Raw genomic sequence first — 576,716 nt, 5'->3', positions numbered from 1 at the left:
TCACACTAGGTATAATAACATATGAGCCACATCAACAGACCTCTCAATCATTAAAACTAAGAAAAATGAGAATGTCAAACAACATCTAATTACACGACTCAATGGACAATAATTATAGCAAATCAGTTGTATTACAAGTGGTGTGTATTGCCCCATATCTGTAGATAGGATTTGTATCAATTCAATCCTGATTAATACCAAAACTACACATTAAGACAGTTATTGCGATATTCGTATATCACGTTAGAAAAAACTAATCAAAATAGACATAAAAGTACATTTATATCAATTTATTCTTGAAACCTCATCCAGCACTCAAGTAAACATGTTTTTGTTTTGTTTGAACAACATATGGCTTTTATTAGAACATGTTCTCTTTTTTTAGTGCCAACCAGCTTTAGTCCAAAGCTGCTTAAAAAAAAAAATCATAAAAGATGTATAGCATATTAATAACGAACAATTATTTGAAAACAAAAGAATGGCAGGTCAAAACACTAGCTTGAGCATCCAGGTTTACCAACCACCACAGGGCCAAAAGCCCCAAAATAACTTGGTGTTTCTGCAGTATTTCTTTTGCATTGTACACCTTCTTTGTGGCTCCAGTCACACTCCATGCCTCAGTTTTTGCATAAAAAGCCAAAATGAGCCCAAATTTTAGACTTATAAGGTACTTTGGGGCATCACGCATCTCCATCTCCGTCATGTTGAAATGTTTGCTTCGTAGCGCCAATTCTCTTGAGAATATAGTGTAACGAAGCCACCCGGGAAAAAAACTCGCGAGATGATGTTACTAGCGATATTAGAATTGCGTGATGTAATATCGCGATATATCTCAGAATTGAGCCATTGAGTTATACTCATATATTATTACTCATATATTACTACTCTTAACAATGCTTAATACAAGCATATGCATTAGGCCTGAATGATAGTGGAAAAAACTATTGCTGCGATTTTTGGGGGTTTGCGATATATTGCGATATTATATTGCAATATTATATTGCGATATTAAAAAAAAATACATATTTTTTTAAAATAAATTTTTACTAGATGACTTGAATAGCTGTTTGGAAAGACTTTGGATGACTCATCATGATCACAGTGTACAGTATTCCATCATTTTTCGCGGTTAATAGAGACCAGAACTCACCGCGATAAGTGAAAAACAGCGAAGTAGCGCATACCATACATTTTTTGTGTATGTGTGTGCTCAATGTATTTATTCTGATCTAGCACTGGAAAGAGATACATATAAGACATATTTTTTCTCACTTTTTTCCCCCAAAGTATGATTTAAAAAAATATATATATATATATTAGGGCTGTCAAAATTATCGCGTTAACAGGTGGTAATTAATTTTTTTAATTAATCACGTTAAAATATTTGACGCAATTAACGCACATGGCCCGCTCAGATTGAAATAACAGAAGTGTAATGTCCGCTTGTTACTTGTTTTTCTTTATTTGGCGCCCTCTGCTGGCGCTTGGGTCCAAATGATTTTATGGGTTTGGGGAGTGAGAATGGCAATGACATCAACAATGGCGAGCTACTAGTTTATTTTTTGATTGAAAATTTTACAAATTTTAATAAAACGAAAACATTAAGAGGGGTTTTAATATAAAATTTCTATAACTTGTACTAACATTTATCCTTTAAGAACTACAAGTCTTTCTATTCATGGATCGCTTTAAGAGAATGTTAATAATGTTAATGCCATCTTGTTGATATGTGGTTATAACAAACAAATACAGTACTTGTGTACCGTATGTTGAATGTATATATCCGTCTTGTGTCTTATCTTTTCATTCCAACAATAATTTACAGAAAAATATGGCATATTTTATAGATGCTTTGAATTGGGATTAATTGCGATTAATTACGATTAATTAATTTTTAAGCTGTAATTAGCTCGATTAAAAATTTTTATCGTTTGACAGCCCGAATATATATATATATATATATATATATATATATATATATACATATATATACATATATATACATACACAATCACCGGCCACTTTATTAGCTACACCATGCTAGTAACGGGTTGGACCCCCTTTTGCCTTCAGAACTGCCTAAATTCTTCGTGGCATAGATTCAACATGGTGCTGAAAGCATTCCTCAGAAAGTTTGGTCCATATTGACATGATGGTATCACACAGTTGGTGCAGATTTGTCGGCTGCACATCCATGATGTGAATCTCTCATTCCACCACAAACCAAAGATGCTCAATTGGATTGAGATCTGGTGACTGTGGAAGCCATTTGAGTACAGTGAACTCATTGTCATGTTCAAGAACCAGTCTTGAGTTGATTCCAGCTTATGACATGGCGCATTATCCTGCTGAAAGTAGCCATCAGAAGCTGGGTACATTGTGGTCATAAAGGGATGGACTTCGTCAGCAACAATACTCGAGTAGGCTGTGGCGTTCCAACGATGCTCAATTGGTACCAAGGGGCCCAAAGCGTGCCAAGAAAATATTCCCCACACCATTACACCACCACCACCAGCCTGAACCGTTGCTACAAGGCAGGATGGGTCCATGCTTTCATGTTGTTTTACGCCAAATTCTGACCCAACCATCCGAATGTCACAGCAGAAATCGAGACTCATCAGAACAGGCAACATTTTTCCAATCTTCTATTGTCCAATTTTGATGAGCTTGTGCAAATTGTAGCCTCAGTTTCCTGTTCTTAGCTGAAAAGAGTGGCACCCGGTGTGGTCTTCCGCTGCTGTAGCCCATCTGCCTCAAAGTTCGACGTACTGTGCTTTCAGAGATGCTCTTCTGCCTACCTTGGTTGTAATGGGTGGTTATTTGAGTTACTGTTGCCTTTCTATCAGCTCGAACCAGTCTGGCCATTCTCCTCTGACCTTTGTACTCTGTGACCTATGTATGTATGTATGTATGTATATGTATATATATATATATATATATATATATATATATATATATATATATGTATATATATATATATATATACACACATGAATGGGAGATTCACATCATGGATTTTTTTTTTTAATAATAAATGCTTTTTAAGCACTTCAAATGTAATAATTATGATCAGTTTAAAACATAACTGTCCCACTGAATCATTTTTAAACAAGAATAAAGTACTGTAGTAGAAAAATGCTTGGCTTTATTAAATGCTTCTGTTTACCTAACATGGCTGTGACTATTGGAGTGACATGTAGAAATTACAAACTCCTCATAACCACTTCTGGCGTTTATTTTATATGTCTCGAACGTCACCACATTCTCCCTCCACAGACAAACACATTTATTCCAGCCCGTGCTTCCTAGCAGAAACTGCTTAAGAAGTTTAACGATGATTGACAGATTGCTGCCTGGCTTCTTTGGCCAGATCAAAGCCATCGTTAACTTTAATAAGCAAGTGCCGCAAATTTTAATAAGCAAGTGCCGTAGTGACTGAGGGGCCGTTTACATGGTGACTCTCCGAGAATACGAAAAATTTCAAATTTGCATTTGCGTCTCCATTTGAACAATGTCGCAATTCCGCATGAAAACGATGTAGTACTCATGCCAGGCCCTAGGGGGCAGTGCAGATTTACAGGGCGACAGAGAATGATGCACTTTGACCCCATCAAGCTCCCTCAGCCTGTAAAAAAATATGCCCGCCCACTCGAAGCAATCTTATTTTTCTTTTGGTCAAAAAGGCACAAACATTGAAACATTCAACATATTTAATTTAAAAATATTATTAAAACGGTAAATTAAAGCCCACATTCTGCCATATTTGCTGTTTTTAATGTTTAGTAGCACCGCTGCGCAAGCCCAATGTGACGTCTACGAGTGCTGACGTTAACGGCACGGTTTTGCGCCGCAGGAGCCTTTGATATGCATGCCGAGGAAGCCCCCCTCAACCCCCCGCAATCGGATTCTCCCACTTTGGAGGCAGAATTTAGAATTTTTCGTCTTCGCCGACACCATATGCACGCGAGGCGAGTCCGCTACTCAGTCATTGCATCTTTGTGTCGCAGAGTCGCCATGCAAACTGCCCCTGAGAGTTGGGAAAAGGGGTGAGAGAGGCTGTACGAGCGAATGAAGCAGAACAAAGGTTTGTGGATTGGGAAAAAAAACAAAACAAAACTATTGCACGTCCTTACGATGGGACTATCGCGCATGCGTACATCATGATGGCGATGTTTAAACGATATATCGTTCAGGCTTAATACGTATTATAGTTATAGAGCAATATCTTGGTTGGTTTCAATTTTTCAAAAATGCATTGTTTTAGTCAAGTTTGTGTTTTATCAATAAACTATCAAGCCCAATCCTAATTCATATGTCAGGTGTTTAGCAAAACAGCCACATTCCAATCATAAAAATCCACTCTAATGAAACAGTCTTTTAAATTACATTCAATCTATGTGGAAAAGCACTGTCAAAATTGAGTAACTGCGGCGCTAACTTACTTTATTGGCTCCAAACTGCACTCTGGCTTTTCCCTTGACTAAAGTGGCATTGATCTGCATGATAACAGACTCAATTGAATAGGCACTGCTCCAACCCTGCCCACAAGGACAATGCAGTTAGAAAGGGCCATCATTCAATTTATAAATAAAAAACAAAAAACAAACATGCAAAATAGAAATTTTCCAGATTATATGAAGAATAATTCACCTGTTTAGTGAGAAGCTCCATGCACAGGGCACCTCCTCCGAGAACGTAACTAAAGTGTACAAAAGAAGAACAGTTTACACTACATATTCCTCTTTTTGACCTTCTGGTGGTGAAAATGACATTCGACAGACTCACCCCCCAGACAACACAGGCGACACAACCCGCACGAATGGAGGATCAAATGGGAAATTATCCTAAAAGGACAGAAAATGGTACATTCAAATGACTTTCTTTTTATCTGTGGTTTTATTCCAGAAACTTCTATTTTTTCTTACTTTATAAGAGAAGTTTAATAAAATGTAATCCATTCCTTCCTTTTCCTTTAGGACTTGTAAGTCGCTGTGTAAGGGGCTGTCTGGATCCACACTGTGGGTGAATACGACACAGAATTCATTAGTCACTGCATTCCTAAACAAAGGCAAGCCACATTAACTTTTTTACTCACGTCCGTAGTTTGACGTGCCATTCGTACAAGCTGTCGTTGACCAGCTCCACCGAGTAGATGCCTGGCATGAAACGAAGGAAATACAAACTTTCATATTATTGTTATGTATCAATAATTGTTTTAAAAAAGTAATTATTATTTTCTGTTTTCGAATAGTAATATCGAAGGTATTTCACATGAAAGCTATTATTACACAACTAGAATGTTTTGCAAGGCACAAAGAGGAAAACAAATTATTATCGCCGATGAACATTTTGGAGTTTTATGAATTTGAATTACAAATATTATGACTTGAGTGCAGTGTATGAACCATTTGCCTGACGTTTGAGTGTGAATAAATCCGTGCCACAAGTGATAACACTAAAGGTAGCGCGTTGGCTTGTTCGTATATAGCTGCCAGCGATTCTAAAACAAGCATGTCTATTCTTCAAATATAAAGTGTGTGTAACACTTTATGTTGTTTGTTTAGTTTTACAGTTAACTCCCAACTGGGATGTCTGAAGTAGGACAGGAGAACATAGGTCACACTCTTGCTTAAAGCATAGACTGTAAACAAAGAACAGGACATCATCATGGTGTTCCCCAGCACCCATTTCATTCTAGCTCTTTTCTGGTCTGGGCACCGCCATAACAGCTGCAGTATTTTCCTGTTGGCATTCGTGAAGCCCATATTTGGGATTTGAGTGATAAGAGCTGTCGTCACTCTACTGTATGAGGGATAAACTGAATGCGTCGAACTGTATTAAGAGTCCGAGAGATCCTGGAAATGCAAGTGGGCCCCTATCCCCCATTATTTTATTTCTTTTAGAGATAGATTCCAATTTAACGATTGTGGGACATAAATAATTCAACCCTCAATACAGTTATGTAACTTCTAGAATGCCAGACACGATTTCACACAGTTCAACCGAATCTAAATTTTAAGGCGTTTTAGACTTATCAGACAAAATTCAATGACTCTTTTAAGACATGTTTAGTAAATTCAAGACTTTTCAAGACCACGAGCGAACACTGACTAAACTCATTCATGGCATATAGCTCTGTGTTCCGGAGTGGAAATGAGCCTACCAGTCTTGTAACTCTGAGACCTGTAGATCTCTCGGAGCTCCTTCATCAGGCGGTCTGAGGCTTGCACAGAACCAGAAACAGCTCCCTGAAAGCAAATTGGCAAATCAGTCCAGAATCATAACCAGAGCAGAAAACCAGAAATAGAAGGTAGGTAAAATGCCCACTGAATGCTAACTAGTGTCAGACTTTAGCTGGCACAGAATAGGGGAAATTAAGCCCTCTGGTATTATTCGATCTTCACCGGTAGTATTGATTTGGAAAAGACTGCGAAGAAACAAGTTTGTGAAGTTTTGCACCTTTCCCAACACAGTGCCGCTTCCACAATGCATGGCTCACTATTACATTCTATGATACTCAGTGATAGCCCACACAAAAGCACTAGCTCACATTCAAGTGGTCCTGCCTCTGGTTCTTCCGGATCTTCTCCAGGACAGCCAGATTCTCCTTCTCGATGCCATCGTCTTCAGACTTCTTGCCTTCGACGGGCTCCTCCTCTTTCATTTCATAGTGGTCCAGATCTTCTATGTCCTGGAGGCCACAACTTTAAATATGAGTCATGTTTAAAAGGTTTAGCAGCATAATTGCATGATGTTTTTCCACATATTATTGTTACAGACAGATTCTAAAATTGATTTAATTCTTTGTTCAAGATTCTACATACATCTCCATTTTTTTTGGTGATCTAAATACTTTAGATTCACTGCAGTGCAATGTTTAGCTTGAGTCACCTCAAAAAAATTTCATAAACAGGAAGTTCTCATCCAAACTGTTACCTCTCCCATCTCTTCCTCCTCCTCTTCTTCTGATGTAACCTCCTCTGTCCCATGCTAAACACAAACATAAATACTATTAGAACTTAAAGAGTCAAAGGATACTTCAGACCACAGGTCTTAATGCACAATTCTGATTTTTCTTCACATCCGTTTTTTTGGCGTGCCCGTTCAGACTGCTTTTTTTTCATTGAGCAGGTTCAAGTATTACGCATGTGCACCAACACACGCTGAGGAAACTGACCTGCATGCGCAGATGCATCAAAACAAATGACGACACACGCTGGCTCTGTTTCATTCTAGGGTGAACATATTTTGATTTCCAAAAACAGGAAACAAATAACAGACATACATAATTCCCGTTTAGCCTTATATTAATAGTTTATATGAATTGACAGAACGCATGGAAGCACTGTGCGTGCATCACACACACACACATACCTAGCCCAAGTGACTGCACTGTAGCTGGATATATTTCCAACAAGTTCACAAATGTGCCATTCTTACCTTTCGGTCCTGTCCAACAGGGCCAGCAGGGAGGGGCTGGTCCAGCATCTCCACATCTGGATGCTGGGGAAGGTTGTACAGCCGACAGAGGTCACAAATCAGCTTCTTTAACTGTTGTAACAGCTAGAGAATACATAGGCACAAGCATTATAAATGTTGAACTGAAATTGAACCTAAATTGAATAAGACAAACACAAACAAGACCATATCCTTTTGCAACAGAGGCATAAAGACTCAAAATCCACCACCACAATTTGTTCCGGTCTCAATAAATAATTTCATGCATGCTAAATTAATCAATTGGTACATACTCCTTTCTCAACAGCCAAAATGAACTGCAGAGATTAGCACATTTGTCAGACACAACCCTGTTTGTGCCGCAGTAGTAGATTAGCTTCCACATCTGCTTGTATGCGCATTGAAGTTTACGCCTGATTTTTGCACATTTAAACCTTTAATAAATAAAGCCATAGTCTTTCTGTTGCACTGGAATGCCAATTTGATATAACAACTTTAGTTCTGTGAGCATTCAAGGATGAGGCGTGCATTTTGTGGGAACATCAACTCCAAATGTGGCTATTAAAGCGGTTTTATAATTAATAAAGGTTTGGAAATGTTTCTCTATTGTAAAGTTAAGCAAATACTAAAAGAAAAACTATGTAAAAGAGTCTAATGTTAAGGTGATATTTACCAAAGTGCTGCCTCTTCTCACATCCTCCAGACGCTCCAACACTTGTGCCAAGCTGGGGTCGTCAGAGTCCACAAACCAAATAGGAGGTGTAGATGGATACGACTCCTGAACACACATGAAATGAAGCAAATACAATGCAATCATTAATAATTAGGAAGAACCTAAATTTGGTCACTGGTAATTGTTGCTCCACTTTTGGGCCAAGACATTTGTTATCAAAATGCGATGCCCAAAATAAGATGTGATGACGTAAGCAAAACAAAAACCCAGAAAGCAAGGATTCTCCTCAACTGGTTCTAATCCAACTCAAGCTAAGGTGGTGCCCGGTTACATTTCAGTGATTGTCGAGGGTCACTGAACTGGCCAGGTAACTTGCACGCAGGTATGTGCCGATTACCGGTTTCAAAGTATACTGTGGTATGAAAACGTCAAGGTTTCAAAACCGCAAAACTTTTCCTGTCATTCGGTCCCTACAGTATTAGCTATTTTTAATGTCCCAAAAAATGCAGGGAGAAATCCCTTGCTTGCAGCTGCAAGGCTCAACCCTCCCCCACCGGTTGTTGCTCAGTGTCAGTGAGTCAGCTGTGCTACACAATGGCTGAAGGAGGTGAAACTCCAGAACTTTTTACCCCAATCTAAGAAAACAAAATTGCTGGTAGGGGAATAATTCAGCCACAGAAAAGTTAGATGGCCGTGGCTTAGAGGAGGAGTGCCAGCCGACCTGCAAAACATGTTTGCGGAGGGTGGAGGCAACACCTTCAATATGATTTCACATTTATACAAAATTAAAGGTTAGTAAATTCTGTCATGAACCTTTCCCACCAGCTACGAGAGTCAACTCCAGCATTTTTAGTGTGTCTCCAGCGGTGGTCAAACATTTTTTTCTCTCTGGCAACTGTGTTGAGAAAGAGTGTGTGTGTGTGTGGAGGGGGGGGGGGGTTGTATAATGTAATCATGATACGAGTCATACACAAGTGCTTTTTATGCAAAACAATTCTGATGGTAATAATGTTGAGCTGTGGCTATGGGTTTTCGCTGACTTAAAGGATTGTATTTATTTTTATTTTATTCAGAATATTTCAGTTATTTTTAAATTTTATTTTAACATTATAAAGTTATGTTCCAATTTGCTAATGTTTTGAAAAATAAAAATCCAGTTCAATGGAGAATTTTTACTTCGTTACATCACTGAGTTAAGCTGTGTGAGATCATGATGTGTGCTATGACAAATTGTCCAACTCACTTTACTGGTCTGTTGACTTGTTTCCTGTAAAGTATATACATTTAGTACTGTTCACCTGTACATGCGTGTGACATACTGACAATTCAAATGTTAACCCATGTAACTCTTTTTTGTGACGTTTTGTTTGGTATTGAGCCGTATTAAATTTGATTTCCAATGTAAAATATATGCCTCGATTCAATGTTTTGTCAAAGGAGGTGACGCAGGTGACAACCTTTGCGTAGTTCGGCGTGCTTAGTTTTTAATGTAGTTTATGAATTCATGTAACGTTTATTAAATTCTGCTGCTTCCACATCATTCAGGATTGGTCAAACCAGTACTTGTATATTGGAGTACTGAAGGTTAAATTAAAATGAGGATGAATAAAGTAGCCATCCAGCTGACTGCATATTTCCCTGCGTGGCAAAAGCACATAGCGTTAGCACTGTGTATGCTACTTAGCTAGCAATTTCTTCGGCTAAGGGTTAGCTTCCCTGCTAACCCCCTTATAAACATGTCAAACGCTTCTACCGTACACACCGTTATGTTACAGTGGATAATCAGCAGCTTTTCCCCGGTTACGTTGAACTGACAGCTCAGCTCGTCAGGCTTCCAGTCGATAATCCGGAATCGTTCGTGGTTTGGGTCGAAAATGGACTCCAAAAACTTCAGTTCGGCCTTCAGCCCCGACACCGACATCTTCCACGCATCTCCGGCCGGGCCGCTTGGGGAGGGGGAGAAGAAGCGGGGGCTTGAAAGGCTCGAAGCTAGCTCAAGCCACAAGAAAAAATAGAATTCAATTGAAATTATATATCCGGGTGTATTTTCTGAGACAAACAGTGTGTTGCTAGAGTTCCCCCGTGCGAGTCCAAACAAGCCAGTGCTTTCTGTAGAAAGCGTCAGGTTCAAGTTAATCACGATTGGGTATTTTTTCACCGACGTAGCGGCTAATGTTAGCGCTTAGCACGTTAGCATGCTAGTCCGCTGTTGTTGTCTTTCCGTCTATTGTTGTTGCCCGCTTCTGGTGACAACTGTCCTAAAAGGCTGCAAAGCGGCGTCCGCTCATCTCGTCCGTTCGCTCCCATGGCACGGCGCCTTCGTTATTCATCCAAGTGGCGGGCGAGCGCACGGTTCGACCCGCTACCCCGCTGTGGGTGGAAATAATCCGCCGGAGGAGGGACACTGTTTTTCATCCCGGTTCATCTACTGTTAGTGTAGTTGCCCTCTCTGTTGGGGTTTAAAGATGGCGTTCCGCAATATCGTCGTTCCCGCAGCATCCCACAATTCACCGCGTCCTCTCTCTTTGCTCAACGACAAAAGTTTAACCAACGTTAAATTTTTAAAGTTTCATTCATTAAATACATTAACAATTGTCATTTATGAATTCTCTATTATACCATTAAAATAAGTGACAATTATTTCTTGAATAAATTTAGCCCGAATGCTACTTAATTGTCAATGTCAACTCTTTTTGGGCAGATGGCAATTTTGGTAATTAAAAATAGGGCTGCAGCTACCGTTTATTTTAGTAGTCGAATAATTGACGAACTAGCTTGAATAATCAATTAATTAGATAAGGAACATAAACAATTTAAAATAACTGAGCTGAGCCTCAAAGGGTATTAAGTACAATAAAAGAACAACTGGCTAACTTACATTGCAAAAGTCCCCTAGCTTAAATGCTATAAAACGTTTTTTTTTTTTGTTTTGTTTTAACAATGCTCGTAACAAATGGTTCTAACACATATTCCCACAAAAACTAGCTAAATATACCTATAAAAAACATTAGCTCAAACAAAAACCCAGCTAATGTTGGTGTAACAGGGAGCAGCTGGATTCAGCCACGTCTAATGAGTTATGTCATTTTCACTGTTGCCACCAGAGGGCAGTGTCATCACCCACAAAACAAAAAAATAAATAAATAAATGCAAACACTTTCAAAACAAACCATTACAATGCCACTTTAATTAAAGGAATACTCAAAGCAGGGAAATTTAATTTGAATCTTTCTTTTCTAATCGAATTACTCGAGTTAATCGATTAATCGTTGCAGTACTAATGAAAGATAATAATAATAACAACTTCATAAAGACCTGGTTTTACAAAGTGTACACGTGTGGCCTACATGAACCAAAATGTGATGACGGCATATCAGCCAGGTCTAAGTTATAATTATATTTTTTTATTTTTTTCATGGCTAAATAATTTTAAAAAATAATAAAACTATTAAAAGGAATATAAACAGAAATACACACAACAACACTCTAAAGTTGTTTATTTTTTTATTTTTTTAGAACGATAGACGTCCAATTCATTTAAACTGGGACGACTGGCTGTGAATGCTCATGTTTCTGTGCCATTGACAGTGCTAGACATCCAGTCCGTTTTGCCTTGGCGGGCTAAACGCAATCATTCACTGCCAGCTTCTACCAGTCAAAAGGGATTGAACGTCTAGCGGTGTCAATGGCAGCCAATGAGTAACTTAAGTGTACTATAAAAAGTTAAACATCCACGCAAGTTGATCCATTCTTCACATTTTTTCGTCTGAGTGTTTGTTTTCAGGAAACGTATGAAGAAAAAAATTCTTCATATGTCGTAATGTCCAGAGTCGTTTCTACAAGTTCCATAGCAGCAGTGTTTGATCAGCATGTTCTTTTTGGTAAGATTACTGGAGAAAATAAGCAGTAGCAATAAGCAGTGACCTACTTCCTTGTTATGATGACGACGTCACGGTCTAAAAATAGCCTTCGTGCCGTACGCTATTGTGTAAATTTTACATCTTTCATGTGAAATATGACCATTGACCAGTGAAAACTCAGTTGAGAACCATCGTATAATTGGGGATGGTGCCATAATCCGAATGAACCAGTCACATTAAAACTAATGTTGAATGGGAATCAGCGGAGTCTTTCTAAATTCTATGACTAAACCAAATAAAGCTTCGCTGCTCTAGTATGCTTTTGCTGATAATTTTGTCGTGACATTAACTCAAAGAACCTGTGGTCCCCATCAATGGAATCAGAGGAATCTCATTGTTTAAAGGCAGATGTGGGTACTAATGCGTTACATTGACTCTGTTACATTCAACATGACTGTAAAGTCTGGATTTTAACCTCTTCTCAGTTTTTATTTGGCATCGATTGACCACAGAAAACCGGATATTGATCCTTTTAATTTCATAATAGGACCTATAAGAGAACTATTCATACTACTCGGGTACTATTTTCTCAACTACAGGGCCCTCATTTTTTTTCCCCTCTCGCCGGAATTCAATGATTTCTTTGGCTTGAAGCAACACGAGGTAACTTTTTAACCTTTATCAAATATTTTCATAACATTTGTAATGATATGTCGACTGACAACTAGTTGAATGACAACGCTTTTATACCTTGAGGGGGTCTGTATCGCTAATTAACTTTGAGGAGGGTGGCGGGAATCCTGACACACACACACAAAAAAAACCCTACAAATGCGCTGACTGCTTTACGGCATTTGTCACTTCCCCTTTTCCCCATTAGTTATAAAGACGGAAGTCGATGCGAACTCTTTTACACGTATTCTGCAAAGATGGCAGAGCAACAAAATAGAATAGAATATACAATGCCCCCCCCCCCCCCCCCCCCCCCCAATTTTTATGAATGTTGAAGCAGGAAAATTTCATGATGTAGATCACTATGATGACGGTTTATAATTTAGTTGTTATTTACAAGGACAAAAGGAAGAATTTAACATTTTAGACAATTGTACATATTCAAGAGTTCCAACAGAGGGCAGTATTTTACCAAGCAAGAAAGATTTTGTTGCTGAATGGTGAATAATCCGGAATAGGTCCAGCCGCGGACAGCAATACTCAATTGCCGCGCTCCCTGCTAATCAAAATATTTTTTTCCTCGAAATATTTTTAATTTGAGGTCATAAAACAGTTTTTTTGTGTAGGGAATATTATAATTGTATTCTTTTCATTTAATATGGTTATGCCATAATATGACTTTATTGCAGTCGTTTCTTTTCTTCCACTATAAATTTTCATTGTTCCATTATAATAACGTTTCTCATAAAACTATACTTTTTCTTGCAAAATTATCTACCCCAAAATAATTTGCTTTCACAGTATCCCTTTTAAATTCTCTTAAATTTGTGTTGCTGTTGTCATTTTAAAACTTAATTTGAGAAAAATTGTGTTTCCCTGCACAGTAGTTTTACTTCTGAAGAGGAAAAAGTTGATTTTCTCTTTTCACAGGTTCTTTTATTCTCTTAATGAACAGGAAATTACGACACACAATTCAAGAACAAAAAGAAAGCATTAATCGCCTATGATACAGTGAGGAAAATAAGTATTTGAACACCCTGCGATTTTGCAAGTTCTCCTACTTGGTAATGATGGGTGGATGGATGCTTGTCCAAAAATCCAGAAATTAAAGTGTAAGATTTTTTTTAAACAATTTATTTGTATTATACTGCTGCAAGTAAGTGTTTGAACATATGAGAAAATCAATGTCAATATTTGGTACAGTAGCCTTTGATTACAATTACAGAAGTCAAACGTTTCCTGTAACTTTTCACCACACGCAGAGTTTGGGGGGGTGGCGGGGGGGCGAAACATGTCATTGCATGTAATTGACTTTCCGATATATGATTTTTAAATTAAGAGTATTCCGGTAAAATATTGTCTAAGAAAGTTGTAAACCAATAAAACGAACAGCATAAATGAATGAAATGAACAAAAAAAAAAAAATTGTAACGTGTCAAAATTATTATTCAAACAGATCATGTGACTAGCACCTTAGACGGTCATTTGCTTTGCTTAGCCAAAACCACCCGAAGACCAAAGAGGCAAGATGGATATACGTAATTTTTTTCAAACCTAAGCTTTCAAAAGCGTCAACAACTACTCCAGAGAGCACCGCCAAAATGGTGAGCGGAGTTTGAATTTGCCCCACTAAAAATGCTAATTGTACAACAGAGCCACCAACGGTGTCTTGCCAATGTAGTTACCAGTGTTGTTAACTCATTTGCTCTTAAAAACATATAAATATATCCTATTTTTAATTGTTTCAGTGTCCCAAAAATATATTTATACGTCTTTTTTCACAAGAGACATTTCTAGGTTCTGATGCAACTTCGCTCCATAGCACAATGCAGAAAATCCCTTTTAAAGCAATAAAACTGGCCACTGGAGGGAAGTAGTGCATTTGGTAAGACCCGCAAACCGATTCAACGGAACGAACGGCCGGTCCACACAGCTGGGGCACTGGCGGAAGAAGACCGAATGGACGTCCGGGACGCCAGGCGACGAACGACCAAGTACGACGAACAGGAGGACGTCCAGGATGCCAGGCGGCGGACGACCGAGCAGAACAACCGGGACCACCAGTGCAGCGGACGATGCCGTTGAGTCTGTGCTACTCGCCGAGCAGAGCTCGCGCCGCCGTGCTCGGCCGCTCGAGTCCCCTGCACCCTCCAGTGTCCCGCGACTCAGCTGGAAACGCGCATGGCCAAACCAGTTCCCCAGTTGATATGCTTTTCACGAAGCCCCCCCTTGGTTATTCTGGCTGTCTGCTTTGGGCCAATGTCATGTTGGACGACCCAGTCACAAACCATTTTCAATGCTCTAACAGAGGGAAGGAGGTTATACCCCAAAATCTCACAATACTTGGCCCTGGTCATACTCGCCTTAATAAAGTGCAGTCGTCCAGCCCCATGTGCAGAAAAACACGCCCAAAGCAGGATGCTACCACCACCATGCTTCACAGTATGGATGTGTTCATGGGATGGTACTTATTATTCTTCTTTCTCCAATCACTATGAGTGTAATTAACCCTTTAAGGTCTGGGCCTATTTTGTCTGATTTTGCATGCCTTTGAAGTTGCCTTTATATTTCAAAGAAAGAATTGTTTACGATGATCTGGTTTGGTCCCTTTTTTTGTGACACCTTGAACTTCATGTCCAAACTGTTGTTTCCTTCACTAACCAATTATAAATCATCATTTTGGGCCCAAAAAGACCAAAAATTCCAAAATCGTTTTGTCAAAATTTTTAATATTGATGTCCAATTGACAACCAAACATGCGTAACGAACCGTTTTGAAACTTTGTAATATTTATTCAACATGTTAGGATGAACATTCAACCAAAAAAATTTAGAATAAATAGTCTTATATTTGACAATTCAACATAAACAACAGGTATAGCCATAGGCGTTTTTTGCCTTTATACATGCTCTAGTCAAAACAGGTTATATACAGCAGACCAAACAGTGAAGAACAGTGAAAAAATATATACCATCTAACACAAAAAGTGTTTAGAGGCCATCTCTTTATGAGTCTAGGTATTGCGGCCCATCACCTGATGAAAACTATGTACACACAATCAAGCTTCTTGAACACACATTTATATACACAAATTGAGAATGCTGATTGTGGGGAAAAAAATATATATATAACATTGGAAAAAAAAGTATTTTCAAAAATATTTACAATAAACAAGTTAAATTTTTGTCAAAGCAGTTTCGTCCTGGAATTAGACACAGGGCTACATCACACAGCTCACACTTCCATGGGGTGTTGGTCCTCTTTCCACCCTTCCATTTTCATTTCACTTTACTTTCATTGTCACTATAAATGTACATGAAAAAAGTCAGTATTTATGAAAATAATAAAGTATAAAATAAAAATATATACAGCAATAAATAATAATGGAAATCTATATGTATGACAATAGAAAGAATACCATAGCTGAATATGTGCTACATCCCTAATCTTCATATAGAAAGTAGAACACCACAAATGATAAATTCCTGCCTGGGATACCCACAGTGCACGTACGACTTTGATCTGATATGCACATTTTATTATTATATTCACAAACACACACTTATATTGCATCAAAATTAACTTTGTCTTGCAATATAAAAAGAAACTTTCAAAAGAAACTTTTTCATCATAAAAAAAAAAAAAAAGAGTGAGTTGGCTTACCTCTGCTCGTCGATGGCGTCACCCACGTGTTCAAATCCGTCACTATCTTCACTCGAGGACTCTTCCGAAGAAGAAGATGATGACGAATTTGGACCATCCTCTTCCTCAAGTTGATCAAAAAGCACAATTTCTTGCGCTAAATTTAGTTTTCCGTTCATTGTCAAAGTCACACAAAGTCGCTGCTCGAACCAAACGGCCGTCGCTCGCCACCTCTGCTTCAGAACACTCCTCCCCTCTCGTTCGGTAGAACCTCGCGCGGCAGTTATATTTATAAAAAAAAAAAAAAAAAAAAAACGCATTTTGTGCTTCCACTGTGACTTCGAAAGGGTTCGTTTGATTTGTGTTTTTTTCATGGAGCTTCCGTTTTGAAAAAGGACAAGAAATGATGGAAATATAGACATAAACAAATGATCCATGCAGCGTTTTAATGTTTTTTTGAGAGGACAATAAAACTATAAAACTTAAATGACAATATCTCACGTTCTAGTTGGTCGATTGACTTCAAATAATAACGAGAGTAAACCGCAACTTCCACACTTTAAAACGAGACCAACCAAAGGCATAAGGGTGACGTAATTAAAACGTGAGGGCGCTTCAAAGACGACGTGCGCTGAGGACGCGCCGGCGCGTCCTTCGACTCTCAAGGGTTAAGACCAAAAAGTTCCATGCTGATCTCATATGACTACATGACTTTCTCCCATGACTCCTCTGGATTATCCAAATGGTCAGTGGCAAACTTAAAACAGGCCTGGTCATGTGCTGGTTTAGGCAGGGCAACCTTCTGTGCCATGCATGATTTTAAACCATGACATATTAGTGTATTACCAACAGTAACCTTGGAAATGGTGGTCCGGGCTCCTTTCAGGTCATTGACCAGCTCCTCCTGCGTAGTTCTTGGCTGATTCCTCACAATTCTTAGGATCACTGAGACCCTACGAGGTAGATCTGGTATGGAGCCCCAGTCCGAGGAAGACTGACAATCATGTTTAGCTTCTTCAATTTTCTAATAATTGCTCCAACGGTGAATCTTATATCACCAAGCTGTTTGGCAATTGCCCCGTAACTCTTTCCAGCCTCGAGGGGTCTACAGTTCTGTCTCTGGTGTTGTTGGACAGCTCTTTGGGGTGTATGGTCTAGACAGGTGCTTATATACAGCTAACCGCATCAAATGTATGGTCTCTAGACAGGTGCTTATATACAGCTAACCGCATCAAACAGGTCAAAAACTCAGACTCCACTCATTGATGAGAACAAGTGGAGTGGAGGTGGAATTTTTAAAGGCCACTAACAGGTCTTTGAGGCTCACAATTCTAGCTAATAGACAGGTGTTCAAATACTGATTTGCAGCAGTATAATACAAATAAATTGTTATAAAAAATATACTGTGATTTCTGGATTTTTTTTAGATTGTCTCTCACAGTGGAAAAACACCTAGCATGAAAATTTTACACCCGCCCATCATTTCTACGTTGGAAAACTTGCAAAATTGCAGGATGTTCAAATACTTATTTTCCTTACTGTACATACATTTATTAAGAAAAGGATAGTTAAAAGCTGGCCGGCCAGGACAAATGTCCCTGAAACCCCCACGCAGGTGCTCTTGAGAGGATCTGCTCCAAACTCTCAATGCATACACTTTTTGTTATTTCCCATGCAAATACGGTAGACAGCCCCCCCCCCCCCCAATATTAACCCGTGAAGTGAATCACAAGAAGTGGAATTTACTAAGCAGCTGTGTTATTTGTTAATGACCTTGCTTAAGGGGTGAATCTGAGAGCTGCAAATATTTATCAGAGACTTACTGTAAAAAAATCATATTTTAACTTCATTTTTTCCTTTCCAGAAAGCCAATCGATTTTCTGTGTCTGAAATGTTTTTCTCCTTCATACAGCCAGAAACTGAATATTTTTGTACTTCATGCCCTCATGAAGACAGCCAGTCAAACATAAGTAATAATTCTATTGAAAAGAGGAATGACATCCATCTACTGTAGGTCACATACTTTTATTATACTACTCTATACAGTGGTCTCGTAGCATCCATTGTATGCTGTCAGCAGAGAGTTCAAGAGGTGTCATTGATGGTACAAAAGATCAAGGTTGCAGTTTTCATTTTCATAGCTGGTGTTGTAAAGCGCATGTGAATGTGTATGAATGAGTGTGTATTTCTTTGTCAGCGTGTGACTGACTGAGAATCAGCAGGCTGTTTTTTATTACAATAATGACATCGTTTTATTCTTGAGACATCTTTATTTTTTTCTGATTTTTCATGTTTGATTTTGCACAATTTTCATAATTTTTTTCACGACCTGTTTTTCTGTAATTATTTGACTTTCGCATAAAGTTGCAAATTATTTTCCGCAAATTGTGATTAATTCAATGAAATGTACATTGTTTGTTGTTGTGATACATCTTGGGTGAAAGAAAAGGACTTAATTGTTCTTGCAGTACTTGACACTTACAACAAAGGTATTTTTAAATTTAAAAGTTACACTGACAACAATTTTACGACTATTCTTGAAATTTGTCTGTAGTAATTATGCATACCGTATTTTCTGGACTATAAGACCTGCGACTCATACTCAGGTGCGACTTGATATGTTGATACTTATACTCGAGGTATGCCTTCGACTTCGAGTAGTTGTAGTTTCAATGTAACAGTGCAATTTTGTTGTAAGTGCTGCGACGATTAATCGAGAGAAAGAGTCAAATTCAATTTTGCTGCTTTGAGTATTGGTTAAATTAAAGTGGCGTTGAAATGGTTTGTTTTGAAAGTGCTTGCATTTAGTTATACTGATTTGGGTGGATACACTGGTCTTTAGTGGCATGAATATGACATACTGTAACTCATTTCACACAGCTGAATCCAGCTGCTCCCTGTTAAGACCAACATAAGATAAGTTTTGGTTTGAGCTACTGTTTGAGCTAATTTAGTTTATAGGCACATTTGTTAAACGCATTGTGAAAAAAAATAGTGTTATTATAGCATTTGAGCTAGCAGACTTTTGCTATATAAGTTAGCCAATTGTTCTTTTGTTGTACTTAGATACCCATTTATTATTTTTTTTATACCGTTTGAGAATCAGCTCAGACATTTACATTTTTTATGTTTCTTATCCAATTACTCGATTATTCGAACTAACTAGTTCGTCGATTAATCGACTACTAAAATGATCGATAGCTGCAGCCCTTGTTCAAAAGTCATAGTGAAGATGAAGACTTGAATGGATTTGTTAGTGATCTGGAGAGAGACGGAGAGTTGTTTTGTTTATCATTATCTGAGTAACTGTTAATATATCAACAGAGACCTAGTTAGCATTTTGTTCTCCGTTTTATCACTACTATTATGTATAATGTTTGTGCTTGGTCTCTGCAATAAAATGACCTCCCAAAAATTCGACTTATACTCCAGTGTGACTTCAACATTTTTTTTCCCCTTCTTCATTGTGCATTTTAGCTGGTGCAACATATATACGATAATTATATGATTTTCCCGAAAATTTTGTTGAGAATCTGGATAAAGTTGTCGTCATATTTTTATCAGTGAACGCGTCCACCTCCATCATGGTACCATCCATCTGACAACAATGTGCTCACTGAATACAGTATTTCCTAATAATGTACAGTTCTAATATTTTAGCATTGTTAAATGAAGCAAATGTAATGGCCCAAACTGGTTTATTTGTGTTGGTGGTGAAAGATGTGGCTGACATGCACTATGTCATGTCGAGGCTCTTGTATACACACTCATAAAGAAGCAGATTGCTGTTGTCCTCACTGATTTATCCCGCACTTTTGTTCTCTACATCGGAGCCAGGCGAAAAGTTAATTAAAAGCTTGCCTCGTCACCTCACTCTATCTCAACAAATCATTCCCCCTCATTCATAACCTTTACGGTTTCATCATAGACGATGGCTGACATGTCAGGAAGTCCACGGCATGACATAAAATGTAAACGCACAAATGCTAACGTACAGTATTATATTTGGTACGGTAATTCTGCTCGAATTAAATTTTGCAGTTAATTAGCAAATGGACAGCAAAGTGGCTACCATGTCTGCCTCATACAACTTCAGAGGTTTATCTTAACACTTTATGGGAGAACCTTGAGTAGTCTTCACCTACTTGGATACAACACATGCCTCATACAACTTCAGAGGTTTATGTTAACACTTTATGGAAGAACCTTGAGTAGTCTTCACCTACTTGGATACAACACCTATTTCCCCTGACACATTTTGCACTCTGATGCACTTTTACTGCATATTGGTGGCAAACATAAAACTAAAAAACACTGTAAAATATGATAAGTTGACTTTAAGAAAAAAAAAAAAAACAGCAAACTCGCTGTCTTAGAAAATGTCATTAATGTTCAACAGCACATGCTAAGTTAATTAATAACACATTTTCAAACAGTTATGGCCCTACCCTCCAAATGAATGGAGAACACTCAATGGATTAACTCAGTGGAATTAAACTTTATTTTAAAATGCTGAACAATGCATTTAAAACACAAGCGACATTGGCTCTTGACACACTGCTGAATGTTTTGTTGATGCTTGGTGTGAAATTGAAGGAATCTGACCTTTTAGCCAGATTGCCAGGATCACCCCAGCCGAACCGCCGGACCCGCCCTGGTGCAGCTCCAACGACCCGGGCCGACGGGACTCCAATAAGGCTTCGAAACTCCAGTTGACAATTCATTCTGAGTCGACATCAATCATACAGCACAGAGGGACCCAGGCGAGGATTTGGGGTCACCATATCACAAGTCAACAACAGGTTACCGAGAAAAAATGACAGTGATTAGTTAAGCATTCAGTCTTTTTGAAGGCTCTCGTGGGGCGGGCTGTGGGCAGAAAATAGTTTGTTTGGACGCTGTTTAGGATTATTGTCTGTTTGTGGATCAGACAGGAGGATTCAGGAGTTACTGTTGTTAGGGCAACGAGGGTTGTGGATTTTGCCACCTCAGCGCAACGTGAGTGCCTAGAGTTCACTTCTCGGTCACGGGTTCCTCCTTATCGGATGTTCCTTGTCAAGACAAGATGTCCCGCTGTCTTTTCTGGACTGTCCGGCAGAACTGATTGCGGGAGTTGGTGGTGCAGACGTAGGCTCGTAGATGTCTTGCCTCGTCAGCGTCAATCTTTCCCAGTCAGTTGCATGACGCACGCATTGGGATTCCATGATAAGAAGGCGTCATGTATCTCTTATCCCCTATGTCAAATATATTCCGCTTGTTTTCCTTAAATTACGATGTAAGTGCAATTTATTTGTTATTGGGTGTGTTAGAGTAATACAAACAGTAAATATGAAAAAAAAATACTATTCCCTGATTGATTATATTAAGTGTGTTAGAGTAAGATAAACAGTCGATCGGTAAATACGAGAAAATATACTATTCCCTCCTAATCAGTAGTATAATCAGAGGTCTCTTCAACACCCTTACCTTCTTCACATCCATTTTGGTATGTAAATATTGTGGCGAGCGACGTAGAGAATAATGAAGAGGACTGCCTTTTGTTTTTAACATTTGCTGTTCTTGTACCCCATACACTTTACGAACCCATGAAACAGTATACTCAATTGAACAGAACACACATGACATAAAAACAGCAACCAATACTCACAGTTGTGATTGCCACAAATACCCATCATCCATTGCCGTGGAACAGATAAATAACAGTCATTACAATATTTTACTCTTTTATAAACTGTCACGTTGCCATATACAACAAGACAATGTGACAGTTTATATAGATTAAAATATTTACTTACCAAATCCATGTGAAGTAAGTAAAGTAAGTGAAGGTGTTGAAGAGAGCTCTGGTTGATGGCACGGTTTATCGGGGACATGTGCGGGATTGTATTGGTGTGAGAAAACCACAAAATAGATGAGGCAGACCTGCACATGTCTGAAAGGACCCCCAAAGAACACTGGGTCCAAAAAAAATATTTTTTTCTAATTTGTCTTAACTGAGATATATCCAGTTAAACATGTATTCCAACCCCAAATTACTACTTACTGAAGGGAATAGTTACCTTTCTCGCAAACACCATATAACTGTTTGCAATACTCTAACACACTTAATATAATCAATCAGGGAATAGTATCGTTTCTCATTTGTACTGTAGGATTGTTTGTACTTCTCTAACACACCTAATATAAAATAAATAGCACTTACACCATGGTTTAATGAAAAGAAGCAGAATAGATACACAATGCCATCTTATCACAGAAGCCCAACGTGTGCGTCACGAGCAAGATTGATGCACCAACTCTCGCAATCAGTTCTCCTAGCCACTCTAAGGACAAAGAGCAGGGCGCTCTGTCCTAAAACAAGTAGCAGCGGCCGCCAAACCAGGATATAAAGTTGATAACGGGCGCTTGGGACGTCAAAACCGGCGTTGGTTGCTGTGGCAACGTCCCAGCCACGAGGGATGACGCACGAACCAAACCGCCCAAAGCCGGCCACAGAGGGATGATCCCAAGACAACACCCAGCCACACCTTCAGCCCGGCCCACTCCACCGCAGCTTTCAAAAACACTGGACACTGAGATAACAAACAGTTCGCTGCTTGAGATCATTGCTATGTAACCGTTGTTTTGACGACCCTGGATCCAGAATTGTCCCTCCATCATCTGTTTTTGCCTTGTTTTTTTCGACCATTGTCGACGAATCAATTGTCAACCTGTTTTCCGTGAGCCTTCTTCAAACTTATGGAACATGGAGTCAGTACAAAGTGTTAACACAGGAAGGAAACGCGCGGAACGTCGGCCCCCACCGGTTGGCTTCCAGGAGTGGTGCCAGCGGAGCGGCACTTCGTTTGGCTGGCGTTGTTTCCGCGACTTGGTGGGGGGAGCCGAATTCCTTCATTACTTATTAATAATTAGTGTTCACAACAGGCTGATAAAAATTGAGTTTGGTTTACATATCATATGTAATTACAGTAAGTTGTATATTAGCATTTAGAGTGTACAGGATGTGTCTCAACAAAAACACAACAGCTATCTGCTCATACTTGTGGCTAATGATGTAAACAAACCAATGTACTGTAAGCCAGTTCAGTGAGCCCCTGTTGGTGAAGTTTCAATAAAGTTAACGATCAGAGAGACAGAGTCAGAATAAGAGTAGACGGGAGAAAGGAGGTACTTTTTTAGTATTAAAAGTGACTTTTGTTTTATGTTCTACATATTCATGATCCATACATCGTGTTTCTCTGTTTCAAAATCATAACTGTAAAAGTCTTGAGCATTGATTAAATATTTGCATTGCACTAAAAAAAAAGTGAGGAGGGGGTGGTCCAGATTTTCTTAAACCATAAAATACAACAATCTACTGTACAAGTGTGTCTCCAGTCAAAGTCGAGCATCTGTGCTGTGAAAACCTGGCGGAGTGTCAAGTCATCAAGTTTTGTGACCGGAACATTTATAACTCAAGTCGTCAAGTGTTGCTTGCCGCTAGATGCTTAGCTCCGGATCACTAAATGTCAATTCCTCACGCACGTGCTGCTGATTCACCACATCCAGTGCGGCACTTTGTTAAGAGGCGACGGCAACCCTCTTATTCTTTCAATGCCTACGTGCAAGCAAACACACATTTACATGAAAGCCAATTTTTATAGCAGTGAAAAAAATGGAGATTATGTAGTTTTTCTGAATATATTGTATTGCACTGTTCAGTCAATTAAGAAAAACAAATAAAACTATATGTCTAAAATTAAAATGTTTTACTAAAGTACAATGAATTATATAGTATAAATAGTATGCATTGAAGAGGAAAAAAAGTCGATGCAAAGACAGCTCGACTTTCTCTTTTCACAGGTATTTTTTTATTCTCTTCATTCAGAATTATGAATTAAAGATGGAACAAAGTATCAAATTAAATGAGAATGAAAAGACAGGAAATAATAATTGTAGAAAGTCCTGTTGTAAAAAAGCCCTGGCCTCGCCCTATGTCATTGATGGGATAAGAGAAAAAGTTTCTTCTCTACTAATAAAACTACTAAACCACATTGCTTTACTAACTTGTTATTGTATTAGATTATATTAGAGTAAAAGTAAGTATCATACGTAATGAATAAGTAATATTCAGTCAAAATAGTCCGATGGCAACATGTAGCTGTATTTATAGTAAATTTCACTATTGCCTCAAATGGGAAATATTGCCTATATTGTATTTATTGCCCAAAAAAACCTCTCATATTTAATTTCATATACAGTAGTGTTAAATCTAACAGAATAAGTTAAAAAAAAATAAAAGATAAATAAAAAAAGCCCCGGTCAATGCTCGATGTGTCTTAGTCAGTTTTAGTGCTTCTCCAATGAGTCCGCGAAGAGCCATTAGGGGCGAAGGCTGAGTAAATGTCACCTTGAGTTGCAGCAGCATCCTCACAAAGTGTCTCTTTGATCTATTTACATCGTCACTTAGGTGCATAATTGCGCCAATGCCTCACAGTGTGTGTGATATGCGACAGAAACATGCTAGTTAGCGCTTGATGTTTAACTGGCCATTTTCTTGTTTATTATATACAGTTGTGCAAATAAGTATTTAGTCAACCACCAATTGTGTGAGTACTCCTTCTTGAAAAGATTAGAGAGGCCTGTAATTGTCAACATGGGGAAATCTCAAACATGAGAGACAGAATGTGGAGAAAAAAAAACAGAAAATCACATTGTTTGATTTTTAAAGAATTTATTTCCAAATTACAGTGCAAAATAAGTATTTGGTCACCTACAAACAAGCAAAATTTCTGGCTGTCAAAGAGATCTAACATCTTCTAACGAGGTCTAACGAGACTCCACTCGTTACCTGTATTAATGGCACCTGTTTTAACTCATTATCGGTGTAAAAGACACCTGTCCACAATCTCAGTCAGTCACACTCCAAACTCCACTATGGCCAAGACCAAAGAGCTGTCGAAGGACACCAGAGACAAAATTGTAGACCTGCACCAGGCAGGGAAGACTGAATCTCCAATAGGTAAAATGCTTGGTGTAAAGAAATCAACTATGGGAGCAATTATTAGAAAATGGAAGACATAAAAGACCACTGACAATCTCCCTCGATCTGGGGCTCCATGCAAGATCTCACCCCGTGGCATCAAAATGATAACAAGAACGGTGAGCAAAAATCCCAGAACCACACGGGGGGACCTAATGAAGGACCTACAGAGAGCTGGGACCACAGTAACAAAGCCGCCAAGGACTCAAATCCTGCACTGCCAGACGTGTCCCCCTGCTGAAGCCAGTACACGTCCAGGCCCGTCTGCGGTTGGCTAGAGAGTATTTGGACAAGCCAGAAGAGAACTGGGAGAATGTGTTATGGTCAGATATAACCAAATTAGAACTTTTTGGTAGAAACACAGGTTCTGGTGTTTGGAGGAGAAAGAATACTGAATTGCATCCGAAGAACACCATACCCTCTGTGAAGCATGGGGGTGGAAACATCATGCTTTGGGCTGTTTTTCTGCAAAGGGACCAGGACGACTGATCTGCGTAAAGGAAAGAATGAATGGGGCCATGTATCGAGAGATTTTGAGTGAAAATCTCCTTCCAACAGCAAGGGGATTAAAGATGAGACGTGGCTGGGTCTTTCAGCATGGCAGTGATCCCAAACACACAGCCAAGGTAACAAAGGTCCGTCCCAGGTTATCAGCCAGATTTTTTTTTTAATCAATTTTTGAAATCAGGCGAAATTACAGCTAAAATCGGCAATTTTCAAAGTACTTTTATTTTGAAATGATACATCAGAATTTTATCAGAGTACTTTAGTTCGAGTCTTGGGGTCGTCCAGTATACCTCAGAAGTGGAACCGTCCCAGGATATCAGCCAGATTTTTTAAAATCAATTTTTGAAATCAGGTGAAATGACAGCTAAAATCAGCAATTTTCAAAGTACTTTTATTTTGAAATGATACATCAGAATTTTATCAGAGTACTTTAGTTCGAGTCTTGGGGTCGTCCAGTATACCCCAGAAGTGGAACCGTCCTGGGATATCAGCCAGATATTTTTTAATTAATATTTGAAATAAGGGTAAATGACAGAAATAACTAGCAATTTTCTAAGTAGTATTACTCGGAATTCCTAAATTATTTTTTTATATCATAATACTTTAGTTTGGGTCTCGGGGCGCTCGAGTGCCTCTCTCAAGTGGACCCGTTCTTGGATGGCTTCCCGTTTTTTATTTATTCATATTTATTTTTTCCAATAAAGGGACTAGCGCTGTGAAGCCACCGGGGGACTTGCGCTGTGAAGCCACCGCGTTCCATTATGAAGCCAGCGCGTTGCATTACCGTAATGCACACAATGCAAACAATGATCCAAATGAGGGACGGCTAGCTTGACTTCGTTTTTACGAGTGGAGGGTGGCTTGACCGCAGTAGTTTGGGAGCGGGTCGTATTAGCTCCCGCTTGGACAGTTGAAGAGGTTCGAGAGTTGCTCGGTCTAAAAATGTCTCTCATTTCACTTTCAACTGCGTCATAATTAGCACTGTTGGGTGCAGTTGATTGCGTCCTTTGCCGCCGCTCGAGACAGGAAGCCAAAGAAGTTACAGTTTCTGGGGTCGACAAAATGTTTTGCAAAAGTCCAACTGCTTGCTGAAGTGATTGTGCGTCCTCTTCCACGCCAACCCTTAGTTGTTATTTTATGAAGAGTAACCCGCGTCATGTTCTCAGCCAATCAGAGCTGGCTTCCGTTTCAACTAGACTCCTTCCGTTTTCACTATACTTTCACTCATACATACATACATTCTCCTCTCACGTTCATACATACTTTCCTCACATACATACATATTCACTCTGATACACATATATTTTATTTATACAAACATACATTTCACAGACTAAAAATGTGTGAATGTGAGAGTAAACATGTATGAATATAAGAGTGAAAATGTACGAACGTGAGAGCGAAAATGTATAAATGTGAAAGTAAAAATGTATAAATGTGAAAGTAAAAATGTATGAATGTGAGATTGAAAATGTATAAATGTGAAAGTAAAAATGTATGAATGTGAAAGTAAAAATGTATAAATGTGAGAGTGAAAATGTATAAATGTGAAAGTAAAAATGTATAAATGTTAAAGTAAAAATGTATGAATGTGAAAGTAAAAATGTATGAATGTGAGAGTGAAAATGTATGAATGTGAAAGTAAAAATGTATGAATGTGAGAGTGAAAATGTATAAATGTGAAAGTAAAAATGTATGAATGTGAAAGTAAATATGTATGGATGTGAAAGGAGAATGTATGCATGTGAGAGGAGAATGTATGTGTGTGAGAGTGAATATATATGTAAGTGAAAGGAGAATGTATGTGTGTGAGAGGGCCAGAATGAAAAATGTCTTGTACGGCCCCTCATACTTTTCGTCATTCCATATAGTGTCAGTGATCGATCCCCCCCCCCCCCATCTTTTTGTTTGCAAATGCTGTTAACCAGCGATTTTTCATGCTTCAAGTGTCACCTTTTAACCGCAAGTTTGCGTTTTGGAGAAGACGGCCAATGTTTTACAGCAGTAGGTTGTCTTTTTTCCCCATTAGCCTCAATGTAGCAATGCTAATGTTTACAGTGTTTAATATAGATGTGTTTCCTTATTTTGTATGTCTGAACATTAATTCTACGGTGTGTTGATGAACAATAAACATCTGTGAAAGTAACTGGAGTCTCAAATGCCATCAACACGCATGTGTACACGCACGCACAAATGTAGGCACACACGTGGCGATAAAACGCAGCTGTGAAAATTACCGCCCTCTTCTTTAATTGATGTGCGATAAATGGACTCATTGCATATCACGACAGGCTTAGCAACTTCAATAAAACATGTCGTTAGTTAGTTAGATGGACTTACGATCTGCCAGCTTGTTGTCTCCTGTCGTCTTTCAAAAATACAACTGGGTGATGGCGCTTTAGGTGTTCATTCATGGCCGACGTGCAGTCCTGCTTGGCATTGAAGAGAAAGGTGTAGCCTCCTTTGTGTCGTTGAAATAGGTCAAGTTTTGGCCACTCTGGTGCGCTTTTTTGGCTTTGTGCTGCTTTCCCCGCTTGCATACCGACCGTACTCAACTTTCTACGCATACATTTTTTTAACCCTTCATTAACCGTCGACTGGATGTTGTGCTCGTCGACGCATTTACATCATCGATGACGTCGACGTAGTCGACTAGTCAGGACAGCTCTAGTTCATACATTTATTTGGATTAATATGTAACACTTTGTTTGACAGCAGCGTCATAATGCTGCCATAAGACCGTCAAAATTATGACATGATTATGACACTGTGATGGGTATTAATGAACGCTTATGACAGATGTCATTAAGTACCATCCAGCAAATTGTGTCACACAATTATGTCCGGCTCAGATCTTTTACATCTATTCAAAAGTCAAATCAAATCAAATTTATTTATATAGCCATTTACAAAACCCGAAAGGTCCCCAAAGTGCTTTACAACAAAGACAAACATGGCTCATAGTAAATAAAAGGCAGGTAGGTAGGTAGATAGGTAGGTAGGCAGGTATTATACAATGACATTAAGAGAGAGAAAAAAAAGAAACAAAACAATGCATCGCGATAAAAGTCAGACAGCAAATAAAACAATAAAACAAATAAAATCCGAAAACATTAAAAACCCTTAAGAAATAAAACCAGGCTACACTAATCTGGGGGAAAGGCAAGTCTAAAAAGGAGTGTCTTTAACTGAGATTTAAAAGGGCCCAAATTCGTAGTGGTACGGGTTTCAGGGGGAAGACCATTCCACAACCTGGAGGCAGCAACCACAAAAGATCGTTCTCCCCACTGTTTGAGTTTGGACCTCGGAATGTGCAAATGAAGTTGGCCGGTAGAACAAAGAGTCCTGCCAGAATTACGGATGGTTAAAATTTCCGATGAGTTAGAAGGAGCCTGGCCATTGATAGAATTAAAAACAAACAGTAAAAGTTTTAAATCAATTCTAAAATGGACTGGAAGCCAGTGGAGCGATGATAGCACGGGGGTAATATGTTCACGTCTAGGTGTATCTGTTAAAAATCAAGCAGCAGCATTTTGAACAAGTTGGAGAAGAGAAATTGAGGACTTGGGAAGACTAACATAAAGTGCGTTGCAGTAGTCCAGCCTTGCGTTTATAAAAGCATGAATTGCTTTTTCAAGGTTGTGGCGACTAAGAAAAGGATTCGCTTTGGCCAAGAGACGGAGCTCGAAAAAACTTGCTCTTACAACAGAACTAATCGGTTTTTCAAAGTTGAGCCTGCTATCGAATATCACTCTGAGATTTTTAACATGTGTCTTAAAAAAGGGAGACAGATCGCCAGAGTTGGGCTCAAGGGCATTCAACATAAAGGGTGTGCCAAAAGTAATATATTCAGTTTTGCTTTCGTTAAGATGTAAAAAGTTTTGTGCTAGCTACTGCTTCACATCGGATATGCACTCCATTAATTTAGTGAGAGCAGTTTGTTCGTTGGGTCTCAGGGGCAGATACAGCTGCAGGTCATCAGCATAAAAATGAAAAGAGATATTAATTTTTTTTTTTAATTAATTGATCCTAAAGATAGGAGATAAAGTGCAAAGAGAACAGGCCCTAAAATAGAGCCTTGTGGCATCCCGCATGACAGAGAAGTTTGTGAGGAGGAAAATTCCCCAATCATTACCGAGAAGGTCCTATGTTACGGGTACGATTTAAACCATTGTAGAGCATTAACACGGATAGCTATGTAGTGTTCTAAACGAGATACAAGGACAAAAGTGAGATAATTTGCCGGACGACACAAAATGACATCTGCCATAAGCATTCATTAATGCTCATGGCCGTGTCATGTCATAAATACGATGGTCTTATGACAGTTTTATGTCACCGCTGTTAAATAAAGTGTTACCAAAGACCAGAGCTAGCAATTAATGAAACAACCGGAAGAGTAACTGAAGAAATAATTAGCACAGAACATGAATTTTGATTGTTATTTACATCTGTACAGCTGCAACGCATGCTCGGAGGCACGTTGGACGACAACAGTGTTGACAGCAGGTAGCAGCAGAGGTTGACTGTCTCCCCCAAGGGAGCAGTGATGGCCAAATGAAGCTACTTGAAGCAAATCATGGTGGTTCATTTGGTTTTATGACAGTCTTATGATGCCGCTGTCAAAATAAAGTGTTACCGGTTAATATCTTTTGGTGTAAATATCCCATAATACAGCAAGGACAGCTGCGGCTTATTGTCCAACGCGGTTTATCTACGAAGAAATGCCGTTTTCGTGTCAAATGTGGTGGGTGGCGGCTTATAGTCAGGTGCACCTTATAGACCCTACTCACATGACGTCACAACCACGCCCCCGCGCCATATTGTCCGTCAACTTGTCACTGTTGATACATTATCGCTACGTAAATTCCTCCTATTATGGTGTGTTTTTCTGCTCGTTAACATTAATAATCAAAATGGTGAAGGCGTGTGTGGCGGTCGGTTGCAATAACAGAGAAGATAGATGGAGAGACTTGAAGTTCTACCAGATTCCGAGAGACCCGAAGAGGAGAGCGAGATGGGCTGCTGCAATTCGACGAGAAAACTGGGCTCCAAACGATTACCACAGATTATGTAGTAGTCATTTTATATCTGGTAAAATGCATTTAATATATATTTAGAGGGTTTTGGGCTGACAACCACAATTAAGATCATTGCTAGGCTAATCGCCGACAACATCCACTCAGACGTTGTGAATGAACTACCTGAAAATATATAATTATAAGGGGATAATAAGACAGTTGTCATACAATTAATTTACAATTTCACTATTGAGGTCAAAAGCCAAAAAATAAATTCAACTTGGGACAATCTGGAGTAGTGCTATTGCACTTAATATTTGTTACATATTATATATGTATGTAGTGAGAGTGCTATCGCCAAACCATATAAACATTAAAAGCCCTAGCTTCATTGACAAATGACATGAAATACATTAGACTTGACAGTGGATGTTAGCAAGAACAAAAGATTTTGAATTGAAGATTTCGTAACTCACCTTCCCGAGCACAAGATAGATTCCTGCCGAATTTTCGTGGACGAGGACCTGTTTCACCCAACCAGCAACGAAGTATTTATAAGCCTCCAAGCTCTTAAAGTTTTTCAAACTTTCGTGAGAATAGGCTGATTTTGTGTGGACAAGATAGTTGTAAATATCAGGGTAGCAGATGTCAGGCAGAGACGGCGAAGGCAGCGGGTCGAAAAACATCGATTTAGGCATCAAATATGGGTCTAGCGAATGGATAAACTGAAGCTTTTCCACATAACGCCTTCTATGCAACGCATCCAATGAGTTTACAGCGTCAGATAACACCGGGGCTTCCATGAATTGCTCCATAAATTGCGCGACTAATTGAAACCATTGAGAATAGGGCTAAAAAATGCCAGACAATATGGCGGCCGGATACAGCGACACGTCATTTTGTGACGTAGGTGAGTAGGGTCTATAGTCCGAAAAGTACGGTAATTTAGCATATGATGGCGAAAAGACATTTGAATAGTTTGACAGATTGGTATCATTTATCATCTCTTACTGTATACACTTGGTCGTCATTTCCAAGCATTTCCTATTGTGAACTAGTATTAACAAAACCATTGTTTTTCCAACTCTAATGAAAAACATTTATTTTAGCCTTAGATCAGCAATTGAATATATAGCAGCTAAGAGATCTCAGAGAGCTCCTTAGCATATTGTACTGTTTGAAACAGGCGGCAGTAATCAGCCAGCAGGACAACTTGTCTCACTTGCGTCAATAATGAAAAGTCCCCGGAGAACACCGATTAGCCAATTAATAGGCATATCGTCGGTGTGTTACTTGAAGACAGGGCGACGTGTCATATTACGCGAGTGGAAGAAGATGGATGTTCGCATTTGACACCAGCAATACATAATAGACACAGGTAACCTGACCTTCCAAATTAAATCAGTGCTTTTTTTCACAATGAATGAGGGGAGGAGGGTGTACATTACTTTCCATTCCCAGACAAAGACATCATGTAATGATGACATTACATTGAGACTTAAAGCTAATCAAATATGGTTGCATCCAGACCTCTGCTGAACAGGGATTGTTGATGATGTCACTGCCGATCAGATTTAAATATGACAGAGTGATTTACACAGCAACCCTCCTAGAGGTTGACAGGGGTGCTCAGGGCTGTGCAGATCTAATCAATGCTTATAAGTGGTGGACATGGAAATGAGCCACCTGGATCTGTATTCTGCAGGGTTTGGAGATAGGCTGTGTCAGATGGGGGTGATGCTTTCGGAGCACTAAAACAGTTGCAATCAAATTACGTACGAGGATTGGCGTCACTGCAAATACAGCACAGCCTCAACAGCTGTTTTTGTTTCGATTTTTAAGCAGTTTTTCCTTCTGTTGGATATCATGAAGCACCCCGTGATTCACTGGTAACCAGTACACTGTGTACCTCTTCTTAAACCAAAGTATGCTAAGATAGCATCATAATGATATAATGTGTTTATGTATTGTCTGTCACTTCAGTGTCTGAGCTATCGTCAAGCTGAAATTCTCTGGAGGACAGACAGACAAAATCAAGCCTTTCAATCCTAAAGGGATCCCCAGAGGCCCCGGCTACAGCGTGAGGATCAGATTGCGATATGACTGATGGCTAGATCGAACATTATAATGACGTCTAGCTGAAATAATCAGCAACATCCACAAGCGGTGTCAAGGGCTTGAAGAGTAACAGATTGAACGAGATGTCGCATTTTGCCACATGGAAATGTGGCCATCCATCAATTAGCTGTATGCGAGTTCCCCAAACAGGTTTATTTTTACTAGTAACTCTTTATATAATGTAGATTGATGATTCCATGTCTGCCTTGCATATCACATTAATACAGTGCTAACCATAAAAAAGAAAAAAACAGAACAGAGTTTTAGGTGTTTGGTTACTGCGTGGATGATTTAACCCTTTATGGGGTTAATGCAAGGGTTTGGTCAAAACATTGGTTGGGACAATACTGTATAACAGCATAACCTGAATGTTCACTTCTTTCTGGGACGGGACATTAATAAGACCAAACAGATTATTGAACAGCGATCAGGGCTACATATCTCACGAATATGAAAACTTAATTGATAAGCTAAATGATTAATGCAAAATAAATCTGTATTGACTTACACTAATTTTCATGTGTATTGGTTCAGGAGATACGTTTGATTCAAACCTTTGTTTTTAGAAATTACTAAAGAAACAATAAAAAAAAAAACCCGAGGCATTCAAGAAGTCGGAATATAAAAAGCCTATATTAAATCATGGCTTTGTTCAGATTTAAAAATGCCGAAATGTTTTGGCCGTGTAGGCCTTCATCAAGACGATCGATTGTCTTTTTTAAGTTTGTACAAAGCCATGATTTAATAAAGGCTTTTTATTTTTCTAATTCTTGAGTGCCTCGGTTTTTTGAATTGTCGCTTTTTTGATTCCCACACCGAAGAGCACCAGAAGTGTACTTTGTACACCCAGCAGCACTCCATGCACCTCATGTTATACTAAAGAAACATTTTGAAGTGCAAGTCCCTTTATTAAAATAACGGGGAGCTATCCAAGAATGGGTTCACTTCTGGGGGGACACTAGAGCACCCCTAGACTCAAACTAAAGTATTGTAATATAAAATTGATTTAGAGAAAAAAAAATGAATTGAATTGGACCCATACTTGGATAGCTCCCCATTTATTTTAATAAAAGGACTTTACTAAAAGGACACCGCGTTGCATTACTGTAATGCACATAATGCAAACAATGATCCAAATGAGGGACGATTAGCTTGACTTCGTTGTTCCTTGTGGAGGCTAGCTTGACCGCAGTAGTTTTGCAAGTTAGCAAGTTCACACAGTTTAATGTTATGCTAACTCTGATGCAGGTTGGCCTTTCAGTTGCAATATTAGTGGTGTTTCCCCCACCTCCACAACATTGATGTCTTTTTACATTACTTACTGTGGCTTCTAATATTCCTCCTCTTCAAAGGGGGCCGAGGAGGCGGCATGTTGTCGACATTAATCTGTCGGGGCTGTGTGAGTGTGTGTCTGTGTGTCAGATGGAGGGAAGGGACCATAATTAATTTACTAAATTATGGTAGGGTTTATTCTATCCTTACAACATATGGGAAGACACCTAAATTACCTATATAACTGAACTCATTATATAATGCAAAAAAGGTTGCTTAAATGTTGGGGACAATTTGAGTATCCTGAAAAGTTGGTAGTCTTATGTCCCTACCGTCCCTGTGCAAACCCACACCCTTGGGTAAATGACTATTTCTTGTAATTTAAAAACAAAAAACAACAACAACAACAACAAAAAAACAGCCCCTTAAAGACTTGGTATCCACGTATGTGGGCATCAGATTTTGGGTCATGTAGGAGTCATGTATTAACATTTGATATTCAAGTGATGAAAAAATGTGACGTCTATACTGTATGTGGACATCATCATTATTGTTATTATATACAGGATATATATTAGCGCTGTCAAGCGATTACATTTTTCAATCGCAGTTAATTGCATTTTTGCATTGTTAACTTGTAGCTAACTCACTTTTTTGTAAAATAAATAAATAAATAAACCCCCCCAAATAAACACCTTGATTTCTGTCCCATCATTTTATCAAATTTAAATGCTAGTGCCATCAAGCGATTAAAAGATCAATCCCATGCAGTCCATAGTTACCTCGCGATAATACGTATTTTGTTTTCATTTCTTTTAATGCAAAAATTATTACATATTTAAAGTTTTAAATGTACACCAACTAGCAAATGAGTTGACCGATGCGCTTACCTTACACAATTCAAATTCAAGCCTCATTAGAAACAAGAGTTGGGCAACTTTTTTTTTTTTTTTAAGTACAATCAGTAACACTTGTATCTTATTGTAAATATCTTTATTTTATATACATTTTTTAATATACATGTACACCTTAATAAAATACAGTGATCTCCACAACTTTGCGCTTTAAACTTCGCGCCCTCAGTCCGACGCAGATTTATTTCAATTTAAAAAACAAAACAAAACAGTATTTTATTTAAAAATGTTCAGATATAAGCATGTATACATGTAAAAATCATTGTTAAATTTCTGAACTTTCCATGCGTTGTTTGCGAAAGCTTAGTGTAAAAGAACCTCTAGTGTTTTTTTCAGTTCTGTTCTTAGAGGCTGATTTGACAAGTTTGCAAGTGCGTGACTTGATCTCACTGAGCAAGATGTCGTCCCGGTGAGAGAGAGGTTAGTAAGCGGTCCACGCACAGGTAGAGCCAAATTGGATATGTCACCACTCCCGACAATCCAGATGGTGAGTTGCTCCCCTTGAGAGCTTCATTTTTTTCTTTCTTCTTGCCCCCTCTGCTGTGATCTCAGCCACTGGTGGAAAATGTTCATCACCCACACACTGCTTCCCAGCACAGCCGCCATATGTCTCCAACCTTTCTCATTCTACTCTTCACTGTTCTACACACTCGCAAACATCCCCTAGGACTAAGTTAGTTTCAGAATACTGTAGAGAAGGCTGCTACTCACATTACATTTGTATTGAGACGAGGATTGAGAAAGAAGACTTAAATAATCAGAACAATCCTTAATAATCCTTATATTCCCGCTCAGTGTGACATTTACATGAACTCTGTGGATAAATACTTTAGGTTCCAAACTTCATAGGTATGTAAAAAAAAAAAAAAAAAAAAAAAAAAAAAAGTCTCTTTTCTGTTTATTACAGTAAATGCCTTTCTATGAGATGCCAGTTCAAATAAGTGTTCAATTCATACAATTACAACAAAAATAACAGCTTTGTTTTAAACTTAACCTATCCGGGATTTCACATTAAATAAGCAAACTTGTGAGTAAAGTGAGTCAAGATCATTGACTTGATTCAGTGGACTCTCTGTGACTTCTTACAGGCTGAAGGCCTGTCAAGGTGCCACTCAAGGATTTGTTGTTCTTAGTCTTGTGGAATCTAACAATGAATTCCTGCTTCTCCATCATTTGTAAACCGATCATCTTGAAATTTGGATGCTCTGAAGCATGGACCAGTATCTATTGGTCCTCAGAGCCTGAATTGGAATTTTATTATTTTTTTTATCAGGACTGATTGATCAATTACTAAATTATAGTTAGGGCTGGCCAATAGAGAGCAGCCTTCTGTATGTTAGGAATTTGCGAGTAGAGGACATCTTTCAGCCTGTATAGCACACTGGTACTTGTTTGTTTTTTGGTGTACAGTGAGATTTTACTCATGTTGGACGTGTTGCTGTTTTCAAGGTCTGCAGTCTTTGAAGCCTGCATTTGAAGGCCAGTTATGCCAATTCATTAATATTCAAAGGGTGACGCTTTGCGGACTGCTGCTGCAAGCAGTATGAAAAATGATTCAAAGTATGTAAATTTGTTTTTACCATAGGGTTTTTAGTTATTTGAACATCCAATAGCATATATGTTGACCTAAAACCCCCAAATTCAATTAAAATCTGTGATTTGAAGTGCTGATTCATGGTTAGCCCGATACTTTAAAAACGTCACTTTAAAGTGTTTGAGGTTCAAAAGTTGCTTCATATTTTTTTCATTATTTTACATTGGTGAAAGTTTGCCATCTGGTTTATGATAGCTCTCTTTTGTCCAAATAGGTCATTTTTTTGTAGGGTGACCAAACGTCCTCTTTTGCTCAGACATGTCCACTTTTTACATCCTGTCCAGGGCGTCCGGGAGGGTTTTACAAATTCATGAAAATGTCCAGTTTTCATTATTTTTCATGAGACCAATTACGATGTGTTGAAATTGACTCGTTGTTGGTACTGCTGTGCTGAGCAACAGAGAAAACAGACGTCGGAGCAGTGTTCCATCATCCCTCAAACTGCTAAAACAAGCAAACAATCAAACACACAAACAAACAAAAAAAGACTAAAGGCATGTTTTTTTTCCCGTTAAATTAGTATTGTTGTAAGGCTACGTTTTGGTGTGCATTATTTCACTGAAAAGAGTAAATAGCTTCTGGTTAAACCTGTTTTTTCTACAGAAGGTATTATTTAGAACATTATTTCAGATTATTTATTTGTATACTAAGAATTGAAAAGACAGCAATTATTTTGTTCAAGGATGATTCGCTAATACAGAAGAGTCATTATTTTTTTAATCATTATTTCATTCCATTTTTATTTTTAACATTATTATTGTTCTATTATTTTAGGAATGATAAAAGCCTGTTGAGCAACCTCTGAGAATTTGAATTTTTTTCTTTGGTTATATAGACATTATTTTATTACAAATCTGAATTTTCTGTCCAGACGGAAGAGACACACTTTAAACATTTTAAAGTGATAAGGCATCTTTGAGTGAATTTCGAGTAAAATTAAAGTATTTTTTGGAAATCAAAATATGGTCATCCTAATTATTGGTGTCCATATTCATGATGTCATGCGTCTATGTGTCCAAAGGAATTACGGTAGTCCTGAGTTCTAGTCTAGATGATTACTGTTCATATCTCAGTAAAACTTGATGAACACCAATACCGAAATAGAAATACATTAACATACCTAGGAGAAAAAAACCCTATTGAAGAGGGTCCAACAAAAAAGGAGGCGCTACTGAGTTTTGCAGCAACGCCCTTATTCAAAACCAAAATGATTTTCTTATTCCATGGCTCTGTAGACCCTACCCACGTGACGTCACAACTCCGCTCTCCTGAATGGTACTGCCCACTTGTCCGTCAAAACATAGTGTTAACCTGTTACGGCTACGTACATTCCTCCTATTTACGGCATGTTTTTCTGCTCCTTAACATTAATAATCAAAATGGTGAAGGCATGTGTGGCTGTTGGTTGCACTAACAGAGAAGATGGAAGGAGAGACTTGAAGTTTTACCGTATTCCGAGGGATCCAAAGAGGAGAGAGAAATGGACGGCTGCAATTCGACGTGAAAACTGGGCACCAAAAAAATCACCACAGACTATGTAGTAGTCATTTTATATCCGGTAAGATGCATTTAAGATATACTTAGAGGGTTTTGGGCTGACAAATAACCACAATTAAGATCATTGCGAGGCTAATCGCCGACAACATACGACGTAGTACGACATAGTTTCAAATTCAAGATGTTTGTGACTTCCCTTTCTTCCACCATCGTTATTTTTTGAATAATATTTAGCTGGTACCAAGTGAAAGAAACTGGCCTCGTCTACGGGGCTGACAAATAACCACAATTAAGATCATTGCTAGGCTAATCGCCGACAACATACACGTATGTATGTAGTGAGAGTGCTATCGCTAAACCATATAAACATTAAAAGCCTTAACTCCATTGACAAACGACATGAAATACATTAGACTTGACAGTGGATGTTAGCAATAACAAAAGATTTTGAATTGAAGATTTCGTAACTCACCTTTCCAAGCACAAGATAGATTCCTGCCGAATTTTCGTGGACGAGGACCCGTTTCACCCAACCAGAAACGAAGTATTTATAAGCCTCCAAGCTCTTGAAGTTTTTCAAATTTACGTGAGAATAGGCTGATTTTGTGTGGACAAGATAATTGTAAATATCAGCGTAGCAGATGTCAGGCAGACAGGGCGAAGACAGTGGGTCGAAAAACATCGATTTGGGCATCAAATATGGATCTGCCGACTGTATAGAACGAAGCTTTTCCACATAACGCCTTTTATGCAACACATCCAGTGAGTTTACGGCATCAGAAAGCACCGGGTCTTCCATGAAATGCATTTTAAATTCCTCGATCAATTGAAAACAATGCTAATACAGAGACAAAATGACGGACAAGTGGGCGGAACCACACAGCGAGCACGTGGTTTTGTGACGTCGGTGGGTAGGGTATATAGGCTACCTAAGTCCCTGAAGAAATCTACTTCCTTTTAGTGGCGAACAAAGGGTCATCACTGAAACAGACAAAAACATGTGCACATGGACCTTAAAATATAGTATTAGAAAAGGTCTTGTAACTATAATGACCAATTTGAAAAGAACTGAACGTGTATAAGTCAAATGAGGGACTTTTTGTTGCCATTAGTTGGCGCTATAGGGTTGATGCAAATGACCCATACATGACCCTGAACAAGCATGGGAAGTTTGGCGCAGATATGTTGTATGTCTGCCAAGTTATGACTTGGCGACGGTCATTTTCACTTCCCTGTTTGGACCCTTCTGCTTCAAGGAAACCTCAATATTAGTCATCAGGCACCTGAAACCTTAAGGCTCCCATGATACAGGTTTGAGGTCAATTAATTTTTTTTCCCTTGGAGGAGCAGCCTGTCTCGTAAAAAAGGGCGTTTCCTGTTCGCAGCCGGGGGCACGAGGCCAATTGGGTAATATTTTAATGCAGCTGAGTTCAGGCTAGTCATTTACTGAATTTGGCGTGTAGCCAAAAAAAAAAAAGGCCGACTTTGGCACCCCACCCTGGTCAGGCTCCTGAATGAAAACTGAACATTTTGATGAATTAAGATCTCATATGTCTCATAAACAGTCCCACCAATTTTGAGGGGGATCCAACAAACTTCCTAGATGCTAATTTCTCAGGTATGTAACTGGATATAAATTTTACATTCAATCCAAAATACTCGATTTCCTGCTGGGTTTGAAACATGGGTGCAAGAGACTTTTTGGAGCAGTTTTGCACAAGGTATCGACTCCCCAAATGTCATCGCTCTACATTGAAAAAAACTAACAGCAGAGACCTTTTTGAAAATTTCAAGGGGGCTGCCACTGAGCCATTTTTTAAAACAATTATCGAAATTTACACCAAGCCGCACGTATGTGCAAATTTGGTGAGTTTTCGAGCATATTAAAATTTACAAATTGGCCATTTTCATTTGCCATTTGCATTACAATAGGGCTATCGCACCAGTTGTTACTCGGGCCCAAATAATGATGCTAGTTCAAGTTTTCATTCATGGCATTAATGGCAGAATATGTGTTCGCTCACATTTACATGTCCATTACATAGCCGTAGAAGAACGCAACATGGCATTTGTCCTCTTAGCTAATTGCTTTAAGTCAGGGTTTCTTTCCCCATTGTCAGCCCCTCCACCCTTCCCTGCAATCCCTGTAAACTGTTTTGGCATTAGGGGAGTGATGTGCTCATTTACGGGACTCTTACAGCAGAGCAGCCTCATGTTGCCTCCAGCCACAACAAAGTAAATAGACTGTGCTTTGAATGTGATTAGGGAGTCTGTTGACTTGGTTAAATCGCATGAGCAACAACAGATCCCTCGGAACTCAGAGGCTCCACGAGATAACCTTCATCCGATTAAATCGGCTGAGCAAAGTCCATTTTTCTATTACACACGGACTTATACATAAAAAAAAACAAAAAAAAAACAATATGATTTTTGCCAAGAGAAAACCATGTTTTCATCCCTCTGCTTTATTTCAATACACTTCATATTATGTTTTTTATTGTATGCGTCACACCGTGCTGATCTTTATGAAAGCATCACGTAACATTACAATGCCAAGGCTGAACAAATTGTACTCTTCCTTCTTTATCCATCTATATGGCCCTCCAAAAGTATTGCAATAGTGGATCCAGTTTTCTTAACAGTAAATCGAAAATATTTGGTGATTCATCAGCAGTTGTGCTCATTTGATTTGTGTGTGAGGTTGAGTCTATTCCACCTGATGTAGAGGCAAGAAGTTGACAAAACCACAGACTGGTCACCTCCAGTAATGTTATCCCATCATTATTATAAACAAATATATTAACACTAATATTAATAACTGTGGGCATTAAGGGTCTTCATATAACCCAGTGCTTCTCATTTATTTTCTGTTATGCCCCCCACGGGAAGACGTAAACGTTCCGCCCCCCCACTCTCTGCCGCCACTATAAATATACTGTAGTATCATTTGTATGTAAAATTATTATTATTATTAAGTACACCTCTGCATAACATTGTGTTCTTTTTAATATTAAAAAAAGTAATATAGATCAACTTTAAATAAAGTGTATAAAAAAAAAAATCCATACTGTAAAAATACAGTCACGTTACATAGTTTGACCATTTGATACTGATAATTAAAATTTATTAAAATCCATAAATAATAATAAATTCAAATTGATTAGCAATATCAACTCATCGAGATAATATGCCAAACAATTAGACCGAAAAAACAAAAATTAATCGAACAAAAATGACAGTGTCATTGGACGGAGGGACAGTTTTTATTTTTGCTGCAGGCAGTATCAGCTCCTTTGCTATGGTGTGGGGTTATTTTGCACTGAGCAACTAGGTATGCCACCTTATATGATGCTGACAGTGCTTGCTGGTTTACTTAGGTAACACTGACCAAGCGGGAGGATTGTTGGCAATATTTGGCACGTTTTCGCTAAAAATAATCATTCCTGCTGTCTGCTGCTAACATTTTTAGACAAAGTAAACAGACTGGTCTTTCCTCGTCTCCCACTGTACTAAAAGTCAAAGCCAAATGCTGCATATGGTTCGTCATATTTCCTTGTCTTAGCTTTTCATATCTCCGGTGTTCCTTGCTGTGTGCTCGTTTGGTTCAAAAATACTGCGCACACACTGAAAATGAGAGCGGCACTGCCACCCACTGAGTGGATATGCAATTACCCTTTATTCTAGTACGGCAAAAAAGTATGTTCCCCAATGTCATACGCGCCACCCTACGCATCGCTCTGCGCCCCCCTGGGGGGGCCCGCCCCACTATTTAAGAAGTACTGATATAACTTAACGTGCATGTTTTTAAATGACCACACAAGTACAGGGAGAATGTGAAAAAAAAATCACATAGGTAGGCCTGAATTGAAATCTGTGTGCCACATGTCATTGGAGATTAAGGTGTGTTTATATCCCTTTAATCAACAAACATGACAGTAAAGAATGTTAGTTTACAAATGCTTGTAGTTTGTACTTTTGTTTTATGTGGTGCGCATTATCTTGACGGTTTAAACCTCTTTGTTCTGTGTAGAATGACAATTTAGGCTTTCTATTCTTCTATACTAAAGATATTGAAGCCTTATGATGGTGATAGACAAGTTGAAATTATATTTGCATGATTTCCTGTGGAGCAAAAAAAAAAAAAAAAAAGTATATATTGGTCATAAATAATGAATCAATCGGACAACACGATCGACAGGAGCAGTCAATAATTTCGCATGAGGGCGAGGCTGTGAGCAGTAGGAGCCCTTGCAGCACTCCAGGTAATGAACTGTCTGTGTGATATATGTATGGTGGTGGTGCTGGTGGCGATGGTGGGGGCTCAGTAGTGTTGCAACACGGTAGTGCGACGGCAGCAATTCTGGGATTTCACTTGAATCAAACTTATTCGCAGCTCACTTACTATCCAAGCTGTTAAAACCACTTACCAAGCGACAGTGTGACCTGTTGACTCAGAAATGCGGTTACTATATTGCTTCATAGTTCTGAAGGTTTAGAATTCAGGCAATGGTTAAGTGCAGAGTTTGTACAGTTCTCCCCCTACTTGTGTGAGTGTGCTCCTGCATTCCGAAAACAGGCACGGTAGGTTAATTGGTCACTGGAGCCTATCCAGCTGACATCGAGTGAAAGGTAGACTTCACACAGGATTTGTCGCTAGTCAATCACAGGGCACATTATAGACACGGACAAGAATTCACACTCACATTTACACTGTCACTCAGTGGGAATTGAAGCCACACAGCTTGCACGAAAGTCAGGTGAATGTAGCACTACACCATTGGTGTAGGACTTGAATTTATTTATTCATCTTTGTTGCTTCGTTTGCTGTTTCTGATTGTGTATCATATTGCCTCTGCAAAGCCCTTTGAGACAACGTTGTTGTGATCCAGGGCTATACAAATAAAATTGAATTGAATTGAAATGAATTCTTGTATTTATCGATCGACTGCTTGTATTACTCTAACACACCCAATATAAAATAAATAGCACTTATACCATATTTTAAGGAAAAAAAGCAGAATATAGGGCATAAAAGATACATGACGCCTTCTTATCACGGAAACCCAAAGTGTGTGTCATGCAACTGACTGAGCAAGATTGACGCTGACAAGCCCACGTCTGCACCACTAACTCTCGCAATCAGTTCTCCCGGACAGTCCAGAATAAATGGCGAGGCGCCCTGTCCCAACACAAAGAACACCGGAGAACGCCCGATATCCAACTGATACCACGACTGATAAGACTCCAAGAGCCCCTTTGATGCTGAGGTGGCCAAATCCACAACCCTCGTTGACCTGACAACAGTAACTCCCGAATGCTCCTGTCCAATCCACAAATAGACAATAATCCCAAACACACCCTTCTTCCTGCCCATGGTCCGCCCCATGAGAGCCTTCAAAAGACTGAATGTTTAACTAAGCGTTGTCACTTTTTCTTGGGAACCTTTTGTTGACGTGTGATAGGGTGACCTTGCCTCCCCGCATGATTCTGTTTCGCCTTGCTGTTTGATCGCTGTTGACCTGAATAAATTGTCAACTTGTTTTCGGTGGGCCTTCTTTAAACCTTTCATAATGGAGTCAGTACAAAGGGTTAAGACTAAGGTGAACGGGATGTCGGGGTCCCGCCGGCCCGGGTAGTTGGAGCTGCGCCAGTGTGGGTCTGGCGGTTTGGCTGACGCAAGTCCGGCAGTCTGGCTAAAAGGTCAGATTCCTTCATGATTTATAGCAGGGGTCTCCAAATCGGTCTGCAAGGGCCGCTGTGGGTCCTGGTTTTTGTTCCTATCGATCGAGCACAGACCATTTAACCAATGAGGTTTCTGCTGAAACAAGCAGCACCTGATTACAATCAACTGATTATACTTGTAAGACCACAGATTGGTGCAAAGGTGTGGTCCTGTTTTGCCTAGACATTATACCCATTCACGCATAGCGCCAGATACCATTGAAGTGATGTTCTGTCATGACATATCTCAGCTACTCTCCCCATTAACAACGATAGACGGTGCCAGATATCATTGAAGCGATGTTCTGTTTTGACAGATCTCAGCTCCTCTGTTTATTTTAACCAGTTTGCATTATTTCATTGCAATGTTTTTCCTTATTCAGATTTATTTCGAGACTACAGTTACAGTTAGACTTCACTTTGATGGTTAATGCAGTTATTGCAATTTTGTTGTTTTATCACAATATTTATTTACATTTTAAATTTTATTTTATATTTTATTTTCATTATTTTATAAACCCACAAGGTTTATTTACATTTCAAAAACCAGAAGCCATTCATTTACGAATGTGATTGCACTTTAGTTTACATATTTAAATGTTCAGATATTAGGATTTGAATGAGGCAAAATAGCATGCTTTTTCTCTCTCATATTGTTATAATCATTTGTTTCGGATGTACTGTAATTATTTTCTGTATAAAAATTAATTTGGTGTTCAAAAAAATCTTTTTTCAAACTTGAGTCTTGAAAAAGAGGGGGTCATCTTATATTCAGGCCAATACGGTAATTCGAGGACCCGTGATTTATAGGCTTGGAAGTAGCTGTTAAAACGAATAGAAATGAACTTTACATGCACTTTAAACGCTCAATAATAAGACATAATCATAACATAATCAGTACCTATTGATCACCTCTGTATAAACTACAAATCAAGTAAAATTACCACAATTTCCGTACTATAAACCACCAGCTCTGTGGTCATTTGTCAGACGCAAGGCACATTGGGAAACAACCACTCATTGATTCTCATATTTACAACGTCACTGAGTTGAACTGAACCCACAATGCCTACACCGAATTTAGAGGAGTATTACACCATTAGTTGCAGAACAGAACTCATTATATAGTCATTAAAATAAAGAAAACGCATGAATGAGAATGTCTGTCCAAACTTTTGGCCTGTACTGTATGATTATCATCGGTGGATGGTCATAATAGTACACTAATAATAATCACTCCCACCCAGGGGTGAAAGTGGACCAGAACGGTCAGGAACGCAGTTCCGGTATAAGATTCAGGGCCGGAATGCTGTTCCGGTACATGGTGCTTTGATTCCGAAAATATGACGGCAACTGTCAAAATGCTATGTAAAAAAAAAAAAAAAATGCTAAGCTGCAACACGGGCATTTCATCTCCAAGAAGAAAACAATCCACCAACATCAGATTTACATACACAAGTGTTAACAACAAGCATAATAAAGTGCTTGTGTAGCGTAATCCGTTAACTTTCCACCAACATTTATTATTGATTTTATTCCACGGACGGCATGGAGGTTTCCCCGGCTGCTGCAGTTATCTGAGTCTGACGATGATGAGTCACGTTAATGTGCGTGTGGTGGCTACCACCTCCATTTAGTGTTACAGGACTGTTATTTAGGTGATATTCTTTGAACATGTACACTTTGGTGAAAGTTTGTTTGAATGCTTATGGGATCTGATTTTTTCTTCTGATTAGAGGTTACGACCACAGCTGTTCATGGTCTGGCATCTGGTGGTCGTTATTGGTCTGTCCTTATTTAAGCAGCCCCTGTGATGGGTCTGCAGGTCAGTTTGGTTGAAGCATTTTGTTATGTTGGCCTCCGTTATGTTGGGCCCAAAATATTCTGTTATATTGGATTTTTTTGTGACTTTATTAAATTCAATGTTAACCTGAGTTGAAACACCAGTGTCCTCGTGTTTATGTTGGTCCACTACAGTGCGAATGCACGCAGCAAAGCAAAGCGCCTGGACTCATTTATCCGTTCAATTGGCTGACATACTGACATGTGATCAGCAGAGATAGTTAGCTCTGATTGGTTCAAATGTGCATATTTTCTGGAACAGCCAAAAAAAAAAAAAAAAAAAAAGGTTGTTGAATTGATGCGACAAAAAAAGGGCAATGCAACATAAAATGGATCAAATCTTAAAGAGCAACGAAAGAGTTGAGGCTTATTTATCATATTTAGTTTTATTTGCTCTGATGGGAAGGTTCAGAACATCTTAACTGTTAATGTGCACTTTGGATTTATATTTGTTCAATTATGTTCGACTACTTATTCATTTCCTTATGATTTAAAAAAGTAAATGTTTGCTCTATCTTCAAAATATATTCCATTTCACTCTGCATGATATAAGTCATTTATACTTATTTTTCTGAATGTATGTTACTTATATCATTATTATTTAAAAAAAAAAGTTTGCAGTAAGTTAATAAGTTAAAAAAGTTGACATGAACTTTAATTTTAATATACATCCTATGTTCTAAAGTAGTTAAAAGTGAGATTTGGCATTTAGGAAATGAGGGAAAATAAAAAAATTAGGAGATGGAGGTTGGGGTTATTGCTGTTTTTGTTAACTTTTATTTTGCAAATCATTAAAAAATACCATTTTGAATGAAAATCAGTTTATGTATGTGTTATAGAAATAACTGTGCTAAAACAGTTTTCTTTGCATTTCAGTAGTTTAAGAGCTTTAACCCCCCCCCCCCCCCCCCCCCCAAAAAAAAATAAATAAATAAATACAAATTAAAAAATTAAGAAAAAAAAAAAAAACATTTCTGGCTCATGCCCACCTTCACGTCGGGGAGTTCCGGCAAGAAATTCTAGCCACTTTCACCCCTGCTCCCACCTCCAAAAAAGTCTTTTTAGGGGGTGATTAAAATATAATTTAGCAAATTTAGTTATGTTTTTGACTGCATAGCGAAAACAAAATTGTACTTCGCGAAGAAATCCCACTTAACGGTGTGGAGTACATAGAAAGAGAAGAGAACTCCAGCCTAAATTAAAGCTGGGCAGGTCTTGGAAGCTCACATCACAAACCGAATGAGACGCCACAAGAGCGGACACATCGAATGCGCGTCCACCTCCCAGAAAGACGGATGAATGAACACCCACTGAAGTATGCGCTTCAAATTTTTTTCTCGATATTTTTCTCTTGTCTGGCACGAGAACGGGTTCACTTGTAACACTTTTTTGGGCTGATGACTTTGTTTGCCGACAGCTGGCTCCGCATCGGGGCTCGCCGACTGCGGCTTGCCCGTCAAAAGGAGCGCTGCTTTGAGGCTTCACCAGCTCACTTGTCCCGCTGAGCACATGGTGCAGGAAAAATGACGTCTACTGTCACTATCGTCGCTTGCGTGCTCGCTTTAATCTACGGTAAGAACTAATGTTTTCAATAGTTATTTAATCTACGGTAAGAACTAATGTTTTCAATAGTTATTTGCGTAGGGACTTAACTGATTTGTTTCAATGGTTACAAAAGAAGATTTTTATTATCGCAATAACTTGAACAAAAGTACAACTGTACAATTTACTATTGTAGGTTACTATCCTAATGACGTTGCCCAAAAGTGTTTAAAAAAAAAAAAAAAAGATCAATATATAGTTCTATACTGGTAACATTTTAAATTGCAGTTTTCCCAACCTTTCATGAACCAAGGTAGTTACCCCCAAGGGCGTATGTTTGCATAGGGAAGGTAGGGACATAACACAACCAACTTTTCAGGGTGCTCAAATTGCCCCATCAACTTTTAAGCAACCTTATTTGCATTATACGATGAGTTCAGTTACATAAGGAATTTAGATTGTCTTCCCATATGTTGTAAGGATAGAATAGTATAGACCTTACTATTATTAAGTGAATTATTTTCATTATGTTCAGACTTACATTCATCCCTTTTCACCTGCTGAATGTGCCGGTGTTCTGCCAAAATCTCCTACATCGGCGAAATTAGTCGAATTTGACACCCAAAGTACTACCGTACGCTCTAAACTTGTTTTGTTTAGATGCATACAGGAATGATGTACAAAAAAAATACCTACAGAAAATACTTAAATGTAGTTATATCAAATAATATACGTGACTAATGTGGTCAACTGCTTCAAAGCTAACACAAAAAACACAATGGTTAAAAGTATGAGAGGGTAATACATGCGAAAAGTATCTTTGAGGCAATGAAAAGGTTCTAAATAATTAAATAAAAACAAAAATAGTGAGTACTCGCCGCTTCTAACCGATGTGCGCATGCGTGTGGATGCATGCGCAAGCGTGCTGAACATTGTGTAGGACGTTTCGCCGCGTAGTAAGGAATGGCCGAACACCGGTCCTTTTGTTCTCTCCCTCAAACGCACGTTTGATTGATGACTTGACCCCACCCGCTCCCTCCTGCCACCCAGACGCACATGAACACTCACACAACCCCGACAGATTAATGCTGACAACATGCCGCCTTCTCCGCCCACTTCGAAAAGGAAGGATATTAGACTTTTTTTTCCGGCCAGCAGCAGCCACAGTAAGTAATATAAAAAGACGTCTGTGCTGTGGAGGTGTGGGAAACACCACTAATTTTGCGACTCAAAGTCTGACCTGCATCAGAGTTAGCATAATATTAAACTGTGTGAACTTGCTAACCAGCAAAACTACTGCGGTCAGGCCAGCCTCCACAAGGAACAGCGAAGTCAAGTGGCAGTGGCTTCAAAATGCAAGTCCCTTATTAAAAAAAAAAAAAAAAATGGGAGCTATCCAAGAATGGGCCCACTTCAAGGGGACACTAACATGAACATGAACTGACATGAAAAAAAAAAAATCTGTGAAATGAAATCACACATCAGAATTTCATGAGAGTAGTTTGGTTCAAGTCTTTGGGTAGGCTAATATCATCAAATGTAGATCGGTCCTTGGATATCTGATTTTTTTTTTCATTAATTTTTCCCCAAAATTACTTTAAATTACAATAATTTAGTGTGCGTCTAGGGGTGGTTCAGTGTCCCCCAGAAGTGGACCCATTCTTGGATAGATCGTCCCTTTTTTAATAAAGGGACTTGCACTTCAAAATGTTTCTTTAGCAAGTTTTGAAAACAAAGGTTTGAATCGAACGTTGTATCACCTGAACCAATGCACATGAAAGTTAGTATAAGTCAATACAGATTTATTTTGCATTGATCATTTAGCCTATTAATAAATTAGGTTCATATTCATGAGAAATGTAGCCCTGATCCCATTTCATGAATCTGTTTGGTCTTATTAATGTCCTGTCCCTGACAAAAAAAATCTACATGCAGTTTATGCTGCCTAACCTACGTCCTTGGTTACCCCCCACAAATAATATAATCCAACTAACAAACAAAAAATGTGGATAGAGGTCAATTACCGTAATTTTCGGACTATAAGACGCTACTTTTTCCCTCATTTTGAATCTTGCGACTTATACTCCAGTGCGGCTTATTTGCCGATTTATTTGTGAATAGGAAATGCTTTATTGACAGTGGCTTCATAAAACTGTCATAAGATAGTCATATTTATGGAATGACACTGTCATTCGTGAATGCTTATGACAGATGTCATTTAAGTGTTATATGGCAAATTATGTCACTAGCTTCATTTATGTCCAGCTCGGATCTTTTACATCCATTCAGAAGTGAGATAATTTGCTAGATTACACTAAATGACATCTGTTATAAGCATTCATTAATGCTTTTGACAGTGCCATGTCATAATCATGATTGTATTATGACAGTCTTACTGCAATACTGTCAAATAAATCATTACCAAACACCATAACTAGCAATTAATGAAACAACTGGAACAGTAACTGAAGAAATAATTAACAAAGAACATGAACTTTGATTGGTAATTTACATCTGTAGCGCTGCAATGTATGCTAGGAGGCATCGTGGATGACAACAGTGTTGACAGCTGGTGGCGGCAGAGGTTGACTCTCTCCCCCAAGGGAGCAATAATGGCCAAATGAAGCTTCTTGAAACAATAAAGCATTGCAGCCAATTGGTTCAAAGCTTCATGGTGGTTCATTTGGTCCTATGATGCTGCTTATGATGTCGCTGTCAAATAAATTGTAACCGGTTAATATCTTTTGGTATAAATATCCCATAATACACTGAGGAGAGCTGCGGCTTATAGTCCAGTGCTGCTTATCTATGAAAACATGTTGTTTTCGTGTCAAATGTGGTGGGTGGCGGCTTATAGTCAGGTGCGCCTTATAGTCTAAAAATTGAGGTATGTATCTTTTGCCAGCAGTGGCGTCTCCAGAAATCTTTCATTGAGGTGGCCATATTGAGCCACTTAAAACCTTGGGGTGGCACACCAAAGCTAAAAGCCATAATTTCAGGTTTTTATTATGTTGTTGCAGTAAAATGCACAGAAGAAAACTATCAGAAAGACTTAACGGGATCCACGGATAGAAAGATTTGTAGTTCTTAAAAGATAAACTTTATTACGAGTTAAAATAATTTGATATAAAAACCTCTCTTGATGTTTTCGTTTTTATACAATGTGTAAAATTAGTTTAACTAGTAGGTCGCCATTGTTGTTGACGTCGCAGGGCGGTGACGTCACATGGTTACGCTGCCCGGCTTCCAAAGTATGACTCTAGCGACATAAACATGTCAACCCTTTCAATTTGAACCCAAGAGGAACATTAATGAGCATGACAGCACTGACGATTTTTCACAAAATGAACAGGGAAAGCAAAATGAACAGGAAAGACAGGATGAGACGTGACGAGAGTAGGAAAAAAAACTGTTCCGCCAAAACGAATTTAACACCCAAAAGTACTACCATGCACTTTCAGCTTGTTTTGTTTAGATGCATACAGACAGAAAACAATAAAGATGCCTTAAGAAAATTCTACAACGTAGTAATATCAAATAAGGGTGGTTTAAATATGCTACTACGTGACCAATGTGGTCAACAGTTCAACAATCTGCCTTATGTCAGACCGAGACGACAAGGTGGACTCAGTTGCGGAGTTTCGGGCAAAAAACTTTTATTTTGAAAACAGAGGTTCTTCCGCTCAAAAATAAGGTTACAAACACAAAGCACTCCAAAAGGGAGATGAGGCAAAAACAACTGTTCTTATCAGGTATATTTTTGCTCTGCACTTTAGCACTGACATGACTTCATGCTGCTGTGGAATCTTTTTTGTACTTATGTCTAATACTGTGTCAATGTTTACACTTGGTACTTAAGGGTATTTATTATATGGGTTTTGCACTTTACCAACTTAGTTGTATGGATGCTCCAAACAAAGTTTCGTTGTGCTTTTTGCAACAATGACAATAAATATTCTGAATCTGAATCTGAACATAAAGCGCTCCAGATGGAGGAAAAAGTCAAGCTGGCTAGGATCAAAAGTTACAAAAACAAAGCGCTCCAAATGGAGGATAATGCACAGAATAACTATGATACAGTAGGTATGGCGAGGGGCTGACGTGACTGACCTTAGACAAGACAATGACAAGGACAAGACAATGGAAACTAAGGCTATATATATACACAGGGGGTAATGGGGAACAGGTGGAAACAATAGGTGATTAGGTGACCAGAGGAAGGGCAAGTACGCAGACATGAGGAGGGTGAAGGCCTTCAAAATAAAACAGGAAATGACATGACATGACACTTTAAAGCTACCAAAAGAAAGCACTATGCTTAGAAGTATGAGAGGGAAACACATGCAAAAAGTATTTTGAAGCAATGAAAAGGTAATTAAAGACTCAATTAAAACACAAATAGTAAGTACTCGCCGCTTTTAACCGATGAGCGCATGTGTTGGACGTCCCACCGCGTAGAAGGAATTTTAGTAACCCAGTAGTGTTCGTCGAGCGGTATTGACAATCTACGTCATCAACCCGAGCGGCCATAATACATGGCGCCCTCCGTAGGTCAAAACATGTACTAAATATTATAGACTTTTAAATCAATGGTAATATTTTATGTGTTTCTAATAACATATTTTAGTAAACGAGAACAATTGTGCCTTATTGGAGACTACAGGTCTTTAAGTCCGAGGTTCCCTTTAAGGGCACGCCTACTGATATACTTGGGTGTATTGTGTTTTATTTAATGTTACTAATGATTAAATGTACATAGTCGATAACAGTCTATTCAACATTTTGAGTTCCACAGCTAATACAATCGAAATTATACCGGCGAGTGGGGTGGCCAGTGGTGTGGCTAACAAATTTTTAGGGGGGCCGTGGCCACCCCTGGCCACCCCCTGGTGGCTCCATTGTTTGCCAGTTTGTGATTTAACATTTTATTATCATTAATATCGTTAGCTCCAGCACCACCGTGACTCTCGTGAGGATAAGTGGCTCGGAATACGAAATAAAAGAAATTATCATTATCATTTATTTATTGTTATGCCTCTTACTATGTATATGTCCTGGGCATAACTATATGAACAAAATTATGTTAGAGTAAATAAAACATTTTCAGATCAATTAAGTGAATTTGAATGCTTTTAAGACCCTGGAACCTGATAATGACTCATAGTATGAAAAGGAACTCTTTAATCTTCCTTTTATTACATACAACCTGCTGTACTTTCAAATAGATTATGTCCAAAACAATGAAATAAGTTTTGGCAAACTTGTACAATATTTTTGCTGCAAAAAATGTCAGGTTTTCCACTTTTCCTAAAAACCAAACTTTTAGCATTGCTTTGCATTGTTTGTTTTCTTGAAAGTAATCAGTGAGGCAGCTAGGCGAAGCTAACTGGATAAATTCAGTCATCATAGTTCGAAATGAAGGGAAAACATTTTTATTACTGTACATGACTGTTCTCTGAACTTTTTTAATAATATGTTGAATGTGAAGTTGGTAAAACAGGTTTAATATGTGAAACACTTTTATCACTGTTAATATCCACTATCATCTCAGTACTAATCCTTAGGAGGGCCACGGGGGTGCTGGAGCCTATACCAGCTGAAAATGGGCTGGAGGCCTTATGCAACCTAAACTGGTTGGCTAACAAATCGCAGGGCACAAATAGACAAACAACCATTAACACTGAAATCCACAGCTATGGACAATTTAGCGTGTTTAATGAACCTTTCGCACGACCTTATAATGTGCACATGGGTGCATGCCAACAAGTTATTAACATGCCTGACCACACTTTCCATCATCCCTATTACATATAAAATACAAATACAATACACCAGAAATGTGCACAGCGGGAAAAATTGAAAGTTTGGGAGGGTTTTGCCAGTTACCTTGTTTGACTGCTACCCCCTGAGGCCTTTGACAACACACCATCTGCTAACCAAAGCAGCAGGGGTGTCAGTGGGAGGTACACAGTCATGGTGGGCATCTCTGCCAGAATCAGAAGGCTCAGATACAGGCGCATGCATGGAGCCATTAGACAGACGGTGGTGTTTGGCCCGCTAATGACTTGTCTCAACAACAAAAAAGCCATTACAAACTTCGGTAGCGGAATAACACTGAGATCGTTGGTGCGTCAAGTCATATTTTCTATTCAAAAGGTCACACTTGACAACTTTCTCAAGTTCTCAGCAGTAGCAAATCGAGTACTTAAACATAACCCTCCAATGAAAGAGTTTGTCAGTAAGTTAATTAATACACAACAGGCATCATTTATCAAGCACCCTTGAGAAAAGCCGCCTTGAGAAAAACACACGACACATATGGATGAAAAGTAAACATTTGGGGGACGTCAACTCAATTCTACAACATATTTTGGGTATTTTTCTGTTGCTCAATGTACAATTTATGTTAAACCATGATTGTACAGTGGGGCAAATAGGTATTTAGTCAACCACTAATTGTGCATGTTCTCCCAATTGAATATATTAGAGAGGCCTGTAATTGTCAACATGGGTAAACCTCAACCATGAGAGACAGAATGTGGAAAAAAAAACAGAAAATCACAGTTTGATTTTGAAAAATTTATTTGCAAATCATGGTGGAAAATAAGTATTTGGTCAATACCAAAAGTTCATCTCAATTCGTTGTTATGTACCCTTTGTTGGCAATAACAGAGGTCAAATGTTTTCTGTAACTCTTCACAAGCTTTTCACACACTGTTGCTGGTATTTTGGCCCATTCCTCCATGCAAATCTCCTCTAGAGCAGTGATGTTTTTGGGCTGTCGTTGGACAACACAGACTTTCAACTCCCTCCACAGATTTTCTATGGGGTTGAGATCTGGAGACTGGCGAGGCCACTCCAGGACCTTGAAATGCTTCTTACAAAGCCACTCCTTTTGTTGCCCTGGCTGTGTGATGCAATTCAGTATTTTTTCTCCTCCAAACACGAGAACCTGTGTTTCTACCACAAAGTTCTATTTTGGTTTCATCTGACCATAACACATTCTCCCAGTCCTCTTCTGGATCATCCAAATGCTCTCTAGCGAACCGCAGACGGGCGTGGACGTGTACTGGCTTCAGCAGGGGCACATGCCTGGCAGTGCAGGATTTGAGTCCCTGGCGGCGCATTGTGTTACTGATAGTAGCCTTTGTTACTGTGGTCCCAGCTCTCTGTAGGTCATTCACTAGGTCCCCCCGTGTGGTTCTGGGATTTTTGCTCACCGTTCTTCATTTTGACGCCACGGCGTGAGATCTTGCATGGAGCCCCAGATTGAGGGAGATTATCAGTGGTTTTGTATGTCTTCCATTTTCTAATAATTGCTCCCACAGTTGATTTCTTTACACCAAGCGTTTTACCTATTTCAGATTCAGTCTTCCCAGCCTTGCGCAGGTCTACAATTTTGTCTCTGGTGTCTTCGACAGCTCTTTGTCTTGGCCATAGTGGAGTTTGGAGTGTGACTGACTGAATTTGTGGACAGGTGTCTTTTATACCAATAATGAGTTAAAACAGGTGCCATTAATACAGGTAATGAGTGGAGCCTCGTTAGACCTCATTTGAAGAAGTTAGACCTATTTGACACCCAGAAATCTTGCTTGTTTTTAGGTGACAAATACTTATTTTCCACTCTAATTTGGCAATAAATTCTCAGAAAATCAAACAATGTGATATTCTGTTTTTTTTCCACATTCTGTCTCTCATGGTAGAGTTTTACCCATGTTGACAATTACAGGCCTCTCTAATCTTTTGAAGTAGGAGAACTTGCACAATTGGTGGATGACTAAATACTTATTTGCCCCACTGTATAGGCTGTGGCGGTGCCGATTCAGAGGAGCGCCTCATCAACTGGCTGCTTGGCGAACATCGATACAATCCGCTGATCCGGCCCGCAGTCAACCGGACTGAGAGGGTTACAGTGAAGCTTCAAGTGTCTCTGGCGCAGCTCATCAGTGTAGTACGTATTGGATAGTATAGTGCAAAATGTAAATAGACAGAAGCTGTTAATGTCTTTATTTTTGTTACTCTTATCATTTCTAGAATGAAAGGGAACAGATCATGACGACAAATGTGTGGCTCACTCAGGTAAATACAATGAACAACCACTAACTTGAATTAATCCGTGTCCATTCTTACGCTTTGAAATGGAGACAACTGCTTTTACAATTTACACACCATGGGTATTCACCGGTAATGAGACCTGTCAATTGAAAGGTCTGATTTACTCCTTATCCATTGCAGCACTGGGTGGATTACAGATTGTCGTGGGACCCTGCCACATACGAAGGAATTGACAAGCTGCGTATCCCCTCCAGACACGTCTGGCTGCCAGATATCGTTCTCTATAACAAGTTAGTAGCACTTAAAATAGGCTCAGAGTTAAAAAAAAAACCCTGTGAACTGTACTTTATCATATGGCATTTGTTGTTGTTGTTGCTGAACCTTTGAGTGGTTTAAAGCCCAAGTTTCTTTATCTGAGGAACATGCCCAATTAATATCAGTCAGTTCCTTACCAAAGTTATGACACAGGATCTGGATTTGGTTATTTCTTTGTCTTTCTATAGTGCTGACGGGACCTACGAGGTGACAGTCTTCACCAATGTCATCGTGCTCTCCAATGGTAGCATTCACTGGCTCCCACCTGCCATCTACAAGAGTGCTTGCAAGATCGAGGTCAAGCATTTCCCATTTGACCAACAAAACTGCACCCTGAAGTTTCGCTCATGGACCTACGACCATACTGAGATTGACCTGATTTTGAGAACAGAAGTGGCCAGCATGGATGACTTCACTCCCAGTGGCGAGTGGGACATCCTGGCGCTACCCGGCCGGAGGACTGTCAACCCACTGGATGCCACCTACGTGGATGTCACATATGACTTCATCATCAAAAGAAAGCCCCTTTTCTACACTATCAACCTGATCATTCCGTGTGTAATGATTACCTCATTGGCCATCCTGGTCTTCTACTTGCCTTCGGACTGCGGCGAGAAAATGACCCTGTGCATTTCCGTTCTGTTGGCCCTCACAGTATTCCTGCTCCTGATCTCCAAGATCGTGCCGCCAACTTCCCTGGATGTGCCGCTGATCGGCAAGTACCTTATGTTCACCATGGTACTGGTGACCTTCTCCATTATCACAAGTGTGTGTGTGCTCAATGTCCATCACCGATCCCCCAGCACTCACACCATGCCCTCCTGGGTCAAAATAATTTTTCTGGTCAAACTACCTGCGTTGTTGTTCATGAGACGCCCTAACGATAACAGTGTGCGTCAGAGAATGCAACAACAGCGGTGCCTTCGATCAGGGGGGACAATTCTGGGGTTGGGTTACCCCATGACATCCAAAGCTGGTTATCCGAAGATGTCATCTGCCTTGCTGCCTTCAGACTCTGACTTCTGCACTCCTGGACTAAGTACAATCCCTCCACTGGGATTTCATCACTCCAATAGAAAGGCTGATTCACAGTCCACAGACTTCCTTCCTGGTGGGTTTGCTTGCCCACAGGACCTCCATTCTAGAAGCCATTCTGACTTGGCTACCGACGTCCACGAGGCAGTGAATGGGGTGCGCTATGTTGCGGAGCACATGATGGCAGATGATGATGATCAAAGTGTATGTATCAGGCTTTTGGTGATTGTGTCTCTCTTGTAAAGTTTCTTGAATTATCTAAGCCAGGGGTCCCCAACGTTTTTTGCAGCACGGACTGGTGTGATTTGGGTCTTTTTTCACGGACCGGTGTTTCTGTCAAATTTTGCACCCTTATAAAATTTTGCTCCGAAAGCTTTTGTGGCTGTTGCACTCTCAATGTTATCCAACTAAAAAACTATTTACATCATAAACATACATGTGCTACACGAAAATGGCGTGAATTGATGCTTAACGACACGGCGAAGTCGTTAAATAAGAGAGCTGCGAGCAGTTGTTGTGTCCAGCTATCATGGCGAACGTACGTTAATATTCCTTTCTTTAAAGAAAGTTTGTAGTGTTTACTTTGGAATCGCTGCATTCGCGGTCATTTTTAACGTTACGCGCATGCCAAATTTGTCAGAACACCGGCAATGTGTGGCAGAAAAATACAGCAAATATAAAGTAACAGGGTTGTTCCGATCATGTTTTTTTGCTCCCGATCCGATCCCGATCGTTTTAGTTTGAGTATCTGCTGATCCCGATATTTCCCGATCCGATTGCTTTTTTTTGGTCCTTATTCAATTCCAATCATTCCCGATAATTTTTCCCGATCATACACGTTTTTGGCAATGCATTAAGAAAAAACTCGGACAAATATACACATTCAACATACGACATAAGTATTGTATTTGTTTATTCTGACAATAAATCCTCAAGATGACATTTACATTATTAACCTTCTTTCTGTGAGAGGGATCTACGGATAGAAAGACTTGTAACTCTTAAAGGATAAATGTGACTTTGAATATTGTGACTAAATATTGCCATCTAGTGTATTTGTTGAGCTTTCAGTAAATGATACTGCAGCCATTTAACTTCTGCCCAAATGCATGATGGGAAGTGCAACCACGACTGCGTGTAGGGGCACCAATTGATATATTTTCTCTGCGTTGGGAAGGAACATAGGGTGTTAAGAATATGATCAACTACTACCTTTCTTCCCCACATTGCTTCCCACGTTATTTTTAATTGCCGAGAGAGGTAATGTAAGGCTTAAGCCATATAAAAAATGGCTCCAAAGGCTGTCAAAATTCTCTCTACTCATTATATGCTGCCTTTTAGCGCTATCTATAGGTAAAACGGCGTCTTTAAAGATTGAACATGACAATGCGTGAGTGGGTCGTGCAGCGCATGCGTTAATTGCTAAACGTGTTTAATTAAAAAAAATGAATTGCCGCTGTTAACGCAATAATTTTGATAGCCCTACTTTAAGCCAAAACTACTCTGGATGAGTGTAAGACATTTTGTCTGTAACGTTAAACACAATTAGAGAACGATTTAAGTAAAAAAAAAATATATATTAAAAAAAGGCATGTCCGATATTTTTTCTGCCGATTCCGATACTTTGAAAATGACGTGATCGGACCCGATCGATCGGGACATCTTTATAAAATAACATTTGTTTGTAGCCCCGTCGTGTTAATTGCAGGGAAAATACAACTCACCCACTGAATCGGTGGGAGGCCTGAGCTTGTTTCGTTGCGACGAGATGGTCCTGAGATGGGAGAGTGAGAGAAGCCCACTTCACAAAGATATGATGTTGGAAATTGTTGCACAGTTTGCAGTGCTCTGCTAGCGATGTCAGGATGTTCCGAAATGACTTTAATCCAGAACCTCGGTAGAGTTGTTGTCTCAAATGTACGTTTAAGGTCGCCGTGATTTGCGATCTCTACAAGCTGATATTCCTGTTGCACAGACATGCTCGAATCACTCGGTTTATTCACATACTGGTCACGAATCCATTCCTTCGCAGTTCGTGGGTCTTTAGTGATTGGGAAGTAGCATCGATTTTGTTTTCTTCGAGGTTGTAGGCTCATCTTCTGGCTCGTCAGGTTCCCTTTTCCCCGTAAAAAATCTGTCCAAAGACGTCTGTATTTCAGTCATTCTTGTGTGGAGGCTAATTATTTCCGGGAACAAATGTGATGGGCAACGACCTACGTCATACGTTATTATCGAGGCCAAGTGCACATAGATATACTAAACAAGATGTACTGCTAACAGTCCAATCAATGCATTTCTATGACGACCTCCTATCCTGTAGTTGTATATCTAGAGTAGACAGGGATATTGGTGTGTTAAGCAGCACAGGCCAAAGTCAATCGGCCGGAATGCGGGCGTTAATAAATTATTTATTATTTCTGTGCGGACCGGTACCAAATGTGCCGCGGACCGGTACCCGGTCGTTGGGGACCCCTGATCTAAGCCATTTCATGTGCTGCGGAAAATATGTTTTATTTCTTGCCATACGTGATGCTATCAGCATAACAAAATGTTGACTCCGGTACAGTGTTGTTTTTGGCCGCCATTCTAATTTTACACTTAGTCTTTTGGACGAAAATACTTATTAGTCTTAGTCATATTTTAGTCATTTAACAATGTTTTCGTCTTCGTCTAGTTTTAGTCAATGAAAACTCAGAGAAATTTCGTCTACTTTTAGTCGATAATTCTCAAAATGTTTTTGTCTATAAATTTCAAAAGTTTTAGTCCATGAATAAATAAATAAATAAATATAAGGTTTCCAACAATTTTGAATGAACATGACAGATGATTACATAACTGTAGAGTCTACAAGGACATCACCATTTTCATGATGATAATACACACTTGGCAGGAAAACAGCACATTATCTGCAATTAATTAAACTCCGATGGATGACATGAACTGTATGTAAAATGTTTTCCAAGAGTTTAAGAAGACACAGAGTCACCATGCTAAATGCTAATGCTAACACGAACGCCATGTTAACGTGAAAACTATGCTAACACTAATAATTAGTTTAATGTGTGATGATCACTCAACACAGACCTTTAAAGGCTAAATCAACATGACATATCCAGCCAAGATAAGAAAGTTAAACTTACCAAGCGGCACCTGACACATATGTTTCACAACATAAGCCTGGAATGGGCCCAGACTTATTCACCGGCCGTTGAGTAAGTTTTTGTGTGTGTGGGGCGGGGCTAGGCGCAGCACGTCTCATGAGTGACACGACCAAACAGCGTTCTAACTACACACAGAGGTGTAGCAAGGGTCCCCGGGGGCCCCAGGCAACATGGCGCCCTTCTGAGTCACGTTACACACATACATACTCGCGCAGTATAATGAACACAAAGGTGGGGGGGTGCAAGTGTGCGCTGGGTGCACGTGCAGTCATCTTGGCCATAAAAGTGGCGAAAACTAAACACTTTACACTGACTCATATGCGCACCTTACACCTATTCTCGTTCCCAGAATATGCAGCACTTGTCACGTAGGACAATAACAGGACTGGTTGCTTTGGGAACGTACGCATACCCAAGGAACCTTGATAAAAGGAGTATTAAAATTGCTAATAAAATCATTTAGGATTATTTTAGATGCATATATGTGGTATTTTTCTTGTAGAGTATTCGACGAGGAATACGATAGACCCATTAATAGACTTTTTTGGAAAAATCACAATTTCTTTAAGTGGTCACATGAATAATGAGGTGGCCTGTGAAAATCAACGTAAAACAACTTGGCAAGGACTTTCCAGCGAGTACTTGGTGAGTCACTCTTTAAACAATCATGTGGTATTATTAGCTGATTGGACTTTCTTAAACATGTATAATCTATGTGACGTGGTTGGGACTGATAGCAGAATCGTTAGATAATCTGCCAAATGATTCCATGGAATTGAAACACTCCCTACACTTGTCGCTGCGACAGTGCAGTAAAGCTGCGTGTGCTAAATCTGTTGGCCCTCTGGGGGCCCCTGCTGGCTGGGGGTCCTAGGCAGTTGCCTGGTTTGCCTAATGGGACGCGAAGCCTCTGACTACACATACAATAAGAAAATATCACACATTGTGAATTTATGACTGAAACTATGGCAAATTTCCATCTTGCTCTCGTATTGACAGACGACAACTGGCATCCTTCTCGTTATGTTTTAGTCTCCCAAGACACGTTTTCCGCACCTCATCGTGATGTCATCGTCATTAAAAAAATTGCTCGTTGACGAAATATTTTCGTTATCGTCATCGTTGATGAAAACAACACTGCTCCGGTAGCACGATATCCTCGAAATTGCCACAAAAGCATAACAACTGAAATCGGCTAAAGGCATCATACATACTGCTGTAAACACACTGCGACACATGACGACAAGTTTTGTACACATAACTAGTACTTCTCTGACGTGTTTTAGTCACGTAAAAGTCGCATTTGTTTTTGCAATATGAAGCGCTGCACACAAAAAAAAAAAAAAAAATGGAATTAATAAAATATCTTAAATTGGGCCACACGCAGTGTGAACAAAACCTATGTGACCAGTCAGAAGCCAGAAGTAATTCATTGGTGATGAATCAATAAGCCAAGGGGAGGCAACTATTGAACAACAACCACTTCCAAAAACAACCAAAGAAAAATGAGCACAAGGGTCATGAGCAGGGCAGCTTTATGGGTACCATATAACTGATGATCCAGTCTGTATGATTTATGGTGTCCTCCTATTAGGCAACCAGTTTGAAATCCATCTCACAATTTCATCATTAAACACTCACCCCTCAGATAGATTCTCGTTTATGGTTGCAGGTGATAGAAGACTGGAAGTATGTGGCCATGGTGGTGGATCGCATGTTCCTATGGATCTTTGTCATCGTGTGCGTGGTGGGCACCCTAGGCCTGTTCCTCCAGCCCCTCTTCCAGAGTCAGGTGGTCCAACAACACCAGCAGCCGACATCTGAAATGCCTCGCATTTGATCAGCACATTGTTTGAACATCGGTTAGCTAAGAAGGCAAATCTGTAGGACAACAGCTATTAATTACTAATTTGTACGGTTCATTTAATTTGCTCTAGCATCACAATGTGTTCCTTTTGTTATGAAGTAGTAGGTCACATGTAGGCATGTGCCGGTATGCGATTCTGACGGTATGATAACCTTAAGCAAAAATATCACGGTATTGCAACTACAGCTCTAAAATGTGTTACTTTGAGATATCTGGGTTTGAAAAAACTTTTTTTTCCCATTGACCAGGATTTTTATTTTTCAAAACATATTAGCTAATTGGAACATAAGTATAATGTTACGTTAAAACCAATAAAAAAATAAATAAAATCTGAAATATTTTAAATGAAATTAAAATTTCCATATAAAGCACGTGTGTATGACTCGTATCATGTTTACATTATACACACACTCTTTTTCTCAATACAGACAGTTGCCAGAGAGAAAAAAAAACACGTTTTACCAGTGGTAGACACACTAAACACGCTGCAGTTAACTCTCGTAGCTGGTGGGAAACGTTCATGACAGTGTTTACTGACCTTTAATTACGTGTAGATGCAAAATCATATTGGAGGTATTGCCTGCTCGGCAGCAGTCCTCCGCAAACATGTTTTACATGTCGGTTGGCCCTCCTCCTCTAAGCCGTGGCTGGCTGTAACTTTTCTGTTGCCAAAGTATTACCATACCAGCGATTTCGTTTTCTTCAATGGGAGGGGGGGTGCAGGAGTTTCATCTCCTCCAGCCATTGTGTCGCACAGCTGACTCACTGACACTGAGCAACAACTGGTGGGGGAGGGTTGAGCCTTGCAGCAGCAAGCAAGAGATTTCTCCCTGCATTTTTGGGACATAAAAAAGGCTAATACCGTAGGGACGGTATGATGGAAAATTTTTGCCGTTTGGAAACCGTGACGTTTTCATACCACGGTATACCTTGAAACCGGGAATTGGCACATGTCTAGTCACACGGTGGTATTACAGTATAGCCATCAGAAAGATGCTGTAACATCAGTTTCTATTGAACTGTATGAACAAAAAAATGTAAACAAAGTGTTAAACGCTCCATTTTTTTTCTTTTCATCAAATAGTGACCTCTACTTTAAACTTTGTCACTAATTCAAACGGCCGCACCTACTGATTTGTCTGTAGGCTAATTGTCTTATGGGCAAAAAAAAAAAAAAAAAAAAAAAAAATATATATATATATATATATATATATATATATATATATATATAGTTTTTTTTTTTTTTTTTTTTAAATGATCATGAAATATTGTGATGTGATATTATATAAATGTGTTTGTACAAATAAAGGCTTCCCACTAGTAACAGTGTTACTTTTTTTTTTTTTTTTTTAATTATGTGTGTCTAAGCCTCTTTCACATACCCCTAAACACTGTTAAAATTCCAGAATTCAAAATGGGCCGGCCTTGTATGTGAAAGCAATTTCCCTGGTTGACTGACACGGAGATTACGCTGACATTTAACAGGTCACGTCTTGTTATAATGTCCGAGACTTTCTCTGGACGAGGTGTATTTCAAAGCAAGCGTTAAATTCCCGGGTCACAGCACGATAGCTGATGATGTAAATATCATGGCGGGCCGATTGTCACTTCCTCTTTCTTCGTAGTAAGACGAAAAGTGGGAAACAAACATCGCAATTACCAACATTGCAAGCTGGAGATAGCTAAATTAAACTGAACACATAACGGAATTAAACTGCTACTGGATCGTAGAGCCGAGGAAGAGAGTCCATCGTCCATCTTTGGAAATGTGTTATTTTATTGCCGATGTCAGGGTCCGCAACTGTGGAAACAAGGTTGTAACTCAAAGCAGAAAACAACGGAGGGAAGCGTTCAAGGGTTTATTAAATACAAACAAAAATACACACGATCGCTCAAAAGGGGTAATAACAAAATGGGTATGTGACAGTAGTTCGACGGGAATCCATAAAACTAATGTAAGCGGTAGGCAGAGAGCCGATAAGACAAAAAAAAAACAAATACACTCAAATACCAGCACAACGTAGGGGATTTCAAAAGTAGGGCGGCAGACGAACAAGCTAGTAAATGGACGAAATTTGAGAGTACAAGGTGTCGAATGGCGCCCAGGGAGTTAAATATCTCGGCACCCTTCTCTTGGATCGCTTGGGAATAAATACAGTCTTGGTGAGCTTAAATTGGCTGCAGTTATGACGTACGGAATGCTCCCACAACCGGCTCTGTAACAAAACACGATTTGACCAACATTGTGACAGCCGATGCCAACAAAAAATGACGTAATGTTAAAAAAATCGTGCCAGCAGCCCTTCCCGCACAGAGAGCACCAGTGGAGAACATGGTACAAGTCTGTGAAAGTGTCCAACCTGCGTCATATCTCTACATGCGTGAAAGCAATGATACGTGTAAATCCCGCGCCACCTTACACGGGAATTTACCGGGATATGTTGGTGAAAGGGGCTCTAATGTTATTTGATTCTTCTTTGATGCAAAAAAATGTTATAGTGCCTATGACAGCAAAAAGCATGTTTATGTCATATTTCATGCGGTATTTTATGTTCCTGAATGAAATGCACTGCTTGTATGTGTGTGAAAGCGATCCATACCTATTTATTCAATATTTTGAATCCCGCACCATGAAAATGAGTCTGGATTAAGGAAGAAGGCGAATGTGACATCAGCGGTAGAGATCATCTTCACTATACAGTCATTACTATAGTATGCAGAAGGGCAGCGGATTCAACTGATTTTGCGGATTAATATATTATTTTTCGCATCACGCCAGCCCAGTGTGCTGCAGGCTTTTGTTGCTGCACCAGGGAGATGCGTGTGAGCCATTTTGGGTTTCAGAAAGATCCTGTTCACCACAAAGAATGGGCAAAACAAGTGTTTTATATTATGTCAAATACTGGGATCATGGAACAGGTTTTAATAAGGAAGTGGCTTGCCTTTTCTGGGTGACTGAAAAGGTGGGAGTGGCCGCCTCCCTCGGGCGACGGCTTGTCTCACAAGATGGTGGCCGGCTGTTGAGCACCCGTGCTCAGGCGGCCACGTGCTCTACTCTGCGATTCTCGATTGTGTAGAGACTTCACCCCTCTCGGCCCTCTTCATGTGCCCGCCGGAAGAGCACTATCCTCAGCTTGGGGTGGGTAAGCCACGCGCTCTGACATCGGCCGGTTTGTCCACTGAGAACGCGCCATTTTCAGCATTGATTCCCCAGCTGCGTCCCCGGCGACGAGCACTCATGCCGGGGCCACAGCAGCGGAACGACTAGCTGAAACTTACTCGCCGCCGGGGGCTGGCCGATCGGTGAAGGCTATCAGCCCCTCCGCTATGTGTGACATGAGTCAGGGTAGTTTTGTGTGATTTTACGTTTTTGAAAGGCGAGGAAGAGACTTGGAAGAGCCACTCGGTTCGGATTAGCATATAGCATAGCTCTCACACTCTCTGTTTACACTCTTTCCTTGTCTCCGAGTCCCTGCTGGGAAATGACAAGAGCCGGACTAATTTCGGTGGCATAAAATACCGTTCGAGAGGTTTAAGAAGTCGGCAGTTTTGACCATGATGCAGTAATTTAGCCCTGTCATTATGAATAAATCAATTTTTAATATTTCGTATTCCATTTAGCACAAGACTGTTATTTGTCATGACCATACAATTTAATTTAGCAATCGGGGAAAAACACTCAGATAAATACTAATACTCATTTCTCGTCATCTGCGCTTTGCCAAATAGTTGTATATAATTGAATCGTCTCAAAATATGATTTCCCTTTCAATAATAATGCTATTTAAGATTTTTTTATGGTGTCACAAGCACTTTAAACTCTATCCTCTCCGTTGTCCCTTTATTATCATTAGCTGCTATTGACAGTGCTAGACATCCAATCCATTTTGGACTAGCACTGTCAATGTGTTTAAAAATACATGTAATTCTTCTAACTACCACAACACATACTCTGACAACTACACAAATACCTGAGCTGGCAGTGAATGAGTAAATAAAACAAGCTTCTCTGTTCGCAGCACTGCTGTTAGTGCAAGCAGTGCATGCCAGCGAAGACTCACTTTGAGCTCAGGAAGCAGCAAAAAAAAAATCTTAACTGGCCAATAAACTCGAATGAATCAATAAAATCAATTTATCGTCAAGCCCTGTTCGGAAGTGATCTTTTAACACTGGCCCTACAATAGTCTGGTAGTTCAAATCCAGCGTACACACATACACACAACACATTCACTGCTCATTAAATGATGCTGAGTGTGCTCATTAAGAGATTCTGCAGACTGGCACCCATTTTGCTAAAGCCCCATCACGAAATAGCAATCAGCCTCTATGTTAACTACTCTATGTTAACCACTTAATCCCAATTTCTGTGTATGTGTGTGTGTCATTAGCTGCTATGGTGCGAAGCCTTTTATTAAACGCTTTAATAGACAGTGACTTTTAAATTAGCTTTTTAAAAATATTATGTACTGTATGTTGCATGTGTATAATCTGTATCTTCCATGTGATCGATAATACAAAACGGACACGTTTAGCTGAGACCAAACAAAACATACACAACCTTCCAGTCCTCACAAAGCATTTATAGGATGGAGCAATATTTTCTAAAGGGTCCGGCGTCAGCATTGGAGCTTCCGTATGGCAGCTCCCTGTTTTATGCCAGTGGACACCTCTCTAAATTTATCTAACTGACTGCTCGTTCGTCTGACTGAAGGACACTGTGGAAAATCATTCTGGCAGGAGGAAAAGTGAAGCATTAGTTCAGGGAAACAAGAGAGAGAAAAACACAATAACAGACATATTTTTTGAAAGAATCCTCACAAAACTTTGACAGGGTAAATTCAAAACCACATTGCTTTCATTGTCTGTATCTTATCTGCTTAAGAGTTGCTGGCTATTAGCTTCAAGTGTCACTCGCATTTATGTATGTAAAACATTTTTAAAGGGTTGTTTTTAATATGTTAGACTTACACTCTCCCTTCTTGTATCTCTTGTACAAAATCGTCTTAACACAGAGGTGTCAAATTCAAGGACAGTGGGCCACATTTGGCCCACTACACCATTTTGTGTGGCCCGCGGAAGTAAATTATCTGGATTTACTTCATTTTTCTAGCCAAAATATAATATTATTTCCCTGTTTGTCACTTGAGGTGTCACGGTTGTGGGTGGTAAGCACATCTGCCTCACAGTTCTGAAATCCTGTGTTCAATCCCTAGCCTTCCTGTGTGGAGTTTGCATTTTCTCCCTGTGCTTGCATGAGTTTTCTCCGGCTTCTCCAGTTCCCTCACACATCCCCAAAAAATGCATAGTCGGGTGGTTGAACACTCTAAGGGGCAGTTTACATGGCGACTCTGCGACACAAAGAGGCAATGACTGAGTTGCGGACTCGCCTCGCGTGCATATGGTGTCGGCGAAGACGAAAAATTCTGAATCCTGCCTCCAAAGTGGAAGAATCCGATTGCGGGGGGTTGAGGGGGGCTTCCTCGGCATGCATATCAAAGGCTCCTGCGGCACGAGACCGCGTCGTTAACGTCAGCACTAGTACACGTCACATTGGGCGTGCGGAGCGGTGCTAATAAACATTAAAAACAGCAAATATGGCGGAATGTCGGCTTTAATTTACTGTTTTAACAATATTTTTAAATTAAATATGTTGAACGTTTCAATTTTTGTGCCTTTTTGAACAAGATAAAAATGACATTGCTTCGAGTGGGCGGGCATATTTTTTTTCCGGGCTGAGGGAGCTTGGTGGGGTCAAAGTGCATCATTCTCTGTCGCCCAGTATATCTACACTGCCCCCTAGGGCCTGGCATGAATACTACATCGTTTTCTTGCGGAATCGCGACATTGTTCAAATGGAGACGCAAATGCAAATGCAAATTGGACATTTTTCGTATTCTCGGAGAGTCACCATGTAAACGGCCCCTAAATTGTTACAAGGTATGAGTGTGTTCGTGAATGGTTGTTTCTCTTCTTTTATCCTGTGATTGGCTGGCAAAACATTCAGGATATACACTACCCAGTTAGCTGGTTTAGGCTCTAGGAACCCCACGATCCTCTTGAGAATAAACTGCACAGATGAATGAGTTTGTCACTTTTAAGGCATAGCGAAAGCATTTTCCACAAAATACAGAATCACACTGCTGGCTAAAGTTGAGCATATGTGCTTTAAATGCTGCCTTTAATTGAAGAAGTTATATACAGTTGTATGAAAAAGTATTTGAACCTTTTGGAATTCCCCACATTTTTGCATTTCTTCTGAAACCATTCTGAAGTTGATTTACTTCTGTGTTTTGGATCGTCTTGTTGCAGCATCCATCTGCTTTTTAACTTCAACTGTCTGAAAGACGGCCTCAGGTTGTCCTGAAAAACATCCTGATAAACCTTTGGAATTCAGTTTTCCATGAATGATTGCAAGTTGTCCAGGCTATGAGGGAGCAAAACAGCCCCAAATCATGATGCTCCCTCTACCATGCTTCATGGCGTGGATGCGGTGTTGATGTTGGTGAGCTGCAGCAGGGGCTTCCTCCGTTGAGTCCTCCCATGAATACCATTCTTGGCCACTCTTTTGCATACAGTTGATGTGTGCACATAGATATTGGCCTGTGCCAGTGATTTCTGTAAGTCTTTAGCAAACACTCTAGAGTTCTTTTTAACCTCTGTGAGTATTCTGCGCTGAACTTTTGGCATCATCTTTGGTGGACGGCCACTCCTTGGGAGAGAAGCAACAGTGCCAAACTCTCTCCATTTGTAAACAACTTTTCTGATTGTCGAGTGATGAAACTCCAGACTTTGAGAGATGATTTTGTATCCTTTCCCAGCTTTATAGAAACCAACAATCCTTGATCGCAGATCTTCAGACAGCTCTTTTGACCGAGCCATGATGTACATCAGACAATGCTTCTCATCAAGACATATCTTACGAGGTGTGTGTTTTATAGTGGGCAGGGCAGCTTTAAACCAATCATCAGTGATTGGGCACACACCTGACTTAAATTGTTTGGTAAAAGTTGGTTTCAATTGCTCTTTAAGTCTCCTTAGGCAGAGGATTCACTTACTTATATTTCCCCCTTATGTCATTGTTTGCATGCTATTCACATTAAAATATGAAAACCTATAAATGTTTAGGTGGTTTTAGTTCAAGCGAACACTATGTTTTTTCATCTGTGTGATTTTGACAAAGATCATATCACATTTGAAGGTGATTTTATGCAGCAATGTGAGAAATTCCAAAAGGTTCAGATGCTTTTTTTTCATACCACTGCAAATGGAATTAAGTTAAACAAGTGGACAATTTTTAGTATTTTGAAATTGTTTTTTGAAAATGTTGCTCTGACTACCATGTTTCCTCAAATTGTGTTTTGGCTAGGTTCAAAACCGCAGGTCTTAAAGCACAAATCCAATTTTTTCGTGTTTTTCCGACTCGGGTGAGGCATTAAATTGACGGTCTGAATGTGACAAGACGCATAGAAGTGAACCACTTCAAATCCGATCTGGGTCACTTTCATATATGGTTTAAATCCGATCTGGGCCACATTTTTCCAGAATGTGGTGGGGGTCTCAACTCTCCCAAATCGGAATTCATGCAGCCAATTACGTCACCAAAGAGAAGGAGCAGCAGGCAGGACAGCAGCGATGTAGCTGTGCATTAGCGTTAGCACCTAGCTTGAACTCGGCATGCAGGAGGTGGGCTGGATGACAGTCATAAAAAAATATATATATATATATATATAGTGAAGATAAAGATGAGCCTGATAATGCTCGATTTTCTTTCTGTGCGCCAATTGATCAATATTTCAGTATTTATTACATGGGCGAGTCGGGGCAAACTGACGCACACAAATAATGCTTATGTACGTGTATGCGTTCTATCAGTCCATAGAAACTTTGAATATAAGCCTAAACCGTGATTATTAATGTCTGTTATTTGTGTCCTCTTTTTGGAAATCAAAACATGATCACCCTGGAATGACATACAGCCAACATGTGTAGTTAACTGTTTAGATGCTTCGGCGCATGCGGGTCAGTTTGCTCATGTACTACTTGAACGGGCTCAATGGACAAAGGCAGTCTGAACGGGCACGTCAAAAAAAAAAAAAAAAAAAAAAAAAAAAACTGATTTGACAAATTAATCTGAATTGTGCATGAACCTAGCCTTTGATTTTTTTTTTTCCCCTGAAAATCAACTTATCTTTTGAAATAGCCCTCAATGGTTAATAATTATGCACTTGCTGAAACGCTCAAATAGTGTCACTGATTTGCCTGAATGACTCGGTCAAGTTTTTTATTATTATTATAAGTTGTGGTCTTTAAGTCATTTCAGTTTAAACAATTTTACTTTTTTTAGGTAGAATTTTCTTGTAATATTGGCTTCAGCTCCATTAGGCACTGATCTTGGTGTACTTTTGATTGTTGATTTTAAAATATTTGTATTATGATTTTCAGTGGTACACCCTATAATGGTTCTAAACACTGTGGGCGATGGCAGAGATAAGGTTATAGAGTTGTACAGTGTATTGCCTCTACTCTCAGGTATATGCCATCATAAAATAAATCTGCAGTTGACAAAGAAAATATCATTAGTATTACATCAGACTAAAGAAAATATCTTAGATTAAAAAAAAAAAACGAGTGTTATACTTCACTGGCTATGATTACCAGAATAATTGAATTGAAGGTCAAACCCATTCAACTATGCTTTGTAAAATTAATGAAAATTCATACAAATTTAAAAGCCTATAATTTCTGTATAAATTACACCGATGACCCTAACCCTGACTACTTTGTTTCTGATGGAATCATATCAGCTTGCCATAGGTTGCCGTGGTGATCACGCTCCTGACAGAGGCTGGCTCAGCCTGCCTCCCTCTCTTCTGCTCGCTCTCCTTCCTCTCGGCATCCTTTCACTCTTCGTCTTCTTCACTTTTTCCCAAGCCTGGAGCTCCCACAGTCTTCGTCCAGCAGCCAAGAAAATGAAAGGCAGTTTTTCCCTCCTTTTTGCATCCACCTGTTCCTTCTTACTGTTGTATCTACAAGGTGAGAATACTCATGTCAATTATCTTGTGACTTAACTTCAAGTTACGAGTTACTTTAGTTAGATATGTATGGGTTGTTGTTTATAATCAGCTTGTGTTTGCATTCAATTGAAGATACTTAAATAAATTTTACCTTTTAAATAATATTACCCCCCAAAAATATTCATTAAAAAAACTAAATTTGAAAGTTGCTTTACCTAATACTGCTATTTTTTAAAGGATGATTAGTTATCTCCAGATGTTTTTTTTTAAATTTATTTTCGTAAATTATAATATCATGAAGTTTGTAACTAAAATTTGATTTTAATTCTTAATGACATCTTCCACACACAATATTTCAAAATCTATCAATTGGTGTATCTAGAAATCTATATTTCTGTCTAATATTATCAGGAGGAGCATGTTCAGAGGGCGAGCACAAGCTCTTCTCCGTCATCTTTTCCAAGTACAACCAGTTTATTCGACCGGTGGAGAATGTGTCTGAGCCAGTCATTGTACAGTTTGAGGTGTCCATGTCCCAGCTGGTCAAAGTGGTAAGTAGTCTGCATGCCTAAACAGTATGTCTACATATACACACAAGTCCTAACCTAACGGCTAACAACGCATCGAGGCGGCATGACAATTTTGCAATTGGATTGGGTATCGATCTGAAAAGGACAGACGGTGATTAAAAGACATTGTGGTGCTCTTAACCTAATAGCATGAAGGCCCAAGTTGTTTTTAAGTGAATGTTATAATAACAATAAAAAAATTCAATTGAGTTTTTTTTTCTTTACGTGAGTAAAGATTCTCAGTCATGCAGGTCATAGCAATCAGGTGAGGTTGAATTAATTGTTTTTAAGAGCGACTGAGGCAGTAATAATTCAGAGGTAGATTACGCACGAAGCGAGGGCATGGCAAGAAGACTCTTAACGTCTTTAAGAGGGAAAAGCAGGTGTTTATTTGCAAAATTTGAGCCAAATATTTTGAGGCTGTTGCATTTTTGGACCAAAAAAATAAAAAAACAACCCCACCACATTTAACCTTAAAAGGAACCATGGATAGAAGGACATGTAGTTCTCAAAAGATAAATCTTAATACAAGTTATAATAATTTGATAATAAAACCCCTCTTAATGTTTTTGTTTCAATAAAATTTGTAAAATTATTTCAACTAGTAGGTCGCCATTGTTGTTGACGTCACAGGGCGGTGACGTCACATTGCCATGCTGCCGGAATTCCACATGTCACTCTTTAATAAAAAATAAAAAAAATCAAAAAAACGTGTCACTCTTTAATTATGTAAGGTAGTGAATTAAATACGCCACAAAGTGTCAATGGTGAGTTTTAAATTCATTCGAGATCAAGGCAATGAGTGTGTTGTGTCCCTTGACTGACGCAGTAGTTTTCCTTTAATCCACAGTGGGGTGTAAGGCAGAGAGAAAGGAGAGTGGACAGGCATTCAGATAAAAAAAAAAACAAAACAAAAAAAACCCAGACGTTCAGATTCGTAGCTCGGACCACGCCATTTATTGGCATAAGCTCTGGGAACTCCGTCACAACGAACAAAAGTATCATATTGTGAAAATACAACAAAAATAATATTCATATCTCTCAAAAAATGTTCACAAAAACCAAAGTGCTTCAATCTGTATTACTGAGGCACTATTCTCACACAGGTAATCAACAATGCAAAGAGAATTGGCATTCACAAATTCACAATCAAGATACAGTGTATCACAAAAGTGAGTACACCCCTCGCATTTCTGCAGATATTTAAGTATATGTTTTCATGGGACAACACTGACAAATTACACTTTGACACAATGAAAAGTAGTCTGTGTGCAGCTTATATAACAGAGTTCATTTATTTTCCCCTCAAAATAACTAAAAATATAGCCATTAATATCGAAACACCTAGCAACAAAAGTGAGTACACCGCATGGGAACTACGTCAATGCCTAAATGTCCAAATTGAGTACTGCTTGTCATTTTCCCTCCAAAATGTCATGTGACTCGTTACAGGAGTGCTGTCAGCATTGCTGCAGAGATTGAAGAGGTTGGGGGGTCATTCCCACCACCATGCTTGACTGTAGGCATGACACTTATCTTTGTACTCCTCACCTGGTCGCCGCCACACATGCTTGAGACCATCGGAACCAAACAAATTAATCTTTGTCTCATCAGACCACAGGACATGGTTCCAGTAATCCATGTGCTTGGTTGACATGTCTTCAGCAAACAGTTTGCGAGCTTACTGGTGTACCGTCTTCAGAAGACGCTTCCTCCTGGGGTGATAGCCATGCACACCAATTTGATGTAGAGTACGGCGTATGGTCTGTGAACTAACAGGCTGACCCCCCACCTCTTCAATTCACCTGTAACGACTCACATGAACTTTTGGAGGGAAAATGACAAGCAGTACACAATTTGGACATTGAGGGATGTACGTAGTTCCCATGCGGTGTACTCACTTTTGTTGCCAGGGGTTTAGATATTAATGGCTATATTTTGACTTATTTTGGGGGGAAAATAAATGAACTCTATTATATAAGCTGCACACAGACTACTTTTCATTGTGTCAAAGTGTCATTTTGTCAGTGTTGTCCCATGAAAAGATATACTTAAATATCAGCAGAAATGTGAGGGGTGTACTCATTTTTGTGATACATGGTAGCAGAGGTTGCACTAGACGTTTTTGTTGTCTGTCATTTTGACTGACAGTGTCATAAAAATCCGGTCATAATCTATTTTTACCCGTCACTTACATTTTTAAAATGACAATAATGACATATTCAATAGTATTTAGTTTTCATTCATTTTTAATTAATATTCCGTCCGAACAAGCTTAACAAGAGGCAAACAGACAGCGGAGTGCACCAATCAGCGACGGGCAGACGTGCCGTTACCAAAGCGACGAGGGCAGGACGAGGGACTTGCGCGGAAGTAAACATACGAGGAGAACGGAGTTTATTCAACATGGCTAGCGCGAGACAGACTGTTGTCAGTGTCTCGTGTCGATGTGTTTTACCTCATTTAAAACTGAATTTACCGCGGATTGGAACATATTCTCGGCTCTCCCGCCATCCGTGCTGTTGTAGAGACGACTTTCGGCGCGCAAGAGTGACGTTGCTCGTGAAGAACACGTCACGCAAATAAACAAATCTGATTCGTCGATTGATTTTGTACCTACTCGTGAGGCTGTGTCCCAGACTTTTCTCTCAGTGTTTGAAAAATACAGGGAGAACAGTCTGGCCGTGCCAGGCAAACACTCAGTTGCCTTGACATTTTTCCGAGTAAGGCCAACGACGTCATGCATCAAGAGAGACAATAGATAATTAATATGCTCACTCGCCAACCTGTGGTCTGGGGTGTGAATTGCAACCTGTCAAAATGACGGATGAACTTCAGTTTTTTCCGTCACCGTTTTAAAAAACCGGTCAACGACGGAAAATATTCGGTTAACGCGACTCCTGCATGGTAGATATGCAAAATAAACATAAAACTTAATCTTAGACTTTGGTCAAACTCTAAACATTTTAGCAACTTGTTTAGCTCAACAAATACACTGGATGGCAGTATTTAGTCATAATATACAAACTATGATGCTGGGAGCCATTATCAGGTGTCTCGTTTGTTGTGAAGACAACACTCAAATGAACGTAAATCACAATGGACCCGCACTAAACCGGAAACTACAGCGTCAGTCAAGGGACAAAATGCACTCATTGGCTTGATATCTTATTATTTAAAACTCGCCATTGACACCTTGTGGTGTATTTAAATCACTACCTTACATATTTAAAGAGTGACACTGTGAAGTACGGCAGCGTGGCCATGTGACGTTACTGCCCTGCGACATCAACAACAATGGCGAGCTACTAGTTTATTTTTTTATTTAAAATTTTACACATTTTATTAAAATGAAAACATTAAGAGGGGTTTTAATATCAAATTATTATAACTCGTACTAACATTTATCTTTTAAGAACTACATGTGTTTCTATCCGTGGTACCCTTTAATGCCTTGCAGTCTAGATGCATTTGGTCAATTGGACTAATTTCCAAGGTAGATAGAGCTTTGGTGCCATCTGGTGGCACTATGGGGCATTTCAGAAATCACACCCAAAATGAAACGAATTGTTTGTTGCAAAAAACAAACACAAATGCAAACACAAACAAACACAGTGCTGCAACTATTTCACACTTGATTCTTCACTGCCCAGAATGCTGGGAACACGTGAGAATAAAGAGAAAATATTGACTTTGGCAGCCATCTAACCATTTTTGCTGCTAAAATATTCAAGTCTGTCTTGTCCTTAAAGACCATCTGCTGCTCTGTCGTCAGGATGAAGTCAACCAGATCATGGAGACCAACCTGTGGCTCAGACACGTAAGTTTAGTACCCCTGTTGGACATTGAAGAAAAGAGTTTATGCGACACATTCTTCCTTTGTAACAGAGCCTTAACCCTATATATGTATTTTAAATACTATAACAGTAAAACAAAAAATAATTGTTTTATTATTATTATCAATAATAGTTACAAAAAATAGACACTTGTCCTATGAAGGGTTAATGTAGACTGTCATCTTAAATTATTTATAGAGATGAGGAGTGGCTTTTAAGCACATTGATCTCTTGTTGCCCAGTTGCCTCAAACCATCTGATAAGCATCAAAATTTGGGCTTAGGTCCAGGTTAGCACAGGAAATGGAAGCTTTTGACTTTATCAGTCATGTCTTTGCAAAAGATTGGATTTAATATGAGAAAGCAGGTTAAATTTTTTGGTTGAATGCTTCTTGTAACAGTGTCGTAAGACTGTCATAATTACGACATGACACCTGTCAAGAGTATGAATGAATGCTTGATGTCAGTAAGTGTTATTCAGTAAATTATGTCACGATTGATGCAAATGTTACATGTCTTTGGGTTAGGACACTTCACTCATGTTCATGCCAGGTGTCATGTCATGGCGATGACACAGTCATAAGAAGCATTCAGTAAAGTGTTATCCATTTTTTAATGCAACAGAACCTTTGAAGTCATCAATTTCAGGACTGTGAACATAGATTTATCTTATGAGTGTACTTCTGTTTTAGTAATGTTTTTAAAATGATTTTCTTTTCAAAGTGAGTTCATTTTGAATTACTGTACAGGTAGTCTCGGGTTATGATGTACCCGACTTAAGTGATTTGGACTTTACGATGCCGCAGTCTCGTCCGCCATTTTGTTTCCAATAGTTTTTTTTTATTTAAAAAACATTTTTTTTAATAATGTTGTCTTTTGTTTTCTGATGCATGCCTACAGCTGCACGCCTGCGCGCACATTTCTTGCATGTTAAGCATCCACAGAGGCACCACCTTTATAACACCTTTTGTACTGTTTATTGTGCATTTCAATTGTGATCGAATACTTGGGGCAAGTTTATGTGATTGTTTTTGATGACGTGCGGAGGCTAACTGATGCATGCTAATCTTTTGTGTGGATTGTTATTGCTGTATCAGCAGCAGTGTTGGGCAAGTTACTTTAAAAGGCAAGGCAAGGCAAGGCAAATTTATTTATATAGCACAATTCAACACAAGGCAATTCAAAGTGCTTTACATCACATGAAGACCATAAAAATCACATTTAAATCAACACAACGTAAAAACCAAGACAAAAGATCGCATTTAATCACAGAATAAAAAGAAATAAATAAAAATAAAACAAAAACTACTACTAATAATAATCATTGAAATCAGCAATGGAGATAAGCACAAGAGGAATAGAAAGCAGATAGATTGAATTATATAGACAGTTATGGATATGCAGTGCTAAACAAAAGCGTTTTTAGCCCTGATTTAAAGGAACTACCAGTTTGAGCATACTTCAGACGTTCGGGTAACTTGTTCCAGAGGTGAGGAGCATAATAACTAAATGCTGCCTCACCCTGCTTGGTTCTTGTTCTTGGAACATGGAGAAGACCGGTTCCAGACGACCTTAGGGGTCTAGATGTCTCATAGGAATCTAACAAGTCAAGCATGTATTTTGGTCCATGGCCATTAAGTGTTTTGTAGACGAGCAGTAGTATTTTATAGTCTATCCTTTGACTCACTGGAAGCCAGTGTAGCGATTTTAAAACCGGTGTAATGTGGTCCAGCTTCCTTGTATTTGTGAGGACTCTGGCTGCAGCATTCTGTACTAGCTGCAGCTTCCTGACTGATTTTTTATCAAGACCTGTAAATATACCGTTGCAGTAGTCCAATCTGCTGAAAATGAATGCATGCATAAGTTTATCCATGTCTTGTTGAGTCAGAAGCCCCTTAATTCTGGTTATATTTTTTAGGTGGTAATAAGCGGATTTAGTGACGGACTTTAGATGGCTATCAAATTTTAGGTCTGAGTCAATAATTACGCCAAGGTTTCTGACTTGATTTGTAGCTGTAAGTGACATTGTGCTAAGTTGGCCGCTTATCTTTGACCTTTCCTTTTTTGGCCCAAAAATGATCACCTCTGTCTTCTCCACATTTAACTGGAGAAAATTCTGGCACATACATTCATTGATTTGATGAATGCATTTGCTCAGGGAGACTAAGGGACTATAATCATGTGGGGACACAGAAATGTACAGTTGTGTGTCATCTGCATAGGCGTGATATGAGATGTCATACTGTTCCAGTATCTGAGCTAACGGAAGCATATAGATGTTAAATAAGAGTGGTCCAAGAATTGACCCTTGAGGGACTCCACACGTGAATTTGGTTCGTTCTGACTGATAGTTTCCGATCGACACAAAGAAATCCCTATCATGTAAATAGGATGTGAACCACTGAAGAATAGTGTCACTAAGCCCTACCCACTGTTCCAATCTGCTGAGTAGTATGTTGTGATCAACCGTGTCAAATGCGGCGCTGAGATCCAATAGAAAAAAAAAGTAATTAGTAATTAAAAGTAATTAAAAAAGTAATTCGTTATAGTTACTCACTACTTCTTCCAAAAAGTAACTGAGTTAGTAACTGAATTACTCTATAGTAAAAGTAAGTTGTTACCAGGGAAAGTAATTATTTCCGTTACTTTAAAAAGAAGTTGTTGTATGTCAAAGAATTTGAAATGTTCTGAGCAGTATTCGAGTCAGTTGAATAGAGAAGAACAGACAGGTAGTTGTGTTATAGAACCTTGTAATAAGTATTCCACCTCACCAGCAACAGATTTATCCTACACTTGAAGTGCAACAAAAATAAACAGTAAGCAATATAATAAAATAACAATCAGCAGTAAACAATATAAAGTGAGTTTAATCAATTAAATCTAACTCTCACAACCTGAGACAACTGGTCAAGTAGACATAGCCTACTGTACTTCAAGTATTTTGACTTGAAATAGTGTTTATATCTCCACCTCGTAAAGGACAAATTTTCCTCTGAATGCTCTGCCATCATATCCCTCTGTATCTGTTTAGCGTGTAGCTGTTTGCCGCACGCGCTGTTCCGGTTTGTGTGTGAAAACACCGGCTCTGATTGGCTTACCATGACACATGACTCTAACCCTCAGCCAATCACAATCACTTCCATCGCATCTATCCAGGTGGTGCATTCAGGTAGCCTTGTCCCCCTACTCCTCCCGTTACCCCCAAAGCTTCTGCTCCTCAAGATTGAAGTAGCATTCTTGCTGGCTGACAGTGGGGGATGGGAACGAGGCTAGCATTCAGGTGTAGCAAAAACGTTAGCAAGCTTTGGAAAGCATTGTTTAATTGAATGAGCAGGGACAAACAGCCTGGAGTCATTGGAAGTACGTGCTGTAATATTCTGATACAGAATTATCCGAGGCACCCTAAAATGCACACAGCGCCAATATTGTTTTGCTCACATGATGCAGGAGTGAGTTAGAGACATGGCCTGCCCAGAGCCGTACGTTTGTGTTAATGTTGAAGTTATATGTGCTATTAAAGAAACAGAGTGCCAGCACGTCCTTTGTGGTATATCTTTGCTAAGAAAAAGCACAAAACAAAACAAAAGACGTGCGATATTCTCGAACCTGAACGCACCCCAAGTCTTGGATGACAAATAAACAGAACAGAGTAGACTCGCTACGGCTGGTAGTTTCTTTAATTTATTCAGAGTAAGTAACGCACCGCTTTTGACCGTCAGTAACGGTAATGGCGTTGTAACGACGGAAAAAATAATTAGTTAGATTACCCCTTTACTGAAAAAATAACACCGTTATAAATAACGCTGTTACATAATGGCGTTATTTCCAACACTGATCAGCAGCTAGTGATAAACACAAATTTGAATTGCTGTTATGGAAGATGAAACTGATTTAATTTCATTTTTATTTTAGTTTTATTCCGCAAGTATTGATGTCATGAGCAGCTGAATAAAGTCAGCAAACCACACGGACGTCTGACGTCTAACTTTCGTAGCTTAGCTCGCTGTCTAGCTAGGACTTAGGCTCCAACATCTTGGTGAGGACAGTACAATGACGTAAAAATACACGTTTTTGGATAGTTATTTTGAGATTTAGGGGGTATTTAGTGGGTACATAAAGGGTTAATTCCACCTTCTGCGGAAATTCGGGTTAGTTACGTTGCCAGCGTAGGAAGGGACTTGTTCGTTACCCAGGGATTATCTGTATTTTGAACGAGGACATTTTTAAGGTGACAAAAAATAGACCAGAGAGGTGTGGGGTGTATGAGGTTACACTTATCTTTAATTTTAAAAAATGTAGGTACAGCTCTCATTGGATTGTGAACACGTTCCCAGTAAAATGTCCTAAATCACTGTATACACATGAATGCTGCAGTGTTATCAACAGAGCTGTCATTTTTGGTTCTTCAGGATATATTTCACTCCTTCAGTATTTCTTTAAAAAAAAAAAAAAAAAAAAAATTATCTTTAAAATTACACTGACTGTAAAAATGAGGCGAAAAGGCAACCGCACATTGAAATTTAATTAGCTGTGAATTTAACAACACCTAATGGCTGGTTTTCTACTGTTCTTTTCAGGCTCCCCCAAGGACTGCCAACCGCTAAAAGTCTCTTTAAGCACATTTAATTTCCTTCGGCGCAGACTCAATAACTTCCTTTTTTTTTTTTATTGTTTCTATAGGGCATAGGATTAAAATCAAAGCGTGTGAATTATATGTTGTGTTTCGTTTTATGTTAAATGGTGCGATTTATGACTTCTTTCCGTATTAACTTTTATCATGTGCCAGGCACTATAATCTTAATGTTTCTATCGACCACTGAGCCAACAACTAGACATGATTTGTCACCTTCTTGGAATGTAAATTTAGATGAAAGTGATTTTCGAGGCTTGTATGCACTATAGAATGACTCCTCACACTATACCCACAGTTTTAAAGGGAACTATGGATAGAAAGAGTTGTAGTTCTTAAAAGATATATGCTATTATGAGTTCAAATAATTTGATATTAAAAACCCTGTTTATGCTTCGGTTTTTATACAATTTGTAAAATGTGTTTAACTAGTACTGTAGGTCGCCATTGTTGTTGACGTCGCAGCGCGGTGACATCACTGGTTTACGGTGCCTGGCCTCCAGCGTCTGACTCTCGCGACTTAAACTTGCCATCTGTTCAGCCCTTTCAATTTGAACCCAAGAGGAACCTTAGAGTAGCATGACAGCACTGTCGATATTTTAAAAAACGAGCAGCAAAAGCAAAATGCACAGGAAAGACGGGATGAGACGAGACGACAGTAGGACAAAACCGGTGTTCTACCAAAATGTGCTACACAGGCAAAACGTCCTACAAGAGGTGAATATTACACCTAAAGTTCTACCATGCGCTTTCAGCTTGTTTTGTATAGATGCATACAGACATAACATACTAAAGATGCCTTAAGAAAATACTTAAACGTAGTAATATCAAATAAGGGTGGTTTAAATATGCTACGTGACTAATGTGGTCAACAGATCAACAATCTGCTTTAAAGCTACCACAAGAAAACACAATGCTTAAAAGTATGAGAGGGAAACATGCAAAAAGTATTTTGAGGCAATGAAAAGGTAATGAAAGACTCAATAAAAACAGAAATAGTATGTACTCGCTGCTTTTAACCGATGTGCACACGTGTTGGACATCTCGCCGTGAAAGAAGAAATTGCAGAACACAGGTAGTGTTCGTCTAGTACAGTACTTCTCAAATAGTGGGGCAGGCCTAGCCTGGCTCTGCCTGACTATTCTCCCTGTATTTTTCAAACACTGATAGTATAGTCTGGAAACCATCCCATTAACGGCCTTTTCGAGCAGGTACAAAATCAATCGACAAATCAGATTCGTTTATTTGCGTGACGTGTTCTTCACGAGCAACGTCACTCTTGCGCGTCGAAAGTCGTCTCTTCAGCAGCACAGATGGTGAATGGCAGAGCCGAGAATATGTTCCAATCCACGGTAAAATCAGTTTTAAATGACCAAAAACACATCGACACGAGTCATTGACAACAGTCTGTCTCGCGCTAGCCATGTCGAATAAACTCCGCTCTCTTCGTATGTTTACTTCCGCGCGCAAGTCCATCGTCCTGCGGTCGCCATTTTACTAACGTCACGTCTGCCCGTCGCTGATTGGTCCACTCCGCTGTCTGTTTGCTGTGGCTTGCTCCGCCCTGGAAATTGTTTCCGTGGGAATGGTGGCCAGACTCAATAGCTGGAACAGCGTTGAGTCTGGTGCACCAGGCTAGGGCAGGCCCCCTCAGGGGAGCGCAGAGCGATGCTGGGGGTGGCACATATGACCTTGGGGAACATACTTTTTGCCGTGCTAGAATAAAGTTTAATTGCACATCTATTCAGTGGGTGGCAGAGCCGCTCTCATTTTCAGCGTGTGCACAATATTTTTGAAACAAACAAGAGCACACAGCAATTAGCACTGGAGATATGAAAAGCAAAGACAAGGAAATATGATGAAGTGTAGCAGAAAATAATTGAGAAGCACTGGTCTAGTGACAGTGACAAACTACGTCGTCAACCCGAGCGTCCATTGCGCGAATCAAACATGGCGCCCTCCACAGGTCAAAACATCTACTAAATATTTTAGATTTTTAAATCAATGGCAATATTTTATGTGTTTCTAATAACATACAGTACTTTTGTGGCTTATTTGAGCCTACAAGTCTTTAAGTCCGAGGTTCCCTTTAAGTGATGATTCATGACTACCGTATATTGTTATTCTAAATGTATACATTTTCTGTCAATTACAAGTATTGAGATTACAGTAATTTGTAATGACGTATTGTTTTAGATCTGGAATGACTACAAACTCAAGTGGAATCCCAAAGATTTTGGAGGCGTAGAGTTCATACGAGTGCCATCCAACAGGATATGGAAGCCTGATATTGTACTGTACAATAAGTGAGTGATTTATTTTTCCCCTATTCGGAAACAACTTTTGAATGAGAACCGGGATCTTGAATGTGGTCCCTCAATTCTTCCCGCTTCTCTCCACAGTGCAGTAGGAGACTTTCAGGTTGACGACAAGACAAAGGCTTTACTTCGGTACAACGGCGAGGTCACGTGGATTCCCCCTGCCATTTTCAAGAGCTCGTGTAAGATCGACGTAACCTACTTCCCCTTCGACTACCAGAACTGCACCATGAAGTTCGGCTCCTGGACCTACGACAAGGCTAAGATTGATCTGGTGCTGATCGGCTCCACCATCAACCTCAAGGATTTCTGGGAGAGCGGCGAATGGATGATAATTGACGCCCCTGGTTACAAGCACGACATCAAGTACAACTGCTGTGAGGAAATCTACACCGACATCACGTACTCTCTGTACATCCGCCGCCTTCCACTCTTCTACACAATCAACATGATTATCCCATGCCTGCTTATCTCCTTCCTCACTGTTCTCGTTTTCTATTTGCCGTCTGACTGCGGCGAGAAGGTTACGCTGTGCATCTCCGTGCTGCTCTCCCTCACCGTTTTCCTCTTGGTCATCACCGAGACCATCCCCTCCACCTCGCTGGTCATCCCCCTGATTGGCGAGTACCTCCTTTTCACCATGATTTTCGTCACCCTCTCGATCGTCATCACCGTGTTCGTGCTAAACGTCCACTACCGCACGCCCAAGACACACACTATGCCGCGGTGGGTACGCGGCATCTTTCTGGGGCTGCTGCCCAAAGTCATGTTCATGACCCGACCGGGGAGGGACCCGGAGAAGACGAGCGAGACAGTTCAAATGATCCGCACAAGACCGTGCGACGTTCATGCCGCAGTGTCCCACCACAAAACTCAGGCTCTGGCCTCCAGCGTGGTGGTCGGCCTGACAAACCGCCAAAGGCCCCCAAATTCCACGGAGCTCTCTAATCTCAACAATTTGAACACAGGTGAGTTGTCGGGCTCACTGTGCTGCGAAGGACGCTGCAACGGCTGCTGGCACCGGAGAACCGGGAAACTTCCGGCAGACTCCGGAGGAGGCGCAGGCTTGGGCAATATTGGGGTCCTGAATACAGGTGGCGTGACCAGTGCAGGTAGCCAGTGCTCCAGCTCAGAGTCTCTAGATGCGGGAGTACTATCCTTGCTGCCGTTCTCCCCTGAGATCAGGGAGGCTATCGAGAGTGTCAAATACATCGCAGAAAACATGAGAATGCAGAATGAGGCAAAGGAGGTGAGAAATGACTAAACCGGGGAAGTACACACATAGCCACTCCGGTCCCATTTGAGTACAGTGGTACCTCGACATACGATCCTTTCGAAATGCGAGGTAAAATTTGACTCGTCATTTGTTTTGACATATGACATTCTCGAAATACGACGATTTATGACAGCCTCTAAATTTCATTGTTTTCCCCTAAGACGCACAGCGGATTTCCTTGTGAGACAAATCATCATGGGTCCCAAGAAGGTCAGTGCAGGTGGTGAAAAAAGGAGAAAGGTGACTTGAAATTAAGAAGGAAATCATAGAAAAATATGAGCATGGTGTGTGTGCGTCTATGAACGTTTGGAATATGATAACAGTGATTATTATTATTATTGTACAGTGGGACAAATAAGTATTTAGTCAACCACTAATTGTGCAAGTTCTCCCACTTAAAATATTAAAGAGGCCTGTATTTGTCAACATGGGTAAACCTCAACCATGAGAGACAGAATGTGGGAAAAAAAACCTAGAAAATCACATTGTTTGATTTTTAAAGAATTTATTTGCAAATCATAGTGGAAAATAAGCATTTGGTCAATACCATAAGTTCATCTCAATACTTTGTTATGTACCCCTTGTTGGCAATAACGGAGCCCAAACATTTTCTGTAACTCTTCAAAAGCTTTTCACACACTATTGCTGGTATTTTGACCCATTCCTCCATGCAGATCTCCTCTAGAGCAGTGATGTTTTGGGGCTGTCATTGGGCAACACAGACTTTCAACTCCCTCCACAGATTTTCTAGGGGGTTGAAATCTGGAGACTGGCTAGGCCACTCCAGGACCTTGAAATGCTTCTTACGAAGCCACTCCTTTGTTGCCCTGGCTGTGTGTTTGGGATCATTGTCATGCTGAAAGACCCAGCCATTTCTCATCTTCAATGCCCTTACTGATGGAAGGAGATTTTCACTCAAAATATCTCTGACAAGGTTCAGAGGACAAACGGACCCAAGTATGCAGAGCTCAGAGCAGGTTTTATTGACAGTGTCCCTGAAAGGGAGAAGGCTTGACTTTCGACGAGGCCCGGAGAGTTGTTCGAGCAGTGGGGGGCGAGCAAGGCGAAGGCCCAGGCAGGATGCGTCTAGATCCGGTCCTGTAGCAGGTTGCAGGTCACAAAGAAAAGGCAGAGGCACAGATGAGGAGCAGGCTAGAGGCAAAAATCCACAAGGTCAAAAAAGTGTATCAAAATCCGGGAAGACAAGGTATCTAGAAACGCTCGTAAGTTGCAGTGAGGGCTAACAAACTCGCAATGGAACACAGGGCTGTGGTTGTTTATGAAGGGAGGCTGTGGTAATGACCAGGTGTGCAGGACAGGTGTGTGGAATGAGTGCTGATGACTGGGAGAGGGGAAAAAAGGAAAAGGCATACAGGCCTGCTGTGGGGCTTTAACAATCTCGATACATGGCCCCATTCATTCTTTCCTTTACACCAGTACTTCTCAAATAGTGGGGCGCGCCCCCCCAGGGGGGCGCAGAGCGATGCCAGGGGTGGCGCGTGTGACCTCGGGGAACATGCTTTTTTCTTTTTTCTTTTTTTTTTCTTGCCGTACTGGAATAAAGTGTACTTGCACATCCATTCAGTGGGTGGCAGTGGCGCTCTCATTTTCAAAGTGCGCGCAGTATTTTTGAAGTAAGAAAGAGCACACGGAAGAGACTGACATGAAGAGCTGGAGAGTTCCCCATCTCGAGTTGTGCGCCGTTTTCTAAAGCCGTTTTCCGGCCGGACTCACGCAGCGACCCACTGTCTTCTCCGGTTCTCACGTGTCTGCCCGAGAAGTGCCATTTTCGGCTTGGGATCGTCACGACGACCGCCCTCACCTACGGTTCTCCCTCGGCCGCCGAGAATGCGCTTTTTTCGGCCCGTTTGCCTTTTGGCTTTGACATTTAATACAGGGGTAGATAAGGAAAGACCACTGTTTACTGTGTCTAAAAATGATTATAGCGGACAGCCGGAAGCCAAATCAATTAAGACGCCACTTAAGGACATTAGACCCCAATCTCATTGATAAGCCGCTTGGTTGTTTTTCAGCGGAAACGTGCCGAATATTGCCAACAATGGTCCCGCTTTGTCAGTGTTATATCAGTAAACCAGTGAGCACTGTTAGCTTGCTCAGTGGAAAATAACCCCACACTATTGCAAACTGGAGGTGATAATGTGAGCAGCGAAAATAAAAACTGTCCTTCTGTTCAAAGACACTTTTTTTTCTTCTTCTTCTATTCAGTTTTGTTTTTTCGGTCAATTTTTTTGGCATATTGTCCTCATGAGTTAATTTTCCAATCAATTTGAATTTGTTATTATTTACTGATTTTATTTTTCAGTATCAAATGGTCAAAAATGTACCTTGAGTGTATTTTTACAGTTTGGATGTGACTTTTTAATTCAGGCAAATTGATGCACGTTAAGTCTTTTCTGTTACAAACAAAGCAATGTTAATAAAGTTGTACTTTATAAGTTGATCTGTTATTTACTCTAATAGAAAAAAAAGGATACAATGTGAAGCAGAGGCGCACTTATAATAGTAATATTATAGACAAATTATACTATTTACAGTGGCGGCAGAGTTTGGGGGGGCGCGAAACATTTACGTCTTCCTTGGGGGGGCGTAACAGAAAATAATTGAGAAGCACTGCTTTACACAGATCAGTCGTCCTTGTCCCTATGCAGAAAAACAGCCCCAAAGCATGATGTTTCCACCCCCATGCTTCACAGTGTGTATGGTGCAATTCAGTATTCTTTTTCCTCCAAATACGAGAACTTGTGTTTCTACCAAAAAGTTCTTTTTTGGTTTCATCTGACCATAACACATTCTCCCAGTCCTCTTCTGGATCATCCAAATGCTCTCTAGCGAACTGCAGACGGGCGTGGACATGTACTTTCTTCAGCAGGGGGACACGTCTGGCAGTCCAGGGTTTGAGTCCCATTTTGACGCCATGGGGTGCGGAGGGAGTTGAAAGTCTGTGTTGCCCAATGACAGCCCCAAAATATCACTGCTCTAGAGGAGATCTGCATGGAGGAATGGGCCAGAATACCAGCAACAGTGTGTGAAAAGCTTGTGAAGAGTTATAGAAAACGTTTGGGTTCCGTTATTGCCAACAAAGGGTACATAACAAAGTATTGAGATGAACCTTTGGTATTGACCAAATACTTATTTTCCACCATGATTTGCAAATAAATATAAAAAAAAAAAAAATCAAACAATGTGATTTTCTGTTTTTTTTTTCTTTTTTTTTCTCCATATTCTGTCTCTCATGGTTGAGGTTTACCCATGTTGACAGTTACAGGCCTCTCTAATATTTTCAAGTGGGAGAACTTGCACAATTGGTGGTTGACTAAATACTTATTTGCCCCAATGTTACTTCGTCAAGGTAGCGTCAGCTTCGTCAGGTTTTTAATCATTTATTTCAGAACTTATGCAAAACAACATGTGTGTTCGTTATGTGTAATTGCTATTTGTGATGATTATGCCTGCAGTATTTATTAAGGATTTAGCGTAGGTTTTTGGGCTGTGGAACGGATTGACCTAATTACAATCTATTCTTATGGGAAAATCCCGCTCGACATACAACCATTTCGACTTACAAACCAGTTCCAGGAACAAATTAAATTAGTGTGTAGAGGTACCACTGTATTTGCTTTGCCTTGTGAAGGCATACTGTGAACAAAATTGTTCAATTTACGGTGAACAATTTTGTAATTATTTTATTTATACTGTGATCCATATGTAACCATACTTATCTCACCTTGGCAGTCAAGCGTCCAGACTACCGAGCTACTAATGACTGGTTCGAAGAAGTGCTGTGTAAATACATGCTTTGAAAAATCTTACGGTAATCCCCGAGTTTAAAAAAAAAAATGTACCAGCATTTGAAACTATAGAGTGGACGTTTGGCTCAAAAAACAGTCGGCTTAACAGCTACAGTGACAATGCAGATTCAAAGGCTGGTTTGGAGTGGGGGAACAATGGGAAAGGGAGTGCAGGGACGTCACAACCATCATCAGACCAGTTGCACAATTTTAAAGTAATTTCCTGAAAACAACAGTTGAATTTAGTTGTATTTACAGTTGTTTATTGTTAATATGAAAGTAAACTTTTTGCGGTTTTCCGTTTCTTTTTTTTGTTGTTGTTGTCTTTTTTTTTTTTTTTTTTTTAAACAGTACAATTCTGGCAACCATATTTTTCTTTATTTTTCACATAATTTATGTTTTTTAATTTTTAATTTTTTTAAAATAACCATATACATATTTTATTTATTTATTCATTGAATAAATGCCACAGCAAAAGGTATTCTGACGATTAACCAGAAATGAATAGATGGCTTCCAATCTAGTCCTCAGGGTTGAAAAGACTTTTATAGAAACCATAAGAATCATTTTAATATGGAATCTGCCAAGGTTAGGCTCACTGGTAATAGAAATTCAGCCACTAAATTTCTGGAAGACAAATAATTTCTGTTACTCTCCTTATTTCCTGTAACATAGCCATTATAGATGAGGCATATACATATTCAATAATTACCCGATTTATAATATTTACACGCTGGAGACATGTCAAGGTGCCACTCTAGCATTAGTAGTCATTGTTTTTCTTCTTGTGGAATATAATTTTGAGGTCCTACTTTTCCATCATTCGTGAAACAGTTGTCATGAACTTGGTGACTACATATACAGCATGGACTAGCAGTTCCTTCTTTGGAGCCAGATTTTTGTTGTGTTTTGTATCAGAGATGAATAATTAATTGCGAGTTTATAGTTAGGAATTTTCCAGAAGGCAGCCTTCAGCTTGTATCGTATACTAGTGCTTGTTTCTATGTTTGGAATTGAAACCCAATGTCCAATTCAGTATTTGCTGGAAATCACACATGTTCATCTTTGTGTTTGGACCATGTTTGCATGGGTTTTAGCCACATTTTCCAACTCATGCTTAAAGTCAGCGGTCATTAGCCACGTTTACATGCTGACTTTTATTCATACCGATTCAAATCATTCCGAATGGAAATTTCACATCAGCTGTTTACATGTCACTTCATCTATTTCGATCCAGCGTTTACATGTGACTGCCTTTATTCCGAAAGGACGTTTGACAACTGCCGTCTGACATGCGCAGATTGATCAAAACAAAGCGTCACGTTGCAAAACATGGAGATCGATCGTCAGATCAGCTGCTGTTTTAACTTTTCGAGTGGAAACAAAACTTCAGAATGATACGCAGTTCATTTAAAAAGTTGTGTGGGTGAGCTTGGAAGCCATGTTGCAAGTGACGTTACTTACGTCACCAAGTGACGTCACCACGTCAGTACGGAGCATGCGCAGAAAGAACGCAACCAGACACCATTCCGCTTCCCTGTTTACATGATATAATTTTACTTCTAATCGGTTTGGGAAAAGGAATATTCCACCCCTGTGAATCGGAATGAAATTCCATTCGGTTTGGGCCTGTTCATTCCGAATGAGGTGTTTATCTAGAACACATTTATTCGGTTTGAACAAATATTCCGATTGTAATTGGAATATTTGGCTCCATGTAAACGTGGCAATCGTCTCCAGTTCACCAAGCCAAATAGGGAGAGAAACATCTTTGCGTCTGTATAATTATGCATGCAATTGGCCGTCATTTCAAGAACTGCTCGTGCAGACAGTGGATTTAACGGTCTACAATCTGGTAAATGTAACATGATGTTAGGTAAAGATGATATTCATATCCTTTGTCTGGTATAGCAATCCCAATAATCAAACTAGGGCTGTCAAAATTATCGCGTTAACAGGCGGTAATTAATTTTTTAAATTAATCACGTTAAATTTTTTTTACGCAATTAATGCACAAATGCCCCGCTCAAACAGATTAAAATGACAGCACAGTGAAATGTGTACTTGTTGTGTTTTTCGGAGTTTTGTCGCCCTCTGCTGGCGCTTGGGTGCGACTGATTTTATAGGCTTCAGCACCCATGAGCATTGTGTAAGTAATTATTGACATCAACAATGGCGGGCTACTAGATTATTTTTGGATTGAAAATTTTAGAAATTTTATTAAAACGAAAACATTAAGAGGGGTTTTAATATTAAATTTCTATAACTTGTACTAACATTTATCTTTTAAGAACTACAAGTCTTTCTATCCATGGATCGCTTTAACAGAATGTTAATAATGGTAATGCCATCTTGTTGATTTATTGTTATAATAAACAAGTACAGTACTTATGTACCGTATGTTGAATGTATATATCCATCTTGTGTCTTTCCATTCAAACATTTACAGAAAAATATGGCATATTCTATAGATGATTTGAATTGCGATTAATTAAGTTTTAAGCCGTAATTAACTCGATTAAAAAATTTAATCGTTTGACACTCCCAAATCAAACATTTAATTTTTAAAATCGTATTCCCCAAGATTCACATTTCTCAGCTTGATGGTTGTAAAATTGCTTAATTTGGTGGACAAAGAAGAAAAGTTAGTGTTTGAAATGCCTGACTGGCAGGCCATAGAATTTTTTTTTTTTTTTTTTTACTGTTTCTACCTTGCTTTCATTCTCTGCTTTCTCCTTGTTGCTCCTCTCAAAGGTTCAAGACGATTGGAAATATGTCGCCATGGTGATCGACCGCATCTTCCTGTGGGTTTTTGTCTTGGTGTGCATCCTGGGAACCGCCGGCCTTTTCCTCCAGCCCCTTCTTCTTGGGGAAGACATATGAATACATTTTCGTTGTTATTTTTGTACCAATAGAGACTCACTGATTCTGGGAGAATTAGAGATACTGATTTTTAAGACCTTGTCTAAAACCGGACATGAACATAAGTAATTGAAAATATTAAACCATAAGGTTTTCAAATTGAGTTTTAAAGCATGAAACAAAAATTGAGAAAACATTGTGATCAAGGAGCGACACCCTATGGTAATGCTCCGCTACTACAACAAAAAGCAGGCAGCAGTGGAGTTCCCTTCGTCCAGTTGGATGATCCCAGATGACTTTCATCGAGAGGCACTGACGGTACAGACTGAACTGATCAACAGCCAAACAATGAAGAAAAACGGACTCACTTCATATCTTTTGCTGATTTAAATGTCTTCAATAAACTGAACATGAGGTTTGGTCTTACAGAGGAAGACTGAATAAACCTGTCAAGCAAATATAAAACATTTGCAATTAATTTCCAAGTATGAATAATGTTTTGTATATTGTAGTGTCTTTAACTGAAAACACTACTATTGTGGGCATAATCATTTTTTAAGGGTTGTCCAAGTTTGCTTGAAAGTCATCTCTTTGAACAATTCTGGGGGCGAGGTGCTAGAAGATTATACTGGTCCTTCTAAAAAAATTAGCATATTGTGATAAAGTTCATTATTTTGTGTAATGTACTGATAAACATTAGACTTTCATATGTTTTAGATTCATTACACACAACTGAAGTACTTCACGCCTTTTATTGTTTTAATATTGTTGATTTTGGCAAAAAAAAAAAAAAAAAAAAAAAAAAAAAAAAAAACCAAACAAGAAAAACCAAAAATCCCTATCTCAAAATATTAGCATATCATGAAAAGGTACTCTAAAGAAGCTACTAACCTAATCATCTAAACCAACGAATTAACTCAAAACCCCTGCGAAAGATTTCTGAGGCTTTTAAAAACTCCTAGCCTGGTTCACTACTCAAATCTGCAATCATGGGCAAGACTGCGACCCGATTGCTGTCCAGAACGCCATCATTGAGACCCTCAAGCAAGAGGCTAAGACACAGAAAGAAGTTTCTGAGCAAATAGGGTGTTCCCATAGTGCTGTATCAAGGCACCTCAGTGGGAAGTATGTGGGAAGGAAAAAGTGTGGCAGGAAACACTGCACAACCAGAAGAGGTGACCGCACCCTGAGAAAGATTGTGAAGAAGGGCTGATTCCAGACCTTGGGGGACCTGCAGAAACAGTAGACTGACTCTGGAGTAGAAACATCCAGAGCCACCGTGCACAGGCATGTGCTGGAAATGGGCTACAGGGGCCGTATTCCCCAGGTCAAGCCACTTTTGAACCTAAAACAGCGGCAGAAGCGCCTGACCTGTGCTACAGAGAAGCAGCAATGGACTGTTGCTCAGTGGTCCAAAGTACTTTTTTCAGATGAAAGCAAATTTTGCATGTCATTCTGAAATCAAGGTGCCAGAGTTTGGAGGAAGACTGGGGAGAAGGAAATGCCAAAATGGCTGAAGTCCAGTGTAAGGTACCCACAGTCAGTGATGGTCTGAGGTGCCATGTCAGCTGCTGGTGTTGGTCTACTGTGTTTTATCAAGGGCAGGTTCAATGCAGCTAGCTATCAGGAGATTTTGGAGCACTTCATGCTTCCATCTGCTGAAAAGCTTTATGGAGATGAAGATTTCATTTTTCAGCACGACCTGGCACCTGCTCACAGTGCCAAAACCACTGCTAAATGGTTTACTGACCATGGCATTACTGTGCTCAATTGGACTGCCAACTCTCCTGACCTGAACCCCATAGAGAATCTGTGGGATATTGTGAAGAGGAAGTTGAGAGATATCAGACCCAACACTGTGGATGAGCTTAAAGACCAAATGTGAAGTAAGGTTGGCCAACCATGTTTTTGAATAATATCAATGGCTAAACAATTATAAGCATATTTTTGTTATTTTTTAAACGCACCCCTTCCAGATTCTTTGTTTAACCCATAGCAACGCCCTTGACAACGAAAATGCTTTTCTTCGACAATCTTCGGAAATTACGTCACACCGAGAACTGCGAGGGAGGTCCGCCATAGAACAGTATTGTTGCATTGCTTCTCGGTAAGATGCCACGGCGGTGTGTGGCGATGTAATGTTTTCAATTTAAAGAAAAGTTGTATGAGTCGCCAAAGGATAGCAGGGCACGTAAATGGACATCTTTCGTTCGCACGAAACGAATGAATTTCACGCCATCATCGAGTAGTGTTCTCTGCTACAAACACTTCGAAGATGCCTGCTTCCTCAACTGGTCTGCTTATGATCAAGGATTTGCAAAAAAGTGTGATTTTTGGATAGATGACTGATGACTTTGTCAAAGCAGAGCTGCCAACTGTTGTGGAATGAACAGCAGAAGGTAGCAACGCTAGCTGAAAGGTAACTCGAGGCAAAACCCCGATGGTGTTGTGGAATAAACAGCAGAAGCAAACTCGTGGCAATCCCCGATCATAGTTGTATTGAGTTCATTTTGCCTAAACTTATAAATTCCTCAAAATTTTTCTTTTATCCCAGGCAATAGTAGGTGGTTTATTTTCCTGACGTGTTTCGGCGAACACCCCCGCCCCCGTCAGAGGGTCCGAAAGCGGAAGTGTTCGCTGAAACACGTCAGGCAAACAAAAGCTAACGTTGCTAGCCTCCACCGTTCATTCCACAACACGATCGGGGATTTGTCAAAACTTTTCTTTTATCCCAAGGCAATAGTAAGTGGTTTATCCACCTGGACATGCCTCGGCCAACACCCCCGCCCCCGTCAGAGGGTCCGAAGGCGGAAGTGTTCGCCGAAACACGTCAGGCAAACAAAAGCTAACGTCGCTAGCCCCCACCGTTCATTCCACAACACCATCGGGGATTCGGCAATACTTTTCTTTTATCCCAGGCAATAGTAGGTGGTTTATTTACGTGACATGCTTCAAATCATAAAAATAATAACAGCCTATATCTTACCAATCTTGAAACCTCGATGGGTCTTGTCTCCATTCCATGTCAGGTAGTGTGGGTACATTGTTTGAATCCTGATTAGCCTCTGGCTAATACATGTACAGGGTGACCCAAAAAAAAGTTTACACTCAGTTGACTGCTTGTTTAAAAGCCATTGAAACATATCTAAATAGGTTGTCATGCTTAAGTGATTCATTAAGGTCACTCAATGCAGCTGGTAATCTCTTGTCTCTACAATTCCTGTGCTTCTGCTGAAAATGAAGAAAACTTTAGCTGTACCTGAATTGCTACGTGCCGGTCTGACACCTACTGAGATTGCAGCAAATCTGAGAATATCCAGATGTGCAGTCTACAAAGTTAAAAAGAAGCTGAAAGATACTGGAACAGCCTCACGAAAACCTGGGTCTGGAAAACCCGATCTGTGCGGACCAAAAAGTTGATTGACAAGGTGTTATGTGGCCACCCCAGAGTCCAGATCTCAATCCCCTGGATTATAGCATATGGGCAACTGTGGAGGACAGTGCCTGTAAGAAGCCACAAACTTCTGTGGCAGCCTTGGAGAGGTCCATTGTTAGATCTTGGGAAAAGATGACAGCATCCTACATAAAGAAGACCTGTCAAGCGTTCCGCAGGTGCCTGGAGGCTGTTGTGACACTTAAGGGAGGACACATTGAAAAATAGAGTGTACTGTACATGTTCTTTACAATAATGTATAATTTGTGATTAAATTCTAATTCTAAACTGAATAAACATGGCATTTAAGTTGTATTATGGCAGTGCAAACTTTTTTTTGGGTCACCCTGTACGGTCCAACATAAAATTCCAACCTCCTCCTCTTCCTCCAGCTCTTCAAAAACTTGGATCTCCTCACTTGCGCTCGATCTGTCGCTTATATCGCTGTTTGAATCATTGTTTGAAGGGCTTTGTATGGCGGCCGTATGGAGCACTGTCATCGCTGTTCTCGGTGTGACGTGTCACTTCCGGGTTCGTCCCCTTTCAGGCTCGAACTTCGAAAACACGATTATTTTGTCAAATATACAACATATAAATTATTTTTTTCATGCTTTATTTGTTGGTCAATGTTTAATTACTTTAATTGTGACCCTATTTAGCATTTTATTAAATTACTTCACATTCGGTCTATTGAAGCATCCTGGGCCTCCATAACACCTCAGCAGTGCCACAGGCTGATTGCCTCCATGCCACGCCGCATTGAAGCAGTCATTTCTGCAAAAGGATTCCCGACCAAGTATTGAGTGCATAGCTGATATAATTAATTGAAGGTTGACTTTTTTTGTATTAAAAAACAGTTTTTTTTGTATTGGTCGGAATGAAATATGCTAATTTTTTTAGATAGGGAATTTTTGGTTTTTCTAGACTTTTTTTTCCAAAATCCTCAATATTAAAACAATAAAAGGCTTGAACTACTTCGGTTGTGTGTAATGAATCTAAAATACATGAAAGTCTAATGTTTATCAGTACATTACAGAAAATAATGAACTTTATGACAATATGCTAATTTTTTATATATATATATATATATATTTTAGGGCTGTCAAAATTATCGTGTTAACGGGCGGTAATTCTTTTTAAAAATGAATCACGTTAAAATATTTGACGCAATTAACGCACATGCCCCGCTCAAACAGATTAAAATGACAGTACAGTGTAATCTCCACCTGTTACTTGTGTTTTTTGGAGTTTTGTCGCCCTCTGCTGTTGCTTGGGTGCGACCCATGAGCATTGTGTAATTATTGACATCAACAATGGTGGGCTACTAGTTTATTTTTTGATTGAAAATTTTACAAATTTTATTAAAACGAATACATTAAGAGGGGTTTTGATATAAAATTTATATAACTTGTACTAACATTTATCTTTTAAGAGCTACAAGTCTTTCTATCCATGGATCACTTTAACAGCATGTTAATAATGTTAATGCCATCTTGTTGATTTATTGTTATAATAAACAAATACAGTACTTATGGACCATATGTTGAATGTATAAATCAGTCTTGTGTCTTATCTTTCCATTCCAACAATAATTTACAGAAAAATATGGCATATTTTATAGATGGTTTGAATTGCGATTAATTACGATTAATTAATTTTTAAGCTGTAATTAACTCGATTAAAATTTTTAATCGTTTGACACCCCTACTACAGTGCCTTGCAAAAGTATTCGGCCCCCTTGAATCTTGCAACCTTTCGCCACATTTCAGGCTTCAAACATAAAGATAGGAAATTTAATTTTTTTGTCAAGAATCAACAACAAGTGGGACACAATCGTGAAGTGGAACAACATTTATTGGATAATTTAAACGTTTTTAACAAATAAAAAAATGAAAAGTGGGGCGTGCAATATTATTTGGCCCCTCTACTTTCAGTGCAGCAAACTCACTCCAGAAGTTCAGTGAGGATCTCTGAATGATCCAATGTTGTCCTAAATGACCGATGATGATAAATAGAATCCACCTGTGTGTAATCAAGTCTCCGTATAAATGCACCTGCTCTGTGATAGTCTCAGGGTTCTGTTTAAAGTGCAGAGAGCATTATGAAAACCAAGGAACACACCAGGCAGGTCCGAGATACTGTTGTGGAGAAGTTTAAAGCCGGATTTGGATACAAAAAGATTTCCCAAGCTTTAAACATCTCAAGGAGCACTGTGCAAGCCATCATATTGAAATGGAAGGAGCATCAGTCCACTGCAAATCTACCAAGACCCGGCCGTCCTTCCAAACTTTCTTCTCAAACAAGGAGAAAACTGATCAGAGATGCAGCCAAGAGGCCCATGATCACTCTGGATGAACTGCAGAGATCTACAGCTGAGGTGGGAGAGTCTGTCCATAGGACAACAATCAGTCGTACACTGCACAAATCTGGCCTTTATGGACGAGTGGCAAAAAGAAAGCCATTTCTCAAAGATATCCATAAAAAGTCTCGTTTAAAGTTTGCCACAAGCCACCTGGGAGACACACCAAACATGTGGAAGAAGGTGCTCTGGTCAGATGAAACCAAAATTGAACTTTTTGGCCACAATGCAAAACGATATGTTTGGCGTAAAAGCAACACAGCTCATCACCCTGAACACACCATCCCCACTGTCAAACATGGTGGTGGCAGCATCATGGTTTGGGCCTGCTTTTCTTCAGCAGGGACAGGGAAGATGGTTAAAATTGACGGGAAGATGGATGCAGCCAAATACAGGAACATTCTGGAAGAAAACCTGTTGGTATCTGCACAAGACCTGAGACTGGGACAGAGATTTATCTTCCAACAGGACAATGATCCAAAACATAAAGCCAAATCTACAATGGAATGGTTCAAAAATAAACGTATCCAGGTGTTAGAATGGCCAAGTCAAAGTCCAGACCTAAATCCAATCGAGAATCTGTGGAAAGAGCTGAAGACTGCTGTTCACAAACACTCTCCATCCAACCTCACTGAGCTCGAGCTGTTTTGCAAGGAAGAATGGGCAAGAATGTCAGTCTCTCGATGTGCAAAACTGATAGAAACATACCCCAAGCGACTTGCAGCTGTAATTGGAGCAAAAGGTGGCGCTACAAAGTATTAACGCAAGGGGGCCGAATAATATTGCACGCCCCACTTTTCAATTTTTTATTTGTTAAAAAAGTTTAAATTATCCAATAAATTTTGTTCCACTTCACGATTGTGTCCCACTTGTTGTTGATTCTTGACAAAAAATTAAAATTTTATATCTTTATGTTTGAAGCCTGAAATGTGGCGAAAGGTTGCAAGGTTCAAGGGGGCCGAATACTTTTGCAAGGCACTGTATGTGTGTGTTTAATTAATTTGAATTTTCTATTGCAAAATCTCTTTAATAAGACAAAAACTTTGTCGGCGGAATTGCCTGCAAATGCTTTCGTTCAAGCCGAAGCTCCTCCAACAAATACCCGTTAATCAATCGCAGATCCAGCAGCAGCTAAGTTTTAGCCCCAACAATTTGAGTTCGGAATTTGTCATAGAGTTCACAAATAGTTGTGAAAACCAAATTCCTAAAGGTTTCGAATGCAATGCTTAGCGTATCACAAAATAAATAGAAATGTACAGCGAATTGAGTGATGTGTAAGTTACAAAGACGAAAAGAATAAGACGTGCCCCCACCCCACACAAGCACACTAATATAAACCAGACAACATCATAAACCATAGAATCTAAGGATGTCGCAAATGATGAATCAAGACTGTAAATACTGATACCAGAACAGCTCAACTTCCTCTGTCTACTGGTGAATAAATCAGCTGTGGAATGGTGCCTTTGGAATTGAAGGTCTTATTTCAAGGAGGCTAGCGATTCTTCATTTATCACCCAGCTCCATATCTCGTGAGCTCCCTCTCCCCCCTCATAGCAACGCCAGGTCATTGGACAATCAATAATGAGATCCCATAATAAAGAGCCTCCACTCTTATTCAAGGAAGCTCACTTTCTGGCCTAAAAATAGATATTTTCTGCTCTGTATATTCGGGAGTCTGCACTGCAGACAGTAGTTAAATGTGAAAATATCCAACATACGCAGGTTTCTGTAGCAAAAGAAATAGACCTTTGAGGTTATATAACAAAGCATTCCTAATAAGTCTCTCCTTGAACAGGCAGGTCTTCACTAGTTCTAGGTTTTTGGGAACAATTACCACATTAATTTCCAGTGAATGTGATAAAGTCCATTTGAAATAGAAGGGATGGCAGCCAATGATCACATTCCAGTGGGAGATAAAATACTAAACAGTGTGATTTCTCATAATATGGTCAAAGAAACAGCTCATTTTTAGTTTGATTTACATATGTAAATCCTAAAAAAGACAACAGGGAGCACAATCACCGCTGCTATTGTTGTAAAGAAAAAAGTGTTTTATTTGCTCACTTAATATTATTTTTATTTATAATAACCATATGGCGGAAAACACAGACAAGACTGAAATAGCAGTTTCTGCTCTTGCACTCCTCTTTAAAAGAAACTGCTGTATTTTAAGCCAAAACAACTGTTGTGTTTGATAGAACAATATGTCTATATGCTGTCATGGTGCATTGCCACCCAAACTATTTTTAATTTGTCCGTTTTACCCTGAAAACCTCTGTTTACAGACGTGGCGCAACCGCTTTTGTTTCAACCCAGCCATAAAACGAAGGTAATTAATTATATTTATTAAAGATATAAGATGTCCCGATCGATCGGGTCCGATCAAAGTATCGGAATCGGCAAAAAAATATCGGACATGCCTTTTTTAAATATATGTATTTTTTAATTAAATTGTTTTCTAATTGTATTAACGTTACAGACAAAATGTCTTACACTCAGTTTTTAGTTTTGGCTTAAAGTAGGGTTATCAAATTTATCGCGTTAACGGCGGTAATTAATTTTTTAAAAATTAATCACGTTAAAGTATTTAACGCAATCAACGCATGCGCTGCACGACCCACTCACACAATGTCGCGTTCAATCTATAATGGCGCCGTTTTACCTATATATAGAGCTAAAAGGCAGCGTAAAATGAGTACAGTGAATTTTGGCAGCCTTTAGAGCCTTTTTTTAATTGGCTAAAGCCTTACAATCCCTCTCTCAACAATTAGAAATATCGTGGGAAGCAATGTGGGGAAGAAAGGTAGTAGTTGATCTTTTTCTTATCACCCTATGTTATTTCCCAACGCAGAGAAGATCATCATCATATCAATTGGTGCCACTTTGCACAGTAATGGTTGCACTTCCCATCATGCATTTGGGCAGAACAGTTAAATGGCTACAGTTTCATTTACTGAAAGCTCAACAAATACACTAGATGGCAATATTTAGTCACAATATACAAAGTCACATTTATCCTTTAAGAATTACAAGTCTTTCTATCCGTGGATCCCTCTCACAGAAAGAATGTTAATAATTTAAATGCCATCTTGAGGATTTATTGTCATAATAAACACATACAGTACTTATGTACTGTATGTTGAATGTATATATTCGTCCGAATTTTATTCTTTTTTTTCTTAAATTGTATATGATCGGGAATAATTTTCGGGAATGATTGGAATTGAATCGGGAGCAAAAAAAAAGCAATCGGATCGGGAAATATCAGGATCGGCAGATACTCAAACTAAAACGATCGGGATCGGATCGGGAGCAAAAAAACATGATCGGAACAACCCTAATATTTCTCATTCAAAATGTCTGTCGTTTTTAGCTTAGAATCATTAATTGATGTCTCATATTTTGTTTAAAAAAAAAATAAATAAAAAAAGACTTCAAAAAATTATTCACTCGCATATTTTAAACTTGTAAACAAATGATGTCACAATGAAAAAAATGGCGTCTGTAAAAAAGTCACGGATATCCACCTCATAACTATCGCTTAATTGTCTTTTTTTTGTTACTGTCGCATTTTCTCCGATATGATGATGATAGATAATAGATCCAAGCAAAGAAAAAGAAAAAAAAAAACATTTAAAAGGATAAATCAGACATGTCCAAAGTCCGGCCCGGGGGCCAAATGCGGTCCGTGGTGAAATTACCTCCAGCCCCCAGCCTCTCTCATAAAATCAATAACGTCTGGCCCACACACAGACTGAACAAATTGGTCAGCAGTACTGCTACCAGCATATGAAATAGCTTACACACTAAATGCTGCTCATCATTTACCCACTAAAAGGCAAGGCAGCAGCACTCTAAGCAACATTACCCCGTGTGACCTTTTACTCCCAATTTTCTAAAATGGCGACAATCAACAAAAAAAAAGAAAGTTGATTGCGTCGGCCGACGCTTCAAGAATAGGTGGAAATTGGACTACTTTTTCACTAAAATACGCAACAACTGTGTCTCCCTCATTTGTAAAGAGACAGTCGCTGTTTTTAAAGACTTTAATGTGAGGCGATATGACCAAACAAGACACATTGACATGTACGACAGGATTACAGGGAAGAGACGTAGCGAGAAATTGAAGCAACTTGAAGCTAGTTTAATTTTGCAGCAGCAGTATTTCGCAAGAGCCCGAGAGTCGAAAGAGAACGCCACAAAGGCTAGTTGCGATATTGTTGAAATTATTAATTAAAAAAATAATAAAGCAAATGTGACACACATAATTGCTTGCTAAAATTTGCCTAAATATATTTTTCTATGTAAAGGACGTCAGCCAAGATCGCCCCCCCCCCCACATTTTTACCACACTAAATCTGGCCCCCTTTGCAAAAAGTTTGGACGCCCCTGGGGTAAATATATGAAAAAGAAAACCTCGACCACTCCTTGATGTCTGCAATTTCTGCATCCTGACCCTTGTTATATTAACATGTTTCACTCGTGAAATCCCCCCAAAAATCACAGCTGTGTCTTGACACTCAGTGATACATGCTACATGGAGTTTTTGGATCGAAACAAGGTAAGTAGGCGATAATATCTCGTTAAAGTCAAGGCGTCTGTAATTCTGCTCTCACCTCCAGATGGGTTTTGCTGTTTAAAAAACATTTTTTTTTTTTTTTTAAAATAATGCCCTCCTGTTCAAAATTTTTCTTCGTCCAGAAAATTGAGATTTTAAGCTTTCCAATGATGTATCACACATGCATATCGGACAATTTTGAAAGTTGCCCAAATTGGGGGTCTCAGAGCGGAACTTCAAGTCACCTGAGTGTTTTCCGCCATATATAGGATGGATTCACTGTACATACTGTATATTAAGAGTGTGACAATATCTCGATACAGCGATATATCGCGATATTTTGCAACCCGATCGGTTATCGATATGCTCCCGCCAAGCATCGATACTTTTATTTGACATATTGGCCATACAATGGAGTATGGGTGCTGTAAACTGCTCACTGTTTGTTGAGCAATTCCTTGACGGTCCACTAGGGGCGCCCAACAGTGGAGGTGAAGGTAAAGTGTGCACAAGACGCCAAGAGAAGAAGAGCGGTCCCAAGTGGGTTGAAAAAAATAAAAAAGCTTCGTGAGAACGGTGGAGGAAAAAGTGAGAAAAATATTGCTGAAAATCACACATGTGGACACACTTTGGATTTTACACCAACAATAAAGGAAGTAAGGTGAACAAGGACTTTGCTGTATGCAAGAATTGTCTAATAAAATAAGGTTCACTGGCAGCTGGTGACTAATTGGAGCCCGGATTTCTATGGAGCATCACTTGAGGTAAGAAACTTTTGCAATGTACTAGAAATTGATTTTTTCATTTAAATGTATTATTTTGATGACATATTTGAGAACCACTTTCCATCTAGTTTACTACACAAACTGTTATGACTGCCATTTTGATACAATAAGCTATAAAAACGGTTTGAATAGCTTCCAAGATATATAAGGTGACGTGCATGATAATTAATGTGTCCTACATATTAAAAACAGGTAATTATTGCATTTTTAATTTCTATTCATTCAATTCATATTTTTTTTAATTCACTCAATACTTCCAACACACACAAAAAATCAGAATTTCAACTCAAAAGCTATTGAGTAGCTAATATTTTTTTATATATTTTGTTGTTTTTAAGGTGAGGAAGAATGTAACTGACTGAGTCTGACATCACAAATGCTGAAGCAGATGGTGGAAGTGCTCAAACCAATGCTTTTGACAACAAAGGTCATATACAAAGAAAAGACCCACCAATTTTATCATTGCCCCACTCCAAGCTCAACTGCTGATTGACACTTACAGCACTGTTAAAAATTTTCAAAAGATTTAAAACTTAAGAAATTAAGGGTGCCATTCATCATGATTTCGCCAAGAAATATCAGTGGTTGTGGTTTGTTTCCTGTATATGTGCAGGTACACAATTATCAGTAGATTTATATTTTACAGCAATGTTGCACTGAAAAGGTGTCACTGTTTAATAAATGACTGAAACAGTATTTTTTCTATTTTGAAATATATGTTTTTTTCGTTTCAACAGTTGTATCGTAGAATATCATGTATCAAATTTCCGACCAATATATCGATATTTGCTGTATCGTGATATCGTGAGATAATCGTTATCGTGAGCCTTGTATCGCATCGTGAGGTGCCTTGAGGTTCCCACTCCTACTGTATATTTTAAAACAATATGACGGATCTAGTCACGTTTCAATTTACTCTTGCATAAAGCTGAACACAACAGTCTCATCATGATAAAAAATGTTAGCAACAAAACCAGCACAACCCCAGACAGGAATAGATATACGTCCACTGAATAGTAGGCGTACCAGGGCAGCTTGTAGGACTCGGTCCTCAAGTGAGTTGCACCCTGGTGCCGCATAACAAACTCAATCCAGAAGAGAGCATTGTCTAGCGGTGGGATGGGCTGGTCTTTGTGGAGCTTGGACAGCCTCTGCATGTTGTTCCTGTAGGAAGGATTGGTCATAACTTCCTGTAGGGCCTTCAGGAAGTTATCGTCTTTGTCAATTGATGCCAATGTGACCATCACACCTGCTCCTCTCTCTGACAGACGCACCAGGTTGTCATACTGGTCGAAAAACAATGGTATTCCCACCACTGGGACGCTGTGGTAAATAGCTTCCAGGACGCCGCTTGTCCCACCATGAGCCACGAAGAGTTTAGTCTTGGGATGCCCAAGCAGGTCATTTTGTGGCATCCAGTTGACAAGGAGGGTGTTGTTACCCAAAGTGGAAGGCTTGGAACCTCTATAGCTCCAGATGACCTTTTGCGGGAGCTTGGCAAAAGTAGCTGCGATCTCATCGGCGACATCTTCAGGGAGTTGGCTCACTATAGTCCCCAAAGACATAACGATAATGCCATGTTCTCCAGAACTCTGTACAAACTCCTCCAGGTGGTCAGGTAGAGGTTCTGCTGACTTACACTGGAAGCCTCCCATGTAAATTACGTTGGGCATGGTGGGGCGAGGGAACTCAAAGACAAAGTCTGCTCTCATGAGCCACAGGTCGGCACTCTGGATAAGTTCATCAAATCTCACCTCTGGCCCAAAGAACTGATCGCAGACAGCTTGATAATGAGGTATGACTAAAAATATATACTGAAATTCCCATGTGGCGAAGTATACAAGATTCTTAATCCTCTGAAAGAAAGTCATCTTATCAGACAGTCCAGAGCCAGTCATAGGAACATAAGATAAAGGAGAAGGCGCCAGGACCAGATGCCCCTCTTTGCTCATCACCCAGCGCACATTATAGACTAAAGGTAGCTGTAGAGCATGAGCCAACATGATCCCCGTTCCCAACTCGGGGTCTGTGAGAACCAGGTCATAATGACTCTCCCTCAGACGAGCCATTAAATTGTCATCTTTTAACACCTCAATGGCCAATTTGCACATGATCCTGCTAGTACCAGACATTGCCTCGAACATTTGCAGATTCAGACCCAGAAAGCTCATTAAGGAGCTTTGCTGCCTCTCCAAAGCAAAAGTCTTCTCCAGAAGAGGATTGACAAAGTCCGGGTCGAACACTTCGTTGACAGATACCGTGATGGTGTTGTAGTGTGGCATGCCGTCCTTAATGTACCAGCTCTTATCAGTCCGTATTACATCCATAGAGTGACCGTGAGAGTGGAGTGCTTTAACCAGGACCTCCATATTCAACCAGTGGCTCCCCTCGAAGGGTACTACAAGAATCTTACCACAAAAACAAACTTTCCATGATGACAACAACACAAGGAGTGCTAGAAAGAAAAGTGAGTATCCATGCATGGGCATCTTTAATCTGAAGAAACAAACAACAACAAATTCAGTCAAGTGTACGAAACACAGTGTACTTTATTTTTAAGAATGAGATCGTAAACATACCTCATTGGAGCAGCTGACTTCACACACAAACTATTGTGTTCCTCAAGTTTGAATTACTGAGCGGATTGAGAACACATAATCCCTTACATAAGGGAACATTAGCCTTTTTTTCTCCCCTTCTGGAATTCTGATCTTGTTGATGTGTTTGAGCCAGATTCACATCTGTTTCCGCTCATGTTTTTTTCATTCCACTTGGAGCCTTAGTGGTATTTCCTGTTTTATTTTGAAGTAATTGCATTGTGTGCCAAAGAATAGTGACATACAAGTTAGCAATTTCTCCCATTTAAGGGGTTAGAGGTTGAATGGGTTCTCTCTGAATATTTAGGGCTCACATGTATTGTAGGTTAATTGAAGATTATAAATCAGAGATTTAAATTGGTACAACATAATAGTGTAGCCCAGACAATGATTTACTTTGGTTGGGAGAAATCAGATCGTTTTGTATGGATGGCAGGGTTAAGCCCTTGTATGAATTACAAGTACATGTATTTGTATTGAACCGTTTCGGTTCGGGCTCCTCAGTTCGGAAAGGAGGCGTACCGAACGAGTATCTGACGTAATGTAAAGTGCTGTCAAATTTAGCGCATTAACAGGCGGTAATTAATTTTTCGAATTAATCACGTTAAAATATTTGACGCATTTAACGCAAGCGCGGAATGCCCGCTCATGCATCCCATAATCCCACAGTTAATTACGCCCCACGGACGGCTCGCTAAGTGCGTAACATAAAACGAGCCACACACACAAGTTGCAAGTGGACACAAATGTATTCACATAAGTCGAACTCGCAATGAACAAAATATACAAAATGCGGAAGGAGCTGGCTTCAGCGTAAGCCCAGGCCAAAACAACAAACAAAATTAAAATTGCTCTACTGCTGCGGTGCTCTTATTTACAGTAGTGAACAAAAACGATCCAATAACGAATGAACAAAATATCTCACTGAAAAAGCGGGAGTGTAACAAAATAGCGATCAAATGCACAGGTGAATGAATGGCGAGCAAACAGCTGGCGAGGAGGTACGCGGCACGTATGCTGCCAAATGCGAACTCTGAGTGTTGACTGTAAAATGACGAGCGGTAGGATGACTTTTGTTAACGCTGCCTTTATTTGGTTAACAAGACTCAGGCACAATACAACACACACGCGAGGATGCGAGCTCAAAAAACGGCCTAATAGTACTACCTTGTATCGGTTTAGCTGCCGTAAAGCAAGTGTCATTATTGCCGCAAATGTAAACAAAGGGCTGCACAATGGATACATGACAGACACCGGCTAGTTTCTGACGTTGGCACCCTTCCTCGGGTGGCCCATCAGCGGCGGCTGCGTCGTCTGCCCGTCCGGTGTCACTTTGGGAGGGGAAGCAGCCAGCTGGCGGACACGACGATCAGCTGACCGACAGTCTCAAAAAAGATAGCAATTAAACGGCCAGGGCCGTCGCACCACTCAGAAGTGCAGTGAGCAGCGTAAGTAACATTAAATGTAGACATGGAAGTAATAGTCATAAAGTTAATATGAGAAATTTGAAACTGATCATTGTTGCAACTGTTCAATTTTGCACATCAGATATTTTTTTTTAAAGAAAAGGTCTTAGGTAGTGTTATTTTTACTTTGTTTTTCAAAATATCTACATTTCAGAATATTGTATTTTCAATTTGTGAGAAGAATTCTAGCTTTTTATAGGCTAATGTTCCTATTGTTGAAAGCAAAAAAGTGTGTAATAAACAACTAGCACATTTATATTTTGCATTTTGTTTTCTTACTGTACCGAAAATGTACCGAACCGTGACCTCAAAACCGAAGTACGTACCGAACCGAGATTTTTGTGTACCGTTACACCCCTAGTTATTACACAAGCAGCTAATAGAGTGGGAAACAATTCTTGCGTTTTTTTCCCACTCGATTTGTACTACTTGTTACACTTGGATCAAAATACTCTTACAATGACCGTCTGTTGTGTGTTCATTAACAGTGTCTTCACACAGCGTCCAGAACATGTTCGTACAGATCTGCCACATCTCTTAGCAACAGGTCTGTGCATGCATACACAATTTGAGACAAGGCTTGTTGTATGTCTGAACTGAAAGGTCCCAGTGATGTCTGAAAAAGTGCTAAACCCATCAAATCATGCTTTAAGTTACTCTTTAAACCAAATGATTTATTTGCTATCATGTAATCCTTCTAACTCCCACTTTTTTATTTTTTTTATTTTTTTTTGTGCAAAACAAATAGTAAAACAATTTAAATCTACTAAGTAAAATCAAGCAATAACAGACAGAAGATGTGACTTACCAACTGGCAATCATTTGCTGTGCACTTGCGAGCAAACTTTTCTGACATTAAAGCTTAATGTCTCCTTTAATGAGGGGCTCAACAGAAATTTTATATTGACCTGTATCACCGTTTATTATGTTAGATGAATGGGAATGACATTCTTTTTATACATTTTTATAGTTGTTTTCCAATTTTAAAATCATACAGTTCATCTGTAGATGTGATGCAGACTACAAACCGTCATCAAATCTGGATCTTAACCACTGATGTGCCTCACCTCCATGTCAGCGAATGTTCAGAGGATACCGCCAATATGTTTGGGTACAATAATGCTGGCCCATTTGTAGATCACAGGAATGAAGAGGAGAGCTGAGCCCAGGACGGACACTAGCAGGAATGCCCACAGAAACATTCGATCCAGAACTTGGGCAACAAACTTCCAGTCCTGTACCACCTTGGGCCCAAAAGAAGACAAATAACAGTTTGGTTTGGGTGCTACCTGCTTGTGTAGGTTTGCATTTGCACTTATAGTCTGAAAGCATGCATTAGCTTTGCATTTTAAAGTTTAACTGCTTAACCCTTTATATGGCAAGTGACTATTTTGTTATTTAAAAACAAAACAAAACAAACTTTAAGTCTCATAAAGACATGTTGTCCATATACAAACAGTGTATCAAAAAAGTGAGTACACTCCTTGCATTTCTGCAGATATTTAAGTATATCTTTTCATGGGACAACACTGACAAAATGACACTTTGACACAATTAAAAGTCGTCTGTGTGCAGCTTATATAATAGAGTTCAGTTATTTTCCCCTCAAAATAACTCAAAATATAGCCATTAATATCTAAAGCCCTTGCAACAAAAGTGAGTACAACTCATGTGAACTACGTACATCCCTAAACGTCCAAATTGAGTACTGCTTGTCATTTTCCCTCTAAAATTTCATGTGACTCGTTACAAGAGTGCTGTCAGCATTGCTGCAGAGACTGAAGAGGTGTGGGGGGGGATCATTCCCACCACCATGCTTGACTGTAGGCATGACACACTTATCTTCGTACTCCTCACCTGGTCGCCGCCACACATGCTTGAGACCATCGGAACCAAACAAATTAATCTTTGTCTCATCAGACCATAGGACAAGGTTCCAGTAATCCTTGTGCTTTGTTGACATGTCTTCAGCAAACTGTTTGCAGGCTTTCTTGTGTCCCGTCTTCAGAAGAAGCTTCCTCCAGGGGTGACAGCCATGCACACCAATTTGATATAGAGTACGGCGTATGGTCTGAGCACTAACAGGCTGACTCCCCAACTCTTCAATCTCTGCAGCAATGCTGACAGCACTCCTGTAACGAGTCACATGACATTTTGAAAGGGAAAATGACAAGCAGTACTCAGTTTGGACATTTAGGGATGTGCCTTTTTTCATAGGGGTGTACTCACTTTTGTTGCCAGGGGTTTAGATATTAATGGCTATATTTTGAGTTATTTTGAGGGGAAAATAAATAAACTCTAAACTGGAACAGCCACAATGCGGGCAACAACCATCAGCCATCCCTAGCCCTTTTCACACACATATCCAGGGAAATTCCCATGTAAGATGACACGGGATTTACTCGCGTCATTGCTTTCACACATGTAGAGATGTTCCGAGAATGACGCAGGATGGACACTTTCACACACTTGTCCTGTGCTGCCCACTGGCGCTCTCTGTGCAGGGAGGGCTGCTGGCGCAATTTTATAACCCAGACATTGCATCCTTTTTGGTCAGCATCGGCTGTCACAATGTTGGTCAAATCGTGTTTTGTTCCGAAGGGAGCATTTCTGACGTAGTAACTGCAGCCAACTGAAGCTCATCAAGACTGTATTTAAGCCCAGGCAATCCAAGAGAAGGGTGGAAGATAGGATCCCGCTGGCTTGGGAGGGAAGAATCCCGCTGGCTTTGTTTTGTTGTCTTATCGACTCTCTGCTACCGCTTTTTAATTTTTTTTTTTATTTTACTGATCCCCGTCGACCTACTGTCATGGACCACTGTATTCTTTACAGCCAGCGATTGCGTGTATTCCTGTATTTAATAAACCATTGAAGGAATCCCTCCATTGTTTTCTGATTTGAAGTACAACCTTGTTTCCGCAGTAGCGGACCCTAACATCAGGAAAAAAAAAAACCCCACACATTTCCTAAGATGGACGATGGACTCTCTTCCTCGATTCTACTGTCACGGACACATTGTGTAATTCCCTCTTTTCAGCTAGCAATCGCGTGTATTTTTGTTTGCGGGGCAGCGGCAGGCTCGCTCTCTCCCCTCTTCTCAGGCCCTGCCGAGTAGGAAGCCTGCCATGGTGCGTACAGATGCCTTGGACGCGGGCCTGGGTGGAGCCGCCACGGAGGCATATCTTGATGGTAGTAGCAAATATGTATTTAATAAACCCTTGAACGCGTCCCTCCATTGTTTTCTGATTTGAAGTACAACCTTGTTTCCCCAGTAGCGAAAGTAGAGTAGTAGAGGAAGTGACAATCGGCTCGCCATGATATTCACGTCATCAGCCATTGAGCTGTGGCCCGGGAATTTAACGCCTGCTTTCACACACACCGCTTCCCAGGAAAGTCCCGGACATGATACAAAGACGCGACCCGTGAAACGTCCGCGTAAAAAAATTGTTTATACATATAACTGTTGCACGGTTAAATCCAGCGATATTCCCGGTGTTTCGGAGTGTGTGAAAGGGGCTCCTAAAAGCCAGTGGACGCTGCCAACTCGTCACCCGATCAACTCGTCTATATAACTCGTCAGTTGTATCTCGTGTTCCTTCATGATATCTCTGATAACCCGGTCACGACTAATTTTCTCTCGCCTCAGGTCCTGTTATGTGCGCTCATGTTGGATTCCACGCCTGCCTCGTTCCGAGCTTCCATGTCTCACGCTGGCCCAGCTACCCCGAGCAGAGCGATCCACACGTACCACGTTCTCTCTTGTGCTCGCTAATAAAAAATTAATTAATTTATATAAAATACTTGCCAAAACCAGTTTGTCTGCCCCTAACAGATGTCAAATTTGGGTTTATGTAGGCCAAAATATTTGACATCTGGTACAGTACAAGTGTGGCCTTGATGTCCCAAAATATGATGTCCACATATATGGACGCCAGGTCTCAGTTATAATTATATTAGTATTTATTTATTTGCTTATTTATTTATTTATAAATCTTTCATGAATAAATAAAATACTAAAGTAACAAAATGGTAATAAAAATGAAATCAACATGAATTAAAACCATAAGCGGATTTTACGGAGGGCCAAGGGGGCCAGCCCCCCCGGTGGCAGAAAAGTGTCATGACATGTAATTGACTTTCCTATATATGATTTTAGAATTAAAATTTTCCGGTAACATTTTGTCAAAATAAGTATATAAAAATATCTACAAAAATGAATGAAATGAACAAAAAAAAATAATGGGTCAAAATTATTTTTCGAACAGATCATGTGACTATTGTAATGATATGAGCAAATCGTAGCTGCATGTTTGATTAGTAATGTCTGTTCGTCACAGCACACGGAAGTCAGAGATACACAGCGAGCTCGAGACAGCCGCCCGCAAGTGAACAGTTAATGTTGACGATGCCTCTCTTCTGTTGTGCAACTAAAGATCTGTGAGTCAACCCTTTCAGTAAGTTGTCTTATTCAAGAAACCCACAAAGTAACACAACTAGAACCTTAGAGGGTCATTTGCTTTGCTTAGCCAAAACCACCAGAGGAATGAAGAGGGCAAGATGGATATACGTAATTTTTTCAAATCTAAGCTTTAAAAAGCTACAAACAACTACTGAGCAAGAACCAAGGATTGAAAATGACCATTAAAAGCCAGAGAGCACCGCCAAAATGGTGAGCAGAGTTTCAATTTGCTCCACTAAAGACGCTAATTGTACAACAAATTTTGCACCCTCACAATATTTTGCTCCCAAAGCTGTTGTGGCCGTGAATAAGCCCTCTTTTACATTCAATTGGATTGTAAACTGGATAACATCGTAAACATACATGTTCCACACGGATATGGCGTAAATTAATGCTTAACTACACGGCGAAGACGTAAACAGGGATAGAGCGGCGTGCAGTTGTTGTGTGCAGCTAACATGGCAGAATGTGTCTAAGGAGAACTTTTATACATGTCCGTCCATGATCGAACATTAGTAAATATTCCTTTATTTAAAGAAGTTCTCAGTGTTTACTTTGCAAACGCCATTTTTAAAACAAATTTGCAATTTCCAATGGGGTGAAAAATTTGACAAAACACCTGTTAACACCGGCAGGCGTACCAAATTCAATGGATGACGATCTTGCCGATAAGTATAGCTCTCCTAGGCAGCCTGTTATAAAATTCCCCTCAAAAATGATGGGAAACAAAAAAATGCTTATTTTCAACATACTATTATAATTATTCTTGGGAGTTAATTTTATTGCTTAAACTGCGTTTTGGGTTCATCAACAAGTTGTGCCCCCCCTGCCCCAAAAGTCAAACTCCGCCTATGATTAAAACCAGAAATATATTCTATTTATGGTCTCTAATAACACACTAAATAAGCAATAAATAAATTACACATTACACAAAAACAAACAAATAAAATTCCCTTTTTGATTTTTAAGTTAAAATAAAATACCGTAATTTTCAGACTATAAGCCGTGACTTTTTTCCTTCATTTTGAATCCTGCGGCTATAGTCCAGTGTGGCTTATTTGTTGATTTATTTTGGTTAATAGGTAACACTTATTTGACAGCGGCATCATAACACTGTGATAAAACCGTCATAATTATGACATGGTGTTATACTTATATAGCGCTTTTCCACCTTTCAAGGCGCTCAAAGCGCTTTACACTATTTCGCCATCCACCTACTGGTGACACAGCACCAGGAGCAACGTGGGGTTCAGTGTCTTGCTCAAGGACACTTAGACGAGTTCATCAGGGCGGAGAATTGAACCCACATCCTCTGGGTTGGGGGACAACTACTCTACCACTGAGTCACGCCACCCCACAATGACATGACACTATTATGGGAATAACTGAATGCTTATGTCATTAAGTGTCATCCAGGTAATTATGTCACTACTCCTTTTATGTCCAGGTTGGATTCTTTACATCCATTCAAAAATGAGATAATTTGCCGGATAACTCTGAATGACATCTGTTATAAGCATTCATAAATGTTCATGACAGTGTGATATCATAATTATGATTGTCTAATGACAGTCTTATGGCGCCACTGTCAAATAAAGTGTTACCAAATACCATAACTAGTATTTAATTAAACAACTAGAACAGTACCTAAAGAAACAATTAGCCCAGAACATGAATTTTGATTGAATTTACATCTTTAGCGCTGCAATGCATGCTAGGAGGCATGTTGGATGACAACAGTATTGATTGCAGGTGGCAGCAGAGGTTGTCTGTCTCCCCCGAGGGAGCAGTGATGGCCAAATGAAGCTTCTTGAAGCAATGGAGCTTTGCAGGCAATTGGTTCAAAGCCTCATGGTGGTTCATTTGGTCTAATGACAGTCATATGATGCTGCTGTCAAATGAAGTGTTACCGGTTTACATCTTTTGGTCTAAATAGTCCACAATACAGTCAGGACAGCTGCAGCTTATAGTCCAGTGCAGCTTATCTATGAACAAATGCCGTTTTCTAGCCAAATTTGGTGGGTAGCGGCTTATAGTCAGGTGCGCCTTATAGTGCGAAAATTACGGTAATGTTATTTGAAGCTATTTAAAAAATAAAATGTAACCAAAAAATAAACTTAAGTTTAAAATAATAAATAAATAAGTACACACACACATACAAGATGATTTACTATAAAATCATTGCCTGCCATTGACAACGATAGACATCCAATTAATTTAGCAGGGATGACTAGCTGAATGCTCATATTTTGACTGCGAGATGCTGGCTGTCAATGGCAGCCAATGAGTTCAACGAGTGCCTTATAAAGAGTTAACTAGCAATACAATTGTATTTTTTCTATTGGGTTCATCATGTTTTCAAATTGCCCTGCTTCATTAGCTATGTAAAATGGATGTAGATCAAATAAAATACTCACCTCTCTGACTTCATTTTCTTTCACCACATGCATGGTTATGTAGCGGATAGAATCCAGGGCAGCTTGGATGTTGTGTCTGGTATGGGAGAGGCCCAGCTCAGTTGGAGTATCCTTCATCATTCCCAATCCCAGTACCCGCCCCGTTTGCGGCGCTCCCGCCGTGCCATAGCGGTCTACGTGGCCGCGCATGCACAGCAGCTTGGGCAGTCGATGCAGGAAGATCCTGCGCACCCACGGCGCCATGCCGTGATGTGTCGAGGACGAGCGGTGGTGGACGTTAATGGCAAAGACGGTGATGACGATGGAGAGCGTGACAAAGATCATGGTGAAGACCAGGTACTCGCCGATGAGCGGAATGGCCTTGGACGAGGAAGGAATGATCTCCTCTATGACCAGCAGGAAGACGGTTAGCGACACCAGCACTGAAGTGCAGAGAGAGATCTTCTCGCCGCAATTGGAGGGGAGGTAGAAGACGAGGATGGTAAGGAAGGACAGGCCGATGCAGGGGATGATGAGGAAGAGTGTGTAGAAGAGAGGCAGCCGGCGAATGATGAAGAAGTAGGTGATGGTGGGATATGAAGCGCCACCGTCTAGCCTCAGACCACGACTACCTGTGGCCTTTACAATCTCCCACTCGCCATTGTCAAAATAATCCTGTCTGTCCACATGGAAGTCCTCCAGAAGGACATCAACCTGCCGAATAAAGAACACATGGACATAATGCCACAAGAGTAGTTTTTGGTACTCGGATAGTACGATTAGTTGATACATTTCAACTGAAAGACGAAGCTTATCGCTCGGTACACCAATTTGGTTTAGGATGATTTGTTAGCGTTTACAGGACTACTGTGTCTTTCCTGAAAGCGTATGTTGGAAAAAGAACATTTTGGACGTTGTTAATGCAAATTGTTTTCCTGATAAAATAACATCAAAGTTTATGAAAAATAATGTTTTTTGGGGGGTTTCCTTTTGTAAATTGGAGTATTCACTGTATTTTCCGGACTATAAATCACCTATTTTTCATAAATTGGCTGAGCCTGTGATTTAATCTCAGGTGCGGACTGTTTTTTTATTTCAAATCGACAGCCACGAGAAGGAGAGTTGGCAGAGTTCTTCAGAAGTCAAACTGAAGATGATGACTTTAAATGATTGGTAGTAGAGATGTCCCGATCACGTCATTTTCAAAGTATCGGAATCGGCAAAAAAATATTGGACATGCCTTTTTTTTAATAAATATATATATTTTTTAATTAAATAATTTTCTAATTGTATTTAACGTCACAGACATAATGTGTTACACTCTTCCAGAGTCTTTAGTTTAAGCTTAAGGTAGGGTTATCAGATTTTGCGCGTTAACGGCGAGAATGAATATTTTTTACATTTATCACGTTACAATATTTAACACAATTAACGCATGCGCTGCACGACCCACTCACGCATTGTCGCGTTCAATCTATAATGGCGCCGTTTTACCTATACAGTATATAGAGCTAAAAGGCAGCGTAAGATGAGTAGAGTGAATTTTGGCAGCCTTTGGAGCCTTTTTTTAAATGGCTAAAGCCTTACAATCCCTCTCCCAACGATTAGAATAATCGTGGGAATCAATTTGGGGAAGAAAGGTAGTAGTAGTTGATCTTTTTTTTAACACCCTATTTTATTCCCAACGCAGAGAAGATATATCAGTTGGTACCACGACGCACAGTCATGGTTGCACTTCCCATCATGCATTTGGGCAGAAGTTAAATGGCTACAGTATCATTTACTGAAAGCTCAACAAATACACTAGATGGCAATATTTGGTCACAATATACAAAGTCACATTTATCCTTTAAGAATTACAAATCTTTCTATCCGTGGATACCTCTCACTGAAAGAATGTTAATAATGTAAATGCCATCTTGAGGATTTATTGTCATAATAAACAAATACAGTACTTATGTACTGTATGTTGAATGTATATATTCGTCCGAGTTTTATTCATTTTTTTCTTAATGCATTGCCAAAATGTATATGATGGGGAAAAATCATCGGGAATGATTGGAATTGAATCGAGAGCAAAAAAAAAAAAAAAAAGCAATCGGATCGGGAAATATCGGGATCGGCAGATCCTCAAACTAAAACGATCGGGATCGGATCGGGAGCAAAAAAACATGATCGGAACAACCCTAATTGGTAGTGATTCAGAGTGAGTTCAAGAGTTTGGTAAGCAAGTTATGTTGTATTATTGTGGCTTTAGCATAGACTTCATAATGGTATTGACGGGTCAGATCGGTCAGGCACTGTGCCTCGCATTCAAGTAGGGGGCCGCCCATATCAAGAGGAGCTATTCACAAATACACGCACGCAGCAATCTAACAGCGGATTTCTGTTGAAAAAGTACGAAAGCTGTACCACATAAAAACAGGAAGGATTGTTTCAGGAGTGATTTGTTCGAGGATTCATGGAAATTATTATATTTTTCGTACCATGCATGCATTTTGAAACGTGAAAAAAAAATCAATGGGAGAAATTAGCCGCTACTGCATTGACATCATAGTTCGCAATATTTACGTAAAATAAATGCTAACTGCACTTTTTTTTTTTTTTGCTTTTAACCAAGAATTGAGGCTGTTTTATATCCATATCTATAAAGAATTCGGGGATTTAAGCATTTATTCACAAGAATTTTCACTGGAAAAGCTGTTTACATGATGCGGCCGCTAGCTGCATTCACTAACAGACTAGCATTGTACTTTGACATATTTACGGAAAATAAATGCTAACTGCACTTTTTTTTTTTTTTTTAAACCAAGAATCGAGACTGTTTTACGTCCATATCAATAAAGAATTCAGGGATTTAAGCATTTATTCACAAGAATTTTCACTGGAAAAGCTCTGTTTACATAAGGCAGCTGTTAGCTTCATTCACTAACAGACTAGCGTTGTACTTCGACATATTTATGTAAAATAAATGCTAACTGCACGGTTTATTTTTTGCTTTTAACCAAGAATCAAGACTGTTTTACGTCCTTATCTATATAGAATTGGGGAATTTAAGCATTTATTCACAAGAATTTTCACCGGAAAAGCTCTGTTTACATAAGGCGGCCGCTAGCTATGTTTACTAACAGACTAGCATTGTGCTTCGACATATTTACGTAAAATTAATGATAACTGCACAGTTTACTTTTTGCTTTTAACCAAGAATCGAGACTGTTTCACGTCCATATTGATAAAGAATTCAGGGATTTAGGCATTTATTCACAAGAATTTTCAACGAAAAAAACCCTTTGTCTGTAATTCCCTTGGTCAGCTTTGACGGCCTCGCCAACAATGCAGGCCCTCTATTTATCGGCCCCGCGTCCCATCATCAATACATTATAAAGTCTATAGCTTTAGTTATTTATTGAACGGTTGATATTTGTTAAACTAAAAGTTCCTTACTTAGCCTTTGGTTCTCCATTTTAATGTTATTACTATGATTTATAACATTTGTTCTTGGTCTCCAATAAGAAAAAAAAATACCCTAAAATGATACTTACACTCCAAAGCAACTTACAATGTAGTACATGTTTTTGCCCCATCTTCATTGTGTGATTTGCATCATTATTATTTTAATTTTTATTGATACTAGAAATGCCCTAAAATCAACAGGAAGTGACCCAAAATCAATAGGAAGTGACCTGCAGTTTCTCTAAGAATTTTAGTTTCTAGTAATTTATTCTTTATTCCATTCTCTAAAAGAAAAGAAAAACTATTAATGTTCTCAGGTCTAGAATGAAAGAGCGACTTATAGTCTGAAAAATACGGTATTTGTGTTTTTTTCCCACTACTGAAGGCAGAGCTCAGTCAAATTCAACCACCTGGGAGCCGTCGTAAGTCCAAGAGCCAAATTTCATGGAGCAATTCTGCAAATCAAATGGAAAGAAGGTGACATCGATGGTGCAGGCAGACTTGTAATTAGCAGGTGGTGTCCAAGTTATGGTTCCGTCATATTTGACAACCGCCTTGGTGACTGTGCCCTCAAAACGACCATCTGAACTGTCGATGAAAACGCAAATTATGAATTAGCATCACATTTGCATTCATTAATGTTTCCAAATGCACATATTAGCATATGATTTGTGAGGATTAGGTGAATCCAAGATGTTAGAAATGAAACCCCATTTTCTTGATTTGTGAGGATTAGGTGAATCCAAGATGTTAGAAATGAAACCCCATTTTCTTCCATTTATACAGTGTAAATTGATGTTCTTCTCCTCAAAATTATTGTAATCTCCCCATTGTATGTTGAAGTTTGAGCTATTCCATAACGTTACATACTTATCATAGAGCACTACATCTGGGAGCCAGAGTCTGTCAGAGGGCACTCGTATAGTGGTGATGCCCAGGTAGTCATCAGGGTCCCATCTTAGCTTCATGTCAGTCCATTCCTGTAAAACGGACATTTGTTTAGTTGTCAATCTGATTATATACCCTTGATAAATCTTTACATAAATAGTATGTGCATGAAAAAAGGGGACATTTGGTCATACTTCATGTTGTTCCACTTGCCTGCTTCATCCACACATTTGTGGTCATCAGCTGGTTCTTCTCATCCTTGATGATGAAAACACAACAGAAGCTCAATTAATACATTGATATTGAATTAGACGAATGGAAAAAAAAAAATACATTTTCAACCGCACCACATCAACTAGCTGGGAGATGGCGAGTCCAAACTTGACACATATGGTCTGGTTGAGATATTCAACTGGGCGGACCCATTTCTGATAGTTCCCAAAGAGGTATTTGAACAGCTTGTCTTCGGCTTTTGCATAGGACGAGAGGTTAGGAACACCTGAAAAGAGTTTTAAACAGCATTTAATTTGTCATTAAAATCCATTTTTATCATCATGCTTCTCTTCCTTAATACTTCACTAGTATTGAAATGTATAGTTGCCTAAGAGCAAGCTAGCGTAGTCGATAAATAAGACACACCAAAGCTATCAATCTCACTCTGAATGACGCGCTTTGTCTTTCGGACTCAATTTATGGGCAGCGGATCTCACATTTGCAGTTTCTAATATCGAGAGGGACAAGCAATCCCCAGTTAATGAGTGTGCTATCCTCGCATTTATCATTTTTTTGAAGCTCCATTCCTATTACCGTCGTTCCGCCTGACTGCTACTCTCAAATCGATGCTGGCAAGGGGAAGGTGATCTGTCTGCAGTCCAAATAATGGAGACACACTGCTGCTACCCACCTTATATACAAATATTGATCTGAATTCATGACATCAATAAAATATTGATCAATTGCATGTATTATACTGTAACTCCTTCTCAGCATGTAGCCAAACAAATGCATAATTTGCAATAGGAGCAATATATGAGGCAAAATGCAAAATGGTAGTATAATGATGTACTGGCCTCACATTTCTGAGGTTTAGGGTTTAAAATCTACATTTTTGCCAGTCACTCCAACTCCCTTTCATACTCAGAAAGTACATATGTTACCTCTAATGAAGATGCCAAATTGTCCATACATGCGATGATGAAATGATGATTGTCTGGAGGGATGTAGTGTATGTTGAAGGGATACTTCTCAACTCAGAAAATCAGATCTTTGTACATCTGGGAGGATCAAAGTTTAGCCTTGGTTGTAAATGGAAGTTCAGACACATAGAAAAACTTGACCCCGTGTGGTGTCCACATACAGTACATGGTCATCACATTTTAGGTCATGGGGACACCAGGTTTCAACTATAATATCGGGAAGTCTCAAGCTCTCGATAACTTTGCTTTTGTTTTCCAGGTGAGGACACTAACCAAAATTACTACTTGGCCATGATTATTGAACTAGGGCTGCAGCTATCGAATATTTTAGTAATCGAGTATTCGACTGAAAATTCTATCGAGTAATTGGATAAAACATATTATTTTAGGTAAAGAGCAATTATAAATATATATGAGAAAACAATATTTCATCTAATATTGAACCATTTTCAGTCAATCAATGTCGTTATTTTCGATGTACATTGTTGAAAACAGCCAACAATTGCATCTCAGATTTGACTAGAAGAAAAAAAAAACTAATTCACTGCTTTCACTCAAAAAACGCCTTGATCTTATAAAGAAAAAAAAAAAAAAAAACTTATTTCTTACCTAAAAAATTTCATTACGCTTGATAACACACTAGGGCTGCAGCCATTGATTATTTTAGTCGTCGATTAATCAATGAACCAGTTAGTTCGACTAATCGAGTAATCGGATAAACATGAAAAAATTAAAATACCTGAGCTGGGCCTCAAACGGTATTGAAAAAAAAAAAAAAAAAAAAAATAAGGATCTACGTATGTACAACAAAAGAACAATTGGCTAACTTACATCGCAAAAGTGCGCTAGCTTAAATGCTATGAAATACTAAGGGTTTTTTTTGTTTTTGTTTTGTTCTTTAACATTGCTCTTAGAAAAGGTTCAGATATATACAGTATTCCCACAAAAATTGGCTAAATACTGTATACCTTTAAACTACATTATGAATGCATTCAACATTAGCTCAAACAAAAACCGAGTTTATGTTGGTCTTAACAGGGAGTAGCTGGATTTGGCGATGTAAAATGAGGCACACTAGAGGGCAGTGTATCCACCCAAATCAATAAAATTAAATGCAAACTTTCAAAAAAACAAACCATAACAACGCCACTTTAATTAAACAAATACTCGAAGCAGGCAAATTTAATTCAAATCTTTTTTTCTAATCGAATACTTGAGTTAATCGATTAATCGTTGCAGCACTATATTGAACAGATCAAAGGGAAATTTGGTGGCTATTTTCCCGGGATGTACACGAATCAATCCTTGGAGCTCGTTTTGTAATTTTTTTTGTCTGGACTAATTCAATACATTAATTAACTGCTGACTTACTGTAGCCTTAAAGCGGAAGTTCAGGATTTAAGACATTAGGCTTAATCTTTGAGTTAGCAGGGGTTTAGTTAGTTGGTGGACTTGATTTCAACAAATTCCTTTTCGTTTGCAAGTTATTTGTTAATTTCAGGGCTCCGGAGTTGCTAAGCTAGCACGAGTCAATGGCACCATTATAACATGCCTATAAAAAACAACATGTGTACACATGAAAATCATCGATGACTCATGCAATCAATAGTGTTGGCTCTGTTTTCAGGATAAAGTTATTAAACTTACCATTGCATGTCAATAACTGCAGTATGAACAGTAACATTTGTAATCTAGAAGTTATGCAGGGGAGCACAGTGGAGTGATATCACATCAGGTTTTTTTCACCGCTGATTTTTGTATGTCGTAGCCAGCAGCAATTGACCAGTGTATATTTTTCCTCATTCTTCATAGGGAATTTGTGGAAACTTTGCTTTGCCCGTTTCTTCTGTATGTTTCCAACTGCCTCTAAATGCACATTTCGCCATGTTGCCGGCCGTCAGTTAACTCAGCAGACTGATGCTGCATTCTAGGAAGGTGGGAAGAGTTTCCAACCTCTGATCTGGAAGAATATCATTAGTACGCCTCCACTATTTGATCGCTTATGAGAAGTCAAGTTTGCTGGAGGTCAAAATGTCTTTTGAAGGCCAAAATAAAAAACAACTTGTGGCGATCGGCCACATTTGCTGTTGACATTCGTTTGGAATGCTTTAAGGTAGCAACTGGTACCCTCCGAGCGTGATAAGTCCGACTTGTCACCTTCCGCAAATGCAGCATGAGAACGAGTGACCGATCACTCCTTTTTATTGGGGTCGAATTACGTATCTAAAAAAAAATAGTCCTGCAGAATGCAATGAATTACGGCGGTTTGGTGTGACATTGTTTTGGCCGCATGGGTGTTTTGAAACAATGATCTGTGTTTTGAATTTATTTGACTATGTTGGATCTGTTCGTATATCTGTATCTTTTTTTATTGGCATGCTATAATGGTGCCATTGACTCGCGCTATCTTGACAGCTAGCTAGACCTGAAACTAACAAATAACTTAATAACGGTGCCATTGACTCGCGCTATCTTGACAGCTAGCTAGACCTGAAACTAACAAATAACCTAATAACGAAACAGAATTTGTTGAAATCAACTCCACCAACTAACTAAACCACTGTTAACTCGAACATTAAGCCTAATGTCAAAAGGTTCTGAATTAGCCAATAGAGGCCATGTGCGCTTTTTGTACTTTTCATGTATATGGGCTGATGAGAAGTTTAGGGAGCGAGCCATGCTGTCGTAGTTCATTTGTACATTTAAAAAAAATATTATTTATTTGTGTATTGTGTATTTAATCTTCTCTGATTAAAAAGAATATGAATTAATAAAATGTTAAGGATTTACCAGTAAGGATTCATATTATTACCCTTTAATAATAATAATAATCAAATCATCTAAAAGCCATATTTTTTTTTTTACAGATTATAACATTATAATTGATATTTACTAAAGTGATTTAGGGTCACAGTGGTATGTTTACAATCAACATAGCAATTATGAACATTTAACAAGAGGGTACCAATTACTTGCCATTTTTTGAGAACAGCAGCACGGTTTGGTCTCTCTCCCCGCAAAGATTTACTATAGCGACATAAGTGGCAGCTTTTTGTGTCCGGTTGCTGTTCAGCTATGTATGTCACGTGGGACTCAATTTTTGTGGCATTAGCATCGGCGGGCAACTTACGCAGCGAGTGGCACAGGTGGCAACAGCGCAGCAGCGGCAACAGCAGCAGCAAGGCGAGAGAGGAGGCAGCCGCCCCCCCTGCTCTCGGCATCATCTCAGAGGCTGCGCTCAACCATCGTTTTCCTGGAAGACGGAGCCTGCATTAAGAGGTGACATTTGCGTCATTAAAAAAAAAAACTTCATTATGTCAAAATGAAAACAGTATTGATGCATACCTGTCTCTGAGTAGCGTCAGGGAACAGAGAAGCGATGCTCACTACCTCTCTCCTCTTTCTCCCTCCCTCCCTTGCATCTGGGAAGCACCACCCCTTTACTCTCCCCTCACACCCAGCCCCCTCATCTTTGGTTCCTTGCAGTTCTTGAGGTCACTTAATCTTCTGTTGTAACACAATCCGACTCCTCCCTGCAGTAACACAAAAGAACATTCGCCCCAGTTTAGAACACACCTGGGCCATAGCTATATTTCAACAGATAATTCTACAGTTAAATAACTTGTGATGCAGGAAGTATACTGAAAAATAGGTCCTGATAAGATTAAATATATTGACAGTGATTAAAACACTGTCCAACTTGTTCTTTTTTTTTTAGTTTTATGTTGCATGAGTTTGTTTTAGTTGTTGTTGTTTTTCTTTTACTCTATACAAGTTTTGGGCATTGATTTTAATCTGCCATAAAAAATAAAAAAAAAAATCTATAAGCTTTAGTTTTTCTGAAATCAGCAATTTTGATATTCTTATTGTTATTTTTATTTTGACACAACATTTCAGTCCTTTGAATGGTTTTATACATTTTTCTGAATAATTGTCAAAATTAAAACTTGTCGTAGTTGATTAAATTTCAGCACTTTGGCAGCAGTACAGTACATGGCACGACAAGTAGTATTTTTGCGACACATTGTTATTTTTAGGCTATTTTCTTAAAGTGTCACCAATACACCTACTTTGTTTGAAATATCACTTTGCAATAATTTTGACTTGCACAAAAGTACATTTATGACATCCTTACATACAGTGGTATGAAAAAGTATCTGAACCTTTTGGAATTTCTCACATTTCTGCATAAAATCATCATATGTTATCTGATCTTTGTCAAAATCACACAGATGAAAATACAGTGTGTGCTTTAACTAAAACTGCAGAAACACTTATGGGTTCTCATATTTTAATGACGATAGCCTGCAAACGATGACAGAAAGTGGAAAAATAAGTAACCGAAACCTCTGACAAAGGAGACTTAAAGAGCAATTGAAACCAATTTTTACCAAACATTTTAAGTCAGGTGTGTGCCTAATCACTGATGAGTGGCTTAAAGCTGCCCTGCCCACTATAAAACACACACCTGGTAAGAATTGTTGTGATGAGAAGCGTCTGATGTGCATCATGGCTCGGTCAAAACAGCTGTCTAAAGACCTGCGATCAAGGATTGTTGATTTGTATAAAGCCGAGAAAAGATACAAAACCATCTCTAAAAGTCTGGATGTTCATCGATCGACAGTCAGAAACGTCTCCAAACGGAGAGAGTTTGACACTGTTGCATCTCTCCCAAGGTGCGGCCGTCCACCAAGCATGACGCCAAGAGTTCAGCGCATAATACTCTGAGACGTAAAAAAAGAACCCTAGAGTGTCTGTTAAGGACTTACTGATATCACTGGCACAGTCCAATATCTCTGTGCACACATCAACTATATGCAAAACAATGTCCAAGAATGGTGTTCGTGGGAGAACTCCACGGAAGAAGCCACTGCTGTCTAAAAGAAACATTGTTGCTCGTTTAATGTTCGCAAAAGGAACTTGGACACTCCACAGACGTTTTGGCAAAAAATATTTTGTGGACTGATGAAACCAACGTTGACTTGTTAGGGAGTAACAGACAACGTCATGTGTGGAGGTAAAATGAAACAGGTCACCAACATCAACACCTCATCCCCACTGTGAAGCATGGTGGAGGGAGCATCATGATTTGGGGCTGTTTCGCTACCTCAGGGCCTGGACAACTTGGAATCATTAATGGAAGAAAGAATTCAAAGGTTTGTCAGGATGTTTTGCAGGAAAACCTGAGGCTGTCTGTCAGACAGTTGAAGCTAAAAAGAGGATGGATGCTGCAACAAGAAAATCCAAAACACAGAAGTAAATCAACTTCAGAATGGTGTCAGAAGAACAAAATACACGTTCTGGAATAGCCATGTCAAAGACCAGACATGAACCTCATTGAGATGCTCAGGCATGACCTAAAAACAGCGATTCATGACAGACATCCCAGGAATCTGACTGAACTACAGGAGTTTTGTAGAGAGGAATGGGCTAAGATTAGTCTTCATTGATGTGCTGGACTGATCTGCAGGTACAGGAAGCGTCTGGTTGAAGTTATTGCTTTCAAAGGGGGGGGGGGGGGGGCACAAAATATTAAACATGATGGTTCACTTACTTATTTTCCCCCCTTCTGTCATGTTTTGCATACCATCCCCATTAAAATATAAAAAACTATAAATGTTTGAGTGGTCACATTTGATGGTGATTTTATGCAGAAATGTGAGAAATTCCAAAAGGTTCAGATACTTTTTCATATCACTGTATATACAGTGTATCACCAAGGTGAGTACACCCCTTGCATTTTGTGCAGATATTTAAGTGTATCTTTTCATGGGACAACACTGACAAAATGACACTTTGACACAATGAAAAGTAGTCTTTGTGCTTATATAATAGTTAATTTATTTTCCCCTCAAAAATGTGAGGGGTGTACTCTCTGTGGTCTTGTGATACACTGTGTATTTATACACATATACATTCATTCATGTTCTGAACCGCTTATCCTTACGATGGTCGCGGGGTGGGGTGCTGGAGCCTATCCCAGCTAACAACGGGCAGGAGCCCTGAACTAGTCACAGAGCACATACAGACAAACAACCGTTCATGCACACTCTCAAACCTACGGACAGTTTGAAGTGCTCGATCAGCCTACCATGCAAGTTTTTGGGATGTGGGAGGAAACCGGAGTACCTGAACAAAACCCTATATATGTGTGTGTGTGTGTATATATATATATATATATATATATATATATACATATATATATACATATATATATATATATATATATATATATATATATATGGCGGAAAACACTCAGGTGACTTGAAGGTCCGCTCTGAGACCCCCAATTTGGTCAAATTTCAAAATTGTCCTATATGCATTTGTGATGCACCATTGGAAAGATTAAAATCTCAATTTTCTGGGGAAACATTTTTTGAACAGGAGGGCATTGAAAAAAAAATTAAACAGCAAACCCCTAACTGGAGGTGAGAGCATGAGCGAGCATAATTGAAGATACCATGATTTTAACGAGATATTATCGTGTACTTACCTCTTTTCGATCCAAAAACTCTGTAGCATGTACAGTGGGGCAAATAAGTATTTAGTCAACCACTAATTGTGCAAGTTTTCCTACTTGAAAAGATTAGAGAGGCCTGTAATTGTCAACATGGGTAAACCTCAACCATGAGAGACAGACTGTGGAGAAAAAAACAGAAAATCACATTGTTTGATTTTTAAAGAATTTATTTCCAAATTAAAGTGGAAAATAAGTATTTGGCCACCTACAAACAGCCATGATTTCTGGCTGTCAAAGAGGTCTAACTTCTAACGAGGTATAACGAGGTCTAATGAGGTTCCACTCGTTACCTGTATTAATGGCACCTGTTTTAACTCATCATCGGTATAAAAGACACCTGTCCATAATCTCAGTCAGTCACACTCCAAACTCCACTATGGCCAAGACCAAAGAGCTGTCGAAGGACACCAGAGACAAAATTATAGACCTGCACCAGGCTGGGAAGACTGAATCTGCAATAGGTAAAACGCTTGGTGTAAAGAAATCAACTGCAGGAGCAATTATTAGAAAATGGAAGACATACAAGACCACTGATAATCTCCCTCGATCTGGAACTCCATGCAAGATCTCACCCCGTGGCGTCAAAATGATAACAAGAACGGTGTGCAAAAATCCCAGAACCACACGGGGGGACCTAGTGAATGACCTACAGAGAGCTGGGACCACAGTAACAAAGGCTACTATCAGGAACACAATGCGCCGCCAGGGACTCCCCCTGCTGAAGAAAGTACATGTCCAGGCCCGTCTGCGGTTCGCTAGAGAGCATTTGGATGATCCAGAAGAAGACTGGGAGAATGTGTTATGGTCAGATGAAACCAAAATAGAACTTTTTGGTAGTAGCACAGGTTCTCGTGTTTGGAGGAGAAAGAATACTCAGTTGCAGCCGAAGAACACCATACCCACTGTAAAGCATAGGGGTGGAAACATCATGGTTTGGGGCTGTTTTTCTGCAAAGGGACCAGGACGACTGATCTGTGTCAAGGAAAGAATGAATGGGCCCATGTATCGAGAGATTTTGAGTGAAAATCTCCTTCCATCAGCAAGAGCATTGAAGATGAGACGTGGCTGGGTCTTTCAGCATGACAATGATCCCAAACATACAGCCAAGGCAACAAAGGAGTGGCTTCGTAAGAAGCATTTCAAGGTCCTGGAGTGGCCTAGCCAGTCTCCAGATCTCAACCCCATAGAAAATCTGTGGAGGGAGTTGAAAGTCCGTGTTGCCCAACGACAGCCCCAAAACATCACTGCTCTAGAGGAGATCTGCATGGAGGAATGGGCCAAAATACCAGAAACAGTGTGTGAAAAGCTTGTGAACAGATACAGAAAACGTTTGGCCTCCGTTATTGCCAACAATGGGTACATAATAAAGTATTGAGATGAACTTTTGGTATTGCCCAAATACTTATTTTCCACCATGATTTGCAAATAAATTCTTTAAAAATCCAACAATGTGATTTTCTGCCCCCCCCCCCCCCCACATTCTGTCTCTCATGGTTGAGGTTTACCCATGTAGACAATTACAAGCCTCTCTAATGTTTTCAAGTGGGAGACTAAATGCTTATTTGCCCCACTCTATCACAGAGTGTCAAAACACAGCTGTGAATGGCCACAGCCAGATTTAGAGTGGATTTTATGGGTGAAACATGGTAATATAAGAAGGGTCGCGATGCAGAAATCAGAGACATTGTTAAAGTCGTTTAAAAAAAAAAAAAAAAAAAACTAACTAAATATTAAACATCAATTAAGTCAAAGCTAAAAATGACAGACATTACGAATAATAACTATAATTACTACCTTCTTTTTATGGCTAGGTTGAAACAAAAAGTGGGGGGTCTCCAAGGTGAAACGGACAAATTAAAAATAGTTCGGGGGCATAATGCCCCATGAATCTGCTATGGCAGCATGTAGACATATTCTATCAAACAGCAGTTCTTTTGGCATAAAGTACAGCAGTTTATTTTTAAGAGGGTTGCAAGAGCAGAAAATGAATTTTAAGCCTTGTCTGTGTTTTCCGCCATATATATACTGGACTGTCTCAGAAAATTAGAATACACAATATTCTAATTTTTTGAGACAGTCCTGTGTATATATACAGGACTGTCTCAGGAAATTAGAATACACAATATTCTAATTTCCTGAGACAGTCAGGAAATTAGAATATTGTGTATTCTAATTTCCTGAGACAGTCCTGTATATATACACAGGACTGTCTCAAAAAATTAGAATATTGTGTATTCTAATTTTCTGAGACAGTCCAGTATATATAATTTTGATAACAGTAATTCATTATTAATCAAAGACAGTCTGACACTTTGTAAAAAACATTTTTATTGTGGGGTTGCTTGTCACTTTTTAATTTAAATGGGATTTTCTTTAACACTTATGACTCCTAAATTTGAGCAGGTGTACAAAAAAGGAACAGGGTTACAATGTTGCTTGAACATACAGTAACATCTTAAAAATATTCGTTTAACTGTAGGTTTTTTTTTCCACAAAAAACAACCCCAACTCGTTTTTTGTTGCTCAAAGCAGTGTTGTCATCGACAATGACAATAAGGAAAACATTTCGTCGACGATGATGAGACGATCTCAAGCTGAAAACGTGTCTTGGGAGACTAAAATATAATGACACGAATGCCAGTTTTTGCCTAACCAGACGAGAACGAGATGAAAATGCGCCATAGTTTCTGTCACATGTTCACAATGTATGGCATTTTTTGTGTAGTTAGCCTGCATGTAGCAGTGTCTGGTTGTGTCACTCATGTGACGTGCTGCACCCACCAACTCACCCATCACCCACTTGTGTCCTCGCCAGCCTCCCTATTGCTTATTTTAAGACACACACGGTAAGATTTGTCTTCTTAGCTTAGCAAGAGAGAATAGCTCATAGCGTTAGCATAGCATTCACATTAGCATTAGGCTAATTATCATTGTGGTAATATCACCAGTTTTGTCAGGATTCTAATCTTTTATTCCATCAACTTGTGCAACACAACACACCTAGTGTCCTCCACAGCCAATAAACAAAAGTGAAAGTGAAAAGGCTCACTCTATCAAGTCAGCCACCCGATGCGTTCAGCTACACCACGCAAACACATTCGTCACATTAGAACCTGGACTGTTACATTATTACAGGTATCATTATTATTATTATTATTACTATTATTATATTATTACTATTTTTATTCATAATTTATTTGTTTTGCACTTTGTAATTTAAATTTGCAATAGTAACATCAGTATTTATTAAGAATTTAGTGAAGGTTTTCGGGTTGTGGAATTAATTAATGGAATGATAATGTATTCTTATGGGAAAATCCTGCTCGACGTGCGACCATTTCGACTTACAAACAAGGTCCTGGGACGAATTAATTTCGTATGTAGAGGTACCACTGTACATCATTTCAGTACGGAAATTGCACAACACTGCCTTCTGGTGGACAAGTGATAGCAAGTGAGACAAGCAACCCATGAGACAACAAACCCTGTTCTCCCCTAATTTGTAGTCATGAACTGGGGGGACTATATCATTCTTGGCAACAATGAACGAAGACTATTCTTTTTCTACATTCCTAAGGGGGGACATCTGAGCATTGTGTCACCTTCCAGTGGATGACGAACTGTGGAACAGTAGATTCCTATACTCAGCAAGTAGGTACACGCCTATGTGATGTTTACTGTAAAATTTGAGCAGTGCAGCCACAAACTCAAACAAGACTAGGTTAAATTAAAAATAAAAATAAAATATAATAATATATATATATATATGTATGAAGTAGAGTCGTTTCTTATGTACATAATTTGCTTGGGAAATTTAGAGAAACAGTGAAAAGAAAACGCGTTTTAAAAAGACAACGAAAACGCTTAAGAAAGGGAAACTTAGTGATATTAAGCGCATTTAGGGCGTGTAAATAATTAACTGCTTATAGACGAGTTTCATTGACCTCTCTCCCGATGTCCTCCCACGCAGATTAGCGAAAAGCATTTTCTCCCACCCTGCCGCATCGTCACAAACGTCACACGGGAACCACGGAAAGACCCAAAACAATCTGAGGAGCTGCTTGCATGTGAAAGAGAAAAACAACACGACTTCACTGTAAGTATACAACATTAACAAACACATGTAGCGTGCACGCTTTGTAACGTGCTCATGAAGATCGCGCATGCCCATGTGGGTTAGTTTTAGTTTATAATGCGGTATGTAACTTTCAAATTAGCAATTTTATCACGTCCGCTTTCTTCCAAAGAGGTTCAGATGCTACAACGCCTCATTAAAACAACAAGAAACACGCATGAACTGCTTGACAGAACAAACCCCCTCGGTATCATATATCAAGTTCAAATTGAAGGATTCTTCACGAAACAAAACCTCTTAATATGTATCATTGTACTGCGGATTTGTATAAGTGGGCATTTAGACACAATTTTTTGCTTTAATTCTTCAACGCTCACAGGCACAATAATGCCACGTTTTATTTTTATTCGAAAATTCCGAATAGAAAGTTGTAGGGGGAAAAGTGCACTAACAATTGGCCCATTGCCACAATCATAAAGCCAATTACTTTTTGTCATCCAATAAGGATGAATGGATGAATGATAGTGAATGTTTAAAGCAATATCTCTGTCATTCAACCCCCACATCAAAAGTTTTATGTGTTGAATTTTAATCACTGAAATGAAAGTTGAAATAAGTTCAAACATCAAGGCAATGGCTGCTTGATTTGTGTAGAAGAGAAAATAACTCCCTTTTTAACATTTTTTCCCCTTCATAGGTTATAATATATAGTAAAATAATATGTAAACAACAATATGGAAGGTAAAAATCACATCTACCGTAATTTTCGCACTATAAGGCCCACCTGACTATAAGCCGCCACCCACCAAATTTGGCACGAAAACGGCATTTGTTCATAGATAAACCGCACTGGACTATAAGCCGCAGCTGTCCTCACTGTATTATAGGATATATATATCCTAGATGTATAGATATTATAGGATGTCATCAAACCGAATGAACCACCATGAAGCTTTGAACCAATCAGATGCAAAGCTTCATTGCTTCAAGAAGCTTCATTTGGCCATCACTACTCCCTTGGGAGAGACACTCAACCTCTGCTGCCACCTGCTGTTAACTGTTGTTGTCCAACATGCCTCCTAGCATGCATTGCAGAGCTACAGATTTAAATAATCAAAATTCATGTTCTGTGCTAGTTATGTCTTCAGTTGCTGTTCCAATTGTTTCATTAATTGCTATTCATGGTATATGGCAACACTTTATTTGACAGTGGCGCAATAAGACTGTCATTAGGCAATCATAATTATTACGTGACATTGTCATGAGCATTAATGAATGCTTACAGGGTGACCCCAAAAAAAGTTTACACTGCCATAATACAACTTAAATGCCATGTTTATTCAGTTTAGAATTAGAATTTAACTACAAATTATACATTATTGTAAAGAACATGTACAGTACACTCTATTTTTCAATGTCTCCTCCCTTAAGTGTCACAACAGCCTCCAGGCGCCTGCGGAACGCTTGACAGGTCTTCTTTATGTAGGATGCTGTCATCTTTTCCCAAGATCTAACAATGGACCTCTCCAAGGCTGCCACAGAAGTTCGTGGCTTCTTACAGGCACTGTCCTCCACAGTTGCCCATATGCTATAATCCAGGGGATTGAGATCTGGACTCTGGGGTGGCCACATATCACCTTGTCAATCAACTTTTTGGTCCGCACAGATCTTCACTTCCAGACCCAGGTTTTCGTGAGGCTGTTCCAATATCTTTCAGCTTCTTTTTAACTTTGTAGACTGCACATCTGAATATTCTCAGATTTGCTGGAATCTCAGTAGGTGTCAGACCGGCACGTAGCAATTCAGGTACAGCTAAAGTTTTCTTCATTTTCAGCATTTTTTTTGGGTCACCCTGTATAACAGCTGTCATTTAGTGTAACCTGGCAAATTATCTCACTTTTGAATGGATGTAAAACATCCAAGCTGGACATAAATAGAGTTAGCGACATAATTTTCCGGATGACACTTAATAACATATGTCATAAGCATTCAGTAATGGCCATGACATGCGCAACCTATTAACCCAAATAAATCAACAAATAGGCCGTACTGGACTATAAGCCTCAGGATTCAAAATGAAGGAAAAAAGTAGCCGTTTACTGTCCGAAAATTACTGTATATGTAATTTTTCATCATCCGTTATGACCTTTAAAAGTCCCCATTATTCAAATCGTCAATAAGTGACCTTAATTAACATCAGTTTCTTTGGAATCAGCATTGGTGGCTCCGCCATGTCAGTTTCAAAACAAGATTCTGACCTTTAACTTGGATTATACAATACTTTCTGTGACGACAGTTACAAGACTTGCCCACAAGAGGGTATACGGGGTTGAATTCACATAAAGGTGATGCATCTGGGGCCGCCGCGTTGCGGCTAGGGGGCGGATTTTCGCAAGTGTCTGCAGTAGGTATAGACCCTACTCACCAACGTCACAGAATGACGTGTCGCTGTATCCGGCCGCCATATTGTCCGTCAGTGTTTATCTATATTCTCAATGGTTTCAATTTGTCGTGCAATTTATGGAGCAATTCATGGAAGCCCCGGTGCTTTCAGATGCTGTAAACTCATTGGATGCGTTGCATAAAAGGCGTTATGTGGAAAAGCTTCAGTCTATCCATTCGCCAGATCCATATTTGATGCCTAAATCGATATTTTTCGACCCGCTGTCATCGCCCTCTTTGCCTGACATCTGCTACCCTGATATCTACAACTATCTTGTCCACACAAAATCAGCCTATTCTCACGAAAGTTTGATAACTTTAAGAGCAGCACTCTAAGCAACATTACCCCATGTGACCCGTGTGATTCTTAAGGTTGCTATGCTGTTTGATTCCAGATGAGGCTGATGTGGTACTGCGGGGCCTTTCTGCTCTCACTCTTCCTTTCCCGATCCTGTCACGGAGGTAACATCCTGGTCTTTCCGATTGAAGGCAGTCACTGGGTGAACATGGACATCCTTATGCGAGAGTTGCACTCGCAAGGACACAACTTGACCATTGTACGACCCAGCAAGACGTGGTACATGAAGGACAACGCCTCCTACTTCAACACGATTAGCGTTCCTGTGGAAAGGAGCTTGGACAAAGACTTCATCACCGGCTTGCTTTATGAGGTAATTGAATACGAAAGGGGCTCTCTGCCCCTGGTGACATTTCTTCACATGAGTGTGGGAATGTTTGGGATGTTCATGGAAGCTCACCAGATGGTGGGTGAGTTCGCCACAGCGATTCTCGACGACAAAGACTTAACGAAGAGATTGAAGGACAGCAACTTTGACCTGATTCTCAGCGACCCCGCCTGGGCCGGAGGTGTTATTGTGGCCAAATATTTGAACCTTCCTTTGGTCTACAATGTCCGCTGGCTTATCGCCACTGAGGGCCACATCACCATTGCGCCATCACCACTTTCTTACATTCCCATTACGGGAACTGGTAATACCAACAAGATGAGCTTTCTTCAAAGAGTCAAAAACGTGATTGTGTTTCTGGTCGGCTATACACAACATATTCTGGTCATTAAGAACGTGTACCAGAAGATTTGTGACAAGTATCTTGGACCTGATATCGACATGCACCATTTGCTTGCTTCTGCTGACCTGTGGCTCATGAGAGTAGACTTTGTTTTTGAGTTTCCACGCCCTACCATGCCCAATGTTGTCTACATTGGAGGCTTCCAGTGTAAACCAGCCAAGCCTCTACCTGACCACTTGGAAGAGTTTGTTCAGAGTTCTGGAGAACATGGAGTCATCCTTATGTCTCTGGGAACATTTGTGACCGAACTCCCGGTTGACTTGGCTGAAAAGATTGCAGCGGATTTCGCCAAACTCCCTCAGAAAGTCATCTGGCGGTATAAAGGTGCTAAACCTTCTACTCTGGGCAACAACACTCTAATCGTGGACTGGATGCCACAGAACGACTTGCTTGGACATCCCAAAATTAAACTCTTCGTGGCTCATGGCGGGACAAATGGCATCCAGGAAGCGATCTACCATGGAGTTCCAGTCGTGGGAATACCCTTATTTTTCGACCAACATGACAACCTGCTGCGTCTCTCTGAAAGAGGGGCGGCCATTGTGGTTATGTTAGCCTTAGTGGACAAAGATGACAACTTTCTGAAGGCCATACAGGAAGTTATTGCCAATCCGACCTACAAAAACAACATGGAGAGGCTGTCCAGGCTGCACAAAGATAAGCCCATCCCACCACTTAAAAATGCTATCTTCTGGATTGAGTTTGTCATGAGGCACAAAGGCGCAGCTCACTTGAAAACCGACTCCTACAAACTGCCCTGGTACATCTACTATTCTTTAGATGTGTATCTGTTCCTTACTGCAGCTTTGCTGGCTCTGTTTTTAGCACTTTTTATCACAATCAGGTGCATGTGCTCTGCTTTATGTAGGAGGAAAGTCAAACGTGAGTAGATGTATCTCTTTATATTTTAATACATGTAGCGTAAGGCCCTGCTTACTTATGATTCAGTGACTATGTTCACATGGACACATTTATTCGAATTAAAAGCCCAAGTATCGTAATTTCCCGAATATAAGGCGCACCCGTGTATAATGCGCACCCCAAATTTATTTGTAAAATCTAGGGAAAATTATTGTACCCGTTTGTAACGCGCACCCTAATTTTAGCACCAATAAATAGAAGAATACAAGAAAACAGAGCTCGTGTACAGATACAGAAATGCCATTTTAATGACTGGTGAAACACAGCACAAGCATAGCACATTGGTAGTTCAAAACATTGCCATAAACAGACAATATTTATGGTAATAATATGATTTGACAACTTCTCCAACTTACCAGAATCTAGGAGAAAACAAAACAGATGTGACTTTTCTTTTAACCCTTAGATGCACAAGTGACTGGACCCTACACTCTTCCATAAGTGGGTCAAAAATGACCCATATTGGAACCAATGTATTTTTATGCCATTTTGGTGAAGAATAATCACTTGTATATTACTTAGTATGATATTTAGGGCCACACAAGAATGATTTCATGCTTGAAATATCTTTAAGATTCAATTAACATAAAAAAAAACTTCATCCTTCCTTGTATTTTATTATCATTGATGAAGAGCTCCCATACATCTTTTTGGTGAGACAGCGGTGCTAAGCCCTTGTGGAGGCACTGACCAATTTCTAAGGATATTGTGGCTCTGTGTTTTGCCCTGGGTGGGAGGTAATTCTCTCTAGTAAGAGCCTTACCAACTCGTTCTGTTGGCAATGATTTGGACACTTTCTTCTTCAGAGGGCACATAATTGGAATCTTATGAGCCAGATTGATCCTGTTCAGTTGGATTTCCAGGTCAAGTCCCCCAAATTGGGATTCATACAGCAATTAACATCAGCAAAGAGCGAGAGAGACAGGGTGCTAAGTAAGCGGTGCAGCTGTGCATTAGCGTTAGCGCCTAGCTTGAACGCGGCTTTTGGGGAAGGAGCGGGCTTGACAACAGTCATAAAAGAATAAAATGGGTTGAAAATAAGCCTGACAATGCTCGGTTTTCTCTCTGCTCCAGTGCTCCTGCGCATGCGGGCCAGTTTGCTCAGCGCATCTCAGACTGCGAATTAGAGCGCTGTGTGATACTTGAACAGGCTCAATGGACAAAGGCAGTCTGAAAGGGTACGCTAAAAAAACAAATATGACAAAAATATCGGAATTGTGCATTAGGACCTGCGGTATCAACCTAGCCTTAGTTAGCTAGCTAGTTATGAAGTAGGTTATTTTGTTGATAAATAATAATAAAGAGTCATGAAAGACACGCACACAAAATACTATATGGACATAATGCTTACAGTACACGTATCAGCTTGTGCTGTGTAAAATAATCTTCTTAAGGGATGTCACTTTTTACATACCTAGTCTGTGTGGTCCACGGTAAATTTATTCATGACAGCCAAAGTTGATAAGAATGAAAGATTCCCATTGGATTCCATAGAAAATGCATGTGGGTCATTTTTGACCCGCTTGTGGAAGCTTAGGGTAGTAATACATAAATGACAATTTCTTAAAATGTATAAAAAGTTCATCAAAAATTTGAATGGCATTATATCAAAAACATTTTTGAGGAATACCTGGAATATGAATTGATAACAATTTTTCATTCCGAAGAAATTTCAAGATAACAACCTCAGCGGGTCATTTTTGACCCACTTATGCATCTAAGGGTTAAAGGCTGCTGTATAACTTGCTCGTTTCATCATGATGAATAAATGTTTCTTCCATGGATTGATACGGTAAAATGAAAGTGAGAACGTAAGTCGGAAATCCGAGAGCGCTCATCGCTGTCGACATGACAGTAACAATAGGAACTATTGTTATTTGGGTTTGAGTTTCACAAGGGACACATAGGCTATAGTTGACGGACACACGAACTCTGTGTTGTATTACGTTTGTTATGGTTCGAGTTGCCGAGTTGCAACAAACGTTGACTCAAATGAGTTCAAGAAACTAAATTCTGTGCTTTATGAAAAGTGAAAAAAGCAGAATTTAACACAGACGAAATCATTCGACCAATCAGTGTGGTATTACCGAAACAAAATGGTGACGTCATGTACCGTAATGGTCGGCAACGGATCGCCGCATATGTTTTCTTCAACACAACATGGCCGTGTCAATAAAAAAAATCTGTCTTTAAATATACAGTATATATATATTTCGTTCTCCATCCATGTACCCGTGTATTAATGCGCACTCATGATTTTTCAAGTTGATCTTGGGAAAAAAGTGCGCGTTATATTCGGGAAATTACGGTAATACAAATGCTTCATGTACACACCCCATTCGGGAATATTATGACCCGACCAAGCCCTTTCTGATCAAGATTTTATTCCGAACGAGAGGGGTAGTTTATTTTGATCTATAGTCCGATTAGCGTGCAAGAAAACACTTACTCCAAAAATCCATAGAGTATCGCGCATGTCTGTGAATTTAGTGTCTGTTATTCCTTGAAGCTAGAAGAATTTGAGTGAATGAAAGACAAGGCGGGCGCTAAACAGATCTGGTCTGTATCTGAGACGAACACGTTGCTGAAGATACTAAACAGACTTGCTGGTAAAAAACAGGAAAAATGTGCAAATTAACGCGAATGTTTAAAGTGCAAATGCGATGCTTTGTTGACAGGGAAGTCGCCATGCTTTCTTTTACTACTATTTCCGGTACATTAGATCAATTTGTGCATTTCAAAATAATTTGTCCTGATTAAAAGTGTGATGCATGACCACACAAGTACTAATCAGATCAATATTTTTAGTGTGGATGAAAACAGTGCATCTGATCATAATTATAATCTGAACTCTGGTTGGATTAAAAAAAAAATGTTGTCCATGTAAGCATAGCCACTGTTCACAAATGCACCTACAGCACTCGTAATTTCTTTCCCCAACAACTTAAATGCCCCAGGCCACCATACGTATGTTGTTGGCACTTGGCAGTCAAGAAAACAAGTTGGCAATATTTTCAAGATTATGCAAAAAAGCATTTGATTTACCTTATTTAAATTACCACGTAATCTCCTGGTTACAGCTAGTTGTCAACAGTGCTGTAAAGGCCAAAGACATAATATATATAGTCTGTTTATGCACTATGCATTCTATGCTCATTAAAAAAAAAAAAAAAAAAAAAAAAAAAAAAAATTGATGCATGCTTTGATGCCTCAGCGAGGCAAAAAGTGTAAAACGGCTAATAGGAAGGTAGTTTTTTTCATTTCAAAACTGGTGCATATACACAGAGCTATCACTTTGATATAATTCTATCAATAACCAATTTACTATAATTTTAGTTTTGAACAATTTTATAGCATTTTTTTGAATGATATTTTGTGTGGTTTTTTTGTACATTTATCTTAAAAAATGGGAGTCTAAAAATGGCAGTCACTGTCAGTGTTGTTAATAACTGAGTTAAATTATAATGGCGTTACTAACGGCGTTATTTTTTTCAGTAGTGAGTAATCTAATTAATTACTTTTTTCATCTTGGCATCGCTGTTACCGTTACTGAGGATGGAAAGGCGTACGTTACTATATTGGTTGAATGACACGCGAAAAGTCTGAGGGAGACGGACTCACCGAGACGACAGAGCAGAGCAGGAGTGGGGTGGAGGCAAAAAAGTTGTGACGCGGAGCAAATGCGTTGCTAGGTGGCTCCAGTAATACCTGTAGCCGATAGCCTACAAAGTACGCCCACATGATAGGGTAGACATGGTAGATATCACATACAGTATATTTAGAAGTAGATCCGAAATGACAGACACGGCGGCGTTAGCAACATTTACAGTATAGGAACTAGATGCGTTAGTAAACAACCGCCATCTTAAAGCAGTAGACTTCTTGGGAAGGCTCTGTTGTAGAGAACCTTCCTAGCGAACCTAAGTAACTTTTTATCTAAAATACTCCTAAATTGGCAAAATCTTGACTTGAATCTATCTTTAAATGATGAAACAGTTTAAAACACATGTCAAAAGTAGACAGAAGGGAACTAATGCAATAATGGAAGCAATTTTAACAACTTTGAACGGTTGATTCGGGGTAAAGGGTAAATTAGGGTAAAGAATTGGGCTTTTTTGAGGGGAAAAAAACAAAACATGAAAATTATCACCAGTAACTTTGCCAAGTCACTAATTACTTTTACATTCAGGTAACTGAGTTACTAACGCAATTACCGTAATTTCCCGAATATAAGGCGCACCCGTGTATACCGCGCACCCCAAATTTACTTGTAAAATCTAGGGAAAATTATTGTACCGGTGTATAACGCGCACCCTAATTTTAGCACCAATAAATAGAAGAATACAAGAAAACAGAGCTCGTGTACAGATACAGCAATGTCATTGTACTGACTGGTAAACACAGCACAAGCATAGCACATTGGTAGTTCAAAACATTACCGTAAACTGACAATATGTACGGTAATAATATGATCTGATAACTTCTTCAACTTACCAGAATCCATGAGAAAACAAAACAGATGTGACTTTTCTTTTAAAGGCTGCTGTATAACTTCCTCGTTTCATCATGATGAATAAATGTTTCCTGCATGGATTGATACGGTTAAAATGAAAGTGAGAACGTAAGTCGGAAATCCGAGAGCGCTCATCGCTGTAGACACGTCAGTAACAATAGGAACTATTGTTATTTGGGTTTGAGTTTCTCGAGGGACAGATATAGTTGACGAACACGGGAAGTCTGTGATGCATTACGTTTGTTATGGTCCGAGTTGCGGAGCTGCAATAAACGTTGACTCAAATGAGTTCAAGAAACTAAATTCTGTGCTTTATTAAGAGTGAAAAAAGCTGAATTTAACACAGACGAAATCCTTTGACTGATCAGAGTGAAGTATTACCGAAATAAAATGATGACATCACGTACTGTAATGGTCGGCAACGGATCTCCGCATACATTTCTTCAACACAACATGGCCGTGGCAATAAAAAAAAAAAAAATCGGTTATATATATATATATATATATATATATATATATATATATATATATATATATATATATATATATATGTATATGTATATATATATATATTTCTGTCTCCGTCCCTGTACCCGTGTATAATGCGCACCATGATTTTACAAATTGGTTTTGGGGAAAAGAAGTGCGCGTTATATTCGGGAAATTACGGTACTTTTTGGGAAAAGTAATTTGTAACTGTAATTAATTACTTTTTTAAAGTAAGATTAACAACACTGGTCACTGTACAGTGAAAAAAATACGGATCTGGTTTTGATCCAAGTCTTTCACTGAACATTTAAACACCAATGACTTTGTGGTGTAAAGGGTTGCCTGTCTGGAAGTGATAGAAGTGGTGCACTTGTTTGCTATATCTTCCAGCTGCTCCCTTTCCAATCACTGCCACTATTCTGTTTTCTCCCTTTCTTTATAGAACTACGGTGTAAAAAAAAAAAACTGCCAGCACTTTTAAACTCCACTTTCACTAGACGTTGAATGTAATTTACCAGTTTTGTTGTTGAATATTTTTCCAACAATTCTGAAACCTTGCCTCCTCACAAATGGTTCACCCCCATCTGCATTAATGAACTACCAATGGTGATTATTTTTTGGGGAAAATTTTACTTTGACTTTTGATTTTAAGGTGATTCTGACCACTAATCTGTTTGTAGCAGGACACTGTACAAATCAAAACAATAAATGGATGTACGACGATTAAAACATAATTGATTGAACTTTTGTGTGATTTGTACGTTTTTGTTTATTAACTGGATGGTTAATTGATTACTTCAACAGACAACATCTGATTTCAAGTGGAGAATCCCAAAGGAATCATGTAAATAAAGTAATACGAGTCAAAGTCTAGCTGCATACTGAGAAAATGTGGTTGATATTCATTTTTAGAACTCACTGTACAATACTTTAAGGCACATTTTTAAAATGCCATAAAAGTATCTTATTGTAAATAAAAAAGATATGTACAAATACGATTTTTTTCCCACTTTAATGCAGTGTGCACATTCACCTCACAGCTCTGAATTTGCCTTTTCACGTCTGGGCTCCGTCATGTGAAGATTGCATGGTCTTTATTTCATTCTCCAGTTTCTGCCCACATTCCAAAACATTTATGTTAGTTCTGTTGAAGACTCTAAAACAGGGGACTCCAAACCTTTTCCTCTGCGGGCCGCATGCAGAAAAATAAGAAAGACGCAAGGGCCGCCTTGACATTCTTCAACTCAAATTTTTCAAACAAACTCAAAGCACTCGAAATACACCTTCCCACTATACGCACTGAATTACAACTTTTAGTTACAACTTTAACATTTCTACAAATACATGTGTGTGTTACCATTTTTGGACATTTCCTGAATTTATAGTTGACAAAGCCCACCTCCCAAAATTTTTGTAATCCATAAATAACGCAGTCCCGCTCTCGGTGAGGTGGCAGTCGAGAGTTTAAAGTGACAAACTCTTTTAATCTAAATTTTGATCATCAACTGCACTTTTTAAAACTCATTTTTAAGATTCGCACCTGTCATATACAGTGGAGCAAATAAGTATTTAGTCAACCACTAATTATGCAAGTTCTCCCACTTGAAAATATTAGAGAGGCCTGTAATTGTCAACATGGGTAAACCTCAACCATGAGAAACAGAATGTGGAAAAAAACAGAAAATCATATTGTTTGATATTTAAAGAATTATTTGCAAATCATGGGGGAAAATAAGTATTTGGTCAATACCAAAAGTTCATCTCAATACTTTGTTATGTACAGTTTGTTGGCAATAACAGAGGCCAACCATTTTCTGTAACTCTTCACAAGCTTTTCACACACTGTTGCTGGTATTTTAGCCCATTCCTCCTTGCAGATCTCTAGAGCAGTGATGTTTTGGGGCTGTCGTTGGGCAACACGGACTTTAAACTCCCGCCACAGATTTTCTATGGGGTTGAGATCTGGACTCTGGCAAGGCCACTCCAAGACCTTGAAATGCTTCTTACGAAGCCACTTTTCTGTTGCCCTGGCTGTGTGTTTGGGAGCCAGGTCATTCTGTAGGTCATTCACTAGGTCCCCCCGTGTGGTTCTGGGATTTTTGCTCACCGTTCTTGTTATCATTTTGACACCACGGGGTGAGATCTTGCATGGATCCCCAGATCGAGGGAGATTATCAGTGGTCTTGTATGTCTTCCATTTTCTAATAATTGCTCCCACAGTTGATTTCTTTACACCAAGCGTTTTACCTATTGCAGATTCAGTCTTCCCAGCCTGATGCAGGTCTACAATTTTGTCTCTGGTGTCCTTCGACAGCTCTTTGGTCTTGGCCATAGTGGAGTTTGGAGTGTGACTGACTGAGATTGTGGACAGGTGTCTTTTATATCGATAATGAGTTAAAACAGGTGCCATTAATACAGGTAACGAGTGGAGCCTCGTTAGACCTCGTTAGAATAAGTTAGACCTCTTTGACAGCCAGAAATCTTGCTTGTTTGTAGGTGACCAAATACTTATCTTCCACTCTAATTTGGAAATAAATTCTTTCAAAATCAAACAATGTGAATTTCTGCCCCCCCCCCCCCCCCCCCCCCCCCATTCTGTCTCTCATGGTTGAGGTTTACCCATGTTGACAATTACAGGCCTCTCTAATCTTTTCAAGTAGGAGAACTTGCACAATTGGTGGTTGACTAAATACTTATTTGCCCCACTGTACGTAAGTGCAGCTTATCAATAATAAAAACATATATCCAAATCAAGTGTGCATTCACTTTACTTCGGAATGCGTGGTTTTTGGTATGGGAGAATTTCACTTGCCAAAGGTTTCTAGGTGGGTTGATTAATCTTCTATCACAAAGGATATTAAAGCGTGAAATGGACAAAGATTGTACATCATGGAGTGAAGTGTGTGTGTGCGACCATTACTGGTTGTGAACAGGAATTTTTTCTGCATCGAGTGAGTTCAAGTGAGAAGGTTTTGATCACATACACTGTACTGTGTTGGCTCTAAAAATTGATCTAATGCCTGAGGTCCCATGATTATAAATTTCCATTATGTTCAATTACAGTGGTATGAAAAAGTATCTCAACCTTTTGGAATTTCTCACATTTTTGCATAAAATCACCATCAAATGTGATCTGATCTTTGTCAAAATCACACAGATGAAAAAGCACTGCTTTAACTGAAACCACCTAAACATTAATAGGTTTTTATATTTTAATGAGGATGACAGAAGGGGGACAAATAAGTAAGAGAACCATCGCATTTAATATTTTGTAGCCCCCACTTTGGCAGCAACAACTTTAACCAGACGCTTCCTATAGCTGCAGATCAGTCCGGCACATCCATCAGGACTAATCTTGGCTGATTCTTCTCTACAAAACTGCTGTAGTTCAGTCAGATTCCAGTGACGTCAGGCATGAATCGCTGTAGTTAGGTCATGCCACAACATCTCAATGGAGTCTGGACTTTGACTTGGCCACTCCAGAATGTGTATTTTGTTCTTCTGAAACAATTCTGAAGTTGATTAACTTCTGTGTTTTGGATCATTGTCTTGTTGCAGCATCCATCCTCTTTTTAGCTTTAACTGTATGACAGACTGCCTCAGGTTTTCCTGCAAAATATCCTGATAAACTTTTGAATTTATTCTTCCATTAATGATTGCAAGTTGTCCAGGCCCTGAGGAAGCAAAACAGCCCCAAATTATGATGCTCCCTCCACCATGCTTCATGGTGGGGATGAGGTGTTGATGTTGGTGAGCTGTTCCATTTTTCCTCCACACATGATTTTGTGTGTGACTCCCAAACAATTCAACTTTGGTTTCATCAGTCCACAAAATATTTTGCCAAAGCTTCTGTGGAGTGTCCAAGTGCCTTTTTGCGAACTTTAAATGAGCAAAAATTTTTTTTTAGACAGCAAAGGCATCCTCCGTGGAGTCCTCCCATGAACACAATTCTTGGCCATAGTTTTATAGATAGTTGATGTATGCACGGGGATATTGGTCTGTGCCAGTGATTTCTGTTAAGCCTGAGTTATGCTCCTGCGTTGCGGTGACGGCGAAGTGACTGTGGCGTCAATGGGCATTCGATAGTTCTGCGGTGAGAGAACGCGTTGCTCTGTAATTCAAAACCATGCCACCAGATTGGTGTGGTGTTATGTTTGTACAGTTTTGGAGCATGCTTGTTGACTTTCTCTAGTCTAGTTTAACGGAGAAAAAAAAAATAAACAATGCAAGATGGAACACTTGAAGGTGGATCCTCAGCTCATCAACATTGAATAAATGTTGATCATACAAATGTTGAGGCACAGGCGACGCAGAAGACGGTTTCGAGGCGGTCTGTCCGACTTTTGATGTCGCACAGAGTTCTAGCCTCGGGTGGAAACCAGCAAGCTGTGGCGGCTAGCTTCAAACTGGCATCAAGCACTGCATCCAGCTTTTTGTCCGAGTTCTGCAAAGCCATCCAACCCGATTTGTTTGCCGTGTCCTACAACCAGCCAGAGGGAAGCCATAGCAGATTTCTGGCGGCTATGGAACTTCCCAAACTGCGTTGGAAGCCTTGATGTTAACGTTATCATAAAAGAACAGAAGCACTCTCAATCAGTGATGATGTATCGAGTGTGAACTGTCTGTTGTTGAAGATTAAACATCAAAACAACTCTTTTGACACCAAACCTGTGCTTTATTCTTCATATACTTGAAGTGTGACACGTAAATAAGACACAGACTCACAGCAAACATATGTACACAATAAATTATGAAGAGCACCAACCAAAAATACGACATAAAGTGATTAAAAGCTGGCAGTTTTTGGCCGACTGGGTCACCACTTTGTGTGGCCATTCGATTCCGAACACACACATACTTGTCTCAGTGGTTCTTCCATTTTTTTATTCAATCGCTGGCTGACCTCCAGCCCTGTATTTTCAGCAATCTCCTCCCACGAATTGCTTGCCATTTGGCAATCTTCATAATGTCTTAACGAGACATTGTAGAAGTTGTAGTACTTGCTCTTCGTTGATACTCTCGTCGGCATGGTCCATTTTTGCGTGGAGAAAAATCATGTTTGACAATGCCGGTGATTTCGCGCTGAACCGGAAACAACAGTCTAAGCGGACCAATCATAGTCTATTTCCACCACGTCACACACGTTGACGTGACGCGAAGTCAGAAAAATGAGAAGGAGCCAGAGAGGCTACGGCGGAGGGTCGTAAATCGGGTCTTCCTTGACGGCGCAGGTCTCAAACGGAAGCCTAACTCAGCCTTAAGTCTTTAAATCACTTTAGGGTTATTTTTTACCTCTCTGAGTATTCTGCGCTGAACTCTTGGCGTAATCTTTGGCATTTTTAGACAACTTATCTGACTGTCGATTGATGAACATCCAGACTTTTAGAGATGGTTTTGTATCCTTTCCCAGCTTTATACAAATCAACAATCCTTGATCGCAGGTATTTAGACAGCTCTTTTGACCGAGCCATGATGCACATTAGACAATGCTTCTCATCAAAGATATTTCTTACCAGGTGTGTGTTTTATAGTGGGCAGGGCAGATTTAAACCACTCATCAGTGATTGGGAACATACCTAACTTAAATTGTTTGGGAAATATTGGTTTCAGTTGCTCTTTAAGTCTCCTTAGGCAGAGAGTTCACTTAATTATTTGTCCCCCTTCTGTCATTGTTTGCATGCTATCCTAATTCAAATATGAAAACCTATAAAGTGTTTGGGTGGTTTTAGTTAAAGCAGACACTGTTTTTACATCTCTGTGATTTTGACAAAATTCAGCTCACATTTGATGGTGATTTTATGCAGAAATGTGAGAAATTCCAAAAGTTTCAGATACTTTTTCATACAACTGTAGTTTCTCAAATCAATAAAACTTTGCAAAAGCTCTCGTAATTTTCTTTAACTAAAAGGGAGGATGTTTCAGGTTTAGTCCTACAAGCCACATACTACAAGTTAGATATTTAATACTGCCAGGTAACTCATTTACAACATTCAGTTGGGCTGCACATAATTAATTTGAGTGACTGTACGCATGCTTTAACAAGTGCTTCTCTTTTGACCAGAGTTCAAAAAGGTGAAAGTAGTTTAACAGAGATAATTACAACATTGAGGTAGATGTCTTTTTGATAATTGCATTTATGTTCAGTTTACAGTGATCTATTACAGCAGACAGAAGAAGGAAAAAATACGTTGGTATAATCCACGATTTCTTAGAATGTTTAAAACCTTGACATACTAGGGTGTGAGCATTGTTGATAAATGCAGTTGAATCATCTCAAATCTTTTATATCTGCAGTCCAACATAAAATGCTCAGTCACCAATACAGTATTTACTTTAAGATAAGCATCCCCTTTGCACTACTATCGGTATCATGATCACCTTAGCATAAAAGAGTGTAAAACTACAACGTCAAAGTCCTGTTTGGGCTGCAACTGTAAGGATAAGCACTTGTGCTCTTTCCTGGAAGGCGAATCTATTAACAGACTACACAGGAATTGGTAATAATGACTTTTTTCTTATTTTCAAAATCCATGAACTGATGAAGGTTGAATGTATACTTGGTCGTTTTTGCGTATTGCTGATTGATACATTGACTTATGCAGCCTTTGCTAAAATAACCGAGACCTGCTTAGGTTTACTGATTTGATATGATTTGCTCCCTTCTTAATTGTAGCATGAAGATGTTTTGGTCCTGGGTCTGCCTCTTGTTTTCCACTCTATGCGTGACTTCAGCGTATGGTGGCAAGGTGCTTGTTTTTCCAGTGGACGGAAGCCACTGGGTGAACATGAAAATCATTATTGAGGGACTTCACTCGAGAGGCCACCAGGTTGACGTCGTGCGAGCAAATGACAGCTGGTACATCAAGGAAAAGTCCGCAATCTACACCTGCATCCCGCTTGACATGGAGTCAGGCTTCAGCAAAGATTTTATTGTTACGTTTGTGGAGCAGTTGCTGAAAATCCAGCGGGAGGGAAATTCTGTCTGGACTCGTTATAAATTAGAAATGGAGCAAATGGAAAAATCTTCATTGATGTATGAAAAAATTGGGGTGTTATTAGAGTGGATATTTGAGAATAGAACCCTAGTTGAGACTCTGCAAAGCGCCAAGTATGATCTAGTTCTGACAGACCCTGTAACGCCAGCTGGTGTGTTTCTCTCACATTACCTAAAGGTACCACTTGTTTTGAATGTGAGATGGACTAGTCACGGTGAAGGCCATTTTGCAATCGCGCCATCACCTCTCTCATATGTTCCCTTGACGGGAACAGAATTTTCGGATAAGATGGGCTTTTTTCAAAGAGTACTGAACGTTTTGGGATACGTTTATCTTGAATATCAAGTTGCGACGCACATAAAACCGCAATACGAAGGCATCATCAAAAAGTACTTAAACCCTGAAGAAGACTACAGTAAACTATTCCAAGCTGCAGACTTATGGCTCATGAGAGTTGACTTTGTCTTTGAGTTTCCTCGCCCAACCATGCCCAATGTCATCTACATGGGAGGCTTCCAGTGTAAACCAGCCAAGCCTCTACCACACCACCTGGAGGAGTTTGTGCAGAGTTCTGGAGAGCATGGAGTCATTATCATGTCTCTGGGGACTTTGATTGGGGAAATTCCAAATGATTTAGCTGATGAGATAGCAGCTACTTTTGCCAAACTCCCCCAGAAGGTCATATGGCGGTATAAAGGTGCTAAACCTTCTACTCTGGGCAACAACACTCTACTGGTGGACTGGATGCCACAGAATGACCTGCTGGGACACCCCAAAATAAAACTCTTTGTGGCTCATGGTGGGACAAATGGCGTTCAGGAAGCCATTTACCACGGGGTTCCCATTCTTGGGCTACCGCTCATTTTTGATCAACGAGATAATCTTTTTAGGATTGAAGTGAGAGGAGCAGGGAAAAACCTGGATATCTTCACCTTGGATCAGAATATATTCTTCCAAGGTGTACAAGAAGTCTTGACTAATCCCTCCTATAAGAGCAACATGGAGAGGCTTTCCAGGCTACACAGGGATCAGCTCATCTCGCCACTTGACAACGCTCTCTTCTGGATCGAGTTTGTCATGCGGCACAAAGGTGCAGCGCATCTGCGGACTGAGTCATACAAGCTGCCCTGGTATGCCTATTACTCTTTGGATGTGTATCTGTTCCTGTCTGGAGCTGTGCTGGTTTTGTTTTTAACATTTTTTATCATCATCAGATTGATATGTTCTGTTTTATGTAAGAAGAAAGCCAAACGTGATTAGATGCCCTTGTGGGCCTACCGGCCTGCTGTCCACATACGTGTACATCAACTAATAATCATTTTTGTATTTCATGAAGACACTTTATATTTTAAATGAATAAATGAAAACAAAAGTTAATATAAAATAAAATAAAAAATTCATAAAAATAGAAGTACACCCTGGTTTTTGCCCACAATAAAACTAAAACAGATTTTTTTGTTTTTGTTTTTGTTAGTAGTCTCCAATCTATAGTGTTTCCAGATAAAGGGATTTAAAGTGCTAATTAAATAGTGAAAATCTTTATTATATACAGATTTATCCAAATCCTCCAAAAAAGGTATGGGGTCAATTTGGCACGTTTTCTGCAAGTTTAGTGTGCATAATCCACAGTATATCTCCCAAAGACCAATGATGGCAACCAATAAACAGTGCGCATGACTTTAATCACATACAAAATCGTTAAGTGTACTTCAAAAACATGGAAATCTCTTGCACCACCACTTAAATTTTTTTTTTTTTTTACTTTGAAATAATTCGTGTGTCAATTGAAAGTAGTAAATCGATATCAGTACAGAATAGTTAGATACGTCAATTGTTTTCTGACATCTGTGCTCTACAATGTTCAGAATAATAAAAATAAATACACCATGACTGTCTGCTTTTCCTTTGCTTCATTGCATTTTAATATAACTTTCCTATAACAATGTAATGAAGATATGATATCTTATTATGTCCTGAGGGAATCAATAGAAAATTTCAAATATCCAATTTCATGCAAATTGCATTTTATGAATGAATCAGTAAATACTCTACTTCAAATACTGTAACATTCAATCATTTCAGCGTTAATATTATAACCATTCGAAAATCAAGTGTGCATTCACTTTACTTCAGGATGCTGTTTTTTTTTTGTTTTTTTGTTTTTTTTGTTTTTTGTTTTTTTGTTTATGTGGGAGAATTTCTAGGCGGGATAGGTTAATATTAGGGGTGTAACAGTACACAAAAATCTCGGGTCGGTACGTACCTCGTTTTTGAGGTCACGGTTCGGTTCATTTTCGGTACAGTAAAAAAAAAACAAAATGCAAAATATAAATGTGCTAGTTGTTTATTACACACTTTTGTGCTTTCAACAATAGGAACATTAGCCTATACAAAGCTAGAATTCTGCTCAAAAAGTAGCGGGTATTTACAGATAATCCAACAACAATTTGGCTTTCAGACCCCGCGTATTGGTCAGCTTTCTTTCTGGAAGAAAGACGAAAAAATAAGTCCTATGCTAAAGAGAAAAGCAATCCCAATGACAAAGATTTAAGTATTTTACAAATGAAATGCCTCAATGAATGATTTTTTTTTTCTCATGAACGGTTTTCAAAAGCTTTATTGGTGGATTTTCTCAAGTTAAAGCGCCACACAGAAATTAATAAATTTAATTGTGTAAGCAGGATCTGTGTATTATTCTTATTATTTAATTACAGGTGTTTTAGCTCATTTCAATTTATTTAATTTAAATGGGCTATTATTTATTTTATTATGTGTTTATATTTTACAAATGTGATGTAGGATTCATTTATATTGTATATTTTATGTTGTATAACGTTAGTTCCTATGTGAATACTAGTTCCTACTTGTTTTGTGTGGTAGGAGTGTTTTGCATTGAACACGGGGCCGTGTTGGTTATTATTATAGCTGAGAAGACAGCAGTAAATCAACAAAAACAAGTCAACTGTGCCCCGATCTACCACTCAAGAGATCTGATGGACTCAAAAAGTAGGTTACGATTGCATATTAGTTTGAAAATCGACCGGATCCACCGTATTTTTACACGAGTGACTTCCGGTCTGCCAGATCCTAGCTACCGGTAGTAGTATTGACGCAGGAGGGTCGCGTCTCGCGTCAAATAATAAACTCTGCCATTCTTTTCGCGTGCGTCGCGTTGAGCCACTTCTCGGACACATCTAACACGCGGCCGCACTGCGACTGGTGTGCATTGGCTGATTGACTCTAACGCCGCGAGAACGCAGTGAAACGCGGCGGCCACGTTGTTGCGTCGTTGACGTTTCTGGACTGTCCTACCGTGTTGGTCCTCATTACAGTAGAGAAGACGGAGTAAATATAATCTACACAAAGAAACTGTAACCCGATCGACTCACAGCCTCGAAAAGTAAGGGTTATATTACGCCAGAAACTCGTTTGATACGCGTCCATTCCGAACCGACTACCACGAACCGAAACAGTTCAATACTATTACATGTACCATTACACCCTTAGTTAATATGCTATCACAAAGGATATTAAAGCCTTAAATGGACAAAGATTGTACTTCATGGAGTGAAGTGTGACCATTACTGGGTGTAAACTCGAATTTTTTCTGCAGCGAGTGAGTTTAAGTGAGAGGGTTTTGATTACATAAACTGCACAGTGTAGACTTGAAAAATTGATCTGATGCCTGAGGTCCAGTTATTAGTAATTTCCATGATGTTCAATCACATTGGTTTCTGAAATCAATAATGTGTTGAAAAAGCTCTAGTATCTATCTTTAAAAGTGCAGATGTTTCAATTTCAGTCCCACAAACCACATACTATAAGTTAGATATTTAATACTGCCAGGTAACTCATTAACAGCATTCAGTTGGGCTGCACAACATAATTAACTGTACAAATGCTTTTACAAGTGCTTCTGTTTTGACCAGAGTTCAAACGATGACAGTAGTTTAACCGAAATAATTACAGCATTGAGGTACAGTGGTATGAAAAAGTATCTGAACCTTTTGGAATTTCTCACATTTCTGCATAAAACTGCCATCAAATGTGGTCTGATCTTTGTCAAAACCACACAGATGAAAAAAGTGTCTGCTTTAACTAAAACCACCCAACCATTTATAGGTTTTCATATGTGAATCAGGATAGCATGCAAACAACGACAGAAGGGGGAAAAAAACAAATAAGTGAACCCTCTGCCTAAATAGACTTAAAGAACAACTGAAACCATTTTTTACCAACAATTTAAGTCAGGTGTGTTCCCAATCACTGATGAGTGGTTTAAAGCTGCCCTGACCACTATAAAACATACAACTGGTAAGAATAGTTTTGATGAGAAGCATTGTCTAATGTGCATTATGGCTCGTTCAAAAGAGCTGTCTCAAGACCTGCGATCAAGGATTGTTGATTTGTATAAAGCTGGGAAAGGAGACAAAATCATCTCTAAAAGTCTGGATGTTCATTAACCAACAGTCAGAAAAGTTGTCTACAAATGGAGAGAGTTTGGCACTGTTGCTTCTCTCCCAATGAGTTGCCGTCCACCATAGATGACGCCAAGAGTTCAGCGCAGAATACTCAGAGAGGTAAAAAACAACCCTAGAGTGTTTGCTAAAGACCTACAGAAATCACTGGCACAGTCCAATAGCTATGTGCACGCATCAACTACATGTGAAACTATGGCCAAGAATGGTGTTCATGGGAGGACTCAACAGAGGAAGCCACTTGATGGGGGAAAATATTACATTATGCCTTTGTAATGTATGATTGCTTCTGTGACATAGATTGTAACAACATCTATTGTCTTTCACCTTGTTCCCATAGTTAGGAGACGCGCTTGAGTAGGGAATCTCACGAGATAACTTGTTTTGCACCATAGTACGCGCCTGAGTTCCATAGCTAGGACGGAATATCACGAAATAACTTGTTTTGCACCCATAATATTTACCATTCGTTGCATCTGTTGCAGCATAGCTCATTTGTCCCATATGAAAAGTCCTTTTTCAAGGGGGCTGAACCAAAAGTAGCTTTAATGTTTGTCATTGGATGGGGCCGCGCCACTCGGAGGCGGAAGTTGGCCTCTCCGCCTCCGAGGGGTACAAAAGCGGACGTTTCCGGGCGACCCGTGAAGTCCGCTGGTGGATTAAGCATACGGATCGCCCAGCTTTGTCCTTCTGGCGCTTTACTGGAGTGTTGCTGGCTTCCCACTCATTTGTCACGGTAAGCGATTTTCATTGCTAAGGGGACAACTAGTTGTGCTGTAACGATAACGCGGGGATTCTGGAATTGACAAACTCAAATCTAGCGTCGCGTTACCATTGTTTTTGCTTGTTTTTGATACTTGTTGCTTGCTCAATAAATCTCATTTATTTAGCATTTTCTAATCAATAAACCGTCTATTGAGCAAAAGTGTGACTGTTATTGATTCACCGCGAACCTGGAAATTTTGGAAAACACCACTGCTGTCTAAAAAAAAACAGTGTTGTTCATTTAATGTTCACAAAAAGGCACTTGGACACTCCACAGATGTTTTGGCAAAATATTTTGTGGAGTGATGAGACCAAAGTTGAATTGTTTGGGAATAACACACAACATCATGTGTGGAGGTAAAATGAAACAGGTCGGCAACATCAACACCTCATCCCCACCGTGAAGCATGGTGGAGGGAGCATCATGATTTGGGGCTGTTTTCCTGCCTCAGGGCCTGGACAACTTGCAATCATTAATGGAAGACTGAATTCCAAAAGTTTATCAGGAAAACCTGAGGCCGTCTGTCAGACAGTTGAAGCTAAAAAGAGGATGGATGCTGCAACAAGATGATGATCCAAAACAATATGATGAATCAACTTCAGAATGGTTTCAGAAGAACAATTTACACGCTCTGGAGTGGCCAAGTCAAAGTCCAGACTTGAACCCCACTGAGATGTGGCATGATCTAAAGACAGCGATTTGTGCCAGACATCCCAGGAATCTGACTGAACTACAGCAGTTTTGTAGAGAAGAATGGGCCAAGATTAGTTCTGATTGATGTGCCAGACTGATCTGCAGCTACAGGAAGCGTCTGGTTGAAGTTATTGATGCCAAAGGCTGGGGCACAAATTATTAAATGTGATGGTTCACTTTCGTATTTTCCCCCTTCTGTCATTGTTTGCATACTATCCTCATTAAAATATGAAAACCTTTAAATAGTTGGGTGGTTTTAGTTAAAGCAGACACTGTTTTTTTCTGTTTGATTTTGACAAGAATCAGATCACATTTGATGGTGATTCCATGCAGAAATGTGAGAAATTCCAAAAGGAGGGCATTTATGTTCAGTTTAATGGTGGTTACAGTGATCTATTACAGCAGAAAGAAGTAGGAAGACATAAATTGGTATGATTTCTGAGAACATTTAAAACCTTAGCATTCTAGGATGTGAACATTGTTGATTAATGCAGTTGAATCATCTCAACGCTTTCATATCTGCAGTCCAACATAACATGTCCAGTCACCAAATTGAAATGGTAAATGGAGAGTACATCCCCTTTGCACTATCCTTATCATGAGCACATCAGCATAAAAGAGTGTAAAACTCCAACGTCAAAGTCCTGTTTGGGCTAGAACTGTAAGGATTAGCGTGTGTCCTCTTTCGTGGAAGGGAAATCTATAAACAGACTACACTGGAAGAGGTAATATTGACTTTGTTCTTATTTTTAAAATCCATAAATTGATGCCATTGATGCAGGTTGAATGTATACTTTTCTTTTTGCATATAGCTGAGTGATACATTGACTTATGCAGCCTTTGCTAAAATAACCGAGACCTTCCTTAGGTTTATTGGTTTGATATGATTTGCTCCCTTCTTAGTTATAGTGTGAAGATGTTTCGGTCCTGGGTCTGCCTCTTGTTTTCCACTCTATGCGTGACTTCAGCGTATGGCGGCAAGATACTTGTTTTTCCATTGGACGGAAGCCACTGGGTGAACATGAACATCATTATTGAGGGACTTCACTCGAGAGGCCACCAGGTTGACGTCGTGCGAGCAAATGACAGCTGGTACATCAAGGAAAAGTCCGCAATCTACACCTCCATCTCGCTTGACGTGGAGTCAGGCTTCACCCAAGAATTTTTTGTTAGGTTTGTGGAGCAGTTGCTGAAAATCCAGCGGGAGGGTAATTCTGTCTGGAGTCGTTATAAATTAGAAATGGAGAAAGTGAAAAAATCTTCAGTAATGTACGAGAAAATTGGGGTTTTATTAGAGTGGATTTTTGAGAATAGAACCCTAGTTGAGTCTCTGCAAAATGCCAAGTATGACCTAGTTCTGACAGACCCTGTAACACCAGCTGGTGTGTTTCTCTCACATTACCTAAAGCTACCACTTGTTTATAATGTGAGATGGACTAGTCACGGTGAAGGCCATTTTGTAATCGCGCCATCACCTCTGTCATACGTTCCCTTGACGGGAACTGAATTTTTAGATAAGATGGGGTTTTTTCAAAGAGTACTGAACATTTTGGGATACGTTTTTCTGGAATATCGAGTTGCAACACACATAAAACCGCATTATGAAGGCATCATCAAAAAGTATTTAGGCCCTAATGAAGACTACAACAGACTATTCCAAGCAGCAGACTTGTGGCTCATGAGAGTTGACTTTGTCTTTGAGTTTCCTCGCCCAACCATGCCCAATGTCATCTACATGGGGGGCTTCCAGTGTAAACCAGCCAAGCCTCTACCACACCACCTGGAGGAGTTTGTGCAGAGTTCTGGAGAACATGGAGTTATTATCATGTCTCTGGGGACTTTGATTGGAGAAATTCCAAACGATTTAGCTGATGAGATAGCAGCTGCTTTTGCCAAACTCCCCCAGAAGGTCATCTGGCGGTATAAAGGTGCTAAACCTTCTACTCTGGGCAACAACACTATACTGGTGGACTGGATGCCACAGAATGACCTGCTGGGACACCCCAAAATAAAACTCTTTGTGGCTCACGGAGGGACAAATGGCGTTCAGGAAGCCATTTACCACGGAGTTCCAATCCTTGGGCTACCACTCATTTTTGATCAACGAGATAATCTTCTTAGGATTGAAGTGAGGGGAGCAGGGAAAAACCTGGATATCTTCACCTTGGATCAGAATATATTCTTCCAAGGTGTACAGGAAGTCTTGACTAATCCCTCCTATAAGAGCAACATGGAGAGACTTTCCAAGCTCCATAGGGATCAGCCCATCCCGCCACTTGACAACGCTCTCTTCTGGATCGAGTTTGTCATGCGGCATAAAGGAGCAGCGCATCTGCGGACTGAGTCATACAAGCTGCCCTGGTATGCCTATTACTCTTTGGACGTGTATCTGTTCTTGTCTGGAGCTGTGCTGGTTCTGTTTTTAACATTTTTTATCATCATGAGATTGATGTGTTCTGCTTTATGTAAGAAGAAAGTCAAACGTGATTAGATGCCCTTGTGGGCCTACCAGCCTGCTGTCCATATACGGTACATCAACTAATAATCATTTTGGTATTTTTTAAAGACATTTTATATTTTAAATGAATAAATAAAATCTGTTAAAAATTAATATTAAACAAAATTCATTAAAACAGAAATACACCCTGGTTTTTGCCCACAATAAAACTAAAGTTGATTTTTTTTTTTTAGTCACTAATCTATAGAGTTTCCAGATAAAGGGATTTAAAGTGCTAATTAAATTGTGAAAATCTATATTAGTTCCCGAATATAAAGCGCACCCGTGTATAACGCGTACCCTAACTTTACCTGTAAAATCTAGGGAAAATTCTTGTACCCCTGTATAAAGCGCACCCTAATTTTAGCACCAATAAATATGAGTCTCGTGTCTCGAACTATTATAAAGTACGCGGTTGCAGCATTTTTTTAATCCTTTTGTCAAATATATATATTTTTTAATTTTCTGTGGTAAAATTGCTCACAGTATACGATAATAATTTTCACAAAGTAAGGAGTTGTAGCGAGTTTTAACAGAATTCACCAGCAGAACTAATGTTGGCAAGTTGTGTAGTTCCCGGGGGGAAGAGTTTAGTTAAGGGAACAGTCGGAAGTAAACAAATGTCCCGCGATTTGCGTGCAAGACGTACGTTGATAATTTGTGAGTTTCAATGTAAATAAAACAACGTGGCTTGGCTCAGTGGTTCAACACTCTTCTTCAGACTCCTCAACATTTATACGAAACGGATCGCCGTATACATTCTCTTCAAGACAACATCGCCGTGTGCTGGCATGTTACAACGCAAAGGTAAGAAAAATGTACCGGTAAATAATGAACGAATAGTACAAAAAAACATTTTAATTTTATTAGATGTGAAAAATATCATGAAAACAATTATTTACCACGTAAAACCTGATTATTATATCACTGTAGTTCGCCCAACCAGTCTACATGTGTTTTGTGGATTTGGAGAAAGCGTTCGACCGTGTGCCTAGGGGAGTCCTGTGGAGGGTGCTCCGGGAGTACGGGGTACCGAGCCCCTTGGTAAGGGCTGTTCGGTCCCTGTACGACCGGTGTCAGAGTCTGGTCCGCATTGCCGGCAGTAAGTCAAATTCGTTTCCAGTGAGGATTGGACTCCGCCAAGGCTGCCCTTTGTCACCGATTCTGTTCATAATTTTTATGGACAGAATTTCTAGGCGCAGCCGAAGCGTTGAGGGTGTCCGGTTTGGTGGCCTCAGCATTGCATCTCTGCTTTTTGCAGACGATGTGGTGCTGTTGGCTTCATCAAGCCGTGACCTCCAACTCTCACTGGGGCGGTTTGCAGCTGAGTGTGAAGCGGTTGGGATGAAGATCAGCACCTCCAAATCCGAGACCATGGTCCTCAGCCGGAAAAGGGTGGCATGCCCTCTCCGGGTCGGGGATGAGATCCTGCCCCAAGTGGAGGAGTTCAAGTATCTTGGGGTCTTGTTCACGAGTGAGGGTAGGAGGGAGCGGGAGATTGATAGGCAGATCGGTGCAGCGTCCGCAGTGATGCGGACTCTGCACCGGTCCGTTGTGGTGAAGAAGGAGCTGAGCCAAAAGGCGAAGCTCTCGATTTACCGGTCGATCTACGTTCCTACCCTCACCTATGGTCACGAGCTGTGGGTCGTGACCGAAAGAACAAGATCACGGATACAAGCGGCCGAAATGAGTTTCCTCCGCAGGGTGTCCGTGCTTACAATGGAACATGAATCATGATGATTTTTTTCTGCCTCCGTCCCTGTACCCGTGAATAACGTGCACCCATGATTTTACGAGTAAATTTTGGGAAAAGAAGTGCACGTTATATTCTGGAAATTACGGTACATACAGATTTATTTGGCACCTTTCTACAAGTTAGTGTGCATAATCCACAGTATATCTCCTAAAGACCAATAACGGTAGAAAATCAACAGTGCACATTACTTTCATCACATACAAAGTCGTTTAGTACAAAAACATGGGAATCTCTTGCGCCACCTTTTAAATTGTATTTTTACTTTGACCATGCATGTAATCAGTGTGTCAATTGAAAGTAGTAAATCAATATCATTACAGAATAGTTAGATAAGTAAATCAATTGCTTTCTGACATCTGTGCTCTACAATGTTCAGAATAATAAATCCACTCATGACTGTCTGCTTTTCCTTTGCTTCATTGCATTTTAATATAACTTTCTGATAACAATATAATGAAGATATGCAATCTTATTATGTCCTGAGGGAATCAATAGAACATTTCAAATATCCAATTTCATGCAAAGACTAAATCTCCTTGCGGCACTACATTTCATGAATTAATCAGTACACCGGGTCATCCCCGGGGCCTCCCGCCGGTGGGACATGCCCGGAACACTTCTCTAGGGAGGCGTCCAGGTGGCATCTGAACCAGATGCCTGAGCCACCTCAACTGGCTCCTCTCAACGCGGAGGAGTAGCAGCTCGACACAGAGTCCCTCCTGGATGATCAAGCTTCTCACCCTTTCTCTAAGGAAGAGCCCGAACCCCTGCGGAGGAAACTCATTTTGGCCGCTTGTATCCGCGATCGTGTTCTTTCGGTCACGGGGTAGGAACGTAGATTGACTGGTCAGCTCCTTCTTCGCCACTACGGACTAGAGGTTAGATTTTGTGCCCGAACCCGAACCCGACCCGACCCGAATGTCGGGTCGGGTCGGGCCCACAATTTGAGCATTCACGTTCGGGTCAGGTCGGGTCGGGCCGCCATGCCGGACTAATAAATTATTTTAAAAAAAACAAACAAAAACAAAAATGGAGAGCATGCTCTCTGTATTGCGCTTTTGCTTGTGCGTGTGCACGAACGCCGTGGCGCCGGCCGCTTTTTCTTCTTGTCCTCCCGCTGCACGGCCGAGGCGCCGCCCTCTCCTGTTCCCTCTCCTTGTCAGAGAGGCGCGTCCATGTGAGAACAATATCCCACACACTCAGAAATATGTTTAACAAACTTTCCCAGCGTTATTTCGTTGTGTGAATGCTTTGATAATTCTAAAAAAAATATGTAGATTATTTAAACATTAAGAAAACTTGCGTTTTTTTCTGCCAACTCGAAGAAATGAAAATAAATTGCTGCTGCTGCGTTTTTTCCGCGTCACTCAAAAAAAAAAAAAAAAAAAAAAAATCGGGTTTTTCGGGCTCGGGCCTGCAAATCTAGTTAAGTGATTGAGCTCGGGCCGGGTCGGGCCTCAATACCAGCGGGCCGTGTCGGGTCGGGCTGGATTTTTTAGGCCCGAACTAGGCTCTACTACGGACCGGTTCAGAGTCCGCAGTATAAAGCCCAGAGACTGTAAAATGTGTGTGTCTGCTTTAAAGACTTTGTTTTACAACACCTGACTCGTGACTGACAAGCATTTCTAATAGCAGTCCAACCAATACTGACTATTTGTTATTCAACTTCATAAGCCATTTTTCTCCCTTTGAACTACTCTTATCTCAACTGGAGAGTTTAAGAGCGTGAAACAACCATGTCAAAGTCCAGCCTGAGCAGGAACTGTAAGGACAAACGGTTCACTTTTGTAGGGAGGGAATCTCTTGACTTACAAACTACGCTGGATGTCAATTGAGGTAATATTGACTTTTTACATCAATTTGTTTGTGCGCGCGTGTGTTTGCCTATTCAATGTACTCTCATTTTTACTCTGTTTGTGAGGATGCATTGAAGTGAAAATAGTTTTCCAAATCTTTCAAGATTTAAGTTAAATAAACATTTGTGGGTGAGCTTATGAGGAAGTTTTTGCATGTAGTTTTTCCTGTTTATAATCACTGGTTACCAAACACTATTATGTTGTTTACGCACTACTTAATGCAATGTATCTGCATTAATCTGTGTGGCGACATATAATGAAAAAAGAAAAGATTAAAAGCTCTTCCACTCGATCGCAGAAGTTATAATAAATCCGTTTATCTACGTGTTCAGTCATACATATTGGTGATAGTTTGTGCAAGAAAATTTGTGAGGAAACTGATTCAAAGCCATTACAGATATTGTTTCATATTCTTAAAGTTGTATATTTTTTCTCATTATAAATACAACAGATCTAGGAGTGATCATTTGTAATTGTGTGATTCGAACATCAAATATGTTCATTTAGGTGAAGGTTTTAACCCTTTATAGGCTAAGTGACTATTTTTGGAACAGTGGGGCAAATAAGTATTTAGTCAACCACTAATTGTGCAAGTTCTCCCACTTGAAAATATTAGAGAGGCCTGTAATTGTCAACATGGGTAAACCTCAACCATGAGAGACAGAATGTGGAAAAAAAAACAGAAAATCACATTGTTTGATTTTTAAATAATTTATTTGCAAATCATGGTGGAAAATAAGTATTTGGTCAATACCAAAAGTTCATCTCAGTACTTTATTATGTACCCTTTGTTGGCAATAACGGAGGCCAAACGTTTTCTGTAACTCTTCACAAGCTTTTCACACACTGTTGCTGGTATTTTGGCCCATTCCTCCATGCAGATCTCCTCTAGAGCAGTGGCGTTTTGGGGCTGTTGTTGGCCAACACGGACATTCAACTCCCTCCACAGATTTTCTATGGGGTTGAGATCTGGAGACTGGCTAGGCCACTCCAGGACCTTGAAATGCTTCTTACGAAGCCACTCTTTTGTTGCCCTGGCTGTGTGTTTGGGATCACTGTCATGCTGTAAGACCCAGCCGCGTCTCATCTTCAATGCCCTTGCTGATGGAAGGAGATTTTCACTCGAAATCTCTCGATACGTGGCCCCATTCATTCTTTCTTTTACACAGATCAATCGTCCTGGTCCCTTTGCAGAAAAACAGTCCCAAAGCATGATGTTTCCACCCCCATGCTTCATAGTGGGTATGGATGGTGTTCTTCGGATGCAATCAAGTATTCTTTCTCCTCCAAACACGAGAACCTGTGTTTCTACCAAAAAGTTCTATTTTGGTTTCATTTGACCATAACACATTCTCCCAGTCCTCTTCTGGATCATCCAAATGCTCTCTAGCGAACCGCAGACGGGCCTGGACGTGTACTTTCTTCAGCAGGGGGACACGTCTGGCAGTGCAGGATTTGAGTCCCTGGCGGCGCAATGTGTTACTGATAGAAGCCTATGTTACTGTGATCCCAGCTCTCTGTAGGCCATTCACTAGGTTCCCCCGTGTGGTTCTGGGATTTTTGCTCACTGTTCTTGTTATCATTTTGACGCCATGGGGTGAGATCTTGCATGGAGCCCCAGCTCGAGGGAGATTATCAGTGGTCTTGTATGTCTTCCATTTTCTAATAATTGCTCCCACAGTTGATTTCTTTACACCAAGCGTTTTACCTATTGCAGATTCAGTCTTCCCAGCCTGGTGCAGGTCTACAATTTTTTTCTCTGGTGTCCTTCGACAGCTCTTTGGTCTTGGCCATAGTGGAGTTTGGAGTGTGACTGACTGAGATTGGTGTCTTTTATACCGATAGTGAGTTAAAACAGGTGCCATTAATACAGGTAACAAGCGGAGCCTCGTTAGACCTCGTTAGAAGAAGTTAGACCTCTTTGACAGCCAGAAATCTTGCTTGTTTGTTGGTGACCACATACTTATTTTCCACTCTAATTTGGAAATAAATTCTTTAAAAAATCAAACAATGTGATTTTCTGTATTACAAGAGGTGCTTGGAGTGCTGCTGGGTGTACAAAGTATACTTCTGGTGCTCTTCGGTGTGTGGATCAAAAAAGCTAATAATTCAAAAAACCGAGGCACTGTTACTACAATGATTGCAGTTACCGCACTTGTGGTTACCTAATCTAATACTCAACCAGGTTTTCTGTTGTACAGGGGGGAGATGGCTCTTTACAAGCTTATCGTTAAGTGTTGGAGCTCTCCTGAAACTAATAGTTGGAAGATCTGCTCATCTCTTGAGCATTTCTTTCAAAATCATCTTCTGAGTCACAAATACGTTTAAGTCAAAGATTTAAGAAAAGAGAATATAAACACAAGACTATTAACACAGCATATAATAAAGTAAAAAGTATCACGAGAGAACAGCTACAGGTTAAAAAACAGAGGCAACAAGAAAGTTCCAATCATGTGTATTTTGTGACACAATATAGCAACAAAGCAAATGAAATTTAAAAAATTATTGAAAAAAACTGGGACATATTGAAATGTGATAGTTTACTCAGAGAGGCACTTCCAGATCTTCCAACTATTAGTTTCAGGAGAGCTCCAACACTTAAAGTGCCTGTGACACGAAAAAGCATGTTTATTTCATAATACACGCGGTATTTTATGCTCCTGAATGATATGGACCGCTTGGATGTGTGTGGAGGCGATCGCTATATTTATTTAGCTTTTTTAATCCCGCGCCAGGAAAATGAGTGACTTCCGGCTTCGGTCTTGCATTGAGGAGGAGGGCGCTGTGACGTGTACGGTAGAAGACGTCCTCTTCACTATACAGCGTACTGTTGTGTATGGGGACGAATGATTCAGCTGATTTTGCGGATTAATACGTTTATTTTTCGCATCACGCCAGCCAAACGGCTGCAGAAAAATCATTCTGTATGAGGGAGAGGTGTATGCGCCTTTTTGGAGTTTCAAAAGGTTCCCATTCACCGTGGATATTTACTGTGGGACCATTGGACTTACGAGGAAGTGAGTAAACATCTTGTTTTGTATTATGTCAAATACGAATACAGCGATTACAAAGTAAACACTACAAACTTCCTTTAAATGAAGGACTACTTACGTTTGATCATTGATAGGCATGTAAAAAGCTGTCCTAATGGTCATTAGCAGCAGCCCGTTAGCTGCACAACAACTCCAGCCACCCTCCTCCGGGGAACGAACTGTAAATTGCTCTCCGCCGGGCGGTTTGCCGATCCGCGACGACAATAGACAACCGGGTCGTCATGTCAAATAATCCAGGATAGTTATGTGTGATTTTCCGCTTTGAAGACTTTGAAACATCACTCGGTTCGGGTTAGCATGTCGGCTAGCTGTCAGGCCTTCTGGTTTGTTTACATTCTCCGAAGCCGGGGAAGGGAAATGACATATGTCCGATTTAGGTGTCATAAAATATAGTTCGGGAGGTGCGACAATAAAGGTGAAGTCGACAGTTTTGACCATTATGGAGTAATTTTGCCTTGTCGTCCTGAATAAATGCATTTTTATTATTTCATATTCCATTCAGCACAAGACTGTTATTTGTCATGACCATGCCATTTATTTAGCAATTGGGGAAAATACTTGGATAAAAAGAATATCCTGTAAAAATATTGAAGTAAAGAGACAGAAACAATGACATTTTGCCGCTCTCTTCGTCGCGTTTTCCTCATTGTTAATAGTTCCCCCTCGACGGGCTGACTGGTCCTTCTCAAGCCATTTATATAGCTATTGGGGAAAAATACTTGGATAAAAAGAATATCCTGTAAAAATATTGAAGTAAAGAGACAGAAACAATGACATTTTGCCGCTCTCTTCGTCGCGTTTTCCTCATTGTGAATAGTTCCCCCTCGACGTGCTGACTGGTCCTTCTCAAGCCATTTATATAGCTATTGGGGAAAAATACTTGGATAAAAAGAATATCCTGTAAAAATATTGAAGTAAAGAGACAGAAACAATGACATTTTGCTGCTCTCTTCGTCGCGTTTTCCTCGTTCTGAATAGTTCTCCCTCGACGGGCTGACTGGTCCTTCTCAAGCCATTTATATTGCTATTGGGGAAAAATACTTGGATAAAAAGAATATCCTGTAAAAATATTGGAGTAGAGAGACTGAAACAATGACATTTGGCGGCTTTCTTCGTCGCGTTTTCCTCGTTCTGAATAATTCCCCCTCAATGGGCTGAATAGTAAAATCGATGAGACCAGTCTACCGCTGACGTCATCCACCTGTTGGGGACGCTAAAGCCCTATAATGGTAGGCGTGGCTAACCGGCAGATTAAAAGGCTAATTTCTCGTCATTTGTGCTTTGCTAAATTGTTGTATATAGTCAAATCGTCTCAAAATATGATTCTAATTCACATAATAATGCCATTTAAGACTTTTTTTCTCGTGTCGTATGCTCTTTAAAGATCCTCCCTGTACAACAGAAAACCTGGTTGAGTATTAGATCAGGTAACCACTAGTGCGGTAACTGCAATCATTGTAGTAACATGACAAAAACAATTTTTTTCACAGATGTTTCATCAGGGCGTAAATATAGTATTAAGTAATTCATTAATTGCAATACTCTTTTTGTTTTTTACAGACTCGAGTGTCCATGTGGTCGTTTTTATGTTGGAAGAACTAAACGCAATTTGAAGGCCAGATTGGCTGAACACAAACACGCCATAAGAACTGTTAATCCATTATATCCTATGGCTCTACATTATAAAGAAGCTAACCATGGCAGTTGCAATTCTTTAAAGATTTTTGGCACTGACCACATCGAAAACTCCATAAGAGGTGGTGATAGATTGAAAAAGCTCCTACAGAGAGAATCTTTTTGGATATATACATTAAAAGCGACCCAATATCCTGGTTTAAATGCAGAATTGGACTATTCTCCTTTTTTGTAAAGTGTTGGGGCTCATTGTATTATGCTTATTGCCTTTTGTTTTTTTCCCCCTCAATGCACTATAAATTTTCAGTGTGTCTTGCTTATCTTTTCTTGCTATTAAAATTAATATACGTACGTTAAAGTCATTTAAAAGTTTGAAAGAAGTCTTTGAGAACATCAGGCATGAAAATGGGTCAGGGGTTAAAAAGGTGAGAAGGGTGTGGAGGAAATATGTTCCGGCGTTCTGCCAAAATGTCCTCCGTCGGCGAAACATGAGGCGAATTTGACAATTTTAATTTTTCACATAAGGCTTAATATTCAAATTAGCAGGGGTTTAATTAGTTGAAGGAGTTGATTTCAACCACCATTGACTCGCGCTCTCACTCCGAAGCCCTGAAACTATCAAATAACTGGCAAACTGCACAGAATTTGTTCAAATCAACTCCAGCGACTAATTGAACCCAGGCTAACTCAAAGATTAAGCCTAATGTAAAAAATTCTGAACTTCCCCTTTAAAGTATAGACCATTGAATATGACCATTAAAATGTTGTCTATAAAAGTTTTAGAGCAATAAAACAACAAAAATGAATGAAATGAATAAGAATCCTTCAAAGTATTTCATAATGGGTCCAAATTATTTTTCGAACAGATCCTGCGACTATAGCACCTGAGAGACAGCCGTTTGCTTTGCATAGCCAAAACTACAGCTGAGGAGGCAAGATGGATATTTAGAATTTCTTTAAACCTAAGCTTTCAAAACCCTCAACAACAACTGAGCTTGAACAGAGGATTGAGCACGAGCAGTATCAAAAAGTCCTGGCTGTCTTGTTACCTGTTGTGCTGTAATTCCAGGTGGTGCTTGAATTGGATGCTTTAGCGGTCAACAGTCTTTTAGAGCCAGCGCAAGGAGATATTTTTGTCATCTTTACTGGACAAAAATGTGAAGTAATGGCTGTGTTTCCAGTGTGCAAATGCAGCCGTTTGTAGTATATCTCCTGCCTATTTAATTGCATCCTGGCGAGATAGCAAGGCTATGTTGTTTTGACCGCAAATTCCCAGCGCTCACGGCTCACGCATCATGGTAAAACACGTCACCTGTTTTTTTTCCATACCCGATTAGAAAATGTGACACGTGCTGTCACTCCCATGACTACAGTATTCTTCATTATACATACATTATGGGGCAATAACAAAATAGTAACGCACAGGCATCAACGAAAGTAACTTTAATCAGATTACGGATTTAGAAAAATGAACGCGTTAGATTGCTCTTTACTGAAAGAAAGTAATCAGATTACTGTTACGCATTACTCACATAACGCGTTACTGACAACACTGCTTTTATATTACCATTAAATACACAAGCTTGACGCTAACTTAACAGGAGCTATTTTTTACACCATAGATTTGGCTAGCTCTGGCAGTATTCAATGCAAGCTGGAACGAACGGCAGTAACTTGTCATAACGCAAAATATGAAAACGATTGAAACCATTACTCACCAAATTCAATATGCTGGCAAATGCATTCATCTAAAAAAAATTGGGAGTGAGACCTCTCCTCTTCCAGCGAACGTGATTTTGTACTTAAAACAAGATCATCTGTCGCAATTAACGATCTTTGACGCTCTTTTCTCAACCCTGCATTCAAACTTGTTTCTCTCTCAGCGGCTGTGATTAACCTCAATGAAGTTGCTCTCCTTGCTAAGCCTTGCCTATCATTCTGCTTTGTAAGTTTTTAGTAACTTTGTGTATTGAATTTGAAAGGAAAATGTGTGGGGGTTTTTTTTGGCGAACTTTTTCATGAAGCTAAACTGTTGAAGCTACTCACACTTGGAAAAATACGATTGTACAACGTTTTAAATGTATTCATTTCGTATATTTCAGTTGCCACGATGTGAGAGATCAATAAATTGCAGAGAAGTACGCCTTGCGTTTAGAGTGCTTGTTTTTGGGTTTGCTGGAATAGCGTCACTGGCACACGCAGCATCAAACAGGGGAAAGGGTAAGCGCTGCCGCGCCAAGCCACTTCTGGCTGCATTTTTGACACATGAAAAATAACGATTACGTACTACTGTATGACGAAAAATTTTAGTGGTTTTGTAACCGCGACGTTTTAATAGCATGACAAACCGTGAAGGTAACCGGCACATGCCTACACCCGACCCCCCCCCCCCCCCCCTTAAAAAATTTCTCCTCTGATCTACACGATTCACGTAGGTCATCCTTTTTTACTTCAAAACGGCGAATTTCGCCAAAAGGTGAGAGATTTTCATGCCTGGAACATAGTCAGTCTTGATAGATATACAGTATGTTAGATCTTGAAAAGTTAGTTTAAAGTTAACGATGAATTATTATTGTTGTCTTTCTGCCTTATAGCCTTTGATGATATTTCAAGTAGGACCACCTAAAACATTTTTTTTGAGAAGTCATCTTTAAAGGTCCTTGGTTGTATGCAAAAATTTGCTTTTTTTTTCTTCCCTCCTTTTCCTATTTGTGATGGTCTGCTATTGGGATGTTTTTTCTCTGCTGCTCCTAATTGATCTGCCCTTTGACCCCAATCAGGTGAAGAGAGTTCACCTGGATATGCTGAACTTACAATTGTTCACTAGTTTTAAGAGGTGGTCTGAGCAGAGTCACTGTTTTGTCTTGATGAAGGCCTACACGGCCGAAACATGCCGGCATTTTTTAATTTATACAAAGCCATGACTGAATAAAGGCTTTTTATTTTTGTACAATGTGATTTTCTGTTGTTTTTTTCCACATTCTGTCTCTCATGGTTGAGGTTTACTCATGTTGACAATTACAGGCCTCTCTAATCTTTTCAAGTAGGAGAACTTGCACAATTGGTGGTTGACTAAATACTTATTTGCCCCACTGTATCTTAAAAGAACCCTCATAAAGACCTGGAGTCCACATATTTGAACGCTCAAAATGTGATATCCACATATTTGGATGCCAGGTCTCAATTATTTATATATTATATGTATATATTCAATTATTAATCAAGTCTTCCTCATTTTAGAGTGATGATGTTTACGTCCTGGGTCTGCTTCTTTTTTTTCACCCTGTGTGTGACTTCGGCGAATGGCGGCAAGGTGCTTGTTTTTCCACTGGACGGAAGCCACTGGGTGAACATGAAAGTCATTATTGAGGGACTGCACTCTAGAGGCCACCAGGTTGATGTTGTGCGGACAGACGACAGCTGGTACATAAAGGAAAAGTCCCCAATCTACACCTCCATCACGCTTGACATAGAGTCAGGCTTCAGCAAAGATTTTATTGTGACATTCGTGGAGCAGCTGCTGCAAATCCAGCAAGAAGGGAAGTCTGCCTGGAATCGTTTTATACTGGAAATGGAGCAAAGAGAAAAATTCTCACAGATACACGAAAAAACGAGCAAATTGCTAGAGTGGCTTTTTGAGAATAAAACCCTGGTGGAGTCTCTACAGAGTGCGAAGTACGATCTCATTCTGACAGACCCTGGAGTGCCGGTTGGTGCCATTCTCGCCCGTTTCTTGAAGCTGCCTCTCGTTTTCAACGTGAGATGGACTAGCCAGGGTGAAGGCCATTTTGCAATTGCACCATCCCCTTTATCATACGTGCCCATGACAGGAACAGAACTTTCGGATGATATGACCTTCTTTCAAAGAGTGCTGAACGTTTTGGTGTTTATCTTTGGCAAACATCATATGTCAATGTATATACAACCACATTATGAAAGCATTATCAAAAAGTATTTAGGTCCTGAAGAAGACTACAATGTACTGTTTCAAGCAGCAGATCTGTGGCTCATGAGAGTGGACTTTGTCTTTGAGTTTCCTCGACCAACAATGCCCAACATCATCTATATGGGAGGCTTCCAGTGTAAACCAGCCAAGCCGCTGCCGGATCACCTGGAACAATTCGTCCAGAGTTCTGGAGAGCACGGAGTCATCATCATGTCTCTGGGGACTATAATCGGGGAACTTCCTATCGACTTAGCAGACCAGATAGCAGCTGCTTTTGCTAAGCTCCCCCAGAAGGTCATCTGGAGGTATAAAGGTGCTAAACCCTCAACTCTGTGCAACAACACTCTCTTGTTGGACTGGATGCCACAGAATGACTTGCTGGGACATCCCAAGGTAAAGCTCTTTGTGGCTCACGGCGGAACAAATGGTGTTCAGGAAGCGATTTACCATGGCGTTCCAATCCTCGGGCTACCGCTCATTTTCGATCAACGGGATAACCTGCTCAGGATTGGAGTGAGGGGAGCAGGAAAAGTCATCGATATATTTTCCATGGATCAAGATAAATTCTTCCAGGCCGTTCAGGAAGTTCTAACTAATCCTTCCTATAAGGACAAGATGCAGCAGTTGTCCTGGCTCCACAGAGATCAGCCAATCCCGCCACTCGACAATGCTCTCTTCTGGATCGAGTTTGTCATGAGGCACAAGGGTGCCGCTCACTTGAGGACTGAGTCGTATAAAATGCCGTGGTATATCTACTATTCTGTGGATGTCCTCCTTTGCTTAGCTTCTGTGATGCTGCTTATCCTCAGCGTTTTTGTCACCTGTATTGGCCATCTGTGCTCCAAAATGTGTGTTACAAGAAAACGTAAAAATGAATAAAGTCATCTAAAAGTTTGTTGAAACGTGACACAGAAGTTACTTGTTAAAGGAGACCAAAACCTTCTCTGTTACAAATCTACAAAGTCTTGCTTAAATTGTTTTTGTACTTTTGGCATATTCCAACTAACTGTATCTGAAATCTTAAGTCTTAACCTTCAAGTAACAACTACAATTCCAAAGCTACTGAAGTAAAAACACAGCAAGTTGAGTCCCCGGTAAATTTCAAGTAAGGTTAAGTCAAGTCAGCACTTTCAGTAAGACTGACTTGAGAATAGTATAGACCCTACTCACCAATGTCACAGAATGACATGTCGCTGTATCCGGCCGCCATATTGTCCGTCTCTGTTTAGCCCTATTCTCAATGGTTTCAATTAGTTGTTCAGTTTATAGAGCAATTCATGGAAGCCCCGGTGCTTTCAGACGCTGTAAACTCATTGGATGCGTTGCATAAAAGGCGTTATGTGGAAAAGCTTCAGTCTATCCATTCGCCAGATCCATATTTGATGCCTAAATCGATATTTTTCGACCCGCTGTCTTCGCCCTCTCTGCCTGACATCTGCTACCCTGATATCGACAACTATCTTGTTCACACAAAATCAGCCTATTCTCACGAAAGTTAGAAAAACTAAGAGCAGCACTCTAAGCAACATTACCACGTGTGACCCTTTACTTCCAATTTTCTAAAATGGCGACAATCAATAAAAAAAAAGTTGACTGCGATGGCCGACGCTTCAAGGATAGGTGGATATTGGACTATTTCTTCAATAAAACACGCAACAACTGTGTCTGCCTCATTTGCAAAGAGACAGTCGCTGTTTTTAAAGAGTTCGATGTGACGCGATAATATTACCGAACAAGACACGCTGACATGTACAACATTACAGGGAAGACACGCAGCGAGAAATTATAGCAACTAGAAGCTAGTTTTATTTCACAGCAGCAGTATTCCGCAAGAGCCCGAGTGTCGAAAGAGAACGCCACAAAGGCGAGATTGTTGAAATTAGGAATTAATGAAAAAATAAATAAATAAATGTGACACACAGAAGGGCTTGCTAAAATTTGTTTAAATATATTGTTCTATGTGAATCAGCCAAGGTAGCCCCCCGCATTTTTACCACACCAAATCTGGCTCCCTTTGCAAAAGGTTTGGACACACCTGTTTAACTGATGATCCGTAGACGAGGCCAGCTTCTTTCACTTGGTACCAGCTAAATATTATTCAAAATGTAATGATGATGGAAGAAATAAGCATCTTGAATTTGAAACTGTATGTTGTCGAAGATTAGCCTCGCAATGATCTTAATTGCGGTTGTCAGCCCAAAACCCTCTAAATATATATTAAATGCATCTTACCAGATATAAAATGACTACTACATAATCTGTGGTAATCGTTTGGAGCCCAGTTTTCTCGTGGAATTGCAGCAGTCCATCTCGCTCTCCTCTCCGGGTCTCTCGGAATACGGTACAACTTCAAGTCTCTCCGTCTATCTTCTCTGTTACTGCAACCAACCGCCACACACGCCTTCACCATTATGATTATTAATGTTAACGTGCAGAAAAACACGCCATAATAGGAGGAATTTACGAAGCGGTAATGCGTTAACATGACGAGTAGATGGACAACATGGCGCGGAGGCGTGGTTGTGACGTCATGTGAGTAGGGTCTATAGGGTGTAGTCCACCTTTCGCCCGAAGTCATATTGGAGAGAATCTAGCACCCCATGGCCCAGACAAGGATAGAGCAAGAGAGGTATACTGAAACTAACATGCGATAGAGCAGTAGTTCTGAACCTAAACGAACCCCAGGGGTTTGATAAGTAAATTTAAGGGGTTCGGCAAAGGTTAAGACATGTACAGACCTTTTTTTTGTACGCTTACTAAATCTAGGCAAAGTGGTGTTTTAAACAAGGTTTTGGGCTCGCTTGCCCCCAATTTAAAGGCTTTAATGAATTTCTTTCAAATGTTAGTCCTCTATCTGATAGGAGGAGAAACTGGTTTGCTCAGTAGAAGGTTGACTCGCACTGGGTATGTGTAAGTACAACAGACCTACGGTCCGCATAGATTTTCACCTGTTTAAATACTTTCTTTCAGAATGTGAAGAAATTTGACCAGGAATTCGCTTAGATGTCAGCTCACTATCTTAGATGTACGATGTTTGAAAAGAAATTGCTTTATTATCTTATTCCTAAGTGAATGCACATGTTAACTCGTGGGGTTCTGTACCTTCAGTTAGGTTAAGAACCACTCCTATAAAACTATGAAATCTTTGCTGGTTTTACATAAATAACTTGCTTTATTACAAAATCAATAAAAAAAACATTTAAATACAGTAACAGAAGATACTGGCACTTACAGTTACAAATCATCACGTACAGTATTACTACTACTTCTTTTTAAAACAATCCGAAAAGGGTAATGTGGACAAATTTCCTAATATTTTGTGCTAAATATTTTTCTTTATCCCTGTCATTTTAACACAGATCTTTTGCCAGCGTTTTTTTTGCAAGGGAATGAAGATTTACCTCTTCAAGGCACAGTGGTACCTCGACATACAATCGCATCGACATACAATCCTTTTGACATCTGATGTAAAATTTGACTCATCGTTTGTCTCGCGATATGACGAATGCTTGAAATACGACGATTATGACAGCCTTGCAATTTCATAGTTTTCCCGCAAGACGGACGCACGGCAGATTTTCTTGTGAGAGAAATCAACATGGGTCCCAAGCAGGTTAGTGCAGGTGGTGAAAAAAAAAGAAAAATGTGACGCTTACCATTGAAATTAAGATGGAAATGATAGAAAAATATGAGCGTGGTGTGCACGTCAGTGAATTGGCTCGAAAATACGGCAAAAACATGTCTACAATCTCGACAGTCCTCCTCCGACCTCCGTTCGCCAGTCTTTATAAGTTAAGGTGACAATTGTTATTATTGTTACATCGGCAAGGAAGTCACCAGCTTCGTCAGGTTTTTAATCATTTATTTTAGAACAGTACCCGACAGCGACAACAATATGAAATAGAAAGAAAAAATGTCTCATCTTCTGCATCCTTCTCATTGTCGTCAGTTACTCTGGGCGTTCAGGAACAGCATGCAAAACACAACCGCTGATTTATTACATTATTATTATTATTACCATTCTGATTTGTATTTATAATTAATTCATTTTGCTATGTGTAATTGCTATTTGTAATTGTCCCAGCAGTATTTATTAAGAATTTAGTGCAGGTTTTTGGGCTGCGGAACGAATTAATCGAATTATAATGTATTCTTATGGGAAAATCCCACTCCACATACGACCATTTTGCTTTACAAACCAGGTTCTGGAACGAATTAAATTCATATGCAGGGGTACCACCGTGTTAGGTATAGTTGGCTTCCTGGGCTGGAGACTATTTATAAATTGGGTCCTCAACTGAAAAAGCCTGTGAATCCTTGCTAAGGAAAAACCGTAAACTGACATTCGAAATACGTTTAGTTTTTAAGAAACAGTCAGTTTGCTCAGTTATAAAGCATCTCAAGATGCTCGGGTCCGCAGAGAGCTCATCCTGAGGACTGTGAGCTCAGCGACATCGGCGTCCTGCAGTTCCTCCACTTCCTGTTGGCAACTTTGTCTGATCACGTATACGACGAGGCACATGCAGATGACAATGAGTAGGACTATGCCGAGAACCTGTAACACAAGAAAAAATAGTGGCAACTGAATCTCTATACAGTCGCAATATTCACTCCATGACTTTATTAATAAGCACTAAGAGTCACCAAAAGTTTATTCCTTGCAAGGTAAAGGAGAAATTTTACAGCGAAAACACATATGTAATACTGCCATGTTATCACAAATGTGCAATTCTTGACTGTTACTTAGCACAAAGTTTCTAAAATAACGACTTTTCTGTCCAGGTAAATTTCACCTGAATTACACCAAACTATGGTAATCTAAACAAAATGGGTAAAGGATGTCCACTCACCTGAGAGAAAACAAAGAGCTGCTGTGAGCGCAGCATGAGCTCCTGCTGGGGGACACCTCTATCGCTTATTGGCTCGCACCACTTCTGTGGCGGCGCCCTATCCACCAATACAAATCTGCCCTCCCAGTCTGTCATAGCGCAGGCAAAGTACTGGCCATCTAGGAAGAGCAAAATGAGCCAAACCACAGCGGGCACCACGCTAGAGAGCGACACGCTGCGGCGGCACCACGCGTCGCAGCGGCACCCCTGGATGATGAGCATCAAAGTGAAAGCCATGACGGCCGGGATGATGAAGAAGGCAGATGAAAACACGCCATTCCAGGTCGGGTTGCAAGGACACTCAAACTCCAACTCTACTAGCTTTTCTAGTCCCATGAGGATAAACCCGAAGGCCACATTGGAGACAAGCGGACTGTTGCTAAGTTCATCTTTGAGCCTGGTAAGCCATTGTTGTCGACTTTCCATACTAGACGGGCCCAAGAAATGAAGAGAGTTGCTGTGTAAAGTCCAAAAGTGGGTCTTTCGTTGTGAACACATTGGCAACGGCTAAGTGATGCGTGATTAAAACAGGCAGCCCTAAGTTCTCCCCCTCGGGCAACTTCCAGTCTGATTGGCTTCGAACAAAGGAGGCGCTGACATCTCCGCAGTCCATTGGCCGGGGCCAGGTTTCAGGTGGGGTTACTTTTTGAACAAAATGGAGGGAGGGCTGCAGAGCCAAGCACAAAGACATGCGAGGATCGCATGTCAGAGTCTATTGCTGCATTTCTTCAAGTAATGGAGATTGTGGTGGACTCACTACTCGCGTGAGTGTTTTTGATTCAAAGGGTTTCCTTAAACTTTTAAACTTGGAGGACTGGCTGTAAATGGTCATCACTGTATGCCATTGATAGCCCTAGACGCCCAATCCATTTCCAAAAACCAAGATGGATTGGGCGTATAGCGCTGTCAGTGGCAGCCAATGAGTTAAATGAGCCCCCTTTAAAGGTTAAGACATGAATTTGTTCAGTGACTAAGCAATAAGGGTGTAACGGTACACCAAAATCTCGGTTCGGTACGTACCTCGGTTTTGAGGTCACGGTTTGGTTCATTTTCGGTACAGTAAGAAAACAAAATGCAAAATATAAATGTGCTAGTTGTTTATTACACACTTTTGTGCTTTCAACAATAGGAACATTAGCCTATACAAAGCTAGAATTCTGCTCAAAAAGTAGCCGGTGATTAAAGATTAGCCAACAACAATTTGCCTTTCAGACCCCGCGTACTGGTCAGCTTTCTTTCTGAAAGAAAGAAGAAAAAAGAAGTCCTGTGCTAAAAAGAAAAGCAATCCCAGTGACAAAGATTTTAACATGTATTTTACAAATGAAATGCTTCAATGAACCATTTTATTCTTATGAACGGTTTTCAAAAGCTTTATTGGTGGATTTTCTCAAGTTAAAGCGCCACACAGAAATTAATACATTTAATTGTGTAAGCAGGATCTGTGTATTATTCTTATTATTTAATTACAGGTGTTTTAGCTCATTTCAATTTATTTTATTTCAATGGGCTATTATTTATTTTATTATGTGTTTATATTTTACAAATGTGATGTAGTAGGGTTTTGTATTGAACACAGAGCCGTGTTGGTTATTATTATAGCAGAGAAGACAGCAGTAAATCAACAAAGACAAGTCAACTGTGCCCCGATCTACCATTCAAGAGATCTGATGGACTCAAAAAGTAGGTTACGATTGCATATTAGTTTGAAAATCGACCGGATCCACCGTATTTTTACACGAGTGACTTCCGGTCTGCCAGATCCTAGCTACCGGTAGTAGTATTGACGCAGGAGGGTCGCGTCTCGCTTCAAATAATAAACTGCCGTTCTTTTCGCGTGCGTCATGTTGAGCCGCTTCTGGGACACATTTAATTCGCGGCCGCACTGCGACTGGTGTGCATTGGCTGATTGACTCCCGCGTTTCACCGAGTCTCGCGGCAGCAAGGTTGTCGCGCCGTTTACATTTCTGGGTTATACTGTCCTACTGTGTTGGTCCTCATTATGGTAGAGGAGATGGAGTAAACATAATCTACACAAGGAAACTGTAACCCGATCAACTCACAACCACGAAAAGTAAAGGTTATATTACGTCAGAAACTCGTTTAGTACGCGTCCGTTCCGAACCGAGCACCACGTACCGAAAGGGTTCAATACTATTACATGTACCATTACACCCTTACTAAGCAAATAACTGAATTTCCACACAATGCAAATTAACGTTCACCAATGAAATGAATTAAAATACCATAAATCCATTCCAGTCCCAGGGGCTTGGCCAAGTAAGTGAAGTCAGGTTCTAGAGTCAATTAGTGCTGGGAAGTTTTCACATTTGACTGTTTGTCTTATTGAACAAACGGCTAAGAGGTAATCAGTGGCTCAACTTCTATTAGTCTGGGAAGGATAACAGAGCCATTTCTAAAGGTTTATGACTCCAGCAAACCGAAGTGAGAGCCATTATTCACAAATGGAGAAAATATGGAGCAGTGGTGAGTGGCCAGCCTATGAATTGATCCCAAGGACAAAGTAATGACTTATCCAGGAGGTCACAAGAGAACTCAGGACAACAGCTAAAGAACTGCAGCCCTGCATTGCCACAATTAGGCCATTCAGTGTTCATGACTCAACAACACGCAAGAGCCAGTAGGATAGTGATTTACACAACACCTATACTTCTACATAAAATATGTATATACTTTTTAATGAATAATATGATAATTTAAGAAAATATGAATTAAAAACAGGAATACACTCTGGTTATAATCCCCATAACATTCTAAAGTGGTTGCTGTTTTTTAAATTTCATAGTATTTAACTCATTGCCTGCCACTGAAATTATGGACGTCCAATTCATTTAAAGGAAAAGACAACACATTTATAATGTGTGGAAAGAATCTTGCTACTGAAATGGGGGGGGGGAGGGGCAACACCAAAAAAACAAACAACAAAACAAAAAAAAACACAGAATTTAATTTTTCCTATGTATAGTAGAAGAAAACTTCAGTAAAAGCCAACATTTCCAAGGAAGTGGCTGCCCACCATTTGGGCAGATTGTTATGAATGATTGTGTCTTTCAGCCAATTCAAATATGAGTATCACTGGTTGTCCGTCCTTCCTTGTTATGTCATTAATCCACATTATCACATGCACTGGTCTTGCAGACTATTAGTGTGTATGTATAACTGACATCACAAAATGGCTGCATCCATAAGATATCTAAATTTTTGTGTTTAAACATTTTCTCCATTAGAAGAGGGCCAATTAACTCGCAGTTGACATACTGGTACCCTACGCGAGCCTACCCTACTACTAGGGCTGCAGCTATCAATTATTTTAGTAGTCGATTAATCGATAAACTAGTTAGTTCGAATAATCGAGTAATCGGATAAGGAACATGAAAAAATAAAATACCTGAGCTGAGCCTCAAACGGTAATTAAAAAAAAAAAAATTAAATGAGGCTCTACGTACAACAAAAGAACAATTGGCTAACTTATATAGCAAAAGTCAGCTAGCTTAAATGCTATACATTGCCAATGTTTTTTTCTTTTTTTTTTAAACAATGCTCTTAACAAATGGTTCAGACACATTTTCCCACAAAAATAGATTAAATATACCTATAAACTAAATTACAAATGCATTTAAAAAAAAAAAAAAACATTGGCTCAAACAAAAACTTAGCTTACGTTGGTCTTAACAGGGAGCAGTTGGATTCAGCCATGTGAAATGAGGCAGACCAGAGGGCAGTGTATCCACCCTAATCAATAAAATTAAATGCAAACACTTTCAAAACAAACCATTACAACACCACTTTAATTAAGCGAATGCTCGAAGCAATAAAATTTAATTAGAATTTTTTTTTCTGATCGAATACTCGAGTTAATCGATTAATCGTTGCAGCACTACCTACTACTATGTCACACTTATACTATGTCACAATGTCACCTTGTGATTCTCACGAAGCTAAGCTAAACTATGTCTTTGTCACTTCATGACTCTCACGGATCTAACCCAACCTATGTCTTTGACGAGTTCAGGAATACTGACATGAAAACTTGAAATAATTTTTACTTTGAAAGATGGTTATGTCTATTATGTGGCACAGTCCATGATTTGTTACCAATGTAGTATTTTGTATGTCTTTTTTTTTTTAACTGATTTTAGAGTCGTGAATTCCATTACTATAATGCGTTCATGAAAAGCTTTGATCTTTTCACCTCAACACAGCATCATAAATAATACATTTCATAAAAAATAAAAATATTCATTTTTTAGTAGCATATTATTTAGCAGATTGTGACAAACTATAATGCTTTCTTAATTTGTAAAATTTTTTTTAAGGAAACACTAGTGTCCAAGCATGCACCTTTGATTACTGTTGCGGTGTGTTCATGATCCCGTCATAATCAGCGTATTTATTTAAATAAAATTATCCTGATCCATAACGCACCACAAAGAAAGCAAGACAAAAATTAAGGTATTTGGTATAAGGCATTTGGCCTTTTTTTTATATTGTTAATAATTAATAATTAAGTTTATGTTTACATATTGTAACGCGTGGTAGGTAAGATGCATGCACAAAAGGAACAAAAAGGGGACACGCTCCCACTTATGCACTATTATTAACAAAAAAAAATAAATCCATCTTGACCACTCGTCACTCAGGAGCTCAGTGGTTCGCACACACGCGTTCGCAGATGATTTCCAACAAAAACTGAGCAGTAACAGAAGAAGAAAACATTCAACATAAATAAAGCAGCGCCACTGCGTGGTGGAAGTCGTAAGGAACCCATTTACAGAGGTGACGGTTAAAATATGTCTGCCTATACTTCCACACCTTTGGTGATCATTACCATAAAGTGCATATGGCACCAAACAGTATGTTTATTTCATATTTCACGCAGTGTTTTACGCTCCTGAATGAAATGCACCGCTTGGATGTGTGTGGAAACGATTGTTTTATATATTCAATTTTTGAATACCGCGCCATGAAAATGAGTGACTTCAGTCTCGGGTTTAGGACGAATGCGAATGTGACGTCACTTGGGTCAACATCTCACAATACAGCATTGCTTTATAGCATACATATGGACTGCGGATTCAGGTGATTTTGTGGATTAATTTGTTTATTTTTTGCATAACGCCAGCCAAACGGCTGCAGAAAATTGTTGCTGCACCAAGGAGAGGCGTGTGAGCCTTTTTGGGTTTCATAAGGTTCCCATTCAGCACGGATATTGGCCAAAACAAGCCCTACTACTGTGGGACCATTGGACTTACGAGGAAGTGAGGAAACATCGTATTTTGTATTATGTCAAATACTGGGATCATGCCACACGTTTTAATACAGACGCGGCTTGCATTTTGTGGCTGATTGTCCTCCTCAGACACATCCTGCGATGTTAGGTGCACAGCAACTGCACGCCGCTCTATAACTGTTTACGTCTTCGCCGTGTAGTATAGCATTATTTTATGCCATAATCGTGCTGATCATGTGGCAGCTATGGGCTCCTCTGACATCGGCTATTTGTCCGGCGGTACTCTCCAGCTGCTTTCCCAGCGAGCTGTCCTGTCCACAGCAGGCGAACGAGCTGTAACTTGCTCGTCGCCGGGCGGGTTGCCGATCGGTGAAGACAATCCACAACCCCGCCGCCATGTTATATGAGCCGGGCTTGTTTTGTGTGATTTTTCGCTTGAAAAGCTAAAATAAGACTTTGAGACGTCACTCGGTTCGAGTTAGCATGTCGGCTAGCTGTCACATCTCTTGTTTTGTTTACATTCTCCGAAGCCGGGGCAGGGAACTGACAAAAGCCGGACTAACTATACAGTGGTATAAAATATCGTCCGGGAGGTGCAACAGTAAAGGTGAAGTTGACAGTTTTGACCATTATGGAGTAATTTTGCCATGTCGTACTTGCATTTTTATCATTTCATATTCCATTTAGCACAAGACTATTATTTGTCATGATCATACCATTTATTTAGCAATTGGGGAAAAATACTTCGATAAAAATAATATCCTGTAAAAATGTTGGAGTAGAGAGACTGAAACAATGACATTTTGCGGCTCTCTTCGTCGCATTTTCCTCGTTCTGAATAATTCCCCCTCAATGGGCTGAATTCTAAATCAGATGAAACAATGACCCTGCCGACGTCATCCTCCTGTTGGGGACGCTAGAGCCCTATAATGGTAGGCGTGGCTAAACGGCAAATTAAAAGACTAATTTCTCGTCATCTGCACTTTGCCAAATTGTTGTATATAGTCGAATAGTCTCAAAATATGATTCTAATTCACATAATAATACTATTTAAGCCTCTTTTTTCACCATACCATACCATACCATTACATGTTTATAATATATGGAGGGCTCAATCTTTTTTGATGAAAAAAAATTTGAAAAAAAATTACTGTGTCATCATAGCATTCTGCTTTGGTAAGATCGCTTTGGTCCTTCATTATCATAATGCATAGATTTCATGAGAATCCGCCACTAGGTGTTATCTTGCGTTTAAAACTATGAGGTCGGGCTGTGAACATGTGGAGGTAAATTTGTGTCTTTATTATTTAATAAAAAATTTTTTTTTTAAGTTGCTTCAATCAAAATATATATTTTCAATCAACTAAAAAAGTCCATTGGCGTAGTCACCTGTCACTCAAACATGTCGGATGTAGCGGTTAAGTTGGATCTTTGCGTCAAAATGATTCATTAGAAAAAAAGTGCCTTCAAAACTTTTTCAACTTCAAAAAAAAAAGTGCGCTCAAAACTTTTTCCACTTTAAAAGAAAAAAAAAAAGATTTTAAAACGTATTGCTTTTCAAAAAAAGTGACTTTTCCACTTTATAAGAAAAAAAAAGTTTAAAACGTTTTGCTTTTCAAAAAAGTGACACTTCAATAAAAAAAAATATCTATTTCACATAAAAAAATATTTTCAAAATATATATTTTTGCAAATGATTTTTTTCTTTGATTAAAAAGTTTTTTTGATTGAAGGAACTTTTATTGGGATTGAATGATTTAGACACAAATGTCCTACCCATAATATGGCCCAAACACAAAAAGGATTACTTCAATCAAAGAAAACAGTTTCAATGAAAAATTAAGTGTTCAAATGCGAATTTCTGAGCCTCAAATATTTTTTCACATTCAAAAACTTTTTTCTACAATAGAATTTTTTAAAATTTTGACTGAAGTGATTTTTATTTTGAAAATATATATTTTTTGTTGAAAGCAACTTATTTTTTGATTAAATAATAAGGACACACATGTCCTAGCCAAAATGTGGTCCAAATGCAAAACTACATTACTTCAATCAAAAAAGGTGTTTAAAAAAAAACGACTGTAATAAAAAAAAATTAATGAAAGAAAAATAGTTTTCAAATACATTTTTTGCGTTTCAAATTTATTTTTGCATTCAAGCACATTTTTTTTTTTGATTGAAGTGACTTTTTCTTCGACTGAAAATATATATTTTGATTGAAGCAACTTTTTTTTTGACTGAATAATAAAGACACAAATCTACCTCTATATGAACACACGTCTCTCAGTGCCATTGACGGTGCTAGACGTCCAATCCATTTTTAATGGCAGCCTCTCCCAGTTAAACTGGATTGGATGTCTCGCGTTGTCAGTGGCAGGCAATGAGTTAAATTCGTGCTCTATAAAGGGTTAAAATGGGAAAATAAAGTAAGTGGAAGTGGGACAATAACTTATCTAAGCAATCTATCCATCCATCAATCAGACGCTGCCTTCAGGGACAATCTAAAATTATACATTTCATATCAGAAGCGGGGAGAAGAGTTGGCGACTAAACGGCACTTCGCCAAGTTAACCGCATGAGGTCGCACTTGCAGCAGCAAAGATTTAACAAGGGCAGAGAGGGGATTAAACAGGAGGCCATGTTGAACTTTTCAAGGAGATATGCTTGCACACAGGACACCTTTAGCGATGACATTAAACGAACAGTCACGTCAAAATGTTATTGCGTTTCCGTCTATTAGAATTATTAAAGCAGCCGACTGAAATGGACGTGAGTGCCTTGGAGAAAGGCATCATCATCTCTGTCGACCGGATTGCAGCATTAATATTGCACGAGAGAGAGTAGAGCCATAAGTAGAGGAAGTCACGTGGTGGCGAGCGCGCACTCCCTTCAAAATACAACAAGACGAAGATGATGAAGGAGGAAGAGATGCACCAGTCACGTCGTGTGAAATAAACAACAAGCTCGAGGGTGGTAGAAATGTAATCGTCACTATCCGTGCGTAATTACGCACCATTTTAAAGCCCTTCGAGAGAGCGCGAGCCAATGCGCATCGGCGTGCGCATCTTTGAATCTTCCCAACTACGCTGTGGACAATCGCTCTGACACCCCTCCCTCCCTCTATCCAACCTCCTCTGCAATCCGACGAGGCTTCTCCGCCGCCGATGGCCGCACATCGGCATCCCTGAGAGCCGCCGGCCGCTTCCACACCATTCATCGCCTCCCTTTTCCACAGAAGGGAACCACCCATCGGCTGCCCCCCCATTCCTGCAACCATAAATCAAGGAATCTGCTGCCATGCTGCGCGCGTCTCTTTACCTCCACCATCACCATCATTATTATTATCATTAGTCAAGCTTGTGATTGACACAAGATTATCCATTTCCCTCACCCTCCCTTTGCATTTTTGGGGGCCGAGCGAGACCACGACGGGATGCGTCCTGGTGCAGTGATGTTGCTCCTGGTGCTTCTGGGCAACTTGATGTCGCCCTTCGTCACGGCTCAAAACGGTAAGAATTAAAAGAGAGAGAGAAAAAAATCAGATGAACAAGGAAAAAAAAAAAAAACAGATGTGACCCATGGCGTGACTGAATGCAAACACACTATAATTAATAGAGGGGGCAAAGTGACTTTAAGAGGATTTGGACTCTACTGCACTGCATTACACCCTAAGATGCAGGTTAGGCTTTAACGCCTCTAACATTGAGAAATGACTATTATGACTTGTGTGCAGGCTGTTCTTCAATGTTTTTTCTTAGTACCTCTACCTAACCAGTCTTCTACATTAAATCACTGGACCTTGTCAGTTTTCCCCCGCAATGTTTGCTGGGCTTTGACTGTACAGTTCTTGACGAGGTATGCTCTGTTTTCACCCCGAAGGTGGAAAGACTCGCCCCATGTGTTTTTGAAGCCTACTTTTAAATACTGATGTTGCGGTTCAACTGGTTCCCAGATTAACGGGCTCCCGATTCCAGATGTGGCTTTTGGGGCAATGTTAATCCGGTAATTGTGTTCCTCCTTTTTTGCAAATATGTCACATTTTCACAACACTATATCAAAATTGTTGAACTGAATCACAGTTTTTAATAAATACGTAAAGTATGTTGGATTGTTTGCTGGTGGGCCGACTTGCAACCATGATGTAAGGAAACAAAGACCCAGTAGTCCACGAAGTTGCCACACTTTTACAACCATACAGTGTTGATGAGTTTATTCAATTTATACTGGTGACCTGGCAGCACACAGATTAATCTGGTGTTAAATTTGAACTCCCATGTCAACGAGCTGCTGTAAAGCATATTGATATGGTTGTGATTGTGTTGTTTCCAACCAATATACATTTGACATCCCATGGCCCACTGGGACCAATAATGAAATGTACAAGTACCGCCATCTTCGATTAATTTTTTTATTTCCCTATTTGTGTACTGTTATTGGCTGGCAACTGGTTCAGTGTGTACCCCACCTACTGCCCTTAGTCATCTGGGATTTGCTCCAGCACCCCGGCGACCGTCGTGAGAATAAGCAGCAATGATGAATGATTTTAAAAAACAATGTTCACAATTTCTTGCAACTCATTGAAAGTAGCAAATTAGCATTTGTGCCTCAGGGTTTGTTTTTTAATTGTAGTAGTGTAAGACCAAGATTGTCCCTTTGGCCACCAATGGAATTTGGAAACCAGTTGCATCTAAACACTTGGCCCTAGTGTCACACCGCTAGAGCGGATCTAAAAATGTCTTCTACTGTACATGTCCAACTGCTTTTGTGTTGAACTCAAGTTATTAATATATCCTGACTAATTGTTTCAATCAGTCCGTGACCAAGCTTGCAACTTAATTAATTCGGATATCAAATCATTTCCCCAAATATACAGTAAATGCCTTTACTTGTATTAATTAAAAAAAAAAAAAAAATGTTATGTTATGTTAATGTATATGTTAATGGGTGGGCATTTGCAGATTTGTTTTTTGTTTTTTTTGTTTTTTTACATATCTTGCATTATTTCCAGAAAAAACATACCTATTTGCTGTTTTTGTACTAATGCCAAAGCAATTCAAGAATTACTTTAGCACCATTCTGTTGACCAGTGGCGTTGTGGCAAGGTTTAATTAATTGATGGCGTTTTATAATCTAATTTTGAGATGTGAAAAGCATGTTTTTTTTTTTTTTTTTTTGCTTCCATGGGGATCAGTTTAGTCTAAATAAACATTTATTGTTGTACTTCAATACCGAAAGGCGAGTTTAATTATTTGAAGTATAGAGTGTGTTTTCTATTGTACTTTTTTTGTATGCCTATATGGGATATCATGTTGGCTTGTGCTAGGCTGTTATTTAGGCTGGTATGGTAGCTAAAACTTTTGATGAGCCTCATTGGAAGGCGGATACTAATATACAGTATATTTACAGTTTGTAACATGCAACAAGATGCATTGTGGAGAATCCGGCAATGCTTTACTGAGTATTCCTTCTCTATGTTGTTCTAGACTACTGTGAATACAGTAAATCAATCCAAACAAAATTCCAGTCACCGCTTTAATTGATTTGCTTCAATCTTTTAGCATCTATTGGAAATTACATTCATCTTTCTGGGCAGCGACAATAATTTGAGGATTTTTTCCTATTTGCGGCAGGGGGGCGTATACTTAAGATGAAAATCACACATGCACAGATTATGTGGTACATTTGTATGATGGTGTGTGACACCACGAGCTGCAGCAACCTAGTTCAGTGTAGTGTCTGTGCCATGACCCAAGGTGAGAGTTATCATTTTGTACATGTGGAAGTCTAAACTAAACAACTCCGGAATGATGGTTTTCACTTGAATTTATTTCCCAATCACACGTTTTGGCATATAAAACACGGACATTTTGCTAACATTTGTTGATGAGCAGCCTGAATCTCCACGTCAATCATCAGGGAATTAACCAAATGCCTTCCTTTGAAAATACAGACAATATTTTATAGAATCTGCCTAAATGATGGAACTAAGGTGTGCAGTGTTTTTTAATAACCTCTTTAACTGTAAAAATGAACCCAAAAACAACCATTTCTTTCATCCATAAACTGTTATCCCATAGATCCACACTCACAATCATCTTCCTCCCCCCCTTCCACTAGCCCCACCCCCTGACATATTCATTCATTAAAAATTACGGACACATTGATGGTCTCACATTCAGATCTTATAAAACTCTTAAAGAGAATTGCATCTCCAATGTTTTGCTATGCAATCACCAAATAGAGGCATGTTTAAATGTTTTCTTTTTTTAGGCTCTGAAGATTTGTTGTTGACATGAATCTAATATAAATAGCCCCTCATCACTTGCGTAAATGCATATTTTTGCCCTATAAATAAGTTATATTAAGTCTGAGTGATGTGAAAAACAACAACAAAAACGCAGGGGAGGGAATTAATGTGCGAACTTAAATTTAAAGCCTAATACCCCATCTCAGTTTTTTGTGTGGGATAATCAGACACCCACCATGCAATTGTTAATAAAATGATTAAAAACATTTTGAGGGTGGGATGACAAGGGCTGACACACACCTAAACTGTCCTAGTTAAAAGAGGATTTATTTTGACCTATTTGAACAAATACGGCACTAAAGAAAATAACATGTTAATGTTAGGTGTATCTGAGTAGATTAAGAAGAAAATCAGCTCGAAACCACAGCAGTTTCATAACAAATTCTTATCCCAGGAATACCGTTCTTTTCTCTTTTTTCTGTCCCTGGAGTGCTTTTAGTGTTACGTGAGGCATTTAACCAATCTTGGCTACATGAAAAATCTTCTATCCCATAATCCATCTATTTTGGACAGAACTGAAAAAGAGATCTGCGGGGAGGACTTATTTTAAGTCAATGCACTGAATGATACAGTACAGGTCTGGTCAGCTATTTTCAAGTTTGCATCTGAACCCCATTGAATTATTTGACACCGTTCAGTTTCTAGGCTGATTGATGCATCAATTTCTATCTACGGTAATGTTAGATTTCCTTCAATATTACAGCCTGAAGGTTGTGACGCGCGTAGACTGATAATTATTAGTGCATCAGATGTAATCATCGTTTTTCAGAGAGGAGGATGGGGGTAGAGCACAGGGAGACTCCGTGGCTCCTTTCCTCCTCATGCTCATCGGGGAAAAAGTGGGCGGTCGAGTTCCCGCAGAAGATATGAGTGTGAAAAGTGTTCCCTCTGTTCCCCCCCTCTTGGCCATTCTGCCCCATTTCTATTTTTACCGCCACGACACGGCGGCGTGGGTTTAAGGTCCTTTTGTGAAAGTGAATCCATTAACGCTTAATGGATGGCCTCCTTGTGCACAGCTGCAGCGGCCTCGCCAAGATCTGTGATGATGCTGCCAGCTATGAAGGCTATAAGACAACACTATGATGAAAAAGAAAAAAAAAAAAAAAAAAGACTAAAAGAGACTAGAGGAGCATATTGGTATGACGTAAAATTAAACATGCAATGAAATAAAAGAGTAAAACAGACCATCAAAATTGCATTAATTAACATTAAGCCTAAAAATATTCATACCAGTACATGTGATTACCCATTTTAATAGTCTAAAAGAGTAAATATACCATACAATAAAAATGTACAGTACAGCACCATTTGCTGGGGCTAAAGTTACTGTGGTGGTGACATATGCCCCAAAGGTTCTAACAATACGCCCTACTGAGAATGATGAATCTCACCTACGTATAATGATAGCTTCATTTCTTATTCCACAAACACAAATACATCAGAGTAGTGATGGCACACACATCACTTTCTTGCAGTAGAAAAAAAAGTTAGTACTCCTTTAAATGATCTACCATCAAGCAATAAAGTTAGGAAGACTTCAATTTTAATCATGTCCAAATGAGAAAACAGTATATACAGTGGGGCAAATAAGTATTTAGTCAACCACTAATTGTGCAAGGTCTCCCACTTGAAAATATTAGAGAGGCCTGTAATTATCAACATGGGTAAACCTCAACCATGACAGACAGAATGTGGAAAAAAAAAAAAACAGAAAATCACATTGATTTTTAAAGAATTTATTTGCAAATCATGGGGGAAAATAAGTATTTGGTCAATACCAAAAGTTCACCTCAATACCTTGTTATGTACCCTTTGTTGGCAATAACGGAGGCCAAACATTTTCTGTAACTCTTCACAAGCTTTTCACACACTGTTGCTGGTATTTTGGCCCATTCCTCCATGCAGATCTCCTGATGTTTTGGGGCTGTTGTTGGGCACCACAGACTTTCAACTCCCTCCATAGATTTTCTATGGGGTTAAGATCTGGAAACTGGCTAGGCCACTACAGGACCTTGAAATGCTTCTTACGAAGCAACTCCTTTGTTGCCCTGGCAGTGTGTTTGGGATTATTGTCATGCTGAAAGACCCAGCCACGTCTCATCTTCAATGCCCTTGCTGATGGAAGGAGATTTTCACTCAAAATCTCTCGATACATGGCCCCATTCATTCTTTCCTTTACACAGATCAGTCGTCCTGGTCCCTTTGCAGAAAAACAGCCCTAAAGCATGATGTTTCCACCCCCATGCTTCACAGTGGGTATGGTGTTCTTCGAATGCAATTCAGTATTCTTTCTCCTACAAACACGAGAACCTGTGTTTCTACCAAAAAGTTTTATTTTGGTTTCATCTGAACATAACACATTCTCCCAGTCCTTTTCTGGATCATCCAAATGGTCTCTAGCAAACCGCAGACGGACCTGGACGTGTACTTTCTTCAGCATGGGGACACGTCTAGCAGTGCAGGATTTGGGTCCCTGGCGGCGCATTGTGTTACTGATAGTAGCCTTTGTTACTGTTGTCCCAGCTCTCTGTAGGTCATTCACTAGGTTCCCCCGTATGGTACTGGGATTTTTTGCTTACCGTTCTTGTTATCATTTTAACGCCACGGGGTGAGATCTTGCATGGAGCCCCAGATCGAGGGAGATTATCAGTGGTCTTGTATGTCTTCCATTTTCTAATAATTGTTCCCACAGTTGATTTCTTTACACCAAGCGTTTTACCTATTGCAGATTCAGTCTTCCCAGCCTGGTGCAGGTCTACAATTTTGTCTCTGGTGTCCTTCAACAGCTCTTTGGTCTTGGCCATAGTGGAGGTTGGAGTGTGACTGACTGAGTTTGTTGACAGGTGTCTTTTATACCGATAATGAGTTAAAACAGGTGCCATTAATACAGGAAGCCTCGTTAGACCTCGTTAGAAGAAGTTAGACCTCTTTGACAGCCAGAAATCTTGCTTGTTTGTAGGTGACCAAATACTTATTTTCCACTCTAATTTGGAAATAAATTCATTAAAAATCAAACATTGTGAATTTCTTTTTTTTTTTTTTTTTCCCACATTCTGTCCCTCATGGTTGAGGTTTACCCATGTTGACAATTACAGGCCTCTCTTATCTTTTCAAGTAGGAGAACTTGCACAATTGGTGGTTGACTAAATACTTATTTGCCCCCCTGTATATGAATAGTTTGTTCTCATCCTTGCAGTCTGCAATGTATCTTGAATCTTTGAAGTAGCTATCCTGCCAACCTTAGTTTAATATTGTACAAAGAAACATACAAAAAAGTTGCACCCACGAGTACTGCACTAAGCATAGGAGTATGATAAGCTCCATTTTGCCAATAAGTGGCCCTTTTTGTCTTTATTTCTGCCAAGCTTTGCAATCAAGTAAGGTGGAGTTGGCCATTTTAAGACTAGCATGATAAAGCTGCATCCGACCCAATCAATAGAGCTATGAGATGAAGAAGCAACTTGTCCATTATCGTGTTTCTTGTCCACGCTCTGGACAAAAGGTCCATTTGTGAATCTGGAAAATATGCTGCGGGCCTTGAGCCAATGCTTCGACCGAGTCTTTCTTGCTCAATGTGAAATCTGATATGTACTCGCACTGAACGCAAAAACATAACATGCAGACACGAACACACAACTGTGTAAAATGAGCTCTGATGAAATGTTATACTTTATACTGTATGTAGTTTGTTTATTTATGTAGATTGATATCTTAATATAGATAGAGATATGCAAAATGTAAATTCAAACACTACATTTTAAAGGAAACGGAAAGGTGTAGGATAAACTCAAAGCATTAAAATATGCAAAAATCAATCATTTCTGTAAATTATGATAGCGGAGAAAATATTGTTTAAACAAAAAATGACACCGCTTGCACGCACTGCCATTGTGTGACAAACGTAACGTCAGTCACGCCATGCGCATACAACACAAATGCTGAAATTCTCAAAACGGATAAAAGTAGCTAAGAAAATGGACACAATCTTGATAATTTCTGTAACTTTGTAATACTCTTATTACCCCTTTCCCACTGGCCAAAAAAAACCCATGTCAACCCACTAACAATCGGCTTTTGGTGGCAGTGGGAAGGGTGCAGCGACCCGCCTCGACCCGTGTCAAGCAACCCGCCAAGCGACCTGCGTTAAAATCACCTCGGCTCTGATCGTTATGCAGTGTGAAAGCAAAACCCCGGGTCAACAGTCAACACCCTAATCTACGTGGTGACGTAGGCTCTTACGTGATTCGTCATAACTCCTTTGAATTTCAAACCAAAATTCACGTCGCGAATTGTTCGCCCATTATTTGTTAGTCGTTTTTCTGTAAATAAAGTTAAAAAATAAATAAATAAATAAATAAATATTCACGTCGCCTACGTTGCTCTTAGCACAAGCAGAGTGTTGATCCTTTGCTGCATTTCGAACATTTTGAGGGCAGTAAAAAGCATGAAAACAGAGAACACAAACGGAAAGGAGGCTCACATGTTGCTCTGCATTGTTTACTTCCTTGAACTGAATGAATTCGGTCGCAGTTGTCGACGCGCATCTTAGCGTGGTGACATCACGTAACCTTACGCACGGCGGAGGAGGGGTGGGGGGTTGGACGGGTGAGAAAAAAAAAAAGACGGCTTTTTTTTGTCAATGGGAAAGGTGCCAAATGCCAATTGCTAGTGGGTTGCATCGGCTTGGAAAAAACGTGCGTTGACCCACTAGTTTCAGTGGGAAAGGGGCATATGTCTCTGTCTTTCTCCAGTCTCTGTGGGACTCAGGCAAAGCCCACTTCACTTCAGATGCCTCTTAATAAAAATCTTAGTTAAAACACTCTCTCCAAATTCACTCACAGACAGATGAACTATAATCCTACAAACATGCCTCGGATAATACTAACCAAAACAATGAGGAGAAAGGTCTAGTTTAGTATTAACAGTGATGGAAATTAGTTGCTGACCAGTTGTTAAATGATGGCTGTTCATTCTACAGTTCAGTAAGTACCTACTAAAGATACTATCAAGTCATTTGTGATACACTGTACTGTATGTATTTAAGTCAAATACTATAATATGGGTGGTAGGAAACAAGTGGTACTTTTACATGAAGCTTGGTCACTTTTCCGGGTCATTGTGCTCAGTATAATAAAGCAAACTGTAATAGAAACAAAAGCAGGAAGTATAAACTTACTGTAATGAATAGAAATAACACATTTGCTCAATAACCCGCATTGGCTACATAGCTACTGTCCCTAACTACCATGACAAAGACACATCTGCTAACGTTAACTCATAAAGTAAGGCGTTTGACATTTAACGCTACACTGCATAGAAGTTTGCCTTGCAGATTTGTTCAGTGGTGTAATGGCCAGGCCTCATTTTGTGCTAATACAGTGCTTGTTAGACATAATGCACAGTGTAAGGTCAGAGATGAAATGCTACATAATGTGATAACGATATCAGGTTTAGTAACTGAATCAAGGTTTGTACCATGCTATTGGCAAGGGATAACAACTTGGTGGGGGGTGGGGTGGGGGGGGCACTTAAGATCCTTCAGTCTTGCTCCAAACTTGACACCATCTCCTTTGACCTCCAAAAGACAATAAAAAGACACGTTTAACTGTTGTGATTACAGGGCCAGATTAGAGCATGTCAAGCACACAGCAAGAGTTACTGGGATTTAAATCTCATTAAACTGTTGCTGTGGCGCTGTGCGATTCAAATGACAGCATACGGGCGCAGTATTATTTGAATTTGCAAAATAACAGTGACACTATGTCACATGGCTCCCCCACCGTGCCATTACATAAGGTGTACTGTAATGTCACAAGTGTAGAAAGCAAATAACCACCACTCTGGTGATTTTAGGACGACCAAGCCAAGCCAGTTCTGCCTTAGCATCGATAAAAATGCTTGGTTTTGAAGAATTTGTTAATTTATCTATGTTTATTATTATGGTTGTAATTAGCAGAGGCGTACAAGTACTTTGTCTGATATGTACTGTAATACCATCCACCAAACTGTGGGACCAAGGAAAGATACTATAGTAGATTATAGCACATATAAAAATACAATAACATATATAAGTGTAGTGCACACATCTGTCCTGGCTACGCAATACAATTAAAAATAAAATATGAGAGGAAGAAAGGACGTCATCTTATCTGACATCACATCAGTTCAGTGTACATCAAAAAGGATTAACTCTATAAACGTGTCTTGCATTCTTCTGTGGCTTTTTTTGCAAAGCCCCCACACAAGAGTTTCTGGTGTTGTTGCTTAAAATGTGATGACGACCATGAAACTGTACTAGGGATGTCCCGATCACATATTTTTGTCACCTGATTTTGAGGAATTGCCGATACCGATATATTAGGACGGAAAAATATATATATACCCAAATGATTCTTATTTTTAGTTGAATAAAACTATCCCATTGTGATAAATATATTTAGTTTGTGCAGTAGTGGTTTAGAGTTAAAAATATAAAAAAAGAAAAATCGTGATTTTGCATTGTATGAAACATATATTTTGTGTCTTGTTGCAATATCCTTGTACATTTGGATTATTTTGTTGCCCTTAAAAAAATAAAAATACATGTTTAAAACCCGATCTTTTTTTTACTTGATTTCGATCCTCTGAAAACAGTGTGATTTGGCCAGATTTCTGATCATGTGATCATCCCTAAAGTGTACTAGTTACTGAAAAGCAGTTGCTTTTTGAGACATAGCGGTTCTGTAGCAACTAAAGCGGACCGCTCAGCACAACACATTATGGCAGAAGGATTTGTGACAACGGCAAAAGTGTGATAACGACCAGATACCACGAAATAGTTACTGCTGCACAATACAATAGCATTTCAACAGAAGACACCTACAAGTCTGTGTCCAAGATGCTAAATACAATACGGCTAAAGTGTATCACAAAAGTGAGTACACCCCTCGCATTTCTGCAGATATTTAAGTATATCTTTTCATGGGACAACACGTACAAAATGACACTTTGACACAATGAAAAGTAGTCTGTTTGCAGCTTATATAATAGAGTTAATTTATTTTCCCCTCAAAATATAGCCATTAATATCTAAACCCCTGGCAACAAAAGTGAGTACACCCCCTTAGTGAAAATTGTCAATATTAACATACAACATGTCAACTGTCAATATTTTGTGTGGCCACGACTATTATCCAGAATTGCCTTTACTCTCCTGGGCATGGAGTCGACCAGTGCTTCACAGGTTGCCACTGGAATGCTCTTCCACTCCTCCATGACGACGTTGCGGAGCTGCTGGATATTTGAAACTTTGCGCACCCCCACCTTCTGCTTGAGAATCCCCCAAAGATGTTCTACTGGGTTCAAGTCTGGAGACATGCTTGGCCAGTCCATTACCTTTACCCTCAGGTTCTTCAGTAAAGCAGTGGTCATCTTGGAGGTGTGTTTGCGGTCATTGTCATGCTGGAACACTGCCCTGCGAGGGAGGGGATCATGCTCTGCTGCAGTATTTCACAGTAAATGTTGGAGTTCATATTTCCCTCAGTGGAATGTAACTCTCCAACACCTGCAGCACTCATGCAGCCCCAGACCATGACATTCCCACCACTATGCTTGACTGTAGGCATGACACACTTATCTTTGTACTCCTCACCTGGTCACCACCATACATGCTTGGGACCATCGGAACCAAACAAATTAATCTTCGTCTCATCAGACCATACAACATGGTTCCAGTAATCCATGTGCTTTGTTGACATGTCTTCAGCAAACTGTTTGCGGGCTTTCTTGTGTACCGTCTTCAGAAGAGGCTTACTCTTGAGGTGATAGCCATGCACACCAATTTGAGGTTGAGTGCGGCATATGGTCTGAGCACTAACAGGCTGACCTCCACCTCTTCAATCTCTGCAGCAATGCTGATAGCACTTCTGCGACGATCTTTCAAAGAAAACATTTGGATGTGACGCTCAGCACGTGCGCTCAGCTTCTTTGGACGACCAACCCAAGGCCTGTTCTGAGTGGACCCTGCTCTTTTAAAATGCTGGATGATCTTAGCCACTGTGCTGCAGCTTAGTTTCAGGGTGTTGGCAATCTTCTTGTAGCCTTGACCATCTTCGTGTAGCGCAACAATACGTCTTTTAAGATCCTCAGAAAGTTCTTTGCCATGTGGTGCCATGTTGGAACTTTCAGTGACCAGTATGAGAGAGTGTTAGAGCTGCAGTACAAATTTGAACACACCTGCTCCCTATGCACATCTGGACCAAGTAACACTAATGAGTCACATGACATTTTGGAGGGAAAATGACAAGCAGTACTCAATCTGGACATTTACGGATGGAGTTTCTAAGGGGTGTACTCACTTTTGTTGCCAGGGGTTTAGATATTAATGGCTATATTTTGAGTTATTTTGAGGGCAAAATAAATTAACTCTATTATATAAGCTGCACACAGACTACTTTTCATTGTGTCAAAGTGTCATTTTTTTCAGTGTTGTCCCATGAAAAGATATATTTAAATGTCTGCAGAAATGCGAGGGGTGTAATCACTTTTGTGATACACTGTATGATGACTATCACAGTAAGATTAAAAGAATACACGCATAAAACAGTAGACCAGTTTTGACATAGAAAAATAATCCCTCACATTTTGAAGGAGCTTAAAACTGGTCACAGTATGACACTGATGTGTGATGTCCCTTTAGTAAGCCTCTAATGTTTTGGGCAGCACCATTATAAAAGGATGGCAAAACCCTGTATGATAACTGCAAGTACAAATAGTTACTCATTCTGACATCTTGGTATCTTAGTGACACAGATGAAAAAAAAAAAAAAAAACTAACTATAAAAAAATAAAAAATATATAACAATCAATACATGAGAAAGAGTTGTGTTGTGATAAAAGCGATACAATGTCCGATACAATGTCCTAGCTGAACAATGCATAATATACAATATGGGACGGGGCTCCTCAATAGACCTGTCTTTGACTAAAACAGTTAGAAATATCGATATTTAATGTTTAAAACATTTTCCTTTTGTTGAGACATGGTGTTGTTTCATCTTAATTGAAACAAACATGTACAGTCAGTCCTCGGGTTATGACGTACACAACTTACGTGATTTTGACTGTACGACGCTGGAGTCTCGTCTGCCATTTTGTCTACAGTCGGTTTTTAGTCAAACATTTTCTATTGTTTTGTTTTTTTCTCTCATTTAAACAAAACAACACACAACACCATACAAACAAACAAACAGAACATGAACAATATCCACAAATTGACATGGAAGCAGCAGTCAGTTAAAAAAAAAAATAAATAAATAAATATAATGTTGATTAGTGCTACAAAGATTAATCGATTAACTTGAGTATTCGTTTAGAAAAAAATATTCAAATTAAATTTTGTTGCTTCGAGTATTCGTTTAATTAAAGTGGTGTTGTCATGGTTTATTTTGAAAGTGTTTGCATTTAGTTTTATCGATTAGGATGGATACACCGCCCTCTGGTCTGCCTCTTTTCACATGGCCGAATCCAACTGCTCTCTGTTAAGACCAATGTAGGTTTTTGTTTGAGCTAATGTTTTTTAATGCATTCATAATTTAGTTTATAGGTACAGTGGGGAGATCAAGTATTTGATACACTGCCAATGGGAAAACCCATTGGCAGTGTATCAAATACACAATACAATACAATGGGAAAACCCATTGGCAGTGTATCAAATACTTGTTCTCCCCACTGTATATTTAGCCCTTTTTTTTGGGAATATGTGTCTGAACCATTTGTTCAGAGGATTGTTAAAAACTTTTTATAGCATTTAAGCTAGCGGACCTTTTCTATGTAAATTAGCCAATTGTTCTTTTGTACATACATGCTCATTAATAAAATAATAATAATACTGTTTGAGGGTCAGCTCAGGTATTTTAATTTTTCATGTTCCTTATCTGATTACTCGATTATTCGAACTTACTAGTCTATCGATTAATCAACTACTAAAATATTCGATAGCTGTAGCCCTAATGTCGACTTCATTTTGTGATGCATGCTTTTCTTTTGGCACAGCAAGCGCAGTGCAGGTAGTCTGCATGCGAGTAAGAGGGCATGTACACACGAAGAAGAACACATGCACACACACGAGGACGAGCGCATTTACACCCACGAAGAAGTGGGCGAGAGACGAGTGAGAGATGAGATAGTTTACAGCTGCAAGCCTGCGTGCACATTTGTTGCTTGTGAAGCATCCACGGATGCAACGCCTGTATATACAGTGGGGAGAACAAGTATTTGATACACTGCCAATGGCTTTTCCCATTGGCAGTGTATAACCTTTTATACTGTTTATTGTGCGTTTTCAATTGTGGTCGAATACTCGAGGCGAGTTTATGCGATTGTTATATAGGGCTTTGCATTGCAAAGGCCCAGATAGTAAAATTTCACTTTTTTATATTTTTTTTGATGAAATGCGGACACTAACTGATACATGATAATCGTTCAGCAGCAAGTTATAAATGCAAATTTGAATCGCTTTTATTGAAGATGAAATTGATTTAATTTCATTTTTTATTTTAGTTTCATTCTGCAAGTGTTGATGTGATGAGCAGCTGAATAAAGTCAGCAAACATGGACGTCTGACATCATCATTTCGGAGCTTAGCTCGCTTTCTAGCTAGAACTTAGCGCTAACGTCTTGGAGAGGACAGTACAATGACGTATAATACATGTTTTTGAATAGTTATTTTGAGATTTAGGTATACTTAAAAGGGTTAATTCCGATTAATGTGGAAATTCGAGTTCTGTTGCCAGCGTAGGAACGGAACTCGTTCGTAACCCGGGGACTACCTGTACTCATTTGGGCTGATTCTGCTGAATATATAAGTCAACAACTGACTGCCATGTAATGGGCAAATCCATTAGAAACTTTGAACTGAATTGTTTGCAATGGCATACTCATGGGAGACATGCAGTATGACACTGGAAAAAGGTTAGCTACGAACAATCTATGTTACTAGTATAGTACATATGCGATGATGAAAGTCAAGCATGGCGGTTTTAAAACGAGAGTCTGTTTAAGTAACCAACTCATGTTGTTTGATAGCAGCTCTCAGTGTGAGGCCATTTTTAATTATTTCAACATACTGTCATATCTTTTCAGATAATCTGTCCTTTTTATGCATGGGAAACAATAGCAGTCCTAACTGTCATTTTTTCATGCATGGGAAACAATAGCAGTCTTAACTGTCATTTCAAGTGTTAAAATAAGGGTAAATGCTGCATAACAAAACCATATAAAACGTATTCAAACTAAGATGACAGAGGAGTGTTTTCAGGTAGGCAGTCTGGCATTCGCCATCCCTCCCTGACATGCAATTTTTTTTTTTTTTTTTTAAATCTCTGTCTATCCAATGATTACAGAGAAATACCTTCAAATTTGTATTAATGCTAAATGCCTTGTTAAGAATTAAAAAAAAAAAAAAAAAAATCCATTTCCACTTAAAAGTTGTCTGTTCACTAATTTGTCAGTATGAATTGGCATATTTTTTTCCATTTAAAACATTGGAAACCAGTGGGATAGTAATATTCATATAATGGAAAGAGAAATCTATTCAAAATAATGAACAATGGGAAATAGTAAACCTGACCTGAATATGAAAAGTTCTCTCGTACAAAAATTGCACCCTCAAGAGATTTTGAATTTTGAAGATAATTCGTCATGGTACTAAAGCAGGGTACACAGGTACTGATAATCCATCTTAAATTTTTCTCGATTCACAGATGTCAAATTCACATGGTTAACAGAATCCAAAGAAAAATTACAAAATAACAAAAAAGTACCGTGCAAGTTATATATTGTTATCAGTTGTTAAAGCTTTGCAAGGCTCAAACTGCTAATAGAATAATAAGCAAGGCATTTTAATCAATGGCGCAAATATTTTTATACCCATACAAGGCACCTATAATTTTGCTATATCCCAATATTAAAAAAATACATAACAGTTCAAACATCATGCCATTCACAATAGCTACAGATCTCGTGTCTGATTAAAAGTGCTAAATCTGTCACGCTACCATGCAGGTACAACACAGACGCACCCACCACAATTTACCACACACGCACGCGTGTGCACCCAAACACGCACGCGCACACACGCAGACACACGCTGCCTCCTTGCATGTGACCAGTTCAGCGGTCCTTAGGGGGTTTTCCTACTCGCTGCTCTCTCTGTCTGCCTTGTGGGAGTGCAGATGGGGATCCAGGTTGTAGGCAGGCAGCTGACTCACTCTCAGGCTGCACGGTGCTAGTGTGCTGCTTGATGTTGCCTCTCAGGGGAGTTCTCTTTTATATCGACATCAGTGGAGTAACGCTTTAACGCTTAACAACTCAGATTTTTTTTTTTTTTTGCGCCATTACCTCTGCTGAAAAATAATCTTCACCTCTCACTGCGCTCCCCTGCTTAGATTCCTTGTAAGATGATCGTTCAACTCAGATACAATATTAGTTCTAGTGTTGTCCTAAATATGAATTGTTGCATGAGTTGATGAAGCCTGCTCAGATGAGAGGTGAATCGTCTTCCAAGACAACCAGAACGAGTGCAGTTGCAATTGGTTCAATACCCTGAGAATTGCTAAACTGAGATGCTGAAAAATTGTTAGTTCATGACCCTGTCAATGTTTAAAAAAAAAAAGAAAAAGAAAAATATTGATAGATGCCAGAGTTTGTGGCTAATGCTAAAGCCACTGGCAGTGATATTACTCCACACCATTGGTCTGAAAACTGGGACCCTGCTGAGACTCACAATTTCACTAAGTATAAGCTTTACTTCTTATTACACAAACTAAATATTAATCAGAGTGCCATGTTTTGACGAGTAATGCCACACACTACGAATTCTTGCAAAGTTAAGTTCCTTTTTAAAGATATTGCATACAAAATTTATGTTACTGTTCAAAAATTTTGATATCAATGCGGCCGTTGCGCAGTTGGTAGCTTGAGTTGTCCTTGGATTGACGGGTCAGTGGTTTGATTCCCGGCTATGACTGCCCACTGTCAAAGTTCCTTTGGGCAAGGCACTGAACCCTAACTTGCCCCCAATGGGTTGGCAGCGCCTTGCATGGCAGCAGCACCACTGGTGTGTGAATGTGTGCGTGAAAGGGTAAATGTGTGCTAATGCTTTGGGCATTGTAACAATGTAGATAAAGCGCTATATAAGTATTCTTCAATGCAGGTTTACAATAAATAGAACATGCACCATATCTTTAAGATATAATCAAGATACAGGGGTAACTAATTAAGATTTTTCATCCGAGGTAGAAGAGAAAGTTTACAGTAGCTGTATTCCTCATTCAGTAATGCTTTGAAATAAATGAGCACCACCTGGTCTTTGTCAGAACCTTGAACAGAGCATCCATTAAGCTTGTTCATTTGTTGATCATTGTCTGTAGTTAGTTCTGTGTTAATTCTCCTCTGCTGAATATAAATTATGGCCAGCTATCTTTTTCCTCAGGCCGTCACCTTGAACCACATTTAATTCGCATTTTATGCATTCATTTCATGTTGTTATTATTATGCCTTTTAAGCATTGATGGCTACCATTACAATGACCACAGTTCCTCAGCGCCTGACATACATGCTATTGTAGTTAAGAATGTCACAATAAATGTGTCAAATTGAAATTCCGCTTTTACAAACGTAGGCGTACTAGACTCGGTTTCACCCTCTGGAATTATGTTGTGAGCCTGATGGAAGCAGATGTTTGCAGAGAAAAGAAACAAATGCTAATTACTATGCATAACTGGAGGCATCGCGTATAGAAACTCGGATTGTAAGCAGCGAATATTCTCCGACAGCTTTTTTTTTTTTTTATTCCCGCTAAATTATCTTCACAATTTCTGCCTCCCTTCTATCCAATTCATTTCCATCTGGCAGTGAGTCATGAGCCTGGTTTAGGCAACAGAACTGTTGCTATGGTTACCAAGTAAAATTCATGTATTGTTAACTATGTTAAAATTTTGGCTGGATTGTTGACATTCTGTTCTAATCAACTATCCAGATGACAGAGATCACAAGTTTGAGGTGCGACTGCATTTCCAAATCAACTGGAGCCAAATGACAGATAAGAGAAAATATAACAAATAAAATCATAGCTGGACAGCAAAAGTTGTTAGTGCATGTAGCTCACAGTTAGGACCACTGTCTATGTGAAGTTTGCATGTGCTTGGATGGGTTTTTCTTTGGCAACTGCGACTTGTTTTGAATCTGAGGGAAAGTTGGCTATCAATTGGAAACTTGTCAAGGTTGTACCATGGCTTTACAAGTTGGGATAGGCTCTAGCACACCTTAGACAAGAGCAAGACAAAAATGGATGGGTGGAAATCGAAGCTGCTAGTAACATAAAGTAATGTACCTCCATTCTCTTAGGACAAGCAAAATTTGGGAGGTGCGCAAAGCTGAAGTAAATGAGAGCATCAGGAGGAGTTATAGCATCTTTTCCTTCATGTCGGTAGGAGGGGCACTGATGAGCCTCTGAGAGGCAAGAAATTAATGACACACAAGACGTTTGGTCAAGGTCTGCCCTCGTGGAGTTTAGTTATCAAAGTTCTTTAGTATGTGTCAAGTCATCAAATTTAGCCACAATGGTCCACTTTTACCAGAGTGCTATTCATAAACTGATTTTGGCATTGTTGATCCGTCAATTTTTTTGTCATGTAGTTTAAGAATCCACCGCAGGGGTTCTCTTTACAAGTACCACTTATACTATAGCTGTAGCATTATGCACAGTTGGAACATGTACCACTAGTAATGTTATTACAATAGTTAGACAATCACTGATCAACACTGCAGCAAAGTTTTGTTGGAATCGCCCCTCTTCTAAAATGTCCCTGAAATAGCTTACCTTATCTTCTTGTTTATTTGTTTTGGGGTTTTTTTGCATGTGATTGCTAGATTTATGGTAGAGGTAGATGTCTAAATAACTTGAAGTTCCTAAGTATAACAATTCATAAGGGTGAATACATCTGCAAAAACCTTTGGAGTCTTTGATGATGGGAAAAATAGCAATATTGCCGGACTAAGAATCATAACAAAAAATCAGTCATTTATTATATTCAGTTGACTACTCCAGTTTCCTTGCTCAGAAAAATCTACAGGTTTTTATTTTAATTATTACAAGAAAAAGAGCAGTTTGGAGTGGTTGCTCCAATTTCCTCTACCGATCAAGGACATAGTTAAGGTTGTTTCCTTTGTTTTTTGTTTCTTTTATTTACAGCTGTTAGGCTTCGGGGGAGGTTGAGAAGAGTATCTGTGGGCCATGTGATTTGTCATTAGATTAGGTTCATTAGGGCTGTCACTGTGTTGTTGGGCTGACTGCCGTTGTGGAACTAAAGCGTAAAGAAAACCTTAGCACATTGGCACATTTGTAGTTCTGGCAATATCACTGGTAGGAGACCACTGTATTAACAATACTGAAGTGTTTTCTATAGATCCGGTAAGAAAGTGGCTGAAAGTGATTGAATTCCAAAGTGCCAGTCATTCAGTGTTACTATATATGAAGAGGGCCACGGCTAGACTTTTCTTCAAAAGGGTTTTTGAAAAGAAAAACCATAAAAAAAAATTTTTTTTTTAATCTTTAACGTCCAGCTATTCCAAATTGAAGGTTGATTGACCTAATTTCAGATGTCACAGCAATATCTCTTTGGGATTAAAGGAGATTAACTTCATACAGTTTCCCCATAATCAATGTATGGCATTTTCTGTGCTGTTAGTATGTGCTTGATTTGTACTCGAATTGTGCAGGTGACTTAATATATTTGAATACCTTTAGTATTCCTCTGAAATACTGTACAGAAAAATACTGAAGAAAAACATATTAAACAGGAGCGACACTGTCATTACTATATCAATTTATCTGCTGTTAAAAGAAAAAATATGACTTTGGGCAAGATGTGGCGTACACTCTGAAGGGGTCGTCAGGGTAACTACCGTCAAAGTCATCCACTGTCTGGACGTCTTCAGAAAACAAAATATGGGGGTGTGGGAGGGTGCTGGACTACTGTTAGGCTGGTGTGCAAACCTCTGGGTCACTGTGCTGCGCTGAGAATTTACCATTGCACTAAAATAATGCAGAAGAACTGTCATCGACGAATACTACACAATACAACAACAATAAAGATTTCTCAATCAACAAATTGAGGTCAAATTTTCTTCACCACACTACAATTTGCTAAATACTTGCTGATATAACTCTATCCTATATATACATATTGTTGACTCGTAGGACCAACAAAGTTAAGTTTGAGAAGTTGTCCTGTTATTGAGGTCAAGTGAATGTGGTGCCACTGATTGCCACAGCATCGTGCCAAAGATTCAGGATGATTGTTGACAAGTGTACTCAACAAGGGCCTCTGATGAACAGACTTCAGGGAACCTGACAAGGCTGATTAAATTCAGTTATGCTTTCTTTTTTTCCCCTCTGGTATATATTTAGAGTAAACACTTAAAAGGCAACATGCTCTTTTACATGCATTACAGTCGGTGTATTGGAAGTGTATAGACCACAGGTTCTAAACAGTTCTTACAACGGGACAGACATTTTCCAATGCTGTACCATTGACTTCATAACCTAGGTAATGAAGTCTATGGCTGTACTCTAATCACTTTGAATTTATTTCTCCATCCCTTGGCTTCACCTTTCCTACTGCTCTAACTCTTCTCAACCATTTCTCTTCAGCTGGGTTCAAGAAGTCGCCGATGTCTGAGACCAAGCTTACGGGGGACACCTTCGAGCTCTACTGCGACGTGCTTGGTAACCCCACCCCAGAAATCCAATGGTGGTATTCCGAAATCAACAGAGCAGACTCCTTCAAGCAGCTGTGGGACGGAGCCCGCAAGCGTCGAGTTTCAATTAACACGGCCTATGGTACCAATGGTGTTAGTGTGTTAGGTATCACACGCCTCACACTAGAAGACTCTGGAACTTACGAGTGCCGGGCAAGCAATGACCCCAAGCGAAATGACCTGCGACAAAACCCTGCTATCACCTGGATTAGAGCCCAGGCCACCATTTCTGTGCTACAGAGTGAGTATTGGGTGTTTTGAAAAATGACAATGTGATTGGTGATTTCATTTATTCATTTATTTATTGGGAGGGTGGGGGTTGAATTAGCAACTGTACATTTACAGAATGGAGTTGTGTTGTTGGTGGTGGCAACTGTAAAAGCAAATGGGCATACAATTGTGCAAGTTTTCCAACTTTAAAGGCACTTAAAGCGCATTGACACTTCTCTTTATTCTTTTGATGATGTCGCAGCAACAGAAGTAACGGGAAATTCAGTATCTTGCTCAAGTATAAGGGAAGGAAGTTGAGACGGCCTTTACAACAACCTACTGTGCATTATTGGTGACGGTCCTGAAACATGCTATGCAACAAGTTCAAAATTAAAATCCTACCTGAGGAAAAGTTTTACTTTTAAAAGTTAAGTTAAAATGTGTAATTCAAATAAGTCACTTTAAAATGTGTTTTTCCTGTTAATATATGAGAACTATCCCCTCTGAACTCCATATCTAGGTACGAGCATTTTTCATGCTATCCACATTTTTACCCTTACCATCCACATCTGACAAGTTATTTTGCATAACCGCCGGTTCTCCTATTAATGCTAATTTCAACCTTCTACTCTTTGTGATTGCAAAACGACCTGGTATTTTAGTTGCTGGCCCTTGCATTGTTTATTTGTTGTCATTACTTTTTCATAAGTCGAACCTTGAAAGTCATTTTCCCTACAGCGTTTTCACTGGAGTGTAAATGTGAACATTAGAAAGCACGAAGGACTTTGGTTTTCAGTCATTCTTGAAAAATGATACATTTCTGCTCCCTAATTTGGTGGCGATCCAATAAAAGGATCAGAGCCCATTGGGTGTCTCATTTTGCCTTCGGATGAGATGTATTTTATTTCCCTGAAAGTCTCCCTGGATTTGTCTGAGCATAGAGTAACCTTCTCCGCCAGTAAGTGTGTGACTTTGAATCAGTAATGACATTATAGGCCCTTAAACCCTCTGCTCTGTGCACACAAACAGTCAAACAAACTGAATGGCGGGTGGACCTTTCTAATCTGTGCATGCTTGGCTGCTGAGCCCACTGAATCACAGAGAGGCGTGGAATGCTGTAGTCATCATGAGCTTCTACCAGAGAGGCTATAAAGGTGTTAGAGCCTTGCCTGCCCTTCGGACAAATGTGGATAATTGTAGTAGCACCAGTTGATATGGGACAAGTTTATTATTTTTAGCATACAACCATCTGGTAATATACATATTTGTTTTTTGCTGAATAAGAAATGTTTATTTAGTTTGGAGAAAACAAAGCTTGTGGGATCACAGCTTGGCATTAAATTAGTTTTCCATTGCTCATATAAACTAGTTCTAGAATAAAATTGGTTGTAGTATTAACGGTGATAAAACAAGCAAACAGAGACTGATAAAATAAGCAAACAGAGACTGGCAATGTAAATTCTACAAAGATACAGGATGATCAGTAAGTACCTTCTTTTTTTTTTCTCTCCGCTAAAGTGGGTGAATGTTACATATGAGAACAAAGTCAGACATTTTTGAGTGAAGGGCCTCTTCAATTAACTTTAGTAAGGCACACTCTGTGCTTCAAATCACTGTAGTTTCAGATAAATAGCATCATTTTATATGGCTTGAAAATCTTGTAATGTGCCCGATTTTTTTCAACTAACACTAAAAATCCCAGACCATTTGTTAAAATCAAAGGCGTAGGAAGCCCACTATCCCGTTCATGGCAATCTTTTCATGGCCGTGTGGAATAGCGCCCTCAGTAATTTTTGTTCAACTGATTTGGTTTTAACCACCACGGTGAGGTCGTATTGTCTGCATGTGCCCTACAATTGGTGACTAGTAGTACAGGGTGAACCCTGCCTCTAGCCAATTAACTCGGAATGGTTCAAACTCACCAAGTGAAGACAAGCACGATGTATAATAGATTTGTGTTTTATATTAAGTTTCACGCCGATATAAAATCATCAACATGCTAGCTTGTGAGATTGACAGAGCGTCCTTATGACAACCTTCTGTGTGAATTGCCTGTGGACCATTCTGCCGAGTTAGCCAAATGTTAATTTATGTACCTCATGTTGTGTCTTTACGCATGTCTTGAACATGCTATTAATAGAACAAGCTTGGTGGGGGGAGAGGCGTGGGAGGAAGAGGAGTGAGTTCCCTGTAGCTGTGTGCAGGAAGATAGTGCCATAAATGCTAATAGAAGTCTCTAGCTAGTCATCTTTTGCCTACTGGCTCATGGCCTTGCAGGAATCAGTAGCGTCACGACGCTTGGGTCCCTCTGCTCCTCCCTCATGGGGGTTCTGTGTCTTCTGAGGTTGGTCCTCCCAGGAAACAAGCATCCCACTCAAGTCTTAGCAGAGGACACACTGCCAATAACGTCCTTGAGAAATGAATCGTCTCGTGACCACCGATCTGTCATTTAGAGGGCAGCACAGCAGTAATGTAGAATGTCAGTGATGTGCTTGATGATATATCTAGTCCCAAACTCATTTTCTACTGATAGATTGGCAAAAACACTTTCAAATTACAGCACTACACTGTATATTACTAGAATTGCATGAGTAAAGCAAAATCCAGAGCTGGCAATAAAACATATTTCTTTGACTCTATTTATAGTATTTACATGATTATAATAAATCCAATTAAAGGTGATACTTGTTTCATCATGCCTGTTCTAACAGCTGGTTGGTAAGCAGAATTTGTCCATAATTCAGAGCATACCATAGTCTATCACTGACTTACACCTAAGTCATAATTACAGTAAATATTAGTACTAGAATTACCATCTTCTTCCGCTTCATCTGAGGTCCAATTACAGGGGCAGTATCAGTCTATTCTGAAACATAATATCTGCTTGCTATATTGTATAGCATCTGTTTCTCAAAATAGTTTGATAAGTGGCCTTTGAACCAGAGCTAACACACCACAAATCTCACTTCAACAGTGTACACTTGCTTTAATAGAGCAAATGACAAGCCTAGACCATCTCTGTCTTTCAGAACCGAAGATCAATGCATCTGATCAGATCATCTTGCCGGTGGACTCCCCTGGTGTACCTGTTAGTCTACATTGCAACCTCACTACTGCCCACACCCCACACACAGAGAGTTTTTGGGTGAAGAATGGACGAGAAATTGCTAATACACGGACTGAGCAGCGGAGCACAGCATACAGGTGAGAATTATTGGGCAGTCCAGAAAATACTGATAGAAAGAGGATAAAAGGTCCAAAAAATATGACATTGTAAAAACTTGGCTTTCGGGCAGTAGATCTTTTTGGATTTAGATTTTTTTTTAAATGGCTGTGTGAATTCTTCCCACTGAAAATTGCATTAATTGGCTTGTTCGTTAAAGTAAAATCTAAAGTCTGATATTGAACTTTATTCAAAAAGTGAAAAACTCTAGTCTTCAGTTGGACTAATTTGTTGTAACTTTGGATTGTCACAAAGGATCACTAGTGGAGCACAAAACCACCATCGCCCCTCTAGACATACCACAGACTCTCCCTCGCCACAAGATAAGACCAATTGGTCACTTCCTTGTCACATTACATCAGTGATACAAAGAAGATCACGGCTAATATGCCCATGGTTTCCTTCCGCGTAGAATCCTGTTGCTGCTCTGAAATATCTCAGCGTCATGCCAACACTTTGTTCGCTACCGGCTTTTTGCTCCTCGAGGCCTAACTGCTGAAGTCCAGACTAATTAGTAGTAGTTTACTTCCTTGGTTTGAGTGACTGGTAGAATGAAAATATGGGATTGTATTCTCTCTTGTTGCAGAATTGTTAAACCACGGGCTGATGACTCTGGGGAATACATGTGTGTATACACATTTGAAATGGCTCCAAATGCAAATGCTACGATTGAAGTAAAAGGTAAGATTCTTGTTTTCGATTACTTAAACTTTGTGAACTAAATGAGAAAACGTCTGTCAGGCCACTCAACTGCAAAACTGTGTCAATGTTAAGTATAAATGTCACTTACATAGAATAGGGAAAAAAGTTAAGCTGTTAATTTTCTATCATATGAGTCATCATTAACAGTGCATTAATACAGTATATGCAAATCGACATTGAATACTGACAATACAAAAAGTTTTCTGACAGTGGTAACATAACCTTAATTTGTAAATAAGTCACAACACTAATGACTAATGCAGTAGTCATACTTAAAGTTAGAACTTGTGCCAATCAGAAGGAGAAAAAAAATTAGTTCGGTAAAAACTGAGCATTCATGCGGTATTCCTATGCTGCTGTGCAAACTAGGTTATTGTGTGCTCTATGGAATTTCAAAATCTCAGGTCAAGACTTGTGATGTATCACTCCTGCACTGCAAGAGAAACGATATGATGCATTTTTCTTTGACCCCTACCATTCACTCTCTGGGACCTATTGAACAACAGTCAAACATCTTGCCTTTGATTGGAGCATTTGACATGTTGCCATGCAATTAAATTGCAATCAATCGAGGGTATGCCCAGCCTTAAGTCAAACTTTACCCTAATGAGGACATGTGGTATAACAAATTGATGTTTGGATGGACAGGTCATCAATGGTTTCTTACTGAGCTTTGGTGGGATAAAGATGTCCTAGAAAAGTTAACAACCCAAGGCTGTGTGAAGTGACTCCTTGTTGAGAAAGATGTTTGAACTCATCCTGTGCAACGGTTATGACATAAAGCCCTCCCAAGGCTGTTGTCACTCTTGGCTTTCGCTCAGATGACGGTTTTAACAAAATGGACAGGCGACCGCAAATGTTCGACATGCAAACACAGAGCTTCCCTACAGGACATTTTTAGGGCCACTTGTCACAACAGAACCTCTTGTGATTTTGTAATTGAAAACTGGATTATCAAAAGACTAATTAATAGGGTATATAATCGTGTCAATAATGTCTAGAAAAGCAAACCAACCAGGCTAACCCGTGTGTTGTTTCACACAAACTGACTGCCAAGCCATCACCTTGAATAAGGAATCTTACTTGAGAAATGGCAAGTGAAGACCCTGTTCAAGAGAAGCTTGCCTGCGTGCGGTACATAAGCTAATTTGCTGTGGCATGGCTGGGCTGCATACTGAGCATGCCCTGCCTCTTTTTTCTGCGGTTGTCTTAGAGCGCTGCCTGATTGTGTAATGCGGGTGATGAGCATGTGTGTGTATGTGTTCCGCTTTTTACTGGCTTGAGAGCTGACGGGACTCGTGTCCGTTCAAGTGAAGTGTCCTGGCCGTCGCTGGGGCTGCAGGCTTGTGACTGTTGAAGCTTGCTATGTTTCATTCTCTATCCCCCAGAAAGAAAGTCAGCCTTTTAACTGGATACAGAGTGCACAAGTTTGTCCTTTATAAATAGCAACATTAGATGAGGCTAAAGCCAGATTGTTAATATTTTCTTTATTTTTCAACAAATTATCTTTTTTTAATTTCTCAAGGTGTTTGCAATCACTTGTGACCTAGGTAGTCAGCCTGCTGTTATGCTAGCCAGCTTTGCACTATGCTTCTTGGCAGCCAATTGCTGAGATCCCTCGCCTACAGTGTCCTTGGCACACTCATCCTTGCAGGATTCAGCTCTAGAGGCAACAGATGGAGGCTTCTGTGATGTTGTAGGATTAAGGCTGTGAATCCTGTCCCAGCCATCTCTGTTGCAGCACAGAAGTATATTGTCTGCGATACTAAGCTCACCCTCACTACATATTTGGTACCTCAAAAAACCTAACGCTTCTGAATGATAATGACTTTTCCTCGTGGAAAAGGCCAGTGTTTATCAAGACTACATATGGAATTGAAATACAATATAGTTGTTTTATTAAAAATATTATATGGAAATTTACACAATTTATAAAAACAACAACAACCGTGGCATGCCAAATTTGTGTTTGTGGGATTATTTCAATAAAGTACTGGGCCTCAATGAATTGCTTGCATGTTAAAAACCGGTAAGCTAAAACTAGCATCTATAACTGACTTTTATATGTTCGTCACTCTGGTTCCTTAGTAAAGCTACACAAATCCTGGGTCACGTAAAAATATGAACTAACCGATAATGAATGTTAGAGAAATGGCGTGCGTCAATTGAGAGATGGTAAGGTCAACCAAGATGGGTATTATTCTAAGGCTACGTTTACACGACAACGATGTTGCGCAATAACGCAAAAGTGGCACTTTGCTACTTGAAGACATGTTTCATACACTGTCGAACAGTCCACGTGCACTGACGTCATCAGCATCTTCACCCTCTTCATTGACAAATACAGTATATTGGAGCGTCAACAACTGTTCTGGAGTATGGAAGTCTGTTGTCACCCAAAACTCACTTTCGCATTGTAAAATATTTTGATGGCAATGACAGAGGGAAGTGTTATCAAGATTTCGTCTCTGGAAGGAGCTTTCAAATTTTTGCGTTTTCAGCCCCCAAAACACTGTTGCCGTGTAAATGATAGGGCTCTCTGGAAAAGTTTTTGTGTTGTCATCCCCGTTGCCATTGTCGTATAAACAGCCCCTAAGGTGCCAAGATTTCTAATGCCAACATATACGGTAGCAAACTGTAAACATAAGTACAATAACATGATATTGCTGATTTTATCATTCCCTGAAGTCAGCTATTATTTCAGTAGGCTAATGAGTCTTGATTAAATTTTGAAATTGAAAAGGAATCTTAAACATGCGCAGATAGCAAATTACCATATACCATCTGCTCTGTTAGTTTGGCGGCAGCTTCCAAGTTTATAAATTAATAGAGGCTACACTTCCAACTCATTATTGCCGCTGAAAAAGAAATAAAAGAAGTCATTTCATACCAACTGTATATGTCTGTATATTTACTATAGTATGTTTGCAATGAACAAGGTAATTGAAATAAGTGCTAGCCAAAGAATTTTGGATATTTCTGCATATCATCACAAGCAGAACAGATTGCATGGTGCCAGCAGTGGATTTAACAGTCTCTCAGTCATCCAATAATGTCCTAATTCGCACCTCCTTGTCTCACAGCTATGACCTCGACCCTCCTCGAACGTCCCTTTTTTTTCTTCTAAATCTTAAAAACACTATTAATTGGAGGAGTGTGAAACAGAGTTCTGCTGCTTTGGTAAAATTTCAGTTGTCTGCGTGCTGTCACTCGTTGACATAATACAGGACAGGGATAAGTCGCAAATGAGCTTGGCCACTCCCCTGCTAGAGCAGCACGTGGGCTCCATAATTAGAGTGGGGGTGATGTCACCAAAGAACTCAAGACCCTCCCTCCATTATCTGTGTGCAGCTGAAAAAAATGATCACTCTGGGCCTTATCCCGCTTAATTGCATGGAAGCAATTATTGTAATTTTGGAGGATTAGGAGCACAGCCTTAACCACGCGGAGTCAAATGAAGTGTCTCACCTGTTCTATTGGCAGATAGTTGTGACTTGGCGCGTGGCATTTGTGCTTTCTCTAACCCTGGTCTTGACTAGACATTATCCTTGCGTTCATGAATTAGAACCAATTTTTTTTTTTTTTCCTTTCGCTTTCCAAACTCTTTTGTGGAATTTACTATAGTTTTTGAATTGGAACATCTGGAGCTCTAATATCTCACTGATCTCTCCCTCTCATAACTGCAGTACTACTTACCCCCCCCCCCACACACACACACACACCTTGTGATGCTACTCATTTTAGGTATTGGGTTAAATGGATGATCGAACGTCCATAAGTACAAAATCAGACAGCAGGTTGCCTATTGATAGCAGATTAACATCAAGGGATGGCTTGAAGACTTTTAATATTCTTTGACACAAACATTTTAATGTCATATACAATGTCTTTAAAATTTGTGGAAACATGGACAGATAATCACACAATGGATTATTGGTTCCTCTCATCTTGTTTCCTTCAAGTCATACTATTCCTAGTTTAGTTAACCATCTACTCTTCCCTCTTTTCACAGCAAAACCCGTTATCACCGGCCACAAACGAAGTGAAAATAAAAATGAAGGGGAAAATGCAACGATGTACTGCAAGTCGGTTGGGTATCCACATCCCACCTGGACATGGCGTAAATTGGAAGGGACTTCATCTATAGTATGACATTTGGATTAATATTTTCAAATACGTAATGTTGAATCAAATGTACTAACTAAGCAATTTAACCCTTTCAGGACATCGACAACTCTACTGGACGCTTCTTCATCACAAATCGAGACAACTACACCGAGTTGAATGTCATAAACCTGGATTTAAACACAGATCCTGGGAAGTATGAGTGTAATGCGACCAATGCTATTGGGACAACTGCTGAAATTACCATCCTCCGGGTACGAAGCCATCTCGCGCCACTTTGGCCATTCCTGGGCGTGCTTGCGGAAATTATCATCCTCGTAGTCATCATTGTTGTGTACGAGAAACGCAAGAGGCCAGATGACATCATTGATGGTAAGACAACTGAAAGATGTATTTCTTACTGTACCTTTTGTGGTTTTTGGACATATTCAATAAGAAAGACTCATGTTAAAGCAATGTCTTGTTCAAAATTAGGGTTGGGATCAAGATCCTACTTCATCCCAAATATTATCAAAAAAATCAAAGGAGCTATCAGATGAAGATCTACAAGACATCACAATGTATATAAAGAGCTAATTTGCGAAATGAAGTGAAAGCAAATGAGAAATAAAAAATTACCAATTGCGCAATGCAGTTAAGGTTAAATGTTAATGCAAACATGCAATTCAGAAAGCATGTTTTTGTCACCTTTAAACGACAGAGCTTAGAACAAGCTTGTGCAATTAATAATGCTTTACCATTTTATTTTTCATATTGAATTCAACGCATTCAATGAAACAAAGTTAACAAAGCGGTTAGTAACGTAAGTTAAAAAATGTAGAAACATGAAATGTTTTCATTTGTCCCACTGAATGTGAACATGACCCAAAGCAGGGTAAACACATACGTACCACCTTTTACAGTTCTTTAAATGATTTGTCATTGTAAATATTGAATGCAATTAATATTTGGATTGTTGGGCCAAACAAATTGAAGAGTAGAAACCACTCTCAACACACCTTAATCCACAGATAATTTCTCAGAACAATCTTGCAGAGAAACTTTGAATTGGGCCTAGAGCCAGGCGGTCTACCGAAAATTTACCTTTACCGAAATGTTTCACGATGACCGACGTAATTTTGACCATGTCTTTAAATTCAGTGTTTAATGAAACGAAAAAAATTAAGTCTTTTCAGGCCGGTTTTAACTATGTGTTGTTCGGCTATGCTCATTCCCCTTTAAGTACATCAAGCGTCCTGACGTGTGACTTCACGTGACTGTCAGGAAATCAAACAAACAAGCCTTTGCTATCAACCGGTACGCTAACGATAACACTATAAGTGAACGTGATAAAGTTGGATAATAGTGAAACGGCTACTGGTAGCCAGGCCACAGGTATTTCGAGTATAGCATTAGTCGATGCTCATAGTGTGGTGTTGGTGTTAAACAATTGTGTTGAGTAATCATGTCACAGCAGCCATTAAAGTCAACCATTCAAGTCATCCAAGCTGTTATAAATGTTCATACTTGAATGCTTATTCTTTCCAAGATATTTTTAGATGCTTAATGTTTACACTGCATGTACAATTGTTAAATATGTTAAATTTAAAGCTGGTAACTAAATCAACGAGAAACGGTTCATTTGTATTTCATATATTGATTAAGATTTTCAAAATATATAACAGTCCGCTTGGGCAAATTTATCATCATTTATCGTTATCGAGGTAAATCCGCTCAATTCACCTTGATAAGAACTTAACGCAATATCGCCCAGCCCTAATTGGGCATTTGATGAGTTAGATCCTAAAGAAAAAGAAAATGCTCTATTTTCTTTACCAATTGTAGGTATGTGTCTACTCTGCTTCAGTAAACTTGAATTTGGGCAGCTGATTTGCCTCAAGACGGGAACAGCAAGTATTGCCTCACGTAATCCCTGTGCTAGAAAAATGCAAATATGACATTTATAGATTCACAATAGCTAAACAATAGAAGAACAAACCTTTTGAGGAGTTGCTCCTTTGACTGACAGCAATAGTAACAATGGTGCTATAATATAATGTGCATAATGCAGATGTGTAACTGAATTGGTTACTATTCTTCCCTCCCCACTTCTTTCCAAACGGCGCCATAATCTAAATGGGTGGTAAGTGAGAGATTCTGCATGGTCCTAGAGATGTCTTTTATCAGTTGTTTTAAGAAGCCTACTGTCCATTGCCCCAACAAATCAAGTGTGAATTTGGCTCTATCCCAGTGTTAAATATTTGACGTACTGCCAGAGATTCAATATTCTTCTCGAAATATAATATTAGGTTATGCGAGTGCTATAGTGAATAAACAAAAAATGCTTTGGATGGCTCCCTTTTGAAGCCTTCTGTGTTGCTGCATCGCACAAAATGGGCTTCAAGTGTGGGCAGACATACTGTAAACAGGCAGGTAAACAACGCCTGCGAACACAACTTTGTATTAACACGCTCATCCCTGCAGCAACAACGCTTCAGGCAAGCTGAGACTGAACATCGTCTTATTCATCTACCACTTAGTAAAATGCGATTTAAAAATAAAAGCTGATGAAAAAAAACCTAATTTAAAATTCGGAAAGCGTTTCTGAATGTATTCAACAACAATGCGTCTTTAATATTGTCCTATGCTTCTGATGGAGCAGAAATCACAAGCAGGATGTGACCGCTTGCAAATGTCTCTATACCCCAACGGCATCCCCGAGTCAACAAAGGTTAAATCTAACCTTTCCTAATGCGACTTCATCGCCTTCAAAATTCAACATACGACTACAGCCCCATTATACTGAAACAAGCGTGACAGGCCCTGCTGTCATTATGTATCACAGCGGGGCAACCAAACACTCTAATACAGCCTAAACAGAGCTCCGGGGTACATCTTGCTTTTGTTGTTTTAAAGCAAACAAAGACTTACTCAGGAAAACGTGTAGGGAATATTAAACAGCTATGTTTTGGTTCGACTTGAGACGTTCCTCTTTTCCCCCATCACACTCAATCCCAGTTAGTGAAAGAATATGCATGTGGTATTGTAGCAATGTTACAATGCACATTTACAGTAACTCAAGATTTTATCTACAATTTTGTCATATGTGTATTTAAAATATGTGCTTGGTAGCCAATTTTGCCGAAGTCAAACAGTATTAGAAATAAACACACTGGCAACGCCGGGTCCATAAAGAAGCACAAAATATATATTACTATATATATATATATACGGTTATATAACGTCATACTAAAGTAGGTTGATCTTTTTCTTACCTTATACAACTTGAAGCAGACATTATCATCGGATCTAGTAAATCTTTGGATTCACACATAACCTTCATATACCGTTCTGGGATCACTTTCGTCAACGGGTTTGTTCCCCCCTTTTGATTTAATCTGTTCAAGTGCTAGGAAGGCAAGTTCTCTTAGAGCAATACACGTAATGACAAGTGAGTTAAACGTCGCGAGGATATCAGTAGCTTCATAAAATGCTGTTAAAATTCTGTGACAAAGTGCACATCAGAACACACTAATGTTCCCAATATTGTTTGTGTTGCTCTTGAAGGGGGAACAAATTTGATCTTTTAACTCAAGATTATGAACACATGGTTTAGGGAGTCCGTGAAACTACATAAACTTGAGTCGCAATCTGTGGTGGACGCGAGATCAAGGCACTATGTGGTAGCAGCCCATTTTAAAGAATTTTAAAATATTTTTTAATTGCGACACATTTTTGGCATTCAAAATTCTTCCAAATCTATGAGGCAAAGGACTTTACAAGTTTGAAAAAAATGTTAAAGTTCCTCTTTGCAATTGATAACATCTAAATATACCCACCCAGTATCAATATCTGAAAAATAAGTTATCCATCTATGATCTACAGTATGTTTAAGTACTGGTAGTTTGTTCTCTGAAAATATCACAACAATATAGCAGTTAACAACATCTGCTATCATGGGACAAACAACAAAATAAGAATAAAATGCTTTAGTTAAATAAAATATTTGCACGCATCCATCCATACACAGCTGAAATTCAACATGTGGATGGCCTCCAGTTGGTTTTATCCAAAAATGAAACGATTAAGGTGGATTATATGTATTTGCTATGTTTACGCCAGTCAAATCAGCAGTGAGGACTCTCAGTTCACGAGGCACAACCTCTCTAAAATCTCCTTTTTGCGTCCCGGATTCCCGCCGGTTTTGGCCCCCTGTCTGCGTGCTTTATGACTTGCTGTATATGAACACTTCTCATGATCCATGGTCAAGGGCTCTGAGGCAGAGGCTCGCATTTATACCTTGTGTTTCAAATCTAGTTGCTTGAGATTTTTTACTGTGTGATCATTTTTTAATTAAAAAAAAAATCCTTTTTGACATATGATTTCAAACTAAAATTATGTGGTTACGACTGTCACACAGTAAAAATCTGTTGTCATGTGCTTGCAGAGGCAGTATAGTAAACACAGCTTGTGTGGTGTATGCATAGGAGGTGAGAAAATGGTGGCATATGCAGAAAGATCTACTGCCTCAATTGATTGCAGTACCGTGTTTGATGACTAACAACATGACTGCTGTATTACTGTGCTTCATATTAACGCCATGGAATGCTGCTGTAACACTGCCAATCTGCGATTTTGTAACTGCATGTGGCTGCTTATTTACCAGGTGATACATTTGCATCTGTATGCCAAACACCAATCACCTTTTCAAGGTCATCAAATGGACTGATACCCACTTTTAAGGACTCGTTTCCACCAAGTTATGGTTCAATTCAGTACTAGGGATTTGGTTCATTTTTTTCAGTTGTCTATGTCGAAAGAAATGAATTCAGCCATAGAAATCAAGACTAACTCGGCATCTGAAGCAACAACCTCACAATAAGCAGAGTAAATTTTGTTTAGTTACACTCCACAGTAATATGTCTCATTTTGTCTTAGCTAAATTATTGTCTCACAACCAAGCTATCATTTCATAATATTTGCATAGTCAACACAGCTTTTACCATTCAGTGCTCGAAACGCACGTGTAATTTGGTTTTACCAATTCAAATTGTACCCTTGGTGGAAAAGTGCCTTTGCAGACCAGTTGTTTCTTTGATGTTTCTCAAAATGATGTGGAAAATACAGCCTTTTGAAAACAATTAAACTAATGTTCCACTAATTGGGGGAAAAAATATGACTATTCTCATTCAGAGTTGATATACTAGTATTATCAATCAGTAGTAAATACGCAGATTTTAACTGTGTTGGGCTGTAGGGAAATCATAAAACCCCTATTATACTGCGGGAAACTAAAAAGAAAAATCTGTGTTAATGTGCCAAATTGGTCACAATAGCTCATCTGTGTATTTTGGGAGGGGGCTTTTCAAAAATACTCTGTGATATTGCTGGGTGTAATTAAAAGGCCGTTTCAAATGAGCCATCTGTAAGCCTCCTTCAAATAGGCTCAGTCTGAAATTGAATAGCAAACCCCAAGGGTTAAAATTAGATTTGTGGTAGCGTTAACGGTCCATCACGGTGTTGTCAAATTTCACTACTTAAACGATATGTCACTGCTGACCGTTTTACCACGCTAATGTAGACATGCAGCTTTACCGCTTTCCAAGAAACTTCACTCTCAAATGTTTCCTTTTAATTTGACACAGTTTGTGCATAGAACGCCGCTGACTTGTGTGATTTCGAAGCTTATCACGAGTGCACGGCTGTGTCACACCACCATTTAAAGCAATCTGTTCTCTCAGCAAACGTTCACACTTGACTGATTCGGTGGCCTATATTGAGTAACTTCTCCAAGTCGATTTTTCTCATCTTTTTATATGCCACAGTGAAATAGCTACCTGTGCAAAGTTGATGTGCTAGATTTGGAATACTGTACATTATTTTATCAACCTTATCTCACATTTGTCTCCTGTTTTTGTTCTTTTTTCCATCCCTCATTCTTCACGTCAAAGATGATGAGCCAGTTGCACCAATGTAAGTCAACACACACAAAACATTTCCTCAAATAGTGGCCATCCTCAAATACAAGTATTCCAGTTCTTCATAAGTGTCCATTGTATTTTGTTTTAAAATCCAATGGCAAAGTCTCTTTACCCATAAAGAAGAAAAGTATTGGTGACTAATTAATGCTGTTATCGTTAACTCCCAAACATGTATTAACTCTGTTGCAAACCAAAAACAATAGAACACATCTCTCAAATTAAGAGTCAGAGTCTTAATGCACGTTCTTAAAAAGTTCCATGACTAGTATGAAATGTTATTTTAAATTGCAGTAAGTGAAGACCTTTCGCTAACAAGGCCACCCACCAATCTTACTTGTGTCTATTTTCATGTTCTGGGGCCAGCCCAGTCTGCTATATTTTAGATATTTTTATTGACCCTTTTTTAGGACATTTTTTTTTTTGTAATTTAAAAAAGTTCTCCTTATAGAGACCTATAAAGATCCTATTTTGGGTCATTCTACATGACCCAATATGTGATGACCACACATGTGGATGCCAGCTCTCAATTATAACAAATTATTATTATTCATTAATACTCCTTTATACATATATATGTGTAAAACTCTAAAGTGATATGATAATAAAATCAAATACACGAAAAACAGAAATACACTGTAGTTTATTATTATTTTTCAAGTTTGATAGTATTTAACTTATAGCCTGCAGGGTTTCCCACAGTGCTTTACAAGCCTGGCGGGCCCTGTCGATATTTGACAAAACGAGCAGCAAAAGCAAAATGAACATCAAAAATGGACTAGGAGTAGCGTACAAGTGTCAAGTTCACTAGAGACAGCTACCACTCCTGCTGTACATCAAAAATGGGATGAGAGGAGTAGCTTACATGTGTCAAGTTGGCTAGTGACAGCTAGCACTCCCCTGCTCTAGTGACGGAGAAGGAGAGTATTTAATGTCAAAAAATGTTTGCAGATCTTCACGGTAAACTATTGTGTGATCCAACTTATTCCAACATTATTATGGAGATAGTTAGCATCCACACAGCGGTTCGATTATTTTTTTTGCATCACCTTACCTTATATTTGTACGTAAAGGCGCTGTCCACATCGTCGGTGATCATCCTGTATAAGATGTTGGTCACAAGAGTCCGGAAGCTTGCTCCCCGGTTAATAAGCGACTTTGCGTGGGTTTTTTCATATTCTTGCTGCCCTGGTTATTTGAATCCTCTACCATGTGCAGTTATTTGAGTTCACTACTTTTTTCGCCTCACTTTTACGGCTTCTCACCGCGGTTTCCCACTGTTTTTTTCTAATGTGTCCCGTTTCGTGATCGCGTGTTTTTTGTGTGTGTTCAATAAACTGTTGTACGCAACCCCTCTGCATTTGTTGTCCAATTTGTGGTCAAGCCTCGCTTCCGCATTCGTGAACCATTTGTTGCTTTTTATCTGAGGACTTGAGTTATTGATTGCAGCTAATAGATAGATAAACAATACACATACTATCGATGACGAAAAAAATAACATGGTCATTGTGGTGTTTTCTGATTGTTGCCAAAAGTGGGTGGTCTTGAACGCTCCCTATTGCAGCACCAGCGCAGAGTGGAAAAGAGAATCACGTTTGCTTACAATGTGTCTCACCGTGCTTCGAGTACAAATAGTACACGACAGTCCTCTTAGATCTCAAAGTGCAAAATAAGGCGTCATTATAACTAGGGTTGGGAATCTCTGGCATGAAGCCGATTCATATGTATCTAGATACACAGGTTATGATTCGATTAAAAAAACGATACATTTTTAAGGCCGAGCAATTCGATGCGATTCGATACAGTGTAAGAACGATACGGTTCGATAGAGTGAAAACGATACGATAGTAAATATTTGTTGTGGGTGTTTGTACAGTATTTTAAACATAAAAAAGACCACATTTCTAATACAGCAAAAATAAAACAACAAAAGTTCATACCAATGTTTTTTTATTTTTTTTACGAAAAAAAAAAATAAGGCTTACTATATGACCGTCATTTTGTTGGATGGGATTGATAATAAAACTCCAGTGACAGACAACAATAAAGTGCAGCAATTCAATTACTGTATTTCCTGGTGTTTTTAACACAAGAGGTAAGTAATTTAAGTGCAAACTTTCAACGTAAACATCTTGCAAACAAAAAATATTAATTATATGCAGCAGCTCTAGGAAAAAAAAAAGAATTAAACCTGCTAGTGTTATCATAAATAATAAATTATGCTTTACGACTGGTATAATTGGGGGAATAAAAACATGGCATTTTAGACAGACAGGTCAATAATCATTACTTTAACCTAAAACACAGCAAATTCATTCACTTATGCCTGTGCTTCCTCATTTTTTATTCCTCATCACTGTCCATATCTTTCTTGAAGGGCAGATTTTTCTTGAGGAAGATCAATTAATCCACATGTTCATGTTTAAGTAGACTGCGTTTCGTGGAAACAATATGCCGCCCTTTCCACCATTGTAGTGGGTTATTTTTCAGGGTTAAAAACTCACGATCTCCGTACCGCTCCACACTTCACACAAGCTCGGTCCCATGCGAACAGATCTGGCTGCCTTAATCACTTCAAAGTCCGACTTTTGTTTTCCTGGGTGCGTTGAAAATCATTCGCTGCACGTCGCTGCCGTCGGTGATCACACTGTCCATTGTTTTAGCATGTTGCTTCGTTGCCACTACTAGTTTCGTTTTGGGCTGTGAAAAAAATGCTACGGAGCGTGGTTTCGTTAGCTCTCGCGTTGTTATGACACGCCTGTGACGATCGGGTAATGTCGGCGACTAGTAGATGTTCTGCCGAAATGCATGGGGAGTTAAGGCAACCACGACTGTGAGTAGTGCTTGTCCATATTATATCATGCGTGCGGTCTCGATCTAAGTGCGCCGTGTGGTGAATGACACAAGCGCAGCATGTGAAGTAAAAGCTAAATTATTATCATATTACGCAATGCATTGAACTAGGCATTAGAAGCCGACTCTTGTGCTCGCGAGAGCCGAATTCTATTTCTACTACCGGTTCATTGAATATTTAATGGGTAATTACTGTCGAATGGTAATTTTACTATCGATACATCTGTATCTCTCACCTGTAAAACCGGATATCCGGTCGTATCGGTTTATCGTTCTCAAGCTTAATTATAACCTGTCGGGCAGAAAATGATGCCAATAGCCAGCAATCAAACTATGTTTAAGACTCAAGATTCATTCGTTTTTAAGCAAGCTTCCGGACTCTCGGAGCAACATTTGATAAACTGAGACACAGGCAGGATGATCACAGACGACGTGGACAGCGCATTTACAGTACGTGACAAAAATAAGGTAAGGTGATGCAAAAAAGTTATCAAACCGCTGTGTGTGTGTGTGTGTGTTTGTGCTAATACCATCCACACGACAGCTCCGGATGCTAACTATCTCCATAATAATGTAACAAATCAGGTTATACTATAGTGGAGGTATTTGCTTGCGTTCCTGAATGTAATGCATGACTTACGGAGGTGTGGCTGACAACAGCCGTGTGTTGTATAACTTTCCAAAATAAAGAATTGCAACGTTACTAAGCGGGTGACACTTTGTAGTCGTTACAAATTATAATATTGGAATAAGTTGGATCACAGTAGTTTAGCGTGAAGATCTGCAAACATTTTTTCACATCACTCTCCGGCTCCGCCACTAGAGCAGGAGTGGTAGCTGTCTCTAGTGAACTTGACACATGTACGCTACTCCTAGTTTCATCCCATTTTTGATGTTCATTTTGCTTTTGCTGCTGGTTTTGTGAAATATCAACAGGGCTATCCTTGCCATTAATATTATGTTCGGGTTCAAATTGGAAGGGCAGAATGGACGACATGTTTATGTAGTTCACAAGTGACACTGTGGAAGACCGGCAGCGAGCCCATTTGACGTCACCAAGCTGCGACGTCAACAACAATAATGGCGACCTACTAGTTAAAATAATTTTACAATTTTTTTTAAAAACGAAAACATTAAGAGGGGTTTTAATATCAAATTAGTATAACTCGTACTAGCATTAATGTTCTAAGAACTACATGTCTTTCTATCCTTGGATCCCCTTAATGGTTAAGAGTAGGAATGTCTCGATCACATATTTTTGCGAGTCAACTGATTTTGAGAATCTGACAATATTGAGTCCTGATCAGTTACTGAAAAAAAAAGTCTTTTTAATTTTTTTTATTTGAACAAAATTTCATGTTACAGTACTGGACTGTTTACAGTAAGTCTTCTTCCGCTTTTTCTGGGAGTGTTGCAGAGTATAGAAAGTATTTATATATTTGTTTCTTTTGGCAATTCCACTGTATTTCTGGATTATTTTGTTACTTTTTAGCCTTTTATGTACCGTATTTTCCACACTAAGGCGCATTGGAATATAAGGCGTACCTTCAATGAATGGCATATTTTAAAACTATTTTCATATATAGGGTGCACCGCATTGTAAGGCACAGTAATAGTAGTAGTGCTTGGGGTTGCGTTATGCATCCAATAGATGGAGCTGGGCTAAAGGGAATACAGTATCACGCCATGATTAACAAGTAATGAGCCATATATAAGGTGCATTGGATTATAAAGCCCACTATCGACTTTTGAGAAAATCGAAGGCTATAGGTGCGCCTTATAGTGCGGAAAATACAGTTGTGTGTGTGTGTGTGTGTATATATATATATATATATATATATATATATATATATATGAATATATATATATATATATATATATTTACAGTATATCTATATAACGCTTTTTTTTTTTTTTTTTTTTTATTAAAAACGCAATCTTTTCACCTGATTCCGATCCTCAGAAAAAATGGCCCAATTTCCGATCATGTGATCGGATCGGGGACATCCCTAGTTAAGACCTACAATACTTTCTCTTGACAGTCATTTAAAAGAAGCCAGTAACACTGACCATTAACTTTCTTAATGCTAATGCCCTTTGAAATAAGGCCTCCCAAATGTGTAGTTGAATAGAAAATATTGGGCCATTATTTGTGGAAATACAGTAACTCTTGACTGCAATTTCACCTGTTTTTACTTTCATGTTTTCAAAACCATACCCACTTCCTTCATAGGAAAACCAATTCTACAAACAACCACAAAGACAAAAACGTTCGCCAAAGGAACACAAAATAAGCAACCGACTCAAGTAAGACTCTGTGGACACTGATGGCGGGAGCTAAATATAGAACGCGCTGCCGAGGATTATCCGTGGTCATGGCTTCTCTTTATTTTCTCTTCACAGATGAGATGGGAAAACGCTACGTGGCGGCATCTGAGTTGCGGCCAGTCTTAAGGGAGGAAAAATTAAATAAAATATCTTGTCTCTTTTTACAAGAAACAATATCAGCATAACACTGGCAACAAAGAGAAAGTGGAGTGGAAAGTCTTAAAGCATGCCTTGTCGCGTGGAGATGTCAAGATGACAAACAGTGACTATAAATCACCACAGAGGTGTACACATTTTTTTCCTGATGTGATGTTGATGTCTTCATATTTGATTTGAATCCTGGCCCTCAGATGAGGCAACCTTCCCTTTTGTATGACATATCATGTAAATGCATGCAAAGTTACGCAATAGGATACTCAGAATAGACATCTTCTGTTGTTATACCTCATGTGGCTTTTGTTTTGCATCCCAAAAGGTTTTTTTATTGTCATGCTAAAATATATATATTTATATATATATATATACACACATATATATATATCTATATATATAGTCTTCTTCCTCTTGAACATTTGTACAGCATATCATGGTCATTTAATGTTTGATTTTGTGACGATGAGTCCACTTTTAATAGGTCTTTTATCGTGAAGCAAGGGCTTCAGTGACTGGCAGTATTTAAATTTAATGGAGAGTGAATACAGAAATTTGTGTGTTAAACTTAACTAAATATCAATGGTATGTGTATTATTTTAATTTCCTTTTGAGAGTAATTTAGAGCGTCTTGTATACGTTGCAGTATGAGTGTTAAAATGATAGGAAATCTGTAAAAAAAAATATTTTTTTTAACATTTCCTAATTTAATGAATATTTTTATTTTGTATTTTTCTTTGACTATATAGCATGGCTATAATCCTATGCAAAATGTATTCTTGAATAGATTAAATGGAGGGCAGTTTGTTTTAATCTGTCAAGCTTTAATATCGTGGGATCCCTTGGAAGCTGGCATAGTGACATTAACTGCTGTAGCTGCATGACTCCTCCTTTCAATACAATGTACTGATGATGTGTGTTGCGATGGGAAACGGACCTGCTTTGTTGTGTGAACAGAGGGACCAGAGTATATAGCCACGATCAAACATAAGACCAATATTTTTTTTCTAAATAAAAAATTTAAAAAATGAACTTTTGGGAAAGTTTTTGTTGAAGTTGTGGTAATCAAATCAACCATTTAAATGTCCTAAGTGCTAATGCACAACTACAAAGCGAGTGACATTGGCAGTGCAAAGCGAGTAAACTCCTACATAGGGAACAGCGTGGGAAAAACAGCAAACAAACACAGAAGTGCAACTCTGACTTGACCTCTTCTCTGCCTTCACTTGTCAATGATGATTCACTCTTCGAGTATTTTCCTCAGCTCACCCTCTACCTGCTCCACAAAAGCCGGGAAGCTGGGATCCAGCAGACAAACACGCACGAAGGCGTCCAGGTCTCTGGGTTGTGAAGGCGCGTGACGGTACAGCCCAGGCAACGTCAGAGGCGTAATTCCCAAAAGGTTCTGATGAAATTTAATACCTTATATCAGTACAACAGGTTCTCAATGCCCCGAGAAAAAAATTTGCGAAACATAGTTTTGTTTTATACTATGTCCCTAGTTCCCAACTTAATTGGAATTGGGGTTTGTATTTTATCGTTTCATGTTGTCTTTCATTTCCACTTATTCTTTAGTGTCCTCCAGCCGTTGTGTCTTATGCAGATGAGGCTTTGTGTCCCGTTAGTTTGCATGGTCAGTTTTATGCTTTTTAACATTATAAGCATTTTATAATGTTAATTTATTAAGCCTTTATTGAGCAAGTGACTTTGACCTGGCGTCCACACACTGTATGTGGACACATTTTGGGTCATTTAGGCCATTAGGTCATTTAGGCCACAATATCATTTGCCAAGTGGCCAAAATATATGTGCACATGCAGTATGTGGATACCAGATCTCAATACTGATATTATTTTAAAATGATTAATGATCATTGTCATATATTTTTTTGTTGAATGAAATACAAAGTTAATATCATTTCTATAAAAATAAAATCTAAAAAATAAAAAAGATTAAAATAAAATTGATTTTTATTTTAATTAAAATGTTTTTTAAAAAATATACACATGTAGTTATTTTCTTAATTAATTGGCCTGTTGATTAAGAATTGTTTTTATTAACTCAAAGAAAAATGATGAATTCGACCATTGGCTGCGCTACACTTCCATTCCGTTGGCAGCGATATAAAATTTTGATTTTCTTCTTTAAATTCTTAAAATAGTACATATTTAAGTAAGCTTAAGTAATTATTTTTCAAAATGAGTCTTTGACTGCTAATGAGTTAACTAAGTGCCCCATTAAGGGCAAGGATTGTGTTTACATACGTTTTTGTTTTTTTTGTGGACTTTTTTACACTTTCTATAAAATATTTTGATTATTTCTGTTGAAGATAATGATGGATTGTTTGATGTCAACAGAAATAAAGTAAATCACACAAGGAAAAAAAACATCAAAACCAAAATCCATTAAATTGGAATTCAGATTTTTATACAGGGGGCAGAATTGTTTTTTTAGGCTCAAACGCCCAGCCCAATTTGTAGTTGGCTAGTAATTGGCTAAAGATAACTTGAATCAAATACATACCTCAGCAAGGCGCTTGATGGACAGCGATCCTTGCACAACCTCTGGTTCAGCTCTGGCTGCCTCACCCTGCTGTGGACACTGCTTCACACACAAAATGAAATGAGAAAGCTGTGACCAGAAACAGCACGACATCGTAGAGTAGAGAGTCCAATCAATTGGCTTCATTACTAATTGAAAAATATCTAGCTCTCCCCTCCCTTCTTTATAGCTCTTTTATCTTTATTGGGAACCCCTTCAGTGTGTCTGTTTGCTAAAAGGTCACATTCCACCCTACTGGCACGGTGACCACCCATGTCTCATCCACTGCATGTCACACATGGGCAACCTAACATAGATATACAGGATATAAAATATTCAAAGAATTACAGTGGACACGTTCCAAAGTAGAACCACCACCTCCCAATAGCATTAGTGTCTAATTGTGATTTACGGTAACAGTATTACAATATTTATTTTTAGCATCGTGTTATTATGGATATTTTCATCAGTTTGGGGTAGTCGCTACTAGTAATCAAATCAGAATATATTCGAATAGAAGGTAATGGTTATATTTTCATTTATACATATGAATACAAAGATATCAGACTGACTAGATAGTTCAGAACATACTGCATCAGTGCATCATAGTCCCTCAAGCTGCTGCGGCACCAATGTGACCTCTAAAGATGACAAAATTGTAAACAGCACCATCTAGTGCCCAAATATATGAAGCTGACCTAGTTGAGACAATCCTCATAAATCAGTTGCCATGAACAGTCTGTCATTATCACTGCGGCGACACGTGGCGTTCGCTCTCAGTATTTTACGTATACAGTAATATATATTAAATTATACGGTTGCCAACTCATTACTCACACTCTCATATTGCAATAGAATGAACATTTGAAGGCGGTCCTTGCCTTATTACTGATTTCCCATTCCCACTAGGTAGATTAGGCTATAAATAACAAAAGCTATAGCAGTAATTTAAATTTTAGTTAACATTTATATATATAAAAAATAAATAAAAAAAACATGATGGACACATGTCATATTGCCGAGTTTGGTTGCCCCTTCTGCCTGAATAGAACACACATATGATTTTCGAAACTCAAATGATGGCTTCTGGAAAAACTGATGTTTTGGACAACATTTTTGGGTGGTGTAATCTGTTTTTAAAAAAACTACTTCAACACAATGCCTCCACCCTCCCTCCCGCCTCCTCCTTTCGTCCCTACTCTTACTGGCAATGAATAATGTTACCTAAAACATTTTTGGGTGGCGATTTTAACTACGTATACATACTTGTTCTCAAAGTCAATAAAATCACATTGGGCTGATTGTGTCCAACCATCAAGGTAGAACTGTACAATTATATTATAAAAAAAAAAAAAAAATCTTACATAATTTTAAATTAAATGAATTGACAAAATGGGTCACCTGTGTCACAGTGACAGGGACGTCAGCTAGGGGCTGATTATTTGGCGGCAGGGCGTCTTCTAGAGTGTTGACGGGCAGAAACTCCCGGAGTCTTTCTGCGGCACTCAAGCACTCTTTGATGGCTTGCGACTTGTTACTGCCGTCAAACTGCATCCTGATCATGCAGCCTGATCCCTGAGGAAACACGTTCAATTTCGCTGCTGTCACTCCCAGCTAACAATTGAATAATCACTGTTATTTGTTTGTTGCCTTTTTGAAATCAGCATCTCATTAGAACCGAAAGAAGGTTGTTGTTGTTTTTTTTATGGAACAAAAAGCCCAAAAAATATAATGGGCAACAACTGACAGGCACAATATATATATATATATATATATATACACATACACACACACACATATATAGGAGTCATGGTCAAAAACCTCACTTTGACAGTTTTGCGAAGCATCAGGTTGTCTGATTTCTGGTGGGCTTTGAGCACATTTCCAGCACCAATCAAAGGAAGTGTCTCCTGTAACAGCAAAAATTGAAAATGAGTAGCCTATGTATCATATTGTATCGTGTAATATTCATTCTAAAGTGAGAGACGTCACTACACAATGTCATTTGATGTTTGCGCCATTACTAGTACTCAAATCTGTCAGCAGGGGTCTCTATTTTCTCAGTTACTTTTGAGGACGTTTTGGGCTCTGGACTGTCGTTCATTTGACGGTAGGATTAATACAGGGAAAAAAAGACGATAGGAGTCACCCTGGTCAGTGGATTAGGACCCCTGCCTCAAAGATATGAGGTTCTGTATTCTCATCTCTATTTGAGCCTGTTTGAACCGCATGTTCTTATGAGTTTTCTTCAGGTACTCTGCCTTCCTCCCACATTCCATAACACACGAAGTTCAATGAAGACCCCATAGTGTCCTAATATGTGAACGGTTGTTTATCTATGTCTATGTGGCCTTTGATTTGTCAATGATTAGCAAGTAAAGATTCATAGTTGAAGGGCTTTAGGGCACTCTATATTGCATTTTATTAAAGATTTCAATGTAATATGCTGGTTTATTTTTTAGCTTATTCCAAAAACATGTAATTATAACTAAGCCTGTCGCAATATGCAATAATTCCATTTATTGCACGCTAAATGAAAATGAAGGTGGTAATTTTTCCGCTGCGATTTATAGCCTCGCGTGCATGTGCGTGCGCGCGTGCGGCAAACGTGCTGTTAAAAGTTCGGATTCCTCGTTACCAACTGCGCAAAATGCATCTTCGTTCCAGGTCCGGTGTAGGTTCACTATCCCCTTCCCCTCACTATCCACTCGCTCTCGCTATATGATTGGCCGAAGAGTCGAAATGCTCTCCTGTGAAATGCCTGTTTAAAAATGTTCCCGTTATTACTTCTTGCGTTCGCTTAAAAGTGCCCATTTAAAAAGGAAAAGCGATGGATGATACTACACACAGAGCGTATTATTAACAAATGCTAAAGTTGTATAATCATATAGCGAGAATAAGGAACGTCACGGACAAGCGCAGGCCCCCGCGAGTGGATAGTGAGGGGAATAGGATAGTGCGCCTACACCGGCAATCAATAGCGCCGGAGCCAATCGTTCCCATTATATCCTACTGTTCAACGTAAACCGGCCGCGTCAGTGCTTGACTGTGGACCATCACCGGCGCGTCGGTGTTGTTGACGTGTGGCCGCTCCCGTCAAGGATGACATTTCCCGCAGGACGGCTATTTTTCGGCACAACGCCAGATATTTACAACGAAGTCTGCCAAAACATTGTTACCGACTTGGCTGCTACAATCAACCTAGCTTTGACAACGGACAGCTGAATGGACATGATGAACATTGAGTGGCAAATTAAGAGCGCTGTGCTTCAAACTCGTCCTGTTTATGAAAGTCGATTGTCATATGCTGGTGCTGTGCAGTAATGAGCAGACGTGACTTCAGCGGTGTTTGCTATCTTTTTTAATGCGCGCACACACTAGATATCATGAAATAGCAAACTAGATGTGTATACGTCCCGTGCCATTGGCTACGTGAGCCCAGAGTGATTATGGGACACGTAGTCCATATACTACATCGATGAATTCTAAACTGTCATGACTGAATGTCAAAGTGAAAAGTTAAAAAGGTCAAATATATCCATAACAGTGACTATAGATAATGTTGCAAATATTGTTAATTCAGTACGTGACACAGATGGATTCGGACCACAAATAGGATGTCTTGCTCATGTAGTAAACCTAGCTGCTAAGAGAGCTGTAGCAATCAACAGTGTGCCCCGCCTCACTTTACAAACAGTAAAGATTTTTCTCAGCACTTTTATACAATTTTTTTTTCAGATCAGTAAGAAGTAAGCACATAAATATTATGCACTAAAATGCATGTTTATATGATGGCAATTTAATTTTTGCTCGTTAGCCAAAAAAAAAAAAAAAAAAAACCCGAAACAAAAAATACAATTGTTTTTTTTTTTTTTCAGAGCATTAAATGAATTGAATTGGATCGAAAATTGTGTTCCCCGTACCAAAAATCATACCGAACCGTGACTTAACTGTATCGTTGCATCCCTATGGAACACCATTGCAGAAGCTATGAGGGGGAAAAATTTTCATTTGCCTAAATGCTTAAGTTATTAAGTGCAATTTTTTTTTTTTTTTCTTGAAAAACACATTTCATTCATTCTGCGTTTCTGTGCGGTATTAATGTTGTTGTCTTTTACTTAAGAGGCATGGTCTATTGTTTTTAGTTGTGATTTCTTAAAAAGTATTTTTTAATTTAATTAAAAATAAATATTTATCGCGTTTAAATGGGTGTACTTGATCTATTCATATTTACTGTATTCTCACTGTGTTATTGTTAATTGGTTTAAAAAAAAAATTGGTGGGGCGCAATAATATCGCATATCACAATAATTTATGAGATAAATTATCGCACACTAAAATTTGTTATCGCGACAGGCCTAATCATAACTCAAACCTTTACTTAATTTGACACAACATATAGGATTTGTATATTACAAATACGACACATACAGTACATGTGATCGAAATAACCCAGAATTGTACTTAGCAATACATAAAGGTAGCATGGTGGGTAAACGATAATCTATGTCTTTGTAAGATGCCTTTTTTTTTTTTCTATTTTTGATCTGACATAGGTGAGGATAAGCGGTTCAGAAGATGTATGTATATATGCATTAATGTAATTCAATGAAAATCATTAAAAAACAGATGACTGGTTAGCTAGTCGGTTCACACACCTTTATCTAGTGCAGTCTTTTTCAACCGGTGAGAAATTATCTAATGTCGCATATATATACACTTATTGTAATGTCCGTAACTGTGCCTTTGAAGGAGCCATCAGACTGCAGAGTGGTGACGTAGCAGGAAGCAAGCAAGGAGGGAGGAAGAACGGCGTGAGAGCAAGTTAGCGGTCGCATGTTGCGTATGCCGCTGTTATTTTGTTTATTATTTTCCATTGTTGCCACTATAAAGTGGGAAAGTCATCACCGACTCCTCTCCTTTCTATTTCCCCATTTGGGAATATTACAATGTTTTTTTTTACGTCGTCGGGCGGAGTTGCAGTAGGTAGAAAGTTCTTAGTCGTGTGCAAATGAGCAAAGTTTGCTCGTGTCGTGTTCAAAAACTGCTTGGATTTCTAGCCATCAACAACCTTGCCGTCCGCGACAATGTGGACCCCAACACGTCTACTGCACATAATTTCGTTAGACTCGTCATGTGTTAATATACTCGAACTTTTTATTTTATCCATATGTGACGACCGTCAATCCCAGTTCTTGAACGCGACACGAGCAGCACAGTGCCATGGTGTCAAACAAGTTTAAACGTCATCTCCAAACGAAACACCCGTCGCTTCAGAACAAGTTGATGGACTATTTTGTTCACCTTCGTGAAAACACAGAAACAACCAACTTTTTTTGTAATATAAAAACTATGAAGGAAAATGAGAAAGCCCTCAAAGCCAGTTACCCTGTTGCTAAATCCAAAAAGTCAGACACCGTGACAGAGACATTAACTACTGTACATTCACCTGCAAAGCCATTGTCTGCGAGATGATAGGCCCTGATGTGGTTAAAGACATTGCTCAAGTCCCCCTGTCTGATAATTCTGAGCTTTTGCAAGCCTAACTGCTATAAAAAAAATAAATTAATAAATAAAAACACTGAAAACTGCTGAAGAACAAGGCTTTGTGTTCATCTAAACAGGCTCAAGTTTCACACTGAGTATGTATACATACTGAGAATTTATTTTACAATTGAATATACTGTACAGAAAATAATTTTGGAACATTTTTGGTTTGTGGTGTGCCGCGAGATTTTTTCCAATGTAAAAACATGCCGTGAGTCAAAAAAGGTTAAAAAAAAAACACTGATCTAGCGCACACTCGTGAAAAGAATTGTTTAATTATTAAAATGAAAAAAAAACAACTGAGAAATATCCTTTTTCTGAAGAGTAATACTGGAGAAAAACTCAAATAAAAGCTAATATTTACCAAAAGTACACAAAATAGCAATTCACTAACATTTTGAAATACTCATAATATTTTAGCCAATAAAATGCAAAGTTTCCCGCGTACTTGTTACATATTGTCTTATGAGCTGCTATAGACAACAAATGCAATAATAGATCCAACAGGGAAAACGGGCTTCGAATGTGTCTGAGACAGAGAAAGGCGAAAGACCGCATTAGACTGAGCAGGTATAGTAGCTACAAAGACTGTGTGCCTTTAATTTTGCTAATATATACCTGTTTCGTTTCTCTGGCGTACACGCGTGCGTATAACTGACGTCACAGTCGGCACACACTGGCTGTGCTGTTAAGCGGTGTAATTTTTTGGGGATTCAAACATTATTTACTCCATTACCAGAGTTCTTACAAATGAGCTGAAAAATGAGACAACAATAATCAACAATAATTTTGTCAATCCCACTAATTCTGACAATTAAGTAATCAATTAATGCCGATCTGTGGTAAAAAGTAAATGTCATTTTTGTAGACTTGCATTCAAACCGTCTTAAAAACTGTACCCTGCTTTATTTTGCTGATGACACGTCTACATCGATGCTATGAAGGTCTTAACTAAAGTCACACTATTCTTCCAAGCAGAAAAAAATTTCCAGTTCCAGGCATCCTTTCCCGTCGAGCCTTATCGTGTGGCCTGTAGGCCTTGCTAAGCTGACACTATTTGAAACTTTCCTGAGCGTTTACATCTTAAACCTTAAATAGAGCGCTATATCATCCTGGTCAAAAGCTAGTCGCAATATCCCAATGGACCTGAAAATCAGTCTGACTCCTCCACACCAGCTATTTGTTACTCAAAATATGGATTTTTTTTTTTGTTTTCTTTTTTTTTTCCATTTAACACAATGGTCAGACGCATACAGTTGAATCTTTGTGGCCAGTTTCAGGTTGCTGGTTAAGAGAATTGTGGAAACTAGAGCCCGATTTGAAATAACAGAAATGATTTGGTCAAGGGTAAAACTTGCCAGCCATTTTATTGCTCCAAAAATACCCACCATGTATGACAACTTTAACACCGAGATTATTATTTACTTTTGCTATCATTTCCGTGCATGTGATAAACGCACCCATCTCCCAACCAGCCTCATCATTTGGAAACCGGCATCACTAATTAATTGCAATGTTATTAAATGTTGCAATCTATAATGCAGGCAATCTACAGTATAATAACAAGTGTGACACACTATAAATTGCCAACATCGCGAGCATGACATTTGCAGATGCAGGAGAGTCGTAATTTATTTTGTGAATTACAAAGCAGCTAGTAGAGGTATGTGGCAAGCAGTTTCATGGATGAGCACGTTGCAGATTCCAATGTGTGCATGTGGAACATCAGAATTAATTGCTGCATTGCGCCAGATCTGCGGCGGCAGTTCTACTATGGCAAAGTCGATGTATTCGGCAGTCTGAGATTATCGTCCAACGAAGTGATGAGCAGCTGGAAACTTTTACGTCTGGGAGTTTCTCCCTCAAGGCACAGGAGGGATTTAAGACCTCTTTTGTCCCTCCTGACACTGCGGCAATCTTAAAACAATTAAACAAACCAAACAAAGCCTGCATGGGATTATAACCTCGTTAGCCTTTCGGAAATGTGTTATCGATGGCGTGACAAACAAGTAATCTGCAAATGCATGTTGGTTTGCGTAAGGTCAACGTGACAACAATGGAAACTTAACAAAGCCAGTGAATGTACCTGTTAGTTACATTTTGACATGACCAATTACTCTACAACTCTAATGTATACGATTTTAATGCTCCCTCATGTGGTTTGATACAAAACCCAGCTACAGTGGTACCTCGACATATGATCGCTTCGACACACGATGTTTTCGACATCCAACGTAAAATTTGACTCACCATTTGTTTCTGAATCCGACGACAATCTCTCAATACAACGACAGGACAGTACCGAAGACGGGTGCACAACGGATTTTCTTGTGAGAGAAATCAACAAAGGTTCCAAGAAGGTAAGTGCAGGTGGTGAAGGGAAAAAAGGTGACGCTTACCCAGAAGGTCCGCCCAGCTACGAAACCCTGAGGCGCAATGAAGGTGAGGGGCCGGCTCTCAGCAGCCGGATGCGGTATGGAGCCAGCCCAAAAGCCGCTGGGGAAGTAGCTGCACGGCTTTTAACCGCTGGAGAGCCAGCCCGAAAGTCTGCCTCGATCGGCGGCCGCGCCAGGGGCAAGGAGGCCCTGTACACGCGAACCGCGGTGCTTTTGCGCGATTTATTTCAGAACTTGTGCAACACAACACGCCAACTGTCTGCTCCAGTTGACGGCAACAATAAAACATTAAAAGAAAGTAAAATAGAACCGCACTCTCTATCTCACCGTCACATCAGCAACGCAGTGCGTTCAGGTAAAGCAAAAAAAGTCTGCCACATTAGAACCCGATTCGTCTCATTATTACAGGAATTATTATTATTCCAGTTTTTATTAATAATTTATGTTTTTTGCTATGTGTAATTGCCATTTGTAATAGTACCAGCAGTATTTATTAAGGATTTACTGTAGGTTTTCGGGCTGTGGAACGAATTAATGGAATTATAACGTATTCCTGTTGGAAAATCCTGCTCGACATTAGTGTTGTATCGGTCGTGAACGATTCGTTCTTTTTGAACGAATTGTTTGGGTGAACGAGACCGAACGAATCATCTTCTGCACTGATTCGTTCTATGAAGTTGGGGCTTGCCTTGTTATCTGCGTGGGAGGGCGTTGAGCAAGCGGCAGCGTCTACTGACATAGCACACGACCAATCAGACGCCAGCCTCATCGCGGGCAGGGGAGGGAGCGGAAACAGAATCAGGGCGTCTGTCACTCACTTCCACGTGTGGCCAATAAGCAGCCAGCATGCAGGCAGGGGGCAAGACTGAATTATGTCACTTCCCGTTCACTGACTCTCCGTCCTACCGAGAATGCTTAGATGATTTGTTCTGCTAGACTGCTACGCTAATTTATAGTCAGCCTACACCGGCAGTCACGCAGCAGCGCTGCAGCAGTGAACAAGCTAAGGACTGAAAGGAAAGGGCTTTATCACATATTCTTTCATGTTGAGCCTATCATATGCTACTCAAATGCACAAAAATCACCACATAAACACAGTGGGCAAAGTTTACTGTGCTTTTCTCAACAGACTCGAGACTACATATGACGACATTGTATCCACTTTACAGTACGTTAAAACTTTCGCCAGTAGCTACAAGGCGATAAGGCTGAGCTATGGATACGTCGCGGGGGCGGGCGAGAAAGCTGTCAAGAGACTAGCTGGACTTCATGGCAGCGAAATTTATCTAATCTATGCCCATGGAAAATGACTATTTAGTATGATCACCATCATACTGATTTGCTATGAAACGGTAGTTTCATGACATATTTTTCCGAGTTTTTTTTTTTTTTTCTCCGTGTCACAGCTTGTCGGGTTGGGGCGCAAATTAATTAACGTTGAGTCCATCAGTCCATCCTGTGCGACTAAAGCGTCCAAAAATTAAACGCGGGGACGTAGGATGTATATATATGTGTATGTCTCCATTTTCTTAACATACCAATGAGAGTGGAATGGTTACATTGTAAAGAGCAAACGATTCTCTTTTCGTCAGCATTTGGCGATCTGAGATCGGGAGGGGATGACTGCGTGGAGTTGATGGGATTATTTATATATTAATACGAGTGCAAAAATGACATTTCAACACGATTTTTAGGTAATATTTTTTCGAGTGTTGTTTTATTTATTTATTTTCGTGTCAGAGAAGCCAAATAATAATAATAATAATAATAATAATACATTTTATTTATAACGCTGATTTAATATTTATTAATATACATAATAAATTGATTATTTATTAATATTTTTTATATTTTCTTATTTGTGTACAATAAATCTCACTCAACCGGAAAAAATAGCCGAAGACAGTTTATTTAAATTCCACATTTATTTGTTCTTCAGCCGAAATGATTTGGTGGTATATCAAATGGCTTTCACGAGCAGCCAGCTCACGTAAACACGCATTTAAACTACGAATACGGAAGGGAGCGTGCACGTAATTTAGCGTGATTGAAAAAGTTTGTGCTTAAAAAAAGGGGGAAATGTTTAACCGTTTCCTATATCAAAGTGAAGCAAGCACAAGCCATGGCTTTGATCCCATAGAAATATGATAGACACGGAAATTCTCATTGCTGCAGCGGCTGGCTGCAGAGACGAGGCAGTGAAAAAAAAAGACAGAAAAACACAGTCTGTCACTCACTTCTGAATCTACGAAGAGAGCGGCCAATGAAAAGCCTGTGTACTGTGCAAGAGGGGGCGGGACCAAGCCTTCCTGTTCAGTTATATATGCTAAGCGGTCTTTTGGTGATTCGTTTGGCAACGTCACTTCCCGTTCACTGACCGAACGATTCATTGGGGCGGTTGTGGGTGGGGGGGATGAGGAGGGCGAACGATTCGTTGAACGATTTGTTTGAACGAATCTTTTTACTGAACGAACCGGAATTGATTCGTTTCCTCAGGTGAACGACTTTTCCCGTCACTACTCGACATATGACCATTTCGACTTACAAACAAGGTCCTGGAACGAATTAACTTCGTATCTAGTGGTACCACTGTATTTGCATTTTTTTTACTCCCCTGAAAGACAACGTTTAGTTTATGAAGGTTCTGAATGTTGATTAGGTTGGATGTATTTTTTCCAAAACACCAACATTTTTGGGCAATTAGTATTTTCTAAATGTATCATAGCAGAAAGGATTGAGAAAGGAATTAATACTGTATTTGCAAAAGCATGAAAGCAGCAGCAAAAATTTAAGAGTAACATTAATCATTCTCTTACCAAGCATTCTTGCCCCTGTAAGACCATCAAGTATCCAGAGTCCGAGATCATGAAGATGATTTCAGGCCCTCCTTTTTTTGCTTCAAAAATCTGTCAAGTTTGAAAAAGATTTTAAAAAGAGTCTTAAAAGGGGACAAAAGAAAAAAATGCATTATGTACAAATAACACAGATGGAATTCAAACTGGCAACCATTTAAGCTCTCTGAAAAATTAATGTATGTGTTAGTGATGAAGTCTGGTGCACAGGTAAGGAATTTAGAGGCACATGTGGTGGTGGACTTTGCAAATCAATAAAGCATATTCAACCACCACAAATGTGCTCTGGAACGAGTCACCTTTAGTTGTCACTGATGTTGATAAACATGGCATTCTCCTTAGTTGAAATAATTATTTTAGTTTAACTCTTATACCACAAATGCAATATTAATCAGATAAGAGTTTTGATTAATGTTCTAAGTAATATCGCAAAACAAAACGAGGTTTGGTCCCCCTTTAAAACATACGGGAATTCTAGAACTGTACTTCTCCAATCAGACAGTATTGGATATTTGGAATCTCTTCATACTAAAATATTATCAGCAGTTAACTTGTTTTCACACTGAGTTTAACCATTTGAATTCTTTCCTGGAGGGGAGAAGAAGATAAAGAGACAGCGGTTAAATGTAATCACAGCTAATTGAGCCCAACATGATCTCGTTGTCAAACAAACACATCATTGAATTTTTTCTTCTCACTGAAGCGAGTTAGCAAATAATTGGGCGAGTAAACAGCGTCTTTTTTAATGTTTTTTTTTTTTTTTTTTTTTTTTTTTTTTTTTTTTTGAGGTCCTGCTATTATGATGCATTTTGGATCACTGTCACTCTGTGATAGCTTGCCAGGTGGTTAAGTAAAAACACAGCCATTGTAATTGCTCCTATTGACAGATAAAAGGAGAGGGAATCTTATGGCATAAACTAGGAAATGAACCATATTATTCTTTTCACCCATTCCGTACATTAACGTACTCGACAACCATAAAGTGAAATGAATTAACTTTCAAATGTGAAATAAACCATAAAGATACATCGTTCCAGTCGACCAGATAATACATTTTAAAGCGTATTATGACACTTAATTACAACTACTACAAACAAACTTGAACGCTGACTAAAAAAAATAATTAACGTGGTAAATGGAAATGTACCTTCCAGGATTCCCTCTTGCCAGTCTCACCGGGATCTTGAATAAGTCTTCCATAACGTTTCAAACGCCACTTCACACAGCTGGCCATATGAAATTATTGGTGTTATTACTCAATTATGCTATATTTCTCGTGTATTCCTTTGGGTAAACTGACAATAATGAGATGCATTTGCGTGTTGCGATTTTTTTGGTTATTTCAGTGTTTTTCGGCGAGTGTTAATCAAGTTTACAACTTTACGATTGGAAAATGTCGCGCAATTGTGTCCGACGAAGCGCCTTACTTCAAGTTTTTATTGTTACATAGTTCATCTACACAAATATTACTATTTACTTTAGTTTATTAACACACTTTTTAGCTAGCTAGCACAGAAACAGGTGGTCGGCTCCGATTCACTTCCGGTCATTGCGTGTTACTTGTTGCCAGGCAGAAATGGCGAAGTGTCCCTCGGCTCAAACGCCTTTTTATTTATTAGGCAACATTAATTTAACCTAATAGCATTTGATTTGCAGCCAAGAGGTCAAAATCTCCTTTGAGGTAACTACCAAGTACTTTTATTTTGATGGTTTGGATCACCCTGAATGATTTATCACAGTTAATGATTTTTTTCAAAATTTCTCAATTTAATTTCGGTAATTTCTATAACTTTTTAAACATTTTGAAAATCAAAGTCAAATTCAATTCTTTAGTTGTGAAATTCTTTTTTTTTTTTTTTATTTATTTAAATGTGCCTGCCTAGCATGACTACTTTCCTTCTTTGCTTTCATGAGTGTATGGCCAACTTTCATTTTATACTTAATTACAACCATGTTGATTTTATTTTAGTTGTTTTTTTTGTTTTTTTGTTTTTGTTTTTTTTAAATAACATTTGTTTAAAAAAAACAAAACAGAAATTGAATAGTCAAAACTCTATGCCCTGCTTTCCCCTGTGGGCATTGTGAATATTCAACTTCCTGTTGCTAAATCACAACATTCCCCAAATAACCAAATGTATGACCTACACGGAATAAGCTTCACACGCAATGGAAAAGCCACAACAAACATAAGAGAAAACTGTAAAATATTATTGAGTGTATGTTTAGGGTTTGAAAAGTATGATAAAGTTAGTAAAATTACATAAATGAGTCGTTGTGGCATTCATTTGGTGGGGTGGGTGGAGGAGGGGGGGGTAATGCCTCAAGTGGAAGTGGTAAATAGATTTAAACAGTTCCAGCAAAATCACATGAGACTTCTCAATTCGGTTAAGCATCTCTAGGCTTGACTTTACAAAATCATGCATGCAAATATTATTATAAACATCGATACCGAACTAGTCCAATTGTGATTAACCGTTTACAGAAGAACCTAGAAAAATGCTACGCATTAGCTATTCAAGAAGCTATCTGGCAGCATGCATTATAATGATTCTGATTTTAAGGATGAAGGGCTTTGGTTGAAGTAACAATACAAAATTTAAGTGTTAAAGTGTTGAAAATTTCTCCGTTTTTGGGTTTTCTGAAACATGATGGTTCAAGGTTTGCGCCTGCTCCAGTGAAATGCTTATAATATACTAGTACAGAAATGCTTCCTGCTTCTTAGTAGGAAACTCATTGTAGAGGTCAGGTGCAAAGTGTCAGTCATGCACTGACGGTCCTGGATCGATTTTACTGGGGCGGCCATGCAGGCTGCATCCAGAGTTTTTCCAGAGGGGCACATATAATTTGTCATCGAGGGTTTCAGATAAAGTTTCCTTGTTGAAAATTCAGCCATAACAGCTATTATTGGTATAGCGTACGTGTGGTGGTGTGGGGTGCCTTTCAGGAGGTGGTTGGGTGCACCTTGGGGACAATCCAAAGAATTGATCACTGCCCCCCCCCCATAGAACCCCCAGTTTTGTCATGCCACCAATCGACTAAGGCAGTGGTCTCCAAACTATTCCACATAGGGCCACAGCGGGTGCAAGATTTCACTCCAACAAAACAAGACCACACCTTTTCATCAATCTGGTTTTTTATAAGTGTAATAAGTTGATTGCAGTCAGGTGCTGCTTGTTTTAGTGGAAACCACATTGGTTAAAAGGTCTGTGCTTGATCGGTATGAACAAAAACATGGACCCACAGCGGCCCTCGAGGAGCGGTTTGGAGACCCCTGAACGAAGGGAAGATTTAGCTAACATCCTGTAATCAATTGTTGCAACATTTGATGCTGGTCCTGGATGTGGCGCTTGTTTGATATGGAATAACTGATGCTGGGGCGGAACCTAGAAGGGGACTGGTTGTGCGGACACACTGGGGCCCGGGCCTTTAAGGGGCTCGGCTTTTGGTGTAAAGGGGGCACCGGTGGGTAAGTGTAGGTTCTCAAAATAACGTCTGATGATGCTTGGAGCTCTGGTAGAGTGTGTAAGTGTTCAAAATTCTCCTGCCAGAAACCCCCACCCTTAGTTGGCCTGGGCAAAATTTCCACTAGCAGGATTTGATGTCCTTTTTGTTTTTCCAATTTTCAATTGATTTATTTCTTTATTGAGAGCGTTTCTATCAAAGACAGCCTGATGGACATGATTGTCACACACTATTATTTGGTTGCCAATTTCAATTTGAATGGGATTTTCTGTATAAATAATGGCAACTTCTGAATGAAATTTAAGTGTTTTTAATTAACTATATTCATAAACATGGGACGTTGAATTAGTCGATATATTAATTTTATCCCAGACAATAGTTATAGGTGGTTTAATTACCTGAAATGTTTCGGCGAACATTTCCGCCTTCATCAGAGAGTCGCTGGTGTTGGTGTGACGCATCTTTATCAGTTGATGGGTGAAGGCTTGACTCACCTGTCAGATTGACAGGCAAGTCACGCCCTCTGCTGACGATTCACCCTTCCAGGATGCTGGTCCAGGTAGTAGAGAGCATGTACGGCGCTTCATCCCTGTTGATGGTCCCTGGGCCCCGCTTGCGGATCTCAATGGCCTCCCTGATCCAGCGCTGTTGTTTGTTTTCTTTGGTGCGGATGCCTTTTCCCAGTCCATGATGTGGTTTTCCCTTTTGCAGTGATCGATAATGGCTGATTTGTGATGTTCTTGTTGTGCTTGTTATTTTATTGCCCTTGTTTGTCTTATCGTTGTCTCCTTTTCACATTCCTTCTTGTGTTCTGTTTTTCTTGTAAAAAAAAAAGCTCCTCCCTGTCTCCCCGATGTATGATTTATTGCATGATTTGCGTGGAATTTTATATATGGAGTTACATTTGTTTTCTGGGTGGATTTTGTCCTTTGGATGGACCAATATATGGCAGAGCGTTGTGTGTGGTTTGACCAGTGTGTTTATATGTGAAAAAAAGTCGACTAATCTAAAAAGTGTAGACAAAATGAACTCAATACAAATATGGCACGTTAAAGCAACACTAGGTAACTTTTCAACCTTTATAAAATATTTTCATATTATTGTTACTAATTATATATAAATATTTGTGATGATATGTCGACTGACAACTAGTTGAATGACACCTCTTTTATATCTTGAGAGGGTCTGTATGGCTTTCACCGACACAAATTAACTTTGAGGAGGGTGGCAGGAACCCTGCCACACAAAATAACTACAAATGTGCTTACTACTTTACGGCAAACGTCACTTGCTCCTTTGATGCAAACAACGCAAATTCTGCAAAGATGGGAAAACAACAAATGATTCAAAACATTTTGTCCAAGGAGGAAAAAACAGGGAGCCATCCAGATAAAAGATAAAAGGATACTCAAGAATAAACATTGGCCTGGCTTTCACTCGCTTGCATGACGCAACTCAGTTTTCATTATACCTAAAGTAATGCTTACCAAAAGTTACATTATTTCAGCAATTTTTCAACTTATATATATTTTCTTACTTGAATTCTAAACCTTATTTTTAACACAGCAAGGGAGTCATAGCTTTTTTGGTTGAGATGATAGCGTATTTATTTATTCATTTTATTTTTTAATAATAATAATAATAAGATATATTACATTTTATTTATAAAGCTTTTACCAATGCTCAAAGACGCTTTACAGTTGAAACAATGAAAAGGCTCACACAACGTGAGCAGTACAAAACAATAGAGAAAATAATTATAAATTAAAAGCCAATTTAAGAAGGTGAGTTTTTAATAATTTTTTGAATGTAGAAAGATCTGAACAGGTGCGGGGATGGGTTTAGGGAGTTAGTTCCAAAGGGAAGGGGCAGCAATGGAAAAGGCTCTTTCCCCCCAAGTATGGTGTGTTATTTGTGGGGGGAGTGCGAGAACGTTTCCATTAGATGAGCGGAGGTGACGGGAGGGGTTGTGGGGACAGACTCAATCAAAATAATTTTGAAAGACGAAGGGGATGATCACTTCATTGATAATGAGAACACTTTGTAATCTAAGGTCAATTTTATTTATAAATGTATATTAGTGCGGCTACTGTGGCTATTTCTGCTGTTAATTCCATTAGGGTTCATAATTACAGTGAAAAGACGATTACTATAAATTGTATATATAAAATCTGTTTTCTAGTATTCATTTGAGATTTGTTAGGTTTGTGTTTGCTTTCTCCTAGTGTCTCTTCCCTGTGATTGCCCATTGATTTCATCTGTTTCGCCTTCTCCTTGTGTGTCGACCAATCTGCTGCCTCTTGTGTCACACATCTGTGCCTCATTGTCTCGTTACCCCAAGCCTCTGTTTAAGCTCCCCATGTGCAGTCAATTCTTGTTGCGTCATCGTCAATGTCACGTCTATGCCAGTGTCCATGCTGCCTGTGTTTCTGTTCCCTGGATCTTATAGTAAGTTTTGATTCACAATTGTGTTTGTAAGATGAAGCCTCGTGAGGCATTGAACCACTTGAGCCAATTGGTTCGAGAAAGGGTTCATTTCTCGAAGCTTAATGTGAGCACGGTACCCCCTACTGGTTAGGTGTATGATCACAGTCAGTTGTTGTTCAACCACATGAGTAATTTGTTGATTTTGTGTGTGTCTGTTAGGAAGGTATTAATTTACAACATATTGTTTGACCAAATCCTCTATGTACATAGGTTATCACATACTGTATGTATATACATTGATCTCTCACTTATCGCTGTTATTGGGGACCGGAACCAACCGCAAACCGCAAAATAGGATAATTCCCCCATTTTTTAACATACTTTTTTTTTTTTTTTTTTAGTGTATCTATAATATCAATAAGTGTATATAAAATCCTATAAATGCATATGTTATCATTAGAACATAAAAATATAATTTGAAACATAAATATTAATATAGATAACATACATAAAATAATATATAAAAATAAATAAAACATACTGCAGCCATTCTTTTATATGATACGTGTGTGGGGGTGAGTGTGAGTGTACGTAAATATGAAAATGAAAATGAAAATGTACATCAAAATCAAGTGTACTAAATGTTTTTAGAACTTTTATTCCTATAACAAGATTAAAAAATCTGTGATGCACTGATTTAGCGAAAGCTGAGCCATGAAGTACTGAGGGATTACTGTAAGAAATAATGTTTAGTACTGTATGTGCGTGTGAAAATGATTCCCCAAATTGTATTATATGACAGGTTGTGCAATATTTTTTCTGAAATTGGCATTAACGTAATCAGGCAGAGGACAGTAACAGTGTAACTTGAACATTGATGTACAGGATGGGGTTGGGTCTTGTTCATTTTCATTCAAAAAAGCTTGTGGGAAGCAGTTGGGAAGTCCTCTTTCTTGCTGGCCTATAAACCCACTACTGAGCTACTCCTTTATCCTCACTCCTAAACCTTTCACTCTCCAAACTACCTCCAAACTATCCAAACTCTCACCTGATCGCAACTCTCCTTCAAACACCCACATTTTGAATGTAACCAAAGGTGTAGTGAGTGAGCTGTCAAACCACGCGGCAAAATGTAAAGCACTCCCTGAAGCAATCACGTGGTAAAGTTGGGCGGCGAGGCTTTGGATGTCATTGTTTTCGAAACCTCCCCTAAATGAAGCAAGCCTCGACACACACTTCGCGGAAACGTACCTTCATTACTCGACACACGCTTCGAAGGCTCGGCGCACCCCGTTCCACCGCTAATTCGCAGTCTTTTGTTTGTACTCTTGTATTTAGTTTGTTTTTGTTCACTTCACTTAAATCATTTATGCATTACCACCACCCTGCCATGCCTCCCCATGTTTTCCCCTGCGTTTGGGTCCACTCCAATGCCAGTGACTGCCTGCCCCGTCCTCGAACCGTGATAGGTTTGACAAATCAATGTCAAGATAAACTCATTTTTCAAGATTTCTTAATCATTTAAACGGTTGAACTGGTCTGGTATTTTTTTATTGAATGTGTGAAGGCTGGATCCTTGTTCTGGAAAAGCAATTTAGGATTATATTTGATGCTTTTTTGTATGTATTTCAATAGGTAAACATTGAATTGTATTGTCTATTATGTTTATCAAGCATCCGAGAGCTTTGTCTATATATTGTATTTTCCTCTCAGCACAGTTAAAGGGATCCTCGATCTAAAGACATGTAATTCTTAAAAGATAAATGTTAGTATGTGTTATAACAATTTGATATTAACCCTTGAGAGTCGAAGGACGCGCCGGCGCGTCCTCAGCGCACGTCGTCTTTGAAGCCCCCCTCACGTTTTAATTACGTCACCCACATGCCGTTGGTTGGTCTCGTTTTAAAGTGCGGAAGTTGCGGTTTACTCTCGTTATTATGTGAAGTCAATCGACCAACTAAAACGTGAGATATTGTCATTTAAGTTTTATAGTTTTATTGTCCTCTCAATAAAACATTAAAACGCTGCATGGATCATTTGTTTATGTCTATATTTCCATCATTTCTAGTCCTTTTTCAAAACGGAAGCTCCATGAAAAAAACGCAAATCAAACGAACCCTTTCGAAGTCACAGTGGAAGCACAAAATGCGTTTTTAAAAAAAAAATAAATATAACTGCCGTGTGAGGTTCTACCGAACGAGAGGGAGGAGTGTTCTGAAGCAGCGAGGTGGCGAGCGACGGCCGTTTGGATCGAGCAGCGACTTTGTGTGACTTTGACAATGAACGGAAAACTAAATTTAGCGCAAGCATTTGTGCTTTTTGATCAACTTGAGGAAGAGGATGGTCCAAATTCGTCATCATCGTCTTCTTCGGAAGAGTCCTCGAGTGAAGATAGTGACTGATTTGAACACGTGGGTGACGCCATCGACGAGCAGAGGTAAGCCAACTCACTCTTTTTTTTTTTTTTTATGCTGAAGAAGTTTCTTTTGATATTGCAAGACAAAGTAAATTTTGATGCAATATAAGTGTGTGTTTGTGTATACAATAATAAAATGTGCATATCAGATCAAAGTCGTACGTGCACTGTGGGTATCCCAGGCAGGAATGTATAATTTGTGGTGTTCTTCTTTCTATATGAAGATTAGGGATGTAGCACATATTCAGCTATGGTATTCTTTCTATTGTCATACATATAGATTTCCATTATTATTTGTTGCTGTATATATTTTTATTTTATACTTTATTATTTTCATAAATACTGACTTTTTTTCATGTACATTTATAGTGACAATGAAAGTAAAGTGAAATGAAAATGGAAGGGTGGAAAGAGGACCGACACCCCATGGAAGTGTGAGCTGTGGGATGTAGCCCTGTGTCTAATTCCAGGACGAAACTGCTTTTCGGAGTGGCAAGCCTGACAAAAATTTAACTTGTTTATTGTAAATATTTTTGAAAATACTTTTTTTCCCAATGTTATATATATATATATATATATATTTTTCCCACAATCAGTCTTCTCAATTTGTGTGTATAAATGTGTGTTCAAGAAGCTTGATTGTGTGTACATAGTTTTCATCAGGTGATGGGCCGCAATACCTAAACTCATAAAGAGATGGCCTCTAAACACTTTTTGTGTTAGATGGTATATATTTTTTCACTGTTCTTCACTGTTTGGTCTGCTGTATATAACCTGTTTTGACTAGAGCATGTATAAAGGCAAAAAACGCCTATGGCTATAACTGTTGTTTATGTTGAATTGTCAAATATAAGACTATTTATTCTAAATTTTTTTGGTTGAATGTTCATCCTAACATGTTGAATAAATATTACAAAGTTTCAAAACGGTTCGTTACGCATGTTTGGTTGTCAATTGGACATCAATATTAAAAATTTGGACAAAACGATTTTGGAATTTTTGGTCTTTTTGGGCCCAAAATGAAGATTTATAATTGGTTAGTGAAGGAAACAACAGTTTGGACATGAAGTTCAAGGTGTCACAAAAAAAGGGACCAGGCCATCGTAAACAATTCTTTCTTTGAAATATAAAGGCAACTTCAAAGGCATGCAAAATCAGACAAAATAGGCCCAGACCTTAAAGGGTTAAAACCCCTCTTAATGTTTGTGTTTTAATAAAATTTGTAAAATTATTTTAAATGATAGGTCGCCATTCCTGTTGACATCGCAGTGCGGTGACATCACCGGGCCCGCTGCCGACTTCCAGCGTGTCACTCGTTAGCTACCCCAACATGTTGTCGGTTCTGCCCTTCCAATTTGAAACAGAGCGAAAAGTGAAGAGAATGACTGCACTGTCGGTCGTTCACAAGACGAGCAACAAAGGCAAGATGCAGAGGGGGAAATGCCTGATAACATAAGAGTTGGGCAAAACTGGTGGGTACTTGCAGCAAGTGCGTCTCAATGACAACGGAGCGAGAGAGCGTATGCTGCTGACAACTCCGGTTTTTGTTAGCAGATCGTCAAGGTGAGCTATTACGTGATCAAACTTATTCCAATATAATTATGTCATCCGCTTCGTACACGATTTCCGTTCATTTCCTATTAGGGACAAACGGTGGCGCGTCGTCCTTTAGCAACAGTAGCTAACGTCATGAATATTAATGAGCGGAAGTGACGTGTTGCTTGCAGTACGCCAGTATTAGCTTCCTCTGTGACTAGCGGTACGCCTGAAGGTTCGCCTACCGCTGTAGCGACAGGAGCGGCTTGCCTGCTTAAAAGAGCGGCCAGCATTTTCTTGTCTTTAGCGTTTTATTGCATGCATTTCACTCGCTATCCGAGCGGGTTGAGGCTTCTTGTGAGGGGAAAATAGTTGGTACAGCATTTGATTTTAGTCTCCGCTTATAACCAGCCCCTCCGATGAACTCTTTCATAAGTTGTTGTCGACTAAAAGCCTCAAACGCGGTAGGAGAAAAACAAAGCATTGGGTCTTTGGGAAATTTTGTCAGTCTACAGGCATTTTCCCAAACCTTTCTCATCTTCTTGTCAAAAGGAAATCTGTGGAGCCTCACATCACTCCCCTTGTTTCCATTTGACTGGAAATCATCCAAAAGCAGCACATCGTGGCATTTTACTTAGCGAGTTTGGGCAGCAATACACAATTGTAGTACACAATTGGAAATGTTCCAATGACTTCATTACTCCGAGCCAGCAGAACATGGCACCAACTATTGGTCAAAATATGTACTAAAAATTACAAAATATTGCCAATGATTTAACATTTTATGTGTTTCTAACAAATTTTAGTACGAGAACAATTGTGGTTTATTAGAGCCTACATGTCTTTAAAATCGAGGATCCCTTTAAGATCATTCCAAACTGATATTCTGAAACACCGCCCTCTGGTGGTCAAGTTATAACAAGCGTGACAACCTACGCATGGGACAGCAAGCCCCACTCTCCCCTGGCTTGAAGTAAAACTTACCAACAACAAGTAGGAGTATAGGGAGAAACATGTTAAACAGTGTTTCCAATATAACCTTGACCTATTTGTAATCAGCTTAACTCGCGAATGATGGTTCCATAATTGCTCGCAATTATAGCAATTACTCTCAATTAGAGAATCAAGTCTCCAGCAGCGCTTTTTTTTTTTTTTTTTTTTTTGCTGCTTTCACCGGCGTGAATCATATTGTTATCCATTTTCATGAGGCCACACAGGGTTTGAACCTCTACCTGTAGCCTCCTCTTCCTACTCGCGATTTAAGAATGGGAAGCACATTTCGCCTTTAAACAAGGTGGGCTGAGCTTCGCCCCTCTCGCTCCTATGGCAACCCAACCCGATCATGCATATTCACACGTTCACCTAAACTCTCCTCGGCCGCGCCGGATGGAATGGGGGGTGATGTCAGCGCATGAGCCCTGTGGAACGTGCGTGTTTCCCATCATGATTGTAGTCTCGACGACGTCTCTGTGAGAAGAGCGAGCCTGCTTCGGACCCATCCAACCCGCCTTCCCACCTCTCCCTCATTCGCCGGCGCGTCCCTCACATGTCAGGCAAAGGTGACTTTCAGGCAGTTTGCGCGCCATGCAGGCGGAGAGGCGCAAAGATGTGCGCGGTGGCTGAGCGGACCGCCCAGGCTGTGCGTGAGGAGGACGCACGCGAGCTGCCAGGTAGTCGAATCGTCATTTAAAAGGAGCCAAAAAAATGTGCGGTTTGTTTTATTAAGAGTCATCACCATCCTCAGAAGCAGGAAGGCGAGTGTGTCATGTGTTGCAGGCTTTCAGAGATCGCTCACAAGCAGATCAGAAGCATCACCCGGGGCTGTTCGTTTTGCCCAACATATCGGGATTTGTTCCATTTTTGCTCCATGACATAATGGACAGGTTGCATTCGTCCATGCGTAAACGCCTCTACAGTTTGCCCCAGCACATTGGACACAAACCGTCCATCATGGGCGAAGGAGAAGACGCGGACAAGGACACGCGAAGGAAGAGCATCCGGATGAAGCCCTTGCCGTCTCCCACCTCCGGGGGAAGCTGCAGAGGCTTGGGGGAGACCAAGAGCGGCGAGTCGCTCATCATGGAGACCGACATCGGGAGACCAATGAAGACCAGCTCCAACGGAGACTGCCGGAGGTTCCGGGGAAGCCTCTCGTCCATCACCAGCCGCCATGTGCACGACTCGGACTCGGCGGAGGAGAGGCGTCTCATCACCGAGGGGGACGTCACCCCGAGCGAGGAGAGCCCCCCCAAAGCGATCGGTGAGAGCGTCACGGAGCAAGGCGCGCAAGGGGCCGGCGGGGGTGACGCTTCCAGCGGTGGCGGCGGTGACGGCGCACCCCAGAGCGAGTCCCAAGCGGACAGCCAGTCCGGGTTCATAAAGTTGGATGGAATTGATCAGATACTGCCTGACGACGAGCGCTTGTACCAGGCCGGGTTCATGCACCGACAGTTCGGGGCCATGCTCCAGCCGGGGGTCAACAAGTTCTCCCTGAGGATGTTTGGAAGCGAGAAGGCAGTGGAGCGAGAACAGGAGCGGGTTAAATCTGCCGGATTTTGGATTATTCACCCTTACAGTGATTTCAGGTAATCAGAATTCACTGTGTCACTTTGCACTTTTCAGGCCTTTAGATCATATCAGCCTCTTTCCACACAAAAGAAAGTGGGCTTTTTAAATTGTATTAATTTTTTAAATTGTATTTAAATAAACATATTATCATGCAGACAACATATAATACATTTTATAGTTATGGCTCTGTGGACATGTGGCATAACGGTTTTAATGCTGGTGGTTGCAGCATGTGTGGAGTTTGCATGTTCTGCTTTGATGATTTGTTTATTCCTCTGGCCTTCTCTATTCCAAAAGAGGATTTTGCTCATCTAAATGAAGTTGTCCGTACGTAAACTTGAATGTCGATGCTTTTATTTATTTTTTTAATTTAATTTTTAATTATTTTTTGGGGCATGCTAAGCAACCGGCTGGCAACGTGTCGATTGTAGACTCCTGGCTTGGCCTCTCACCTAAATTCAGGTGACACATCCAGCCTGGGTGCAGCCATTAAATAGGCGCAGTTAAAGAAAAAATGATGGAAAGTATTTTCACTTACAGCAGTTTTTCTGAGATTTGATATTTGTTGATAAAACGCCATTTCAGATCAAAAGCGCTTTCAGTCCATAAGAGGCCCACTCACCCTAGGTTTTCCACCAGTGCCTATAGTACAGTGAACATTTCTTCTCTCAGTTCATTTTCTCTCCATTTCATGTTTGGGAAAAACATTGAAAATGAGCAAAGGTCTCCCTATCATAAGGAACCTTGGGATGCTTGTTCAAAATCCATGTGGTATTCTGGAACAAACTACAGATAATACGAGCAGGAAATATAACCACAAATGTGCTATTAGAAACAACAATTGAAACCCATTGGTTATTTTTACCCAGAAGTTGTGACGCATCCCACATTCGATATGAGTATGAGGGCTACATGTTATGTTTTATTTTGAAAAATCCATATTAATTACACATGTTCAAACGTAAAAACACATTGTATTACCTACTGTAAGATTAACAGCAGAAGTCTTTTTTTTTTTTTTTTTCTTTTCTACAGATCCCTTAGTGCCCTTAAGTTTGTTATTGGCCATACGCACCTTGATTGATAGCCACATGGCTCTCTGAACAGCTTAGTGAGACACGCTTTGAAAGTCCCTTTTAGGCCTGGTACACTTTTGTAATGCAACCCAATACTTTTGAACATATCTGTACCGTTTATGGGAGATTTGTGCATTGGTTAAAAGAAATATAATGTGAATAAGAAATCAACATATAGCTTGATAGAATGTAATGAAAATGCACCCCCCTCTTCTACAAGCTCATTTCCTGTAGCTCTGTAATTAAGGAGGGAAATATTTAATTACAGCCAGTGTCAGATTTAGTTCACCGGTGCAGCTATTCACTGGAGCTACATTGTGATTCTTGCAAATTTCTTTTTCACGTTAAATCATGTCTTATTAGCACATCATTGGCCATGATGAATCCCATCATACTATCCCTATTGTATACATATCAGTGTTTGTGACAAGCCAGTCCATGAAAGATGTGCATACACGTTACAGAGCACGTTTTCTGGGTGTTAAAAAAAAGGCTAAATCAGACATGTCTGGAATAGGAAGCAAGACTTATTCCTCTTTCATCTCCCCCAGTAAATGAGGCAAATTTTTACCATGATGGGTGACATCATTGGTGGGTTTAATTTCGATTTAAGCGTGATTTGTCTTCTCAGTGAGTGGAAAAATGATGGAATGCAATTGGACTAAATGTGGGACAGGTGAGAGAGTGTGAAGTCTAGTCGTCCGTTATTGCCATCGCTGATCCTTGTGCAGGGTCATAGGGGGGCGATGGGGATTGAGCGTGGCCCAGTTTTTAGGGAAAGAAACGAGATACATCCTGGGTATGTCACTATTCCAGTCTATCCAAAAGACTGACATAAAGATCAACTTCCATTACCTACAGGGTTGGTTGCTTCCAATCAACTAGAACCATTCTTTTGGTTTAATGGGAGAGTGACAGCTGTCGCACGGTCACAAGGGTCACTGAAATGTGAAGTGGGCCAATATTTTCTTACCCTTTACAATAGAAACATAAAAAAATGATAAACTTTTTCGGTTGAAATGAGATTCTGTGAATTTTGAGAATTCTTCATCGAGCCATTATTGGTAATTATATAATTGCATTAATAAAATAATAATAAATAAATTATGTTGCAACAGTTGGGGGAAAACCATGTTCTCTCCATGAACAGTTGTGCCCCAGTGAAGAAAAAGTGTCCATAAAGTAGGTAGTAGTAGGTTGGGTGAATTGGTCCCAAAATATTAATACCGTAATTCCAGCCTTTTCAATACTGGAACCAATATTTACCATTTTTTAAATTAAACTATTTACTTGAAAAAGCATGACAGGAAGATCATGGAAAGGTATGTGAAGGTCATGCTGTAAATTTTCATTTAACTTTGAGACATACTGGGAGCTCCCTGCACTTTTTTTCCCAAAATAAACAAAAGCACCCAACATTTTGTGTGCTGCAAACATGAAAACTGTTTTAAAAAAGTGCTAAAAGCCATTTAAACTAAGTTTAAGGTTGGACTTTGTATAAATAGAATTTTTTCATATTTCCTATTTTACAGAGAACATTGGTAAAGTCCCTGATGAAAACACATTGTTGACCATTCATTGGCAATAGAAATTTCACTGAATTATTGTTCTTTGTACATTTTGAGGTGAGCCTAAATCTATGCCTCGCTTAAACTATCATCACAGACAATTATTTTTTTAGAGAATAATTATTCATGAAAATTTGTGAAGACACTGAATAGCAGCGTTCCACTGTAGTTTGAACCAATCAAAGTTACACAGATGGCCATTTTGGTTGCGCTCCTTCCTCCCTGTTTGACCCTCTTGCTCGGCCCACCTCTTTTGCTCTCTTACTCACCGTGTTAAATGTCACCAGAGAGGCTGATTTGGGGCTCGGGGAGAGCGTCCTCATACTGAAAGGTCAGAGGTTTGGCTCCGGCCCTCGGTTTTGAAATGTCTTTTTGAGCGGGGATGCAGAAATAGGCTGCGGCACTGCTCTCACTGCATGCAGATGATGCATGTGTGACTCTGTGAGCAAAATGTAGATATGAAATTGCACTCGGAGAGTCTTCGCTAACAAAAAATAAGGTTAACTTGATAGGGATCTGGGGGAAATTCATTGACCTTTGATTGGCTGTCGACCAGTCCAGGATGTATTTTGTTTTTCGCTTAAAAAATAAGATGGGATAGGCACTAGCTCACTCGTGACACCAATGAGAAAAAAACTTAGGTATAGAAAATAGTTGGATAGAAAGAAGGGTAACAGTTTTGGTGGAATTTAATATTTAATTTGATTAAACAGACATTACAATAATGTGCACTCACTCACCTCTACAAGGTGCCTCCCATTTGATCATGGAGTACAGTTACCTTGACTTGGAATTTAATTTTTTCCCCCATGATCCAACTTGTAACATCATTTACCTGAAATGCTGATAATCTCTGCAAACTACCCCAAAACCAAATCATTTTTTGATGACTCTTTAATAAGGGAAGGGGATAAAACTGTATTGTAAACACATGTAACAATATAAAGACGGACTGACATCATAACATGTAATTACTATTAGTCTTGATCTGATTTAATTTTTGGGGTACCTACAGTAATACCAATTCCAATACCATGCAGTAAGGGAAAAAAAAACAAATAGTTATTTGGTCTGGTTACTATGTTTTCTCAGAAGTGGTACCTAATTGACACAGTGTTTAATACCCAATGCTACATCACAGCAGAAGTCTTCTTCAGATGTTTTATGACTGTTGAAAACGAAATCTTGAGTAGAAAGGTACTTGTAGCAATGGTCTGTGCCGGCTTCTCCTGGTATCTTTTGAGCTCTAGTCTTGGGCAAGTCTAGAGCATAACCTAACAGTTCTTAGGTTGTGGGTTGGAACTAACCATAAGGGATATTTTGTATAGTATGTATTAGGAATGTTTTTCCCTGAGAATATCAGATGGCAAGGATCCCTAACCACCAGGCTGGGGACCGTTACCAGTCTGTGGCGCATTTGCTACCGCGCCGCAGGGAAATAATTTGTCAACGACCGCAATCTGGCCTGTGCCTCTTGACACATCAATATGATGTGATTTATCAAATATCTAGTGGTTGGCCGCCCTTAATGGGATGCTTGCACTCCTATAGCAGCCCATTGTCAGTCAATGTAAACAGTAACGTTAGCTGCTGTTGGCCTTGTGCTGTGGACGGCACACCTCAGCAATGATGGACTGGGTACTTCCAGTTCTTTTGCTCAGATTAGCTGTCTACAGTGCGGCAAATACGTATTTAGTCAACCACCAATTGTGCAAATTCTCCTACTTGAGAAGATTAGTGAGGCCTGTAATCGTCAACATGGGTAAACCTCAACCATGAGAGAAAGAATGTGGGGAAAAAAACCCAGAAAATCACATTGTTTGATTTTTAGAGAATTTATTTCCCAATTAGAGTAGAAAATAAGTACTTGGTCACCTACAAACAAGCAGGATTTCTGGCTGTCAAAGAGGTCTAACTTCTAACGAGGTTTAACAAGGCTCCACTCGTTACCTGTATTAATGGCACCTGTTTTAACTCATTATCGATATAAAAGACACCTGTCCACAACCTCAGTCAGCACACTCCAAACTCCACAATGGCCAAGACCAAAGAGCTGTCGAAGGAGACTAGAGACAAAATTGTAGACCTGCACCAGGCTGGGAAGACTGAATCTGCAATAGGTAAAACGCTTGGTATAAAGAAATCAACTGTGGGAACAATTATTAGAAAATGGAAGACATACAAGACCACTGATAATCTCCCTCAATCTGGGGCTCCATGCAAGATCTCATTCCGTGGCGTCAAAATGATAACAAGAACGGTGAGCAAAAATCCCAGAACCACACGGGGGGACCTAGTGAATGACCTACAGAGAGCTGGGACCACAGTAACAAAGGCTACTATTAGTAACACAATGCGCCGCCAGGGACTCAAATCCTGCACTGCCAGACGTGTCTCCCTGCTGAAGAAAGTACATCTCCAGGCCCGTCTGCGGTTCGCTAGAGAGCATTTGGATGATCCAGAAGAGGACTGGGAGAAAGTGTTATGGTCAGATGAAATCAAATTAGAACTTTTTGGTAGAAACACACGTTCTCGTGGAGAAAGAATACAGAATTGCAGCCGAAGAACACCATACCCACTGTGAAGCATGGGGGTGGAAACATCATGCTTTTGGGCTGTTTTTCTGCCAAGGGACCAGGACGACTGATCTGTGTAAAGGAAAGAATGAATGGGGCCATTTATCGAGAGATTTTGAGTGAAAATCTCCTTCCATTAGCAAGGGCTTTGAAGATGAGACGTGGCTGGGTCTTTCAGCATGACAATGATCCCAAAAACACAGCCAGGGCAACAAAGGAGTGGCTTCGTAAGAAGCATTTCAAGGTCCTTGAGTGGCCTAGCCAGTCTCCTGATCTCAACCCCATAGAAAATCTGTGGAGGGAGTTGAAAGTCCGTGTTGCCCAACAACAGCCCCCAAACATCACTGCTGTTGAGGAGATCTGCATGGAGGAATGGGCCAAAATACCAGCAACAGTGTGTGAAAAGCTTGTAAAGAGTTACAGAAAACGTTTGGCCTCTGTTATTGCCAACAAAGGGTACATAACAAAGTATTGAGATGAACTTTTGGTATTGACCAAATACTTATTTTCCACCGTGATTTGCAAATAAATTCTTTAAAAATCAAACAATGTGATTTTCTGTTTTGTTTTCTCCACATTCTGTCTCTCATGGTTGAGGTTTACCCATGTAGACAATTACCGCACTCTCTAATATTTTCAAGTGGGAGAACTTGCACAATTAGTGGTTGACTAAATACTTATTTGCCCCACTGTGTGTGTGAAATTATTAACACATTATCATATCATTTCACATGTTGGTGTTTTGGAGTGACACTGATGGCTTGTTCTCTATAATGACATAGGCGCATCAGAAATAATAAGTCCACACACTAGCAAAGATAACTGAAAAACGGATGTCTGGACAGCTTTTTTAAGGGGGAAATGCCACCTGCTGAGCAATAAGAGCCCCCAACCAAGTCCATTCTGCATAATATGTCGCTAATAGCTATCAAACGAGGCAAAAATTGTGAATGCACTGAGAGCATCATACCTTGTGGCGAACCGTATTGCTAAAACGAAGAAACCTTTCATGAATAGAAAACTCAACATGCCCGCAACCAAGGATATTTGCCGTCAAGTTTTTCGGAGAGGCCGTTTAAAACATTAAAATTGTTTGACTCTGCGATTTTGAGTTACATTTTACCTGTACTTAATGTCCGTTTTTAGCCCCGTCATGTTATTTTATATTTACTGTAATTTTTGGCCACCTACACCTGTGTTCTGCTTTTCCTTCCTACCCGGCGAGACATCTACCCAATGCCCAGTGTGCTCGCACACGCATGCGCGCATTGGTTAAAAGTGGCGAGTACTTACTATTTTTGTTTTCAAGTCTTTTCATACCTTTTCATTGCCTCAAATACTTTTTGCACGCGTATCCCTCTAACTTTTAGACTTTGTGCTTTTTATTGGTAGCTTTAAAGCAGAGTGTTGTTCTGTTGAGCACATTAGTCACATAGCGTATTTAAACCACCCTTATTTGATATTACTACGTTTAAGTATTTTCTTAAGGCATTTTTAATATGTTCCTACTGTTTGCATCTAAACAAACCAAGCTGAAAGCGCACGGTAGTACTCTGGGTGTCATTTTCACCTCTGGTGGGACGTTTCGCAGAATTAGGACATTTTGGCAGAAAACTGGTCCATGAAAAAAAATAAATGCCCACATCACACACAAAAGGTTGGGGACCACTGAGATATAGACCCCACTCACCAACGTCACACAATGACGTGTCGCTGTATTGTGCCGCCATATTGTCAGTCATTGTATGTCCGTATTCTCAATGGTCTCAATTTATCGTGCAATTTATAGTGCAATTCATGGAAGCCCCGGTTCTTTCAGACGCTGTAAACTCATTGGAAGTGTTGCATAAAAGGCGTTATGTGGAAAAGCTTCGGTCGATCCATTCGCCAGATCCATATTTGATGCCTAAATCGATATTTTTCAACCCGCTGTCTTCGCCGTCTCTGCCTGACATCTGCTACCCTGATATCTACAACTATCTTGTCCACAGAAACTCGGCCTATTCCCACAAAACTTTGAAAAACTTTAAGAGCAGCACTCTAAGCAACATTACCCCATGTGACCCTTTACTTCCAATTTTCTAAAATGGCGACAATCAATCAATTAAAAAAAAAAGTTACCTGCGATGGCCGACGCTTCAAGGATAGGTGGATATTGGACTATATCTTCAATAAAATACGACTGTGTCTGCCTCATTTGCAAAGAGACAGTCGCTGTTTTCAAAGAGTTCGATGTGACGCGATATTACCAAACAAGGCACGCTGACATGTACGGCAACATTTCAGGGAAAATACGCAGCGAGAAATGAAAGCAACTTGAAGCTAGTTGAATTTCACAGCAGCAGTATTTCGCAAGAGCCCGAGTGTCGAAAGAGAACGCCGCAAAGGCGAGATTGTTAAAATTTTGAATTAAAAAAAAAAAAAAATAAAGCAAATGTGACACACAGAAGGGCTTGCTAAAATTTGTTTAAAAATATTGTTCTACGTAAATCAGCCAAGGTAGCCCCCCACATTTTTACCACACCAAATCTGGCCCCCTTTGCAAAAAGTTTGGACTCCCCTGTTTAACTGATGATTCGTAGATGAGGCCAGCTTCTTTCACTTGTTACCAGCTAAATATTATTCAAAAAATAATGATGGTGGAAGAAATAAGCATCTTGAATTTGAAACTGTATGTTGTCGGCGATTAGCCTCGCAATGATCTTAATTGTGGTTGTCAGCCCAAAACACTCTAAATATATATTAAATGCATCTTACCAGATATAAAATGACTACTACATAATCTGTGGTGATCGTTTGGGGCCCAGTTTTCTCGTCTAATTGCAGCAGTCCATCTCGCTCTCCTCTCTAGGTCTCTCGGAATATGGAAGAACTTCAAGTCTCTCCGTCTCTCTTCTCTGTTACTGCAACCAACGGCCACATACGCCTTCACCATTTTGATTATTAATGTTAACGAGCAGAAAAACACACCATAATAGGAGGAATTTATGTAGCGGTAATGCGTAAACACGACGAGCTGACTGCAATATGGCGCGGAGGTGTGGTTGTGACGTCATGAGAGTGGGGTCTATAGCATTGTTCAACTAAACCCACAGTTGGTATTTCCAATCATGAAAGGGAAAATGCGCCACTGTCCGTTCGAGTGTAGAAAATGTTCGCATGTTTTTCCGCTGAGAAGTCGAGGCAAACCACTTTTAATGCACCATTTCACAAGTAAATGAAACTATAATGGACCATTACTGGGCTACCTCTCGGAGGAAGTCTGTGTCATTACTCGTTCGTCAGCATTAAAGTAAAAGTTTTTTTCAGAAATAATGGCAAAGTTAGACGCGAGGAGCAATAGCGTGCCATGTCAGAGAAATGACACTGCACGTCAAGATGACTTTCAGCTTGTATTTGAGTTTTAATGCGCTGAGGGGGAAATGCTACTTTGGACACCTACATTCTCCAAAATCAGGATGAGCACGGGACAAGATGAGTCTAATTAAACTACACAGGGATCTGAGTGGGACCTTTTTAATGGGGCCGCGGAAGAGAAGGGTCGCCGTGACTAAAAGTTTTATTCCCATGTCTGCATCAAAGCTTTAGCGCTATAAGCTCAAATTAGAGTGTCACAAGGAATCACGTAGTCGTCACCGCGCCAGAATTCGGCAGAAATCTTCCCTTGTCAAGTATTGTGTAACACTAAGAAGCGGGGAGGAGCGGTATCCAGCCACGGAAAAAGACGGATTAAAAATGGCATCATAATCCAATCTACAGCCTCATTTTCCATATCCAAAGCCCAGCGGCCGCCTTCCGTTTTGAATGAACATCTTGCAAGTGAGATGTGGTCAGTGACATGGTGACACTGAGCATCCCAAAAAGATTCTTTTAAATGAGAAAGCCTTTTAAGACCACACGAACCAAAAATATCTGCTGATTAGAGTTGCTATTGCTGTTCCTACACAGTGGCGCATTAGCCCTGCTAAGACCTATCAATGCTACTGTATACGTCCTTGGTCATGAATATTGAAAATTCCCAATACACTTGAACCTATGGTGCTCTAAGATGTAGTTTGGAATTTAATTTCTTAAAATTGTAACAGATTTACAATAACCCTCCCATTAAAAACAAGAAATAAAGGATGTCCAAAAAATTGACATCTTTTTAAAATCAAATATCTCAGAAACTTGAAAACAGTTTAGATATTGTATGTCAAACTTTTTTTTTTTTTTCCATTTAATTCTGAAAAGGGAATTTAAAAAAATATGAAAATTCAGTGACCAATTTCACAAGTGTTCAACAAAAATAAGATATGGTATCAAATCAAATCAAATTTATTCTTAAGCCCCTTACAAAAATCCGAAAGGTCCAGAAAGTGCTTCACAAAAACGATATATCGGTAGTTCATAATAAAAGGCAGAAAAGTATTATTATACAATGACATTGAGAAAAAAAAACGAAAATTAAAAACACTGCATCGCGGTAAAAGCCAAACCAGCAAATAAAACATAAACTCCAAAGCATTAAAACACTTAAACCTTTCTTGTCAAATGTATCACATTTGATACACTTAGAATTTCATGATTTTGAGACTAATTCAGAATTTTGAAATATCTTTTCTCAAAAAAAAAAAAAAAATAAAAAAATAATAATAATAGATGCAAGTCAACTCATACATCTGCAGGTTCCATGAGGAAAAAAAAAAACAGGGTTTAGCAAGGGTTATAGATATTAGAGCGCTTATTACACATATTAATTTTTTTTCTTTTTTTTACAAATTTGGAAAAAAAAAGGTTTCATTAAGACCTTATTTTTCAAATTTTGTGATTCTCTGACAATTGCGTCATATTGCAGGCATTAAAAGGTTAAGCAATAAAACCAGGCTACCCTAGTCTGGATAAAAGGCTAGTCTAAAAAAGTCTGTAAAAGTGATTTAAAAAGGCCTGGATTCTTAATGGTGTGGATTTCAGGGGCGGTAGTCAAGTTCTTGCCAAATTCGCAGCCCTACACTTTGAAATTTTCACACCACTACCCAATTAGTTTGCTATTTGGTCAGTATTTTCCAATTTCAGGACTCAAAATGTCTTTTCTTTGGTTTGACCGACGATTCTCTACTTGGAAAGAGAAACATTTGAAATATTAAACACGTTTTTTTTGTTTAAATTTTGGGAAACAACAACAGAAACTGCTAACACGATTGGTTTGCAAATTATGTCATCTTTTTTGGGACACTCTGTATGTTACTGTGCTGTGTAAAAGGTTCAGGCAGATGAACCCCAGATCCATTGTTATCATCTGTAATCCAACATGAATTTTGTAGAATTTTGGTGAGACTCAAAATAACTGTCAACAATTTGGTGCCTTTGTTGTGTTTTTTGGATTAGTAATCAGCATATGTGTCTGAGTGTTGGGAGGTTTGTCGCACACAGACTTGCATTTGAGCGCATATATCATTGTATTTACATAATGCGTGTACAGTGGACCGTCATGATACGAGCACCTCACCTTACGATTTTTTCATAATACGCGCATCTTCATGAGAGAAAATTAGTCTCGTTATGTGAGTAATTTTCCACTATAATAGCGCCAGCAAAGCTTCTTTCACTTGACGTGTCCAAGTGCCTCAGCACCGCGTCAGGTGGCATGCAAGCTCTTTGTCTCCGCAATTGTGTTGGCGTCCTAGTAGAGAGCATATGAGCATCTCGCATCAACAGAATCCCCCTTCTTCTTCCCTCTTTCTCATCCTTGTTGTCTCCGGTGATAGACTTCTGGATTGAAGTTCATGACAATCATTTGTGCTTACAAGTGAACATTAACCATGTACCCCCCCAGGAAAATGGTGATCAAAGACAGTAGTGAGAAAAGAAAAGAATGGTCAGAATTGAAACAAAGCAAAAAATAATAAAACATGAAAAGAGTTTATTATTGATCTTGATTATTTCTTATGGACAAAATGCATTCATGATCCGAGCACATTCAAGTGACATGCTTGGCTGTGGAACGGATTGTGCTCATATCATGAGTGTCCACTCTAGATCAATACACATTTTGTAAATTATTTAATGTGTTTTTCTGATCATCAAATTTTAAAATAAAACTAGCATCCTAGTATTTAGTATATTTCCTTCATCCGTCGTTGTAATCAAATCCCAATTTGGACTCCCCTGTGTTGCGTTGGCATCAGTAATGTCTATTTGACTTTTAATTACTTGAATAGCACACTACTTATTTTGGAGTAGTCCCTCCAATCTGTCTGTCTATATAAATAAAAGACAGAAACAAAGTGGTTTAAAAGAATCGATTTACCCCTTCCTCAGTAAATTTGCGGGCTGAATAGAATTCTGTTGAGAGAAAGAAGACTTTGCGGAGCTGATGGAAGGATTCACTTGCTGACTTGCAAAGGGATTTTACTGATTGACAGAAAGTGAAGGACAACCAAGCCCCGTCTCTCATAGTAGGAGGGTAGGGGGCTTAATAGAATATTGGATGCGAAAAAAGGGAAAAAAAGTTATGATGTGTAACACTTTCCTTTCTCTTGGGAAAATGTGAAAGACTTTCAACAGATGTGTCCTCAAGGCTCCGAATCACCAGATAATTAAAAGGCACTCGGCGATCAGAGGGCTGCATCCTAATATTACGCCGCGTTGTTTGTCTGGAGCTCGGCACACAGGGCTGTTGCATTGATAGGATTCATCCGGATATTTCTCTCAGCAAAGAGACAAACATCAGCTGGTTTTCATCTGGAGAGCTCATTGTCTGAGCAGGGAAACATTTTGTCATTCAGCATTGTATATTGGAATTACTACTCCTACAGATCATAATAATAACAGTGACAACATTTTTCTGTGGCATTCTTAAGTTTTTCTCTTCAACGCTATCATTGTCCTTGTGGAGCATGATCAGCTATCTGAAACATACACATAAGACAACAGGCAAGTGTTTGTATGTGTGTCTACATCAGACGGAATGACAACCTTGTATATTTCAGCGCGGTTGACCATTGCTGATTTGAGAGTGTGTTTTGCTATTGATTTGTTTGGGTCTCGAGGATGGCAGCGAGCATGGCATTGTTGAGTGTATTGAAAAATGAGATGTGGGTACACGCTCTGTCAAGAAGATGGGTGGTGAGGCTCTTACGATGGTGGTTGTGGTGGGGGCAGCGGTCACCTTACAAAAGGTCAAAGGTAGATTGTAAAAGCCTCTTGATGCAGCTGTATAATTCATAAACCTATCAATATTCAAAAATTTCACTGAGGAACCTCATGACTCTGCTGACCAGAAAAGTACAGGGGGTCCTCTGTTTTTGATGGAATACTTGTCCGACGGTGGTGGCATAATCCAAATGTACGACTAAGTTGAAATGCAATGTAAGACATAATTACAGTAAGTATTTGTATAAACCAAAGCAAAAAAAAAAAAACTGTTCTGTGCTTTAAGAGGATGTAATCCACCTCATACCCAAAGTCAGATGGGATGGGCTGCAGCTAATACGCAACCTTAAAGACCAAATTTCAAGTAATTTCATAAAATGCCAAATAGGGTCACAATTAAAGTAATTAAACATTGTCCAGCAAATAAAGCATGAAAAAATAATTTATATGTTGTATATTTGACAAAATAATCGCGTTTCCAAAGTTCGAGCCTGAAAGGGGAGGAACCCGGAAGTGATACGTCACACCGAGAACAGCGGTAGCAGCGCTCCATACGGCTGCCCTACAAAGCCCTTCAAACAATGATTCAAACAGCGATATAAGCGATAGATCGAGCTCAAGCATGGAGATCCAAGTTTTTCAAGAGTTGGAGGAAGAGGAGGAGGTTGAAATTTTATGTTGGACTGTACATGTATTAGCCAGACGCTAATCAGGATGCAAACAATGTGCCCAGACTACCTGACATGGAATGGAGACAAGAACCATCGATTACAAGATTGGTAAGATACAGACAGTTATTATTTTTATGATTTAAAGAATATCAGGTAAATAAACCACCTACTATTGCCTGGGATAAAAGAAAAGTTTTCACGAATCCCCGATCATGTTGTGGAATGAACAGTAGAAGCTAGCAACGTTAGCATTTATTTACCTGACATCTTTCGGCGAACACCTCCGCCTTCGGACCCTCTGACGAAGGTGATAGTGTTCGCCGAAACATGTCAGGTAAATAAACCACCAACTATTGCCTGTGATGAAAGAAAAGTTTTGACGAATTTATAAGTGTAGGCAAAATGAACTCAATACAACTATGATCTGGGATTGCCACGAGTTAGCGTTTGGCTAACGTCGCTAGCTTCTACTGTTCATTCCACGACACGATCGGGGTTTTGCCTCGAGTTACCTTTCGGCTAACGTTGCTACCTTCTACTGTTCATTCCACAACAGTGGGCAGCTCTGCTTTGACAAAGTCATCTATCCAAAAATCACTCTTACTTTATGCGAATCCTTGATCATAAGCAGACCAGTTGAGGAAGCAGGCATCTTCGAAGTGTTTGTAGCAGAGAACACTACTCGATGATGGCGTGAAATTAATTCGCTTCGTGCGAACGAAAGATGTTCATTTACGTGCCCTGCTATCCTTTGGCCACTCATACAACTTTTCTTTAGATTGAGAACAATACATCACCACACACCGCCGTGGCATCTTACCGAAAAGCAATGCAACAATACTGTTCTATGGCGGACTTCCCTCGCAGTTCTCTGTGTGATGTAATTTCCGAAGATTGTCGATGAAAAGCATTTTCGTTGTCAACGGCGTTGCTAGGGGTTAAACAAAGAATTTGGAAGGGTTGCGTTAAAAAATAATGAAAATATGCTCATAATTGTTTAACCATTGATATAATCTATAACATGGTTGGCCAACCTTAATTCGCATTTGGTTGTAATGAGAACAAACAGTATGGAAAATGGATGGATGTAAAACGGTGTATATAACAGTAACTGAGCATATTTTTTGTACTGATGATGGCATTCTTATACAGTTGCACAAAATAGTTCACCGCGTGCCATTAAAAATCTTTAGTTAAAAACCTAAAGTACATACTGTATACTTTGTACCGTATTTTTCGGACTATAAGTTTTTTTTTTTTTTTTTTTTTAATAGTTTGGCTGGGGGTGTGACTTATACTCAGGAGCAACTTAATGTATGTGTGAAATTATTAACACATTATTATAGTCACATGTTGGTGTTTTGGAGTGACACTGATGGTTTGGTAAATTTGTTAGCATGGTTTTTATGCTATAGTTATCGGAATAACTCTTAATAGCTATGTTACGTTAACATACCGGCCACGTTCGCATTTTGTTGTTCATGCATCATGGAACATTATCATACTGTACACTTATACAGCATGTTGTTCTCTATTGTATTTTTATTATAAATTGCCTTTCAAGATGACATATCTGTTCTATGTGTTGGATTTTATCAAGTTAATTTCCCCCAAAAATGCGACTTATACTCCGGTTTGATTTATATGTTTTTTTCCTCTTCATTGGGCATTTTATGGCTGGTGCGACTTATACTCAGGTGCGACTTCTAGTCCGAAAAATATGGTACATGTAATTTAATGATTAAAATGATATACTGTAGTAGTAGTCTTTTAAGCTAAAATAAGAATCTTATTACACTTGTTCAACCAGGACGGACTCCCATTTTTACCTATCGTACGCATGAAACTGACAAATATTTGGAATTACTTTAGTGCCTTTTTGTAGGACACTAAGTGCTGATTTATGCTTGTGTGTTCCGTTGACGGCGGAGCGACGGCGTAGCCCCTACGTAGTCATTCAGCCAATCATACCAATCATAGTCCTTTAATGTGCATGTCACGACATGTTGGCGTGACGCGTAGTCAGGATTTTTTGGAGGTGCACGTCAGGCTACGGTGTAAGGTCCAAATCGGTGTCTGTGTTAACGGCGTCGGTCTGCTGTCACTGCAACGCAGAAGCGTAAATCAGCCTTAAAAATAAAAGCGACAACGAAAAACCCAGGCTAATGAAAACAAAACTTGTAATGAAGCCCTTTGGATTTAAGACGCATGAATGAACTAAACTACATCATGTCAGCTTTTGCCCTTAATAGAACAATCTCTCATATTGCTAATCTGCACAGAAGTATGACACACTCACATTGTACCGTTCCTGCCCCCCTCCTGTCTTTCCCCCCAGTTTATGTTGAATAACTCCCTCGTTTAATTTAGCAATAGTTAAACGCAGGGATTACAGAGGGTTCTGGCCCAGCCCTGAAAGTGCGCTAGTCAAAATAGGCTGTCCGTTCTCATCCACAAATATTGAGCCAAGAGATTATTACGGCCCAATTTATTTAATGGAGGGAGCCCATACACAGGCAGGAGGCGAGTGTGTTTGGCTGCGGGGTGGAAGAAGGTTGCCTGTCACTGTAGTGGAATGATTGAATGCTACCGTGTGACCTCCCTCACTTAAACAAAGCAGTGTGAAGCCTGACTGACTCTAAAAAATTATAATTTTTTTCTCCCCATTTTGCATGTCAGACATTCAAACCCCCCCCCCCCCCCCCCCCCCCCACATCATGTCTCCCTCCTGATGTCCTTTAATGCTGCTTCCCGTATTAACAGAGTTTAACCTTGTGACGGTAATCTGGAGGTGAGATTATATTGATTGATTGGACATCATATACATTTTGAAAATGGGCAAGCCAGCTGCTATGCTCGATGTATTTGACTTGCCTAACAAATGTAATGTTGTGTGTCCTTCCCGCTCTGCCATCTCCCGCGCTGCCACATCAATTTATAATCTCCCCAGGTGGATACACAGCCACACTCGCCTGCCAAGACCACTTTTAACACCTTCAACACCGCAGTTACTTTATTCCCACAAATCCTGAGTTGGCGCTCTGAGCAGAATCTGCCATCACTTTAATTTCGCTCAACAGTTTAGTTGGGGTCGATTGAGGCAACGTCTGTTATGCTTCCATGACCGGATCTTACAGTCAGATATTATTATAATTAATTTGCAACACTGCTTAACTGAAACGGTTAAAAATCTAAGCATCTTTCATTCCTGCACACTCTTAAAATCTTTTCCTAGCGGGTTTAACCTTCAAAGGAGGCATATTAAAGAAAATTTACTCTTAAATTGCTTGTATTGTATTCTTACAGCTGGATCACTGGTGTACCTGTCCTGTGCCCGACCATCATGTTAGAAATTAAACACCGATGTAAATCTTTTCTTTGCTGCTCATTTCTGACAACTTGTCTTTAACCGAGCTGTCATCGAATGTGAAGATTGTTACAATTAAGACAATAAACCCAATACTGCCCCCACTAACAGTCTCTTAGCCCATGATTTGGAAGGTAGCTGGGTGAAGAATAAGATTCACCAATTTTTTCATGTTAATGCCAAAAGGAAAGCAGGGCTGCGGTGCTGGATGCAAAAGTTTATCTCCCACTTGCCATGATCATATTTTATAAGCCACCCAAAGATGTCAAATTTGATGGAAGTGACCTTGAAAGGTCATCCAAATTTAATTTGCAATACCCAATTGGAAAATGAGTCTGTGTTGGAATATCTTTGACATATTTAACTGTATGAGTGTTACATTTGAAAGCAATCTTAAGTGAGAGGTTGAGAGATGGATTCTGTCTTGCGTGTGTCATTGAAGTGACCAAGACCTCTGCGGACCTTTTATTTTTCCTTCTGAATTTCTGTTGACACGCTCTATTTCTGGCTGTATGCCATGCATTTATTTGAACGCCACGCATCTCATTGATGGTGTAAAGGGAGAGAAGGCTGAGAAAGGGCAAACCAAACAGCAAAAAAAGAGACACTGTTACAGCTGAAATTTTTGAGGCTGCTGACACTTAACAGTGAGCCCCGGCCCATTCTGCTCAATTCATATTTAAGAAGTGACACCTCACACTGAATATGACAGTGAGCTCAGCAGTGCACCAAGGAGTATGACTAATTATTGATAGTTGTAAATCTCACTTCAAATGTGTCACTATAATTTTCATATATAAAAGCTAGGGGGTACACATGTTTGATAAGGGAAGTAAGTTATACAGCGGCACCTCGACGTACGATTGCTTCGACACACGATCTTTTCGACATCTGACGTAAAATTTGACATGCCATTTGTTTCTACATCTGACGAAATTCTCAAAATACGACTGTTCATGACAGCGTCGCAATTTCATTGTTTTCCCGTAAGACTGACGCACAGCGGATTATCTTGTGTGAGAAATCAACATGACAAGGGTTCCAAGAATGTTAAAGCAGGTGATGAAAAAAGAAAAAAAGGTGAGGCTTACCAGTAAAATAAAGATGGAATAATGGAAAAATATGAGCGTAGGGTGCACGTCCATGAATTGCTTGACAATACTCCGACAACTCTGTTCGCCAGTCTTTATACGTTAAGGTGACAATTATTATTCTGGTACCATCGCCAAAGAGATCACCAGCTTCGTCGGTTTTTTAATCATTTCATTCAGAACTTGTGCAACAAAACACGCGTCGCCAACTAATAGCAACAACAAGAAGTGAAAAGAGAAAGTCAACTGCACGCTCTCACTCTGCCGTCAGCCCCGCGGAGCGTTCAGTTACACTACCCAAAATACATCATGTATTTGTGTTGCTCTTGTGATTGCTTTTTGCAATAGTAACAGCAGTATTTATTAAGGATTTTGTAAAAAAAGCACTGAGCTGGTGTAACTAGAACTGCAGATAGTCCTTTTAGAACAATAATGATGCCCGTCCCAAATTAATTAGACCAAAACTTTCTCTTTATCAACGCGTTGCCTTTTTATTTTCTTTCTATGAGAACGTAGGTCTTAGCTTTCTTTAGGTGGCCAAAATATGCCTGATCATATAAACAATAAATTGCAAATCGCCACTAGGGGGATCCAAAACAATGCAACATGCAAACAACCTGGTATTTTAAAAAGGTTTCTTATGGGAAAATCCTGCTCGACATACAAACATTTCGACTTACAAACAATGTCTTGGAACGAATTAACTTCGTATGTAGAGGTACCACTGTATATGCAAGTTTCGAACATACAGTACTTTCTATATTAAATACAACACCTTTGTTTTTGGATCCATTTTAGTGTTGATCTCAAAGATCTAAGACTTTTTTGCCTAATTCTCTGAAATTGTTCACCAGTCAAATCTAAATCTGTGTTACACACAAAAAAAATTCTCCTTTGCTGAGATACTGTAACCCACTCAACTCAGAGAGATGCGCTGTGTCACGATGCTGACAAGATAGCCTGACTTTCACTGAGTAGATATATGGTTAAAGGGGCTGTGTCATGGCTCACTGCCGTAAGGCTCTGCTTAATTCATTATTACACAAAGCCCACATTATATAAAACACAGACACCAGATGTAAGATGTATTTTGATGACAGGGTTTGCAACTCGTTTACCGATACCCTTGGAAGTAACGCTAGAAATTTAGCGGGCCCTTGGCGGAATTGTAGCTGGTTGTAATTCACCTACAGCAGGACAGTTCTGATTAACCCTCTGCTTGCCAGTGGGGCGTCCCGCGGTGCTGTGTATCTCCTCAATGCCGTCGGGCTGACCTTCGTGCATTATAACACAAAGCCCATGTAACATAAATAAGATGAACATGAGAGCAAGAGGTTTTATTTGGGTAGTTGGGGGCTCTAATTTTTATGCCATCTTATTGCGATGTAAATGAGAAAGTTGCAATTGTGCTGAATAGCCATTGACTTTATGTAGCAGGGGTGTTGGGCAAGAAAGCAAAGTTCTAGATGACGTCTACTGGGACCCTGTTTAGTCCCACCTAAAAAATCCTGGTACCTAAGGAGCTGCATGCTTATTTTTACCTCGACATACGATCGCTTCAACACATGATATTTTCGACATCTGATGTAAAATTTGACTCGCCATTTGTTTCTATATGCGACGACATTTTCGAAATACGACGACATGACAGCCCCGCAGACGAATGCACGGTGGATTTTCTTGTGTGAGAAATCAACACCGGTTTCAAAAAGGTTGGTACAGGTGGTGAAACACAGAAAAAGATGACGCTTACCTTCTAAATGAAGATGCAAATTATAGCGTAATGTGAGCGTGGGGTGCGCATCCGTGAACTGGCTCAACAATACATCGCCACGGTCCTCCTCCGACTACTGTTCGCCAGTCTTTATAAGTTAAGGTGACAATTATTATTGTGGTAACATTGCCAAAGAAATCGCTAGCGTTGTCACAGTTTTATCATTTATTTCACAATTTATCCAACATAAAACACCTACCACAGTTGACTGTGTTCTGAAGAAAACATTGAAAACGAAAGTAAACTCAAGCTCACCACTCCCTCTCTCTGTCACGTCAGCCAAGCGTTGCGTTCAGGTACAGCAAAAAATGTCCGCCACATTAGAACTCGATTCGTTACATTATTACAGGAATTATTATTATTATTGTTATTACGATTTTCATTTATAATTTGTTTTTCTATGTGTAATTGCCATTTGTAATAGTACCAGCAGTATTTATTAAGGTTTTAGTGTAGGTTTTTGGGCTGTGGAACGAATTAATGGAATTATAATGTATTCCTATGGGAAAATCCTGCTCGACATACGACCATTTTGACTTGCAAACAACGTCCTGGAACGAATTAACTTGGAATGTAGAGGTACCACTGTATTTAGAAAACAAATCAAAATACTGCACAGTGCACTCAAGTTTGTTATGCGCTAGAGCCGTTTCATTTGGCCCGAAATTGTCAATACTCTATGTATTTTAAAAATATTTGCTCTTTTAATTGGAAATACATTTTTTCCATTTAACATTTTCATCGTTCCATTTGCTTATTGTGTTTATCAAGAATTCCTCATTCCCTCTTGCCAAGGCGTAATTGTGCACAACCCTACTTGAACTGGTGATTTTCTTAGAAGTTAAGAGTTAAGTCCACTCCAATGAAAACCATTGATTTGTTTCTTTTTATGACGGTTTGTATATATTGCGTAGTAGTTTCACTGTATAAATCAAGTATTTCTGTTGTTTGACATTCTGCTAAATATTCTTAACAAATGGTTGCCGGTTTTTGAACTGGGCTACTACTGCGTAATGATCTATTAAACAAACACATTGCGTATTGTCTATCCTCTATGTGTTTAAATTGTAGTTTATCTATCAGTGTATAAAGTGTGTAAATGGCATCTTTCCTTGCTGTTGACCTCTTCATGCACACGTGCACACCTCAGATTCTGCTATACCTTGCATTAACCTTTTCAGCTCAGGTCTGTGTCCCAGGTGCATACTCACACCCACTGTCTCTCTGAAATTGATTTGTTTCTCCCTCCCGCAACCATATACCACCTCCCATCAGACCTGTTGAGAAATGGTCAAGAATTCATATGTCGCTTGAGGAGACTGTGCATACAAGGGACAGTGCATTATAAGACACTTGAAAATAAATAAATAAATAAATAAATAACCGTAACAGTGTGTTAAACCTAAAAAGCAATTAGCATAATTGCAAAAGCTAAATACATTCTACTTGTAGATTCACAATTCAGCGTATATCTCAGCTCTTTACCTCAACACCTATCAAAAAGGTTTTATTCATGATAATATGAATAGCAAGGTTGTGCCCCTGTATTGGAAGTCAAGTTATCCAATAGTTACTTACTACTGCTACTAACATAGATAACTGGTAGTGAGTGTGTGAGTTACCAGACTTCTGTGCAAACTACATTGGGGTTGAATATAGGTTAAGGAAGAACCTACTGAATTTCTGTAGAACAATCTAATGTGCAGTCCTGGGCACCAAATACTAATAGTTTTACACATTTCAATGAATAAAGGTGGAAGTAGCCTACTAATTAACTAACGTACAAACAGAAAATAAAACAAAAATACAACATCTCACTACTGGTATTTTCTTGGCACTTATGTTAAGATAGAACAAGATTTTCCCTACATTTGAGTATAATTGGAATTCAACAAAACCTGACAACCATAATTATTACCTGTAACAATTTCACTGTCATTAAATAATTTTATGTCATTAAAGACTGAACGGAACTGTCATGTAATGTCTTTCACCTTTCCATTTGAACTAGGAAACAGCATGCTCGTTGACAATAAAATAAAAATAAGTAAATGGGAATACTTTGACTATCAATGTAATCATTTTTTTCTGATCAAGAAGGCTAATAGCAAAAATCTGCCATAAATAAAAGGTGATTAATTGTGATCATCTTCCCAGTTTTCTTTGCCACAAATAATAATATGAAAATCCAATCAGTCCTACATTACTCGTATGCCCCAGGATTCTGTCTTGGAGCCCCTTCCCCTCCATCCTCTTGGCAATATTTTCTGTAAATTCAATTTACATTTGACCCCTAGCTCTTCCTCCTTCTTAGCTTACTGACTGGGTTTCTGAACTCAAACAATGATTCTTATTCAACTTCCTTCTATTCAATTGTGATAAAAATGTAATCTACCTCATACTGTTGGAACCAAGTCCACCCTTGCCAAAATTGACAGTTTTCCCATTGAATTTAACAATTCAGTTCTTAACCCCCCCCCTTCAGATTATTAGTCTGGGTGCCATCCTTGACATATACACATACTCATCTTCCAAGTATACACTGCTGGCCAAAAGCATTGGCACCCCTGCAATTCCGTCAGATAATGCTCAATTTCGTCCAGAAAATGATTCCAATTACAAATGCTTTGGTAGTAATATTGTTATTTATTTTGCTTTCAATAAAAAAACAAAAAAGAGAATGAAAAAAAAAAATCATTATCATTTAACACAAAACTCCAAAAATTGGCCAGTCAAAAGTATTTGCACCCTTAGCCTAATACTTGGTAGCACAACCCTTAGACAAAATAACTACAAACAACCGCGTCCGGTATCCATCAATGGGTTTAGTCTAAAATTCCAGCAAAGCATTGTAACATTCTTCTTTGGTCAACTGCTCCAGGTCTCAGATTTGAAGGGTACCTTCTCCAAACTGCCATTTTCAGATCTCTGCACACGTGTTCTATGGGATTCAGGTCTAGACTCATTGCTGGCCACTTTAAAAGTCTCCAGTGCTTTCCCTCAAACCATTTTCTAGCGCTTTTTGAAGTGTGTTTTGGGTCATTGTCCTGCTGGAAGACCCATTACCTCTAAGGGAGATCTAGTTTTCACAAACTAGGCCCTATATTATGCTGCAAAATTTGTTGGTAGTCTTAAGACTTCATAATGCCATGTACACGGTCACGCAGTCCAGTGCCAGGGACAGCAAAGCAACCCCAAAACATCAGGGAATCTCCTCCGTGTTTGACTGTGTTTGTTTGAAGGCCTCATTTTTTCCCCTGTAAATTCTATGCTGATGCCTTTTCCCAAAAAACTCTACTTTTGTCTCATCTGACCAGAGAATTCTTCCAAAACATTTTTGGCTTTCTCAGGTAAGTTTTTGCAAACTCCAGCCTGGCTTTTTTATGTCTGAGTCAGAAGTGGGGTCTTCCTGGGTATCCTACCATAGAGTCCCTTTTCATTCAGACTCCGACGGATAGTACGCGATGACACTGTTGTACCCTCGGACTGCAGGACAGCTTGAACTTGCTTGGATGTTAGTCATGGTTCTAAATCCACCATCCGTATAATCTTTCGTTGAAATCTCTTGTCAATTTTTCTTTTCCGTCCACATCTAGGGAGGTTAGCCACAGTGCTGTGGGCTTTACACTTATTGATGACACTGCGAACGATAGACACAGGAACATTCAGGTCTTTGGAGATGGGCTTGTAGCCTTGAGATTGCCCATACTTCCTTCTTTGCGCATAGACAAAAAGAAGACCAATGTAGTACACGCAAGGCCACAGGACAGAGGTTCAGTCAACTTTAATCCATTTTAACTGGCTGCACGTGTGATTGAGTTATTGCCACCATCTGTTATGCCACTGGTAAGTAAGAGGTGCTGCTAATTACACAAATTATTGTTGCATCACATGATTTTCCAAAGGGTGCCAATACTTTTGTCTGGTCCATTTTTGGAGTTTTGTGTGAAATGCTAATGATTTATTTTTTTCCCCCATCCTCTTTTGTGTTTATTCTTTGCAAGCAAAATAAGTGACGATATTAGAACCAAAGCATTGTAATTGCAATCATTTTTTTGGGGAGAAATTGAGCATTGTCTGACAGAATTGCAGGGGTGCCAATTCTTTTGGCCAGCAGTGTACATCACCCTATCTGCATGCTTTCACTTTTGCCATTCTTCACCGGATATCATGCTGCTACCCTTATTCATAACATAGTGACTTCCTGCCTGCATTACTATGAAATATATCTATTCTAGAATCCATATTCACCATAAAATTGCCCACATATTTGCAAATTTCCTAGATATTTTATAGTATTGTTGTTTATTTTTTAGTTTCATGTACTGCTTGCCTTCTTTTGTTTGTCCTGTTATCTTGAAAACACTGAGAGGCCGCTATAAATAAAATATTATCATCATTAACAGTTCACCTTGGCAATGGTCTGTACTCTAAACGTAGTAGAGAGCCTTTGCCAAGGTCAACATTTGTACTTGGGTAAGAGAAAGCCTGTATCAAATGGAACCAACAGGGTGTCCACTCATAGACCTCTGGAGTCCAATATGCTGGATAAAGAAGTCGACGTGTGTATTTGTGTGACTCATAGAGATACTTCCCTGGATCAATTGTGTTTGACTCGGGTGCACCACACGCTGGCTGTCTGCAGCACTCAAACATATGGTCGTGTTACCACACACATGCACTTGTGGTAGACGGCGGCTATTTTTCCTTCTCTGTTATGTGGGCGGACTCCTGATTTATCTTCAACATCATCATCATTGTTTGGAACATGTCCTAGTTTTTCTTCCCCATTTCTTTCAAACACAAGCATGCACGCAGACACTCGCACAAACTGGTTTTGGCTGTTACTGAATAATGGTTAGGTAAGAAAAATAATACAGAAGACGTAATTTGATATAGTATAGCAATAAATAAAGATATGTTCAAAAGCAATTGCATAAATTTGGTCTCAATTCCATTTAGGTCCTCGGCTGTTTTACATTTGTATGCATTTATCTTGTGGTCACTACAACGGACAGCTATTCAAAATCCTAATATTGTTGTTAAAAATCACTGTGCACCTATATTTTGATCAGCATAAATGTTTCAATATGAAATAGTTGAAATTCATAGTGTGTGTATTAGATATTGAATTATTAATAAAAACATGCATATTTCTTGACATAAAAATCACATCAGTGAGTGCAAGTGTATCACACTGCTACCTATTGGTCATCCAATGTAAGTGTAAAAATAACACTCAATCTTCCAACAGAAGGGATAACAAAGGATCAACTCAGGTGACCAATTCACATCGTTAACATAAAGACAGGTCCACTTTAATGCCATGCATTAAATGCAAGTGCCTGTGACACGAAAAAGGAGGTTTATTTCATAATATTTAATTCTCCTGAATGAAATGGACCACTTGGATGTGTGAAGAAGCGATCAATATATTTATTCAGTTTTTTGAATCCCGCGCTACGAAAATGAGACTTCCGGCTACGGTCTTGCATTGAGGAAGAGGGCGCTGTGACGTGTACGGAGGAAGGGGTCCTCTTCATTATACACCAGTACTGTTGTATGAGAAGGACTAAGGATTCAGCTGATTTTGCGGATTAATACGTTTATTTTTTGCATCACGCCAGCCAAACTGCTGCAGAAAAATCTTGCTGTACGAGGGAGAGGCGTGTGCGCCTTTTTGGGGTTTCAAAAGGTTCCCATTCACCGGTGGATATTGGGTAAACATTGTTTTGTATTATGTCAAATACTGGGACAATTTTAATATGTAGGTGGCTTGCATTTTGTGGCTGACATGCTCCTTGTCCCCTCGGCCGACGACCGGCGGCTTGTCACACATCCCCTCGCCGGGAGAGCACTATACTCGGCTTATTGCGCTCTTCATGTGCCCAGTGTTCTGTCAAATTTGCCGACCGATCAGAAATAGCAACTTTGTGTTAAAAATAGCCTCGAATACAGCGATTAGTACTACTTACGTTTGATCATGGATGGGTATGTAAAAAGCTCTCCTCATATACATTAGCTGCACGTTAGCTGCACAAGAACTACAGCCGCTCTCGTATGACTCTCGCTGTTTACGTCTTCGCCATGTAGTAAAGCATTTTTTGTCATATTCGTTTTGACCATTTGGCAGCTACATGCTCCTCTGACGTCGGTCGGTTTGTTCGGTGGTCATTGTCCAGCTGCTTCCCCGGCGAGCTCTCCTATCCGTAGTAGCAGGGGAACAAGCAGTAAATTGCTCTCCGCTGGGCGGGGGTGCCAATCGGCGAAGACAATCGACAACCAGTTGTCATATGAAATGATCCGGGCTAGTTATGTGTGATTTTCCGCTTCAAAGACTTTGAAATACAACTCTGTTTGGGTTAGCATGTAGGCCAGCTGTCACGCCTCTTGGTTTGTTTACATTCTCCGAAGCTGGGGAAGGCAAATGACAAAAGCCCGATTTAGGTGGCATAAAATATCGTTTGGGAGGAGCGACAGTAAAGGTGAAGTCGACAGTTTTGACCATTATGGAATAATTTTGCCATGTCGTCCTGAATAAATGCATTTTTTTAATTATTTTATATTCCAATTAGCACAAGACTGTTATTTGTCATGACCATGCCATTTATTTAGCTATTGGGGAAAAATACTTGGATAAAAAGAATATCCTGTAAAAATATTGGAGTAGAGAGACTGAAACAATGACATTTTGCGGCTCTCTTTGTCGCGTTTTCCTCGTCCTGAATAATTCCCCCTCAATGGGCTGCATACTAAATCAGATGAAATCGTTACTCCACTGACGTCATCCACCTGTTGGGGACGCTAGAGCCCTATAATGGTAGGCGCGGCTAACCGTCAGATTAAAAAACTAATTTCTCGTCATCTGCGCTTTGCTAAATTGTTGTATATCGTCGAATTGTCTCAAAATAGGATTCTAATTCACATAATAATGCTATTTAAGACTTTTTTTCTCCTGTGGTACGCACTTTATATGCATTGTGTATTGTTAAAATACAATAGACACTAGTCAAATATTTGTAATCGTGGTTGGCATATTTAATCCATGGGGTGCAAATTTTGTTCATTGAAAATGCTATATTGTCCTTATATGTTAATGTGTGAATGGTTGTGTGTCTATGTGCCATGCTGCAGCTGCTTGGCCTCTTGCCCAAAGTCTGGCTGGAAAGACTCCAGTTACCTGCAGTGCTTAATGAAGACGTGGAAGGGAAAATGAATGGAAAAGGTTCAAATAAGTTACACATTAGTTAAATGAGGCAGCATAGTAGATTAAATACATCTACTGGATGGACTGCATCTAAAATGTACTGCAGGCTTGAACCTCCATTGGAAGAGCTTAACTGGCCTCCTACAATTTATATAACTTGTGACTGGCTTGTGACCAGTTCAGGGTGCATCCTTCTTTCCTCCAAAGTAATCTCGGATAGATTTCAGCTCACTAATTACAGTTAAAATTACAGGGATCAAAACTGCAAGGCGAAACAGAAACACATAGGCGGAGAGGCAAGGACACCCTATCACACTTCAACAAAAGGTTCCCGAGAAAAATGACCACGCTGAGTTAAACATTCAGTCTTTTGAAGGCTCTCGCGGGGCGGGCTGTGGGCAGGAAGAAGGGTGTGTTTACGATTATTGTCTGTTTGTGGATTGGACAGGAGGATTCGGGAGTTACTGTTGTCGGGGCAATGAGGATTGTGGAATCTTGTCAGTCGTGTTATCAGTTGATATCTGGCATTCTTCGGTGTTCCTTGTGTTGGGACAGAGCGTCCTGCCATTTGTTCTGGACTGCCCGGGAGAAGGTATTGCAAAAGTTGGTGCGTCAATTTTGCTCAGATAGTTGTATGATGCACGCGCTGAGCTTCTGTGATAAGAAGGCGTTAATCTCTTATGCCCTATAATCTGCTTGTTTTCGTTAAACTATGGGATAAATGCTTTTTATTTTATGTTGGGTGTATTAGAGTAATACAAACAGTCAAACAGTAAATATGAGAAACGATAGTATTCCCTGATTGATTGTATTAAGTGTTAGAATAATGCAAACCGTTTGACGGTGCCTACAAGATAAGGTACTATCTCCTTCAATTCTTTGATATATCTTGGTAAATATAGATCCTTGAATGAAGTAGGTCTCTAACTGAATGCTGATCCTGCAAGGCTGAAGAGGGCACTTGCTATAGAAAATGAATTGCTGGCTTATCCTCCAAACGGGACAGAAATTATTGACCTGGATTGCTTTTTGGTTACCCTCCTTTTGTCATCACTAGTTGTCAGTTTTAGAAACTCGTTAGCAGGCTAATTTTGTTTTGGGCCACCTGATCTTTCTTGTGCACTTTGGCTTCTGATCACCATTTCCAAGATAGAGAAGAAAGGCTTTTGTCGTGGCCACTCCATTTGCTGATTACGGTCGCTGGAGTGCTGCAGATAATGACAGTCCAGAACAAGGGCAAGAGGTGACATGTACACTACGATCAGTTTCCTGCTGTTCCACAGTCTACATTATCTTTGCACGTCATTAGCGATCGGAGAAAGCCTGTCACTCTATTCAAAGCACTTCGCAGTCAACTCTGCTGCAACGAAGTACATTGGAGCAATACTTACCCTAAAACCGCGTAACAATTCCAGGGGAGTTCACCACCTTCTAACACTGTCTGGCACCCCATGTTTGAGCAACCCCACCCCATTTGGTTTCTTCCTGCAACATGCCATGGGGCAAATTATATTTGAAATTATGTTCAACTGTGACCATAAATATGAGAGTAAATACATAGAAGCAAGTTAGATGATGAAAAATGTGCCCCAATGACAAACCCTCTTGCTTTCCCAGGGAAATTGGTATAAGCCAACCACTGTTTTAGGCCCTGACTTGTGTTTCCGCCTCCGCACTTGTCACCGGCTGAACTTTGTGACTTAACCCTAGGGACCTTCTTGGAGATAACAAGACATGGTGATAAAAGTCAGGCACAATTACTGGCAGCGGGAGAGAAAGAAAAACCAGAGATAGATACTGGTATAAGTGGGATAAGTGCACGGGGGTGTGCAATTATGACAAAAATCTAAATCATGTTTAAATGAACCTTTAATAGACATCTATAACAGTTAAGCGCGATGATGAGTTTATGCTGGAAATCTTGTGTAATATTTAGGTAACACAAATCAGCACACAAGAAAAAGGGTGTCTTGTAACAATGAATTGCAAACCACATCGACTGAGGAGAATTTGTTACGAAAACATTTTTTTTTTTTAAATCGACTTCACCCCTAAAAAGGAAACATGACAAACTTTGTACTTCTGCCAGGTAAATTAACACTGGCGTTAATGTAAAAATAAAATTTCCCCCAAACTTTAATTTCCCATAAACAACATCAAGTAAAATTATAGGGGAGAATATTTAAAGGGGAAAAAATGCCAATACAAATAAATGTTTCGCGTTATTTGTACTTCACTATGTTATGCTTGACGTCGTCTGCGTTCAGAATCTACTGGAAAAAATAATTTTGCATCATGTTTGTTATTGTAAGTTGCTCGTTGAGTACTACAGTGGTACCTCGACATACGATCGCTTCAACACACGATCTTTTCGACATCCTTTGAAAATTTGACTCTATTTGTTTCTACATTTGACAACATTCTCAAAATACGACGACTTATGACAGCGCTGCAGTTTCAAGACTGTCGCACAGCGGATTTTCTTGTGAGAGAAGTCAACATGGGTTGCAAGAATGTTAGTGCAGGTGGTGAAAAAAGAAAAAAGGTGGCTCTTACCACTGAATTTTTTAAAAAACCTGTCCTGTTCAGCTGTTTGACACGGAGAATGGAAGTCTAAGTGCCCGGTTGGTCTGAACAGTTTTAATGTTTCACATTGAGAGTATGACATACTCCCATTGTGATTATACAACATACCTCGTCTAATATGACAAAGCAGTGAACAGGAAGGGGTTATGGGGGAACAGAAGAAGCGCAAGAGAAGAAAGAAAAACACAAACAAAAAGAAATATATTGAACACCAACACGAACTATTAATATGTTGGTGCTATCATCAGATAGATGTATTTCCGGTTGACACCTTGTGGGAGGCCTGTTGACCAGGGAAAGAAGGGGACGGGGGTAGGGGAGTCTAAGCTAAGTGATTGAAAGGTGTAGAGCACAGGTGTCAAACCGATTCCAGAAAGGGCCAAGTGGGTGCAGGTTTGCTTTCCAACCAATGAAGAGGACACCTTTTCACCAATTAGATCTTTTACATGTGTAATCAGTTAAACTTTTTCAGGTGCTGCTTATTTCAGCAGGAAGTTCATTGGTTAAACTCTCTGCGCGTTATCGGTTGGAACAAAATCCAGCACCCACTTGGCCCTTTCTGGAATCAGTTTGAAACCTGTGGTGTGGAGTGTACACAAATGAGCTCTGTGATCTTGAACCCAGTAATTGTGTGAGTCCCTTCTGAGTGTAAGCCCGTTGGCGACTGACCCTACGCCGCCCCATCGCCACTTTCGGCACCGGGACCACCCACCCAAGTGTGCCCAATCACATCCAGCTGCACGCGAGCCCCACCACGCATGCGACAGCCATGCAGGCGAGCGGGCACCATGCAGGCGCCAACCCAGGGCCACGGCCCCTACCCAGCCAGCCCTGGGGGGGGCTGCGGGGGAGCACAGCCCATCCCTCCTCCCGCAGCCTAGCAAAGGACGTGCACGTCCGTGAACTGGCCCGGCCGTAGAATGTCTACAATCTCGACAGTCCTCCTTTGATCTCCGTTCACCAGTCTTTATACTGTAGGTGTTAGGGCCTTTGCCCCTCCCTCCTGAGACCGGGCCCACCTAGGGCAGGCGGGACGTCCGACGTGTGGAGCGGCCACAGGTGCTGGAAATGACAATCAGCAGACTTCAAAAGCCAGTGAACGCTGCCACCTCGTCGCCCAATCAACTAGTCTGTTTACTCCGTCAGTTGCATCTCGTGTACTTGATTGTTTATCTGATCCCCGGGTCACGACGTTTATGTTTTCGCCCCAGGTTCTGAGTTTGCGCGCCTCTCGTTGGATTCCTCGCGTGCCTCCTTCCGAGCTTCTAAGTTTCACGCCGGCCCTGCTACTCCGAGCAGAGCGATCTACACTTGCCATGTTCTCTTGTACTTGCAAATAAAACTTACTCACTACACTCAATTTGTCTGCTCTGGGATCCCCTCCTGCTCACGCACCCCTAACCAAAAACAGATATGACAAAAAATCTGAATTGTGCATTAAGACCTGCGGTGTGAACCTAGCCTAAATGTGCGTTGTTTTGTGTTCATGGTGTTTTTAGCAGTTTGAGCAAATCATTTTTCCTTTATTATTTTACAGGAAACCTTTATGTTGCTAGCTTAATAGTGTACATAGCCTAATACTTGTTTAGGATAATCTTCCCAGAGACATCATACATTCATCTGCATGTGTGAACCTCACTTTACGTGTAAACAGCCAGTTTTCATTTGCATTCACTCTCCAGACTGACTGACTCGGAGAAATAGATTCAGTCAACAGTTAACAAAAAAACCTTGATGTCCTACAAGGGAATGACTTATTGATGGAGTTATTTTAGCAGCTTTGGGGAAGGTTCGTTTTACTTTTCCTAGTCTCCCTGCGGCTTTTTAGCAAATCCCACTCCCCCCATCCTTCCCACTGCAGCCTCAGGTTGGGGTGATTTGCCTCAACTTCTGATGAAATCTTCTTAGCGTAGGCTTGATAAAAACGGCACGCCTTGCCTAAATATAGCCACTTGCAACCGCACAGCCCCAGTGTCAGTGATGTGCTCACAGTGTGTCTGCTGGCGGTGCTTAGCAAAGAGACACCGGCGTTATGACAGTTCATTGGAGCGGGTGATAACAAAAATAGGATTAACCCTTTTAACCTGCATTCTTCTCCTTGCGCAATGTTTAAATCTCACTGTTTGCCAAATAGCGTGTTTTAAAAAGCCAACTGGGCGATCTTTTATAGGCACTGTTTTTGTTGTTGTTACAGATGTTCTCCTTTTTAAGTGTGACAGCCTTTTGATAGATTTATTCTGCCCATGGCTAGAAGTTAGTGTGTGTAAAAATGAAGTAATTTTAATTCCCCTACCCTCACATGCCTCATTGTTATTCATTCCTGCTAATTCATTCTTTCAAACATGGCCGCCGACTTAATGGGGCTGCTGCTCTGTCCCTTTTATTTAACCTTAATGGCAATTAACCATTGTTAAGCTGCTATGTCAGCGATATCGCAAAACTAAAAGTCCAGCAAATAATTAGTGGCCTTACTCCTCATCTGTATTTTATCTCCCAACATTCATTCATTCATTTAGCATTGTGTATAATTCTGACACATTGTTTTAACTGTGTAACTGATGACAATTTTATATTGTTTTAGTTTTTATTATTATTCTGATTATCGCCATCACCAATGCCGACACTGCAACATCGAAAAAGCGTCATGGATTAATTAATCGTAAAAACAAGAGACAAAGTTATACTTACATAGAATTCATAATGATAGTGACGGGTTTCCCCGTCATACACTGCGCCTCCCCTTCAAGTTGGGGGCTTCCCCACTTTAAGAGGAGTTATTCTAAAACACACGCACGCAGCAATCTAACGCCGGATTTAGGTTGAAAAATTTAAAAAGCTGTACCACATAGAAAAAGGAAGGATTTTCTCAGGAGCGATTTGTTTGAGGATTCAGGGTAATTACTATATTTTTCGTCCCATGCATGCATTTTGAAACATTGTGAAAAAAATCAATGGGAGAAATTAGAGGCTACGGCATTGGCATCATAGTTCCTAATATTTACGTAAAATAAATGCTAAATGCGCGTTTTTTTGTTTGTTTTTTTTGTTTTTTTTGTTTTGTTTTTTGCTTTTAACCAAGAATCGAGACTGTTTGATGTCCATATCTATAAAGAATTCAGGGATTTAAGCATTTATTCACAATAATTTTCAACAGAAAAAGCTCTTTGCTTTCATGAGGCGGCTGCAGCACATTCGACATGTTTACGTAAAATAAATGCTAACTGCGCAGTTCTTTGCTCTTTCAACAAAGAATCAAGACTGTTTTACATCCAGATCTATTAAGAATTCAGGGATTTAAACGATTAATCACAAGAATTGTAATGTAAAAAGCTCTTTGTTGTGTTAAGGCGGCTGTGACTTAAAGCAGTAATGTGAAGTAATTTTAGCCTGGTACACCAGACTCAACGCTGTTCCAGCTATTGAGTCTGGCCACCATTCCCACGGAAACAATTTCCAGGGCGGAGCAAGCCACAGCAAACAGACAGCGGAGTGGACCAATCAGCGACGAGCAGACGTGACGTTGGTAAAATGGCGACGGCACGACGAGGGACTTGCGCGCGGAAGTAAACATACGAAGAGAGCGGAGTTTATTCGACATGGCTAGCGCGAGACAGACTGTTGTCAATGACTCGTGTCGATGTGTTTTTGGTCATTTAAAACTGATTTTACCGTGGATTGGAACATATTCTCGGCTCTGCCGTTCACCATCTGTGTTGCTGAAGAGACGACTTTCGACGCGCAAGAGTGACGTTGCTCGTGAAGAATACGTCACGCAAATAAACGAATCTGATTTGTCGATTGATTTTGTATCTGCTCGAAAAGGCCGTTAATGGGATGGTTCCCAGACTATTTCTCTCAGTGTTTGAAAAATACAGGGAGAATAGTCTGGCAGAGCCAGGCTAAAGTAATTTCATAACATGCCGAATAGTGTCACAATTAAAGTAATTAAACGTTGTCCAAAAAATAAAGCATGAAAAAAATAATTTATATGTTGTATATTTGACAAAATAATTGCATTTCCGAAGTTCGAGCCTGAAAGGGGACAAACCCGGAAGTGATACGTCACACCGGGAACAGCGATGGCAGCTCCATACATACGGCCGCCATCCAAAGCCCTCCAAACAATGATTTAAACAGTGATATAAGCAATAGATCGAGCGCAAGGGAGGAGATCCAAGTTTTTGAAGAGTTGGAGGAAGAAGAGGAGGTTGGAATTTTATGTTGGACCTAACATGTATTAGCCAGACGCTAATCAGGATGCAAACAATGTGCCTAGACTACCTGACATGGAATGGATACAAGACCCATCGAGATTACAAGATTGGTAAGAAATAGGCTGTTATTAGTTTCATGATTTGAAGATGCAGGCATTTGCACATAATTGTATGTTTTTGTCTATCTGATGACATTGTTAAAAAAAATAATAATCAGACCTCATGTTCATTTTGGCAGATCCGGCAGCTCTCGTGCATATAAAATAATAATATAAAAACGTTGGGGGGAAAGAAGGAGATGAGTCGTTGATGGCTTTCTCCACTTTATTGTGGCAACAATAAGAAAACAAAATAATAGCGGACTGCCGCCACATTCGACCTCGAAGTTTTGCTTCTCGCTGATCTCCTCCTCGCCTCCTACTACTCCAGCGTCTTTTAAACGGATCGTGCATAGTGTCTTGTTATGAGCTTTTTGTTTACAAACGTATCGAACACACGACGTGCTGACAACTTTGTTTCTTTATTAACACATGGAGCTAACAGTACAACACAGCTCGGGGCTCTCGGGAGGAAGTGGCGTCTAATGGCGTGAGGAAATGTAGTCTTTTCACACAAGCGAACAGATTACAAAGCACCACTTCAGTGTTGTCCCGAGACTACATTTCCCATGATTCACTGTGTGACCTGCGCGCTCGCTGATTTGCTGCCAGACACGTTTGTTGGGGTCACCTGTCAGCAGCTCTGGTACAGTAAAACACAAACTACAAGGCTATCAAGTGATCACCGTGAAAGAAACGACGAACCGTACAAATGCAATACAATGCTTGAAGCATGAAGGTGGAAATACATAATACAAATATAAATAAATGTTCACAAACTCACCGGCGGTGTGTGTCTCTTACGGCAACGTGACCGTGAATTACCTCGACGCCGACCGCTTATACTGTATGCACATCCACACCCCTTTCCCGATTGACAGTGGATTAACCCTTTCGGACAAGATCGTAGCTGACGCACAATTTAAACACGCTTAACCTAGCGAACGCAACAACAACTATGATCGGGGATTGCCACGAGTTAACTTTTGGCTAACGTCGCTAGCTTATACTGTTCATTCCACAACAGTTGGCAGCTCTGCTTTGACAAAGTCATCAGTCATCTATCCAAAAATCACACTTACTTTTTGGCAAATCCTTGATCATAAGCAGACCGTTTAAGGAAGCAGGCATCTTCGAAGTGTTTGCAGCAGAGAACACTACTCGATGATGGCGAGAAATTCATTCGCTTTGTGCGAACGAAAAATGTCCATGTACGTGCCCTGCTATCCTTTGGCCACTCATACAACTTTTCGTTTGAGTGAGAACAAAACATCGCCACACACCGCCGTGTCATCTTACCGAGAAGCAATGCAACAAACAATACTGTTCTATGGCGGACTTCCCTCGCACTTCCCGGTGTGACGTAATTTCCGAAGATTTCCGAAGAAAAGCATTTTCGTTGTCAAGGGCGTTGCTATGGGTTAAACAAAGAATCTGGAAGGGTTGCGTAAATTAAAAAAAAAAAAAAAAAAAAAAAAAAAAAAAAACGAAAATATGCTTATAACTGTTTAGCCATTGATATTATTCAAAAACATGGTTGGCCAACCTTACTTCACATTACTGCTTTAAAGACTAGCAGCACATTCGATATATTTCTGTAAAATAAATGCTAACTGCCCGTTTTTTTGCTTTTAATCAAGAATCGAGACTGTTTTACGTCCATATCTATAAAGAATTGAGGGATTTACGCATTTATTCACAAGAATTTTCAACGTAAAAAGCTTCCACTTGGTCAGCTTTGACTGAGGCCCCCTATTAATTAGGCCCGCTACCCGTGTACCGTCAATATCATTATGAAGTCTATGATACTTATTAAAAATTTTAAATAAATACGAACAACAGCATTGGACAAAGATAAAAGTGGATTGGGACATCTACGGTACAGACACTGAGGCACATAGGTTAATAGATTAACACCTGAAACTCCTTGCATGTACATGTACGTATCTTTTTCCAAAAATTGGAATTTTCAAAAATTTTCAAAGTGGAAAGTTTATTTAGAAAGAGTCTGTATGTGGTGATTGCGTGTGTGCACGGATGAGTTTGGTACAGTGGCCCTGAAGTGCAAAATAATAAAAAAAAAAAATGCAATGCCAAATAATGGCAAATTTGCCATTGTTTTTTTGTGTTGATTTCTGCCATTGTTTATTCATTTCCCATTGTGTCTGCATAGTTCGCAGCATCTGTGTATATTAACATTAATTACCGAATTCTAATATTAACAATGGGTGACCTTGAGGGAAGAAAAAACAAATCAAGAAATGCAAGGTGTGTGTGCTCCATCCTACTCCTATTCTTGCCTGGTGCTTTCTAATTGTTAGATTTTGTTCTAATTACACCTATGCAGTATCCAGAAAAACAAATTTCCCGCACCCAGACAGGTGAAAAATCAAAATCATTTATCATCCTCATTGGGGTATCTGACAAGCTTGAATTTTGAGCTCTCTGAACACCTCCATTCAATTTTATTTCAGTTAAATGTGTTTGTTTTGACTCAATAATGCTCCAAAAACCTCTTACTGGGCTACAGTCTAGTACATGATAAATCTAGGATGAAGACTTTGCTGCTCCATGCTACGTCTGTAAACAAGACAAGGCAAGACAAGGAAAGGCAAATTTAACACAAGGCAATTCAAACTGCTTTAAATCACATAGAGATCATAAAAATCACATTAAAATCAATAGAACGTAAAAACGTAAAGACAATCAAAATAGGAAATAAAATTATACATAAAAATCACAATCACGAATAGAATAAAAAAAAAATAATAATTAAAAACATAATAATAACAAATACAAAATACTACTACTACTAATAATAATTGAAATCAGCAATGGAGATAAGCACAAGAGGAATAGAAGGCAAATAAATTGAAATATATAGACCATTATGGATATGCAGTGCTAAACAAAAGCATTTTTAGCCCTGATTTAAAGGACCTAACCGTTTGAGCATACTTCAGACCTTCAGGTAATTTGTTCCAGAAGTGAGGAGCATAACAACTAAATGCCGCCTTACCCTGCTTGGTTCTTGTTCTTGGAACATACAGGAAACCGGTTCCAGACGACCTTAGGGGTCTAGATGTTTCATAGGAATCTAACAAATCAAGCATGTATTTTGGTCCAAGGTCATTAAGAGTTTTGTAGACGAGCAGTAGCATTTTATAGTCTAAAACCTTTTGACTCACTGGAAGCCAGTGTAACGATTTAAAAACCGGTGCAGTATTATCCAGTTTTCTTGCAATTTTGAGGACTCTGGCTGCAGCATTCTGTACTAGCGGCAGCTTGCTGACTGATTTATTTTATTTTATTATTATTTTTTTTTTTATCAAGACCTGTAAATATACCGTTGCAATAGTCCAATCTGCTGAAAATGAATGCATGCATAAGTTTTTCCATGTCTTGTTGAGTCAGAGGCCCCTTAATTCTGGCTATATTTTTAGGTGATAATAAGCAGATTTAGTGACGGACTTTAGACGGCTAACAAATTTAAGGTCCGAGTCAATTATTACGCCAAGGTTTCTGACTTAAATTGTAGCTGTAAGTGACATTGTGCTTAGGTGCCCGCTTATCTTTGACCTTTTCTTTTTTGGGCCAAAAATGATCCCTTCTGTCTTCTCCACATTTAACTGGAGAAAATTTTGGCACATCCATTAATTGATTTGATGAATGCATTTACTCAGGAAGACTAAGGGACTATAATCATGTGGGGACACAGAAATGTACAGTTGTGTGTCATCTGCATAGGTGTGATAGGAGATGTCATGCTGTTCCATAATCGGAGCTATGGGAAGCATATAGATGTTGAATAAGAGTGGTCCAAGAATTGACCCTTGAGGGACTCCACACGTGAATTTGGTTCGTTCTGACTGATGGTTTCCGATTGACACAAAGAAATCCGTATCATGTAAATAAGCCAAGACAAGCCTAAAATACTGTCAATAATGAGTCATTTTTCGGGGGTACTCTTCACTGCAAGAATAATATTTTAAACTCCAGCACTCTCAAAACATATGCCAATGTTTGTTGCATTATAGAGGCCTTCAAATGCTATTTCTTGAAAACTCTTTTTGAGGGCAAAGAAAAGACTTATTGGTTACGGGCGATCACTTGATCTAAACGTAATGGTGCATCCCTTCAATACAACAGATAATTAAAATCAGTCAAAAAGACACATTATTAAATTGGATAACTTTTTAAATTATTATGTGAATATTAAACTATTTTGATAAATAACTTGCATTGAAAATACTGTATATAACTAGAAACTAAAGATTACTAACAGCTCCAACAACATTAAAACATCTGAAGTTAAAAAAAAATAGTATAATAGTAATATATAATAGTAATACAGTAGTAATACAGTAATAGTACAATGTGTGTGTATATATAAGATGGTGGAAAACACAGACAAGGCTGAAAAAGCAGTTTCTGCTCTTGCTCCCTGCTGTATTTTAAGCCTAAAAAATTGTTGTGTTTTATAGAACAATATGTCTATATGCTCCCATAGCAGTTTCATTCCACATTAAGCCCCAAAACTATTTTTATTTTGTCCGTTTTACCCTGGAGACCCCCATTTACAGACACCGCTAAACCGGTTTTGTTTCAACTCAGCCATAAAAAGAAGGAAAGTATTTTTATTTATTATTCAAAATGTCTACCATTTTAGCTTAGAATCATTAGTTGATGTGTAATATTTAGTTTAAAATAAAAAAAAAAAAAAGTTATAAAATTATTCACTCGCATATTTTAAACTTTTAAACAAATTACGTCACAATGAAAAACAAATGGTGTCTGTAAATAGGTCACAGATATCTACCTCATAACTATCGCTTAAATATATATAAATAAATAAATATATCTTTTTTTTTTTTTTTTTTTAAACTGTCGCATTTTCCTTGATATTCTAGATGACAATCGATCCAAACAATTGAGAAAATTTGGAAAAAAACGTTTAGTAGGGTAAATGTTTGAAAAAGAAAATCTCGAGTACTCCTTGATGTCTGCAATTTCTGCATTGCAACCCTTGTTATATTACCGTGTTTCACCCAAAAAATCTCCAAAAAGACTGGCTGTGGGCATTCACAACTGTGTCTTGACACTCGGTGAGACATGGTACACTGAGTTTTTGGTTCGAAACAAAGTAAGTACACAATAGTATCTCGTTAAAGACACCATGTTTTTAATTATGCTCTCTCATGCTCTCACCTCGAGTTAGGGACTAGAGGTTTTAATAAAATTTTTTTTTTTTTAAATTCTGTTTACAATTTTGTATCACACATGCATATGGGACAATTTTGAAATTTGGCTAAATTGGGGGTCTCTGAGCGGAACTTCAAGTCACCTGATTGTTTTCCGCCATATACCCGTATTGTCCCGAATATAAGTCCGCCCTGATTATAAGATGAACCCCCTCTTTTTCAAGACTCAAGTTTGAAAAAAGACTTTTTCAACATCAAATTAATTTTTTACAGAAAATAATTAAAGTACAACTGAAACAAACGACTATAACAATATATTTGAGAGAAAAAGCATGTTATTTTGCCTCATTCAAATCTTAATATCTGAACATTTAAATATGTAAACTAAAGTGCAATCACATTCGTAAATGAATGGATTCTGGTTTTTGAAATGTAAATAAACCAATCTATTGTGATAAAACAACAAAATTGCAATAACTGCATTAACTATCAAAGTGAAGTCTGTAACTGTAGTCTCGAAACAATTCTGAATAAGGAAAAACATTGCAATAAAATAATGCAAACTGGTTAAACTAAAAAGAGTAGCTGAGATCTGTCATGACAGAACATCGCTTTAATGAAATCTGGCGCCATCTATCGTCGTGAATGACGAGAGTAGCTGAGATCTGTCATAACAACATCGCTTCAATGATATCTGGCGTCATCTAACTTTGTGAATGGGTATAATGTCTAGACCGCGAATATAAGACGACCCCCTCTTTTTAAATCTTATTTCAATGCAAAAAACACTGTCTTATATTCGGGCCAATTTGGTATTTAAATATATATAATGTATAATGCCATTATGTCAACAGTACTATATTGTTGACATATTAATCTAAAAAGTTGGCTAATTTCAGAATACGTTCTGCGGTCTGTTTTTCATAACGTGTAGCAGTAAAGGGATGTGCTGTTACATGTACGTAGATCAACTCATTGACTTGGTAACAAATAAGTCATTCATTTGTCTTCTAAAAGAGTTTTGAAGATTTAGAATTTGAAGGCTTCTATAACGCAGCGAACAGTGGCATATAATTTGAGTGCTGGAGTTTAAAATATATATATTTATCCAGTAATAAATACCCCCTTTTTCATAACTCATTTGATATATGTGTTTTTCATTATTAACATTCGAAATTGCTTTGACAACCAGGAGCGATTAAATCATGGAATAAAGTAGTACATGAGTCCTAATGCATATGTAATGTCTTTTAAATGAAAACATTAAATATTAAATTAGGTGTAAAGTTACCTCAATTAGACATACAGATACTATGAAAGATTACACTTTTTCTTTTTTCTCGAAGTGTTGACCTGGATTGTCTGCTAATTTCATTTATTTAGAGGGCATTTCTGCAAAGACACAAAAACATAAAATGACACTGGAATGGTGGGCCAAAAACGGATCCTGCCATGAACCAACATTAATTAAGCTCTGCTGACAAGTGACCCCTATTTCTAATGTAATTATTCTTATGTCCAGTAGCAAAGGCGAACCAAACGTAACATTGTTTGGCTGCCATTGAAGGTGATGCAAAAATAATCTGACTTGGAGCCTGGGGCTACATTGCTGATGAGATTTTTGTACGCTCTTGTTAACTGTGCATGATGAACCCCTAAATTATATAGTGTTAACCTACTTGCATGAACGTTTTAATGCATTTTCCAAAATCTATTGAAGGCAAAAACACTAAAAGTTATAGAAGTGTAAGTAGAAGAAAAGAGTTGCTAACATATTGAATACATAATTATTTTGTTTTTGTCTCAAGTCAAATCCTAAGAATTGGTACCCAAGAAAAACAAATAATTGGAGGATTGATTAGATTGTGGCTCATGTGGATATTGCTAAACTCGATTAGCAATGATATTAGCGTAGCAAGCAAAGTATGAATCCAAATCACCCATTGGTAATTGCATTTAAAAGCAGGACTATTTATTGAAGGCACGCCTTCTTTCAAGATCTACCCACAAAAACTAAACTATGATATTTTCAAGTGACAGTTTTCTTCCCTCAAAAGAGAATATAACCCACTTTGCAGTTTTGTTTGTCAGTGTTAAACATAACAAGAAGCCGCATTTGTCCGGATGCAATGCGATGCAACCAGCAAAGCTAAGCGCTTCAGAAGAAAAATGTGGGCAAACAAGCACACATTCTGAGCAAACAAATTAATCATTCATTATGCAAAGTCAGATGAGTTTCAGTCACATTTGCAGAGCACAAAAAGTTTGCGAGAGGAACTTGTGGAGTGCTCCACTTGTGAAGTCAATATCCAGTGAGTAGGCTTTGTAGGGGTTGTTCAGACTAGTCGACTTGTAGACTATAAACAATACTGTTTAGTTGTAGGGCTGAGTATTGACGCTAGAAGTGTATTGTGATATGACATTGAAAAGTTTGAATTAGGGTTGTTCCGATCATGTTTTTTTGCTCCCGATCCGATCCCGATTGTTTTAGTTTGAGTATCTACCGATCCCGATATTTCCTGATCCGATTGGTTTTTTTTTGCTCCCGATTCAATTCCAATCATTCCCGATAATTTTTCCCGATCATATACATTTTGGCAATGCAGTAAGAAAAAAATGAATAAAACTCGGACGGATATATACATTCAACATACAGTACATAAGTACTGTATTTGTTTATTATGACGATAAATCCTCAAGATGGCATTTACATTATTAACATTCTTTCTGTGAGAGGGATCCATGGATAGAAAGACTTGTGACTTTGTATATTGTGACTAAATATTGCCATCTAGTGTATTCGTTGAGCTTTCAGTAAATGATACTATAGCCATGCCCAAACGCATGATGGGAAGTGGAACCATGACTGTGCGTAGTGCTACCAATTGACATACCTTCTCTGCATTGGGAAATAACATAAGGTGTTAAGAAAAAGGTCAATTGTGATATTTCTAATCGTAGGGAGAGGGAGTGTAAGGCTTTAGCCAATTAAAAAAAAGGCTCCAAAGGCTGCCAAAATTCACTCTACTCATTTTATGCTGCCTTTTATCTCTCTATATAGGTAAAACGTCGTCATTAAAGATTGAGCGCGACAATGCGTGAGTGGGTCGTGCAGCGCATGCATTAATTGCATTAAATATTTTAACAATTACCGCCGTTATCTAGAAAAATGTGATAACCCTAGTTAAGCCTAAACTAAAAACTCTGGATGAGTGTAACATATTATGTCTGTAACGTTAAATACAATTAGAAAACAATTTAATAAAAGAATGTATATATTTAAAAAAGGCATGGTCGATATTTTTTGCCAATTCCAATACTTTGAAAATGACATGATCGGGCCCAATCTCTAGTTTGAATGTATGAATGAATATTGCAAACTTTTTTTTAATGTTTACAGATGAATGAAAAACATAAAACAATGGTTAACTAATTCTATTTATGACACGCTACTGCATGCAATTTTCAGGAATTACAGCTAGCTAACTATAGCCATACTGTATATTAGCCTACACACTTCACACCCGTGTGAAAATTGTTTTTTAAAAAATCGTTAGAATGTGATAATTGTAATTCAGTGAAGAGTCTTGTGTCCTATTGGGCTATGTAGTAGGGTTGGGAATCTTTGACGAGATTTGATACATCTCTAGATACATAGGTTGCGATTCGACACAAAAACATAACACTTTAATTATGACTGTTTATATTTTAGATGATATGAATACCAGACAATAAGATCTGTTTTTTTCCACGGACACCAATTATAAACTAGGCCTGAACGGGCCCTCGCAGTTTGGCGCAACTCGGACGTACACTGCAAAAAGCAGGGGAATACAGTGAAAAATGTTTTCGGTATATTCTCTCGTTTTATTTCCCTGCTTTTTGCGGTGTTAGCGTTTTTTTTTTTTTTTTTTTAGGAAAAACGTGAAAACCGCGAAAAACGAGAGAAAACAGCAAAAAAAATGTCACTGTATACCCCCGCTTTTCTGTGAAAACCACAGAAATGTGGGAGAATACAGTGAATTTTTTTGCTATATCCCCTTGTTTTTTGTATTTTTTGCGGAAATGCCGGGGAATACAGTGAAAAAAAATTTCTGTGTGTCACCTCGTTTTTTTGCGGTTTTCACGTTTTTGGGCCAATTCGACCAAGTGTGCCAAATTTTGTAGCTCTATAAGCTGCTTAAGACCATGAAAAAAATCTGATTCCTTTTAATGGCGAACAGAGAGTCATCATGGCAACAGACATGTGGACTTGGGCCTTAAAATGTCACCTTACAAAAGGTCTTGTAACTACAATAACCAAACTGAAAAGAACTGGACATGTATAATTATAAGAGTTACTTCCTGTTGCCACTAGTTGGCGCTGCAGAGTTGATGCAAATGACCCTTCAGGGTACAACTCTCACCAAGCACGGGAAGTTTGGCGCAGATATATTGTATATCTGCCAAGTTATAAGTGTTCACAATTTGTGGCAAGACAAAATGGCGACTGTCATTTTCACTTTCCTGTTTGGACCCCTCAGCTTCAATGAAACCTTTGTTTTTCATCAGGCAGCTGAACACATGTCTTAAGGCTCCCCTGATGCAGATTTGAGGTCAATTGATTTCTGTGGGTCTGGCGTGCCACGAAAGATGTGCATGCTGAAAAGCCCCTTATACCCACTGTGAAGTATGGGGGTGGGTCAGTGATGCTGTGGGGCTGTTTCACTTCCAAAGGCCCTGGGAACCTTATTAGGGTGCATGGCATCATGAAAGCTTTGAAATACCAGGACATTTTAAATCAAAATCTGTTGCCCTCTGCCCGAAAGCTGAATATGGGTCGTCACTGCGTCTTTCAGCAAGACAATGGCCCTAAACGTATGGCCAAATCTACACAGAAATGGTTCACCAGACAAAAAATCAAGCTCCTCCCATGGCCATCTCAGTCCCCAGACCTTGTTTTGTTGGCAAAAGGGGGTTGTACAAAGTATTAACGCCAGGGGTGCTAATAATTGTGACACACATTATTTGATCTCAAATAACTTTTTCGTTATGTGGGATTGAATGCACTTGTATTGAAGGTTGGGTTTATCTCTTTTTTTCCATTAAGGTCCCATATTATTTGAATTAAAAAAATATATATATTAGAAGCTAAAAAACACATCTTTTTCAGGGGTGCCAATAATTATGGAGGGCACTGTATCTTAGTGCAAATAAATATGTTTTCATATCAATAGAAATGGTACTAAAATGTAATAAACCCTTCAAACTACATAATGATTAACATTTATGCCAACAAAGTATGTATTTCACTATAGACTGACCAATACATATTGAGAGAGTTTATTAACCTGATGCTATGTATAATTATCAAAATGTACAAGTAGACTGACCAATCTTGACACTACTTTGTGTAATGACTGACATTTAAATTGCACGATATCAACAGCCATATAATCATCATTAAATCACTGGTACGGCATAGCTTGATCGACATACATGTATACTGACCAATGATGCGTATGTGATGCAAATAAATCAGAACTGTAGTAATTACTAAATGTAAAGACTGACGTGTACACTAGTCAATAAAGGTAATCAACAATTCTTTACCAGTTTGTGGAAAGATGGTGATACTGATAATGGTATGGAGACTATACAGTATGCTCTTTGCTTTCTATCTGTTGGATAAGGCATCCTCGACTGTAGAGTCCGTGCAAGTGTTCCTTTGCCTCCATTTTAAATATAGGCTTACCACAAAGCAAAATTGCGTGTCCATTTTGGGCTATTTGTGCCGGTCCTCTCAGGTAAACGTGGCATGCAGGGTGAGGAGAAGGAGAGAGGCTTATCGTGTAGTCCTCGGCACTCTCACGGTGACAACACGTTTCCACCGAGAGCCTGGCCCGGCCGCTGCCTCATCTCTCCAGAGAAGGGGAAAATGTCAGGGAGCCCTTCATCACAACTTCGACCTCCCTGTACCGTAACAAGCCAGGCGGGAGCAAGTCAGACATTTCATCTGCTCAGCCCTTGCCCTAAGTTAGATTGTCCCATAGTGTCTACCATGTGACTGATGGTTTACTTATAAAGAGAAATGAAAGACTTTCTCAAGTTTGGTGTTTTGACGTCCGGTTTTATTGACTTTAATGATGGACATATCACCATATCAAGTGTTTAAAGGACACTTGGAGTGGGCTAAAGCCTGTGTTCCAGTGATGGTGGAGTGATGCATTCGCATTTGAAGTTCTGCGACAAGGGAACGCGTTGCTCTGTAATTCACCGCCATGCCACTAGAGGGGTGTGGCTTTGTCTTTGCACGGTTTTGGTTGCCTGCTATACCAGACTCACCGCTGTTCCAGCTATTGAGTCTGGCCACCATTCAGGGGATAGAATTTCCAGGGCGGAGCAAGCCACAGCAAACAGACAGCGGAGTGGACCAATCAGCGACGGGCAGACGTGACGTTAGTGAAGTGACGAGGGCAGGACGAGGGACTTGCGCGCGGAAGGAAACATACGAGGAGAGCGGAGTTTATTCAACATGGCTAGCGCGAGACAGACTGTTGTTGATGACTCATGTCGATGTGTTTTCGGTAATTTAAAACTGATTTTATCGTGGATTGGAACATATTCTCGGCTCTCCTGTTCACTATCTGTGTTGTTGTGGAGACGACTTCCGACGCGCAAAAGTGACGTTGCTCGTTAAGAACACGTCACGCAAATAAACTAATCTGATTTGTCGACTGATTTTGTACCTGCTCGAGCAGCCGTTAATGGGCTGGGTCCCAGACTTTTATCTCAGTGTTTGAAAAATACAGGGAGAACAGTCTGGCCGTGCCAGGCAACGGTTTTGGGGGACTCTTGTCGAATCCTCCGGTTATTTACAGCAATGGCAAAAGCGATGGAACGTTTGTATTTGCAGCTGCAGCTTATCAATATTGACCAACAAATTTTGTAATACAAATGTTGAAGTGCAGGCGACATAGTTGACGTTTGCGAATGTTTGAAAACGGGGTTGTTGTGCTGAACCGTAAACAACGTTCTGAGCAGACCAATCACAGTCCTTCGACGTTAACGTGACACGTAGTCAGGATTTTTTTGGGAGGTGAACGTCAGGCTTCGGCATAGGGTCGTAAATCGGGTCGACGCCGTAGGTCCACTGTCACCGCTACGCAATAGCATAAATAGCCTTCAGATTCAAAATCGAAGGGGTAAAAAAATTGTTCTGATTTTACAGCTACAAGTATTATTTTAAACGGGTAAAAAATTCTGTTCTGATTCTACAGCTATAAGTATTAATTTTAGTGATATAATTGTCTGATATTGTCCCCGAATTCTCCCCAAACCAACTTAGGCTGGGGCTAAGATCTGTATCTCCACATGACAAAGACCAGAAGTAATTACTCCCGAAATTGCAGTTTCTAGTTGTTATATATTTTTTGTTTTTTGCTAGTATATGCAGTATGCTAAAACTCACAAAATGTCAAATCTTTCGAATTTTTCAAATAATAAAAAAACATCATATTCCTTAGCCCTTCATTGCCAAATGTATCACATTTGATACACCTAAAATTTCATGATTTCGAGACTAATTCAGAATTTTGACATTTCTTTTTGAAAAAAAATGATAGATGCAAGTCAACACATGCATCTGCAGGTTCCATGAGAAAAAAAAACAGGATTTAGCAAGGGTTATAAATAGAGATGATGCCGATCGATCGGGTCAGATCACATCATTTTCAAAGTATCGGAATCGGCAAAAAATATCGGCCATGCCTTTTTTTAATATATTTTTTAATTAAATCATTTTCTAATTGTATTTAACGTAACAGACATAATATGTTACACTCATCCAGAGTCTTTAGTTTAGGCTTAAGGTAGGGTTATCAAATTTATCCCGATAAAGGCGGCAATTTTTTAAAAAATGTGTCACGTTAAAATATTTAATGCAATTAATGCATGCGTTGCACGACCCACTCACGCATTGTCGCGCTCAACCTGTAATGACGCGTTTTACCTATATTGAGAGATAAAAGGCAGCGTAAAATGAGTAGAGTGAATTTTGGCAGTCTTTTTTAATTTGCTAAAGTCTTACAATCCCTCTCCCTATGATTAGAAATATCAAGGGAAGCATATGGGGAAGCAAGGTGGCAATTGATCTTTTTCTTAACACTTTGTTATTTACCAATGCAGAGAAGATATATCAATTGGTAGCAGTACGCACAGTCATGTTTCCACTTCCCATCATGCATTTGGGCATGGCCACAGTACCATTTACTGAAAGCTCAACAAATACACGAGATGGCAATATTTAGTCACAATACAAAAAGTCACAAGTCTTTCTATCGGTGGATCCCTCTCACAGAAAGAATGTTAATAATGTAAATGCCATCTTGAGGATTTATCGTCATAATAAACAAATACAGTACTTATGTACTGTATGTTGAATGTATATATTCGTCCGAGTTTTATTCATTTTTTTCTTAATGCATTGCCAAAATGTATATGATCGGGAAAAATTATCGGGAATGCTTGGAATTGAATCGGGAGCAAAAAAAAGCAATTGGATCGGGAAATATCGGGATCGGATCGGGAGCAAAAAACATGATCGGAACAACCCTAGTTTTATATATTAGAGCGCTTATTGCACATATTCATTTAGACTTTTCTTTTTACAAATTAAAAAAAAAAAATCATTGGGACCTTATTTTTCAAATTTTGGGATTCTCTGATAATTGCTTCATGTTGCAGGTATTTAAGGGTTGATTTTTATTTTATTTTATTGATTTATTTATTTTTTAAAGAAATCTTTATATTTGCGTTGTTTTTCCCTTCTAATGTATTCTGTATCATATACTGAAAAATTAGCTATTGCGCTTTGAAACTGTCGATAATTTTGTTCGAGGCAATGAATCAGATATTATAACATACACAAAGGTAGACTATTGCTGTTTAATGTATTTGTTTAATTGTCCAATTTTATCGTATGTTTAATTCAGCAATTTTCAATTAATGCAAGCCTGAAACAAATCTCATGTCATCTGGGGTTAATTTACTAGCCAAGCTTTCATAATTTTTTGTTTGATGAAACTTAATATGTCTGTTACGTAATAAAAAGATGCAATCAAAATGTTGTCTTATGAAATTAAGTTTTTTTTTTTTTTTTTTTTTGAGTTTTATGGAAGTATCATGCTACTACAGCTGAAATGATGCATTTTTATGTTGGTAGCATAACACAGCACTCGCAGGAATTTAATGGCTTTTAAATGTCCCATGTTTGTATTTATATAACAATCTTCTATGTCAAGAGTCAACAGTGCATAATAAAACACTGTAAATGGATCCTGGCTAAGTTTAGGTGGCCTGACCTCCATTAAGAGGCAGCAACATGAGGGGAAGAAAATAATAAATAAATAATAGTCATGAGTGTTTACGTTACACAGGGGATTCTTTGTGCACATGTACGCATAGACACTCAAGTAACACCATGGAAGGACACCTTCCTGCGTGTGATCATTGTAGGGGACACAAAGTCTTTCAAAGTGTTGTACGGGTTCTCTAGGGATGAAAAACTCATTATCACGCATGTACTGTATGGATGTACAGGTATACTTTACCTACACTTGCAGTTTCAACATAGAGGACACTCCGTACAGTGTGTGGTGTATAGCAGTGGTCCTCAACCTTTTTTGCGCCACAGACCGGTGTGATTTGGGCCTTTTACCCAAGGACCGGCAATGTGTGGCAGAAAAATACAGTAAATATAAAATGACAGCACTGGGCTAAAAATGAACGTTAAGTTCAGGAAAAATACAACTCACCAGACGCTGATTCAACCTTTTTTAACAGCGGCCTCTCCTAAAACTTGACGGCCAATATCCTAGGTCGCAGGCATAATAGGTTCTTCTCTAATCTTGAAAGGTTTCTTGGATTTATCACTACGGTTTGCCACGAGGTATGATGCTCTCAGTGCATTCACTTTTGTTGATGTGGTGGCCCTCACCAATTGTTTCTGTCTCTTGTGCTCGTGCTTTTTGTTTCAAAAATTCCAAAGGTTTATCCATTATTCCATTATTATTAACTTTTGGCCAAATATTATACAGAGATGACTTGGCATAGACTCCTCTTCTGACTCGTCCGGTAGCTTTTTGCTCGTAAAAAGCTTTCCAAAGAAGTCTGTTTTTATGTCATTTTCACTAGTGTCTGATGTGCCTATGTCACACAGTCCCTGACAAGTCTTGTCACTTTTCCATTTTGTAGAAACAATTGCTAATAACTAGGGTTGTTCCGATCATGTTTTTTTGCTCCCGATTCGATCCCAATCGTTTTAGTTTGAGTATCTGCCGATCCCGATATTTCCCGATCTGATTGCTTTTTTTTTGCTCCCGATTCAATTCCAGTCATTCCCGATAATTATTCCCGATCATTTACATTTTGGCAATGCATTAAGAAAAAAATGAATAAAACTCGGACGAATATATACATTCAACATACAGTACATAAGTACTGTATTTGTTTATTATGACAATAAATCCTCAAGATGGCATTTACATTATTAACATTCTTTCTGTGAGAGGGATCCACGGATAGAAAGACTTGTTACTTTGTGTATTGCGACTAAATATTGCCATCTAGTGTATTTGTTGAGCTTTCAGTAAATGATACTGTGGCCATGCCCAAATGCATGATGGGAGGATGTAACACGCCTTTAGCAACCATGACTGTGCTTAGTGCTACCAATTGATATATCTTCTCTGCGTTGGGAGATAACATAGGGTGTTAAGAAAAAGATCAATTGCTACCTTGCTTCCTCAAATTGCTTCCCACGATATTTTTAATCGAGGGGAGAGGGAGTGTAAGGCTTTAGCCAATTAAAAAAAGGCTCCTAAGGCTGCCAAAATTCACTCTATTCATTATACGCTGCCTTTTAGCTCTCTATATAGGTAAAACTGCGCCATTACAGATTGTGCGCGACAATGCGTGAGTGGGTCGTGCAGCGCATGCATTAATTGCATTAAATATTTTAACGTGATTCATTTTGAAAAAATTAATTACCGCCGTTATCGGGATAAATTTGAAAACCCTATTTTAAGCCTAAACTAAAGACACTGGATTAGTGAAACATATTATGTCTGTAACGTTAAATACAATTAGAAAACGATTTAATAAAAAAAAAAAAAAAAAATGCATGTCCGATATTTTTTTGCCGATTCCGATACTTTGAAAATGACGTGATCGGACCCGATCGATCGGGATGCCAATCGATTGGGACATCTCTACTAATAACCTGACTTTTAATTATTCAATTGGTTTCAGAAATGGCTCATATGAAAGCTAATAACCTCACAAATGATGTTGAATGTACAAAAATATATTTGTTTCCCTGAAAAAAGAATTATCATTTAATGAAGACATAAAGGTCAAATTTTGGCAAGACAAAAGTTTTGTCGCCTACAGAAAGTAGTGTGAAAATTGAACAAAAAATGTACTTCAAATAAAAAAAATATGTTACATAACATGAGATCCAAATTTAATATTTTGTATGACTTCCATGGGCTTGAAGGACTGCATCCATGCGATTAAGCAAGGATTCATACAATTTATTGATGAAGTCATCAGGAACATCAAAGAAAGCAGTCTTGCATGCCTCCCAGAGTTCATCAACATTCTTGGGTTTCGTCTTCCATGCTTCCTCTTTCATCCTACCCCAGACATGCTCAATGATGTTCATGTCTGGTGACTGGGCTGGCCAGTCCGGGAGGATCTTTTTCCACTGCAGCAGAGCTCCACGAGACCTAGTCACCTGAAGTCCCTGTTTCACCCAGAACAGTCTGTCGAATTCTGTCTAGAAATGGCATCCATGGTCGAATCAGTGCCCAGAAACCAGCATTAAACAAAAGACAATTAAAAAACCGTGTGGCATTTGCCAAGGCCCACAGCCTATCAAAAGGATGGACCTGGAAAAGTGGCAAAAGGTGGATTTTTCAGATGAATCTTCCATTGAATTACACCACAGTCGCCGCAAATATTGCAGGAGACCTACTGGAGCCTGCATGGATCCAAGAGTCACTCAGAAAACAGTGAAGTTTGGTGGTGGCAAAATCATGGTCTGGGGTTACATCCAGTATGGGTGTGTGTGGGAGATCTGCATGGTGGAAGGCAACATAAATAGTCTGAAATATCAATAAATTTTAGCTGCCTCTTATATTCCCAACCATAAAAAGGGACACATTCTGCAGCAGGATGGTGCTCCATCTTATACTGCAATCTCTACCTCAAGGTTTCTCAAGGCAAAGAAGATCAGGACTGGCCAGCCCAGTAACTAGACATGAACATAATTGAGCATGTCTGGGGTAGGATGAAAGAGGAAGCATGGAAGACGAAACCCATGAATGCTGATGAACTCTGGGAGGCATGCAAGACTGCTTTCTTTGATGTTTCTGATGACTTCATCAATAAATTGTATGAATCCTTGCCGAACCGCATGGATGCAGTCCTTCAAGCCCATTTAAGCCATACAAAATATTACATTTGGATCTCACAGCACCACTACCTAATTCGCTTATTTTATGTAACATATTTTTGTATTTGAATTACATTTTTTGTTCAATTTTCACACTACTTTCTGTAGGCGACTAAACTTTTGTCTTGCCAAAATTTGACCTTTATGTCTTCATTAAATGATAAATCTTTTTTCAGTGAAACAAATATATTTTTGTACATTCAACATCATTTGGGAGGGTCTTAGCCTTCATATGAGCCATTTCTGAAACCAATTAAATAATTAAAAATCAGGTTATTAGCAATTGTTTCGACAAAATGGATAAGCGACAAGACTTTTGTCAGGGACTGTATATTTTTATCGAGGACAAGTGCACGTCGATATAAAGAAATAATTGCAGAGGTGTGCTGTCCGCAGCACTCAGCCACCAGCAGTCAGCTAACATTACTGTTTACATTGACTGACGCTTGGCTGCTACTGAGGTGTGTAAACACCCCGGTAATGGCGGCCACACCTAGAGGACGAATTCCACATATCTCTATTCAGACTAGTGAATAAGGTAGGCGGGCAGATTGGTATGTCAAGAGGCACAGGCTGGTATTTAGTCGATGATAAATTGTTTATTATTTCTGTGCGGCCTGGTAGCATATGCGCCACGGATCGGTGGTTGGGGACCGCTGGTGTATAGTATACCCCAGCCATGTTAATAATAATAAATATACTACTTTTAAAATGACCACCAACATTTGAACCGTTTTACTTGAATTTAATCAAGATGAATGAGTGAACCCAAATTAGTTGAAAAACTTATAAACACTGCTGATTGTCAAGGGGCTTTGGGGATCATGGCTAAATGTAATGAAACGAGGCGTGAGCGGCTAGAAGAAGCTGTTTCGTTGACCGGTGGAGATGAAATCCTAATGAGTAGACATGACAGGAATAAAGGACACAAAGACAACAATAATTAACATGAAGCAAAACTAAAGTAATGAAAACAAAGTTGTGTGCGTCCAAAACATTGTGATTGTTTGACTAAAAATGAGCAAAGCAACTTGGAAAAAAGCAAAAACCATGAGCTAATCATCAGAGTCATTGTTTTGGACCAAGCTCGATTGTGTAAGTCTAATAAATATTCATGCCTTGTAGTATATGCACTACAAGTACAAATGTCATTACCTGTGTATGCATTTCCTCTTTTGAAGATTTTCTTGTTCTCCGGGGGCTTCCCGTCCCAGCGCGAGAAAATTCAGTGGTGGCAAGGTCTGTCTAAATATAACGCCACTTGACAACAAGCTGAAACACCAGATACCCTTTTACTTTGAAGAATTCCAATTACTGTCACTGCTTTCTCTCTTGTGTGTGTTGTGTATATGTGTGACACAGAGGGGTTTATGTACACGAGGACTTGGATTCTCTTGTAAAATGTAATCTTTGCGCAGTGTAACTCAATTTAGCAGTTTGTGCAGCTTCGTATGCATTTTTGTTTCATAAAGTTTAGACCTGCACGAAGTGTGATTTTCTCAGAATTTGCTTGTTTTTGTTGTCACTGTCTTAAAGCAATGGTCACTCTGTTATACCACTACTGACCAGTAAAAAATGTACACATATGCATATATACGTTTGTATGTGTACAAATGTATGTACACTATATGTGATATAATCAAAGTCAATGATCTTAATATAATTACTCTGCTGCCCAAAATTATTGGCACCCCTGCAATTCTGTCAGATATGGCTCAATTTCTCCCAGAAAATGATTGCAATTACAAATGTGTTGGTAGTAATATCTTAATATCTTCATTTATTTTGCTTGCAATGAAAAAACACAAAAGAGAATGGGAAAAAGAAAAATCAGTTTACACAAAACTCCAAAAATGGGCTGGACAAAAGTATTGTCACCCTTTGAAAAATAATGTGATGCTTCTCTAATTTGTGTAATTAACAACACCTGTTACTTAACAGATGGTGGCAATAACTAAATCACACTTGCAGCCAGTTAAAATGGATTAAAGTTGACTCAACCTCTGTTCTGTGTCCTTGTGTGTACTACATTGAGCACGGAGAAAAGAAAGAAGATCAAAGAACTGTCTGAGGACTTGAGAAGCAAAATTGTGTGGAAGCATGGGCAATCTCAAGGCTACAAGTCCTTCTCCAAAGACCTGAATGTTCCTGTGTCTACCGTGCGCAGTGTCATCAATAAGTGTAAAGCCCATGGCACTGTGGCAAACCTCCCTAGATATGGACGAAAAAGAAAACTTGACAAGAGATTTCAACGAAAGACTGTGCGGATTGTGGATAAAGAACCTCGACTAACATCCAAACGAGTTCAAGCTATCCTGCAGTCTGAGGGTACAACAGTGTCAACCCATACGATCAGTTGGCGTCTGAATGAAAAGGGACTCTATGGTAGGATACCCAGGAAGACATCACTTCTGACCCAGAGACATAAAAAAAAAGCCAGGCTGGAGTTTGTCAAAACTTACCTGAGAAAGCCAAAAACGTTACTCATCGGTTTTGGAAGAATTTTCTCTGGTCAAATAAGATAAAAGTAGAGCTTTAAGGGAAAAGGCATCAACATAGAGTTTACATGGAAAAAAAAAGAGGCCTTCAAAGAAAAGAACACGGTCCCCACAGTCAAACATGGTGGAGGTTCCCTGATGTTTTGGGGTTGCTTCGCTGCTTCTGGCACTTGACTGCTTGACCATGCATTATGAAGTCTGTAGACTACCAACAAATTTTGCAGCATAATATAGGGCCCAGTGTGAGAAAGCTGGATCTTCCTCAGAGGTCATGTGTCTTCCAGCAGGAGCAATGAACCAAAACACACTTCAAAAAGCACTAGGAAATGGTTCGAGAGAAAGCACTGGAGACTTCTAAAGCAGCCAGCAATGAGTCCAGACCTGAATCCCATCGATCACGTCTGGAGAGATCTGAAAATGGCAGTTTGGAGAAGGCACCCTTCAAATCTGAGACCTGGAGCAGTTGGCCAAAGAAAATTGGTCTAAACTTCCAGTAGAGCATTGTAAGAAACTCATTGATGGATACCGGAAGCGGTTGTTCAGTTATTTTGTCTTAAGGCTGTACTACCAAGTATTAGGCTGAGGGTGCCAATACTTTTGTCCGGCACATTTTTGGGAGTTTTGCGTGAAATGATAATGATTTAATTTTTTTTCATTCTCTTTTGTGTTTTTTCATTGCAAGCAAAATACATGCGGCAAATAAGTATTTAGTCAACCACCAATTGTGCAAATTCTCCTACTTGAAAAGATTAGAGAGGCCTGTACTTGTCAACATGGGTAAACCTCAACCATGAGAGACAGAATGTGGGAAAAAAAAACTGAAAATCACATTGTTTGATTTTTAAAGAATTTATTTCCAAATTAGAGTAGGAAATAAGTATTTGGTCACCTACAAACAAGCAAGATTTCTGGCTGTCAAAGAGGTCTAACTTCTTCTAATGAGACTCAACTCATTACCTGTATTAATGGCACCTGTTTTAACTCATTATCGGTATAAAAGACACCTGTCCACACCCTCAGTCAGTCACACTCCAAACTCTACTATGACCAAGACCAAAGAGCTGTCGAAGGACGCTAGAGACAAAATTGTAGACCTGCACCAGGCTGGGAAGACTGTATCTGCAATAGGTAAAACGCTTGGTGTAAAGAAATCAACTGTGGGAGCAATTTTTAGAAAATGGAAGCCATACAAGACCACTGATAATCTCTCTCGATCTGGGGCTCCATGCAAGATCTCACCCCGTGGCGTCAAAATGATAACAAGAACTGTGAGCAAAAATCCCAGAACCACACGGGGGGACCTAGTGAATGACCTACAGAGAGCTGGGACCACAGTAACAAAGGCTACTATCAGTAACACAATGCACTGCCAGGGACTCAAATCCTGCACTGCCAGACGTGTCCCCCTGCTGAAGAAAGTACACATCCAGACCCATGTGCGGTTCGCTAGAGAGCATTTCAATCATCCAGAAGAGGATTGGGAGAGTGTGTTAATGGTCAGATGAAACCAAAATAGAACTTTTTGGTAGAAACACAGGTTCTCGTGTTTGGAGGAAAAAGAATACTGAATTGCATCTGAAGAACACCATACCCACTGTGAATCAAAGGGACCAGGATGACTGATCTGTGTAAAGGAAAGAATGAATGGGACCATGTATCGAGAGATTTTGAGTGAAAATCTCCTTCCATCAGCAAGGGCATAGAAGATGAGACGTGGCTGGGTCTTTCAGCATGACAATGATCCCAAACACACAGCCAGGGCAACAAAGGAGTGGCATCATAAGAAGCATTTTAAGGTCCTGGAGTGGCCTAACCAGTCTCCAGATCTCAACCCCATAGAAAATCTGTGGAGGGAGTTGAAAGTCCGTGTTGCCCAACGACAGCCCCAAAACATCATTGCTGTAGAGGAGATCTGCATGGAGGAATGGGCCAAAATACCAGCAACAGTATGTGAAAAGCTTGTGAAGAGTTACAGAAAACGTTTGGCCTCCGTTATTGCCAACAAAGGGTACATAACAAAGTATTGAGATGAACTTTTGGTATATACCGTTTACTTATTTTCCACCATGATTTGTAAATAAATTCTTTAAAAATCAAACAATGTGATTTTCTGTTATTTTTTTTTCCACATTGTCTCTCATGGTTGAGGTTTACCCATGTTGACAATTACAGGCCTCTCTAATATTTTCAAGTGGGAGAACTTGCACTATTAGTGGTTGACTAAATACTTATTTGCCCCACTGTAAATGAAGATATTACTACCAAAGCATTTGTAATCGCATTCATTTTCTGGGAGAAATTGAGCATCATCTGATAGAATTGCACGGGTGCCAATACTTTTGACCAGCAGTGTATAATTATTTCTACTAATAATCTAAGAATGATGCCACTTGTAATGATCAAGCTCTATGCTGACGATTGTCGAGTGAGTGACTTAATCATGTAATGGCTGAAATACTATAATAACTGACATACAGGTTGACCAATGGCATTTTGAGTTACTAGTCCTATATAAAATGATGGACATGAAGACATACTAATGAGAGGTGAATAAATGAATCTATATATAAGTATAACACCATTTACCATTTACCATCAATTACTGGCATTTCATTTAGTGACTGACATGGAGCGTGACCAATAAAATTCAAATAACATAAACAAAGGAACAAAAAAAAAAATCAAAGGCAAAGCATTTGAAGCATCAGAACACACGAGTGACCTCATCAACCAAACCCCAATTTTGTATGCAGTTTCTGAGATGTGGACTGATAGAGGACCTTGGAATGATGGAATCTCGCTGTTGAATGCAAATTGTGATTTCTGTTGTATTGTTTTATCCTCTTTGTGACTAGTGCCGCTGCATCCGTACTTTCCTGTGGCTCCCTATGGCATTTATTTCAACACAGCATGAATCAACCATCGAATCAATAGTCATCAGTGCCAAGTGAAAGTTCTGTAATTAATAGCTGCAGTCTTGCTAGCTTGCAGAAAAATGGAGTTGAGTTCCCTCACCCTTGATATGTACCTACACGATATGTATGGAGGCTTCCTGTCTTGAAATTGCTTTGGCACAGTGACAGACCTTTATAGCTGAGTTAAAGGTGGGTAAATCATGCGAAGTCGTTGGTGCGGTGGACAATGCCGGAAACCCCTCCACCCTTTCTCATTGTGCATTCTATGAAGTATCTGGGATATATCACCCTTAACACAAAAGACCCAATCTGGATTCAATTACTTACTGGGCAGTAGAGTGCAATTTATACCGAAACGCTCATGCTCGGAAGATGGACGAGTTCATGGAGTTGCTTTATAATTAGCAGTTAACCCTCGCTGACCTTCCACTTCAGATTTACTGACCAAACGGCAAATTACTTTCATGTTGGAAAAAACGGTACATGCTTGGCCTAAGCATTCGTGTTTACATGTGAACAATGAGCTTAAATTAATCCATATTTATCCGTTGCTGGATTAAATGTCATGTATAGAAACTAATACAAACAACAATTGGGATGTAAATGGGATGTTTCAAGCTCTTATAATCCGTGATGGTGTCAAGTATGCTTGTCAAATGTGCAGTATTGTTACCGTGCATATGGAGTAGTGTAAAAATATAAAGTGTGCCTTTTTTGGTGTGCCAGCTTTGTGGTGACAGTTTCCACGTTTACATGGAGCCAAATATTCCAATTACAATCGGAATATTTGTTTAAACCGAATAAATGTGTTCCATATAAACACCTCATTCGGAATGAACAGGCCCAAACCGAATGGAATTTCATTCCGATTCACAGGGGTGGAATATTCCTTTTCCCAAACCGATTAGAAGTAAAATTATATCATGTAAACAGGGAAGCGGAATGGTGTCTGGTTGCGTTCTTTCTGCACATGCTCCGTACTGACGTGGTGACGTCACTTGGTGACGTAAGTAACGTCACTTGCAACATGGCTTCCAAGCACAGCGCACCTAATTGGAGTCCGGCGGAAAGATTGTATTTAATTCAAACTTTGAAAGAATTGAATATAATTGCTCACTTAGACGGGCGTAAAACGAGGAACAGTGAACTATTTAAAAAAGTTCACGAGAGGTTACACGAAGCCGGAATAGACCGGAGCGTTGACCAGATTAGAAACCGGTGGAAAACCGGCTACTACAAGGCAAAAGAGCAAAACAGCAGAAGCGGATACGACCCCACAAACACAACAAGTGGGTTAAACTTAAAACAGCAGCACTCCGACGATCGATCTCCATGTGACGCTTTGTTTTGATTAATCTGCGCATGTCAGACGGCAGTTGTCAAACGTCCTTTCGGAATAAAGGCAGTCACATGTAAACGCTGGATCAGAATAGATGAAGTGACATGTAAACAGCTGATCTGAAATTTCCATTCGGAATGATTTGAATCTGTATGAATAAAAGTCAGCATGTAAACGTGGCTACTGATACACCAGTGCAGAAACGAAAGGAGAGGAAAAGTTTAAAGGTTTTATTATAAATAATTTTAACTAACATAAAAAAATAAAACCAACTGCACAAACAAAAGCGCAAAAAAGTTATTAGAACTAGAAATATAACAGCAACCATGAGCGGAAGAGTAAGCAAGGAGGCGCATTAGAAAGATGTAAAACTTACTCTGACCAATTCCTTATATAGTTTTGTCCATTTTTCTCTCCAAACAGGTTTTACTGGGACTTGACCATGCTGCTATTGATGGTGGGCAACCTCATCATAATTCCCGTAGGCATCACCTTCTTCAAAGACGAGCACACACCTCCCTGGATAGTTTTCAACGTGGTCTCCGACACCTTCTTCCTCTTGGATCTCGTGCTCAACTTCCGGACAGGCATCGTCAAGGAGGACAACACGGAGATCATTCTGGACCCGCAGCAAATAAAGATTAAGTACCTTCGCAGCTGGTTTGTGGTGGACTTTATCTCCTCCATCCCGGTGGACTATATCTTCCTCATCGTGGAGACGCGCATTGACTCCGACTTCTACAAGACGGCACGCGCCTTGCGGATTGTCCGCTTTACCAAGATTCTTAGCTTGCTTCGCCTCCTGCGCCTCTCGAGACTCATTCGCTACATCCACCAGTGGGAAGAGGTAAGAAATGAACCCCCAAATTGTTACTGTACATTGTCGTTTGACTGGGTGGTAGGTTGTCCAAAGTTATTTTCAACCTTGGCAGTTGACATTTATAATTTATTTTTGATTTGATATACAGTGGGGCAAATAAGTATTTAGTCAACCACTAATTGTGCAAGTTCTCCCACTTGAAAATACTAGAGAGGACTGTAATTGTCGACATGGGTAAACCTCAACCATGAGACATCGAATGTGGAAAAAAAAACCAGAAAATCATATTTGATTTTCAAAGAATTTATTTGCCAATAATGGTGGAAAATAAGTATTTGCTCAATACCAAAAGTTCATCTCAATACTTTGTTATGTAGCCTTTGTTGGCAATAACAGAGGCCAAACGTTTTCTGTAACTCTTCACAAGCTTTTCACACACTGTTGCTGGTATTTTGGCCCATTCCTCCATGCAGATCTCCTCTAGAGCATAGATGTTTTTGGGTTGTCGTTGGGAAACATGGACTTTCAACTCCCTCCACAGATTTTCTATGGGGTTGAGATCTGGAGGGATCATTGTCATGCTGAAAGACCCAGCCACGACTCATCTTCAATGCCCTTTCTGATAGGAGATTTTCACTCAACATCTCTCGATACATGGCCCCATTCATTCTTTACTTTACACAGATCAGCCGTCCTGGTCCCTTTGCAGAAAAACAGAGCCAAAGCATGATGTTTCCACCCCCATGCTTCACAGTGGGTATGGTGTTCTTCAGATGCAATTCAGTATTCTTTCTCCTCCAAACACGAGGACCTGTGTTTCTACCGAAAAGTTGTATTTTGGTTTCATCTGACCATAACACATTCTCTCAGTCCTCTTCTGGATCATCCAAATGCTCTCTAGCGAACCGCAGACGGGCCTGGACGTGTACTGGCTTCAGCAGGGAGACACGTCTGGCAATGCAGGATTTGAGTCCTTGGCAGCACGTTGTGTTACTGATAGTGGCCTTTGTTACTGTGGTCCCAGCTCTCTTTAGGTCATTCACTAGGTCCCCCCGTGTGGTTCTAGGATTTTTGCTCACCGTTCTTGTTATGATTTTAACGCCACGGGGTGAGATCTTGCATGGCCCCCCAGATCGATGCAGATTATCAGTGGTCTTGTTTGGCTTCCATTTTCTAAAAATTGCTCCCGCAGTTGATTTCTTTACACCAAGCGTTTGACCTATTGCAGATTCAGCCTTCTCAGCCTGGTGCAGGTCTACAATTTTGTCTCTGGTGTCCTTCGACAGCTCTTTGGTCTTGGCCATAGTGGAGTTTGGAGTGTGACTGACTGAGGGTGTGGACAGGTGTCTTTTATACCGATAATGAGTTAAAACAGGTGCCATTAATACAGGTAACGAGTGGAGACTCGTTAGAAGAAGTTAGATCTCTTTGACAGCCAGAAATCTTGCTTGTTTGTAGGTGACCAAATACTTATTTTCCACTCTAATTTGGATATAAATTATTTAAAAATCAAACAATGTGTGTTTTTTTTTTTTTTTCCACATTCTGTCTCTCATGGTTGAGGTTTACCCATGTTGACAATTACAGGCCTCTCTAATCTTTTCAAGTAGGAGAAGTTGCACAATTGGTGGTTGAATAAATACTTGTAATAATAATGTTATAAATAATATTTGCCCCACTGTATCTTACAATTTGACATGACTGACATAAGAAATGAGATTTGACTACAAAATTTGATGTCAAAACAAAGCCTCTAGTGGCTTGGTAATGAATTACAGAGCAACACGTTCCCTTGATGCAGAACTTTGAATGCTCAATGTCAACGTAGGGTCTACGCAATCGCGCCGCCGTCAATGCAACAAAATAAGGCCTTATGCTTCTTCTGCGTTGCGGTGATGTCAGACCTACTCTGTTAACGCAGACACGATTTACGACCCTAACCCGTAGCCTGACTTGCACCTCTAAAAAATCCTGATGTCAAAGAGTCGTGACATAAAAGTCAAAGGACTGCGATTGATCCGCTCAGAATGTTGTTTCTGGTTCAGGACAACAACACGGCCGTTTTCAAACCTTCACAAACGTTATCTGTGTCACCTACGCTTCAGCATTTTTATTAACAACATTTGTTGTTTAATATTGATTTGCTCCAGCTGCAAATACACATGTCCATTTCCATTGTCTTTGTTGTCTATGACCTGTGGAAAATGGAAGGAATTCGACAAGATTTCCCCCAAACCCCTCTCATGGCTTGGTGGTGAATTACAGAGAAACGCGTTCCCTTGACGCAGAACTTCGAATGCTCAGTAACGGCGTAGTGTCTACTAGGAGTGGGAACCTCTTGGTACCTCACGATACGATTTGCGATACAAAGCTCACGATAACGATGATCTGACGATATGGCTACACAACTTTTATTGATACATTGGTCAGGAAATCATTCTAGGATATTCTAAAACAACTAATAAACAGAAAATGAAGCTTTTGCTGTGAATTGGAATGAGTTTATCACTAGTAGACGTCCAATCCATTTGAACAGGAAGGGTAGCAGCGAATGAACATTCGTTCATACATTCGTTCATTCGCTGCCATCCCTCCCACTTCAAATGGATTGAACGTCTATGGCGGTCAGTGGCAGCCAACGGCAGGCAATGAGGTAATTTTGGGCCATTTAAGGTCATTTACCTGTTGATTTTCAGTTACTTGACCTGGGAATCACCCAAATGAATAGGCAGTGACTAAAACTCAACAGGAAATGACCTGTAAATGCCCTAAAATGAACAGCAAGTGACCTGTAAATGCCCTGAAAATCGGACAGAAAGACTGTGAATGCTCTGGTTTCAAATGAACGAACGTTTCCAGTCTAAATGAATTGTGCGTCGAGCACTGTCAATGCAGCCTTACAGTTAACTGAGACACTATTATTGTGGAAGATTTTTGTAGCAACTTGTTGGTTCATTTTTATTATTATATTTTTTAGACATTGACACCTTTTAAAAATTATATCTCGATTCTTGGCAGGAGCATATCGATAACCTTTTGGGATACAAAGTATCACAATATATCACCATTTCGATATTTTGTCACACCCCTGGTGTCTACGCATTCGCTCTGCCATCACCGCAACTCAGAAGCATAATTCAGCCCTTAGTCGTTTTTATATGTAGGTTTTTTTTTTAATGTAAAAAGTACAGATGTCATGATCACATATGTGTTTTAACACTTGAGTTTGAGTCACTTGAATTTGAGGATCTGCTGATACAGAGCACTGATCTGATATCTTGGCATTGTATTAAGTAGGGCAAAAACAAAGAATTATTTCTCTACTGCAGACACAATTACGTTTGCATGATACTTTATCATTAGTTTCCCACGACAGCTGCAAGAGCGTTCTCCCACCAGCAGTTTTTTTTTTTTTTTCTTCTTCCGTGGTTAACAACTGTGTTGCAATATTGCATAGTACAAAACATACTGTACATATACATACAGTATGTACCGGTATATACAGCTACAGGAAGTGTCTGGTTGAAGTTACTGCTGCCAAGGGGGGAGCACAAAATATTAAATGTGATGGTTCACATACTTATTTTTCCCCCTTCTGTCATTGTTTGCATACTATCCTCATTAAAATATGAAAACGTGTAAATGTTTGGGTGGTTTTAGTTAAAGCAGACACTGTTTTTTCATCTGTGTGATTTTGACAAAGATCAGATCATATTTGATTATGATTTTATGCAGAAATGTGAGAAATTCCAAAAGGTTCAGATACTTTTTCATACGACTGTACCTAACCTAACTGTTAATACCTGTGATGAAGTAGATAAAAGAATATAACGCAAAGGAAAAAAAGAAAATATATATAACTTCCCTTTCGAGTGAGGCGACATCCTCTTCTTGTATGTAGTGAGCTTGAAAAAAAACTTCGTGAGACAAAAATGCGAGGAGACTTGGTGCTCTTTTGGCGAAGACGTCGACCCGATATAACAATGCTACCGTCCCGTCTGTGCACTTCATCATACTGCGATACCCAAATTGAAGCGTCACCAAAAATAGGCCAATAGGAGAGCAGAATTGCGTTACTGAAGATGGATGGGAATGATTATGATCAATAGGACAGCGGGAGATGATGAAAAGATGAAAAGCAGAAGCAGCAAGTACAAGGGTATCATTTATAGTATCGTATAGTATTTTTGCCTCTCGTATTTTTTTTTCTCAAATCCAACTGTATTTTCCTGACGAGAACATGGAAATTCCATGGATTTTATGACCTTTCTTATAATAGTCCAAGCCAAATGAATTCCAACAAATTAATACACTTTCTACATACATTACAGTTACAATGCAAACTCCATTGACATCCTATTGCTGGTCTGTTTATACAGCACTGTATATGTCCCCTGAGAGGGAGGTGCACTTGTAATTATGCACGCAGAGTGAAGAGGCTCTTTTTTGGCACCTCGGTCACCAGTGAGTTGATAATACCACGGCGTTGATTGGCATTTTTCTCCGCGTGCCCATCCAGAGAGCAGTGGGACCACAGATCCCGTAGAGACTTTTCCGTAATATGAGCGTGATTGTAATTGCAGCATCAATTTGAATAGTTCCCGTCGCATCGACTGCAGGGATTGCGTTTGGTCTCCAAGGTAAAAAGGTGCAAAGAGAAAGTGTAAGTTTGGAGTTGAGAGGACTTAATAGAATCATGTGAAAAATGTAAGAATATGTATTCATAACGCAGCATAAGTCTTTCCAGTTGCATCCACACAAGTAATTTAAGCCATTCTGATTCTGAAACATCTAGTTTTCCATAAGTCAACATGCCTGTCTTTTTACATTAACACAAAATCTGTCAGCCCATCTGTTTACATACATGTGATGTCAAAATTGGTCAGACCATTAAAAAACAAACAAACAAACAAACAAAAAACCCAACCACATTGACTACTTTTTTGGTTGCCGTCAAAACCGACACAGTGAAAAGTTCACATAGTCTTAATAATTTTGCAGACTTGCAACTAGGCATATATATTAGAACTGTCCTGACTAGTCGACGTCATCGATGACGTAAATGCGTTGACGAGCACAACATCCTGTCGACCGTTAATGAAGGGTAAAATTAGGGCTGCAGCTATCGAATATTTTAGTAATCGAGTAATCGACTGAAAATTCTATCGATTAATCGAGTAATCGGATAAAACAAATATATTTTTAGGTGAAGAGCAATTATAAATATACATGAGAAAACAAGACATTTCATCTAATCTTGAACCATTTTCAGTCAATCAATGTCTTTATTTTCGATGTATATTGTTGAAAACAGCCAACAATTGCATCTCAGATGTAACTAGAATTTAAAAAAAAAGACTAATTCACTGCGGCGGCACGGTGGCTTAGTGGTTAGCACATCTGCCTCACAGTTCTGAGATCAAGGGTTCAATCCCGGGCTTCGGCCTTCCTGTGTGGAGTTTGCATGTTCTCCCCGTGCCTGCGTGGGTTTCCTCCGGGAACTCCGGTTTCCTCCCACATCCCAAAAACATGCATGATAGGCTGATTGGACACTCTAAATTGTCCGTAGGTATGAGTGTGTGCGTGAATGGTTGTATGTCTCCTTGTGCCCTGCGATTGGCTGGCAACCAGTTCAGGGTGTCCCCTGCCTACTGCCCGTAGTTGGCTGGGATAGGCTCCAGCACCTCCGCGACCCTCGTGAGGAAAAGCGGCATGGAAAATGAATGAATGAATGAACTAATTCACTGCTTTCACTCAGAAAACCTTTAGATCTTATAAAAAAAAAATATATATATATGTATGCCGTTACGCTTGATAACACACATCACTTAAAAGTTAGGATTTTTTCCCACGTGTTTCAATTGAATTTCTATTTGTGTCAAGCCATTTTTAAGTTCTAGTTAAGTTTTAAGTTAGTCTAAACTGTAAGTCCTGATAGGATTTTGAGTTTTTGCAGTGTTCAAAATAAATGTATGATACAGGCTGTATTGGAGCACAATTAGGGACCAGTGCTACTTGGTGTTTTATCCAGCAATGACTACTGAGCTAAAATTGATAGTTAGCATTATTGAGTTTTTATTTTACACCCTCATCACTCCACATCGCTATGTTATGTTAAAGCCTGTATGTAAGACACGTTAGCCACGCATCGACAGTGGTTATAATTAATAGAAACCTAGCCCTCCGCAGGGCTAACGTTACGTGAGCTAGTACCAGTAACGTTAATCTTATTTATTAGCGCTTAGCGTGCTTTATTAGCAGTTAGCTTTCTACTGCTTTAAGATGGCGGCTGTTTACTAGCGCTGCCCAGACGTGGCCGAGGCTGTCATTTCACATGTAGTTCAACATACATGTGATCTCTATGAGACTCATCAGACGCTACCTGCTACCAAAGTAGCATCATGCGGGCTAGTATTTAGCAACGTCGGCGTCGTTTGTAGCGGCTGTCGGCTGCAGTAAGTTTTTTTTTTTTTTTTTTTTTGCTTCTTCCTCTACACACGTGACATCAGCGCGTTGTCCCGCATTAAAAGTAGTCAGAGCAAAACGTGATGCTTAGAGCTGTCAAAATAAATGATTACTCGAGGTGAATAAAATTACTTGGATCAGTTTTTAAACTCGAGTTACTCGAGTTGCTCGAGTATTCGTTTCAGCTCTAGAAGGGTTAAAAAAAATATGCATGGAAAGTTGAAAATGGTGATCGCTCGGTATGCAAGCAGGGAAAGCGGCATAAAGTCAAAAAAGCGCACCAGAGTGGCCAAAGCATGGACTTATTTCAATGAACAAATGGCACACTGCCGTGTGCAGTCCCAAGCTTGCACGTCGGCCGTGAATGAACACCTTAAGCGCAGTCACCCAGTTGTAATTTTGGAAGACGACAGGAGACAACAAGCTCGCAGATCGTAAGTCCATAAAGCTAATGACATTTTTCATTGAAGTTGCTAAGCCTGTCGCGATATACAATAAGTCCATACATTGCACGGTAAATAAATACGAGGGCGGTAATTTTCACAGCTGCGTTTTATCGCCACGTGCGTGCGTCCATTCATTTGTGCGTGAGTGTATATGTGCGTGTTGATCGCATATAAGACTCCAGTTCCTTTCACAGATGTTTATTAGTCATCAACACGCCGTAGAAATAAAATTCAGACATACAAAATAAGCAAACACATTTATATTAAACACTGTAAAACATTAGCATTGCTACATTGAGGCTAACACTGTAAAACGTAAGCATTGCTACATTGAGGCTAATGATGAAAAATGACAAGTACTAACCACTTTAGCCTGCTATAAAACATTAACAGTCTTCTCCAAAACACAAACTTGTGGTTAAAGGGTGACACTTCAAACAGGAAAAATCGCTGGTTAACAGCATTTGCAAACGAAAAAAAAAAAAAAATCCATTACTGACACCACATGCATGACGAACAGAGAAGTGCGCTTTTTTTTACAGAGTGTAAAGCTCACAGTTAGCGGTTCAGCGAACGTACTTCCGGTGAACGTTTAAAAAAATATATATAAATAAAAATTTCTGCAGTTAATCTCACATATTTCAGATTCTATAGTTAGAATAGATTTAAAATGACTCCCTTTATGAAAAATCTGATTGGCAATGAATAATTTGGCTTCAAATTTGCTAACGTGCACTTTGCAGAAAACATAACAGTCATTTTAGATATTAAATACAATATAAATACTCCAAAAATTGGCATTGGGCTTTTCATCTATTACATATTCTGCACTTAGCTAGCTTTCAAATGACTCGTTATGCATTGTGTGTGTATTTTTTATTTATTTATTTATTTATTTATTTATTTATTTATTTATTTATTTATTTATTTTTAATATAGTTGTCTTTTATTCAAGAATAACAATTTATTGCATTTGAATGGGTGATTTATTGGGATGTATTGTCACTACATTAGTAGTTGAAATGGTTAAAAAAAATGAAAATACTAGTAATATCACATATCGGCAAAAAATTGTTATCGCGACAGGCCTAGAAGTTGCCTTAATGTGCATCTTATCGACGTGCATCAGAATTGTTTTGAATCATGTTGGAAAGGCGAAGTCAGTGTTCTGAATCTGTTTTTATTCCATTCTTTTGCAATAGTTAATGCTTTTAGCATTTGAACCTATTCTTTGTTTGTGATTTATTATTGTTATTTACGTCTTTATTTGCACTTTGATAAAGAATTTAAGCGTTCCAAAATGTTTTTGTGATTTGATAAGCGTCAACAAAAATTTAATTGCTAGATTAGTTTTAAAAAAAAATAGTTTTGTCGACTAATCGTTAAAAAAAGTCTACAGACTAATCGGGACTTCAATAGTTGTTTGGAACAACCCAAAATATATATATATGGCGGAAAACACTGAGGTGACTTGAAGTTCCGCTCCAAGACGCCCAATTTGGCCAACTTTCAAAATTGTCCGATATGCATGTGTGATACATCATTGGAAAACACTGAGGTGACTTGAAGTTCCGCTCTGAGACGCCCAATTTGGCCAACTTTCAAAATTGTCTGATATGCATGTGTGATACATCATTGGAATGCTTAAAATCTCAATTTTCTGGGGAAGAAAAATTTGAACAGGAGGGCAATTTAAAAAAAAAAAAAAAAGTTTTTTAAACGGTAAAACCCTATCTGGAGGTGAGGGCACGCAACAGCAGAATTACAGACGCCATGATTTTAACGAGATATTATTGCGTACTTACCTTGTTTCGATCCAAAAACTCCATGTAGCATGTATCACTGAGTGCCAAGACACAGCTGTGAATGGTCACATCTGGATTTTTGGGGGATTTTATCGGTGAAACATGGTAATATAACAAGGGTCGCGATGCAGAAATCGCAGACATCAAGGAGTGGTTGAGATTTTCTTATTCATATATTTACCCTTTTAAGCGTGTTTTTTTTTCAAATTTTTTTTTTGTTTGGATCGATTATTTATCATCAAACCTATCGGAGAAAATGCGACAGTAACAAAAAAAATACAACTAAGCGATAGTTATGAGGTAGATATCCATGACTTTTTTACAGATTCCATTTTTTTCATTGTGACATAATTTGTTTAAAAGTTTAAAATATGTGAATGAATAGTTTTTTAAAGTCGTTTTTTTTTTTTTTTTTTTTTTAAACAAAATATGAGACATCAATTATTGATTCTAAGCTAAAAACAACAGAAATTTTGAATAATGAATATAATTAATTAACGTCGTTCTATGGCTGGGTTGAAACAAAAGCGGTTGCGTGACATCTGTGAACGGGGGTTTTCAGGGTAAAACGGACAAATTAAAAATAGTTCGGGGGCTTCATGCGCCATGAATCTGCTATGGCAGCATATAGACATATTGTTCGATCAAACACAACAGTTGTTTTGGCTTAAACTACAGCAGTTTCTTTTAAAGAGGAGTGCAACAGCAGAAACTTTTTCAGCCTTGTCTGTGTTTTCCGCCATATATATTTAAATTCTAAAAAGGGTAGTTATTGTCATTTCAGGTGTGAACACAGTCGACTCTATGCTCCGCCAATCAAAGCGGCACTTTTCATTTCCGTCAAATGCAACTTTGTGTAGAAAAGGACACACATTAAAGTGCTGTTTTTCACAAAAAAACCTGGGCTGCTTGCAAAACTAGAGCCCCTTTTTTAAATACAGATCTGTTAATTTTATTTGCAAAATGTCTGTCTGTTAGTCCATCAGTCTGTCCATTCAATGCCCAATCATTCCAATGCAAACAAAACCACAATCCATTGACAGCTTCACAACAATAATGATAACAAATCCATCAATTGTCTTGTCCGCATAATCAAAACACTCAATCAGACACCTTCACCTGTCTGCATGCCAATCGGAAAAACACTGAATAGCAACTGATTGCGAATCACATCACCTTTTCACCTACCCACCATCCTTCCTTTCACAGGTTCTGTGTTGTTAAGCATCTTTCAAGCTTGCACACTGTGTGGAGTCTGTTTTGTGGTGACATCAATTTCTGTGATGCCATTTAAAAGAGTTAAAAGTTCAACTGAATCACTGGGAGGAGAATCCCCTTTCCTCCCTCCATGCATGCCCTCCAACACTTCCGCGAGCCCAGGAAGGAGGCATCATGGGATATTCTGTCCTGCCTTCGCTTGACGGGAGTCGGCACTCAGGCGAAAAGAGCGGTTGCGTGTTGAGGCAACTGTATGATTAAAGAGAGAATAGGAAATAGGCTGAATAGATGATTAAACAATGAACAATAGCTACCTAACAGTTGTCATCGTTGAATGATAGTTCAGAAATTAGCCTTACATATCGCTGTGTTATGTTGGTTTTTGGAAATTTAGGTTGTTGTTACTTTTAAATGTCACTTCTAAAATTCCTTTTAAAAATTCTGTATAATTTACATAATTTGATGTTTAAGATATTCAAATTTATTTAAATGCTAAAAGATGACTTAAAGCTAAAATTTATTTTTTTCTTTTTTAATTTTGAGTTTGTTTATTATGGAAAAAAACATTTGAGGCTACTTTGCCCTGTGCGAAAGCTGTGTTATTTTGGTCATCAGTGGTTTTCTAAGCATGTGGGCAACACTAACCACAAAAGAGAGCACAAGATTGCATGCACAGCTGCCATTTGCATGTTTCATGTGGTCGTAGGTAGCGTGCGAGTATGGCGACGCTCACTGATGAACGCCAGTTAGGTAAACAGAGTAAAAGGCCAGCTTTGCCTCATTGCCAGCCTACTCCAGATGCAACCTCACAAAAATGTCATGTGTCATACAGCAGAATAACTTGTCACCACCTGACTGACTCTTTGACTTTTCCCCATCGGCGTTTCCTGCCCCATTTGAATATTTTGGGGAGGAGGACACCTTACATGGCGCACCTGTCCGACCCATTGAATGTCGATTTTTGAAGTAAAAGGGAAGAAGGTTATGTTGGTGCATCTCAAGAGACATTCAGACATCAAAATTCCTACTATTTGTATGTTAGATCCTTTCAGATCGCTGTAGTTTTAGCATGGAAACATAACAAACCTTCCCGTCTATAAATCAAAAAACAAAATCGAACAAATTCTGTAGTTTTCAGACAAAAAAAAAAAAAAAAAGTTTTTTTTCCCTCTCTTTGAAGCATGTGGGCTTAAAAAGAGCAGCTTGTTTAATTATCTTTGGCTGTCCATTCGCATATATGTATTACACAAAAGAGTCTATTTTCTTGTCCAGCACATATCTTGTCTGTTGCATGGCAAAAATCTGCAGATGTTTGTTGCGTGCAACCAAATGTTTTTTATCAAGAGCAGTTTGTGTTGTAGGCAATAAAATGGCTCCTCTAATTTTCTTTAAATGTGGTGAACTAACATTTCACATGGGGACATCTCTGTATAGAAAAGGAAGTAGCGATTCGTATGTAGAGAGACTGTAAACATCTCTCTCCACTCACATGTTGTGCATATCAGTCAATTTTTGCATAAATGCTTGAATTTAGGGTTGTTCCGATCATGTTTTTTTGCTCCCGATCCGATCCCAATCGTTTTAGTTTGAGTATCTGCCGATTCCAATATTTCCCGATCCGATGGCTTTTTTTGCTCCCAATTCAATTCCAATCATTCCCGATAATTTTTCCCGATCATATACATTTTGGCAATGCATTAAGAAAAAAATGAATAAAACTCGGATGAATATATACATTCAACATACAGTACAGAAGTACTGCATTTGTCTATTATGACAATAAATCCTCAAGATGGCATTTACATTATTAACATTCTTTCTGTGAGAGGGATCCACGGATAGAAAGACTTGTGACTTTGTATATTGTGACTAAATATTGCCATCTAATGTATTTGTTGAGCTTTCAGTAAATGATACTGCAGCCATGCCCCAATGCATGATGGGAAGTGGAACCATGACTGTGCGTAGTGCTAGCAATTGATATATCTTCTCTGCGTTGGGAAATAAAATAAGGTGTTAAGAAAATGATCAACTGCGACCTTGCTTCCCCACATTGCTTCCCATGATATTTCTAATCATTGGGAGAGGGCTTTAGCCAATTAAAATAAGCCTCCAAAGGCTGCCAAAATTCACTCTACTTATTTTATGCTGCCTTTTATCTCTCTATATAGGTAAAATGGCGCCATTACAGATTGAGCGCGACAATGCGTGAGTGAGTTGTGCAACGCATGCATTAATTGCGTTAAAATTTTTAACGTGATACATTTTTTAAAAAATTATTACAGCCGTTATTGGGATAAATTTGATAACCCTACCTTAAGCCTAAACTAAAAACTCTGGATGAGCGTAACATATTATGTCTGTAACGTTAATAAATACAATTAGAAAACGATTTCATTAAACATCTCTACTTGAATTACTCTCTTTTAGATTCTTCAGAGTTAAAAATACTGCATAGTTTGCAGAGATATATGTTCCTCCCAAGTGGGGAAATAGAGTGTATCAAGATGTGTGTAAAAAAACACAAAAGGTCATCTTCACGGTGCTGAGTGAGGATCCTTCATGATTCATCACACTGTGCAATACTTAGCTCTCGTAACAAGAGTGAAAGCCATCCAGCATTGCTCGATTAAAAATGACATCAACTTCTCTGACATGGCAAAAGTGGCACACACACGTATGCACACACACTGAAAGAATAATGTACTAGATTTGAGCATGTTACGCTATGATTAGCACTGTGCTAGATTTACCCGTTTTTGCTACTGTTTGAATTTAATTTTCTCCCCAGAAAGAAGTCACACAAAGGACACTTCTTGCAGGAAGTGTTTGACTTGAGCAGAGCTGAACGCTGCACACTGCATCGTTTAATACTGCAGGGAGTACATTTTAACATGACAATCTCTCTTATTTTCTGGGATATTCTCTTATTTGGGAATTCAATACAAGGCAATTTGATGTTACTGTGTGTATTACACCCACAAAATGTACCATCTATGTCACGAGCAAGGACAAATTCTGTGACTTATCTGAACATCCTGTTTGGGATTTTTTGGAGGGTATTGAAGTTAACCAGTAATTTATAATCGCTTCAATGAGGAGACACAACCCAGGATATTTATGTTCTATCAGTAGATAGAGGCTAAACTGCCTTTGTCTAGACCAGTGCTTCTCAATTATTTTCTGTTACGCCCCCCCAAGGAAGACGTAAATGTTTCGCGCCCCCCCCCAACTCTCTGCCGCCACTGTAAATAGTATCATTCGTCTATATTACTATTATAAGTACGCCTCAGCCTAACATTGTGTCCTTTTTTTTCTATTAAAGAAAAAAAGTAACATAGATCAACTTATAATAAAGTATAACTTTTTAAACATTGTGTTGCTTGTAACAGAAAAGACTTAACGCGCATCAATTTGCCTGAAGTTAAAAAAAAAAAAGTCACATCCAAACTGTAAAAATACACTCAAGGTACATTTTTGACCATTTGATACTGAAAAATAAAATGTAATAAAATCAGTAAATAATAACAAATTCAAATTGATTAGAAACATTTACTCTTCAGGACAACATGCCAAAAAATTTGACCGAAAAAAAACCAAAACTGAATAGAAGGGGGGGGGGGGGGGCTTTGGACAGAAGGAAAGTTTTTATTTTCGCTGATTCACCACAGTGCTCACTGGTTTACTGATATAACACTGACAAAGCGGGACGATTGTGACAATTGGCAATATTCGGCACATTTTCGCTGAAAAACAATCAAGCGGCTTATCAATGAGATTGAGGTCTAATGTCTTTAAGTGGCGTCTTAACTGATTTGGCTTCTCCGGTATAATCATTTTTAGACTCAGTAAACAGTGGTCTTTCCTCATTTCCCACTATATTAAAAGTCAAAGGCAAACGGCCCGAAAAAAGCGCATTCTCGGCGGCCGAGGGAGAACCGTAGGTGAGGGCGGTGGTCGTGACGATCCCAAGCCGAAAACAGCACTTCTCGGCCGGACACGTGAGAACCGAAGAAGACAGTGGGTCGCTGCGTGAGTCCAGCTCTGCATGAGTCTCTTCCGTGTGCTCTTGCTTACTTCAAAAATACTGCACGCACTTTGAAAATGAGAGCGCCACTGCCACCCACGGAGTGGATGTGCAAGTACACTTTATTCTAGTACGGCAAAAAAAAAATAAAAAAATTGTTCCCCGAGGTCACTCGCGCCCCCCCTGGCATCGCTCTGCGCCCCCCTGGGGGGGCGCGCCCCACCATTTGAGAAGTACTGGTCTAGACCGATGTGCAGTAAAGGAAGGTTGATTATGATTATATTTTGCCAACTTCCTGGGGGGGGGGGGGGGTTTGGGGGGGGGACAAAAAAAAGGACACCTCCTCGATAGTCGGCCCATAATCATCACCTTTGATTTTTTTTTTTTTTTTGTATATGAAAAGTGTTTTTTTTAATTTATTTTTTTAAATAATTTGTAATTATTACAGTATGATAATTTTACTCAAACCTGAATTATTTAGGTGCATATTTGAGACCTATTAGCACATGCAAAACCAATACATACAGTGGGCAAATAAGTATATAGTCAACCACGAATTGTGCAAGTTCTCCTACTTGAAAAGGTTAGAGAGGCCTGTAATTGTGAACATGGGTCAACCTGAACCGTCAGAGACATTATGTGGAAAAAAAAAACAGAAAATCAATTTTTTTTAATTTTTAAATAATTTATTTCCAAATTACGGTGGAAAATAAGTGTTTGGTCACCTACAAACAAGCAAGATTTCTTGCTGTCAAAGAGGTCTAACTTCTTCTAACGAGGTCTAAAGAGGCTCCACTCGTTAACTGTATTAGTGGCACCTGTTTTAACTCATTATCGGTGTAAAAGACACCTGTCCACAGTCTTGGTCAGTCACACTCCAAACTCCACAATGGCCAAGACCAAAGAGCTGTCGAAGGACACCAGAGACAAAATTGTAGACCTGCACCAGGCTGGGAAGACTGAATCTGCAATAGGTAAAATGCTTGGTGTAAAGAAATCAACTGTGGGAGCAATTATTAGAAAATGGAAGACATACAAGACCACTGATAATCTCCCTCGATCTGGGGCTCCATGCAAGATCTCACCCCGTGGCATCAAAATGATAACAAGAACGGTGAGCAGAAATCCCAGAACCACAGAGAGCTGAGACCATAGTAACAAAGGCTACTATCAGTAACACAATGCGCCGCCAGCGACTCAAATCCTGCACTGCCAGACGTGTCCCCCTGTTGAAGCCAGTACACTACAGGCCCGTCTGCGGTTTGCTAGAGAGCATTTGGATGATCCAGATGAGGACTGGGAGAATGTGTTATGGTCAGATGAAACCAAAATAGAACTTTTTGGTAGAAACACGGGTTCTCTTGTTTGGAGTAGAAAGACTACTGAATTAATCCGAAGAGCACCATACCCACTGTGAAGCATGGGGGTGGAAACATCATGCTTTGGGGCTGTTTTTCTGCAAAGGGACCAGGACGACTGATCTATGTAAAGAAAAGAATGAATGGGGCCATGTATCGAGATATTTTGAGTGAAAATCTCCTTCCATCAACAAGGGCATTAAAGATGAGACGTGGCTGGGTCTTCCAGCATGTCAATGATCCCAAACACACAGCCAGGGCAATAAAGGAGTGGCTTCGTAAGAAGCATTTCAAGGTCCTGGAGTGTCCTAGCCAGTCTCCAGATCTCAACCCCATAGAAAATCTGTGGAGGGAGTTGAAAGTCCGTGTTGCCCAACGACAGCCCCAAAACATCACTGCTCTAGAGGAGATCTGCATGGATGAATAGGCCAAAATACCAGCAACAGTGTGTGAAAAGCTTGTGAAAAGTTACAGAAAACGTTTGGCCTCAGTTATTGCCAACAAAGGGTACATAACAAAGTATTGAGATGAACTTTTGGTATTGACCAAATACCTATTTTCCACCATAATTTGCAAATCAATTCTTTAAAAATCAAACAATGTGATTTTCTGTTTTTTTTTTTCCACATTCTGTTTCTCATGGTTGAGGTTTACCCATGTTGACAATTACAGGCCTCTCTAATATTTTCAAGTGGGAGAACTTGCACAATTAGACTGACTAAATCCTTATTTGCCCCACTGTATATATATATATATTTTTTTTAAACCCCTAAACCCGAACTCGAGGTGAGAGCATCAGAGAGCATAATTTAAGACACCACTATTTTAACGAGATGTCATCGCATACTTACATTATTTCGATCCAACAACTCAGTGTAGCATGTATCAACGAGTGACAAGACAGCTGTGAATGACCACAGTCGGACTTTTTGGGAGTGGTCGAGATTTTCTTTTTACAATATTTACCCCTTTAAACGTTTTTTTTTTTTTTTTTTCCTTCTCAATTTTTCTTTGTTGTGATCGGTTATTTGTCATCTAAATTATTGGGGAAAATGCGACAGTAAAAAAAAAATACAATTAAGCGATAGTTATGACGTAGATATCTATTTGACCTATTTACAGACACAATTTCTTTTATTGTGACGTAATTTGTTTAAAATATGCGAGTGAATAATTTTTTTAAGTTTTTTTTTTTTTTTAACTAAATATTAGACTTCAATTAATGATTATAACCTAAAAATGATAGAGATTTCAAATAGTGAATATAATTACTTACCTTATTTTTATGGCTGGGTTGAAACAAAAGCGGTCGCACGGTGTCTGTAAACGGGGGACTCCAGGGTAAAACAGACAAATTAAAAATACTTTGGGGTCTTAATGTGCCATGAAACTGCTATGGCAGCTTATAGACATACAGTGCCTTGCAAAAGTATTCGGCCCCCTTGAATCTTGCAACCTTTCGCCACATTTCAGGCTTCAAACATAAAGATATGAAATTTAATTTTTTTTGTCAAGAATCAACAACAAGTGGGACACAATCATGAAGTGGAACAACATTTATTGGATAATTTAAACTCTTTTAACAAATAAAAAACTGAAAAGTGGGGCGTGCAATATTATTCGGCCCCTTTACTTTCAGTGCAGCAAACTCACTCCAGAAGTTCAGTGAGGATCTCTGAACGATCCAATGTTGTCCTAAATGACCGATGATGATAAATAGAATCCACCTGTGTGTAATCAGGTCTCCGTATAAATGCACCTGCTCTGTGATAATCTCAGGGTTCTGTTTAAAGTGCAGAGAGCATTATGAAAACCAAGGAACACACCAGGCAGGTCCGAGATACTGTTGTGGAGAAGTTTAAAGCCGGATTTGGATACAAAAAGATTTCCCAAGCTTTAAACATCTCAAGGAGCACTGTGCAAGCCATCATATTGAAATGGAAGGAGCATCAGACCACTGCAAATCTACCAAGACCCGGCCGTCCTTCCAAACTTTCTTCTCAAACAAGGAGAAAACTGATCAGAGATGCAGCCAAGAGGCCCATGATCACTCTGGATGAACTGCAGAGATCTACAGCTGAGGTGGGAGAGTCTGTCCATAGGACAACAATCAGTCGTACACTGCACAAATCTGGCCTTTATGGAAGAGTGGCAAGAAGAAAGCCATTTCTCAAAGATATCCATAAAAAGTCTCGTTTAAAGTTTGCCACAAGCCACCTGGGAGACACACCAAACATGTGGAAGAAGGTGCTCTGGTCAGATGAAAGCAAAATTGAACTTTTTGGCCATAATGCAAAACGATATGTTTGGCGTAAAAGCAACACAGCTCATCACCCTGAACACACCATCCCCACTGTCAAACATGGTGGTGGCAGCATCATGGTTTGGGCCTGCTTTTCTTCAGCAGGGACAGGGAAGATGGTTAAAATTGACGGGAAGATGGATGCAGCCAAATACAGGAACATTCTGGAATAAAACCTGTTGGTATCTGCACAAGACCTGAGACTGGGACGGAGATTTATCTTCCAACAGGACAATGATCCAAAACATAAAGCCAAATCTACAATGGAATGGTTCAAAAATAAACGTATCCAGGTGTTAGAATGGCCAAGTCAAAGTCCAGACCTGAATCCAATCGAGAATCTGTGGAAAGAGCTGAAGACTGCTGTTCACAAACACTCTCCATCCAACCTCACTGAGCTCGAGCTGTTTTGCAAGGAAGAATGGGCAAGAATGTCAGTCTCTCGATGTGCAAAACTGATAGAAACATACCCCAAGCGACTTGCAGCTGTAATTGGAGCAAAAGATGGCGCTACAAAGTATTAACGCAATGGGGCCGAATAATATTGCACGCCCCACTTTTCAGTTTTTTATTTGTTAAAAAAGTTTAAATTATCCAATAAATTTTGTTCCACTTCACGACCGTGTCCCACTTGTTGTTGATTCTTGACAAAAAATTAAAATTTTATATATTTATGTTTGAAGCCTGAAATGTGGCGAAAGGTTGCAAGGTTCAAGGGGGCCGAATACTTTTGCAAGGCACTGTATTTTTCTATCAAACACAACAGTTCTTTTGGCTTAAAATACAACAGTTTATTTTAAAGAGGGGTGCAGCAGCAGAAACTGCTTTTTTAGCTTTGTCTATGTTTTCCATACATATATATTTTTTATTACCAAAAATAGTCACTTGCCTCTATGAACCTGTGTGATTTTTTTTACAAATCAAAACAACAAGAGCAAAGATAGGAGAGGCAGGAGATTCCATGCTTCACCTGCATATTGAAAAATATATCTATATTAAGCCTGAATGATATATCGTTTAAACATCGCCATCGCGATGTGTGCGTGCGCGACAGTCCCATCGCAAGGACGTGCGATAGTTTTTATTTTTTTTAATCCACATACGCCCTGCTTTTTGCTCTGCAGAGCCTCACACCCTCCTTCTCCCAGCTCTTTGAACATCACAGTCACTTTGAACATCACAGTCACTGCAGCACTTGCTTATTAAAGTTAACGATGCTGGTATCTTTGATCTTGCCAAAGAAGCGGACATCACAGCGCAGCAGCTGTCAATCATCGTTTAACTTGTTAAACAGTTTCTGCAAGGAGCCACTTTGGAACGAATTTGTGTGTGTGGAGACGTTTGAGACATATAAATTAAATGCCAGAAGTAATCATGAGGAGTTCATTTCTACATGTCCACCAAGAGTCACAGCTAAGTTAGATAAACAGAAGTATTTAATAAAGCCAAGCATTTATCTACTACAGTACTTTATTCTTGTTCAAAAATGATTTGGTTGGACAGTTATGTTTAAAACTGATCATAATTATTACATTTGAAGTGCTTAAAACCATTTGTTAATACATTATGTATATATATGTCTATATACATTTTTTAAAATCGTAATTTAGGGAAAAAGTGAGAAAAAAACATGCCTTATATGTATCTCTTTCCAATGCTAAATCTGAATAAATACATTGAGCACACACACAAAAAAATAAAAATTTGGGGGGCGGGGTGCGCAACTTCGCGGTTTTTCACTTATCGCGGCGGGTTCTGGTCCCTATTAACCGCGAAAAACGAGGGATCACTGTACACTGGTCATTGTGAGTCATCCAAAGTCTTTCCAAAACAGCTATTCATGTCATCTAGTGAAAATTTATTTAAAAAAAAAAAAAATGTATTTTTTTTAATATCACAATATAATATCGCAAACCCCCAAAAATCGCAGCAATAGTTTTTTCCAATATCGTTCAGGCCTAATCTATATATATTAGTTGTGTGACGGTACACACAAGTCATGGTTCAGTATATTCCTTGGTACAGGGGTCACGGTTCGGTGCGGGTTCAGTACAACAGGAAAAACAAGTATTTGAATGTGAACGTTTGTATATCGTTACACTGTTGTACAGTTTAAATTTTTTTTTAAATTGAAAAGTGTGACCTATAGTTGTTTTTTTTTTTTTTTTTAATTAAAAAATCTGATGAAAATTAACGTCATTTACTTTGCTGAGTAACTAATTACTCTTACAATGAGGTAACTGAGTTATTAACTCAATTACTTTTTGGGAGAAGTAATTTGTAACTGTAACTAATTCCTCTTTTTAAAGTAAGATTAACAACACTGGTCACCACACAGTCTGTCAAATTGTAGTTTCACTTTTATTATGATGCTTTCAAAAGTGTTAGTACCTGCTGTTAAACCCACAGTAGTCACATAAATCTAAACCGTCCCTACTTTGAATTATGTTCTGAGGCTGCTTTCCTGCATCTGCATTTATTCTCCCTCCTCTGCTAAAATAAGTTATATTAATAAAAGTTCAATTAGCGACTTTCAGTACTTTTATCTAAAGTACAAGGAGGTCTGTTGAGAAGTCACTGTGTACACAGCAGGAACAGCACACTGATCTAATATCACATGACACTAATAATATCTGACTTCGACTGATTTCATGGGTTTTGTTGTTTCAGTCCTAATCAAAAGGAAGACTGTTATGTTAGCTTGTCTCATGATGATAGCATGAAAATCCCAACAAACTCTACTGTTGTGTACAGAGTATAATTACGTTTTCAACACGTTCTCCCGCCCCACACGCGAGTTATAACTGCATGTCCTTAGGTGGGGCACGCAGTGTTAGCAGCCCAAAGCGCAGACATGTTGGCACATCATCACAAAAGAGTTGAAGTGTCCTTGCGCATGCTACTTGACCCCCAAACTGCTTCAGCCAGCCATGCCAGCAGATAAAGAGAGGGGGGCTTCATGGGTCAAAGCGGAGCTAGACGTTTTTGGCGACAATTTATCTTCACACACTCTGGAACGGGTTTGTGTTTTGCGGGGAAAAGTCTTTATTAAGTTTTAAATTAGATTATAATTGTTGAACAGATAATTAAATGGACAGTTTCCCTTATATTCGAGAGTTAAATCTCATCATAATTCAGGATTAAGAAGATATGATATGATAGAATTGTTTACAATTATTTGCTGTAAATGGACCATACTGCTGCGGCTAATTAATAACCACTTCAGACGTAATAAGTATTACATCGGTAACATTTACTATAGCGTTTGGTCACAAACGTTCATTTTAAATCTTAAATATCGCCACGTACAAATGATGTTTTGACCACGTTCAGGTCTATGAAAGCTGAGTGCAAGTTTGCACCTTTTTTCTTTTCTTTTTTTTTTCTTTTCTTTTTTTTATTTTTTATTTAAACAGAAAAACCTTAGCAGTTTTGTCGGAAAGGCTCTCGTTCTGAACTCATGAACAGTGTTGTTAATAACGGCGTTACTAACGGCGTTATTTTTTTCAGTAGTTGGTAATCTAATTAATTACTTTTCTCATCTTGGCAACGCCGTTACCGTTACTGAGGACGGAAAGGCATGCGTTACTATGCGTTACTATATGGGTCGAAAAGTCTGAGGGAGATGGACTCACCGAGACGACAGAGCAGAGCAGGAGTAGGAAGGAGGCAAGAAAGTTGTGACGCCGAGCAAACGCGATGCTAGGTAGCTCCAATAATACATGTTGTAGCCGATAGCTAGTACAAACTACGCCCGCATGTTATGGTAGATATGGTAGACATGGTAGATATCACATGTACTGTACATAGATATAACTAGATGCAAAATGACAGACATGGCACTAAATGAGTTAGTAGACAGCCGCCATCTTAAAGCAGTAGACTTTTTAGGACGGCTCTGTTGTAGAGAACCTTCCCAGCGAACCTAAGTAACTTTTTATCTAAAATACTTCTAAATCGGCAAAATCTTGACTTGAATCTATCTTTAAATGATGAAACAGTTTTAAAATTTTCATATGTCGAAAGTAGAGCGAAGGGAACTAATGCAATAATGGGAGCAATTTTAACAACTTTTAACAGTTGATTCAGGGTAAAGGGTAAATTAGGGTAAATAATTGGGCTCGGGCCAATTGTACCAAAAACCTTCACAAAAAACTTCACATAGTGTGGCCAATGTTTTTTTTTTTTTTTTTTTTTTTTTTTTTTTTTTTTTTTTTTTGAGGGAAAAAAAAAAAAAAAAAGTAATTATCACCAATTACTTTGCCAAGTAACTAATTACTCTTACATTCAGGTAATTGAGTTACTAACGCAATTACTTTTTGTGAGAAGTAATTTGTAACTATAATTAATTACTTTTTTTCAGTAAGATTAACAACACTGCTCATGAATGTGGTATACCGACTACGTGTCCCATGATCACCCTGGGTTCACACAGCCAATGGGATGAGACCTGGTGGAAGGGGGAAATTACTGTGTTCTGTTATGTGATTAGTAGTGAGATGTGCGCAAGAGGTACGGTGCATAAAAATAGCTGCTCAGCCTTCAACGCGTACAGACGCACTCTGAGCTCCTGAAGCACTCTCTTATCTTAACCGATAAGCGCTCAGGGCCAGCAATCTGAAACCTGGAGACTTGGATGAAATAAAATCCTCCATACAGAAGTTGGAGGTCTCCTTGACTGGCTTGATTCAAAACACATACATGTCTGATGAAACTGTTACAGTGACCTTTGTGTGCACCAATTGTTGCCGCTACTCACACCAGCTGTGATAACACATAATCACTTTTGCCACACACATAGCCACAACAAAATTTTCCACAGCAAACAGATGCAAAAATGTCAGGGACATGACTAAGCCATAACCTTGTACGCCCTGAAATTAATTGAGCTGCTGACTGGACGCTAGGTTACTAAACTCAGATTGTTGATGGTGTTATTGTACAGTTCTGATGTATGTTCCATGCCTGAATGCGTCTTTAGTTGTATGGGGGATGAGAAACTGATAAGCATATGCTTCATCTCGTCCGCATTTGTCTTCTTCTTCGGTTCCTTCAGGCAAATCATATCACATTTTGTAATTGTCAATGATTGTCAATAATAACGATGATGATGACAATAAAATTCCATTCCAAAGAGTAGACGTCACAATAATGCAGGAATCGTGTATGTTCTTTGCTGCACAACACCAGAACTTGACAATGAACAATTTTACGAACGCCGTGAGCTGCTGGCTGTTAAACTCGCTCTGGAAGAATGGCAACATTGGCTTGAAGGATCGACCGTTCCGTTTCTGGTGTGGACCGACCACAAGAACCTTGAATACATAAGAACAGCTCAGCGGTTGAACCCGCGACAGACCCAGTGGTCCCTATTCTTCACACATTTGAATTTCACCCTCTTACCGCCCTGGTTCCCGGAATGCAAAGCCCGATGCCCTCTCTCGAGTATTACAGAAGGATGAAGCACTAGTGGAGGATTCCAAGCCCATTCTCCCGGATTCCTGCCTAGTTTCCACGCTGACCTGGGACATTGAGGTACAGGTCAAAGAAGCCATCCGGGATCAGCCTGGCCCCAGCGCCTGTCCCACTGATTGCTCTTTGTTCCTGATAATCTGAGGTCCCAGGTGATCCAGTGGGGTCACAACTCCCACCTGGCCTGATGTGACACGCACCATCCACCTGCTCTCCCAGCAATTCTGGTGGCCATCGTTGAGAACAGACGTCCAAGACTTCGTGAAAGCCTTCCCCACCTGTAGCCAGAACAAGACCACCAGCCATTCCCCAGCCAGCTTGCTCCAACCCCTGCCAATCCCCAAACGACCCTGGTCCCATATATCAATGGACTTTGTCACTGGACTCCCTCCTTCTAAAGAAAACACTGTCATCCTCATGGTTGTGGACAGGTTCAGCAAGATGGCCCGCTTTATCACGCTGCCAAGATTGCCCACTGCTAAGAAGACTGCACAGGTGGTTATGGAGCAGTTGTTCCGAGTTCACGCACTACCAATGGATATTGAATCTGACCAGGGTCCGCAGTTTGCATCCTCCTTCTGGAAGGACTTCTGCCGCCTCCTGGGAGCCACAGCGAGCCTCACGTCAGGCTATCACCCCCAGTCTAACGGCAAGTCGGAAAGGCTCAACCAAGAGCTTGAGACATCCCTCTGCTGCATGGCTTCACGCAACCAACCCCCATTCTTGGGCGCAACATCTGCTGTGGGTGGAATACGCTCACAACTCCCTTCCCAGCTCTGCCACCGGCCTGTCTCCCTTTCACACTGTCATTGGTTATCAACCGCCACTGTTCGCCAGCCAAGAGGCACACGCTTCCTGCCCTTCCGCCCAAGCCTGCGTACGGAGATGTCACCGAATCTGGTCTCAAGCCTGTTACGCTCTTTTAAGGTGTTTCTGGTTATGCCATCAGAGCCAACTGACGACGGACTGCAGCCCCTGCATACCAAGTGGGCCAGAAGGTACGGCTTTCTTCCCGGGACCTGCCACTCCAGGTGGAATCACGTAAACTGGCACCCAGGTTCGTTGGTCCGTTTCCCATCGAGAAGATCATCAGCCCATCAACTGTTCGACTCAAACTACCCAGGTCTATGAACGTTCACCCAAACTACCATGTCTCCAAACTAAAGCCAGTCCATGAAAGCCCTCTGGTCCCGAAAGCAGCACCTCCCCTTCCTTGCCTGGTGGACTGTTGTCCTGTCTACACAGTTCGCCGCCTGCTCAAGTCACGCTACCGGGGCAGGGACCTCCAATATCTGGTGGACTGGGAAGGATATGGTCCTGAGGAGAGGATGTGGGTCCCAACTGGGCGGATTGTAGATCGGACCCTCACATCAGACTTCCACCGCCTCCATCCGGACCAACCGTCCGTCCGCCGAGGTCGACCTCGAGCAGCTTGCTCTCTGCTCATGCCTACATCTGACTCTGACTCTGAACCCGACCCTGTGCCATTGGTAGTTGATTCCTTCACTGGCGACGAGGAGATTGAGCCAATGGCCTCAGGGGATGAGGCCATGGACTCTGACGGGTCGGTAGATTAGTAGCCCTTGGTGGGCTCAATTTTTGGGATTTCTGGTGCCGTCCCTGGAGAGGGGGTTCTGTCATGTACCAATGTACCAGCATATTGCATCACACTCATGCATCACAAAGTGTTCATCACAAGGACTGTGTACTCTTTAATATGTCACAAAGAACAACTGAGAACAGTATATAAGGCACGAACACACAGCATTCAGTGTCAGGTCATCAGCGATTCAGCATACGTTTGCATGCCAATTAGCCATTACCGCTTGACCTGATTGTTTTATTTGCCTGTCAACATCAATCAAACCCTGTGTCTGCAATACGCAATTGGTTACTCAGTCTCGTATATGACAGTTCTCTATTGTGTTATTTTAAATTGCCTTTCAAGATGACATATCTGTTCTATGTGTTGGATTTTATCAAGTAAATTTCTCCCAAAAATGCAACTTATACTCCGGTGCGACTTATATATGTTTTTTTTTCCTCTTCGTTGGGCATTTTATGGCTGGTGCGACTTACACTCAGGTGCGACTTATAGTCAGAAACATACGGTATTAATACCTAAAATGTATGAATGGGTTGGTTTACACAATAATTCAGAAGTTTCGATGCACATTGGTAGCATATCGATGACTGAAATAGACCACACCTCCACTAACTTAAACTCCGACTTGCTGAAAATGGATGAGAGCAGTGCCCGACCTTGCTGCAATGTGTTTTGAGTTTAATTCTGTTCGTCAAGTAACAATTTGGTTATTTAATGAGAATCAACACACCACTGTAAATAGTGAATACTGGTAAGGACCCAAAAATATTTTTCTGTGGCTTCACAAAAATAACAATGCAGAATTTGTTTTCGGAAATTATTGCTCAGCTGCTTTGCTATAATCTCAGCCATCACCTTCTCAGTAATCGCCTTTTTGTGCTTAACTAGAGCTGTCATAAATTATCTCTGATTGCGTCAACTTCAACAAGACTTAACATTTCATTACAAATGAGTCACACTGTCACAGACACTTGTTTACTTATTTGACTACTGCTGATATTGCACGCATTTAGACTCATTTAAACGGGATTTTGCATCCAAGACTGACCCTTTCTTAACCTCATTTTCATACACTTTACCTTCCACTGTGGGTACGATTTTGAATTTCACCAAATAGCTGCAACGTGTTCTCAAAAAGGGAATCAAAAATGTCACGACTACACACACACACATACACACATAAGCGGCATCTTCCCCTCTTGTCAGCTGCCTCTTGTCACTTGTCTCAGGGATAAAAATAAGACTGTGACCGGATATTCTACTCATCGGAGTTGTCTCCTGTTGATGAACCACTGACTTGGATGCGATTAGTCATCCCATTAAATCAGATTCCGGGCAGCACGCTAATGACTGAGCTCTGAGGGCGACCTCTCGCCACGCCTGATGCTTTCTTCCACACAACTGTTTCAATCAGCAAAGGCTGCAAATGTTTTGGAAATGCGTTGGCGAGGGCGTGCAAAAGCGGGGAGGCTTTTACTTAAGTGAGTGGCGTTCAAAACTAGGAGTGGGAACCTCTTGGTACCTCACGATACGATACAATTTGCAATACAAACCTCACGATAACGATGATCTGACGATATGACGATACAACGATTATTGATACATTGGTCAGGAAATCATTCTAGGATATTCTACAAACAACTAATAAACAGAAAAACAAGCTTCTGCTGTGAATTGGAATGAGTTTATCACTAGTAGAAGTCCAATCCATTTGAACTGGGAGGGTGGCAGTTCAAACGGAACTGCCACCTCCCACTTCAAACGGATTGGACGTCTATGGCCGTCAGTGGCAGCCAATGCCAGGCAATGAGGTAATTTTGGGCCATTTAAGGTCATTTACCTGTTGATTTTCAGTCACTTCCTGTTGATTTTGGAGTATTTTATGGGTCACTTCCTGTTTATAATGAGTTACAGAACAGGAAGTGACCTGGGAATCACCCAAATGAATAGGCAGTGACTCAAACTAAACAGGAAATTACCTGAACAGCACGTGACCTGTAAATGCTCCAAAAATCGGACCGAATGACTGTGAATGCTCTGGTTTTGAATGAACGAACGTTCCCAGTCTAAATGGATTGGGCGTCGAGCACTGTCAATGGCAGCGTTTGTTAACTGAGACACTAATATGGTGGAAGATTTTGGTAGCAACTTGATGGTTCCTTTTTTTAATTTATTTATATTTTTTAATATTGACACCTTTTTAAAACGATATCTCGATTCTTGACAGGAGCATATCGATAACCTTTTGGGATACAACGTATCACGATATATCACCATTTCGATATTTTGTCACACCCCTATTCAAAACACAAAGTGATGGTGCAACTAGAGGAGTTTGGCAGGATTTTTTTTCCCCTTTGGACGTCTATCGCCATCAATGGCATCCAATGAGTTGAAAAAAAAAAATAGGTCCTTGCATCCAATGATTTTTTTTGAAAGCGGCCTTCGGGGAAAAAATGGTCAGGGAGGGCACCTCTTGGTACCCCATGATACGATACGATTTGCAATACAAAGCTCACGACAACAATGTTCTGACGAAATGGTGATACAACAATACATTGGTTAGAAAAACATTCATGGATATTCTACAAAACAACTAATAAACAGAAGAACAAGCTACCATTATACTTCTGAGGCAAATTTATCACTAGTAAATGTCCAACCTACTTGAACTGGGAGGGTGGCAGCTAGGGATGGGAATCGAAATCCGATTCCAATTCGGAACCGGTTCCGAGTGTTTCGAGGCCTCGACATCACAATGAAAAAGCCATAACGATCCCTTTAACGATTCCTAAAGACGCGTATTGCGTCGTGACGTGTGTTGTTGTCCAGACGCATCAAACTAGCATGGCGCCAAGAACCACTCGCTCCAAAGTTTGACTACACTTCACCAGGAAAGAGTGTGAAAATGAAAGGTTACGACGGGTAAGCACGAGCATTGCAGCCATAAACATAACAATGACAGCACGTAGGTTCAAACGCTCGAAAGTGTGTCTTCACTTCACGAGGAAAAATTACAACAAAGCGACTTGCAGTCATTGCAAGGTGGAGATAACTGCATCGGGAGGGAATATGATTGCGCTGTCCTCACAGACAGGCTAAGGCTCAGTCCTGGCTATAATAAAAAAAATAAAAGTCCCGGCTATACAGCTAGCTAAACTCCAAATGACGATGCAGAAGACGTTGGTATAATTTGCTGACTTTATTCAACCATCACTTGAAGAGTGAAACTAAGAATAGAAATGAAACAAATCAATTTCGTCCCCAATAACAAACAGGGTTGCATCAATCTAAATCAGCGATGATTAGCTGTATGGTTAGCATTCGTTCGCTAGCATTAGCACATCGTTCAAACCACTACACAACTGGATTTAAGTGTCCGATCGCGAGTGGAAACACAACAACAACAACACAAAAGATGATACATACAGGCGTTGCCTCTGTAGATATTAACATTAACAAAGAACGTAGGCTCGTAGAAGTGTTTCCCTCTCTCACTCACTTGGATGCGGCATTTCTTCTTTGGGTGTATGCGCGCTCCAGCAGTCCTCAAACTGCGGCCCGCGGCCCAAATACGGCCCGCCTCCACATTTGGTCCGGCCATTTAGATTTTTTTTTTTTTTTTTTTCTCTCAATCGTGTTATTTATTTTCTGGCCTTTTCTATGAAGAATTCAGAGAGGGTTATTTGGTTATCATCTATTTAATTAATGTGTTTTTATTATTAATTATTATTATTATTATAAAGAATCCAGAAAGGGTTATTTGATTGTGGCTTTCTGAAAAACAATAATTTTTTACATTTATGCACTTCTGCAATCGTCACACTTTTTCTGTAACAAACTGACCCCGGCCCCTCATCAGAGAAGGGAAAAGTTATGTGGCCCTCACAGGAAAAAGTTTGGGGACCCCGGCTTTAACACATATTGCCAAAGGCAGAACAAAAACCTATCTGCCAATATATGCCAATATTTTTTATTTCTATTAGATAAATGTTTCAGTAAAATGTTACACATTCTTGTGTATTTGCCACTTATTGCCACAGTTAACATTGAGGCTTTGGGCCTCGTTTGATCTCGTTGTGAGTTTGTAAGGTTGTGACTTCTGATTAAACAAACTTGATGCCAATCAAAACGTTTGTTCTTTTCCCCCAAATTAGAATCGATAAGAGAATCGATAAAGAATCGAATCGTTAAGCAATATCGATAATGGAATCGGAATCGTAAAATCAATTCCCATCCCTAGTGGCAGCGAATGAGCCCCTCCCACTTCAAATGGCCCCTCCCACTTCTATGGTATTAAGTGACAGCCAGTGGCAAGAGGTAACTTTGGGCCATTTCAGGTCATTACCTGTTTTCAGTCACTCAGTCAGGGAATTTTAAAGGGAACTTCCTGTTGATTTTGGGGCATTTAATCAGAGGTGGGTAGAGTAGCCCAAAATTTTACTTAATGTAACACTGGAAGTCCCTGTGTTTTTTTTTTTTTTTTTTTACTATAAAGAAAGACCAGAAGGTTGTCAGATGACCCTGATACCAAACTGACTACTTGGCTTTGTCAAACAATAGACCGCTCAAACAAGCAATCAATCAGACCACACCCCTACACACTCCTGTGGAATCGCTGCCTAGGTGTGAAGAGGGGGTTTCACTCTGGATAGCTGCAATTAGCGTCTTGAATATTTGAAAATCCAGACCTCCCTTGGCTTTCTCAAACACAGAGGAACACGGAGATGGCCAGTCGCCATGTTCTACAATATGATTGACATGGCAGCACTGAATGCATGTGTGTTATATCAGGCATGCCTCAGAAGGCAAGAGAGACGGCTGGACTTCTTGGCGGGTCTTGCAAAGGAATTGGCTTACTGTCATGTGGGTGCAAAGAAGGCACTGAAGGAAAATTTTCTTCGGCACAACCTCCAACACGTAGCCCCGGGAAAAGGTTGGTGTCATATGTCACCACATAAAAAATGCTTTTTTTTTATTACACCATCCCTTGTATTTAGTTTCTTTTGTTGTCTTTTTCACATATGTTTCTTTCTTGAATAAAAAGCTTTTTTGGTGCAAGAAATTACTTGTGTTGTGCATCATCAGCCATCCATCATTAGCAATATCAATATGCAACTAAATATTCAGAGAGATTGAGATAGCTGTTCTTTCTCAATTCTGTAATGTCAGTCTTCAACCGCTGACTTCAACCGCAACTCATGAGGTTTTTTCTGAACCGGAAGTTCGAAGCAGAAATTTTTCAAGATGGCACCGCCCATATTTTGCTCAGGAAACTTGTCTGTAATTTTCTTGTGGAAAAAAACAAAAAAACTAGTGCCGTCAAATTTATCACGTTAACGGGCAGCAATTTTTTTTTTTTTTTTAATAATCACGTTAAAATATTTGACGCAATTAACACATGCACGGAATGACCCATTCATGCGTTGCTTCAAAACGTTTACAATGACGCTGTTTTAGCACATTGAGACCGAAAAAGCAGAGAAATGCGAGTGAGGCGTTCATTGGACCACACCTTATATTGGCTTAAGCTTTGAACTCAACGCAGAACATACTGAATACCATTTGCAGCCACCACGGACAGTCATGGTTTCCCAACTTCCCATCATGCATTTGGCGGAACAGTTAAGTCGCTACAGTATTATTTAGTGATGCCACAGTAAAAATAATATTCCTATCTCTCACAGGAGACGATCTTATTCTGAACACGCTTAGTTGAACCCAACACACAACATACTGTATACCATTTGCAGCCACTACGGACAGTCATGGTTGCCCAACTTCCCATCATGAATTTGGCGGAACAGTTAAGTTACTACAGTATTATCTAGTGAAAGCACAGTAAAAATAATAGTCCTATCTCTCAGAGAAGACTATCTTTTTCTGAACACGCTTAATTGAACCCAACGCAGAACATACTATATACCATTTGCAGCCACCACTGACAGTCATGGTTGCCCAACTTCCCATCATGCATTTGGGCGGAACAGTTAAGTCTCTACCGCATCATTTAGGGAAAGCACAAAAAAAAATAATATTCCTATCTCTCAAAAAAAAATAATGTTCACAAAAAGAAAAGCGCTCAGTGCAAAAGATCTATGCAAAATATACATAAAACATACTCAGACTTTGCCTTGGCAAGATCTACAATTAATTTAAAACTCGCCATTGACACCTTGTGTTGTATTTCAATCACTACCTTACATAGTTAAAGACACTGTGGAAGAACGGCAGGGAGCCCATGTGACCTCCCGGTCGGCGACATCAACAATGGCGAGCTATTAGTTTATTTTTTTGATTGAAAATTTGACAAATGCTATTAAAAATAAAATATTAAGAGGGGTTTTAATACAATATTACTATAACTTATACTCAAATTTATCTTTTAAGAACTACAAGTCTTTATATCCGTGGATCCCACACAAAGAACAAGAAGAATCTTAATAATGTTAAAGCCATCTTGTGGATTTATTGTTATAATAAAAAAAAATACAGTACTCATCTACAGTATGTTGAATGTTTATGTCCGTCTTGTGTCTTATCTTTCCATTCCAACATTAATTTACAGAAATATATGGCATATTTTAGAGATGGTTTGAATTACGATTAATTAATTTTTTTGCTGTGATTAACTTGATTAAAAATTGTAATCGTTTGACAGCCCTAAAAAAACATCACCTATCCAAACCGCATGAGCGCCCTCCAGTGGAGAAAAAAAAAAAAAAACACTGTTACCTTAGATTGGTATACTGGCGCATACCGTTATTGGTGCGAGGTCTCATTGGTAAAAACGAGACTGCCTTTGTCAGCATCTCTGGCAAAAAAAAAAAAAGTCAATTTGTAGACTAAAGTAGAAAAATGTAACGACTAGTGTATCTCAAAGTAAGAGTAGTGTTCCTTCTTCACAAATCTACTCAAGTAAAAGTAGAAAGTATTGCTTTGTAAAACTACTCTTAGAACTACATTTTTCTCAAAAAGTTACTCAAGTAAATGTACCGGAGTACAACGTGCTACTTCTCACCTCTACATTTTATGGGATTCTTCCTGTTGATTTTGGGTTACAGAACAGGAAGTGACCCGAGAATGAATAAGCAATTACTCAAAGTCAACAGGAAGTGGAAAAATCGGAAAGAGTGACTGTGAATGCTCTGGTTTCGTTCATTTGCCCTTCCCAGTCTTAATGGATTGGGCATCAAGCGCCATCTATGGCAGCCATAGAGTTAACTGAGACACTAGTATGATGGAAGATTTTGGTAGCAACTTGAAAAAAAAAATATTGAGACATTTTTAAAATGATATCCCGATTCTTGGCATTATCATTTCAATAATGTTTTGGTATGCAAAATATCAAGATGTATCACCATTTCGATATTTTGTCACACCCCTAATGTACTGTACGTTGCATGTTTTTTCATAGTTTCACTGATATATGGCGGAAAACACTGAGGTGACTTAAGTTCCGCTCTGAGACCCCCAATTTAGCCAACTTTCAAAAGTGTCTGATATGCACGTGTGAAACAACATTGGAAAGCTTAAAATCTCAATTTTCTGGGGGAAGAAAAAATTTGAACAGGAGAGTATTTAAGAAAAAAAAAAAAAAAAAAACAGCAAAACCCTATCTGGAGGTGAGAGCACGCGAGAGCAGAATTACAGATGCCATGACTTTAACGAGATATCATCGCGTACTTATCTCGTTTCGATCCAAAAAACTCCATGTAGCATGTATCACTGAGTGTCAAGATACAGCTGTGAATGGCCACAGCTGGATTTTTGGGGGATTTTATGGGTGAAACATGGTAATATAACAAGGGTCACAATGCAGAAATTGCAGAGATCAAGGAGTGGTTGAGATTTTCTTTTTCATATATTTACCCTTTTGAATGTTCTATTCAGCCTTTCTTTGTTTGGATCGATTATTCATCACCTAACATATCGGAGAAAATGCGACAAACAAACAAACAAAAAAATACAATTAAGCGATAGTTATGAGGTAAATATCCGTGACTTTTTTACAGACACCATTTTTTTTACATTGTGATGTAATTTGTTTGAAAGTTTAAAAAAAATATGCGAGTGAATAAATTTTTAAAGTCTTTTTTTTTTTTTTTTAAACGAAATGTTAGACATCAATTAATTATTCTAAGATAAAAATGACAGACATTTTGAATAATAGATATAGTTAATTACCTTCGTTTTATGGCTGGGTTGAAACAAAAGCGGTTGCGTGACGTCTGTAAACGGGGTTTTTCAGGGTAAAATGGGCAAATTAAAAATAGTTCGGGGGCTTAATGTGCCACGAATCTGCTATGGCAGCATATAGACATATTGTTCTACCAAACACAACAGTTGTTTTGGCTTAAAATTAGGGCTGTCAAAATTATCGCGTTAACGGGCGTTAATTAATTTTTTAAATTAATCACGTTAAAATATTTGACGCAATTAACGCAGATGCCCCGCTCAGACACATTTAAATGTCAGTACAGTGAAACGTTCACTTGTTGTGTTTTATGGAGTTTTGCCGCCCTCTGCTGGTGCTTGGGTGCGACTGATTTTATAGGTTTCAGCACCCATGAGCATTGTGTAAGTAATTATTGACATCAACAATGGCGGGCTACTAGTTTATTTTTTTGATTGAAAATTTTACAAATTTTATTAAACGAAAACATTAAGAGGGGTTTTGATATAAAATTTCTATAACTTTTACTAACATTTTTCTTTTAAGAACTACAAGTCTTTCTATCCATGGATCGCTTTAACAGAATCTTAATAATGTTAATGCCATCTTGTTGATTTATTGTTATAATAAACAAATACAGTCCTTATGTACTGTATGTTGAATGTATATATCCATCTTGTGTCTTATCTTTCCATTCCAACAATAATTTACAGAAAAATATGGCATATTTTAGAGATGGTTTGAATTGCGGTTAATTGCGATTAATTACGATTAATTAATTTTAAAGCTGTAATTAACTCGATTAAAAATTCTAATCGTTTGACAGCCCTACTTAAAATACAACAGTTTCTTTTAAAGAGGAGTGCAAGAGCAGACACTGCTTTTTCAGTCTTGTCTGTATTTTCCGCCATATGTTTTGTTTCCGCCACACTACAGCTGTGAGAAGGCCACTTTACTTGTTGGAGTTATTCAGAAATCCCAATGGTCCGAAAAATAATGTGGTTTGTTTGAAGAGAGTTTTTTTTTTTTTTTTTACAGACTCAAGCACTAATTAAGGCAAAACTTCTTTTTGGGAAAGGACTTTTTGTGCCTATTGTAAGGACATTTATTTATTCATTGAAGTGGAAGGCGTACTCTACAACAATTTGAGGAATTGAGAAGAAGCGTTTATTTCTTCATTTAGCGACTAATTAGGGAATGCTGTCCATTTGTGCAGAGGCAATTCATGTAAGGAAAAATAGTTTTTTCCACGCTCGAGCGCTTTGACAGACACGGCCGAACCCCGAAATGCAGCGTTTGCCTCTCACTCATTAAATCCATGCAAAGTTATTTGAAGAAGGTAAATCAACTCATCAGCCTGCACTCGCTGACCCGTCTCACCGGTCAAGGAGTGCTTTTTGAGAGATAAGAGAGGCTGCAAGAAAAGATTTAATGAGCCATTATGGGGTGCACAATGAGGCTCACCGCAAACACTGACAGGTCCCCAATACTGTGAATGGGCCCTGTTGTCATACGAATACCCAGCCGAGTTGGAGTTTTTTAAAGACCATTACACAAATGTGTGATCCAGCACAAAGCATATCTGCAAGAAAAGTGTTTTTCTTTTTCTTTTTTTCCGCCTTCTTTTTTTCATGCGGTGATCGGGGCCCTGCAGGCCTGTTTAGACAGATGATGGAAGGGTGTTCCCTGTGGTCCACTCCCGGGCCCACTTCTCATTCACCACATGCGCTTCATCCGGCATGACAGCATGCATGCACATGACATTTTGGTGAAGGCCTTTTTTTTTTCGTTTGTAAGAGAGAAATCCCAGGCCTCCTGCAGGTCAGCCGTCGTGTTAGCTGATTAGAAATAAACTCTGAGGTGCGTGTGCACAGATTAATTTAATTGATAACACTCATTACTCATCAAATCGAAATAGTGTGTCAATCAAGCACAAGTGATGATGCAGCATGGGGTAATTACCGTACAGCTCAGCGTGTTGAACTTTGCAAGCACGGTAACTGGTGAAACATCAAGTTAAATATCAAAATATCATAAATATGATTAGGTTTAAAATTCGTGTGATCATTATTAAGGTATTTTGTCTGCTCAAAGCTCTTAATATGTACATTCTCTTACGTTTAAACAATGCATTTTAACATTGGTGCAATTAAAAAGGATCGCTGTTAATTTAGGATTTTTAATTTATTTGAAAAAAAGATACTGACAAAAGACAACAAATATAGTCATTTAAGAATGATCATACATTTAAATAGAAATTTGAGCCTGCATTGAATGTTTAATCATAACATGAAAAGGAAAATAAAAATGTAAATATTTAAACCAAAATGCCTATCAAAAAAATCAACAACAACAAAAAAACCTAATCTAAAAATACCTAATCTGGATGCCTCAGCCATTAGTAATTATAGGCCAATATCAAATCTGATATTCCTAGGGAAAATTATCGAGACCCTGGCCACAACACAACACAACACTGAGACCGCGGTTATCAAAGTCCTAAATTATATTCGTCGGAATACTGCTGTAGGCAAATCATCTGTTATGCCACTATTTCATCTCAGTGCCTCATTCGACACGGCTGATCACAACACAGTCTGGAGCAGTGGGTAGGGCTCACTGACACTGTTCTTCAATGGTTCACATCTTAATTACATGATAAGGATTTCATTTTTTTCAATCGGAAACCATCAGTCAGAACGAACCAAATTCACATGTGGGGTCCCTCAAGGGTCCATTCTCAGACCGCTGTTATTTAACATCTATATCAGATATGTCCAAAGTGCAGCCCGGGGGCCAAATGCGGCCTGTCAAAAGATAAATAACGTCTGGTCCGCACACAGGCTTAATAAATTGGTCAGCAGTACTGCTACCAGCATATGAAGAGGCTTACACATTAAATGCTGATCCTCATTTACCCACTAAAAGGCAGCAGCCCTTCAAGCAACATTACCCCGTATGACCTTAGACTTCCCATTTTCTAAAATGGCAACAATCAACAACAACAACAAAAAAGTTGACTGCGACGGCCGACGCTTCAAGGATAGGTGGAAATTGGACTATTTCTTCATTAAAATATGCAACAACTGTGTCTGCCTCATTTGCAAATAAACAGTCGCTGTTTTTAAGGAGTTAAATGTGAGGCGATATTACCAAACAAGACACGCTGGCATGTTTGACAAGATTACAGGGAAGATACGCAGCGAGAAATTGAAGAAACTTGAAGCTAGTTTAATTTCACAGCAGCAGTATTTCGCAAGATCCCGAGAATCGAAAGAGAACCCCACAAAGGTTAGTTGCGAGATTGTTGAAATTATTAATAAAAAAAAAATAAAAGCAAATGTGACACATAGAATGGCTTGCTAAAATTTGCTTAAATATATTGTTCTACGTAAAGTAAGTCAGCCAAGGTCAGCCCCCCACATTTTTACCACCCCAAATCTGGCCCCCTTTGCAAAAGGTTTGGACACCCCTGATCTATATGCTTCCCCTAGCTCAGATAATGGAACAGTATGACATCTTCTATCACACATATGCAGATGACACACAACATTTTTGTGTCCCCACACGATTATAGTCCCTTAGTCTCCCTGAGTAAATGCATTCATCAAATCAATGAATGGATGTGCCAGAATGTCCTCCAGCTAAATGTGGAGAAGACAGAAGTGATCATTGTTGGGCCAAAAAAATGAAAGGTCAAATATAAGCAGGCACCTTAGCACAATGTCACTTACAGCCACAAATCAAGTCAGAAATCTTGGTGTAATTACTGACTCAGACCTAATATTTGATGGCCATCTGAAGTTCTTTCTGTGAGAGGGATCCACGGATAGAAAGACTTGTGACTTTGTATATTGTGACTAAATATTGCCATCTTGTGTATTTGTTGAGCTTTCAGTAAATGATACTGGAGCCATGTCCAAATGCATGATGGGAAGTGGAACCATGACTGTGCATAGTGCTAACAATTCATATATCTTCTCTGCGTTGGGAAATAACATAAGGTGTTAAGAAAAAGTTCAATTGCTACCTTGTTTCCCCACATTGCTTCCCATGATATTTCTAGTCATAGGGAGAGGGATTGTAAGGCTTTAGCCAATTAAAAAAGGCTCCAAAGGCTGCCAAAATTCACTCTACTCATTTTACGCTGCCTTTTATCTCTGTATATAGGTAAAACGGCGCCATTACAGATTGAGCGCGACAATGCGTGAGTGGGTCGTGCAACGCATGCATTAATTGCCTTAAATATTTTAATGTGATACATTTTTAAAAAATATTAATTACCGCCGTTATCGGGATAAATTTGATAACCCTACCTTAAGCCTAAACTTAAAAACTCTGGATGAGTGTAACATATTATGTCTGTAACGTTAAATACAATTAGAAAACGATTTAATTAAAAAAGATATTTATATTAAAAAAAGGCATGGCCCATATTTTTTTGCCGATTCCGATACTTTGAAAATGACGTGATCGGACCCTGATCGATTGGGATGCCGATCTATCGGGACATCTCTACAATTAACCAATTTAGTGTTTATATATTTTCATAATTAGAGCTGAAACGAATACTTGAGTAACTCGAGTTTAAAAACCGATCCGAGTAATTTTATTCACCTCAAGTAATCCTTTAATTTTGACAGCTCTAAGCATCACGTTTTGCTCGGACTACTTTTAATGCGGGACAACGCGTTGATGTCACGTGCGTAGAGGAAGAAACAAACAAACAAACAAAAATTACTGCAGCCGACAGCCGCTACAAACGATGCCGACGTTGCTAAAAACTAACCTGCATGATGCTACGGTGGTAGCAGGTAGCGTCTGATGCGTCTCATAGAGATCACATGTATGTTAAACTAGATACGAAATGACAGAGTCGGCAGCGTTGGTAAACAGCCGCCATCTTAAAGCAGTAGAGCGCTAAGCGCTAATAAAGAGCGCTAATAAATAAGATTAACGTTACTGTCACTCGCTCACATAAAGATAGCCCTGCGGAGGGCTAGGTTTCTATTAATTATGACCACTGTCGATGCGTGGCTAACGTGTCTTACATACAGGCTTTAACATAACATAGCGCTGTGGAGTGATGAGGGTATAAAATAAAAACTTAATAATGCTAACTATCAATTTTAGCTCAGTAGTCATTGCAGGATAAAATACCAAGTAGCACTGGTCCCTAATGTGCTCCAATACAGCATGTATCATACATTTATTTTGAACACTGCAAAAACCCAAAATCCTATCAGGACTTAGTTTAGACTAACTTAAAGAGCATATGACACGAGAAAAAAAGTCTTAAATGGCATTATTATGTGAATTAGAATCATATTTTGAGACAATTCGACTATATACAACAATTTAGCAAAGCACAGATGACGAGAAATTAGTCTTTTAATCTGCCGGTTAGCCACGCCTACCATTATAGGGCTTTAGCGTCCCCAACAGGTGGATGACGTCAGCGGTAGACTGGGCTCATCGGTTTTACTATTCAGCCCATTGAGGGGGAATTATTCAGAACGAGGAAAACGCGACGAAGAGAGCCGCAAAATGTCATTGTTTCTGTCTCTTTACTTCAATATTCTTACAGGATATTCTTTTTATCCAAGTATTTTCCCCAATAGCTATATAAATGGCTTGAGAAGGACCAGTCAGCCCGTCGAGGGGGAACTTTTCACAACGAGGAAAACGCGACGAAGAGAGCGGCAAAATGTCATTGTTTCTGTCTCTTTACTTCAATATTTTTACAGGATATTCTTTTTATCCAAGTATTTTCCCCAATTGCTAAATAAATGGCATGGTCATGACAAATAACAGTCTTGTGCTGAATGGAATATGAAATAATAAAAATGCATTCATTCAGGACGACATGGCAAAATTACTCCATAATGGTCAAAACTGTCGACTTCACCTTTACTGTCGCACCTCCCGAACGATATTTTATGACACCTAAATCGGACATATGTCATTTCCCTTCCCCGGCTTCGGAGAATATAAACAAACCAGAAGGCGTGACAGCTAGCCGACATGCTAACCCGAACAGAGTGATGTTTCAAAGTCTTCGAAGCGGAAAATCACACATAACTATCCTGGATTATTTGACATGACGACCCGGTTGTCGATTGTCTTTGCGGATCGGCAAACCGCCCGGCGGAGAGCAATTTACAGTTCGTTCCCCGGAGGAGGGTGGCTGGAGTTGTTGTGCAGCTAACGTGCTGCTGCTAATGAGCATTAGGAGAGCTTTTTAAATGCCTATCAATGATCAAACGTATGTCGTCCTTCATTTAAAGGAAGTTTGTAGTGTTTACTTTGTAATCGCTGTATTCGTTTTTGACATAATACAAAACAAGATGTTTACTCACTTCCTCGTAAGTCCAATGGTCCCACAGTAAATATCCACGGCGAATGGGAACCTTTTGAAACTCCAAAAAGGCATATACGCCTCTCCCTCATACAGAATGATTTTTCTGCAGCCGTTTGGCTGGCGTGATGCAAAAAATAAACGTATTAATCCGCAAAATCAGCTGAATCCTTCGTCCTCATACACAACAGTACACTGTAGCGTGAAGAGGACGTCTTCTACCGTACACGTCACAGCGCCCTCCTCCTCAATGCAAGACCGAAGCCGGAAGTCACTCATTTTCATGGCGCGGGATTCAAAAAACTAAATAAAAATAGCGATCGCTTCCACACACATCCAAGCGACCCATATCATTCAGGGGCATAAAATACCGCGTGTATTATGAAATAAACATGCTTTTTCGTGTCACAGGCACTTTAAAACTTAACTAAGACTTAAAAATAGCTTGACTCAAATAGAAATTCAATTGAAACACGTGGGAAAAAAATCCTAATTTTTAAGTAATGTGTGTTATCAAGCGTAATGGCATTTTTAGGTAAGAAATATATATATATATATATGTATATATATTAGGGCTGTCAAAATTATCGTGTTAACGGGCGGTAATGAATTTTTTTAATTAATCACGTTAAAATATTTGACGCAATTAACGCACATGTCCCTCTCAGAGAGTATTCTGCCTTTTCGTAAGTTTTACAGCAAGGCTTTTTGTGCTGTCTAACAGCGAACTCTTGTGGTCGCTTTGCGACATGGTTTATTGTTTTCTTGCCAGTTCAATATGGCTGCACAACGTCTCGAGCTGACGCCTACGTTGTAATGTTGTGCTTATATGATCCTTGGACAAGATTTGGCCGTAAGTATGGTTGTTGTAAAGAATGTACATATTATGTTAGTAAGCGAAATGTTCTATTTTTTGTATGAGACGCTTTTTGTTTATGTTTAGTGAACCTGTATAACGTGCTAAGCTAACGTTGTTGCTAATGCAATGCTTGTGTACTTTTTTTTTTTAGTTTTACGACGGTCTAAAGAGGACAATGGTTTGAGGCCATTTTATTAATAAATCAGATGAAAAAGGAAGAAGTCTGATTATTAAGGCGTCGTTCACTAGCTGTCTAGCTTTGGAAAAAGTAAACGCTTCGGAGTGAGGACAGCATAGACAGATTTAAATGACAGTAGAGTGAAATGTCCACTACAGTCCTTATGTACCGTATGTTGAATGTATATATCCATCCTTTGTCTTATCTTTCCATTCCAACAATTTATTTTACAGAATATATATATAATTTACAAAAAAATATGGCATATTCTACAGATGGTTTGAATTGCGATTAATCGCGATTAATTAATTTTTAAGCTGTAATGAACTCGATTAAAAATTGTAATGGTTTGACAGCCCTAACATATACATATACATATATACATATATACATATATATATATATATATATATATATATATATATATATATATAATATATTTTAAGATCTAAAAGTTTTTTGAGTGAAAGCAGTGAATTATGTCTTTTTTTTTTCTAGTTACATCTGAGATGCAATTGTTGGCTGTTTTCAAAAATGTACATTGAAAATAAAGACATTGATTGACTGAAAATGGTTCAATATTAGATGAAATGTCTTGTTTTCTCATGTATATTTATAATTGCTCTTCACCTAAAAATATGTTTTATTCTATTACTCGATTAATCGATAGAATTTTCAGTCGATTACTCGATTACTGAAACATTCGATAGCTGCAGCCCTACTCATTATATAGCATGCCTTTTAAAAGATCTCATTGAGAGTAAAATGCCTTCAATAGTCATTTTTTTTCACCCATAGCTCAAGACTCATGCTGAGATGGTAACATTGTAACAAAAAGCATAAGAAGTACAATATGAGCGCCATTGTTTTGTTAGTGTCATCACCATTAGCGCTGAAAAGGCGCCTCAACACTGCACCAGCCCAACAGCGTCTGGGCAGCTTCCACCAAGACAAATCCATTCTCTCACCTGCATCACACTTTTCTCACGCCATCTGTTTTGCAAGGACTGGACAGCTGCCCCACATTGGCTCACTCTCCCTTCCATGGCTTTTCGATCACGACCTCACCAAGAATTGAGATCTCTTCGTCATGTGTGCTGAATTTTGTTTCGGGACTTTTATTTGCCTACGGAACGTTCTCTGCCTGTTTTGGTTCTGGAGTCGATTAGATTGTATTTAATAGCTCTGTTACATACTACTTTACAGTAAGGCATGGTGTTCAGGATCACAAGTTCAAAATGTTCCAAGTTCTTCAATATATCTGCTTGAACAATTGCATCTCTGAAAAGTGAAGTATCGTAATATCATTACTTTTTTTTTCTTCTTGTGATTAAAAGGCAGGAGGTTTTTATTTGCTTATGTAAGTGGACAATTTACAGGGTTTCCCCCAGAAAACATGTAAAGCCCTGTGTTTGAAATAAACAAATAAAAATGTTGAATTGACTGGAATTTTAAAATTATAACTATTATTTGTTATTGTAAGTCATATATCAAAATCGTTCAAAAGCCCTTGTCCTAAAATACAGATTCAACAAACACAATGCAATTCATACCAATGGCAAAGAGCTGGGACATGGTTTGTTCACTAATCGACCATAAGATGTCGCTATTGCATTTCCAACCATATTGCCACGCGTGGTTGAAAAGTGGTTAAAACGCATATACGTTTTATAATATTTGTCCAAACAAGTGAATGCTGCAATAGCACCAATAGAATTTCATACAGTGCCTTGCAAAAATATTCGGCCCCCTTGAATCTTGCAACCTTTCGCCACATTTCAGGCTTCAAACATAAAGATATGAAATTTAATTTTTTTGTCAAGAATCAACAACAAGTGGGACACAATCGTGAAGTGGAACAACATTTATTGGATAATTTAAACTTTTTTAACAAATAAAAAACTGAAAAGTGGGGCGTGCAATATTATTCGGCCGCTTTACTTTCAGTGCAGCAAACTCAATCCAGAAGTTCAGTGAGGATCTCTGAATGATCCAATGTTGTCCTAAATGACCGATGATGATAAATAGAATCCAACTGTCTGTAATCAAGTCTCCGTATAAATGCACCTGCTCTGTGATAGTCTCAGGGTTCTGTTTAAAGTGCAGAGAGCATTATGAAAACCAAGGAACACACCAGGCAGGTCCGAGATACTGTTGTGGAGAAGTTTAAAGCCGGATTTGGATACAAAAAGATTTCCCAAGCTTTAAACATCTCAAGGAGCACTGTGCAAGCCATCATATTGAAATGGAAGGAGCATCAGACCACTGCAAATCTACCAAGACCCGGCCGTCCTTCCAAACTTTCTTCTCAAACAAGGACAAAACTGATCAGAGATGCAGCCAAGAGGCCCATGATCACTCTGGATGAACTGCAGAGATCTACAGCTGAGGTGGGAGAGTCTGTCCATAGGACAACAATCAGTCGTACACTGCACAAATCTGGCCTTTATGGAAGAGTGGCAAGAAGAAAGCCATTTCTCAAAGATATCCATAAAAAGTCTCGTTTAAAGTTTGCCACAAGCCACCTGGGAGACACACCAAACATGTGGAAGAAGGTGCTCTGGTCAGATGAAACCAAAATTGAACTTTTTGGCCACAATGCAAAACGATATGTTTGGCGTAAAAGCAACACAGCTCATCACCCTGAACACACCATCCCCACTGTCAAACATGGTGGTGGCAGCATCATGGTTTGGGCCTGCTTTTCTTCAGCAGGGACAGGGAAGATGGTTAAAATTGACGGGAAGATGGATGCAGCCAAATACAGGAACATTCTGGAAGAAAACCTGTTGGTATCTGCACAAGACCTGAGACTGGGACGGAGATTTATCTTCCAACAGGACAATGATCCAAAACAAAGCCAAATCTACAATGGAATGGTTCAAAAATAAACGTATCCAGGTGTTAGAATGGCCAAGTCAAAGTCCAGGGAAGATGGATGCAGCCAAATACAGGAACATTCTGGAAGAAAACCTGTTGGTATCTGCACAAGACCTGAGACTGGGACGGAGATTTATCTTCCAACAGGACAATGATCCAAAACAAAGCCAAATCTACAATGGAATGGTTCAAAAATAAACGTATCCAGGTGTTAGAATGGCCAAGTCAAAGTCCAGACCTGAATCCAATCGAGAATCTGTGGAAAGAGCTGAAGACTGCTGTTCACAAACACTCTCCATCCAACCTCACTGAGCTCGAGCTGTTTTGCAAGGAAGAATGGGCAAGAATGTCAGTCTCTCGATGTGCAAAACTGATAGAAACATACCCCAAGCGACTTGCAGCTGTAATTGGAGCAAATGGTGGCGCTACAAAGTATTAACGCAAGGGGGCCGAATAATATTGCACGCCCCACTTTTCAGTTTTTTATTTGTTAAAAAAGTTTAAATTATCCAATAAATTTTGTTCCACTTCACGATTGTGTCCCACTTGTTGTTGATCCTTGACAAAAAAATAAAATTTTATATCTTTATGTTTGAAGCCTGAAATGTGGCGAAAGGTTGCAAGGTTCAAGGGGGCCGAATACTTTTGCAAGGCACTGTATGTAATATGTTGCTTTAAAAATACAAATCTGCATCAAATCTTTTTCTATTACCAGTGTGGAATTTTCGCTCTCACACTTAGCATTGGTACACTAACATAAAGGTCAACGTCACAACAAAACAAACATGAAAAAAAAATACAGTAATTTCCCTCATGTTTTATCAGAACATCTCTAAATCTGGACATACTGTAAGTCTGAACTTTAAAAAAGCTTGACTGAAAACAAAGTACACTGAACAAGACTTAGGGCGTATTCACACCTTCACTGTTTGGTCCGGACCGAACCAAAAAAATTCGTGTTGCGCACCTTTTGAGCTGGTGTGAATACAAACCTGCGAACTCTGGTACGGACCAAACAGCCGGTCCGAGACCTCGACGGAGAGGTGGTCTTGGTTCACTTCCAAGCGGACCGTGGTGTGTTTCGCTATAGATGTGAAAGTCACCCCACCATGGTCCAGACCATAGCTAAAATCACATACCTGTTTGCACGCAACAGGCTTCTGCAGCAAGGAAATATTATTTGGTTATCACCACAGTTTGTTGTTAGCAGTACGTCGTCTAATATGAGTCGGGGTTCAACGTGGAGCAATGAAGAACAGAATATCTACTGGCCTTGTATAAATAACATCAAATGCTCCAATTTCCTACAGATGCTTGTAATTGGATAAAACACATAATTATGAGCACATTTGCAGTAGTCTGGAGTAGACCTGCAGAATATATCATCTGAACATCGACATCACAATGTGTGAATGCGCAAGTCACATCGCAGGACGTGCAATTGTTTTTTTTTTTTTTTTTAACATGTAAACTTTTGTTTTACTACATCAAAGCAGCAAGTGTGCAGATCTTGGATCCCTTTTATATATATCAAGCCTGGATTAAATGGCATTATATAAATTACGGAAGTCCTCAATCCGATCACGTGATCGAAAATCGGGCCAATTGTGCCATTTTTCAGAGGATCGGAATTGGGTGAAAAGCATCAGGTTTGTAATTTTTTTAAAAAAAATCATGTTTTTCTGTTTCATGCTCGTATAGCGCCACAGCCTCTCACCCTCCCTCATGCTAAGCAATGCGACCAAACTTTTTCTTGGTCACCAGCACAGCTGGGGTTTGGTACTTAACATTAACGATGATTGACAGGTTTGTAGCTTTGATCTGGCCTGGGAAGCCTTGGGGGCAGTTTACATGGCGACTCTGCGGCACGAAGACGCAATGATTGCGTTGCGAAGTGGCCTCGCGTTCGTATGGTGTCGGCGAAGATGGACGGCAGAGACGCAAACCTTGAAATCCTGCCTCCAAAGTGGAAGAATTCGATTGCGGGGGCTTGAGGGGGGCTTGTTTCGCATGCATATCAAAAGCTCCCGCGGCGCGGGACCACGCCATTAACGTCAGCATTCGTACATGTCACATTGGGCGTGCGCAGCGGTGCTACTAAACATTAAAAACGGCAAATATGGCGGAACGTCGGTTTTAATTTACTGTTTTTATGATTTTTAATTGAAATAGGTTGAATGTTTCCATTTTTTTACTTTTTTTTAACAAAAGAAAATGCCATTGCTTGGAGTGGGCGGGCATGTTGTCTTCCGAGCTGAAGAGGTCAAAGTGCATCATTCGCTGTCGCCCTGTAAATCTGACTGGCATGAATACTACGTTGTTTTCATGAGGAATTGTGACATTGTTCGAATGGAGATGGAACCATATAAATGCAAACGTGAAATTTTTTGTTTTCTCGGAGAGTCACCATGTAAACGGCCCCTCGCTAGCTCTACGATAAAAAGGCAAAAATGTGTTAATCATCGTTAAACTTGCAGCCCAGTCTGAGGTTTACTGTGCCAACTCATTCATTTTGTAAGTGAGAAGCTGTGTTTCGGGAGCCGGAGCGTCAGTTTTGTGCTGGCGCACCTTAAGAAAAAAGTTAGGTGCAACCAATGCAAAAAGTAAGTGTGGCGCCCTGGCAATATAATCGCAATGTTAATTTTTTCTAATATCACTCAGGCCTATACCAAACAAAACAATTCAAGTTATCTGTTGAAAAAATTTCTAGTTTTAGTATCGCAATACAATCTCGCCAACCTACCATAACAATGGTAGGTTTCTCCAATATTGTAATTTTCTCCGATATCGTTCAGGCCTATTCTGGAGCACCGTGATTGTCTACTTCCTTATTTTACCGTGTTAGCCCGCCCATACCGTTTTGTCCAATGATTGAACAATATTTGCACATGCGTAGGTTTGTTGTAAAAACCCTGAGTCACTTGCTCAAATTGCAAAGTGAAAAGGCACTACCGTAATTTTCGGACGATAAGTCGCACCTGAGTATAAGTCGCACCAGCTATAAAATGCCCAACGAAGAGGAAAAAAAAAACATATATAAGTCGCACCGGAGTATAAGTCGCATTTTGGAGGGAAATTTACTTGATAAAATCCATCACATAGAACAGATGTTATCTTGAAAGGCAAGTTAAAATAAAAAGACAAAAGAAAACAACATGCTGAATAAGTGTACAGTATGTTAATGTTACATGATGCATGAACAACGAAATGCGAACATGGCCGGTATGTAGGCCTGTCGCGATAACAAATTTTAGTGTGCAATAATAATAATTTATCTCATAAATTATTGCGATATACGATATTATTGCGCCCCACCAATTTATTTTATTTTTTTTAAACCAATTCACAATAACACAGTGAGAATACAGTATATATTAATAGATCAACTACACCCATTTAAACGCGATAAATAATTAGTTTTAAATTCAAAAATACTTTTTAAGAAATCACAACAAAAAACAATAGACCATGCCTCTTAAGTAAAAGACAACAATATTAATACTGCGCTGAAACACAGAATAAATAAAATATGTTTTTCAAGAAAAAATAAATAAAATTACACTTAATAACTTAAGCATTGAGGCAAATAAAAACTTTCCCCCCTCATAGCTTCTGCAATGGTGTTCCATAGGGATGCAACGATGCAGTTAAGTCACGGTTCGGTACGATTTTTGATACGGGGGACATGATTTTCGATCCGATTCAATTCATTTAATGCTCTGAAAAAAAAACATATATATATTATTTTCTTTTTTGCTAACGAGCAAAAATTAAATTGCCATCATATAAACATGAATTTTAGTGCATAATATTTACAGTATGTGCTTACTTCTTACTGATCTGAAAAAAAAATGTATAAAAGTGCTGAGAACAATCTTTACTGTTTGTAAAGTGAGGTGGGGCACACTGTTGATTGCTACAGCTCTCTTAGCAGCTAGGTTTACTACATGAGCAAGACATCCTATTTGTGGTCCGAATCCATCTGTGTCACGTACTGAATTAACAATATTTGCAACATTATCTATAGTCACTGGTATGGATTGATTTGACCTTTTTAACTTTTCACTGTGACATTCAGTCATGACAGTTTAGAATTCATCGATGTAGTATATGGACTACGTGTCCCATAATCACTCTGGGCTCACGTAGCCAATGGCATGGGACGTAGCACATCTAGCTTGCCATTTAATGATATCTAGTGTGTGTGTGCATTAAAAAAGTTAGCAAACACCACTGAAGTCACGTCTGCTCATTACTGCACAGCACCAGCATATGACAATCGACTTTCATAAACAGGACGAGTTTGAAGCACAGAGCTCTTAATTTGCCACTCAATGTTCATCATGTCCATTCAGCTGTCCATTGTCAAAGCGAGGTTGTTCGTAGCAGCCAAGTCGGTAACAATGTTTTGGCGGACTTCGTTGTAAATGTCTGGCGTTGTGCCGAAAAATGGCCGTCCCGCGGGAAATGTCACCCTTGACGGGAGCGGCCACACGTCAACAACACCGGCGCGCCGGAGATGGTCCACAGTCAAGCACTGACGCGGCCGGTTTACGTTGAACAATAGGATATAATTGGAACGATTGGCTCCGGCGCTATTTATTGCCGGACCTGGAACGAAGATGCATTTTGCGCAGTTGGTAACAAGGAATCCGAACTTTTAACAGCACGTCTGCTGCACGCGCGCACACACATGCACGTGAGGCGATAAATAATGGAATAATATGGAATAATAATAAATGGAAAAATTACCGCCTTCATTTTTATTTATCGTGCGATAAATGAAATTATTGCATATTGCGACAGGCTTACCGGTATGTTAACGTAACATAGCTGTAAAGAGTAATCCAGATAACTATAGCATAAAGAACATGCTAGCAAGTTTATCAAACCATCAATGTCACACCAAAGCACCAAAATAACATGTGAAATGATATAATAATGTGTTAATAATTTCACACATAAATCGCTCCAGAGTATAAATCGCACCCCCAGCCAAAATATGAAAAAAACACTGCGACTTATAGTCCGAAAAATATGGTACATCAAAAAAGTCCGGACCAAATGTATTTTGGTGCAGACCAAAGAAATGGAACTATGGCCTTTACTGGTGTGAATGCACCCTAAGAATCAAAATTGAAAAAAACACATTTAGTTGAAACTCAAATTAGAGGTAGACTGCATCTCCACACATGAATACCAGTACACTATTTACTTATACAATACATAAGGAAACATTACAGTTCCAGTAAGGAATACTAGTTTCCCTATATAGTTGGTTGTCTTGTTTTTATCAGAAAATGCTGGGAGACATAAGAGTGGCCTATCATATGGACATCTCCAAATGAGCAGCACGCCCCTCATGAGAAACTGTTGCTCCTCATCAATCACAGCTCACCTTGTTTGTGTACTTGATGCTGCCATCCTCACTCGGCATCCCTATCAATTAATACAAAGTGCTCAGCGATCCATCATCCCTCATGCTGCCTGGGCTTTTTTTCGATGTGTGTGTGCACATTCCAATACATGCTAGGGTTTTAAATCATGCAGTTTTTCCTTATTATTTTTTTCTTTACAAGCACTGCCTTAAAGGTTGAACCAAGAGGGGAACCAATCTCATTCCTTTGTGTTACAGTAACAATCTTTAACAAGAACCAATCTTGGCACCAAGAATGAGGGACTTAAGTCCTGTACTTTCGCCTGCACTGGTGGATTTGAATTGATTACAGGCGAGAGAAGAATTTGGCCAATCACCTTGCCGAGGTGCCACAAGGAGTTTGGGGTTACAAACTGGAGATTTGCATGGTATTATGCCCTGACAGCTCTTGTTGCTTTATTCTTGAGTGACGGAGGGCACGCAACAATGAGAATACAGCGAAGATATTGCTGGATTGTAATGACTCAAACAGGCTGTGACAGCAGATATGGAAGAAGGAGTTGTCCTTTTTTTGGATTGGCATAGTTAATGAGCAAAAGGTTTAAGAAGGTATACTAAAGGACACATATTATTGAGCCATCCATTATGTACTCTTATCCTGTTCAGTGTATAACCCAGGTGAAAGGCAGACTACATTCGGAATATACTGTATGTCCACAGAGTGTTATTGGCTTATAAATATGTACAGTACATACCTGAGGGTTTACTTACATACAAGTACAGTGGGGAGAACAAGTATTTGATACACTGCCGATTTTGCTGGTTTTCCCACTTGCAAGCCATGTAGAGGTCTGTAATTTGTATCATAAGTTCTCTTCAACTGTGAGGGACGGAATCTAATACAAAAATCCAGAAAATCACATTGTGTAATTTTTAAATAATAAATTTGTATTTAACTGCATGAAATAAGTATTTGATACATTACCAACTAGTAAATATTTCGGCTCTTAGTTCTTTTTTAAGAACCCCTCCTGTTCTCCACTCATTACCAAAAGTAACTGCACCTGTTTAAAATTGTTACCTGTATAAAAGACACCTGTTCACATGCTCAAACAAACAAACTCCAACCTCTCCACACTGGCCAAGACCAAAGAGCTGTGTAAGGACAACAGGATAAAATAATAGAACTGCACAAGGCTGGGATGGGCTACAGGAAAAATAAGCAAGCAGCTTGGTGAGAAGGTAACAACTGTTGGAGCGATTAATAGAAAATGGAAGAAGTTCAAGTTGACGGTCAATCTGCCTCGTTCTGGGGCTCCATGCAAGATATCACTTCGTGGGGCATCACTGATCATGAGGAAGGTGAGGGATCAGCCCAGAACTACACGGCAGGACCTGGTCAATGACCTGAAGAGAGCTGGAACCACAGTCTCGAAGAAAACCATCGGAAATACATTACGCTGTCATGGATTAAAATCCTACAGCACACGCAAGGTCCGCTGCTGAAGCCAGTGCATTTCCAGACACGTCTGAAGTTTGCCACTGACCATCTGGATGATCCAGAGGAGCAATGGGAGAAGGTCATGTGGTCGGATGAGACCAAAATTGAACTTTTTGGTCTAAACTCGGCTCGTCGTGTTTGGAGGAAAAAGAAGGATGAGTACAACCCCAAGAACACCATCCCAACCGTGAAACATGGAGGAGGAAACATCATTTTTTGGGGCTGCTTCTCTGCCAAGGGTACAGAACGACTGCACTGTATTGAGGGGGAGGATGGATGGGGCTATGTATCGCCAGATCTTGGCTGACAACCTCCTTCCTTCAGTGAGAGCCCTGAAGATGGGTCATGGCTGGGTCTTCCAGCATGACAACGACCCAAAGCACACAGCCAAGGCAACTAAAGAGTGGCTCCGTAAGAAGCATCTTAAGTTCCAGGAGTGGCCTAGCCAGTCACCAGATCTGAACCCGATAGAAAATCTATGGAGGGAGCTGAAAGTCCGTGTTGCCCGGCAGCAGCCCCGAAACCTGAAGGCTCTGGAGAAGATCTGCATGGAGGTGTGGGTCAAAATCCCTGCTGCAGTGTGTGCAAACCTTGTCAAGGACTACAGGAAACGTTTGGTATCTGTAATAGCAAACAAAGGTTTCTGTACCAAATATTAAGTTCGATTTTTGTGATGTATCAAATACTTATTTCATGCAATTAAATGCACATTTATTATTTAAAAATCATACAACATGATTTTTTGTTTTTTTGTATTAGATTCCGTCCCTCACAGTTGAAGAGAACTGATACAAATTACAGACCTCTACATGCTTTGCAAGTGGGAAAACCAGCAAAACCGGCAGTGTATCAAATACTTGTTCTCCCCACTATACGTATGTAAAGCTATAAGTAATCTGGACCAATTTATTGATTAGTAAAGCACAATCTAATTGAGATGAATCAAAACGGAAGTTGTATTGGCAACTGGTTGGGCAGGCTTCGGAGCAATCCTCAGCCATGCTATACCAAGGTCAGAAGAAAAGCCTGCAGGGGCTTCTCAGGTCAGTCCCTGCACTGGGTCCTAGGACTCTTGGGGATTTGCAGAGTGCACATGTGAAGAACCATGAAGAACATCTTGGAGGCTGCCGAAAACTCTTCACAGTGGCTCTGACCAAGGAGACTCATCCAGGATGAGGTGCGAGTCGACGTGGAGAAATCCTGCTTCATCAGAGTGGTTGGCATTTTCAGGCAGCGAGCCTGGCACATGTGGGCGCATACACCAGGCCGTAGGATCATATGGGCAGATCTCTGCAAGGCGTAGCCACACGATTTCAAGTTCTTGGTCCAATCAGTGCCAACCTGTTCACCTGGGGCCTGGTAGACTCACCTGCTTGCCAACTCTGCCAAAAGAGAGATCATTAGAGCACAATTTTTAGCAGATGCTCAAAGGCCCTGGGAGAACCGTTATCCTTGGCGCCATAACCAGGATCTGAAGGCAGTAGCAGACGCCATCTGCTCCAGCATCAACATCAGCAAGCAGCAACACCCATCCAAGACCACAATTGCCTTCATCCAAGCAGGTGAGAAGCCTCAACAACCAAGGGGCCCTGCTCGCGATAGCATGAGACTGCCAGCTTCTTGTTATCCTACGGAGACAGTTGAGATTTCCGGACACCATTACTGTTACATCACTTGATGTCCTTGGCAAGCAGACACATGCTGCTGCTTGAATTAACTGTCCATTGGGAAGATCGGGTAGCGCAAGCCCAGGAGAGGGAGAGGGCCAAGTACGCAGCCCTGTTAGTGGAGTGCCGGTGAAAAGGATGGAAGGTCCACTGTGAGCCAATTGAAGTGGGCTGCAGGGGCTTCGCAGGTCAATCCCTGCATCGGGTCCTTGGACTCTTGGGGATTTGTGGAGTGCACATGTGAAGAGCCATGAAGAACATCGTGGAAGCTGCTGAAAAGCCTTAATGGTGGCTCTGGCGACACATGGGAATAACAAGTCTGGGCCTAATCACCCCCGACTGGGTCGCCCGGGTGTTCAGCCAAAACGTCTATATGAGGCAAATTTCACACCCAAAGTACTACAGTGTGCTTTCAGCTTGTTTCGTGTAGATGCATACAGGCAGAACGTACTAAAAAAATGCCTCAAGAAAATACTTAAATATAGTTATATCAAATAAGGACGGTTTAAATATGCTACGTGACTAGTGTAGTTTACAGATTAACACTCTGCTTTAATGCTAGGACAAGAAAACACAATGCTTAAAGTATGGCAGGGAAATAAATGCAAAATGTACTTCTGAAGCAATGAAAATGTAATAAAAAAAACAATAAAAACAAAAATAGTGAGTACTCGCCACTTTTAACCGATGTGCGCATGCATGCGGATGCTTGCGCAAGTGCACTGAGCATTGTGTAGAACGGCTCGCCGTGTTGGAAGGAATTGCAGAACACTGGGTGAGGGTGTCTACTGTAAGACCCAACACGCCCTATGACCCAGAGAATATCAGTACCGATGTGTCCAGGTTGCACCACAAGTGTAATCAAGTATAATTGAAATGAATCAAAATGGAAGACATTGATCAACATAGTCATCTTATGGACATAGACAATTGAGTTTTCATTACCGTCAGGAAAAGTATTCACAACAGCGTACAGCTATTCAAATGTTGACACTTGACCTTTAACCCTTTATAGGGCAGGTGACGATTTTTGGTATTAATGAAAAAAAAAAAAAAAAAAAAGCCTAAAATATTAGCAAATAATATATATACAGGGGTTTGACAAAATAATGAAAAGACCTTAAAAAATTAACAAAAACTAATTTGATATGGTATAGGTCCGCCTTTTGTGGCAATTACAGCCTAAATTCTCTTAGGTATTGATTATACAATTTGTGAATTGTTTCCAAAGCAATTTTAAGCAAATCTCCAGTTAAAATACACCATAACTCTTATAGAGACGATGGTGGTGGAAATCGACATCTTAATTCAATCTCCTTAACTGAAAATAAATGCTCAATAATGTTGAGGTCTGGGGATTGTGCCGGCCATACGAGCTCAACTTCATTAGAATGTTCCATAAGCATTTCTTTAACAATTATGTCCAATGATGATGTTGCCAAAATGTTGTGTTTCCATTATTTTGTCCAACCCATGTGTGTATATGTGTATCTAATGATCAAATATAATTTAAATTAAAAAATTTAAAAATATATATATTTTTCTGACACCAAGACTTTTAGCTCTTTTTGGGGCAAGTAACCTTTTTGGTCTTTAGAAAAAAAAAAAAAAAAAAAAAAAATATATATATATATATATATATATATATATGGTGGAAAACAGGTGATTTGAAGTTCCGCTCTGAGACTCCCAATTTGGCCAACTTTCAAAATTGTCCAATATGCATGTGTGATACATCATTGGAAAGCTTAAAATCTCAATTTTGGGGGAAGAAAAATTTTGAACAGGAGGATATTTAAAAGAAATAAAATAAAAAGTTTTTTAAACAGCAAAACCCTATCTGGAGGTGAGAGCACGCAAGAGCAGAATTACAGACGCCATGCTCTTAACGAGATAGTATCGCGTACTTACCTTGTTTCGATCCAAAAACTCCATGTAGCATCTATCACTGAGTGTCAAGTCACAGCTGTGAATGGCCACAGCTGGATATTGTGGGGATTATATGGGTGAAACATGATAATATAACAAGGGTCGCGATGCAGAAATCGCAGACATCAAGGAGTGGTCAAGATTTTCTTTTTCATATATTTACTGTACCCTTTTAAACATTTTTTTTTCCAATTTTTCTTTGTTTGGATCGATTGTTTATCATCTAACATATCAGAGAAAATGCGACAGTAACAAAAAAAAAAAAAAAACGCACTTAAGCGATAGTTATGAGGTAGATATCCTTGACTTTTTTACAGACGCCATTTTTTTCATTGTGACATATTTTGTTTAAAAGTTTAAAATATGTAAGTGAATAATTTTTTTTTTTTGCAAGGCACTGTATATATATATGTATATATATATATATATATATATATGTATGTATGTATATAAATATATCAATTATTCTAATACATATTTAATCATTTTTGTATTTGCGTATTATTTTTCATAATGTAAATAAATCTATAAATTAATATAATGTTTAAAAAACTAAATGTATAAAATTCCAATTCATTCAAAACCAGGAGGACTGGCTGTGAATCATCTTTCAGTGCCATTGACAACTCTAGAAGTTCAATTCATTTTGACTGGGAAGGGCTTTTTCGCCCCTCCCAATCAAAATGGGTTGGACGTCCAGCATCGTCAATGGTAACCAATGAGATCAACGAATCCCCATATGAGTGTAAAAACAAAACAAAAAAATAATAATTTGTGCATTAAAGTTTTAAATGTCAAATTTGCTTTGTATTTTTTGCATTAGGTGAAATGTTGCCACTTGTGTTAAATTTGTAAATGCAAAAAAATGGTTATATCGTCAAATATATCATTGTCCAAAGAATGAATATTGTATCATATTGTCTCGAAATTAATTATTTACACCACTCGTTTGGGGTGCTAATGTTGTTTTAAGCTTTCCTGTGTCGAGTTTGAACATTCAGGTAATCATGCTTTCGCTGACATTCCAGTAACATCATCCGTAATATACATGCATTTTATGTTCAATGAAGATTATAAATTGTCCATAGGTGTGAATGTGACAAGCTGCATGCTGCAAATCGACCCAAGCTTTTGAGTCCTCCTGCTTTAATGCCCTAATGTGGCATAAATTGCTTTTTACTTAAATTTGCTTCCGTTTTTCTTAAAAGCAGTCATTTCCTATCTGGAAATATGATTTCTCAGATGAAAAATATATCAGGAGCGCTGTGACGAGACAGGAAAATGGGGGCTACCTCATGATTTATTCAAGTACCCAAGAGTGAATTGAACACTTTTAAGGTTGTGGAATGCCATTAAGGCAGCGACAGGAAATTGGACATCCTACAACATTGTGCAGCTGATTTTTGTTCACCCCATTTAAAGGAAGATTACTCCCTTAATAAAAGGAAAACAAACAATAGTGCCAAGGGCTAAACATCAGTCGGAAGGAAATGGGGAGGAAAGATGTGTTGTTTGTGTATCTGTCATCCGCTCTTGAGAAAAGCTGCCCGACGCTTGATTCGCACCCTGGCACACTTTCCCAGGCGCTCCTCCATGATGGAGTTAAAATGATGTGATTTGAAGGTACCGCGTTGGCGGCGGCTCCTCTCGCATCGTCCCGACAGAATCACAACACTGGCAGCCTCCTTTTTAACACGCGAGCAAATAAACACGCACAGGCATTGACTCAACAAGCAGGGAAGTAAATAGCAGCGCTTTTATTTAATTAGATACTGTAGTTGATTTCCACCCCTGAGTTCCTCTGAATTTCATTTCAATACATTACGTGCAAAATCAACTATAATGCACAATTCATCATAAAAAAAAAAAGATGTTATTATTACGTCTTTTAAAAAAAATCATTTTAGCTCTATGAAATTGTGATAAGAAATTGTTGACATCACAACTGATGTAATCTTCTTTTTGAAGAGTCTTACCTCATTGGTTGCCATTGACGGTGATAGCCGTCCAATCCATTTTGACTGTGTGAAAAAGTTAAATGTAAATATTCTCATCTATTTTTAGAATTTTATTAAAACTCAAATAAAATATTAAAAATAAAAAATAAAAATAATAACTTTAGATATTCTTTTTTATTTTTTTTTTAATCCAAAATTGTCATATTATTATAATTTCAGATCAATGAATATTTCAGGATTTCTGTAATATAGAGAATGGGTGGAGTAAATATTCTCTGATATAATGTTTTCTTTTTTTACATTTTTTCCTAAATGAAATACAAGAAAAAAGGGGAAAAAATACAATTAGTTTTTTTTGTTGTTGTTTTTTTTGTTTTTTTTTTGTTTTGTTTTTAAATATTCCCCCCAAAATGTATAGAAACAAAAATGGAAAAACTATTCATTTATTTTTGGGGGGAAGTGGGGGAATTGTATTATTTGACAATAGAAAAACATACTAGTATAAAAATAAATACTCCCTTTTTTTCCAAATGTAAATGTTAAATAAATTGAATTGTTTATAAAGTAATTATTCCACTAAAAGCAAAAATAACTGGTGATTAGTCGACAATCAAAGGGTTGTCTTACAAAAGAATAGATGGATGGGCTTTGTGCATCATAACATTTATGACTGAAGACCGATATAGCCACAACAGACTGACTAATTTTGTGTTTACGGGGCAAAAACGAGCAGAAGAAAGGGTTGACATCATCATTCCTTACTCACAACAAAGATGAACTATGTGGTCTCAGTCGCAAGTCCTTAAAAGGCCCTGAGTGGATTTTAATCATGTGTGGAGTAGTTAACTGTGCTCTTCTGTGGGATTAAGAGGCTTTCCAATGGCCACGGCCATTAAAATCTACACCGGCCCACAAGTCCTGCAGCGCCTTGCGAGTATATTTATCATTAGGATTAACAAACCCTGCCCGTGAAACACTTTCGGCCCAGGAGCGGCGTTACCTCTGCCCCGGCTTGCCATTATTGTATTTGGCTGAGTGGCTGATGATAGGAGTGATTCAGCAAAGTCCCAATTGGGGCAGCAGGGGAGCGTCCCCCTGAGGAAGCTTCTCAGAGCATTTGCACGCACCTGCTCATCTATGTTTTCTTACAAACGCATTTCATCGGCATTTCTAATAGGGAATTTCTAATGTTGGAATGTTTTTCCATTTTTGTTGTTTCATGTAAAGGGAAATTTACAACAGATGCTTACAATTAAAACATTTCAGATGGTGGCAGTAGTCAATGAATGTATATTTTTAATCCTGTTGCTTCTACTGGAAAGGCCATAAAATGTTTTCTTCTATCAGTTTTATAACTGAAAAACTATGTTCTTAACCCTTTTGCCAACATGAGCCAAAATTCTAGCCACTTGCCCTATAAAAGGGTTAAAAGGAACCACAGATAGAAAGACTTGTCATTCTTACAAGATAAACGTTGAGTTGAAATAATTTGATATTAAAACCCCGCATGTTTTCGTTTTTAAACAATTTGTAAAATTAGTTTAACTGGTAGATTTTCATTGTTGTTCCAGAGTATGACTCTAACAACATTAAAATGTCATCTGTTCACCCCTTTCAATTTGAACCTCAATTGAACCCGGGAGGAACATCAATGAGCATGACAGCACTGTCGATATTTCACAAAATGAGCAGCAAAAGCAAAATGAACAGGAAAGATGGGATGACATGAGAAGAGAGTAGGACAAAACCTTGCCTGGAACGGCCAGACTGCTCTCCCTGTATTTTTCAAACACTGTGAGAATAGTCTGGGACCCAGCCCATTGACGGCCTCTTGAGCAAGAACAAAATCATCCGTCCAATCAGATTTGTTTATTTACGTGACGCGTTCTTAACGAGCAACGTCACTCTTCCGCGTCGGAAGTCGTCTCCACAACAACACAGATGGCGAACAGGAAGGCTGAGAGTATGTTCCAATCCACAGTCAAATCTGTTTTAAATGACCAAAAACACATCGATACATGTAATTGACAACAGTCTGTCTCGCGCTAGCCATGTTAAATAATCTTCTCTGTTCTAAGCTCGCGCTGCACGAGAGTTGTTGCTTTACCAACGTCACGTCTGCCCGTTGCTGATTGGTCCACTCCGCTGTCTGTTTGCTGTGGCTTGCTCTGCCCTGGAAATTTGATCCGCTCATTGGTCACCAGACTCTATAGCTGGAACAGCGGTGAGTCTGGTGTACCAGGCTAGACAAAACCGGTATTCAGCCAAAATGTGCTACAACAGTGAAACGTTCTACAAGAGACGAATTTGACACCCAAAGTACTATCGTGCGCTTTCATCTTGTTTTGTTCAGATACATACAGGCAAAACATACTAAAGATGCCTTAAGAAAATACTTAAACCTAGTAATATCAAATAAGGTTGGTTTAAATATGCTATGTGACTAATGTGGTCAACAGATCAACAATCTGCTTTAAAGCTACCACAATTTAAAAAAAAAAAAAAAAAAATGCTTGAAAGTATGAGAGGGGAAACACATGCAAAAAGTATTTTGAAGCAATCAAAAGGTAATAAAAGACTGAATAAAAAGATAAATAGTAAGTACTCGCAGCTTTTAACCAATGTGCGCATGTGTTGTCTCGCCGTGCTGAAAGGAATTGCAGAACAACGGTCCGCGAATGCGGAAGCAAGGTAGGACCCCAAGTAGCAAACAACAATAACAGAGGGATTGCGTACAATGGTTTATTGAACACACAAAAAACACACGATCGCGAAAAGGGAGACATAAAAAGGGTCCGTGACAGTTGGTCGGGATCAATTTAAAAAAAAAAAAAAAAAAAACTTGAGGGAAACAAGGCAATGATGCAACAGCAACGAAGGGATATACAAAGTGTCACATGGGAGCAAGTTTATCTTGGCAACCTGCCTAGGATTGGTTTAAAGACACAGGAATTGGATGCAGGTACGACATCGGAAACTCTTCCCACAGCTCTGTAACAATACAATCTGACCAGCAATAGAATGTGACAAAATCATGCCAGTTGTCATTCTACCTTCGCTTGCTACCTAGCACAACTATTCTCTCAGTCTAGTTCTACTACGTCATCACTCAAGCGTCCATTTCGCGCATAAAACATGGTGCCTTCTGTAGGTTGAAACATGTCCTAAATATTATAGATTTTTAAATCAATGCATGACCCAAATTGTGATATTCACATACAGTATGTGGAGGCCAGGGGGTATTGCACAAAACCAGGATAAGGGATGAAGTTTGTTTATATTGGCAATTCCAGATTATTTAAACCTCAAATTGGTTGCACAAAAGCAACGTGTTTCCAAACACGTCTTATTCTGAAATGTATCTACAGCAGGTTTAACTCCGTGGGTAAACTTAATTCATGTTTAGCACTCCGCTACCTTATTCTGTCATATTGTTTGATGAGAGCAGAAAATGGAAAATCCACTAAAGGCGATTTCGGGGTTAAATTTCAAGAATTCTCTATTGACAAGTGCTTGTAAACAGAATTCCTCTCTCTGCAAAATATAGCACACAATGTTTGTGTCTGGATGCGTGGACGAGGTGGACCAAAATGCAAGGAAAACAAAAGGCAATGCAGGGTGGCGGAGAACTCAAAAATGTTTTAATGGTAATGAACAAAAACACAAAGTCATTACAAAAGGCCAGGGATCAAAAGGCATCAAAACTTAAACAGAGGATGCAAGAACGCAGATATCGACACTGGGATAGACACTCCGATAGATGACAAATCGACAATGACGCAACAAGAACAGACAGCAAATAGGGAGCTTAAATACAAACATGGGGTAACAAGACAATGAGGCACAGGCGGGTGACACAAGTGGTAGCTGATTGGTCAACACACAAGGAGCAGGCCACAGCAGGTGAAATCAATGGGTAATTACAATGACCAGACACACAAGGGCAAAATCTTAGGGAACCTAGGACTTACTTATAATAAGCCACAATACTTATAATATATATAATGTATATTAAAATATATATAATATAATGTATATAATACTACTAAAATATGTTATTAGAAACATGTAAAATATTTCCATTGATTTAAAAATCTATAATTTTTAGTACATGTTTTGGCCTATGGAGGGTGCCATGTTTTATGCATGCAAAGGAGGTTCGGGGTGATGACGTGGATTGTCACGGTCACTAGACGAACACGTCAAACACATCCGCACATCAGTTAAAAGCGGTGATTACTTACTATTTGTGTTTTTATTGAGTCTTTTACTACATTTTAGTTGCCTCAAAATACTTTTTTTTGCATGTGTTTCCCTCTCATACTTTTAAGCATTATGTTGTCTTGTGGTAGCTTTAAAGCACATTGTTGATCTGTTGAGCACATAAGTCACATAGTATATTTAAAACACCCATATTTGATATTACTACATTTAAGAATTTTCTTAGGGTATCTTTAGTATGTTCTTGCTGTATAAATCTAAACAAAACAAGCTGAAAACGCACGGTAATACTTTGGGTGTCAAATTCACCTCTTGTAGACGTGTCGTCAGTGTAGCACATTTTGGCAGAATGCTTTTTTCCCACTCTCGTCACCTCTCTCGTCACCTCTCATCCCTTCTTTCCTGTTCATTTTGCTTTTGTTGCTCGTTTTGTAAAATATCGACAGTGCTGTCATGCTCATTAATGTTTCCTCTCGGGTTCAAATCGAGAGAGATGAACAGATGACATGTTTATATCGCTAGAGTAACCATGTGATGTCACCGCCCTGAGACGTCTACAACAATGGTGACCTAGTTAAACTAATTTTACAAATGGTATAAAAACAAAAACATCAAGAGGAGTTTCAATATCAAATTATTTTAACTAATGCTGTCAAATTTATCGCGTTAATGGGCGGTAATTATTTTTTTTAATTAATCACATTAAAATATTTGAAACATTTAACACATGCGCGGAACGACCCGCTCATGCATTGCCTCAAACAGATTGCAATGACGCCATTTTTTGCACATTGAGAGCTAAGAGGCAGAGAAAGGCAAATGGACACAGGCGTTCATTGGACCGCGCCGTTTATTGGCATAAGCTTCGGCAACTCCTTCACAACAAACATAAGTATCATTTATTGAAAGCACAGCAAAAATAATATTCCTATCTCTCAAAAAAAAATCATGTTCACAAAAAGAAAAGCGCTTCAATCTGTATTAATGAGGCTCAGACTTTGGACAAACTATTCAAACATTTCATTTAGCTGTCGTTTAGCTCGACAAATACACTGGATGGCAATATTTAGTCACAATATACAAACTATCAGAGGTCTCGTTCATTGTTAAGCCAGCACTCAAATGACCGTGAAGTACATTTGATGGACAAGTAAACAGGGAACTATGGCATCAGTCGAGGGACAAAACACACTCATTGACTGGATTTCTAAGTAATTTAAAACTCGCCATTGACACCTTGTGGCGTATTTCAATCACTACCTTACGTAGTTAAAGACACTTTGGAAGAACGGCAGGGAGCCCATGTTATATCACCGCTCGGCGACGTCAACAATGGCGAGCTACTAGTTTATTTTTTGATTGAACATTTTACAAATTTTATTAAAACGAAAACGTTAAGAGGGGTTTTAATTAGTGCTGTCAAATTTATCGCGTTAACGGGCAGTAATTATTTTTTTTCAATTAATCACGCTAAAATATTTGACGCATTTAACGCATACGCCCAATGACCCGCTCTTGCAGTGTCTCAAAAAGATTACAATGACGCACTTGAGAGCTAAGAGGCAGAGAAAGGTGTCTTGTTTTGTGCTTTGTCTTAACAAAAGTATACCACACGCGCCGTGCTGGCACTTTGTTTCTTTTTTAGCACATTCAGCTTCAACATTAACACAGCTTACGGCTCTCGGCAGGCCGTAACTCTAACTCACTCCTGCATCATGTGAGTGAACAACATTGGCGCCGCATGCACTTCAGGGTGCCTCGGATACTTCTACATCAGAATATTACAAAAGGCGAGTGGACACAGGCGCTCATTGGACCGCGCCGTTTACTGGCATAAGCTTCAGCAACTCCTTCACAACAAACATAAGTATCATTAAGTGAAAGCACAACAAAAATTGTATCTCTCAAAAAAAAAAAAAATAATGTTCACAAAAACAAAACCGCTTCAATCTGTATTAATGAGGCCCTATTCTCCCACTGTTAAACAACAGTACAAAGAGACTGGCATTCCCATTCAAAATAGCTATGCGAAATACACATAAAACTCACTCAGACTTTGGTCAAACTCTATTCAAACATTTCATTTAGTTCAACAAATACACTGGATGGCAATATTTGGTCACAATATACAAACTATCAGAGGTCTCGTACGTTGTGAAGCCAGCACTCAAATGACGTGAATTACAATGGATGGACCAGTAAACACGGAACTACGGTGTCAGTCGAGGGACAAAACACTATTTGACTTGATTTCTAAGTTAATTTAAAACTCGCCATTGACACCTTGGGGTGTATTTCAATCACTACCTTACGTAGTTAAAGACACTGTGGAAGAACGGCAGGGAGCCCATGTGACGTCCCACTCGACGACGTCAACAATGGTGAGCTACTAGTTTATTTTTTGATTGAAAATTTTACAAATGTTATTAAAACGAAAACATTAAGAGGGGTTTTAATATAAAAAAAAAAAATAGTATACTTGTAGTAACATTTATCTTTTAAAAACTACAAGCGTTTCTATCTGTGGACCCCTTCAACAGAAAGAATGTTAATGTTAATGCCAACTTGTGGATTTATTGTTATAATCAACAAATACAGTACTTATGTACAGTATGTTGAATGTATATATCCGTCTTGTGTCTTATCTTTCCATTCCAACAATAATTTACAGAAAAATATGGCATATTTTAGAGATAGTTTGAATTGCAATTAATTACGATTAATTAATTTTTAAGCTGTGATTAACTTGATTAAAATTTTTAATCGTTTGACATTCCTAATTTTAACCAATAATAACGTTTTTCTTTTAAGAACTACAAGCCTTTCTATCTGTGGATCCCTTCAACAGAACTCTGCTCAAACCATGACAGTTTGAACGGTCAGATATTATTGTAGTGTTTTTTTCAGAATTCCCATACACATGTTACTGTATTAAATTAATTAAATGACAGTCATTTCATTTGGTGTTATTCATTTACATTCATGATTTAATTTACATTGCAATAGGTATGATACCTTACAGATATTTAAAAGAAATCCTGCATGATAATGAAAGGAGGGTGGGGACTATCTATATATCGCCACATTCCGGCTGTACTGGTCAGAATTGACTAAATTCCGGGTTGGCAACCCAACGCCCCTTCCATACTCGCACGTCTCAAGGAGCTGCCGTATTTAAAAAAAAGCACAAAATAAAAAACTACCCTGTACTAAAACTGTGTTGTCTTCCAGTCTTGTCATTAGAAGTTGGATCTGCTCGCCGAATGAAACTATTCCCTTCAAACATGCAAGAATTCCCGCTGTATCCTCTACCGTCTCCATTTTTTTTTTGTTGTTGTTTTTTTTTTTTGCCATTTAGCTTAGTTTTCGCGGTTTTATTTTGCCAGACGTGGGTGTGGCGTGTAAATAATGTGTCACTGATGCAGACTACAAAGTCACTTCAGTTCGTTTCAGGGGCAGTACCCATGTATGAACACCACTGCCTGGCGAAAGATAGTTCCTACAGGAAAGGCCTATATTTATAGGAACTAAGTATTCAGGTTCTTACAGTCCGAAAGCGGCTATAGACAGGCAATTCATTTGAACTGGGAGGATTGCCAGTGAATGAATGAATGAATGAATGAATGAAATATTTATTTTCATCCTCATCGGTATCATTGACAATCATTGACAATTACAAAATGTGATAGGATTTGCCCGAAGGAACCGAAGAAGAAGACAAAGGCAGACGGGAGGAAGCCTATGCTTATCAGTTTCCCGTCCCCCATACAACTAAAGACGCACAATCAGACATGGTACATACATCAGATGGGCACAAACTGTGCAATAACACAATCAACAATCTGGGTTTACAATAACTCAGCATCCAGTCAAGCAGCTCGATTAATTTCAGGGCGTACAATTTTCAACTGAGGTCAGCTGGTCAAGACTCCTAATAGCTTTAATCTTCATATTTTGCATCTTGACAAGGATCCCGCAATCCAAGACCCAGGTCTTGGCTATTTTCCCAGCTTTCTTGAGTTGGAGCACCGTCGCCAGTCCTCTCCCCCCAGATGGGAGCAGAAAGCAGCGACGGATGTCCAGCGGTTCCATGTTTATGCCATACTCTTTCAGCTTAGCAATTGCCAGTTGGCCAATGTATCACCTGGGCTAGGCGTCAGTTGTAATCCAGAAATGATGAGCTCATTTGCGTGTCGGCACTGGTCGAGATCATCAGCCAAAATTTCCAGCCTCTTGATGCGAACATCTCTCTCCTCGACCGCCTCCTTGAGTTTCTCGAGATAAGTTGCTCTTGGGAGCTCAGAGGAGTACGTCTATTCACAGCTTGAGCTGAATCAAGAATGAATGAATGAATGAATGTACCACTGTCTGCTGTAGATGTCCAATCCTTCATGACTGGGAGGGATTGGCAGTAAGAGATCGCTGCCAACCTCTCCCAGTCAAAATTAATTGGACATCTAGCGCTGCCAATGGCAGCCAATGAATGAAATAAGTTCCCTGTAAAGCATTCAAAATTCAACCCCCTTAGTGGACTAGTATATGTCATGCTCTGCAATTTAATTACCACTCATTTGTTCCTTGTAGATCTTCCACATGACCTACGACTTGGCCAGCGCTATGGTAAGAATCGTCAACCTTATCGGCATGATGCTGCTCCTTTGCCACTGGGATGGCTGCCTGCAGTTCCTGGTGCCCATGCTGCAGGACTTCCCCGCTGATTGCTGGGTTTCCAAAAATAAGATGGTGGTAAGTGTCTTTGCTGCATTGGATGTGGGAGGTCCCTTCCCACTGTCCCCTGTCCGATCCAATCAGATAATGCTCTGACTTATCTTGTCTGTCGACCTCAGTAATTACTCCACTAAAGCCCTTTTGCATCCTGGGAGACATTGTCTGGTATATCTGTCATCTTAAAGCTTAAATTAAATATATTTGTCAGCTAAATGTGGCTGCTTTTGATGCATTCTCACTTTTATTTTATTGCTTTTTTAATTATTTATCCTGAGACATTCATTTTCTGTTCCACTTGTCCTATGCAGGTAATAATGATATTAAATGTTTTATTATATATTTAACAATTCGAAGGAGTATGGACAAAACAGGGGTCCCCAAACTTTTTCCTGTGAGGGCCACATAACTTTTTCCTTCTCTGATGAGGGGCCGGGGTCAGTTCGTAACAAAAAGTGTGACGATTGCAGGAGTGCCAAAATGTAAAAAAATTGTGTTTTTCAGAAAGCCACAATCAAAAAACCCTTTGTGGATTCTTCACTGAACAAACGTAAATAAAATAAAAATAATAATATAATACAATATAATATAATATAATATAATATAATATAATATAATATAATATAATAATAAATAATAATAACACTATTAATTTAATACAGTAGATAATAACCAAATAACCCTCTCTGAGTTCTTCACAGAAAAAGACCAGGAAATAAATAACGCTACTGAGAGAAAAAAAAAAAAAAAATCAAAATGCTCTCTGGTATTGTTCAGGGGGCCGGATCAAATGTTGAGGCGGGCCGTATTCGGGCCGCAGTTTGGAGACCCCTGAACTAAAATAAGTAAGTTAATTTAAAATTACACACAATTCTACAATGTGCTTAATTTAACTTTTAAAACATTATTAAACTTAAACATTCGTCTTCATAATCATTAAAGGCAATGTTAGAGTTCTGCAAACCTAATATACGAAGAACACCAAAGAACCTTTTGTCTAACCAACTGTAAACTTTTTCGAACCCTTAAAAAAGATTCACTAGAAGCTAGTTGAAGTGTTACCATGAAAATCAGAGACGACTTCATCTGATTAATTAAGCAAATGTGTTTTGTAAACACCAATTTAGTCTTCTACACTGCAAAACCAAAAATAAAACTTTCTATTCGTCATGCTAACTTTTCAGGGAACTTGTTATTTTGACTTTAGTTTAATAGTTACATTTTAAGTTAGTACTCTATAATTAATTTGATGAACTTCATGAAATTTCCTTTTCGTATATGAACCCAACAGGTCATTAAAAGACTAACAAGTTTGTTAACTTGCAACTTTGGTGGAAACACAGAATGAATTATTTCAAGTTCTGTTTTCATTCGTTCATTCTATATCTCTTTTAGAATCCATAATCGGAAAATGACTTGCTATTTCATTTCTCGTTTTCAAATCAAAAATCGGAAAATGGATGACGACTTGTTACAGGTAGTCCCCGGGTTACGACGTACCCGACTTAGGCAATTTCGACTTTAAGACGCCAAAGTCTCATCTACCATTCTGTCTCCAGTCGTGTTTTTTTTTTTTTTTTCCGATTCTCATGTTCTCACCTGAGAAGCTCCCTTTTCGGCTGGGGAGCGTCACGCCACCTGCCCCTCGGGTTCTCCTCTGACCACCGACAAAGCGCCTTTTTCGGACTGGGCTCAAGCAGCCACCCGCTGTCATCCCCGGTTCTCATGTGTCCGCCCGAGAAGCGCTCTTTTCGTCTTGGGAGCGTCACGACGCCTGCCCCAACCTCCGGTTCTCCTCTGACCGCCGACAACGCGCCATTTCCAGACTTCCCACTCCCATGCTTCTGCTTCCGGTGCTGCTGCTTCTCCTCCGGCGCCGAGTCCTCTTGCGAGTCGCGATCTGTTTTTTTTTAGTTTGGACGGCGGGCTTGCGTTAAGAGAGGCGACTTGAGCGGCCATAATATACCCCCCCTCTTGCCTCACTACTCTTTCCACAGCGCCCTTTTCTCTCAGCAAGCAACTCACGCAAGAGTAAAGCCCGAATATTTAAAAAAATAAAATAAATTTAAGGCCGAATAGTCATTCAATATAACTACATTTAACACAACGTACGTACCTCAAAGTATCTTATTTTTTACTTGATCTTATTAATATGATGTATAATACTCATATGCCCGTAACGCCCGTATGGGCAGTTATTTTGTATTTAGAGGTACTTAAAGGGTTAATTCCGACTTGCGCAGAAATTCGGGTTACATCACCAGCCTAGGAACGGAACTCGTTCGTAACCCCGGGGACTACCTGTATTTCATTTTTCATCTTAAAATAAAAAATATCAGTGTATCACTCGTTCATTCCATATCTGTTGACGTTTTCAATGTGTTGTGACCCGGAAGTTGTTCATACACTGATACGTGCTGCTGTTCAAAAACTGTGCTTTCACCTTTAAAAAGCACGAACACGTCCAACATCCTTGACAAAATCTTAAAACTGTAACACGTTAAAACGTTAGCTTTCTTGCTGCTCGATTCACCCATCAATGGAATTACCCGGTTACCAACTATGATAATTCTGTTTTCTCATATTCTATTTGTAATTTCCAAAACAAAATCAAAACAGCGAAAAATAGGCCTTTATTTGTTTTCTGATTTTTGATTTGAAAACGAAAAATAAAATAACAAGTCGTTATCAGTTTTCCAATTTTTGGGATTCTAAAACGAGAAAGGAAAATAACAAGTAATCCGTTTTCCGGTTTTGAATTCTAAAACGGATAAGCAATGAACGAATGATACACTGGTATCTCTTGAACACTGTTACCATTGTCCCATAAAAATGGTTTCAGGATATCCTCGAATTCCACCATTTTCCTTGACTTAGCACTCACTGGTAATGCTCAACATCAATTTTCGTAGACATTGATCTGTAAAAAACCTAAGTGCACATGAACTTTTTTGCAATTGTGTGAAGAAAGAAATTCTTCATTAATTTAATTTCTGTGTATTTTTGGTCCGTAACAAAACTGATCAAATTTCTGGGTGAAATAATTACATGTAAAGTTTATATACTGGTAGATTTATACTCAAGGGCGTAGGTTTGGTTTTAATATTGGGAGGGACGATATAACAGCATAACCTGCATGTACACTTTTTGCTGGGGACGGGAAATTATTAAGACCAAACATATTTGGTGAATGGGTGTCAGGGCAACATTTCTTACCAATATGAACCTAATCAATTGATGGCTAAATGATTAATGCAAAATAAATTTCTATTGACCTCTACTAACTTTCACACTGCAATTTTTGTTAAATCTAGTCAAATAATTTTCTCTATCTTTTTTTGAGTGTTAATGAATGAGTGAATGAATGAATGAATGAAATATTTATTGTCATCATCATCGGTATCATTGACAGTTACAAAAATGTGGGATAGTTTGGCCAAATAAAGAGAATCATTGACAGTCACAAAATATGGAATGATTTGCCCGAAAAGACCGATGACAGACAAAGGAAGACGGGAAAATGCATATGCTTATCAATACCCGTCCCCCTACAGCCCGGGACGCACAGTCTAGCATATAGCTGAGTTGCATAGTCACATTACATGAGCTTTCATTTTCCGTTTTTGTTTTTTTTTTTTCATTTTGCTTTTGTCCGTTTTTTCAATTGTATATCTTCCCAAAAGTCATTGATTGCCATGAGGTCACATTGTAGAGAAGATTCTGTCCAAAGCTTAGCGTCCAGTCAAGCAGCTCCATTTGCACTTGATTAGTGATCTAAGTTTGCTGCAGGGCACATCTTCAGGGCGTGCAATGTTATATCTTAGTCTCGGCCCCTGACATTTAATCGTCCTTTTGTTGTCTTTTTGTTGTGGGAACATTTTGTTGCGGATGTGTGTGTGCAGTGGAGTTATGTGTCATTTTGGTTCGAGTAGCGATCTAGGATCGTTTCCTTGTACATCTTTTTGAAGTAACTAAATGATTCTATACTCGTCAGTGCTGCATCACATGTACTCCATTGGCGAGCTCCTATGTTCGTAATCGAGAAGGATTTTAGGGTTGTCCGAATTGTCCGATAGGAAAACAATCTGATTCCTTTTAGGTCGTAATTTGATCCTCTCAGTTGGAATCAAGCTAGTAGGTTAGGCGGCAGACAGTTTGCGTGGGCCTTGTACATCATTTGAACAGTTTTGAAGTTAATCAAGTCATTACATTTTAATAGCTTGGATTTGATATAGAGCTCATTTGTGTGTGCTCTGAACGGTGCGTTGTGAATGATCCGAATTGCCTTTTTTTGAAGGATTAAAAGTGGATAAAGGTGAGTTTTGTGCGTGTGTCCCCAAATTTCCGAGCAGTAGCTGAGGTGTGGCAAGATAAGTGCGCTGTAAAGAGTTTGGAGAGCCCTCTCATCTAGCATATTTTGTGCTCTAAAGAGAATGGAGACGCTCCTAGAAAGCTTATTGCGCAGCCGCTCCACATGGCCTTCCATGTTAGTAAGTCGTCGAAAACTACACCTAAGACTTTTTGCTGCCTTACTCTCTGTTTCGCACCATTGTTTATTTGTATGTTTAAGTGCTCGTTGAGACCTTTCCTGCCAAATAGCATGTATTTAGTTTTTTCGAGATTCAGAGATAATTGATTTGCGTCGAACCATTGTTGCAATTTTGCTAGTTCCCTATTTATTTGCTTAGAGAGACTTGTCAGGTCCTTCCCTGAACAAAAGATGTTGGTGTCATCCGCAAAAAGTACCATTTTTAGTAGGTCAGATGCTTTGTATAAGTCAAAGTTAAAGGCTAGTTAACAGATTAATGAGTCAGATTCCTCCACTTACTTTAAGTAAATATTACTATTTGTTCGTATTGAGCCCTTACATCTAAAAGTTGGTCATTTTACACCTGAATCAGGAACAAAAAATATTTCAAATAATGTTTTGAACAATATCTTGAATTAAGAACATTTCTGACAAGTTTTTCTTTTAAGATTAAATAAGAAAAACTTTAAAAACATTTTGCTTAAAATTAAGCTTATTTTCAGCTAGCTATTTTTCTTATTTCAAGAAATCTCAGTGAGTAAAATCGACTTGAAGCACTGTAGCAGTAGCAAAATTAGTGGAGTGTTCCCCACCTCCACAACATTGAGGTCTTTTTACATTACTTACAGTTGCTGTTGCTGGCAGGAAAAAAAAACTTCTAATATCCCTCGTCTTTGAAGGGGCGAAGGAGGCGGCATGTTGTATTTCTGCCGGACTGTGAATAGTTGTGTGTGTGTGTGTGTGTGTGTGTGTGGGCGGGGGGGGGGGGGGTTAAAAAATGGAAAAAAACGGAATGGCACATTCAGCGAGTGGAAAGGGGTCAGTGTAAGTCTGAACATAATGAAAGTACTGTAATTCATTTAATAATGGTAGAATCAATTCTATCCTTAGAACATCACTCTAAATGACCTATATAACTGAAGTCATTATATAATGCAAATAAAGTTGCTTAAAAGTTGGTGGAGATAATTTGAGCATCCTGAAAATTTGGTAGTGTTTTGTCCCTACCGTCCCGATGCAAACCTACGCCCTTGTTTATATAATCAGAGGATTAACTCTAACTCAAGTCATATGACTTGCCTTGAGTGCCTCAATTCCCCTGGTTGATAGTTTAGTATTTTGACGAAGTGAAACCTTCTGCTATGTTGTCACACAATTTCTGTGAATATTGCATTCCCTCTTTATTACTATTATCTTTATGATTATGAGAGAGAGTGTGTGTGTGTGTCCTAACACAACGTGAGAAGCATTTGAGACAACGCTCATCTAATACAGCTCGACATGTTCCCTCTCAAACTGCATGTTCTTTTTGCCGCATTGTCACAACAGGCTTCACAATAGGCTCCAACATGTGTCTTCCCTTATAGAGGTCGTCACGAACCATGTGTGACCAAATCAGCCGTGCAGCCCACGGCCTCACGTTACCTATGCATGTGACAGGTTTGGTGTATAATTTATAGCCTGTTTTCAAGCGGCCTGGAGATTGATCAGGTTGTTACCCCTCCTCCTCTTCAGTGGTACATCCCAATCAATCAAATGTACATTTAACCTCTACGGAATGCAGCTGAGGAGAGTGCTTTCCTAACTGATGGCTTATCAATATACGAGCGGAGGTTGCCGTCAATAGGGCACCACCGGTGCGATTGTTTGCCGTGTGTTACTCATCACTGAGAAATCTACCAATATAGAGAGAGAAAGTGAAAAAACCTGACCGTGTGTGCTGGAATAAAGGCTGTACAGATTGAATAGGCTTATTGGTTTCGACCCAGTGGGAGCCCCTCTTAAAAGTGGATGCATGGCGCAAATAGTGTTGAAAGCAGCCTTTGTGCAAAATTGCAAAGGGATGTTTTCATTACTTCATCCATGTCATATTTTCATACGTTGAGGTTTGTCTGCAGGATTTCATATCTCAACATATTTTTATGTGAAAGCTTTTTGTTGGTGAGTTCACACAGCCTATTTAGCATTGACTTGGTATTTTGGACTGACCAAGCCCTATCCAAGCACATTATACTTCTTACAATTACTAGCATTATTGTGAGAATGAAATGTGTAAATCCCATTTGAATTATTTACCTGTCCCTAAATCCTGAAATTCAAACTTGATTTACTGTCATTGCACCTGTTACATAGGGTGACCATAGTTTGATTTCCAAAAAAAACAGGACACTAGGCCCAGCCTCGAGATACTTAAATTTTACTTGAACTTTATTCAAAAATGCCTTATCACTTTAATATACTAGTATTTAAAGTGCCTCCTCCATCTGGATAGAAAATTCAGTTTTATATAAAATAACAGCTATTTAACCAAAGAAACAAATTCTAAATTCTCAGATGTTACTCAACAGGCTTTATTATTCCTAAAATAATAGAATGATAATAACATAAAATAAAAAATAAAAAAAAAACTGCAATGCAATAATAATTTTTAAAAATGCCTTTTCTGAATTAGCGAATCCTCCTTGAACAAAATAATACCTTTCCTTTCAATTCATGCTGTACAAATAAGTAATCTGAAATAATGTTCTCAATAAAACCTCGTCTGTAGAAAATCCAGCTGTAACAAAAAGTTATTTTCTTTAGTGAACTAATGTCAATCAAACTGTAGCCTCGCAACAATACTAATTTAACAAAAATTAAAAAATTAAAAAATTCACTTTAGTCTGTGTTAGCACCGACCCATGTTCTGCTCCCACCTTTGACTAGGCTGGGTCGCGATCCCCTGTTCCACGACGCTTCCACTCGGCAGGTAGGGACAATAACCACTGTGCCATAAAGTCCAAGCCAACGGCACAGCTTCCAGCGTCCCTACATGAAGGAATCAGCAAGGAGGTTTCCACGCTCCACAACAGACCTGCGTGTACCCGTTACACTCACAGGGATTCCGTCACAGGCAGTACAGTACCGTTGTATTCTGTGCAAAACTTGGGTCAATTTCAACACACGCTTATTGGTCCCGTGAAAAATAATGAAAACTGGACATTTTCATAAAGTTACAAAATCCCACCGGACGCCCCGGACAGGGTGTAAAAAGTGGACATGTCCGGGCAAAAGTGGACGTTTTGGTCACTCTACTGTTACAAAGCAACAAATTTCGATTCTATATACGACCCGACCAAAAAGAACAACTACAACAAACGTACATGGGTAGAAAACACCGGTAGAAAACACCGGTGACTGCTTCTCATTTTATCGAATTATTAGGTACATATTTGATTGATTTAAGCAAATTAAAAAAAATAATTATCAGCAATGTATTTTTAATGTAAAAAATAGATTTTTACTTGCAAGCCACTTTAAGATTTAAACTTAACTGCAAAGGGAGATGCTCCTCAATTTCATTGTACAACTGTATAATGACAATTAAGGGCTATTTTATTCTATTCTATTCTATCCTATTACATTATTTTGGCCTCATGGGTATTCTGAACAATGATCTGCATTTTTGATTTTATTTGTTCCGGGTATGTCCCACCGGCAGGAGGCCCCTAGAATGGGACACGCTGGAGAGACTATGTCTCTAAGCTGGCCTGGAAACGCTTTGGGATCCCGCCGGAGGGGCTGGTTGAAGTGGCTGGGGAGAGGGAAGTCTAGGCTTCCCTGTTAAAGCTGCTGCCCTCGCGACCCGATCCTGGAGCAAGCGGAAGATGATGGATGGTTGGATGGATTGACTATGTTCGATCTGTTAAAATCGTTTTTTTTTTTTTTTTTAGGTTTTAATATCTTTATCCTGAAAACATAGCGAACACTATTGATTGCATGGGTCATTGGTGATTTTCATGCGTGCATATGTTGTTTTTTATTGACATGCTAAGAAAGGACCATTGACTCGTGCTAGCTTAGCCTGTCTGGAGCCCTGAAACTAATCAATAACTAGCAAACTGCACGGAATTTCTTGAAATGAACTCTATCGACTGATTAAACCCCCGCTAACTCAAAGATGTCAAAAAATTTCTGAAACTTTCGCATTAACTCATTTACTCCCCAAAACGTATACATACGTTCTATTTTTAATTGTTTCAGTGTCCCAAAAACGTATTTTTATGCCTTTCACGTTTTTTTTTTTTTTTTTTACAAGAGGTCTCGAGGTTCTGTTGCACCTAAACTGCAATGCTCAAAACTCATTTTAAAGCAATAAAACTGGCCACTGGAAGGCAGTAGTGCATTTTGAAAGAACTCATCTTGGGCCAAGAAAGGAAGTGAAGAAAAATAGTCAGGAAACAGAAGTTGGAGGAATCATGTGAAGATGCGTGTGAATTTGAGAAAAATGTGGAGAACGATCGGGAAAAAAAGCAACAACACTGGAGGAGTGTTTTGAAAAGAAAACGAAACCATCGTCAATGAAGGATTCAAAAAAATCTTGATGAGACAGACGGTGACAGCCACAACAGCGTCAGGTTCCACACGCGTTTTGCGGAGCTCACATTGCGCTACTCCTGAGCCCGATGTTGAAACCAACAATGAAGATGATGAAGATAATGAAAAAAAGTGAGACCGATCTTGATCCGGACTCATCAGATTACTGGGAGCCACCTCATTGAACCGGGAGCAACCGAGAGCCTTCCCCGTTGTTATGTGCGCAAATAGTTCAACAGTTTCATAGTTTAGTTATCTGTATATAAATTGTTACTTTGCGATCAAAAGCTCTATTTGTATTGTTGTTTATGTTATTTTGTAAAAGGAAAACATTATTCAGATGTTTGGGATGTAACTAAAGCAAAAAAATAGCTGTGTTAAAGTCAGTTATGTTTTGAAATGTATGCTTTCACAAAAAGCTCAATTTCTCTGTTTTTTTCATCAGAAATTGGAAAATTGCTCAAACTAAGCTATTTTCTAATGTTGATTTCTAAAGAAAGGAAAAAGATATGAAGTAACTTTTTTTCTGCTGAAAGAAGAGTCTAATCGTTCTTTTAGTGGGTTTCATGTTTATATAGTAATAGAACAGAATTTTCTGTGGGCCTTGCAAAATCAGTCAAAATCCAGTAAAACGGCCAGGAGTGAAGGGCCGTGCTCCGGTGAAAATGGCTGGGAGCAGTGTTGTTAATAATGGCGTTAGAATATAGCGGCGTTACTAACGGCGTTATTTTTTTCAGTTATGAGTAATCTAATTAATTACTTTTCTCATCTTGGCAACGCCGTTACCGTTACTGAGGCGGGAAAGGCACGCATTACTATGCGTTACTAAGTTGGGTGAATAAAAAAAAGGCTGAGAGAGACGGACTCACGGAGACGAGAGAGCAGAGCAGGAGTGGGGAAGACCCCGTTGCAAACGCGATGCTAGGTGGCTCCAATAATACCTGACTGTAGCCATAGCCTACAAACTACGCCCACATGATACGGTAGATATCACATATTATAGAACTAGATGCAAATGACAGACACGGCTGCATTGGCAACATGTTTTAAGGACTACATGCGTTAGCAAACAGCCGCCATCTTAAAGCAGTAGACCTCTCAGGAAGGCTCTGATGTTGAGATCCTTCCTAGCGAACCTAGGTAACTTTAATTTTTTTTTTTTTTTTAATCTAAAATGCTCCTAAATCAGCAAAATCTTGACTTAAATCTATCTTTGAATGATGAAACAGTTTTAAAACTTACACATGTTGAAAGTAGACAGAAGGGAACTAATGCAATAACGGGAGCATTTTCAACAACTTTAACGGTTGATTCACAACTTTTAATGACTTCCACACATAGCAAAGGTTACTATCTAGTTAGTGCAATACCCTTGTATCTAGTTAAGTGGAGGGTAAAGAATTGGGCTAGGGCCAATTGTCCCCAAAACCCTTTAAACTTCACATTGTGTGACCTGTTTTTTGTTTTTTTTTTTTGTTGGGAGGAAAAAAAAAAAAAAAAAAACGTGAAAATTGTCACTAGTTACTTTGCCAAGTAACCAATTACTCATACATTCAGGTAACTGAGTTGCTAACTCAATTACTTTTTGGGAGAACTAATTTGTAACTGTGATTAATTACTTTTTTAAAGTAAAATTAACAACACTGGCTGGGAGTGAATGAGTTAATACCGGACGCTTTTTTTCTGAATACCGGATAATTCAATTTTTCAAGGGACGGTTTGCAACCCCATTTGTGAATAACAGAGTAAGCTGTAATAGGTTAGCCAATGAAAACCCAAGCCAGCGCAGGGAGAGAATGCAAACTACGCTTAAGAAGGCGTGAGTCGAGATTTAAAATAGAAACATCGAACTTTGAAGCAGCCATGCAAACAGTTAGACATGCTATAACACAGTGGTCTCCAACCAAGGTCCTCAAAGGCCCGCTGTGGGTGCAGGATTTCATTCCAACCAGACAAATGACAACACTTTTTCACCAATCTGGTGTTTTACAAGTGCAATCAGTTGATTGCAGTCAGGTGTTTTAGGAGAAACCTCATTGGTTCAACTATCTGTGCTGGATTGGCAGGCACAAAAACCTGACCGGGTTGGAGACCACTCCTATAACATATTCTAGTGTTCCAGAAGTGCGGTGCACAAAATGTTGGTAACTACTTCATCATTGCAAACACCAATTGATTTGGCCTCTGTGAAATATTCAGGCCCTGCCTGAGGTCTCCGATTTGTGGCTGCCCTTGTTAGCATATGACGCTAACAAAGGTGGTTGAATAATTGACGTAATCGAAGGGAATGGCGCTGTGAGAACATTACGGCGAGAGCCCACTCTAAGGGGAATATACGGCTCGCAGTCAGCTGTGCGTGCCAGAACAGATGTCACATGAGTAGTTACATCGCTCAAGGTATGATGTATTTGGTTCATCATGCCTCGGTGCCTCGCTGACATGCCGAGCGCTCGCTTGCTCCGTACGCCTCGCCTTCCATCACAAGAAACGACAGATGTTGTAAACCGCTGTCCCTTGAGATGTTTCACAGTTTAGCTAATTTTAGCCTGCGATATACATACCTGTCTGCTAAGGGGACTTTTTTTGTGCGGTTGCACACAGGGACTCATTTGATGAATGCAACAGTAATCAGATCACTGACCTTTTTCACAGATTTACACTGCAGGTCCGGGTGCTCAATTCTATTTAGCGCCTATATCAGTTTGCAGTACAATGACACCCTGACTTAGGAGTTTAATTTCAAGCTCATATTAAATTTATATGCAATTCACTTTACTTGTATATCCAATAAAAATTCCCTGTTGAAACACATTCAAATCTCGTTAATCCATTACAGCCCACCAAAAAAAAAAAAAAAAAAAAAAAAAAAAAAAAAAAAAACATTTTTTTGCTAGTTTAAGTAAGAAAACAGTTTTTGTTTTTTTTTAAAGACTGTTTGATCGTTGTCTAGTTTCGTTTTTAATTATGACCCTTGAGGGAAACCTTTACGTTATTGTATCACTTCAAGCGTAAAGCCAGCCATTGACTCTGAGACACCTTCTGGTTGCTCTATTTGTTTTGTAATAGATTAGGAAAATCTATTTAAATGAACTCAGATGTGACCAACAATGCTTTAACTAAAGTCAAATTGTGTCAGCAATTCGATGCATTCCATCAGGACGATTGAATCGTAGCTTAGGGCTCAACTGTCAGGTGATATCTTGTGATCTGTGGCTCATCATTAAGGTGCCCGATGCATGAATTATAATAGGCTGATTTAGGTTGTAATATTGTCACAGGGGGTTAGGTGTAGAGGGTGGGGCTTTTATCTTTTGAACCGCAGATAAGAAGCTCCATCTGTGAGTGGAAAAGCCTTTGTTTATTCATTTTAATTGATCTATAGTGGTGTGAAAGTGTGTTTGAGTGGTTGTTTGCCTACAGTGGTATGAAAAAGTATCTGAACCTTTAGGAAATTATCAAATTTCTGCATAAAATCACCATCAAATGTGATCTAATCTTTGTCAAAATGACACAGATGAAAAAAACAGTGTCTGCTTTAACTAAAATCACCCAAACATTTATAGGTTTTCATATTTGAATGAGGATAGTATGCAAACAATGACAGAAGGGGGAAAATAAGTGAACCATCACATTTAATATTTTGTGCCCCCCTTTTGGCAGCAATAATTTCAACCAGACGCTTCCTGTAGCTGCAGATCAGTCTGACACATCAATCAGGACTAATCTTGGCCCATTCTTCTCTACAAAAATTTTGTAGTTCAGTCAGATTTCTGGGATGTCTGGCATGAATCGCTGTCTTTAGGTCATGCCATAGCATCTCAATTGGGTTCAAGTCTGGACTTTGACTTGGCCACTCCAGAATGTGTATTTTGTTCGTCTGAAGCCATTCTGAAGTTGATTTACTTCTGTGTTTTGGAGCATTGTCTTGTTACAGCATCCAGACAGACAGCCTCAGGTTTTCCTGAAAAACATGCTAATAAACTTTTGAATTCATTCTTCCATTAATGGTTGCAAGTTGTCCAGGCCCTGAGGCAGGGAAACAACCCCATATCTTGATGATATCTCCACCATACTTCACGGTGGGGATGAGGTGTTGATGTTGTTGAGTTGTTCCATTTTTCCTCCACACATGAAGTTGTGTGTTACTCCCAAACAATTCAACTTTTGTTTCATCAGTCCACAAAATATTTTGCCAAAACTTCTGTGGAGTGTCCGAGTGCCTTTTCTGCGAACATTAAACGAGCAACATTTTTTTTTTTTTTTTCTGCGAACATTAAACGAGCAACATTTTTTTTTTTTTTTCTGCGAACATTAAACGAGCAACATTTTTTTTTTTTTTTTTTTTTTTTTAGACAGCAGTGGCTTCCTCCTTGGAGTCCTCCAAATAACACCATTGTTGGCCATAGTTTTACATATAGTTGATGTGTGCAGAGATATTGGACTGTGCCAGTGATTTTTGTAAGTCTTTAGCAGTCACTCTAGGGTTCTTTTTTACCTCTCTGAGTATTATGCGCTGAACTCTTGGTGTCATCTTTGGTGGATGGGCTCTCCTTGGTAGAGACGCAACAGTTCAAAATTTTCTCCATTTGTAGAAAACTTCTCTGACTGTCGATTGATGAACATCCAGACTCTTAGAGATGGTTTTGTATCCTTTCCCAGCTTTATATAAATCAACAAATCTTGTTCGCAGGTCTTCAGAAGGCTCTTTTGACCGAGCCATGATGCACATCAGAAAATGCTTCTCATCAAGACAATTCTTACCCGGTGTGTGTTTTATAGTGGGTAGGGCAGCTTTAAACCACTCATCAGTGATTTGGCACCTACCTGACTTAAAATGTTTGGTAAAAATTGGTTTCAATTCCTCTTTAAGTCTCTGTAGGCAGATGGTTGACTTACTTAATTTTACCACCTTCTGTCATTGTTTGTGTGCTATCCTCATTAAAACATGAAAATCTATAAATGTTTGGGTTGTTTTGGTTAAAGCGGACACTGTATTTTCATCTGTGTGATTTTGACAAAGATCAGATCAAAGTCAAAAAAGTCAAAGTCAGCTTTATTGTCATCTTCTTCATATCACATTTGATGGTGATTTTATGCAGAAATGTAAGAAATTCCAAAAGGTTCAGATATTTTTTCATACGAATGTATATGTGCCTGCGCCTGTCTGGCGATCATCCAATGATTTTCAGTGCCTCTCAGCCCAAGTCAGTTAGGATAGGCTTTTCCCCACCCTTGACTTTAATGAGGACACACAAAACAGATATGGATTGAAGGTATTCACATAGCACTGCCCATTCATTATATGTTCATCAAATCTGCACTGTATTACATCAAAAGCAGTCTCTTTTACTTGGCTTTCATTGTTTTTAACCTCATTTAGCAACACGAGAGAGACAAAATGTTAGACATCCTCTTTCATTCGGATGTCCCTGAGCTGAGCGACAAAAAAAGATGCACTCTAAATCCTGCGAGATGGAAACATGAAGCCTCTCATCCGGCCGCTCTTTGTCTCGTTTCACACACTAAATGCTTTCTAATTAATTGTATTAACTAGAAGAATGATTCGCAGTGTGACAGAATAACAAATAAATCTTCAGCTTTTTCGATTCCAGTCCGTAGCATTCCTCCTGATTACCTGGAGATTTGCATCAACTGATAGCTACTTCAGTCCGGATAGAATCTTTAACTCATTTATATTTGGCATTTTATTAAAACTGTTTCCTGGCATCTTTATAATCTTTTGATGGTGGTGTGCTATGCCCCCTCGCTCCATATGCTTTCTGTCCCTTCCAGACAACTCAACTTTGGTTCTATGTGGCCACAACATTTAACCAGGTGCGCCTTGGAACATCGAGGTGCTCTTTTTCAAACTTGTAGCAACAAGTTTTTTTTGAACAGCAGTGGTGGTGTTCTCCAATGAGATCCATTTTTATTTAATCCTTTACTGATCCTAGATTTATCCGCAGCGATGTAAGCATGTGACAGAGATTTCTCAAAGTCTTATATTGGATTTTTCCTCACCTCATTGAACATTCTGCACCATGCTTTGCAGACATTTTTATAGTACGACAACTTCTAGTGAGAGTAGCAACAGTGTTAGCAGTTTGATCATTTGTACACAATCCGTTTTAGCATGAGCTGATGGTTATCAGACAGATTTAGGTGGTGATCATTTCTATTTTTGAGATCGAAACCAAAGGTTCATACTTTTCCCGACAACTAGATAGTGTTTTTATGTGCCGTTTATCAGAAACTAAACTAGTCTTTGCATTCAAAACAACTACATATGTGATCGAAAATTCGGCTTTTGGTTGAAAGTTTACCACCAAATACCCTAATTTCCGCACTATAAGCCGCACCTGACTATAAGCCGCCACTCACAAAAATTGGCATGAAAACGGCATTTGTTCATAGATAAGCCACACCGGACTATAAGCCGCAGCCGTCCTCACTGTATTATGGGATATTAACACCAAAAGATATTAACCGGTAATACTTCATTTGACAGCAACATCAAACGACTTTCATAAGACCAAATGAACCCCCATGAAGCTTTGAACCACTTGGTTGCAAAGCGTCTTTGCTTCAAGAAGCTTCATTTGGTCATCACTGCTCCCTTGGGCGAGACAGTCAACCTCTGCTACCACCTGCGGGCAACACTGTTGTTGTCCAACATGCCTCCGAGCATGCATTGCAGTGCGACAGATGCAAATAATCAAAATTCATGTTCTGTGCTAATTATTTCTTCATTTACTGTTCCAGTTGTTTCATTATTGCTAGTTATGGTATTTGGTAACACTATATTTGACAGTGGCCCCATAAGACTGTCATTAGACAATGATAATTATGATATGACACTGTCATGAGCATTTATGAATGCGTATAACAGATGTTATTTAGTGTTATCTGTCAAATTATCTCACTTTTGGATGTAAACATTCAAGCTGGACATAAATGGAGTTAGTGACATTATTTGCCAGATGACAATTAATGACATAAGCATTCAGTAATGCCCATGACAGTGTCATGTCATAATTATGATGGTCTTATGACAGTCTTACGACACCGCTGTCAAATAAAGTGTTCCATTTTAACTGAAATAAATCAACAAATAAGCCGCACAGGACTATAAGCCGCAGGATTCAAAATGAAGGAAAAAAGTAGCGGCTTATAGTCCGACAATTACAGTAGTGGAAAGAACCGTAGTCCTCTTGTGATGACGTAATCAAAACACGGCGAGAAGCAACATGCTGGTTGCTACTGGCTCACAATATTTTTAGGTATCAAATTTTAGGTATCATCTGAAAAATCCACTTTTGCCACAAAATACTGAAATTTGGTGGTGGTAAAATCATGGTCTGGGGTTACATCCAGTATGGGGGTGTGTGAGAAATCTTCAGGGTGGAAGGCAACATAAATAGTCTGAAATATTAACAAATCTTAGCTGCTTCTTACATTCCTAACTATAAAAAGGGACAAATTCTGCAGAAGGGTGGTGCTCCATCGTATACTTCAATCAAGATCCTCCAGGACTCGCCAGCCCAGTCACCAGACATGAACATCATTGAGCATGTCTGGGGTAGGATGAAAGAGGAAGCATGGAAGTCGAAACCCAAGAATGTTGATGAACTCTGGGAAGCATACAAGACTGCTTTCTTTGATGTTCCTGATGACTTCATCAATAAATTGTATGAATCCTTGCCGAACCGCATGGATGTAGTCCTTAAAGCCCATGGAAGTTGTACAAAATATTAAATTTGGATCTCACAACACCACTTTTTAATTCGCTTATGTTATGTAACATTCTTTTGTATTTGAAGTACATTTTTTGTTCAATTTTCACACTATTTTCTGTAGGCGACAAAACTTTTGTCTTGCCAAAATTTGACCTTTATGTCTCCATTAAATGATAAATCTTTTTTCAGTGAAACAAATATATTGTTGTACATTCAACATCATTTGAGAGGGTCTTAGCTTTCATAGCCATTTCTGAAACCAATTGGATAATTAAAAGTCAGATTATTAGCAATTGTTTCTACAAAATGGATAAGCGACAAGACTTTTGTCAGGGACTGTATACATCAAGATCCAATGTTCACGAACACGTTCATATTTTGGGCGAATGAAAATTGAACGCATTGTATCTTTGTCTCATGAACGTTATTGTGAAGGCGCTCATTCTAGCGGTTGTGAGCGGCATTCATAACCTTGTTCATTGTCAAGTACTGTTGTTGTACTGGACTGTCTCAGAAAATTAGAATACACAATATTCTAATTTTTTGAGACAGTCCTGTGTATATATACAGGACTGTCTCAGGAAATTAGAATACACAATATTCTAATTTCCTGAGACAGTCAGGAAATTAGAATACACAATATTCTAATTTCCTGAGACAGTCAGGAAATTAGAATATTGTGTATTCTAATTTCCTGAGACAGTCCTGTATATATACACAGGACTGTCTCAAAAAATTAGAATATTGTGTATTCTAATTTTCTGAGACAGTCCAGTATAGCCATGAACCAATGCGACTACTGCGGTAGCCTGTATGAAATGTCGACTCTTTTTTATTTTCATTTTTTATGCACTGCAACTCTTGGGCACATCTCATTAGATGATATATAACAGAACAGCGATTTCCCCCAACCCCCAAGTCTCAGTCCATTGGCAGGGTGATCATGGGGCACGTAGTCTGTATACCACATTCATGAGTTCAGACTTGGAGCCTTTCCAACAAAACTGCAGATGAAGCCATAGGCTAAAAACACTCCAAAAAAAAAAAAAAAAAAAAAAAACTTAATCGCGGAAAACTCCCACCTGGCAACTCAAGCTGCCTAAGGTTGTCACGGCTGTTTTGTTGTACCAAATATGGCAGGTTTTGCTCCCGAAGCCTTCATGGCAGCAAATAACTATTCTTTTACATTCAGTTGGACTTTACATATTATCCAAAGATTTTAAATAAACAAGTTTTATCATAAACATACTTCTGCAACATGATACGGCGTAAATAAATGCTTAACGGCACGGGGAAGACGCGGTGAGACTGAACTTTCCTTTGTGTGCGTCCATGACCAAACTTAAGTACATAATTCCTTTTTGTATAGAATTTTTTGGTGTTTAATTTGGAATCGCTGCATTCGCGGCTGTTTGTAACGTTACGCACGTTTGCAGAGCCGCAAAGTTGCAATTTCGAATGGGGTACAAAATCTGGCCCAGTACCTACGTTTAAGTGAGTTTTACGAACAGGTCAGAACCAACCAGATTTGGAATTCAAGATGTAGATGAATCCGACTCAGTTTCAGTGTTTAGGTGGATAAAATAACTGCTGTCTGTGATTCCAATATCGACTAGATTGCAGCAACTTTTGGGAAGAATAAAGAACTACAAACGTTTAAAATAATGCAAAAAACGAACTACAAAAGAACTGCAAAAGTTGTTTTTTCAACCATGAACTTCACAATTGGAGGCATGAGACTCATTTTTGGAGTGTCCCAAACCTCCAAGAAAGTGCATTTATCAAGGTTTCATCGGCCATGACGTGTGTGTCTACGTCCACCGAACAGAATGCTATGATGACGCCAGTGCTCACTGCCGCCGGGAACGCACCCTCCCAAGGAGTCCCAGAAACAACACCTTTCAAACTAAATTTCTCGAGTCACCTGGGTTGTAGAACCAATGCCATGGCAAAGGGCATTAATCGAAAAATAATAAATATATATATTTTTTATAATGAAATAAAAAAATATATATGTATGTGTATCTTTGGCCTTTCGGTTTTTGGTTTTCACCCCAAAATTTTGCTTTCGGTACATCCCCTAAAAAACTGCTTGGACCCATCTCTGCTCATCTTTGAACAGAGATGACATAATGTTGACATAATGTTTGTCAACGTGCCATTGCTTGCTTTGGTGTGAATGTGAATGTTTTTTGTTTACATGCAGTTGATTAGTGACAAGTCCAAGATGCACCTAAAGTAAGAGTGGATATAATTGAAAAAAATAATAATAATAACAATAAAAAAAGCTGTGTTAAACTTCTACCATGTGACCTTGTATGAATATGTGAGTGGTGATGTTAATCTGTGCGTCCAACTTCACCGCAGCTCTTCTTAGGATTTGGCTTTGATTCGGGACTTTTAAATTAATTTAATATATTTACAGCTTTGCTAGCTACGGCTAGCTGCTTAGCAGAAGCTGACACTAATCTGTGCATCCAACAACTCTGCAGCTCTGGTTATATGTAGTTTTTGCATTTGACATAATGGTTCCAGCTAGTCTGATTGATACTGAGGTGAACTCTGGGGGAGATAAAGTGTATTTTGTTTTGTAATTTCGCACGTTAAAGATGGGCAGGTACTCCAAATACCCAACTATGTGGAAACACACAATTACAAATTAAGCCACATTTCAATAGTATGTCCCCAATACAGTTTTTTAGGGCCTTAGTAGCTGCTGCCATTATTACACCAGGTCAACGTTTCCTACCTTTCCAAGAAAGACCCTAATAAAATGGTTATCTCTTGCTTTTTTTATTCTATTAATTAGTTTGAAAGAAATTTAAACATTTGAAACCCCAGGAGAGACTCTTATTGATTGGCCTTGTACTGCCACACAGATCTAAAGAGGGTAAAAGAAAAAAAGAAAGGAAGGATGGGGGCCATTTATCTACAAATGAGAAAACCCGGCGAGAAATCGCATCTTTTCTAAATGGCTGACCTACTTTCTTTCCATGCACGCCAGCCTCTCCTGTGTGTGTCACACTACATCCGCTTGTACTCAGGCATCAGTATTACGGGTTGGGGCCCAAAATGTCTGCCCAGTGTGTTTGCACACTGAGAAGTCGCACTCTGCCAGCTGCGTCAAGTGGACATCTGCCAAGATTTGCGTCTTTAAGGAGGCGCCAAGGGCGAGCTGTCGAGGCGGCCCACTGTCATTTTAACGTGCCATTGACTGGATTAGCAAGATGGCGGAACTCATCTTCTGCTTGTTTTCCCCCCTCCAGAATGACACGTGGGGACAGCAGTACTCCTATGCGCTGTTTAAAGCCATGAGCCACATGCTGTGCATCGGCTACGGCATGTACCCACCGGTGGGCATGACCGACGTATGGCTGACCATCCTCAGTATGATTGTGGGCGCCACGTGCTACGCCATGTTCGTGGGCCACGCCACCGCTCTCATACAGTCATTGGACTCTTCGCGGCGGCAGTACCAGGAGAAGGTGAGTAAATTTGAAACTGTATAACAGTGCACCCCTGTATTTGTGAATCGTGAAGAATTGGTGGTAAGCTGCAATTGAGGGAGAATATTTACAACAAGTGCTGTCAAAATAAAAAATTTTTGCAGGGGACCATATCAAAGTTAGGATAACGGTAGTTCACCTTTAGTGGGGCAAATAAGTATTTAGTCAACCACTAATTTTGCCATTTCTCCCAATTGAAAATAATAGAGAGGCCTGTAATTGTCAACATGGCTATACCTCAACCATGAAAGACAGAATGTGGGAAAAAAAAAAGAAAATCACATTATTTGATTTTTATATAATTTATTTGCAAATCATGGTGGAAAATAAGTATTTGGCCAATACCAAAAGTTCATCTCAATACGTTGTTATGCACCCTTTGTTGGCAATAACGGAGACCAAACGTTTTCTGTAACTCTTCACAAGCTTTTCACACACTGGTGCTGGTATTTTGGCCCATTCCTCCATGCAGATCTCCTCTAGAGCAGTGATGTTTTGGGGCTGTTGTTGGCCAACACGGACATTCAACTCCCTCCACAGATTTTCTATGGGGTTGAGATCTGGAGACTGGCTAGGCCACTCCAGGACCTTGAAATGCTCCTTACGAAGTCACTCCTTTGTTGCCCTGGCTGTGTTTTTGGGATGATTGTCATGCTAAAGACCCAGCCACGTCTCATTTTCAATGCCCTTACTGATGGAAGGAGATTTTCCCTCAAAATCTCTTGATACATGGCCCCATTCATTCTTTCCTTTACACAGATCAGTCGTCCTTGTCCCTTTGCAGAAAAACAGCCCCAAAGCATGATGTTTCCACCCCCATGCTTTACAGTGGGTACGGTGTTCTTCGGATGCAATTAAGTATTCTTTCTCCTCCAAACATGAGAACCTGTGTTTCTACCAAAAAGTTGTATTATGGTTTCATCTGACAATAACGCATTCTCACAGTCCTTTTTTGGATCATCCAAATGCACTCTAGCAAACCGCAGATGGGCCTGGACGTGTACTTTCTTCAGCAGGGGGTATTTTTGTGTAGCGATCGCAAATGCTACTCGTTGAGAGCCAACGAACAATTAATTTTTTCATTAATAACAAATCTTAATTCTATAATTTATTTACACCCCCCTTACTAAAGTTTTTTTTTTTTTTTTTACAACAGAAAAGGTAACAGTGGCAGTCTGATACCATTTTAAATTTCAGGTCATTCATTGTCAGACAAAAGCAGCACGGCACAAAGCCACGCTAAATAATATGTTAAAAATATCAAAATGGCTTACCTCTATGTCATCTGAAGGAGCATGCCAACCTAACAAAATGTTTACTGCATATGAAATTCGAATGGCTTCACCCTAGCTTCACCAAGCTGGTGTTAAACATCCGCGCAAGTTGATTAATTTTTTGCATTTTTTCCTCCGAGTTTTTGGTTTCGGGAAACGTATGAAGAAAGGGTTCATATGTCTTGATGTCTAGATTAGTTTCTACAAGTTCCAAAAAAGCAATGTGTGATCGGCATGTTTGTTTTTGAAAGATTACCAGAGAAAAGTAGCAGAAATAACATTGTTTCTATGCGAGGGCAGGTCTATAACGTCCCACTTCCGCTTTACTTCTGCCTTACGATGCGACGTCACGGTCTAAAAATAGCATTCGTGCGGTACGCTATTTATTGCTATATCAATGGAGTTAGGGGTATTCAACCTTTTGGCCTGTACTGTATGTGTATGCTAAGCCTTTATGAAGCTATTTAACATTTGGTATATTGTTTATTTCTTTATTTTATAACATTAACTGTTTGGTAGCTTATTGTGGCCTACATGACCCAAAATGTGAGTGCCACATATGTGTACGCCAGATCGTTCTTGGGTTGTTTTTAAATGACCCAAAACAGTCACTTACCCTATAAAGGTTTAAAAGGGAAATTGGTAAAAATTTGCTTGCCTATAGCAACATTATTAATTTTGGGTTTGTGAAGTCCATCCGAACCTGGTTGTGATTAAGAGCACAATAAATAAATTGTGACGTGACAACTCTCTGTAATTTTTTTTATGCAAATGATTTGTTTTTGTGGGCGTGTCATGAGACATTTCTGGCCCCCAAGCCATGAGTTTGACACATGTACGATACAAAAAAATAACACCCTTTTTAACAAAAACACATTTATGTCAAGGATTGGGGCACACACGGCTGGACTCAAATGCACAAGACAAGAGATTATCACTGTCCAATAAACATTTAATTCAGGAAAAGGGACGTGATGACAAAATTCAAAGTTCCAACACAAACAGTCAAAGGCAAAAACATAGCAAGGCAAAAAACTTAACTTCAAGGTTGGCTGTGGCGTAGATTCCAAATGATCTCTAAACACTGAAAACGCACTGGCAAATGACAACAGACAAGAAGGGTTTTTAAGGAGTGCATCTAATAGGAACCAGGTGCAGGCACTCAGGTGATTAAGGGAGGATGACAAAGCTGACTGAAGTGAACAGAGAGTACCCTACCAAAATAAAACAGGATATGAAATGACTAAATCAGTACCGCTGACGGCGGCTTGTAACAGTACCCCCCCCTCAAGGTCCGGCTCCCGACGGACCACGCCGAGAAGAGGCAGCACGGTCAAAATCTTCAATGAGGGTCTTGTCGATGATGTTGCTGGCCGGCACCCACGATCTCTCCTCAGGCCCATATCCCTCCCAGTCCACTAAGAACTGGCGACCCCTGCCGCGGTTCCGGGCAGCCAAGAGCTTTCTGACGGTGTAGACCGGACCGCCATCCACCATCCTTGGCGGTGGAGGAAGGGCAACAGGCGGCACCAAGGGGCTCTCAGACACGGGCTTGAGTCGGCTAACGTGGAAGGTCGGGTGAACACGGAGAGACCTGGGCAGGCGGAGGCGGACAGAGACAGGGTTAATGACCTTCGAGATGGGAAAAGGTCCCACAAACCTCGGCGCAAGCTTTTTCGAATCTACTCTCAATGGTAGATCCTTGGTGGAGAGCCATACGCGCTGCCCAGGTTTGTATCCCGGTGCCAGACGCCGCCGGCGATCCGCTGCAGCCTTCATGCGGGTGACCCCCCGCATCAAGATCTTGGACGCAGCTGCCCACACCCGTCGGCATCTCTTAACCATAGCATGTGCCGATGGCACCCGCACCTCCCCCTCGCAGCTGGGGAATGTGGGAGGCTGGAAGCCTAGGGCGCAGTGGAAAGGGGAAAGACCAGTGGCAGCAGTAGGCAGAGAATTGTGGGCGTACTCCACCCACAACAAGTGTTCACTCCAGGTGGTGGGGTTCTGTGACACCAGGCAGCGGAGGCCGGTTTCCAGGTCCTGGTTGATTCGTTCCGTTTGACCGTTCGACTCCGGGTGGTAGCCAGATGTTAGGCTGACCGAGGCCCCCAGGAGGGAACAGAACTCCTTCCAGAACTTTGATGTAAACTGGGGGCCTCTGTCCGATACGATTTCTGTTGGGATTCCATGGAGCCGCACCACTTGACTGAGTATCACCTGAGCAGTCTCTTTGGCCGAAGGCAACTTGGATAAGGGCACAAAATGGACCATTTTTGAAAACCGGTCTACGATAGTCATGATTGCTGTATTCCCCTTAGAGGGTGGCAAACCTGTGACAAAGTCAACGGAAATATGTGACCAAGGCCTGCTAGGCACTGGGAGCGGTTGGAGTAGTCCGTAGGGGCGCTTTGTCGACGTCTTGTTGCAAGCACACACTGTGCAGGCTGCCACATACTCCTTGACATCACGCTGCAGGCCAGGCCACCAAAAACGCTGCTCTAGAACATAAGCAGTTCTTTGGGAACCAGGATGACAAGTAAGCCGCGAGGTGTGAGCCCAATGAATGACCTGCGACCTCATACCATTGGGTACATACAGTCGTCCAGGGGGGCAACCCCTTGGTACCGGGCTCGCACCGAGTTCGCGTTTTACTTGGTCTTCTATAGGCCAAGACACCGCTCCGACCACACGGGAAGGTGGAAGGATGAGTTCGGGGTCTTTGGCCATAGGTGTCGGGTCATGGAGGCGTGAGAGGGCATCCGGCTTCCCATTCTTAGAGCCGGGTCTGTAAGACAGAGCAAAGTTGAAACGACTAAAAAACAATGACCACCTGGCCTGCCTGGGATTGAGTCTTTTGGCTTTACGAATGTACTCCAGGTTCTTGTGGTCAGTCCACACAATGAAGGGAAGAGGAGCCCCCTCCAACCAGTGCCTCCATTCCTCGAGTGCCACTTTGACCGCAAGCAACTCCTTGTCACCGACATTGTAGTTTTGCTCAGCTGGTGTCATTTTCCGAGATAGGAAGGCACACGGGCGGAGGCGGTTGTCCTTCCCAGACCGCTGCGAGAGGATCGCACCAAGACCCACGTTTGAGGCATCAACCTCCACCACGAATTGTCGCTGCGGTTCTGGTATGGTGAGCACTGGCGCCGAGACGAATGCCTCTTTCAGACGGCGGAAGGCTTCGGCGGCCGGGGGCGTCCATCTGAATGGCGTAGTTAGCGACGTGAGAGCATGCAGTGGGGCTGCTACAGTGCTGAAATTACGGATAAACTTTCTATAAAAATTAGCAAAACCCAAGAATTGCTGCAGCTTCCTCCTATTGGTGGGCACGGGCCAATCCCGAACTGCGCTCACTTTAGAGGGGTCCATTTCCATTTTGCCAGGTGAAATTATGTGACCAAGAAAGCTGACAGTGTGCACATGGAACTCGCTCTTTTCAGCCTTTACATACAGCTTGTTTTCTAACAGGGTTTGGAGAACTTGCGTGACATGGTGAATGTGTTCGTCGAGAGACTGAGAATATATCAAGATGTCATCCAAATATACAAAAACAAAACGGTTGAGGTAATCTCGTAATACAGTGTTTATCATGTTCTGAAAAACCGCTGGAGCATTAGCAAGCCCGAATGGCATTACAAGGTATTCGAAATGACCTGATGGTGTGTTGAACCCCGTCTTCCACTCGTCACCCTCTCGGATTCTGACCAGATGGTATGCGTTTCGCAGGTCGAGCTTTGTGAAAATTCGCGCCCCCTGGAGGTGTTCAAACGCAGTTGACATTAAAGGGAGAGGGTAGCGGTTCTTAATTGTTATAGCATTCAGTGGACTGTAGTCGATACATGGACGCAAAGAACCATCTTTCTTGTCAACAAAGAAAAACCCCGCGCCTGCTGGCGAAGATGACGGCCTAATTATCCCGGATTTTAATGAGTCTTTAATGTAAGTGTCCATGTCTGTTGTTTCTTTGTGGGAAAGTGAATACATACGCCCCCTTGGTATGGGTGACCCAGGAACAAGGTCAATAGGGCAGTCGAATTCACGGTGAGGTGGCAGCGACATAGCTTTGGTCTTACTAAACACTTCACGCAGGTGATGATAGCACGAAGGCACATTGGGCAGGGTCTCACTCACACCTGGCCCGTCCAGTGCCCCGGAACTGGATTCAAGACCAACCGCATCTACCAGGCACCCCTTATCACACTCTTTCCCCCATGCAGTAATCACCCCTGTGGACCAGTTCACAGTTGGGCTGTGTTTCCTTAGCCATGGGAAACCGAGAACTAATGGGTGCATTGGTGAACTAATTATATGAAACGCCAGTCTCTCTACATGGTTGCCTATGATCATGGTCATGGTCTCTGTTCTATGGGTGATTCGTACCAGGTCCCTCCCTGTCAAGGCGCGCGTCATGACAGGGGTGGCAAGTGGAACAGTAGTCAGGTGTAAGGTTTTGACAAGTGAACGGTCTATCAAGTTCTCATCTGCTCCCGAATCTATGAGTGCATTGAATTTGTGTTGGTGCGCTCGCAACTTTAACATGATTACTGTGGGTGTTCGCAGCGGATAGTTAGTTGTGTTGTGGGTTAGGACTTTGATAGGAGGAGACCTAGTCAAACGTGACATTATTACCGGGCATGACGCACGCTGATGTCCCTCCTTTCCGCAATAGAAGCAAAGCCTCGCTCGCAGACGCCGCTGTCTTTCCTCCTGGGTGAGTCGGGCGCGGCCAATCTGCATGGGCTCCTCAGCTGCAGTGGAAGGTGGATTTGCCTCGAGCGGTTGGGGGCGAGGGTCCTGGCGTGTCAGGGTGGTGTGGCGCCTCTCCTTCTCTCGCTCCCGAAGACGAAAGTCGATTCTTGACGCCAAATCCACCAATGAATCTAGGTCTGCTGGGTTCTCATACGGTGCCAGATGGTCCTTAATAGTATCAGAAAGGCCTCGACGGAATGAGTCACGCAGCGCTGCGTCGTTCCAGTCACTTCCTGCTGCAGCAGCCCGAAACTTGATCGCGTAGTCTGCCACGCTGAGCCGATTCTGCCGCAGGTTCTCCAGAGCCCACACTGCCTCCCTTGTTGGGGCTGCCCGATCAAACACTCTTCGGAGGGCCAAGGTGAAATCCTCTGTCGAGCGGCATGCTGGGGAATGTCTGTCCCACTCAGTGGTCGCCCATTCGGCTGCTTGGCCCGAGAGATGAGAGACCATAAATGCCAACTTGGCAGCATCAGTTTCATAAACCTGAGGCATGAGCTTGAAGTGGAGGTCGCACTGAAAAAGGAAAGTACGACAGTCACCCGTTTCCCCCGAAAATTTGTCAGGAGGCGCTAGGTGGGGGAGCGAAGCCCGCCCGTTCCCAGTAGTCAGCGAAGGAGGGGCTGACGCTGAAGCAGCGGCAGGTGCGGTGGTGACTGGTGGTGATTCCAGCCGACTCAATGTCAGCTGCAGGGTTTGAGCCAGCTGCTGGATCTGAAGAGCCACACCCTCTTGCCCTCCGCGCTGTTCTTTTGAAAGCTGCTCCACTGCCTGACTGAGTGCATGGAGGTGTTCTTCCTGCTTCTTCAATCTGGCTCCTTGGGCACCCAGAGCGGCCCTTAGTCTTTCTGTCTCGGCTGAGTCCATGTTGGCCAGTGCGTTCTGTCAAGGATTGGGGCACACACGGCTGGACTCAAATGCACAAGACAAGAGATTATCACTGTCCAATAAACATTTAATTCAGGAAAAGGGACGTGATGACAAAATTCAAAGTTCCAACACAAACAGTCAAAGGCAAAAACATAGCAAGGCAAAAAACTTAACTTCAAGGTTGGCTGTGGCGTAGATTCCAAATGATCTCTAAACACTGAAAACGCACTGGCAAATGACAACAGACAAGAAGGGTTTTTAAGGAGTGCATCTAATAGGAACCAGGTGCAGGCACTCAGGTGATTAAGGGAGGATGACAAAGCTGACTGAAGTGAACAGAGAGTACCCTACCAAAATAAAACAGGATATGAAATGACTAAATCAGTACCGCTGACGGCGGCTTGTAACAATTTATTAAAAAGACACTTGAAATGAATTACATTTTAAGCATTTGAACGCAGTGTTGTTAATAACGACGTTAGAATATAACAGCGTTATTAATGGCGTTATTTATTTCAGTAGTGAGTAATCTAATTAATTAACTGTTCTCATCTTGGCAACGCCGTTACCGTTAATGAGGCCGGAAAGGCGCGCGTTACTATGTGTTACTATGTTTGTTGAATGACGCGAGAAAAGTGAGAGATGGACTCACAGAGACGAGCGAGCAGAGCAGGAATTGGGAGGCCGTTGCAAACGTGATGCTAGGTGGCTCCAATAATACCTGACTGTAGCCGATAGCCTACAAACTACGCCCACATGATGCTACTGTAGATATCTCATATATATAGAACTAGATGTAAATGTCACACACGGCGGCATTAGCAACAGCTAAAAAGAACTAGATGCGTTAGTAAACAGCTGCCATCTTAAAGCAGTAGACTTCTCAGGAAGGCTCTGTTGTAGGGAACCTTCCTAGCGAACCTAAATAACTTTTTATCTGAAATGCTCCTAAATTGGCAAAATCTTGACTTTAATCTATCTTTAAATGATAAAACTGTTTTAAAACTTACACATATCGAAAGTAGACAAAAGGGAACTAATGCAATAACCAGAGCAATTTTAACAACGTTAACGGTTGATTCACAACATTAAATGAGTTCTACACATAGCAAAGTTTACTATCTAGTTATCCCAATAGCCGCAATACCCCTGTGTCTAGTTAAGTTTAGGGTAAAGAATTGGGCTAGGGCTAATTGTCCCAAAACCCTGCTAAACTTCACGTTGTGTGACCTGTTTTTTTGTTGGTTTTTTTTTTGATTGAGAGAAAAAAAAAACATGAAAATCATCACCAGTTACTAATTACTCTTACATTCAGGTAACTGAGTTACTAACGCAATTACTTTTTGGGAGAAGTAATTTGTAACTGTAATTAATTACTTTTTTAAAGTAAGATTAACAACACTGTTTGAACGTCTAAAACCAGTTTTGTTTAATGTCACTAGAAAGATGCTCTGCTAAGCAGCCATGATCTTCCCTGTTAGCAAGCTCATGCGGCGAGGAACTCCAGCATTCCCACTTCAAGGGGGCAGGGTGGGAGGAAAGCCCCGACAGCTGGCTTATTAAGGGCCGCCTTCCACAGGCGCCCGGCGTGGGCGATAATGAGCTGAGCTGCTGGCCTGCCACATTTCTCACCGTCTGTGGCGCGCGGGGACAAGAGAGGGGAGGGTGACCTCGGTCGGATGTTGCGCTCGAGAAACAGGGCTTATATTCAAAGTGGCTAGATGAGAGGGAGTGAAAGATCTTAGGTGATGTAATAGGACGTTCAGGTAGCTTAGAGTGGATGTGTTAAATGCTTCACCTCTACACCCAGGCTGAGTTACAACACTTAAGCAACAAAACTGAGAGACAACATGAAGGTAACCATTGTAATTTTATTACGTTAAAATGACATATTGTGGAATTGTTTTCAGGATTTCTACACTATTAATTCTGATTCCAAAACACGTAAACTTTTTCAGTGCCATTGACGATGATATGCATGAATGCTTCGGCTCCACAGCCGTATGTGGCTCTTTTCATCATATGTTTTTTATTTTTAGAATATTTATTTTGAATTAATTTGTTTTCCACAATGGCAGCTAATGATTTAATATCTTTTCAAATTTCAGAGTTACAGTGACCAGTGTTGTCAGTAATGTGTTAGTTAGTAACGCGTTACTGTAATCTGATTACTTTTTTCAGTAACGAGTAATCTAACGCGTTCATTTTTCTACACCAGTAATCTGATTAAAGTTAGTTTCCCTTGTGTCTCTGCGTTACTATTATTTCATTGCCTCATAACGTATGTAGAATGAAGAATATTGTAGTCATGTACGAAGAGCATTTTGAATAGAAAATGCTAAAATAAAAGGTTCCCGGTACGTGTTTCCATGACAACCTCTTAGCTATTTCCTGTTTTGGTCTTGCATCACATGTTGTGGGACTGAGGCGGGTGGACATTCGCGCTGAGTGTTGAGACATTGTGAGGGAATGTTGATCTGTGGATATCCATGAATTAAGGTGAGTATTTTTCCTTCATTCTGGAGGGTATCAGAAAAAGGTTGGACCCCCTACATGCGCGGCCGTTTCGTAGCTTTGCCGTAGCAACGACGGGCCGTCATCGCTCCAAGTTGGCAAGCTTTGTTTACATGATATGCGTGTTGCATATTTATGCCGTGAGGTGATGTGTTCGTTTAGCATCTGTGGGATGTGTTGTACTGTAAGTCAGATTGAGTGTAAAGTGCTTAGTTGCCGCCACGTTTTGTGGCCAAATTGACCGCGTGTGTGTTGAGAGGAGTACTTCCGGGTTGTTAATGTGCACGGCTGCACGCGCATCCGTGCCCGCCACCACCTTTGTGTTTATTGCACTGTACAATCTACTTGTGTGTTGTTGATTATTGTGCAGTCAGGTTGCATTGTTTTACACTGGCACTGATATGCTGTTAACCATAACCCGAAATTCAGAAGTTTTTACATTAGGCTTAATCTTAGAGTTAGCGGGGTTTAATTGGTCAGTGGAGTTGATTTCAACAAACTCCAAGCAGTTTGCCAGATATTTGTTAGTTTCAGGGCTCCGGAGTGGCTAAGCTAGCGCCAAATTCTGATATTCCCCTTTAAATTCAATAATCGGAAAGTCAATTACATGTGATGACATTTTTCTTTTGTCATTCTTATGTTGAGGCTGCAAAGGGAGAAAAATGAGTAAAAAGTAACTGATAGATTACTTTTAAAGTAATTTAGTTACTTTGATAATGAAGTAATCAGTAAAGTAACTAGATTACTTTTTGAGGCGTAATCAGTAATTAAATTACTTTTTCAAGTAATCAGTGACAACACTGACAGCGACTTACTGGATTTTTAAGGAAAAAAAGAATGCATCAAAGGATACCCATTTGAATGGCACCTTTGCAACTCAAAGAAATACAAATGACTGCTTTCCTTTTCGTAATTTGGTGGCATTTTGTGGCCGTTGCGGAAAAGCAGGAAAATCTCGATGGCCATCGGGGAGTTTTTCAGTGAATAGCAGAAGTTAGGCTCCACAGAAGAAAGTAACTTTCTACTAAGGGTAATTCCAGCTGGCATCAAGCTCTTGAGGCCATATTTTTCATTTTCTGGGTTCACCTTTTACCTAAAAATCTTCCGGAATCCCCCTCACTCCTCACTTGAAAACACCCCTGCACTCCTCCTTCCTGCAGACAGGTTATTTCTTGCAGCAAGCAATTAAATTTTAAGATTGCGGGTTCTCCCGTTTATCTTTTTCGCACACCTCAGTGATAAGTCTCTCACTGCTGTGCACTGCAAGTGAATCTTTGCTCCTGCCGTGCTACAGAACTGAGTGATATTGAATATAATATTTAGAATAGAATATTTAAAATCACAATAATATGTTGACTAATGATTAGCATTATATATACACAGTAGTATTATGGATTTCGATTTATGGGAAAATTGTTGTATGAATTTATATTTCCTCAGGATGGAAAAACAAATCTATCTATAAATATACAGTGATCCCTTGCTACTTCGCGCCCTCAGTCCATCGCGGATTATTGTTTTCAATTAAAATAAATAAATAAACAAATGAATACAGATAAGCTCTCCCAATCCAATTACGTAGTCTCCCTCTCCCTCCTGCTGCTTTTCTTGGTCTGGCAGTGCACTGGAGTTGCTTATTAAATTTAATGATGACTGACAGACGTTATGGTTTGATCTTGCCAGAGATTCTTGGAAGTAAAAAACCTCAAAGGAATGCATGCGTCAATCATCGTTTAGCTTGTTAAACAGTTGCGAGGCAACTCATTGTGTGTAATTGAGCCACTTGAATGGACTTACTCAATGACAAGCATTTTTCTGCTTTGTTCTTGTTTAAAAATAATTCGGTGGTAAAGTAACATGTTTAAAAAATTATTACAAATTATAATAAAATAAAATAATTATCAAATTATTACATTCGAAATGCTGAAGAACACTTTTTAAAATATATATGGATATACACAGACAAGACTGAAAAAGCAGTTTCTGCTCTTGCACTCCTCTTGAAAAGAAACTGCTGTATTTTAAGCCAAAAGAACTGTTGTGTTTGATAGAACAATATGTCTATATGCTGCCAAAGCAGATTCACGGCGCATTAAGTCCCCGAACTATTTTTAATTTGTTTTACCCTAGAAACCCCCGTTTACAGACGTCGCGCAACCGCTTTTGTTTCAACCCAGCCATAAAAAGAAGGTAATTAGTAATATTTATTATTCAAAATGTGTCATTTTTAGCTTAGAATCATTAATTGGTGTCTAATATTTCATTAAAAAAAAAAAAAAAAAAAAAAAAAAAAAAAACGACAAAAAACATTCACTCGCATATTTTAAACTTTTAAACAAATTACATCACAAGGAAAAAAATGGTGTCTGTAAAAAAGTCACGGATATCTACCTCATAACTATCGCTTAATTATATTTGTTTTTTGTTACTCATGCATTTTCCCTGATATTTTAGATGATAAATAATAGACCCAAACAAAGAAAAATTGGAAGAAAAAAAAAAACATTTAAAAGGGTAAATATTTGAAAAAGAAAATCTCGACCATTCCTTGATGTCTGCGATTTCTGCATTGCGACCCTTGTTATATTACCGTGTTTCACCAATAAAATCCCTAAAAAGTCCGGCTGCGGCCATTCACAGCTGTGTCTTGACACTCGCTGAGACATGCTACATGGAGTTTTCGATCAAAATAAGGTAAGTACACAATAATATCTCGTTAAAACCATGGTGTCTTTAATTGTGTTCTTTCGTGCTCTTACCTCGAGTTAGGGTTTAGAATTTTTTTTAAATGCCCTCCTGTTCAAAAATTTTCTTCCCCCAGATAATTGAGATTTTAAGCTTTCCAATGATGTATCACACATACATATAGGACAGTTTTGACATTTGGCCAAATTGGGGGTCTCAGAGCGAACTTCAGGTCACCTGAGTGTTTTCCACCTTATATTATTCACTTGCAGCGTCTACAAGGACAGCCAAATACAGATATACAGTGATCACTCGTTTTTTAGGGTTAATGTGGAGCAAAGCCCACGCAATTAGTGAAAAACTGCAAAGTAGCCCCCCCCCCTTTTTTTTTGTGTGTGTGTGTGTTCAACAATGCATTTATCCAGATTTAGCAGTGGAAAGAGATACATATAAGACATGGTTTTTTTTTCACTTTTTCCCCAAAGTATAACAAAAAAAACAACCATGTATATGGAGGAAAACACTCAGGTGACTTGAAGTTCCGCTCTGAGACCCCCAATTTGGCCAGATTTCAAAATTGTCCGATATGCACGTGTGATACATCATTGGAATGCTTAAAATCTCAATTTTCTGGAAGAAAGTTTTTGAACAGGAGGGCATTAAAATAAAAAAAAAATAAACAGCGTAACCCTATCTGGAGGTCAGAGCATGCGAGAGCAGAATTAAAGACGCCATGACTTTAACAAGATATTATCGCATACTTACCTTGTTTCGATCCAAAAACTCCGTGTAGCATGTATCACTGAGTGTCAAGACACAGCTGTGAATGGCCACAGCTGGATTTTTTGGGGATTTTGTGTGTAAAACATGGTAATACAACAAGGGTCACGATGCAGAAATCGCAGACCTCAAGGAGCGGTCGAGATGATCTTTTTCATATATTTACCCTTTTAAACGTTGTTTTTCAATTTTTCTTTGTTTGGATCGATTATTTATCATCTAACATATCGAACAAAATGCGACAGTAACAAAAAAAAAAAAAAAAAAAGGGATCGTTATAAGGTATATATCCGTGACCTATTTGCAGACACTATTTTTTTCAATGTTACGTAATTTACTTTAAAGTTTAAAATATGCGAGTGAATAATTTTATAAAGTCATTTTTTTAAATCTAAATATTAGACATCAATTAATGATTCTAAGCTAAAAATGATAGACATTTAGAATTATACTGTAAATATAATTCTTTTTATAGCTGGGTTGAAACTAAAGCTAAAACGGTGTCTGTAAACGGTGGTCTCCAGGGTAAAACGGACAAATGGTTTGGCGGCTTAATGCGCCATGAAACTGCTTTGGCAGCATATTCTGTCAAACACAACAGTTCTTTTGGCTTAAAATACAGTATTTTAAAGGGGGTTGCAAGAGCAGAAACTGCTTTTTCAGCCTTATCTGTGTTTTCCACCATATATGTATAGTACTTCACATGAAATGCAATAAAATACATGAAATAGACTAAAAAATGAAAAGCTTGTCTTACAGAAATGCTTTCAAACAATGTCTACAGAACAACACAGCTAAAAAAAAAAATAGTACTGTCGTCCCATGAAGTGCACATTTCCCTCCATTCCATGAAGACAGGATTCTGTTTCGAAAGAACTGCAGAAAGAGGTCACATGATGTATTTGCTGTCAGATGGCACAAACAACGCATAATCATCCACCATGGATAAGAACCACTCTGACTCTTCATTTCATCAGATGTGCTGTGGGAAATCATCTAACTGATAGCTACAAGCATTTATACAAATTGGGTGTTGAATGACTGAAGATTTTCTTAGTTAGTATAATGTTCTGAAAACTGAGTTGAAGTCAATTCGTTGACATTTTTTTGTTGCTGAACAGTGGTGTATAAGCATTTTAGCACCATGGGCCGGTCTCACATACAAGAAATATCCCGAAAGACCAGCATAGAGACAAACAGAAACATATATTCACTTCAACTAATAAAAACAGACTCTTTGTGTTGTTAATCCATGCATGGGTAATGATGTCTGAATAATGAAATAACCAGCGTTTAGGTACCTGCTGAATATTTGCATTGAATGAAAACAGCATTGAATCGAAACACTGAAATAATCACAGATGTGTTCACTCAGGAATTTGCATATTATATACTGGATCATCCTTGTAATAGGCCATGAATCCATAAAATGGAGTCCTGTCAAAGGACTTTAATTCATGTTAATGAAATTGCAAAGTCAAATTCAAAGGTATGCATTCATTCCAACACAAATACGGCAAGAGGCAAGTGTGTTAAGGCTGGATTATGTGAGGTTTTCATTGCTGCCATCATACCAAACACATGTTCAAACTGCACAAATGTGAGACCATTCATAAATTTATGATGGTAATATTTGTATGCTTTTTTTCTCATTGCATTTTATCAGACTGTGATGAAATTTTGGACTGGGCAATGTTAGAGCTGTGAAGCTGCTTCAATATTGATATCAATTGTTCACTAATTGCCTGCTATTGACAGCGATATATGTACAATGCATTCTCTGTTCAAATGGGTTGAACAACTACTCGTAAAAAATTAGTTTTGATTCACAACAGAAGGAGAAAAAGGGCCACATGATAGAACGTCTATCATCGTCAATGTTGCCCAAGGAATTAAGTGAAAGGCATTCTGTGTGTGTTGTGTGGCACAGTGGTTGTAAGGTCCCAGCGGCTGGTAATTGGAAGATTGCAGGGTCGATACCGAAGCCCCCAGTCAGTCCCAATGCTGCGTCATCAGTGCGCATTTCCCTACAGTGGAAATGGGGAGGGATTATCTTTTTGTTTGGATTGCTTGCTGACTCAAAGCATTCTTACTTCAGACGATCAAGTTCATATATTTATTTTTGCTGAACTCTTGTTTACCCTCATGTGTTGCAGTATAAGATTTTAAAATGTTAAATTAACAGATGCCTATTTGCTCTGTGGTTCCCAATTTTATTTTTATTACAATAATATGTAACATTTGTTTTTGGTCTCTAATAAAATACAAAATCCCCCTTAAAATTTGAATTTTACTCCAGTGTGACTTGTTTTTTCCCCTCTTATTGTGCCCTTTTTGGTTCGTGCAATTTATACTCAGGTGCAATTTATAATCTGAAAAATATAGTAATAATTTAGAATGTTATCAGATGGTGTGACCAATCATTCACCATGTGTGTGAGAAAATTGAAAAATACAGTTTATATTCATACATACTAGGGCTGTCAAACGATTAAAATTTTAGTTAGTTAATTACAGCTTAGAAATTAATTATTGGTAATTAATCGCAATTCAAACCATCTATAAAATATGCCATATTTTTCTGTAAATTATCGATGGAATGGAAAGATAAGACACAAGACGGATATATACATTCAACATACCGTACCGAAGTACATAATTTATATATATTCACAGACACTCGAAGGTGAAGGACGCATTTATTGGGAAAATGAACAATCAGAGGGGATGGAAAAAAATAAAATAAAAAACTTGTGATTACTACGAAATCTGAGTGTCAAAAATTGTTATTCGATATTTTCTTTCTATATGGTATACTGGGGGCGGGTTTCAATAAGCTTTGGCTTCTCTTGTCTGCCCTTTTCGGGTTGAATAAATTGTAAACACATATAAATGCTGTATGTTTGTTCGGATTTGTCACGCCTGAAGGGAAAATAAATAAATAATAATAATAATAATAATAAATAAATAATAAATAATAAGTACTGTATTAGTTTATTATAACAATAAATCAACAAGATGGCATTAATATTATTAACATTCTCTTAAAGCGATCCATGGATAGAAAGACTTGTAGTTCTTAAAAGATAAATGTTAGTACAAGTTATAGAAATTTTATATTTAAACCCCTCTTAATGTTTTCGTTTTATTAAAATTTGTAAAATTTACAATCAAAAAATAAACTAATAGCTCGCCATTGTTGATGTCAGTAATTGCACCATGCTCACTCATGGTGCTGAAAGCCATAAAATCAGTTGGACCCAAGCGCCAGCAGAGGGCGCCAAACACCAAAAAACAAGTAACAAGCGGACATTACACTCTGCTGTCATTTTAATCTGTTTGAGCAGGGCATGTGCGTTAATTGCGTAAATATTTTAAAGTGATTAATTAAAAAAATTAATTACCGCCCATTAACGTGATAATTTTTGACAGCCCTAATATATACGTAATACAGTATTTAACCATCCAACAATAATGCAAAAATGCCCAAAAAATATTGTTCTCTGCTCCGACAAAAGTGTATGCAACACCATATTTTGCAATTTATTAAAAGTTATAATGTAATCGTGTTTATTTATATTATTAGATTTTAATAATTTTCTATATTTTTCACATAATAGCACTCAGTATGTCAATCTCATTGTTGGTCCTCCATCCTACTTAGGCCTACATGGCTACTTTTTGACCATCAACTCAAGCAAATATACAAAAAAATCTATTTTCAACCAAACTTGTATTGCTGCTAAACAAAATAAAACTTTTGCATTGTAGTGTCTGGGACATGTGACCATATAAAAAGTCATTTATGATGGAATGTCATCGCTTTTCACATGAGAAAGAGCAGGAGATGGGGGGTAGATGCTTTGCTCTCAAAGATGGTGAAAATTATCATCAGAAAGCGACGGTATAATCTTTCCTGAATAGAATTTTATTACAATATGGCACTGGGAGATAAATGCCCGCGCTGTCAGAAGCGAGCAAGCCGGCTTAAATGGGTTCTTAAATAGGAATCAGGCAGCCTGTTAACTGTTATACAAAGTAAGAGAGCCCGGCAATCACACAAAATACTGAAAGGAGGACTGGAGGGGGGTTGAAGTGTGGCCCCCGCGGAGATGAAAAATAGCTTTATTAGGTTCATTTTCACTCAGCTAAAAATACATCTTTCGCCGTGTGTAAATAGACTGTGGAAGATAGCGAAATACACAAACCAGGCTGTAAAACGAAGTAAAACTATTCATACTTCGACAAAGAAATATAATGAAAAGACCAAGAAGGTGTTTCAGGAGTGATCCTGGCCTCTAGTGGCATATTATAGGTACTGCTATACAGTGTTGTCACAGATTACTTGAAAAGTAATATATTACTTATTACGCCTAAAAAAAGTAATCAAGTTACTTTGCTGATTATTATCAAAGTAACTAAGTTATTTTAAAAGTATTTTATCGGTTACTTTTTACAAATTTTTCTCGCTTTGCTGCCTCAGCATAAGAATGGCAACAGAAAATTGTCATCGCAATTGACTTTTTGATTATTAATGTTAAAGGGGAAGATCAGAATTTTAACAGAAGGCTTAATCTTAGCGGGGGTTTAATTTGTCAATGGAGTTGATTTCAACCACCATTGACTCACGCTAGCTTAGCCACTCCGGAACCCTAAAACTAACAAATAACTGACAAACTGCCGGGAATTTGTTGAAATAAACTCCACCGACTAATTAAACTCTCACCACCTCGAAGATTAAGCCTGATATGAAAAATTCTGAATTTCGGATTAGGGTTTAGGGGTTCACAGCATATCAGTGCCAATGCAAAACAATGCAAATTGACTGCTTCATAATCAACAACACACAAATGAATTGGACAGTTCAATAAACACAAAGGTGGGGGCGGGCGCGAATGCCCACGGACAACCCAGAAGTACGCTGCACACACACACGGTCAATTTGACCACAAAACGTGGCGGCAACTAAGGACTTCACACTCTATCAGATTTACAACACGTCCCAAAGATGCTAAACGAACACGTCACTTCACGGCAGGAATGTGCAACACGAATATGATGCAGCGCTTAATTTGTAAATCATCAGGTGCCGGAACGGAAAGTACATATGACAGCGCAGGGATGACGAGACAGGCGCAGGTCCCGGAACATACGCAGAAAATGGTGCTGAAAACAACACGCAAATGCCCACTTGCCATGCTGTGGGACTTACAAGCCTCAATTTCAAATAATATCCATGTTATAAATGTTATGACAACAATTTACAACTTTTTAAGCTATACTCTGCACAGCACGGGTAACCACAGGTGGGACTTACAGTAACGTACAGTCTAACTTGTAAAACGTACAGTCTAACTTGTAAAACATAAAGAAAAATCTGACATTACAATATATAACACAAATCCATTGTTTTGCAAGTTCCACCCCCCCCCCCCCCAAAAAAAAAAATCTCTGCCTCACAAATTATGCAGCCAAATTTTCAAAGTCCATTTTATTTTTTTAATTTTTTTTTTTTTATGTCAAGGGTGTGATTTGTTGGTCCAGCTTTTCAGTGCATCAACAAATCTCCAACTCTTTCAAATGACATTACATTTTTATAAACAACATGCATGTTCGGCCTTTCGTATGTTAGATTGTATTATTGATTCTTATATAGAAATGCATGCCTTTTAGTTTGTGGCGCTTTCACGCTCAAGTGGGGGCGCACTTGCTCACGCGAAGAAGAACGCACTTACATGCGAAGAAGAGCGCACTCACAGCCCAGAAGAAGACATACAGATACGAAGCGTCCGAGGGAGTGAGCGAGCTAGTGAGAGAGGGCCTACTAGGCTGCGAGCCTACGTGCAATTTTGATGCTTGTAAAATATCTACAGAGGCAACGACTGTATGTATCATCCTTTGTATTGTTGTTGTGTGTTTCCACTCGCGATCGAACACTTAAAGCCAGTATTGTAGTTGTTTGAATGATGTTCAGATGCTAGCGAACGCATGCTAACAGTTTGTGTCATTGCTGTATTAGCAGCTAATTATCATTTTTTTACGTTGACGTGAACATGTTTGTTATTCAAGTTCATTTGTTTCATTTCTATTTTTAGTTTCACTCATCAAGTGATGACGTTCAGATCAACGGCAAAATAAAGTCAAGAAATCATATGTCCTGCATTGTCATTTGAGAGTTTAGCTCACTGTATAGCCAGGACTGAGCCATAGCATCTTGGTGATGACAGTGCACTGCAATTCTTGGGATTTGTTCTGTAAATGAATTTATGCATATTATTATTATTAAGAGACACTGGGACTGGAGAGCTGTAAAGTAGTAGGAAGAGATGGGGGAGACATCTCAACAGGTGGCTGCACTCGGCTTGAATGTGCACCAGGCGATCCTCACGCATCCCAAAACACTTAGCACGTGTGACTCAAGACCAAAACAGGAAGTAACTGTGAGCGGTTACCATGGAAACTAACGCGTAGTGGGAACCTTTCTAACATTTTCCTATTCAATATGCTCTTCGTATATGACTAAAATATTCTTCATTCTACATACTGTACATTATGAGGCAATTACAAAATAGTAACACACAAACACGAAAGGAAACTAATCAGACTACTGGTTTGGAAAGATGAACGCGTTAGATTGCTCGTTTCTGAAAGAAAGTAATCAGGTTTCAATAATGCGTTACGTTAGTGGCAACACTGCTGTCTGCTGCTATATTAGGAAAACTGTATTGTACACTTCATAAAAAAGTTGGTTGAACTCGAAATGTCACGTCAACCAATTTAACTGGCTTTTTCAAGTTCTGATAGAAAACTCCATAAAACAGTTCACGCATTGAACATTCTAATTAAACTGGAGTATTTACTACCGCTAACTATGAAAATAAAAATCCGTATAGCCGCAGAATTATATCTCAGGTTAATAATAATTAAATAAGAAAAAAAAATCATAAAATGTGTCAGACCAATGTTCTCTTTTATAAAATGGCCAGTCTACCATTTGGATTATTTTCTTAGCTGAAATTCCCCCAAAATGAGGGCTTCTTCCTGCATCAGCCATGCAGATAAGCACTATCCTGTGAAAATAATTTCATCCGAGCAGATTGGCTCCACAAAATGGCTGCACATACATCTATGTACATATGACAGCACATACAGAGTGCGCCTGCCATTCCAGCTAACCTTTAAGCAGCCGCTTATCTTCATCTATGAAAATGGAAATAATGATGCGAAAGGGTGAGGGGGGGCTGCTGTTGGGCGACTGCAGAGAGAGGAGATAATCTCCCTCAGTTGTGTCTTTATGCTCATGGAAGATCTGTCTTACTTGAACTTTTAGCATCGGGGCTTTCATGCTTGATATTGTGAACTGGTGTTGAATGGCTTTGTGGTTAACTTGTTGTCCAAGTGGGACTCCATCCATTGAGTGGCTTGTTGAGGCACATCGGTCCCAAGCCACTTCGCCAGAAATTGGACATGCTTCTACTTCGTCATATCTCTAATTAACACTTGGCAATTTAAACATGCTTCCTTGGGGAATGTTAATAAGAAACCTCAAGCTGAGCATTTGTTGCTCAACATGCTCAGCCTCCGACATGTTTTTTGTTTTTGTTTTTTTGTGTGTGTGTGTGTGTGTGGGGGGGGGGGGGGCTGCTAAGTAACTCTAATTTAGAAAAAATCCTCTCTCATCTTTTAAAATAAAAAAAGCATGGTGTAAAACATATATCTGCATATACAGTATATATGTATATATATATGTACAGTTAAGAAAATAAGTATTTGAACACCCTGTTATTTTGCAAGTTCTCCCACTTAGAAATCATGGAGGAGAAATTTTCATCGTAGGTGCATGTCCACTGTGAGAGAGATAATTTAAATATAAAAATCCAGAAATCACAATGCGTGACTTTTTTCAACATTTTATTTTTGTGATACAGCTGCAAATAAGTATTTGTACACCTGTCTATCAGCTAGAATTCTGAACCTGAAAGACCTGTTAGTCCGCCTATTAAAATTTCAACTCCATGTATTATCCTGAATCAGATGCACTTGTTTGAGGTCGATGGCAGCATAAATATACCTGTCCACCCCATACAATGAGTAAGACTCAAACGTTTAACATGGTCAAGACCAAAGAGCTGTCCAAAGACGCCAAAGACAAAATTGTTCACCTCAACAAGGCTACAGAGCAATTGCCAAGCAGCTTGGTGAGTAAAGTTCCACTTTTGGCGCAATCAATAGAAAATGGAAATAGCTAAACATGACGGTCAATCTCAGTCAGAGTGGAGCCCCATGTAAGACATCATCACCTTGTGGTGTCTCGATGATCCTAAGAAAGGTGAGGAATCAGCCCAGAATTTCAGTTGGTCCATGAGCTGAAATAGCTGGAACCACCGTTTCCAAGGTTACTGTTGGTAATGAACTAGACGTCATGGTTTGAAATCATGCATGGCACGGAAAGTTCCCCTGCATAAACCAGCACATGTCAAGGCCCGTCGTAAGATTGCTTATGACCATTTGGATGATGCAGAGGAGTCATGGGAGCAAGTTTTGTGGTGAGATGGTCATAATTCCACTAACCGTGTTTGGATGACGAAGAATGATGAGTACTATCTCAAGTACACCATCCCTACTGTGAAGCATGGGGGTGGTAGCATCATGCTTTGGGGTATTTTTCTGCACATCGGGCAGGATGAGTGCACTGTATTAAAGAGAGAATGACTGGGGCCCTGTATTGTGAGATTTTGCGGAAGAATCTCCTTCCATCGGTCAGAGCAATGAAGATGGGTCGTGCCTGGGTCTTCCAACATGACAATGACCAGAAGCACATAGCCAGGGAAGCCTAGAAGTGGCTCCATAAGAAGCATAACAAGGTTCTAGCATAGCCTAGCTGGTCTCCAGACCTAAACCCAATAGACTACCTTTCGAGGGAGCTCAAACTCTGTTTCTCATCGACAGCTCAGAAACCTGACTGATGGGTGGGCCAAGATCCCTTCTGCAGTGTGTGCAAACCTGGTGAAAAACTACAGGATACGTTGACCTCTGTAATTGCAAACAAAAGCTCCTTCACAAAATATTAACATTCGTTTTCTCAGGTGTTCAAATACTTATTTGCAGCTGTATCACACAAATAAATCGTTAAACAACATCATACATTGTGATTTCTGGATTTTTCTTTTTAGATTCACTCTCACAGTGGACATGCACCTACGATGAAAATTTCAGAACCCTCCATGATTTCTAAGTGGGAAAACTTACAAAATAGCAGGGTGTTCAGAATAATTATTTTCTTTACTGTACCACAAGAACACACAATTCTTAAAATTATGAGAGGGAAACACATGCAAAAAGTATTTTGAGGCAATGAAAAGATAATAAAAGACACAATGAAAACACAAATAGTAAGCAATTGCCGCTTTTAACCGATGTGCGCATGTATTGAACGTCTCGCCCCGTAGGAAGGAATTGTAGAACACTGGTAGCGTTCGTCTAGTGACTGACAAACTATGTAATCACCCCGAGCGTCCATTGCACGCATAAAACATGGCGTCCTCCATAGGTCAAAACATGTACTAAATATGATAGATTTTTAAATCGATGGCAATATTTTATGTGTCTCTAATAACATGTTTTAGTAAAAGAGAAACATTGTGGCTTATTAGAGCCTACAAGTCTTTAAGTCCGAGGTTCCCTTTAAGAACTGAGGGGGAAAAAATTGGATCAAAATGATCCGTTTATGACAAAGATGTTTGTCTTTAGCTAAAAACACGTGTCTGTAATCCACAGAGGATACAATCAACCCAAGGACACAGCTGTCAACAAGTTGAAGAGCTTAAGTCTCATTCAGCCTTCCAGTAAAAGCCGCTCGCTTCTCATTAGAACAGACCTGACTGATGGCAGTAATTTAACACGTTTTCATTCTTTGGTCTGCCAGGCTGTGTTAGAGCCCAGTCCCAGGCCTGTTAATGTGTCTGCAGGGTCAGTAGATTCAATCCTAACTTTTAAAAACTGTAAATCTACTTCACTCTTAAGCACTATTTTGTTGTCATTATTATTGCTGCAGCATAAAATACAAAGGTAAGAACAGTTCATCCAAATGAATTGTTGAATATCAGAAAAAAGAGTGCCATTGTTAACGGTTTAAATGATACGATGTGTAATACCTGTTACAGGAAAGGAGGCTTAAATGCAAACCCATAAAAGCACCACACATAATGGAGTACTGCAGTTCTGTTTGTATGTATACACCCCCCCCCCCACACACACACACACACGCAAAGCCATATGACAGTATTTTAATGAAGCCTTTGTTCTTGCCTCTGACTTTTGACCGAGCCACGCAAGGTTAGCAAGAAGGTGACAGAGCAGTGGGGGGAAGTAAATGTTTAGAAAGTATAATCAAGTGGCTGACATCTCTCTTAGGGAATGAATTATTCACATCTCATTTGGACAACAACAAAAAAACAACAACATTAGCATGTGCACGGAGAGCTGCACGACACAGTGGAAATGGGGGAAGAAAGGGAAGATGAAAAGAAAATGAGGAAAATGGCAATCAAAATATTTGTCAAATCATTTACAATTGGGTTAAAGTACCATATTTTTCAGATAAGTCACACAAGCCTAAAACTGCAGTGAAGAAGAAGAAAAAATCTATAAGTCACACCGGAAAATAAATCGCATTTTGGGGGGAAATTTATTGATAAAATCCAACACCAAGAACAGACATGTCATTTTGAAAGGCAATGTAAAATAAAAATAGAACAGAGAACAACTGACTGAATAAGTGTACTGTATGCTAACGTTACATGACGCATTAACAAAGAACTGAGAACGTGCCTGGTATGTTAATGTAACATAGTTATTAAGAGTTATTAAGATAACTATAGCCATAGACTTCATAACCTATTGACATGACACTGGAAACGGCGCCGATTCGTAGGGGGCCTATTTTCAAAAAAATCAAATTCAAATATTTACAAAATCAAAGCTGCTACTGACCTAAAACCAAAACAGGCCCCTACATTAGTCATATGAGTCTCCATGAGCAGCGGCATCAAAAAATTCAAAGTCGTTCCCTTATAAAATCCCGATTATTATTTTCTATATAAGTATAACACAACTTAAAATAGCTATAAAAGTCTCAGATTTTATACTAGATGCACAAAAATCACCAAATGCAGAGATAATCACCTATATTGTCAGGATCAATAGCAATATTTAACATATCATGCACGTTTTTGACCAAAATAGAAACTTTTTTTTTTATTTACTGCAAGTTTTCAACAGCTAATAAATCATTCAATTTAACATCAGAAACTTAACACTTGAGGAAAACATGCATAATCAATCATTATTAATATGTAAATCGATAATTATATAAATTCTATATACAGTCACAACTTATTATAGAATAGAATATCCCTTTATTATCATCATACACTACATACTGTTAGTGAATAAGGCTAACAGCCACCTGGCGTAAACAGAGCTTATCTGGCGAAAATTCTTGTGAATAAATGCTTAAATCCCTGAATTCTTCATAGATATGGACGTAAAACAGTCTAGATTCTTGGTTAAAAGCAAAGAAATTGTACAGTTAGCGCTTATTTTACATATGTTGACAAAGTACCATACTACTATGTTAGTGAATGAAGCTAGCGGCCGCATGGCGTAAAAGGAGCTTTTCTGGCAAAAATTCTTGTGAACAAATGCTTAAATCCCCGCATTCTTCATAGGTATGGACGATTCTTGATTAAAGCAAAGAAACCGTATAGTTAGCGTTTATTTTACGTATATTGACGAAGTACCATGCGACTATGTTAGCGAATAAGGCTAGCGACCGCCTGGTGAATACAGCTTTTCTGGCGAAAATTCTTGTGAATAAATGCCTAAATCCCCGAATTCTTCATAGAAATGGACTGAAAACAGTCTTCATTCTTGGTTAAAAGCCAAGACACGTACAGTTACCATTTATTTTACGTACAGTATTAGGCTCGAGCGTTTACGTCACAGCAGCACGGGATCATGCGAGATTTGCGACAACGCAGCCATTTCGGAAGCACGTCTGCATCACGGGACATTTAAACTTAACGGCAAATACAATTCAACTACGAGTGCCAAAGATGGAAAAATGTAGGGAAAACTTGCCAGTTCAATACAGAGACAAACTTGTTACCACGGCGGAGGACAGATATGTGAGCAATTTTAAGGATGTGAACAATGTTGACCCTCACGAGCAAGCCGAACACAAATGGAATAAAGATGTCGACAAGCTTCCACCAGTACGCGAAATGGACATCATGCTGTATTTAGTGTTTGGTGTATGTTACTACACTCATCAGCAAGCATCTTTCTAGCAAAGGTAGGCAATGTGTGTTTACATTAGTCTGTGACCACGGATGTACAATTTTTTTGTTGCAGAAAATGTAGCCTGTGTACAAATTCTTTGCCACTCTCTCACGTCAAAATATTACAGCTTTTTCATTTAGCAACGACAGGAATTATGTCTTATGAAGACAATGCACATGTATGCATGCTAGTTGTTTAGCTGTAGCTATAGCTAACAACAGGCCGACTTAGGGCATAAAGTTACTGAAATTTGCGTAAACAAACGAAATTAACTTACCGGAGTGGAAGTGCATAGAGCAAACTCTGTGTGTAACTGGAGAATCAAACGTTATGCCCTTCCTTCTGATCGAGGCCACCCATGCCATTCTTCGACGTTTGGTAAGTTCAGATATGACCTTTCCCTCGCCTTTTCTCCATGTAGGGATCCGGAAGAAACTCAATGGTGTTCCGTCGAGCTGTACATTCTCCTTTCTATTCGATCGGTTGTTGCAATTTTTTACCGCACAATAATTTCCAACCATTTTTAAAGAGCGACCTGTGTTGAAATGCCTCACTGTTTATGTTTCTCGCTTCCACAATGGCGATAGCGGCGGAAACCTCGCGAGTGCCACGTCATACGCTCGAGCCTAATATTGACGAAGTACCATGCTACTATGTTAGCAAATGAGGCCAGTGGCCGCCTGGCGTAAAAGTAGCTTTTCTGGCGAAAATTCTTGTGAATAAATGCTTAAATCCCCGAATTCTTCATAGGTATGGACGTAAAACAGTCTCGATTCTTGGTTAAAAGCAAAGAAACTGTACAGTTAGCATTTATTTTACATATATTGACAAAGTACCATGCTACTATGTTAGCGAATGAGGCTAGCAGCCGCCTGCTGTAAAAGGAGCTTTTCTTCCAAAAATTCTTGTGACTAAATGTTTAAATCCCTGAATTCTTTAGAGATATGGACTTAAAACAGTATTGATTCTTCGTTAAAAGTAAACTATGAGGCCAGTCAGTTACAAAAATTAGCCGCCTCCATGTGTAAACAAAGAAGAAAATTCCTGCGAATAAGTGATTCAACCACGCATGCATGGTACGAAAAATATAATATTTACCTTGAATCCTCGAACAAATCACTCCTGAGATAATCCTTTCTGTTTGTATGCGGTACAACTTTCGTTGTTAAATCCGTTTGTAAGTAAATCCAAGCTTAAATTCGACATGAGCGTGTGCCATCTTCGGCTATTACTAAATGAAGCTCAGCCCCCTCTGATAAGGCGTCACGCAAAGAATGACAAAGTCACACGTCAATAGTGATGGTATCTGTGCTATAGCATAATGAACATGGTAACAAGTTCTTCATTTCAGTAAAAGTAACCTCTCATTTTTTGAAACTTACTTTACGCTGCTCGATTACTGTTTTCGGCTGCATATTTCACTACTTGCAGCTTGCGATCTGCAGAATATGATTTTCTTCTCTGTGTCATTTTGTTCAACCCTTCTCAGTTGTTTTTATTAGTTTTTTAACATTACCGCCAATGTTGAAACATGCAGTTAGTGTGAATATAACGTGAAATGATATAATAATGTGTTATTAAATAATTAATCATACTATGCTGTACTATTCTCTTAAGAAGTGCCACAATTAATCGATAATTGAACAACCTAATGATGAACTCTTTTTGTATAATTGAGTAATTATTTGGAGACTTTCTCTATCCTGAAATTGTCTAAATACACAGGATTTTAGCCTGTCAACAGTAATTACTCTGATTTCGGCAGTCCTCTCTGAAAGCAACATTTTTTTGTCTTCATACAAATGAGACTTTTATTCCAGAATACATATTGTACAATTTATCGTACCACATGACACAACTCTATTTGACCATTTTGTCCCCTAATGTATTCAATTCTACTATTTATGGTACTATTCAGCATCACACTACTCTTTTCTATACCATACTGACCTATACAGTACAGTACAATACAAGAATATTAGATCACTTCTCCATATTATTATTTTGGAACCCACATTACTGTAAATGTAGTAGTATTTATAGTCACATTATTCTACTGTGTACTTTTTTTACATTATTTCTGTTAATTCTATAATCAAATTTCCGAGGTACTTCCGCTTTACTTCCTTATGTCTGCTGGCAACTTCCGTTTTAGAATTTCTCCATCCAAAACAACAGTGGAGCTGGAGTAACGTTACTCATCAAAAATCCTTTCAAAAAGACAATTTGGAAATACTGCATCCATCTGCCATCATCACGACAGGGGAGGACAGCATGTTCATGAAGGCTGATGTGGAACTAAGCTCATGCCACCACAAAGACTGTTTTTGCAGCCATGTTGCCGCTGTGTTATGGGAGGTATGTTCTTCCAATCCCTGCATTTTCATTTGTCCGGTGCTCAGAAAATACTAAAGCTAAAATCTTGCGCATGAAACGACTTGTTAGCTTTGATATTGTTATTACATTGATGATTGTAATGATGATGATCTTTAATATTATTTACTACAACTCCTATATTTGCTGCTAGCCTGTTGTTAATCAGTCTGTGCAATTGTGTAGATGGCACAATTACGTCAACGCATAAACGCAAGTGTTACAAGTTTTTTGTCCGTTTGTTTACAGGTGGAAAACGCTGTTAGGCAGGGGAAGATAAGTACGTCGTTCTACCCGGGGGTGGCCGAGAAGCTGGAGCTGGAGGCGGTGGCTTGCCGCGCGGCAGAACGTCAGCTCGATCACGAGATCCAACTACGAGCTTTTTAACTGCAGCAACTTTAAGATACGCTATTGGAGCTGGAATTACCGAGGACAGCGGGAGAAAGAAAGCCTGTCTGTAGGCCGGCGAGGCCCTCATACCGCTCCGAAGCCCTGCTGTCTGATATCACATTCTCGTATGCTATTTTTTCTAATAATTGTATAAAATGTGATTTATTGACCTGTTTTGCACATGCACCAGTTGTTTTCAATAAAACAAGAAATTGAATCATGTTGTCCAAATGTGTTATGGCGATCTGCAATAATATCTGCAATAAAAAAAGAATGAAATAATATTTTTGTTTATTGTAACTCCACTTCATTTTGGTCACTCATGTGGCCAGCGTATGAATCTATATCTCACGTCAACACAGGCTGACAGGTTGTTATAATTTCATCCACGAATGATCAACGAAGTGATAAGAACAATCATACAATCTCATCTACGTCTTATCTACGTCGTGCTGAATCCATTTTTGGAGATTCTGTGGGTTCCTCTCGCTTGATTGTGCTGTTTTTACTTTGTCAGCACACTGTTAACTTCAACCGCAATTCATTTTGTACTTTCTGAACCGGATGTTTGGAGCATACATTTTCCAAGATGGCGCTGCCTATATTTCGCTCAGGAAACTTGTCTAGCATCCTTGTTATACAATATGAAACGGCAATACTCTGCTGTCCAATGGACTACACACATTTTTTTTTTTTTGCTGTACTCTAAGATTAATTATATACTCTATTTGATACAATATTATACTTAATTACACCACTCTACCCCAAATTTAACCCTATAAACTGTATAGAGACTGTATAGTATGGAAGGTAGTTGGAAAATGTGTGTCAAACTGTTTGTTTTCTTAAAAAAAACAAAAAAAAACTTCTCAACATTACTTTGTGAGCGTACCAAATATTGGATGCATATTATAGCGGTCCATTTAGAATGACATCCGTGGATTTTTCCAAATCAGAGCTGTGCGGCAATAAGCTCATTTCCTGTCAGGCAGGAAATCATCTACTCAGCTCATAGGTCACTTTCTTTACATCTGTCAGCCTTGGCGCAGCACTGATTAACATACAGGGCCAGTGCCGTACACTCGAAAGGATTTGAATGGGAAAAGCACAGGGACATTGTCTAGCGTTGTAAGATGAAAGCTGAGGGTAAATGGATTTATTAGATGCTGACAGTATATTTTCATGAATGTGAATGAAAATATAATAACCTCTGCCTTTGAAGCTTCACATCCTCGCAAAGAGCCCGCCATACTCTGGCAGCCAATCGGACGTCTACGATTGTTTTCCTCCGGCGCCTCACAATTGTTCTTTCATTGTCACATGAGTAAAGCAAATTACCCCCGCGATACAAGCCATATACATATATATTCGATAGGTATGTCAAGCTTTTATTTTCGGTTGGATTCATTGTCTGACATTGATGCGGTTGAGCACAAGGAGAAGGCTTACTGATAAGGAATGAATGGATGAATTACAAATTACGGTAACTCAATGAGTGGGGGTACAAAAGCATTGGGACTTTTAACTTTAACTACATACAGTGCTTCTATCATTCCGATGGTGCCTGAGATAACATAGTAAGCCCGAGCTTATCTGAACAATTCAATGGAAAGATTTTCTTTGATCAAAGAGTACCACTAGCGACATCTTATGCATGCTTAATTTCTTTTTTTTTTGGTAGTTGTTGTTGTATTTTCCTTTGGCTGGGGGTCAAGGATGCTACCTGTTATTATTCCCCGAGGTGCTCCACGGCACACTTTGATGTGCATCTCAGCTTCTCCCATTCACACTGTAATGCTTTTGTTCTGAACAAACAGTATAAAGACTAACAGCACCTTTGACAGACTGAGACACTGTGATACGTCTTTTGGTCTGCACACTGTTTGAACAGCTTTATTTCTTTCTTGTCAGCCGCAGTATGAGAGCTGTGTTAAAAATAGTTTTTGTGTCATTTCTAAGCTTTACTGGGTTATGGTTTGAGTTTATTGTATCCAAAGAGTTTTCTGCTAATTACTTCAGTTATCTTGTCTTAACTAAGTTCAAAGACTATCCCCTCCATAACTACAAACCCCAACTTTATCAAAACCATTTAACATGACATAATAAATTCCACACACCAATTTAACTCATTCACTCCCAGCCATTTTCACCGGTGCACCCCCCTTCGCTCCTGGCCGTTTTACTGGATTTTGACTGAATTTGCCAGGCCCACAGAAAATTCTGTTCTATTGCAATAGAAACATGGAACCCACCAAAAGAAAGATTAGACTCTGTTCTTTCAGCAGGAAAAAAAAGTTCATATCTTTTTCCATTCTTTAGAAATCAGCATTAGAAAATAGTTTAGTTTGAGCAATTTTCCCATTTCTGGTGAAAAAAATGAGAACTCGAGCTTTTTGTGAAAGCATACATTTCAAACATAACTTTGACTTTAACACCGCTATTTTTGCTTTAGTTACATCCCAAACTTCTGAATATTGTTTTCCTTTTACAAAATAACATAAACAACAAGACAAAGAGCTTTTGATAGCAAAGTAACAATTTATTTACACATAACTAAACTATTGAACTGAGAGATGACGCTGTTGTGGCCGCGACAGCCAGGGTAAACTTTTCCCTCATGGCCGCCTGTCTCATCAAGATGGATTTTTTTTGAGTCTTTGGAACTGTGGAACCGCCGGCTTGCTTGACTTGAACGAGCTGTGATGAGGTGATGGTGCATTGGCACATTGATCTTGGACACTTCAGTTTTTTTAACCTGTCCTGTTTAGCTGGTGGACATGGAAAATCGGAAGATGAGTGTCCTAATGGTCTGAACTAGGCCTGAACGATATTGGAAAAAACTATCATTGCGATTTTTGGGGAGTTTGCGATATTATATTGCGATATTAAAACGAGAAATTTTTCACCAAATAACTTGAATAGCTCCATTCGGGATAGCTGCACTGTTGACGAAGAAAAACAGTTTGGTTGCGCTGCCTAGCATGAGGGAGAGTGAGACACTATGGTGCTGTACGAACATGAAGCAGAAAAAAATGAATGTATGTTGTTTTAAAATAAAAACCCGATCCTTTTCACCCGATTCCGATGCCCTGAAAAATGGCGCCATCGGCCCTAATTTTTATAACTCAGTTTAATGCAGGATCTGCACACTTGCTGCGTTCATGAAGTAAAACAAAATTTTAAACGTTGAAATTTTTTTTTTTTTAAATGCACGTCCTTTGATGTGACTATTGCACATGCGCACATTGCGATGGCGAGATTCAAACGATATATTGTGCAGGCTTAGTCTGAACAGTTTTAATAATTCACATGAGAGTATGATATACGCCCATTGTGATCATTCATTGTGTTTCATTAATTAAGAGAACGCAGCAAGCAGGAAAAGGTTATGGGGGGACGGAAAGGAAAACAGAAAAGGAGAAAGGGATAGAAGAGAAGAACAAACAACAAGAATTACATTCAACGCCTATGCTAACTATGAATATAGCAGTGATATCGTTAGCTTATTGTATTTCCGGTTGACACCATGTGAGGGGTCTGATGACAGAGGAGAAAAGGGAGAGGGGGGCGGAGTCAATAAATAATGTGATTAGCTGGATGGGGCGCACACAAATCAGCAATGTGAGGTGTAGAACCCTGTATTATGTGAATCACTTGTAAGTGTGGATAGGTTGACATCCTATTCTATGCTGCCTGATCGCTAATCCTGGCACCGATAGTTTCTCTACTTGAGTGTGTCTAATTGCACCCAGTCATTCGTGAATCCCATCAGACGTGTGATAGTCCTGCAGGCAAGAGGAAATACTGCACATTATATAATATAATGATAAAATATTATATATAAATATGTTTTATATATTTATATATAATAAATACAGTGCATGCCAAAAGTATTGGCACCCCTGCAATTCTGTCAAATAATGGTCAATTTCTCCCAGAAAATGATTGTAATTACAAATTCTTTGGTAGTAATATCTTCATTTATTTTGCTTGCAATGAAAAAACACAAAAGAGAATGGAAAAAAAAAACATTATCATTTTACACAAAATTTAAAAAATTGGCTGAACAAAAGTATTGGCACCCTTTGAAAAATCATGTGATGCTTCTATAATGTTTAATTAACAACACCTGTTACTTACCTGTGGCACATAACAGGTGATTGCAATAACTAAATCATACTTGCAGCCAGTTAAAATGGATTAATGTTGATTCAACCTCTGTCCTGTGTCCTTATGTGTGTACCACATTGAGGATGGAAAAAAGATAGAAGACCAAAGAACTGTCTTAGGACTTGAGAAGGAAAATTGTGAGGACGCATGGGCAATCGCAAGGCTACAAGTCCATCTCCAAAGACCTGAATGTGCACTGTGTCTACCGTGTGCAGTGTCATCAATAAGTGTAAAGCCCGTGGCACCATGGCTCACCTCCCTAGATGTGGACGGGAAACAAAAAAAATTGACGAGAGATTTCAAAAAAAGATTGTGCGGATGGTGGATAAAGAACCTTAACTTGCATCCAAACAAGCTCAAGCTGTCCTGCAGTCCGAGGGTACAACAGTGTCAACCCGTACTATCTGTCGGTGTCTGAATAAAAAGGGATTCCATGTAGGATGGCCAGGAAGACCCCACTTCTGACCCAAAGACATAAAAAAGCCAGGCTGGAGTTTGCCAAAACTTACCTGAGAAAGCCAAAAACGTTTTGGAAGAATTTTCTCCGTTCAGATGAGACAAAAGTAGAGGTTTTTTGGAAAATGCATCAACATAGAGTTTACAGGGGAAAAAACGAGGTCTTCACAGAAAAGAACACAGTACCCACAGTCAAACACGGCGGAGGTTCCCTGATGTTTCGGGGTTGCTTCGCTTCCTCTGGCGCTGGACTGCTTGACCATGTGCATGGCATTATGAAGTCGAAATACTACCAACAAATTTTGCAACATAATGTAGGGCCCAGTGTAAGAAACCTGGGTCTCCCTCAGAGGTCATGGGTCTTCCAGCAGGACAATGACCAAAAAAGCACTTCAAAAAGCATTAGAAAATGGTTTGAGAGAAAGCACTGGAGACTTCTAGCAATGAGTCGAAACCTGAATCCCATAGAACACCTGTGGAGAGATCTGAAAATGGCAGTTTGGAGAGGGGCACCCTTCACAGCTCAGCGACCTGGAGCAGTTGGCCAAAGAAGAATGGCCTAAAATTCCAGCAGAACATTGTAAGACTCACATTGATGGATACCGGAAGCGGTTGTTCGGAGTTATTTCGTCTAAAGGTTGGGCTACCAAGTATTAGGCTGAGGGTGCCAATACTTTTGTCGGACCCATTTTGGAGTGTTGCATAAAATGATAATGATTTTTTTTTTCATTCTTTTTTTGTGTGTTTTCATTGCAAGCAAAATAAATGATATTACTACCAAAGCATTTATAACTGCAATCATTTTCTTGGTGAAATTGAACATTATCTGACAGAATTGCATGGGTGCCAATACTTTTGGCCAGCAGTGTATATATATTATAACATCGAAAATGGGTCGTGACTGGGTCTTTCAACATGACAATGGACTGAAGCAGACAGCCAGAATAACTAAGGATTGTTTTCGTGAAAAGCATATCAAGGTTCTGGAGTGGCCCAGTCAGTCTCCAGACCTCAATCAAATACAAAATCTTTGGATGGAGCTGAAACTTTGTGTTTCTCAATGACAGCCCCGAAACCTGACAGATATAGAGAAGATACGTGTGGAGGAATGGGCCAAAATCCCTGTTTCCATATGTGAAAACCTGGTGAAGAACTACAGAAAGTGTCTGACCTCTGTAATTGCAAACAGAGGCTTCTGCACTAAATATTAGCACTTTATCAGGGGTACAGATAATTATGAACCCCGGTAAATTACAAATACATTATTTAAAAATCATAAAATGTGAGTTCCGGATTTTTTTTAGATTATGTCTCTACAAGAGGAAATGCATCTATGATTGAAACTTCAGACCGCGACCTATTTTCTAAGTGGGTAAATATCTATATATATATATATATTCATTCATTCATTCATTTTCCATGCCGCTTCTTCCTCACGAGGGTCGCGGAGGTGCTGGAGCCTATCCCAGCGAACTATGGGCAGTAGGCAGGGGACACCCTGAACTGGTTGCCAGCCAATCACAGGGCACAAGGAGACATACAACCATTCACGCACACACTCATACCTACGGACAATTTTTAGAGTGTTCAATCAGCCTACCATGCATGTTTTTGGGATGTGGGAGGAAACCGGAGTTCCCGGAGGAAACCCACGCAGGCACGGGGAGAACATGCAAACTCCACACAGGAAGGCCGAAGCCCGGGATTGAACCCTTGATCTCAGAACTGTGAGGCAGACGTGCTAACCACTCAGCCACCGTGCCGCCTATATATATATATAAATACCATATATATAGAGACACACACTGTATGGTGGAATCACATTTTAAAATATGTTGGATGTTTTGGCTCTCTTGATCAAAAGGGATCCCGACCCCTGCGCTAAACTGTTTTACCCCTTTATAGGGCACTCATTTAACTCATTGGCTGGCATTGACAGAGCTAGACCGACTTTAATTGAATTTAGAGGGAGTCTATTTGCCCAATGTCCACGAGGGATGGTGGGGCGGATCAAAAACCTGACTCGGTGCAACTTCGTTTTTTTTTTTAAACTGTTACGTTACATTTGACTTCTGAGGTTGAATGGCAATTTTTGTTTCCATTTCAAGCTGTTTTACTTATTCATTGCACTAGATTTGCGCTATTTACATGGCAATGTAGGTGCACATCTAAAATATTGTGTGCAATAAAAAAGCCATACTAAATTACATGTCATTGCAAATTTTCTCAAACCATCGGGATATAATTTTGGTGCGATATACAGTGGGGCAAATAAGTATTTGGTCAACCACCAATTGTGCAAGTTCTCCTACTTGAAAAGATTAGAGAGGCCTGTAATTGTCAGCATGGGTAAACCTTAACCATGAGAGACAGAATGTGGGAAAAAAAAATAGAAAATCACATTGTTTGATTTTTAAAGAATTTATTTCCAAATTAGACTGGAAAATAAGTATTTGGTCACCAACAAACAAGCAAGATTTCTGGCTGTAAAAGAGGTCTAACGAGGCTCCACTCGTTACCTGTATTAATGGCACCTGTTTTAATTAATTATCGGTATAAAAGACACCTGTCCACAATCTCAGTCAGTCACACTCCAAACTCCACTATGGCCAAGACCAAAGAGCTGTCGAAGGACACCAGAGACAAAATTGTAGCTCTGCACCAGGCTGGGAAGACGGAATCTGCAATAGGTAAAACGCTTGGTGTAAAGAAATCAACTGTGGGAGCAATTATTAGAAAATGGAAGACATACAAGACCACTGATAATCTCCCTCGATCTGGGGCTCCATGCAAGATCTCACCCCTTGGCGTCAAAATGATAAGAACGGTGACCAAAAATCTCAGAACCACACGGGGGGACATAGTGAATGACCTACAGAGAGCTGGGACCACTGTAACAAAGGCTACTATCAGTAACACAATGCGCTGCCAGGGACTCAAATCCTGCACTGCCAGACGTGTCCCCCTGCTGAAGAAAGTACACGTCCAGGCCCGTCTGCGGTTCGCTAGAGAGCATTTGGATGATCCAGAAGAAGACTGGGAGAATTTGTTATGGTCAGCTGAAACCAAAATAGAACTTTTTGGTAGAAACACCGGTTCTCGTGTTTGGAGGAGAAAGAATACTGAATTGCATCCGAAGAACACCATAACCACTGTAAAGCATGGAGGTGGAAACATCATGCTTTAGGGCTGTTTTTCTGCAAAGGGAACAGAATGACTGATCTGTGTAAAGAAAAGAATAAATGGGGCCACGTATCGAGAGATTTTGAGTGAAAATCTCCTTCCATAGCAAGGGCATTGAAGATGAGACGTGGCTGGGTCTTTCAGCTCGGCAATGATCCCAAACACACAGCCAGGGCAACAAAGGAGTGGCTTCGTAAGAAGCATTTTAAGGTCCTGGAGTGGCCTAGCCAGTCTCCAGATCTCAACCCCATAGAACATCTGTGGAGGGAGTTGAAAGTCCGTGTTGCCCAACGACAGCCCCAAAACATCACTGCTTTAGAGGAGATCTGCATGGAGGAATGGGCCAAAATACCAGTAACTGTGAAAATCTGTGAAGAGTTACAGAAAACGTTTTGCCACCGTTATTGCCAACAAAGGGTACATAACAAAGTATTGAGATGAACTTTTGGTATTGACCAAATACTTGTTTTCCACCATGATTTGCAAATAAATTCTTTGAAAATCAAACAATGTGATTTTCTGTTACTTTTTTCCACATTCTGTCTCTCATGGTTGAGGTTTACCTGTGTTGACAATTACAGGCCTCTCTAATATTTTCAAGTGGGAGAACTTGCACAATTAGTGGTTGACTAAATACTTATTTGCCCCACTGTATATATAACCTACTCCTAATACACACAATCACAAATTAAATGTTATCTATTACACTAATCTCTACCTCACGTTGAACCCATTTTCTATATTTAGTACTACATAATGTTCTTTACCTACTACAACAACCATTACAATATATTGTGGGTTTTTTTTTTTTTTTTTGGTACCCATTTTCTTTCCTTAGCTTCACTGTCGTCTCCTCTGCCATCTTTACAGTACAAGCAAGTGGAGCAATACATGTCCTTCCATAAGCTGCCAGCAGACATGAGGCAAAGGATCCACGACTATTACGAGCACCGCTACCAGGGCAAGATGTTCGACGAGGAGAGCATCCTAGGGGAGCTGAACGAACCGCTCCGAGAGGTATGGGAAGCAGCATTTTCCGGGTGCGCGGATAATGGAGTGCACCTGGCATACGTAAAATAGACCCGCTTTCTGCTTGGCATTCCCCTCGGTTCACTTCACATTTGCTGACATTTTACCTTTACACCAGCGGTGGATGAGAATCTCAGGAAAGGAGAAACAAAATGCTTTTGTTTTCTCTAATATGTTTTCCTACGTGGAGTTGTGTGAGGTCATTGCATTGTTGTTTTCTCTGTCTCACAGGAAATCATCAACTTTAACTGTCGGAAACTGGTGGCCTCCATGCCACTGTTCGCCAATGCTGACCCCAATTTTGTTACCTCCATGCTCACCAAGCTCAAATTTGAGGTGTTCCAGCCTGGCGATTACATCATCAGGGAGGGCACCATCGGCAAGAAGATGTACTTCATCCAGCATGGTGTGGTCAGTGTTCTAACCAAAGGCAGCAAAGAAACCAAGCTTTCCGATGGCTCCTACTTTGGTGGTAAGCAGGCTCCTTTTTGAATAATCATCATTATTTCACCATTATTAACTCCCTTTGAGCTTCCGGTAGCGTGCTTCGTGCAAGCGCTCATCACCTCCCTTAAAAATTCTACCTCATGGTTTATGCAAGAACAGCTTCCTATTCAATTCACATCACAAGCTGCCTCTTCATTGTAGGACAAATCAGTATGAATAAAATGCATCTTTTCATGGCACAAATGAAGAAGTAGACATTGGAGGTTCTGCTAGGACACAATATGAGCAGTTGTGGTGGTGTATATAGTGCTTTAGCTAACTATATAGCCTTTGATTTTGTACATTTTTTAATTTCCAACTAATAGTTAACTTAAATACTAAACCCTATGTCTCAACCTCATTGGAATTGGGGTTCTGCTATATAAACATCACTCATACACTTCCCTATCAGTTGACGAGATAGCTCCCACAGACATTGCGCCACGGTTTCCTGTAGGGGGCTGGACCAGGCAGCGTTTCGTGGCAGCTTTCACTGCGATAAACTCAAACAGGGTGCATTCTAACGCCGGATTTAGGTGGAAACAGGATGAAAGTTTTAGTGCATACAAGCAAGCAGGAATGTCTCCAGCGGTTTGGTCGAGGATTCAAGATAATTATTATATAAAATAGCACCATCCATGTACTTTGAAACCTTGTAAAAAATGAATGGATAAAAATAGCGTAACTTTAGCTTGAAATATTTACGTAAAATAAATAGCTGCTCGATTTTTTGCTTTTAACCAAGAATCCAGACTGTTTTACGTTCGTATCTGTGGAAATTCCGGGATTTACGCATTTATTTACAAAAGTTGTCAACTTAAAAATCTCTTTGTTTTGTGATGGCCGCCATGTTGGATTTTGTTTCCACATAAAATACCATAACTTTACATTCAAATGGGTAATTTTCGCCCAACTGCATGTTTTTGGGGGAGTGGCAAAAATCAAGTAATTTAGATATTTCTTTGTCCATACAAAAAAAAAATAGGCTTTTAAATATTTTATTTTATATAACATTTCAATCAAGGGCGTAGGTTTGCATAGGGACGATAGAGACATAACACTACCAACTTTTCAGGATGCTAAAATTATCCAAACCAACTTATAAGCAACATTATTTGCATTATATAATGATTTCAATTATATAGGTCATTTAGATTGTCTTCTTCTATGTTGTCAGGATAGAACTGACCCAACCATTATTAAGTGAATTACAGTACTTTCATTATGTTCAGACTTACACTGACCCCTTTTCACTCGCTGAATGTGCCAGTTCATGTTCTCCCCTCAAACGCACGTTTGATTGGCTGATGACTTGAACACCCCCCACCCCACACACACACACATTCACAGGCCGACAGAAATACAATATGTCGCCTCCCCCGCCCCCTTCAAAGACGAGGGATGTTTTTTTTCTGCCAGCAGCCGCCACTGTAAATAATGTAAAAAGACGTCAATGTTGTGGAGGTGGGGAACACTTCACTAATTTTGATACTGCTACCGTGCTTCAAGTCGAGTTTACTCACTGAGATTTCTGAAGTAAGAAAAACAGCTAGCTGAAAATAAGCTTAACAGACTTATTTTAAGCAAAATGTTTTTAAAATTTTCCTTATTTAATCTTAAAAGAAAAACGTCAGAAGTGTTCTTAATTTAAGAATATTGTTCAAAACATTATTTGAAAGAATTTTTTTCTTGATTTAGTTGAAAAATGACCAACTTTTAGATCTATGGGCTTTATACAAACAAATCGTAATATTTACTTAATGTGAAAGAATCTGACGTATTAATCTTTTAACTAGCCTTTAACACTCAAAAAAAGATGTACAAAATTATTTGACTGGATTTAACCAAAAAAAATCAGATTAAGACGTTATAAATTTGCAGTGTGAACGTTGGTATAGGTCAATATAGATTTGTTTTGCATTAATCATTTAGCCTATCAATTAATTAGGTCCATATTGGTGAGAAATGTAGACCTGACCACCATTCACCAAATATGTTTGGTCTTATTAATGACCCGTCCCCAGCAAAAAGTGTACATGCAGGTTATGCTGTTATATCGTCCCTACCAATATTAAGACCCAACCTACGCCCTTGATTTCAATCTAAAAACGATAAGGGCCAAATAGCCGCAAGACATGCTGAGACTAGAGCTGAAACGAATACTCGAGCAACTCGAGTAACTCGAGTTTAAAAACTGATCCGAGTAATTTTATTCACCTTGAGTAATCGTTTATTTTGACAGCTCTAAGCATCACGTTTTGCTCGGACTACTTTTATGCGGTACAATGCGCTGATGTCACGTGCGTAGAGGAAGAAGCAAAAAAAAAAAAAACTTACTGCAGCCGACAACAGCTACAAACGACGCCGACGTTGCTAAATACTAGCCCGCTCATGCTACGTTAGTTGCAGGTAGCGTCCAGTGAGTCTCATAAAGATCACATGTATGTTGAACTAGATGCGCAATGACAGACTAGGCCGCGTCTGGGCAGCGTTAGCAAACAGCCGCCATCTTAAAGCAGTAGAGCGCTAAGCGCTAATAAAGAGCGCTAAACGCTAATATACTGTGTAAGATTAACGTTACTGTCACTACTAGCTCACCTTACGTTAGCACTGCGGAGGGCTAGGTTTCAATTAATTAAGACCGCTTTCGATTCGTGGCTAACGTGTCTTACATACAGGCTATAACATAACATAGCGTTGTGGAGTGATGAGGGTGTCAAATAAAAACTCAATAATGCTAACTATCAATTTTAGCTCAGTAGTCATTGCTGGATAAAACACCAAGTAGCACTAGTCCCTAATGTGCAAAAACTCAAAATCCTATCAGGACTTACAGTTTAGACTAACTTAAAACTTAACTAGAACTTAAAAATGGCTTGACACTAATAGAAATTTAATTGAAAAACGTGGGAAAAAAATCCTAACATTTAAGTGAGTGTGTTATCAAGCGTAAAGGCATTTTTAGGTGTGTTTATATATATATATATATATATATATATACATATATATATATATATATATATATATATACACACACACACACACACACACACACATATATATATATATATATATACTTTTTTAAAATAAGATCTAAAGGTTTTTTGAGTGAAAGCAGTGAATTAGTCATTTTTTAAAATTCTAGTTACATCTGAGATGCAATTGTTGGCTGTTTTCAACAATATACATCAAAAATAAAGACATTGATTGACTGAAAATGATAAAATGTCTTGTTTTCTCATGTATATCTATAATTGCTCTTCACCTAAAAATATATTTGTTTTATCCGATTACTCGATTAATCGATAGAATTTTCAGTCGATTACTCGATTACTAAAATATTCAATAGCTGCAGCCCTAGCTGAGACAATAGTGACATCGGAGTTCAACCTACTGTAAATAAGTTGTGATTGTATGTAGAAAAATGCAAATTTTGCTTTTGTTGAGTAAGATTAAGATGATTTTCCATGCTTTCCAATAGTATTAAGTTTCTGATGTGAAAACTGAGTGATCTATTAGCTGTTGAAACCATTGCACTAAATTTAAAAAAGAAATTAAGTCGCTATTTCGGGCAAAATCTTGTACGATACGTTAAATATTGTTATTGATCCTGAAAATGTAAGTAATTATCTCTGCATCTGTTGATTTTTTTGCATCTAGCGTAAAATCTGACAATTTCAGAGCCATTTTAAAGTTTTGTTATACTTACATAAAAAATAATTAATCGGGATTTTATTAGGGAATTGCTTTGAATTTTTCTATGCTGCCGCTCATGGAGACTCATATATCCCTAAGGGAGGTTCCTGTTTCGGTTTTAGGTCACTAGCGGCTTTGGTTTTTTAAATTATTTGAATTTTAAAGTTTTTGAATTTAGGCCCCCTACGGAGCGACCACCCGTCAACTGATAGTGAAGCTTATGCATCACTATAAGGAATTCATTTAATTCATATCTCCATATCAACTATCAATCGTGAAAACAGCACCTTCTATTGGAATCTAGTGGCCTGACATTGAATCTCTTGTCCAAGTAAACGCTGGAACTTGCCAAGGTCATTTTACACTTATAAATCGAGTAGACTTCCCCATCGGGTCACATTATGTGTGCTGCATGACACGTGTGGGGCGACACAGTCGCCATCTTGCCCTCACCAAATACCGATTAATTTGCCTAGTGATGGGATATCATTTAGACGGCAGCGAGCAGTTTTAAACTGCGTGCATGACCCGACTTGCGGAAGTTTAATTACGCCTTGGCTGCTCAAGTTTGTCTGCGTGCCCTCTCGCTAGGGGGTTCCAGAGAAATAATGAAAAGACAGGCAATCTCGCTCGCTTTCTTTCTCTGCACATGCAGGAAAAAAAAAAAAAATCTAACTTCTCAGTAAACATAGCCATGCCTCTTTGCGTGGCCAAAATGTTTCTCTCCGTTCGCTTCTTCCTTGGCGTAACAATAGTTCAAAGTCAAGGCAATGTTGCGCCTTTATAGTTCCTGCAAACATTAATCTCAGTAATGCATCCATTTGTATTACAGCGTGGACACTGACACAAGGATGAATGTCTAAAGCAGGGTACGCATACAACTATTTTTAACACTTTAATTGGTTTTTAGACCCCATTAAAATCTGAGACCTCGCACATGACATTCAATGAAAAATATACCCATGTGTGTTCTTATAGCATATAACATAGGCTGCTTCAGATGGCACGACACACATAGTGATAACCAAAAATCATGATTGTACAAAACTGACCTTTGAGAGGTAGCATGATGGTATATCATGAAATGCAGAGGAGAAAATGTAGTAGAAGAAATTGAAAAAGCTAGACTAATTTTTAGCTAGCTGCACCGCAACGGCCACTGATGTCTCACCTTTTTGTGATTGCAACACCCCATGCCCTACTGTGGCAAGTTTTGGAATTGTCCTCACAGGAAGTTGGCTGAATATAGGGCTGCAGTTTTCAATTATTTAGGTAATCGATTAATCCTTCATTTAGTTGGTTTGAATAATTGAGTAATCGAATTATGATCATTTAATGCGTTGCAGAATAAATTTTAGAATATGTTAAACAAATAAATGCTTGCAATAATATTCATTTTGGCTTGCTAAGATTAAACTTTCAAAAGAGCATTAAATGTGAATACAAAATATAAATCCTCAGTGTTTCTTCAAACTATGCACGATTACGCTTTCATTTCACAAGAGCAATAAATGCATTTAAAAATAATATAAAACACCAGAGTTTAGCATCAAACGAGATAAAAAAAAAATGAGGATCTAAGTTCAACAAAAGTATAACTGGCTAAATTGCATAGCAAAAGTCCGCTAACTTAAATGCTACAAAGTGCTAACTTATTACTATTTTTTTTTTTTCTAAAATACATTATTCTTAACAAATAATTAAAAAAAAATATTCCCACAAAATACTGCTAAATATACTTCTAATCTAAATAACAACTGTATGAACAAATATATTAGCTTAAAAAAAAACAGGGAGCGGCTGAATTCAGCCATGCTAGACAAGTTATGGCATATCAACTGTTGCCACAAGAGGAAAGTGTATCCACCCAAATCAATAAAACTAAATGAAACAGTTTCTAAACAAACCATTACAATGCCACTCTAATTAAATGAATCCTTGAAGCAGCAAAATTTGATTTTTCTAATCAAATTACTTGAGTTAATCGCTTGACCATTGCAACACTAGTTGTATACAGACCAGTCTTTTGTTTTGTCGATAACATGGCAGAGCCACCAGTCCTAGGTTCAAGGTGACTATGGTTTAGTTTAGGTCACTTGTTGAATGTGGACTTTTCAGAATGATGATGTCATTGCTTGATTTTTGCCTGTCAGGTTGTTGTTTACATCTCATAGTTCGTGTATGTGAGATATGAAGTTGCAATGATGAAGTCATATAATGCCATTCCTAGCCATTTTGAACAGAATAAAAAACTTTCCTGAGCGAAATATGGGCGGCACCATTTTGGAAAATGTCTGGGTCGAACTTCCGGTTTAGAAAGAACAACATGAATTGCGGTTGAAGTAATCATTTAACATTAAACATTTGGACGACATGATTCCATTTCTTGTTTTCTTTAAAATGATTAGTGCGTGTGCAAAACAGGTTAATAAATTACAATTTATAAAATTTTTTGGAAAAAAAGCATATGAGAATGTGACATCAGACAACAGACATCCGGAGCCTTGACAAAATTTCACCCGACATTACGGCTTCCAGACGGGCTTTCTCCCGCTGTCCTCAGTAATTCCAGCTCCAATAGCGTATCTTAAAGTTGCTGCAGTTAAAAAGCTCGTAGTTGGACCACCGCCTCCAGCCCCAGTCTCTCGGCCGCCCCTGGGTAGAATGATGTAGTCTCGATATATGTCCATCAACGTACAGGTAAGTGTTTACTTATCTTCCCTTGCCTAACATCGTTTTCCACCTGTAAACAAACGAACAAAAATGTTGTAACACTTGCATTAATGCATTGACATAGTTATACCATCTACATGTACTGATTAGCTAAAGGCTCGCAGCAGGTAGCATATGTTGAAGCCACAGTAGTTGCCACATGGAAATGCAGGGATAGGAAGAACATACCTTCCATAACACAGCGGCAACATGGCTACAAAAACACCCGATCTTTGTGGTGGCATGAGTTTGGTTCCACATCTGCCTTCATGAACATGTTGTCCTCCCCTGTCGTGATGATGGCAGATGGATGCAGTATTTCCAACTTGTCTTTTTTTTTAAGGGATTTTGATGAGTAATGTAACTCCAGCTCCACTGTTGTTTTAGATGGAGAAATTCTAAAACGGAACTTGCTAGCAGACATGCGGGAGTAAAGTGGAAGTACCTCAGAAACTTGTCTATAAGGGTTGTGCCTTATAAGGTCAAAGGTCAAGGTGCTGGATCAAATGCTAAGCACATGAAGTTCATGTCACAAAGACTATGGACTAAACATTTAATAATTTTTTTTTTTTTTTTAAACAGAAAATGAAAAATTAGCTGAGATATGGCTTTGGAATCCACTGTAATTGATCATTGTTATCAGTTAATTGTGTCACCAAAAAAACAGTTCATCATCATGTCAGTGGGCCAAATAAGATTTCACATTTTCCCGAATAACTCTTTTTCAATGGGGAATTTTTGAATGAAACAAAAGGTTTCTCTGTGAGTAATGTTGAAGCAAACAATTTTTTTTTTATCCAAGTACCGTATTTTTCGGATTATAAGTCGCACCTGAGTATAAATCACACCAGCCCAAAAATGCGCAATGGAGAGGACAAAAAAACATAAGTCGCACCGGAGTATAAGTCGCAGTTTGAGGGGAATTTTCATGATAAAATCCAACACATAGAACAGATATGTCATCTTGAAAGGTTATTTGAAATAACAATAAAATAGAGAAGAACATACTGGATGAGTGTACAGCATGATAATGTTACATGATGCATGAACAACGAAATGCGAACGTGGCCTGTATGTTAACGTTACATAGCTATTAAGAGTTATTCACATATATATAGCATAAAAAACATGCTAACAAGTTTACCAAACCATCAGTGTCATTCCAAAACAACAAAATAATAGTAATAATAATATAATAATGTGTTAATAATTTCACACATAAGTCGCTCCAGAACATAAGTGGTACCCCCAGCCAAACTATAAAAAAAAAAAAAAAAAAAACTGCGACTTATAGTCCGAAAAATACAGTATGTTCATCTGGTAATGGTCTGGGTGCTTCAAACGCTTCTCTATGTCAGTTTCATTGTGATGAATAATTTGTGACACCTAACCAACATGTCCAGTCACAGAAATCCACAGTACAAAAATTAAATTTCAAGGTCAACCAAAATATTTTGAATGATCATCATCAACAAATCTTGAACACTTTACAGTTCGGTGAGCGTTGAAAGGTTATGCTGTAACATTGAAAGGGGTTTGACTTCTCTGTACAATACAAGCAATGCAACTATCTTTAATGATTATTAAATATCGTATGTGAAGTCCACTAAATGACTTTTACTGAATGAGTGCTAACTGAATAGCATGTCTCTGAAAGTAGCATGAAAACGAGCAAACAGATCAGTATACTGAGCAAACTCTTTGCATTATATTTCAGTAATTAATTTGACTTTTACATTTAGTCTGTGTGTAAGCAGTACAGAGAATGGCTGGATTGATGTATTGTTTAGGCTTACTTAACTGTGTTCCAATGCTACAATACGATACAAACTTGCTTGCTTTGCTCTAATGTGAAGTCTTGGATCTGCAATCTTTTCTCCCCCCACACTTTTATGCCTTTGACTCCCACATTGTGTGTCTATTTCGGGATGTGCCGCTCCTGTAGGGGGTTATGAAGGGGCGGGGAGGCTACTGAGGTAAGCCCTAAGCCACTGGGAGTTTGTTACCAAACACGGGTTAGTCATTCATGAAATTAATTGGCGGGATCAGCATAGGGAGTATGTGGCACACGCAGATTTTGCTGTGACTGTCACTATCTGAGTGAGTGAGAATTGAAAGGTATCTAAAATGGCTGCGTCATTCAAATTAGGATCTGAACTAAATTACACAATGTCTTATCATTTTCCTTAAATAATGTGGTTGAGTTTAGTGTTTTCTAGGGATGTACCGAAGCGAAATTCTTGGCCAAAACTGAAAATTAGAAACACTGCCGAAAAACCGAAAGGCTGAATAATACACATGTATACAATTCATTTAAAAAAAAAATGATTATTTTTCCATTTGATAATTTTTACGATTAATGCCATTTGCCTTTTTTTTTCTATGATCAGACAGAAATAAAATAGGCTCCCTTCTCACAAGTACACAAACATCTTCCAAAATGTTCTACAACCCCAGAGAATTTTTGTTTGAAAGGTCCAGATTCTGAATTGATTGGGAGGGTGCGCTCCCGGCTGTAGTGAGCATTTTGTGGCAAACTCTGAACGCGTCCTATAGCAGAGATGCTGGCGTCGTCGTAGCATTCTGTTTGGTGGATGTCAAGGCCGATGAAACCTTAATAAACGCGGTTTCTTGGAAGTTTGGTACAAAATGGGTCTCACGCCTCCAGCTGCTAAGCTAAATGAGATCTCGATGTACATTTGTGCGGAACTTTAATTCACAACAGCAACAAAAAACTATTCCATTCTCCCCAAAACTAGTAAAGCTCTTTACAAGGCTATTACCAGTGTTGTTAATAACGGCTTTAGAATACAAATGCGTTATTTTTTTTCAGTAGTGAGTAATCTAATCAATTACTTTTCTCATCTTGGCAACGCCATTACCGTTACTGGGGCAGGAAAGACGTGCGTTACTTTGCGTTACTATATTGATTGAATGACGCTAGAAAAGTCAGAGAGACGGACTCACGGAGACGAGAGAGCAGAGCAGGAGTGGGGAGGAGTCAAGGGAGTTGTGACGCCGTTGCAAACACGATTCTAGTTGGCTCCAATAATATCTGACTGTAGCCGATAGCCTACAAACTACGCCCACATGATGCTACGGTAGATATAACTTATTATAGAACTAGATGCAAATGACAGACACGGTGGCATTAGCAACATGTATGAAGAACTAGATGCATTAGTAAACAGCCGCCATCTTAAAGCAGTAGACTTCTCAGGAAGGCTCTGTTGTAGAGAACCTTCCTAGCGACCCTAAGTAACCTTTTATCTAAAATGCTCCTAAATTGGCAAAATCTTGACTTAAATCTATCTTTAAATGATGAAACTGTTTTAAAACTTACACATGTCTAAAGTTGACAGAAGGGAGCTAATGCAATAACGGGAGCAAGTTTAACAACTTTAACGGTTGATTCACAACATTAAATGACTTCCAACCATAGCAAAGGTTACTATCTAGTTATTGCAATATCCGCAATACCCTTGTGTCTAGTTAAGGGTAAAGAATTGGGCTAGGGCCAATTGTCCCAAAAACCCTTTAAACTTCACATTGTATGACCTGTTTTTTTTTTTTTTTTTTTTTTTTTTTGAGAAAAAAAAACTTTGAAAATGATCACCAGTTACTTTGCCAAGTAACTAATTACTCTTACATTCAGGTAACTGAGTTACTAACGCAATTACTTTTTGGGAGAAGTAATTTGTAACCGTAATTACTTTTTTAAAGTTACGGTAGATTAACAACACTGGCTATTACCATCTCTCGTCCTCCTTAAATAAGATTCGCTGTTTCCTTGTGCAACAAGTAGAATCGATTTAGAGCCGAGTGGGCCGAGTCCTAGCGGCGATAAAGCTGAGCGAAGTCGCTCCCGGCCAGATTAAACAGCGTCTCGCAGAGTGAGTGTGGAAGCCGCGGAAAAAAGTGTGACGAATAGAGAAAGTAGTCGTGGCGTAATATTATTGTCCTGAACCACAGCAAATGCACATGTTTGCATTTAAAGACAACTTTATTTGTATACTGCACACTTGATTAAACTCCAAACTACTCACGCATGCACGGACTCCAATGCACTGTACTCGAAGTGACTCAGGACATCAATGGAAAGCAACTGCAGAACACACGTGTAGCAGCGATGAAGCAAATTTATTTTACTTCCTTCATTTAATAATTTGTATATTTCTTTGATATTTCAAAATACTTCCAAACCACGGACATCTTGGCTGTGAGCCAGTAGTTTTGCTTCTCGCCATGTTTTGATGATGTCATCACGAGAGGAGTACGGTTCTTGACACTTTTCGGTGGTAAACTTTCGGTCTTTTAACCGAAAATGCAAGTTTAGCTGTTTCCCGAAGGTTTTTTTAAGTGTTTTCTTAAGAAACTGATGGCCATTTTTTTCTTAGGAATACTGTATATTACACCTCTATATCATTTGTATTTTTCAAGTGATAAACCATTTTTTATAAGATTTTGATTGTCCACGTCCCCTTTAACAGGTTTTGGTGATATTTGTTATGTTGCTGTGCAAGTCTGCTCACAAATTAACTAGGGGTGCACGATATCCATATTTTAATACCGATATCGATAACTTCCTGCTCCTCAAGGCCGATACCGATACGATAACCGATAATATATATAACTTTTCAATGTATATTCACCTGAGTTTTTGAACACCTGTAGGTCAAAAATACTTGATTGATTCAGCTTAGATTTGCCTTTGACCGAACCAGAATTTTCATGATGACATGAACATTATTATAATGAACAAAACAAAGACAGTAACAAAACTTTGCATACTGGAAAAACAAGAGTGGAAACAAACGCACAAATCCCAATCCGACACCGTGCCAAAAATATTATTAATAGGGCCGATAATATATTATGTTAATGGATTTATTGGGATGACGTCATAATTCCTATTATCGGACCGATAATTATCGTGCACCTCTAAAATTAACAATAATTTAATGAGGAAAATATTGTGTCAGAAGCACTTAAAATGCAGAAGTACAGCCTAAAGTCAAAAAGCTTTGTTTTATAAAATTGGGGGAAATACGCTTCACGGCATTCAACTCCTTTTCGCGCATAGCGGGTTTGAAGTTTTCAGAAAAACCGGTCCAAGTTAACTGTCAATATGGTAAGACATACTGTACATAAGTAAAACAATCTATGATAGGGCTGCAGTTATAGATTATTTTAGTAGTCGATTAATCTATCAAATAGTTAGTGTGAATAATCGAGGAATCAGATTAGGAACATTTAAAGCGCTGCGGAATCAATTTTAGGAGATGTAAAACAGGCTTGCTCAAATTGCACTTTCAAAAAGGCATTATATGCAAATACAAAATCAAATTCCCGAGTGATTCTTCAAACTATTCAGAATTGCGCTTTCATTTAAAAATAAATTTAAATACATGAGTTTACCCTCAAACGGTATTGAAATAAATAAATAAATGGGGATCTAAGTACAACAAAAGAATTGGCTAAATTGCATAGCAAAAGTCAGCTAGCTTAAATGCTATAAAATGCTAACATTTTTTTTTTTTACAATGCTGTTAGCAAATCGTTCATACACATATCCCCCTGAAAACAGCTAATATACCTATGAACCAAATTATGAATGCATAAAAAAACAAAAACCTACCTACATGCTAACGTTTTTTTTTTTTTAAAACGCTCTTAGCAAATCGTTCGAACACATATTCCCCCCCAAAACAGCTAAATATACCTATGAACCAAATAATGAATGCATAACAAAACATATTAGCTCAAACAAAAACCTACCTTATGTTGGTCTTAACAGGGAGCAGCTGGATTCAGCCATGTTAGACAAGTTATGGCATATTCACTGTTGCCACTAGAGGGCAGTGTATCCACCTAAATTAATAAACCTAAATATAAACATTTTCAAAACAAACCATTACAATGCCACTCTCATTAAATGAATACTCGAAGCAGCAAAATTTGATTTGAAGGTTTTTTTCAAATCTAATTACTCAAGTTAATCGATTAATTGTTGCAGCACTAATCTATGATAAACAGAATAAACCCTCTCTAACCCAATGTTGGCACCCTAATTTGATTCGAAAAACAATACCCTGCCCAAGGAAAATCAACAAATCAGAAACAGATGGTGTGAATGACAAGGTGCCAATCAATTTGCGCTGGTGGAACATAATGAAGTCAAACATTGAATTTTAGAGGAGAAAAAAAACATTTAGATTAAAGGTGAAACGTCCTAACACACAGAAATAGCCAAATTGCCTTATTTACCAAGTTATGCTAACTTGGTTGACTGGGGGGGGTCAACTGTTCTCTGTACTGGATGCTGTGGCGCTGACTTTATTTTGTGAAGCCAAAGAAGCGCCAGCCGACCTTTTAGTTTACGCTACGATGTCATCAGCATGTCGGTAGAGTCGCGTTAGCGTAACTCATTCATTCATCGAGACTCTGAATTATTTACGCCATTATGTACTCAGCAGTCTGCTCCACTTTGTTCTCTGCTGGATAAGCTTGAGCCAGAGAGCCCTAATGTCTAAAGTGGACACGACATGTCCTGGACGGGAGCGTCGGCTTGGGCACCCAGCGATCCTGCCGAGAGGGGGAAATGTAATGTGACTGCAGTGCTAATGCCGAGGGACACATGAAACGCTGCCAAGGCTGCTCTCTGGATGCTGCTCTGCGCCCAGGAAGGCAACATGCGCATCCCCTCCACCGTCTCTGTGCATTCTCTGCCCTCATCCTCTCCTCTGCTCTCAGAATTGGAACACTTATCCTAACAGCATCTCCACTGCTGCCCGTCTCGGTGGCCAGCTTGAGAACCTTATTGTGTGACTTTATACTTCATCCTTTGTTGGTTGCCGTAATTGTGTGTGTGTGTGTGTGGTGGGGGGCTCCATGACCTTGCGCTATGCCAGTCAGAAGTACTTCTCAAATAGATGCCTTTGATTGGACCTTAAGATGCTTCTTTTTTGGAGTGAGACGTGATATGTCGTCCTGCGCTGTATGGCGAGGATGGTTGAGTCCTGCTGGAATTTCATATGGGAAGTGCCAAATGTTCGTTGTGATGTTGTTGGGGGGTGGATTGAGGCTCGGGGTTGTTGAATGGTCACAGTGCAAAATTATATACAAAGAATGGATACATGTATTGGCATATACTGGACTGTCTCAGAAAATTAGAATACACAATATTCTAATTTTTTGAGACAGTCCTGTGTATATATACAGGACTGTCTCAGGAAATTAGAATACACAATATTCTAATTTCCTGACTGTCTCAGGAAATTAGAATATTGTGTATTCTGACTGTAGACTGTCTCAAAAAATTAGAATATTGTGTATTCTAATTTTCTGAGACAGTCCAGTACAGTTGTACCTCGACATACGATCGCTTCGACACACAAAGTTTTCGACATCCGATGTAAAACTTTACTCGCAATTTGTCTCTACATTCAACGACATGTTTGAAATACGACGATTTATGACAGCGCCGCAGTTTCTTTGTTTTCCCGCAAGACCGACGCACGGCGGATTTTTTGGGAGAGGAGTCAACATGGGTTCCAAGAATGTTAGTGCAGGTGGTGAAAAAAGGAAAAAGATGAGGCTTAGCATTTAATAAAGATAGAAATGCGTGTCCGTGAACTGGCTTGAAAAAAAGCCGTAGAGTATCTAACATCTCGACGGTCCTCCTTTCACCTCTGTTCACCAGTCTTTATTAGTTAAGGTGACGATTATTATTATTGTAACGTTGCCAAAGAAATCGCCAGCTTCGTCAGGTTTTTAATAGTGTTGCACCGATACCATTTTTTGGCCCCGATACCGATACCTGGCTGTGCAGTATCGGCCGATACCGATACCATACCGATACCACCCCGATTATATATATGTATATTTTTTTTTCCCCAAAGAGCTACATAATTGGATGTGAAATCATTGCTATCAAGGCTTTGTCAGGCTGTTGCTTACCTTTGCAAAATAGGAAAAAGACTAGTACAAAATATAATGCTAGCCCAACAGTAAGAAAGTAAAAATAAGTTCATAATAATAAACACTGAATGAACTGAGTAAACTTTTTTTAAACCTCTCAAAGGCCAAACAGTGCAACTTTCATGAAATTATTGTCACATTCTGCTGCTGGTTAGATTGTGTTTTGTTGCTGGGCTGTTAGTGGGGGCGTTCCCGACGTCGCACCTGAATCCAATGCGGGCTTATCAACGCAGCATTTAAGCACGGGTGAGCTCAGAGAAGGCTGCCGAGATATTTGCTTTGCTGATCGCCATTTGACATCTCGCACTATAGTCTCGCTACATTTGCTTGTTACGCCCCTGCATTGGGTTTTTTCTGTTAGTGTGCTGCACTCGTTTGTAACCTCTACCCTGTGCAGGTATTTGAGTGTTTTTATTTTGGCTTGTTTGGCTCGCTGCCTATCGTCTTAGTTAATCTTTGAGTTTTTAGTATTGAGCTCCGTCGACCTGCTGTCACGGACTCCTTTTGTAATTTCTACTATCCCGCGATCACGTGTTATTTTTTGTTTGCAATCATTAAACCCTTGTACTTATCCCCCGCTTGTTGTCCGCTTCGAGGTCCAACCTTGTTTCCGCATTTGCGGACGCTCACAATTATAAGTAATAATAATTGACCACAGCATCCAGTCTCTCTATTAGCCTCGTTTTTTCGGGAGGGGGTGGGTCCCTTATTTCTATTTCTGAAAGGTGGCAACCCTACTTTGGAAACACTTCCCAAATTACTGTGGCATTTCTTTCATTTAAAGACAGTAAAAGTAAAGTAGACGAAGTGAACTGACCAGAGATAGTTGCTCCGGTCCAGCGCCCTGCTTCCTCTGAATAGCAGTCCTGCTCTTGCAGGCTCAAACTCGTTGTGTTCGTTCGCGTTTCGTCTTCAAATGTTTTATCAGGTTCGAGGTATTGAAACTGGCCGATTTAACTCCACATCCTGAAACTTTCAGGCCGCAAATCTTGCATGCAGCCATTGATTTTAATTGACGGGATTTCTATTTTGAAATATTTCCCGACCGCCGCCATGCCGCCATGTCGGCCATGTCATTGGTCAGAAGTGGCTATTGGCCCGTTCTCATTGGTCTGGAGCAGGCCAATAGCGATAGCTGTTTGGTGTTCACGTGTCATCACACAACACAGAGACAAAGTGTAGTGAGCGCCAGGAGAAAAAAAAAAGGTTGCGGTCAAATGTTATAATAACGGACCGGTAAATGGTATCGGCACCGTCTTTGTTGGTACTCGGCGATAACGATACCACCATTTTGGCCGGATCGGCGCCCCCTGCCGATACTAGTATCGGTATCGGTGCATCTTTAGTTTTTTATAATTTCTTGTGTACCGTCTTCAGAAGAGGCTTCCTTCTGGGGTGACAGCCATGCACACCAATTTGATGTAAAGTACGGCGTATGCTCTGAGCACTAACAGGCTGACCCCCCACCTCTTCAATCTCTGCAGCAATGCTGACAACATTCCTGTAAAGAGTCACATGACATTTTGGAGGAAATTGGATATTAATGGCTATATTTTGAGTTATTTTGAGGGGAAATAACTATTATGTAAGCTGCACACAGAATAATTTTCATTGTGTCAAAGTGTCATTTGGTCAGTGTTGTCTCATGAAAAGAGATACTTAAATATCTGCAGAAATGGGAGGGGTGTACTCACTTTTGTGATACACTGTACGTTCTGCCTCAAATGTGGTGACAAGTTAGGAATTTACTTTTAAAGTAGAGAAAAAGAAATAGCCAAAATGACTCTAACATGGCTGTTTAAATGTAATTAACTAGCTTTCCTTGTATTTGGCATATGAATTTTTACATTTATTTTTTGTAAGTCTACAACAACAACAAAATCTTTGATTTTATGTTACTAATCAACATTGACTTCAAGGACATTTTCCATAAAATCCAGGGGTAACTATTTAATGCAGACTATTTAAAGGATTTTTGCAATGAAGCTTCATGGAAAATGGAGTCACACCGGAGAAAGTTGTAATGGAGAGTGAACTGACTGCACGACTGTCATCTTTTTCGGATTTACTCTTACTGACAAGTTCTCCACGATGTAATCTCTCCTGAAGTGCAGAGTAGGGACCTAATAGGCCTTCCATCCCAGAGTGCACAGTGACATTCTAGAGCTGACAAATGGCCACCTTCTTCCAGTGGGGCCAGGTTAAATCCTTCACCAGCTAAGACCTTTTTGTGATTCCTTCTCTAGTAGTATTGCCTTAACATTTAGTAGACATGTGCAATGAAATAAAATCTAAATGAAAGAGTTATATCACACTTTTTTGTGATTTTAATTGTAGTTGGTGGTGTGGGAAGATAATTTCACCTTTAGAAGTCAGTAATTATTGACAATTGAATAACTATATTTTCTCTAATTGACGCTGTGCCACCAGCGGTGAATGCCTGTGTAAGCCACACAGAGAAAAATAAATGTTCCCCTCAAATAGACTTTTTTCAGCATCAAGAAAATAATGTGTGGTAACTGCAATCATTCAGCGTCTATGATATTAATAAATACTTTAAGTAGATGAGCATACTCATGTGATTGCTCCACTATTTTATGCCCATGTTTATGTTTTGGGGCGATTTTGTACTTAATTTTTTATTCATTTTATTATTTTAGTTCTTGTTTTTACTCATCTTTAATGTGACTATAAGGGCTGGCTGATCTAGCCCATAATAAGATTTTTTTTGTGTGTGTGTTTTTTAAATGGTAGTTTTAAAGACTGTCATAAAAACATTAACTACATAAACATTTTATTCACATATTAAGTGAATATTAACATATAATTAGCAACACTGAATACTACTCCTATACTTCTCAGCAAATATTTGAAACACTTGACCCTAAATCACTCAACAACCCCACAGTCAATTATAAATATATGAAATGAAATGAATATGGAAAACTTCGTTCAACGTTCAACAATGCTAGAATGTATGAAAATAACTGTCATAAAAAATGTTTTTGGGAGATATAGAATTAAAAAATAATAATAATAAAAAGAAATGCCCCTTTAGGATTAATATTTTTATTAATTTCATTTTCCAGTTAAAGCAATACTAGGTAACTTTTCAACCTTTACAAAATATTTTCCTAACATTTGTGATGATATGTCGAATGACAACTAGTTGAATGACACCTTTTTTAATCTTGAGGGGGTCTGTATCACTTTTACTGGCACTAATTAACTTTGAGGAGGGTGGCAGGAACCACACAAAAAAAACTACAAATGTGCTGACTGCTTTACGGCATATGTCACTTCCCCCTTTCTCCATTCATTATAGAGACGGAAGTCGATGCTAATGCTTTCGCGCAAATTCTGCAAAGATGGCAGAGCAACAGAGACAAAATGTATGGTCTGAAGAGATAAAAGAAGCTTTCAGTCGCTGGTGTGACACCCCCACTCCCCCACCCCCCCAACCGAACTCGTCAGCGCTGACGAGTTCGGTGGGGGGATTTGCAGCACTAAGCCACATGGTTGCTAACAGTCATAACTTATTGTTTGGCCACAACTGGATTCATTACTTTATTACTTTTCATCCTTCACACAGCCGCTGGAAACAGAAATGTTGTTTTATCCATCTGCAGGCGACCATCATGATTTTACGACATTATGTGGGTGTGCGTTCGTCCTCATTGGAAACGCAGCGCTGGTCCTCATGGGAAACGCAGTCTTCCTTAAGGCAAAACACTACCGCTTTTGTCCACTGGCATCGCTAAAATCGACTAAAACTGAAAAGTTACCAAGTGTTGCTGTAACATTTGTTGGTGTTACACTTATATAGCGCTTTTCCACCTTTCAAGGCACTCAAAGTATATATATATATACATTATATATATATATATATATATATATATATATATATATATATATTATATATATTAAGGCTGTCAAACGATTACATTTTTTTAATCGAGTTAATTACAGCTTAAAAATTAATTAATCGTAATTAATCGCAATGAATCGCAATTCAAACCATCTATAAAATATGCCATATTTTTCTGTAAATTATTGTTGGAATGGAAAGAAGGCACAAGATGGATATATACATTCAACGTACGGTACATAGGGACTGTATTTGTTATAACAATAAATCAACAAGACGGCATTAACATTATTAACATTCTGTTAAAGCGATCCATGGATAGAAAGACTTGTACTTCTTAAAAGATAAATGTTAGTACAAGTTATAGAAATTTTATATTAAAACTAGGGCTGTCAAAGGATTAAAATTTTTAATCGAGTTAATTACAGCTTAAAAATTAATTAATCGTAATTAATCGCAATTAACCGCAATTCAAACCATCTATAAAATATGCCATATTTTTCTGTAAATTATATATATATATTCTGTAAAATAATTTGTTGGAATGGAAAGATAAGACACAAGATGGATATATACATTCAACATACGGTACATAAGGACTGTAGTGGGCATTTCACTCTGCTGTCATTTAAATCTGTCTATGCTGTCCTCACTCCGAAGCGTCTACTTTTTCCAAAGCTACACAGCTAGTGAACGTCGCCTTAATAATCAGACTTCTTCCTTTTTCATCTGATTTATTAATAAAATGGCCTCAAACCACTGTCCTCTTTAGACCGTAGTAAAACTACAGAAAAAAAGTACACAAGCATCGCATTAGCAACAACGTTAGCTTAGCACGCTATGCAGGTTCACTAAACATAAACAAAAAGCGTCTCATACAAAAAATATAACATTTCGCTTACTAACATAATATGTACATTCTTTACAACAACCATACTTACGGACAAATCTTGTCCAAGGATCATGTAAGCACAACATTACAACGTAGGCGTTAGCCCGAGATGTCGTGCAGCCATATTGAACTGGCAAGAAAGCAATAAACCATGTCGTAAAGCGACCACAAGAGTTCGCTGTTAGACAGCACAAAAAACTTACCAAAAGGCAGAATACTGTCTGAGCAGGACATGTGCGTTAATTGCGTCAAATATTTTAACGTGATTAATTAAAAAAATTAATTACCGTGCGTTAACGCTATAATTTTGACAGCCCTAATTAAAACCCCTCTTAATGTTTTCGTTTTAATAAAATTTATAAAAATTTCAATCAAAAAATAAACTAGTAGCCCGCCATTGTTGATGTCAATAATTACTTACACAATGCTCATGGGTGCTGAAGCCTATAAAATCAGTCGCACCCAAGTGCCAGCAGAGGGCGGCAAAACTCCATAAAACACAATTAACATGTGGGCATTTCACTGTACTGTCATTTAAATCTGTCTGAGCGGGGCAGGTGCGTTAATTGCGTCAAATATTTTAACGTGATTAATTTTAAAAATTAATTACCGCCCGTTAACGTGATAATTTTGACAGCCCTAATGTATATATATATATATATATATATATATATATATATATATATATATATATATATATATGTATATATATATATATATTTTTTTTAAAGATTGTTCTTCTTCAATATCTAGTTGTTGGCAGTATCATTAGACTAAAATGCTAAGTGAATGATAAAAAACGATATAAAAATTAGTTTAACAAATTCCCCTCAACATTGTGTTTAATTTATTGACAGCCTTGAATGAGTGTGCACATTGGCCACTAGGAGGCAGCACTTCAAAGACGACCACTTTCATTTCACTAGTCGAAGTAAAGAAAGGTTTTTTGATGTCTTTTGTTTTTTATTTTTATTTTTTCTATACAGTCGATGGTTGATATAACATTGTTTTTGCTCATGTACAAAGAGCGTATGCCTTTGAATGTTGTTATATTTCTTGTCTATGACAAGAACAATGTGTGTGTTAATATTTACTCTTCTGAGACTTGAGGCAAATTAATGCTAATTTATTTTCACACTTTAATTAAGTATTTCATTGTTTATTTGTATGAAGCTTTTCATACTGTAAAAAGAAATGTAGTTCATATTTTAAAGCTTGGTATATGTATTTTTTAATTGTATTTAGCACTATTGTTTACCTCAAATGTAAGTGTTAAGTGCAGCTTGAAAATCATCAACAGTAGCATATGTTTTAGGGATTGTTCAAAATCTGAAAAATTAGTCCGATTCCATCAGCATTATGCTATGTTCAACTAAATATGTAATGGCTAATCGCTGAGATCGACTTCAATTGTATTTTTGTTCCATTATCTTGATCTCAAAATTGCCCAGGCCTCCGTGACATACTATGCCACGCTGATTTCAGTATAAAAAGTGAGTTTTTAGATGACACCTTAACATGTGCTTAAATGTTTTAAGCACAACATCCTGTAGTGACTGCAAAATGATATTTTTCCCTGCCTGTTACTTGATTTATCTCCTGGCAGTCAGGATCTTGTGTCATTTAAAAATGACTCAATAAAGTTGGGGTCAGTTGCCCCTGGTGGCCAAACCATCTGCTGCTGGCCTCCTTGTCTCCAGCTCTCCTTGCAGCCAGCTCTAACTCCATCTTTATGTTTGGCCTGCAAACTGAATCGATCAAACTGCTATTGTTTGATGTGCCTGCGCAGCCCAAGCTCCTTTTTATTTGTAGCAAAGCAGCCTTAGACCTGCCAAGAACGTCCACCAGGCTCGGCCGTGGCCTCTTATTTGTCGCGCTCCAGTCCTCCGGCGAGCAAAGTGCCGACTACTCGAGCCAGATATTTCAAATTTTGACTCATCGGGTTCAAGAGTGCCTGCTGTTATTCCTTGATGCCCCGGGTCTTGTGTTTTCTTGCACGGTGGCTTTGCTTTGTTTCCACGAGAGAGAAATAAACATATATTGCTTTTCATATTGATTTTGCAAGTCATAGATTATATCCGTACATTATTTTCAACATATATAATATATGTAGAGTGTTACGTCGAAATACGATCGCTTCGACATGTGATCGTTTCAACATCCGACATAAAATTTCATTCACCATTTCTTTCTACATCCGACGAAATGCTCGAGGTACCAACGTAAATATATATAACATACAGTTGTAAGAAAAAGTAAATGAACCTTTTGGAATTTCTCACATATCTGCATAAAATCACCATCAAATGTGATCTGATCTTTGTCAAAATCACACAGATGAAAAAAGTGTCTGCTTTAACTAAAATCACCCAAACATTTTAATGAGAATAGTATGCAAACAACGACAGAAGGGGGAAAATAAGTAAGTGCACCATCACATTTAATATTTTGTGCAGCAATAACTTCAACCATTGGCCCAATATTCTCTACAAAACTGCTGTAGTTCAGTCAGATTCCCAGGATGACTGGCATGAATCGCTGTCTTTAGGTCATGCTACAGAATCTCAATGGGGTTCAAGTCTGGACTTTGACTTGGCCACTCCAGAATCTGTATTATGTTCTTCTGAAACCTTTCTGAAGTTAATTTACTTCTGTGTTTGGGATTATTGTCTTGTTGCAGCATCCATCTCCTTTTTAGCTTCAACTGTCTGACAGACGGCCTCAGCTTTTCCTGCAAAACATCCTGATAAACTTTTGGAATTCATTGTTTCATTAATGATCGCAAACTGGTTTGGAAGTATTTTCCAAACCGCAGACATGTTGTAACCGCAGACATGTAAGTATTTTCTGACTGGCTCTCTACAAATTCCAAACTGCGGACATGTTGGCTATGAGCAAGTAGTGGTAGCGAGATAGCGTCGGCCAGCGTTTTGCTTCTCGCTGTGTTTTAATGATGTCATCAAAAAAGGACTAAGGGGCCGTTTACATGGTGACGGTCCGAAAATATGACAAATTTCATGTTTGCTTCCATATGGTTCCGTCTCCGTTTGAACGATGTCACAATTCCACATGAAAATGATGTAGTATTCATGCCAGGCCCTAGGGGGCAGTGCAGATTTACAAGGCGACAGCCAATGATGTACTTCTTTAACACTAATAACCTCCTCAACCCGGAAGACAACATACCCGCCAACCCCAAGGAATGGCATTTTATTTTGCTCCAAAAGGCACAAAAATGCAAAAATGAAACATTTAAATTAAAAGCATTATAAAAACAGTCAATTAAAGCCGACGTTTAACCATGTCTGCTGTTTTTTCATGTTTAATAGCAGCGCTGCGCACGCCCAAAGTGGCATGTGCGAGTGCTGACATCATCGGCGTGAGCGCTTTCTATTTATATGGTTGCGAGTAAGTCCCACAATCAAATCCTTCCACTTTGGAGCCCAGAATCAAAGTTTTGGATTTTCGCCTTCCATTTTCGCTGTCACTACCATATTTTTCGGACTATAAGTTGCACCTGAGTATAAGTGGCACCAGCCATAAAATGCCCAACGAACAGGAAAAAAAAAACATATATACTGTATGTCGCACCGGAGTATAAGTCGCATTTTTGGGGGAAATTTACTTGATAAAATCCAACACATAGAACAGATAGGTCTTCTTGAAAGGCAATTTAATATAAAAATACAATAGATAATAGCATGTTGAATAAGTGTACAGTATGATAATGTTACATGATGCATGAACAACGAAATGCGGATATACTGTCCTAACCAGGACGCTACGGCTCTGTCCAGGCTATACAGCAAGCTAAACTCCCAAATGACAATGCTGGACGTCCGGATAATTTGCTGACTTTATTTTAGCCGTCGTTATGACACCATCATTTGAAGAGTGAAACTAAAAATAGAAATAATTAGAGATGTCCCGATCGATCGGGATGGATCGGGTCCGATCACGTCATCTTCAAAGTATCGGAATCGGCAAAAAAATATCGGCCATGCCTTTATTTATTTATTTTTTTTTTTTTTAAATTAAATAGTTTTCTAATTGTATTTAACGTTACAGACATAATGTTACACTCATTCAGAGCCTTTAGTTTAGGCTTAAGGTAGGGTTATCAAATTTATCCCGATAACGGCGGTAATTAATTTTTTAAAAAATGTATCACGTTAAAATATTTAACACAATTAATGCATGCGCTGCACGACCCACTCACGCATTGTCACGCTCAATCTGTAATGTCGCCGTTTTACCTGTATAGAGAGATAAAAGGCAACGTAAAACGAGTAGAGTGAATTTTGGCAGCCTTTGGAGCCTTTTTTTAATTGGCTAAAGCCTTACAATCCCTCTCCCTACGAATAGAAATATCATGGGAAGCAATGTGGGGAAGCAAGGTAGCATTTGATCTTTTTCTTAACACCTTATGTTATTTCCCAATGCAGAGAAGATATATCAATTGGTAGCACTACGCACAGTCATGGTTCCACTTCCCATCATGCATTTGGGCATGGCTACAGTATCATTTACTGAAAGCTCAACAAATACACTAGATGGCAATATTTAGTCACATTATATAAAGTCACAAGTCTTTCCATCCGTGGATCCCTCTCACAGAAAGAATGTTAATAATGTAAATGCCATCTTGAGGATTTATTGTCATAATAAACAAATACAGTACTGATGTACTGTATGTTGAATGTATATATTCGTCAGAGTTTTGTTCATTTTTTTCTTAATGCATTGCCAAAATGTATATGATCGGGAAAAATTATCGGGAATGATTGGAATTGAATCGGGAGCAAAAAAAAGCAATCGGATCGGGAAATATCGGGATCGGCAGTTACTCAAACTAAAACGATCGGGATCGGATCGGGAGCAAAAAAACATGATCGGAACAACCCTAGAAATAATACAAATGAAGTTCGTCCTCGATACCAAACAGGTTCGCATCAACGTATACAAATGATAACTAGCTGCTACTACAGCAATGACACAAACGGTTAGCATGCATTCGCTAGCATTAGCACATCTTTTAAACAACCACACAACTGGCTCTAAGTGTCCGATCGCGGGTGAAAAACACACAACAACAACAACAACAAAGGTGATGCACACAGGCAATGCCTCTGTAGAGATATTTTACAAGCATAAACAAAAATGTAGGTTCGCAGCCGTGGTGTGTTTCTCTCTCTCTCTCTCTCTCTCTCTCTGTTTTTGGGTGACGGTGTCCGTCGTCTTCTGTGGCCTATACTACGAAGCCGGTTTTCTGGCTTAGCAGGGTAACTTCGAGAGTAACTTTATCACGTGCGACGTAAGTTTGCGGCTATGCGAGACTACGAAAGGTGGATATGTTGGAACCGAGAAGTGTTGCCATGGCAACACACGCCACACGCCAAACCTGGTCGTGTCAGAGTTAGATCTTGCTTAACATCAGGATTCCAATTAACCACGCTCTATTTAAACAGCACTCCTCCGCGGACGTGTCCTCCTGACAATGACAGCGTACTTGGACGACCCATACGACATTGGCGCGCGGATTGTGAGGGGCTCTCTCCGGAGGGCACGAGTATTTCGGGACCGCCAGAATCCGCTGGCGTACCCGGAAGATGTTCTCCATGCAAGATATAGATTTTCAGCTTAGGGAATTCTTTACCTGTGCCAACTGATCTAGGCAGACGTCACTAATGTAACCCGCCGAGTCAGGCCCTCACAACCGCGCAGATTGTGTGTGCCTGTCCGTGCGCTCTTTCGCTAGGGACAATATATGTATTCCATCGGTGATGCTGAATATCTGGGTAAGAACACTGTATGCCGTGCGATTCGGAGTGGGGTATGGAAACGCTTCAAATTGATGCATTTATAATAATCATAGAAATATGTAAACTCTTTAAACATTGAGAAAACTTCTGGTTTTTTCTGCCAACTCGAGGAGATTAAATTAAATGTCAAATCCACTGATAGGACAGACGCACAAATATAAAAGATATAAATGTTTATTGAATATGCATCTTACAGTCTTGTTTAACTGTGAAAAATCGTTACAAAAGACGGGCTTTTATTCACGCAACAACGCATGGCATCCCCGCATTTCCTTCTTCTCCTGAGTCCTCACAAATATAACATAATTTTTTTTTGGGGGGGGGGGTTGTCGGGCTCGGGCCTGCAAATCAAGTTTATTGATCGGACTCGGGTCGGGTCGGGCTGGATTTTTTAGGCCCAAACTAAAAAAAAAACATACGTATTCGTACAGTCAAGGGGACTAAACATACAATCATCCTGTTTCGTGTGGTGATGCGTGACAATTATTTCTTACTGTTAATGTACCAAATCTTATTTTATTGTCCTGACAGCAGGCTTTATTTCTTTTCATGGACATAAGTAAACTGGCATATTGACACATTCACAAATCACACGATCTGTAAATTCGCTGTCAACAGACCCGTTGCGCTCAACTCGCCGAAACGGTGTTGGATTTCGCGGTGAGGGTGGATTTTAATTCCTCATAATTCCGCATGATCATCGCGCATTCCACCTCCGTGAAGTAAGGTGCCCGTGCCATCGTCACAAGTAGTGTTTGACTCTGGTCACCGCCCCCTTTTATGTGAACGCGCAGTAACTCTGACTGGGTTGACACAGGTTCGACTAATCAACCTCATAATCAGCGTCGTAGTACCGATTGACCACAAACTAGACAACCAGGTTTTGTCAACTCCGGTTACCCGATGGTAAACTAGATTACTTCTGGGGAGGTTGAACTCGGTTCGTAGTATAGGCCACTGGCCTGAGTGCTCTTCTTCGCGTAAACTAGTGCGAGTGCTTCCCCACAAGCTAAAAGCATGCATTTCAATATAAATAAGTCAATAATACAATTGAACACACATTGCCAAAGGCTGAACGCAAACGTGGCCATAGCTATTTAGATAACTATAGCATGAAGACCATGCTAATAAGTTTACCAAACCATCAGTGTCACTCCAAAACACCAAAATAACATGTGAAATAATACTGTATCATAATGTGTTAACAACTGTGGTAAATTGTAATAAAAAAGTGCATATTTTAAGCTGTATCTACTGTATTTATAGCTGTATCGTGTGATTATCTGCACAGCCCGATTACTCTACAAACAGTGCCTGAATAGCCAATGACTGAACAGAAAGAATCAGCCAGCAGCAAAAAGCAAATGAAATGCAAATGATAAACCTACTGAGATGCACCCTATAAATAGTGGAAATCAGGAAGACTTTTTGTTCTGAGAGTGCGTCCTGTGGTCTTTCTTGGGGGTTAGAGGGGTGGCTGTCATAGTGTTTGGAAGGCAGATGAATGCTGACAAACGGGAGTCTGAGCCCAGGTGAGCATAGCCAGACCAGAGAAGAGTTACTGGAACCAAGCACTTTATCGTCCAAGCAAGCCCGCGCACATGCACTCGCTCATTAATTCACATCCATGCACACTGGTGAGCACAGAAAATGGCTGCGGCGCACAAGACAATTGAATGCACGACCATGTGCGCCGCAAAAAATAGCTCGTGCAATGGCTGGTGTTTGCTTTTCTCCCCAAATACTTGTGTTCAGAAGCAGTATTGAAATGAATGTTTTTTTCTCAAAAAGGAAACAAAAATTGAAAATTATTATGAAAAACCTTTTTAAACTAATAACTATATTTTGAAAAATGGTGACGAGACACCACTTCAATTTGTTCTGTGACCACGCCCCTAGCTCAGAATACTTTTAGCCCAAATTTTATTTCATTATAAAAAATTTACAGAAATGCAATTGATTCTTTTCCAGCCTACAGAAAAGCAACATTTTGTAATACGAAAAAAATATACTAAAATATAAGAATCAATTTTTATTTCATTAAAATACCCTGTTTTTACTTCTGGTTTGCATGCTTTGGCCACCTTTTTTAATTATTAAATTTATTAATATCATGGAAGCTTCCACTTGGGGAAAATATATACATACAGTATATCCTGTATATACATAATATAATAAAAATATACAGTACTGTGCAAAAGTTTTAGGCAGGTGTCCTGCCTAAAATTTTTGCACAGTACTGTATATATATATATATATATATATATATATATATATATATAATTTTTATTATTAATTTTTTTAATAAAGATTATTCTTCTTCAATATCTAATTGTCGGCAGTATCATTATCATTAGACTAAAATGCTAAGTGAATGATAAAAAACGATATAAAAATTAGTTTAACAAATTCCCCTCAACATTGCGTTTAATTTATTGACAGCCTTGAATGAGTGTGCACATTGGCCACTAGGAGGCAGCACTTCAAAGACGACCACTTTCATTTCACTAGTCGAAGAACAAAGGTTTTTTGATCTTTTTTTAATTTTTTTTATACAGTCGATGGTTGATATAACATTGTTTTTGCTCGTGTACAAAGAGCGTATGCCTTTGAATGTTGTTATATTTCTTGTCTATGACAAGAACAATGTGTGTGTTAATATTGACTCTTCTGAGACTTGAGGCAAATTAATGCGAATTTATTTTCACACTTTAATTAAGTATTTCCTTGTTTATTTGTATGAAGCTTTTCATACTGTAAAAAGAAATATAGTTCATATTTTAAAGCTTGGTATATGTATTTTTTAAGTGTATTTAGCACTATAGTCTACCTCAAATGTAAGTGTTAAGTGCAGCTTGAAAATCATCAACAGTAGCATATGTTTTAGGGATTGTTCAAAATCTGAAAAATTAGTCCGATTCCATCAGCATTATGCTATGTTCAACTAAATATGTATATATATGTATAATAATATATATGGCTAATCGCCGAGATCGACTTCAGTTGTATTTTTGTTCTATTATCTTGATCTCAAAATTGCCCAGGCCTCAATGACATACTATGCCACGCTGATTTTTTTTTTTTTTTTGGAAAAATTGAGTTTTTAGATGACATCTTAACATGTGCTTAAATGTTTTTGGGGCAATACAGTAGATGGTACATGAAGGAGGTCTCAGCTCTTCGCAATGCTATTAACCCTTTAACACCTACGCCTATTTTGGCCGAATTTGCAAGCCTTTGATTTTGCCTTTATATTTAAAAAAAAAAAAAAAAACTGTTCACAATGGCCAAGTTGGGTCCCTTTTTTCAGGATACCTTGAACTTCATGTCCAAACTGTTGTTTTCTTCACTGACCAACTTTAATCCACATTTTGGACCCAAAAAGACAAAAAAATCCCAAAATCTTTTTTCAAAATTTGTAATGTTGAAGTCCCACTGACAACCAAACATGCTCGACCAACCGTTTTGAAGCCTGATAATATTTATTTAACTTGCTAGGATAAACATTCAATACAAAAAAATAAGATTGAATAGTTTTATGTGTGACAACTCAACACAAACAGCAGCTATGGTAATAGGCGTTTTTGGCCTTCACACATACTATGGTCAAAACATTTTATATACAGTGCAAAATAGTGAGAAAAAAATTATATATATTATCCAACACAAAAAGGGTTTGGAGGATATCTCTTTGTGAAGTTAGGTATTGTACCCATCACCTTATCAAAGGTATATATGTACATGCAGTCAAGCTTCTTGAACACACATCTATATAAAAATTGAAATGATTCATAGTGAAGAAAAAACATTAAAAACAAATAAACTGCCAATCCCGATATTTCCCGATCCGATTGCTTTTTTTTTGCTCCCGATTCAATTCCAATCATTCCCGATAATTTTTCCCGATCATATACATTTTGGCAATGCATTAAGAAAAAAATGAATAAAACTCGGACGAATATATACATTCAACATACAGTACATAAGAACTGTATTTGTTTATTATGACAATAAATTCTCAAGATGGCATTTACATTATTAACATTCTTTCTCTGAGAGGGATCCATGGATAGAAAGACTTGTGACTTTGTATTTTGTGACTAAATATTGCCATTTAGTGTATTTGTTGAGCTTTCAGTAAATGATACTGTGGCCATCCCAAATGCATGATGGGAAGTGGAACCATGACTGTGCGTCGTGCTACCAATTGATATATCTTCTCTGCGTTGGGAAATAACTTAAGGTGTTAAGACAAAGATCAATTGCCACCTTGCTTCCCCACATTGCTTCCCATGATATTTCTAATCATAGGGAGAGGGATTGCAAGGCTTTAGCCAATTAAAAAAAGGCTCCAAAGGCTGCCAAAATTCACTCTACTCATTTTGCGCTGCCTTTTATCTCTCTATATAGGTAAAACGGCGTCATCACAGATTGAGCGCGACAATGAGTGAGAGGGTCGTGCAGCGCATACATTAATTGCGTTAAATATTTTAACGTGACACATTTTTTAATAAATTAATTGCCGCCGTTATCGGGATATTTTTGATAACCCTACCTTAAGCCTAAACTAAAGACTCTGGATGAGTGTAACATATTATGTCTGTAATGTTAAATACAATTAGAAAATGATTTAATTAAAATATATATATATATATATATATATATATATATATATATATATATATATATATTAAAAAAAGGCATGGCCGATATTTTTTTGCCAATTTCGATACTTTGAAAATGACGTGATCGGACCCGATCGATCGGCATCGATTGGGACATCTCTACTGGGAATTATTTTTACCCTCACAAATCCATTCATATATTTTGACAAAATGCCTTTTTGACATTGTGTTTTTGTTTAGCAGAGAAATATATTTTCCATATTGTTTCCTGTTTAAGCTCTCTCTTCCATTAGACAATTCAGAAAAATTATCAATACAGTATCTGGGAAAAGAATGCAATCCTTCAGGTGTTACAGGTGTCCAGAATCTGTTCAGCCTGTGTGGCGAATGGGTTACCTCATGAAGAGACAGCTTTATTGACCGACTTTCGCGCTGCCCCCCGTCTCTAGAGCGGATGCAGTCAAGAGAAAGTCGATAAACAATGACGGAGAGAGTGTTTCTTGTCGGTAGAGCATGTAGCCCTGTCATGAATGACACAGTGAGTGTTGTTGTATGTTGACTGCATCTCAGGCGAAGGAGAAAATGAAGATCTTACTTGTTCACAAAAACATGCAATCTCAGTGGGAAAATCAGTTGAATTGGGAATAAGCATTCCAGACTTTTTCCCGTTCAAACAGATGGTGCAATTTTCTTGTTTCTTTTCCGTTTCCATGTGGTGCTCTTGGTCATTTGAACTTTGTTGCTTTGAGGTTTGCATGCTGAGTTTTTAATAGGAAGCCAAGATTCTTGACCTGATTTTAAGTTTATATATTAGCATGTACTTAGCACTTCCACACTTTTTGTTTGTTTTAGTTGAGCTCCTTTTGAATGTTGCTGTGTCTGGTGTGGTAGCATGTGGACTGGTTGTTAATGCGTCAGCCTCACAGCCCTCCAGGGCAGGGGTGTCAAACTAATCTTTGTCGTGGGCCACATCATACTCATGGTCTCTTTTATAGGGCTATTACACTATGTCTGCCAACTACTGCTGCCACGATTAATCAACTATCAACTAATCGACAACAAATCAATTATTAAATGAATTGAGAGCCATTTTGATCGTCGATTAATCTTTTGGACACATTTTTGACCTATTTATTGTTGTTTTCTTCATTAAAAAAATATATATTTTCAAATACATTTTTAATCTATTTCTGTATTTTAATTAAAGAAGGGGAATGTTTTTTCTTTTTTTAAATGTACCAATATTTTAGTGTGTTTTTAAATCCCTTGAGACCAAAGCATGAAGCTGAAGGACATGACGCGTTCGCGTTTCTTAACCAACAAATACACTGACTTTAGTTGCTATTGCCACTTCTGGGAGATGAGTGGATGAAACTTTACCTGATCAGGTTCGGCACACCCTCTTTGCTATTTTCGGCTCATAGAAAATGGCTGACCAAACACAACTTCAAAAAGGATAACATAAAGAGTTCATTTCTGATTAAAAACACATCAACAACAATAAAAGCATGAAATATCCCCAATTAAAGAATTGCACTGTGTTTGTGTCGAGTAAAAACCAGTACAGCTTTTTTTTTTCTTTTTTCTTTTTTTTTTGCCAGCAGAAAAAAATGCGGGTCTGAAGGCGTGAATGTTAAAAAACAGTAAATATTCTCTTTTAAATGTAATTTTTCAAATATTGTTTGTATACAGTGGTATGAAAAAGTATCTGAACCTTTTGGAATTTCTCACATTTCTGCATAAAATCACCATCAAATGTGATCTGATCTTTGTCAAAATCACACAGATGAAAAACAGTGTCTGCTTGGTTTTCATATTTTAATGAGGATAGTATGCAAACAATTAAAGAAGGGGGAAAACAAGTACGTGAACCTTCACATTTAATATTTTGTGACCCTACATTTAATATATATAAATATATATATATATATATATATATATATACCGTATTGGCCCGAATATAAGACTGTGTTTTTTGCATTTAAATTAGACTGAAAAAGAGGGGGTCGTCTTATATTCACGGTCTAGACGTTATACCCATTCACGACAATAGATGGCGCCAGATATCATTTAAGCGATGTTCTGTCATGACAGATCTCAGCTAATCTCAATTTTAACAGTTTGCATTATTTTATTGCAATGTTTTTCCTTATTCAGATTTGTTTCAAGACTACAAGACAAATGTGATTGCACTTTAGTTTACATATTTAAATGTTCAGATATTAAGATTTGAATGAGGCAAAATAACATGCTTTTTCTCTCACATATATTGTTATAATCATTTGTTTCGGATGTACTGTAATTATTTTCTGTATAAAAATTAATCTGGTGCTCAAAAAGTCTTTTTTCAAACTTGAGTCTTGAAAAAGAGGGGGCCGTCTTATAATCAGGGCCGTCTTATAATACGGTATATAAAAAAAAATATATATATATATATATATATATATATATATATATATATATATATATAGATGGCTGAAAACACTGAAAAGGCTGAAAAAGTATACACAGTATTTTTTTACATTTTCAAATTTTCACTGTTTGTGATACATTTAGGATCGTAGCATACCACTAAATATTGGCTTCTCTTCTTTCACTATCTTGCTAGAATTAAGCAGATGAACAGCAGCATCATTGGCAGATGTATGGTTATTTATGAGTCTATTCTAGCTCTATATAAACCCCACCTGTGCATACAGCTCAAGGGACTAATGGGTAACATTGACCTTGATGTGCTCTCACCAAGGTCAGAGTACATTCTGTCTCAGCTCCTCTTTTTCTTTTCTTTTTTTCGTCGAGCAAGATCCAATTTTCCTCGGTGTCATTCAATTTTGATGAATGCTTTGTCTCGCAAGTGTGGAAGAAAAAGATTGGCCTCTCGCCAAACACGTTGGCTAGCGAATATCTCTGCCGGGCCAGATACACCAACAGACACGATGGGAAAATTCATTGCGTCGCCACATTCATTTTCCCCCTCATCTGAGAAGAATTCCTCCTTTTTTTCCTCTCTCTAAATGCTGCTTCACACTGGACGATATCATGTGTAATGAGATGTTTAATCTGCAGCCAGTTATCTCGTATTGTGACTGGTGTGCTGTTCGTCGGAGCTGTCGCAGCCCCAAATGTCGGCTGGGCGCTGATTATGTATCTCATTGTACAGAAATGGGTTGCTGTTGATGAGGAAAGAAAAAGAAGAGGATAACTTAAGTTTTATAGGATGACGGGCAAAATGCAGGCAGCGACACAGAAACGGGCCTCGTCCCTATTTTGGGAGTCATGCGATGAGTCACAAGTAAGCGTGAGTCGGCAGTGAGAGTTGCTTCATTCATAAGATCGACTGATTGTAACTCTTGAAAACATCCGTAGAAGCCACTGAGAGATGAACTGTGTGGTAAAGGTTTTCTTTTATGTTAGTTTTTGGATTTAACTGAGCAAAAATATTTCATATCAATGGATGAATGGACAGATGGGAAAGGGTATATTTCCTGTAACTACATTAATACACAATTTCTGTATTTAGATGGACATTTTTTTCTTTTATTCCGATTAGCGTTTGGATTAACATTATGATCAAATTTACTTTTTTCACGGACAATTACACGTCATACTTTTGGTTGCAACAAATTATTTTGATGTGCGCAGACTGACCAAATATACCAGATAAAGTAGTAGAAGAAGAAGCTGGAGCAACTTTTGTGTCAAAATTATATCACTCTGTCCTTTTCTATTTTAACCCTTTAACACCCAAACCTATTTTGGCTGAATTTCCATGCCTTTGATGTTGCCTTTATATTTCAAAGGAAAAAAAGTTCATAATGGTCCCTTTTTTCAGGACACCATAACCTTCATGTCCAAACTGTTGTTTTCTTCACGGACCAATTATAACCATCGTTTTGGACCCAAAAAGAGAAAAAAAACCCACAAATCTCAAAATCTTTTGTCAAAATTTGTAATGTTGATGTCCAATTGACAACCAAATATGCTAGACCAACCGTTTTAAAGCTTGATAATATTTATTCGAATTGGATAAACATTCAACAGGAAAAAATAAGACTGAATAGTTTTATGTTTGATAATTCAACACAAACAGCAGGTATGGTCATAGGCGTATTTGCCCTTTACACATACTGTGGTCAAAATAGGTTATATACAGTGCAAAAAGAGTTTGGAGGATATCTCTTTGAGAGGTTAGGTATTGTACCCAACACCTTATCAAAAATATATACATGCAATCAGGCTTCTCGAACACACACATCTATATACAAATTGAAAAGATTGATAGTGAAGGGAAAAAAAATCAAATATAGCATTGAAAAAAATATATTTTTTTAAATATTGATAATAAACTACAGTCCTTGACAAAAGTCTTGTCGCTTATCCACTTTGTAGAAAGAAATGCAAACAACCTGACTTTTAATTATTCAATTGTTTTCAGAAATGGCTCAGATGAAAGCTAAGACCCTCCCAAGTGATGTTGAATGTAGAAAAATATAATTACACCACAGTTGCCGCAAATATTGCAGGAGCCCTACTGGAGCCTGCATGGATCCAAGATTCACTCAGAAAACAGTGAAGTTTGGTGGTTACATCATTACCAAAATCATGGTCTGGGGTTACATCCAGTATGGGGGTGTACGAGAGATCTGCAGGGTGGAAGGCAACATAAAAGTCTGAAATATCAACAAATCTTAGCTGCCTCTTACATTCCTAACCATAAAAAGGGACAAATTCTGCAGCAAGATGGTGCTCCATCGCATACTTCAATTTCTACCTCAAAGTTCCTAAAGGCACAGAAGATCAAGATCCTCCAGGACTGGCCAGCCCAGTCACCAGAAATGAACATCATTGAGCATGTCTGGGGTAGGATGAAAGAGGAAGCATGGAAGACGAAACCCAAGAATGTTGATGAACTCTGGGAGGCATGCAAGACTGCTTTCTTTGATGTTCCTGATGAATTCATCAATAAATTGTATGAATCCTTACCAAAGCTGTTAGGTTTTGTGTTGGTTTTCTCCTAGTGTGACTTGTCCCTGTGATTGCCCATTGATTTCACCTGTTTTTCCTACTCCTAGTGTTTCCTCCAACCTGCATCCTCCTGATAAATCTTTTTTTCAGTGAAACAAACATATTTTTGTACATTCAACATCAGGGTCTTAGCTTTCATATGAGCCATTTCTGAAACCAATTGAATAATTAAAAGTCAGGTTATTAGCAATTCTTTCTACAAAATGGATAAGCGACAAGACTTTTGTCAGGGACTGTAGTTCAGTTCAAATTTTTCAGGCATGCTACTCAAGGTTCCTTTTGAACAGGACACAGAGCTACGTCACACGCAACGTCACACAGACCACTCTTCCACCGTTTGAGCGCTGCTGTAACTTCTCACTCGCCCAGAATTATTCGAAAACAACGACAAATCCGGTTCATCCTCTGACTTGAGTTGATGAAATAATGCTTAGCTTGCGCTGAATGAAGTTTTCGATCATTCCGCAGGTTTCAAAGTCGCTCGCTCAATCCAACCGGCCGTCGTTCGCTCCCTCACCTCCCTCTCTTTAGGTGGCGCCTCGCTCTTCAGTTTTCGGATGATGTTCTTCCTTTGTGAACTCATATTGGCTCCTAGGATATGTAGTCTTTCATGGTGCTTTCGGTTTTGAAAAAGGAAGAGAAATTATGGAAATGTGGACATAAACACATGATCAATGCAGCATTTTACCGCTTATTTATGAGGGCAATAAAACTATGAAACTCAAACGACATTATCTCCTGTTTTACTTGGTCGATTGACTTCAAGTAAAAGCGGGCGTAGACCTCAACTTCCACACTTTCAAATGAGACCAACTAGCGGCACGGTGGTGACGTAATTACAGTGTGACAAGGCTTCATAAATGATATGTGTAAAAATTTTGCCGCTAACACGTCCGGCGTTAAAGGGTTAACCGTTAGCGTTTTTCTGCAAATTTCCTCTTTTGTCTACTGGCAGGTCTTTCAAGAATTGTGAAATCTTATAATATCTCAAGCAACATGTTTGTCTTGCCTATTTTCTTCCGCTAGCTCTGCTTATACTATCATCCGGGAATAACAAAAACGCATATACTGATGTCACAGACATGCACGATAGAGACAGTCTGCTCCAAAATTTTGGAAGAAAATGTTTAATGAGTACCAAACGGATTATCAATCGACATAAACCTCCCCTCCCATTCGGAATAGAATCTTGATTGGAATGGGTTAGAATGTTACAAATGGAATGTGTACACTTACTGTTTTATTCCGATCAGGCTTTTAATACGAATAGGAGAGTCCATGTAAATATAGTCATTAATGTCCACAACTGGCCAACCTACATAGGTCAGTCAGTAGGTAAGATATAGAATTACAAGTAGACCCGGGTTATGAAAGAGTTCAGTTCCTATGCTGGCAATGGAACCAGAATTTCCTCGTAAATCGGAATTAACCTTTTTAGCACCCCTAAATACCCCCTAAATCTCAAAATAACTACCCAGAAACACGTATTATACATTATTGTACTGTCCACACCAAGACAAAGCTAAGTCCTTGGTAGACAGCGAGCTAACCTCTAATCTATCTCATTCAGCTGCGCAACGTCCTCGTGGGAGCAAATGCACCCTTCCTCGTGTGTGCATGTGCGCTCGTCTTTGTGTGCGCAAATACAATCTTCTTTGTGTGTACATGCACTCTTGCTCGTGTACCAAAAAGTTTAGTGCAGGTGCAGAAAAAAAAAGAAAAGGTGACGCTTATCATTGAAATGAAGCTGTAAATGATAGCAAAATATAAGCATGGTGTGTGCATCCATGAACTGGCTCGACAATGGGGCCATAGAATGTCGATGTCGGCCGGGGGTCCTCCTCCATTCGCCAGTCTTTATAAGTTAAGGTGTTAATTCTTATTATGGTAACATCGCCGAAGAAATCGCCAGCTTCGCTGGTTTCTAATCATTTATTTCATCAACTTGTGCAACAAAACACGCCGCTGCTGTTGACGCCAGCATCAAAACAGAAAGTAAAATAGAACCGCGCTTTCTTGCTCACCATCACGTCAGCCCTGCGGTGTATTCAGGTACAGCATAAAAAGTCAGCTACATTAGAACCCGATTCGTTACATTATTAAAGGTATTATTATTGTTATTACTATTATTATTCAGACTTTTTATTCATAATTCATTTGTTTTGCTCTTTGTAATTGCTATATGTAATAGTAACAGCAGTATTTATTAAGGATTTAGTGTAGGTTTTTGGACTGCGGAACAAATTAATGGAATTATAATGCATTCTTATGGGAAAATCCTGCTCGACATACAACCATTTCGACTTACAATCAAGGTCCTGGAACGAATTAACTTTGTATGTAGAGGTACCACTGTAACTGCGGCGCTGTCATAAATCGTCGTATTTCGAGCATGTCATCGGATGTAGAAACAAATGGCGAGTCCAATTTTACATCGGATGTCAAAAAGACCGCGTGTTGAAGCAATCGTATGTCGAGGTACCACTGTACACATTTGCCAAAGGGCTGAACTGTTATATTGATAAAATAATGTAAAAAAATAAGATATTGTTTACGCGACTAAAAAAAAACAACAAAAAAACGGCTGCAGACAAAATGGCGAACGAGGTTCCGGCGTCGTAAAGTCGAAATTACATAAATCGGGTGAATGAAATGAAATGAGTTAACACAAATGAAACCTTTAAATTAGATGGAATTATTCATTTTAAAAAATTTAACGTGACTCAAAAATGTTTATTCTTTTGTCATCAGTGTATTAACTCACTTTTTGTAAATGCAATTAAAATCATGGATCATTTAAAGCAAGTCAACTGATTAAGTGATCCCATATTTTCCCCATGAACTATTTTCATTTTCAATTGTTAGTCAAACAAATGAAGAATTACAAAATTAACCAATCGCTGTATGTTTTTCTTTTTGTCTTTAATGTAGATAGTTAAATTAGGTACAAATTGAACAAGCAACGTTTATCAACTTTAAAAAAAAAAATAAAACAAGAAAATGAGAACAAATAATCTACCATTTAATTGTTGATTAACAATTTTAACAGTTTAATTCGGTAAAATGATCTATTTTAGTTATGAGACTTAATTCAAAACTTATATACAGTATATATAAATAGCTTAATTTTCAAACTATAAGCCGCTATTTTTTTCCTTCATTTTAAATCCTGCGGTTTATAGTGCAGTCCGACTTATTTGTTGATTTATTTGGGTTAATAGGTAACACTTTATTTGACACTATCATGGGCATTACGGAATGCTTATGACAAATGTCATTAAGTGTCTCCGGCAAATTATGTCCCTAACTCCATTTATGTCCATCTCGGCTACTTTACATCCATAATTTGCCGGATAACACAAAATGACTTCTGTTATAAGCATTCATTAATGCTCATGATAGTGTCATATCATAATTATGATTGTCTGATGACAGTCTTATGGTGCAGCTGTCAAAATAAGTGTTACCAAATACCATAACTAGCAATTAATGAAACAACTGGAACAGTAACTGAAGAAATAACATGATGATGACACAGAACATGATTTTTATTGTTATTTAGCCCCTTGAAGCAATGAAGCACGGTGGTTCATTTGGTCTTATGACAGTCGTATTCTGCTGCTGTCAAATAAAGTGTTACTGGTTAATATCTTTTGGTGTAAATATCCCATAATACAGTGAGGACAGATGTGGCTTATAGTCCAAGTGCGGCTTATCTATGAATAAGGGTGTAACGGTACATGTATTTGTATTGAACCGTTTCGGTACGTGGTGCTCGGTTCGGAACGGAGGTGTACCGAACGAGGTTCTGACGTAATGTAACCCTTACTTTTCGAGGCTGTGAGTCGATCGGGTTACAGTTTCTTTGTGTAGATTATATTTACTCCGTCTTCTCTACTATAATGAGGACCAACACGGTAGGACAGTATAACCAAGAAACGACAACGGCACGACAACGTGGCCGCCGCGAGAACACAGTAAAACGTGGGCGTTAAAGTCAATCAGCCAATGCACACCAGTCGCAGTGAGGCCGCGTGTTAGGCGCGTCCCAGAAGTGGCTCAACACGACGCACGCGAAAAGAACAGCAGTTTATTATTTGACGCGAGACGCGACCGGTAGCTAGGATTGGGCAGACCGGAAGTCACTAGTGTAAAAATAGGGTGGATCCGGTCGATTTTCAAACTAATATGCAATCTTAACCCACTTTTTGAGTCCATCAGATCTCTTGAGTGGTAGATCGGGGCACAGGTGACTTGTCTTTGTTGATTTACTGCTGTCTTCTCTGCTATAATAATAACCAACACGGCCCGGTGTTCAATACAAAACCCTCCTACCACAACAAAACAAGTAGGAACTAATATTCACATAGGAACTAAAGTTATACAATATAAGATATGCAATATAAATGAAAACTACATCGCATTTCTAAAATATAAACACATAATAAAATAAATTGAAATGAGCTAAAACACATGTAATTAAATAATAAGAATAATACACAGATCCTGCTTACACAATTAAATTTATTAATTTCTGTGTGGCGTTTTAACTTGAGAAAATCCACCAATCAAGCTTTTGAAAACCGTTCATAAAAAAAAAAAAAAAAAAAAGATTCATTGAGGCATTGATCTTTGTCATTGGGATTGCTTTTCTCTTTAGCACAGGACTTCTTTTTTCTTCTTTCTTTCAAAGAAAGCTGACCAATACGTAGGGTCTGAAAGGCAAATTGTTGTTGGATTATCTTTAAATACCCGCTACTTTTTTAGCAGAATTCTAGCTTTGTATAGGCTAATGTTCCTATTGTTGAAAGCACAAAGGTGTGTAATAAACTAGCACATTTATATTTTGCATTTTGTTTTTTTACTGTACCGAAAATGAACCGAACCGTGACCTCAAAACCGAGGTACGTACCGAACCAAGATTTTTGTGTACTGTTACACCCCTATCTATGAACAAATGTCGTTTTCGTGTCAAATTTCGTGGCTGGCGGCTTATAGTAAGGTGGCCTTACAGTGCGAAAGTTACGGTATGTATTACTTAATTGAGTCATGTTTACGAGATTTCCGATTACATCCCACAAATAATGATTCATTATAATTGGGTTGAGGGTCACTTGCAGGACTTTTCGTTTGGTTTGAGTGGTGTGTATATTGCTTGTGTCTATAATAAATATACAATAAAATGTGCGCACTGGAATACGCACGTCGAAATGTCCTTGAAGAGGGTACTAACCCATATTGTTCCTGATGGTGTGTCATCGGGAGGTGAATGAGAAGCGTTTTGAGTGCCTCGAGGTAGAGTGACACTTAGTATATCCACCATTTTACACAATTAATTTTGAGTATCATTTTTAGTAGAATTAATCTGTGATTCTTCACAATGTTTAATTTTTTTTGTTTGTTGTAGTTTTAACTGGATTTATTGTATTAAACTCAGACGAGTTTTTGCACTGTTTCCTCAAGCCATTTAATTTGAACCAACTCAGCAGGTTTTACAGTGTACTTTATACCCATCCAACCTGACCACCCACTAAAAGATTGACTGTAAAGTTAACAAGTGTTTTATGTTGATGACTGTCTGATGCTGGAAAACATTTCTTCTGTAGCCGTTTTGTATTTATTGCATGTTAAATGCTCTCGTACTTTGCACTCTCTGTAATTTAAGACCTTGTTTCAGGACAACACTCTGCTCGGAGACATCTTACTGTTTCGCCTTGAGTGGGTTTTGCTACGGCTCCAAACCCAACCGCGGATATTTCTTTCGTCCCCCTGCTCTCATAGGCCCCTCTTAGTGTGTGAGCTTGACTTGTGTGCAAAGACACGTCCACGAGGCCAGAGGGCTGACTGCCTGCAGCCCCAGCAGCTCATCTTGGCCACGCCGGCTTCATCCAGAAAGCCACAGGACAAGAGGATTTAATACAGCACTGCGGTGCTCCTCTCCAGAGGGGATTACTGCAGCGCTGCTACCGCCGGTGCTACTCCAGCCAGGGCTGCCCCCGCTAGCAACCACTTACAGTGCATGCAACGCACAAATACACACACACACGTAGGGTATTTTTATACTCGCCTATTCACAGCTGCCTTCTCTACTTGGCCATGCTCTGCTCTGCTATTGTCTCCTTTTTTCATATGCACTTCATGTTCCTCACTCACATTTGGTCCTCACCGTCCAATTGTCCATCACGCGTTCTCAGTCCATTCCAATTTACACTCCATTAGAATTTAAGATCCTGCTACATAGTGAAAACTATGATCAGAACAATATTGGCGGTCATTTCTTTTGTTGTTTCTTTGCTGTGTTTGTATCCTATACCATCCATTTTCTTTTGCACTTGTAGGAGATGAACTTGAACCTATTCCAGCTGACTTGGGACAAGAGGTCATAAACTGGACTGGACAAGCCAATTACAGAAAATGTTTGATAGTTGAAGTTATGTAAATTCTTAGCTTAATAATTCATAGGAAAATTCATGCTCTAATATTCGGTATGACAGTGAGATGTTCGGGATCTCTTTTTAACTCATTCATTGAATAAATATGGTTCCTGAACAAAACAAAAACAAATCCTATTCTACATCACAACAAAACAAAAGTGCACCCACTCATATTCAGGACAGTCTATGAACTCATAACCATACAACTTATGAAACTTGTCCTCATTTGGGTCAATGTGGAGCAAAAGCCTACAGCAAGGGGTGGTGCAATATTGAGATTAGTTACTCATTCAATTGTAGGGCATCAATCCTATGTATCTATCAAAGTTAGGGCAGGTGTAAATCAATAAACCTCTATGAGTGAACACAAGGTTGTTTTCAATATTCAAAACCAAACTTTTAAGGCCTGTCATGCTCAAAATTTTTTAGGTCAATATTACCGTTGATGTTTTTTCCTGCAGGTACATTGAGGCAAATAAGTATTTAGTCAACCACCAATTGTGCAAGTTCTCCTACTTGAAAAGATTAGAGAGGCCTGTAATTGTCAACATGGGTAAACCTCAACCATGAATGTGGAAAAAAAACTGAAAATCACATTGTTTGATTTTTAAAGAATCTATTTCCAAATTAGAGTGGAAAATAAGTATTTGGTCACCTACAAACAAGCAAGATTTCTGGCTGTCAAGGAGGTGTAACTTCTTCTAACGAGGTCTAACGAGGTCTAACGAGGCTCCACTCGCTACCTGTTTTAATGGCACCTGTTTTAACTCATTATCGGAATAAAAGACATATGTCCACAATGTCAGTCAGTCAGTCACACTCCAAACTCCACTATGGCCAAGACCAAAGAGCCGTCGAAGGACACCAGAGACAAAATTGTAGACCTGCACCAGGCTGGGAAGACTGAATCTGCAATAGGTAAAACGCTTGATGTAAAGAAATCAACTGTGGGAGCCAACTGTTGGAGCAATTATTAGAAAATGGAAGACATAAAAGACCACTGATAATCTCCCTCGATCTGGGGCTCCATGCAAGATCTCACGCCGTGGCGTCAAAACTGCTAACAAGAACCGTGAGCAAAAATCCCAGAACCACACGGGGGGACCTAGTGAATGACCTACAGAGAGCTGGGACCACAGTAACAAAGGCTACTATCAGTAACACAATGCGCCGCCAGGGACTCAAATCCTGCACTGCCAGACGTGTCCCCCTGCTGAAGTCAGTACACGTCCAGGCCCGTCTGCGGTTCGCTAGCGAGCATTTGGATGACTGGTGTTATGGTCAGATAAAATCAAAATAGAACTTTTTGGTAGAAACACAGGTTCTAGTGTTTGGAGGAGAAAGATGAACTGAATTGCATCCGAAGAACACCATACCCACTGTGAAGCATGGGGATGGAAACATCATGCTTTGGGGCTGTTTTTCTGCAAAGGGACCAGGACGACTGATCTGTGTGAAGGAAAGAATGAATGGGGCTATGTATTGGGAGATTTTGAGTAAAATTTTCCTTCCATCAGCAAGGGCATTGAAGATGAGACGTGGCTGGGTCTTTCAGCATGACAATTATCCCAAACACACAGCCAGGGCAACAAAGGAGTGGCTTCGTAAGAAGCATTACAAGGTCCTGGAGTGGCCTAACCAGTCTCCCGATCTCAACCCCATAGAAAATCTGTGGAGGGAGTTGAAAGTCCGTGTTGCCCAACAACAGCCACAATACATCACTGCTCTAGAGGATATCTGCATGGAGGAATGGGCCAAAATACCAGCAACAGTGTGTGAAAAGCTTGTGAAGAGTTACAGAAAACGTTTGGCCTCCGTTATTGCCAACAAAGGGTACATAACAAAGTATTAAGATGAACTTTTGGTATTGACCAAAAACTTATTTTCCACCATGATTTGCAAATAAATTCTTTAAAAATCAAACAATGTGATTTTCTGTTTTTTTTTTTCACATTCTGTCTCTCATGGTTGAGGTTTACCCATGTTGACAATTACAGGCCTCTGTAATATTTTCCAGTGGGACAACTTGCACAATTAGTGGTTGACTAAATACTTATTTGCCCCACTGTATGTTGAAACCAGTAATCGGCACATGTCTAATTAGGAATTGACAAAATCGGGTGGGAGCCTGGCTGTCTTACTATGTTTCGATTTTGATTTCGGTTACAATCTTAATTATCTTGTATGGAACAACATTATTGCACTGTTACTGTTCCACATACAGCAGTACTTGTTGTTTCCTACTCAGTTTTTTTCCCTCACAGTTTTACTGTAGTAACACGTGTCTCTGTGTGATTAAAACTATTACAATGCACCGTAATTTTCGTACTATAAGCTGCAACTTTTCTCCTCTGCTGCTCATCGTCCAGTGTGGTTTATTTTATAAATTATTACAAGCTGAAAAGGTGGTGAAAATATCGCCCAATACAAGGAGGACACATGTGGCTTATTGTTCATTGTTGCTTGTGTGAGTAAATACAGCATTTTTATATCCAGGTGCGCTTTATAGTCCAAAAATCAAGGCAATATTATTGTTTTTTTTTCCAGGTGCAGCAAAAGAAAACTCAAAAAATATCCCTCTTTCACAGTTTCACAGCACTGTATATTGTTAGAATTAAAATTACATAAGCGCGGGTAGAGCAAATTACACACAGGAAAGCCAGTTCAGAGATTTGAAATCTCGAATCACAAAACTGTGAGGAAAGCATGCTAACTACTATGAATAATCTATCAAATTACTTTGGATATAAAGCGATGCAGGTGAGAAAGTTAAAGTGAGACGCCTACAGCTCTTTTCTCACTAAACTAGGTCGTGGCGGTGATGAGCGTTGATATGATAGGCCATGATTGTTACCAGCCTTTAACGCAGCCTAGTCATTGTGCTTCACCTCGTGCCCGCGTTCTCACACGACGCCATCATACACTTGCAGCCAAACGTAAACAACAGCCGGCGCTACAAATGTTTTCATTGATTAAAGGAGACATGGCCTCATGCGCACCGGGAGCCGTGTGTTAGCATGTCTGTGTTTTCCTACATGCTGAACACGAAGGGGATAAACGGGAAAAGGGCTTCTGAGAAGAAAAATGGGATAGGATAGCAAGAAAGGAGATGAACACTAAAAAGCTATTGGATGAAATGAACTCAAAGACACATATACAAATATATATTGAATACAAAGAAATAAACCAAAACTTCACGACAGCCTCGTAACTGCATTCATATTCGCATATGCATATATATAGAATATATAGCCTCTTTTATCACCACCACTTACATTGAAAAGCTCTCATGAATAAAACACGAACAGCGGCGCGATCATGCATGCATGCATATTCCTTCTGTGCAGACACCCGCACACACACGCATGTAACTACACAATGTACAGGGCAGACAGATGCACACACAGTGCAGAAGCTCTATATTACTGTAGTGCAAACCTGTTAAATGGGCCATTAGTTTCTTGACTGGCTAAGGCAGATGAGGCCTGGCAGATCTCAGTCTTTAGCAGAAGTTGGTATTTTAATGCTACAAATGGTTTGCAACAATGTTTTGATTCGGTTCTGCACATGCGCACAAAGGTCATTCCAGAACTGAAAGATATTTTGGTTTCAAAATATCTTACAGTTCTATGGTATTTTTTAATGTCATGATCCATTTGATGTATACAATATTCGGTGTAATCGCCGTGTTGCAAATCTGTACTGATGTTAGCTTTTTCTCAGGAGCAGGAGCTAGCTGTTTAGCTAGATGTTGGGTGGGACAAGAGAAAAAAGACTTCAAAGGGGTTACTTGCTCTTTTTTTGTTGTTCGTAGTGTTGTATCAGTCGCGAACGATTTGTTCTTTTTGAACGAATCGTTTGGAGGAACGAGATCGAACGAATCACATTCTTGCATGGGAGGGCGTTGAGACGCAAGCTGCAGCGTCTGATATCGCACATTTTATATGTTTTTTGTTGTTGTTATTGTTAATAACATGCTCACCACCTGACACCTTGCATGCAACCAGTTCGCATTGGATAACACGCTTTTGGAACGGAAAAGTTAACTGTTGGTAGAGGAGACGTTAACATAGCGCAAAACGAATTACCGATGTTTTTCTTTCAAAATTCAATTCGAGGTAAAAAATGAAGATGATTATGATAGTTTATAATATATCCCAGTGTGGAAAAGTTCCATATTTAAAGCGTGTAGAATTTCAAATGGCTTGCATTGTAGCCATATTATTGTTTGTTGTTGTTGAGCTGCCACCATGCAAAGCGCTGTTGGATATTCATGTGCAATTTATTTGAGTGTTATGATTGGGAAAATTAGGTGTTAAACTGAGGCTTATTGGACCTTTTAGTTTTCCAATGTGTTTGTGTGTCATCGCGCCGTGTAGCGGCTGGAATTTTTATTATAATACAAGGACGTTTTCATTTCCAATCCAAAAACTCAAAAACTTTTAGGTGAAATAGAACGCTGTTTTTGTAGTAGCCAATAGTAATATGTAAACTATCTAGCATGCATGTGTACTGCAATTGTGCACGCCTTGGATGGACAAAAATCGCGATCATGACAAATTTCGACCGAAACGGCTGTTTTTGGATCGGAAAAACAAAATAAGATCCTCACCACCCATTGCTGTGAGTGAATTGCAGTGCCCCTGTCTGTCACTCAGTGACACTCACTTCTGAATCTGCGACGAGCAGCCAATGAAGAGCTTGTGTGCAAGAGGGGGATGGACCAAGTAATATCACTTTCCTTTCAGTAAGTTGCTAACCGGTCTTTGGTGATTCTTTCAGCTTTTTCTCACTTGGCCCTACATAATGCTGCAAAATTTGTCGGTAGTCTTCAGACTTCATATTGCCATGCACATGGTCAAGCAGTCCAGTACCAGAGGCAGCAAAGCAACCCCAAAACATCAAGGAACCTCCACCATGTTTGACTGTGGGGACTGTGTTCTTTTCTTTGAAGGCCTCGTTTTTTCTCTGTAAACTCTGTTGATGCCCTTTCCCAAAAAACTTTACTTTTGTCTCATCTGACTAGAGAACATTCTTCCAAAACATTGGCTTTCTCATGTAAGTTTTGGCAAACTCCAGCCTGGCTTTTTTTTATGTCTCTGGGTCAGAAGTGGGGTCTTCCTGGGTAACCTACCATAGAGTCCCTTTTCATTCAACGCGAACGGATAGTACGGATTACACAGATGTACCCTCAAACTGCAGGACAGCTTGAACTTGTTTGGATGTTAGTCGAGGTTCTTTATCCACCATTCACACAATCTTTCGTTGAAATCTCTTGTCACTGTTTCCTTTCCGTCCACATCTAGGGAGGTTAGCCACAGGGCCATGGGCTTTACACTTATTGATGACACTGCGCACGGTAGACACAGGAACATTCAAGTCTTTGGAGATGGACTTGTAGCTTTAAGATTGCCCATTATTCCTCACAATTTTGCTTCTCAAGTCCTCAGACATTTCTTTGGTCTTCTTTCTTTTCTCCGTGCTCAATGTGGTACACACAAGGACACAGGACAGAGGTTGAGTCAACTTTAATCCATTTTAACTGTCTGCAATGTTATTTAGTTATTGCCACTACCTGTTATGTGCCACAGGTAAGTAACAGGTGCTGTTAATTACACAAATTAGAGAAGCATCACATGATTTTACAAAGGGTGCCAATACTTTTGTTCGGCCAATTTTGAAGTTTTGTGCAAAATGGTAATTTTTTTTTTTTTTTGTGTGTTTTTTCATTGCAAGCAAAATAAATGAAGATATTACTACCAAAGCATTTGTAATTGCAATAATTTTAATTTTAATTCAATAGAAATTGAGAATTATCTGACAGAATTGCAGGGAAGCCAATACTTTTGGCCAGCAGTGTACTAGTATATCATTTTATCTTTAAGGAACATACTAGGGCAGCATGATGGGCTAGTGTTTAGCCCACAAGGATTACAGTTCAGAGTTTCGGGGTTTGAATCTTGAATCATAAAACTGTCTTGTTTTAGACGACGTGTGAAATTTGACACTCTTCCTTGCTTTTTATCTGAGTATTTGTGTTGCCTGGTAGATTAAACCGCTCTACTTTGATGTGAGGGATTTGGAGCGATTATGGACTTTGCTCATCTTTGGGAAGTGTCCAGCCGTCCATTCGCTGGGCCGAAGGTGACTGAACTGTCACGTAGTGTGTGGTGTTCTGTAACTACTTTTCATGAGTGGCCAACCCTCATGCATTTTGACATTTGATTCCCAACTGAACGTAACTAATGTAAGTGTCTATCAATGGCCTAAGCCTCATCTGTCCAAATTTGATACACATCAGATTTTTTTCACTAATCTACAGTATTGCTCGAGCCGTGATTGTTTTTTTCCCTACAAAGTCAGTCGTAAATGCAAAAAAATACGTTACGTAAATTTTTTCCGTTTCCTGGAAAGTGATGCTTTTTGAGATTGGATAATTCTGACCAAGTTCAGCAAAAAGAAAAAAAAACTATATAAAAACCGTGTCGAAACTTTATTACTGTATTACACATGAGCAGTGAATAAAATTGACTATATCCAAAAGGCTCTTGGAGTTCTACATATAATGGTAGCCATTATTCTTTACCTTGTTCATCTCTTTGTATTATTGTAATAGGGTTAGCTTGGACAGACAATTGCGCTTATTCCTTGATAAGTGCACAACTGAGTAGTACACTTTATATGGTGCATTCTAAGTGTTGTTTCCCAATAGTAAACCTGTTTTCCCCATTATACTGATACTGTAGTTAAGTTCGCTGTGTAGTTTATTTCAGTCACCAGGCCTTTGCATTGCAGCTGCGAATGATACACATAACTTAATTAATGGTATGTTTTATTTGGTTTTGTCTTTTAAATCTAGAAATTTGTTTGCTGACTCGCGGCAGACGGACGGCCAGTGTGCGAGCCGACACATACTGTCGTCTGTACTCTCTGTCGGTGGACAACTTCAACGAGGTGTTGGAGGAGTATCCCATGATGCGAAGGGCGTTTGAGACAGTCGCCTTGGACAGACTGGACAGAATTGGTAAGAATACTAGCGTTATTTTTGGCAGCCCTTTTAATTTTCGTCTTAGTCTTTTGGACAAAAATACTGTATGTATTAGTCTTAGTCATATTTCAGTCATTTCAAAATGTGTTCGTCTTCGTTTCGTTTTGGTAGACATTATCACAGACAAATTTGGGCTAGTTTTGGTGTCGGTTACTCAAAATGTCTTCCTCTGTAAAGTTTATATTTTTGTCCAGAAAATATAAATAAATAAGTCTCCAACTGTTACCGAAACAACACTGACAGACGAGCACAAGGACAACGCCAAGTTTGTGATGATTATACACACTCAGCAGGAAAACAGTACATTGTTTTCAATGCAAAAAAAAAACAACTGGACGCCACAAATAGTATGTGAAAAATAGTTGTCTGAGAGTTTAAGACGGTGCTTCTCAATTATTTTCTGTAGATAGTATAATTTGTCTATTAAATGTATATTATTATAAGTACTCTTACATAACACTGTGTCATTTTTAATATTAAAGAAAAAATGTCTTTTATATCAACCTTCAATAAAATACAACTTTATTTACAATTAATTTAATTGATTAGCAACATTAACTCACCAGGACAATATGCCAAATAATGTTCGGAAAAACAAAAATTAATAGAATTAAAACGATAGTGTCATTGGACAAAAGGACCGTTTTTATTTTTGCTGCAGGCAGCATCAGCTCCTTTGCTATGGTGTTTTTTTTTTTTTTTTTTTTTTTTTTTTTTTTTTTTTTTGCACTTTGCAACTTGGTAAGCCACCTTATATGATGCTAACAGTGCTCGCTGGTTTACTGATGCAACACTGACAAAGCGGGACGATTGTTGGCAATATTCGGCCAAATTTTTGCTGAAAAAAAATCAAGTAGCGTATCAATGTGATTGGCGTCTAATATCTTTAAGTGACATCTAAATTGATTTGGCTTCTTGCTGTCTGCTGCAAACATTTTTAGATACAGTAAATACACTGGTCTTTCCTCGTCTCCCACTGTTTTAAAAGTCAAAGCCAAACGATTCATACGCTTCATCATATTTCCTCGTCTTAGCTCTTCATGTCTCCAGTTCGGTTCAAAAAAATACTGCGCACACTCTGAAAATGAAAGCACCACTGTCACCTACTGAGTGGATGTGCAATTACATTTTATTCTAGTATGGCAAAAAAGTACAGTTGTGGTCAAAAGTTTACATAGACTTGTGAAGAACATAATGTCATGGCTCTCTTGAGTTTCCAGTTATTTCTACAACTCTGATTTTTCTCTGATAGAGTGATTGAACAGATACTTCTTTGTCACAAAAAACATTCATGAAGTTTGGTTCTTTTATGACTTTATTATGGGTGAACAGAAAAAAGTGATCAAATCTGCTGGGTCAAAAATATACATACAGCAGCGCTAATATTTGGTAACATGTCCCTTGGCCATTTTCACTTCAATTAGGCGTTTTGGTAGCCATCCACAAGCTTCTGGCAAGCTTCTGGTTGAATCTTTGACCACTCCTCTTGACAGAATTGGTACAGTTCAGTTAAATTTGATGGCTCTCTGACATGGACTTGTTTCTTCAGCACTGTCCACAAGTTCAAGTCGGGACTTTGGGAAGGCCATTCGAAAACCTTAATTCTAGCCTGATTTAGCCATTCCATTACCACTTTTGATGTGTGTTTGGGGTCATTGTCCTGTTGGACCACCCAACTGCGCCCAAGACCCAATCTTCGGGCTGATGACGTTAGGTTATCTTGAAGAATTTGAAGGTAATCCTCCTTCTTCATTATCCCATTTACTCTCTGTAAAGCACCAGTTATATTGGAAGCAAAACAGCCCCACAGCATAATACTACCACCACTGTGCTTGACAGTAGGCATGGTGTACTTGGGGTTAAAGGCCTCACATTTTCTCCTCCAAACATATTGCTGGGCATTGTGGCCAAACAGCTTGATTTTTGTTTCGTCTGACCACAGACGTTTCCTCCAGAAGGTCTTATCTTTGTCCATGTGATCAGCAGCAAACTTCAGTCGAGCCTTAAGGTGCCGCTTTTGGAGCAAGAGCTTCCTTCTTGCACGGCAGCCTCTCAGTCCATGGATATGCAAAAGACGCTTGACTGTGGACACTGACACCTGTGTTCCAGCAGCTTCTAATTCTTGGCAGATCTGCTTTTTGGTGATTCTCGGTTGAATCTTCACCCTCCTGACCAATTTTCTCTCAGCAGCAGGTGATAGCTTGCGTTTTCTTCCTGATCGTGGCAGTGACAAAACAGTGCCATGCACTTTATACTTACAAACACTTGTTTGCACCGTTGCTCTTGGGACCTGCAGCTGCTTTGAAATGGCTCCAAGTGTGACTTTCCTGACTTGTTCAAGTCAATGATTCGCTTTTTCAGATCCATGTATGTATATTTTTGACCCAGCAGATTTGATCACTTTTTCTGTTAACCCATAATAAAGTCATAAAAGAACCAAACTTCATGAATGCTGTTTGTGACAAAGAAGTATCTCTTCCAATCACTCTATCTGAGAAAAATTAGAGTTGTAGAAATAACTGGAAACTCAAGAGAGCCATGACATTATGTTCTTCACAAGTGTATGTAAACTTTTGACCACAACTGTATGTTCACCGAGTCACATACACCACCCTCGGCCACAGTATTTGAGAAGTACTGGTTTAAGATGACTGTAGTTGACCAAAGATACATGACGACACTGGTATTTCAAGTGAAAATTCAATTTAATAAAAGTCACAAAAGAAACTAGTGTACCAAAATATCTTGGGCCCAACATAAAACTGACCTCCAGACGCATCTCTGGGGCTGTTTAAATAAGGACAGAGTACTAACGACCACCTTAGGGAGGTATGAAAACAAATTAACCAAACATTTTCAACTTAATAAAAAAAAAACAGATTGAAAAATACATAAACTTCAAACAATAATCAACTAATGTGCATTTAAACAAACATTGAAAACTCTACCTCAAACACTCATAATTAAACCAACTTAAATATCCTCCCTCCAGAATGGTAGGTGCCAGATCTTAAACTGCTGTAGTTGTTACCTCAAATTAGATTATGAAATCCAGTAAACATTCAGACAAATTTTAACTAAAGTGTGCACCCATTAGAAATACATGTCAAAAAATTATTACATAATTAACTACCGGTAAATCTTGAAACACTAAATTTTGGGGGTAGTAGTAGCAACCACAATGACGCTCGACACGATAAATGCTAAATCTAAGGCAAAGGTGAATGCTATGCTAATGCTACGAGTTATATTTAGTGTGTGATGATAACTCAGCACAGGCCTTTAAAGGCTAATGCAACATTGCATATTCTCACTTTCCAAGATAAGAATACAAATCTTACCATGTGTTTCAAAACAACCAAGCTGGAGCGCAGCCTAGCTTGAATTACATCCTAACACCAGTGAAGTTGGCGAAACACATCTCACATGAGTGACACGAGTCACACAACCCAAACACTGCTATGATGCAGGCTGACGTACTCCACGTAAAATATGAAAATGTAAAATGTCATTGTGAACATATGACAGAAACTATGGCTACGTTCATACCACAGGTCTTAATGTATAAATCTGAATTTTTCATATTTTTCCCACTCGAGTGAGGCAGTAACTTGACGGTCTGAATGCGACAGATCGCATAAAAGTGGACCATTTCAAATCCGATCTAGGTCACTGTCGTATGTGGTTAATATCCGATCTGTGCCACATTTTTCCAGAATGTGGCTGCAGTTTGAATTGTCAAGTCTTCCAAATCGGAATTCATGCAACAATTACGTCAGCAAAGAGCAAGAAAGACATAGAGAACGGCATCGATGGAGCTGTGCATTAGCTTTAGCACCTAGCTTGAACTCGGTTTTTAAGGAAGAGGCGGACTTGACAACAGTTATAGAAAAAATAAAAATGGGAGGAAAAAAAAGACAAGCCTTAGAATGCTCGGTTTTCTTTCTGTGCGCCAAATGAGCAATATTTCAATATTGCTTACAAGGCCAAGAGTCGGGTCAAACTGACCGTACGTGTGTACGTCATGCACGCACAATGTGTGCATGCATTCTCTCAATCCATATGAACTTTAAGACTAAACAGGGATTATTTGTGTCCTCTTTTTGGAAATCAAAATATGATCACCTAAAGCAGTGCTTCTCAATTATTTTCTGCGACGCCCCCCCAAGCAAGACGTAAATGTTTCGCGCCCCCCCCAACTCTCTGCCGCCACTGTAAATAGTATTATTTGTCTATAAAATTACTATCATAAATACGCATCTGCCTAATATTGTGTCCCTTTTTTCTAATAAAGAAAAAAAGTAACATAGATCAACTTATAATAAAGTATAACTTTATTAACATTGTTTTGTTTGTAACAGAGAAGACTTGACGTGCATCAATTTGCCTGAATTAAAAAAAAGTCACATTCAAACTGTAAAAATACACTCAAGGTACATTTTTGACCATTTGATACTGAAAAATAAAATGTAATAAAATCAGTAAATAATAACAAATTCAAATTGATTAGAAACATTCACTCATGAGGACAATATGCCAAAAAATTTGACCGAAAAAACAACAATGAATATAGGAAAAAAAGAGTGTCCTTGGACAGAAGGACAGTTTTTATTTTTGCTGCTCACACTCAGTATTACCTCCTTTGCAATGGTGTGGAGTCATTTTGCAATGAGTATGCTAACAATGCTCACTGGTTTACTGATATAACACTGACAAAGCAGGACGATTGTTGGCAATATTCGGCACGTTTTCGCTGAAAAACAATCAAGCGGCTTATCAATGAGATTGGGGTCGAATGTCTTTAAGTGGCGTCTTAATTGATTTGGCTTCTGGCGGTCCGCTATAATTATTTTTAGACACAGTAAATAGTCTTTCCTCATCACCCACAGTATTAAAAGTCAAAGCTAAAAGGCAAACGGCACGAACAAAGCGCATTCTCGGCGGCCGAGGTAGAACCTTAGGTGAGGGCGGTCGTCGTGACGATCCCAAGCCGAAAATGGCACTTATCGGGCGGCGGCGTGAGAACCGGACAAGACAGTGGGTCGCTGCGTGAGTGAGTCCGGTCAGAAAACGGCTTTCGAAAACGGCGGCAGCGCACTGCTCTTCATATTTGTTTTCTGTGTGATGAGTGCTCTTCCTTAGTTCAAAAATACTGCACGCACTCTGAAAATGAGAGCGCCACTGCCACCCACTGAGTGGATGCGCAAGTACACTTTATTCCAGTACGGCAGAAAAAGAAAAAAAAAGCATGTTCCCCGAGGTCACATGCGCCCCCCCTGGCATCGCTCTGCGCCCCCCCAGGGGGGCGCGCCCCACTATTTGAGAAGTACTGACCTAAAGTGACGTAGAGCCAGCATGTGTAGTCATTTGTTTTGAGGGTCAATTTGCTCAGCACATAACGGAGTTAGTGCGCATGGGTAATACATGAACGGGCTCAATGGAAAAAGGCAGTCTGAACGGGCTCGCCCAAAAAACAGATTTGAAGAAAAATCGTAATTGTGCCTGAAGACCTGCAGTCTGAACCTAGCCTATGTCGCATTTTTGTCTCGTCAGACGAAAAATGGCATTCGTTTCTTTAGTCTCCTAAGACACGTTTTTAGCTTGTCATAGCACGTTATTGTCATGAAAAAAATTGTTCGTCGACGAAAATTTTTCGTTATCGCCATCTTTGACAAAAACAACAATGGAATATACAGTACAGTACAGTGCAGTACAGTACAGTATCTCGTACAGCCCAACCTTATGCTATGGCGCAGTAAGCTATCATACATGCCAATCTTGACCAGGCCGGTATTTTCAACGCTAAGCGTGAAGATAACGATTGCTAGTGCAGTTATGTAAAGTGGGAGTTCTCAAACTTTTGGATTAAGGAAGAAATTGTGCCACTGACCCACTTATCATCCTAAAAGCAATTATGCAAAACTGAGTTCATTGTGCTGTATTGGTAATTTCCTTCTAATGACTGGTGGTCTAAAATAGTGATTCAAATGACATAAAGCGACAAGCAGAACAATTATACACTATGCTCTGCTGTTTTACTATATAATATGTGCCTTGACTTACTAAACATAGCGAAAGACTGAATTTGTAAACAATTGGTTATTGTACGTACATTATACATCGACTTTTCGGGGCTACCACTACTAGTCACGATTAGCTCATTAATTTCGTTGGAAGGTGTTGAATCAGTCAAGGAAAAATTATATTTTGGCCTATGAATAAAGAAATATGTTTACACTGGCCTTGAAGATGTGTTTGCTCATAAGAATTTAATGAGACCTTCCTCCGCAACTTCTTCATCCTTTTGTGAAAATGGAAACAACGTCATCGCATTTGAGTTCTTGGACGAGTCGTCAAAGTGTTCAGTCGAAGCTGCTAAATAGATGCAGATCGCCAATTCCCTGTTTTGATTCCCAATGGAGACAATTGATATTCTCTGCATATCCATCAGTCTGCTCAAATGCTCTCAAAGCCCTGTGCAAATAAAATATTCACAATGAGAGGCACGTCTGTATCATCACTCAGCCATCGCTGGCCTGCTCTGTGTTTTATCAGTGGCTATGTTTAGCATGTTGAATAGTGGGGAGACTCTTTTTAGCGAATGGCTGCTTTAAAAATAAACACTGGGCTGATAGTAATCCCCTGTATATGGCTTTTTTTCCTGCCTGTACATCTCTCTTTCCTTTAATAAAGTCACTTGCATACTGTATTGCACTGACGAACAAATTAATAACTCAGTTGATGGACTTTCACAATCTGATTAGAGGTCTTGCAAGCAATTAGCAGGCAGGAGGATGGTGGGTCGTTCTCCGAGGAAGCACCTCAGCCACGTATAACCACCAGTCATAGCAGCACAGTCAGATTGATTGCACTTAATTGCATTTGGAATATCTCGGGGTTACGCAGGCTGGAATTGAGAATGGCAGGCCTGCGAATTGACCCTGTCATTGCTCCACCACGGCTAATGGACTTAGAGGTCAGAGTTTTGTGCAGTTTCCAAAGGAGGTGGAGTTAAATTGTGTCTTTGGCCCAGTTAACCCTAGACTTTGAGAGCATAGTCAGAGAACTAAGAACAATTACAAAAAAAACACAACTGTTCCTTAATGCCGTAGTACCTTGACATATGATCACCTCGACACATGTTCTTTTCGACATCCGACGTAAAATTTGACTCGCCATTTGTTTCTATATCCAACGACAATCTCGAAATACGACGATTTTTGACTGCGACGCAGTTTCTTTGTTTTGCCGGAAGACGGAGGCACGGTTGATTTTCTTGTGAAAGAAATCAACACTGGACCCAAAAATGTTAGTGCAGGTGGAGAAAAAAAAGAAAAGGCGACACTTTCCATGGAAATGAAGATGTAAATGATAGCAAAATATAAGGATGGTGTGTGCATCCATGAACTGGGTTGACAATAGGGCCATAAAATGTTGATCTCGGGCCTCCTCCGTTCGCCAGTCGTTATAAGTTTAGGCGACAATTCTTATTGTGGTAACATCGCCAAAGAAATTTATTCCATCAACTCGCCTAGTGTCCGCTGTTGTTACGCCAGGATCAAAACAGAAAATGAAATAGAACTGTGCTCTCTTGCTCACCGTCAGGTCAGCTCCACGGTGCGTTCAGGTACAGAAAAAAAAGTCCGCCACATTAGAACCAGATTTGTTACCTTATTACAGGTATTATTATTATTATATTATTATTATTACAATTTTTATTTATAATTGATTTGTTTTGCTATGTGTAACTGCCATTTGTAATAGTATCAGCAGTATTTATTAAGGATTTAATAGAGGTTTTTGGGCTGTGGAATGAATTAATGGAATTATAATGTCTTCTTATGGGAAAATCCTGCTCGACATACGACCATTTTGACTTACAAACAAGTTCCTAGAATGAATTAACTTCGTATGTTGAGGTACCACTGTAACTTAAAATAAAATAAAATCTCAAATTTTCATAGAACTGAAGTCAATGTTATTTCTATAGCACTTTTAGCGCAACTACAGCTACACAGCTACACAAAACTGAAACATAAGACAATCCAACATAACGTAATTTAGTATCAAAACAAATAAAAATAATTATCACAATACTATTCGTGTGTTTAACTCTTCATCCTATTTTTCTTAATGTTTGAATAATTTGGAGACATTGAAAGGTCACGCTTTCATTGTTTAATATTTTCTATTTTTTTAGTATGTTAATGTGAAAACAGGTTACTTGTTGATGTTGACCTAATGCATTTTGTGTTAAGTATTTTTTATTAGACAAAATGTAATTAATGTACATTATGTTGAATTGTATTCTAAGAGAATATAATAATGAAGTAACAGAATTATTGTATCTATTTACTGATAACCCAAGGGGATAAATACAGTGGTACCTCTAGAAACGAAGTTAATTCGTTCCAGGACCTTGTTTGTAAGTCGAAATGGTTGTATGTCGAGCAGCGTGATTTCATTAATTCGTTCCACAGCCTAAAACCCTACACTAAATCCTAAATAACTACTGCTGGTATTATTACAAATGGGAATTACACATGGCAAAACAAATAATTATAATACTTCCTGTAATAATGTAACGAATCAGGTTCTAATGTGGCGAATGTGTTTTGCGTTCTGTACCTGAACGCACCATGACGCTGACGTCACAGAAAAAGAAAAGTGCGGCAGAGATTTCTCTTTTAATGTGCTCGTGTTTTTAGCGTCAACTGCGGCAGACAGTAGGCGTGTTGTGTTGCACAAGTTCTGAAATAAATAATTGAAACCCTGACAAAGCTGGCGATTTCTTTCGCGATGTTACCACAATAATAAATGTCACCTTAACTTATAAAGACTTGCGAGCGGAGGTCGGAGGAGGACTGTCGAGATCGTAGACATTCTACGGCCGTATTGTCGAGTCTGTTCACGGATGCAGGCAACACAGCAATAATTTGTTATCATTTCCATCTTCCTTTCAATGGTAGGAGTCTCCTTTTTCCTTTTTCCACCACCTGCATTTATCTTCTTGGAACCCGTTTGACCTCCCTCACAAGAAAATCCGCCAAGCGTCCATCTTGCGGGAAAACAAAGAAACTGCGGCGCTGTAACAAATCGTCATATTTAATTTGATTTGACTGATTTGATTTTTAGTTCGAGCAATAACAACAAAAAACAACAACAAGTATGGGGGAAATTTTTTTTTAAAAGACAGTAATGATGATTGTAGCAGAAATAATAACAATACATACACGTGTAGCTCGAAAAGGAGTGGGAATAAGTCAAGCTTTTTTTGTGTCCCACCCCCATTTCACTCCAAAAATTCCATAGGAATGCAGTCACTTCCCTACAACACCTGTACTAATCATGATTAAATCGATAATAATAATAATAATAGTTGCAGTAAACATAATAACACCAATATACTGTATCTATACATACATATACGTATATATACTGTATATATACAGTATACACACACATCACTAATAATACATATGAGTAACTATCACATGTGTGCTAAATATTATACATAAAACATGTAATATTTCTATATATACCCAAGACATTTAAAGACCTCTTTCTGTATATCGTGACCAGACCTGATATCTATACAGCAATTTGAATTTCTGGATACTATGACACTGCGTATAATGTAATCCCAAACTGTTCCAGAGTTTTACCCCACATACAGACACGCAGAATCCTTTAAGTGTAGTACGAAATTTTGGTCGTGAAAAGTTGGCAAATCTTCTCAAGTTATGAGATGCAGTCTCATACCATGCAGTCATATTTGGAGCATGTCGTCGGATGTAGAAACAAATTGCGAGTCAAATTTTACGTCGGATGTCGAAAAGATCGAGTGTCGAAGCAATCGTATGTTAAGGTACCACTGTCATATGTATTTTATTATAAAGCTATTGTTTACTTTATGATTGCTTTGTCAGATTATTTTTTTCATTAATTCCTGTATTACTTCAGTCATTCATCAAAGCGGCATCAATGATGTCATAGGTCATACAGCACTAAAATTCACAAGTACGGATACAAATAAATGAAAACACAATACATAAAATAAATAAAACTGCCAAGTCATATTTTGACTTGTTTTGTTTGACAACAGTAGATTAATACATTCAATAAAAATATTTCTGATTTAAAATATACAATAATTATTAATAATAAATCATTGAGAGTTCCAATTTAGGTCATACAGCACTAAAATTCACAAGTACGGATACAAATAAATAAAAACACAATACATTAAATAAATAAAATTGCCAAGTCATATTTTCACTTGTTTTGTTTGACAACAGTAGATTAATACATTCAATAACAATATTTCTGATTAAAATATACAATAATTATTAATAATAAATCATTGAGAGTTCCAATTTATCCATTTTAAATTATGCATTTGTTTGACTTTATAATTATTCCGTTCTGGTCAAAAATCCCCCAGCCATATAATGTGCATCAACTGACAAAAGGTTTGTTTGCATTTAGTCACTAAGTTACTATGGAATTGCACAGTAAGAGCTACTGAGACATGCAACGCCTACACCTTGAGGCTGTCATGCTTTCAGAGGCCGTGTCTCTGGGTAGTTGTCTCCCACCTGTCTTTTATTGTTGTTTCTCTTTGTCTCCACTCTATTTGTCTCCCCCCCCCCCCCCCCCCCACCTCAGCTTGCTTTCTGCAATCTCATAGTTAGATCTTTGTGTGTGTTATTTCACTGCACATGCTGCCATTTCTGCAATACCTTCCACAACCGGGGCATGCTCTTAAATAAGGTTGTCGCTCGGGTACACCAAAAAATGTCAGCTGAGCCCTATCTGCTGACAAGATACTCATTCTATTTTTTCCCTTTCTTTCTCTCCTGTTACTGTGTGTCTGTTTTTCTTTGTGCTTTCACAGGCAAGAAAAACTCCATCCTGCAGCATAAGGTGCAGCATGACCTCAGCTCGGGTGTCCTCAACTACCAGGAGAATGAAATCATCCAACAAATTGTACAGCACGACAGGGACATGGCCCACTGTGCCCACCTCCTGCAGAATCCCCCTCCCCAGACGCCACCTTCGCCGACCCCTGTCATCTGGGCTCCACTAATCCAGGCACCTCTCCAGGCGGCAGCCGCCACCACCTCAGTTGCCATCGCTCTCACACACCATCCCCACCTGCCACCGACTCTCTTCAGACCTCCAGTATCAGTCCTGGGGTCCCTGAAGGATCCCCCTAGTCGGCAAAAGAAGTTTCACACTTTTGGTCCATCATCGCCAGTTCCTGGGTCTGCTGGGGATTCTCCTGCCAGCACTCCTTCAAAACGACGCACAGGAGTGGACATGTCCTTACTGGCCTCTTTTCAGGCACAGCACGTAACATCAGGTTTAGGGGCATCTAGCTCTAGTCAACAGGGTTCAGGTAGCGAAGGTCTAAGTGGACCGAATGAGAAAAAGTCAGGGTTTAGTGCGAGCAGGTCCTCGGCACTTCATCGCAGACCGTACTCATCGTCTGGTTCGCCCTCATCGAGTCTGGCCCAGCTCCACCCACAACCACAGCATCAGCAGCCTTTTCGCTCCACCACCCCGCCTTTGTCCAACTTTTTCCATCAAGCAGCGACAACTGGAAGCACCGGGTCGGGCCTAAGTGGAAGCGTAGTCGGCGCCTGCGGCGGTGCAACAGATTGGCCTTCGGGTGGAGCAGTCGGCGGGTCTTTTGAGGGGGCAAGTGGAGGTGATGGCGGGTGGGCCAGCGACGACTTTACAACTCCTGCGACAGAAGCGAGTTCACTAAAACATTTTAGGTTAGGAACTGCTCCCAGTGGATCAGTGGGGGGTATCTCAGGGGAATCAATGGCTGGGGTTTCTGAAGGATCATTTCGTGGTGATAGTGGAAGATCAACAGCAGGGGTCACAGGCAGGTTTACCTGTGTGTCGGTAGCTGATCCAGCCAGAAGGTCTTTGGGAGGAGTCTTGCTTGCATCAACCGGAAAGGGTTCAGGAGAATTACTCATAGGGATGAACACTGGTGGATCCTTAGGGAGGGCCTCTGGTGCTTCATTGGAAGGGACCCCTGGAAACTCAACTGTATCAACCACAGCTGCAGGATCATTAGGGAGGGCTTCTGTCGGATCAGTGGGAGAGACCGCTGGAGATTTACTGGTATCGACAACCACAGCTGATTCATTAGGAAGGACTTCCCGTGGGTCAATGACTGGAACAACCGAAAAATTACTTGTAGCAGTGACCACGAGCGGATCACTAGGACGGCCTGCTATTGGAACCAAGGTTTCTGGAGGATTAACCGGAGGATTAGCCATGGCTTCTCCTGTCGGAATTTCTAGTGAATCTCTGATAGGAAATCCTGGAGGAGGACCTCTGGGAAGGGCTTTCAGTGCAGATGTAGCTAGTTTTATCGGGGTATGTTCAAGTGCACCAGGCGGAGGGGGTGGAGCAGCACAAAAAGGTAGGTCAACAGAGGACGCAGTAGGAGGGCATGCTCTGAGTGGCCCTTCAGGGGGGGCATCTGGTGGCGCTATAGAAGGACTTGGTTCTTCTTCACGTTGTCAGAGCCCAATATCTACTGGCTCTTCCAGCCCCATGCCAGGACAACTTATCTCCTGTCAGCCAACCCCCAAAACTCCTCAAGTGACTCCCTTGCAACAGTTTGCTGGAGGAGGAAGGACTACAAGTGGCTTGAACCTCTTTCACTCACCTCCACACGGCTCTCCATCTTCAAGCAAAGGGCATAATGGCCAACAACCCACTGAGGGTTCTCCGTCATCACTTGGGCACTTTAGCCTGGCAGGCCTCCAGTCTGGGTTCCTTCCTCACCAGATCTCATTAGAGAGGTCTGCCTTGGCTTCTCTGGCCCAGTATGGTTCAGCAAACGCCTCTCCATGCCTTACTCCGGTGGCGCCAAGCCCAACTATTCAAAGCCCTGTGACGAGCAGGACTTTCCACTTTAGCGATCTGTCTAGTGCCACAGGATCCCATAGTTCTCTGTTCATGCCTCAATCCTCTCTTCCTGTGCATCCTCCGGTACAGACACACACTGCAGGAAGAGATCATCAGCCGGGTCGCTTTTCTGAGGATCTAAAGCTGCTATCCAGCTCACACCCATCCCTTCCCCAGGAGGTGGCCCAGGCCTTAGGCCACCAAACTGTTAGCTCCGCTGTAGAAACGGGTTATTACCCTTCACCCTTCTCCTCGCCCACTCTAAAACCCAAACCCTGCAGCTCAGTTCCTGGTCATATGACTCCTCCGGTCCAGCTTTCTCCAAGCCACTCCCATCAGACACACTCCTCCGGAGCCTCACCGTCCCAATCGCTTCGGAGGGGGTCTTCTACCTACTCATCGGATCTAGAAACTCAAACTGTACGTTCAAAGCTTCCTTCCAATTTGTGAGAATTGATCACACCCTCCTTTGCTCCTCCAGACTGAACTGCGCACAATCGTCGTGTGTGATTCGTTTAACTTTCCTTTACCAGATGTCACTGTGTTCCCCCTTTCATTTGACCTACAATTTGCTGTGATTTAATAGACACTTTACCAGATAACACTGTTTTATGCTTTGTCCTATTCTTAATTATCGTCATATATATAGAAAGAGATATTTAATTGATCCGCTAATCAAGGAGGGTGTGAAAATCTCTATTTAATGGACCGTCTTTTCTTTATGGGGGAGGACATTTCAATACACAAATACTCATTTTGTCCGCAGGCACCTATGCACTAATACCTGCATCCAAGGCTTTTTTGTGTATCTCAACAAAAGTGATCTACATTTTGCTAAAATGATTACGTCATACGGGATCGCATATTGTTGATTCTGAAATGTATAGACTGTGCTTATTTATCATGTGTATGTGTGTATACCTTTTGAAACCTGATGATGAAAACATTTTAGGAAACCAAAAAGAAGACTTCCAGTAAGGTAAATCCATCACTTTGATCCCTTATTTTGTATAGCTTCGTTGTAATAATAACAAGGAAGCCTTGTTTTGTTTTAGTTTTCTGAAAGCATGGCGAAAAGGGACTCAAGTAAGCTAGCCTCCATCTCAATGTGGAGATTACGGCAGCGTGTGTCCCAACAAACTCACTTTGTCTTCCAAACTCATGCCGCTAAACTTGTGTCAGACGCCCGTGTTGTTTCGTTCTTCCTAAATGCGTGCGATTGATCATGTAATGCGAGTGTGTGGCTCAGCAAAACAGTCAGATGTAAGGCAAGACGTTGCCTTCTTAAAAAATGGTTTTCCATGTTAAAAAAAACAAGGACTTCCAAGATCCACAGGTTGTCTGTGTTGATTCTCAGTCATCCAGTTTATTGAGGGACGCGAACTGTGATTCACCTACTTAATTTTTATTGAACACAACTAAACTTTTTTGTTGGAAGTCCATTTGCCTCTGATTTAAGTTTAATTGGTTAAAATCATGTTGACTGCTTCTTTTGTTGCATAGTTAGTAGTTCTCAACCAGGCCTAAATGCCAATGGGACACACAGTAAATCAACTTGAAAAATAAGTATTCACATTTCATTTTATCAGATCACGTGATTAATGATAATGCATAGCCACTCATCCTGAGAACGGAATTTCCTGAATGTTTCCATGACTGCTTGGTTTACTGGGGAGAATCAGAGCAAGGCTAGGTGATATGTCTTTGATTAAAAAAAAAAAAAAAGTTCCACCCAAAGTGCAATTTCTCAATAATAATTATTTTTTTCCCCCTTCAGTAAAACTTGTCTGACATTGCCGATCCCATACAATTCCAAATGACCAACAAAAAGTGGTTTCAGTAAACGAGCTGTTCTCTGCTCACTCATATATTGTTTGCATTAACAAAGGCAAATCAGCTGAAACATGGAGTGTATGTTTGTCAGCAACAAAAAATATTCAATAGTATTTATTTTAATGCCACACTTAGTTGATGCACGAGTAGATTAAAACCAATGCATTTTGTCAAATTTTAGGGCCAAAATGTGACTATTTAGGCACAGTCCTAAAGCTTGCGTCATTGAAAAGAAGAAATACAAATAAGATTAGTATCAACAGGGGCACATTTCCAAAATATGCAATGTATATGTACTAGGGTTGCAGGTATCAATTATTTTAGTGGTTGATTAATCTATCAACTAGCTAGTTTGAATAATCGAGTAATCAGATTCGGAACATTTAAAGCGTTGCAGAATCAATTTAAGGAGATGTAATACAGGCTTACTCAGATTGCACTTTCAAAAGGGCATTAAATGCAAATACAAATTAAAAATTCAGAAGTGTTACCTCAAACTTTTACTTAAAAATTAATTTAAATACCTGAGCTTAGCCCCAAACTGTATTAAAATAAATAAATAAATCGGGATCTAAGTACAACAAAAAATGGCTAAATTACATAGGAAAAGTCAGCTCGTTTAAAAGCTATAAAATACTAACTTCTTTTTACAATACTCTTAACAAATCGTTCAAACACATATTCCCCTAAAAACAGCTAAATATACCTATATAAACCAAATTAAGAATGCGTAAAAAAACATATTAGCTCAAACAAAAACTTAGCTTATGTTAGTCTTAACAGGGAGCAGTTGGATTCAGCCATGTTCAGTGAGTTACTCACTGTTGCCATTAGAGGGCAGTTGGTCCACCCAAATCAATAAAACTAAATGTAAACACTTTAAAAACAAACCATTACAACACCACTCTAAAACTCAAATACTCGAAGCAGCAAAATTTTATTAGCTTTTTTCTAATCGAATTACATGAGTTATTCGATTAATCATTGCAGCACTAATATGTACTGTAGATTTTTTTTTTTTTAAACCCTGCAGCACCAAACAAGACTGTTTCACTCTTAAAAATAAATGGGATGTCTTTTCCTTAGCAGCAATTAATGTTGCCTAAGTAGCCTTTGGCATGATACATTTAAAATTATTATATGCCAAAAAATATCTGGATATCAGACATGTTAAGCTATGGTAGCATCTTCCCAAATGATATAATGCAATACTTCAAGTGTAACTGGGAGCGGTTGTCAACTAATGTTGTACTGTTCAGACTATTTGGGTGCAAATGTTCAAGGTAGATCGTACCAGTTTTAAAGCTGTTTTTCTTCATTCAGTTTAAATTTTGCTGTATTTTAATTGGAACGGAAAATCTTTCAGTCCTCAGGAGTTGTGCCATAGCACTGTTATACAGTAGCTCTGATTATAAACTTGCTTTAGCAAAACAAAACAAAAAATGAGTAGGTGGCTAGACAGGAACAGGGATGTGCTTCTACTAGTTTGTCCACAGCTCATCACCGATACACACAACTCCAAGTAGGTTCCATTCCCACAGCTGAGTCCCCACCAACTCAGTCACAGCAGCCTAATTTAACAAGACATGTTTGTAATCCCTTGACCCTCACAGGCTAACATGGAGTCACACACAGCACACAGATACAGGCACTTGGTGACCATCTCCCTCATTAACGCTTCCCGCAAATCCCTTTAATGAGGTGCAGCAAACACGCAGGACGTGACACTGCCGCATACGTATTTACAGGCGTACAAATCAAATAACAAGAATCCTTCCTAAATACCCTAATGTAATATAATAACTTAAATAGAGTGGATTTAGGATGAAACAAGGTCTCCTTTAACAAGCCAGAGTATGATTGCAATAGTAAATCTAGCCACATCACTCTGAAAAGTAACAGTACTGGGAAAATAATGATTGATATGTGTTTTGGTATAAAGGTAAACATTAAGTACAGACTACTTCACTTCATGAATAGCAGGTCACAATAATTAAAAAGAAGATGGAATTGAATAAGAGTTAACCTTAGCCCTATTTATTTTGGATTTCTGCAAAGGAAAAATGTAATACTATAATAGGATTCTTGTTAATTAATGAGTCAAATTTTCGCTATCATCGTTGATGCCTAACAGTTGGCCGGTTGTCACCTAACTTCCGACATTTCAAAAAACGTACCATATTTTTCGGACTATAAATCACACCCGAGTATAAGTCGCACCAGCCATAAAATGCTCAACGAAGAGAAAAAAAAAACGAATGTAAGTCGCACCGGAGTATAAGTCGCATTTTTGAGGAAAATTTGCTTGATAAAAATCCAACACATAGAACAGACGTGTCATCATGAAAGGCAATTTAATATAAAAATACAATAGAGCACAACATTCTGAGTAAGTGTACAGTATGATGTTACATGATGCATGAACAACAAAATGCGAATATACTGTCCTCATCAGGACGCTACTGCTCGGTCCTGGCTATACAGCGAGCTAAACTCCCAAATGACGATGCTGGACGTCCGTATAATTTGCTGACCTTATTTTGGCCATCGTTATGACACTATCATTTGAAGAGTGCAACTAAAAATAGAAATAATAATAATCAATTTCATCCTCGATACCAAACAGGTTCGCATCAAGATGAGGACGCTACTGCTCGGTCCTGGCTATACAGCGAGCTGAACTCCCAAATGACGATGCTGGACGTCCGTATAATTTGCTGACCTTATTTTGGCCGTCGTTATGACACCATCATTTGAAGAGTGCAACTAAAAATAGAAATAATAATAATCAATTTCATCCTCGATACCAAACAGGTTCACATCAACGTAAATAAATGATAATTAGCTGCTATTACATCAATGACACCAACGGTTAGCATGCGTTCACTAGCATTAGCACATCATTCAAACAACCGCACAACTGGCTGTAAGTGTCCGATCACGTGTGGAAAACACACAACAACAACAGAAAAGATGATACACACAGACTTTGCCTCTGTAGAGATATGTTACAAGCATAAACAATGAACGTAGGTTCGCAGCCGTGTTTCTCTCTCTCGCTCTCTCTCTCGTCCACTCGCTCAGACGCTGCATAGCTGTCCGTGTTCTTCTGGCGTGTGAGCGCTCTTCTTCGAGTAAACAAATGCGAGTGTGGTCCCACTTGGCCGTAAAAGCGCCACAAACTAAAAGCATGCCATCAATATAAAAAAGTCAATAATACAATTGAACACACATTGCCAAAGGCAGAACGCGAACGTGGCCTAGCTATTAAGATTTATTCAGATAACAAGTTTACCAAACCATCAGTGTCACTCCAAAACACCAAAATACCATGTGAAATGATATAATGTGTTAATAATTTCACACATAAGTCGCTCCTGAGTATAAGTCGCATCCCCAGCCAAACAGTCCGAAAAATACGGTAATGTTAATTTATCCATTCATGTTCATAAAAGTAAAAATGATTGTTTGTGTACTGTATATGTGCCTTGCGAATCACTAGCAAGCAGTGAGAGAGTGTACCTAATTGCACCAATGTGCATCAATAGACAAGTTTCCTAAGCGAATCATGGGCAGCGCCATCTTTGACATTTTCCTCTACGGACTTCTGATTTAGACAGAACAACATGAAGTGCGGTTGAAGTAAGCAGTGTGTAGACAAAGTTAAAACTGCTAAATCAAACCGGAGGAACCCACGGAATCTCCAAAAATGGATTCAGTTCGACGTAGATGAAGCATGCGTTTGTTCTTATCACTTCGTTGATCGTTCATGGACAAAATTCTAACAATCTGTGCAGCCTGTGTTAACATGAGGTGTAGATTGATACATCGGCCTTTTGAGTGACCAAAATGAGGCAAATTACAAATAATATTACAGTTGCCGAATTCAGAAGGGCTGAACCAGATGTTGTTGTTACAAGGAAATACTACAAGGTATTGTTCATCTGGTTGGATTATAGTTATGTTATTATGACCTCATCACACATGTACATATAAACACAAATAGTACGTCATTCTTTTTTATTGCAGATATTGATCGCAATAAAACTTTTGGACAGCATGAGTCCATTTCTTGTTTGATTTAAAACAATTGGTGCATGTGCAAAACAGGTCAATAAATCACAATTTATAAAATTATTAGAAACATATCAACAAAGGTGGAGCATAAGGTGAGCCTTCCATCAAATAATGCACGTAGTCTTGATATACAGTATGTACATCAATGTACAGTTAGCGTTGTTGTGAGGGCCATCAAAATGTCTTCCCCTGCCTAACCAGCAATTTCCTACCTGTAAACAAACAAAAAACTTGCATTTATGCGTTTACATAATTATGCCATCCTACAGGTACTGATTAGCAACAGGCTAGCAGCAGATAGCTTGTGTTGCAGCCACAGCAGTACAGTTGTTGTAGTAAATAATATTAAACATCATCATAATTACAATCATTATCGTAATAACAATATCACAGACAACAAGTCGTTTCATGTACAAGATTTTAGCTTTAGAATTTTTTGAGCACCGGATATATGAAAATGCCGGGATAGGAAGAACATACCTTCCATAACACAGTGGCAACATGGCTGCATAAACACCCTGTCTTTGTGGTAGCACAGGCTTGGTTCCACTCCTGCCTTCATGAAAATGTTAACCTCCCATGTCGTGATGATGGCAGACGGATGCGGTATTGCCAAATTGTCTTTCTTGAGGGATTTCAAAGAGTGATACCACTCCAGCTCCACGGTTCTTTTGGTTAGAGAAAGTCTAAAATGGAAGTTGCGAGCAGAAGTGCCGAGGTACCTCGGAAACGTGTCTATAGTTTGAATCGTATTCAGTTCTAAAAGTACGGCAAAGACTGCCTACCATTGCTTGAGTAAATGTTCTACCATCCACAGTATTTATTTTATATTTGGAAAAATTCAACTTCCTCTGGGCCAATGGAAACCTTGTCGACAAATTATAGCAGGTCATTATGACTACCCAAACTTGCACAAAGCTCGAGTTCTTCCCGAGAAATGTACCTTGAATTACAGCTTGTACAACTTGAAGAGTGTTTGACATTCCATTTAAAAGTTAGCCCAGTGCTTGTACATCACTGTTCATGTGCTTTCCTGAGACTGATTGCACAAAGTCGCTTTATTATTATGGAATTACATCATACATCACTACTTTTCCTCTTCTCTGAACCGAAAAAACATTCACCCTACTGCAGCGCTAGTGTGACTCATAACTGCGCGTGGAATATCGTGTCGAGAGTCTACTTTGCCACCATCCAGAGGACCAAAGGTTGCAAGGACTGAGCCCTGTGGGTGCTACGAAGGAAGATGGAGTGAAAGCTAAAAATAGTTTCAACTTAGGTTGAATCGATTACGATTGCCGCGAGAGGAGTCGGGGGGCGAGAATTACCTCTCTTCTCACAGTGTGACCTTAGAGGCGTTTTGAAGGTGTTGACGTGGAGGTGCCGAGGGAAGACAAAAGAGTCCGGCAGACCGCTGGGTACTCACACTGATCGCAGACTCGTCACTGGAGGACATCTTGTAATTGCACTGGTGTAGAGGCATGCAAAGGAATGTGAGTTAGTAGATAGTGTCGAGAGCATTTGTTTTTTACGGAGGGTAGCGCCAGAAGGCGTTGCTCCCATCTTTGAGAGAGATCAACACAAGCTTGGGATTGATTCGTTTTAGTCTCCCATGTTGTAACTTCTCACAAGCGATGACACCATCGTTGTAAACTCTCGCTTGAAAGCATGGAATTTGTTGATGAAGATAAGCTTTTCTTTTATTGATTACCGAGTGGCTTTGCATTTATGTAATGCAAATTTAAAAAAGAAGTGTGGGGTTTAATCCTTCAGGTCAAATACATTTCTCAACTAGAGGAAAGGAAGTGTAATCTTTCTTTCTGAGTATAAACCAGGAAAATAACCAAAAGTGGAGTTACAAGATTTTTCACCTAACAGCAACGTTTCGACTTGAAGGAGGGAATTTGCTATTTTCATCCACCATGACTATTTGCGTAACATACTAGTATGGCTGCATCAGCTGGGAATTACACAGGAAGGCTTTTGAGAGACGGGAAAGAAAAACAACCAGAGCTGAGCCACTTTCTCAAGCAGCAAACAGTTTTCATGATGTCTCCCTGTCACCCGTCAGAAGAACACGGCAGTTCAAGGTCAGCGAGGGAACCAGAAAAAAAAGGGGAGGGGGGGAAAAAACAGGCCAGTGGAAGGATCAAGAAACCTGACAGTGTTGTGACCGAATTCATCCAGCCATCTTGTTTGGAGGACTGTCGTGTGGACAGTAGTGTTTATTGTCCTTTTTTGGAATCTTTCCTTGTTCGGGAAAGTGTTGTGGGGGAAAAAAACAAAACAGAACTCTTGATAATGATATCGGGACTATTTGTGTTATGTTCATAGTGCAGGAATAGATGTAGAGAGCATGGTTTTAAATCTGATAACAGTTGAAATAAGCAACATAAATCCACATTTGAATCTCGGACCAAGTGCTCTTGTATTTAGTTTGCAGTTCTCTCCATTTCAGGATTTTACAAGTGCCCACACATTACAATGGTATTGCTAAATCAGCAGTTGTCAAGTTGTAGTCCCAAGGTCTATGAGCTGTAGCTTGGGGATCCACTAAATCAGGGGTCCCCATCTGCCGGGCCGCGGACCGGTACCGTTCCGTGGCGCATTTGCTACCGGGCCGCACAGAAATAATAATTTAATAACGACTGCATTCTGGCCGAATTAACCCTGTGCCCCTGCTTAACACACCAATATGCTTGTGTACTCTAGATATAATACTACGGGATAGATTAGATTGTCGTCATAGAAATCCATTGATTGGACTGCTCGGTAGTACTTCTTGTTTGTGTATATAATATATCTATATGTGCTTGTCCTCGATAATAACGTATTACTAGGCCGCGGGCGCAGCACATTTGTTCCCGGAAATAATTAGCCCCCACACGATCGAAGATAACTGGAAAACAGACGTCTTTGGAGATATTTTTACGGCGAAAATGATATTTTTACGGCGAAAAGGGCACCTGACGAGCCTACAACCTCGAAGACCCACGAACTGCGAAGGAGTGGATTCGTGACCCGTTTGTGAATAAATCGAGTGATTCGAGCATGTCTGTGCAACAGGAAGATCAACTTGTAGAGATCGCAAATGACGGCGACCTTATTAAACGTACATTTGAGACAACAACTCTACCGAGGTTCTGGATTAAAGTCATTCAGGAATATCCTGACATCGCGACAAGAGCATTGAAAACCTTGCTACAATTTCCAACATCGTATCTTTGTGAAGCGGGCTTCTTAATTAATGTTTAACGACAAGGCGAAGTCGTTAATGGTGAGCGCGGTGTGCAGTTGTTGTGTGCAGCTTACATGGCAGGATATATCTGAGGAGAACTTTTCTACAAGTCCTTCCATGATCAAACGTAAGTTAATGTTCCTTTCTTTGAAGAAAGTTTTTAGTGTTTACTTTGGAATCGCTGCATTTGCGCATTTTGTGGCTATGTTTAACGTTACGCGCATGTGCATAACCGCATCGTTGCAGTTTTTGATGGGTTGCAAAATTTGTCAGAACACCGGTGAAAAAAAGACCCAAATAACACCGGTCCGTGGTGCAAAAAAGGTTGTGGACCCCTGCACTAAATAACTATCAATAGTCCATAGATAACGCAGACATCGACAAAAGAAATATCACACAATAATAGCGTACCGCACGCAACTCGTCGCTTTTGCTCATTAATATTCATGATGTTAGCAACTGTTGCTAGGGGGGTCAAGCTCGCATTTCTTTCTCATGCTAAATGCATGTAAATAGTGTACGATTAAGATGTTTACTGAGCCAAACCTACTAATTCTGTCCGAAAATGATGTCTCTACTGCCAAATTCACTGGTAAAGATGTGGAAGAACATACTAATGTTTAGTTTAAGAAATGGCTTGAGCGTTGAGGGCTGAAAAAGACGAAAAAAAGAGCCGACCTGATCCAGAGGTAGCTTTTTTATCGACACCTTTTTCTTGTGTGCATTGCCTTACGTCACTGACAATGACATTCTCCTGTTTCAACAAGATATCCTTTACCACCATATTCCCTGTCTTGCTTACATATCTCTGACCATTCTTGGGGGTAATTTATTTTGCTATTTTTGAGTATTGATCGCAAATGCTACTGAGTGACGGGCAACCAACACTTTTAATTTTTTCATTAATACAAATCTTAATACTACAATATATTCACACTTCCCTCTTACTAAAGTTGTTTTTTTACAACAAAAAAGGTAACAACCGTGGCAATCCGATACCATTTTTTTTTTTTTTCCAGGTCATTCATTGTCAAACAGAAGCAGCACAGCAAAACGCCACGCTAAAAAATAAGTAAAAATATCAAAGTCGCTTACCTCTTCGGGGCAGGCTGTGGCAGGCAATTGATCAGCATTGTCATCTGTAGGACCACAGCCCCCAACAAAATGTTTTAAGGGATATGAAGGTGAATGGCTTCACCTTGCTAGCGTTAAACTGGTCTTTTGGCTTCGGGAAACATATGAAGAAAACATCCTTCATTTGTCGTAATGTCTACAGCCATTTCTACAAGTTCCATAGCAGCAGTGTTTACTCGGCATGTTCTTTTTTGAAAGATTACCGGTAGAAAACGAGCAGTATCAACATGGGTTGCATGCGAGGGCGCTTCTGTGTTGACCCACTTCTGGTTTACGATGGTTGCGTCACGCAGCATTGCGATCTAAAAACAGCATTCATGCGGTATGCTATTGCTACTCCGTACCTTAGCCTTCAGACAATGAAAACCTGCAGTACCAATCTTTTTTTTAAGAGAATAAGCATGTTGCTTTTAGAATTAAAGCTGTGGCAATAATAGTATGTCAAACTTGGGTATTGCAGAAATCAACTTGTCTTAAAATGAATCCTTTAACTATAAAACTTTGACTTTAATATCTTATTAGAATGTTGTATTGGAAAATGTCTTTATACCAGTAACACTTCTGGATGGATGTCTTTATTCTTTACAAGATTGCAACTTGCAAAAAAAAAAAAAGATTACTGTCTTTTTCGGACTAGAAGTCAGTTTTTCCTCAGTTTGGCCGGGGGTTGCTATTTACATTCTGGAGTGACTTATGTGTAAAATAATTAACACATTATTATATCATATCAGATGTTATTTTCACATTAAACAGCAAGAAGGCCCTCAAGGGCTGTGTTTCACCATTGGCGGTAACTTATAAAAACAACTGAGAAGGGCTGAACAAAATGGCATCAAAAAGAAAATCATATCCTGCAGATTAAGTTGAAAATGTGTTATTTTTCATGTAACATTAGCATACCGTACACATATTCATCCTGTTTTTCTCTATTCTATTTTTTTTTAAATTGCCTTTCACAATGACAGATGGATAATGATTTATCAAATCAATGCACCCCAAAATGCGACTTATATTCCGGTGCGAGTTATAGTCCAAAAAATATGGTACCTTGGAAAAGTCCTTCCCTTGAAAAAATGTGCTGTGTTGGCCTACTGTATTTGTGCCCTGCGATTTGCTAGACATAAGTCCAGGGTGTAGTCAACTGGGATAAGGCGCTATCTTCTTGCAAGAAACACAAGTGCTACCCACCATGGTACCAGGCTCTCTATCCAACTGCTCAGCTAAATGTCAAACTTAATGACTTCCAACAACTTCCTCTGAAACTCTAACTTTTTACAACCAGTGCAGCATTAAAATTATTTTTAGAAAGTTCAGCCAACTTTATAGGCTCCAATTATGGCCTATAAAGACCTTCAACTATTCATACTAGAGTTAATATATGTACAAAAATGTATTTCCCTTACCTAGTAATTTTGTGCCACATAATTTCAATTATATTTATTAACTGGCAGTGTGAATTTAACGCAAATCCAATATTTTCTGGTTTCCACTTGCTTGATCAGAGGTGACCAGTGAGCTCGCCTGTGCTTCTTTTTCACTTAGCGGACGTTCTGATAGCTGCACCTCCAATTTGACCACCCAATCTTTACCCCTCGCTTCCCTTTTGTGCTCCCCAGCTGGCCCGTGACTATTGGTTGATGAATCAGTGATGCACAATAATGGAAACGTTTGCTGTGATTGAGGATTAGAGGAGCGAAATTGAACCTGCATTTTGATTCAGGAGAAATGAGGTGTTTCACTATGTGGCAGGAGTCTTGGTATACACATTTTAATTAATGAATCAGGTCGTGTTAGACCAACTTGTTCTTCCCTATTTTTGTCCATTTAATCCAACTCTCAAGCAATTCTTAAATTAACCTTAATCCAGAAAGATGACACGTTAGGTTCAGCATTAATTTCCCAATGTAAGACCATTCCCATGTGTATTTTGAATAGGTTTTGGACATCCACTTGGAACACTTAATTCTTTTTAACCTCCTACTAACTCATTCTCAATGAATACATATGAATTCATGTTTCTTTAATATGGTTGTTCATTTGAAATTAATTTGAATCCATAGTCAGATTGTGTGTATGACAATGAGATTGATCGCAGTTAAACTTATGTGACCAATTGCGATCGAAATGCGTGATCATTGCCAAAATTAACTTCAAATACATATTACACTGCAAAAAAAATAAATAAATAAAAAAACACATCTTTAAAACTACTTAAATTCCCTTGTTTTTGGTGTAAATCTGCTAGAAACGTGAAATTATCTGCCAGTGCTTCAAGTAAATTTGTACTCAGATTTCTTGAAATAAGAAAAATAGCTATCTGAAAATAAGCAAAAAATTACTATATTTAATCCAAAAAAAAAAGCTTTAGAATGTTGAAGTGTTCTTAAGTCAATAACATTGATCAAAACATTATTTGAAAGCAAATTTTTCTTGATTTAGGTAAAAAAATTTAGCAACTTTTAGATGTATGGGTTTAATAGGAACAAATTGTATTATTTACTTAAAGTAAGTGGAATAATCTATCACATTAATTTGTTAACTAGTCTTTATCACTCTAAACAAGCTGGAGAAAATCATTTGAATAGATTTAATAAAAATAATCGTATTGAGACATTATAAATTTGTAGTGTCTGTAAGACAGTGGTGAGGTGTGTTGTTGGTGTGACGAAGGAGTTAAAAGTGGAGGTGGGACTACATCAGGGATCACCTCTGAGCACCTTCTTGTTTGCTATGGTAATGGACAGGATGACAGAGAAGGTTACACAGGAATCTCAATGGACTATGATGTTTGCAGATGACTTTGTGATCTGTAATGACGGCAGGGAAGAGGTAGAGGAGAAACTAAAGGTTTGGAGGTCTGCCCTGGAAAGGAGGGGAATGAAGGTTAGCCGTAGCAAGATGGAATATCTGTGCAGTGGTGAGACCAGCGATGTTGTTTAGTCTGGAAACAGCCCACTGAGGAAAAAATAGAAGGGTGAGCTGGAGTTGGCAGTGATGAAGATGCTGAGGTTCTCTTTGGGAGTGACCAGGATGGACATGATCAGTAATGAGCATATCAGAAGGACACTGCATGTATGTTAGGGGATTTGGCGATAAAGTCAGAGAGGCCAGACTGAGATGGATTAGGCATGTCCAGAGGAGAAATAGTGAGTATATTGGCAAAAGGATGCTGAAACTCCATATGCCAGGCAGGAGGTCTAGAGGACGACCAAAGACTAGGTTTATGGATGTAGTTAAAGAGGACATGAATGTAGTTGATGTGAGAGCAGAGGATGCAGAGGACAGGGTAAGATGGGGACTACTGATTCACTGTGGCGACCTCTGAAGGAAAAAGCCAAAAGGAAGAGACTATGGTATTCGTAATCCTAAACGTCTGCTGAATACTACTTTTGAATTCATGCTTGATTGTGTATTTGACTATGCGATTAATCGCAGTTAATGTTAGGCAATTAATTGCAATTAAAAATGTGCAATCGATGCCCAGCTCAATTTTTTCCCCACAGTTTAAAACATGGCCACTCAAGAGCAATAGCCACTAAGTGTTGCATTCTTAATGAGTTTGTCACTGTAATTAACGACTAGCAACTCTTGTAAAGAAAAACCCACTAGTCTCAAGTTTCAATGTTTTTTGATGTTATTGGCGATGACTGAAGACTGACAAAATGTTCACCCCATTGTGTCCAAATTAGCAGAACTGTGACACTTTGGCGCAGTCAGCATTGGTTGATTTAATTACAGCGTCTGACACTAATGTTTGAAAATAACAGATACTTAAGTAGCCTAGCTGTCAAGTTGACGGCATGAAATGGTGTTTTCGTGTTAACTGACTCATTATCTTACTGGAAACAGACAGAGAACAAAAGATGTATTTGCTTGTAAGGCTTAATAAATTGTACTTTTTAAAAAAATGTTACAAACATGAAATCACATTGGTTTTCTGGCAAAGACCTTTAACGATTTTTTTTATAGAGCGATTTTATGGTATTGCGTTCATTTACACCTGCCAGTTGCCAACATGTAATGCAATATTCAATATGTGATAAAATCATTGAATGCAGAAAAATTCTAGCAGCCCCAAGTGTTACGAAAGGTCATATATGTTTAAAATTGTTCAGTTTGAATTTCACTGTATTACATATTCTTTTAATGTGGTTCTTAAAAGACAGAGTGGAATCAAGTGTCACTCCAAGGTACTTGAATTCAGAGACAATTTGTAGTTCCTGCCCTCCCAAAAAATACACCTGAATGTTAGATGTCCAAAGGTCGCTATTGAGCATCATACAGTTTTAGTTGTGTTTAGTAGTGGGCAAGATTTGTAAGCCATTCATTTATAGCTTGTAGCTATATTATGTGTATTTTGTATCTATTTAAATCTGCTCATACACTGTCCTGAACGAAGAGTAACAACAGTGGCCTCCATGATATGTTGTCACAGTTTCATTTGCTTGTACTTATGGTTATCTCTCGTTTTTCGCGGTTAATGGGGACCCGAAACCACTGCGATAAGTGGGAAAACCGCGAAATAGTGCCCCGACTACAATTTTTTTTTTTTTTTTTTTTTTTTCACGTGTTCAATGTATTTATTCAGATTTAGCATTGGAAAGAGATACATATAAGACATGTTTTTTCACTTTTTCTTAAAGTATAATTTAAAAAACATATATATACATTAGGGCTGTCAAACGATTACAATTTTTAATTGAGTTAATCACAGCTTAAAAATTAATTAATCGCAATTCAAACCATCTATAAAATATGCCATATTTTTCTGTAAATTATTGTTGGAATGGAAAGACACAAGAAGGATATATACATTTGATATACTGTACATAAGTACTGTATTTGTTTATTATAACAATAAATCAACAAGATGGCATTAACATTAACATTCTGTTAAAGTGATGAATGGATGGAAAGTCTTGTAGTTCTTAAAAGATAAATGTTAGTACAAGTTATAGAAATTTTACATTAAAACCCCTCTTAATGTTTTCGTTTTAATAAAATTGGTAAAATTTTCAATCAAAAAATAAACTAATAGCTCGCCATTGTTGATGTCAATAATTACACAATGCTCATGGTGCATAAAATCAGTCACACCCAAGCGCCAGCTGAGGGAGACAAAAAACACAAGTAACAAGCGGACATGACACTGCCGTCATTTCAATCTGTTTGAGCGGGGCATGTGCGTTAATTGCGTCAAATATTTTAACGTGATTAATTGAAAAAAATTAATTACCGCCTGTAAACGCAATAATTTTGACAGCCCTAATACATATATATATATATATATATATATATATATATTTTTTTTTTTTTTTTTTTTTAAATAAATGTTTGATAAGCACTTCAATTGTAATAATTATGATAAGTTTTAAACATGTTACTCTCCCACTGAATTAATATCAAACATGAATAAATTATAAAAATGCTTGTCTCTATGAAATGCCTATTTGAGTGTGTCCACTCAAATCCGCTCACTTGGCTTACTTACACACAATGAGTTGCCACAGCAACTGTTTAACAAGTTAAACGATGATTGACACATAGGGCCTTTGAAATTTTCTGCTTCCGAGTGTCTCCGGCAAGATCAAACCTTAAGGTCCGTCAACCATCATTAACATTAATAAGCAACTTCAATGCAGCGCCTGTCCAATGAGAGCAGAAGGAGGCAGGGTGAGACTACACATCGGCTCCAGACAACTCATCCGTATTTTTTTTTTTTTTTAATTGAAAAAAAAAAATGGACTAAGGGCGCGTAGTTTGAAGCACGAAGTAGCGAGGGATCACAGTATAATCTTCATGACAGAGAGCAGTTTCAGGTTGGTTGTTGGTCATTTTGTTTTGAAGGGATTGTGCTCAATCAACATTCTAAATATTTAATTATATCCATCCAATCGCCAAATAAAATTATAAATAAAAAAGGGAAAATGGTATGATAGGTGAAATAATAATAGCTGGAATACAGGAGCAACATTCAAAAATACACACAACTATCATTCTCATAAGAACCAACTAAGTAAAGCAAGAGCAGCATTAAGGAGGAATTAAGTCATTTAAATCTAAATCTGATTAAGATCAGAAGACTTGTTAGCTGCCACTATCAGTCTCAACTGCAATCCATCAAATAACCCATGAGCTATATACCGTATTATGGCAAGGACACAGGCGTTTGAATTCTTATTGTAATCAGAACATACATATACCTTTGCTGCAGTCAGAACCACTTTGTGAACGTTTTCCTTAATTGATATGTCAAAATGGCAGCAAACCAATACCTTTCCATTTGACAGGAAAATTAACTGTCTAAACGAAGCTCCTAGCCTCAATTAAACATAGTTGATACCCCAAGCTGGTGCCAGAACAATACCTTTACGTTACAAAATCTTGGTGAATTGACAGGTAGTGAATTGCGGATTTGCAGGACTGATTAGCCACAAGTATAGTCATCTACAGAATATGTGGTGTTAATGAAAACAATGTGATCATCTTCTAAGATGGACATAACGCATTAAAACGGATAGATTAAAAATGAATGAAAAACACAATATCATTTTTTTCTAGTTTTTTTTTTTTTTTTTTTTTACATTTTTGACTGCCAACCGAAAAGAAAAAGAATTAATGATACCCAGGATAGCAATAGCGTCACATGATTCATATTGTGCAGCGGAATCAGGTTGCTCATATGACTGAGTTGCTCGATGCGGTTGACACGGCCTTTTGTTTAGCATCCTCTTTTGCCGCTCTAGTGAGTTGGAATGACACGATGGTAATGTCGCTCTGACCGCAAAGTGTACACCGCATATATTTGTGTGTGTATCTGCGTGTGTGTGTGTGTAATGTCGGGCAGTTTAACCTGCATATGACCCAGTTTAAGAATAGCACGTAGCAATTGATTGTGAGACTCCGGCTGGATCCTTGAAGGTAATAATGATATTCCGCTGTCAGGATCTTGGCTCACCTGTCAACACGACGCTGCGTTACTTGTCGCTGCAGTCTGTTAAAAATGCATACAGTATGTGAAAGAAAAGATGGATGCACATTTATATTTGTCAGCTTCAAAGAATACTAAACCAAACCACATTTCGGTGAGGTACACATCCTCTTTTTCTTTGAACTAATGATGTACAGTATGAGAGCACATGGTTAGCGGCTTTCATTCAAATGTATTTATCAAGCTATGTATTTCCATAGGACCTATTTACTGTATATTTATGTATTTGTTTTAGACTCTAATAACTGATGTCACAACATGTACAGTTCTTGACTTGTCCATTTTTTGTCATATCATGCATATACGACTTTCTACTGAGAAGGCACAGCCTGTTATTGTATGTGTTCAAGGACACACGAGGCAGAGCGATATTTTGAATGCTTTTGTTCATGATCAAAGGGTTTATTGAAATTATTTATTTTCTGCTTTTAACATGGAATAAAGCAATAAGGGGCTCATACGGGAATGTACGTATGTGTGAGTGTGTGAGTGAGTGTATGTTGGTGAAAGAAGTGAGATCCTCAAAATGCATTGTCGATAAGCAAGCACACCTGCTGGATGAAATCATAAGGTATAGAATAAAATGAAAAAGGAACATTTACTTGGTGTTTTTGGGTCATTTTTCACTGCATTGAATTGTGAAGGTTGTACATCACATTAATTCTTTGACTGCCATTGACAGTGGCAGACATCCATTTGAATTGGGATGGCTAACGTTGAATGATCATGTTTTTGACTGGGAGCAATCATCAGCCATGTAATTTTTGTTAAATATGAGGATAAGCAGCTCGGAAAATGAATTAATCAATGAATGTTAGGAAGGGTGACAATAATTTTTTTCTTTCTAAAAAAAAGAGGACACTCAGCCCGGCCTCGAGACACTTAAATTTTACTTGAACTTTACTCAAAGATGCCTTATTATTATGCCTAATTATCATACTTAACTTGTTTCGATCCAAAAACTCCATGTAGCATGTCTCATCAAGTGTCAAGACACAGCTGTGAATGGCCACAGCAGGACTTTTGGGGGATTTTATGGGTGAAACACGGTAATATAACAAGGGTTGCAATGCAGAAATCACAGACATCAAGGAGTGGTCGAGTGTTTCTTTTTCTAATATTTAACCGTTTAAATGTTTTTTTTTTGTTTTTTTTTTCAATTCTTCTTTTGTTTGGATCGATTATGATCTTAAATATGGTGGAAAATGCGACAGCAACAAAAAAAACAAAAAAAATCAAATGAAGCGATAGTTATGAGGTAGATATCCGTGACCTATTTACAGATACTATTATTTTCATTGTGACCTAATTTGTTTAAAAGTTTAAAATATGCTAGGGAATAATTTCATGAAGTCATTTTTTTTTTTTTTTTTTTTTAATTAAATACTAGACATCAATTAATGATTCTAAGCTGAAAATGATAGACATTTCGAATAGTAATGACCATCTTTTTATGGCTTGGTTTAAACAAAAGCTGTTGCGCAGTGTCTATAAATGGGGGTCTCCAGGGTAAAACAAACAAAAATAGTTTGGGGATTTAATATGCCATGAAACTGCTATGGCAGCATATAGACATATTGTTCTATCAAACACAACAGTTCTTTTGGCTTAAAATATAGCAGTTTATTTTAAAAAGGGTGCAAGAGCAGAAACTGCTTTTTCAGCCTTGCCTGTGTTTTACGGCATATATAAAATTTGCCTCCTCCTTCCGGATAGAAAATTCTGCATTATAACAAAATAACAGCTATATAACCAAAGAAAAACATTTAAATTCTCAGAGGTTACTCAACATGTTTTATTGTAATTAAAATTACAGAATGATAATAAATTCTCAGAGGCTACTCAACATGTTTTATTGTAATTAAAATTACAGAATGATAATAACGTAATAAAAACTGGAATGAAATTTAATGATTTTTTTTTAATGCCTCTTCTGAAATAGCGAATCCTCTTTGAACAAAATAATTGCTGTCTTTTCATTTCTCACTGTACAAATAAATAATCTGAAATAATGTTCTCAATAATACCTCCTCTGGAGAAAATCTATCTTTAACCAAAAGTTATTTTCTCCTTCCAATAAAATAATGTAAATGTAGCCTACGACAACACTAATTTAGCAACAACATCAACATAAATGTCACTTTAGTCTTTAGTTGTTGTGTGTTTTAGCAATTTTGAGGACAATGGAACACTGCTCCGACATCTGATTTCTCTGTTACTGAGCACAGCAGAACCAACCACTGAGCAGGCTCTCTGGGAATATGTCCCAGGTAGAACAGTACCGTAGTATTCTGTACAAAATGTCAATTTCAACACACGCTAATGAAAACGGAACATTTTCACCAATTTATAAAACCCCGCCGGACGCCCCGGACAGGATGTAAAAAGTAGGCATGTCCGGGTAAAAGAGGATGTTTGAAAACTAAAAAATACATCTTAGCTTTACCAATTTTCTGCTCCATACTCAACAATACTAGGTAATTGATTAGCTCACCTTACCGCTTATTGTTAAAAATTTTACTGCATGGTTTTTGGGGGGTATAATCACATTAATGGGTGCAAATCTCTACGAATGTTCGCTTTTTCTCAGGAATAGAATCTAGCTTTTTAGCTAGCTTTTACTGTTAAGAGAACACACTTAAGTAAATATATTTATATTCTTTTAATTGTCTTATTCTGATCGTATGCATAACAGTGTTGGGTGAGGCAGAGTGTGACATTCAATCAAGAATAACTTTTATAAAAACTTTTGAAAAATGGAAGCAAAGGCATACAGTACATTTCCTTGACACATACTTTTAAAAAATGTCAAAGCCAGCGTATCATGTGATTCATTGCTTTGTTGTTCTTCTACCATGATAAGGTTATGGTAATAGGGTTGCATGCATGTTGTAGGACACACGTTCCATGAATACTAATGAATATTTGCAATATTAGGTTTATCAAAACAAGCCTTCCCACAGTTACATGACACAATGATGAAACAAAATAATACCACCAAAAAAAAAACTTTCATTTTTTTATTCAATTTGATGATGGAAGGTGGAACAAGAGAAAAAGAGCATTTTAGGATATACTCCAGATAATTGATTATTATTTGGTATTTAAGGAACCTCAGATTTAAAGAGTTATATCCTCTAATAACCCACAATGGTTCTCTATTACTGAAATATGTTATTAGAAACACATAAAATATTGCAATTGATTTAAAAATCTATAATATTTAGTACATGTTTTAACCTACGGAGGGCGCCATGTTTTATGCACGCAACGGACACTCGGGGTGATGACATAGTCACTGTCACTAGATGAACTCTTCCGGTGTTCTGCGATTCATTCTACACACATCGGTTAAAAGTGGTGAGTACTTAATATTTGTGTTTTTATTGAGTGTTTTATTACCTTTTCATTGCCTTAAAATACTTTTTGCATGTGTTTCCCCCTCATACTTTTAAGCATTCTGTTTTCTTGTGGTAGCTTTAAAACAGATTGTTGATCTGTTGACAACATTAGTCACGTAGCGTATTTAAACCACTCTTATTTGATATTGCTACGTTTAAGTATATATCTTTTGTATGTACTGTCTGTATGCATCTAAACAAAACAAGCTGGGAAGTGCACGGTAGTACTTTGGGTATCACATTCACCTCTTGTACGACGTTTTGCCGGTGTAGCACCAAGCCCGTCGACGGGGGCGTTGTTGTCCCCTGGCTATGTTGTCCCCTGAATGACCTTTAATTTATTTTACTTTACATTCACATATTTCATTTTTATTTAAATCATTGTCTGATTAAATATTATGTTCTACTGATATCTACTTAAAAACATAAAAAATATTTCAAATTTTTTTTTTTTTCTTTTTTTTTTTTTTGCATCAACGCCCCCCGCCCCCCTGTCTTAGCAGATAATGTTTTGACCCCGCTCTGGCGCACTCAAGGCTACACTACATGCCCTGATGCGGGAAATTAAAATCTGTCATTGTTATAAACTCTAAACGTGGCGAGTCAACATTAAGTCGGGTGCACAGGAAAGAAGAAAAAAAAAAAGAAAAAGAGATGAAAATCATAGAGCTGAACAAGAAAAAATGAAGTTTTTAAAACAGGGAGAAGAAGCCAGAGAATTAGGACTAGAATTGGCTGTGGACGGTGATGTCGGTAAGTGAGCAATAATTTGAAAATTTACACAGTCATTGCTTGCAAAGCGTTAAATGTACTGCATATGTTGTCACAGTGTTGTTAATAACGGCGTTAGAGTATAACGGTGTTATTTTTTTTTCAGCAGAGAGTAATCTAATGAATTACTTTTCTCATCTTTGCAACGCCGTTACCGTTAATGAGGATGTAAGGGCGTGCGTTATTTTGCGTTACTACGTTGGTTGAATGACGCGAGAAAAGTCTGTGAAACACTGAGAGAGAAGAGCAGGAGTAGGAAAGAGGGAGTTGTGACGGCATTGCAAACGCGATGCAAGGCTAGGTGGCTCCAATGTTACCTGACTGTAGCCGTCAGTCTAAAAACTACGCCCACATGATGCTACGCTAGATATCACATGTATATGAACTAGATGTGAACTGACAGACTCGGCTGCCTTAGCAAATGTATAGAGAAGTAGATGCGAAATGATACACTGGCATGCGTTGGCAAACAGCTGCTACTGTATCTTAAAGCAGTAGACTTTTCAGAAAGGCTGTGTTGTAGAGAAACTTCCTAGTGAACCTAAGTAACTTTTTATCTAAAATACTAAAATACTCTTAAAGTGGAAAAATCTTGATTTGAATCAATCTTTAAATAAAAAGTTTTAAAACTTTCACGTATAGTAATTAGATAGAAGGGAACTTATGCAATAACGGGAGCAATTTTAACGGTTAATTCACAACATTAAATAACTTCCAAACATAGCAAAAGTTACTATCTAGTTATCACAATATCTGCAATACCCCTGTGTCTAGCTAAGTTTAGGGTAAAGAATTGGGTGAGGGTTATGTTTTTATTTTTAATGAAAAAAAAAAAGCATGAAAAGTAAAACCAATTACTTTACCAAGTAACTAATTACTCTTACATTCAGGGAACTGAGTTACTAACTCAATTACTTTTTGGGAGAAGTAATTCGTGACGTGATTACTTTTTTAAAGTAAGATTAACAACACTGATGTTGTCGTGACAAGCCGGTGGCAGGGGTAGAGGCGGTCCCTATAATGGCCTCTTGTCCCTGGGCCCCTGCATGACTGTTGACAGCCCCGGGTAGCACAGAACACTAGTTTTGTCTTACTCTCCTCTCATCCCATCTCTCCTGTTAATTTTGCTTTTGCTGCTCATTTTGTGAATTATTGACAGTGCTTTCATCCTCATTAATGTCCCTCTCGGGTTCAAATTGAAAGGATTGAACAGATGACAAGTTTATGTCGCTGGAGTCATACTCTGGAAGCTCGGCAGCGTAACCCAGTGGCGTCACCGCCCTGCAAAGTCAAGGCAAGGCAAGGCAAATTTATTTTTATAGCACAATTCAACACAAGGCAATTCAAAGTGCTTTACATCACATGAAGATCATAAAAATCACATTTAAATCAATACAACGTAAAAACCAAGACAAAAGATCGCATTTAATCACAAATAGAATAAAAATAAATGAATAAAAATAAAACAAAAATATAACAAAAACTACTACTAATAATAATAATTGAAATCAGCAATGGAGATAAGCACAAGAGGAATAGAAAGCAGGTAGATTGAAATATATAGCCAGTTATGGATATGCAGTGCTAAACAAAAGCGTTTTTGGCCCTGATTTAAAAGAGCTAACAGTTTGAGCATACTTCAGACGTTCGGGTAACTTGTTCCAGAGGTGAGGAGCATAATAACTAAATGCTGCCTCACCCTGCTTGGTCCTTGTTCTTGGAATATGCAGAAGACCGGTTCCAGACGACCTTAGGGGTCTAGATGTCTCATAGGAATCTAACAAGTCAAGCATGTATTTTGGTCCAAGGCCATTAAGTGTTTTGTAGACGAGCAGTAGTATTTTATAGTCTATCCTTTGACTCACTGGAAGCCAGTGTAGCGATTTCAAAACCGGTGTAATGTGGTCCAGCTTCCTTGTATTTGTGAGGACTCTGGCTGCAGCATTCTGTACAAGTTGCAGCTTCCTGACTGATTTTTTATCAAGACCCGTAAATATACCGTTGCAATAGTCCAATCGGCTGAAAATGAATGCATGTATAAGTTTTAAGTTTTTTTTTTAATTCTGGTTATATTTTTTAGGTGGTAATAAGCGGATTTAGTGACGGACTTTAGATGGCTATCAAATTTTAGGTCTGTGTCAATAATTACGCCAAGGTTTCTGACTTGATTTGTAGCTGTAAGTGACATTGTGCTAAGTTGCCTGCTTATCTTTGACCTTTCCTTTTTTGGCCCAAAAATGATCACCTCTGTCTTCTCCACATTTGACTGGAGAAAATTCTGGCACATCCATTCATTAATTTGATGAATGCATTTACTCAGGGAGACTAAGGGACTATAATCATGTGGGGACACAGAAATGTACAGTTGTGTGTCATCTGCATAGGTGTGATAGGAGATGTCATACTGTTCCATTATCTGAGCTAACGGAAGCATATAGATGTTAAATAAGAGTGGTCCAAGAATTGACCCTTGAGGGACTCCACACGTGAATTTGGTTCGTTCTGACTGATAGTTTCCGATTGACACAAAGAAATCCCTATCATGTAAATAGGATGTGAACCACTGAAGAACAGTGTCAGTAAGTCCTACCCACTGTTCCAATCTGCTGAGTAGTATGTTGTGATCAACCGTGTCGAATGCGGCGCTGAGATCCAATAGTAACAGAACAGATGATTTCCCTGTATCGGTATTCCGACGAATATCATTTAGGACTTTGATAAGCACGGAGTCGGTGCTGTGTTGTGGCCGAAATCCAGACTGAAATGAGTTAAAAAGATTGTTTTGCATCATAAAAGTCTGGATCTGTTCGAACACAACCCTTTCGATAATTTTCCCAAGGAATGTCAGATTTGATATTGGCCTGTAATTGCTAATGGTTGAGGCATCCAGATTAGGTTTTTATAGGAGAGGTTTTATTACTGCAGTTTTTAAAGTCTGTGGAAACTCTCCTGTTTGGAGAGAAGTATTTATAATCTGAAGTATGTCTGGGGCTATGCAATGAAAAACAGTTTTGAAAAAGTTTGAAGGAAGGATGTCAAGGCAGCATGTTGTGGCCTTTAATTTTGACACAATTTCTGTTAAAGTGGCATAGTCCAAGAGGCTAAACTGTCTAAGATCGACGTGTGGGACATTTTGGGAGGCATTTAGTGTAACAATTGTTAGTCTGGAGTTGCACACAGTCTGTCTAATCTTTAGTACTTTGTGTGTAAAGAATGCTGCGAAATCATTTCAGGACACCTCAGATGCCAATTCCTGTGGTATTGATGCTTGTGGGTTTGTCAGTTTGTCAACAACAGAAAATAGTGTTCGAGTATTGTTGGTGTTTCTACTAATGATCTCTGAAAAATATGATTGTCTAGCATTTTTCCGTTCCTGGTTGTATTTGCGAAGACTCTCTTTGTAGATATCATAAAAAACTAGGAGTTTGTTTTTTCGCCATTTGCGTTCTGCTCGTCTACAATCTTGCTTTTGTTTTAAAGCTAGTATGGCATTTCTCCAGGGTGACCTCTTCTTTCTTGACAAAGTTTTTGTCTTAACCGGGGCAATAGTGTCAATTACAGTCATCACTCTGGAACTGAAACTATTTACAAGTTCTTCCACTGGAGCTGTTGTAGGGGTTAATGGTGAGGCATAGGCCTGTGTGAATAACGCACAAGTGTTATCACTTATGTAACGCTTCCTATTACCTCTGTTTCCCTTTTCAGAGGATGGACAGGGGTGGTCATTTTAAACATAATGCAGTAGTGATCAGACAGAGCAACATCATTCACTGTGACCTCAGAGATGTTAAGACCTTTGGATATTATTAAGTCCAGTATGTGCCCTCTGTTATGTGTTGGAACTGTGATATGCTGAGATAAACCAAATGTATCCAAAATATTTAAAAGCTCTCTAGCACATCCTTCTTCAGGATTATCAACATGAATGTTAAAGTCACCCACTAAAACAACACAATCAAAGTCCATGCAGACAGAAGACAGTATTTTGGTAAACTCATCAAAAAACATTGTGTTATACTTTGGTGGTCTGTAAATTGTTACCAAGGCAGCTCTGCAAGGGCTTTTTAGCTGAATGACAATATATTCAAAGGAATCACACTGGCCACATGAAATATTCGTGCATTGAAAACTGTCCCTGATCAGACTGGCAACCCCACCTCCTTTCTTATGGGTTCTTGGCGCACTAAAGAAATTGAAGTTTGTGGGGGTTGCCTCAATCAGAACTGTCAAACTCTTATCTTGAGCTAACCGAGTTTCTGTTAGATACAACATGTCAAGGTTATGTTTGCTGATAAAATCATTAATTAAGAAAGATTTGCCAGCTAAAGATATAATATTTAGCAGAGCCAATTGGAGATGCCAGACTGGATTCACTGGTGAGTTTTGGGAATGACATACTATACTTAACAGGTTGGCAGAGTTGATTGAACGTTTTTTATTTCTCGCCAATCTAGCCCTTTTTTTTGTCAAAAACAATGGCGACCTATAGTTAAACTAATTTTACAAATTGTATAAAAACGAAAACATCAAGAGGGGTTTAACCATCAAATTGTTTTAACTCATAATAATGTTTATTTTTTTAAGAACTATTAGTCTTTTTATCCGTGCATCCCTTTAAAAAAAATATTTCCGATCATTATCTTATTTTTTTTGTCTTTGTTTTTAATCAGTTTCAGGACAATTCAATTTACTCAGAAACAGCATGTTCTAGTATTATACAGCACATCAAGTTTGTCAATCATCATCAATGGCAGCCAATGACGGTGGATTGTTAATCAAATTTTATTTTGTTTTGTTTTTTTTAATTTTCATAAACCTGAAAAATGGGATTTATTGTGAACAGGATGTACTGTTGACTTTTTATGTCCACTTTACATACACACACAGTGCAGGAACTGTAGACAGTCAAGAGGAAGGTGAGGCTCCTCAGAATGCGGCTAATGTTGTCAGACTGTAAAAAAAAAAAAAAAAAAGCAGGACAGTGCATGTGTGCCCCTGTAAGCACTCAGCCATCTGCTTCATTTGAATTCCCCTTTGAGGTAACCTTCCCATCTCTGAGAGCAACTCATTGAAAGTGAAGGGCTTTGTTTTAGACTGTCTATTATAATTACACATTATTCTCTTCCTGTGATGCCCGCCTGCCCGGCTCTCAAGACTCGAGGCGACCATTCGCCATGTGACGGACACAGTGGGAAGCACACAATTACGTAGAGTACATGCAACCATGTGTGCTTCCTCCAGGGGCCAAATTTCACAGATATTTACTTTTTCAACCTGTGTTTTTCCCAGATGACTTATTGTCCCGCCTTTAAAATGCAGCCTTGATGTAATTCTGGCCTTTTACATACACATTTAATGTTAACATCAGTTTCTCATGTTTGACATGCACACACTTTCAAAAATGTGTGTTTCTTTTCACATACGTTCTGTAAATGTCACCCTATTTATTCATGTATGCAAACACATAATGTTATGTACATCTCTGAAGTATATCTTTTAAAGAAAAAAACAAATTGTAATGTGAAGGAGGTCAAACTGGATAGGGCCTTGCCCTTGTATGTGTGACATCCTCACCACGGAGGTGTCCATCAGGCTCAAATGCCCTCTTCTGCAGCATGAAGGGATAATCTGCTCTAGTTCTCCTTGGGTCAAACTCAACAGTAATTAATCCTCGCTACCCTGCAGGCTGCTGGGTTAAAGCACTGTAAACGCTTGTGCCCATTTTTTTCTGATGCTCTTTTCCCATTTTTAACCATAGCTGCAGGCACCTATAACTTAAAACAATACCATACTTCGAATGAAGTGTTTTAAATTTGAAGTTCAAGTGTGTTTTGTAGAACGAGGAATTTCTATGTATAAAAACACAATCATAATATTTTGGGCGGGTCTATTTTTGCAGCTTGCCTTTATTTCATGACCTGTTTTATTTGTTTTCTTTCCTTTTCTTTCTGTTTTCATGCCCGTAGCAAGCAAGCGTCATATATTTTGGCAGCGGTCGGCGCAGAGCACTCAACGACAAACACATAGTAACTACAGCACATCCGTATTAGTGCTGCTTTTTTTTTTTTTTACTCCCATCTAAAATCCTGTCGTCAAAGCCTTTAGACATCTGCCAGTTTGTTCGCAAATATTGTCCAAATGCCAACATTGCAATACCGCAGCCTCTGATTTGTGTGAAAGTTTTCGTGTTTGTGTGAGTGTGTGTGAGGTATTTACATAATCGTGAGGACATACATTGGAGACTCATCCATCACAAACTGTACACATCGTAGCTTAAGAATTGTGGTTAAAAAAATAAATCACCCCTTCCCCCCCAAAAATTGTCATGAAGCATTTATGTCAACCTACAGTCTAAATTCCAAGTTTGAACCAGGCTTTAAACTGGTTTATTTTGACTGTCGAATCAGGTAGTTTAGAATGGAGCCATCCAGACCCAGTGGCCAACGTACTGCAGGCTTTTTCAAACCGTTTCTGGGCTTCATTTTGTAAGATGGGAAGTTGGGCCCCGGTTTACGCCCTTGCATGTATTGCTACTTTCACTACCAATTACGACTGCACATATCCTGCGTCACAAAATGCAACTTCACAACATTATTTAAACATTACCGTATTTTTCGGACTATAAGTCGCACTTGTGAATAAGTCGCACCAGCCATAAAATGCCCAACGAGGAGGAAAAATTCATACATAAGTCGCATTTTTTGGTGAAATTTACTTGATAAAATCCAACACACTGAACAGATATGTCATCTTGAAAGGCAATTTAAAATAAAAATACAACAACATGCTGAATAAGTGTACAGTATTATAATGTTACATGATGCATGAACAACGAAATGCAAACGTGGCTGATATGTTAACATAACATAGCTATTAAGAGTGATTCAGATAAGTATAGCATAAAGAACATGCTAACAAGTTTACCAACCCATCAGTGTCACTCCAAAACACCAAAATACCATGTGAAATGATATAATAATGTATTAATAATTTCACACATAAGTCACACCCCTAGCCAAACTATGAAAAAAACTGTGACTTATAGTTCTAAAAATACGGTATATACTTTTATAATGAAATGTAATATCCCTTCCTTTCGAGCTGCGATGGCGCTTGTTAAGAATTCTTCAAATAGTTTATTAATTTCGCCGTCTAATTCATATTTTTTTTTGCGTAGAATCGCGCTTTTATTTTGGTAACGATCCGTGCATGCTTACTTCCGGTTTTACGTTTCAGGTTTCTTTAGTCGGCTCTTACAAGCAGTGCAGAAGTCAATGATGATGCGAGTATGCATTTCGACTAAATTAGAGGCGCTGCACATTCTTGCAGTCAGACATCCGGGCATTAATGACTTCACCAGCCACAACAAAGCGTCGCCATATTGAAGAGGGGGCAAAACACAAGCAGTTGCTCTGTCGTGCATTGTAGTACAAACGCGTTGAACTTTTGTCTTATTTTGCGGTCTTTTTTTCCGTCGGAATGACTAAAAGTTGCTGTGTTGCGGGTTGTACCACAAGGAAGAGTTCGGAGCCACATTTGAAGTTCTTCATTCTTCCTCATGAGAAGAAAAGGAGAAGCAACTGGTTGAAAGCAATCAATCAAGGAACAGTAAAAGAAGACGGGTCCGTGGCCCATTCTCGCCCGTGGGAACCTGAATCCAGGCACATTTACGTTTGCAAACGACATTTTATTACTGGTGAGTAAACTTTAACCGTTTTTTTTTTTTTTTGTCCCAATTAGCTGCTACAATTCAATAGACTTGGCAGTGGTTATTATTACCGTAACCGACAACTCGCAAAGTGTTATTTTTCTTTTGCCGTGAACTGCTCTGATTGGTCAATCGGTATATTATTGGCCTGGTGGAAATTGGTTATTTTGCCGTGACGTGACTCATGCACTGCGTTCTTGCCTCGTGACACCCTAGTTCTACTACCACGGTTCACGGCTAAATAACGCTTGGAGGCGAATTACCGGTTACGGCAGAAATAATCACTTTCCTATATCCTACCGATTTTCTCAGTTCCACACAGTACATATTCCATGTATTATTGCAAGTCATTGTTGTGGTCCCCAATTAAAAATCGTCACTTTATGAGGTAGTTGTAGATGTTTCCGAATTTCACTGCAGGCCATTCCTTTGGGTTGTTTATCCAGCTATCAGCTGCGACTTTGTATGGGCAGATTTGCAAGCCAATACACGCTAATTTTAAATTGTATCGCCTCCTCGCGTCTGTCGGCAGTGACTCGTGATAATAATAAGTCATGTTTAAGACGTTTTTATGAAAAAAAGACGCAAAACACAGCTGAACTACAGTGGGGCAAATAAGTATTTAGTCAACCACCAATTGTGCAAGTTCTCCTACTTGAAAAGATTAGAGAGGCCTGTAATTGTCAACATGGGTAAACCTCAACCATGAGAGACAAACTGTGGGGGAAAAAAACTGAAAATTACATTGTTTGATTTTTAAAGAATTTATTTCCAAATTAGAGTGGAAAATAAGTATTTGGTCACCTACAAACAAGCAAGATTTCTGGCTGTCAAAGAGGTCTAACGAGGCTCCACTCGTTACCTGTATCAATGGCACCTGTTTTAACTCTTTATCGGTATAAAAGACACCTGTCCACAATCTCAGTCAGTCACACTCCAAACTCCACTATGGCCAAGACCAAAGAGCTGTCAAAGAACACCAGAGACAAAATCGTAGACCTGCACCAGGCTGGGAAGACTGAATCTCCAATAGGTGAAACACTTGGTGTAAAGAAATCAACTGTGTGAGCAATTATTAGAAAATGGAAGACATACAAGACCACTGACAATCTCCCTTGATCTGGGGCTCCATGCAAGATCTCACCCCGTGGCATCAAAATGATAACAAGAACAGTGAGCAAAAATCCCAGAACTACACGGGGGGACCTAGTGAATGACCTACAGAGAGCTGGGACCACAGTAGCAAAGGCTACTCTCAGTAACACATGGCGCCGCCAGGGACTCAAATCCTGCACTGCCAGACGTGTCCCCCTGCTGAAGCCAGTACACGTCCAGGACCGTCTGCGGTTCGATAGAGAGCATTTCGATGATCCAGAAGAGGACTGGGAGAATGTGTTATGGTCAGATGAAACCAAAATAGACTGACTGCGAGAATAGTTTGTGCACATTCCCCACAAGCCTAAGTGGAGAAATAGTCATAATAAATGTGGTTTTATGGTCATTTTCGCCAATCGTTTTCACTCATAGCTTTTAGCTCATTATATATAGCATCATAATAGTTGATGTAAGTTGTGAATGTTGTCATTTGATGAGAGGAAATATGCTAATGTTCAATATAATTCGTTTATTATTGTTAAATGATGCAGTATGTGATTTAATATGGAAAAGATTAATAATGCTGTGAATGTTAATCATATGTTTTATGTTATTCACTAGAAACTGGTTGTGTACGTTTATACACATCTGCACGTGAGCCATTAAAGAAGTTGAGTTTATCCGACGACTCCTGTGCTCTCTGATCTGAGCCACTTCTGGTGGTCAACACTTTCGAGTCAACCAGTCACGAGTAGAATTCTTCTACAGCGCTAGTTATTTATGTGATAAATTCAGACATATTCACAATATTTACATTATTCTTCAACACACATGCCCGACTGCTTGATTATTGAGAATATAACTATACCGGAATCACAGCGACAAAATTGAAGCACGCGCAGGACCATCCAACATGTCACTTTTGCTCATTAATATTCATGACTTTAGCAACTGTTGCTAGGCAGGTCAAGCTAGCGTTTGTCCCGCATGTTAAATGCATGTAAATAATGTACGGACGACATGTTTACTGAGCTAAACCTACCAATTTTGTCCGAAAATTATGTCCCTGGTGCCAAATTCACTGGTAAAGATGTAGAATAACATACAAATGTTCAGTTAAAGAGATGGCTTGAGTGTCGACCGCTGAAAAAGATGGGGAAAAAGAGCCGACCTGATCCAGAGGTAGCTTTTTTTATCGACACCTTTTTCTTGTGTGCATGGCCTTACGCCACTGACAATGACATTTCCCTGTTTCAACAATCTATCCTTCACCACCATATGCCCTTTCTTTCTTATATATTATATCCTCTAGTTGTCTTACGTCTCTGACCGTTCTTGGGAGAAACTTACATTGCTATTTTTGTGTAACGATCGCAAATGCTACTCAGTGACAGCCAACGAACACTTTTAAATTGTTTCATTAATAACAAATCTTAATTCTATTAATTTATTTACACTTCCCCCTTACTAAGGTTGTTTCTTTACAACAGAAAAGATAAAGCTGTTAAATCTAGAGTCTACCTGTAGGCATAAACAGGCTTACTAGAAAAAGACCAAGGCCAAACATGGTTAATTTACTTAAATATCCGTATTTTAGAAAAATATGCCTACATGGATAAATTCGTTCATTTATTTTCTGAGACGCCTATTCTCACGTGGGTCACGGGGGTGCTGAAACCAATCCCAGCTAACTAAGGGCAGGAGGCAGGGTACACCCTGAATCAGTTGCCAGTCAATCGCAGGGCACAAGGAGATAAAAACCATTCACGGGCACATACTGTACATACCTAGGGACAATTTAGAGTGTTCAATGAGCCTACCATGCATGTTTTTTGGATGTGTGGGGAAACCGGAGTAACCGGAGAAAACCCACGCAAGCAAGGTGAGAATTTGCAAACTCCACACAGGAAGGCCGGAGGCCATGATTGAAAGCTTGATCTCAGAACTGTGAGGCGGATGTGCTAACCACTCTGCCACCGTGATGTATGATTTTTTTTTTTTTTTTTTCAGGTCATTCATTGTCATTCATTGTCAGAAAGAAGCAGCATGGCAAAACGCCACACTAAAAAATAAGTAAAAATATCAAAATAGGTTACCTCTTCAGGGCACGCTGTGGCAGGCAATGGATCAGGCCCAACAAAATGTTCGCTCCATATGAAGGTGAATGGCTTTACCTTGTTGGCATTAAACTGGTCTTTTGGATGTCCGCACAAGTTGATCCATTGTTCACATTTTTTCCCCTCTGAGTTTTTGACTTCGGGAAACGTATGAATAAAACATTGTTCATATGTCTAGAGTCGTTTGTACAAGTTCCATAGCAGCGGTGTTTACTCGGCATGTTCTTTTTTGAAAGATTACCGGCAGAAAACGAGCAGTACTTGCATGGGTTGTATGCGAGCACGCTTCTATGTTGACCCACTTCCGGTTTACGATGGGGATGTCACGCAGCCTTGGGGTCCAAAAATAGTATTCGTGCGGTACGCTATTGGGCAGCCATATGCTTCCACCAGTGATAATATTTAAATGAAAAATTCATACAAATAAAAACATTATTATTCAACTCAAATGTCTGAACACTTGAAGAATAGTACAGTATATCTTTATGTCTGAATTCATCAGAGTACACGAGAGTGCTGCCTCCATTCTCAAAGTCTCCAGCCAACTACAACATCGACTGTTAACTTGAACACAGAGCTATGCAAATGTGACTGAAACCTGTGTCACTTCATCTAAAACCACACAGGCTTTATATTTATTCTAGCAGTATGGCCTGTGTTGCTCTGGTTTGTATAACGTGAACACAATACAACCGAATGGCAGATGAAACATACTTTCCTAAAAGATGCAGCTGTAATTGCCTATCCAAATGGAATGCAAATATATCATTTTCCATTCAGACACACAAATCAAATATATGTCTGTCCATTCAGAATCCGATTTAATTTGAATCGCCTTATCACATATGCACGCGACATAATTCAGTTGTTTATACACACACAATTTACACATTTGTCTATTCATTCACGTACGCACATTGCAAGTCAAACCACTAAGTAAGTCAGATGGGTGATGTATTTAAACCATATGAATGTATGCTGTTCTGTGATTGTGCGTGTGTACTTATGTGTGCCTCCTGGGATTCAGTTGATGAAAGCATGGATAACATCAGAACGATGACCACAGGTTGCCAACCTGATGTCCTCTTTCTGTCTCCTGTTCTGCCAAATCCCTCACATTCCCAAGTCCCCCAAATTGCTCTGGTCCTCGCCGCCATCCTTCAGTGCTCAGAGATGTGCCATATGTGCCCTACTTAGAAGTAAAGGGTTGACAACATTACAAAACTATTCATGGGTGAGTATTGGGAGGAGCCTTTTAAAGGTGAATTTTAAAGCAGTCCAAAAGTTGAGTCTTGATGACTAATGATGTTTTAACATGATTGATTGATCCCAGAGTTTTGGGATATTGCAATGTTGGTAATATACAGTAGTGAACCATAGACTTCATAATATATTCACATGACATGGGGCGCAGGGCCGATCCGTAGGGGGCCAATTTTCAAACACTTCAATTTCAAATATTTTCAAAACCAAAGCTGCTACTGACCTAAAACCAAAACAGGCACCTACCTTAGCCATATATGAGTTTCCATGAGCAGCGGCATAAAAACATTCAAAGTCGTTCCCCTATTAAATCCTGATTAATTATTTTATATATAGGTATAACAAAACTTAAAATGGCTCTAAAATTCTCAGATTTTACACTAGATACACAAAAATCACCAAATGCAGAAATAATCACCTACATTTTCAGGATCAATAGTAATATTTAACATATCATATAAGTTTTGCCCAAAACAGCAACTTAATTTTTTTTCAGCAGCTAATAAATCACTCAGTTTTCACATCAGAAACTTAATAATTGAGGAAAACGTGCAGAATCAATTAAAAAATAATTTATAAATAAATTATTAATAAATTGTATATGGAATCCCAACTTATAGAATAAAATAGCCCTTTATTGTCATTATACAGTTGTATAGTTAGTTATATAGTTGTAGTGAATGAAGATAGCGGCCGCCTTACATAAACAGAGCTTTTCTGGTGAAAATTCTTGTGAATAAATGCCTAAATTCCCGAATTCTTCATAGATATGGAAGTAAAACAGTCTCGATTCTTGGTTAAAAGCAATGAAACTGTGCAGTTAGCGTTTATTTTACATAAATATGTTGAAGTACAATGCTACTCTGTTAGCGAAGGAGGCTAGCGGCCGCTTGATGTAAACAGAGCTTTTCTGGCGAAAATTCTTGTGAATAAATGCTTACATCCCCGAATTCTTCATATAAATAACGTAAAACAGTCTCAATTCTTTGTTAAAAGCAGAGAGAAAAAAAAAAAACGTGCATTTAGCATTTATTTTACATAAATATGTTGAAGTACAATGCTACTCTGTTAGCGAATGAGGCTAGCAGCTGCCTGATGTAAACAAAACTTTTTGGGTGAAAATTCTTATAAATAACTGCTTTAAATCCCCGAATTCTTCACAGATATGGATGTTAAATCGTCTCGATTCTTCGTTAAAAGCAAAGAAACCGTGCAGTTAGCGTTTATTTTACGTAAATATGATGAAGTACAAAGCTACTCAGTTAACTAATGAGGCTAGCGGCCGCCTGATGTAAACAGAGCTTTTCTGGTGAAAATTCTTGTGAATAAATGCTTACATCCCCAAATTCTTCATAGATATGGATGCAAAACAGTCTCGATTCTTGGTTAAAAGCAAAAAAAAACAAAGACATGCATTTAGCATTTATTTTACGTAAATATGTCAATGCTGTACAATGCTACTCTGTTAGCGACATAAGCTAGCGGCCGCCTGACGTAAACAGAGTTTTTCTGGTGAAAATTCTTGTAAACAAATGCTTAAATCCCAGAGTTCTTCAAAGATATGGACGTAAAACAGTCTCAATTCTTGGTTAAAAGCAAAATAACCGTGCGGTAAACGTTCATTTTACATAAATATGGCAAACTATGATGCCAATGCAGTAGTGGCTGATTTCTTCCATTGATTTTTTTCACAACGTTTAAAAATGCATGCATGGTGTGAAAAATATAATAATTACCTTGACTCCTCCAACAAATCACTCCTGAGACAATCCTTCCTGTTTGTATGCGGTACAGCTTTCGTACTTCTTCAGAAATCCAAGCTTAATTCCGATTTGGACATGAGCGTGTGCTGTCTTCGAACGACTATTACTAAATGAAGCTCAACCCCGTATGGTAAGGCGTGACGCAAAGAATGACGAAGTGTCAGGTCAATAGACTTTTGAAGTCTATGAGTTAATTTTACTCAACTATGTCATCATACCAGGCCCGGAGTGACTAATCGGGAGCTTCTGGACGATTCCAGAAGGGCCGGCCGGCCAGATGGGCCGGTCCGGGTTTTATTAAAAAAAAAAAAAAAAATTACACTGTTATCATTTTTTGTTTGGTATTTATTTGTGACAGTGTCACTGAGTATAACTTACATTCTGTTACCGCTGTCCCTGTGGGCCGTCTTAAAAAAAAAAAAAAAAAAAAAAAACAGTATTTTTTTTTCCAGACTCATCCTCACGTGTGCAGACGAAAAATACAGCATGCAGCTCCGCCCCCTAATTGTAGTCTGTATTGAGCCAAATTAGCTGCTAATTCGGTGCTCGGATGGATAAAAAGAGCAAGGGTGGCGCTGAAAAATAAGAATTAAAAAGAGAAAAGCACTCGTGAAAGAATCGGCAAAATGCGCAAAAATAGCTATTTTTTTTCATGCAACGACCTTGCTGCCTCAAACTACAGAGGATTACAACGAAAGTGGTAAGGCCAGATGGCGAATAAAATGCAACTTGCACCGTGTGATACGACAATATGTAATTGTGGAAACTTTTGCTTCTTGTAGCACCTCACAAGGGATATGTAGCAGCAAGCATTAGCCATAATGAACACACCACAGGTGCAGAGCTGGAAGGTAGGATTGCCAAGTCGTTCAGCGAGTTAACATTAGAATTAATGTAATCATTTACGTGGCGTTTTTAAAGTGGAAATGGAAAATGGATAATAGTATCATTAGAAGTTGTTACAATGTGCAATACGTATTCTTTATTTTTCATATTGTTATGTTGCTATGTTTGTTTTATCTGTAAGCACTCATTTTGTTAATATTTGATGTTGCAGAAAAGGTCTTATTGATTCATTTATTTTAGGGCTGTCAAAATTATCGGGTTAACGGGCGGTAATTAATTTTTTAAATGAATCACGTTAAAATATTTGACGCAATTAACGCACATGCCCTGCTCAGACAGATTTAAATGACAGTACAATGACATGCCCACTTGTTAATTGTGTTTTATGGAGTTTTGCCGCCCTCTGCTGGCGCTTGGGTGTGACTGATTTTATAGGCTTCAGCACCCAAGAGCATTGTGTAAGTAATTATTGACATCAACAATGGCGGGCTACTAGTTTATTTTTTGATTGAAAATTTTACAAATTTTATTAAAACGAAAACATTAAGAGGGGTTTTAATATAAAATTTCTATAACTTGTACTAACATTTATCTTTTAAGAACTACAAGTCTTTCTATCCATGGATGGCTTTAACAGAATGTTCATAATGTTAATGCCATCTTGTTGATTTATTGTTATAATAAACAAATACAGTCCTTATGTACCTTATGTTGAATGTTTATATCCATCTTGTGTCTTGTCTTTCCATTCCAACAATAATTTACAGAAAAATATGGCATATTTTATAGATGGTTTGAATTGCGATTAATTACGATTAATTTTTAAGCTGTAATTAACTTGATCAAAAATTTTAATCGTTTGACTGGCCTAATTTATTTTTCAAATGTATCATTTAATAGTTTTTTTTTTTAAATCCATTTTTAAATTTGTTCAAAATATGTTGTGTTGCACTTGTTAAAATAGAGCCACCTTGTTAAACAACCATTACCTGCACTGAATTGGAATACACAGAATTACAGTACACGGCTTTAGAGAACACTGAACTTAACACGTGTATGCATAATGACATAATTTTAAATGAGTGGGCCGGTCTGAGGCATGAAATTCCAGGGCCGAAAATGAGTCCCACTCCGGCCCTGCATCATACTACTCAGGTAATACCCCTCCAGCTCCCACTGCCATCACTATTCTGTATGCCATCGCTCACATGGTAAACTATAAAGTGGAAGCCCTCCTCTTCCCTCACACACCTCTCCCTTCCCTATTTATCATATTAGTATGCACCCTTGAACAATTTGCAGCCATGTGTATCCTTTGAACTGCAGTAAGTAAAAACAGACTGCCCAATGTTACCATATCTTGCTAATGAAGTGGGTTTAACATGTAGTTATAAATCACTTTCAGGATGTTCTGTGGAGTGTCGTTATTGGCTGTGAACTGCTATGTGGTTCTGCATACAATTAGCAATGGGATAAAAATAGAATCAGCCCCAGAGACAAGTTCAATGATTGACAGAAAATTGTCTGGACATCCTTATCATAATACAACAACAAAAAATATATACATGCCTTTTTTATTTTAAGTACTGTATTTTCTGGTCACTAAACAACGCACTTGACTGTAAACCGCACCCACAAAATTTTGAACATCATCACTCTGCACACCAAACACAGGCAGACAGTTCAATGTCAGCTCAGCTGTCATTTGAGGGATGCGTCAAGGTCTTTTATTCATAAATTTGTGACCATCATACATCAAACCGTCTGAATCATTGTATGAATCAATTTTTTTAATGCACAATTGTTGTGATCTGTATTCTGAAAATCACCTCAATGGCACAGCACAATTGGGAGTTGATGTTAAAGGGGGTCACAAATAGACACGAGTGATCACTGTAGGTCAGGGGTGTCCAAACTTTTTGCAGAGCGGGCCAGATTTGGTGTGGTAAAAATGTGGGGGGCCGACCTTGGCCGACGTCCTTTGCATAGAGCAATATATTTAGGCAAATTTTAGCAAGCTTTCTGTGTGTCACATTTGCTCTATGATTTTTTCAATTGATAATTTCAACAATCTCGCAACTACCGGTAGCCTTTGTGGCATTCTCTTTCGACTCTCGGGCCCTTGCGAAATACTGCTGCTGCGAAATTAAACTAGGTTCAAGTTGCTTCAGTTTCTCGCTGCGTATCTTCCCAGTTATCTTGTCGTACATGTCAGCGTGTCTTGTTTGGTAATATCGCCTCACATTGAACTCTTTGAAAACAGCGACTGTCTCTTTGCAAATGAGGCAGACACAGTTGTTGTGTAGTTTAGTGAAGAAATACTTCAATTTCCACCTATCCTTGAAGCGTTGGCCGTCGCAGTCAACTTTCTTTTTTTGTTGTTTTTGTTGATTGTCGCCATTTTAGAAAATTAAAGGGTCACACGGGGTAATGTTGCTTAGAGTGCTGGGTAAATGAGGAGCAGCATTTAGTGTGTAAGCTACTTCATATGCTGGTAGCAGTGTTGCTGACTAATTTATTAAGTCTATGTGCGGGCCAGATGTTATTGATTTTATGACAGAGACTGGGGGCCTGATGAAGTCTGACCACGGGCCGCATTTGGCCCCCGGGCCGGACTTTGGACATGTCGGCTGTAGGTGGAAAGCAGTCTCAAGTGCCCATTTCCCTGGCCAAATTAATGTGATCTATCTAATAGAAGTGCAGTACTTCCTCATATCAAGCACGTGTCAACCCTCCACTGAGCAAACTGGGTGTCCTTTCACCAGGTAGAAGTACTGAACCAACAAGTCATTTTTAAAGAAAACACTGACTGCAACGAGCACACAGCAATGCATCCTGAAGGACTCCTCCCATCCAATCTACAGATTGTTCTCCCTCCTGCCCTCTGGGAGACACTACAGAATCATCAAGACAAGGACCAGCCGACCTAGATACAGCTTCTTCCACAGACCTGTGTCCTAGTTGAACTCCTGCTGACCTCCACTAACTCACTAGGGCTGCGTTCCAATCACGGTTTGAGTTGCCCTCGCTCACTTGCCCTAAGCACTTGCTATGACGTCACGCGATGGGAAAGTGGGTGGAGGGGGAGCGAAAGACGTAAATGGACCACACCTGCCCTCGTTCACTCACAGGTAAGAAAATCATGAAACAACCACAAGGTTTTGGAGTGACGCTTTACTGCCAATTCCAAATCAGTGGCACCTCCAGAAATTCTTCATAGGGGTGGCTAAATGGGGCCACTTAAAAACCTGAGGCAGCACATAGGCTTGCCACCCGTACCTTGAAATACGGAATCTTTCTGTAATTGGGAAATAAAAGTTGCGTTCCGTATTGAACCAATACGAAACGCTGTTTATTCCGTATTTCACAATTGTCCCATGGGGCAACCCCGTGCGACCCGCGACTCCGGCGGCAGGGAGTGGCGGGCGGCGATGCGCCCAGCCCATGCACGTCTGTCACACACAAACACACACCTGCGCTCATGAGTGACCACTGAGCCAACAATAATCAACAAAAAGGGCAGGAGATATTAAAGACAGCAAGATAGTTATCTGCCTGCCCGCTGCTGTCTGCCCTGCACTGCGCTCCACTTCCGGGTTCGTTGCCTAGTTATGTTGCTCGCTCTGCTCAGTGCACCGCCCGCGCATTTTCAAAACAGATGTCCTCTTCAACAGCAAAAGCTCAGGACACCCCACCCATCCTCAAAAGGGGAAACGTCTCCAAAAAATAAACTGGAGTGGGAAGAGGGTAGCCCGTGGCTCCATAGAGTCACTGATGATGATTATAAAGCGAACTGCAAGGCAGGCAGGAAAGTTTTTGCTGTGTCTCACCGAGGTGTAAAACAGCATGCTGCAGGGGACCTCCACAAACGGAATATAAGATCCCAGAAGAGCCTTCGTCTCAATTCTTTGTACCTGAAACATCCCCTGAGCTTGATTTGGTATGTTATTATGCTCTTGTATATGGATAACATATAGGCTATATTTATATTTACATTAATACTTCTTGCATTGATAGGAGCATAGCTAGGCTATTTCAGTTGCCACTATGGTTGATTATTTTCTGGAATGTTTTTTTTTTTTTTTTTTTTGAAAGATGCATTTATGATCAATCAATGTGAAATTGATTTATGTACCCATAAAGAACATCTTATTTTGTTACGCTAACTAATGCTTCTCATTTGGAATTATTCCTAATAGATTAACAGCACATAAAAACTGAATAAATAGTCCTTCTGCGAATATATACTATCTACTGATTGATCAATAGTGAATTTGACATCATCCCACTCCTACCCTCTAAATTACTGCAGCTGAGGTGACACAGGTATACCACACAGTAAAACGTAGTCAGCCAGAGCTACAATAGTGCTGACTGTGGACACAGGCTCAATCAGAAGATTTTTATGTGATTCCAAAATGGTGTAGAAAATGACTTTGGGGAGAACAAAGCAAGAGGCACTGTTGACACAAGTCCTGGGTCCAAAGGCAGTGGGTGATGTGCTCAAGATCTTAATGTCACCCATCCCATTCTCCATACAAACCGATGCCTCAAATAAATAGAGCAGGAAGATGTTTCCCCTTGCTGTCCAGTACTTCAGTCCAGAGTCTGGGCTCACCAACAAAATGCTGGACTTCATAGAGAATGCAGACGAGTCAGCTGCTGGAATTGTAGGTCTCCTGGAACATTCCCTTAAGAAATTGCCTTGTCAATGGATCACGTTACCAGATTCAGTGCCGACAGCACAAATGTTAATTACGATATTCACAACTCCGTTTTCACTAACCTGCAGAAAAAAACAAAACAATCTGCTGCAAGGAAACTGCCATGCCCAAATAGTGCAAAATACAGTTTTCTCATCTAAAAATAGATACTTTTCTATGCATTTTAGGAGTTTTGGGATGCCGCTTTTTTTCACCCGTAAGGCTTTGGGAGCGAGGAGGTGTCCCTTATTTCTATTTCTGAGGGGTGGCAACCCTAGTGGCACACCAAAAAATTAAAGCCATAATTTCAGGTTTTCACTATGTTTTAGTAATAAATAGGCCAGTAGAAAACTGTCAGATTGACTTAAGGACACACCTACTGATATACTTATTATATATTGTATTTTGTACACTATTATATTGTGTTAATGTGCATAGTCCATGATAGTCCAGTCAACATTTTGAGTTTCGCAGCTACTACAATCTAACATTATACTGGCGCGTGGGGCGGCCAACAAATTAATTGAGGGGAGCCGTGGCCAGGCCTGGCCACCCCCTGGCGGCACCATTATTCTACATCGCACAAAATGCACGGCAACTCATGTCAATAAACCGGAGATGTATTCCGTGCTTGATCGCAATGAGTCAGTACCTGTGAATAATCAAATTATTAGTTTTGTATCAAATTTCATTTGGGCAATTCTTTATTTATTTGTCAATACCTTATAATTTGTAGACAAATTTTTTGTTTAAATGCATTTAACCTATTTGAAGTTTAGTTTCAGTCCCTCCCAATGCCATTTGATTGACAGACCATTCCTTTCGTTAAAAGCAAAATAAAAAAGATAAGCGAAATAGAAACATCAATGAAAAAAATTCTCCCCCCCCCACTTTTTATGGCAAAAGTGAAAGTCAATTAAAAAAGTTACTTTATTATTATTTATTCATTTATTTCGCTTTATATTTTTTTATTTATTCATATGTTTTTTTTAATTTATTTTGGCACTCTTGTGATTCCATACGTTCTGCCATAACTGCCACATACAGTCTAATTTTTTTTTTTTTTTTTTTTATCAACAATGATAAATTTTACAATTCGAAAGGCAGTTTGGTATAACAACCAAACACCGTGCTGGCAGCTTAATTAATTTTCTTCTTCTTTGGTGGTATATATACAGCAGCCAACGGTGTTTGAGCTTCATTATCACCATCGCATTGACATATTTTCCATGCACCATTGCAATGCATTGTGGGATACAGGGAGCTCCGGAGTGACCATCGTTTTTTACTCGATCATTGAGCCCTCTGAGGGTCCATCTCACTAAGTTCACTTCGCTGTTTTGGGAATTGGAACGGCCCTTAAGATGGTGGTGGGGATTCCCCCGGGGAGCGGTGGCTAGGGCAATTGAGCGAGGGCTCATTTAAACTGCGATTGAAATGCAGCCTAGGTAACAACTAACATAGACACTCGTCTTCATATCCCTGATTTATCATTGCACATTCCCCTTGCTTTACATGAATAGGTTTGGCACCTATTGCTTAAGGCATTTAATGCACATACCCATCTGTTATATACAGTATGTTCATATTGCAACCCTGTTTTAATAATCTTAATTAATTCCATTTTAGTGTCTTTATCCACAGTGATATCTGTACTTGCTCCTCTTTTTTTGCACTTCTGGTTACATGCAAACTGCATTCTGAATCTGAAATGTGAAGAAGCCTGCTTTTGGTGCCACAGGTCCACCGTTGTTCACTTCCATATACAACACATCCCGGCCTCTTCTCAAAACGTGAGCTTAAGGTGCGTATGACACCAAAAAGCATGTTTATTCCATATTTCACACGGTGTTTTATGCTCCTGAATGACCGCTTGGATGTGTGTGGAAGCAATTGTTCTATATATTCAATTTTTAAATCCTGCGCCATGAAAATGAGTAACTTCCGACTCCAGTCTCAGGTTAAGGACGAATGCGAATGTGACCTTACCTAGGTCAGCATCTCACAATACAGCATTGCTTCATAGCATGCAGATGGACTGCGGATTCAGCTGATTTTGCGGATTAGTTTGTTTATTTTTCTCATCACGCCAGCCAAACTGCTGCAGGCTTTTGTAGCTGCACCAGGGAGAGGCGTGGGAGCCTTTTGGGGTTTCAGAATGTTCCCGTTCACCCCGAGATCGGCCAAAACAAGTGTGCGACAACTGTCAAACCATTGGACTTACGAGGAAGTGAGTAAACATCGTGTTTTGTATTATGTCAAATACTGGGATCGTGGCACATGCACGTTTTAATACCAAGGTGGCTTGCATTTTGTGGCTGACATGCTCCTTGTCCACCGAGAATGCCACTCAGCCGACGAACGGCGGCTTGTCACAACCCCCCCCCCCCCCCACCGCCGGGAGAGCGCTATACTCAGCTTATTGCCTCTTCGTGTGCCCGGCGTTCTGTCAAATTTTCCAACCCATCAGATATTGCAACTTTGTGTTAAGAAATGGCCGCGAATACAGGCATTACAACGTAAACACTACAAACTTTCTTTAAATAAAGGACTATTTACTTACGTTTGATCATGGACGGACATGTAGAAAAGTTCTCCTCAGACACATCCTGCCATGTTAGCTGCACAACAACTACACGCAATTCTCACACTGTTTACGTCTTCGCCGTGTAGTAAAGTATTATTTTGCGCCATATTCGTGTTGACGATGTGGCAGCTACGCGCTCCTCCGACGTCAGCTGGTTTGTCCGGCTGTCATTCTGCAGCTGCTTCCCCGGCAAACGAGCTCTCTTGCCCAGCGCAGGAACGACCCAACGAGCTGGAACTTGCTCGCCGCCGGGTGGGTTGCCGATTGGCAAAGACAATCGACAACCCATGTGACATGGTGCTGGGTAGTTTTGTGTGATTTTTCGCTTCGAAAGCCGAGAATAAGACTGAAACATCACTCAGTTCGGGTTAGCATGTCGGCTAGCTATCACGCCTCCTGGTTTGTTTACGCTCTCCGAAGCCGGGTCAGGGAAATGACAAAAACCTCAGGTGGCATAAAATATAGTTTGGGAGGTTCAAGAAATGGACAGTTTTGACCATCATGAAGTAATTTTGCCATGTCGTACTGAATAAATGCATTTTTAATATTTCATATTCTATTTAGCTCAAGACTGTTATTAGTGATGACCATACCATTTATTTTGCAATTAGGGAAAAATACTTCGATAAAAATAATATCCGATAAAAATTTGGAGTAGAGAGACTAAAACAATGACATTTTGCGCCTCTCTTCGTCGCATTTTCCTCGTTCTGAATAATTCCCAATCAAGGGGCTGAATTCGAAATCAGATGAAACCATGACCCTGCCGACGTCATCCTCCTGTTGGGGACGCCGGATCCCTATAATGGTAGGCGTGGCTAAACGGCAGATTAAAAGACTAATTTCTCGTCATCTGCACTTGCCAAATTGTTGCATATACAGTGGTACCTCTACATACGAAGTTAATCCGTTCCAGGAGCTTGTTTGTAAGTCGAAATGGTCGTATGTCGAGCAGGATTTTCCCATAGGAATACATTATAATTCCATTAATTCGTTCCACAGCCCAAAAACCTGCACTAAATCCTTAAAAAATACTGCTGGTACTATTACAAATGGCAATTACATATAGCAAAACAAATAAATAATAAATAAAAATCGGATTAATAATATAATAATAATAATAATTCCTGTAATAGTGTAACGAAACGGGTTCTAATAAGGCGGACGTTTTTTTCTGTACCTGAAGGCACCGCGGCGCTGACGTGACAAAGAGGGAGGGGAGCGGGTGAAAGTTTACTTTCGCTTTCAATGCTTTCTTGAGAACATCGTCAATTGCGGCAGACAGCAGGCGTTTTGTGTTGAATAAGTTGTGAAAGAAATGATGAAAACGTGGCGAAGCTGGCGATTTCTCTGGAGATGTTACCACAATAAGAATTGTCAGCTTAACTTATAAAGACTGGCGAACGATGGTCGGAGGAGGACCGTGGAGATGTATTGTTGAGCCATTTCACGGATGCCCACCCTACGCTCATATTTTTCTGTCATTTGCATCTTCATTTAGAAGGTAAGCGTCAACTTTTTCCTTGTTTCACCACCTGTACCAACCTTTTCTGAAACCAGTGTTGATTTGTCACACAAGAAAATCCGCCGTGCATTCATCTGCGGTGCTGCCATTGTCGTCGTATTTCGAGCATGTCGTCGGATGTAGAAACAAATGGCGAGTCAAATTTTACGTCGGATGTCGAAAAGTTCGTGTGTCGAAGCGATCGTATGTAGAGGTACCACTGTAGTTGAATCGTCTCAAAATATGATTCTATTTCACATAATAATGCTATTTAAGACTTTTTTTCATCCTGTCTTAGGCACCTTAAACCTGTCAATGAATTTAACAAAACCCGACTCATTGCTGAAATATTGCTAAACCACAAGGATTTGTGTCTTGAATTTGAACCGGTATACTAGATGTCTATCTCAGTGTTTTTCAACCAGTGTGCCGCGCCACACTAGTGTGCCATGAGAGATTGTCAGGTGTGCCGCGAAAAATTATCCTATATCACTTTTTTTTTTTAATTCGACGGGCCGAGTTGCAGTAGCAAGGAAGGATTAGATAGAAAGTTGCAGTCGTGTCCAGATGAGCGAAGTATTGCTCATGTCGCGTTCAATAACTGCTCGGATTTCTAGCCATTAGCAACCTTGCTGTCCGCGACAATGTGGACCACAACACGTCTACTGTACATCATTCGATTAGACTTGTCAAGAGTCAATATACACGAAAGTGTCCTTTCCATTTTATCCATACGTGACGACCGTCAATCCTCCCCGTGTTTTGTTCCAACACATTGTCGAGGACAGCAAAATCAGTGGCGCCTCCAGAAATTTTTCATGGGGTGGCCAGATGGGGCCACTTAAAATCTTGGGGTGACCAAAACTAAAAGCCAAAAATTCAGGTTTTCATTATATTATTGCAGTAAAAAGGTCAGGGGAAAACTATCAGAAAGACTTAAGGACACGGCTACTGATATACTTTGGTGTATTGTGTAATATTTGATGTTACTAATGACTTAATGTGCATAGTCCATACCTGTCCAGTCCACATTTTGAGTTCCATAACAATTCTGTTTTATCGTGTATGTATAAATTAGGCATAAGGTGTACATTTAACTAAGGCTGTCAAACGATTAAAATTTTTAATCGAGTTTATCACAGCTTAAAAATTAATTAATTGTAATTAATCGCAATTCAAACCATCTCTAACATATGCCATATTTTTCTATAAATTATTGTTGGAATGGAAAGATTAGACAAGACGGATACTGTATATACATTCAACATACTGTACATAAGTTCTGTATTTGTTTATTGTAATAATAAATCCACAAGATGGCATTAACATTCTTTCTGTGAAAGGGATCCACGGATAGAAAGACTTGTAATTCTTAAAGGATAAATGTGAGTTTGTATATTGTGACTAAATATTGCCATCTAGTGTATTTGTTGAGCTTTCAGTAAATGATACTGTAGCGACTGTTCTGCCCAAATGCATGATGGGAAGTGGTGCAACCACGACTGTGTGTGGTGGCTGCAAATGCTATACCTTCTCTGCGTTGGGTACACTACAGGGTATTAAGAAAAAGATCAACTCCTGTCATTCTTCCCCATGTCGCTTCCCACAATATTTATAGTTGCTGTGGGAGAGATGACAAAGCTTTTGCCAATTAAAAGCACGGCCCCAATGAATACTTGTATCTACTCCACTCACTTGACACCACCTCTCTGTATATAAGTAAAATGGGGCCATTGTAGGCTGTTTGCGGCAATGCGTGAATGAGTCGTACCGCGAATGCGTCAATTGCGATAAGTATTTTCATGTGATTAATTTTAAAAAATTAATTACCGCCCGTTAACGCGATAAATTTGACAGCCCTACATTTAATAAAACAAAATAAATGCATTCATTTGGAATGAAACGCATAACTGATGCTACAACAATCTAACGATATACTGACAAGCTGGGTGGCCAGTGGGGTGGCCAACCAATTTATAGGGGTGGCCGTGGCCACCCCTGGCCACCCCCTGGTGGCGCCACTGAGCAAAATGACTGACGGCTAGAAATTCGAGCAGTTCTTGAACGCGACACGAGCAGCTCTCCTAAACGACATTTCAGAACGGAAGCCCCGCACATCAAAACTAGTCGATGGACTATTTGTTCGCCTTCGTGAAAACACAGAGAAACAGGCAACGTTTTTAAGAAAAACTACACAGGTAAATGAGAAAGCCCTCAAAACCATTAAGCCTGTGCCTGCTAAATAAAAAAAGTCCCACACTGTGGCAGAGACCTTAATACTACCTACCTGCAAAGCTATTGTCAGAGAGCTGCTCGGCCCTGATGCGGTTAAAGACATTGCTAAAGTCCCCCTGTCTGATAGTTCTGAGCTTTTCAAGCAGTTAGGCTTGTCTCTCTCTGGTATTATTTTTTTATCGAATAAAACATAATACCAGAGAGAGACTGAGAGCTGTTGACGATGATTCCTGTTCGGATATCAGCTTTGTGTTCATCTAAATAGGCTCAGGTTTCACACTGACTAAGTATAAATATTGAGAATGTATTTTCAAGTTAAATATACTGTACAGAAAGTAATTTTGGAAAATTTTTGGTTTGTGGTGTGCCGCGAGATTTTTTCCTATGTAAAAACATGCCGTGGCTCAGAAAAGGTTGAAAAACACTGCTCTACCTAATGTTTCATGAACATGGCGCCAATAATAATGTAACACAATTTAAAGCAACATTTCTTTATCCCATTCAATACTTTTTTACACTAACAGAAAAGTCTCAACCATCAACCCCCTGTGACACCCATCAGATTCGGTGGCTTACACGCCTTGGAAAGTTATAAATAACAGTAGTATATGTAGTATATATATGGAGAAGTCTCATTCGGCTTAATTAAGATAACAACCAAGTGTCACGACGGGCTCATATGGCCGCCTAGTGTGCAGAATGACTCTCGGAAGGTGAAACTTAGAGTGGAGGAGCAATTTGGTCAGGCAGCCAATGTCACGCTACTTCTGCTGACCTCCATGCTTGGTCTCACCTACAAATGAACGTCAAGTCAACAGGCGGTGAAGCAGTGGAGATATTTGGGGGGTGTTAATCCAGCCCATTTAAAGAGTAGTATGACGTTGCGCGGTGGCATCAGCGACAGGAGTTGAGAAGATTGGAACACAGCCTGTCTCATAGCATTTTAATAGAGACCGATATCTTTTGAATATAAAAAAAATCACATTATATTTCTTAAAGCTTAAGAGCATACGACAGGAGGAAAAAAAGTCTTAAATAGCATTATTATGTGAATTAGAATCATATTTTGAGATGATTCGACTATATACAACAATTTAGCAAAGCGCAGATGACGAGAAATTAGTCTTTTAATCTCCCGGTTAGCCATGCCTACCATTATAGGGCTCTAGCGTCCCCAACAGGTGGATGACGTCAGCGGGAGACTGGGCTCATCGGTTTTACTATTCAGCCCATTGAGGGGGAATTACTCAGAACGAGGAAAACGCGACAAAGAGACCTGCAAAATTTCATTGTTTCAGTCTCTCTACTCCAATATTTTTACAGGATATTCTTTTTATCCAAGTATTTTTCCCCAATAGCTAAATAAATGGCTTGAGAAGGTCCAGTCAGCCCGTCGAGGGGAAACTATTCACAACGAGGAAAACCGGATGAAGAGAGCTACAAAATGTCATTGTTTCAGTCTTTTTACTTCAATATTTTTACAGGATATTCTTTTTATCCAAGTCTTTCCGCAATTGCTAAATATATGGCATGGTCATGACAAATAACAGTGTTATGCTAAATGGAATATGAAATAATAAAAATGCACTCATTCAGGACGACATGGCATAAAATTACTCCATAATGGTCAGAACTGTCGACTTCACCTTTACTGTCGTACCTCCCGAACGATATTTTATGACACCTAAATCGGACATATGTCATTTCCCTTCCCCGGCTTTGGAGAATGTAAACAGTCCAAGAGGGCGTGACAGCTAGCCGACATGCTAACCCGAACCGAGTGATGTTTCAAAGTCTTCGAAGCGGAAAATCACATATAATTAGCTCAGATGTTTTGACATGACGACTGGGTTGTCGATTGTCTTCGCCGGAGAGCAATTCACAGCTCGTTCCCCGGAGGAGGGCGGCTGCAGTTGTTGTGCAGCTAACGTGCAGCTAATGTGCATGAGGAGAGCTTTTTACATGCCTATCAATGATCAAACGTATGTAGTCTTTAATTTAAAGAAAGTTTGTAGTGTTTACTTTGTAATCGCTGTATTCGCAGCTATTTTTAACTCAAAGTTGCAATTTCTGATCGGTCGGAAAATTTGACAGAACACCAGGCACATGAGCACAATAAGCCGAATATAGTGTTCTCCCGGCCGATGGATGTGCGACAAGCCGCCGGTGTTGTGCCAAAAAATAGCCGCCCCGCATGCATGTCAGCCACAAAAATGCAAGCCACCTACATATTAAAATGATCCCAGTATTTGACATAATACAAAACACAATGTTTACTCACTTCCTCGTAAGTCCAATGGTCCCAAGGTAGAAAGGCTTGTTTTGGCCAGTATCCACGGTGAATGGGAACCTTTAGAAACTCCAAAAAGGCACCTACGCCTCTCCATCATACAGCAAGATTTTTCTGCAGCCGTTTGGCTGGCGTGATGCAAAAAATAAACGTATTAATCCGCAAAATCAGCTGAATCCTTAGTCCTCATACACAACAGTACTGCTGTATAGCAAAGAGGATGCCTTCATCCGTACACGTCACAGCGCCCTCCTCCCCAATGCAAGACCCAAGACGGAAGTCACTCATTTTCATGGCGCGGGATTCAAAAAACTAAATAAATATAGCGATCGCTTCCACACACATCCAAGCGGTCCATATCATTCAGCAGCATAAAATACCGCGTGAATTATGAAACAAACATGCTTTTTCGTGTCACATGCACTTTAAAATACTTCACAGTAAATGCAGTATTACATTCCTATTAGATTATAAGATTTAAATTTTACAACATACTCCAAAACTAAAAAAATTAAATAGGAAAAGGAATTTAAAATGCTTAATTAAAGTTTATGACCATGTCTTAGATGCTAAAGTGAACTACTGATTTCGTATATAAATCAAGAAATAATATTGCCCTTTCAGACTTCAATTTTTGGTAAACAGTCCATGTTAAAACTTGATGTACAATAATGAAAATTCAACTTTAACATTGTCAATTAACAGTTACAAAAAAATAATAATGATTTTTGTACTGTACTTTTAAAGCAGCTCTGGCATCAACCTTAATTTGTGTGCTGCGCTTTAACATGAGCCCAGAATAAGGCATATAGATTCTAAAATGGTAATCCTGGTTCGTCCGTAGTACAACAAGGAAAGGAGATGCTAATTTCCGGGATGGAATGATTCACTTTCATTAAGGAAATTCATCCTTTGATCTTCTTCCATAGGGATTTTTTTTTTCAAGCAAGGTTGATATTGCGTGTAATTGTTTCTGCGTGAACGTGTGTATAAGCACATAGCTCACGGCAGTAGATTCAACTGACAGTTACAACGTGGCAGCCCCAACTCCCCTGAAGCAACAGCGCTTGAATGCAAATCATATGTACTTGTGTTCGCGTCAATCTGCATATATTTCACGTAAATTGAAAAGTCGTAAAAATACCACATTAATAAAGTGTATATTCATCAGTGGCGGATGCTGGTCTTTCAATGAGGGGAAGCTCAAAAATTGTCTACCTGTGAGTGCTTTGTGACGGTGGAGGGGCTCAGCAGCACCCACTGCTCGGTAGGGAAAGAAACTAGAGTGCCAGAAGTCAAGTCTCCAAACACAACCAGCTACAATTATTTAAAAAAAAAAAAAAAAACACCAGAAATAAGCTCGATTTTTTTTGCTAGTCGATTTTAACACTGCAAATTTCGCTAGGATAATTATGAAAGTCTCCAGTTCAACTCAGAACAATGGAATGAAAATTGATAAATACCTCCTGAAGATGTTAATACGACGATTACTGATTCACTCATTTCCCTGTCATAAAAAAAGCAATTCAGCTTGAGACAGATTATCCAATCATCATACAGAGAAGCACAGCGTCGGGGCCAGCTGAGACCCAACCAGTGCCCAAAGACCCCCAGAGACACTCAGCATCCAATTGGTGGGATAAACCCAACCTTCAGCCAATCTTGTTTCACTGTAGTTATACAATGCACTCCCAACTCTGGAAATTAACAGTGTCACACTCTTTAAAGTGCGTATGACACCAAAAATCATGTTTATTTCATATTTCACACTGTGTTTTATGCCCCTGAATGAAACGGAACATTTGGATGTGTGTGGAAGCGATCATTTTATATATTCAATTTTTGAATCCCACGCCATGAAAATGAGTGACATCGGCTCCAGTCTCGAGTTGAGAAAGAGGGCGCTGGGACGTGTATGTAGAAGGAGTCCACTTCGCTATCCAGCCATACTGTTGTATGAGAAGAACTAAGGATTCAGCTGATTTTGCGGATTAATTCGTTTATTTTTTGCATCACGCCAGCCAAACGGCTGCAGAAAATTGTTGCTGCACGAGGGAGAGGCGTGTGAACCTTTTTGGGGTTTCAAAACGTTCCCATCCACCGGTGAATATTGGCCAAAACAAGCCCTACTACTGTGGGACCATTGGACTTACGAGGAAGTGAGTAAACATCGTGTTTTGTATTATGTCAAATACTGGGATCATTTTAATACATAGGTGGTTTGCATTTTGTGGCTGACATGGTCCTTGTCTACTCGGCCGACGACTGGCGGCTTGTCGCACACCCCCCCCGCCGGGAGAGCACTATAGACCCTACCCACGTGACGTCACAACTCCTTCCTCCCGACTGGTGCCGCCCATTTGTCCGTCAACACATCATGTTTACCTGTTACGGCTACGTACATTCCTCCTATTTACGACGTGTTTTTCTGCTCGTTAACATTAATAATCAAAATGGTGAAGGCGTGTGTGGCGGTCGGTTGCAATAACAGAGAAGATAGACGGAGAAGACGGAGAGACTTGAAGTTCTACCGGATTCCGAGAGACCCGGAGAGAAGAGAGCGAGATGGGCTGCTGCAATTCGATGAGAAAACTGGGCTCCAAACGATTACCACAGATTATGTAGTAGTCATTTTATATCTGGTAAGATGCATTTAATATATATTTAGACGGTTTGGGCTGACAACCACAATTAAGATCATTGCTAGGCTAATCGCCGACAACATACACGTATGTATGTAGTGAGAGTGCTATCGCTAAACCATATAAACATTAAAAGCCCTAACTCCATTGGCAAACGACATGAAATACATTAGACTTGACAGTGGATGTTAGCAATAACAAAAGATTTTGAATTGAAAATTTCGTAACTCACCTTTCCAAGCACAAGATAGATTCCTGCCGAATTTTCGTGGACGAGGACCTGTTTCACCCAACCAGCAACGAAGTATTTATAAGCCTCCAAGCTCTTAAAGTTTTTCAAACTTTCGTGAGAATAGGCTGATTTTGTGTGGACAAGATAGTTGTACATATCAGGGTAGCTAGCAGATGTCAGGCAAATACGGCGGAGACAGCGGGTCGAAAAACATCGATTTAGGCATCAAATATGGATCTGGCGAATGGATAAACTGAAGCTTTTCCACATAACGCCTTTTATGCAACGCATCAAGTGAGTTTACGGCATCCGAAAGCACCGGGTCTTCCATGAAATGCATTATAAATTGCTCGATCAATTGAGACCATTGATAATACAGACACAAAATGACGGACAAGGGGGCGGAACCATACAGTGAGCACGTGATTTTGTGACGTCGGTGGGTAGGGTCTATACTCGGCTTATTGCCCTCTTCATGTGCATGGTGTTCTGTCAAATTTTCCACCCGATCAGAAATTGCAACTTTGTGTTAAAAATAGCCGTCAATGCAGCGATTACAAAGTAAACACTACAAATTTTCTTTAAATAAAGGACTACTTACGTTTGACCATGGATGGGCATGTAAAAAGCTCTCCTCATACACATTCTGTCATGTTAGCTGCACAACAACTGCAGCCGCTCTCCTACGACTCTCTCGCTGTTTACGTCTTTGCCGTGTAATAAAGCATTTTGCCATATTCGTGTTGACCATTTGGCAGCTACACGCTCCTCCCACTTCGGCCGGTTTGTCCGTCGAGCCTTCAGCCCTCAGCAGGGGAATGACGAGCTCTAACTTGCTTGCCGCCGGGCGGGTTGTCGATCGGCGAAGACAATCGACAACCCCGCCGTCGTGTGAAATGATCCGGGCTAGTTATGTGCGATTTTCCGCTTCGAAGACTTTGAAACATCACTCGGTAAGGGTTAGCATGTCGGCTAGCTGTCACGTCTCTTGGTTTATTTACATTCTCCAAAGCCGGGGAAGGGAAATGACAAAAAGTCGACTTAGGTGGCATAAAATATCGTTCAAGAGGTGCGACAGTAAAGGTGAAGTAGACAATTTTGACCATTTTGGAGTAATTTTGCCATGTCGCACTCAATATATGAATTTTTATTATTTCATATTCCATTTAGCACAAGACTGTTATTTGTCATGACCATATTATTTATTTAGCTGTTGGGTAAAAAAAAATACTTGGGTAAAAAGAATATCCTGTAAAAAATATTGGAGTAGAGAGACAGAAACAATGACATGTTGCTGCTCCCTTTGTCGCATTTTCCTCGTGATGAATAATTCCCCCCCAATGGGCTGAATATTAAACAGATAAGACCATTCTCCCGCCGATGCCATCCACCTGTTGGGGACGCTAGAGCCTTATAATGATAGGCGTGGCTAACCGGCAGATTAAAAGACTAATTTCTCCTCATCTGCGCGTTGCCAAATCGTTGTACTGTATATAGTTGAATCGTCTCAAAATATGATTCTAATTCACATAATAATGCTATTTAAGACTTTTTTTCTCCTGTCGTACGCACCTTAAAGGACTGTGAACCTGCATTAATGAATGGAAAGCAAGCCACATTGTAACCAGTGATAAGAAGCTGATTCTGAATAATAGTTGAGCGCATTGTAGCGCATATTTAGTCACTGACATGTAAACAAAACAGTATAAATTTTATCACTTATCATTTGACATTTTGTGGTGAGTTGAGCTTCCTTTGCAGTCTTAGGCTAGGTTCATACTGCAGGTCAAAATGCACAACTCTGATTTTTTCGTGTTTTTCCGACTCGAGTGAGGCATTAACTTGACAGTCTGAATGGGACAAGTCGCATAGAACCAACCTTTTTCGCACCACTTTGTACACTTTTTTGTAATGTGGACCATTTATTTTCCGACGGACTGGATATGTGTGGCAGAAAATGACAGTAAATATAAAAAAACACGACGCTAAAAAAACGAACATTAACTGCAGGGAAAATGTAACCCACTATACGCTCAATCAAACAGTTTTAACAGCGACCTCTCCTAAAACTTGATGGCAAATATCCTTGGTCGCAAGCATAATGAGTTCTCCAGTTGTGAAAGGTTTTTTGGCTTGAGCAATAAGGTTCGCCACGAGGTATGATGTTCTCAGTGCATTTGCTTTTGTTGCCTTGTTTGCTGGCTTTTATCCACAGATTATGCAGAATGGACTTGGTTGTAAACTCCCCTCTGACACAGCAGGTGGCCTTTTACCTGTAAAAAAAACTGTCCAAAGACGTCGCCGCCCACAGCACACAGCCAACAGCAGCTAAGGTTACCGTTTACATTGCCTGGAACTCCAGATTCGCCGCTGCTCCAGCTATAGAGTCTGGTACCCAGCTCCTTATTTGCCTCTCGAGCCCAAACGAGATCGTCCGTGCAATCAGATTCGTTTATTTGCGTGACATTTTCTTAACGATCAACGTCACTCTTGCGCGTCGGAAGTCATCTCCAAAACAACACAAATGACGGGAGAGCCGAGAATATGTTCCTATCAGCGGTAAATTTTAAATGACCAAAGACACATTGAGTCGCTAAAACCAACAGTCTGTTTCGCGCTAGCCATGTTGAATTAACTTTTCCGTTCTCCGCTTTCCTTGTATGTTTACGTCCTCGCGCCAGAGTTTCTTGTCGCTTTACCAACGCCACGTCCGCCCGTTGATGGCAGCCAACCACTAGATGTTGACATATACAAATCTCTACTTGGATTAATCAATAGAGTAAACAGTCATTATGATGTGTCAAGAGGCACAGGCCAGATTGCAGTCGATAACAAATGATTTATTATTTCTCTGCAGCCCAGTAGCAAGTGCGCCACGGACCGGTACCGGTCCCCGGCCCGGTGGTTGGGGATCACTGCTCTTAAGTCTCCCAAATCGGATTTCATGCAGCAATTACGTCAACAAAGCTTGAGAGAGCCAGTGAAGACGGCAGCGAAGTAGCTCTGCATTACCATCAGCGCCTAGCTTGAACTCGGCTTTCAGGCAGGAGGCGGGCTTGACCACTGTCATAAAAAAAAGAAATTGAAAAAAAAAAAGGTAAAGCCTGATAATGCTCGGCTTTCTTTATGTTTGCCAAATGAGCAATATTTAAATGTTGCTTCCATGGCCGAGAGGTGGGGGAAACTGACCATATGTGTGTGCATCATTTATACAGTACATGCACACATATATCCATAGATACCGTATTTTTCAGACTGTAAGTCGCACAAGCCATAAAATGCCCAACGAAGAGGAAAAATACATATATAAGTCGCACTGGAGTATAAGTCGCATTTTTGGGGGAAATTTACTTGATAAAATCCAACACATAGAACACATATGTCATCTTGAAAGGCAATTTAAAATAAAAATACAATAGAGAACAACATGCTGAATATGTGTAAAGTACAATAATGTTACATGATGCATGAACAACGAAATGCGAATATCCTATCCTCAACAGGAGGCTACTGCTCGGTCCTGGCTATACAGTGAGCTAAACTCCCAAATGACGATGCTGGATGTTCGTATAATTTGCTGACTTTATTATGGCCGTCGTTATGACACCATCATTTGAAGAGTGAAACTAAAGATAGAAATAATACTAGGGCTGTCAAAGGATTAAAATTTTTAATCGAGTTAATTACAGCTTAAAAATTAGTTAATCGTAATTAATCGTAATTAATCGCAATTCAAACCATCTATAAAATATGCCATATTTTTCTGTAAATTATATATATATTCTGTAAAATAAATTGTTGGAATGGAAAGATAAGACACAAGATGGATATATACAAGTATTTGGCAGTGTATCAAATACTTGTTCTCCCCACTGTACATTCAACATACGGTACATAAGGACTGTAGTGGGCATTTCACTCTACTGTCATTTAAATCTGTCTATGCTGCCCTCACTCCGAAGCGTCTACTTTTTCCAAAGCTAGACAGCTAGTGAACGATGCCTTAATAATCAGACTTCTTCCTTTTTCATCTGATTTATTAATAAAATAGCCTCAAACCATTGTCCTCTTTAAACCGTCATAAAACTACAACAACAAAAAAAGTACACAAGCATTGCATTAGCAACAATGTTAGCTTAGCACGCTATACAGGTTCACTAAACATAAACAAAAAGCGTCTCATACAAAAAATAGAACATTTCGCTTACTAACATAATATGTACATTCTTTACAACAACCATACTTAGGGACATATCTTGTCCAAGGATCATATAAGCACAACATTACAACGTAGGCATCAGCCCGAGACGTCGTGCGGCCATATTAAACTGGCAAGAAAAAAATAAACCATGTCGCAAAGCGACCACAAGAGTTCGCTGTTACAGCACAAAAAGCCTTGCTGTAAAATTTACCAAAAGGCAGAATACTGTCTGAGCGGGACATGTGCGTTAATTGCGTCAAATATTTTAACGTGATTAATTTTAAAAATTAATTACCGCGCGTTAACGCGATAATTTTGACAGCCCTAAATAATACAAATCCATTTCGTCCTCGATACCAAACAGGTTCGCATCAACGTAAATAAAAATGATAATTAGCTGCTATTACTGCAATGACGCAAACGGTTAGCATGCGTTCGCTAGCATTAGCACATCATTCAAACAACCGCACAACTGGCTCTAAGTGTCCGAACGCGGGTGGAAAACACATAACAACAGAACAAGATGATACACACAGGCGCTTCTTCTGTAGAGATATTTTACAAGCATAAACAATGAACGTATGTTCGCAGCCGTGTTTCTCTCTCTCGCCCACTCCCTCAGAGACACTGCTTAGCTGTCCGCCTTCTTCTGGCGTGTGAGCGCTCTTCTTCGCGTAAACAAGTGCGAATGCGCCCCCACTTGGGCCAGAAAAAGCGCCACAAACTAAAAGCATGCATTTCAATCAGTGTTGTTTTTGTCAACGATGACTATGACGAAAATATTTTGTTGACGAACATTTTTTTTTAATGACGATGACAAGACGATAACGAGCTAAAACATATCTTGGGAGACTAAACCTTAACAACACAAATTCCAGTTTTCGTCTGACGAGAACAAGACGATTTCGTTGCATGTTAACAACGTGTGACATTTTATGTGTAGTTAGACTGCCCTGTTGTGTCACTCATGTGATGTGCTGCGACTCCCCAACTCATCCACTATGTAACATGGGTTAAGATTTACTAACAAGTTTACCAAACCATCAGTGTCACTCCAAAAACACCAAAATAACATGTGAGATGATATAATAATGAGTTAATAATTTCACACATAAGTCGCTCCTGAGTATAAGTCGCACCCCCAGCCAAACTATGAAAAAACTGCGATTTATAATCCGAAAAATACGGTGTAAAATTTGAATGTAAGAGGAAAAGGCAGTTATTTATGTCTGCTATTTGTGTCCGCTTTTTGGAAATCAAAATATGGTCACCTTTGAATACAGTCGGACCAGCATGTGTAGTCATTTGTTTTGATACTTTTGTGAATGCGGGACAGTTTGCTCAGTGCGTGTTGGATGTGAATTAAGCGTAATACTTGAACAGGCTCAATGGAAAAAACCAGTCTGAATGGGCACGTCAAAGAAACGGATATGACGAAACATCGGAATTGTGCATGAAGACCTGCGGTCTGAATCTAGCTTTAGAGCAATCGCCACTGATTTTCAGGTATGTTTCTGCTACTTTTGTCATATAGAACTTTGGACAATTTTGAGTTCAAAAGTGTTCCTGAAAAGTATTTGCATGGAGTCAAATTGGGATAGGAGGCGGCATATTTGCGAACATCTCGTTCAAATTTCCCTTCTAATCTTAGCGCAGACGGCGGGATTAAAAGACGGTCGCTGCAAAATGAATATTTCATGACTGCACGTGTCACAAACTGGAGGTTCAGATTAGCTTGCTTTTCTCTCCTGGTAATTAGAAATGTCAGCAACCTTTGTTATATTTATTTTTTGCTCTTTCCAAAACTTCCTCTTCCCTCAAAGTTAACAGAACACAGGCAGAGTTTTAACAATGAGCAATAGCAATGCGATGTGCATCAACAATTATGCAATGTGTTCCTGTAAATCAGCCCTTTGGTGAAATGTTTGCAATTAAATGTGTGAACTAGAACATCTAGTGGAACAGTGACGTGCGGTGAGGTTCATGGTTGGTGAGGCACTGACTCCTTTAGTGTCAGATTTCCAAATATATAAACCAAAAAGGGTAGCTTATTCAATTGGCTACTGGTTATTTCATATCTCATCAGCATTCTTCACAAAACACGCACACACGGTACATATTATCGATACGTAAAAGTAAGAAAATAACATGCATTTGCTGTACACCCTCAATGTGTTGGCCGTCGCAATTCTATAATTCATGCAACATAAATGAGAGTAAAGAGTGGTGTACAAAACCACAGAATTCAATTCTGACCTTTAGTGAAAAATTTAGTTGTTTTTAAAACTTCTAATTCTGATACTTTAATCAATTTATTACAGATTGCTAAACAAAAAGTGTGAAAAGAAAAACAAAGAATATTTTATTTAAGGCCCAAATTTAGTTTTTAAATATTCTATTGTATTTTTCTTAGTCTAAGTTTTTATTTTTATTTTTTTATTTTATTTTTTTTATATAAGATTGAAATGAAAACTGTTTGTGGTCTTGCGCCTGTCCTTCACCACAAAAACTGCCGTTACTTTGGAAGAGCATAGGTTTGGTCTCAACATTCGTAGGGACGATATAACAGCATAACCTGCATATAGGTACACTTTTTGCTGGGGACGGGACATTAATAAGACCAAACAGATTGGATGAAGGGGGCAAAGGGCCACATTTCTCATGTATATGAACCTAATTAATTAATAGGCAAAATGATTAATGCAAAATAAATCCTTATCTACTGATAATAACTTTTACGTGCATTGGTTCAGATGATACACTGTTCGATTCAAACATTTGTTTTAAAAAAATACTAAAGAAACATTTAGAAAACTTCCTGAATAAATGTCTGGTTTTTATTAGCATAAACATAATGAAAATAATTCACTTAATAATGGTAGGGTCAATTCTATCCTTACAACATATGGAACTATTGAAAGATCTAAATTCTCTATATAACTGAACATTATATCATGCAAAAAAGGTAAGGTTGCTTAAACGTTGGTGGGGACAATTTTAGCATCCTGAAAAGTTGGTAGTGTTATGTCCCTACCGTCCCTATGCAAACCTATGCCCTTTTTGTAAAAGTCCTCCTTAATTTCCTTTACTTTAAAAAAATCTCTCCGCCTCAAAGGAGAGGATTGCTTCAATTAGATCGCTGTGTTCTATTTGACAAGCCAGAACACACAGTGGATGTGTCTAAATGTCTAGCTGACCTTTCATCTTTCTCAGCAAAACCATGTAATCGTTCTACATATAAGCCACGTTTAGAAGAGCTTACACGCTCATCGTTACCACGAAATGTTAACTCCTGATTAGCTAGGATGCAGGTTGCATTAATGAGGTCTTTCAAACTCTTTCGGTTGTCCTTTACCTTAGCATTCTGGATGCTACCGTTGAGCTTCCGCTGTTCGTCAAAGCCAAATCGATCCTTGAGCTTCCAAAAGTTTTTTAATCAGGCTTTGAATGTGAGTGGTCGAGCTCTCGTGTTTGCTGAGGCTTCGTGGTAGTTTTTTAATGTCACAATGTCTCGTGTTAGTCCAGACATTGGCACAAGTTGAGAAGAAAAGGCAGGGAAAGCAGCAAAGCCGATTTTTCGAAGGACAGCCACATAGCCAGTCTTTTCGGGTGCACCAGTCCGTTTGAAAAGCGCGAGATATCTTCTGTCCCGTAGTTTGAAGCAAACCTTTTAGCTCCGGTGTTGTTAATCGCGTCCACTTTTGACGGAAAGTCCAGTTTCACGTACGCCCCCTTTCAGTGCGGCAGAGTACTATCTGCCGCAACCTGTGCATTTTCACTGCGGTTTTATTTCCCATCAGCAAAACTAAATATGTCGCTAACAAAAATTAAACTTTAAGGGTTAAAGACATTAGCCAGACTGTGGAAAATCAGGTCAAATAAACGTATTTGTAAACATTATAATGGCGACATGCAGATGTACGGCAACCAGCACGCTCCAATTCCATGTATCAACCCAGTTTGTTATGGATTGCGCAATCAGAGGTGAGGCTTTACTCGTTGCTGCCGCACCTCTCGTTTCAATTGTTATTTGAACAGGAAATGGGCAAATTCAGCGATTTTGACTATAAAAAATGTTTGAAATGAGTCATACATAAAGAGCAATGGACAAATATTAATATAAATTTGATGCTATAATTATTTTTTGTCATGATGACAGGTGAGGCTCTGCCTCACCTGCCTCCCCTGACCGCACGTCACTGTAGTGGAACAATAGATTTTAATTATTACTGCAGTGAATGAGTGTTTTGCCAATTTATCTGAAAATATAAAAAGAAAGTATAGCCCAAAAACTAGAACTGACCATAAAACTACAAGCAGATTCTGTAATTTACTTATTCTGAAGTTCAGTGCTTAACAACCACCTATTTTTGGAGCACTTCTGTTTGCTTTATGAGATAGTGTGACTAACTGGCTGTGTCCAATCAGCAGGCGGGGTGTCTGCTATGAAACGTCTTAGTCGCACGGAAGGAGTTGCCGAACGAATTCGATAATCCCCCGCCACCCCTTCCCACTGCATGAAACATGATTCTATTCGGAAAGAGATGCTGGCGAGGTGAACCCTGCATCCTAATCTCCCCCACCGTCCCAAAAAGAAAACTGGCAAAATGAGTGAACTGATCCTGGATTGTTTCACTTTGTGAGCTGCAGTTTTATTCAGGATCTTGCTTCTCTGGCTCAAGTACTGACATTTTTGCCAACTATTGCTGGATCATTCCACCGATGAACTGCAATTTTGAAGCATGCAAATAAGGATTGTACTTGAATAAATGTTTCAAGACTCAAAACTCACAAACTGATGCATAAGAAGAATAGAAAGTTACTGTACACAAAGAAAAACTAGTATTATAACTTCCTGATGCCTGAATTGAAACAAGTATGCTTAAAATAGCATTACGGGTTAACATTAGAAAATGAAAATAATAATAAAGTATTTTAAAAATGAATTAAAAATAAAAAGCATTTAAAGAAATAAAAAGAAATACAAGAAATATAGAAAATTTACTGAAAGAAATATAACATTTAAAAAATATAAACTTTTTTTTTCAAAAGATGAAAACAATTACAAAGAAATAGAAAAAAATACAGAAAATGTATTTTAATTCAAAAAACTAAAATAGAGCTTTTAAAAATTAAATGTTTCACACAAAATATTTTAAAAAGTAAAAAGGTGGAATTTATGAAGAAATTCCTTTTTTTCCCCTAATATTTCTTCAATTCAAAATTTTAAAAAACATACTCAAATTTTTTTTCTTTTTAAAAAATGTCAGTATTTTTAATTCCTTTTTTTTTTTCTTTTTGTTTTTCCAGCACTTTCAGATTTTGACTGCATTTTTCAATTTAATTTTCTATATTTATTTATTTTTATTTTTTTTCATTCAATAATTTATTTAAAGGAATTTATGTATTCCCTGAATACTCTAAGTACACTGTTGGCCAAAAGTATTGGCACCCATGCTATTCTTTCAGATAATGTTCAATTTCTCCCAGAAAATGATTGCAATTACAAATGCTTTGATAGTAATATCTTCATTTATTTTGCTTGCAATGAAAAAACACAAAGAGAATAAAAAAATAAAAATAAAAAATATCATTTTACATAAAACTCTAAAAATTGGTCGGACAAAAGTATTGGCACCCTCAGCCTAATAATTGATAGCACAACCTTTAGACAAAATAACTGTGAACAACCGCTTCCGGCATCCATCAATGAGTTTCTTACAATGCTCTGCTCGAATTTTAGACCATTCTTCTGGTTTCTGAGATTTGAAGGGTGCCATTTTCAGATCTCTCCACAGGTGTTCAATGGGATTCAGGTCTGGACTCAGAGACAGAATTGTAGACCTCTACAAGGCTGGAAAGAGTTGCTGGGCTCTTGCCAAGCAGCTTGGTGATATACTGTAAGATGCACCTTTGGAGCAATTATTAGAAAATGGAAGAAGCTAACGTGACTGTCGAGCTCCCTCGGACTGGGGCTCCATGCAAGATTTACCTCATAGGGTCTCAGTGATCCTAAGAATTGTGAGGAATCAGCCAAGAACTACACAGGAGGAGCTGGTCAATGACCTGAAAGGAGCTGGGACCACCATTTCCAAGGTTACTGTTGGTAATACACTAAGACGTCATGGTTTAAAATCACGCATGGCACAGAAGGTCCCCCTGCTTAAACTAGCACATGTCCAGGCCTGTTTTAAGTTTGCCAATGGCCATTTGGATGATCCAGAGAAGTCATGGGACAAAGTCATGTGGTCATATGAGATTAAAATCAGAACTTTTTTATCTTTATTCCACCCATAGTGTTTGGAGGAAGAAGAATGACGAGTACCATCCCAAGAACACCATCCCTACTGTGAAGCATCATGCTCTGGGGGTGCTTTTTCTGCACATGGGACTGGACGACTGCACTGTATTAAGGAGAGGATGACTAGGGCCATGTACTGTGAGACTTTGGGATATAACCTCCCTCAATTAGAGCATTGTAAATGGGTCGTGACTGGGTCTTCCAACATGACAATAGCCTGAAGCAGACAACCAGAATAACCAAGGGGGCTAGCCAGTCTCCAGAACTAAACCCAATAGAAACTCTGGAGGAAGCTCAAACTCTGTGTTTCTCAGTGACAGTCGAGAAACCTGATTGATCTACAGACGATTTCTGTGGAGCAGTGTGTGCAACCCTGGTGGAAAGTTACAGGAAACGTTTGACCCCTGTAATTGTAAACAGGCTACTGTACCAACATATACCAATATCTTACACTGTGATTTCAGGATTTTTTAAATTTTTATTTTATTTTTATTTTTTTTGTTGCTGGAGGATCTCTCACAGTGGACAAGCACCTACCATGAAAATTTCAAACTCGCCCATCATTTCCAAGTTGGAGAACTTGCAAAACCACAGGGTGTTCAAATAATTTTTAATGCGTGTAATACTTCATTCCATAATTAATTATATGATATACTGTGTGGGATTTCATTTTCTAAAAATGATTGATACAAATATTAAACTACACGTGATATGCAAATTGTATGGGACGCACCAGTACTTGCCTGTGAGATGGAGGTATTATTTTTGTCCACTTAGGGTCGCTGTCCTCGCATTCTACACTACAGTTGTTGTGAAATGGTTTGTACGCCTTTAAAAAGTATAAATTCTGACAATCACCAGACAGAATCAATACATTTTTATGTCTAGATTTGACAATGACGTTATTGCCTGACAATTCCTTTCGATGCGATGACATGTGAGTGCTAAATTTCAATTCAAAATTGTCTTCTATCTTCTCAGAGAAATCCAACAAAGTGATGAAGTTTTGATTATTCGTTGATTGCATAATGATGATGATGATGAAGGATGCAGTTAGCTGCGGCTGTTCTCAGCGATATCACGGATGAGGGGCCGGGTCACGCAGTTGGATATGCAGGTGCACCAGAAGCGCTTTCCTGCAGCAAACAGGCAGCTCTCCTGTCAGAAGTGTATTGAGGCGTGACACGTAAAGACACACACACCTAAACACACAAAATCCTTTGCATCTCTGCCACTCGCTGCCGGCTGATAAAAATATCACTAACATTATCAGGCAATTATAAATAGGGAGATGCAGCCGACTGTGTGTTTTTTTTTGTTTTTTTTTTTTGCTTAATAGTGGAAATAAGAAAACAATCATCTCGCACTCAATAAATATTCTGAAGAAACAACTAAAACCGTAATCATAAAACTAATGGGAAAAAAACAACAAATATAAACATACAGTGCCTTGCAAAAGTATTCGGCCCCCTTGAATCTTGCAACCTTTCGCCACATTTCAGGCTTCAAACATAAAGATATGAAATTTAATTTTTTTGTCAAGAATCAACAACAGGTGGGACACAATCGTGAAATGGAACAACATTTATTGGATAATTTAAACTTTTTTAACAAATAAAAAACTGAAAAGTGGGGCGTGCAATATTATTCGGCCGCTTTACTTTCAGTGCAGCAAACTCACTCCAGAAGTTCAGTGAGGATCTCTGAATGATCCAATGTTGTCCTAAATGACCGATGATGATAAATAGAATCCACCTGTGTGTAATCAAGTCTCCGTATAAATGCACCTGCTCTGTGATAGTCTCAGGGTTCTGTTTAAAGTGCAGAGAGCATTATGAAAACCAAGGAACACACAAGGCAGGTCCGAGATACTGTTTTGGAGAAGTTTAAAGCCGGATTTGGATACAAAAAGATTTCCCAAGCTTTAAACATCTCAAGGAGCACTGTGCAAGCCATCATATTGAAATGGAAGGAGCATCAGACCACTGCAAATCTACCAAGACCCGGCCGTCCTTCCAAACTTTCTTCTCAAACAAGGAGAAAACTGATCAGAGATGCAGCCAAGAGGCCCATGATCACTCTGGATGAACTGCAGAGATCTACAGCTGAGGTGGGAGAGTCTGTCCATAGGACAGCAATCAGTCGTACACTGCACAAATCTGGCCTTTATGGAAGAGTGGCAAGAAGAAAGCCATTTCTCAAAGATATCCATAAAAAGTCTTGTTTAAAGTTTGTCACAAGCCACCTGGGAGACACACCAAACATGTGGAAGAAGGTGCTCTGGTCAGATGAAACCAAAATTGAACTTTTTGGCCACAACGCAAAACGATATGTTTGGCGTAAAAGCAACGCAGCTCATCACCCTGAACACACCATCCCCACTGTCAAACATGGTGGTGGCAGCATCATGGTTTGGGCCTGCTTTTCTTCAGCAGGGACAGGGAAGATGGTTAAAATTGACGGGAAGATGGATGCAGCCAAATACAGGAACATTCTGGAAGAAAACCTGTTGGTATCTGCACAAGACCTGAGACTGGGACGGAGATTTATCTTCCAACAGGACAATGATCCAAAACATAAAGCCAAATCTACAATGGAATGGTTCAAAAATAAACGTATCCAGGTGTTAGAATGGCCAAGTCAAAGTCCAGACCTGAATCCAATCGAGAATCTGTGGAAAGAGCTGAAGACTGCTGTTCACAAACACTCTCCATCCAACCTCACTGAGCTCGAGCTGTTTTGCAAGGAAGAATGGGCAAGAATGTCAGTCTCTCGATGTGCAAAACTGATAGAAACATACCCCAAGCGACTTGCAGCTGTAATTGGAGCAAAAGGTGACGCTACAAAGTATTAACGCAAGGGGGCCGAATAATATTGCACGCCCCACTTTTCAGTTTTTTGTTAAAGTTTAAATTATCCAATAAATTTTGTTCCACTTCACGATTGTGTCCCACTTGTTGTTGATTCTTGACAAAAAATTAAAATTTTATATCTTTATGTTTGAAGCCTGAAATGTGGCGAAAGGTTGCAAGGTTCAATACTTTTGCAAGGCACTGTATATATATATATATATATATATATATATATATATGGCGGAAAACACAGACAAGACTGAAAAAGCTGTTTCTGCTCTTGCACTCCTCTTTAAAAGAAACTGCTGTACTTTAAGCCAAAACAAATGTTGTGTTTGATAGAACAATATGTCTATATGCTGCCATAGCAGATTGAGCCCCTTTTTTTACTTTACTTTTAACTATTTTTAATTTGCCCGTTTTACCCTGAAAAGTCCCGTTTACAGACGTCGCGCAACCGTTTTTGTTTCAACCCAGCAATGAAAACAAGTAATCATATATATTATTCAAAATGTCTGTCATTTTTAGCTTAGAATCATTAATTGATGTCTAATATTTTGTTTAAAGAAAAAAAAGACTTTAAAAATTATTCACTCGCATAGTTTGAACTTTTAAACAAATTACATCACAATGAAAAAAATGGCATCCGTAAAAAAGTCATGGATATCTACCTCATAATTATCGCTAAATTGAATTTTTGTTACCGTCGCATTTTCCACAATACGTTAGATGATAAATAATCACTCCAAAGAAAAAATGGAGAAAAAAAAAGTTCAAAAGGGTAAATATATGAAAAAGAAAATCTCGACCACTCCTTGATGTCTGCGATTTCTGCATTGCGACCCTTTTTATATTACCATGTTTTACCTTTAAAATAAAATAAAAAGTCCAGCTGTGGCCATTCACAGCTGTGTCTTGATACTCAGTGATACATGCGACATGGAGTTTTTGGATCAAAACAAGATAAGTATGCGATAATATCTCGTTATAGTCATGGCGTCTGTAATTCTGCTCTCGTGTGCTCTTACCTCCAGATAGGGTTTTGCTGTTTAAAAAACATTTATGTTTTTTTAAAAATGCCCTCCTCTCCAAAATTTTTCTTCCCCCAGAAAATTGAGATTTTAAGCTTTCCAATGGATCACACATGCATATCGGACAATTTTGAAAGTTGGCTAAATTGGGGGTCAGAGAAGAACTTCAAGTCACCTGAGTGTTTTCCGCCATATATATATATATATATATATATATATATATATATATATATATATATATATATATATATATATATATATATATATATATATATATATATGTGTGTGTGTATGTATATATTAGGGCTTTCAAACGATTAAAATTTTTAATCGAGTTAATTACAGCTGAAAAATTAATCATAATTAATCGCAATTCAAACCATCTATAGAATATGCCATATTTTTCTGTAAATTATATATATATTCTGTAAAATAAATTGTTGGAATGGAAAGATAAGACACAAGATGGATATATACATTCAACATACGGTACATAAGGACTGTAGTGGGCATTTCACTCTATTGTCATTTAAATCTGTCTATGCTGTCCTCACTCCGAAGCGTCTACTTTTTCCAAAGCTAGACAGCTAGTGAACGACACTTTAATAATCAGACTTCTTCCTTTTTCATCTGATTTATTAATAAAATGGCTTCAAAACATTGTCCTCTTTAGACCGTAGTAATACTACAAAAAAAAGTACACAAGCATTGCATTAGCAACAACGTTAGCTTAGCACGCTAAACAGGTTCACTAAACATAAACAAAAAGCGTCTCATACAAAAAATATAACATTTCGCTTGCTAACATAATATGTACATTCTTTACAAAAACCATACTTACGGACAAATCTTGTCCAAGGATCATATAAGCACAACATTACAATGTAGGCGTCAGCCCGAGACGTCGTGCAGCCATATTGAACTGGCAAGAAAGCAATAAACCATGTCGCAAAGCGACCACAAGAGTTCGCTGTTAGACAGCACAAAAAACCTTGCTGTAAAACATACCAAAAGGCAGAATACTGTCTGAGCGGGACATGTGCGTTAATTGCGTCAAATATTTTAACGTGATTAATTTAAAAAATTAATTACCGCGCGTTAACGCGATAATTTTGACAGCCCTAGTATATATATGTATATAATATACATTAATTCACAGACACTCGAAGACGAAGGACGCATTTGGGGCAACACCTACAAATCTCGATTACACCCTCTGTTGGTCATCCAGAAAAAAACAATACGGATTATTCTTAAGGCGAAATACACAGCACATACACACGAGGTATTTATAAAATCCGACAATGGGCTAAAAAGAAAAAAATAAAGCTACAATGCTCAAGTAGGTCAAAATCAGGACAAATAAAAGTTGACTTGATTTTATTTGTCTTAAAACACATCCATAACTGAAAAGTATGGACATGCAGGTGACAATGTTTTTTGTTTTTTTTTTCAGGTAACCTATTGTGGTTCCTCAGTTTTATTATTATTATTATTATTATAGTTATTATTTCCGCAGCCTCTTTGAGCGCAATTTGACCCCCTTAGAATGCTTCAAAATGCACCAAAATCGGCAGGCAGGTCAAGACATGTGCAATCTTTGATACCGTGTAAAGACAAATTCCAAATACACTATGTAGTGCCCCCCCAGCAGTCATACTTTGTCCCGCTGAAGCTTTGAGCCCTACTTTGACCCCCTCAGAATGTTTCAAAACCCAAATTCAACAACCAGGTGGACACTGGTGAAAACTTTGATAAAATGTAAAAGAAAAAAAAAGAAAAAAAAAAAAGAAAAAAAATTAAATAAAAAATGCGTAAATGTGTGCAGCGCCCCCTAGGAACAAAACCAACATTTCATTACATTTTCTTCAGGTGGAAGAGGAGGTAACAAAGCAAAGGTTAAAACTTAGAACACATCAGTACTATATGAATGGGAAACCATACGCGGTGCCCAGACTGCTGTTAGTACTACATCCAGTTTTCTTTGGGTGGGCAGAGCGTGTCTATGGGTGGGCACCCCCCCCCCCCCACCCCCCCACTCCGTAACGCCCCTGCGTTCAATTAAAAAAATATATCAATTTTCGATATTTGGACTATTAAATATTATGCATTAAAATTATTAAAATGCAATTAATCAAGATTAATTAAATAGATTATTCAAGTCCCACACCTAAAAACACAATTGTCACTCCTCACCAACAATCATGGCATCACATCACAAGTGGATTTGCCCCATATTGGGTCATATTGGGTTTTTTATCAAAGTGAGTTCCCAAGACAGCAAAGAATTTTCCAAAGAACCTTAACCCTAACCATTTCTAATCCCACTCTAACCTTTAAATTAACCCTTTAACCCACAGTACGACTAACCCTAATCCACCAATCAATCGTAAAAATATGTTCCAACCGGAATGCTGTTTATTCTTGGAAAAAGCAAAAAAATGACTGTGCGTTCTGACGGCCCTCCTAAGACCCCAATGGATCCTGTAATCCTTGGTGAGTGCAATCATTATCTTCTCTCTCACGTCAACAAGAACTCCAAAGTTAGACTCCATATCAAATAATGACAAGGTGGCGCCATCCCAAAGCGAGTGTTTAGATTCATGCTGCAGCTAATGGAGTCTCACTCCGACTGCACTGATGGATGAGATAACTTCTTCAGCACTCAAAAGGCAATAAACCGCTGTACAAGGCTTTATTTGTTGTTCATTAAAAACCCTATTCATGCTCCGGCAGACCGACGCATCGCGGAAATACGTTGCAGTTCATTTGTAATCATAAAAACACTCATTAATAAAAAGCATTCTCCTTGTATTTCGGCGAGTGGCGAGAGCAACAAATCATTAGCTTTTATGAATACAAATTATGGCTCGTCCGAGTGAGATGTTGCAATTGTTGCATCAGAAAAAAAAAACTCAGATTTTTCTTCACAGATGTAAAGATGAGGTCTTAAGAGGGCCTTTTGGAGATAGGAATAGTCACTGTTTGCTGCTTAAATGTAGATTTACAGCAAAATTGGGCAGTCGTGCTAGGCTTGTCATAACTATTAATATATAGACTTATGGTACGATATATGGCGGAAAACACTCAAGTGACTTGAAGTTCGGCTCCGAGACCCCCGATTTGGCCAAATTTCAAAATTGTTCGATATGCACATGTGATAGTACATCATTGGACAGCTTAAAATCTCAATTTTCTGGGGGAAGAAAAATTTTGAACAGGAGGGCATTTAAAAAAAAAAAAAGCGAAACCCTAATTGGAGGTGAGAGCATGAGAGAGCATAACTTAAGACACCATGATATTACCGAGATATTATGATCGCGTACTTACCTTGTTTCGATCCAAAAACTCCATGTAGCATGTATCACCGAGTGTCAAGACACAGCTGCGAATTGCCACAGCCGGATTTTGGGGGGACTTTATGGGTGAAAAACACTAATATAACAAAGGGTCGTTATTCAGAAATCGCAGACATCAAGGAGTGGTCGAGATTTTCTTTTTCTTATTTTTTGCCTCAGTAGGTGGCAGTGGCGCTCACATTTTCAGAGTGTGCGCAGTATTTTTGAACCAAACAAGAGCGCAAAGCGATATGAAGATGTGTGCCGTTTTCCGGCCGGACTCACACACTGACCCACTGTCTTCTCTGGTCTTCTCGTGTCTACCCGAGAAGCACCGTGTTCTGATTAGGAGCGTCATGACGACCGCCCTCAACTCCGGTTCACCCCCGGCCGCCGAGAATGCGCCATTTTCGGGCCATTTGGCTTTTGGCTTTGACTTTTAATACAGTGGGAGACAGGGAAAGACCACTACGTTACAGTGTCTAAAAATGATTGTAGCGGACAGCGCGATGCCAATTCAATTAAGACGTCACTTAAAGACATTAGACGCCAATCTCAATGATAAGCCACTTGATTGTCTTTCAGCGAAAACGTGCCGAATATTGCCAACAATCGTCCCGCTTTGCCAGTGTCATATAGGTAAACTCAGTCCTAAATAACCCCACACCATTACAAAGGAGCTGTACTGTGAGCAGCAAAATTAAAAACTGTCTCTCTGTCCAATGACACATTCGTTAGGCGGAGGTGTACTTATAATAATTTTATAGAAAAAAATGCTATTTACAGTGGCGGCAGAGAGTTGGGGGGGTGCTAAACATTTACGTCTTCCTGGGGGGGGGGGGCGTAGCAGAAATTAATTGAGAAGCTCTGATCTATACAAGCTGTTATTATTTTACTGTATTATAACCAGGGGTGCACATATTTTTTTGCCCAGGTTCTCAGAGGAGGACCTGGAGATGTGACTTGGTCCTCATTGAGCTTGAGAGCCGACCCGCCTGATGCGATAAAATTATGACAAGCTTTACTTAGAGCCAATTACCTTTAATTAATTATATTAACAATTAATGCTCGATTAACATCAACTGGCACAACAAAATTGCCATTACTTTGAAGTGAAATGTAAAGAAATAAACATAAAAGCACTCATTCAAAATAAAGGGCATTATGCAGCTCCCACATTAACTCCAAGCCTTTGTAAAAGTGGGATGCCCTCCTCCTCATAAGAGCTCATTGAACGTGCATGTTTAGCTTTGTGAAATGCGAGCAAAAACACGTTTGTCAGTGCATGGCGGTGTTCTTCATTAACTTTATTCCGCCACTTGTCGAAATTGACGCCGAGCGTCACTGGTGCGTTATTGCGGCGGGATCGTTGACGCGACGTTGACGTTTCTAGTGTGTTTGAGCCTAAACTCTGCTGTTCTTTTCGCGCGCGACGCGTTGAGCGCTTCTGGGACGCGTCCAACACGCGGCCGCACTGCGACTGGTGTGCATTGGCTGATTGACTTGAACGGCCGCGTTTCACTGCGTTATCGCGGCGGGATCGTTGACGCAACGTGGTGTGTTTGAGCCCCTGCATCAATACTACTCGTTAGGATCGGGCAGGCCGGAAGTCACTCGTGTAAAAATACGGTGGATCTGGTCGATTTTCCAAATAATATTTAATCGTAACTTACTATATAAATAAAATAAATTAAGATGAGCTAAAACACCGGTAATTAATACGAATAATACGCAAATCCTGCTACACAATTAAATTTATTAATTTCTGCGTGGTGCTTTAACTTGAGAAAAAACATCAATAAAGCTTAGAAAAAAAATGATTGAGGCATTTAATTTGTAAAATACATGTCAAAATCTTTGTCATTGGGATTGCTTTTTGCTTTAGCACATGACTTCTCTTTTCTTCTTTCTTTCAAAAAGAAAGCTGGCCAATACGCGGGGTCTGAAAGGCAAAGTGTTGCTGTTTTATTACCTTTAAATACCTGCTATTCACGCGCGATCTTGCAATCCTCGCGTGAACCGATCGAGCCGCTCCACAGACGCGCTGCTCGTGGAACGCGTCTTATGGAAATTGACGCCGAGCGTCACTGGTGCGTTATCGCGGCGGGATCGTTGACGCGACGTTGACGTTTCTAGTGTGTTTGAGCCTTCAGGCTTAAGGCGAGTGGGGTGCTGTCTGACATCGATAGTTTGTTAAATTGCCACATGCTCTGTTTTTTTTCGTGCTTTTCAAAGTTTGGATGGCTGAAATTCTTTGACCCTACTACATAAAATGCGCTGCTCTTATCAGCGACATTGGGATTTTCACGGCAAATTTTGTACCACATTTCCGTGCGAGCATCATTTCCTTCTAGCCACTTTTCAGCAAAAGTCCTTTTTTTCGGTAGCTCCGGTGACGTCTCTGTCGTCTGTCTGTCTTTTGACGGGGGTGGGGGAACTCGGAAATAATTACTCAGTGGGGCCTGCCTCTTTGACATTTTGAGAAGTGATTTTCTCGTGTCCGCCGCAAACACATTGGTCAGCCATCGGTACGCAAAAGCGTATGGAAGCCGTTGAGGGCCAGCGCGTCTGTCTACGTCCAGTACGCATGCGCTAATGCGGACCACTTATGTGCACCCCTAATTATAACCTACTACAAGACCATATTAGGCCAAAAGCATAACGCAAAAATTGTCTAATTCAGACCAGAACAACACTATGAAACATCATCCACCAAAGAGCAAGAGTGCCTCCTAGTGGAGAAAACACATTTTTACCTCTAATTGTTACAGTGGAGTCATGTGGTTATTGTTGCGACGTCTCATTGGTTAAACTGAGACAGTCACTGCCGGCATCTCTGGCAAAAATATACTCAATAGGTACAATAACGAGGGGAAATATAACGACTCAAGGGTAGCCCAAAGTAGTGGAGTAAAAGTATTATTTCTTCACAAATCTACTCAAATAAAAGTAAAACGTATTGCTCGGTAAAACTACCCTCAGTACACTTTTCTCAAAACGTTACTCAAGTAAATGTAACGGACTAAATAGAACGCGTTACTACTAGGGTTCTTCCGATCATGTTTTTTTGCTCCCGATCGTTTTAGTTTGAGTATCTGCCGATCCCGATATTTCCCGATCCAATTGCTTTTTTTTTTTTTTGCTCCCGATTCCGTTCCAATCATTCCTGATCATCTTTCCCTATCATATACATTTTGGCAATGCATTAAGAAAAAAATGAATAAAAGTCGGACGAATATATATACGTTCAACATACAGTAAATAAGTACTGTGTTTGTTTATTATGACAATAAATCCTCAAGATGGCATTTACATTATTAACATCCTTTCTGTGAGAGGGATCCACGGATAGAAAGACTTGTAATTCTTAAAGGATAAATGTAAATATTGCCATCTAGTGTATTTGTTGAGCTTTCAGTAAATGATACTGCGGCCATTTAACTTCTGCCCAAATGCATGATGGGAAGTGCATGACTGCGTAGGGGCACCAATTGATATATCTTCTCTGCGTTGGGAAAGAACATAGTGTTAAGAAAATGATCAACTTTTACCTCCCCACCTTACCTTCCCCTTCCCCACATTGCCTCCCACGTTATTTATAATTGTTGAGAGAGGTATTGTAAGGCTTTAGCTACATAAAAAAATGGCTCCAAAGGCTGTCAAAATTCTCTCTACTCATTGTACGCTGCCTTTTAGCGCTATCTATAGGTAAAACGGCGTTTTATAGATTGAACGCGACAATGCGTGAGTGGGTCGTGCAGCGCACGCGTTAATTATTTAACCTTATTTAACCTGATTAATTAAAAAAAATTTAATTACCACCGTTAACGCAATAAATTTGATAGCCCTACTTTAAGCCAAAACTACTCTGGATGAGTGTAAGACATTTTGTCTGTAACGTTAAATACAATTAGAAAACGATTTAAATTAAAATATATATATATATTAAAAAAAGGCATGTCCGATATTTTTTTGCCGATTCAGATACTGTGAAAATGACGTGATCGGACCCGATCGATCGAGACATCTTTAGTTACTACCCACCTCTACATCGGTGATACGCTAAACCAGGGGTGTCCAAACTACGGCCTGCAGGTTCAATGGCAGAAATAATGAAAATATCAATGAAGATGTTCAGCACAAGAATCTTAAATTCAGCCTACATTCTGTTGCAATTCTCAGCTTTAACTCTAGATAAAGATAGTCGCTTAAACAGTTTCTTTCCAGGGATCAAAACCTGACATGTTGAAATCAATGTAGGGAACTGTGTAGAATTTCAATACTTTGTTTTACATAAATAAAAATAAAAATATTCTAATGTTATGAACTGAACTATCCTGGTTGAAATGTTTTCCTTTTTCACTCTCACTGGACATTTTCTCTCTGTTTTGCAAAGTTAGTGTAAATATATACTGAATATATTGCAATATCTGTATACCTTATGTACTGCCATTGACAGTAATAGACAGTAGTAGATGTCAATTTTTTTTTTTTACCCAATTCTGATTCTCTGTTTAACAAATGAAAGTGGAAGGATTTGGTTTTCCTGTATGTAACCCTTAAACAAAAAACTTTGGATACTCTTGCCCTAAATTTAAAGCCCACTTTACTAATTCAAAATCAGAACCAATTTAAGGTTGAACAGCTGCTTGCCACAGATTCGTGTTCCAGTTCTGTTTAGGTCTACTATATTTTTTTCATTTAAGAAATAATCTCTGAAGGCTTGCTGGGACATCATCGTTCAGACCAATGATTCTGTGGCCAATGTGGATTTAGTGGAACATGGAAAGCGAGAATGAAAAGTGATAACTCGATGTAAGGGCTCTGTGTGTCACTCCTTTGTTCACCCTCCCCATCATGAACACAGGCGGGCTCAGATGAAGGGCTCCAGCTAAGTCAGCTCCGGACCAGCCTGCTCTTGCTCCACGGATCAGCCTCCCAGTGTGTGTGTGCTGCAGACAGAGATAGTGACTCTCAAAGGGGCCGCCACGGCCACAATGGGAGGCAGCTCAAAAGACTAGTTCTACTCTCAATCACACTTTTGCTAATGGAAAAAAAAATAACAGCAGATGACGCTCCAATGTTGGAAATAATGAGTGACTCTCCGGACTCATTCCCGTCGAGGCCTGTCACCCATCTTCTGCGGTGACCTTGAGATGAAGGAGTTGCTCTGATTGCTGCGAGAATGAATGCATGTGCCCCTCACCATTACACACACAAAAAAACATAGACAACCCTCACCCCTAAAGAAGACACATACTGTGCCTCTCGTGACAGCTTGGAAAGAGCGGGGAAGAACCCTCTACATGCCGGCATTAATCAAAGCGGGATTAGGCCGCATCTCTACGGTCCTTTTTATTTCCCATTAACATCAAGTATGCTGATGAAATACAGCACTGTTATATGGTAACTAGTTTAGCCACAGTGCTGATATCTGCACCCAATTGCATTTAAAAGCAGTCTACAAATAAACATCAATAAACTCCCCGTGGATGATGACCTTGCAGGCCCATCCATACGTATTGGATTTTCACAAGGGCGTAGGTTTCATAGGGACAGTAGAGACATAACACGACCAACTTTTAAGGAGGCTCAAAATGTCCCCACCAACTTTTAAGCAACCTTATTTGCATTAGATAATGTGTTCAGTTGTATAGGTCATTTAGATTGTCTTCCCGTATGTTGTAACGATAAAATTGACCCTTCCATTATTAAATGAATTATTTTCATTATTTTCAGACTTGCGTTACCCCTTTTTTTACTTGCTGAATGTGCCATTCCATGTTTTTTTTCCTCAAACGTACATTTGATTGGCTGATGACTTGACCCCCCCCCCCCCTTCCCCTTTCACACACACACGCAACTCTCACAGTAGGGAATTACGTTACATGGGAGAAATATTAGACGTTTTTTTCGGCCAGCAGCCTGCTGTAAGTAATGTAAAACATAATTGCTGTGAAACGCACCACTAACTTTGCTACTGAAAGTCTGACCTTCATCACAGTTTAGCATTACCATTACATTAAACTGTGTTACCAATTTGTGTCTTCTTGGTAACTGGGGGTGCTTTCAACTCTGCACCGTAGTGTGGAGTGGATCGGCGATTCACGTGGCTCGTTGTCGTCGGTTCATCCGATTCCTCGGTAACACTTTACAATAAGGGTCCCTTAATTAAGATTGGTTAATGCATTTTTAGACAATAACTCATGTTTAAGTAACATTACAATAATTAAAATAATTGCTTATCTAACATTTATTAATATATGAATTAACATGTGCTAATGCATTAGCTAATGCATTAGTTAATGCATTAGTTAATGGATAACCAGACAGTAACTAATGGTTTGGTAAAATTAAAAATATATATAGACCTATATAGGGTTAGGGTTTGTTAACTTAGCATTTATAATTTCTTAGTTAAGGGACACATGTGCTAAGGGTCCAAAAAACATTCAGTAATGGTTAATTAAGGTTAAGTAATACTTATGAGGTACGTTCACGTGAAATAATATCATACTTAAGGTTAGGTTAGCAGCACCCAAGGACTCACGGACCAATGTTTCTCATTTTAAAATGACATAATCACTTACTAGTACAAGTACACTAACTATTTATTAATGCACTAATGTATATGTGAATTAATGTTAAGTAATGTATTATATATATTATATATTATAACCTAATCATAAGTATGGTATTTCATGTGAACGTACCTCATAAGTATTACTTAACCTTAATTAACCATTACTGAATGTTTTTTGAACCCTTATTGTATAGTGTAGCACACGTATCTCTTAACTAAGAAATTATAAATGCTTAAGACACCCTCACCTTCCCCCCTTAACCTTTATTAACCATTACTGAATGTTTTTTGGACCCTAATTGTAAAGTGTATCACATGTGTCCCTTAACTAAGAAATTATAAATGCTTAAGTTAACAAACCCTAACCCTATATAGGTCTACATACATTTTTAATTTTATCAAACTATTAGTTACTGTCTGGTTATGCATTAACTAGGGTTGTTCCGATCATGTTTTTTTGCTCCCGATCCGATCCCGATCGTTTTAGTTTGAGTATGTGCCGATCCTGATATTTCCCGATCCGATTGCTTTTTTTTGCTCCCGATTCAATTCCAATCATTCCCGATAATTTTTCCCGATCATATACATTTTGGCAATGCATTAAGAAAAAAATTAATAAAAAATTAATAAAACTCGACTCGGACGAATATATACATTCAACATACAGTACATAAGTACTGTATTTGTTCATTATGACAATAAATCCTCAAGATGGCATTTACATTATTAACATTCTTTCTGTGAGAGGGATCCACGGATAGAAAGACTTGTGACTTTGTAAATTGTGACTAAATATTGCCATCTAGTGTATTTGGTGAGCTTTCAGTAAATGATACTGTAGCCATGCCCAACTGCATGATGGGAAGTAGAACCATGACTGTGCGTAGTGCTACCAATTGATATATCTTCTCTGCGTTGGGTAATAACATAAGGTGTCAAGAAAAAGATCAATTGCTACCTTGCTTCCCCACATTGCTTCTCATGATATTTCTAATCATAGGGGGTGGGATTGTAAGGCTTTAGCCAATTGAAAAAAGGCTCCAAAGGCTGCCAAAATTCACTCTACTCATTTTACGCTGCCTTTTATCTCTCTATATAGGTAAAACGGCGCCATTACAGATTGAGCGAGACAATGCGTGAGTGGGTCGTGCAGTGGATGCATTAATTGCGTTAAATATTTTAACGTGATACATTTTCAAAATAATTAATTACCGCCGTTATCGGGATAAATTTGATAACCCTACCTTAAGCCTAAACTAAAGAATCTGGATGAGTGTAACATATTATGTCTGTAACGTTAAATACAATTAGAAAACGATTTAATTAAAAAATATATGTATATTAAAAAAAGGCATGGCCAATATTTTTTTGCCGATTGCGATACTTTGAAAATGACGTGATCGGACCCGATCGATCGGGACATCTCTAGTATTAACCAATGCATTAACTCATGTTAATTAATATATCAAGACATTTTAGATAAGCTATTATATTAATTATTGTGATGTTACTTAAACATTAGTTATTGTCTTAAAATGCATTAACTAATGCATTAACTCATGTTAATATATGAATAAATGTTAGATAAGGGATTAAATGACTTATTTCATGTTACTTAAACATGAGTTATTGTCTAAAAATGCATTAACTAAGATTAATTAAGGGACCCTTGTTGTAAATTGTTACCGATTCCTCCCTCAGCAGAGGCGATGTGTATAAAAACACAGTGACGCTTTGGATAGCTTTTCGCTGGATACTTTTTTTGACAATACAAAAATTCTAGCGGGGGATGCAGCCACTCAACACCGCGCTAGCACGCAACTCTCTCTACAACGATCTCTCTCTGTTGCTCACCCACTTTCTTCCTCTGCGCTAAATAAAGTAAAGCCGGTCATACTGTAGGGGACAAAGGCCCTTAGGGAATGCCGGTAACAACTGTGTGAACTTACTAACGGAGTAGGAAGCTGCTTAGGAGAAGCATACCTGTCAACCCGAGGCCGATGGCAATCTAACAAATAGGAACGTACTTTACAAATTGGTGCCTAATTTTACAACGCTGTATATAGCGTGCAACTTGAAACAAATATAAAACTCAATTTTTAAAATAATTTGAATTTATTGGTAATATTGTAACATATCACCAGGTATAATCAAAGAACAATTAATATCTTCAGCTACATCATGATTATTATAATTTAACGGTGACTTTTGTTATAATTGTATGTAGCACTTTTGGCAATTTCTATCATGTCTTTTGATGGTTGCACTTCATGGCACTTCAGCTCGCAAATTAGTTTGACTTGAAGGTAGTTCGTTAGTGTGTCCAATTATAAAGTGAAAAGGTCAATTGACAAAATTAACTTACCGATGTAATCTTTGAGTCAGAGAACATTTCTTTTGCTAATTCTGAGAAGTGATCAGCAATAGTTGCAGGAAAATTGTATTTGGCAACAAACTGGCAGAATAAAATCTCCGCTTTCGTCACTTCTCATTCTGCAAACTTCATCTTTATAACCAGTGTTGTTAATCTTACTTTTAAAAAGTAATTAAGTACAGTTACAAATTACTTCTCCCAAAAAGTAATTTCAATTCAATTCAATTTTATTTGTATAGCCCTATATCACATCAAGGTTGTCTCAAAGGGCTTTGCAGAGGCAATATGATACACAGTCAAAAACAGTAGATGAATTAAATAAAGTTCTAGTCCAAGTCCTGGGCATCCCTCATCCTTAGACCCTCCATGTCGGCAAGGAAAAACTCCAAAAACTCTTTGGGGAAAAAAATGAGAAACCTTGGGGAGAACCACAGTCAGGAGAGATCCACTCCCAGGACGGATAGACAAGATGCACCAGGACTGCTAATGGAAATTAGCAGATGGAGTTACAGATTATAGAACGAGGACGTCCATCCAGCCAGGGGATCTCCATCCTGGACGTCCTCCTGGTCGTCGCACTTGGTCGTTCATCACCTGGCATCCCGGACGTCCTCCGGATCGTCCTACTCGGCTTTCCCACACCTGGCATCATGGACGTTCTCCTGATCATCCATTTGGTCGTCTTCTACCAGCGCCCTGGCCGTGCATCCCGGGTTACGCCTCCTCTCCTCACTTCCTTTCATGGTCCAATATGAGTTCTTACCAAATGCGCTACTGCCCTCCAGTGGCGAGTTTTATTGCTTTAAAATGGATTTTGAGCGTTGCGCTTTGGAGCAAAGTTGCATCAGGACCTAGACATGTCTCTTGTGAAAAAAAAAAATACCTAAAAGACATATAAATATGTTTTTGGGACACTGAAACAGTTAAAAATTGAACGTATTTATACGTTTTTGTGAGCAAATGAGTTAAAGGTCTGTACTGAGGGATAATCACACACTAAACTAACTTGTAGAGTTAGCATAGCATTAACATTTACCTGGGGTCTTCCAAAACTCTTGGAAAACATTTTACATACAGTTTGTGGCGTCCAGGTGAGTTTAATTAATTGCAAATAATGTGCTGTTTTCCTGCTGAGTGTGTATTATCATCATGAAAAGGGTGATGTCCTTGTAGACTCTACAGTTATGTGCTCGACTGTCATATTCATTCAAAATTGGTGGAATCCTTTTACTTATTCATGGAATAAAACTTCTCAAGTTTATAGACGAAAACGTTTTGAGAATTGTCGACTAAACTACGGTAGACGAAAATTGTCTGAGTTTTCATTGACTAAAACTAGACAATGACAAACACATTTTTGAAATGGATAAAATATGAGTAAGTATTTTCGTCCAAAAGACTAAGAGGAAAATTCAAATGGCTACCAAACAAAACACTGTTGGTGACAAAAACCGAATTCAAAATGAAACCCACACAAACCAAGGCCGTTTCTAAGGCAGTAGAAACACTATATTGCCTAAAGAGAGCTAAATATACCAATAAAAGCATCGGAAATTACATTTAAAAAAGAAAAAATGTAGCTCTGACAATGGGGGAAAAAAAATAAAAAATACAGGGCCCAGTCTCAGCTGGAGGTTTTCACTAATATACTGCCTGTTGGGGTGCATGTGTATGTGTGTGTGTTTGACATTATGTTGCTCCCTACTGTTTCTTTAAGACAATCTGCCAAGTGTTCACTGGGGGAATATCAGCTGTCATTCACATGCATTTCTGTGGAGAAGATGCATGAATTCTTAATAAGGCCCTTACCAAAGTAAAGTGAAATAAAATATAGGAAGACATGATTTGGGTGACATGCTGTCGACGCGGCCCTGCTGAAAGTCTTTTCAATTGCATTATTGAAGCATCACAGGTTTGTCACTTTTTTGCGCTGTAATATCATTGGGACGTTTTTCAGTCAATGTTTAGAACACCATCACTGATCTTAATGTCTTTCTGTGCATGCAACCTCTTGAGTCAGAGGTAGAGTACCATTCAATAATGTAAGTTTTTCTAAGATTGCCCCAGAAAAAGTTCGGTGGCATTTCCCTTGGTAATGAGATGTCGCAATATTGGTGGGAATATGAGGCTGAGCCCACAGAAATTTGCATACAAATTGCCCAGCTGGTACCTTGTTGTTACAACAGCAGAACCACTCAGCTGCTTGGATTCCGTTTGGGTGTGAAACACAAAAGAACTGAAAAAAAAAAAAAAAGATGTGTCATTACAAAGCTGCTGAAAAATGATCTCATCTGTCTATTGAGCTTGCTGAGAAAAACAATTCGCTCAGCATAAAATTGGATTGAACATACTGAATAGAGTAATTTGAAAATATGAAATTTCAAATACTAAATATTTGTGATACTTTACATTTTATCTACACGCATAAATAGTATAGCAAACTGCTACTATAATTTCAATATATATTTTTTTTAATTCTAAAACTTGACTGGTTCTTTTTTTAAACCTCTTTCTAATACTCCAATCAAAGTTGTAGTACAGGGGTCCCCAAACTTTTTCCTGTGAGGGCCACATAACTTTTTCCTTCTCTGATGAGGGGCCGGGTCAGTTTGTAACAGAAAAAGTGTGACAATTGCAGGAGTGCCTAAATGTAAAAATTTATTGTTTTTCAGAAAGCCACAATCAAATAACCCTTTCTGAATTCTTCACGGAACAAAAGTAAATAACATTTAAAAAATATATAATATAATATACCCTAATTTTCGCACTATAAGGCGCACCTGACTATAAGCCGCACCCCCACCAAATTTGGCACAAAAATGGCATTTGTTCATAGATAAGCCGCATTGGACTAAAAGCTGCAGCTGTCCACACTGTATCATGGGATATTTATTTACACCAAAAGATATTAACCGGTACAATCTTATTTGACAGAGGCATCATACGACCGACTCTCATAAGACCAAATGAACCATCATTAAACTTTGAACCAGTTACTGCAAAGCCTTATTGCTTCAAGAAGCTTCATTTGGCCATCACTGCTCCCTTGGGGGAGACAGTGAACCTCTGCTGCCACCTGCTATTGACTGTTGTCATCCAACATGCCTCTTAGCATGCATTGCAGTGCTACAGATGTAAATAGCAATCAAAAATCATGTTCTGTGCTAAATATTTCTTCAGTTACTGTTCCAATTGTTTCATCAATTGCTAGTTATGGTATTTACTGACACTTTATTTGACAGTGGTGCCATAAGACTGTCATTACACAATCATAATCATGACATGTGTCGGTCCTGAGCATTCATGAATGCTTATAACAGATGTCATTAAGTGTTATCCGGCAAATGATCTCACTTTTGAATGGATGCAGAAGATCCAAGATGGACAAAAATTGAGTTAGTGACATAATTTGCCGAATGACACTTAATGACATAAGCATTCAGTAATGTCCATGATAGTGTTATTTCATAATTTTGATGATCTTATGACAGTCTTATGACACCGCTGTCAAATAAAGTGTTACCTAAAAAAAAATCAACAAATAAGCCGCAATGGACTATAAGCCACAGGTATCAAAATGAAGGAAAAAAGTAGCTGCTTATAGTCCGAAAATTACGGTAATATAATATAATATAAGGGCTGTCAAAGTTATCGCGTTAACGGGCGGTAATTAATTTTTTAAATTAATCACGTTAAAATATTTGACGCATTTAACGCACATGCCCCGCTCAAACGGATTAAAATGACAGCACAGTGTCATGTCCATTTGTTACTTGTGTTTTTTGGTGTTTTGTCACCCTCTGCTGGTGCTTGGGTGTGACTGAATTTATGGGTTTCAGCACCATGAGCATTGTGTAATTATTGACATCAACAATGGCGAGCTACTAGTTTATTTTTTGTTTGAAAATTTTACAAATTTTATTAAAACGAAAACATTAAGAAGGGTTATAATATAAAATTTCTATAACTTATACTAACATTTATCTTTTAAGAACTACAAATCTTTCTATCCATGGATCGCTTCAACACGAATGTTAATAATGTTAATGCCATCTTGTTGATTTATTGTTATAATAAACAGATACAGTACTTATGTACTGTATGTTGAATGTATATATCCGTCTAGTGTCTTATCTTTCCATTCTAACAATCATTTACAGAAAAATATGGCATATTTCATAGATGGTTTGAATTGTGGTTAATTACGATTAATTAATTTTTAAGCTGTGATTAACTCGATTAAAATTTTTATCGTTTGACAACCCAAAATATAATTTAATGTAATATAATATAATATAATACAATAACACTATTAATTAAATAGATAATAACCAAATAAACCTCTCTGGGTTCGTCACAGAAAAAGCCAGGAAATAAATAACACTATTGAAAAAAAATAAAATAAAATTGTTCATGGGGCCGGACCAAATGTGGAGGCGGGCCGTATCCGTCCCGCGGGCTGTAGTTTTGGGACCACTGTTGTGGTATTTACATGTTTTGATTTAAAAAAAAAAAAAAAAAAATTTAGGTATTATTTGTAATCTTTGGCATGATATTTGCAAGATACATGGCTTGCAATTGATACAAAGATTATATATTTATTGACATAATGTTTAAAATACAATTTGGGTCAATTTGGAAGCGAAAAGATTCAATAGGAAACAAACATATCAATCTCAAAGAAGCTAATTATATGAAATGGCCTTTCTTACAGTATTTTTAAACAGATAATTGTTCATTTATTGGTGACAATTGTTTCTTTATGCTGGGATGGGTGATACATTTTAAGTAAAAGTTTCTCAGGTTTAAATAAAGTTTTCAAATCAGTTTTAATGCAAATCCATAGGCTCCAAATCTTCTCAGAATGGCTGACGAGGATGCGTTTGGAATGGGAATGTGTAGCATCTTTCAAATTTTAATGACTTGAGACAGGCCTTGGTGCAAAGTTGTGACCTAACTGGCCTTCAAATGCAGTCTTTATAGGCTGCAGACCCTGAATTGGAACACAGCTAATGCCATTTTGAAGCGATAGCAGGCGATATAAATGACATACATGAAGGTCAAGTACAAAATAATGAAAAAAAAAAACAAACAAAAGACTTCAATTGAAAAATAAAACCCAAATACAAACAAATTGCATTTAATAATTTTCCATGACTCAGTTTTTCATGAAGAAGAAGAAAAAAAAAAATATATATATATATATATATATATATATATATATATATATATATATATACATACATAAGAGATATTTAAAAAAAAAAAAAAAAAAAAAACACACACACACATTTGGATCAATTACCATTTTTTTGAGCTCCCTCCCACTAAAGCCTCAAACTGTGAGCTAAGACACCTGACAACACAGTGCCCCCTTCTGACGGCGTGTGGTAGAATGTTTACAGCAAAAGGTTGTAATATTAGCTGAAGGGCAGCTGATGCTTCCCTTTTTTGACAATCATCCTGTCTCAGCATTACTAATACCGCTCAGCCGTAGGTGACACAACAGTTTAATAATTTGCTTCCTATTATAAAACAGAACCTTGGACTGACCTCCTTGCTTCGTGCAACATTACACTGATCATTTGCCCCCACCCCACCCACTAACTGCACTAGCTTGTCCCGTTACAGACGGTTAGGAACAAACCATCAAATGAAAAAAGATCTGTGTCAGCAATAAAACTAACCAATCAGTATGTGTTTTGGTGAGGAAGGAAACGTAGCCCTGCCTCTCTGACATATATAATGGTATGAAAAAGTATCTAAACCTTTTGGAATTTCTCACATTTCTAAATAAAATCACCATCAAATGTGATCTGATCTTTGTCAAAATCAAACAGATGAAAATACAGTGTCTGCTTTAACTAAAACAACCCAAACATTTATAGGTTTTCATATTTTAATGGGGATGGCATGCAAACAATGACAGAAGGGGGGGAAAATAAGTATGTGAACCCTCTGCCTAAGGAGACTTAAAGAGCAATTGAAACCAATTTTTACCAAACATTTTAAGTAAGGTGTGTGCCCAATCCTTGATGAGTGGTTTAAAGCTGCCATGCCCACTATAAAACACAGGCCTGGTAAGAAATGTCTTGATGAGAAGCATTGTCTGATGTGCATCATGGCTCGGTCAAAAGAGCTCTCTGAAGACCTGCGATCAAGGATTGTTGATTTGTATAAGGCCAAGAAAGGATACAAAACCATCTCTAAAAGTCTGGATGTTCATCAATTGACAGTCAGAAAAGTTGTCTACAATGGAGAGAGGTTGACATTTGCCACGTTTACATGGAGCCAAATATTCCAATTACAATCGGAATATTTGTTCAAACCGAATAAATGTGTTCCATATAAACACCTCATTCGGAATGAACAGGCCCAAACCGAATGGAATTTCATTCCGATTCACAGGGGTGGAATATTCCTTTTCCCAAACCGATTAGAAGTAAAATTATATCATGTAAACAGGGAAGCGGAATGGTGTCTGGTTGCGTTCTTTCTGCGCATGCTCCGTACTGACGTGGTGACGTCACTTGCTGACGTAAGTAACGTCACTTGCAACATGGCTTGCAAGCACACGCACAGCGCACCCACACAACTTTTTAAATGAACGGCGTATCATTCTGAAGTTTTGTTTCCACTCGAAAAGTTGAAACAGCAGCTGATCTGGCGATCGATCTCCATGTTTTGCAACGTGACGCTTTGTTTTGATTAATCTGCGCATGTCAGACGGCAGTTGTCAAACGTCCTTTCGGAATAAAGGCAGTCACATGTAAACGCTGGATCGGAATAGATGAAGTGACATGTAAACAGCTGATGTGTAATTTCCATTCGGAATGATTTGAATCTGTATGAATAAAAGTCAGCATGTAAATGTGGCTACTGTTGCTTTTCTCCCAAGGAGTGGCCGTCCACCAAGCATGATACCAAGAGTTCAGCGCAGAATTCTCTGAGAGGTAAAAAAAGAACTCTAGAGTGTCTCTGAAAGACTTACTGATATCACTGGCACAGTCCAATATCTATGTGCACACATCAACTATATGTAAAACTATGGCCAAGGATGGTGCTCATGGGAGGACTCCACAGAGGAAGGCACTGCTGTCGAGAAAAAAAATTGTTGCTTGTTTAATGTTCGCAAAAATGCACTTGGACACTACACAGACGTTTTGGCAAAATATTTTGTGGACCGATGAAACCAAAGTTGAATTGTTGGGAGTAACACACAATGGCATGAGTGGAGGAAAAATTGAACAGCTCACCAACATCAACACCTCATCGTGAAGCATGGTGGAGGGAGCATCATGATTTGGGGCTGTTTTGCTTTAGGGCCTGGACATCTTGCGATCTTTAATGGAAGAATGAATTCAAAAGTTTATCAGGATGTTTTGCAGGAAAACCTGAGGCCGTCAGTCAGACAGTTGAAACTAAAAAGAGGATGGATGCTGCAACAAGACAATGATCCAGAACACATAAATAAATCAACTTCAGAATGGTTTCAGAAGATCAAAATACACGTTCTGGAGTGGCCAAGTGAAAGTCCAGACTTGTATCCCATTGAGATGCTGTGGCATGACCTAAAGACAGCGATTCATGCCAGGCATCCCAGGAGTCTGACTGAACTACAGCAGTTTTGTGGAAAAGAATGGACAAAGATTAGTCCCGATCGATGTGCCAGACTGATCTGCAGCTACAGGTAGCGTCTGATTGAAGGGATTACTGCCAAAGGAGCGGCCACAAAATATTAAATGTGATGATTCACTTCCCTTTTTTTCCCCCTTCTGTCATTGTTTGCATGCTATCCTCATTAAAATATGAAAACCTATCAATCTTTGGGTTGTTTTAGTTAAAGCAGACACTGTTTTTACATCTGTGTGACTTTGACAAAGATCAGATCACATTTGAAGGTCATTTTATGCAGAAATGTGAGAAATTCCAAAAGGTTCAGATACTTTTTCATACCACTGTATGTAAGCTACTAAATGTTGCCAAAGACCCAAAACGTATTTGGTGTTATTTCAGACATTGTGTACACAGCGTGCTGCAAACAGAATGCTTCCTCAACCTTCACAATGAACTCCAGACTGATCAATGACCTCAGGGACGCAGCCAAGAGGAACAAGGTCATCTCGATGAAGCTGAGTTAGTTAAGGTTTACAGACTAAAAACATTATTGATTGGTCTCCACTGACGTTTACAGTCTGGAACGCTTGCACGTCATGTACACTTGTTAGGATTGGTATTTCTTTAAGTATAAAATGTTAAAAACCTATATTTTTAATATTTAATTTATTCAATTTAATAGTATTTTTTTCACGTATTCCAAGATCAGTGCAGAACAATTTTTTTATTTTAGACAATAACCTTTTTATCATTATCAGTAGCCTGCATACGGTCTAAACTCGACCATGAGCTAAACCCTACTGACTGTCCTAACTTTAAACCACAACCCTAAACTCCAACTCTACATTGATCTAGATTTAGCAAAGCTAATGATCTCTCAGCTGTGACGCAAAGCAAGGAATTGTAGTCAAACTGTACATAATCGTGCCTTTCTACACATACTGAATAGCAACAGGCTAGCACCAGGGCTTGGTTCCACATCTGGCTTCATGAACATGTTGTCCTCCCATTCGTGATGATGGCAGATGGATGTGGTATTTTCAATTGTCTTTTTTGAGGGATTTTGATGAGTGATGGCACTCCAGCTCCACTGTTGTTATGTTTTGAGAAAGTGTAAAATGCACGTCGTGAGCAGAAATGCGGAAGTAAAGCGGAAGTACCTTGGGAACTTGTCTATAAATCTTTGCATGTGTCAGCACAGGTTAACATGAATGGATAGAAAGCCCTAATGTCACAAGCATAAAAGGAAAACATGGTGTTGTGTCAGAGGTGTTACAAGGGAAGTAAGTGATGAGCAAAACTAATCATAAAGCTACACTGATGAAGAACTTGGGTTCCCCACAGCTTCTCATCTGAGGGGAGCATCCTGCTGGACATGGTGAAGTACTAGCTGCAGTTTGTCCTGATGGCGTTTGACAGCGAGAGGGAAGAGTCTGTCCAGGCCATGGAGGTGTTACTCAACTGGGGTATGAGTCAGGAGACTTGGGATTAGTATTATTAACCACCCGCCTTGGATCAGTGATCACAAGCTGCTTATCCTCAGCTTCTAATGCTAAGCAAACTTCCTCATGAATTGCAGAGGTGGAAAAAGGACTGACATACTTTTAACGAGACAGAAAAGTATGTTATGACGCAGAAAAAAATACAGAACTCTAAAAACCCTCGTAGGAAATCCAGCGTATGCAGGTTCTGTTCCTGCAAGACTAGCACCAAAACACAACAAATCCATCAAGGTTCTGCAGGATTTGTACTTTTTGTTATTTTTTTCCAGACCTGCAACATGTTACAAAAGAGCTGGGACAGTTTCAATTTTGCCCAAAAATTCGAGAGGAGAAATATTCAGGTTCCTGTTCAGGTACATTATTATCAAGAAGCGCAGAGGCTCCAATAAAAAGTCTAATTTTGCAATGGTGTGGGGGCAACACACCCACCCGAACCTGAAGGCAACCCTACATTTTCCTCAAAATATCACATCGATAGAATAAATGCTGCTATTTACCTTTTTTTCAGTAAATGTTACAAATCAATTTTCTGCTAAATAAGGGGTCACCAGTGACAAATACCACATAACTTTGTGTCACTGAAGCAACGACTAACAATGTAGCCGCATTTGCACAGAAAACTTAGTCCAGGGGGGTGATTGCAGTTCCTTTTGTACCTTTAACTTTTAAAGTTGGTTTAAAATGCTGCATATTCTGTTCGACCTGTGTTCATCACCTCAACATGATTTTTAATTAATTTCAAATCCCATGATAGAAAACCTTTGACAAAGAATTGTGTTATAATAACACCTTGCACATTTCACAAAGTACGCTTACACCACTGAAAAGATCTTTATCCCAACATCAATAAATAAATAAATAAAACACAACACGGGGGAAATTCTTCACATATTGAGGCCCAGAGTTATCTTTTAAAATGTCATACTAATCCAAATCCCTCTTGGAGAATGGGCGGTAATACCGGGAGACTGACGGGCGATGTGGACCTGCTCGTCTGGCAGACAGATAACCTTCCATGAAAGACTGTCGCATTATAACCGTGATTTCCTTATCTTTCACCAACCCTCGTGTTGCACTATTTAATCATCTCCTAATGATGAAGCTGTAAAATCAGATTCCCCAACAGCATTTCTCATAGTTTTGAGCTCAATTTACCTAATTACAGCATGTTTGCAACAATAGATTTTTATCACACAAGGAACGGGTAAGTGATAATTATGACGTTTCCATGAGGAGGTTAGCCACGTGCCCCTTCTCCAAACAATGCTTTCACGTGGACCCTAGCAAGGGATCAATACAACTAAGACATTGATTCACACAGGAACTGGATAATGTTGCTAACCTAAACGTCAACATCAGACTAACTTCAACTCCAACCTAAACCCTGACTGTAAATTTACCTTCTGACCTAAATCTCAAACCAGATCCTGATGCTAACAAATGAATTAACCCTCTATGAAGCAATGACATTTAACTAATTTGCTGCCAATGACGGTGCTACAATGATCGTTGCCAGCCAGTATTGGTTTTTGCAGCCTTTTAAATTTTTGTCTTAGTTTTAGTCGTTTGGACGATAATAGCCTGCTTATTAGTCTTAGTCATATTTTATTCATCTCAAAATGTGTTTGTCTTCCTCCAGTTTTTGTTGACAAAAACTCAAGACTAATTTTGTCTAAAAATGTTTTCGTTTGTATTTTTTTTTAAATTACTCCCTAAATAAATGAATAGCTAAAGGTTTCCAACTATTTCGAATGAACATTGACAAACGAGCACTTGTAGCGCCTACAAGGACAAAGGCAACTTGATAATAACACACAATCAGCAGGAAAACAGTAAAAAAAATTCTATAAACTATACCCACCTGTAGTGCTGCAAAGTAATTTGATTAGAAAAAAAAGATTCAAATTTAATTTTGCTGCTTTGAGTATTCGTTTAATTACAGTGGCGTTGTAATGGTTTGTTTTGAACGTGTTTGCATTTATTGTTATTTATTTGGCTGGATACACTGCCCTCTAGTGGCAAGAGTGAATATGACATAACTCATTTCACATGGCTGGATCTAGCTGCTCCCTGTTAAGACAAATATAAGTTTTTGTTCGAGCTAATGTTTTTATTAAAAAAATTTTTTTTAATGCGTTTGTAATTTAGTTTATGGTATACTTGGCCGTTTTTTGTGGAAATATGTATATATATATATATATATATATATATATATATATATAAAAGTTAGCATTTTAGAGCATTTAAGCTAGCGGACTTAAAAAAAAGTTAGCATTTTATAGCATTCAAGCTAGCGGACTTTTGCTATGTAAGTTGGCCAATTGTCCTTTTGTTATACTTAGATCTCAGAGCTCAGCTCAGGTGTTTAATTTTTTTATTTTCCCAATCCCATTACTCGATTATTCGACCTAACTAGTTCATCGATTTATCAACTACTAAAATAATCAATAGCTGCAACCCTACCAACCTGGACTCGAACTGTATGTAAAAAAAAGTCCGAGAGTTTAAGAGGAAGTAATCCATTAGCATTAGCATAATGCGAATGCTATGCTAACGCTATGAGTTACATTTAGTTTTTAATGATCACTCAGCACACACCTTTAAATGCTAAACCACAATTGTATATTCTCTCTGGCCAAGATAAGAAAACAAATCTTACCGTGTGTGCAAGCTGGAATGACTGGAAACGACACTGATGAGTCGGGGGAGGGGTGGATGCAGCTTGTCACGAGTGACAGAATCAGACACTGCTATGATGCAGGCTAACTACACGTAAAATGTCACACATTGTGAACATGTGAAGGAAACTATGGCACATTTTCTTTATATTTCGTTTCATTCTCACCTCGAAAACTGCCATTTGGCACATTGTTTCTCTCGTAAAACATGTTTTTAACTCGTTGT

At 39.2% G+C, this 576,716-nt stretch overlaps 12 protein-coding genes across 22 annotated transcripts in view; 8 read left to right on the top strand and 4 right to left on the bottom strand.

Moving 5' to 3' along the window:
- LOC130924372 (ubiquitin-conjugating enzyme E2 Q2-like) overlaps nt 1-10,633 on the bottom strand; it is an 18,834-nt gene extending 8,201 nt beyond the window's left edge. Inside the window, exons 1-11 of the mRNA XM_057850906.1 lie at nt 9,894-10,633; nt 8,132-8,236; nt 7,441-7,563; nt 6,937-6,990; nt 6,551-6,691; nt 6,164-6,248; nt 5,096-5,156; nt 4,926-5,016; nt 4,786-4,844; nt 4,651-4,699; nt 4,443-4,538 (exon numbers count right to left, since the gene is read on the bottom strand). Of these exons, the coding sequence (XP_057706889.1) occupies nt 4,443-4,538; nt 4,651-4,699; nt 4,786-4,844; nt 4,926-5,016; nt 5,096-5,156; nt 6,164-6,248; nt 6,551-6,691; nt 6,937-6,990; nt 7,441-7,563; nt 8,132-8,236; nt 9,894-10,052 (1,023 nt within the window). The 5' untranslated portion in view covers nt 10,053-10,633. The remainder of the gene's footprint in view (nt 1-4,442; nt 4,539-4,650; nt 4,700-4,785; nt 4,845-4,925; nt 5,017-5,095; nt 5,157-6,163; nt 6,249-6,550; nt 6,692-6,936; nt 6,991-7,440; nt 7,564-8,131; nt 8,237-9,893) is intronic.
- Nucleotides 10,634-47,055: 36,422 nt separating this feature from the next.
- chrnb4 (cholinergic receptor, nicotinic, beta 4 (neuronal)) lies at nt 47,056-62,905 on the top strand. 2 transcript variants are annotated; one of them, XM_057852483.1, is made up of 7 exons: nt 47,056-47,128; nt 47,231-47,385; nt 55,161-55,306; nt 55,390-55,434; nt 55,591-55,700; nt 55,914-56,964; nt 61,594-62,905. In XM_057852483.1, the coding sequence occupies exons 2-7, from the start codon at nt 47,337-47,339 to the stop codon at nt 61,759-61,761; spliced, it is 1,569 nt and encodes a 522-aa protein (XP_057708466.1). In that variant the 5' UTR covers nt 47,056-47,128; nt 47,231-47,336; the 3' UTR covers nt 61,762-62,905. The 2 variants fall into 2 exon arrangements, with proteins under 2 accessions (XP_057708466.1, XP_057708456.1); XM_057852473.1 differs by having other exon boundaries at nt 47,067-47,385.
- A 7,728-nt stretch (nt 62,906-70,633) lies between these two features.
- chrna3 (cholinergic receptor, nicotinic, alpha 3) lies at nt 70,634-90,639 on the top strand. 2 transcript variants are annotated; one of them, XM_057851338.1, is made up of 6 exons: nt 70,634-70,821; nt 71,214-71,353; nt 75,147-75,191; nt 82,033-82,142; nt 82,239-83,403; nt 89,994-90,639. In XM_057851338.1, the coding sequence occupies exons 1-6, from the start codon at nt 70,758-70,760 to the stop codon at nt 90,120-90,122; spliced, it is 1,653 nt and encodes a 550-aa protein (XP_057707321.1). In that variant the 5' UTR covers nt 70,634-70,757; the 3' UTR covers nt 90,123-90,639. The 2 variants fall into 2 exon arrangements, with proteins under 2 accessions (XP_057707321.1, XP_057707322.1); XM_057851339.1 differs by lacking the exon at nt 70,634-70,821 and having other exon boundaries at nt 71,212-71,353; nt 75,124-75,191.
- A 6,179-nt stretch (nt 90,640-96,818) lies between these two features.
- LOC130921890 (UDP-glucuronosyltransferase 2A3-like) lies at nt 96,819-104,287 on the bottom strand. Its single transcript, XM_057846238.1, has 2 exons — nt 103,819-104,287; nt 96,819-103,735 (listed from the first exon to the last, which is right to left on the bottom strand). Exons 1-2 carry the CDS (start codon nt 103,821-103,823, stop codon nt 102,136-102,138), a joined length of 1,605 nt encoding a protein of 534 aa, XP_057702221.1. The 5' UTR covers nt 103,824-104,287; the 3' UTR covers nt 96,819-102,135.
- A 35-nt stretch (nt 104,288-104,322) lies between these two features.
- On the bottom strand, nt 104,323-121,094 carry chrna5 (cholinergic receptor, nicotinic, alpha 5). Of its 2 annotated transcripts, none has more exons than XM_057846251.1 (8): nt 121,040-121,094; nt 120,825-120,961; nt 116,846-116,997; nt 116,712-116,756; nt 116,481-116,590; nt 116,021-116,198; nt 112,179-112,871; nt 104,323-106,546 (listed from the first exon to the last, which is right to left on the bottom strand). In XM_057846251.1, the coding sequence occupies exons 2-8, from the start codon at nt 120,916-120,918 to the stop codon at nt 106,388-106,390; spliced, it is 1,431 nt and encodes a 476-aa protein (XP_057702234.1). In that variant the 5' UTR covers nt 120,919-120,961; nt 121,040-121,094; the 3' UTR covers nt 104,323-106,387. The 2 variants fall into 2 exon arrangements, with proteins under 2 accessions (XP_057702234.1, XP_057702242.1); XM_057846259.1 differs by lacking the exon at nt 121,040-121,094 and adding an exon at nt 117,656-117,772 and having other exon boundaries at nt 120,825-120,964.
- Nucleotides 121,095-128,225: 7,131 nt separating this feature from the next.
- Nucleotides 128,226-137,760, top strand: LOC130925053 (UDP-glucuronosyltransferase 2C1-like). Its single transcript, XM_057851295.1, has 2 exons — nt 128,226-128,310; nt 131,127-137,760. Exon 2 carries the CDS (start codon nt 131,127-131,129, stop codon nt 132,708-132,710), a length of 1,584 nt encoding a protein of 527 aa, XP_057707278.1. The 5' UTR covers nt 128,226-128,310; the 3' UTR covers nt 132,711-137,760.
- A 2,097-nt stretch (nt 137,761-139,857) lies between these two features.
- On the top strand, nt 139,858-145,998 carry LOC130918090 (UDP-glucuronosyltransferase 2A1-like). Of its 3 annotated transcripts, none has more exons than XM_057839993.1 (3): nt 142,316-142,370; nt 143,666-143,694; nt 144,481-145,998. In XM_057839993.1, the coding sequence occupies exon 3, from the start codon at nt 144,529-144,531 to the stop codon at nt 145,996-145,998; it is 1,470 nt and encodes a 489-aa protein (XP_057695976.1). In that variant the 5' UTR covers nt 142,316-142,370; nt 143,666-143,694; nt 144,481-144,528. The 3 variants fall into 3 exon arrangements, with proteins under 3 accessions (XP_057695990.1, XP_057695976.1, XP_057695983.1); XM_057840000.1 differs by lacking the exons at nt 142,316-142,370; nt 143,666-143,694 and adding exons at nt 142,731-142,752; nt 144,087-144,101 and having other exon boundaries at nt 144,482-145,998; XM_057840007.1 differs by lacking the exons at nt 142,316-142,370; nt 143,666-143,694 and adding an exon at nt 139,858-139,879 and having other exon boundaries at nt 144,476-145,998.
- A 5,593-nt stretch (nt 145,999-151,591) lies between these two features.
- LOC130917890 (UDP-glucuronosyltransferase 2A2-like) lies at nt 151,592-153,166 on the top strand. Its single transcript, XM_057839644.1, has one exon. It carries the CDS (start codon nt 151,592-151,594, stop codon nt 153,164-153,166), a length of 1,575 nt encoding a protein of 524 aa, XP_057695627.1.
- A 690-nt stretch (nt 153,167-153,856) lies between these two features.
- LOC130927571 (UDP-glucuronosyltransferase 2C1-like) lies at nt 153,857-166,297 on the top strand. Its single transcript, XM_057853513.1, has 2 exons — nt 153,857-153,979; nt 164,713-166,297. Exon 2 carries the CDS (start codon nt 164,717-164,719, stop codon nt 166,295-166,297), a length of 1,581 nt encoding a protein of 526 aa, XP_057709496.1. The 5' UTR covers nt 153,857-153,979; nt 164,713-164,716.
- A 12,146-nt stretch (nt 166,298-178,443) lies between these two features.
- Nucleotides 178,444-219,228, top strand: nptnb (neuroplastin b). Its single transcript, XM_057850955.1, has 9 exons — nt 178,444-179,063; nt 198,555-198,902; nt 201,901-202,075; nt 202,681-202,775; nt 206,809-206,942; nt 207,020-207,293; nt 212,852-212,873; nt 217,965-218,038; nt 218,135-219,228. The coding sequence occupies exons 1-8, from the start codon at nt 178,988-178,990 to the stop codon at nt 218,023-218,025; spliced, it is 1,185 nt and encodes a 394-aa protein (XP_057706938.1). The 5' UTR covers nt 178,444-178,987; the 3' UTR covers nt 218,026-218,038; nt 218,135-219,228.
- Nucleotides 217,692-233,130, bottom strand: rec114 (REC114 meiotic recombination protein). 4 transcript variants are annotated; one of them, XM_057850995.1, is made up of 6 exons: nt 233,041-233,130; nt 231,510-231,599; nt 222,577-222,660; nt 222,152-222,325; nt 220,733-220,813; nt 217,692-219,614 (listed from the first exon to the last, which is right to left on the bottom strand). In XM_057850995.1, exons 2-6 carry the CDS (start codon nt 231,558-231,560, stop codon nt 219,450-219,452), a joined length of 555 nt encoding a protein of 184 aa, XP_057706978.1. In that variant the 5' UTR covers nt 231,561-231,599; nt 233,041-233,130; the 3' UTR covers nt 217,692-219,449. The 4 variants fall into 4 exon arrangements, with proteins under 4 accessions (XP_057706978.1, XP_057706969.1, XP_057706950.1 ...); XM_057850986.1 differs by lacking the exon at nt 233,041-233,130 and adding an exon at nt 232,013-232,182; XM_057850967.1 differs by having other exon boundaries at nt 217,704-219,614; nt 232,693-233,110.
- Nucleotide 233,131: 1 nt separating this feature from the next.
- On the top strand, nt 233,132-503,760 carry LOC130924392 (potassium/sodium hyperpolarization-activated cyclic nucleotide-gated channel 1-like). 3 transcript variants are annotated; one of them, XM_057850949.1, is made up of 8 exons: nt 233,132-233,226; nt 302,189-302,612; nt 366,973-367,134; nt 387,000-387,218; nt 423,901-424,047; nt 424,291-424,531; nt 472,459-472,623; nt 483,545-503,760. In XM_057850949.1, exons 2-8 carry the CDS (start codon nt 302,208-302,210, stop codon nt 486,031-486,033), a joined length of 3,828 nt encoding a protein of 1,275 aa, XP_057706932.1. In that variant the 5' UTR covers nt 233,132-233,226; nt 302,189-302,207; the 3' UTR covers nt 486,034-503,760. The 3 variants fall into 3 exon arrangements, with proteins under 3 accessions (XP_057706932.1, XP_057706928.1, XP_057706924.1); XM_057850945.1 differs by lacking the exon at nt 233,132-233,226 and adding an exon at nt 237,394-237,455; XM_057850941.1 differs by lacking the exon at nt 233,132-233,226 and adding an exon at nt 242,754-243,971.
- Nucleotides 503,761-576,716: the final 72,956 nt, after the last annotated feature.

Source organism: Corythoichthys intestinalis, chromosome 1 (genome assembly GCF_030265065.1).
Source record: "Corythoichthys intestinalis isolate RoL2023-P3 chromosome 1, ASM3026506v1, whole genome shotgun sequence".
In the NCBI taxonomy this organism is placed as follows: Eukaryota; Metazoa; Chordata; class Actinopteri; order Syngnathiformes; family Syngnathidae; genus Corythoichthys; species Corythoichthys intestinalis.
This window is presented reverse-complemented; position numbering and strand designations above follow the sequence as displayed.

Coding starts and splice junctions, on each gene's coding strand:
- chrnb4 (XM_057852483.1), top strand. CDS start 47,337: ATGACGTCTACTGTCACTATCGTCGCTTGCGTGCTCGCTTTAATCTAC. Junction 55,435..55,590: donor CAAATGTGTGGCTCACTCAG/GTAAATACAATG, acceptor TATCCATTGCAG/CACTGGGTGGATTACAGATT. Junction 56,965..61,593: donor CAGATGATGATGATCAAAGT/GTATGTATCAGG, acceptor TTATGGTTGCAG/GTGATAGAAGACTGGAAGTA.
- chrna3 (XM_057851338.1), top strand. CDS start 70,758: ATGAAAGGCAGTTTTTCCCTCCTTTTTGCATCCACCTGTTCCTTCTTA. Junction 70,822..71,213: donor CTTACTGTTGTATCTACAAG/GTGAGAATACTC, acceptor TAATATTATCAG/GAGGAGCATGTTCAGAGGGC. Junction 75,192..82,032: donor CCAACCTGTGGCTCAGACAC/GTAAGTTTAGTA, acceptor GTATTGTTTTAG/ATCTGGAATGACTACAAACT.
- chrna5 (XM_057846251.1), bottom strand. CDS start 120,918: ATGATGCCGAGAGCAGGGGGGGCGGCTGCCTCCTCTCTCGCCTTGCTG. Junction 116,591..116,711: donor CAAATGTGTGGATGAAGCAG/GCAAGTGGAACA, acceptor TCCGTTTTACAG/GAATGGACTGACATGAAGCT. Junction 112,872..116,020: donor GGACTTACGACGGCTCCCAG/GTGGTTGAATTT, acceptor TTTATTCGGCAG/GTTGATGTCCTTCTGGAGGA.
- LOC130925053 (XM_057851295.1), top strand. CDS start 131,127: ATGAGGCTGATGTGGTACTGCGGGGCCTTTCTGCTCTCACTCTTCCTT.
- LOC130918090 (XM_057840007.1), top strand. CDS start 144,529: ATGAAAATCATTATTGAGGGACTTCACTCGAGAGGCCACCAGGTTGAC.
- LOC130917890 (XM_057839644.1), top strand. CDS start 151,592: ATGTTTCGGTCCTGGGTCTGCCTCTTGTTTTCCACTCTATGCGTGACT.
- LOC130927571 (XM_057853513.1), top strand. CDS start 164,717: ATGATGTTTACGTCCTGGGTCTGCTTCTTTTTTTTCACCCTGTGTGTG.
- nptnb (XM_057850955.1), top strand. CDS start 178,988: ATGCGTCCTGGTGCAGTGATGTTGCTCCTGGTGCTTCTGGGCAACTTG. Junction 198,903..201,900: donor CACCATTTCTGTGCTACAGA/GTGAGTATTGGG, acceptor TCTGTCTTTCAG/AACCGAAGATCAATGCATCT. Junction 202,776..206,808: donor TGCTACGATTGAAGTAAAAG/GTAAGATTCTTG, acceptor CTCTTTTCACAG/CAAAACCCGTTATCACCGGC.
- rec114 (XM_057850967.1), bottom strand. CDS start 232,779: ATGGCCAGCTGTGTGAAGTGGCGTTTGAAACGTTATGGAAGACTTATT. Junction 222,661..231,509: donor TACAGGGGCAAGAATGCTTG/GTAAGAGAATGA, acceptor TTGCTGTTACAG/GAGACACTTCCTTTGATTGG. Junction 219,615..220,732: donor CCATCAAGCGCCTTGCTGAG/GTATGTATTTGA, acceptor AAATTTCATCAG/AACCTTTTGGGAATTACGCC.
- LOC130924392 (XM_057850941.1), top strand. CDS start 243,262: ATGGACAGGTTGCATTCGTCCATGCGTAAACGCCTCTACAGTTTGCCC. Junction 387,219..423,900: donor GGCGGCAGTACCAGGAGAAG/GTGAGTAAATTT, acceptor CCATCTTTACAG/TACAAGCAAGTGGAGCAATA. Junction 472,624..483,544: donor GGACAGACTGGACAGAATTG/GTAAGAATACTA, acceptor GTGCTTTCACAG/GCAAGAAAAACTCCATCCTG.